The 498,268-nt window shown below is 48.4% G+C and overlaps 2 protein-coding genes across 5 annotated transcripts; both read right to left on the bottom strand.

The window, feature by feature from the left end:
* Positions 1-10,425: 10,425 nt before the first annotated feature.
* On the bottom strand, positions 10,426-75,495 carry PTS (6-pyruvoyltetrahydropterin synthase). 2 transcript variants are annotated; one of them, XR_003941945.1, is made up of 7 exons: positions 75,261-75,495; positions 68,843-68,922; positions 65,093-65,115; positions 57,341-57,397; positions 44,807-44,877; positions 11,482-11,581; positions 11,227-11,318 (listed from the first exon to the last, which is right to left on the bottom strand). XR_003941945.1 is itself a non-coding variant. In XM_030201192.1 (6 exons), exons 1-6 carry the CDS (start codon positions 75,335-75,337, stop codon positions 11,195-11,197), a joined length of 432 nt encoding a protein of 143 aa, XP_030057052.1. In that variant the 5' UTR covers positions 75,338-75,489; the 3' UTR covers positions 10,426-11,194. The 2 variants fall into 2 exon arrangements, 1 of the variants encoding a protein (XP_030057052.1); XM_030201192.1 differs by lacking the exon at positions 11,482-11,581 and having other exon boundaries at positions 10,426-11,318; positions 75,261-75,489.
* A 71,077-nt stretch (positions 75,496-146,572) lies between these two features.
* On the bottom strand, positions 146,573-467,539 carry INCENP (inner centromere protein). 3 transcript variants are annotated; one of them, XM_030201189.1, is made up of 19 exons: positions 467,447-467,539; positions 459,086-459,227; positions 428,970-429,077; positions 422,655-423,424; positions 411,397-411,445; positions 373,204-373,237; positions 332,008-332,140; positions 331,286-331,322; positions 310,867-310,984; positions 286,015-286,161; positions 271,157-271,174; positions 254,262-254,371; positions 253,943-254,063; positions 252,697-252,819; positions 250,915-251,081; positions 250,400-250,529; positions 217,428-217,568; positions 181,850-182,009; positions 146,573-147,002 (listed from the first exon to the last, which is right to left on the bottom strand). In XM_030201189.1, exons 2-19 carry the CDS (start codon positions 459,220-459,222, stop codon positions 146,788-146,790), a joined length of 2,718 nt encoding a protein of 905 aa, XP_030057049.1. In that variant the 5' UTR covers positions 459,223-459,227; positions 467,447-467,539; the 3' UTR covers positions 146,573-146,787. The 3 variants fall into 3 exon arrangements, with proteins under 3 accessions (XP_030057049.1, XP_030057050.1, XP_030057051.1); XM_030201190.1 differs by lacking the exon at positions 467,447-467,539 and adding an exon at positions 467,324-467,384; XM_030201191.1 differs by lacking the exon at positions 271,157-271,174.
* Positions 467,540-498,268: the final 30,729 nt, after the last annotated feature.

Genomic DNA, 498,268 nt, shown 5'->3' with positions numbered 1-498,268 from the left:
AAAGTTCAAACAGCTGCTGTCGGTCAGCATCGCGCAGTTCACGCAGCCGGAACGTGTAAATTTTGCTCTCCCTTCTAGGTTTCTTCGGGTCCGGTGCTGCCTCCGGTTTTTTCGGGGCCTTTTTCGCCGGCTGTTGTTTTTTTTCGCCGTTCCACTGGGCTCCGCTTGTTCGGAGGTGTCGGGCGCGCTGTCGATCGCCACGGGGCCAGTGGCGCAAACGGCGGCCATTTTGTTTCTCCCTCCATCTTATCAGTCGGGGATCTCTCTGCTGAAGGTAAGGCTGCAGTTCATAGAGCAGTTCGGCTCCAAGATGTGTACACTTTTGTATGTGCTGAACGGCGTATTCTAAAATGCTCTTCACATCAGCAGGCAATATTTGGTTGAAAGGGGGCTCCTTTCATATATAGATATATAACAAGCTTTTCTTCTTTTAAATTTCTATGTATCACGGGGCTGTTAACACTAGTTTTTTCTGGTGCTCGGTCATTTTTCATTGCCTGGTGGAAAATCTACATCTTATCATAATTCATTTCAAGCATTTTCCTCAATAGCTGTAGTATTATACAGTGTTTTAAGAACTTTAGAAACTTTCTCTATAGGCATAGAGTAAATTTCTGTCTTTCTCATTCCCTGGTGAATAGGACTACATTGTCTAAGAGTCAATTGATTGGTACTTTGCAATTCTGACCATAATATCTTAGTTCCTTTCAAGCATTTTACTCCATGCCTATGATGTTATATAGTGTTTTAAGAACTTAACAGACAATCACTCTCAATGGCTGTAGTGTTATACAGTGTTTTCTTTTTCCGACTTTAAGAAGCCTTCTCTAGAGGCATACAGTATATTGTTCAGATGCCATGGGGATATATCAGCTCTTTCATATTCTCTGAGGGACAGTCCTGTCTACCAAGCTCCCAATCACTCAGCTGCCTTAGCAGGCATGCTTTATTCATGTCTTCCCTTCTTTTCCAACTGCCTTGAAGCCTCTCATATTTCATTTTAGCTTTCTTCTGGTTTTTACGGGACATATGGTCACTTAGAGAATAAAGTCATCCTTTCACTTAAAGATAGTGGACGGTCCTCAAACCATCTACTCGTGTTTGTCTCTACTCTATCAGTTCAGCATTGGCAGATTATAAACATCCTGGTTTGGTCCAGTATGCCTATACATACCATCTGCTATCTCTTCCTTAGAGACCTGATGTTATATCAAGCTTTCTTGAATTCAGATACAGTCTTGTCTACACTGCCTTCACCAAGTGGCTGTGGCACAACTTCACTTTTTTCGTTACAGGTAATTTCCAAGTTTGTCCTTTGGAGTGAAGGCGCATAGAATGAAAATGAGTGTTCTTTCAATTGGAAGGGGATTCACTCACTTCCTGTGTATTTATGCCATAGGTACATAAGTATGGTTATGCTGGGTAAGGCCTAAAGTCCATCAAGTCCAGCATTCATATCTAATGGGCATAGGTACATATGTTTTGCCATTCTGGGGAAGCTCAAATGTCCACCTTTCTACAGCCAGAACAGCATTAGAGAAAAAAAAAAAAAAAAAAACCTCTCACGAGAGTATCGAACAGAAATCTCTGCTCCAAAAGCAAAGCTTTGCAGTAATTCTGCAAACTAACGCATACAATATTTACCATGGCTGTTCACCACTAGGAACACCGGGGACCCTGGGCCTAGGTTCGGTGTTTTAACCTGAAACAAGCTCAACATTCATATCTATTGGGTGTGAGTCTGGTACTACTACTACTACTTAACATTTCTAGAGCGCTACTAGGGTTACGCAGCGCTGTACAAATTAACAAAGAAGGACGTTCTCTGCTCAAAGGAGCTTACAATCTACATCTCAGTGAGGGAGGACGCATGACCGTGGTACGTGGATTACTGATATGTGGATTAAGAAATTACGTTCATACTGGGACAATTCTTTTCTGTCCGGAGCGTACTACCATAGCATCTATATTCAGAACTTACCCAACTATGGAACGCCATAGAGATAGGGTTGGAGTTTGTAGCCCTATTTAACTGGTGTCCTTGGTCACCCTTCCTCTTCTCCTCAGGATCCAGAGAATGGCTAGTTTTTTGCTTATGCATTAACCGGTCATTTTCAGCAGTACTCTCTCTTCCGTTCTTTTATAGATCTAAGAGGATGTTCATTGCGCTCTTAGGGTCATTTTATTCTTACCTAGACGACTACCTAATTGGAGAAAGTCTTATCAGCAGAGTTCTCAGGTCACGCACCGGGTGTTGCATTTCTTACAGTCTCTAGGTTGGGTGGTGATTGTAGCCAGGCCTCTCATTTGATCTCTCATCAGATATCTCTGATTTTCTCTTTGTTTAGTCAGGTTGGCGCACAGTCTTTTGTCTCCTCTGCAAACATCTCAGTTTACATTTTTCTTGGTGACCTTGGGCCTTCGGCCATTTCCTCGCTCTATTCTGCAGAATGCAATTTTACTTTCTAATGCCCAAGAAGGAATTTTCCTTCATCCTATTGCGAATCTCAGGGTCATCAACGCGCTATTTAAGTGTCATCTAGTTATCTCAAGAACCTTAGTTCTGGCATTGGGATGCTTCGTGCAGTACACTTTTTGGCAGAAGCTTGTTTGTATATATTTTTTTTTCTGGGGGACCTCAGCAATTCGTTTTACCTTCGGGTGAATTTTGTTTTCCCTACTGACAAACAAGGCGGAGAGAGCTATGTTGGTCCTTGCCATGGCAATGGGTTAGGTCATCCGCCAAGGAGGAGTTAAGAGTATACTCTTGAGTTTGTACTCATTTTTTCTTAGTTGTGTCACCCTGCATTTAGGTGAATGGACTCATTTTTTCAGCCTTACTTCCTCACTGCGACACTTCAGGGCTATCTTTTTTTGCCTTCAGGCTCACGAACATTTCTTGCTTCTTCCGTTCAGCAACAGTCTTGACGGAGACAGGGACAGATGCCAACGTCCAGCAGGGGTTTTTCAACCTTCTTTATGCGTTTCTTCCGTCATCTCACTAGGTGTTTACGCAGAACCAAGGCACCCTTCTACATCCGGACCCCCAGTCACTCAAACTTATGGCGTGGTAACTGGGTCCGCAACATCTTTGATATTTTCGCAGGAAGTACTTCAAGTTTTAATTGCTTCCAGACAGAAATCTACATTAAAGTCCTATGAATCAAAGTGGCGACGGTTCACTCTGTGGTGCTCCTCTCGCCACTTCATTCCACAAACAGTATCCATTTTGCATGTTTTGGAATATCTTCTGCATCTTGCGAAATCTTGTCTGTCTTACTCATCCATTAGAGTTCATTTGGCAGCTCTATCAGTGATGCATGATACTGTTGACAACCGCACGCTTATGCAGCATCCACTGTCAAAGCGGTTTCTTAAAGGAGTCCTGCACCTGTACCCCCCGCTTCGTCCATCAGCTAGGTGAACTAGGTGAACAGACTCTTAAAGTTCTGTTTTCTAGTAGCCATAACTTTTTCTATAAAGTTTTCCTCTTCAAGCAGTGTTTCCTAGTAGCCATTGCAGCAAGTAGATCTATGTGTGGAATACTTCTACGGTTGGTAACTTCTTTTCAGTCTGCTGTAGTTTAAAGTTTTCACCTTTCCCAATCGGTTTTTTCTTATTGGTTTTGTCCTTCTAGCCAGTAGGCGTAAAAGTTTTTCATTGTTTCTAACCCGCTATATCGCGAAGGATCAAGGAAATGAGAATGTCTATTTCTCTTCTGGCTGAGAGGGCAGTTCCACAGCGTATTACAACATATTCCACAACTTCAGAAGCGGGCTCTATTCTTACTATGGCGATTTTTGGTGCTCTCAGTGCACATTGGTAAGTTGGCAACTTAGTCCTAGTTTCATTTTATTTTGCTCATTGGGACACACTACATGTTAGTTGTCGCCAGGTGGACTATGCAGCATGAACATTTCTCTGCAGTTTTCATAGGGTCCCTCCCTTCAGATTACTGCTTTGGTACTTCCCATCAGTCCAATCCTGGTCCGGTCCGGAGGGATGCTAAGGAAGGAGAAATTAGATCTTACCTGCTAATTTGCTTTCCTTTAGTCCCTCCGGACCGGACCAGGCCCCTCCCATGTTCTCTCTACTCTTTAGCTTCTTTTATTAAGTAGGAAGTGTATTCAGTAGGAAGTGTATTCATTCCTTTACGATTCGTGGAACAATACTATATATATACAGAACTTTACGTGGTCTATACCACTTCTCTGGTGGTTGCTGGTGAGCTCAATTGTTGGAATCTATCTATAAAACCTTAAATACGCCATACCACTTCTCTGGTGAGAGTTGTGGCTGAGCTCAGTTGCTGGAATATCTATAAAACCTTAAATATGATTTACCACTTTTCTGGTGAGAGTTGCTGGTAAGCTCAGTTGATGGAATATATATAAAATCTTAAGTGGGCCATACCACTTCTCTGGTGAGAGTTGCTGGTGAGCTATAAGACAAGTGAGCCATACCACTTCTCTAGTGAGAGTTGCGGGCGAGCTATATTATACGTGAGCCATACCACTTCTCTGGGGAGAGTAGCTGGTGAGCTATATTACATGTGAGCCATATCGCTTCTCTGGTGAGAGTTGCTGGTGAGCTATAGTACAAGTGAGCCATACCACTTCTCTGGTGAGAGTTGCTGGTGAGCTGTAATACATATCGGGCCATACCACTTCTCTGGTGAGAGTTGCTGGTGAGCTCTGATACTTGCCATTGCCGAGTGCTTTGTGGCTGCTAGGATTCCATACGGCACAGAAGGTCTTTCTTTCTTTCCTGCTTTGTTATTCAAATACTGAGGCTAAGGTCACATGGCCAGGGCTCCTATTGGCTCTCTAGAGTCAGAGTTTTTTCTCAGTCTCCACCTGCTGGTAGGCGAGCACAACCCATCAGTCCAATCCTGGTCCGGTCCGGAGGGACTAAAGGAAAGCAAATTAGCAGGTAAGATCTAATTTCTCCTTTCTGGCGCCGATGAAACAGGCGCTAGCGGGCACGGGACTCCCCCTCCCCTTCCGGTACCTGTTCCGTCGGCCCAGGAAAGAAAGAGCCCCCTCTTTCCTCCCGTAGTGGTGGCTTCCTTGCTGCATGGTGTGGGAGTCCGGCTCTTGGCATTTCAAAATGGCCGCCGAGAGTTGAAGTCTCGCGAGGCAGCTTGAACTCTCGGCGGCCATTTTGAAACGCCGAGAGCCGGACTCCCACACCATGCAGCAAGGAAGCCACCGCTACGGGAGGAAAGAGGGGGCTCTTTCTTTCCTGGGCCGATGGAACAGGTACCTCTAGACCACCAGGTAGACACGCCTAAGGGGAGGGGAGGTGACAGGGAGGGAGGGAAGCAGGTTGGTGAGGTTAAGCTTGTGCTATGGTGGGCGGGGCTATGTGGCGAAAGGGGCGGGGTTCATGTGCACGTCAGCGGCGGCTGGGATTTGTTGGAAGGGGAGGAGTAGGTACTGCTCCCCGTGCGTAAATTTGTTTTCGTGTTCCGCCCTCGACGTCATCACGTGTGACACGAGGGCGGTGCATGAAGATTTTGTGGTGGCTTCACCACCATGAAACCACGAACCGGTGTGTGAGTGACTTCAGTGTCCTCAGAACGTTGAGGCTGCGTTTTATTATAGTAGGTAAGCCTGCTTGTTATTTTTATTCTAGGTAGAGATATAATACGCTGTGCTAAAAGAGATTAAGTTAATATGGGGCTCATTTTTTAAAGCTTACACTTAAAGTTCCATAGGTTACTATGGAACTTTGTTAAGTTTAAGTGCTTTGAAAATATGTCTCTGTGTGTCTTTATACAGGACAAAGTTGTCCTTCCACGTAGAATCCTTTGAACGTAATGTGAACTGAAGCATTGTTCCTCTCAGAATAGTATTTTTGTTTAAAAGGATTGTATCTTCACTAGTAACTTTAAAAATTCTCCAGAGCTGCCACCGTGTTCAGTGCTGGCTACCCCAGCTTCCTTGGACCAAGCACACACCAGCTGTTAAAAACCCTGGCCCACTGCAAGGGGGGGGGGGGTGCACTTGTGAAGCTACACTTTTGTTCTTGCAGGCCTCCAGCCATGAATGAGGAGCTAAAAGCAAGGGGACTGATGAAAATAAGATTTTTATTTAGTGCCTCATTTACAAACAGCTTTATCAAATAGCTGTTTTGAAAGTTGTCCTCCTCTGGCTAATGCAAAAGATGTAATATTTGTCTTGAAACAAGAAGGAACAGTGTGATGTCAAAGAACCTCTCATTTTAAGGGTCGCAGTACGTGGAGGTGTGGTTTCAGCAGGTTTGCCTCTGGGGTCTCAATTATTTTAAGGGTCGCAGTACGTGGAGGTGTGGTTTCAGGTTTGCCTCTGGGGTCTCAATTATTTTTGTAAAATAGCCACATCCTACTAGAGCTGGTGGGGCTTTTATGAAGGGAAAACTGCTGCTACTTCCGTAGAAGCTTCAAAAGGCTATCTGGAACAGAATTAGCTCCTGCTTGGGCTCAGGACAATGATAAGTCCAAAACTGGACCGCCTGAGAATTCAGACTACAAATGCTGCACACCTTCCCTCTCCCTCTACTCCCTGGCCCTTTCTCACTCCCTCAACTCAACCCCCGGTGTACCTTTTCAGAAGTAAGCAAATCTCTTCTGCTGCAGCACTAGCAGTAGCCTTGTTCACAGGCTGTCTCTGGCCTGTACCAGGAAGCAGGGTTGCCAGGTGGAAAATTTTTTTCCCACCCAATCCAGCCTAAAAACAGCCCAAAACCCGCCCAAACTCAAACCCCGCCCCTGACACCCCTACCCCCGCGTCATCAACCCCGCCTCCCCAGTCACAGCCCCGCTCAGAACGTCACTAACCCCGCCCAAAACGTCACTAACCCCACCCCCCGCGGCCGAAAAAACCGCCTGAAAACCACGGAAAAGAAAAAAAAAAGAAGCCCTAAAAAACCGCGACCCGCCGCGGGCAAAAATTTCCCGCGGCGGGTCACGGAAAACCGCCCACCTGGCAACACTGCCAGGAAGTTGCATCAGAAGGGGGCGGGAAAAGACAGCCTGTGAGTAAGGCTGTCTCTGGTGCTGCAGCATGGAAGACTTGCATGTATCTGAAAAGGCACACAGGCGGTTGAGCACCGGAGGGAGAGATGCCGGACTCTGCAGCAGTGGCGTAGCCAGAAGGCAATTTTTGGGTGGGCCAACAGGTCAGATGGGTGGGCATCAGGGTTGCCAACTTTTTGAAATTGAAAAACTTGCCACCTGATGCCCCACCTGTACCCCACTGCCAATAACTTCAATGAGGGTAGCAGTGCAGGCTTCAGTGACTGCAGGCCACATTGAGGGCTAGAGGGAAGTACAAGAGATTGCACTCTTCAGCCTCGGTCCCCTAACACACATACTTAGCCTGTATAGCAAGACCAAACACTTTTCAGCATATCTCTCCAGTTACACGCTGTAGAAATGATGCCAAAAAGTATAGTCTACTCTAGTATTAAATTCTGCAAATAAATTCTGCATCCATAGAACCCCCTGGCTTTCCCCCAATGGGTGCAGAGCAGAGTTAGGACATTTCCCCATAAAACTCACCGTAATCTCAACAGCCACCATATAGTAAATAAAACAATCTTTAAAACAAAATGTCACATAACCTAGAGCAAATTTAAGATGCCAGCACTAACGTCCAAAACAAGGATCCTACCTATGAAAAAGGCATTGCCTTACATATTACGGAGGGGCCCTAAAATATCAATACATCTATTGGGAAAACTGAACAAACCAAACTTACTACAAGAAGGCTACATAGAAAATTCATGCTAACAGAATACCTCGATCACACACATGGAACAAAAATGCTAAATATAGAATAATTGACTACAAATTATAAAAATAACCAAAACCCCAGGAAGTCAGACCTTGCATGCAATACAATACCAGAAAAACAAAATGAAATGCATTTCCTCCTGCGCAAAATATAGAGGTAGTACGTGCCAGGGATGGTGTTAGAGGAGTGCAACTGGAGCAATTGCTGTTGGTCCCCTGACCAGAGAGCCACAAGCATGATGGAAGGTGAAGGCAGTAAAGCCTGGTGATTGGCTTTGGGGTTCCCTCCCAAATTTATGGCCTGGGCTCCAGCCATGTCTAACACCAGCTCTGGCAAGATGTACATTCCAAATCTGACATATTCTAATCAGAAAATAGAAAATAAATTTTTTTCTACCTTTTGTTGTGTGGCTATTTTACTTTTCAAATCAGCTTGGTCCTAGTCTCTGGTTTCTTCTTTCCTCTGTCTTAACTTACTCACCAGAGACTTCTGTCTATTTGTCATGTCTTTTCTCTCCATGTCCACCATCCATCTCCCTTCTCTGTGTCCCCATGGTTCCTTGTCCAGTATCTCCACTATGTTCAAATTCCTGCATCCATCACCCTTTTATCCCCTACCCGTGTCCAGCATCATCCCTTGTGTCCCTTTGCCCTCCCATGTCCAGTACCTCCCTTCTGAGTTCCTATTCTCCCCTATGTCTACTATCTGTCCCCCATGTGCATATACCCCTCCCTCCCAGTGACCATCATAGCCTCTCTATTCCAAATTCCTACCCCCCTCCCCCCCCCCGGTCAGGCATTGTCATCCCCATGTAGCATCTCACATCTGTTTCTGTATTTTCCCTTTCTCCCTCACCCACACCAATGTCTCTCTCTCTTCTGCGATCCCACCTATCCAGCTTCTCTCCTTCCAGCTTTGGGCTCTTTCTTCAACTGTGAGGTAAACATTTGTCTCCCTCTTTTTTTCATCCCCTTGACCCCTCATCTCTCTCCCTTCCCTCTAATCTCTCCTCCTGGTACAGCACCTCTGTTCCTTCCCTCCAGCCCCCCCCCCCCCCCCCAGGTCTAGCACCTCTCTCCCTTCCTTCCAGCCTGCCCCCCTTGCAGGTCCAGCAACTTCCTCCCTTTCCTCCAGCCTCTCCCCTTTGTAGGTCCAACACCTCTCTTCCTTCCCTCCATCGCCCTCCTGCTATTACAGGTCCAGCATCTCTCTCTTGCTTCCAGCAGCCCCCCCCCCCCCATAAGTCCAGCTTTGCCTCCAGTCTGCTACTCCCCCCCCCCCCCTTTTTTGCAGGTCCAGAACCTCTCTTCCTTCGCTGCAGGCAGGCAACCCACCACCCATACACAGACACACACACACCACCACCCACACACAGTCCAAAACCCTATCCCTTCCCTCCAGCCAGTTAGCCTTCTCCCCCCTTGCAAGTCCTGAACCTCTCTCCCTTCCCTTCGGCCTTTAGCCCCACCCCCCGGTGCAGCCACTGTCTCCCAGCCCGCCCCACAGCAGATCAGCACTACTCTGTCCTTTTTCCTCCCTCATTCTGCGCTGCTAAGTTCTAGTTTAAATTAAGGGCACCAGCCGACAGCGATTCAGAAACGGAGACCCACTCCAGGGCGTTCCCTCTGCCGCGATCCGCGCTCTCTGTTACAACTTCCTGTTTCCGAGAGGGTGGATCGTGGCAGAGGGAACGCCCTGGAGTGGGTCTCCGTTTCTGAATCGCTGTCGGCTGGTGCCCTTAATTTAGACTAGGTGCTTGGCGGGGGTGAGGGAGGGAGAAGCTGATTCACCTCAGCCACGGGCCACCACTCGGATCATGGAAGGCTCCGGAGTTGATCTCACTGAATCTCTGCTGGCCAGCGCCGGAGCGCCCTTAATTTAAACTACTAGACGCTTCGCGGTGGGGGTGAGGGAGGGAAAAAAAGCTTCATCTTGGCCACGCATGATGCCCGATTGCGATCCACTGTTTTTAGGTGGGCCTAGGGTAGAAATGGGTGGGCCTGGGCCCACCCAGGCCCACCCGTGGCTACGCCCCTGCTCTGCAGGGGGGAGGGCATAGCCACAATGGGGGGGTGGGGGGAGAGTCCTTTGGGCTCTGGTATTTTCATAAGCTGCAGAGATGGAGTGATGCTGGATGGGGAAGAGAGACACAGAGATGGGGTGACGAGGAAAAAAGAGCTGCAGAGAGAGAGACACTGGATGAACATTATATATTTATTAATGCATAAATCAACAAAATGTACCTGTTCATCTCTTCTTTATTCTTCCTTAAATTTGAATTTCAAAAGTACTGCCTGTGCATCCAGAAAATCTGGAGTGGCCCAATTCCCAGGCAGTCCGGATTTTTGGATTTGTACTGTATAAAACAAAAAGGTTGATATGGGGGGGGGGGGGTAGTTTGAGAAGGGGATGCACAGGATAGGGTTCCTTCTTTGCTTGACTCCATCTCTAGACTATTAAGCATTACAACAGCCTTATCATTTAATATTATTTTATTGATACATAGTAAATAGCTATAGTCATATATAATTACAAAGTCTGAATTCATCACAAATAAATTTAATCTGTTGAATGCAGAGTGAAGTCATAACAGCTCACTATGTTGGCAGGTGTTCACAAATTATATGATGACAATTTAATGATTTTATTTTTTTTTTGGGGGGGGGGGGAGCCTTGCCTTTTATTAAGTATTCCCCATAGTTTCAGTGCAGCTACTAGGAATATAAAGGATGCAGATGACATCGAAGTTAGCTAAGGCACTGTTAAAGATTTGGCATGTTCTGTACACTTTTTGGTCCCCAATCCAGCCCAGAGGCTTATGAAAATCATAGTGAACAAAACAGTAATCAGACCAACAACATAAATCAAGCCAGCACATCAGAATGTCAACCTTTCTTTAAATCATTGTTTGATTTTTTTTTTTTTTTTTGGGGGGGGGGGGGGGGGGGGGGAGGGAATGTCGACCAAAAGATCAGTTTAATTTGTCTGTCTTTGTTCTATTGTACTAACTGAATAGTCACTACTTGTATATTGAATTGGTTGTTGATGACTGAATAAATTAAAATATTTAACCATAAATCATTCTTTGAAACTAACAGTGTAGTCTTGAGTTTAGACCTGCTCAGGAAGATTTAAATAAAAGAAATGCTTGAAAATCTGACCTGTCTATTTCATTCTTATTGTTGGGTCATAGGCTTTTGTTAGTGTTGGAGGAGATATCCCTATGTAATTGTTTATGTTACAGTTCCTTTTCCTAATGTACTGTCAGTCTTGGAAGTCAGACCTACTAGTGTCAGCTCTGAAATCAAAACACTGCCCACACAATACACAAAGAGGAAGTTGGACTTTGAAGACAGGAACACTTCTTAAGTGCCCCTGAGAAATACAAGGCACCTTGGAGGCATCTTCTGTTCCTTTTATTCTCCCATGTATACCACTGAGTTGCTGTCTGTTTCATCAATCTTCACTTTGTACAGCAGCCCTGGAGGGAGATGTTTCTGCAGACTTTCCCAGACAAACACTGCTACGTTTTCCACAGTACTGCACCAGAACAGCAATATGTCAAAAACCATGGAAAAAACATAAACACCAAACAGCATTGCACAAAAAGTACAACCCTAAAACTTAACTGGAAACGAATAAAGAGAAAATCCTCTATTTGTATGGCGATGACTTCATAAACTAGAATGTCCAAAATACTTACTCCAGAGCTGTTAGTTTGTTGGCCTTACCCTCAGCTAAATGGATTATGGATTGTTCATTTTCAAGAAACACAGAAGACAGCGAGAGGCAACAATCTGCAACTAAATGTAGCAGTAGAGAAACAAGAAGACCAATGGCTGTGTTAATGGCAAAAACTAGTACATAAATATTTCAATTAAAACCATATAAATCATAATATTAATACAAATAAAAATCACTCATAGTACACAGATATTAAAATGCAAAATGGTGACACATAGTGTATGCAGTGCACATAAAACAATTATAAACAAATTTACATATAAAATGCATAGTTCATAGCTTTATTAAATTTGCTAAACTGCTCTAGCTGGTAAGCAGAGCGGTGTACAGGCTAATTAGAAACAGGAATAAATAAAAAGAGAAAGGAACTACAATTTAAATAGGGCAGTAAGCCATTCATAAAAGAATGAAGAGAAAGGGGGGAGAGGATAGGGGAGTCGAGGAGTAAATAGGTCCAAGAGGGGAGGACCGATCTCCGATTGGGCTGCATCACTGTAAGCTATTCCAAAAGGTCAGATTGCTTTTGAATATTTTAAAGGAGAGGTTTCTGCTCATAAAAAGGAGGGGGCGTGGCCAAGATGGCTGGTGAGAAGTAGATGAGCGAGTGCCTTGTTTTCTACTTTTTCACCTTTATGCTGCATACCAAGAGGAAGGGTATGATCAGGGCTGTTCCTGCACTGGCCTGGACCTCCTCCCGCATGAGCTGACGATCAATTGTTTCACCACTGGAGCTGTGATGAGAACCGGAGAAGAGGGTCCTGCTGCATGACAGAAGGAGAGACTGCCATTTTGGGACAAGATGTCATGCTGTCCTTGGTGGTGTTATCAGTGTTTCCAGCTGGGTCAAAGGGACCAGAAGTACTGGCTAATTTGGCCCTGTGTGAGGGTGGAACACCAAGTTCTGTTTCCCCATTAGAGGTCAACAAAGGAGTAACAGTGTTGTTGCCAGAGCATCCCGCGGTGGTCACCTTAGAAAGTCTGTGGAAGTTGAACCAGGACATGAAAACTAATGTCTCCAAAACTTCTCAAGAGGTAACTTCTTTGAACTCTAAATTAGATTTATTGACTGGAACAGTGGATGCGATAAAGAATGAACACTTAGATCTCCAGGATTTTCAAACAGCTCTGATTAAGGATAAATACAAACATAAAGGAAGATTGAGCAGCTTGAAAATGTTAATAGGAGACAATCTTCGCTTGCTGAATGCTCCAGTGTATCCTGCTCTGACACCCTCTGATTTGTTTAAAAACTTTTTTTTAGAAGTATTGAAGTTTCTTCAACAGTTTGTTCCACTAGTGAATAAGTTGTATTATTTACCAGTTTCTTCAAAAAGTTCCTAAGGGGAGAGGTTAGAGCAAGGAGCTCAGAATATGCAGGTGGATTTAAATAATATTTCTGCAATACTGGAAGAATCAGTGACTGATGTATCTCAAAGGGCTTTTAGTGAACTTTGTATTTCAACAAGATCTCAATGTGGTAATGCGACTATTTTCACAATGCACAAGCTTTATTTTTTGGTCAGAATGTGTGGATATTTCCTGATGTTACTAAAGCAACACAAGAAAGGAGAAAGACCTTCCTAACACTGCAACAATAGACTAAAAATCTTGGAGCTACTTTTCTTCTGTCTTATCCTTGCAAGTATCTGGTTAGATTTGGTGGAACTAAATATGTTTTCTTTAGTCCTGAACAACTTAAGGCTTTCATTGAGATAAAGAAGATCCTTTAAGATTGGGCATTAAGGGAATTTTGCAGGGTTAATCATGTTAGCCTGTACAGTTTGTTTATTCCTTATGGATTTCCTTAGCCTGTTTTAGGATCCACTTCCCTATGTTTGTGGTCTAAGGAAGAATATTATGTTTTTCCTTGTGATTCTTTAATGTTTTGTTTTGTTTTTTTGCTAATTCTGTGTTACTAAAGGAAGTGGATACTTATATATATATATATTAAAATTTGATAAATACATTTTTTTAAAGGTTGCTTGGAGGGAGAAGGGGTGCCAAATAAAAGGTGTGAGGAAGAAGAAAGGCAAATGTCTAGCAGATTTAAACTGAGTAGATTTAGTGCCAGGGACAATCAGGTGATGGTTATTTAGTGGTCCTTTTACAAAGATGCGTGTTTTTAGCACACGTTAAAAATAAGTGTGCACTAAATGCTACAGACATCCTTATATTCCTATGGGCGTCTCTAGTGTTTAGCACACTCTAAAAACACTAGCGCACCTTTGTAAAAGGACTCCTTAATGAACGAAGGAGCCTAACAGGCGAGTATGGGGTTGTGAGACTAGACAGGTATTCGGGAGTACCTAGTCAGAAGGCCTTAAATAATCAGAGTCGCAACTTTATGAATGATCTGTTGCTCAACTAGTAACCAGTGATGTGTCTTCAAAAGATGAGTAATGTGGTTGTGACATTGAGCACTGAAAGGAGATGGATGGCTGTGTTTTGGAGAGTTTGGAGTTTCTTTAATGTGGTACGAGGGAGGCCAGCATAGACAATGTTACAGTAATCCAGATGTGCTATGAACAGAGTAAGGATCAGGGTGTGTAAAGTATTGTGGTTAAAATAGTGTTGAATGGCTCAGAGTTGATGAAAGTCAAAGAAAACTGACCTTGGTCAGGTGTGAGATTTGGGGTAAGAATGTAAGTGAAGAATTGAGAATAACACCTAGATACCAGAACTGTGTTACAGGAGTGAGTGGGGTTCCAAAAAGCGTAACAGGGGAAGAGGGTGGAGGAAGGGCAATGTTTTTGTTTTTTTTCTTATTTAGCACTAGCTTGTAGTCAAATTGCCAAGTAGAAACTAACTTCAGACACTGCTGAAGGGGTTCAACTGAGGGAGCATGAGAAAGAGTGGGATAGATAAGGATATCATCAGCATAAAAGTAGACTGAAACACAGCTAGATTGTATGACAGCTGCCAGGGCACTGAGAAAAAGATTAAACAATAAGGGTGAGAGGATTGATCCCTGAGGGACACCGCAATTCAGGTCACATTTTTCAGAGATTGCGGTTTGAGTTACAACTCGGAAGTAACAGTGTGCCAGATATTCCATGGGAGGACAGTTGGGCAAGCAAATGTGAGTGATCAATGAGATCAAAAGCATAATGTTTCATAAAGTAATAATGTTATTTTAGGTGCACAGTTAAATCAAATCAGACAGATGGGTGACCACATCATGCAATACACAATGATACAAAAGATCCAGGAGTCAAAAGAGATTAAAGTGTTATTAGATAAAAAGACTTTCAAACCATATTTAAAAAACACTAAAAAAAAGTTACATAAAATTGATCGTACAAAAATCAAATTGAAAACAGAGGGTGGGAATCACTTATGTCATCCTAAAATCGCTAATGAGTAAAAGGAAGTGCTATTGATATAATAGTGTTTTTTTCCCTACTTCCATTATATTATCAGCACTTCCTTGTACTCATGCTCCCGTTTGCATCGCTGGAAACCATGAATTTTTAAACTTTAAAAGTGACTTTGAAGTCGTTTCCAAGCATTTTAAAGTACAAATTAGCGATTTCAGGAGGGCATAATGAACTTTGATTCCTACCCTCGGTTTTCAATTTTACAGATTTTAGATTAAAGCTTTTTAAAATATATTTTTTGCAATTTTATTTTATTTTGAAAGTCATAAGTGAAAGTTAACCTTTCACCTAGAGGAAGCAAATAAAATAAGCTGCAAAGACAAGATGGCAGATTCACTGTTTCTTCAGTGTGGTGGAAATGCTGCAACTCAGGGGAGACATGCTGTATTTATTGTATTTCTTTTTTTTTTTTAAGATTAGTTTTTAATGCCATTTGATTTGAACTATGTTAATTTGAAATGCCCTAATCAGGAAATGCAATGGTTGAGCTCCTAAAAAAAAAAGTTTTAATAACTCTTTTTTTAGGATTTTGGATTGGCTTTAATCCGCAATAGGTATGTGTCCCTTTTGATGCTCTTTTGACTCCTCAATCTTTTGTATCACTATATTGAATGATCTGGCTTCACATCTGTCTGATTTGACTTAGCTGTGCACCTAAAATGTATCCTGCCTTGAATCCTAAATAGGTGAGTTGGCAGGCTATAATTCCCTTATAACATAACATGCACTTTATATGTAAATTTGTTTATAATTGTTTTATGTGGTAGACCTATATATGCACTGAATACACTACATGTCACCATTTTGCATTTTAATATTTGTGTATTACTATTTATGATTTATATGGTTTTAATTGAAATATTTATGTTCTAGTTTTTACCCCTGATGCAGCCTTTCAGCGAAATGTGGCCACATTGGGTGACTGTTTTAATAAACCGCACATCTCTTCAGACTGCTAGTCTGCTTCTTCGTTCATTTTCAAAGGACAGTACCAAGGTGGAATGCTCTGCAGACAGAGCCAAGGAAAAATCAAAATTATCATACTTTCCAACACAAGTTAAGTAGAGGAGTGTCGTAGCCGTGTTAGTCCACTCTTAAGGTTATCAATAGAAATCAAACAAAATAAAACATGGAAAAGAAGATTGAATATTTTAACACCCAACGGAAAGGACTTAACAAGGATCTGGGGTTCCTAGCCCATTATAAACCATAAAGCTGTATGTCTCTGTTGATCACCCTCCCCTCACCTATCCACACCCACCCTGTTAGAATATCAATGATATGCTTTGATGTCCCCATGCATACTTCCTACCCACCCCCCTCCTCCCACCCTGTCAGACTGTCACAGTAATGCTTGAATGTTTTCACTTATAAACACTGCCAGCCAGCACATTTGCTTATTTCCGATCTGAGGAAGAAGGGCAACCTTCGAAAGCTAATCAAGAAATGTATTAAGTTATGTCCAATAAAAAAGGTATCATCTTATTTTCTTTTCCATGTTTTATTTTGTTTCATTTCTATTGACAACACAAGTTAAAAACCTGGTTCTGTGAGGAAGGGACATTATAGTTGCAGGATGCAACTATAAGTTGTTCTTCTGATTTTGTTATTCTATGAATTTAGTGCACATAGTTCTTTTGGAACAAAGACACCATTTAAATATTAGAAAATGACAGGCTTAGAAAATTTTTAAGGTCCATTTGTTCCTGTTTGCTAGTGGCTCTTTTGTAATTTGATGTACCATTTCTTTGTTTCTATTATTTGTATACTCAGAAAATAAACATACTTAGTACAATGGTTAAAATTCTTACTGTGATGGTTAATAATTAGTCCATTTAGTATGGTTCTAGCTGTTCCTGAGGAAGGATGCTGAAACAGGGTACCTTGTTGAGCAATAAAAACGCTGATAAATGCAGGAACAAGTTTACTAATTATTAACCATTGCAGGGCTTATGTCAGCTAAGTTCAGCCATTTCTTTGCGCTTAGGCATTTGCAGTTTATATATGGTTTTGGAATGGTATGGATAACAGATTCAGTTGGTGGAATTGGTTGATAAGTATACTGGAGCAAATTTAGGGGGTTGTTTACTAAAGTTTAGCTCACGTTATCTGCAGCAGGGCCCATAGGAATAAAATGGGCCCTACTGCAGATAACTGAAGCTAAGCTTTAGTAAACGGGGGGGGGGGGGGGGGGGGGGTAAAGATTTCTTCAAATATATATATTTTTTTGGTCACTGATTTATATTGCAAACTTCACATCGATCTAGGTGACCCATGATGGTGGGAATATAAACAAACAGTCAGAATACAACACTTTCAAGATTTAATCTCATTGAACCGAGAATCTTGGTTCCCAGTTTACAACTATTAGTTTAATGGATTTATTTTTTTTTATCATTTTTCAAGGTAGTAGTGGGATCATTTGTTCTCTCTCAGTGGCTTATATAGAGGATGAGCTTTCTTTAACAATGCACAGCATTTGGCAGCTGAAGCACTGGATCTGTGACAATTCTACATGCTCATCTTTAATTTCATTGAAATGTGCTGTTGCTTAATGACTAATCCAGTGGTGTGCTGGAGCCAGCTCACAAGAGCTGGTTGTTCCCCAGCACACATGGGTGCTAGCCAGCCAGCCCCCTTCCGAGCCTCAGGGTGCCTTCCTGAACCTACTTTAATGCACTGGGGTGGTCAAGGCAAGAAAGAACCCTTACCCCACTTTTTCCTGCCTGCTGCTCTACTTGCTGTCACTGCTTTTTCAAAATGGCTGCTGAGACTTCCATGAAGTTGCAGCAGTGAGCAGTAAAGAGGGGGGTTCTTTCCTGCCCCAAAGAGGCTACTAGACCACCAATGTGCATTAAGGTAGGTTTGGGGAGGGCACCCTGAGACTGGGGGGGAGGACAGGTGGACGGATGGAGTCAAGTGGGTGCAGGGAGAAGGGAACTAAAAAAGGTGGATGAAATATGGCAGGAGGGAGAGGGGGCGTTACAAAAAAAATGTAATGGATCATGGTGGATGTGGGGGGGGAGGGGGATGTAAAAAGGTGGATCATGGCTGTGGATGGAAGGTGGGTGCAGGGAGGGGGCTGGAAAAAAGACTGGTAAAGGAAAGGAAAAGGGGGAAATGCAGCACATGGCTAGAAGAGGAAGGAGAGGAGAGAGGGACATGCTGCTCATGGATGGGAAGGAAAGGAAAGGCAAGGGGTGCATGTTGTTCATGGATGTTTGCTTTTTTGGAAAATGTGCATATTTTCTACATTTTTTATTTAGCAAAGAAGAAAATGCATTTGTTACTTTTACCACTATTTTCACTGCTTATAGAATCTGCCTTTCTTGTGGAGGTCTCCAGTTTTTGTCTGAATGTTTTTTTGTGGCCCTCTATGTATCAGTTGAGGGTCTGTCCATATTCTGCAGGTGTGACTGATATGAAGGATTCTGCTGGCATGTAGTGTCTATGTAATAATCCAGCTTGTTCCAGTTTAGTTTCCCAGTAGTAGTGGGTACATAGGGAGAGATATAGTCTGTCAGTAAATCATGCCAGATTTAATGTCAATAACTTTATTGGGAAATGAGTTAGCAGATTGCAGTGCAACTCCATTTGTTAAATCTTGGATAAATAGCAAACACAGGTTGGCTACAGCTACAAGAGTGCAGCAAAAATCAACCAAAGCATTCTGTGAAAATCAATTAGCCATATGGAATTTACAGTAAAGAATATTTTATGTTTTAGTATTATTTGTAAATTGGTTGCTGCCTACACATATCCGTTGTACCAATAAAATGTATAATACAGTTATGTACATATATACAGGTTTTTTTTTTTTGGGGGGGGGGGTGTTATTGGAGAGAGAGCCCGTTGTTAAATATTTACTAGCACACCACAAGACTAATCTATTGGAACAACCCATGGACTTTAAAGAGCCATTTTCTATGTAACTTTTCTCTTTTTAACCTGTACGCACATACATATGCAGAAAATCCAAATATATGAGAAAATCTCTGCCTTTACTTTTGAAATGCTGAAATTGATAATGTGAAGAGAACTGGTAAATGCTGCTGAGTGAATATCTGTACTTCCTTTGGCATGGTTTTTGCCATATCTCCTACAAGAAGAGAGGCTACTTGGATGCAAGTTAAGCAGGCCGCAATGGTGTCTTCAGTTGAATGTTTTTCATATACACAGAGGAGCTTAACTACATGTAATACATGTGTCACCCAGATACTAAGAATGACTTTTATATCGGACAAAACCAAACTTACCAAAATTAAGACGGTATGTGCTTATTAGTGTACAACTGTCTATCCTGAACCCACTCCCAGTATTGTCCTTATGCCTGTCAGTATTTCAAAATGACATACAGCCAGTGGTGTGCTGGTAAATTTTTAACAACAGGCTCTCTTCCCCGGTCCACCTCTGCCACCCCCCCCCCCAATTGCAGAGCTGGCTTTCCTGCCCGCTGCCAGCACTGACCCTCTCGCGGTGCTACTGCATTGCTCTTCAAAATGGCTGCCGAGACTTACAAGGGCGGCCTTCAGCAGAAGTCTTGCGATTCTGCCGCTGGAAGTCTCGGCGACCATTTTTTTTTTTGATTTATAGAAGTTTTTATTGCATAATGGTGATACAGAACAATAAGCGAACATATTTTTCAAGTCAACTTAACACATATTCCTACAAGTATCAAATTTTTCACTGTGTAAACAGAAAAGAAAGTCCTGCAGCCATTATAGTTGGATTGTATTGACACTTCAAAAATTTTTAATTTTTTTAATTAAGTATCCATCCCCCTAACCCAACCTAACCCTCCCTCGTACCCCTATCCCACCCTCCCCCATCCCTCCTCTCTCTTCAATCAAATACCCTCCATCAAGCACATGCACTCAAAAAGGATTTCCAAACTTTTTCCCACTTGGGCAAGGAATGATGCTTGACAGCTGTCAACCTCTCCATATCACAGATATATCTTAATTTCGTAATCCAGGACTGCAGCGAGGGAACCCGCTCCCCCTTCCACTGCTGTGCCAAGTTTATGCGAGAAGCATGCAAGGATCCCCTCACTAGAGCCCACTGACCAGCCGTAAGACCATCCGGCCTCCGGCCCAGAATGAATATCGCAGGATGCCACTGCACAGCTCTTCCCGTCCAGGTTTGAAGTCTTGACTGCACACTTTTCCAGTAGGCCTGCGCTTTTGGACAGGTCCACCAAATGTGTCCCATAGTACCCACTCCACCACACTTTCTCCAACAGTCTTTCGAGACATGTGCGTACATGTGGTGTAATCTCTGTGGAGTGAGATACCATCTATAGAATACCTTAATAGCATTTTCCTTTACAGCTACCGCCCGGGAGGATTTCAAAATCGTCCTCTCTAGCCTGATCCAGTCCTGCTCCAGCATGGTAAAACTAAGTTCTTGTTCCCACCTCTGTCTGTGCAGTGTATATGGCCTAATGTGTGTCCCGTAGAATTCATACAGGTAAGTGATCATACCCCGCGTGGTCCTCGTCTGTACACATACCTCTTCCAGGGGGTGTGTTTCTCTTTTCATACACTCTACATAATTAGGACCCTGTAAAAAGTGTTGTATTTGTATGTATGCGTATCTGTCTTCCGGCCCAAGTCCGTAGTCTTCTACCAATCTATCAAATGGTATCATGTCAGTTCCTACATGCAGTTGCCCACACAAGTCTAGCCCCAATGTAGCCCACCTTCGAAATGTAGTACTCCCCATTCCAGGTCTGAACCTCGGGTTGTCCACTATGGGTGTCAACCCAGACACTGGGGGCTGGCGCTCCCTAAACATGCAATCCCAATAATGGAATGTGGCTTGAACAGATGGTGGAAATTTATCCACCTGCCCTCTGTGTTTACCTGGTAACCACATTAGATGCCCTAATGCTCGAGACCCGGTTAATGTTTGTTCTATATTCACCCATATTTTATGTTCTTCCTTCCGGAACCATTCCACTGCTGCTCTCGACTGGGCTGCACAGTAGTACCCTAATAGGTTGGGATCCCCCAGACCCCCATCCCTCTTACTTTTATATAAGAAAGCCCTAGGTAAGCGTGGTCTTTTATTATTCCAGATGAATCGGACTAAACTGTCCTGGAGCCCGGACAAAAATTGTCTCGGTAATCTGAGTGGGAGTACCTGAAACAAATATAACAACCTAGGTAAGACATTCATTTTAAGTGCTGCTATCCGCCCCATCCAGGACAATCCCATTGGCATCCAGCGTTCCAAATCTCGCCTTACTGCTTTCTGGAGGGCCGGATAGTTAACTGCAAATACCTCGGACAGGTCATGCGGAATTTGCACCCCCAAATATCTTATTGCTCGCTCCTCCCATTTGAAAGCAAAGGATTTTTTCAACGTCTCTAATAGATCCCTCGGGACTCCCACCGCCAGGCCAACCGACTTGCTGGCATTAAGTTTATATCCAGACACTCTTGTATACCTCTCTATTTCTCTCATGACATTTGGAAAGGATATCAACGGTTTGGTCAATGACAAAAGCACATCATCAGCAAATAACGCAATTTTGTGTTCCTGTCCTCCCACACTGACCCCCCCTATGTCCACATTCTCCCGTATAGCCGCTGCCAGTGGCTCAATCGCCAATGCAAACAAGAGAGGGGACAACGGGCAGCCCTGACGTGTACCTCGCCCCAGCTGAAATGCCGCTGAATGCCCACCATTAACCCTCACACACGCCCGTGGGGATGTGTAGAGCGCTCGGACCCAAGATCTATAGAGCTGTCCAATCCCCACTCTTTGGAGGACTTTGTCCAGGTAGCCCCAATGTACCCGGTCAAAAGCCTTTTCTGCATCTAGGCCTAACAGCACCATCGGACAAGCTTTCTTTTGTACCTGATACACTAAGTCCAACGTTCTTCGTATATTGTCCCCAAATCCAACTTGATCTGGATGGATCAGGCATGGGAGCACCCCGCCCAGTCGGTTCGCTAGCACCTTTGCCAAAATTTTTACGTCTGTATTAAGTATTGATATTGGTCTATATGCAGCACATTCCGTTTTATCTTTGTCCGGTTTTGGTATGATTGCTACCCACGCCTCCATCATGGTCTTAGGGAGCTGGGCACCTGCTCTCACTGAGTTAATAACTAGCGTAAGATATGGGGCCAATATCCCTCCAAATGTTTTAAAGAATTCGTTGGTAAATCCGTCGAGGCCAGGCACCTTCCCTGTTGGCAAGGATTTGATAACCTGGGTCACCTCAGCCACCTGAATCGGGGCTTCCAGAACCCTCTTTTGTTGTTCTGTCAACACTGTCAGATCCTTGTCATTTAAGTAGTCATCTATTTCCCCTGTCTGTACAGCAGCATCCTCCGCATATAGAGATTCGTAGTATTTTGCAAATCTTTCCCTAATCTGTGCTGAAGTGTGCAGCATGTTTCCCTTGTCATCCTTCACTCTCAGAATGTGTCTATCTGCTCTCAGCTTCCTCAATTTGTGAGCCAAAAGTCTCCCTGGTTTATTTGTGGATTCATAATATACCTGTTTCAAGCGTGACTGCACAAATTTCAGGCTTTCTTCGTGCAGGCCCGCTATCTCCAATCTCACTGCTTGGAGCCTCCGATAGTCAGACACCGAGCCAGATGCCCTATATCTAACCTCCAAGGCCCCAAGTTTCTCCATGCATTGAGCCAACCGTTCTTTGTGTATTCTGTTCCTCTGACCCGCCCTCTTTATAAAGTACCCTCTGGCCACCGCCTTAAAGGCGTCCCATACTATATCCAATGTCGGTCCTGAGTCCATGTTAAGCTCAAAGTACTCTTGTAACACTTCTGTACATTTAGCCACAGTGGCCGGGTCCTGCAATAAGCAATTGTTGAGGGTCCATCTTTTATCCCTCGTTTCTTCTCTCAAAGAAGGGAGGACAGCCCACACCGGAGCATGGTCCGAAATAGTAATGTGACCTATATGTGATTCACCTCCCCCCTCCGAGAGAGTCTTATCAACAAATATGTAATCCAATCTAGAGTAGGAAAGGTGCACCTGGGAATAATAAGTATAATCCCTCCCCCTAGAGTGTCCAAGTCTCCACACATCGTATAGCCCCATCTCATATACAAGATTCTTCAGGGATCGAGAAATTTTCAGATCATTTGGAGCCAGAGGAGCCGACCGGTCCAACCCAGGTTGCATGGTAGCATTAAAATCTCCAGCCATCAGCAGCTTCCCTCTAACAAAGGCCTGCAACTCTCTATGGAGCCGCACGAAGAAGCGCTCCTGTCTCTCATTAGGGGCATAAACATTGACCAACGTATATTCCTCCCGCTCCAAAAGAACATGCAAAAATAAATATCTTCCCTCCCCATCCCTTTTCACATGCAAAATCTGAGCCTGAACATCTCTATGGAGCAGGATTGCCACTCCTCTTTTTTTTGCTCCCTTCACATCTGAAGCAAAATACATATTTGAATATTGTTTAAAAAAAAGGTGCTTCTCATGTGATTTTAGGAAGTGGGTTTCTTGTAGAAATACAACCTGTGGATGCATTAGACGTATTTCCCTCCCCAAGGCATGTCTTTTATACGGAGAATTTAGGCCTTTGACATTGTAAGTAAGCAACTTAAAGTCAGCCATCTACATTTTCCATTTCACATCCTCCTTTTGATGAAAGGCTTAGGTTATCTCTATATTTCCCTCCCTCCTGCCCCTCCCTCTCCCTCCCTCCCCCCCATTCTTCTCCCAGAACATAGTCTCTAACTCCCCATCCCATCTGCCCTCCGTCTCCTTCAATCCCAATCCCTCCCTCCCTTATCTACCCACCAACCAGTGCTTTTCAGCACTACCTGGGCGCCCAGAGAAAGATAACCCCACCAGCCAAACTTAAGGTGAAAATAAGATTTCCACCAACTTCCACTCAATCCACCCCGCCCCCCCCCCCCCCCAACTGCATTTTCTGTAAAGCCACTACAATTATTCACCCCATATCTATATTAACCTAGAACATGTTTTTAAGTTCCCCTCTTAACTTACTCCGGTCTGACCAGAAATACATATATAATAAGGTATTCACCCAAGTCAGTTTATAGTCATTCATGTCTGATACACGTTCCTCTTTCCTGCTTTTTCCACACGTTTCCATCTCTGCAACCGGCTCTTTGTAGAGGGTGCTATACCCACAGGTGGTGTTTCCATCGGAGCCAATCCCGCCTCGTGCAAAAGTTTCTAGGCCGCTTCCATTTTTCTGCAGCGAGTGCTCTCTCCTTGTAGCTCAAAGCAGAGAGCAAATGGGAAACCCCATCTATATGCAATTTTTTCTTTCATCAGGATTTCGATTACCGGTTTCATGGTTCTTCTCTGATTCAGAGTAAATATGGATAAATCCTGATAAATTGATATAGGCGCCCCGTTGAACTCCAATGTAGATGTCTGACGGGCTTTCTGCCAAATCTGCTCTTTGCTGACATACGAGGTGAATCTGACCACTATGTCTCTTGGCCTGTTGTCTCTGTTTTTTGCCAGAGCTCTGTGGGCTCTATCAATACCCATTCCTTCAGCGTCAAAGCTTTCTCCCATCAGCTGCTCACACAGGGTTTTCACCACTCTATGGACGTCCTCCGTACCTGCACTCTCTGGCACGCCTCGAAATCTTAAATTTTGTCTGCGCCCGCGGTTTTCAAGGTCGTCCATCTGAAACCGCATCTCCTCTGCCTGCTCGTCCATCTTATTTAGCCTCCTCTCCACTTCAACGTTCTTTTCTTCCTGTTCGTCTATTTTTTCCTCCAACGTCTCAACCCTGCCTCCCAGCTCCCTCAGCTCTACACTCAGGGCGTCCACATGTTCCAAAATTTCCTCTTTGGAAGCCCGAATTTCTGCCCAGATTGCTTCAAGGCATTTTGTCAGTTCATCGGGCAGGGCTGGTATCGGAGCAGTATCGCTAGCGTCGCCGCGGGTACAGGGTCCTTCCAACTCGACCATTTGCGAGCCTCGTGGTTTTGGGGAAGCTGGTTGGGACAGGCCTCGCGTCACCTATCTCGTAGATAGTCGCTCATTCTCCCGCGGGGGAGCAATATTTTTCTTGCTCATGGCTTTGGGAACTTCTCACCCTCGTGCCAATGCCTTTCCAGCAAATCAAAGTGGTTTACAGCGCGTTTTCTGCAGTTTAATCAGTGGGGGATCGCGGAGCGAGAGGATCAAGCGTCCATTCGGCTACGTGACGTCACTTCCTCCTCGGCGACCATTTTTAAAGAGCGAACCGGCAGCAGGGGAGGGTCAGCGCCGGCAGCGATCTTTCCTGCCTGCCCCGAAGAATCCACTGGACAACCAGGGTGGTTGCCTTCTTCAGGTATGTACACTGGACTTGGAGCCTGGGACCCTGTAGCTCAGGGGAGGGAGGGAGGAGAGCCGCCTCGCCCTGAAGAACAACCGGCTCGCAAGATGGTAACAAATTTAACAACCGGATCTTGTGAGCTGGCTCCAGCACACCACTGCATACAGCCCACTTTGCAAAGTTCTATCTGGTTCTCCTTTCAGTGCATCTATTAAAAATGTCATACATCATTTCTCCCAGATGCACCAGCCATTCTCTATGGTAAGGAGCCTCCAGTGGCTTCCAATTTCTTGCAATAGTATTGTAAACTTCACTCTCAGTTGCAATTGCAGATCAAGCCCTGATATCCCATATGCTCTATCCTCCCCCTTCATTACGCCCAACAGGAAGGTCCTCGGGCATCAATCCACTTCAGTATTCAAATTTCCTAAATGCTTTCTCAAACCTCTCTCCAGAAGTGCCTTAATTGGTAGACATTCCCACCAACAGTGATTACAGATCCACCCCACCCCCCCTTCACCTTGCATCTCCTTGAACATCTTGGTGGGACTCATGGGTCCTTCTCCTCTGTTCTACTAGGAGGAGTCACTGAAGCTGCTTGCAAGATATTGCAATTGAGCACTTACTGACCTTCCTATAGAACTGAAAGCATTTATTTAGATCAATTGGACAATCCAGCCAAGTGTTCAAAGCCTCTCTATGGGGCATATTTGCAACCTAAGAATTCCAAAAGCCCCTTTCATAGTCTTGTGATCAATTCTTACAGCTTTGAAAATCCAAACAAGTTTACTTGTAATGAATTTGACTCCCTCTTTATATTCCATTTATTCTCCTTCCTCTCAGTAAATAAACATAATTAGAAATAATTTAAAAATAGTAAATCTATCCTTGTTAGTTTGATCATAGGCATGATCAGTACTGGTGCTCTGACCCACCAGTGTTCTGCCCCTCCCCCCTCCAAATTGGCATCCCCTCTACCTTTTACTGTGGTGAGAACATGTCTCTCTCAACATTGTGCTTGCCTCCAATCTCAGCCACTGGCACTGCCCCAGGTTTAAATGCAAGACCAGGAAATACCTGTTCTTACATTTAAACCTGGGGCAGAGCTGTTGGCCGTGCAGAGACGAGAACACAGCAGCGAAAGCAAAACATGATCTCATTGAAGTGAAAAGTGAGCCACTGAGACAGGCTTTTGCTGCCCTTGAGCTTTTGGTACCTTGAACCAGCCCTGGGTTTGATATGCCACTTTTGATATCTGCTACAGCAAAGCAGTCCTGTGCCTTTATCTGTTCCAGTGACCAGAAAACAGATCTTTCAAAGAACTGTGACCTCTTTACTAGTGCCCCCACCCTGACTTAATTTCTCTTACCATCCCCCATACTCTGAGGCCAATGCAGAAATCCTCAAACAGCCACAGCTCTACCATGAAATTATCGCTGCAAAACTGCTGCCTGCTATAAACAATGAGCATGCAAATTATTGCTGTGTTGAAACTGCAATAGTAATCCGCAGCTCACTGCAAAATGTCACCTTTCTTGTCGGTGCCTGAGAGGTGACTGGCTCAGGCTCTAGTGTACCAAGGGTGGTCAGGCAGCAAGGGGGTGCGCAGAACAACTGTGTGGCTGTCGGCTCTGCTGCCCCCTCTTCCGACAGCCGTGCGCACCCCCTTGCTCAAAGGAGGGGGTGCTCTGCCCCAAGTGGCATCTCAGGTATGTCGCTGGGCTCAGGCACTGGCAAAAAGGGTGGCATTTAAAAAACATATTAGTGCCAAGCCGCCTTCATCTGCATCAGCCCCAATCTGATGACTCAACCCTCCCCCTTTCCCAACTAAAAAAATTAAAACCTGGCATCTAGGGGCAAGAGGTTTCAGGATGGATACAGAATTTATGCAGCTCTTTTCAAACATCATTGATTTTCTTTATGAAAGACTGTGCAAAGTTGTTACAATTAGCATTAGAGCTCTTTCAGAATCTCACTACATGAAATGTAAATTTTAGACCAGTTAAACTCTGCCAATACACTGCAGAAATGATAGGGTAAATATTCAGCAAGTGACAGTGAGCGTCTTGCTGACCCCACCAGTGCTATTCCTGGATATTCAAGGCTGGACCATGTCTGGGTTTCGGCACTGACTATCTGGTTCACGTAGCACTGTAACACATAGCTGGTTAAGTTGATATTCAGAGCTTAACTAGCTATGAGTTGCTGCATGAAGATATGACTATGGTTTATGCAGTTACCCTGGCCAGTTAAGTGCTGACTAGAGAGCTGCATGGGAATGGGATTTGTGGGGATGCCCCGAGGTTCACTGGGATCCCGCAGGGTTAGACATAGGTCCTGCGGGGTTCCCATGGTAGTGTAGTGCCTCACTAGCCTACCAACCCCTCCTGCTCCACTAATGCAAATAAAACTGGAGATGGTGCTGCATCAGGGGGCAGGACTGGGAGGTCACACTCCAGGCATGTGGGTGTGGTGACTGGTGAGTGTGACCTCCCAGCCCCTCCCCTTGTCGCAGCATCATCTCGTTTTCTTTGCATTAGTTGAATGGAGACAAAAAAGCTGGGCTCCCTTCAAGAGTCCTTTCTAGACAACCAAAGTTTTGTAACCAAAACTTTATGCTGAGGACCTGTGTGGGACCTCCAACTTTTTCCAATACTTTTGGCTTTGCCATTATGTTATACTCCGAGTGTAAGGTGCACTTAGTACACTCTCCATGGCAACGGGAACAGAAGTTATTCACCATGGGTAGAGGGTGGAAGCGGATTACAAGACTGTTCAAAGCTCTGGCTCATTTGTATAAATATTTTGATGTACAGAAGTAGTAAGAAACCTTTGGGGAAAAGCAGTCTTCATTTTTGGAAAGAGATTTGTTAGCTCTTGGTTCCAAGTTACATCGTGTTATTTATTGATTTTGAATTTTGCTCACACCTTTGCGATAGCAGCTCAAGGTGGGTTACATGCAGAAACAGTAACTATTTCACTGTCTCTGGAGGAGAGGGGATCACAATCTAATGGCTAGTTATACTAAAAGGCGCTACTGCATTACTGAACACTACAGCTGTACTGAATAGCATATTTGACTATTCGGCCGCATACAAAGAATAGGCATTGATCTTTAACAAAACAAACAATAAAAGAAGCAACGTGAAATCAGAGATGGTAAAATTATGTATCATACCTGATAATTTTCTTTCCATTAATCTTAGCAGATCAATCCATAGACTGGTGGGTTGTGTCCATCTACCAGCAGGTGGAGATAGAGAGCAATCTTTTGCCTCTCTATATGTGGTCATGTGCTACCAGGAAATCCCCAGTATTCTCTCTATCTAGCAGGTGTGTGGTCACACGCAGCAGCTCTGGCTTGGTCTCCACGCCTATTTACTTAGGCTTTGTTGAGTACCTGGGGTTGAGAGCTCTTCGTGAGCAAGTACAAACCTGGTCAGGGCCGGTCCAACCCGGTAAGCAGGGTAAGCACTGCAGGGGGGCGCCTGCCTTCAAGGGCACCGCTTTGCAAGCAAGCAAGCTCTGCTGAGGCTTTTGTTGTTCAGTATCTAATCTCTGCAGCTCATCTCAGTCTGGCTCCAAAGCGTCCCGTCCCCTCTCCCCTCCCAAGCAGAGAAATATCCTCCTTGTGTTTGCCAGAGGATGTCACTGCTCCAACTGAATCTGGCTCCGAAATAACTTGTGTGAGCTCGGCTAACCTCTACCCCCTGCCCCCCCCCCCCCTGGTGACAAGCGGCTTCAGGGCAAGAAGGAAAGCCTGAGGAGGCTCCAGCACAGGCACTCACTATGCCTGGCTAAGCTCAGGAGCTAAGCAGCAGCATAGTACTCTCTGCAGCCACCCCTTCAACACATTGGGATTGAGAGTGAAACCAGGAGCTGGAATCCAGCCCAGAGAGGGCTCAGAGACAGCACAGCAGAGCCTGGACCCTTGTTTTGTCAGAGACTGCTGTTTAGTGCTGCACCTGACCCACCCTTTTCCACCCCACCCCCACCCCCAACACAGCAACTCACAGGACAAGAGGGCTAGATGCCTGCTTTCAATTCCTAACCATCACCAATCTCCTATCTCTCATTCCCACTTCAGTAACTCCTGTTAGTCTGTCCAACTCAAGATTGAAGAATATGTTACTTTATGCTGATTAAATCTGCCCTAGCTAGATCCTAAGCTGTGCTGGATGGGAAAGCTATTGTGCTGCATGCAGAGTCTAACTTCTTAGGATTTCAGGTTAATTTTTGAAGAATTTGAAGAGGGGCTATCTCTGTTCTACATGTGTGACTGCAAGGCCAAGTGTCTGAATAGGGATCTGTTTGTTAGATTCTGAAATTTTGATAACACATTGTTTTTCAAAGCTGGCAAGACTGTCTGTTCTCCTAATTCCTGGTCTGTGTACTAAGTTATTTTTCTTCTATACTGGTGTAATATTTTCAATGATGCCATGGCTGGTAAAAGGGGTGTGTCTACTGTGGGGGCGGAGCCATAGTGACCCCACCCCTGGATGGGTAGGGGCGCTGACTAATAGACTGCAGGAGGGCGCTAGAAACCCTAGGGCCGGCCCTGAACCTGGTGGTGCCAGGTCCCTCCTTTTCTCCCCCCTCCCCGCTGGCTCCGTTAAAAAAAAAAAGACAGAACAATCTTGAAGCAGAAAAGATTTTACTTGCAGCTGCTCACTGGTACACAACTCATTGCAGCTTGAAGCAGGTAATTTTACCTTTTCCTAGCGGGCAGGGGGTTCCCCGAACGTTTCCCTTGTGGATCATGGCGTCGGATGGTAAGGGCGTGAAAAAGCGCTCCCCGGACCACGATCGCGCGGCTAGTGGGGGGGCACGGGGATCGGAGACAGAGAAGCCCTTTTTGGGCGCCCTTCCGGACTTTGCTGATTTAGCCAGTTTTTCCTCCGCTGGGGCGTCGGCAGCCTTTCCCGCCTTAGGTGCCCATCCCCCGATGTCCACCCTTCCGACGTCGGCCGCCCATGCAGCTTGGACGGCCTCTAGTATGGCCGCCTTTGAGTTGGGCGGCGGTAAGAAGATGGCAAAGTTTAAGCGCCATGCTTCCTGTGCGGCTCCTTCATGGAGTGATGCACCGGACGCCATTTTGGATGTGCAGAGCGCCTCTCCCCCACTCTATGGAGTGAAGGTTGAGAGTTCCTCTAGAGCTGTGGCCCAGGTTGCAGAGGTGCACAAACAGGGGGGGTTTCTCTCCCAAGTTTATTCTGTTGCTGCATCAGGCCTTTCAACTGCAAAACGCTGCTCCTGCTCCCCTGTCAGATATGGGGGAAGAGGCTTCCCTGATCAAGCGCCCTCGGGTGGATCTTCAGGTCTTGGGGGCTCTGTCTTCTCTGATATAGATGAGGGCAGCGTTTCTGAGTTCTCCCAAAGGTCCCTTGGGGATTCTTTGGAGGAGGCTGATCCTCGCCCTGATGGGGGAGATGACCCCTCTGCAGCGCGGCTTTTTCACTCAGAGGAATTGCCTAACCTGTTAGTTCAGGCTATGAGCATCTTAAGTATTTCCTCTCCGGAGGAAGGCCCTTCTTCAGCCTCGGCAGGTTCCACTATTATGTTGGGAACCAAGCACCCTTCCAGGACCTTCCACATCCATGAAGCCATGAAAACTCTAATTTCGGCTCAATGGGATTCTCCTGAGGCGAGCCTCAAGGTAGCCGGGGCCATGACTCGTCTGTACCCTCTGCCAGAGAGTGAACAGGAGGCCTTGCGCTGGCCGGCAGTGGACTCTCTGATCACTGCTGTGACAAAAAAGACGGCTTTGCCGCTGGAAGGTGGCTCTGCCCTTAAGGATTCACAGGACAGGAAATTGGAAGCGGCCTTAAAGTTAGCCTTTGAAGTGGCTGCCTTGAGTTTGCAGGCCTCGGTTTGCAGCTCCTATGTGGCCAGGGCATGCCTGACGGTGGTGCAGTGAGCCTCCCCCTTGGATCCTTCCTTGAGGGCGGATTGGCCGGTCCTGGAGTCGGGCTTGGCTTACTTGGCAGACTTGCTGTATGATGTTTTGAGAGCCTTGGCTAAAGGTATGTCTCAGACAGTCTCTGCCTGTTGATGGCTATGGCTTAAGCATTGGTCAACTGACCATGCCTCCAAATCCCGCTTAGCCAAGTTGCCTTTTAAGGGCAAGCAGCTCTTCAGGGATGAGCTGGACAAGATCGTGACAAATCTCAGAAGTTCTAAAGGCAAGAGGTTGCCGGAGGTCAAGGCAAGGGCCAGCAGTGCTCGCCCTGGTTCCTCTAAGGGCCGTTTTCAAGAAGCCCGTCGGTATCGCCCCGGCAAGTCGGGCTCCTCCTCCTCCTTCAAGCAGAGGTTCTCCCCGAAGCAGCATTCCTTTCGCAGAGGCCGCCGCTCAGGAGGTTCTTCCTCCGGCCCTCCCCCAGGGTCTCATACCCAATGACGGGGCCCTGGTCCATGGCCCAGAGCAGATAGGAGGAAGGCTCTCCTGTTTTCTGGGCGAGTGGACCAGGGTAACTTCAGACGCTTGGGTCCTAGAAGTCATCAGAGACGGCTACAAGTTTGAGTTCTGCCGGCCCCTGAGAGACGGGTTCGTGAACTCTCCCTGCAAGTCTCCCCTCAAAGTGGCAGCAGTTCAGCAGACTCTGGACAACTTGCTCCGCGCCTTGGGGCGGTGGTCCCAGTGTCCATAGAGCAGCGTGGCACAGGACGTTACTCCATTCACTTTGTGGTGCCAAAGAAAGGAGGCTCTTCTCGGCCTATTCTCGACCTCAAGAGAGTCAATCGGGCCTTGCGAAAACGGCATTTCCATATGGAGATTCTCCGCTCTGTGATTGCTACGGTACAAGAAGGAGAATTCCTGGCATCCTTGGACATCAAGGAAGCTTATCTGCACATTCCCATCTGGCCGCCTCATCAGTGCTTCCTGCGCTTTGCAGTGCTGGGCCGGCACTTCCAGTTCAGAGCCCTCCCATTCGGGTTGGCTACGGCTCAGCGGACCTTCTCCAAAGTGATGGTGGTCATTGTGGCTTATCTCCGCAAGGAAGGAGTGCAAGTCCATCCCTACCTGGACGACTGGCTGATTCGAGCTCCCTCCTTTGCAGAGTGTGGGAGAGCGACGGACAGGGTCATTGCTCTTCTGAGCTCCCTGGGATGGATCATCAACCAGGAGAAAAGTCAGCTGCGCCTGACTCAGTCCCTGGAGTATCTGGGTGTTTGTTTCGACACCCAAGTGGGCAGAGTGTTCCTGCCGGACAACCAGAGCCTCAAGCTTCAGACCCAGGTGGGCCGGTTCCTAGCCTCCTCAGCTCCTTGGGCTTGGGATTATGTGCAACTGTTGGGCTCCATGACGGCCACGATGGAGGTAGTGCCCTGGGCCAGGGCCCATATGAGGCCACTACAGCACTCTCTTCTGCGGCGCTGGACTCCGGTTTCGGAGGATTACGCAGTTCACCTTCCGCTGGACCCGGCGGTGAGAAGGGCGCTAAGTTGGTGGCTGATGACAGACAAGTTGTCAGCCGGTATGCCTCTCATGTCCCCGGAGTGGATTGTCGTTATGATGGACGCCTGCTTGACGGGCTGGGGAGCCCACTGCCTGGGAAGGACAGCGCAGGGGATACGGTCGCCGGAGGAGGCGAAGTGGTCCATCAACCTCTTGGAACTTCGGGCCATTCGGTTGGCGCTTCAAGCGTTTCTTCAGGTACTGATACTGAGGCCAGTTTGAATCCTGTCAGACAATGCCACGGCCGTGGCCTATGTCAATCGCCAGGGAGGTAACAGGAGTGCCCACCTAGCCAGGGAGGCCATGAAGTTATGTCAGTGGGCAGAGGCGAATCTGGACCAGCTGTCGGCGGCTCACATTGCAGGAGTCCTGAATGTCGAGGCAGACTTTCTCAGTCGCCATACCCTTGGATCCCAGAGAGTGGCAACTGTCTGCTCGGGTGTTCTTGGAGATTACAAAGCGCTGGGGCATGCCGACCTTGGATCTGATGGCGACCTCAGCCAATTGCCAAGTGCCGCGGTTCTTCAGCAGAGGACAGGACCCTCGATCTCTGGGGGTTGATGCTCTTCTCCAGCAGTGGCCGGTGCAGAAGCTTCTCTACGTGTTCCCGCCTTGGCCTATGCTGGACAGAATTCTCGGCCGGGTGGCGAAACACCCAGGCCGGGTGGTCCTGGTGGGTCCAGACTGGCCCAGATGCCCTTGGTATGCGGACCTGATCCGGCTTTCCGTAGACAGTCCTCTGCGGCTTCCAGCAGAGCGGGGCCTCTTACATCAGGGTCCCGTGGTGATGGAGGATCCCTCCCCCTTTGGTCTTACGGCCTGGCCCTTGAGCGGAAGCGGCTGAAGAAGAAGGGCTTCTCGGACAAGGTCATCACCACTATGCTGAGAGCACGGAAGCGCTCTACTTCTACTACGTATGCCAGGGTATGTATCATGGTATCAATTCACAGTCACAACAACAGCAGAATCTATTCTTCCCCAACTCGAAATAGCTTCAGCCAGAATCGACCACTCCAACCTATGTGATCACCTATTTTACAGACCCCCGGGCAATTGGCAAGACTCACAAACGCACTTTCTGGATTTCATATCGAACACTTGTGCAGGAGACATCAATCTTCACCTTGAAGATACTAACTCAAGCAATGTACGCGAATGCAAAGACTTCCTCCAACTATGGGAGCTCCACTGGCCAAACACACAACCCACCCATAACAAAGGACATACACTAGACATCGTCACCCACAAATTCTCATCAGAACCAAATCTCACACTAATAGACACAAAATGGACAGCCAAGCCATGGTCCGATCACTACATTGCAAACCTTTCCCTCCACTGGAGAACAAAAAAGACACAACAACAACAAAAACAACAAACCTATACTACGAGAGGCAAAATAGACCCACTAATATTCTGGCAACAATTCTACACCGCCGAATGGACAACACCCACAGACTCACCCCAATTTCTTCAAGAATGGGATAACAGATGCAGAACAATACTAGACAATATAGCGCCACTTCAAACCAGAACCTCACATAGAAAAAACTCAATACCATGGTTTAACGAAGAACTGAAACAACTAAAAACACAGGTCAGAAGACTAGAAAGAGCATGGAGCAAGAAAAAAAGATGAAAACACACTTAAAGACTGGAAACAACTACAAAGAAAGCGAATGCTACATACCTGTAGAAGGTATTCTCCGAGGACAGCAGGCTGATTGTTCTCACTGATGGGTGACGTCCACGGCAGCCCCTCCAATCGGAAACTTCACTAGCAAAGTCCTTTGCTAGCCCTCGCGCACCGCGCATGCGCGGCCGTCTTCCCGCCCGAAACCGGCTCGAGCCGGCCAGTCCAGTATGTAGCAAGACAATACACTTCAAGGGAAGACACAACTCCAAAGGGGAGGCGGGCGGGTTTGTGAGAACAATCAGCCTGCTGTCCTCGGAGAATACCTTCTACAGGTATGTAGCATTCGCTTTCTCCGAGGACAAGCAGGCTGCTTGTTCTCACTGATGGGGTATCCCTAGCCCCCAGGCTCACTCAAAACAACAACCATGGTCAATTGGACCTCGCAACGGCGAGGACATAACTGAGATTGACCTAAAAAATTTACCAACTAACTGAGAGTGCAGCCTGGAACAGAACAAACAGGGCCCTCGGGGGGTGGAGTTGGATCCTAAAGCCCAAACAGGTTCTGAAGAACTGACTGCCCGAACCGACTGTCGCGTCGGGTATCCTGCTGCAGGCAGTAATGAGATGTGAATGTGTGGACAGATGACCACGTCGCAGCTTTGCAAATTTCTTCAATGGAGGCTGACTTCAAGTGGGCTACCGACGCAGCCATGGCTCTGACATTATGAGCCGTGACATGACCCTCAAGAGCCAGCACCGCCTGGGCGTAAGTGAAGGAAATGCAATCTGCTAGCCAATTGGATATGGTGCGTTTCCCTACAGCCACTCCCCTCCTATTGGGGTCAAAAGAAACAAACAATTGGGCGGACAGTCTGGTGGGCTGTGTCCGCTCCAGGTAGAAGGCCAATGCTCTCTTGCAGTCCAATGTGTGCAGCTGACGTTCAGCAGGGCAGGAATGAGGACGGGGAAAGAATGTTGGCAAGACAATTGACTGGTTCAGATGGAACTCCGACACGACCTTTGGCAGAAACTTAGGGTGAGTGCGGAGGACTACTCTGTTGTGATGAAATTTGGTGTAAGGGGCCTGGGCTACCAGGGCCTGAAGCTCGCTGACTCTACGAGCCGAAGTAACTGCCACCAAGAAAATGACCTTCCAGGTCAAGTACTTCGGATGGCAGGAATTCAGTGGCTCAAAAGGAGGTTTCATCAGCTGGGTGAGAACGACATTGAGATCCCATGACACTGTAGGAGGCTTGACAGGGGGCTTTGACAAAAGCAAACCTCTCATGAAGCGAACAACTAAAGGCTGTCCTGAGATCGGCTTACCTTCCACTTGGTAATGGTATGCACTGATTGCACTAAGGTGAACCCTTACGGAGTTGGTCTTGAGACCAGACTCAGACAAGTGCAGAAGGTATTCAAGCAGGGTCTGTGTAGGACAAGAGCGAGGATCTAGGGCCTTGCTGTCACACCAGACGGCAAACCTCCTCCAATGAAAGAAGTAACTTCTCTTAGTGGAGTCTTTCCTGGAAGCAAGCAAGATGCGGGAGACACCCTCTGGCAGACCCAAAGAGGCAAAGTCTACGCCCTCAACATCCAGGCCGTGAGAGCCAGGGACTGGAGGTTGGGATGCAGAAGAGCCCCGTCGTCCTGCGTGATGAGGGTCGGAAAACACTCCAATCTCCACGGTTCTTCGGAGGATAACTCCAGAAGAAGAGGGAACCAGATCTGACGCGGCCAAAAGGGAGCAATCAGGATCATGGTGCCTCGGTCTTGCTTGAGTTTCAACAAAGTCTTCCCCACCAGAGGTATGGGAGGATAAGCATACAGCAGACCTTCCCCCCAATCCAGGAGGAAGGCATCCGACGCCAGTCTGCCGTGGGCCTGAAGCCTGGAACAGAACTGAGGGACCTTGTGGTTCACTTGAGATGCGAAGAGATCCACCAGGGGGGTGCCCCACGCCTGGAAGATCTGTCGCACCACACGGGAATTGAGCGACCACTCGTGAGGTTGCATAATCCTGCTCAACCTGTCGGCCAGACTGTTGTTTACGCCTGCCAGATATGTGGCTTGGAGCACCATGCCCTGACGGCGAGCCCAGAGCCACATGCTGACGGCTTCCTGACACAGGGGGCGAGATCCGGTGCCCCCCTGCTTGTTGACATAGTACATGGCAACCTGATTGTCTGTCTGAATTTGGATAATTTGATGGGACAGCCGATCTCTGAAAGCCTTCAGAGCGTTCCAGATCGCTCGCAACTCCAGAAGATTGATCTGTAGATCGCGTTCTTGGAGGGACCAACTTCCTTGGGTGTGAAGCCCATCGACATGAGCTCCCCATCCCAGGAGAGACGCATCCGTGGTCAGCACTTTTTGTGGCTGAGGAATTTGGAAGGGACGTCCCAGAGTCAAATTGGAGCAAATCGTCCACCAAAACAGGGATTCGAGAAAACTCGTGGACAGGTGGATCACGTCCTCTAGACCCCCAGCGGCCTGATACCACTGGGAGGCTAGGGTCCATTGAGCAGATCTCATGTGAAGGCGGGCCATGGGAGTCACATGAACTGTGGAGGCCATGTGGCCCAGCAATCTCAACATCTGCCGAGCTGTGATCTGCTGGGACGCTCGCACCCGCGAGACGAGGGACAACAAGTTGTTGGCTCTCGTCTCTGGGAGATAGGCGCGAGCCGTCCGAGAATCCAGCAGGGCTCCGATGAATTCGAGTTTCTGCACTGGGAGAAGATGGGACTTTGGGTAATTTATCACAAACCCCAGTAGCTCCAGGAGGCGAATAGTCATCTGCATGGACTGCAGGGCTCCTGCCTCGGATGTGTTCTTCACCAGCCAATCGTCGAGATATGGGAACACGTGCACCCCCAGCCTGCGAAGCGCCGCTGCTACCACAGCTAGGCACTTTGTGAACACCCTGGGCGCAGAGGCGAGCCCAAAGGGTAGCACACAGTACTGGAAGTGGCGTGTGCCCAGCTGAAATCGCAGATACTGTCTGTGAGCTGGCAGTATCGGGATGTGTGTGTAGGCATCCTTCAAGTCCAGAGAGCATAGCCAATCGTTTTGCTGAATCATGGGGAGAAGGGTGCCCAGGGAAAGCATCCTGAACTTTTCTTTTACGAGATATTTGTTCAGGGCCCTTAGGTCTAGGATGGGACGCATCCCCCCTGTTTTCTTTTCCACAAGGAAGTACCTGGAATAGAATCCCAGCCCTTCTTGCCCGGATGGCACGGGCTCGACCGCATTGGCGCTGAGAAGGGCGGAGAGTTCCTCTGCAAGTACCTGCTTGTGCTGGAAGCTGTAGGACTGAGCTCCCGGAGGACAATTTGGAGGTTTTGAGGCCAAATTGAGGGTGTATCCTTGCCGGACTATTTGGAGAACCCACTGATCGGAGGTTATGAGAGGCCACCTTTGGTGAAAAGCTTTCAACCTCCCTCCGACAGGCAGGTCGCCCGGCACTGACACTGGGATGTCGGCTATGCTCTGCTGGAGCCAGTCAAAAGCTCGCCCCTTGCTTTTGCTGGGGAGCCGCGGGGCCTTGCTGAGTCGCACGCTGCTGACGAGAGCGAGCGCGCTGGGGCTTAGCCTGGGCCGCAGGCTGTCGGGAAGGAGGATTGTACCTACGCTTGCCAGAAGTATAGGGAACAGTCTTCCTTCCCCCGAAAAATCGTCTACCTGTAGAGATAGAAGCTGAAGGCTGCCGGCGGGCGAACTTGTCGAATGCGGTGTCCCGCTGGTGGAGAGACTCTACCACCTGTTCGACTTTTTCGCCAAAAATGTTATCCGCACGGCAAGGCGAGTCCGCAATCCGCTGCTGGATTCTATTCTCCAGGTCGGCGGCACGCAGCCATGAGAGCCTGCGCATCACCACACCTTGAGCAGCGGCCCTGGACGCAACATCAAAAGTGTCATAAACTCCTCTGGCCAGGAATTTTCTGCACGCCTTCAGCTGCCTGACCACCTCCTGAAAAGGCTTGGCTTGCTCAGGGGGAAGAGCATCAACCAAGCCCGCCAACTGCCGCACATTGTTCCGCATGTGTATGCTCGTGTAGAGCTGGTAGGACTGGATCTTGGACACGAGCATAGAGGAATGGTAGGCCTTCCTCCCAAAGGAGTCTAAGGTTCTAGCGTCCTTGCCCGGGGGCGCCGAAGCATGTTCCCTAGAACTCTTAGCCTTCTTTAGGGCCAAATCCACAACTCCAGAGTCATGAGGCAACTGAGTGCGCATCAGCTCTGGGTCCCCATGGATCCGGTACTGGGACTCGATCTTCTTGGGAATGTGGGGATTAGTTAATGGCTTGGTCCAGTTCGCAAGCAATGTCTTCTTCAGGACATGGTGCAAGGGAACAGTGGACGCTTCCTTAGGTGGAGAAGGATAGTCCAGGAGCTCAAACATTTCAGCCCTGGGCTCGTCCTCCACAACCACCGGGAAGGGGATGGCCGTAGACATCTCCCGGACAAAGGAAGCGAAAGACAGACTCTCGGGAGGAGAAAGCTGTCTCTCAGGAGAGGGAGTGGGATCAGACGGAAGACCCTCAGACTCCTCGTCAGAGAAATATCTGGGATCTTCCTCTTCCTCCCACGAGGCCTCACCCTCGGTGTCAGACACGAGTTCCCGGACCTGTGTCTGCAACCTCGCCCTGCTCGACTCCGTGGAACCCCGTCCACGATGGGGGCGTCGAGAGGTAGACTCCCTTGCCCGCATCGGCGAAGCTCCCTCCGCCGACGTGGTCGGGGAGCCTTCCTGGGAGGTGGCCGCGGTCGGCACCGCACGCGGTACCGACGTCGGGGACCTCAACCTGGGCGATGGGCCAGCCGGCGCCACGCTCAACGGTACCGGAGGCGCAAGCACCGCCGGTACCGGAGGGGTAGGGCGCAACAGCTCTCCCAGAATCTCTGGGAGAACGGCCCGGAGGCTCTCGTTTAGAGTGGCTGCAGAGAAAGGCTGAGAGGTCGATGCAGGCGTCGACGTCAGTACCTGTTCCGGGCGTGGAGGCTGTTCCGGGCTGTCCAGAGCGGAGCGCATCGACACCTCTTGAACAGAGGGTGAGCGGTCCTCTCGGTGCCGATGCCTGCTGGGTGCCGAATCCCTCGGCGACCCAGAGCTCTCGGTGCCGACACGGGGAGGAGACCGGTGTCGATGCTTCTTCGATTTCTTCCGAAGCATGTCACCGGAGCTCCCCGGCACCGACGAGGAGGACGTCGAATCCATCCGTCGCTTCCTCGGGGCCGAGACTGAAGAAGGTCGATCTCGGGGGGGCTGTACCGCAGGAGCCCTCAGGGTAGGCGGAGACCCACCCGAGGGCTCACCGCCACCAGCAGGGGAATGGACAGCCCTCACCTGCACTCCACCCGATGCACCACCGTCCGACGACATCAGCAGACGAGGTCCTGGTACCACCGACGTCGATGCAGCTATCCGATGTCTCGGCGCCGATGCAGAGGCCCGATGCCTCGATGCACTCGATGCAGGGGCGGCCGAGGAAGATGGTCTGGACGCTGACGACGTCGATGCACTCGAAGATCCCGGTGCCGATGCCGACGAAGAGCCCGAGAACAACACGTTCCACTGGGCTAGTCTCGCTACCTGAGTCCGCCTTTGAAGCAGGGAACACAGACTGCAGTTCTGAGGGCGGTGCTCGGCCCCCAGACACTGAAGACACGACGAGTGTCGATCAGTGAGCGAGATAACCCGGGCGCACTGGGTGCACTTCTTGAAGCCGCTGGAAGGCTTCGATGTCATGGGCGGAAAAATCACGCCGGCGAAATCAAAAGCCGAAATGGCGAAATTTGAAGCACCAAAATTTAGAGGGAGAAAAATCTCGACCGAGGCCAAAAAGAGGCCTACCCCGACGACGAAAGAAAACTTACCGGGGCAAAAAGCTGGAAGTACGGGGAGGATTTACACGAAACCCGGCGGGGGGTTTCCGGAGCACTTCCCGACTAAGAGAAAACTTTCCCGAAGGAAAAAAACACGCTCAAAATAAATTGGACGCGCGAGGTCGACTTTCCGGGGCTCGACACGGCGAAAACACGACCGTACCGAGTGCGGACAAAAGAAGACTGGCCGGCTCGAGCCGGTTTCGGGCGGGAAGACGGCCGCGCATGCGCGGTGCGTGCGGGCGCGCGAGGGCTAGCAAAGGACTTTGCTAGTGAAGTTTCCGATTGGAGGGGCTGCCGTGGACGTCACCCATCAGTGAGAACAAGCAGCCTGCTTGTCCTCGGAGAAAATACAAATACACTGTCAGACAAACTAAAAGGACAAACAAAATAGGACCAAACTACAAGGATACACACAAACTCTTCTCACTCGTAAACAATCTCCTAAATACTACTACGGTTACCTCCAACAACACAGATACCCCATCAGCAACCAATCTTGCAAAATACTTCAAGGAAAAAATCATAAAGCTCCGACTCATGATACCTACTAATATAACGGAGTACACAAATGTCCTTGAATGTCTAGACCCAAAATCCGGGGAATGCCCAGCAGATCGATCATGGACCAACTTTGACACGCTCTCATCAAATGAAATCTCACATTGGCTCGGAAAATACGCCAAATCACAATGCAAATTAGACATTTGCCCTAATAGTCTAATAAGATCCGCACCTAAACATTTCAAAATAGACCTCACGAACCACGTAAATCACAGGCTTCAAAATGGGCTCTTTCCCACGGATAAAGGAAACATCCTTCTTACTCCGCTACCAAAAGATGCTAAGAAAAACACAATATACCTAACCAACTATCGCCCAGTAGCATCTATTCCACTCATAACCAAACTCATGGAAGGCATAGTGACGAAACAACTTACTGAATACCTAAATAAACAATCAATTCTGCACGAGTCTCAATCAGGATTTCGATCAAATCACAGCACCGAAACTGTTCTAGTGTCCGCACTGAACTCATTTAAACAAGCAATTGCAACTGGTAACAACATACTCCTCCTACAATTCGACATGTCCAGTGTCTTTGACATGGTTAATCATGAAATATTATTACATATACTAGAATACTTCGGAATAGGAGGCACAGTTCTCAAATGGTTCAAAGGATTCCTGACCACAAGATCATACCAAGTAACAACGAACGCGGACAGATCACCCCCATGGATACCTGAATGTGGAGTCCCCCCAAGGATCCCCCCTCTCGCCAACCTTATTCAACCTGATGATGATACCTTTAGCCAAACTGCTAGCCAATCAAAACCTCAACCCCTACATATATGCAGATGAAGTCACAATTTACATCCAGTTCAAACATGATCTAAATGAAATCACCAATGAGATCAACCAAAGCCTCCAAATAATGCACACCTGGGCAGATGCATTCCAACTAAAACTTAACGCAGAAAAAACACAATGTCTTGTACTCACCTCACAACATAACACAAAAAACTTCTCCACCATAATCACACCATACTGTTCTCTTCCTGTCTCACAAAACTTGAAAATTCTTGGAGTCACCATTGATCAAAACCTCACTCTCAATGCCCACGTGAAAAACACGACGAAAAAGATGTTCTACTCCATGTGGAAACTTAAAAGAGTAAAACCTTTCTTCCTGAGATACATCTTCCGTACCCTGGTACTGTCAATGGTAATAAGTCATCTGGATTACTGCAACGCACTATATGCGGGCTGCAAAGAACAGACTATCAAAAAACTCCAAACTGCCCAGAATACTGCCGCCAGACTCATATTTGGAAAAACTAAATATGAAAGTGCAAAACCCTTAAGAGAGAAGCTCCACTGGTTCCCACTGAGGGAACGCATTACATTCAAGATCTGCACAATTGTACAAAAATCATTCACGCAGACGCCCCAATCTACACGCTAAACCTTGTGGACCTACCTCCAAGAAATGCCACAAGATCATCCTGCAAATTTCTTAACCTACGCTTCCCCAGTTGTAAAGGACTAAAATACAAGCTGATGCATGCCACTACCTTCTCTTACATAAGCACGCAATTATGGAATGCATTGCCCACAGACATGAGAACAATCGACGAAACAACTATCTTTCGCAAATCTCTGAAGACATATCTCTTCAACAAGGCCTACAATGAGAACCTATAGCCACACTAATCCACCTCACCAACCCAATCAGTTAAGAAAGCCCACCTTCTATAATTACCCTAATCACTCCCTTCCTTCTTCTTTCTTCCCTTACTTAATCACTGCACAAAACTAAATGTATCTGTTATCCTGTAATGACAATGTTAACAAAATTATGTAAGGCGCATTGAGCCTGCAAATAGGTGGGAAAATGTGGGATACAAATGCAATAAATAAATAAATGATGCGAGGCAGGATCCCTGTCACCCTTCACGGTGCCAATTGCTTCAGTGTTGGTGTTCTTGCAAGAAGGTCTGGAGAAAGGTCTGTCGCTCAGCTCTCTTAAGGTCCAGGTAGCGGCTCTAGCTTGCTTCAGGAGTCGCCTGAAGGGTGCTTCCCTGGCTTCTCAGCCAGATGTGGTGCATTTTCTCAAAGGGGTTAATCACCTACGCCCTCCTCTGCACTCGATAATGTCTACGTGGAATCTCAATCTGGTGCTGCGGGCCTTGCAGAAGCCGCCCTTTGAGCCATTATCGCGGCTGTCTCTGAAGGACCTGACGTTGAAAGCGGTCTTTTTGGTGGCAATCGCTTCAGCCAGGAGGGTTTCCAAGCTCCAGGCGCTCTCGTGTAGAGAGCTGTTCCTGCGGTTCACGGAGGCAGGAGTGTCTATTCGCCCAGTGCCTTCCTTCCTGCCCAAAATTGTTTCTCGCTTCCATGTGAATCAGCAGCTTTGTCTATCCTCCTTTCGTAGGAAGGATTATCCAGAGGAGTATCGTGCGTTCAGATGCCTGGATGTTAGACGAGTTATCATCAGATACTTGGAAGCGACCAACAATTTCCGGAAGTCGGATCACCTGTTCGTGCTGTTCGCGGGCCCCCGTAGGGGTCTGCAGGCATCTAAACCTACCGTGGCAAGTTGGATCAAGGAAACGATTGCGGCGGCTTATGTGGCCGCAGGGAAGGTGCCGCCTATCCAGCTGAAGGCTCATTCTACTACAGCACAGGCGGCTTCAATGGCAGAGTCCAGGTCCGTTTCCTTGGAGGAGATTTGCAGATCGGCGACTTGGGCGTCGGCTCATACCTTCTCACAGCATTATCGCTTGGACGTGGCAGCAGGGGCCGAGGCCCAGTTTGGAGCTTCAGTGTTGCGTTCTGGGATTTCCATGTCCCGCCCTGGGTGAGTACTGCTTGGGTACATCCCACCAGTCTATGGATTGATCTGCTTGATGATATGGAAGGTAAAATTACGTATCATACCTGATAATTTTCTTTCCATTAATCATAGCAGATCAATCCATAGTCCCTCCCAGATATCTGTACTGTTTGTTCTAGTTCAGTTATATTTCAGGTTCAAGTTTAGACTTCAGTTCCTGTTCAGGAGGACTTCGAGTTCAAGGTCTTCCACTTGGATTTCCCTGGAGTTGGGACGACTTTATGTTACAGTGAGCTGCTGCTTCTTTCCCCCCATTTCGACAGTGGTTGGATTCATAACTAAATTATGCCAGTGCTCCCTCCCACTTCGTGCGGTAGTAGGGTAGCTTTGTTTCCCTCTCGCTTTGGCGGTGATGGGTTAAGCCAGCTCCTCCCGCGGTTGCGGTAGCAGGACATGCCAGTTCCCCCGCGTCGGCGGTGGTTGGGTGGTGGAGTATCCCTTTGTAGGTGTAATTCTCTCTGTTTGGTGATTCCTGCGGATGGAGCTTTGATATTGACTATACTGAGGATTTTCTGGTAGCACATGACCACATACAGAGAGGCAAAAGATTGCTCTCTATCTTCGCCTGCTAGTAGATGGACACAACCCACCAGTCTATGGATTGATCTGCTTGATGATATGGAACAAGTGTTTATTTCAGTAGGATTTAGCTCAGTAGAGCTCTGAATTATTCGTATTCAAATTTAAATCACTATTCGACTGAATCAAATCGAATACGAATATTCACTACAGCCCTACAGTGAATGCTAACATGCTAATGTGTGTTTACTGTCTTTTCCATTTCCTGTAATGAAACCTATTTATTACTAATAATGCATTGTAACCTGCTTTAGTAAGTCTGGCTTTACGTTTCTAACTCCGGCAAAGGATTAAATAACTTATCCAAGCTCACAAGAAGGGCCACTAGAATTTGAGCCCAGGCTTCCACTGAGCCATTAAATAATTTAGGCTCTAATTCGCCCACAGCATTGACTAGCTGGGCAACTGCTGCTGTAGGATGGCTTTTGCACGTACTTTTCATGGTCCTTCAAAGAAATATCCACTAGGAGAAAAAGTGAATGTGCTTCTTATATTCCAAGCTATCAAACGTAGGTTAAAAAAGGCTAGAAAAGAGACTTTCAAACAAAATGCCTCCTTAAAACAATAAATCATTTCATATAAACAAACAAAAAAAAAAGGTCTGGCTTTTAAAGATCTAACATTTTTCCTCTGATAACAGCACATACCTTACTACATCAGCAAAGTAGGGAACATCTTTATCCAGGTTTTTATGGTCCAAGGGCTCCATGATTGCCTTCTAATGATACAAAACAAGAAATGAGAAGAAATCTGTTACTTTGTTCAAAATTTCACGCACTTATCAAAATGTCTTACAGTAAAGTGGTAATCTGCCATGCACTGGAGAACACAGTTCTGTCAGGTACAGTGCCACATCTATAACAAGTTCAGCATTACTGTCCTACCAAGAGTGTCTTTCAGGGCCAGCAATACCCAGAAAACTGCTTTACCTTCCTAAAAGGCAGTTCTAGAAGCCAGTGCTTAAATGTGGACACCAACAGTGCGCTTAAGTTACAGAATACTGGCAGTCATTAATATTACCACTATTGGACTATCGCAACTCTATTTATATTGGCTGAACAAAATCTTTAATAATGAAGTTGCAGAGAGTACAGAATCCTGCAGTTAGAGTAATCTTTTCTGCAATTAAATACAACTCCATCTCCCCTTTAATGTTACAGTTGCCAATGGAGGCCAAATTACACATTTAAGTCCTGGTTCTGACCTTTAAGGCTTTTTGTGGGGACTCGGGCTGACTGCATTTTTTAATAGGAATCATAGTAGAGTCACTAGAAATCTTTTTCTGTTAGATTTTCTCTCTGAAGGTTTTGCATTCTCTACTACTACTACTACTACTAATTATAATTTCTATGGCACTACTAGACATACCCAGCACTGTACACTTGAACATGAAGAGACAGTCCCTGCTCGACAGAGCTTACAATCTAATTAGGACAGACAAACAGCACAAATAAGGGATAAGGGAATTACTAAGGTGGCTATATGTTAATCCCAACTCTGGCAAGAAATACTCTAGAGTCCAAATGAATGTTTCTGCTACAGCTTTAATTGTAGATTTTAAACAGACCTCTGTAGTGCAACTCAAAGCTGCTGAAGGTTTTTTTTTTTTTTTTTAAAGCTTCAAGAATCGAGCACTTGGATCTTCATCAGTCTCTTTGTTTTTTCTATATAAGACTTATTTCTTTACAACTCTCCCCCCCATCAAATATCTTCAAAGCTTTTAATATCTTTCAATATCTTTTAAATGAGAAAACTTAGCTTTGTCGGCTCAGGGGCAAACAGTCCGACATGGCACATTTTTCGCATAAAGCTGTTTCAAGGACATACCCCATAGAAAAATAAAAAAAAACCTGAATCTCTATCTTTCTATACTTAAACATCTATCATAGTGATAGTGCTGTTCTATAAGTCTCTGGTGAGACCTCATTTGGAGTACTGTGTGTAGTTCTGGAGACCGCACCTACGGAAAGATATAAATAGGATGGAGTCGGTCCAGAGGGTGGCTACGAAATTAGTAAGTGGTCTTGAATGCAAAAATTACAGGGACAGGCTTAGGTACCTCAACATGTATACGCTGGGAGAGAGGAGACATGATAGAAACGTTTAAATATCTCAAGGGCATTTATGTACAGGAAGAGAGTCTTTTTCAAATGAAGGAGAGTTCTGGAATGAGGGGGCATATGACAAAATTAAGAGGGAATAGGGGGCGGAGCAAGATGGTGGCACACTAAGTTCCTTGTGAATGCTCTCTCTGAGCTTGCTGTGTTCTTAGTGAATATTTCCTTTTTTTCCTTCAAAAATTATGCCCCATACGAAAAGGAAGGGTTCCGTGAAGGTCTGTACCCCATCAACCAGAACATCATCGGCCACGCAGCAAAGCATAGAGAGATTTACAACGAGGCATTCCACATTACCTGAAGTCTGAGAGAATCCCGCTGTGTTCCTGGATCAAGGAGAAGCCGAGACCCTGGGACTGGACACAATATTGTCCCCTCCGACTCTTTTCCCACCGCCGCATCTAGCCGGACCCGACCTGCAGGACGGTACTTCCGCTCATGAAGAGGACGGAGGTTTACTACGTCAGGGGCCCGAGGTCAATGACCCGGCGGAGGTTTGGAGAACATCTCTCGACGGGACCTGAAACAGGAAAGGCCGCTTCTGTGGCGGTAACGCTAGAGTCTATCTGGAATACACTCCAGCACCCGGATCGAACCATGACGAACTCCTCAGGCCAAATAGAGACTTGTGAGTACCATTCAAAATTTGTCTACAGCATTTGTAATGATGAAAACTGAAATTAATGAAAATATTTATACTCTGAATATAGAAGTTAATAAAACGAAAGAAACTTCAGTACAGCTGATAAAGGACAATGCTTTGTTACACCGAAAAATGGAACAATTTGAGAATTACCGAAGGTTAAATCTCGGATTATTGAACTTTCCTCGAACGTCTGTATATACTCCTCTGGAGATATTTATATTTAAATGTTTTTAATTGATGACAAACAGAAAGCATAAATTCTTCATTAAAAGACAATTTCCACAGCCGTGTACATTTCTCCAATATTAAGCTATTCTAACAAATCCATTATACAGTCATCAAGTTTTTATTTATTCTCCCCTCCTCCTCCCCCCTCTCAACTGTAGAAATTTATACGTCAACACTTTACTGAGGAACGTCCAAGTTAACAACACCCTCCACATTTCAAATGCACAAGAAATCAGTTTTAAACCAACAAACCAATAAACAGGTGATCTAAACGGTAGCGTACAGCCATGAAACTTGTTTATCAGGCCTTCCCCTCCATCCCCTCCCCACTATTTACATCTTCTCATAGGTAGTACATTAGATCATAGTTCCCCTTCAACTACTGTATCCTCCATTCCCTCGTCCTCCCTCCAACTATGCCCCTCCCCCCTCCCTCCCCTTACAACCCATACTTCCAACCAGGTTACCTATATTTCGACTAAATATATACCCTCCATCCTTATGAGTCCACACTTACTCCCTCCCCCTCCTCCCTTCCCATTCTGTTTGCATGTCCCACCTCTGGCTCCCTCTGGTCCCTTCCAATATCCCATGGTAATCTATTCAGTATTTGACTACGTGCTCTTGGCGATATCGTACTTATATATTTCCCCCATATAGTTAAAAAAACTCTTTTGCCTTTTTGGTGTCAGTCGCGCCCCTCTCGCTTCCCAGAGCATCAGTTGATGTACCCTATTCCTCCAGTACCAGTGAGAAGGAGGCATGTCCAGCACCCAGTGACCAAGGATACACTTCTTCCCCACTATGCATGCTTTACTCAGAAACAATTGGTCCCCTCGTGCATCCACCCCCCACCGTCCAGGAATACCTAACAGCATTCTATCAAATGTGATGACTATTGGATGATCTAAAACTCCACTGAGGTATCTACCCAATCCCCACCAAAAGCCTTTAATGTATCTACATTGCCATAGGCAATGTGTCAGCGTAGCTCCGCCCTGCTTACACTTGAGGCAGGCATCAGTAGTAGTTACTTTTGCATGAAAAGCCCTTCTGGGGGAGAAGTAGGCTCTATAAAGGAATCTATACTGACATTCTTGCATTTCTGCACTGTGAACCACCCTCGTTATTCCCAACAACGATTGCCTTATAAGCTTCTCAGGAATTTGGCACTGTGCTTCAACACTCCATTTGTCCGCCACCTCTAGTACTTGCCTTTCCGGACGCCCTTTCTCTAGCTCTTTACAGAACCAGGATACTGAGGTCTGTCCCAGTGCATCTCCCTCTAAAAAGTCCTTGAGCTGTCTCCCAAATCGAGGGAGCAGACCTTCTTTGGGCAAACTACGCACATAATGTGACAATTGTCGATAAGCCAACATCGCCGCCATTCCCCCTGAGCATCGTTGCTGAAAGTCCATCCAAGAGATCAAGGTGCCATCCTCCTGCATGACACTTTCTAACAATTCCACTCCTTGTTCCTGCAATCTACGGAACACTGCATTATCTCTCCCAGGCGGGAACTCATCATTCCCCGCCAACGGAAGTAGTATACTAGTGGTGGGATCCTGGCCCCATCGTTGTAACAAGTCCCTCCACACATGCCAAAGAGGCCCCAACAATAAACTATCTCTGATTCTTCCAGGCAGTTTCCCTTTCTTTGGGACATGTAATAAGTAATTCAAATGCCATGGATGGAAATACGCTCGCTCCATCCCCACGTCCGTAAAAGCAGATATGCCCATAATCCAGTCTCGCAGATGTCTCAAAAGACATGCCTGATTATACACCCGCATATCTGGGAGTCCTAACCCCCCCTTACTCCAGTGCCCCACTAAATATTGCCATTTCATCTTCGATTTCCTACCTGCCCAACAGAATTTTACCACTAACCTCCGAAGCGCCACCACATCACGGTTCAACAATCTTAATGGCAGAGCCTGCATAACAAATAGCCAACGTGGAAACACTATCATGCGGAATAGTTGTATCCGTCCCATCAAAGACAAAGGAAGCATCGACCATCGAGCTAGCTGTTCTTTAGTCTCTTTCAACAACTTAGTTATATTTAGTTCGTAGATCCGCCTTGTGTCCATTGGAAGCTGTATTCCCAGATATCTAAAAGATCCCTGCGCCCATCTCACGGGGAAGCTGTCAGCCCATTCTCGCTTAAGCTCAGCATTGCTAGTTAAAGCTTCTGACTTTTGAAGATTGAGCCGAAACCCTGAGAAGTTCCCATATTCCTCTAAACTTTCCATGAGAAATGGCAAAGAGTGCCTAGGCTCTGTAAGTAACACCAAGAGATCATCAGCAAATGCAGCTGTCTTAAAGTTATAGTCCCGCACCCTCACTCCTCGAATGTCTCCATTGTTTTGGATCTCTCTCATTAAAGGGTCTAACGCCAAGATAAAAAGAAGTGGTGAAAGTGGACAACCCTGCCTCGTACCCCTCCTGATTGGAAACCATTCAGATCTCATGCCATTCGCAAATATCTGCGCTTTCGGGTCCGTATACAGCACTTTGACCGCCTGCGCAAAAGGGCCCGTTATACCATATGCCGTCAACACTGCAAACAAATAGGTCCAATCCACGCGGTCTAACGCTTTCTCCGCGTCAAAGCTTACTAGCAATGCCGGGACCTGTTCCATTCGTACCCTTTCTAGTGCCACCCAAATTCTCCTCATATTCTTGGCTATCACCCTCCCACAGGTAAAACCCACCTGAGAGTCCATGATCAGTGATGGTAAATATCTCGCTAAGCGGTTCACCAATATCTTTGCTAGATATTTTAACTCTGCATTCAACAGAGAAATTGGCCTGTACGAGTCAGGTCGATCAGTTGGCTTACCTGGCTTTGGTAGCACGCTAATCTGTGCTCTATTTAAGTGCACTGGCAGCTGCCCCTGCCGTATGGCCACATTAAACACCTCTGTAAGGACCGGGCTGATTTCAGTGTTAAGAATTTTGTAGAATTCATTCCTCATGCCATCCGGCCCCGGCGCTTTCCCTAGCTTACTCCATTTAATCACTAGCTCTACCTCCTCATCAGCTATTGGTGCATTCAACACTTCTACCTCCTCTTCAGAAACTTGTGGGAGATCCATGCTGCTGAGATAAGCCTCACTAGGCTGCACTAGGTCCTCCTGCTGCGTATATAAGTTGCTGAAAAAATCTCCCAATATTCCCACTATGCCGGTATCACTATGCACCCGTTCTCCTGTGGCAGCCCTCATTGTAAGTATTTTTTTAACCCCAAGCTTCCTATTAGCCATCCTCGCCAGGAATCTCCCACTTTTATTAGCGAATTTATATAGCTGATATTTGTAATATATATTCGCTTTCTGCATCCTCTCCTGCAAAAGTTCATTTAAGGCTTGCTGCGCCTCCAGCAACTGTTTTCGAATTCTCAGGTTATGATCCTGGCTATACCTCTTCCGTAAAGTTATCACCCGCCTTTCCAATCGAAACACTTCTCTGTTCCAAGCCCTCCTTTGGAAGGCGAGATAAGAGATGGTTTCCCCCGTAGAACTGTTTTAGCAGTCTCCCAAAAAAGAACTGGATCCTCCCTATGCTGGGCGTTATTAATACTATAGTCTCTCCATTTCTCTACCAAATAAGGTATATATTGGTTATCCCGATATAAATGAGCGGGGAAACGCCATGTCCCCATTACACCCTTCTCCTCTTCTATCCGAACTCGCAGTCGTACCCAAGCATGATCTGAGATCATTATTGGACCTATCTGAATTTCCTCCACTTTGGTCAGTAACTCTCGCGTAGTCAGTATATAATCTATTCTGGACAGTGTGCTATGAGCTCTGGAGAGGTGTGTATAGTCCTTTTCTATCGGATGTAAGGTTCTCCATACATCCACCAACTCCAAAGTGTCACTCAACCTAACAAGGCCCCTCTCCTTCCTGGCCAATTCCTTCCCTGTTGGTTTAGATCTATCCCAAGCTGGATCCATGACATCGTTCATATCACCTCCCACCACCATTGGTATATCTCCCATCGCTAGAATTTTCCTAGTAAGTTGTGCAAAGAATTGTTTATCATAATTGTTGGGAGCATAAATATTACAGAGTAACAGTGGTCCTCTGGAGATATTTAAAAGATACCTGATTGAGAATTTAAAATTTTCCTCAGAAGCTATTCTGCCCTTAAATAAGATTTACTACTTGCCTAATAAAAGAATTGAAGAGGATTTACAGAACGCATCACAAGCTGCAGGAGAACTGAATATTTCAGATATCTTGGAAACATCTTTAACATCAGTAACCGACAGACAAACTTTACTTGTTTCATTTATTTTTGTACAAGATCAAGAAGCTGTGAGAAGATTAGCTTTAAAAAACCTACAAACATTTTATGGAGGAAAAATATGGGTCTTCCCTGATGTCACTAAGCAAACCCAGGAGAGAAGAAAAGCTTTCGTAGCGTTAAGAACTGAGACAAAAGCATTATGAGCATCATTTAATTTAAACTACCCCTGTAAATGCAATATTAAATATTTGGGAACAAAATATGTTTTTTTTTCTCCCTCAACACTTAAAACAGTTTATTGATCAAAAAATAAAAATTATGAGATTTGAGGGGCTCACACGATTATGATTTGGGGTTAAAGGAATACTATCCACCTCATAATCGAAAGTGAAAGACGCCCATATTTCGACCTAAATCGGGAGATGGGCATCTTTGTTGCATGGGTGCCCAAATCGGTATAATCGAAAGCTGATTTTGGGCGTCTTCAACTGCACTCCGTCGTGGGAACAAATAAAGTCGATGGGGGCGTGTCGGAGGCGTGGTGAAGGCGGGACTGGGACGTGGTTATCGGCTGAACAGAGATAGGCGCGCTCGGCCGATAATGGAAAAAAAAGGCGTTTTTAACGAGAATTTAGGTCACTTTTTTTGGACCCTTTTTTATCACGAACAGATCCCCAAAAAGTGCCCTAAATGACCAGATGACCACCGGAGGGAATTCGGGGATGACCTCCCCTGACTCCCCCAGTGGTCACTAACCCCCTCCCACCAAAAAAAAACAACTTTAACAACTTTTTTTTCCAGCCTGTATGCCAGCCTCAAATGTCATACCCAGCTCCATCACAGCAGTATGCAGGTCCCTGGAGCAGTTGTTAGTGGGTGCAGTGGACTTCAGGCAGGTGGACCCAGGCCCATTCCCCCCCCTACCTGTTACACTTGTGGTGGTAAATGGGAGCCCTCTAAACCCCCCCCCAAAACCCACTGTACCCACATGTAGGTGCCCTCCTTCACCATTAAGTGATATGGTAATGGTGTTGAGTTGTGGGGAGTGGGTTTTGGGGGGGATTTGGGGGGCTCAGCACCCAAGGGAAGGGAGCTATGCACCTGGGAGGTAATTTAATGTTTTTTTCTATTTTTTAAAAGTGCCCCCTAGGGTGTCCGGTTGGTGTCCTGGCATGTGAGGGGGACCAGTGCACTATGAATCCTGGCCCCTCCCACAACCCAAAGCCTTGGATTTGGTTGTTTTTGAGCTGGGCCGCTTCGGTTTCGATTATCGCTGAAAAACGAAAACGCCCACATCCAATGCATTTGCCTGGCAGAAACCGTATTTTTGAAACTAAAGATAGACGTCCATCTTTTTCAAAAATACGGTTCGGCCCGCCCCTTCACAGACCCGTTCTCAGAGATGGACGTCCTTACACATGGGTGTTCGCGTTCGATTATGCCCCTCCATGTGAATTAAGGTGGATAAATGTGTTAAGCCTTTTCCTTCAATTTGTTCATATTTTCTTTTAAATCTCATCTCCTAAGTTTATAACGCCTCCCCCTACCAATTGTGGTCTAATACAAGATGTAAATTTATTATTTCTCTGACTTGATTTCCTAAAATTGTGCTTGTCTGATTTTTCCTGTTCAAGTTGTAAGCTTGTAAAGAATATAAACTTATAAAAAAAAAAAAAGAGGGAATAGGCTTAGGAGTAACCTAAGGAAGTATTATTTCACAGAAAGGGTGGTGGAGGTGTGGAATGACCTCCCGGTGGAGGTGGTGGAGTCGAGGACTGTTCCAGAATTTAAAAAGGCATGGGATAAGCATGTGGGATCGCTTAGGAACAGGAAGAATTAGGGGTTACAGAGGATTGGCAGACTGGATGGGTCATATGGCCTTTATCGACAGATAGAGATTCACTGTCTTTTTTGATTTTTCTAGGGTGTATGTCCTTGAAAACAGCTTTATGCAAAACATGTGCCATGTCGGACTGTTTGCCCTTGAGCTGACAAAGCTAAGTTTTCTCATTTAATTACTAATGCTTTGAAGATATTTGATGGGAGAGAGTTCTAAAGAAATAAGTCTTATATAGAAAAAACAGAGACTGATGAAGATCCAAGGGCTTGATTCTTGAAGCTGTAAAAAAAAAACCTTCAGCACTACTGAGGTCTGTTTAAAATCCACAATTAAATCTATAGTAGAAACATGTAATGAAAGTTTTGCACATCAGTGCTGGGTGCCATTCTGTAACCAGTACTCATAAGTCACTTAGGCCTGGAGTCAGTGTTGCCAGGTGGAAAAATTTTTTCCCACCCAAACGAGCCCAAATCCAGCCCAAAACCCGCCCAAACTCAAACCCCGCCCCTGACACCCCCACCCCCGCGTCATCACCCCCGCCGTCATCAACCCCGCCCCCGCCGTCACCGGCCCCGCCTCCCCCGTCACCGGCCCCGCCCAACACGTCACTAACCCCGCCCAAAACGTCACTAACCCCGCCCCCCGCGGCCGAAAAAACCGCGGAAAAGAAAAAAAAGAAGCCCAAAAAACCGCGACCCGCCGCGGGCAAAAATTTCCCACGGCGGGTCGCGGAAAACCGCCCAATTGGGCGGTAAAACCGCCCACCTGGCAACACTGCCTGGAGTCTATAATGTTGCAAGCCCAAGTTTCTGACTTGTGTCCAAATAGGATAGTGCCAATTGTGTATTCAACTTAGGGGCCCTTTTACTAAGTGGTAGTAAGACCACCATAGGCTTACCGCGCACCAAACGGGAACTACTGTTGGGCTACCAACTTGGGAAACACTGGTCTAGTCAGAGCAGGAATGATGCCTCGGTCATGGCAGCCATTTTGAGAGCAGAGGCAAAATGGGCAGGAGAGTTACTCCAACTACACCACTCAAGATGGGGGTTCGAGAGGAGGGGCAACTCACATATGGGGAAGGAGAAAAATTAGACAGAGCACATATTTTCGGCTTCCACCAAAAACACAGTCATTTTCAGCTAAACCAAAAACATAGCTGGAAATGAAAATAATCTTTTGGTGAAAACTGAAACCAGACAGAAGGATTTGGGGCCAGTTTCAGCATTGAAACTGGAATTCAGTTAGCCTCTATTTTGAGGGCTTGGTAATTAGAACCCTCCCCCCCCCCCCCCACACCATGCAGGCACGCTAGGCATACCTTTGCTGGCAGGGATGCCGAGCCCCACCAGCCAAATAAATGGACTACCACCACTCCCCACTGCTTGTTTTTGGCTCTTGAGCAGCATGTCAGGAATTCTCACACATACTTGCGTGAGAAGCAGTAGGAAGCGGCAGCAGTCCATTTAATTTGGCTGGTGGGACTCGGTATCCCTGCCAGCAAAGGTAAAGGAGTTCAGAAACGCCAAGGGTGGCCCATCTCAGAGCTAGAGATTTACCACCGCTATTCTGGTGATTGAAGACCAATGAGTGAGGTTCTTCTTGTGGGCCCCAGCCATTTCTAAAACCAGTTCTGGCAGACGCACATTCTAAAAACTGATATATTCTGATCAATAAATAGAAAATAATTTTGTTTTTTCTACCTTTGTTGTTGGTCATTTTATTTTTCTTATTGTGTTGGTCCCAGTCTCTAGTTTCTGCTTTCCTCTTTTTTTCTCTTAACTGTTTCACCAGAGTCTCCGTGTCCATTTGGCACTTCCTTTCTCTTCATGTCCACCATCCATCTTCTCTCTGCATCCTTATTTGTCTGACCCAGCATCATCCCGTCTTCCTGCCATGTTGAGCATCTCCCATCTCTGAGTTTCTATTCTTGTCCTGTCCGACATAACCCTTCTGTGTCCCTATGCCCCCTGCCACATGTTAGCATCTCTCCCTCTCTTTTCCCTTCCCATGTCCCTCCCCCTAGGGGTTCAGCAAGTGTTTTTCTCTCTTCCTTCGCTCCTGTTCTGTCTCCCCTTTGCAGGGTCAGCATTTCTGCCTCTTCCTTCTTTCCCTGCAGGTCCTGGCATCTCTCTCCTTATCTTTCCAATTCCCCCCTCCCCCCAAATCCAGCACCTCTTTCTCTCTCTGTGCCCCATTCTCTTCCTCATTCCCCTCTCTGAGGGGTTCTTTTACTAAAGATTAGCTTGAGTTATCTGCAGCAGGGCCCATAGGAACAAAATGGGACCTGCTGCAGATAACTCGAGCTAACCTTTAGGAAAAGACCCCCTGAATCTTTATTCCTTACCTAACCTATCCAGCACTTAACCTCCCTGTCCAGCACCTCTCTTCACCCCTCCTGAGGCAGTATCTCTGTCCCTCCTTGACCCACCCCTTATGCAGCACCTCTCTCCTTCCCTAGTCCCTACCCCTCTTGATGCAGTACCTGGTTGTCTGTCTCCCTTGTTGCTGCCCCCACCCCATGATGCAGTATCTGTCTCCCGCGTTGCCCTCCCTCCCAGAAGCAGCACTTCTCTGCTCTTTCCCTCTTTGTCCTCCCGCCTTGATTTTTCTGCCACGATTAATTTTTTTAAGCTGTGCTGGCAAGCGTCTGCAGGAGCAGGCTGCTTCAGCCTGTCCCACCCCTGAGGGTTGAAGAAAGGCCCCCAGGATTGGCTGAAAGCAGCCTGTTCCTGCTGACATGTTGCAGCACTGCTTAAAAAAAAATTAATTGTGGTGTGCCACCAGCAAATGAAAAGGAGGTGCCGGGGGGGGGGGGGGGGGGGGGAATAAAGACTTTGGGAGACAGAGGTGCTGTGGGGGAATAAAGACTTTGGGAGAGAGAGGTGCTGACGGGGGAAGAAGATGCCGAAGCCACAGGGCAGCTGGATGCTGCCAGAAGGGGTCCAAATTTTGAGAGATAATTTTTACAGTTTAACAACCGTCTCCCAAAATTTTTAAAAAATAACAAATGGCTCTGGCGAGCCAGTGTGAGCCGTCTCCAGGACACCCCAGGATAGCAGTCTAACTACAGAGTAACAGGTTTGAAGAATTTGTGGTACCAGCTTTCCGATGCTGCACCTAGTTTGATATTTGGTAGGATTTTTGCCTACTGAACAATTTTGCACAATTGTTCAGGCCTCGATGTAGTAAAAGCAGTAGTAGGATTAAAAAAAAAAAAAGGTTTGGACAAATTCCTGCAAGAAAAGTCCACAAACCATTATTAAAGCAGACCTGGGGAAATCCACTGCTTAACCCTGGGATAAATAACATGAGATCTTGCTATTCTTTGGGACTCTGCCAGGCAGTGGCGTTCCTAGGGGCGCTGACACCCGGGGCGGATCGCCGATGCGCCCCGCCCCCCAGGTGCAGCGCCCCCCCGTGTGACCCCCTCCTCGGCGAAATAACCCCCGGGTGCAGCGCGACCCCCCGGCGAAAGAACCCCCCCCCCCCCGGGTGCACGCCGCTAGGGGGGAGGGGGTGCCGCGCGCCTGTCAGCTCTTCATTTCCATGCTCCCTCTGCCCCGGAACAGGAAGTAACCTGTTCCAGGGCAGAGGGAGCATGAAAACGAAGAGCCGACAGGTGCACGGCACCCCCCCACCGGCATGCACCCGGGGCGGACCGCCCCCACCGCCACCCCCTTGGTACGCCACTGCTGCCAGGTATTTGTGGCCTGGACTGACCACTGTCAGAAGCAGTATCTGAGCTACACGGACCTTTTGGTCTGACCAGTCTACCTATTGTTATATTATTAGGTTCTTTATTGGGATTCGCTTTGAACCTTTGGGTAGTCACAGAATATTAAATGTTGGTATTAAATTGTCTTAAATTAAGTTACTGAATGTTTCTTGTGCAGGCCAATTGCATATTATTTGTTTATTGCACTGAGGAGCAAAACTTTGGCATTACTCTTGCGCTAGGAAGTTGTGTGCCAAGCATTAGCCCTCAGCTCTAATGCAAGGTTTCTGCATTGGGCCCCCCAAAGAGCTATAAATCAGATGAAAGAAATAACTGAAGCGCTACAAGTAAAGTGCTCTTAAGTGCTCTTACCTCCATATACTGCTTAAGATCTGTAAGGTTTATCACCATACCCGTGATGGGATCAACCTATAGGGAAAATAAAATACCTTTTAAGAGTTCATTCCTCCAATGACAAGCAAGATACATTCAGGCACTAAGTGAAGTTCTTATGATATAGGCTTCAGTTCTGTGTGTGCAGGTAAGTGCAAAGTGACTCCCTATTATGATTCAGAAGAAGTTGTAAATGTCTTGGCCCTGGAATGCTGACTTGGTTTCTGATCCATTAAAAACTCTGTGCCCTTCCCATCTCACCAGTAGCTACAGTTAAGAGGAGTCTCCAAGGTCATTGGCCAACACTATTGGTAAGACGCAGATATTTATTTATTTGGAATGGTTTAATGCAATTTTTAAAGTGGTTTTAAAGCATCAGAAATACAGTTGTAGCTCAAGTTGAGTTACATTCAGATACAATAGGTATTTTTATGTTCCTGGAGGGCTGACAAGCTAATTTTGTACCTGAGGCAATGGAGGGTTAAGTGATTTGCCCAAAATCTCAAGGAGCAGCAATGGAATTTGAACCTGGCTTCCCTGATTGTCAGCTGTTGCTCTAACCCAAGGGCTCTCAACCCAGTCCTAGCCAGACAGATTTTCAGAATACCCACAATGAATATGCATGAGATAAATTTACACACAGTGGAAGAAGGCATGCAAATTTATCTCATGCATATTCATTGTGGGTATCCTGAAAACCCAACTGGCTAGGTGTGTCCCGAGGACTAGGTTGAGAACCTCTGCTCTAACCATTAGGCTACTCCTCCACTTGTTAAAATGCTCCTTTTAATTCTAATTTTTATCTGATTCTTATGGAGATTAAGAGCACCTCATACCCTCCTGGGGACCTGCTATGCTGATCCTATGGGAGCCCTGTACAGCCCAAACAGCTGAGGAGCAGGATCAGTAAACGAGAGCTTTACAAAGGAGGCGGAATAGTGTGTCTCCTTCCTCCTAACAGAAAGTTACACAAATTGTTTCAAATTTGGCAAATCTCTAAGGGAGAGGAAGGGAGAGTAGATAGCATGGATGGGTAGACTGGGTAGGTCATATGGAGGGGCATAATCGAACGGCACCAGCCGAGTGGAGGAGTGGGCTAGTGGTTAGGGTGGTGGACTTTGGTCCTGGGGAACTGAGTTCGATTCCCGGCCCAGGCAGCTCCTTGTGACTTTGGGCAAGTCACTTAACCCTCCATTGCCTGCCGCATTGAGCCTGCCATGAGTGGGAAAAAGTGCGGGGTACAAATAAAAAATAAAAAAAAAATAGATGGCCGGCCATCTTCGTTGCCGGCTCCGCAAAGGGGCGGAGTAAACCGTATTTTCAAAAAAGATGGCCGGCCATCTTTTCTTTCGACAATATGGTAAGGGCCGGCTAAATCTCAACATTTAGGTCAAATGTTGAGATTGCCAGGTTTAGAGATGGCTGGCTTCGGTTTTCGGTCACAATGGAAACTGGGCCCGGCCATCTCAAACCCAGCGAAATGCAAGGTATTTGGTAGTGGGAGGAGCCAGCATTTGTAGTGCACTGGTCCCCCTGACATGCCAGGACACCAACCAGGCACCCTAGGGGGCACTGCAGTGGACTTCAAAAATTGGTCCCAGGTGCATAGCTCGATTAACCTTGGGTGCTGAGCCCCCCAAATCTCCCCCAAAACCCACTACCCACGTCATGTTCCCTGTTTACGCAAGGTATGGGCATCTGAGGATATGGCGGCCATCTTCGATTTGGGCATCTCCAGGATAGGGCGGCCATCTCAGAAGTGGGTGCCTTAGGTTGGGGTGGCCATCTTGGAGCTGGGCAGCCTCAGGAAGGAAGCCCATATTTGGGCTTGAGGGTGTCTCCGGTGGGGGCAGCCATCTTGAAGACAGCGGTGCATGTTTGAGCTTAATTCCTGTCCTATTTAAAGCCCTGCCTCCAATCCTTCCACGCTTCGGCTTCTATTTAGTTTCCTGGATAGTTGCAGTGCTTCTGGTTTTGCTACTATTTGCTGCCTGGTTTTGACCTCTGCTTGATTCTGGACTTGCGACTGTCTGCTGCCTGGTATTGACCTCTGCCTGATCCTGGACTTGCTACTGTCTGCTGCCTGGTATCGACCTCTGCCTGATCCTGGACTTGCTACTGTCTGCTGCCTGGTATCGACCTCTGCCTGATCCTGGACTTGCTACTGTCTGCTGCCTGGTATTGACCTCTGTCTGATCCTGGACTTGCTACTGTTTGCTGCTTGGTACTGACCTCTGCCCGTTCCTGTCTCCTCTGCTGTCTGCTTCTGGTCCTCGTTTCTCACGTGGCTAGGCCGGACCCCGTGGACTGTTCTGGACTCAATTCTTCCTGCTGTTGGCTTCCTGCACCTGGGGGCTCAACCCCTGGGGAACGGAGCGTGACACAGGGGAAACTCGGGGTTGGCCGACAGCTCGAGGAGGAACTCTCCTCCATCGAGCACAAGGGCTCACACATTCTTTCTCAGCGGGCCTGACACCCACAACTCTAGACCACTACCATAGCCCTTATGGGTGAAGGGGGGGCACCTACATGTGGGTACAGTGGGGTTTTTTTTTTTTTTTTTTTTTGGGGGGGGGGGGGTTTGGAGGGCTCCCATTTACCACCACAAGTGTAACAGGTAGGGGGGGGTGGGCCTGGGTCCACCTGCCTGAAGTGCACTGCACCCACAAAAAACTACTCCAGGTACCTGCATACTGCTGTCAGGTAGCTGGGTATGACATTTGAGGCTGGCAAAAAAAATGTTTAAAACTTTTCTTTTTTGGGTGACCTCTGGGGGAGTAAGGGGAGGTAATCCCCGATGCCCTCCGGTGGTCATCTGGTCAATTGGGGCACTTTTTTGAGGCTTGGTCGTAAAAATAAATGGACCAAGTGAAGCCGGCGAAATGCTCGTCAAAGCCGGCCATCTTTTTTCCATTATTGGGCGAAGCCGGCCATCTCGTAACCACGCCCCCATCCTGCCTTCTGTACCCTGCCGAAATGCCCCCTTGAAGTTTGGCTGGCTCCACGACGGAAAGCAGTTGGCGCCGGCCAAAATCTGCTTTCAATTATACCGATTTGGCTGGGTTCAGGAGATCGCCGGCCATCTCCCGGTTTGTGTCGGCGATCTCTTTCGAAAATAAGCTGGATGGTCTATCTCAGTATTTCCCAAGTCTGGTCCTGCAGTACCCCTTGCCAGTCAGGTTTTCAAGATATTTACAATGAATACGCATGAAAGAGATTTGCATATAATGGAGGCAGGGTATACAAATCAAGTCCATGGATATCCTGAAACCCTGACTGGCAAACGGGTACTCCAGGACTGGACTTGGGAAACACTGGTCTATCTACTTTCATTTTTTTTTCTATAATTTGAGCATATAAAAGGAGGTATAGGATTAAGGCTGTAAGAGGAAACAAAAGATAAAACAAGTTCACATTTTGAAGGCTCTAGTTAGTGCCTTCTACTTTAAAAGACTAAAGAATTATTTCAGCTCAAATGGCAAATGGGATTCAAAAGTGTGCAACAGATTCCAGAGAGCAGTCATAAGAGTTTAAGCATCATAGGGATCAGTCCAGAGCCTATTCTATTTACTGTCTTCATAGAGAACATGGCGAAGGGACTGGATGCCAGAGATAAGAGCTGAAGCAGGGAACGGAAATAGGAGGGACTTCATTGCTTGAGGGGGAATAAAGAGTAGAAGAGCCAAAATTTAGTGCAAAGACTACAGACATGCATTTAGCACACGAAAAGCTATGCATGGTAAGGTAGTGCAGACTGCCAAATAGGAATTGGATCCAAAGGTGATCATATCTGACGGTCCAAGTGCTGCCAAGCCAACCCTTCAGCCCCTCCCCCAATTCATTTCCATATCCCTAGCCCGTCAGCTCCTCACCCAAGATTTTGATAATTAAAACTCTATAATCATGATTACCCTATAAAGGGGCACAATTGGAGGAGTGGCCTAATGGAGCGGTGGCTGAGAACTAGAAAGGCCCAGTTAGATCCCATTGATACTCCTTGTGATCTTGGGTGGGTCACTTGGTTCTCCATTGCCTCATATACAGACTTGGATTCTGAGACCTCCAGGGACAGCGGGGGATACCTGGTACAATGGGTATTTGGCCATAAATGTAACTTGCCTTGTGCTACAACTGAAGGGGCTACATTTTAAATCCCCTTTCACTGTATTTTAAAATATTAAACTGTATTTTGCTGGTAAGGAAGGTTCTTTGGGTTTATGTGGCTATTGTGACTTACTATTTTGCTTTGACTGCATCTGCTTTTTGTGGCCCCTCTCTGGAGACTGGCACCCTTGGTGGCTGCCAGGTCTTGCCTAACAGTTGGACAGAACCTGGTCCTATGACTCTTATCAATCCTGCTGCTCAGCTTGTTCTGGCTGCTGCTAGTGCTCCTCTTTTACCTGGGTTTGGCCCCTCCCTGGAGACTGGCACACTCGGTGGCTGCCTGGTCTTTCCTAATGATTAGACTGACCCTGGTCCTGTTCCTATCAATCCTGCTCCTCAGCTTGTTCTGGCTGCTGCTCCTCTTTTACCAGGGTCAACCTGCAGTACACTGTAAAAGATCCCAGCCACCTAAGCTGTGCTCAAACATTAACCTTTGGATTCTACATATGGTGCCTGAAATTGCACTCCCAATTTGGGCACACATCTTAATTAACGAACCACTAACGACCAAATATTGAGCACTAACAACAAATCAAGATCAGGTATACATATTAAGTATCACATCATACCTTAAGTTATGAGTTTATTTTGTCGGGCAGGCTGGATGGACCATACAGGTCTTTATCTGCCATTAACTACTATGTCATTATTGCGGTTAATTGGCTCTGATTAGGATTTGCACGCACATCTTGCTAAGCACAATTCGATAAAGATCCGCACACAAATCTTTTACTATGCAACGGGGAAAGGGGCGTGGCCATGGGAGGAGCATGGGCGGGTCAGGGGAGTTCACTAAAGATGCTACAGTATTATAAAATTCAGGGGATCTGCACCTAACTTATGTGCCAGATCCCCCAAATTTTCATTTGGTGCAAATCCTCATGCCCAAAGTTGTGCAAGGATCCTGGCGCTATGAACTATTCTAAAAAAGGGTGCTCATGCTGGAGTGCTCTTTATAGTAGCCTTGTCCAATCTATGGCCCACCAATTGCTTTTTTTCAGGCCCTCAGAAGCTTGGTAATTCTTGTGTTGCTTACAGCAGGGATTCCTGCTTCCCCACCGCAACTTGGCTTTCTGTGGCTCAAGCTTGCAGAGAGACAAGTCATGGTGGGTAAGCAGGAATCCTACCATTTTCTTGTGCAGCCGAAGCCAGGTGAGGGAAAAGAAATTGGGTGAAAGCTGTGGAGGGGATGAAGCACCGTCATATTTTGCCACTATTTGATGAAACATGCTGCAAAATACAACAGTGCATGTTTTGGCCTTTTGAATGTTACAAAATATAAAATGTGGCCCCTGATAGAAAAAGGTTGGACAAGCCTGCTTTATAGACTACCATACAGTGCCGAAGTTTGAGTGCAACTTACTGAATCTAGTCCTAAGTACGTGTCCCTTTAAAGACTCAAGTGTCTGAGTTTCCTGGAGGAACATAGGTGAAGTCTGGAGAGGGAGATTAATGCCCCCCTCCTCAAAAAATTGTTGAGGACAGCTTCAACCTACATGGGCTCGAAAAAAGGAAATGGCATTGGGCCTGCATGAACCAGAACATAGACAGTAGCAGCTGGTGCTCCAAAGTGAACACCCGGCAAGCTGCACGGAGTTGCAGAGTTCAGTGTGGGATGTGTGTGTGTGTGTGTGGGGGGGGGGGTTCAGGGTAAGATAGTGCTGCAGATTCTCACGATCCCCAATTTTTCTACAGGTGCATTTCTTGTTTCAAAGTGGAAGCATGAGGGAAATAGAAAAGAGGGATTGTGGGTACCAGCAACAGTATGTGCTGAATCTGTGCCATTTTGGGCTGTTTGCTATGGGGTGGGGAGGGAAGGGGAAATATGGAAGATAAGAGGAGGATGGCAGCTTAAAAAATAGGGGATGACAGCATGTGAGGGGAAAGGGGTGAAGGAGCAAGATGGAGAATGAGGTAGGGAGAAGACAAGAAATGAAGAAGAAAATAGGAGGCAACATGGAAGGAAGAAGAGGAGATATATGTAAGAGGTGAGGAGGGATGTTTATAAGGAGAAGAATAACAAAGGGTGTGTGACAGAAAGACTGGGGAGGAGGATGGAAGAGGATTGATAGGACAAATTAAAAAAGCAAAAGACAGAAACAGCGTTGAAAAATCTCATGGAAAGACTGAGAATAGACTGGGTAACAGAAAAAGATATCTAAGAGGGAGAGCAAAAATGAATGAATATGGAGAAGCTAAAGAAATGAAAAACTGGAAACCTACAAAAAAAATGAAAATACCCCATAGGACAGAAACTGAGGAAGAAATAAGAAAAGAAAAATAAGAATAGTAGATCAAAAAATAAAGATTTGAAAATATTTTCTTGAGCTTCTCTCTTGCATCTGCAACTCATCAGATGGAAAGGTTGAAGTTAATAGAGGTGCAGAAGGAGACCGAGATGAACAAAGAGTTGAGGGGAGGTATGGAGAAGAAATTATGTTTGCACCATGTCTCCTCTTCCCCCTATTTATGTTAGGTCAGGAGGGAGAGTAAGTTAACCCTTTCCCTCCCCCCCCCCCCCCCCCCCCCCGCTGAACAGACAAATTAAGCCTGTGTGGAAGCAGAGGAAAATGAGAGGCATTCAAACACCCAAAGGATATTAATACAGAAGAGGCAAGTGCTTTTTAATATAAACACAGAACAGAATGCCAACAGAGGTGACAAGGCAAAGAGGATCCTGCAATTCAAGAAAGCATGACACAAGACAGAGAATTCCTGGCAGGATAAAAAAAGGAAAAAGATGGTGATTAAGTAGGCTCTGTGGTATTGAGTAGATAATGTGAAAAGTTTGTGCCCCTCCCCCACTTGTATTTCTCCCATTATTGCATATATATGGTGGAAGCCCAGACCTTCTTTCTAGGGAATGGGGATGGGATTTGATATACTGCCTTTCTATGATTACAAAGTGGTTTACATATTATATATATGGGTACTTATTTTGTACCTGGGACAATGAAGGGTTAAGTGACTTTCCCAGTAGGAAGTGAACCCAGTTCCCCTAGTTTACATGCTACTGCTCCAAGCCACTGAATGGTTTTTGATCTTTAAACAAAATGTAATATCAAACAAAAGGTACTTTAGTAAACACATAATACACTTTTTTTAAAATATTATGACATCATTATTTAAGGAACAAGTTATCCAGCATCCATATCACCCTTGTGAAAAAAGTAACAGTTACTCAATATTAATTAATCAAAAAATATTGATAGAGTCAGCTGCCTGAACATAGTCAGGCTTGACTGAAGATTAGAAACCATTCAGTGTATGACATATATGCAGTAATAAGGGAAATCAGGAGAAGGCAAAAACTTTAACATCACTGTAGATGAACCTAGCAGTCTTTATCTGCTCTCAGCCTATGCGTTATATGAATGTGCAGGGCAATTAGGTTAACACATGAGGCAGACAATAAAAACATTTTTCCTCTAAATCAGTGGTTCCCAAATCTGGTCCTGGAGGCACCCCAACCAAGTCAGGATCAGGTTTAGGAACCACTGTCCTACATACATTATAAACAATAAGCAACAGAAACAAAATAAAACTAATAACAATAAAACAACGTACCATTCCCTGTAGAGTCACCACAGCTGAAAAATAAAATTGAAACAGGTGAAGTAATGGGTGACAAAAGATTTTGTGAACAACACTAATAGATAAGTGTCAAGTTCTTAGACACACATCAGGGAGGGAAAAGATGGGGGCGATGGTACACTGCTAAGGTACCAGTTAAGTACTCTGTGTGAGGCCCAAGGTTTGAGCAGGAAAAAGGCATACCACTTTAACCCAGAGGGGTTATTTTACCATCCAGGCGCATCGGGCCACAAAGCCACGGCGAATGCTCCTGGGCCGCCAGCTCAGGATCCCCCAGATTTCTTCCCACCCCCAACTTAACCCCCCCTTCACAAGGCCCACCTACCACACACAAAAGCTACCCTCTACCCCCTCACATCTTTGTCTCATTGGTGGTCCAGGCAGATATTTGTGTTGGCTTCAAAATGGTGCAAATACTGATAGGGGTCATATTTCCATATAACAAAATATTTCTTTATATGAAAATATGACCCTTAGTGGTAGTCACATGAGACTACCACTAGGGGTGCCATTTTGAAGCTTGGGCAGGAGTGACTGGGCATCGCTTTTGCCCAACGAACCACGGACCAAAGAAGACCTCCTCCTCGGACCACCAATGATACAAAGAGGTGGGGGAGTGAGGGGCTTCTTCTTTTAGAGGGAGGGTAGGTCTTGAGTGGGAGTGGTTGAGGGGGGGTGTAAGCCTAGGGGGACCCTAATCTTGTGGCCTGGGAGCATCGGGCCATAGGAATAAACACTGCTTGTGAGGTGACTCGCAAGCAGCATTATTCTCTTGCCCCGGGATTCAGCAACCTGCAATACTGGGATCTCGCAAGTTGCTGAATCTTATAGGGAATCAAGGTACAGTAAAAGGCAAACTTTTACTGCACCTTGATGAATTTCCTCCTTACTCACTTGGTTGATTTCTGTACTGCTTTCCAACCAGGCTTACAAAGCAGTGTGCATTGTATAATAAAATCTGTTAAGCATACAAAAATTTAAAAAATGAAGAAAAAAAATCTTAAAACATGTAAAGATACACATCAACTCAAGAAAGGAAAAAGTTTAAAAAATGATTTAAGAAAAGGGAAGGAGAAAGCATGCCTCACAGAGAGGCTCAGGATACTGGCAGCTAATATCAAAGCTTAGGAGGCTCCTGTGACCCATATAAAGAAAAACAAGTTACTGAAAATAAAATATGTAAGTTTAAGGAGTTGGGGATTGTTTGGCCCAGCAACTTTTGTCTCTTCCTTTGGACTTCCAACTCAACTGTAACTGGCCTCTGTTGAATTATAATCCCAACTGCTTGGAACTCTTTCCTCCCCCCCCCTGACTTTTTATATCTCCCCTACCAAAGTATTTCATCATTTTAGTACCAATTCAGGGCCAGGGGCCACATACTACAGCTCCTGCCAGTCCCTGACATTTTTTTTGTGGTGGGAGGGGCATTTCTCTCATTCACCCTCCAAATTACAGGCTCCCTAAATCCAACCAATAGTGTTACCACTGTGTGATGGTTGGGGTTCTCTGCTCTTCCCCCCCTCCCCCTTACAGCTACGAACACCGTTTCCACATCTACAACTGAACCAAGGTCCTGCACATAGTAATGCACATAATTTATTATTCAGTCACTGGGCCAGCCAAAATTAAGTTATTTTATGCCAACAAAATTAAAGTATTTAAGAATGCTGCTATACTAATGAAGTATTTCTAAGTCTGTATAAAATGTTCAGGTGATGTGTATTATATTGGCCACCAAACATTCTAGTTTCATCTTTCAAAGATTTTCTAATCCACTGTAAGCCTAAATGTGGAAAAGAACATCCTGGAGGCATACAGAACATCTCTGGAATAAAACCATCCAATGGTTTGTGCCTGCTTCCGTTTTACAAGGCCCTTTTACCAAGCTGTGGTAAGCACTATCATGTACTTAGTACATAAGTACATAAGTATGGCCATACTGGGAAAGACCAAAGGTCCATCAAGCCCAGCATCCTGTTTCCAACAGTGGCCAATCCAGGTCACAAATACCTGGCAAGATCCCCCAAAAGTACAAAACATTCTATACTGCTTATCCCAGAAATAGTGGATTTTCCCCAAGTCCATTTAATAATGGTCTGTGGACTTTTCTTCTAGGAAGTCGTCCAAACCTTTTTTAAAACTCTGCTAAGCTAACCGCTTTTACCACATTCTCTGGCAACGAATTCCAGAGTTTAATTACACGTTGAGTGAAGAAATATTTTCTCCGATTCGTTTTAAATTTACTACATTGTAGCTTCATCGAATGCCCTCTAGTCCTAGTATTTTTGGAGTTTAAACAGACGCTTCACATCTACCAGTTCAACTCCACTCATTATTTTATAGACCTCTATCATATCTCCTCTGAGCCACCTTTTCTCCAAGCTGAAGAAATTACTTACCATGTGTTGAGACATCCCAAATGTGCACACGCTACCCACATGCAATAAAATAAATGTATTTCTCTGGCTGAGAGGCAGTGGAGATGTCTGCACTAATCAGTGCAGCTACATTGCCGTGCGCTGATTAGCACATGAACCCTTACCACCTATAAAATGGCAACATTAGTGCATGAACCACTCAACCTTAAACTGTGCACTATTTTGCTTGAATACTTGTGATTCCCTCACTACATTTCCCACTGTTAGGGACTAGAGGTTTTTTTAGGAGGAAAGACCTCAGAAGTCTAACTGCTCACTGCCTTAGCACAGACAATTTCAAGTACTCTATAGGCAGCCTGCTTAATCATTGGTCAAAAACCTCAGTTTTCTACTTTTTTTATATTTATGTTTGCAAGTAAAACACTAAAACTCTAAAGCATAAATAATCTTTAAGCACTTAACTTTATGCAGTGTGCCCAACGGGGACCCGTTTCACCCACTGGCTTTTTCAAAGGACCAAACTGCTTCCTACTTGTGCTCATTCTCCATCTGCCCTTTTTCCAACAGCTTTTCTTCAGTGTTGTAAACATTAGTGCGCGACTATTAATGTTGAAAATAGCTATTTTTCTGCTGCAGCAAAAAGTAGGAAAACCCCGCAAAAGGGTGCACTACAGTCACTTCTTGCCATAACTTCTCTGTGTGTTTTAAAGTGAAGGGTTTTCTTTTCTGCCTTCCCAACCATGTAGGGCAGATAAGAAAACCCTTTTTTGGCTTACTCATTTCCATTTGCTTTTCCATTTGAGTTTGATGCTGGATTTCACTGATGTGTGTTGGGTGTTTTGTGTTTGTGGAGGTTGGCGTAGGATTTAAGTTGTTTCAGTGCTCAGTGGTGTGACGCGTTGGGGGACCAGGTTACATTGGTTTAAAACTTGGAGGGTGCTGGAGGCTTTTTGGAGGACTTGTATATTGCTCAATTTGAATCTGGTCGGCTGTACTGCCTATTTGTGTTCCTGGTTTCACTATCCAGGCGTCTGTTGATCCGGTTTCCATTTTGGGGGTTTTTTTGGTCTGTATTGCTACTAAAGGATCTTGCGCTCATTTGTTTTTTCTCCTCCAGTGTTCCCTCTTCATTAAAGATAGTTACAAAAAAATAATAATAATAATTAAAAAATAATAATAAAAAGTGAATAGAACGCCGTTATCAGTACTGATGTAGCTGATGGTAAAAGATGCACAGCACATACAGGGTGGTGAATGCACCTAATTTTGGATTCAGGTCCTACATTTTTGTTGGAACATATAAACCCTTCTGTCCCTCTAAACAGCGTACATGTTGGCTTCTGACCTTTGTAGTTGTGGCCATGGCCATTCAGGTTATTACACTTTCCATACAGCTTCTTGTTCTCTTCATCACTGAGGGACTTACTATAGAAACAAAGAAAACCTATATGAATTTGGAAAATAATAAAGACTACATAAATAAAACATATACATTTGATTTAAAAAAAAGGGGGGGGGGGGCAACAGAATATCTTTTTGGTTGTAAGGGCCATAAAAAAAAATCTCTAGCTTTAACCCCAAGCTATCTAGCTGCTGATGCCATGGCCCTTGAGGCCTACCCCATTCGGCTACCCACAATAAAACACATGAATAAAACTGCTGTTCTCACCATGATTCTATTTTTCTCACCTGCATGCCATTTAATGCATTTCTATGTGAATATTTTGAATTATAATAATAGACCACATTAATTAGAAAGGGAGGACATTACATTAAACAAAAAATATAACCAATTCAAGAATAAAATCTAAATACCAAGATTACCAGCAGACTTTGATGGCAGGTACAAAATAATCTTTGTTCCTACAGCTAAGATTTCACGCGTTATTTGTGATCAGAACTTGAGTTTTCGGCTGCATATTTCCTATGTGGTCCAGCAGAGTTTCCATAAATCATGTATGATTTACTCTGTCCGGAACCTCCTTTTTATTTCTGCTTTGCATGTTCTGATACATGCTTTAGTGATTACCCAGCTCAATTATTGTAATGCACTCTATAATGGTAGTCTCAAAGGGAGCTGAAATGACTGCAAATAATCCAAAATATGGTTATTCAGCTGCTATCTAATTCTGGTAGATTTGATCGTGTCACCCCTCTCCTAAAGGAGTCGCATTAGCTCTGCATCCCTTGCCGCGGGAGGGCTAATGCATGGGTAGCATGCGCCAAATCGGCACTACTGCTGGGGTAGTATGGCAGTAATTCTCAGTTTGGCGTGCGCTAAATCCCTCGGTAGAAAATATTTTTCTATTTTTCACAGCGGGGGGGGGGGGGGGGGGAGGTGTTCCCAGTGGTAATCAGCAGTGTGGCCACGTTGGCGTGCGCTGCATGGTTAGGTGGGTAGCGCATGAGCCCTTACCGTTAAGTCAATGGCTAGTGGTAAGGGCTCAGGCGTAAATAGGCATGCGCTAGTTTTCATTTTTGTGCACACCCATTTCCCAGTCCGTTAAAAAATTGTAAAAGGACCCCAGAGTGCACTACAAAGTTCTTTGCTTTTCAAAAGCTATCATACTAATTGTCCTTATTTGGCTGATTTATTGACACCTTATATACCTGGGGCAAGATGAACTAAACCTAACGAGCCTTTAACGCGCAAGTAGTAAACCCTGGCATGCACTAAAAGCCATTTTACGAAGACGGTAGCAGCTAATGAAAACAGAATGCAGATGATTCAAAGGCTATTATAATGAGCTGCACAACCGTTGCAGGCTATTATAATGAGATGCACTACCATTTTCCGATTCACCTTACCATGGACAACCTAACAGGAGGTCTGCACCTCTCGTTAGGCCGTGGCTGCTGTGAACGGGACCCTAGAGACCAGTGGGAAAGTGCCTAACAACCATCTAAAAAAAAAGAACAAGCTGGGTGTCGTGAGGGACGTTAAAAAATTTTTTTTTTCAGTTATGGCACCTTCGCTGAGGACTTACTTGCTCATACCGTACTTGCCAACAATCTATTTGCGCTCCAGCTACAATCCTCCAGAGAAGAGAGAATCAGGTTAAGCTTCAGAACTTCACACGTACACGAGCAGACATAAGCCAGGAATATATGCAGCATCAACAAGGCTCTGCTCAGGAAGAGCGTGGACGATGGCCGGCCTCAACTGCAAGAAAAGTGAAGGAGAGCGCAGTTGAGGCCGGCCCATCTTCTGTTGGCAAGTACGGTATGAGCAAGTACGTCCTCAGCAAAGGTGACATAACTTTAAAAAAAAAATGTTTTTAATTTTTAAAGTCCCTCACGAGCACTTGACGTCCTTTTTGGACGTATTTGGCATGTGCAGAGCTGCCAGCATAGCGCTTGGATGCTCTGCGCATGCTCTACCTGCCGACTGGCCGACTGTTTGCCGATGGAATAGAGAATGCAAGTGAGCTACAACAAGTAGCTCATTTGCATTCCCTTTCCTTGATGCATAGCCGTTCCCTACCGATTCGCTATGGAATTCGGTAGGGAATGGCTCTAATGACAACTTTAGTGCATCTGGCTCCTGGTCGTTTACTAAGATCAGGGTCACAACAATGTTTGGTAGTTCTATCTTTTCAGCTGTATGGCCTTAACTCAGTTTAGCATGGTTGGGCTGTCTCTTTGGAATGCGCTCCCACTGTATTTACAGCTTGAGAAGTCATTTAAAGCCTACCAGGCCTAATATGAGTTTCACCTTGCCTTCGTAGGCTTGTCACCGATTGGGACTGGAATATTCAGTGCAGGATGAGATTTGAAAGAGCATGGTCCAAATCAAAAAATGAAAATATGCTTACTGCATGGAAGCTACAACGACGGAAATATAAACATGCTATTAAACAAGCTAAGTTACTAAATTAAGTAAAGACCCAAGGAAACTTTACCTACTTTTAAACTCACTCCTTGACACTACCGCAATTTTATCACAACTTCCCTTCTGCCGATCAGCTCGCAAGATATTTCAATGAGAAAATACTCACTCTGCGCAACTCACTGTGCCACTTTACCACTGATATTGACAACTTTCTCAATGACCTTGATCTTCCACCTGGTCGTTGCCCAGCAGATCGTTTTTGGCTCAACTTCACGCCCTTGACTTCGGAGTCTGTAGCGCATGCGCTTAACAGGTTTTCTAAAACTTTTTGTAAACTGGATATTTGTCCTACTTACCTATTGCCTTCTCCTCCTTCATGTTTTATTACTGACCTCACGTCTCACCTAAATGTTATGCTTCAGGAAGGTCGTTTCCCTCAGGACCATGGTAGTATTTTACTTAACCCAATTCCTAAGGACCCGAAGAAAAAAGCAAATATCATTGCTAACTATCGTCCATTTGCTTCTATCCCGCTTCTAATTAAAGTAATGGAAAGTATGGTCACTAATCAGCTTACATGTTACTTGAACAAATTCAATATTCTTCATGAATCACAATCTGGTTTCCGCACCCAACATAGCACTGAAACAGTTTTGATTACTCTGTTGTCCAATTTTATAAAAGCAATCTCTGTTGGCAAAAATATACTTCTGCTGCAATTTGATTTGTCCACTGCGTTCGACATGGTTGACCATAACATCCTTATCAGTATATTAGATAAATTCAGTATCGGTGGCAATGTGCTTAGTTGGTTCAAGGGATTCCTATCTTCCAGGTATTATCAAGTCAAAGTGAACTCCATTATTTCCCCTCCTTGGAAGCCCGTCTGTGGTGTTCCGCAAGGTTCTCCATTATCTCCGACGCTCTTCAACATAATGATGATTCCTCTCGCAAATGCACTATCCAAGCATGGCCTCAATCCTTTTACTTATGCTGATGATGTAACCATATCCATTCCTTTTAAGTCCTCTTTGTCTGAAATTTCTGGCTCAATCCAAATCAGTTTTTCCATTATTGAATCCTGGGCAAATGCGTTTCAATTTAAACTCAATAAGGATAAAACTCAATGTATTGTTTTTTCTTCACAATATAACAAGTCAATTCCCAAAGAACTGGTTACTCCTGATTATACCCTCCCAATCTCGAACAGTCTGAAAATTCTTGGGGTCACGTTGGATAGCCATCTGTCACTTGATAGTCAAGTTAAGCAGATTACGAAAAAAATGTTATCATCATTGTGGAAGCTTAAATGCATCAAACAACTCCTGCCAAGAGATATATTTCGAACCCTGATGCATTCATTGCTGCTAAGCCACATCGATTACTGCAATGGGTTGTAGGCTGGCTGTACACACTGTATTCTGAAGAAGCTCCTGACGGTTCAAAACACCGTGGCCAGGCTAATCTTTGGAAAAACTCGCTTTGATAGTGTGCGGCCTCTCCGTGAGCGTCTTCACTGGCTACCCATCAAAGACCGTATTGAATTCAAAATCTGCGCCTTAATACATAAGATCATTTACGGAGAAGCACCAGTTTACATGTGTGATTTGATAGATCTGACTTATTTGTTTGGTAAAGCTTATCCCAAAGACCTCATTACTTTTTAATCCCCTATTTCCGTTTTGACTGATTTCCCGTTTTTTGCCTTATGTCCGCTTCCCTTTTGTTGCTCCTGTTTTCCCATCCGTATGCTCCTATTTAGCTGCTTTCGTTACTGTATTTGTTAATTTTCTATAATTATTATATCCTGCTGTATTATGTTTTGATGTATTAACTTTGTTAGCCACATTGAGCCCGCACAAGCCGGGAAAATGTGGGATACAAGTGAACCAAATAAATAAATAAATACTGCAGTTTGTCTGAGTGTGTTGTGTCTTCTTTGTTTAATTTTTTTGCTTTTACTCGTTCCTATCATTTCTGGTGTTCGTTTCTTAAATGTTTATTTTATTACGACTTGTAAACCATTCAGGAGGTCATTCCAATGGGCGGAACATTACATTTTAAATAAACTTGGAAACTATCTTCGGGGCCCTTTTAGTAAAGTGCAGTAAAATCTGGGCTTAATGCAGGACTTTACTGCATGCTAAACCCAGATTTAACACGGCACTGTTTTGGGCTTTTTTTCTCTTTTTTTTATTTGCAGGTTGTACACTAATATTCTCATTAGCACATGATTCCTGCAGTAAGGGAGTTAAGTGATCCTATATGTTAACTCTACATTTGCCAGTTCATGTGTGTTAATTGTAACATGTTAACACTTTCATCTCCATGCTCTGCCTATGCCAAGCCCTCTCAGAGAAAAAGTCTTAAAAATTAAATAATGTATGGTTTAGCATGTGGAAACAGGAAGAATACTGCAAAATGCTTTAATGTGTTTGTGCGGTAGCCTGGTTTTGCATGTTAATTGCGCATTAAGGGCTTAACGCCCTTCAGTAAAAAGACTCTTTAGCCCATTATGCACCCCATGAAGCAGAACTTTATCACTAAAAAAATTGTTCAAGCTGTGCAGGATTTAAAAAAAAGGGCATATCTAGTACGTTGATAATTAACCAAGCAATAGCATAGGAACCAAAAAAAAAAAAAGTGGCTCCCACAATACTCAACTTTTTAACAAGGGCCCAGGCTGCATCCAGAAAAATCTGGATAGGCTGGCCACACAAGGTACAGCCTTTTTTTCAGAAATAATTCACCCTTCAGGAAATATCATCTTGAGAAGTAACAAGAAATACAGATACACCTAAGGTCTCTGAATCGGGCGCCTGCTGGCTGCTCTTAACCTCTAAAGCTCAAGCACTAAAAACCTAATAATATTCAATAGAATCAATATTTTAGAATCATCTAATAGCAAAATTTCTTTAAACATGTGGTTTCTGTCTCCCCCATACCAGTACAGAAAGGAGCCCAAGCGCATGCTAAGGATGTAAAAAGAATTGAAGCGGTGCAAAGAAAAGCTACGAGAATGGTACGGGATTTGCGTTACAAGACGTATGAGGAGAGACTTGCTGACCTGAACATGTATACTCTGAAGGAAAGGAGAAACAGGGGTGATATGATACAGACGTTCAAATATCTGAAATTAATCCGCAAACGAAGCTTTTCCGTAGACGGGAAGGTGGTAGAACTAGAGGGAACGATACCAGATTGAAGGGGGGCAGACTCAAGAAAAATGTCAGGAAGTATTTTTTCACGGAGAGAGTGGTGGATGCTTGGAATGCTCTCCCGCAGGAGGTGGTGGAGAGGAAAACGGTAACGGAATTCAAACATGCGTGGGATAAACATAAAGGAATCCTGTTCCGAGGGAATGGATCCTCAGAAGCTTAGCTGAAATTAGGTGGCAGAGCTGGTGGTGGGAGGCGGGGCTGGTGGTTGGGAGGCGAGGATATTGCTGGGCAGACTTATAGGTCTGTCCCAGAGCCGGTGGTTGGGAGGCAGGGATAGTGCTGGGCAGACTTATACGGTCTGTGCCCTGAAAATGACAGATACAAATCAAGGTAAGGTACACACAAAAAGTAGCACATATGAGTTTATCTTGTTGGGCAGACTGGATGGACCATGCAGGTCTTTTTCTGCCGTCATCTACTATGTTACTAAGGGGTTCTTTTTGTAAGGCACGCTAAATGCTATGCAGCCCATAGGAATACAATGGGCTGAGCATTTAGATCATGTGTGCAGCCCACAGACGGCGGCAGGTGGTTCCCAAACCTTTGAATTATAACCAGCCCTTGAAATAGGGGTGTTGTTTCCAAAGCCCGCGGTTACCTGAACAGCTCCGGGAGTGGGGGTGATGATCATGTTCCCAGACCTACACAGACAGGATCGGGAAAGAAATGATGTTCCCAACCTCCCCCCCCCCCCCCCCCCCCCCGATCACCTGTGCAATCGGTGGGACGCGCTGAAAGTGATGCTTTTAGAAATCCGAATCGTTCGTATAGCGGGCGCGTCCTGCATAGCGAACCGTGACCACAGAACAGCAACTCCGAGCGATCCGGAGGAGAAAGTCGAGCCAGAGGCCAGTCAAATGGGAGTCTCTTCCGGCCCATAAGCACGATAAACTGCTCAGCTCATCCTCCCAAGTCCTGCCCAGTGCCCACATGCTCTGCCTCTTTGCGGATCCACTACCTCCTCCTCCCTCTTCCTCTGTCGTGACCTGCGCTGCGCAGTTTCTCTTTCACAATCCAGACGTCAGGCAGTAGGTGGCTCGATATTTACAATGTAACGCTCGTTCCTGTGCCAAATCCCCAAGGTTTCTTTAAATATTTACGGATAAAGATACAGCCCAAATCTGTAAGGATACCACATTTCTTAACATTAACACCAAAACGAAAAGATTGAAAACTCTTCTTTCCACGGAAAGAGAAAGAACAGAAATAAAACGTTAAAACAAAAGCAGACAAAATTAACATAAGGTGATATATATTTTTTTCCTGACCAGAGAAAGGGAGTTTTTGCTTCCCCAAGCTAACCACAAATATATTTAGTCTAAAGAAAAATCTCTTTGTATTTCTTTTGATGTTGTTACCTTTATTTCTATACAGCAGTGGTGTTCCTAGGGTGGCTGACATAATACCATTTTATTGGACTAATAGATTTAGCTTTCAGAGGCCAAAACATCCTTCCTCAGGTCAATATAGTATAGTCAGTGGCGTACCAAGGGAGGGCGGTGGGGGCGGTCCGCCCCGGGTGCACGCCGCTGGGGGGGTGCCACGCGCCTGTCAGCTCTTCATTTTCATGCTCCCTCTGCCCCGGAACAGGTTACTTCCTGTTCCGGGGCAGAGGGAGCATGGAAACGAAGAGCCGACAGGCGCACGGCATCCCCCCCCCCCCAGCAGCGTGCACCCGGGGGGTTATTTCGCCGGGGGGGGGTCGCGCTGTTCCGGGGGGAGGGGCGCATCGGCGATCTGCCCCGGGTGTCAGCATCCTTAGGAACGCCACTGAGTATAGTACTGTTACAGTATCCTATCCTGACCTGAGGAAGGGGGTTTTGTTCTCCGAAAGTTAGCCAAAATGTATTAAAATTAGTCCAATAAAAAGATTACCTTGTTTATATGTTCTATTATAAACATTTATTAACACATCTACAATACTACTTTATCCTAGAGCAAAAAAATAAAAATATATATTTTATTTACAGTTTATTGTCTCTGGTTTCTGCTTTCCTCATCTTCTTTTCACTGTCTTCCTTCCATACAGCATGTCTTCGGTCTCTCTCTGCCATCCAGTGTCTGCCCTCTCTGCTGTCCCCTTCATCCAATGTCTGCCCTCTCTCCCTGTGCCTTCCATCCACATCTGCCCTCTATCTCTGCCCCTTCCATGATCCATCCACCATCTGCCCCTGTCTGCCCTCTCTCTCTCCCCCATCCATTCACTGCCCTTTCTATCCCTTCCATCCGCTGTCTGCCCTTTCTCTCTGTCCCTTCAATCCACAATTTGCCCTCCCTCTCCCATCCATCCAGGGTTTGCCCTCCCTCTCGCTCCCCCATCCAGGATCTGCCCCTCTCTCCGCCCCTTTTTTCAGCCCCCAGTTCCAGCCCCACTATCCCACCAGTCCCCCATTTCAGCCCCAGCCCTTTTCTCCCGCCAGTCCCGAGCTTCAGCCCCCCAGCCACTTCTCCCTGTCCCCCTTTCAGCCCCCAGTCTCAGTACTAGCCCCCTTATCCCACCAACCCTCCTTTTCAGCCCCCAGTTCCAGCCCCCTTCATCCACATGCCTTGTATTAGGGCCCCCCCTTTTCAGAACCATTCTCCCACCTGACCCACGCATGCCCCATTTTCCCACCAGTCCCAGGCATGGCCCCCATTTTCCCATAAGGCCCCTTCTCAGACCCCAGTGCCAGTCCCCTTCTCCCATCCGAGAACCCCCTCCCCAGTCCCCTTCTCCCATCCAAGAACCCCAGTCCCCTCCCCACCCGTCCCCTTCAACCATCCAAGAACCCCCTCCCCACCCCCTTCTCCCATCCGTGAACCCCCTCCCCACCCATCCCCTTCTCCCATCCGAGAACCCCCTCCCTAGTCCCCTTCTCCCATCCAAGAACCCCAGCCCCCTCCCCACCCGTCCCCTTCAACCATCCAAGAACCCCCTCCCCACCCCTTCTCCCATCCATGAACCCCCTTCCCCACCTCAGTCTCCTTCCCATTTAAGAACCCCCTCCCCACCCTTCCCCCACCTGAGAACCCCACCCCACACCCTTCTCCCATCTGAGTCCCTCCCCCACCCCCCAACCCACCTACCAGCTCCGTTCTCCTACCGCCCACCACCCTCACTGCCTTTAAAAAACAATTTTGAAGCGCCGGAGTGACAGGCAGTGCCTCGCGTCTGCCCTGCTACTAAAAATCTCTTCAGCGTCATTGGGCCTTCCCACATTGAGTCCCGCCCGCCCTCGCAGTAATTGGAAGTTACCTCAGAGGAGGGCGGGACTCAATGTGGGAAGGCCCAACAACGTCGAATAGATTTTTAGTCGCAGGGCAGACGCGAGGCGCTGCTTGTCACTCTGGTGCTTCAAAATTGTTTTTTTAAAGGCAGGACAGGGTGGGAGCAGCAGGAGCGGAGCATCCCCCACCCGCTGACATCCGGGACGGACCGCCCCCACCACGCCGCCGTCGCACACCATTCGGAGGGAAGGAGGGAGGACTGGAGCTCGGGAGGTCGGGGCGGGGCAACTTCAGGCGCGGTCGCCTCGCCTTAAGACCGGCCCTGTTTCCAGGTGCTTTTTGGCTAGGATCAGGTGACTCTCAGGGGGAGGAATGCTGGCTTCGGTAAGCCTTTCCTCGGCTGAGAGGTGCCCAGCTCTACCACAGGCTGCCTTTCAGGTGCTGTGGAGGACTTGCAGCTCATCTGCATATCCTTTACAGCCTTCTCCAGGGTGACTCCCAGGTCCACTCCGATCCACTCAGGGCCTCTGCTGTAGGTGCCACATGCCGTCATTTTTCTCTTTACATTTATTTTTCTCCCAGTTACTACTTATGGCTCCAGTACACTTTTTCTTCCTGGTACTGTCCCTTTCTAATCTGTTTCTCCATCTGAAACCACTGTACAGTACAGGAACACATTGTCCACCCTCTGTATTCATCATCTCACCATCTCTTTTATCCTTTTCCTTTTTCTCAGCTCTCAACCTTCAACATTTCCTTCCATTCATTCATCCATCCATCCATATCCTGAGTACATCCTGCCTTCGTTGCTATCATCATACTTCTCCTACTCTTCTCCATACTCTCTTGCTCCTTCTCCTGCTCTCCGCTGGGGACATTAGTCCCAATCCTAGTCCTCCACATCACCTCTCATCCTATTTGTGCAGGTCACACCATGATATCTCCAATCTAATTTCTGTTCCTTTCCTCCCCCCTTCTTCCCTGCCTTTCTCTTGCGCTCTGTGGAATGCCTGCTCTGTCTGTAACAAACTTTCCTACATCCATGACCTCTTTATCTCTCATACTCGCCATCTGCTTGCCCTAACTGAAACTTGGCTTTACCCTGAAGACTCTGCTTCAGTCGTGGCCCTATGCCATTGAGGTTATCTTTTCTCCCATACTCTTCGCCCCGTTGGCCGCGGAGGTGGTGTCGGGCTACTGCTTTCACCCTCTTGTAGATTTCAACCTCTTCTTTGACCTCAGTCTCACTGTTTTTCTTCCTTCGAAGTCCACTCCATCTGTCTAATTGCTCCTCTGCCTCTCCGAGTAACAGTCATCTATCGACCTCCTGATAAGTCCCTTTCGTCCTTTCTCAATTACTTTGATGCCTGGCTTTCCTTCTTTCTTGAACCTTCATCTCCTTCCCTCATTCTTGGGGATTTTAACATTCATGCTAATGATCCCTCTGACTCTTGTGCTTCGCAGTTTCTTGCTTTAACATCCTCTTTCAATCTTCAACTGTGCGCCACTGCCCCCACTCACCAGAATGGCCACTGCCTTGATCTTATCCTCTTCTCAAACTGCTCAGTTTCTGTGCCTCAACTCTTCCCCTCTCTGACCATCATCTGATAACTTTCACACTTAAACACCCTCCTCCATAGTCCCATCCAATCTTAACCAATACATTTAGGAATATTCAGGCTATTGACCCTTCTACTCTGTCCTCCAGTGTTTTAAATCTCTTCTCTACCACTATGTTATCCAAGTCTCTCCTCAAAGTACCTTCACCTCCAACCCCTCCCCCCTTCACTTTCCTCCCAGACTCTGGCTGAGTTCTTTCATGATAAGATTCACAAGATTAAACTTGAATTCTCAACCAGGTCACCTCCACCTCTCCTTCCCTTAGTCCATTCTGTCAACCCTCCAACCCCTGCCTCCCTTTCTTCCTTTTCTGAAATCACTGAAGAGGAAACTACACATCTTATTTCCTCCTCAAAACTAACTACCTGTTCTCCTCTGATCCTATTCCCACCCATCTACTTAACACTATCTCTCCTACTGTCATCCCTTTTATCTGTCATATCGTCAATCTTTCACTGTCCACTGTGACTGTTCCTAATGCCTTCAAACATGCCTTAGTCACACCACTCCTTAAAAAACCTTAATTGGACCCTACCTGTCCTTCCAACTATCGCCCCATCTCCCTCCTCCCTTTCCTATCCAAGATACTTGAACGTGCTTCTTCACCGCTGTTGCCTTGACTTTCTTTCATCTCAAGCTATTCTTTATTTTTATGTATTTTTTGTTACATTTGTACCCCGCGCTTTCCCACTCATGGCAGGCTCAATGCGGCTTACATGGGGCAATGGAGGGTTAAGTGACTTGCCCAGAGTCACAAGGAGCTGCCTGTGCCTGAAGTGGGAATCGAACTCAGTTCCTCAGTTCCCCAGGACCAAAGTCCACCACCCTTAACCACTAGGTCACTCCCATCTGGCTTTCGCCCCCTTCATTCAACTGAAACAGCGCGTGCTAAAGTCTCCAATGATCTGTTCCTGGCCAGATCCAAAGGTCTCTATTCTATCCTCATCCTTCTCAATCTATATGCTGCTTTTGACACTGTTGGTCCGCCCTTGATACGCTGACCTCACTTGGATTTCAGGGCTCTGTTTTTTCCTGGTTTTCTGCTTATCTCTCCCAGCGTACCTTTAGTGTATACTCTAGTGGATCCTCCTCTACTTCTATCCCACTGTCAGTTGGTGTACCTCAGGGATCTGTCCTGGGACCTCTTCTTTTCTCCATCTATACTTCTTCCCTTGGTACTCTGATCTCATCCCATGGTTTTCAGTGTCATATTTACGCTGATGACTCCCAGATCTACCTCTCCACACCAGAAATCTCAGCCGAAATCCAGGCCAAAGTATCAGCCTGTCTATCTGACATTGCTGCCTAGATGTCTCAGCGCCATCTGAAACTAAACATGACCAAGACTGAGCTTCTTATTTTCCCCCCTAAACCAACCTCTCCTCCTCTCCCATTCTCTATTTTTGTGGATAACACTCTCATCCTTCCTGTCTCATCAGCTCATAACCTTGGGGTCATCTTCGACTCCTCCCTCTCCTTCTCTGCACATATTCAGCAGACTGCTAAAACCTGTCGTTTCTTTCTCTATAATATAACCAAAATTTGCCCTTTCCTTTCTGAGCACACTACCAGAACCCTCATCCACACTCTTATCACCTCTCGCTTAGACTATTGCAGCTTGCTTCTCACAGGTCTCCCACTTAGCCATCTCTCTCCTCTTCAATCTGTTCAAAATTCTGCTGCACGACTAATATTCCGCCAGTGTAGTTATGCTCATATTAGCCCTCTCCTCAAGTCACTTCACTGGCTTCCCATCCGTTTCCGCATACAGTTCAAACTCATCTTATTGATCTATAAGTGCATTCACTCCCATCTCTCCCTACATTCCTCCCCGGGAACTCCGTTCACTGGGTAAATCTCTCTTATCTGCACTCTTTTCCTCCACCGCTAACTCCAGACTCCGTTCCTTTTATCTTGCTGCATCATATGCCTGGAATAGACTTCCTGAACCGGTACGTCAAGCTCCATCTCTGGACGTCTTCGAATCTAAGCTAAAAGCCCACCTTTTTGATGCTGCTTTTAACTTCTAACCCTTGTTCAGAACCCTTATTTTTATCATGCTCACTTTAATATTCCCTTATCTATTGTTTGTCCTGTTTGTCTGTCCTAATTAGATTGTAAAGCTTTGTCGAGCAGGGACTGTCTCTTCATGTTCAAGTGTACAGTGCTGCATACGTCTAGTGCGCTTTAGAAATGATAAGTAGTTATTACAAGATCATTTGCAAGCACAATCAAAAGACATTCATTTCTCACAGGGAGGTCAGTCAGTGAATCAAACAGGCGTGTCACAGTACTGAGATCTCCACAAGACTGGTCTAGTGGTCAGTGTTTTATACTCTTATGTTCTACCTCCTTCGTTACTGGCAGTTTCAGCTCACAATTTGTAAATCTATTTAGCAATTCTTAGTTCGACCACCATTACAATTCTGGTCTCTCAAGTTTCGGTCAACCCCTTTCAAAGCTCTGTTTTTCTTGCACCTGGCTAACTGTAATCTATCTTTTGTTGCAAAATATCTCTGACCGCAGGTTCTCATCATGGCTTTGTCCAGCTGTAATTTCTTCATCAGTTCTGCTATCCTTTGCACCCATGCCAAGTTTCACTTTGCCTTACAAGCTGTCACAATTCTTGGGTTGCTGCAACTCAGTGAAATTCTGGGTCGGACTTAGTTCTTGCTTTTAGAGGCCTAGTTGGCAGCTGCAAGCCTTTTGACTTGTATTTAACTGAAGGCAAGTGGTATCAATTTATTCATCTCCCCTCATGAAGGGCCTATAGGTAGGGCCTTCATATGTAGGACTTCTAGCATGTGGCCATCCATTCCAGAGGGCTCCTAGAGTCCAGTGAGGGGGCGTGATATAAAGTGTGGCGTAGGTGGTCTAGCATTGTGAGTGGAAAGGCCACGATGAGAATCAACATGCAGGTACATGGATATATGCAAACATGAAGGAGAGTTGGGAAATCCCTTTTCAATAACACATGGAATAATACAACAGCTAATAAGTACAAAAATGGCAATACAAACCATTGTGGTCACAGCTGAAATAATAAACATTTTCCATTTACCAAAAACTTTATCCATGCAGCCGGTCCAGGAAGTGTAAACACCAGAGTTGGCAGCAAGTTCTTCAGAAAGTGAAGTGAGGCCTTTCAGGGCTCTGGTAATGGATCCATCTGGAGCAGTATTATTGGGGATAAAGGTACAGCATTGAGTACCCAATTTTTTACAGATCCCTCCTTCTGATGCTAGCATCATATCAAGAACCATCCGGTTCTCCATAGTCATTCTGCTAGTGGCATCTAATTGGGCTGCTATTTGCTGAACAGCATCTCTGGTGTAATTGACAAACCTCTTCTGATTGTAATATATGTAATTGATCCAGTCCACATTTTTCTTAATAGTGGACCACCAAAAGAAAACAGACTAAAATCCAGCAGCGATTTGATTGCGGGCCTTGAATTCATCAGGGACTCCCCTAGGAACTCCAATTGCGTCTATGTAGACACGATCATCAAAGGAGCCAGGCACCGAGACCTCTCTTTTTCCACATTGCAAAGAGGAGGTGGAAGGAGAGCGCAGGGAAGTGATGACAAGTGGAATTACCAAATTAACAAGGGCACACCTTCCTTGCCAATTTTTATATAATGTATGATAGAGTATATTGGTTCCACAATACCACCATACATCAGCTCGGGCACGAGTAAAATCAGTGAAATTTACCCGGTCCATCTTGGAGTGGGTAGTATTGCAGGATGTCAGATTACCTACAAATCGAGGATTATTAACTGGGTATCTGGCCAGGCAAGTTTGAAATATAGTTTTGGGATCTGGTACTCTAAATGCGGGGGGTATCCTCTGACGCAGGGGTGATTCAGGGTAATGCTTGGTAAGAGATTGACAAGATTGATTAATGGTCTTTGAAGCTTGGAGTAGCTGCAACATACACTTTAAACCATCTGGATGGTTGTAAAGGTCTAAGGGGAAGGGGACAGCTAAAGGTTCTGCGTGGGCTTCTGAACAAAAATAACAGTTGGAAACATTCAAACTGGCAGTGGTGTAGTAGGCCCACTCAAGCCACAGGTTGTGCTCACCAAATCCTGTTTCTAGTGCCACTAAATCCTTCAGTAACTTGGTGAACCTGATAAGGAATTTTGATTTCAGGAAGTTTGGTTGTAATCAGTGGATTTTGAGTAGTTTGAGGAGGGGGAACAATAAGGAATGTGGCAATAGGGTCTCTATTAGGAACATCTATTCCAAGGGAATAGGCTTGGTAAGTAGCTGACGTCACACCTCTAAAGGTGATGGCAATAGGGTTGCATTTATTCATTTGACAGCGATGGACCCATGGTTCTAAAATTGTAATACTCTTTCTGAAGGGATTATCATTACCTTGGTATTGGCTGTGACCTGCATACCACCATACCTGTGACCAGCATCCACATGAGGAAAAAGGGCACATGTAAATGTCATATGCCGAGTAATATTTTTGCCAATTCAAATTTTCACACATTGTGAAGGCACAGACATCAACGGTAATTGTAAACATTTGATTAGTAAGAGCCAACACAATCTTATAGGGAACAAGACTGTCAGGTCCTAAAATCTGGGGCACTGAAGGTACAGGGATGGCGGAGAGGTAACAGAACAAAAATAAAATGACAGTCATGGTTTTGGTATAGAACCCCAAAGTAAATGAGCAAAGAATGGGGTCATAGAGGACGACCCCTCTCCTTAAGTCACTTCACTGGCTTCCGATTAGGTACCGCTTGCAGTTCAAGCTTCTCCTCCTAACCTACAAATGCACTCGTTCTGCAGCCCCTCCCTACCTCTCTACCCTCATCTCCCCCTACTTTCCTACCCGTAACCTACACTCTAAAGACAAATCCCTCCTTTCAGTACCCTTCGCCACCACCAGGCTCCGCCCTTTCTGCCTCGCCTCACCCTATGCTTGGAATAAACTCCCTGAGCCCATTCGCCAGGCCCCCTCCCTGCCCATCTTCCAATCCTTGCTCAAAGCCCACCTCTTCAATGTCGCCTTCGGCACCTAACCACCATACCTCTATTCAAGAAATCTAGACTGCCCCAACTTGACATTTCGTCCTTTAGATTGTAAGCTCCTTTGAGCAGGGACTGTCCTTCTATGTTAAACTGTACAGCGCTGCGTAACCCTAGTAGCGCTCTAGAAATATTAAGTGGTAGTAGTAAGTAGTAAATTAGGGTGGTAGTGTGGATTAGATAACTTTTCAACTGCTTTGGACATCTACTAAAAACTGTGCACCTGTTTCTCAAGCCCATTAATAAAATCCTTTGCATTTTGCAAATATTCTAATGTTCATAACATTTTTTTTTGTTTAGTATGGGTGTGCTTGCAGTGCAGTTGAAAGTGGTTGGTCTCAGGTCTGCAATGGTTTAACCCACCCTCAAGTTAATGTCCAAAATTCGTCATTCCATTACTAGTGAGATTTCTGGTAGTTTCTTAAAAAATTATACAAGTCTGAAAACAAAGCTCTACCAGTATGGCCAACTGCAATGTACAAAAGCAATGTGTTAATCTGTACAGATATCTCACTACGTTTATAAAATATTTCAGAATATTAGTCACTGTCATTCCATTACACATGAATTGTGGCCAACACATCAGTGCCAGACAAAATGGTAGAGACTATAAGAACAAAATTACAGAGCATATTCAAAAACATACTCTACTACATTTCTTTGAAGGGGTGAACGAACATGTGGATAAAGGTTAGCCGGTCGATATTGTGTATCTGGATTTTCAAAAAGCGTTTGACAAGTACTTCATGAAAGACTACAGAGGAAATTGGAAAGTCATGGGATAGGAGGTAGTGTTCTATTGTGGATTAAAAACTGGTTAAAGGATAGAAAACAGAGAGTAGGGTTAAATGGTCAGTATTCTCAATGGAGAAGGGTAGATAGTGGGGTTCCGTAGGGGTCTGTGTTGGGACCACTGCTTGACATTTATAAATGATCTAGATATGGGAATAACTAGTGAGGTAATTAAATTTGCCAACAACACAAAGTTATTCAAAGTTGTTAAATCGCAAGAGGATTGTGAAAAATTGCAAGATGACCTTACGAGACTGGGAGGCTGGGCATCCAAATGGCAGATGATGTTTAATGTGAGCAAGTGCAAAGTGATGCACATGGAAAAAAGAAACCCGAACTATAGCTATGTGATGCAAGGTTCCACATTAAGAGTCACCGACCAGGAAAAAGATTTAGGAGTCATTATTGACGATACTTTTAAATCCTCTGTTCAGTGTGCTGCGGCAGCAAAGAAAGCAAATAGAATGCTAGGTATAAGGAAAGGAATGTAAAATAAAAATGAGGATGTTATAATGCCTTTGTATTGCTCCATGGTGCGACCGCACATTGAATACTGCGTGCAATTCTGGTCACTGCATCTCAAAAGATACAGTGGAGTTAGAAAAGGTACAGAGAAGGGTGACAAAAATGTTAAAGGGGATGGGATGACTTCCCTATGAGGAAAGGCTGAAGCGGCTAGTGCTCTTCAACTTGAAGAAAAGACAGATGAGGGAAGATATGATAGAGGTATATAAAATACTGAATGGAGTGGAATGACTAGATGTGAATCGATTGATTTCTCTTTCCAAAAATACTAAGACTAGGGGGCATGCAATGAAGCTACAAAGTAGTAAATTTTAAAAAGAATTGGAAAAAAATATTTCTTCATTCAACATGTAATTAAACTATGGAATTCATTGCCAGAGAATGTGGTAAAAGCAGCATAGAGGGGTTTAAAATACGTTTCGGTAGCTTCCTAAAAGAAAAGTCCATAAGCCATTATTAAAATGGACTTGGGAAAATCCATTGCTTATTTCTAGGATAAGCAGCTGTCCGAGCTGCGTGGGCGGCCGACGTCGGAAGGGCGGACATCGGGGGTTGGGCGCCTAAGGCGGGAAAAGCCGCCGCCACCCCAGCGGAGGAAAAACCGGCTAAATCAGCAAAGTCCGGAAGGGCGCCCAAAAAGGGCTTCTCTGCCTCCGATCCCTGCGCCTCCCCACTAGCCGCACGATCGCGGTCTGGGGAGCGCTTTTTCGCGCCCTTACCATCCGACGCCATGATCCACGAGGGAAAAGTTCGGGGAACCCCCTGCCCACTAGGAAAAGGTAAAATTACCTGCTTCTTGCTCCGAGCTGCAACGAATTGTGTCCCAGTGAGCAGCTGCAAGAAAAATCTTTTCTGCTTCGAGATTGTTCTTTTTTTTTTTTTTTTAACGGAGCCAGCGGGAGGGGGGAGAAAAGGAGGGACCTGGCACCACCAGGTTTGCACTTGCTCATGAAGAGCCCTTAACCCCAGGTACTCAAAAAAGCCTTAGTAAATAGGTGTGGAGACCAAGCCAGAGCTGCTGCGTGTGACCACACACCTGCTAGATAGAGAGAATACTGAGGATTTCCTGGTAGCACATGACCACATATAGAGAGGCAAAAGATTGCTCTCTATCTCCACCTGCTGGTAGATGGACACAACCCACCAGTCTATGGATTGATCTGCTTGATGATATGGAAATGGGGTATATTTCCGTGTGAGGATTGCCTCCAGACATCTTGTGGAGCAATGGCATGACATTAATGGCCTCGGGGGCACTAGGGGCAGTGATAACGGTTACAGGGAACTTATTTTCATATTTCTTCCATGTCTGGAGACCCTGGATCAAATAAGCTTTGATTGCGGGAGTCCAGGAAGGATCAGGGCGAGAGAAAATAAGCTCATGAGCCAGCAGTAATTTGTCAGTAGCAAGGGAGCCATGGAGGGGAAAAAGGTCAGACTGCGGCTGGAGAGCCTGAGACCAGCCCGCAAGGTCAGAAGCCCATGGTTGGGCATAATACCAGGAACGTTCCTGTTGGGCAACATATTCACCAGGAGCCTCACCAGGAGCCTCAAGAGGAGAAGTAGAAGGCTTGGGAGCCGTGGGAGAAAGCACAGTAAGACTGAGGGCAGGAGCATTGGGATTTTTTGGATCTAGTATTATCCGCGATGCATTGGGCACATGAAACCAAGTTTAGGGAATATTGTATGTGACCTAATTCATACGAGATACCAGCAAGCTTGTTATGCATGATCTCAAGGGATTGTGGACAAGCGGATCGAGGGAGAGCGTCCGGGAGATCAAGATCTAGTATAGGGTCAGATAGTACAGAGGTGCGGTCTAACTTAAATGGGGGTGCACAGTTAGAGGCAAACTGCTGCATAGGTGTAGGTTCGTTAAAAGTAACCAACCTTCGTAAATCAAGTAGACCTTGCTTACTAGATTGCAGGTCTTGTGGAGAAGGGGTTGAGCTGAGGGATAGGCATAGATTTAGGACGGGCACCCAAGTTGTGCCAAGTGTGGGTCTGGACCGCGGCATCGACAGGTAGGGGTAAGGGCTTGGGTGCGGCAGGTTTAGAGAGGTGAGAAGAACCGGGAGAGTGCTCAGTATGGTCAGAGCAAGGAGGGAAACAGTCCTTCTTCTGCAAGTACGGGGGAGCAGGCAACGATAAGGTAGGAGGAAGAGCCGGATCGGTGTGAATAAGAGAATGAGATCTGGGTTCAGGGGGTAAAGGGATAGCAGCATCAGGGACACAGGGATCCAAATGGGAAGTAACAGGTGACAGATCTACTGTGCCAGAGATTTGAACAGAAGTTGGCCAATCAAGGGTAATAGGATAGGAAGGTATAGCAATAGGGGAAAGGAGTGGCGAAAGGTCTATAAGCATGGGTTCAGTGGTCAGAGGGTGTTTGCTGTAACTCATGGGAAGTTGAGGGGGTAGTGTTTTATAGTCAACAGCGGTGCCGTATGTTAATTTGTTAGAATGAGTGGAAAGCGCGGGCTCATGAGGAGGCGCAATAGGTGCATTTGCTTCCAAAGGTAGAGGCGTATAGATCTGGGGGTCAGGAAGGGATTTAGTGTCAACTTCCCTGTCTCCGATAAGGATCCATTTGTTTATTGCTTGTAGATACTTGGATCTGGCTTTCCCAGTTTTATGGGACTCGTTTTAAGCAATTAAGCGACGTAACTTAGCTGGCTCAAAGGAGCCAGAGACAGGCCACTGCAGGTCCCTGTCTTCTTTATTCCATTTCTTAAACCATTTTTCACAGATGCGGGTGAGTTCGTGGTTCTCAGAAGGGAAGAATTTGATAACGGTGTCTAGGGGCGTAGTCATAGTTGTGAAAGTAGTGAAAGAATGTGGTGAAGTAGAAAGTAGTGAAAAGGAACAGTGTCAGGAGCACAGAAACAATAAATAAACAACAACAAAAGTTCCGCTATACCTTAAAAAGCATACAAACATAAATCAGAAATAAATGAAGTGTATACTCACCAATCTTTAGGCAAGGAATCCTCAACCAGCAACCGGGAACCCTCAACCGGTCAGCCAACCAGGGACGCACTAACGGGCAGCACCAAAGAAACGGCAAACTCTACAGGGGAATTCCTTAAACTGGGAAGCACTCAACCGGTATGCCTCCACCCGGGACACACTCAACGGGGGAGCTCACAAAAGGTATATACTCACAACTCTTCAGGGGTATGCCTCCATCCGGGACACGCTCAACGGGGGAGCTCACAAAGGGAGTGTGCAGATACCCCTCAAAATTCAGATGTCCTGAAAGAAAGGCTGAATAGAAGAGTGTGTGTCCACGGGGCGTGCAGGGCCAGTGCAGGCAGCCAGGACAAAAATCAATAAAATCCCAAGGGGCACAGTTGAATAACCGTTCTAAACCCAAGTAATTAATAAGGGTGTCTAGTTTCTTGTAATGGGATCCATTACAAGAAACTAGAAGGACAACATGTAATACCCTTGGCGGGCACCATCAAATCAACTGCATGCCCGAATACCAAAAGATGTGAGGAAAAAAGTATGGACAATTTAGAGGCTAGGACACAATTTAAAACGATATGTCCCAGAGGCTAGAATTAAACAGGGGAATGCAAAGAAAAAAATATAAAAATTTGAAACAGAAAAGGCATAGCAGGCTTGTATTTGAACTTGCAGCAAAAGAACAGCTGTAAATCTTAAGCCGCAAGGACAAAAATGTGTGGAGACTAAATTTAGTCAGAGACCAGTCAAAAGCAGGGAAATCCCCCAGTTTTTAAAAGGAAAGAGAGCTGAATTGTTAATCAACAGTCAAGGCAGTCACCAAAACTGTAAAGTTTTCTTCTCTCCCCTAAGTGGTGCACACACTCAGAGGAACATAGAAACCAATAATCGGAAGGAGACTGCGGTATGAGAAATCAACTCTCAAGTTTTATTTGATACTCACCAAAGCAGTTATTACAAGATCATTTGCAAGCACACTCAAAAGACATTAATTTCTCTCAGGGAGGTCAGTCAGTGAATCAAACAGGCGTCACACAGTACTGAGATCTCCACAAGACTGGTCTAGTGGTCAGTGTTTTATACCCTTATGTTCTACCTCCTTTGTTACTGGCAGTTTCAGCTCACAATTTGTAAATCTATTTAGCAATTCTTAGTTTCGACCACCATGGCATTCTGGTCTCTCAAGTTTCGGTCAACCCCTTTCAAAGTTATGTTTTTCTTGCACCTGGCTAACTGTAATCTATCTTTTTTTGCAAAATATCTCTGACCACAGGTTCTCGTCATGGCTTTGTCCAGTTGTCATTTCTTCATCAGTTCTGCTATCCTTTGCACCCATGCCAAGTTTCACTTTGCCTTACAAGCTGTCACAATTCTTGGGTTGCTGCAACTCAGTGAAATTCTGGGTCATAGTACATAAGTACATAAGTAGTGCCATACTGGGAAAGACCAAAGGTCCATCTAGCCCAGCATCCTGTCACCGACAGTGGCCAATCCAGGTCAAGGGCACCTGGCACGCTCCCCAAACGTAAAAACATTCCAGACAAGTTATACCTAAAAATGCGGAATTTTTCCAAGTCCATTTAATAGCGGTCTATGGACTTGTCCTTTAGGAATCTATCTAACCCCTTTTTAAACTCCGTCAAGCTAACCGCCCGTACCACGTTCTCCGGCAACGAATTCCAGAGTCTAATTACACGTTGGGTGAAGAAAAATTTTCTCCGATTCGTTTTAAATTTACCATACTGTAGCTTCAACTCATGCCCTCTAGTCCTAGTATTTTTGGATAGCGTGAACAGTCGCTTCACATCCACCCGATCCATTCCACTCATTATTTTATACACTTCTATCATATCTCCCCTCAGCCGTCTCTTCTCCAAGCTGAAAAGCCCTAGCCTTCTCAGCCTCTCTTCATAGGAAAGTCGTCCCATCCCCACTATCATTTTCGTCGCCCTTCGCTGTACCTTTTCCAATTCTACTATATCTTTTTTGAGATAAGGAGACCAGTACTGAACACAATACTCCAGGTGCGGTCGCACCATGGAGCGATACAACGGCATTATAACATCCGCACACCTGGACTCCATACCCTTCCTAATAACACCCAACATTCTATTCGCTTTCCTAGCCGCAGCAGCACACTGAGCAGAAGGTTTCAGCGTATCATCGACGACGACACCCAGATCCCTTTCTTGATCCGTAACTCCTAACGCGGAACCTTGCAAGATGTAGCTATAATTCGGGTTCCTCTTACCCACATGCATCACTTTGCACTTGTCAACATTGAACTTCATCTGCCACTTGCAGTAGTAGATGACGGCAGAAAAAGACCTGCATGGTCCATCCAGTCTGCCCAAGACAAACTCATATGTGTATACCTTACCTTGAATTTGTACCTGTCCTTTTCAGGGCACAGACCATATAAGTCTGCCCAGCAGTATTTCCCGCCTCCCAACCACCAGTCCCGCCTCCCATCAGCGACTCTGGTACAGACCGTATAAGTCTGCCCTCCCCTATCCTCGCCTCCCAACCACCACCCCCTCTCCCATCAGCGGCTCTGGTACAGACAGTATAAGTCTGCCCTCCCCTATCCTCGCCTCCCAACCACCACCCCCCTCTTCCCCCCAACTGCTCCGCCACCCAATTTCAGCTAACCTTCTGAGGATCCATTCCTTCTGCACAGGATTCCTCTATGCATATCCCACGCATGTTTGAACTCCGTTACCGTTTTCATCTCCACCACCTCCCGTGGGAGGGCATTCCAAGCGTCCACCACCCTCTCCGTGAAAAAATACTTCCTGACATCTTTCCTGAGTCTGCCCCCCTTCAATCTCATTTCATGTCCTCTCGTTCTACTGCCTTCCCATCTCCGGAAAAGATTAGTTTGCGGATTAATACCTTTCAAATATTTGAACGTCTGTATCATATCACCCCTGTTCCTCCTTTCCTCCAGGGTGTACATGTTCAGGTCAGTAAGCCTCTCTTCATACGTCTTGGAACGTAAATCCCATACCATCCTCGTAGCTTTTCTTTGCACCGCTTCCATTTTTTTTAACATCCTTCGCAAGATAAGGCCTCCAAAACTGAACAAAATACTCCAGGTGGGGCCTCACCAACGTCTTATACAGGGGCATTAAAACCTCCTTTCTTCTGCTGGTCACTCCTCTCTCTATACAGCCTAGCAATCTTCTAGCTACTGCCACCGCCTTGTCGCACTGTTTCGTCGCCTTCAGGTCCTCAGATACTATCACCCCAAGATCCCTCTCCCCGTCCGTGCCTATCAGACTCTCCCCGCCTAACACATACGTCTCCCTTGGATTTCTACTCCCCAAGTGCATCACTTTGCATTTCTTCGCATTGAATTTTAATTGCCATTCTTCTAGCTTCTTCAGATCTTTTTTCATGTTTTCCACACCCTCCGGGGTGCCCACTCTGTTGGAAATCTTGGTGTCATCCGCAAAAAGGCAAACCTTACCTTGTAACCCCTCGGCAATGTCACTCACAAATATATTGAACAGAATCGGCCCCAGCACCGATCCCTGAGGCACTCCACTACTCACCTTTCATTCACCACCACCCTCTGGCATCTGTCTGTCAACCAGTTCCTAATCCAGTTCACCACTTCGGGTCCTATCTTCAGGCTGTCTAGTTTATTTAAGAGCCTCCTGTGGGGAACCGTGTCGAAAGCCTTGCTGAAATCTAAGTAGATGACGTCCATAGCACGTCCTTGATTTAATTCTCCTGTCACCCAGTCAAAGAATTCAATGAGATTCGTTTGGCACGATTTCCCTTTGGTGAAACCATGTTGTCTCGGATCTTGCAACTTATTGGCTTCCAGGAAATTCACTATCCTTTCCTTCAGCATGGCTTCCATTACTTTTCCAATAACTGAAGTGAGGCTTACCGGCCTGTAGTTTCCAGCTTCTTCCCTATCCCCACTTTTGTGAAGAGGGACCACCTCCGCCGTTCTCCAATCCCTCGGAACCTCTCCCGTCTCCAAGGATTATTAAACAAGTCTTTAAGAGGACCCGCCAGAACCTCTCTGAGCTCCCTCAGTATTCTGGGGTGGATCCCGTCCGGCCCCATGGCTTTGTCCACCTTCAGCTTTCCAAGTTGTTGATACACACTCTCTTCTGTGAACGGCGCTCTATCCACCTCATTCTCAGGTGTACTTTTGCTAGTCCCTCTCGGTCCTTCCCCAGGGTTTTCTTCAGTGAAAACAGAACAAAAGTATCTATTTAACAACTTGGCTTTTTCATCATCTTTTTCTACATAGCGTTTTGTTGTATCTTTTAGTCTCACAATTCCCTTTATAGTCTTTCTCCTTTCACTAATATACCTGAAGAAGTTTTTGTCTCCCCTCCTTACATTTCTAGCCATTTGTTCTTCCGCTTGCTGGACCAGACTTAGTTCTTGCTTTTAGAGGCCTAGTTAGAAGCTGCAAGCCTTTTGACCTGTATTTCACTGAAGGCAAGTGATATAAATGTATTAAATTACAATAAAGAAGTAGGAGGGGAGGAGAATACACATTGGTGTGTGGGGATGGAGAGAATGGGGGTTTCGATTGCTATAGGGAAGAGGGCTACTTGTAACTGAACTTGATGTCTTGGGGTTGAAACTAAAAATAGTACTGGAATGCTTGATTTATGGGGTGAGTGTGTGGAACAGAATGGGGGGGGGGCTAAAGGTATGAATGTGATTTCTTGGATGGCATGGGAGTTATGAGATTGGCATGCAAATGCAGGTGATTTTGTTTTGGGGGGGGGGGGAGCATGCCTTCTGGAGAGTTGGCTGATCCAATAGGGAAGAAATCAGCAGTTTTGATGGGGAGGGTGGGCGTGGATAGGGGTGGGGATGCGGTTCAGGGTCAACGGGTGGGTAAGGGTAAATAGAATGGGCTAACGGTGGGTTTTAGTTCTGCAGGAAGTTCTGTTTGGGGGAGGAAGGGTGAAGACATATCTCTTCATCAAGGCCTACACAATGAGAACCTACAGCCCCACTAACCCACTTCACCAACCCATTCAATTATGAAAGCCCACCTTCTATAAATACCCTAATAAATCCCTTCCTTCTTCTTCCTTCCCTTAACTAATCTCTACACAATACTAACTATACTTGATACACTGGAATAACTATGTTATCAATACTATATAAGCCACTTTGAGCCTGCAAATAGGTGAGATAAGGTGGGATATAAATAAATAAAGAGGAGCAGGAGAGGGGATGAAATACTGGTTGGGACCTGGAATGGAAATTTAGTGTGGTTTTTAAAGAATTAGACTGCAATGGAATGTCACATTTTTTCAAGAAACTCATTTGTGACCCCGTGATGCACATGTGTTAAATCGACACCCCTTTGGGGAACTGGTGGTCCATCAAGGGGCAAACGCATCAGGGGAGTAGAAATATTCCTTAGGCAGAATTTTGGGTTCACTACACAGCAGGAGTTTAAAGATTTGAGTGGTAGATGTGTGACAAGGAACTCACGTTAATTTGTACGCTCCGAACATGGGTCAAGCAGATTTCTTCCGTTCCTGGGGGAGATCCAGGGGTTTGTTAAAGGAGAGGTGCTGGTTGGCGGCGACTTCAATGTAGCACCAGTCACACGCCTGGACCACTCCACTGGGGATGGGCACTATAATGGATCCAATTGTAAAGCATTGTTTCATTTTTTGCAGGCCTTAGAAGTGGTGGATTGTTGGAGATTAATGCATGGAGTGCAACACAATTATACCTTCTACTCACATGCTATCCAAACATATACACATATTGATAGGATTTGGATTCACCGGAGTATGTAGGGTACATTGGATGAGGCTACTAATGGTACTATATAGATTACAGATCATGCTCCAGTGTGGATCAAGATTTGTGGGATGGGGAAATTAAGGGGGCAGGGTTTTTGGAGACTTAATAAATCACTGTTGAGAGATGAGAAAGTGAGAGAGGAGGTTTGTCACACTATACAAGAGTTTCGACAGCTTAATGACAATGGGAAAGTGAGTGATGGCTTTTTATGGGATGCATTGAAGATGGTGGTTTGAGGGACCTTGGTTAAATGGGGGGCGTGGAGGAAGAGGGCAGCTCTCACGTCACTTATGAAGTAGGTTATTATTACTTGAGAATCAACATAAAAGGTTGCCTACACATCAGATATGGCAAGAACTACAAAAAGCGGGGGGGGGGGGGGGGGGGGGGGGGGGGAGCTAGCACAACTTCAGATGATGGAGGTGGATTTTATTAGAACAAAACATAAGCAAAATCTTTTCGAATTTGTAAATAAATCAAGGGCAATGTTAGCTCACTTTCTTTGGGCATGGAGAGTGAGGTCCTCTATTTATAAGATCCGGGACAGAGGGAGACGTTGTCAGCATACTGATTTCAATATTTTTTTTCACTTATTAGCAGGATTTATATAGAGCATCAGATGGAGAGCTGGCCCCCATGATAGCCCATTACTTGGATTCTTCTCCTTACGCAAGTTACTGAGAGAGTGCACAGCTGGGTGAACCCATTAGATTGGGGGAGTTGCAAGGAGTTATTCACAGACTTCAGAACAGAAAGTCCCCTGGCCTTGATGGATTTACAGCACATTTTTATAAGAATTTTGTGGTGGAAAGAGGGGACTTATTGGTGCTTGTGAGTAATGGAGTCCTTGCAGGACACTGTTTGCTGCCATCTATGGCTGAAGCAGGAGTGACAGTTCTGCCCAAACCAGGGAAGGATACAGCCGAGTGTGGATCCTATAGACCCATATCTCTTTTGAATGTTGACGCCAAGATATTGGCTAAGGTTTTGGCCAAGATATTGGCTAGGGTATTGCCGAAGCTGGCCCACATAGATCTGATTTTATCCTTGGGCATCAGGTGGGTAACATCCGGCAAACCCTTCATCTGATTGGGAGGAGCAGAACTCCTTGTTTAGTGTGGCTTTCTTGGCAGTAGACATGGAGAAGGCCTTTGTTCGAGTTAGCTGGACCTTTTTACAATGGGTCTTGGGGCTAATGTTTGTTCTTGATAGAGGCATTCTACATGGCTCCAAAGGCATGTCTCCATATCGATGGGTCTTATACCTCCTTTTTTCCTGTTGGTAGAGACTCAGCAGGGGTGTCCCCTGGCACCCCTTCTATTTGTACTCTATATAGAACCTTAGGGGAATTGATATGTTGGCACCAATTCGTGGAATCCAGGCAGGGGGGATGGAACATCGCATTGCTCTTTTTGCTGATGATGTGCTCCTTTATATTAGAGACCCAGGCTTGACATTACCTATTGTGGTGAAGGTGTTCCATGAATCTAAGAGGACTGAAGGTTAATATGGATAAGTGAACTCTTGGGGATTTCTTTATCCCAAATGGAGGAACATAGATTGAGGGCAGCTTTGGAAAAATTAATTATTACCTGATAATTTTCTTTCCATTAGCCCCAACAGATCAATCCAGAGAATTGTGGGCTGTGTCCCTCTTCCAGCAGGTGGAGATAGGGCGAACCTCCCAGGTTTGCTACATGTGGACCTGTGCAGCCAGCTAAACCTCAGTATGAATGATACCAAAGCAGTGGAATTGAAACAATAGAAAACTCTCCTGACATTGTCAGACCAATTGCCCAACATACTTCTACCACTTCTGTATTTATTTATTTTATTTTTTAATCAAATGAAGGAACATTCAGAACAACGGAAACCGAAAAAAAAAAAAACAACCAACCACAACAAAACTGCAAACAGTAAATCCAGGGGGGGGCCTCTGGATTGATCTGTTGGGACTAATGGAAAGAAAATTATCAGGTAAGAATTAATTTTTCTTTCCATGGCATCCCACAGATCAATCCAGAGACTTGTGGGATGTACCCAAGCAGTCCTTAAGTAGGGCGGGACACCCCCAACCCGGCAGAAATCACACACGAGCCAAACACTACATCTTGACAAGCTGCCACATCCACCCGATAATGACGAGTGAATGTATGGACCGAAGCCCATGTAGCTGCCCTGCAGATATCTTCCAGAGAAACCAAATGGGACTCTGCACAGGAGGACGCTTGAACTCACGTAGAATGAGCATGACCTTGCAAAGGGGCTTGCTTGCCCAATGCCACGTATGCCGAAGAGAAGGCCTCTTGCAACCAATAGGCTATGGTGTCCTTGGCCACCATATGACCCTTCTTACTGCCTCCAAAAATGGACGAAGAGATGGTCAGAAAGACGAAATTCATTCGTCACCTCCAAATACAGTGGTGGAAATAAGTATTTGATCCCTTGCTGATTTTGTAAGTTTGCCCACTGACAAAGACATGAGCAGCCCATAATTGAAGGGTAGGTTATTGGTAACAGTGAGAGATAGCACATCACAAATTAAATCCGGAAAATCACATTGTGGAAAGTATATGAATTTATTTGCATTCTGCAGAGGGAAATAAGTATTTGATCCCCCACCAACCAGTAAGAGATCTGGCCCCTACAGACCAGGTAGATGCTCCAAATCAACTCGTTACCTGCATGACAGACAGCTGTCGGCAATGGTCACCTGTATGAAAGACACCTGTCCACAGACTCAGTGAATCAGTCAGACTCTAACCTCTACAAAATGGCCAAGAGCAAGGAGCTGTCTAAGGATGTCAGGGACAAGATCATACACCTGCACAAGGCTGGAATGGGCTACAAAACCATCAGTAAGACGCTGGGCGAGAAGGAGACAACTGTTGGTGCCATAGTAAGAAAATGGAAGAAGTACAAAATGACTGTCAATCGACAAAGATCTGGGGCTCCACGCAAAATCTCACCTCGTGGGGTATCCTTGATCATGAGGAAGGTTAGAAATCAGCCTACAACTACAAGGGGGGAACTTGTCAATGATCTCAAGGCAGCTGGGACCACTGTCACCACGAAAACCATTGGTAACACATTACGACATAACGGATTGCAATCCTGCAGTGCCCGCAAGGTCCCCCTGCTCCGGAAGGCACATGTGACGGCCCGTCTGAAGTTTGCCAGTGAACACCTGGATGATGCCGAGAGTGATTGGGAGAAGGTGCTGTGGTCAGATGAGACAAAAATTGAGCTCTTTGGCATGAACTCAACTCGCCGTGTTTGGAGGAAGAGAAATGCTGCCTATGACCCAAAGAACACCGTCCCCACTGTCAAGCATGGAGGTGGAAATGTTATGTTTTGGGGGTGTTTCTCTGCTAAGGGCACAGGACTACTTCACCGCATCAATGGGAGAATGGATGGGGCCATGTACCGTACAATTCTGAGTGACAACCTCCTTCCCTCCGCCAGGGCCTTAAAAATGGGTCGTGGCTGGGTCTTCCAGCACGACAATGACCCAAAACATACAGCCAAGGCAACAAAGGAGTGGCTCAGGAAGAAGCACATTAGGGTCATGGAGTGGCCTAGCCAGTCACCAGACCTTAATCCCATTGAAAACTTATGGAGGGAGCTGAAGCTGCGAGTTGCCAAGCGACAGCCCAGAACTCTTAATGATTTAGAGATGATCTGCAAAGAGGAGTGGACCAAAATTCCTCCTGACATGTGTGCAAACCTCATCATCAACTACAGAAGACGTCTGACCGCTGTGCTTGCCAACAAGGGTTTTGCCACCAAGTATTAGGTCTTGTTTGCCAGAGGGATTAAATACTTATTTCCCTCTGCAGAATGCAAATAAATTCATATACTTTCCACAATGTGATTTTCCGGATTTAATTTGTGATGTGCTATCTCTCACTGTTACCAATAACCTACCCTTCAATTATGGGCTGCTCATGTCTTTGTCAGTGGGCAAACTTACAAAATCAGCAAGGGATCAAATACTTATTTCCACCACTGTACCTGAGAAGAACCAGTCTCATGTCGAGGCAGCGTCTGGAAGTGCTCAGGGTAATCTTCCCGGCGGAAGGCCGGCAAATGCAGGGACTCCCCCAAGTTGAAACGAGAAACCACCTTGGGCAAAAATGAAGGAACTGTCCTAATCGATACCCCCACCTCCGTAAAACGCAGGAAGGGGTCTCTGCAAGAAAGGGCCTGCAACTCTGAAATTCTAATGGCTACTAGGAAAATCGCCTTCAAGGTGAGATCCTTAATCGTAATCCCCGATAAGGGTTTGAAAGGAGGATGCTGAAGCACTTTGAGAACTAGATTAAGGTTCCAGGATGTCAGAACTGGCACGTGAGGAGGGCGTAAACGATATATGCCCCTCAAGAAATGAACCACATCCGGGTGGGAGGCGATGGATGCCCCCTGAAGCTGGCGTCTAAAACATGCCAGAGCTGCCACCTGCACCTTAAGAGAACTCAATGAGAGTGATTTTTGTATCGCCTTCTGAAGAAATGCGAGGATAACTGATACTGAAGCCGAAGCCACTGACAATCCCGAACTTGCACACCATGAATCAAAGGTACGCCACACTCTAGCATAAGCTATCGAGGTGGATCTTTTCCCAGCCTACAGCATCGTAGCGATAACCGCATCCGGATACCCTTTTCTTCTCAACCTCACCCTTTCAAAGGCCAGGCCATAAGACCAAAGGGGGAGGGATCCTCCATCGTGACTGGCCCCTGCAGCAGGAGACCATCCTGCGCAGGTAGCAGAAAAGGACGAACAGAAACCTGACCACATCTGCGTACCAGGGTCATCGGGACCAATCCGGGGCCACTAGGATCACTGGACTGGGATGACTGGCAATGCGAGTCAGTAACCTGCCCACCACTGGCCACAGGGGAAAGGCATAGAGCAGGCCCCTGGGCCAAGGTTGAAGAAGGGCATCAATGCCTTCTGAGCCAAGCTCTCGTCCGCTGCTGAAGAAACGAGGAACCTTCGCATTGAATGCAGTGGCCATTAAGTCCATCTCTGGCATCCCCCAACGGGCAGTTATCTGATCGAAGGCCAGAGGGGAGAGCGTCCACTCCCCCGGCTCCAATTGGTTGCGACTGAGAAAGTCCGCTTGCACATTCTATGACCCCGCTATATGAGCTGCTGTCAAGAAAAAGAGATGAGTCTCTGCCCAACAGCAGATCAGAGCCACCTCGTGCGCTAGGGGTGCGCTCCTAGTGCCCCCTGATGATTTACGTAGGCGACCACCGTCGCATTGTCCGAAAGAACTCGAACTGGGCAACCGCAGAGAAGAGACAAACTCCCAAAGGGCCAGACGAATCGCCAGTAACTCCAAGCGGTTGATGGACCATGACGCCTCCGTCGAAGTCCAAATGCCCTGGGCTGTCTATTGCAGGCAATGAGCCCCCCAGTCAGACAGTGACACATCTGTGGTCACTATCTTCCAGTCCAGGGTTGCCAGAGGAATGCCCGACACCAGATTCCTTTGAATGAACCACCAGTGCATGATTGTGAGAAGATGGGCCGAACATGGCACCTGAACCTCGTAATCCTCTGAGAGCGGAGACCAGTGGCTCAGAAGGTGCCACTGGAGGGGGCACATGTGAGCTCTGGCCCACTTTACCACGTCCAAGGTGGAGGCCATGGAACCTAGAACTTGTACATAGTCCTAAGCCCGCGGGTTCGGAGTTTGAAACATATAAGTACACAAGTAATGCCACATTGGGAAAAGACCAAGGGTCCATTGAGCCCAGCATCCTGTCCACGACAGCGGCCAATCCAGGCCAAGGACACCTGGCAAGCTTCCCAAACGTACAAACATTCTATACATGTTATTCCTGGAATTGTGGATTTTTCCCAAGTCCATTTAGTAGTGGTTTATGGACTTGTACTTTAAGAAACCGTCTAACCCCTTTTTAAACTCTGCCAAGCTAACCGCCTTCACCACGCTCTCTGGCAACTAATTCCAGAGTTTAATTATGCGTTGGGTGAAGAAACATTTTCTCCGATTTGTTTTAAATTTACATCTTCACACTGTATTTTTTTTTTTGTTACATTTGTACCCCGCGCTTTCCCACTCATTCATCGCATGCCCCCTAGTCCTAGTAACTAACTTACAGTGTACTTTTAGACATGCTGCTTAGTATATTAGCATGCACTCCTGCCATGTGATTAATCACAATATGTACTGTTAAACAGTTCACACAACTTGCACATTGGCAGCAAATAACTTTTACAATATCCAAACATCTCAGTAACCTTTCACAAAGAATTACCCAAGAATGAATGGGAATTTTCATCCATCTTCTTCACAATTTGACTCCCTACAATTCAAAACATAACTGTAAATCTTTAGCATTGTAGTTTTCTCTTCATTGGGTAACCAGGTTTAAGCCTCTGCTTAAAATCATAGACACATTTCATTTATAGAAAAACATATTACGGAAAAATAAAAATAACATCAGTATCGGAATTTTAACAATGCAAACTAGTGAAAAGAAAGTTCTACACTTGTCCTAAGAAAACTAATTAATAGCTTGCATAACAAAGAAGATTAGGACAGCAAGTAATCAAATAGGAGCACAGTGTCTCCATGCATAGAAAACAAAGCTGAGAAAAGACAAAAAGTGAGAGAGAAAAAAGTAACTTGTACTCCTCTTGCTCGCAAGAAAGCTGCCACTACCACCATTACCTTGGAGAAGGTGCGAGGTGCCGTGGCCAGACCAAAAGGCATGGCCCTGAAACTAAAAATGCTGCCCCAGCACCGCAAAGCGCAGGAAGCGTTGATGAGGTGCCCAAATTGGAATGTGCAAATAGGCCCTCCTATAGATCGAGGACTGTAAGAAATTCTCCCGGTTGTACAGCCGCCAAGACGGAGCACAGCGTCTCCATCTTGAAATGCCTCACTCTGAGGGCTCTGTTGACTGCCTTGAGATCTAGAACTGGACGAAACACTCCTCCCTTCTTTGGCACGACAGAGTAAATAGAGTAGCTACCCTGGTCGATTTCGGCCGAAGGCACCGGAACGACTGCCTCTAAGCGCAATAATTCCAATAGAGTATCCTGCACCGCTGCTCTCTTTAGCAGAAACTTGCAAGGAGACTCTAGGAAACCATCTGCCAACGGACGGGCAAACTCCAACTTGTAGCCGTCCCGAATAATGTCCAATACCCATTCGTCCGCAGTTACCCTGGCCCACTCCTTCCCGAACCGAGACAGCCGCCCCCCCTATTGCCGGAAAGGAATGGACCAGGGCCCCATCATTGGGTCCCTCTGCTGCCCTGCTGACTCCGAGAGGCCGAGGCAGGCTGTCGGCGGTCCAACCGAAAGGGCTGCTGCCCTCTGCTGAAAACAGGGCTTTTGAAACCCACTGGACCTAGCAGGCCTATAACACTTGGCCTACTTAAAGCGAGGCCGGGAGGTCTTCACCTGAGACTTACCTCTGTCCTCTGGCAAACGACCCTTGGAATCTCCTAATTCCTTAACAATCTGAGCCAGTTCCTCCCCAAAGAGGAGTCATCCCTTAAAAGGCAAACGTGCCAAACGGGACTTAGATGCCACATCTGCAGCCCAGTGCTTAAGCCAAATCCATCTACGGGCCGACACGGCCAAAGAAACTTCCATAGCTGAAGCCCGAAGAATGTCATAAAGGACATCCGCCAGGTAAGCCAAACCCGACTCCAACGCTGGCAGGCATTCAATTAGGTCTTCAGTAGACGCCGCCTTCTGAACCCAGGAAAGACAAGCTCTTGCCGCATAAGATCCGCAAATCGAGGCCTGTAATGACAATGCCGCCACCTCAAACGACGCCTTCACTGAAGCCTCAAGTCTTCGGTCCTGCTCGTAAAACACAATAATAAAGTCAAGAAGAGATGCAGGAAGAGTCTTAGTAAAATCTGTATTTTCTAATGGAAAGTATTTAATTACTAACTCACAAGACATGGCCATCTTACACTCAATACTGTAAAAAAATAAAGGCTCTATTTACCACTGTCCGTGCGACACGCACCTGGATGTCCCGTCCACTGCTGTCACTAGTGGTGTAGCCGGCGTACTAATGTGGAAGCGCGTTACCACTCCTGTGGAAACGATCGCCGGCCAGCCCATCCAGTACTCCCTGGATTCAATCACTTTTCATCTTCCCGAGTCAGCGCAGGCGTCCCTGAGTCAATGACTCCTTCTGGAGTGCTCCCGGTATTTCACTTTTCACTTGCTTAAAACACCTAGTCTGCGTGCAAAAGTCAGACCTAGGACCTAGCAGCAATAACACTGAAAATGATCCACTTTTTATTGTCCTTTTCCTATATTTTTGTACTGTTTATGATCTGTATTATTATTTTTTTTCCTCTTTTTTTTGTTTAATTTTTTTTTGTCACTGCGCCCCGACCCGAAATCCGTGTCAATTGGAGGGTCTGTGCGTGACTCGTAATGGACGATCCCTGTCAACGTCGGGGTTACCAATGTAATTAAGATTTAGGTCTTCTTACCACCATCCCAATAATCATACATATCCCAGTAAAAGATTGGAATAAGACCAGGCCACGTAACGTATGAGAAAAGCAATTTATTAACTTACCAATAGAGCACACAGAATTAAAAATAAATTTTCTCATAGTACAGTTCTGCTTATACAAAAGTATTGGCTGAGACTGTCTCAAACATTTACTGATCAGGCTGCTGCTTATATACTGTTTCTACACAAAGCCTTTTCATAAAAGACATTCTTTCACTCATCATCTTTCTCTTGTGTTCTTCAGCCAAAAACTCCCTGCTACTTTATCTATTACCTCATGTTCTGTTTCCTGAACTCCTGTTCACATACCATTCTTAACTACAGTCATGTCTGTTAGTTTGGTCGGCCTTCACCTTTAACAACATCCCTTGATCCATAACCGTGCTGCTATTTCTTTGGGGGATGCTGGGGAGATTGTTCTGAAGAACTCACTGGGCAATCCGATAGAGTTGGGGGTTAAGGTGCGAGTAGTGGGGAGGGAAGGGGGGAGATTTACTTGGGTAGATGTTGATGTGTATTAGAGGGAATGTAAGTACTTTTATACCGAGGCATATGGGAGGGGGTTACTTGGGTTTGTGACTCCACATTCATATATTTCTCTCACTGTTGTTGAAATGGTATTGTACAAGTTGTTCCTATACATATTTAAAATACAATAAAATATTCAATGATAAAAAGAAAAGTGAGGAAACTGCTGCTACTATTGGAACCTAGAAACCTTCATATTTAGAGGATGAGTTTTTTTTTTTTTTTTTGGGGGGGGGGGGCGCTTCCATATTCTCATCTGAATTGCTTTGAGGATTTCTGTCAATAGGCATTGTTCCAGTTTCCTTCAGAAGACTAAGCAATTGGAAGCTGGCCAATAGTTTTGTTCCTCCTCTGTCTCTGACTTTTCCTTAAGTAAAAAAAAAATAATAATAATAAGGAAAAGGAAAGTTCCTCAGTATGGGGTTTCTTATTTCTAGATCTGACAGCAAACTAATCAAACCCTCTTCTTCAGAGAGCCTGGATGGTTCATATTAAGAATATCAGAAGTACTTAGTCTCAGACCTTGAAAAATGCTAAGGAGGCAGCTAGAGCTCTGTCTACTTAATCTCCACAGGTATAGGAGAAAGTGGGATATTTGACCATGGAACACCAAAAACTGGATAGATTGATCTTAAAAACACTTTTTTCTACTTACATGCTGTCTACTCTTCCCCATCCTCCCCCATCTTTTCCTGTCCTCTCTCCTTTTCCCCCTTTTATCATGACCTCTTTCCTTTTCCTCCTCCCCTCCCCCTTTTTTTCTCTTCCCCCTATTTCCTCCTCTCATTTTTTATCTTTCAAAACCAAACACAACACTAATGTTTAAAGTCATGTCACACAGTAATATCTTCACACACTGTTTACTTTATTTTATTTATCAACCATTTATATCTCTCTCATTTTCTTAAACATACACTTCCATACTTACATTTATCACTTTAAATAAGGTTGCCTATTTTTTCTATTTTCTCCATCACTCCAACTGTTTTTAGACATCCGATAGCATCATCATCAATCCACACATTCTTAATTTCCTAGTACAGTAATCTACTTTCATTCATCACATCATTCAATCAGCTGGTATATCAGGAGTTTTTCACATTTTCTTCTTTTTTTCTCTAGAAACAAATATATATATATATATTTTGTTACATTTGTACCCCGCGCTTTCCCACTCATGGCAGGCTCAATGCGGCTTACATGGGGCAATGGAGGGTTAAGTGACTTGCCCAGAGTCACAAGGAGCTGCCTGTGCCTGAAGTGGAAATCGAACTCGGTTCCTCAGTTCCCCAGGACCAAAGTCCACCACCCTAACCACTAGGCCACTCCATATTTGATTACACCGCTTCTTTATTAATAATAATTTCTTCCCCTTTTTCATTTTTAGATTTTTAATTTCACTTGTTTACTTTTTGGTTTTAATTGCGATTGTCCATCGATGTCATTTCCGCCCGTTTTGACGTCCTTTCAGTTTTTTAAGGGACCATCCATCCAAACCAGATCTTTTTTGCTTCACACTGGCATTCCAATTGTCTACGAGCAAGTTTCTTTCAAAAGGTCTTTTTAAAGGTAAACTGTTTAGCTACCCTTTTATCATGTTAAAGCATTTCATTAAGAACCTCTTTATATTCGTGCCCTTAGCAAGGAGTATATTTTAACGTAACGATGTGGTCCCCCCCTTCCGTTTTTTTCATTTGATGTTTTACTTTGTTTTTCCATTTTATTTCCTTCATTGACACCTCTGTGCTGCTACAGACCCACCTCGTAGATCAACACACCAAGTGTCTTTCAACGTTTGCATCAGCTGTTCTCCGGTGACTGAGGTCAGTATCAGGCTAATACGTTTGTGCACAGCTTTCAGTGCAACGTCTACTTTTAGTTACAATGTGGCTTCCCCTTTTTGGTTTGATTTCTCATTTTGTTTTTGCCTCTTTGTTTTTCCTTATTTCTTTTTTTTCCTGCACTACCATTCCCCACAACTTACCATACTGCGATGTAATTCCATACTCAACGCCAATTTGGTTAGTGCAGTGGACTTTGATCCTGGGGAACTGAGTTCGATTCCCACTGCAGCTCCTTGTGACTCTGGGCAAGTCACTTAACCTTCCATTGCCCCTGGTACAAAATAAAGTACCTGAATATATGTAAACTGCTTTGAATGTAGTTGCAAAAACCTCAGAAAGGCGGTATCAAGTCCCATTTCCCCTACATTCGTGTAGCAACAGACCCATTATATGGATCACCGTACCACATAGATTTAAACGTTTGTATCAGCTGTTCTCCGTCGACTGAGATCAGTATCAGTGTAATCTTTCTACACATATTTATATTTTTATCCACTCACACACCCTGCAAAGAAGCGTTTAGCATGCTAAAAGCAATATATCCGGTCAAGCCACTCAGTAAGATGTTACTTTTCAGCATATACACATGTATTTATTTTATTTATTTATTTTATTGCATCTGTATCCCACATTTTCCCACATATTTGCGGTCTCAGTGTGGCTTACAATACATTGTGAATGATGGAAATACAATGTGTTACAGTACAATTATGGGTTACATTATGAGGAGTTGTGGGAAGACAAAGTCAAGTCAAAATAACATTTGGAGCATAGAAAATATGGAATGTTACAATGGGGAAAAGATAGGGCGATAGAACAATAGCACGTGTGCATGTGTGTGTGTGTATGTATATATATATATATATATATATATATATATATTTAGATATAGACAGATGTATTTATAGTGTGTGCATACATATGCATATCTTGAACATGGTGCTTACATCACATATTTTTTACATCACTTCCTAATATTAATTTCATGCTTTCTGGTTCATTTCATTTTTATTTGTCCCTCATCTACTCCCTCCGTCCCCTTCCCCCCTTTTTTCTTTTCCCCTCTTCCTTCCTTTTCCCCCTTTCTTCCTTTTTCCTTTCTTCCTCCCCCTCCCAATTTTTCTCTTTTTTTCCTTTTTTCTCTTCCTTCTTTACATCCATCGATATATCCCATTTTTTGAATAATCCTTCAGGATTATACAAATCATTTTGTATCATTTATTATTTTTTGTAATAAGTTTTATTTTTTCCTTTTTTATTTATTATGTTACCTTTTACCTAATTTCCAGTTACCATATACGATACCCACTTTTTATGTTTTGTGTGCTTAATGTTTTAACAAACCAGCATTTTTTATAAATTAACTTCACATCACACATATTGAAATACAAGATATACTTTTTGTAGAAGATATAGATATATGATGTGTATAGGCTTGGAAAGAAATATTTGTACAAGTGTGTATGATTGCATATATATACAGAGAAAGAGAGAGAGATAACCATTAGTGTACCATACAAAAAATATTTTTAAAACCTTGTATTTTTAATCTCTATGTTTTATTCATTCACTAGTAAAACAGGCCCGTTTCTGACACAAATGAAATGGGCGCTAGCAAGGTTTTCCTCTGAGTGTGTATGTTTGAGAGAGTGTGTGTGAGACTGTGTGTGAGAGTGAATGTGTGAGTATGTGACAGAGAGACTGGGTGCGAGTGTGTCTGTGAGAGTGTGTGTGTGTGAGAATGAAAATGAAAGTGTGTGCCATGGGCCCTCCTCCCTCCAAGTTCCTGGGTCGTCCCCCTCCCTCCCTCCGAGTTCCAGGGTCATCCCCCTCCCTTCCCTCTGAGTTGCAGGGTCATCCCCCCTCCCTCCGAGTTGCAGGGTCACCCCCCTCCCTCCAGGTTGCAGGGTTGCCCCTCCCTTCCTCCGAGTTCCAGGGCCGCGTCCCTCCCGAGTTCCAGGGTCGCCCAGCCCCTCCCACCCCCCGAGTTTCAGGGTCCTCCTCCCTCCCTCCCAGTTCTAGGGTCGTCCCTCCCTTCCTCCCAGTTCCAGCCGCACATGCTCCAAGTTTTAAAAATCATCTTCACAGGAAAGCAGCGTTTAAAGACGTGCAGCCTCGGTCCTTCTCTCTGTGTTAGCTCTGGTCCCGCCCTCATTGTGGAAAGAGGAAATGAGGGCGGGAACAGAGCTAACAGAGAGAGAAGGGCCAAGCCTGCACGCCTTGTGGCGGTGACCTGGGGGGGGGGGCGTGGCATTGCAGCAAGGGCGGCAGGGGTGGGGCCTCATGTGGTTGGTCAGTGCTGCGGCTGACGTTCCCAGAACTAGCCACAGTCAGCTTCAGAACGTTGGAGGTGCGTTTTATTAGATAGGATTAATGTTTTTATTCACTTATCCATAAGGGATTGCACACATATTTAATGTAATATTATTCTTCACCTTCAATGTACCATACTATGGTTGACACAACAGCATTTTATGTGTAAATGTTATATGGTTATGTATAGAGTCATATACACACAAATTGATATATATATATTCTATCACTGATATATATATGATTATCGTTTCAATTTCATTTTTAGCCTGTATTATTATTCATCATATTTTTTTAAATTTATTTGTGATATAGATTTAATATCTGTATAGTCAACGTTTTTACTAATGTATACATGTATATGTTTTGTAGACTCCTGATGCAGGCCTAATGGCCAAAACACAACGTTTGTGTTGAGTCTTTTTTTCACAAATAAACAAGTGTTTTTAAGATCAATCTATCCAGTTTTTGGTGTTCCATGGTCAAACATTCCACTTTCTCCTATACCTGCATTCTCCCGTGGGGCGTTTGAGTTCTCCGCTTGTTTGCGGATTTGTTCGAATATTTAATCTCCACATACTGTAAGCAGGCATCAAATAAAAGCATTGAGATACCAATGATCTCCAATGCCTCGGTGAAGCTTCTTTCCTTGATGCAATGGATAGGGGTAATGTTGGAGCAATAAGAATTAAAGGACTTTCAAGGTCTCAGTTTTGTCTGTCCTTTAGGCAGTACTGGAGTTTCAAGATAGATCTCTTGCTGTATAATTGACAACACTGAAGCAGGCTCTTGTATCAAGCAAGGCTAGGATCCAGCCCACAATGCTTTTTCTATTGAACATTCCTGAAAATCTTCCAATGCCAAAGAGGCAATATGGAACGAGTAGGAGTGCCAGGCCCTCGTGAGTTACTTAGGGAGTATCAGTGCCTTGGTCATGGGTTCTTGAGACTCTCATGGCCTCACTAGTATCGAGTATGAGTGGTCCTCGTGATGGAAACGCTTCAAAAGCACCAATGACCTTGGTGCCATAATGCTCTAAATGCAGTGCTCCAAAGCATTAAGATACTGATGCACTTTGGACAAAGCCCATCTGACATCACAGGTCCTCAATGTCAAATAAAGGGATGAATAATTCATCCTCCTTGGGCAGGATTCAGTGGATGTCTGTTCCTAATAGCCTCTTATTTATTTATTTATTTATTGCATTTGTATCCCACATTTTCCCACCTTTTGCGGGCTCAGTGTGGCTTACAATAGGATATGAATAATAGAAATACATTTGTTACAATTTGGTTATGGATTACATTGTGCAAAGGTATAAGAGACATTCAAATATCAGATTTGGAATATGACAATGGGATATCAACATAGAAGTAATTGGAAGGGGGCAATGGGAAGCTAAAGGGTAGTGTTAGACAAAGACATATGGTGTCCATAGTTCCGTGGATAGGTGCGTGATAGATTGGGGTGCGGGATGAGGGATCAAAGTGGATGTAAAATGCATTGATGAATAGTGAGTGTGGACTCTATGTGAGTTGGCTCTTTCCGTAAGTTTGTTCAAACAGGTGAGTCTTTAGTAGTTTACGGAAGGAAGCTTGATCGTCAATCCTTCTCAGGTTACGCGGTAGTGTATTCCATGCCTGCGTGCTCTTGTGGGAAAAGGTTGACGCGTGCAACGTCTTGTATTTCATGCCTTTGCAAGTGGGGAAGTGGAGGTTTAGGTGTGTTCGGGATGATCTTTTAGCGTTTCTGGGTGGTAGGTCTATTAGATCAGACATGTACGCTGGGGCTTCGCCGTAGATGATCTTATGGACTAGTGTACAAACTTTAAAAGTAACGCGTTCCTTGAGTGGAAGCCAATGTAATTTTTCTCGTAGTGGTTGTACCCTTTCATATCTTGGTTTTCCGAAGATGAGCCTGGCTGCTGTATTTTGGGCTGTTTGAAGTTTCCTCAGTATTTGCTCTTTGCAGCCCGCGTATAGTGAGTTGCAGTAGTCCAGGTGGCTGAGGACGAGGGATTGCACTAGGCTGCGGAAGACGTATCTTGGGAAGAATGGTCTTATTCTTTTCAATTTCCACATGCAGTAGAACATCTTCTTGGTTGTGTTGTTTGCGTGGGTTTCGAGTGTTAAGTGGCGGTCGATGGTGACTCCAAGGATTTTTAGCGTTTCTGAGACTGGAAGGTTTAGGGTTGGTGTGTTTATTGCGTTGAATTTATTTGTGTTATGTTGGGAGGTGAGTATCAGGCATTGGGTTTTTTCTGCATTTAGTTTCAGGCGGAATGCATCTGCCCATGTGTTCATGATGTGTAGACTTTGATTGATTTCGTTGGAGATTTCTTTGGTATCTTGTTTGAATGGGATATATATTGTCACATCGTCGGCGTATATGTATGGGTTGAGGTTGTGGTTTGATAGGAGTTTGGCTAAAGGGATCATCATTAGGTTGAATATAGTTGGTGATAGAGGCGATCCTTGTGGGACTCCACATTCAGGTGTCCATGCTTTGGACGTGGTTGAATTTGATGTGACTTGATACGAGCGCATGGTTAAGAACCCCTTGAACCAGTTCAGGACATTTCCTCCTATGCCAAAGTATTCAAGTATGTGTAGTAGGATTCCATGATCAACCATGTCGAAGGCGCTTGACATGTCGAATTGTAAGAGGAGTATATTGTTACCAGTTGCAATTATTTGTTTGAATTTGGTCATGAGAGTGACTAATACTGTTTCTGTGCTGTGATTCGAACGGAATCCTGATTGGGCATCATGGAGTATTGAATGTTTGTCTAGATAGTTTGTGAGCTGTTTAGTTACCATACCTTCAGTTATCTTGGTTATTAGTGGTATGGATGCTATTGGCCTGTAGTTGGTTATTTCGCTCGTGTTTTTCTTTGTATCTTTAGGAATTGGGGTGAGTAAGATTTTTCCTTTTTCCTTTGGGAAGAGTCCATTTTGTAGCATGTGATTTATATGGTTTGTTAGGTCTAGTATGAATTGTTGAGGAGCAGATTTCATGAGGCTATTTGGGCATATGTCTAGTTTGCAGTTGGATTTGGCATATCTTTTGAGAGTTATCGAGATGAGGTCTTCTGACAGTAGTTCAAATTCGGTCCAGGTTCTGTCTGCTGGGTGTGTTCCTTCTTCTGGATCTAGACAGTCTAGAAGAGTGGTGTATTCTGTAGGGCTGGCGGGTATTTTGTGTCGTAGTAGTATAATTTTCTCCTTGAAGTATGTCGCAAGGTTGTCAACACTTGGTGTATCTTTGCCGTTGGTTGTAACTGGTGTGGTGTCTAACAGTTTGTTCACGAGGTTGAAGAGTTTATGTGTGTCTTTGTAGTTTGGTCCTATTAGTGTTTTGTAGTGTAGTCTTTTTGTTTGTTTTATGGTATATTTGTATTTTCTTCGGAGTAGTTTCCAGTCGTTTCGTGTTTGTTCGTCTCTTTTTTTGTTCCAAGCTCGTTCTAGTCTCCTGACTTGTGTTTTTAGTTTTTTCAGCTCTTCGGTGAACCATGGATTTGCATTTTTCCTGTGTGATGTTCTTGTTTGGACTGGGGCAATTTTGTCTAATGTTCTTGTGCTTATATCGTCCCATTCTTGGAGGAATTGGGTGGTGTCTGCGTTTGTAGTCCATTCGTTCTGGTAGATCTGTTGCCAGAATGTTGTGGGGTCTATTTTTCCTCTCGTGGTGTAGGTTGTTCGTTTATGTTTGGTGTTTGTGTTTAGTTGTGTTTTTCGCCAGTAAAGAGTGACATTTGCTTTATGGTGGTCTGACCATAATGTGGGTGTCCATGTTACGTTAGCGAGTATGATAGATGAGTCCGGTTCGAATCTATTCGTTATGATATCTAGTGTGTGTCCTTTTTCGTGAGTTGGTTGTATGTTAGGTGTTTGCAGATCCCATGATGCTCGATAGCGGTTGATCTCCTGATATATCCCCAGTGTCCAAAGCAGCTTCTGGACCATACAGACAATTCAACTGAAGCACCAAAAGCTCATTCTCACTGTTGTTCACAGCCACAAGATACATTGACAGGCACCAGTTATGGTCTTGTGGTATCCGGTACATTTTTTAAAGCCACTGTGTGTGGTGGTGGGTTTCTGGGAAAGGGCATCAATAAAGATGGCCACAATGAAATCAAATGACTATGATTAAAGATAGCCACAATCAGGGCACCTCAAGCCTGTAAAAGAGGAAATTTGGACGTACCTGTTAACTTTTTTTTCCTCAAGTCACGCCAGACCAGTCAAAAAGTGGGTTGCGTCCCTCTTCCGGCAGATGGAGTTAGAAAGGAACAGCTCAGGGCTGACTTCCTCTTTTAGTATTAATTTCTTTATTAATTTTCAGTTAATACAAAGATACAATCTTTGATTAGATAGACCAATATTTAAATAGTATTCTACAAACAGAAAAATCCTATATAATAATTCTCACCTCCAACGTTCTGAGGCTGCCTGGAACTGTGGATTCTGCAGGATGTGGTCTACTTCATGGAGTACATCAAACTGATGTCAGCAGCAGCAAACAGCGACACAGGCAGGGGGAGTAGCAGCAGCCAGGGGGAGAAGTAGGGAAACACGCGGAGCGTGTTTCCTTACTCCTCCCCCTGCCTAGGCACCGCTCCAGACTGGCTGCCAACCTCCAAGTTCCGAACCACCCGCGCACACTAACCGCCCTCGAAAAACCACCGCTGCCCTCCTGCTCGGAACTGCAACAGCCGCAGCACCGGATCACATTCTGCATCCCAGGAAGATAAAGAGTAGTTACTCACCTGTAACAGGTGTTCTCCGAAGACAGCAGGCAATATATTCTCACTGATGGGTGACGTCACGTCGGCCCGGAGGACTTTCCAGCAAAGTCCATGACAAAAACAAAAATGTCTCCCGTCGCGCGGGTGGATGTAGTGCGCATGCGCGCGTCCACTTTCCCGCCCGTCGCGCGGGCACATTCCTCAGTTAATTACCAGAATTAGAGGAATACAACTCCAAAGGGGAGGTGGGAGGGTTGTGAGAATATATTGCCTGCTGTCTTCGGAGAACACCTGTTACAGGTGAGTAACTACTCTTTCTCCAAAGACAAGCAGGCCAATATTCTCACTGATGGGGTATCCCTAGCCCCCAGGCTCACTCAACATAACAAAGGAAGGTCAATTTGGTCCCGCAACGGCGAGGACAAAAAACAGAATTGACCTGAAACCAAATTCAACTAACTGAGAGTGCAGCCTGGAACAGAACAAACATGGGCCTAGGGGGGTGGAGTTGGATTCTAAACCCCAAACAGACTCTGCAGCACCGACTGCCCAAACCGACTGTCGCGTCGGCTATGCTGCTGAAGGCAGTAATGTGATGTGAATGTGTGGATTGAAGACCACGTCGCAGCTTTGCAAATCTCTTCAATGGTGGCTGACTTTAGATGAGCCAGTGATGCCGCCATGGCTCTAACATTATGAGCCGTGACATGGCCATCCAAAGTCAGCCCAGCTTGGGCGTAAGAGAAGGAAATGCAATCTGCTAGCCAATTAGAAATGGTGTGTTTTCCGACAGCAACTCCCCTCTTGTTGGGATTAAAAGAAATAAACAGATGGGCGGACTGTCTGAAGGGGCGTGTCCGCTCCACGTAACAGGCCAGTGCTCTTTTACAGTCCAAAGTGTGCAACTTGCTTTCGCCCGGGCTCATGTGAGGAGGGGGAAAAAATGTTGGCAAGACAATTGACTGGTTCAGATGGAACTCCGACACCACCTTCGGTAAAAACTTCGGGTGCGTGCGGAGGACTACTCTGTCATGATGAAAGACAAGGAATGGTGCATGAACTACCAGGGCTTGGAGCTCACTGACCCTACGAGCTGAAGTAACAGCCACCAAGAAAATGACCTTCAAGGTCAAGTACTTCAGATGACAGGAATCCAGTGGCTCGAAAGGAGTTGTCATCAGCTGGGTGAGAACGACATTGAGATCCCATGGCACTGGAGGAGGTTTGATAGGGGGCTTTGACAAAAACAAACCCCTCATGAAACGCATGACTAAAGGCTGTCCAGAGATAGGCAAGCCATCCACATGAGAATGATAAGCACTGATTGCGCTGATGAACCTTGACCGAGTTGGTTTTAAGACCAGACTCGGATAAATGCAGAAGGTACTCAAGCAAGGTCTGTGCAGGACAAGAGAAAGGATCTAGACCGTTGCTGTCACACCAGATGGCAAACCTCCTCCATTTAAAAGCGTAACACTTATGTGTGGAATCTTTTCTGGAAGCAAACAGGACTTTGGAGACACCCTCAGAGAGACCAAAGGAGGCAACCTCTATGCTCGCAACATCCAGGCCGTGAGAGCTAGAGACCGGAGGTTGGGATGTAGAAGCGCCCCCTCGTTCTGAGTAATGAGGGTCAGAAAACAGTCCAATCTCCATGGTTCTTCTGAAGAAAGCTCCAGGAGAAGGGGAAACCATATCTGACGGGGCCAAAAAGGCGCTATCAGAATCATGGTTCCCCGGTCCTGCTTGAGTTTCAGGAGAGTCTTCCCCACTAAAGGGATGGGAGGATACGCATATAGGAGTCCTGTCCCCCCAAAAAGGAGGAAGGCATCCGACGCTAGTCTGCCGTGGGCCTGAAGTCTGGAACAGAATTGAGGAACCTTGTGAGTGTCCTGGGAAGCAAAAAGATCTATCGATGGAGTTCCCCAAACTCGAAAGATCTTTTTGGCAATAGTCATGTTCAAGGACCACTCGTGAGGCCGCATAACTCTGCTCAGCCTGTCGGCCAGACCATTGTTTACACCGGCTAGATAAGTGGCTTGGAGAAACATTCCGTTTTGATAGGCCCAAAGCCACATCTGCACGGCCTCCTGACACAGAGGACGAGATCCGGTACCCCCTTGCTTGTTGGTGTAATACATTGCCACTTGATTGTCTGTCTGAATGAGAACAATTTTGTTGGCTAGCCGATCTCTGAAGGCCTTCAGAGCGTTCCAGATCGCTCGTAATTCCAGGAGGTTGATCTGGAGATGCCTCTCCTGAAGAGACCAAGCTCCTTGAGTGTGAAGCCCATCTACATGCGCTCCCCACCCGAGGAGGGATGCATCCGTCGTCAGCACTTTTTGAGGCTGAGGAATTTGGAATGGGCGTCCCAAGACCAGATTGGATCGAATGGTCCACCAACTGAGGGAATTGCGAAAATTGGTGGACAACCGGACAACATCCTCTAGATTCCCTGTGGCCTGAAACCACTGAGAAGCTAGGGTCCATTGAGCCGATCTCATGTGTAGACGTGCCATGGGTGTCACATGAACTGTGGAGGCCATGTGGCCAAGCAATCTCAACATCTGCCGAGCTGTGACCTGCTGAGATGCTCGTACTTTGGAAACCAGAGACAGAAGTCTGTCTGCTCTGGGTCCTGGGAGATAAGCACAAGCTGTCTGTGTGCACAACAGAGCTCCTATGAATTCCAATTTCTGAACTGGGACGAGATGGGACTTGGGATAATTGATGACAAAGCCCAGCATCTCTAGCACCCAAGTAGTCATCCGCATGGACTGCAAAGTTTCTTGCGGAGAGGTGTTCTTTACCAGCCAATCGTCCAGATAAGGGAACACATGCACTCCCAGTCTGCGTAGCGACGCTGCCACAACTGCCAGGCACTTTGTAAAAACCCTGGGTGCAGACGCCAAGCCAAAAGGCAAAACACAGTACTGAAAGTGCTGTGATCCCAGCCGAAATCGAAGATACTTCCTGTGAGCTGGAAGTATCGATATGTGAGTGTAAGCGTCCTTCAAGTCCAGAGAGCATAGCCAATCGTTTTCCTGAATCATGGGAAGAAGAGTGCCCAGGGAAAGCATCCTGAACTTTTCTTTGACCAGATATTTGTTCAGGGCCCTTAGGTCTAGGATGGGACGCATCCCCCCTGTTTTCTTTTCCACAAGGAAGTACCTGGAATAGAATCCCAGCCCTTCTTGCCCGGATGGCACGGGCTCGACCGCCTTGGCGCTGAGAAGGGCGGAGAGTTCCTCTGCAAGTACCTGCCTGTGGTAGGAGCTGAAAAACTGAGCTCCTGGTGGGCAATTTGGAGGTTTGGAAATCAAATTGAGGGTGTACCCGTACCGGACTATTTGTAGAACCCACCGATCGGAGGTTAAGAGAGGCCACCTTTGGTGAAAATATTTTAACCTCCCTCCGACCGGCAGATCGTTCGGTACAGGCACTTTGACTTCGGCTATGCTCTGCTGGAGCCAGTCAAAAACCCGTCCCTGGTTTTTGATGGGGAGCTGTAGGGGCCTGCTTCGGTGCCCGCTGCTGACGAGAGCGAGCGGGCTGGGGTCGAGCCTGAACCGGCTGACGGGAATAAGAAGCGTACCTGCGGTTCCTAGAAGCGTAAGGAGCACTTCTCTTTCCCTTAAAAAACTTCCTAGCAGTGGAAGTGGTTGCAGAAGGCGCCCGGCGGGAGAGAGAATCCATAGCGTTATCACGCTGGTAGAGATGATCAATCATCTCTTCTACCTTCTCTCCAAAAAGGTGATCCCCCCGGCATGGGATATCTGCTATCTTCCGCTGAGTTCGTTCCTCCAGGTTAGAGGCACGCAGCCATGAGAGCCTGCGCATCGCTATACCTTGAGCAGAAAAGCGAGATACCACATCGCAAGTATCAAAAATGCCCCTGGACAGGAACTTGCGACACGCCTTCTGCTGCCTGATCACTTGACGAAAGGGTTCAGCTTTCTCCTCAGGGAGCGAATCCACCAAACTCTCAAGTTGCCTCACAGAGTTCCGTAAATGAATACTCGTGAAGAGTTGGTATGACTGGATCTTGGTGGCGAGCAGACCGGCCTGATACGCCTTCCTCCCAAAAGAGTCCAGAGTTGCAAACTCCCGCCCCGGGGGCGCCGAGGAGAAGTTCCTGGAACTCTTGGCTCTTCTGAGGGCGGAATCCACCACCGCTGAATCATGAGACAATTGGGTCTGCATGAGACTGGGTTCCCCGTGGATCCGGTATTGGGACTCAACTTTTTTGGGGACGGTTGGGCTAGAAAAAGGCTTCTCCCAGTTCCTCAGCATAAGTTCCTTAAGAGTCTCATGAAAAGGAACTGTGGCAGAAGATGAAGGTGGAGATGGATAGTCCAGAACCTCCAACATTTTGGCTCTGGGCTCGTCCACAATTTCCACTGGGAAGGGGATGGCCTCAGACATCTCCCGAACAAAAGAAGAAAAAGACAAGCTCTCGGGAGGAGACAGCTGCCTTTGAGGCGAGGGAGTGGAGTCAGATGGAATGCCTTGAGAATCCTCGCCAGAGAACTCCCCATGCACTCCTTCCTCATCCTCAGATGAGGTATCATCAGATGGGGCTAAAAGCTCAGACAGAGCCGCCCGGATCTGAGCCCGTCTCGACGAAGAGGCATGACGGCCTCCATGATGATGCCGAGAAGTTGAAGATCCCTGAAGCTCCGGAGAAGCTTCCCGCTCCGATGCCTCGGGAGAGTCAACTCGGGAAGTCAAAGACACCGGCGCCGGAGGCGGCACCGGTGAGACAGACCTCACCGCAGGCTGAAGGCCTGATGCAGAAACACCCGGCATCGGTAATGTCGACACATTCGACGCCGTCGGCACCGGTGCCTCTGAAAACATCGACACCGGCACCGCCGACGCCGTCGGTACCGACAACCTCGATGCCGACTGCCACTGCTGCATCATGTCCATAAAAAATGGGAACATGGCCTGCATACGCTCATCCAGAGTTGGTGTCGGAAGAGGCTGCGGGGTCGGTTGAGACAACGGAGGCAAAGTCTGCTGAGGTTGGGGAGTGGGGACTCGGCTGCCAGCGACCCCACGCGTCGGAACCTCAGTAACAGAGGGAGAGCAATCCTCTCGGCACCGACGCTTCTCGGGTATCGAGTGCATCGATGACCCGGAGCTCCCGGTGCCGTGTCTCGAAGGAGACCGACGACGATGCTTCTTGACCTTCGCCCGACGCATGTCGTCGAGACTCCTCGGCACCGGAGAGGAGGACGTGGAATCCACACGTCTCCTCGGGGCCGGGTCCGACGCAGGACGGTCCCAGGGGGCCTGCAAAGCAGGAGGCGCCGAGGCGGGTGGAGACCCACTCGATGCATCACTGCTCCCAGCGTGCATCGGTCTTGTGGCAGCCTGTCCCCTATCTCCCGGTGCCGACGCCTCCTTCGACGTCGACCTCGACGACGCCGGCCTCGAAGACATCACCCTGGACGGCACCGACTTCACCGGCGCCGACTTCCCCGGCGCCGATTTGGAGGGCGCCGACTTAGACGACGTTGACGGCGCCGACGCCGAAGCACCGGGCCCAAAAATCTTTTCTCTCTGGGCATCTCGAGAGAGCAGTGTCCGCTTTTTCATGGCGAGACACAATTTACAACTCTCCGAGCGATGGTCCGGCCCAAGGCACTGGATACACCACGAGTGTGTATCAGTGCCAGAGATGGCCCGATGACAGCGGGCACAAGGCTTGAAGCCGCTGGGCGTCTTCGTTGACATCTCGGGAAAAACAGTCCCTGCCAAATCAAAAGACGCGATTGTGTCTATAAAAAGATGACACAAAAAACAAAAGAAAAAACGGGAAAAAATACCCGACCGAGCGATTTAAATAAAATCGCAGCTAAAAGAAAGGAAACTTAATAAACGAAAAAACTCTAAGAAAACTAGAAAGGATACTTCTTTCCTTCGATTCTTCACCTCCGGGCATAGGAACACGAAGACGATACAGTCGAGCTCCGTGTCACCTCAGACGCGGAGAAGAAAAAACTGAGGAATGTGCCCGCGCGACGGGCGGGAAAGTGGACGCGCGCATGCGCACTACATCCACCCGCGCGACGGGAGACGTTTTTGTCATGGACTTTGCTGGAAAGTCCTCCGGGCCGACGTGACGTCACCCATCAGTGAGAATATTGGCCTGCTTGTCTTTGGAGAATATGCAAATCTATGTGCAGGGCTCGCCGGGAGAAGTGATGTGGCGTTTGTTGGGTGACATCACTGTCCCTTCCCACTTCCCGAACTAGAATTACAGGTGAGGCAAATTCGCCGCTGCAATTTACTGTGCATCCCTCCCCCTTCTGCTTATTGGCTTCCGCCCCTACACAAACATAAATATGCAAATCTACGTTCAGGATTCGCTGGGAGGACCAAAGCGGTGTCTGTATGGCAATGTACACCCCCCCCCCCGCCAGACCTCCCGAACTAGGGAGGCGAGACGGCAAGCGACCGGCTGCGGCGACTGTCAAATGTAGAGGAGACGGGTGAGGGCTCAGGGCGGGGTCCACTGGCAACTTGGAAGACAGGGGGAGAGAACAACCAGCGGGTCCGACTACAGCGCATCCGTCATCCCCGTTCACTCACAAAGCAAGGAAGCCTATGAGATGCTGCAGGATGTTTCATAGACAGGAGTGGAAGACAGCACAGCAAGTCTACTGTAAGCAAGGAAGCTCATTGGTAAATCTCGGTTTCCACTCCCCTACGCTGCCGTCATTGCCATACACTCAAAAATAAGCAAACCTAGGACCTCGTGCTGCACATTGTCGTTTTTAAATTGCTGATACACAGTGCCTTAAAACGTCAAGGACAAAAGGAGAGGGGAGACAGACAGACCCTGCAACTGGGAGGGAAGGGGAGGAGGGGGGAGGGGAGGGGGGACCCTGCAACTGGGAAAAAGGGAGGGAGGGGGGATCCTGCAACTGGAATACGACCTTTCTTCCCAAGGAGTGTTTTCCGCAACCTGGTACAATCAATGGTACTCAGTCATCTAGACTATTGCAACGCACTATATGCTGGCTGCAAAGAACAAATAATCAAGAAACTCCAAACAGCCCAGAACACTGCAGCTAGACTTATATTTGGCAAACCAAAACTTGAAAGTGCCAAGCCCTTACGAGAAAAATTACACTGGCTCCCACTTAAGGAACGTATCGCGTTCATAAAATTATCCATGGAGACGCACCAGCTTACATGTCAGACCTGATTGACTTACCACCTAGGAATGCCAAAAGATCATCCCGCACATTCCTTGATCTGCACTTCCCCAGCTGCAAAGGAATGAAATACAAACTAATGCATGCGTCAAACTTCACCTACCTGAGCACGCAGTTATAGAATGCACTGCCGTGCAGCTTGAAATCGATTCATGAAAGAACGAACTTCCACTCATTACTGAAGACCCATCTCTTTAACAAAGCCTACCACAAAGATCAACCAATGTGAATATGCACAACTCGCCTATTTATATTCAGAATTGTCTCTTAATATCTGCTTGTATAATATGGTAAAATTATGTATCATACCTGATAATTTTCTTTCCATTAATCATAGCTGATCAATCCATAGACTGGTGGGTTGTGTCCATCTACCAGCAGGTGGAGATAGAGAGCAATCCTTTTGCCTCCCGATATGTGGTCATGTGCTGCTGGAAACTCCTCAGTATGTCGATATCCAAGCTCCATCCGCAGGACTCAGCACAGAGAATTACACCCACAAAGGGACACTCTGCCCAGCTCACCACCGCCGAAACGGGGGAGGGGAATTAACCCAGCTCATCCCCACACAAGTGGGGGAGGGGAATCCGTCCAGCTCATCCCCGCGGAGCGGGGGAGGGACACCACCCCGCCGATGCGGGGGGATCTGGCTTATCCTGCAACCGCGGGAGGAGCTGACTGACCCTAACACTGCCGAAGCGGAAGGGGTACAAAGCTGCCCTACAGCCACACGAAGCGGGAGGGAGCGCCGGCAGAATATATGTCTCAATCCAGCCCCGTAAAACAGAGGGGAGAGGAATGCAGCAGCTCACTGTAACACAAACTCGTCTCAACTCTTGAAGAATCCAATTGAAAAAACTTGAACACGAAGTCCTCCTGAACAGGAACTGAAGACTAAACTTGAACCTGAAATGCAACCAGAATATAAACAGTACAGATATCTGGGAGGGGCTATGGATTGATCAGCTATGATTAATGGAAAGAAAATTATCAGGTATGATACATAATTTTACCTTCCATATCATCAAGCTGATCAATCCATAGACTGGTGGGATGTACCGAAGCAGTACTCACCCAGGGCGGGACATTGAAATCCCTGACCGCAACACTGAAGCTCCAAACCGGGCCTCCGCCCGAGCAGCCACAGTCAAGCGGTAATGCCTGGAGAAGGTATGGGCCGATGCCCAAGTTGCCGCCTTGCATATCTCCTCCAAGGAGACGGAACCGGCCTCTGCCATCGAGGCCGCCTGAGCTCTAGTGGAGTGAGCCTTCAGCTGAATAGGCGGCACCTTCCCCGCGGCCACATAAGCCGCTGCAATGGCTTCCTTGACCCATCTTGCCACTGTAGGCTTAGCAGCCTGCAGACCCTTACGAGGACCTGCAAACAGGACAAACAGATGATCCGATTTCCGGAAATCATTGGTCACTTCCAAGTATCTGATGATGACTCGTCTCACATCCAGAAATTTGAGAACAGAGTATTCCTCTGGGTAGTCCTCCCTACGAAAGGAAGGGAGACAGAGCTGCTGATTAACATGGAAGCGAGAAACAATCTTGGGCAGGAAGGAAGGCACTGTGCGAATAGTCACTCCTGCCTCAGTGAACTGCAGAAAAGGCTCTCGACATGAGAGTGCCTGGAGCTCGGAAACTCTTCTGGCTGAAGTGATAGCCACCAAGGTAAAATTATGTATCATACCTGATAATTTTCTTTCCATTAATCATAGCTGATCAATCCATAGACTGGTGGGTTGTGTCCATCTACCAGCAGGTGGAGATAGAGAGCAATCCTTTTGCCTCCCTATATGTGGTCATGTGCTGCAGGAAAATCCTCAGTATGTCGATATCAAAGCTCCATCCGCAGGACTCAGAGAATTACACCCACAAAGGGACACTCTGCCCAGCTCACCACCGCCGAAACGGGGGAGGGGAATTAACCCAGCTCATCCCCACACAAGTGGGGGAGGGGAATCCGTCCAGCTCATCCCCGCGGAGCGGGGGAGGGACACCACACCCGCCGATGCGGGGGGATCTGGCTTATCCTGCAACCGCAACCGCGGGAGGAGCTGACTGACCCTAACACCGCCGAAGCGGGAGGGGTACAAAGCTGCCCTACAGCCGCACGAAGCGGGAGGGAGTGCCGGCAGAATTTAAATCTCAATCCAGCCCCGTAAAACGGAGGGGAGAGGAATGCAGCAGCTCACTGTAACACAAACTCGTCTCAACTCTTGAAGAATCCAAGTGAAAAAATAACTTGAACACGAAGTCTTCCTGAGCAGGAACTGAAGACTAAACTTGAATCTGAAATGCAACCAGAATATAAACAGTACAGATATCTGGGAGGGACTATGGATTGATCAGCTATGATTAATGGAAAGAAAATTATCAGGTATGATACATAATTTTACCTTCCATATCATCAAGCTGATCAATCCATAGACTGGTGGGATGTACCGAAGCAGTACTCACCCAGGTCGGGACATAGAAATCCCTGACCGCAACACTGAAGCTCCAAACCGGGCCTCCGCCCGAGCAGCCACAGTCAAGCGGTAATGCTTGGAGAATGTATGGGCCGAAGCCCAAGTTGCCGCCTTGCATATCTCTTCCAAGGAGACGGAACCGGCCTCTGCCATCGAGGCCGCCTGAGCTCTTGTGGAGTGAGCCTTCAGCTGGATAGGCGGCACCTTCCCCGCGGCCACATAAGCCGCTGCAATGGCTTCCTTGACCCATCTTGCCACTGTAGGCTTAGCAGCCTGCAGACCCCTACGAGGACCTGCAAACAGGACAAACAGATGATCCGATTTCCGGAAATCATTGGTCACTTCCAAGTATCTGATGATGACTCGTCTCACATCCAGACATCTGAGAGCAGAGTATTCCTCTGGGTAGTCCTCCCTACGAAAGGAAGGGAGACAGAGCTGCTGATTCACATGGAAGCGAGAAACAATCTTGGGCAGGAAGGAAGGCACTGTGCGAATAGTCACTCCTGCCTCAGTGAACTGCAGAAAAGGCTCTCGACAAGAGAGCGCCTGGAGCTCGGAAACTCTTCTGGCTGAAGTGATAGCCACCAAAAAGACTGCTTTCAACGTCAGGTCTTTCAGAGATGCCCTCGACAAGGGTTCAAAAGGCGGCTTCTGCAATGCTATTAGCACCAGATTGAGATTCCATGCAGGCACCACAGAGTGCAGAGGAGGGCGCAGGTGATTAACTCCCTTAAGAAAGTGCACCACATCTGGCTGTGAAGCCAGGGAAACACCCTTCAGGCGGCCCCTGAAGCAAGTCAGAGCCGCCACCTGGACTTTAAGGGAACTGAGCGACAGGCCTTTCTCCAGACCTTCTTGCAGGAACGCCAACACTGAAGAAATTGGAGCAGTGAAGGGAGAAAGTGAGCCTGCTTCACACCACGCTGCAAAGGTACGCCAAACCCTGGCGTAAGCAGTAGAAGTAGAGCGCTTCCTCGCTCTCAGCATAGTGGCGATGACTTTGTCTGAGAAGCCCTTCTTCCTCAGACGCTGCCGCTCAATAGCCAGGCCGTAAGACCAAAGGGGGAGGGATCCTCCATCACCACGGGACCCTGATGCAACAGGCCCTGCTCCACTGGCAGCCGCAGAGGGTCGTCCACTGAGAGCCTGATCAAATCCGCATACCAGGGACGTCTGGGCCAGTCTGGACCCACCAGGATTATTCGGCCAGGATGCTTTGCCACCCGGTCTAGTACCCTGCCCAACATGGGCCAGGGCGGGAACACATAGAGAAGCTCCTGTGTCGGCCACAGTTGGAGAAGAGCATCTACTCCCAGAGATTGAGGGTCCCGTCCTCTGCTGAAAAAGCGCGGCACTTGGCAATTGGCCGATGACGCCATCAGATCTAGGCTCGGCTGGCCCCAGTGCTTCGTGATGTCCAAGAACGCCTGAGCCGATAACTGCCACTCTCTGGGATACAAGGTATGGCGACTGAGAAAGTCCGCTTGACATTCATGACTCCGGCAATGTGGGCCGCTGACAGCTGTTCCAGGTTCGCTTCCGCCCACTGGCATAGATTCATGGCTTCCTTGGCTAGAGGGGCGCTCTTGGTACCTCCCCGGCAGTTGACATAGGCCACAGCCGTGGCGTTGTCCGACAGGACCCGTACTGGCTTCAACGCCAGTACCGGGAGGAACTCCAAAAGCGCCAACCGAATGGCTCTGAGTTCCAGGAGGTTGATAGACCACTTTGCCTCTGCAGGAGACCAGAGCCCCTGCGCTGTCCTTCCCAAGCAGGGGGCTCCCCAGCCCGTCAAAGAGGCGTCCGTCGTGACGACAATCCACTCCGGGGTCAGAAGAGGCATCCCTGCAGACAACTTGTCTGTCTTCAGCCACCAGCTCAGCGCCTTGCGCACTGCTGGGTCCAAGGGAAGGCGCACAGCATACTCTTCCGACACCGGAGTCCAGCGCTGCAGCAGAGAGTGTTGTAGTGGTCTCATATGAGCCCTGGCCCAGGGCACTACTTCCATCGTGGCCGTCATAGAGCCCAACAGCTGCACATAGTCCCAAGCCCGAAGCGGAGAGGCTACTAGGAACTGGTCCACCTGAGCCTGAAGTTTGACAATCCGATTGTCCGGCAGGAACACTCTGCCCACTTGGGTGTCGAAACGAACTCCCAGATACTCCAGGGACTGAGTCGGGCGCCGCTGGCTTTTCTCCCAGTTGATGATCCACCCCAGGGAGCTCAAAAGAGCAATCACCCGGTGCACAGCTTTGCCACACTCTGCATAAGAGGGGGCTTGGATCAACCAGTCGTCCAGATAAGGATGGACTTGTACTCCTTCCTTTCGCAGGAAGGCCGCGATGACCACCATTACTTTGGAGAAGGTCCGCGGAGCAGTAGCCAACCCGAACGGGAGGGCTCTGAACTGGAAGTGTCGGCCCAGGACTGCAAAACGCAGAAAGCGTTGATGAGGAGGCCAGATGGGAATATGCAAGTACGCTTCCTTGATGTCCAAGGATGCCAGGAACTCCCCTGCCTTCACTGCCGCTATAACAGAGCGGAGAGTCTCCATGCGAAAGTGCCGAACTTTCAAGGCCCGATTGACCCCTTTGAGGTCGAGGATAGGCCGGACAGAACCTCCTTTCTTTGGTACCACAAAGTAAATGGAGTAACGTCCCTTGCCAAGCTGATTTTCTGGCACCGGAACGACCGCACCCAGGCGGATCAGATTGTCCAAGGTCTGCTGCACTGCCACAGCTTTGACCGGAGACTTGCAGGGAGAGAGTACAAACCCGTCTCTTAAGGGTCGGCAGAACTCTAGCTTGTAGCCGTCTCTGATGACTTCCAGCACCCAAGCGTCTGAAGTTACCCTGGTCCACTCGCCCAGAAACGAGGACAGGCGTCCTCCAATCTGCACTGGGCCATGGACCAGGACCCCGTCATTGGGTACGAGACCCTGGGGGAGGACCGGAGGGCGCACCTCCGGGACGGCGGTCTCTGCGAAAGGAATGCTGCTTGGGGGAGAAGTTCCTCTTGAAGGAAGAGGGGGCAGAGTAGCCCGACTTGCCCGGGCGGTACCGACGGGCTTCCTGAAACCGTCCTCTGGAGATACCGGGGCGAGCACTGGCCCGAGCCCTGACCTCTGGTAACCTCTTGCCCTTAGACGTGCCGAGATCGGTCACAATTTTGTCCAGCTCGACCCCAAAGAGCAGCTTGCCTTTAAAAGGCAACTTAGCCAGGCGGGACTTGGAGGCGTGGTCAGCAGACCAATGTTTCAGCCAAAGCCACCGCCGCGCAGAGACTGTCTGAGCCATACCTTTAGCCGAGGCTCTCAAGACATCATACAGTAAGTCTGCCAAATAAGCCAAGCCCGATTCCAGGGCCGGCCAATCAGCCCTCAAGGAAGGATCCGAGGGGGAAGCCCGCTGCACTATCGTCAGGCACGCCCTGGCCACGTAGGAGCCGCAAACTGAGGCCTGCAAACTTAAGGCAGCCGCCTCGAGGGACGACCTTAAGGCCGCCTCCAATCTTCTGTCTTGGGCGTCCTTTAGGGCCGTGCCACCTTCCACCGGCAACGCCGTTTTCTTAGTCACCGCAGTGATTAAAGAATCCACGGTAGGCCAAAGAAAGGCCTCCCGTTCACTTTCAGGCAAAGGATAGAGGCGGGACATAGCCCTAGCCACTTTCAGGCTCGCTTCCGGGACATCCCATTGAGCCGAAATTAAGGTGTGCATGGCATCATGCACGTGGAAGGTTCTAGGCGGGCGCTTCGTCCCCAGCATAATGGCGGAGCCAACAGGGGCTGAGGGAGAGACGTCCTCTGGAGAGGAAATCTTCAAAATGCTCATGGCCTGCACTAACAGGTTGGGCAAATCCTCTGAGCGAAAGATCCGCGCTGCAGAGGGGTCATCCGCTCCATCCGAGCGGGAATCCGTCTCCTCCAAGGAATCCCCAAAGGACCGTTGGGAGAACTCAGATACGCTGCCCTCATCTACATCAGAGGAGACAGAGTCCTCTAAGCCCTGGGAATCCACCCGAGGGCGTTTACTTCCGGGGGCCTCAACCCCTTTGTCGGACAAGGGAGAAGGGGCAGCGTTTTGCATAAGGAAGGCCTGATGCAGCAGCAAAATAAACTCGGGGGAGAAATCCCCCAGACTGTGCACTTCAGCAGCCTGGGCCACAGCCCTAGACGCACCCCTCAACCGGCGCTCGCAAGAGCGGGGGAGAAACATGCTGTGCCTCCAAGATGGCGTCCGGCGCGACACTCCGCGAAGGAGCCGCGCGGGAAGAACGGTGCTTAACTTTAGCCGCTTTTTTGCCGTCGCCCAAATCAAGGGCGGCCATGGCATGAACGTCTCCCAGCTCAAGGGCGGCCCAAGAAGAAGCCGTCCGAGCAGAGTGGCCGGCCAAAATGGCGGAGGCGAGCAGCGGGGGATGGGCGTTTATGGTGGGAAAAACCGCCGCACCGGAGGAAGACCCGGGACACTGGCCGGCCTCCGAACTGACACCCACCAAGGGCGAATCAGACTTTAAGACCCCCGCATCCCCGCTAGAGGCGCACACGCGGTCCGGGAAGCGATTCTTCGTGCCCTCGCCCTCCGACGCCATAGGTCATGTGGAGATCGATCGGGGAACCCCCTGCCCGCTATAAAAAGGTAAAAATTACTTGCTTCTCGCTCCGAGCTGTAACGAACTGGTGTCCCAGTGAGTAGCTGCAATAAACGTTTTAAATAAACGTCGAAATAAACGCCCTTAAGGACGTCCAAAATTTTTTTTTTTTTTTTAAACGGAGCCAGCGGGAGGGGGGAGAAAAGGAGGGACCTGGCGCCACCAGGTTTGCACTTGCTCAAGAAGAGCCCTCAACCCCAGGTACTCAACAAAACCTAAAAATTAGGCTTGGAGACCTAGCCAGAGCTGCTGCTGTGTGTGATCACCACCTGCTGAGATAGAGAACATACTGGGGAGTTTCCGGCAGCACATGACCACATATAGGGAGGCAAAAGGATTGCTCTCTATCTCCACCTGCTGGTAGATGGACACAACCCACTAGTCTATGGATTGATCAGCATGATGATATGGAATACTTTGTTTTATCATCATGCTGACCAAAACCCTGCAATACTAAATATTTACTAACATTCTTCCACTACTCATGATGCATTGTAAGCCACTTTGAGCCTGCAAAGAGGTGGGATACAAATGCAATAAATAAATAAATGACCCTGGAACTGGGAGGGAGGGGGAACCCTGGCACATACTTTCATTCTTACACACTCACTCACACCCACTCTCACTCTCTCTCTGTCACACACACTCGCACATTCACTCTCTCTCTCACAGTCACTCTCACACACACTCACTCAAACATACACACTCCAAGGAAAACCTTGCTAGCGCCCGTTTCCTTTAAAACAGAAACGGGCCTTTTTTACTAGTATATAATAAAGTAAAAATAAAATACAAATATTGGTATTTAACAGTCCACAAATAGGGAAGAAAATCCAATAATATACCAAAGGAAGTTGTGTCTGACTTCCCCTTACAGGGGGCTGGTACTGAGACTACTGAAGGCTGATGATCCTCCTAAATCTCTACCCTCCCCTGAATTACTGTTTAGCAACCTGCACCACAGCTGCATGTATACTATCCATTTGCTTCCAACGTAGACTGATTTTGCAATTAAGATGTAGCCCTTCCTCTCAACAATATGCATATGTTTGGGCCCCATGGACAAGAGTCAAGGAAAGGGAGCTGTGGGGTGGGGGGATGAAGTGATACATATTTGTGATCTTCAGAGATAGTTTCATTGTTAGATGGGGATGTAACTATATTAGAAAGAAGTTATTGTTTGTATTTGAACCTTGTTGCTGAAAGATTTTAACACAGCATTTTCTAGGTTTGTAACCTAAAGTTATAAAAACCCTACTGAAAGCAATTCTTATGCTTTAGGTCCCAGTCCAGGTGATTTACTACTCTTTAATTTGTCAATTTGGCTCAGTACATCTTTCAGGTTCACAGAGATTTCTTTCAGTGCCTCCGCATCATCACCCTTACCATTTCTGGTACAGGCAGATAGCTTACAGCTTCTTCTGTAAAGACAGAAGCAAAGAAAGTGAATGATACATACCTGTAGCAGGTGTTCTCCGAGGACAGCAGGCTGATTGTTCTCACGACTGGGTGACGTCCGCGGCAGCCCCCACCAACCGGAAGAAGCTTCGCGGGCGGTCCGCACGCGGGGCACGCCCACCGCGCATGCGTGGCCGTCTTCCCGCTCGTGTGTGACCGTTCCCGCCAGTTGAATGACAAGCAAGAAACAACATGAAAACGCAACTCCAAAGGGGAGGAGGGAGGGTAGGTGAGAACAATCAGCCTGCTGTCCTCGGAGAACACCTGCTACAGGTATGTATCATTCACTTTCTCCGAGGACAAGCAGGCTGCTTGTTCTCACGACTGGGGTATCCCTAGCTCTCAGGCTCACTCAAAACAAGAACCCAGGTCAATTGAACCTCGCAACGGCGAGGGTATAACAGAAATTGACCTACGAAGAAAAACTAACTGAGAGTGCAGCCTGACCAGAATAAATTCGGGTCCTGGAGGGTGGAGTTGGATTTACACCCCAAACAGATTCTGCAGCACCGACTGCCCGAACCGACTGTCGCGTCGGGTGTCCTGCTGGAGGCAGTAATGTGATGTGAATGTGTGGACAGATGACCATGTCGCAGCTTTGCAAATTTCTTCAATAGTGGCTGACTTCAAGTGGGCCACTGACGCTGCCATGGCTCTAACACTATGAGCCGTGACATGACCCTCAAGAGCCAGCCCAGCCTGGGCGTAAGTGAAGGAAATGCAATCTGCTAGCCAATCGGAGATGGTGCGTTTCCCGACAGCGACCCCTAGCCTGTTAGGGTCGAAAGAAACAAACAATTGGGCGGACTGTCTGTGGGGCTGTGTCCGCTCCAAGTAGAAGGCCAATGCTCTCTTGCAGTCCAATGTGCGCAACTGACGTTCAGCAGGGCGGGTATGCGGCCTGGGGAAGAATGTTGGCAAGACAATTGACTGGTTAAGATGGAACTCCGACACCACCTTCGGCAGGAACTTTGGGTGGGTGCGGAGCACTACTCTGTTGTGATGAAATTTGGTATATGGAGCATGAGCTACTAGGGCTTGAAGCTCACTGACCCTACGAGCTGAAGTAACTGCCACCAAGAAAATGACCTTCCAGGTCAAGTACTTCAGATGGCAGGTATTCAGTGGCTCAAAAGGAGGTTTCATCAGCTGGGTGAGGACGACGTTGAGATCCCATGACACTGTAGGAGGCTTGATAGGGGGCTTTGACAAAAGCAAGCCTCTCATGAATCGAACGACTAAAGGCTCTCCAGAGATGGCTTTACCTTCCACACGATAATGGTAAGCACTAATCGCACTAAGGTGATTCCTTACTGAGTTGGTCTTGAGGCCAGACTCCGATAAGTGCAGAAGGTATTCAAGCAGGTTCTGTGCAGGGCAAGAACGAGGTTCTAGGGCCTTGCTCTCACACCAAACGACAAACTTCCTCCACTTGAAAAAGTAACTCTTTTTAGTGGAATCCTTCCTAGAGGCCAGCAAGACACGGGAGACACCCTCAGACAGACCCAACGCAGTGAAGTCTACGCCCTCAACATCCAGGCCGTGAGAGCCAGGGACTGAAGGTTGGGGTGCAGCAACGCTCCGTCGTTCTGTGAGATGAGAGTCGGAAAACACTCCAATCTCCACGGTTCTTCTGAGGAGAACTCCAGAAGAAGAGGGAACCAGATCTGACGGGGCCAAAAGGGCGCTATCAGAATCATGGTGCCGTGGTCTTGCTTGAGCTTCAGTAAGGTCTTCCCCACCAAAGGTATGGGAGGATAAGCATACAGGAGGCCGGTCCCCCAATGGAGGAGAAAGGCATCCGACGCCAGTCTGCCGTGGGCCTGTAGTCTGGAACAGAACAGAGGCAGCTTGTGGTTGGTCTGAGAGGCGAAAAGGTCCACCGAGGGGGTGCCCCACTCTCGGAAGATCTTGCGTACCACTCTGGAATGAAGCGACCACTCGTGCGGTTGCATGACTCTGCTCAGTCTGTCGGCCAGACTGTTGTTTACACCTGCCAGGTATGTGGCTTGGAGGAGCATGCCGGACTGGCAAGCCCACCGCCACATGCCGACGGCTTCCTGACACAAGGGGCGAGATCCGGTGCCCCCCTGCTTGTTGGTGTAATACATTGCAACCTGATTGTCTGTCCGAATTTGAATAATTTGGTAGGACAGCCGGTCTCTGAAAGCCTTCAGTGCGTTCCAGATCGCTCGGAGCTCCAGGAGGTTGATCTGCAGATCCTTTTCCTGGAGGGACCACAGACCCTGGGTGTGAAGCCCATCGACATGAGCTCCCCACCCCAGGCGAGATGCATCCGTCGTCAGCACTTTCGTGGGCTGCGGAATTTGGAATGGACGTCCCAGGGTCAAATTGGTCCGGATGGTCCACCAGAGCAGTGAAGTGCGGCAACTGGTGGAGAGGCGGATGACATCTTCTAGATTCCCGGTGGCTTAAACCCACTGGGAAGCTAGGGTCCATTGAGCAGATCTCATGTGAAGACGAGCCATGGGAGTCACATGGACTGTGGAGGCCATATGACCCAGAAGTCTCAACATCTGCCGAGCTGTGACCTGCTGAGACGCTCTGGTCTGCGAAGCCAGGGACAAGAGGTTGTTGGCCCTCGCTTCGGGAAGGAAGGCCTGAGCCGTCTGGGTATTCAGCAGAGCTCCTATGAATTCCAGAGACTGGGTTGGCTGGAGATGGGACTTTGGGTAATTTATCACAAACCCCAGCAGCTCCAGGAGTTGAGTAGTGCACTGCATGGACCGGAGGGCTCCTGCCTCCGAGGTGTTCTTGACCAGCCAATCGTCGAGATATGGGAACACGTGCACTCCCAGCTTGCGTAGATACGCCGCCACCACCACGAGGCACTTTGTAAACACTCGTAAGGCAGAGGCGAGCCCAAAGGGCAGCACACAATACTGAAAGAGCCGTGCGCCCAGGCGGAATCTGAGATACTGTCTGTGAGCTGGCAGTATCGGGATGTGAGTGTATGCATCCTTTAAATCCAGGGAACATAGCCAATCGTTTTTCTGAATCATTGGCAGAAGGGTGCCCAAGGAAAGCATCCTGAACTTTTCTTTGACCAGGAATTTGTTCAGGCCTCTCAGGTCTAGGATGGGACGCATCCCCCCTGTTTTTTTTTCCACAAGGAAGTACCTGGAATAGAATCCCTGCCCTTCCTGCCCGGGTGGCACGGGCTCGACCGCATTGGCGCTGAGAAGTGCGGAGAGTTCCTCTGCAAGTACCTGCTTGTGATGGGAGCTGAAGGATTGAGCTCCCGGAGGACAATTTGGTGGCAGGGAGGCCAAATTCAGGGCGTATCCGCACTGCACTATTTGGAGAACCCACTGGTCGGAGGTTATGAGAGGCCACCTTTGGTGAAAAAATTTTAACCTCCCTCCGACCGGCAGATCGTCCGGTACGGACACTTTGAGGGCGGCTATGTTCCCATGGATCCAGTCAAAAACCCGTCCCCGGCTTTTGCTGTGGAGGCGCAGGGGGCTGCTTAGGCGCACGCTGTTGACGAGAACGAGCGCGCTGGGGCTGTCCCTGTGCCTGACGAGGCCTTCGGGCCGGCTGGGTGTACCTACGCCTTGCAAAGGAATAGGGCTGAGGTGGATGCTGAAGGCGCCCGGTGGGAGAGCTTGTCGAGGGCGGTTTCCCGCTGATGCAGTTGGTCCACCAGCTGCTCGACCTTCTCACCAAAAATGTTATCCCCCCGGCAAGGGACGTCGGCCAGTCTCTGCTGGGTGCGGTTGTCCAGGTCAGAGGCACGCAGCCATGAGAGCCTGCGCATCACTATACCTTGGGCCGCAGCACGAGATGCCACGTCACAGGTGTCATAGATACCCCTGGACAGAAACTTTCTGCACGCCTTCAGCTGCCTGACCACCTCCTGATAAGGCCTGGACTGCTCCGGCGGGAGCTTATTGACCAGGTCCGCCAGTTGCTTCACATTGTTCCGCATGTGGATGCTCGTATAGAGCTGGTATGACTGGATGCGGGTCACGAGCATGGAGGATTGGTAGGCCTTCCTCCCAAACGAGTCCAGAGTGCGAGACTCCCGCCCCGGGGGCGCCGAGGCGGTATCCCTCGAACTCCGTGCCCTCTTGAGAGCAGAATCCACGACCGCCGAGTCATGGGGCAATTGTGGCCGCATTAACTCTGGGTCCGAGTGGATCCTGTATTGGGACTCTGCTTTCTTGGGGATGGTGGGATTAGTTAATGGTCGCATCCAGTTCCGAAGCAGTGTCTCCTTGAGGACATTGTGCAGCGGTACCGTGGTGGACTCTCTAGGTGGTGATGGTTAGTCGAGGACCTCGAGCATCTCAGCCCTCGGCTCATCCACAGAGACCACGGGAAAGGGAATGCAAATAGACATATCCCGCACAAAGGAGGCAAAAGAGAGACTCTCAGGGGGCGAGAGCTTTCTCTCTGGTGAAGGCGTGGGGTCCGAGGGGAGACCCGCAGACTCCTCTGAGGAGAAATATCTGGGGTCCTCCTCTTCCCCCCACGAGGCCTCTTCCTCGGTATCGGACATGAGCTCATGTAGCTGAGTCCGGAACCGGGCCCGGTTCGACGTCGAGGCACCAAGGCCTCGGTGTCGTCGAGCGGTGGACTCCCGCGCCGGCGGGGACGAAGCTCCCTCCATCGACGTCGACGGGGACTCCACCTGCGTGGCGGTCGAGACCGGCGCCGCAAGCGGCGGCGGCGTCAACGACCTCGGCACCGGGCTAGAGCTCGCCGGCGCCACAGTCATCGGCGCCGAGGGCGCAAGCACCCCCGGCGCCGGCACAGCCTGGCGCATCAGCCCTTCCAGGATCCCCGGAAGGATGGCTCGGAGGCACTCGTCCAGGCCCGCTGTCGGGAAAGACGTGGGGGCCGGTAGAGGCATCGGTGCCGGAAGCTGCTCGGGTCCAGGAGACTGCACCGAAGTGCTGGGACCCTGACGTGGCGGTACCTCCACCACCGAGGGGGACCTCTCCTCTCGACGCGGACGCTTCGGCGTCGACTCCTCTCCGGTACCGAGAGCCGGATGCGTCGAGGGCGACCGGTGACGTTGCTTCTTTGCCTTCTTACGGTGCCCGTCACCGGTGCCGCGTGGTATGGAGGAGGAGGAGGTCGATCCCCCTCGGTCCCGAGGAACCGGGTCAGACAGGGTTCGGTCCCGAGGGCCACGGGCTGAAGGAGTGACCGGGGCCGACTGCCCTCGCGGTCTCTCACCTCTACCCTCACCGGAGGACTGGCGGGCCGACGGGACCTGTTCTCCTGGGGTCGATGCCATCGATGCCGATTTTTCGGGCATCGATACCGGTACCGAAGGACCGGGCGTCGATACCGATGCCGTCGAAGTCGACGTCGAGGGGCCGGCGCAAGTTCCAAAAAGACGGTCCCGCAGAACTTGCCTCGCAACCTGAGTCCGTTTCCGGAGACCGAGACACAGGGAACACGACTTGATATTGTGCTCCGGCCCGAGGCACTGGAGGCACCAAGCGTGGGTGTCGGTCTGCGAGATCGGCCGGCCGCACCGACCACACTTCTTAAATCCACTCGGGACCTTCGAGGACATCGACGGAAAAATCGCGTCGGCGAAGTTAAAGTCGTCGATGGTGGCGGAAATCACACCTCGAAAATTTAAATCGATCGCGCGGCCACAAGGCCGCGACGCCCTCGCTAGAAACGAGGGAAAAAGGAGCGCGTGCTCTTTTTTTGTTTTTTTTTTAAAGAAAGGAAAGTGGGGCACGCGGTCCAAAAAACTAAACAAAATCGCGTAAACGCGACGGTCTTTCCGGGCTGCTAAGGGAGAGCGGCGACGACACGACTCTCCTCAGGCGCGGAAAAGAAAAGACTGGCGGGAACGGTCACGCACGAGCGGGAAGACGGCCGCGCATGCGCGGTGGGCGTGCCCCGCGTGCGGACCGCCCGCGAAGCTTCTTCCGGTTGGTGGGGGCTGCCGCGGACGTCACCCAGTCGTGAGAACAAGCAGCCTGCTTGTCCTCGGAGAATTCATTGTTTCTCTGCTAAGGCCTTGTCCTCCCAAAGTGCTCTTTTTTTTTTAATTCAATTTATATATTATACAGCTCAAACAGAGATGATATAGAAACTTAAACCAATTATCCCTGAAATAAATATAACACCTTCAACCTTTATAATTAGGCAATTCAGATCCAAGAAAATTAAAAAAAAATCATATTAATATACATAAGAAAATAAATTCAACACGGAAGCTACTACTGACCCACTATCTTCCTCCAACCTATCACACAGTGTGCTGTAAGTTAACAATCACATTCACCTCTTCTTTAGATAACAAAAATTCTTCTAACTGCTTAGGATCAAAGAATTGAAATTGCTTGGATTGAAATAATAGTCGACATATACAAGGAAATTTGAGTACAAAATTGGCCCCTAAAGCCAAAGTCCTCGGGCGCATAGCCAAAAAGACCTTGCGCCTCTTCTGTGTTTCTCTAGATAAATCAGGATAAATTCTTATTTTAGATCCTAAGAACAGAGAGTTTAAGTGTCTAAAGGAAAGTCTCAAAACAGCATCTTGATCCATCTCCAAGGCAAGACACCACAAAAAAAGTTCTCTGGGTAACAACCTCTAATGAGGACTCTAAAATAAAGATGTCAAGTTCATACCTTCTCTTATTTGCGGTTGAAAAATTCCAACAGCAGATTTTATGTTACTTTGTAAATATTGTGCGCGAACTATAGGAGGCAGCGAGTCACTTGGCATCCCTAAAATTTCAACCAAATATTTCTTTACCATAGCTACAGGTGTTATATCAAAGGAGACCTAGGAAAATTGGTTAGTCTCAAATTAAGTTTCCTAGATTCTCTAAATATTCTAATTGTGGAAAGGTAAAATTTCTCTCCCTAATTGAGACTTGTCCCAAGTTTTCCAGTGTTTGTAATTTTTCCTTAGTTGTTTCACTTCATAGAACTGCTGGGCAGTTGTCTGTGCCTGAATAAGGACTGCTTCAGACAATACCTTAATTTCAGCAGTATTTTTAGAAGTAATTGCAAAGAAGAGTGTAGAGTGAATGTCAAGTCCCAGAGTGACTCCATTGTCACTACGGCAGGTTTTACTCAAGTCCCCAAAGAAAGAGCGGGGGGGGGGGGGGGGGGGGGGGGGAGGCAAAGTTTGTACAGCAATCTGTTCTCCCACCAGACCATTCTCAACTGTCTCATTCGGCATGGGCAGGTTCCCTCCCTGCACGTTCGCTTCCTCTTCACCTGGAAGCAGAGCTGCAGGACTTGCTTCCGTGCCTTCTCCTCCTGGCTGTGGTGGGGCTGCACGCTGGACGGGGTTCAAGGAAACCCCGTCCACACTGCTGGCCAACTCAGAAGTGTCGGTGCCGATAGCAGGGGATGAAGCTTGTCTGGGTCCCGTCATCAACCCAAACTGATCCAGTGTCGGTTGCTGCAAAAGGTGGGTCCCCAGTGGGGGTCGAGGGATAATCCCATACCTTTCCTCTCCTTTTCCCAATTTCGCGAGGGGCTCAGAGATCTTCCACAGCAATAACTTAGAGCACGCCTGGGAGCGTCTGGTGCTGTAGCTCACTACACCGCCATCCTGAGTGCCCTTTTTCTTTCTTCATGATCTAACAGTACCACAGATTCCCTCGCAGGCTTTCTGCTTCTGATGTATCTGACAATGTTGTTACTGTGAGTTTTAGCCTCTGCGGCAAGTTTCTCTTCATATTCTCTTTTAGGCTTCTTTATTAATGCTTTGCATCTGACTTGCCAGTGCTTATTGTTGCTTCTTTTCTTCTTCATTTGGGTTCTTTTTCCATTCTTTGAAGGACATTCTTTTTGCTGTAATAACCTCTTACACTTCACCTTTTAACCATGTTGACTGTCATTTTCTCATCTTTCCACCTTTGCAAATACGTGGAATGTATCTGGTCTGGGCTTCTAAGATGGTATTTTTGAATATCGTCCAAGTCTGATTTAGTGTCCTAACCTTTGCAGCCGATCCTTTTAGCTTCTTTTTAACCATTTCCCTCATTTTATTATAGTTGCCCTTTTGAAAATTAAATGCAGCTACAGTAGATTTCCTTTGTGGGTTCATCCCAGATAGTAGCTCAGACTTCTCATGTTATGATCACTGTTTCGCAGGGGACACAACACCGCCACCTCTCGCACTATGCCCTGCATGGCACCAAGAACCAGATCCAAAATGGCTCCCCCTGTCAGTTCCTGGACCAGTTGCACCAAGAAACAGTTGTTTATTACATCTAGAAATTTTATCTCCCCAGCATTCTCTGATGTAACATTTATCCAGTCAATAGTGGGGTAATTGAAATCACTCATTATTATAGTGTTGCCCAATTTGCCAGCTCTCCTAATTTCTGTAAACATTTCTTCATCTATCTGTTTGTTCCGTCCTGGTGGATGGTAGTATAGCCTGAGATTACTTTTTTCCTTCACACATGGAATTTCTATGCTGCGAGGGCCCTGCCAAGCACCTCCAAGATGGCAATAGGGCCAATATGGGACAGCAGCGTGGTCTCAGTCTCAAAGGGCCAATCCAGGTGTGAAGGGCATGAGGAGCCAGTCCCCATGCTCTCCAAGAGCAGTGCACACAGCGCCTGCCCCTCCATAGGACTTATGCAGCCAGAAACAAATATGGCTGCTGCTCTCACAAATAAAACATGAGTCCACACAGTCAGACAGTTCTGCTATTGTTGAGCTCTCCAAAGTTGGTTATGGGACCCATCGTCCTGTCCTACAGGGGGCATGTGGAGCCCCCATGGACAAGAGGCAGCTGCCAATGTCCACAGTGGCTCACAAGCATGCTGCCATCCCCATACCACCACTTATTGCTCTGAAGCCACAGTCCTGACATCCTCCTCTCAAACTCTGTAGATTCAGGCTTTTGGTTCCCCTTTTATGTTTTTTTTTTTTTTTTTTACTATTAGACTACAAGCCTCATTAAAAAACTTTTTTTTGGCCGAGTCTCCAGAACAGGGGGGCAGGGGCCCTATAAGGTCAGTACCAGCAGCTCAGGGGCTAGAAGAAAAAAAAAAAACCCTTGGACTCAAGCAGCAAGATGCCAGCCATGGCTCAGGTCTGTGGGAGTCAGGCTGAAAACAAAACCAGCTGCACCAGCAGTCCAACTTGCACCATCTGCTAAAGGTAGAAATACTACCTCCAGGCTGTACCTGTTATACCAGTGATATCACAGGAAACTGTCTACATAAGTACCCAAGTATTGCCATACTAGGACAGATCGGTCCATCAAGCTCAGCATCCTGTTTCCAACAATGGCCAATCCAGCTCAGAAGTACCTGGTAAGATCTCAAAACAGTACATTTTATACTGCTTATCCTAGAAATAAGCAGTGGATTTTCCCCAAGTCCATTTTCACAATGGTCTATGAACTTTTCCTTTAGGAAGCCATCCAAACCTTTTTTAAAACCCGCTAACTGCTTTTACTACATTCACTGGCAACGAATTCCAAAGTTCAATTTACACGTTGAGTGAAGAAATACTTTCTCTGATTCATTTTAAAATTACTACTTTGTAGCTTCACTGCATGCCCTCTAGTCCTAGTATTTTTGGAAAGAGTAAACAAGTGATTCATGTCTACCGGTTCAACTCCACTCATTTTATAGACTTCTATCATATCTCCCCTCAGCCATCTTTTCTCCAAGCTGAAGAGCCCTAGCCGTATTAGCCTTTCCTCATAGGGAAGTCGTCCCATCCCCTTTATCATTTTCTCGCCCTTCTCTTTACCTTTTCTAATTCTACTATATTTTTTTGTGTTGTCAGGAAATTTAATTACCTCACTAGTTACTCCTATCTCTAGATCATTTATAAACATGTTAAAAAGCTATTTACCCTTCTCCATTGAGAGTACTGACCATTTAAACCGACTCTGTTTTCTATCTTTTAACCAGTTTTTAATCCATAATAGGACACTACCCTCCTATCCTGTCTGTTTCACTACCTCCATTTGCTAGTCAGGGATATAACCCACTTGCGTGGACTAGTGTAGCTGGATAAGGAATTAATCATTGGAAGAAAGCAAGCATTAATCATTGGAAGAAAGCAAGCCTTATTCCATCACAAAAACCACCACCTTCAGAAGGGGGAAGAGAGTGTTAGGAAATGTTAAAGAAAAGTATCTCTGTACCAAAGGAGACCATCCTCTGCCTGAGGACCAAAGAGATACCTTGAGAGATGGAAGGACTAAACCTAGGTTCCAAATAACATACAAGTCCTGAGGGCTTAGTCTTCCCATCCTCTCAAGCCTGGCAGAAATGCCCTAAAGGAGAGTAGCCTATCTGAAAGAGTAGTTAGGGAGCTTTTGTGTTTGTGACCCACAGCCAGCTTCTGCCCTCCTGTGAGAGTTGTGAACTTATGTTCTCCCCATCTCTTTTAGAGGAAGAAGGCTGAAAAAATAAATCCCTCAAGGGGAACAGCATTCCCCAAAACCTGAACTTGCAGAGGGGCTTGATCACCAATATAAAAGTCTCCTATGCTGTCTTTTATACCAAAGGTTGTATTACTTGACAGTAAACATCCTATGTTGCTCTATTCTCCCAGCAGGAAATGGAAGATTTTTTTTCCTGGGGGGGGGGGGGGGGGGGGGGGGGGGAAGTCACCTAGCAAAGAAAAAAGGTGAAATACCACTCCTGATTGGCCCTTTTAGAAAATGAATCGAGGTCTAATCCAGGCTCCCAACATGTGTGGAAGACAATCTCCATTCTGGTTCTACCAGGATATCCATCCATTCCACCCCGGTCCTGCATTTTTGGTCTTAGGATGAAGAGCTTGGCTTGAGTTTTACTGAGCAACTAAGGTCCACTCATGGAGGTGCCCAACTAACTACTCAGAGGCAGAGCCATTTTTTCCCCCTTTCCTAAGTTCTTTCAGTTTAGGGATTTTGTCAATCATGTGTGCTACAGCCAGACCCTGCAGGGAACTCTATCCCAGACGAAATCTGACACACTTACCAGGGTACTCGAGGGCTACTAGTTTCCCTCAGCTTTGTTGCCATTAATTAGCATGGCCATGTCAGCACTACCCGGATTGCTTTCTTCCAAGTTAGAGGCCAGGACTGTTGCAGTGCTAAACACTCTAGACTTGCACTTACTAGTTCTCCCAGAATGACTGTCACTACTTCAACTGCTACAGACCACAGCTCCCCTCCCAGACAATCAAGTTCACCTCTACGGTGCAAAATAACCATGAAGGGGACTTCCAATCCATTTCCTGCCAGACAACTGTAAAATTACTTGCTCAGGCTCCTTCCCAGCCTTCCTAGAGAAAAAGAAGGTAGGCTTGTGACACTGGGCTAAAGGAGTTTGAAATGGGAGATAAACAATAGCTATCAGGACTGCTCCAGCCATCTGCATATCCATGCTGGGGAAATTAGCAAAACGGTGCAATGGAGGCAAGGGGGCCTCCCAACCATTATCCTCTGGAAAGATTCTAACACTGCCCACAAGGACTCTTGTGCTCTAATTGAGTGGGCTATGTGTTGACCCACCAAGGGTGAGTCACCACATACCCATTGAGGAGGAACTCAGACCTCAACTGAGGTGTGGGAAATCAGCCCCAAAGAACTGTTGGGCAAGAGCATCTCCCAAACTCAGTCCATGCTCCACAGGGAATCTGGGCCTACAACCTTCCCTGGAGCAGTCTACTTGTAACTGCTGTACTAAGCAATGTTTGATGGAGACAGAAAAATACGAGAAGCTATTTGCAGCACCAACCCCCTTTATATGGGAAATTAGAACAACCTATCTCCATCTGCTGGCAGGGGAAAATAACCCACTTGTCTGGACTGGTCTGATAAGGAAGAACTGATTTGGGACAAATTGTCTCAGGGTGCAGGACTAAGGGGTCAGTTAACAAAAAAAAAAATGGCAATGGCATTCAAGAAAATCTGAGACAGCACAGAAGACATTTAGAAGAAGCAAGAGAGAAAAGCTACAAGATAGCAATACACCAAGAATGAAGTTAGACTAGCTGGACAGTATTGTCTTTCATAAATGAAAATGAGCTATTCATTGATTCTAAGGTGAAATTAGGCCTTACCTGCTAATTTTCTTTCCTCTAGATCCTCCAGACTGTTCAAGATGCTTGGGTTATGCACTCTTACCAGCAGAGGGAGACTGAGAACACTAAAACTTCTTAGACAAGTAGCCTGTGCAGACCTTCTACTAACCAGTAAAACAGTAACAAAGCAGAGGAACAAAACACCTCCACCTAAACAAAACCACTGAATCCACACTAGGATGTCCTCCCCTTAAGACGGGGGCATTCAACTGCAGATGGGCACAAACGGTACCACAAACTGCCCTTAGTAAAACTCCAGGACCCAAATCACAGGAGCTACTAGAAATATCAGCAACTGAAGTCTAAAGAAAATCTCATACTGAACTGTCTGATACACTGGGTGGGCTCTTGAACGGTCTGGAGGATCTAGAGGAAAGAAAATTAGCAGGTAAGGCCTAATTTCACCTTCCTCAGCAATCCTCCAGACCGTTCAAGATGCTTGGGACGTACCAAAGCAGTAAACACATCTAAGGGTGGGGACCTGCGAAGTCCAGAGGACAGGACTGCAGCTCCAAAACTGGCATCCTCCCTTGCCTGTACATCCATTCTGTAATGTTTGACTAAAGAATGCAGGGAGGACCACACCGCCGCTCTACAAATGTCCACTGGTGGAACAAAACTACTCTCTGCCCAAGAAGCCGCCATCCCCCTAGTGGAATGTGCCTTGAGCCCCACCGGCACCGTACGGCCATGCAATATGTAAGCCGAAGAGCTGGCATCCTTCAACCACCGAGCTATAGATGCCTTAGAAGCAGCCGCTCCCTTCTTGGGCCTCCCCATGAAGGACAAATAACCTGTCCCAAGACCTGAATTCCTCCGACCTGCGCAAGTAAACCTTCAACACTCTGTGCACATCCAATTTCGCCAAACGACGCTGAGAAGCATCCCCCGTCCGGTCTCCCAAGACCGGCAACGAAATCACCTGATTGACATGAAAGGAGGATACCACCTTAGGCAAAAACGAAGGGACTGGACGCAGCAAAAACCTTTTCCTTAGAAAACCACAGAAACGGAGGCCTACATGAAAGAGCCTGAAGTTCCGAAATCCTGCGAGCCAACGATATAGCTACCAAAAAGACCACCTTCATAGTAAGGTCTTTTATTGAACAAGACTTCAAGGGCTCAAAAAGAGAACCCGTCAAAGAGTCAAGAACGATATTAAGATCCCAATGAGGCACTACCGGCCGCTGAGGAGGACAAAGCAACTTCACCCCCCTCAAAAAATGGACATCCGGGGAAGATGCAATCGACCTGCCCTGCACCTTACCCCGAAAACACGCCAAAGCAGCCAGCTGCACCTTCAAAGATGACAATGAAAGGCCCTTCTCAAAACCATCCTGCAAGAAATCTAAAATGCACGACACAGAAGCTGTTGAAGGGACACACGCCCGGTCCCCACACCAATCTTCAAATATGCGCCACACACGCACATAGGCCAAAGACGTTGCACGTTTGCGAGACTGCAGCATCGTCTCAATCACCTGAGGGGAAAACCCTTTCCTTCTCAACCCTTCCCTCTCAAGGGCCACACCGTAAGAGAGAACCGAGCCGGATTAGGCATGACAATTGGACCCTGACACAACAGCACCGAGCCCCCCAGCCGCAGAGGCTCGCCTTCTAACAAGCGCATCAGAACCCCAAACCATGGCTGACGCGGCCAATTCGGAGCCACCAACAACACCAGACCCGCATGACATTCTACCCTTTGTAGGACTTGACCTATCAAGGGCCACGGGGGAAACACGTACAGCAACACCCGCTGAGGCCACGGAAGGACCAATGCATCGATCCCTTCCACTCGCGGATCCCAACGCTGGCTGAAATACCGAGGAACCTGCGCATTCTGTGCCGACGCCATGAGATCCACTACTGGCATTCCCCACTTTAGAACTATCTGGTCGAATACCGACCGGTGCAGAGACCATTCTCCGGGGTCCAACATGTGTCTGCTTAGAAAATCCGCGTTCATGTTGTCCACCCGGGCCACGTGCGCCGCCAAAATCTGCACTAGATGCCTTTCCACCCAACTCATGAGCAGAGCTGTCTCGATTGCCAACCGCGGACTCTTTGTTCCGCCCTGCCGGTTGACATATGCTACCGCTATCGCGTTGTTGGACATGACTCTTACCGCCTTTTCCGACCACACTTGAGCGAAACGCCAACAGAGCTAGCCGAATCGCCATCGTCTCCAACCGGTTGATAGACCACTGAGCTTCCTCCATCGACCACCGCCCCTGCGCGGACCGACCGAGACACTGAGCTACCCAGCCCAGCAGACTGGCATCTGTTACCAGAATCACCCACTGAGAAGGTTCCAACGGCATACCCTTTTTCAGATGGGCTGAGCACAGCCACCACTGGAGACTGTGCTGAGAAGCCCCCTCAATGACAACCGCAACTCCAAACTGTGTACTTGGGGAGACCACCAGGACAACAGAGCCGCCTGAAGCTGACGCATATGCGCCCTGGCCCATGGTACTACCTCTATTGTCACTGCCATGAGGCCCAGAACCCGAAGTTACATTCGAATCGTCAGACTCTGAACGGACATTACAGCCGGACCTGCTGCTGAAGAAAGGCGATCCGAGAATCCGGCAGAAAAACACGACCCGTTTCCTATTATCGTATCCGTGTAAATGTTTGGTAAAATATAAGGGTAACAAATATATATTTTATGATCCGGACCAGCTGAAAAGTTTTGTTGAATTAAAGAAAATTGTCAAGTGACTCCTAGGGAAAGTTTTGAGAAATATAGTTTAACCGTGGATTAGCGTTCAGGCCTGTTTGCCTAATTAAAATATTATTTCTGTTCTTCTCAACTTTAAGAATTCCCCTCCTTCTTTTAGTGGTCTAAGAAGAGAGGATTAATTCCTAGTAAATGTATTTGCTTTGTATTATTGGTGTTACCCTCATGTTTCTATTGCAAGAAATTCTTGTGAATGTATTGCAAAATTTAAATAATATAAAAAAAAAAAGAAAAACACGACCCACTGCCGTGTCGAACCGCACTCCCAAGTACTCCAGACTCTGTGATGGGATCAACTGACTTTTGACTACATTCACTACCCATCCGAGCGATTCCAGAAACGCGACCACATGAGCCGTCACCGCAACACTGTGAGCCCGAGACTTCGCCTGGATCAACCAGTCGTCCAGATACGGATGCACCAGAATTCCCTGCCTCCGCAAAGCCGCTGCTACCACCACCATTATCTTGGAGAAGGTGCGTGGAGCCGGTGCCAGATCAAAAGGCAGAGCAGAGAACTGAAAGTGCCTCCCTAAAACAGCAAAACGAAGGAAACGCTGATGGGCCTCTCGAATCGGCACGTGCAGATACACTTTTGTGAGGTCCAGTGACGTGAGAAATTCTCCCTGATGAACAGCCACTATGACCGAGCGCAGAGTCTCCATGCGGAAGAATGGCACCTTGAGCGCCCCATTGACCCTCCTGAGATCTAAAATGGGTCGAAACTGGTCCTCCTTCTTCGGCACCACAAAGTAAATGGAATAACAACCCATTCCCTGCTCGTGCCGAGGAACGGGTACCACAGCTCCCAACTGGAATAAGTGACCCAGAGTCTCTTGAATAGCCTTTAACTTGACTCGAGAGTGACAAGAGAGGGAAGAAACAGATCCGGCAGCGGGTGCTCGAACTCGAGCGCATAACCGTCGCGAACGACCTCCAGCACCCATTGATCTGAAGTAATTTGGGTCCACCCCTGATAAAACAAAGTCGCGCCCCGACTTTCACCAGAGGCTGGACCTGCACACCTTCATAAGGAGGACTTATTACCATTTCCGGCACCTCCAGAGGAGTCCTGACCTCCACGACGACCCCCTCGAAAGAACTGTGCCCGCTGGAAAAACCGGCTTTTAGAAGGAGACACAAATCTGCCCGGCCTGTACTGCCTCGCATTCTTAAACCGACCTCTAGCCGAACCACCTCGACTAGCCGCCTTAGGCCGTAACTCCGGCAACCGTGAGACCTTGGTATCCCCAAGACCACTCATCAGTTTACCCAAGTCCTCTCCAAACAACATAGAATCTTTGAAAGGGAGAGAACACAACTTTGCTTTAGAGGCCGCATCTGCCACCCAGCCCCTAAGCCAGAGCCCTGTGAGCCGTTACCGCCAGAGCCACATTCTTAGCCGAAGTCCTTAGCAAATCATAAAGGGTGTCCGCCAAAAACGAAGACCCCCATCTCCAATTTGGCCAGGTCCTGAACCAAACCAGTCCTATCTAACGCAGGCTCATCCAAGAGCTTCTCCGTCCAACAGAAACAAGCTCTGGCTACCAAGCCCCCACACACAGAGGCTTGCAAGGCCAAAGCCGACAAATCAAAGCTGCGCTTCAGAAAGGACTCTAGCTTCCTATCCTGAGGATCCCGTAAGGCTGTACCCGCGATCCACCGGAATGGCCGTAGCCTTAGTAACCGCCGTAATCACCGCATCCACAGTAGGTGGTTTCAGCAGGGCCAAATCTTCCGGAGGCAAGGGATACAGCTGCGCCATAGCCCTAGACACCTTACAAGCAGCCTCCGGCACAGACCATTCCTGAAAAACCACGTCTCTAATGTCTGAATTCATGGGAAAGGAACGGGAGGCTCTCCGAATCCCCTTAACCAAGGGATCTACCTGGGGTCCCTCCGCAGAGGGAGTGGCCGCCGGAGCAAACTTCAAAGTAGAGATCACCTGATCAATGAGCTCTAACAACTCCTCCTTATGAAAAATGTGAACCAGTGAAGAATCTTCCCCAGGCCTTAGCCCATCCTGATCCTCAGACTCATCTAAGAGATCCTCCTCTCCTGGGTCACTCCAAACCTCCGACCTGACGCTGCTGAAGCTCCAACACTTCCCGCAGTCTCCGCGATGGACCCCCTTGCTCCCGAGGCAGCAGGTCCATCGCGTGATCCGCGGCTAAACTAGGCGCATTTCCCGCCACACACGGGTCCCCCGGTGCCAGTACGGAATGCATGACCAAAAGGGCCGCGCTTCCCGCCAAAAACGGCTCCATCAAGGCCGATCTGGGACGCGCAGACAAAACGGCTGTGTTTCCCGCCAAAACCGGCCCCGCCGTTGCCGGCCCGGAATGTGCGGTCAAATCGCCGCCCAACACCTCCGCCGACTCAGGGGAAAGCACGGGGGGCAAGAGCGCTGACAACGTAGGCTCCCCACAAAATTTACATTGGCCACCTTTCACTTCAACGCCGCGCTTCGCGCAAAACAGAAACCTCGCCAGCTTAGACATAATGGCCGCGAACACAAAAAACAAACAGTTGCTTTTGTGCTCTGACAGACTAATAGGCAAAACCGCCTAAGGCAAGAACGCCCTTGAAGATGTTTTATCTTTGGACTGCCACAAGAACGGCCAAAATAGCCTCCTTTATTTTATTTTTTTAAAACCTCGTTGTTGATGCCTAAATGCCTCAAGGGTACAGAACGAGGTTTGTAGCCGAGGTCAAGCAGTCCTCCAGAGGAAGAGCACAGGGGGAGGGACCCGGCCACCCGGGTGTGACACCCCACAGGGAATAAGAAACCCCTTAGGACTTACACCCTGTAATAGAGATCCAAGTGTGGGTTCTCTAACATTTACAACCCAACCTAGAAACCCCAAACGGGCCTACCAGAATGAGTACACTGCACACATCTACCCTCTGCTGAGACTGAGAAAATACTGGTTAGTAGAAGGTCTGCACAGGCTACTTGTATAAGAAGTTTTAATGTTCTCCCTCTGCTGGTAGGAGTGCATAACCGTCTTGAACGGTCTGGAGGATTGCTGAGGAAGCTGAGGTTTATGCTGTTTCCCTGCTAAGAAAATCTGGTCAAAGAGATGTTGAATGATAAAATTGCTTTCAGTACAGTTTTTATATGGGTGTCTGACTGCACAAGCAATCTTTGGTGCACTTCTCTGAATCCAGAGTGTGAGAAATATCTGAAAAGAAGGATCAACAACTGTTTTAGTATCTTAAGGGGGGAAGGGGAAAGATGGATACCATGACCTGCTTGTCTAATATAGCTACAGAGTTCTGGTCCCTACTTTCTAGAACTCTCTAAAGTTAATCACAGTTGGGAGCTCCTTCAATAGCATGCCCTGACCTTTTTCTTGCCACCTTCTCCCAGGAATAGTCCATTACCATATTTGGCTAAAAACAAACATCCCACACAAAATAGATAAGCAAAAGTGAAACATTTTTCCAGTCAGAAAACACAGGAGAACTTTTTAAAATATAACAGTTACTGTTATATTCAAGCTTTATTTTCATGGAAAACTAAAAATTAGATAAAATACTAAACATTCTTGCATCACCACTCCCCCCACCCATGTAAAAACAAATAGAAAGACTCACTATGGCAACAGCAAGGGACAGACAGAAAGCACATTTGTGGACGTTATTTACAGCACAAGAGCAGTCTAGTGGCTGGTCAGGCTCAGTACTTTTTCAGACCACATGGTATGGGCAGATTGATCCGGTTACTAGTCAGGGGTGGGGAGTGCCAAACAGCAGAGCTTGTGCGTTTGAAATAACGTGGTTTGGATTTGTTAAACATGTCCTCCAGTTTAGGGCTGTCAATTCTGCCAAACCGGCTGTCGGTGTCCACAGGATTATAGTACTGGTGGCGGATAGCCTGATTTAGCAGCATACCTGGGGAGAAAGATTTAACATTGTTAGACGGTAGTACTGCCCACTAACATACACAATCATTCTCTGCCACTTTAAAAGGCAAGTCTTTCCCCCTCCCACCCCCTTCAACACATGCTGTCCCTGTGATTCTGCAGATCTCCCCATACCTATGCTGAATAAAAGCAGTAAAGCTCAAATGCTACACAAGTCCAGCAATCCCAGTATCCTGTCTGCCACAGAAGCTTCCCAAGTTACTGTATGCAGATCTGGTCACTTCATTTCAAAGGACAACAATTTATTTTTATTTCTTCACAGCATTTTATATACCACACGGGAGCCAGTAAAGGCGACTATGCGGTTTACAACAAAACATAATATAAAGAGAGAAACAGCGGATAGAGAAAATAAGAGGGAGACTACTAGGAAGGAACACCAAAACCTAGACAGAATTGGTGAGTTTTAAGAAGAAAGTCTTCAGGGGCGTTCCATAAATGAGGGCCGAGACTGCTAAAAATAGATGCATGGAAGATGAAGAAAAAGAAGTGAACCACAAAATATTCAGAGAAGGGCAACCAAAATGAAGAGAGGCTAAACAGGTTCCAGATCTTCAGTTTGGATAAAAATGGCCGAGAGTTAAAATAGCAGAAAGAAAACACTTTCACTCAGCACAAAGTTAAACTTGAAATTTGTTGACCACGGACTTAGTGAAAGCAGTCTGCACAGCTGGCTTTAGACAAGTTCCTGGAGGAAAAGACCAAAACCCATTAGCCACACTGACTAGAGAAAGCCACTACTTATCACTGGGTATAACCAGACAGGATTTTCTTTGGGATGCTACTGGGTACTTGTGACCTGGCTTAGCCATTCTCAGGCACAGGATGCTGGGCTTAATGGATTGATCTGACCCAGTATGGCACATCTTATGTTTTCAATCATAACAGGGAGATCCATTCGCTGTTACTTACTCACGGGATAGTGATCCTAGTCTACTTGAACAATAATTGTTAATGGTCCTGTCCTCAAGAAATACTATTAAGCAGTGGGGGGCCTTTGTGTTCCAGCCCCCCTCAAACTGAGGTGTTGTCTGCCGCTTTAGCTGGTGGGGGTCCTTAAGCCCTGCCAGCGGAAGCCCTCACCTCAATGTATGCACAAAAACCAAGGTCTGGCTATGCACCTACTAACCTTAACCATATCCTTTAGCAACATATTCCACAGCTAATTTGTGTTGTCAAAAAATACTTCCTCCAAATGATATCTATTAATACTATTTGAAAGAGTAAACAATGTTCGCATTTACCATTCCACTCATGATTTATAAACCACTATCATCTTCTCAGAATCTTCCTTCTCTAAGCTGAAGAGTACTTGTTCAACTTTTTTTTCATTAAGATGTTGTTCTTGCCTCATTTTTGCTGCCCTTTGTATCTTTTGAGATGGGGTAGCCAGAATTGCACACTATACTTAAGTACTATTGCAAACTGACATGAATAGAGTAAGCAGCAATGAGGTCTTAGCTGCTAATTTGCTTTCCTTTAGTCCCTCTAGACTATCACTGATGGATTAGGCACTCTTACCTGAAGAAGAAGATTGAGAATACACTGAACTTCTAGTAGGCGAATAAGTGGGTTGTGCAGTCCTCTGAAAGTCAGTCTACAAATAGAAATGCAGAAGAGGCCGAGACCACCAGCAAGAAAAGGGAACAAGCCGAAGAGCACCAAACACAACCCCTGAAGAAGCTGTGAGGACCAGGGTCAGGGCAACAGCCCTGTCTTCCTGCTACACTGCTGCCAATGTATAAAATTATGAATTCAACACAAAAAACTTTTTTTTTCTGGTCAATGCGAGTGTGAAAGTTATCTTCTACGGTCATCATATACCCTGGTAACTGCCTTTTGCCGCCCTGGAAAAAAAAAAAAAAAAGTGGGCTCTGTGACTGTCTAAAAGAAAGTAAATTATCAGGCAAGACCTAATTTCTCCTTCCACAGTGTCCCTCTAGACCATCACAGATGGGGAAGTACCAAAGCAGTGACCTCTTGCGTGGGAACTCTGCAGCCTGTACTCCAGCACACGAGCTCTAAACTCCGCATCCTGGCGCACCTGAATAACCGATAACGATGTGCAAAAGTGTGAAGGACAACCAAGCAGCCACCCTGCAAATGTCGAGACATCACCAAGGAATGTTCTGCCCAGAAAGAGGCCTGCATCCTAGTCAAATGCATCTTCAAGAATTCTGGTACCACATTTCCATGAAGTAGACAAGCTGACGCTATGGCCTCTTTGATCCACCAAGCAATGGTTGCTTTAGAGGCCGCTGCACCTTGCCGAGAGCCCCCGACGAGCACAAAGCCGATCAGTCTGCCCAAACTTCTGAGAAACAAGGAAATAACATTGGAGTGCCCGTTGCATGTCCAAACAATGGAGCCTGCACGGATCTTCTGACCCTGAACGATCCCCAAGCACCAGAAGGACCACAAACTAATTGACATGAAAGGGAGACACCACCTTAAACAGGAAGGAAGGGACCAACCAAAGCTCCACTTTATCCAGAAAAAATAGCAGGAACGGAACCAGACAACACCTGTAACTCCAATACAACTGGTCAAAAGAGTAGCCCCTTCCTTTCTGAGTACACTACCAAAACCCTTATCCACACTCATCACTTCTTGCTTAGACTGCTGCAACTTGTTTCTTACAGGTCTCTCACTAAGCCATTTTGCTCCCCTTCAATCTGTTCAAAATTCTGATGCACGACTCATTCTGCCAGTGTAACTTTGCTCACGTTAGCCCTCTCAAGTCACTTCATTGGCTCCCTATCCGTTTCCATATAGAGTTCAAACTCCTCTTATTGACTTACAAGTGCATTCACTCTGCAGCTCCTCATCTCTTTCTACACTCCTCCCTGGGAACTCCATTCACTGGGTAACTCTCTCTTATCTATGCCCTTTTTCTCCACCGTTAACTTCAGACTCCATTCCTTTTATCTTGCTGCACCGTACGCCTGGAATAGACTTCCTGAGTCAGTACGTCAAGCTCCATCTCTGGCTGTCTTCAAATCTAGGCTAAAAGCCCACCTTTTAAAGGCTGCTTTTAACTCCTAACCCCTATTGACTTGTTTAGTATCCATACCTGTTTTATTATTCCCAACTTAAGTATTTCCCTTACCCCTTATTTGTCTGTCCTGATTAAATTGTAAGCTCTGTCGAGCAGGGACCATTTCTATGTTAAAGTGTACAGTGCTGTGTAAATCTAGTAGTGCTATAGAAATGATTAGTAGTAGTAATAATAATAAAGGATGCCGAGACCAGGACAGAATGAGATTAAAACCTCAAGGTGGTATGGATGGCTGGCCGAACTGGGGGCCAGAGAAGTCGCACTCCGTGCAGGAAGTGCTGCACATCTGGGAGAACTGCCAGGGACTTGCCCCTGAAAACAGGCCTGCACCTTGAGAGACAACGAAGCCAGCCTACAAAACATCCAGAATGTTGGGAAGAGAGGCTTTCAGGGGCACAATGCCGCGAACCTGACATCATCCCTCAAAGATCCAACAAACGCGCATATAGGCGATGGAAATAGGCCTACAAGATGATAAAAAAGAGTCGCAATGACTGGGGCAGAGTAACTCCGCTTCTTCAAGCGTGCCCGCTCAAGGGCCAGGCATTAAGAGAATCGGGCCAGGTCTTCCATGAACACCAGCCCCTGCGCCAGAAGGGTGGCTGAACTGGGCAGATGAAGAGGCTGACTCACTAGCAATTGAACCAAGTCTCCATACTATAGTCTTCAGGGCCAATTGGATGCTATCAGAATCATCAGCCCTTGATGGCGCTGTATGCACTGTATCACCCTGCCCATGAGAGACCAGGAAGGAAACACAAAAAGAGCCCCAATGTAGGCCAAGGCTGCACCAATGCATCCAGGCCCCCCGCCTGACTGTCTCTACTCCTGCTAAAAAATAAATGGGGGACCTGGGTGTTGACAGACATTGCGAAGGATGAGCACACACAGCTGTGGATTGAGCCTCCACTCTCTGGAATGCAGAAGATGACTACTGAGATAGTCAGCCTGCACATTGTCGACCCTGATGTGAGCTGCCAAAAGATCCACGAGATGGTCCTCTGCCCACACAAAGAGAATGCCCGCCTCCCTTGCTACCCGAGGGCTCTTTGTCCCCCCCCCCCCCTACCATTGAGATACGCCACAGCCGAGGTGTTGACAGAACATTTGCACTGCCTTCCGCCATCCCCAGGAGGAACTCGAAATGTGGCCAAGGCCAGGCAGATCACCCTGTTTCCAGGACATTGATAGACAAGGCCATTTACACGACAGACTAGCTCCCAAGGGCCACGTGACCCACAAAATGAGTTCCTCAGCTGGAAAGACTGGAATCCATGGTGACCATTGTCCAAGTCAAGGACACTAGACTGACCCCAACTACCAGATGAGAATGATCCAGACACCAGCACAAACTGGCCATCAGCAAGGACCAAAGAGGCAACCTGATCTCCAGCTTCTGAGACTGAGGGGACCACAATGAGAGTAGCACCGACAGCAGAGGGCGCATATGAGACCTCACCCAAGGTACCACCTCCAGGGTTGCCAATATGGACCCCCAACACCCGCAGATACCATTTCACCAGTGGACTTCTGGACTGAAGCAGAGAGCAATGACACCTGTCCCTGGCGTTTCTAAACCCATTCCTCGGTCAAGAAAACTCTGCCCTGTACTGTGTTGAAACACACACCCAAATATTCCAAGACCTCAGAAGGCTGGAGATAACTCTTGGCTAAGTTGACCATTCAACCCAACTCCTGAAGCAACTGCACGACCTGAGCCGTGTCCCAACACTGTGAAAGGACGTCGCCTGGACAAGCCAGTTGCTGAGGTTAAGGATGGATTAGGATTCCCTCCTGCCTCAAGGCTGCTGCCACCAAAATCACTTTAGAAAAGGTGCGAGGAGCCGTGACCAGGTGAAAAGGGAGAACACAAAACTAATGTCTGCCCAAAATGGCAAAGCAAAGGACCACTGATGAGTCTGACGATTGGGAATATGCCTTGGTAAGGATCCAGAGAGGTGAAAAATTTCCCCTGCTGTACCGCGGTAAAGACCAACTTGAGAGTCTCCATATGGAAGGATGGAACCCACAAGGGGCGATTGACCTCCTTGAGATCCAGAATGGGACAGGAGTCCTTCTTTGGAACCACAAAGTAGATGGAGTAGTGGTCGGACCAGTTTGTTGGCCAGGACCATAACCACAGCATGAAGGGCCAGAAGACGACCGAGGGTCTGTCAAACCGTGTGGACTTTTCAGCGCACCCAACAAGGTGACAAAATTAACATATTTTGCTAGGGATGAGCAAACTCCAAAGCGTAACCATCCCAAATGATCTTGAGAACCCACTAGTCTGCGGTAATGTGGGTCCACCTAAATTCCCTTAACCAGTCCTGACCATGTTGCTGACAAGCAGCACACTCTTGCCAGGATGATATCTTTGGGCCTCACAAAACCTACTCCTAGTGCGACAAGGCACAGGTCCTCGAACAAGGCCTATCATCCGGAAGAAGTGGAAATTTAGTATCCCCCAAGCTCTTGATCAGCTTATCTAACTCTTCTCCAAACAACAGCGTACCTTCAAAGGGAAACTTGCTAAGCTTGGACTTGGAGGCCGCATCTGCTGACCAGCCGCACAAACAGACCTCCTAGCCGCAATACTCAGGGCCATGGACTTCACCGCCACACGAAGCAGTCAGAGAACAGACAAAAAAAAGTCCCCATCTCAATGTTGGCCACCACCTGGTCCAAGAGAGACCAGATCAAGCACATGCTCAGCCCAATGGAAGCAGGTCCGAGCCACTAAGCCACCACAAATGGCTGCCTGGAAGCCTAGCACCGCCACATTAAAAACTTGCTTGAGAAGGGTCTCCATTCGACAGTCCTGCAGATCCGTCAGAGCTGTGCCACTGTCCACCAGACCGTAATCTTCTTGGTGACCATAAACACCAGTGCATCCACTTGAGGCGGATGCAAGGGCTCCTGATCCTCCTTAGAAATTGGGTATAGACGCATATAGAGCATGCCAACTGAACAGGGGTGTTCGGAGCATTCCACTGGATCTGGATGACATCCCTAATATCCTGATGCATAGAGAAAAATTTTGCTGACTTGCAGATACCCTTCAGAAGTGGGTCCACTGTCCAAGGGGCTTCCTTAGACGTATCTTCAAAGCGGAGAGTGGCTAACACCTGGGCAACTCCTGGAGCTCGTCCCGCAGCAAAATACAGACCACACACAAATCCTCTCCCAAAGGCAAGTCCTCCGCCCAGCTGTCATCCATGTGCTCTGAAACAGCAAGATTCTCCATAAGTCAATCACACTCCTCCTCAGAAGGCACAAATGTAGCCTCTTCCACAGCATCTAAAGCCCAATCCACATGCCTATTCTTAGAGGATGACCCCTGTAATAGACCCCTCTGCTGAGCTCTCTACTGGCGTTGACAGGGACAGTATATCGCGAGGACAATATCAGGGGGAAAATCCACCACTAGAGGAACAGGATGCACCACACCCGATGCAGCCGACTCCCTTGTAGAGATTAGGTACAGACACGGTAGATCAGAAGGTGGCAAGGCATCCAAGATGGCAGTAGTTTCCGCTGAAAACACGACCACTGCTCCGCGTCCCCTGCAACCTCTGTAGTACTCACCAGCACCTGGCCCAGCACTGCCGACACAGAGGAAGGTGCGGCCTGATCCCCCAAACAGAAGGCGCAGCTGTCCAGTGGCACTGAGCACAGAGTCAACACACTGGACAGTGCTCTGGTAGCGTTGCCATTGCACTGCAGCCCATGTGACAAGGCTAACGGGCATATAAGCGTGAGCCCTATGGAGCACCCCACTGGCCCACGAGAAACAGCTGCAGAGTATCTGGTAAGTGCTCAAGCACCACTGGCCCTTGCCTTGACCTCCGGCAACCTCTTGCCTTTAGAACTGCCAAGATCTGTCACGATCTTGTCCAGCTCATCCCCGAAGAGCAGCCTGCCCTTAAAAGGCAACTGGTAAGTGCTCAAGCACTCTCCCCCCGTGAAAACATTGCTGAGTCTGCTCTTTGTTCTGTTGCTTTTTTTTTTGTATTAGTAATGCTCACTCTCAGAGCAACCAACGGACCAACAAGGGAAAAGGTTGTAGGCAGACCCCTCTCCCTCTGCCCAAGAGCAGCAAGGGAGAACCGGGGAAACAAACAAGGTAGCCTGAAAAAAAACCATCATGAGGAGGAGGGGTGGGGGTGGGGAAGGGACTTGGCTCTAGGTCTCAGTCCCCATCTGGCAAGCAGGAAAAGTCAGCCAGGCATTTGAAAAAACTCAATTCAATTCTATCAAGATCTTCTATACTGCTATAATCCAGCTGAATTTAAAGCGGTTAACGTATTTAATAGAACTTCAAAATGAATGAAGGAATAATAGATATAGATACATAATCAGAAATAATTAAGAGCCTCTTTCAAACAAATATGTTTTTAACATTTTCCTAAAAAGAAAGTAAGATGCTTGCCTTAGATTCAGAGGAAGCTTATTCCATAATCTAACTCCTGAAAAGATAAAAGAAGCTTCCAAAAAAGATTTAAACCAAATATTTCTTAAAGAAGGAAAGCCAAGGTTCAAAGTCCTAAGAAAACCTATTCATTGAAGGGAAAACCAATAACTCTGTCAAACATTCAGAATTCAAGCCAAATATCGATTTTAAAATAAGACAAAGTACTTTAAAATTGATACAGTTACTCACTGTTAACCAATGGAAAGTATGATATGAGAGATGCTATCAAACCGCTGAGTCCTACTAATTAATCTAATAGCCGTATTCTGCATTAGCGTCAACTGTCTCATTTGTTTAGCTGAAATACACATAGAGTTACAATAATCCAATTGGGGCAACAAGACAGCTTGAAACACTGATCTAAAATCTTCTTCCACCAAAATAAATCATATGGCTCGAAGCTGTCAAAGTCTAAAAAAAAAACCTCTTTTAAGGATGTCACTTGTGCCTTTATTTTTTTTTTTTTTGTGAATTGGCTTATGACCCAACAAAAATACTACCTCTTGCTGTGGTCTCACCAGTGTTCCCCGAATCAAAAAATCCTTTTTTAAAAATTTTAAAGGAACCCACTGGGAATGCACAGATCTGCTGAGACTGAGAATAGACCGACTTTCAGGGTGACTGCACAGACCACATATGCCTACTGGAAATTCAGTGTATTCTCAGTCTTCACCTGCTGGTAGGAATGCATAACTCATCTGTGACGGTCTAGAAGAATGCTATGGAAATATATTTCAGTCTAACCTCAGTTGTTTAGAGCACTAAAGCTAGTGCTTATTTGGAAGCAAAAATTTTAGTTTTGTAAGAATGTTGGAATAATGTATTGTATTTTACATGCATTGTCTGTCACCAATTTTTTCTCTGTGATTACTCTGTGACCTCTGATGTGAATTGCCTAGAGAGGTCACACCTATGCAACTTCCTGTGGGGGTGATTAGGCACAGCACATGGAGCTCATGATCTCTCCTAGCCTGAGAATCTATGGTGTGAGCATCCATTACCATCTAAGCACATGGAAAGAGCTGATAATCCAAATGTATAGTATTATGTTTATATAAGCCTGTCTGAATATAATCTAACTACAAACTGTGAGTAAACAGATGTTTTGTTACTTCAACTTTAAAGTGACTCAGCAGTGAATTATTCTGGGGTGTATGTGAGAGAGATGAAGAAAAGAAATTAACATTTCTAAAGCTGAAGCTGTGTGTATAAAATCTGCTAATTATTTACTACAAATAATCCAACAAAAGGGTTATGGGCCCAGCCCAGGAATTGAAAAAGGGAGAAATATTACCAGGCAGTGAAAAAGCCACATTTTTTTCTCTTAAGTTTTAAAAGAAAGATTCAGTCTGTCTCTCTCTCCCCCCACACACCAAACAGGCTAAGAAATGGCTGAGGGAGGAAATTCACCATTTTTCTACTCTCTCAAGGTGCCTAAATTAACTGAATTTAATTATCAGCAATGGGAACTAAGATTCAGATGTCTCCTTCAAGCAAAGAAATTAAATATATGTTTAGACCAAAACAGAACAGCTGAAAATATGGCTGAATGGGACAATGCAAACTATTATGTGAAGTGCATGTTTTTGGAAGCTCTCTCAGAGAAACAAGCCATATTAGTGGAGGCAAAAGATACAGCAAACGAAATTTTATATAAACTGAGAACTATGTATGCAACTACATATGCAAAACAGCAACCAATTTGGTTAGCAGAGTTAAATGAGCCCAAATTAAGGGATAAAAGTAAATGTAATGATCACATTATGCATCTTATGTCTTCATTTCAAAAGTTAGAACTTTCTGGAATTCCCATGTGTGATGCATTGAAAAGAGCATTTCTTTTTACCTCACTATCAAAGAAGTTTGATGTTTTTAGGTCTGTAAATGAAGCCATTGAAGGGCAATCTTTTGAACAGGCAGCATCAAAACTGAGGCAGGAATGCATAATTAATGATTCTGAGGAGATGTGTTCTCAAAGCAAGTCAGAGAGAAATGAAACAAATTTCTTGGCAAAGAACAGAGGAAGGCGGAGCTATGGGAAAACTCCACCCAAGGGCAAGCTGATTTGCTATTCATGTGGAAAGGAGGGACATGTATCTAAATGGTGTAAGGAAACACAAAACACCCCCTCTAGCTCACCTAAGCCAATGGAACAAAAGAATTTTCCAAGCAGGACATGTACAAAAGACAATGATAAACATAAGAGCTTTCTAATGGCAGAAAAATCTTTGACTATGGTAAATAATAATTCAAATGAAAGTACTTGGATTTTGGATTCGGGGAGCACATGCCATTTAACCAATTGTAAGGATTTCTTTCAGGAAATGAGTCCAGAAGAAGGTATTCTTCAAACTGCAAACGCAGGGACTACTCAGATCCAAGCAAAAGGCATTGGATTCTTAAAATGCAAAGTGTCTAATGAAGTTAAAGAAATTCCTGTAAGTGATGTCTTGTATATTCCCCAAGCAGTTTGCAATATGCTTAGTGTATCTACATTAGATAAGAAGGGATTTGAAAACAGTAAGTGCACAATCTCTAAAAATGATGAAGTGTATGCTGAAGCTTTTATGCATAATGATGTTTATAAACTGAGCATTTCAGGTGAAGCCTCACATCTGGCGCAAGTAAGGAAGAATGATGGTAAATGTAGTCTGGAAATCTGGCACCGCCGCCTGGGACATCGTGATTTTAAGGTGATCCAGGATCTTCACAGTGGGCAACTAGCCACAGGCATTCAGATAAGTGCAGATACTGGTAAAATGGAGAAATGCATAGACTGTGTTACTCAAAAAGGTGTGAGACCCTCATTTCCTGCATACACAGGAAATAGGAGTAATAAAGTACTGGACTTAATACACAGTGACTTATGTGGACCGTTTAATATCCCATCATTGGGAAATAACAGATTTGTGCTAATATTCTTGGATGATTTCTCTAGATATTGTGTGGCCTATTTGCTGAAAGAAAAAAGTCAAGTCACAGACATGCTGAAGAAATACGTAGCCATGGTGAGCAATAAATTTGAAAGAAAACCAAAGGTTCTTCAGACCGACAATGGTGGTGAGTTCACTTCACAAAGCATGCGCACATTTCTAGAACAAGAAGGCATTCAGCATATCACAACAGTAGCTTATACACCAGAGCAAAATTCTGTTGCAGAGAGAAAATTTAGATCACTTGTGGAAATGACCAGATGTATGCTGTCAGATAGCAATCTCCCTAAAAGACTATGGGGGGAAGCCATTCTCACAGCAGTGTACCTACAAAACAGAATGCCAACTAAAGGCGCTGAGCGCACACCACATGAGACATGGCATGGTAGGAAGCCAAACCTGTCACACATAAGAACATTTGGAAGTACAGCATATGCTCATGTACCAAAGCAAAGAAGGCATAAGCTGGATTCCACAACAGAAAGGGGCATTTTAGTTGGCTATGCTCCAGGACACAAAGGATATAGAATTTTGAATCTGAAAACTGGCATTGTTGGCATAAGACATGTTACATATTTTGATGAAAACAAAAGGGTTGATAAAGGCTGGATTATCCCAGATGAGCCTTATCATCCAGAATATGAAACTAGAACCATAATAGACATGCCAGTGTATATAAATGCCATACCAAGGCAGATGTCTGAAAGCAACTCATCTGTATCTAACGAGGAACAGGCAGAGGAAGCAGACACAGAAAGGATCATTGCAGGAGACAGTACAGTTGGAGAAGGGGAATCAATTAGAGAAGGACTCTCAGATTTAGAGGATGCGGAAAGGTCGGACCAACCTGTTGTCAGACGCTCATCCAGGGAAAACAAAGGTGTTCCACCCCCAAGACTGTCTTACCTAACAAAGTCAGCAGAAGCTCAAGAGCCCTTAACATGGGATGAGATTGAGAAAATGCCAGCAGAAGAAGCTGCTGAATGGCGTAAAGCTGCACAAGAAGAAATTGATGCATTGGATAAAAATAATACTTGGATTCTTACAAAATTACCTCCTGGCAAGAAAGCTATAGGATGCAAATGGGTATTCAAGTTAAAAAGGAATGCACAAGGAAAAGTGGAAAGGTATAAAGCCAGATTAGTCGCAAAGGGATATCTTCAAAAATATGGAGAAGATTTTGATGAAGTGTTTGCACCTGTAGTGAAACACACGACAATTAGAACACTTCTGAGCATTGCAGTCTCAAAAGGCATGCAAGTCAACCACATTGATGTGAAAACAGCATTTCTTCATGGAGATATAACTGAAGACTTGTACATGGAACAGCCAACAGGTTTCATAAATACAAAACAAAGACAGCTAGTGTGTAAATTAAACAAAGGTCTTTATGGATTAAAGCAAAGTGCAAAATGTTGGAATGACAAATTGCATGAAATATTGACAAATTTAGGATTTAAGCAAGGTGAAGCAGATAAATGCTTGTACACTAGGTGCAGAAATGGACAATATGCATACATTTTAGCTTTTGTTGATGATCTGCTCATTGCAAGCGAAAGTGAGCAAGAGTACAAGGACATTGTAAAATATTTAAACCTGAATGTTGAGATAAAAGAACTTGGTAATGTGTCATACTATCTTGGTATAGAAATTGAGAAACAAAATGATGGTTCTTATCTTCTAAGCCAGAAGCAGAAAATAAATGAGCTTATTGAAAGTTTAGGTATGCAAGATGCCCAAGTTGTAAGCACTCCCATGATCACTGATTTTCTGAAGGATGAAACAGTAAGAGAACCTTTACCAGATAACATCCAATATAGATCAGCCATAGGTAAGCTTTTATATCTGACTACCACATACAGGGCTGATATAGCAAATGCAGTAGGAATTTTGAGCAGAAGGGTCAGCTCACCTACCAAATCAGATTGGACTGCAGTTAAAAGGATGGTAAGGTATTTAAAGGGTACCATTGATTGTAAATTAAAGATTTCAGCCAATAGTAATCCAAAACTAATATGTTACTGTGATTCAGATTGGGCAGGGGATCATTCTGATTATAAATCCACAAGTGGATATGTGTTTATGTATGGAAATGTACAAATTTCTTGGGCCAGTCATAAACAAAGTATTGTGAGTCTGTCTTCTACAGAAGCTGAATATGTGGCTGTATCAGAAGCATGCAGAGAACTGATGTGGATTGAAAAACTTTTGCTGGATTTTGGAATAGCTGAACAGAGACCAATCCAGATAATGGAAGATAATCAGAGCTGCATCAGACTGTCAAAGAATGACAAGGTTCAGTCACGCACCAAGCACATCGCAACGAAATATCACAACGTGCGAGAGCTGGCGAAAGAAGGGGTCATCAGTCTAGACTATTGTCACACCAGTGAGATGACAGCTGACATCATGACCAAACCGTTACCCAGAGAACGTTTTGAGAATCTGCGAATAAAGCTTGGACTTTGTATGAATTAATAATTGCATGACAGTTATGCATGAGAAGGGGTTTGTTGGAATAATGTATTGTATTTTACATGCATTGTCTGTCACCAATTTTTTCTCTGTGATTACTCTGTGACCTCTGATGTGAATTGCCTAGAGAGGTCACACCTATGCAACTTCCTGTGGGGGTGATTAGGCACAGCACATGGAACTCATGATCTCTCCTAGCCTGAGAATCTATGGTGTGAGCATCCATTACCATCTAAGCACATGGAAAGAGCTGATAATCCAAATGTATAGTATTATGTTTATATAAGCCTGTCTGAATATAATCTAACTACAAACTGTGAGTAAACAGATGTTTTGTTACTTCAACTTTAAAGTGACTCAGCAGTGAATTATTCTGGGGTGTATGTGAGAGAGATGAAGAAAAGAAATTAACATTTCTAAAGCTGAAGCTGTGTGTATAAAATCTGCTAATTATTTACTACAAATAATCCAACAAAGAAAGCAAAATTAAGGACAGTATTTGCAATGCCATCTTATCCAGATGATTGAGCGGCCCCCTCCAACAAAGACAAGATGGAAGAGTGCGGTGAAAGGATGACTTTAGCCCTGATGGCACTCCATGGAGGGGGCTCCTACTCCCTTGCATATCTGAGAAGGAATGGGTGATGCTTTTATTGATTTATTTTATTGTTTTTTATATTTTAATTCTATGATTGTTTATATTTTATTAATTTACATAGATACATAAGTATTGCCATACTGGGACAGATCGAAGGTCCATCAAGCCCAGCATCCTGTTTCCAACAGTGGCCAATCCAGGTCACAAGTACCTGGAAAGATCCTAAAACAGTACAATACATTTTATGCTGCTTATCTTAGAAATAAGCAGTGGAATTTCCCCAAGTCCATTTTAATAATAGCTTATGGACTTTTCCTTGAGGCTATCCAAACCTTTTTTAAACCCTAACTGCTTTTACTACTTTGATGCATTTTTGTTTAATGCAATATATCAATAAATCAAATCAAGAGCTACAAATTCCACTTGCCCAGAGATCTAAAGCAGAGGCAGCAACATAGCTAAAAAAACAAACAAAAGAAAAAGAACAGAGGTCTTCAAGCTGGTACATATGTAGGCCCTATAGCATGCATCAGCTTGGATGGCCTAAACTGTGAATTACAACAATTTTTAAACATTGCTGCTGGAACATAGATCTCTGGGAAGGGGAATTCTGGCACCCCTGATTGAGATCAAAGAAGCAGGACAGATATAGGAAAATATTGAACATGGGTTATCATATAATCTCCAGTCACCACGTAGCCTCTTAATTCTTGTTCTTGCCTTCCCATCTGGGACTTCACTCTTCTTCTCTACCCATGCCTCTAAGTCCCCACTCTCGTTTCTTCTTCCCTACCCAATCCTCTAGTCCCCACACTCGTCCTCCCCCTCCCCCACAGATCTCATTTACGCACTTAATCCCTGCTCATTTCCCTCTAATCCTGAGGCTCTTTCCTGACCCCCCGAGATACCTTCTCTCACTCAAAACTTATAATCCTTTTACTCTACCCTTCCTGAGCATCTCCCCCACCCCTCCACTTATTCTCTCAATCTACACACTCCCTGTCCTCCAATCCTCAGGTTCTCACAGTGCCCGCCCTCATCACCAGGGGTCTGCCTCTCTGTATCACTCAACTTTCCAGTCCCAGCCTTCCCCTTTTCACCCAGGGCCTCTCTCCTGCTCTCACCCTACAAAACAGTAGAATAGGAAGTCTGTATCCTGATTCTCCTTTTCATCCCTCAGTCTTTCCCAGCCTACAATACTCTCCAGTCAAATTACTGTGGGCCACTGGTTCATATTTATTTCTTAAATGTATGTGGCACTGCACCTTTTAGTTTTTAGTCTAGGCAGTTAACCCAGAAGGCGGTAAGGCAGTGAACTCCCAATATTTATTTTAGGCTGATGTCAGTTTCTTCTATGTTTAGGGTCAGACATTGGCGGCACTCACGAATGTTCTTCATCCCAAAATAAAAACAGGCTCATTGTTTACCTCACTCTCAATGCAGTGGCTGTTGTGGCCCCAGAAGAAGGTAAAATTATGTATCAAACCTGATAATTTTCTTTCCATTAATCATCGCAGATCAATCCATAGACTGGTGGGTAGTGTCCATCTACCAGCAGGTGGAGATAGAGAGCACTCTTTTGCCTCTTTATATGTGGTCATGTGCTACCAGGAAATCCTCAGTATAATCAATATCAAAGCTCCATCCGCAGGAATCACCAAACATAGAGCATTACACCCAAAAAGGGACACTCGCCACCCAACCACCGCCGAAGCAGGGGGGGGGGCACCCACACCCGCCGACGCGGGGGAACTGGCATATCCTGCTACTGCAACCGTGAGAGGAGCTGGCTTAACTCATCACCGCCAAAGCAAGAGGGAAACAAAGCTACCCTACTGCCACACGAAGCGGGAGGGAGCACTGGCATAATTTAGTTACAAATCAAACCACCGTCGAAACGGGGGGAAAGAAGCAGCAGCTCACTGTAACACAAAGTCGTCCCAACTCCAGGGAAATCCAAGTGGAAGACCTTGAACTCGAAGTCCTCCTGAACAGGAACTGAAGTCTAAACTTGAACCTGAAATATAACTGAACTAGAACTAACAGTACAGATATCAGGGAGGGACTATGGATTGATCTGCTATGATTAATGGAAAGAAAATTATCAGGTATGATACATAATTTTACCTTCCATATCATCAAGAGTATCAATCCATAGACTGGAGGGATGTACCCAAGCAGTACTCACCCAGGGCGGGACATGGAAATCCCAGAACGCAACATTGAAGCTCCAAACTGGGCCTCGGCCCGTGCTGCCACGTCCTACCGATAATGCCGTGAGAAGGTATGAGCCGACGCCCAAGTCGCTGATATGCAAATCTCCTCCAAGGAAACTGACCTGGACTCTGCCATCGAAGCCGCCTGTGCTCTAGTAGAATGAGCTTTCAGCTGGATAGGCGGCACCTTCCCTGCGGCCACATAAGCCGCCGCAATCGTTTCCTTGACCCATCGTGCCACGGTAGGTTTAGATGCCTGCAGACCCCTACGGGGGCCCGCGAACAGCACGAGCAGGTGATCCAACTTCCGGAAATCGTTGGTCACTTCTGATGATAACTCGTCTAACATCCAGGCATCTGAGAGCACGATACTCCTCTGGATAATCCTCCCTACGGAAGGAGGGTAGACAAAGCTGCTGATTCACATGGAAGCGAGAAACAATCTTGGGCAGGAAGGAAGGCACTGGGCAAATACAGACTCCTGCCTCCGTTAACCGCAGGAACGGCTCTCTACACGAGAGCGCCTGGAGCTCGGAAACCCTCCTGGCTGAAGCGATTGCCACCAAAAAGACCGCTTTCAACGTCAGGTCCTTCAGAGACAGCCGCGATAATGACTCAAAGGGCGGCTTCTGCAAGGCCCGCAGATGGAGATTCCATGTAGGCACTATTGAGTGCAGAGGAGGGCGTAGGTGATTAACCCCTTTGAGAAAACGCACCACATCTGGCTGAGAAGCCAGGGAAGCACCCTTCAGGCGACTCCTGAAGCAAGCTAGAGCCGCTACCTGGACCTTAAGAGAGATGAGCGACGGACCTTTCTCCAGACCTTCTTGCAGGAACGCCAACACTGAAGCAATTGGCGCCGTGAAGCGCGACAGGGATCCTGCCTTTCACCATGATACAAAGGTACGCCATACCCTGGCGTATGTAGTAGAAGTAGAGCGCTTTCGTGGTCTCAGCATAGTGGCGATGACCTTGTTCAAGAAACCCTTCTTCTTCAGCCGTTCCGCTCAAGAGCCAGGCCGTAAGACCAAAGGGGGAAGGATGCTCCATCACCACGGGACCCTGATGCAACCCCGCTCCGCTGGAAGCTGCAGAGGACTGTCTACAGAAAGCCGGATCAGGTCCGCATACCAAGGGCATCTGGGCCAGTCTGGACCCACCAGGACCACCCGGCCTGGGTGTTTCGCCACCCGGCTGAGAATTCTGCCCAGCATAGGCCAAGGTGGGAACACGTAGAGAAGCTCCTGTACCGGCCACTGCTGGAGAAGAGCATCGACCCCCAGAGATCGAGGGTCCCGTCCTCTGCTGAAGAACCGCGGCACTTGGCCGAGGTCGCCATCAGATCCAAGGTCAGCATGCCCCAGCGCTTTGTAATCTCCGAGAACACCCGGGCAGACAGCTGCCACTCTCCGGGATCCAAGGTATGACGACTGAGAAAGTCCGCCTCGACATTCAGGACTCCGGCAATGTGAGCTGCCGACAGCTGGTCCAGTTTCGCCTCTGCCCACTGGCATAACTTCATGGCCTCCCTGGCTAGGGGGACGCTCCTGGTACCTCCCTGGCGATTGACATAGGCCACGGCCGTGGCATTGTCTGACAGGATTCGAACCGGCTTCAGTATCAGTACCTGAAGGAACGCTTGAAGCGCCATCCGAATGGCCAGAAGTTCCAAGAGGTTGATGGACCACTTCGCTTCCGCTGGCGACCATATCCCCTGCGCTGTCCTTCCTAGGCAGTGGGCTCCCCAGCCCGTCAGGCAGGCGTCCATCGTAACGACAATCCACTCCGGGGATGCGAGAGGCATACCGGCTGACAACTTGTCTGACCTCAGCCACCAACTTAGCGCCCTTCACACGACCAAGTCCAGGGGAAGGCGAACTGCGTAATCCTCCGAAACTGGAGTCCAGCGCCGCAGAAGAGAGTGCTGTAGTGGTCTCATATGGGCCCTGGACCAGGACACTACCTTCATCGTGGCCGCCATGGAGCCCAACAGTTGCACATAATCCCAAGCCCGAGGAGCTGAGGAGGCTAGGAACCGGCCCACCTGGGTCTGAAGCTTGAGGCTCTGGTTGTCCGGCAGGAACACTGCCCACTTGGGTGTCGAACCGAACACCCAGATACTCCAAGGACTAAGACGGGTGCAGCTGACTTTTCACCCGGTTGATGATCCATCCCAGGGAGCTCAGAAGAGCAATGACCCTGTCCGTCGCTCTCCCACACTCCGCAAAGGAGGGAGCTCGAATCAGCCAGTCGTCCAGGTAGGGATGGACTTGCACTTCTTCCTTGTGGAGATAAGCCGGAATGACCACCACTACTTTGGAGAAGGTCCACGGAGCCTTAGCCAACCCGAACAGGAGGGCTCTGAACTGGAAGTGCCCCCAGCACTGCAAAGCGCAGGAAGCGCTGATGAGGCGGCCAGATGGGAATGTGCAGATAAGCTTCCTTGATGTCCAAGGATGCCAGGAATTCTCCTTCTTGTACCGCAGCAGTCACGGAGCGGAGAGCCTCCATACGGAAATGCCGTATTCGCAAGGCCCGATTGACTCCCTTGAGGTCGAGAATAGGCCGAGAAGAGCCACCTTTCTTTGGCACCACAAAGTAAATGGAGTAACGTCCTGTGCCACACTGCTCTACGGGCACTGGGACCACCGCCCCAAGGCGGAGCAAGTTGTCTAGAGTCTGCTGAACTGCTGCCACTTTGAGGGGAGACTTGCAGGGAGAGTTCACGAACCCGTCTCTCAGAGGCCGGCAGAACTCCAACTTGTAGCCGTCTCTGATGACTTCTAGAACCCAAGCGTCTGAAGTTACCCTGGTCCACTCGCCCAGAAAAGAGGACAGCCTTCCTCCTATCTGCTCTGGGCCATGGACCAGGGCCCCGTCATTGGGTACGAGACCCTGGGGGAGGGCCGGAGGAAGAACCTCCTGAGCGGCGGTCTCTGCGAAAGGAATGCTGCTTCGGGGAGAACCTCTGCTTGAAGGAGGAGGAGCCCGACTTGCCTGGGCGATACCGACGGGCTTCTTGCAAACGGCCCTTAGAGGAACCAGGGTGAGCACCGCTGGCCCTTGCCTTGACCTCCGGCAACCTCTTGCCTTTAGAGCTGCCAAGATCCGTCACAATCTTGTCCAGCTCATCCCCGAAGAGCAGCCTGCCCTTAAAAGGCAACTTGGCTAAGCGGGATTTGGAGGCATGGTCAGCTGACCAATGCTTAAGCCATAGCCATCGATGGGCAGAGACTGTCTGAGACATACCTTTAGCCGAGGCTCTCAAAACATCATACAGCAAGTCTGCCAAGTAAGCCAAGCCCGACTCCAGAACCGGCCAATCCGCCCTCAAGGAAGGATCCGAGGGGGAGGCCCGCTGCACCACCGTCAGGCATGCCCTGGCCACATAGGAGCCGCAAACCGAGGCCTGCAAACTCAAGGCGGCCGCCTCAAAGGCTAACTTTAAGGCCGCTTCCAATTTCCTGTCCTGTGAATCCTTAAGGGCAGAGCCACCTTCCACCGGCAAAGCCGTCTTCTTTGTCAACGCAGTGATTAGAGAGTCCACTGCCGGCCAGCGCAAGGCCTCCTGTTCACCCCCTGGCAGAGGGCACAGACGAGTCATGGCCCTGGCTACCTTGAGGTTCGCCTCTGGAGAATCCCATTGAGCCGAAATTAGAGTTTTCATGGCTTCATGGATGTGGAAGGTCCTGGAAGGGCGCTTGGTTCCAAACATAATAGCGGAACCCGCCAAGGCTGAAGGAGGGCCTTCCTCTGGAGAGGAAATACTCAAGATGCTCATAGCCTGAACTAACAGGTTAGGCAATTCCTCTGAGCGAAAAAGCCGCGCTGCAGAGGGGTCATCTCTCCCATCATGGCGAGGATCAGCCTCCTCCAAAGAATCTCCAAGGGACCTTTGGGAGAACTCAGAAACGCTGCCCTCATCTACATCAGAGGAGACAGAGTCCCCCAAGACCTGAAGAGCCACCCGAGGGCGCTTGATCAGGGAAGCCTCTTCCCCCATATCTGACAGGGGATCAGGAGTAGCGTTTTGCAGTTGAAAGGCCTGATGCAACAACAAAATAAACTCGGGAGAGAAACCCCCGTTTGTGCACCCCTGCAACCTGGACCATAGCCCTAGAGGAACTCTCAACCTCCACTCCATAGAGCGGGGGAGAGGCGCGCTGCGCATCCAAAATGGCGTCCGGCGCGTCACTCCGCAAAGGAGCCACGCGGGAAGCATGGCGCTTAAACTTTGCCATCTTCTTACCGCCGCCCAACTCAAAGGCGGCCATACCAGAGGCCGTCCGAGCTGCATGGGCAGCCGACGTCGGAAGGGCTGACTTCGGGGGATGGGCGCCTAAGGCGGGAAAAACCGCTGACGCCCCAGCGGAGGAAAAACCGGCTAAATCAGCAAAGTCTGGAAGGGTGCCCCCAAAAAGGGCTTCTCTGCCTCCGATCCCCGCGCCTCTCCACTAGCCGCGCGATCGCGGTCCGGGGAGCGCTTTTTCGCGCCCTTACCATCCGACGCCATGATCCATGAGGGGAACCCCCTGCCTGCTAGGAAAAGGAAAATTACCTGCTTCTTGCTCCGAGCTGCAATGAATTGTGTCCCAGTGAGCAGCTGCAAGGAAAATCTTTTCTGCTTCAAGATTGTTTTTCTTTTTTTTTTTTTAACGGAGCCAACGGGAGGGGGGAGAAAAGGAGGGACCTGGCACCACCAGGTTTGCACTTGCTCACGAAGAGCCCTCAACCCCAGGTACTCAACAAAGCCTAAGTAAATAGGCGTGGAGACCACGCCAGAGCTGCTATGTGTGACCACACACCTGCTAGACAGAGAGAATACTGAGGATTTCCTGGTAGCACATGACCACATATAGAGAGGCAAAAGATTACTCTCTATCTCCACCTGCTGGTAGATGGACACAACCCACCAGTCTATGGATTGATCTGCTTGATATGGAATAGCAGATTACTTCTGTACAGTGCTTGAGAACAGGCAGTTTTTCTCAGTCGTTCAAAAGGAATGTTGGAGCTCTGGCTCTGTGGACTCTCCTTGCCACAGCACAAACAGAAGTCATCTGCTTTTCTCTTCTAGAGCCAAAGCAGCACGATGAGCAGAGATAATGCAGGTCCTAAGTGGCCTAAACTTACAGATGGCCTTGAGTATTTGCTAAATTATGCCTTTACGTGCATATCCTCACTGGCAGTGGGCATCTAAACCAATGAAAAGATGAATCTATACACAAGGCGTAAAAGTACATTTAAAATGAGCCAGTTCCTTTCACTTCACTGACCATAGCACACCATCTTCACACCAGTTTTACATACAGTCCAAGGGGGATGAAGACACTTCAGTTTATTCTAGGGATGTGCATTCGATTGAAACATGAGTAGAGCGATGTGGTAGGCATGTTAGTCCACTTTTAAAGGTAATCAATAGACATAGAATAAAATAAAACATAGAAAACAAAATAAGATGATACCTTTTTTTATTGGACTAACTTAACCCATTAGTGCCCAATGTTCCCATAATAAGCCATATGGGAACATATTGATTTGTTCCCATATGGGAACACTGGGCACTAATGGGTTAATACATTTTTTGATTAGCTTTCAAAGGTAGCCCTTCTTCGTCAGATCAGAAATAAGCACATTTTGATAAGTAACAACATATATAAGTGAAACATCAAAGTATTTCAGTGACAGTCTGAAGGGATGAGGGAGTGGTGTGCTAGGTGAGAAACAGAGGGTTGAGAGGATGAGGGACAGGGAGATATGCATGGTGATGAGAGAGTGACAAAGCAGTGAAATTTCATGGTTTATAATGGGCTAGAAAACCCAGATCTTTGTTAATTCCTGTCTGGAGGGTGTAAAAATATTTAATAATTTTGATTTCAAACGTCTTGTGTTCCTGTATTGTTTTAAAGTTTCTTTTCAGTATTCTCACCACAAAATCATTGGCACAGTGTTTTGGCTTTGTAAAGTGCAGTCCCACAGAGGTAACATCCTGGTTGGCACTGGCATTTTTCATATGGTGTCTATGTAAATTAAATCTCTTCTTCAGCATCTGGCTTGTTTCTCCAATATAGCACCCTTGTCATATTTTTTACACTAGAAGACACACTACATTGGACGATGAGCATGTGAAGGATTCCTTTATGCTGAATATTTTTCCTTTGTGAATATTGGCACTAGTGGAAGTCACTGAATATGGCGATATAATTGTGTGTACAATAGAGAAGTGATTAAGCTGCGAAGTTATATATATATATATATATATATATATATATATATATATATATATATATATAGCGAATGATTACATACCTGTAGCAGGTGTTCTCCGAGGACAGCAGGCTGATTGTTCTCACGACTGGGTTGACGTCCATGGCAGCCCCCACCAACCGGAACAAAACTTCGCGGGCGGTCCCGCATGCAGGGCACCCCCACCGCGCATGCGCGGCCGTCTTCCCGCCCATGTGCGACCGTTCCCGCTCAGTTGAATGACAAGCAAAGGAATGAGGAAAAAACGCAACTCCAAAGGGGAGGAGGGAGGGTAGGTGAGAACAATCAGCCTGCTGTCCTCGGAGAACACCTGCTACAGGTATGTATCATTCGCTTTCTCCGAGGACAATCAGGCTGCTTGTTCTCACGACTGGGGTATCCCTAGCTCTCAGGCTCACTCAAAACAAGAACTCAGGTCAATTTAACCTCGCAACAGCGAGGGCATAACAGAAATTGATCTACGAAGAACAACTAACTGAGAGTGCAGCCTGAACAGAACAAATCGGGTCCAGGAGGGTGGAGTTGGATTCAAACCCCAAACAGATTCAGCAGCACTGACTGCCCGAACAGACTGTCGCGTCAGGTATCCTGCTTGAGGCTGTAATGTGATGTGAATGTGTGGACAGATGACCACGTCGCAGCCTTGCAAATCTCTTCAATAGTGGCTGACTTCAAGTGGGCCACTGACGCTGCCATGGCTCTAACACTATGAGCCGTGACATGACCCTCAAGAGCCAGCCCAGCCTGGGCGTAAGTGAAGGAAATGCAATCTGCTAGCCAATTGGAGATGGTGCGTTTCCCGACAGCAACCCCTTTCCTATTGGGGTCGAAAGAAACAAACAATTGGGCGGACTGTCTGTGGGGCTGTGTCCGCTGCAGATTAAAGGCCAACGCTCGCTTGCAGTCCAATGTGTGCAACTGACGTTCAGCCGGGTGGGCATGTGGTCTGGGAAAGAATGTTGGCAAGACAATTGACTGGTTAAGATAGAACTCTGACACCACCTTTGGCAGGAACTTAGGGTGAGTGTGGAGTACTAACTCTGTTATGATGAAATTTGGTATACGGAGCATGAGCTACCAGGGCCTGCAGCTCACTGACTCTGCGAGCTGAAGTAACTGCCACCAAGAAAATGACCTTCCAGGTCAAGTACTTCAGATGGCAGGAATTCAGTGGCTCAAAAGGAGGTTTCATCAGCTGGGTGAGGACGACATTGAGATCCCATGACACTGCAGGAGGCTTGACAGGGGGCCTTGACAAAAGCAAGCCTCTCATAAATCGAACGACTAAAGGCTCTCCAGAGATGGCTTTACCCTCTACACGATGATGGTAAGCACTAATCGCACTAAGGTGATTCCTTACTGAGTTGGTCTTGAGACCAGACTCTGATAAGTGCAGAAGATATTCAAGCAGGTTCTGTGCAGGGCAAGAACGAGGTTCTAGGGCCTTGCTCTCACACCAGACGACAAACCTCCGCCACTTGAAAAAGTAACTCTTCTTAGTGGAATCCCTTCTAGAGGCAAGCAAGACCCGGGAGACACCCTCAGACAAACCCAACGAAGCAAAATCTATGCCCTCAACATCCAGGCCGTGAGAACCAGAGACTGAAGGTTGGGGTGCAGAAGCGCTCCGTCGTTCTGCGAAACGAGAGTCGGAAAACACTCCAATCTCCACGGTTCTTCGGAGGACAACTCCAGAAGTAGAGGGAACCAGATCTGACGGGGCCAAAAAGGCGCTATCAGAATCATGGTGCCATGGTCTTGCTTGAGCTTCAGTAAGGTCTTCCCCACCAAAGGTATGGGAGGATAAGCATACAGGAGGCCGGTCCCCCCAATGGAGGAGAAAGGCATCTGACGCTAGTCTGCCGTGTGCCTGTAGTCTGGAACAGAACAGAGGCAGCTTGTGGTTGGTCTGACAGGCAAAAAGGTCCACCGAGGGAGTGCCCCACTCTCGGAAGATCTTGCGTACCACTCTGGAATGCCACTCGTGCGGTTGCATGACTCTGCTCAGTCTGTCGGCCAGACTGTTGTTTACGCCTGCCAGGTATGTGGCTTGGAGAAGCATGCCGAACTGGCAGGCCTAACGCCACATCCCGACGGCTTCCTGACACAGGGGGCGAGATCCGGTGCCCCCCTGCTTGTTGCAACCTGATTGTCTGTCCGAATTTGGATAATTTGATAGAACAGCCGATCTCTGAAGGCCTTCAGTGCGTTCCAGACTGCTCGGAGCTCCAGGAGGTTGATCTGAAGATCTTGTTCCTGGAGGGACCACAGTCCCTGGGTGTGGAGCCCATCGACATGAGCTCCCCCATCCCAGGCGAGATGCATCCGTCGTCAGCACCTTCGTGGGCTGCGGAATTTGGAATGGACGTCCCAGGGTCAAATTGGTCTGAAGTGTCCACCAGTGTTGCGAATTGCGACAACTGGGGGACAGGCGGATGACATCTTCTAGATTCCCGGTGGCTTGGCACCACCGGGAAGCTAGGGTCCATTGAGCAGATCTCGTGTGAAGACGAGCCATGGGAGTCACATGAACTGTAGAGGCCATATGACCCAGGAGTCTCAACATCTGCCGAGCTGTGACCTGCTGAGACGCTCTGGCCTGGGAAGCGAGGGACAGGAGGTTGTGGGCCCTCGCTTCAGGAAGAAAGGCCTGAGCCATCTGTGAATTCAGCAGAGCTCCTATGAATTCCAGAGATTGGACTGGCTGGAGATGGGACTGGGTAATTTATCACAAACCCCAGCAGCTCCAGGAGGTGAATAGTGCACTGCATGGACCGGAAAGCCCCTGCCTCTGAGGTGTTCTTGACCAGCCAATCGTCGAGATACGGGAAGACGTGCATTCCCAGCTTGCGTAGATACACTGCAACCACCACGAGACACTTCGTGAACACCCGTGGTGCAGAGGCGAGCCCAAAGGGCAGCACACAATACTGAAAATGCCGTGTCCCCAGACGGAATCTGAGATACTGTCTGTGAGCTGGCAGTATCGGGATGCGAGTATAAGCGTCCTTTAAATCCAGGGAACATAGCCAATCGTCTTTCTGAATCATTGGTAGAAGGGTGCCCAAGGAAAGCATCCTGAACTTTTCTTTGACCAGGTATTTGTTCAGGCCTCTCAGGTCTAGGATGGGACGCATCCCCCCTGTTTTCTTTTCCACAAGGAAGTACCTGGAATAGAATCCCTGCCCTTCCTGCCCGGGTGGTACGGGCTCGACCGCATTGGCAATGAGAAGGGCGGAGAGTTCCTCTGCAAGTACCTGCTTGTGATGGGAGCTGAAGGATTGGGCTCCCGGCGGGCAATTTGGTGGAGTGGAGGCCAAATTCAGGGTGTATCCGCACCGGACTATTTGGAGAACCCACTGGTCGGAGGTTATCAGAGGCCACCTTTGGTGAAAAGCTTTCTACCTCCCCCCGACCGGCAGGCCGTCTGGTACGGACACTTTGATGGCGGCTATGTTCCCATGGATCCAGTCAAAAACCCGTCCCCGGCTTTTGCTGTGGAGGCGCCGGGGGCTGCTTAGGCGCACACTGTTGACGGGAAAGAGCGCGCTGGGACTGTCCCTGTGCCTGAGGAGGCCTTCGGGCAAGCTGGGAGTACCTACGCTTGTTGTAGGTGTAGGGCGCAGCCTGCCTGGCCCGTGAAAAACGTCCACCTGTTGAGGTGGATGCTGAAGGCGTCCGGTGGGAGAGCTTGTCGAGAGCGGTTTCCCGCTGGTGCAGTTGGTCCACCAACTGCTCGACCTTCTCGCCAAAGATGTTATCCCCCCGGCAAGGGACATCCGCCAGTCGTTGCTGGGTGCGGTTGTCCAGGTCAGAGGCACGCAGCAAGGAGAGTCTACGCATCACTATACCTTGGGCCGCAGCTCGGGATGCCACATCACAGGTGTCATAGATACCCCTGGACAGGAATTTTCTGCACGCCTTCAGCTGCCTGACCACCTCCTGAAAAGGCCTAGACTGCTCCGGAGGGAGCTTGTCGACCAGGTCCGCCAGTTGATTCACATTGTTCCGCATGTGAATGCTCGTGTAGAGCTGGTATGACTGGATGCAGGTCACGAGCATGGAAGATTGGTAGGCCTTCCTCCCAAATGAGTCCAGAGTGCGAGACTCCCGCCCCGGGGGCGCCGAGGCAGTATCCCTCGAACTCCGTGCTCTCTTGAGAGCAGAGTCCACGACCGCCGAGTCATGAGGCAATTGGGGCCGCATCAACTCTGGGTCAGAGTGGATCCTGTATTGGGACTCTGCTTTCTTGGGGATGGTGGGATTAGATAATGGCTTCAGCCAGTTCCGAAGCAGTGTCTCTTTGAGGACATTGTGCAACGGCACCGTGGAAGACTCTCTAGGTGGTGATGGATAGTCGAGGACCTCGAGCATCTCAGCCCTCGGCTCATCCACAGAGACCACGGGGAAGGGAATGCAAATAGACATGTCCCTGACGAAGGAGGCAAAGCAGAGGCTCTCAGGTGGTGAGAGCTTCCTCTCCAGTGAAGGAGTGGGGTCGGAGGGAAGTCCCTCAGACTCCTCTGAGGAGAAATATCTGGGGTCCTCCTCCTCCCCCCACGAGGCCTCTTCCTCGGTGTCGGACATGAGCTCTTGCAGCTCTGACCTAAACCGGGCCCGTCTCGACTGCGAGGAACCACGTCCTCGATGATGGCATCGAGCGGTGGACTCCCGCGTCGGCGGGGATGAAGCTCCCTCCATCGACGGGGATTCCACCTGCGTGGCGGTCGACACCGGTGCCGCAAGCGGCGTCGGAGGCCTCGGCATCGGGCTGGAGCACACCGGCGCCTCCATCAACGGCGCCGGGGGTGCTTGGTAAAGCCTGGCGCATCAGCCCTTCCATAATCCCAGGAAGGATGGCTCGGAGGCACTCGTCAAGGTCCACTGCCGGGAAAGGCAGGGGGGCCGGTGCGGGTGTCGGTGCCGGAAGCTGCTCGGGTCCAGGAGACGGTACCGAAGCACCCATGGACTGACGCGACACCTCTTTCGACCGAGGGGGAACGCTCCTCTCGGCGTCGAATCATCTCTGGAGGCGCCGGAGCTGGTGGTCCCATGCGCCATGGGCGACCGATGCCGGTGCTTTTTTGGTTTCTTACGGTGCCCGTCATCGGCGTTGGGTGGCAGAGATGAAGAGGAGGTAGAACCCCCCCGGCCTTGAGGAATCGGGTCTGACAGGGTTCGGTCCTGATGGCCCTGGGTAGAGGGAGTGGCCGGGGCCAATTGCCCGCGCAGCCGCTCACCCCTTTCGTCGCCAGCAGACTGGCGGGCCAACGGTACCTGTACTCCTGGGGTCGGTGCCGATTTCGTCGACATCGGTACCGGTTCCGAAGATCTGGCCGTCGACACCGATGCCGTCGAGGGGCTGGCGCAAGTTCCAAAAAGACGGTCCCGTAGAACTTGCCTCGCCACCTGTCCGCAAGCCGAGACACAAGGTGCACGTCTAGGTATTATACTCCGGCCCAAGGCACTGGAGGCACCAAGCGTGGGTATCGGTTTGCGAGATCTGCCGGCCGCACCGACCACACTTCTTGAATCCGCTCAGGACCTTCGAGGACATCGACGGAAAAATCGCGTCGGCGAAATCAAAGTCGTCTATGGTGGCCGTGAAAAGCACACCCGAAAAGAAAACGACCGTGCGGCCACAAGGCCGCAACGAGGCGCCCCCGCTAAAGATGACAAGGGGACAAACTTCTTTTTTTTTTTAAGGGAAAAAAACGAAGCGCGAACGCACATAAAGAGAAAAAACCTCGAAGAAAAACTCCGGGGCTGACAGAGAGAGACGATAGCACGTCTCTCTCCAGCGCGGAATCGAAAAAAACTGAGCGGGAACGGTCGCGCACATGCGGGAAGACGGCCGCGCATGCGCGGTGGGCGTGCCCTGCGTGTGGGACCGCCCGCGAAGTTTTGTTCTGGTTAGTGGGGGCTGCCGTGGACGTCAACCCAGTCGTGAGAACAAGCAGCCTGCTTGTCCTCGGAGAAATATATATATATATATATATATATATATATAACTTCGCAGCTTATCTTATATATATATTTTATATATATATATATAAAAAGACTGTACAGTGCAAGAATTCTGTTCCCTGCACAGGAACCTTTGCCCATGAGCAATTCACTGCCATATTGGAAGGTTTGAAGTAGCCTATATGGTGAAGCATTAGCTCAGAGAAGAGCTTTTTATATTTGACTTTACCTTGGTATTTGGGGAAATGGTTCAAGCAGTGTGGGCAAGAAAATTAAAAATTAACATTAATACCAACAAGCTGAATGAAAATCCTCAAATGTAGTTTGAATAAAAATGTATAATAACGAGGAAGTGACGTCACAGCTGGCAATGGCAGCTTAGCTCGATAGCTCCCGCTTCCCACAGCTACAAAAAGCAATATTTAGCAGCCATCAGTGATTTTGGACAGCCTGCAACGCATCCTTAGAAGTTACTCATCTTGTATTGCCATGAGTAAAGCGAATACGGGGCAAAATAAAGACCCTGAGAAGTCCGCAGGAGGAGGGCCTAGCAAGACGCCGAAGTGCCACGAGGCAATGGCGCAGGCCTCGCTATCGGACTCTGACTCGGCGTTATCGCTGGCAGAATCATGGAGGCCACCCGCCAAAAAGGGCGTCTCTGGCGAACTTCAAAAGCTCCTTTCCGGTATCCAGGGCGACATTCAAAAATCCAAAGAAGAAATACTGGACTGGATGGAGGTATTGAGCTCGGACCTTCGGGAATTGGGGGGACGAGTGGAAGACGTGGAACTGCGGCTGGAAGAGCATGCGGAATCCCTGAATGCACATGCGGTGCACTTACAGGAGCTGGATCAAAAAACGAGGGAGCTAAATTATAAATTGGACGACCTCGAAAATCGGGGTAGGAGAAAATCTCCGATTTCGCGGAGTTCCTGAAGGCGGTGAAATGGAAGATGTTAAGAGGAGTGGCCTAGTGGTTAGGGTGGTGGACTTTGGTCCTGAGGAAGTGAGTTCGATTCCCACCTCAGGCAGCTCCTTGTGACTCTGGGCAAGTCACTTAACCCTCCATTGCCCCATGTAAGCCGCATCAAGCCTGCCATGAGTGGGAAAGCGCGGGGTACAAATGTAACAAAAAAAAAAAAAATTGTGCAAACTCTTTGCACTAATTTACTGGGGACCGAGACAGCAGCAGCAATAGAGCTGGATAGGGCGCACAGAGCCTTGGGTCAGCGGCAGGAGAACAGACCGCGCAATGTAATCGTCCGCTTCCACAAGTATGAAGTTAAAGAGCAAATACTTGCTTGCGCCTGGAAGAAACAGGACCTGGAATTTGGGGGCGCTAAAATAACTGTATTCCAAGATCTTTCACAGTTCACCCTGCAACAGAGGCGTCAACTGAAACCGGCTCTGGATGTATTAATTAAAGAGCATATCACCTATAGATGGGGTTTCCCTTTTTCAGTGAATTTCACAATTAAGGGAGCCAAGCACAGAGTCTGCTCACTCGCCGAGGCCTGGGCGTCCCTGCATGCGGCGGGATTGGTGACCTCAAAGGCACCTCCGGGAGCGGTGGCACCTGCTACTAAAGCGAAATTCCAAAAATGGCAGCGGATCCCTGAGTCTACTAAGCGAAGTAACCCGAAGTGGGGAGTAGCGGCAGAGGGAACTGGGGCGAAGCAGTCTCGTTGGGGTCTACAACTTGAGTACAGTGCTTCTGTGGAGATCACTGGGATGATGGACACCCTTGTGGAAAATCGGGGATAATGATCTTAGAGTACTGAAGGCTTGTTATGTTGTCCGTTATCCCTGGGATGTTATGTTTGGGGAAGGTTTTTCTCTGCATGTAAAACTGCTTGGAAGTGCGTGGGGGAATTTGTACAGGGAGATGCTATACGATGTGAGGGTTATGCTTGAGAGACGGAGGGTGGGTATAATAGGGGGATGCGAGAATATGAGGGGAGATGGGGAGTGTTTTTGATCTGTTTCTAGGATGTGTGAAGAAGGACTTAGGGAACGGTGGTTGCAGAGGGATGGCTGGGGGGGGGGGGGGGGGGAGCTGGGTTGTCAGGAGCACAGTGGGGTACTTTCTCTATTTCCCATCTAGGGGTTTAGCTCCCTCTGGGTGGTGGCTGGATGTGAGGGGATGGAGGACTAGGGGAGGGTCGGGGGCAGGGAGTAGGGAAGGAGGGGTGGGACTTGCACATTTGGGGAATAGGGGGTTGCAGACATATGTAATGGATCGGTATGTAGTATTCACCTTATCTTGTTTTGGTCACCCGAAATGAGTACGGATTTAAAGGTCTTATCTTATAATGTAAAAGGACTTAATGTGCCCCAAAAAAGGCAAAAACTTTTTAAGGAGTTTCAGCAGCTGTAGCCTCATATAGTAATGTTGCAGGAGACGCACCTTCGCCGGCGGCATGAGAGACTCCTCTCCCATCCTAACTATCTTAGGGCCTATTTTGCCTCCCCTGCAGATGGCTCTAAGAAGTACGGGGTGGCGGTGCTGTTCCATAAGAAGATATCAGTCCAAATAGTGAAAGTCAAGAGGGACCCAGGTGGGTGTTTTTTGTTTTTACATATCATTATAGATCAAGTGGACATAACAATAGCTTCTATATATGCACCACATGACCACCAGGGGGCTTTCTACACCAAGGTAAAGAACCTCTTAGCTACATTTGCCCAGGGATCCATCATCTTGGGGGGAGATTTCAATGGGGTCATGGATCCGAAACTAGATAGATCTGGATCTGCTCAGCAAGTAGGGAACAAGGATTCTTTGGTTTAGGTTCCCTGGCTCACTCCTTGGGGACCCTCGATGTTTGGAGGCTGGGTCATGCACATGTGAGAGATTATACATTTTTCTCTGCAGTGCATGCCTCATACTCACGAATCGATTATATTTTTCTTGACGTAGCCCTCGTAGAAAGAGGTCCGAGTGCAGGTATTGGCAGTGTGACACTATTGGACCATGCGCCGGTCTGGGTTACACTGCCCAATATTAAGGCAGAGCATAAAGATAAGAGACGGGCGCTCAATGCGAGTGTGCTACAAGAAAGGGAGGTTGTGGAGGGATGTAGGAAAGTGTTAAAGGAGTACTTGGAGTTGAATATGGAGTTGGGCCCTCCCCTCAGTACAGTGTGGGACGCTATGAAGGCCGTGTCTAGAGACTACTTTCTGCAACTAGCCAGTCAACAAGCCAAGGTCCGTAGGCACCAACTAGCTCAATGTTTGGATAGGATTCGGAAACTAGAGGAGCGACACAAGACGTGTGGCTCTCAGGAAGTCAGCTGGATTCCATCTATTCAGAGCACTTATGCCAGCTCCAATCAAGAGCGAAAGTTCGTTCCTATGAATTCACTAATAAGACAGGCCGTCTTTTGGCCATACGGCTGCGTAAACAGAAGATGGAGAGGGCGGTAACTCAGGTCCGGGGGGGGGGGGGGGGGGGGCACGGGAGATATGCTTAACACCTCAGAGGCTATACGAAGGCGTTTAAACAAATTTTACCAGGAGTTATATGATCAGGAGATGAATCCCTCCGCAGACTCCATCGCAGACTATTTAGTGCAGAGTGAGCTAGCTTCCTTGACAAACCAACAGTGAGCAACTCTAGATGCGCCAGTTACCCCAACTGAAATCCAAAAAGCTATCCAGAATTTACCATCTTGTAAGTCCCCAGGGTTGGACGGGCTCCCTAACGAATTTTATAAGAAATTTATCCCGGAACTAGCTCCACTTTTGGCTGACTTGTTCAATCAAATTGGGAAGGGGGAGTCCTTACCTTCTTCTATGCTTGAGGCCTGGACAGCTGTGCTACCAAAACCAAATAAAGAGCCCTTAGAGTGTGGCTCTTATCGCCCCATATCGGTATTAAACGCGGACGTTAAAATATTAGCTAAGGTTCTGGCCAATAGACTGGCCCCTCTGCTTCCCACGATCATTCATCCTGATCAAGTGGGCTTTGTTCCACACAGAAAGGCAATGGATAACACGAGGAGAGTTGTAGATATTATACATCTGGCTAAAAGATTCAGAAGGCCTCTGTGTTTCCTTAGTCTAGACGCCGAAAAGGCCTTTCATAGGGTGCATTGGCCATTTATGTATAAAGTTCTGGAGACATTTGGGATTGGGCCACAGTTCCGAGGGTGGATTCAAGCATTTTATAACTCACCAAAAGCGTGCATCAGAATGAACGGGGGGAAATTCTGACTTGTTTACCTTACACAGAGGTACTAGGCAGGGGTGTCCTCTCTCTCCGCTGTTGTTCGCTATGGTGATGGAACCATTTGCCTCTAGGGTCAGATCAAACCCGGGGATTACTGGCATTATGATAGCGGGGAGGGAGCATAAATTGTCTTTATTTGCTGATGACGTGCTGCTCTTTGTCCTTCGGCCTTTGACCACATTTCCTGTGCTCTTGCGGGACATTGAGGAGTACTCGGTAGTATCAGGGTTTAGAGTGAATATGTCGAAATCTGAAGCCTTAAACGTGTCACTCCCCACGGAAATGGTGGAAGAATTAAAATCCTTGTATGCTTTTCGGTGGGCTAATAAGAGCCTTCGATATTTGGGAGTGAACATAACAGCCAAGCGTTCAGAGCTTTTTTCAGCTAACTATAAGGGAATGGCCCGGGCACTTACAGAGGACATGGACAGGTGGGGAGATTTGGAACTTTATTGGTTCGGTCTTATAGCTGCAGTTAAGATGAATGTCCTGCCGCGCCTGCTGTACTTATTTCAGGCCCTCCCAATCGAGATGCTCTGCAAATTCTTAGCTGCACTACAAGATCGTATTGTGCGCTTCATATGGGCTGGCAAGCGGCTGAGATTAACGCGGGCCTTCCTATATCAGGCCAGGAATCGGGGAGGGCTTGGGATCCCTAACCTGAATTGGTACTATTGGGCAGTGCAGGTGCGTGCGGCAGTGGACTGGTTTCAGGGCTACCCCGATAGGCACTGGGTGCATATAGAGCAATTTACTGTGGGTGTTAGGCCCCTAGGGGCGATTATGTGGCTTCCGAGCTTCCTTAGGTCACTGGGGGAGGGCCTGTGTCCTTCTATATATACTACTCTTAGCCAACTGGGATAGTCATTTTCCACATCGTCGGTGCACACTGTCTCGCCTGTCCCCTATTGCGTACAATCCATTGTTTTACCCGGGAACAGAGCGAGGAACGTTTACTAGGTGGTATGAGGGAGGGCTGCGAACGTGGGGACAACTGTTTGAGGGGGAGTCTCTTATGTCATACCCAGAAGCCCGAGAGAAATACCCGGTAGTGGAGACTGATGAATATGCCTACCTTCAATTACATCATTTCCTTAAAACACGGGCAGTCCGGGAAGTGATGCTTAGGGAACAGTCAGCACTAGAGCACCTTTGCGAGGGAACGGATATGACCAGTGGACTGATATCACGCCTACATAATGTTATCATACAGCAAGCACCTCGATACACTCTTCATAGGAGGAGTTGGCAGCGGGAGTTGGGTATGGAAGTAGAGCAGGTGGTATGGGAAAGGATGGAGAGGGATGCGGCGAAGGTGTCGTCTCATGTTCCCTTTAAGGAGAATGCCATTAAAGTTCTATTTAGGTGGTATATGTCACCTGATCGCCTCCAGCACATTTACCCAGCGTTGTCTGGATTGTGCTGGAGGGGCTGTGGGGTTAAAGGTTCTATGGGGCATGTTTGGTGGAACTGTAGGAAAATCAGGGCTTTCTGGAAAGCGGTCCGCAGCAGATTGCAGGTGTGGCTGGGAAGTCCAATTCCGTGGCACCCCACAATCTTTCTCTTCTCAGCAAAAGTGGCGGGACTCTCCCCCGTTCAACACCTTTTACGTTATGCCACATGTGCGGCTAGAATTGTCATAGCGGCTTGCTGGAAACTCCCCACAGTCCCGCCATTAGCTCGGTGGCTTAAGAAGCTGGGGTATGTTTGTGAGATGGAAAAGCTAATAGCTGAGAGGTGTAACCAACTCAGTAGGTGGCACTCAACCTGGGATCCTTTTATCATAACTACAAAACCTTGAGAATGTTATGAGTACTAGTTGTGCAAGCCCAAATAGGGAGGGGGGTATGGGGGGGGGAGGGGTGGATTAGGAGGTTGGGAGTTGTTCTATATTGTAAAAGTTCTACAAGGATTGAAGTGTTGGAGGCTTTGTTTGTTCATGCACAGTAGCAAACCAGTATACGGGTCTGGGCTTATTGGGCTGGCAATGCGGGGTTTGTGTGTTTTCTGCTGATTAGTGTGTTGCTTATACTATGTGGTATGACATTTTATGTAACATATAAGGTCCATTCCTGCTTTGTTTTGTTGGAAAATTGTACTTTCTTTCAATAAAGACTTCATATAAATAAAATTAAAAAATGTATAATAACAGAGGGAGATTTGGTTTGAAGGAACAATGGTTTTATATATATTATAGATGGATAGATGGAAATGAGGTTTGATTGAGATTGAATGGTATGAATGAGGAGAGAGAGAGAGTGAGGGATGAGAGATATTGGTTTTAAACATATGATGTTGGATATTTTGCAATGTACTGTTATAAATAAAGAATTGTGGAATAATCATTAAAAAAAGGATTGGTAGTTATTTGTAGTATATAAATATTGATGTTTGTAACTAGATAGAATATTGATTCTCATGGAATAGTTAACAAATATGTATGAGATCTATTTGCATGGACTCTGCCTTAGAGGCTGCCTCTCCATACCTGAACAGGTGGTCTGAGCACTGAATTCCACAGTTATTTTCAAACAAAAATGCAGTATCCATCTGTTAAGTCACCCAACTACCAGCCCCCATCCCAACAGTCCCTCACCTGTTGCCCAAGATGGGATAGGCTTCCGTGGCTGGCTCTCATCATCTGTGGAGTCATCACTGTTCAAATCCATCCCATAATCCTCGTCACATATCTTAGGTGGTTTCGGTTTCTGCCCCTGTGGCGTCATCTGGTAGGATTCTGTAGGTGCAGGGGAGTTCTGAAGAACAAAAAGGTGATTTCTCTATGCATCAGGAGAAAGTCAGCACCCCAGTAAACATCTGACAGTAGACCATTTTAAATCACGTGGAGATAAATCTCATCTATATATGGATTTAGACTTCTCAAATTTTGACCCTACTGAAAATGTACTCCGTAATTTTCAACAGCAAGGTGTCTGGCCCATGATCAATCTTAATCCTTCCACCCACCAACTCAAATTTGATCTCTATTAGACCATGGGCATTAAGCCAAGGAGAAATATCTTACCCAATTCATTTTCTTTCCTTTAGTCCAACTAGACCATTCCAGAACCTGTGGGTTGTATCTGTCAGCCAGCAGATTGGGACACAGATGATGGGTTCTACCCTACAAAACACCTAGCACCCACCTGGGGTTAACCTTGCGGCCACCTGAAGGGTCTGTCCCCAGCACTGCTCAAGCCCGCCTACACCTGGGCATGTGCTCTATACTAGCACCCTGCTCCCACCGACTGGGCCCCACTTGCAGTTATTCCCTGGTGATTTCTAGGTCACTGGGGCCACACTCCAGAGGTCCCTCAGTTCCTAGAACTAAAACTATAGGTTTATTATCATGAAAAAGTTGTACAGTAAACTTTGAAAAACGAGATGGAAAAGCACAGCAAGCAATAACAGATAACCAAAACGGATCAACGTTAAAACTATCTAACACTTGTTACTACCTGGGAAGTTCAGGAACTGTTCACAAGCCTTGAACAGGATCTCAGGACAGTGATGTTTCTTCTCTGTACCCAACATTGAGATTAAAGAAAGATCTAGTACATCCAGGCTAGATTTGAAGTCCAGAACTAATCAGAGCCCAGAGCACCAACCTTTGAAAGTATCTGGCCAATGGTATTGCAAGTTCCCCTTTTCTCAAGGTTAAATTTGAACAGAGAAAGTAATCAGTCCTGCAACAGCTATAAAACTGAAAATAAGCGCCATCTGCTGGTCAAATAGAATACGTTTTCATGAAAATTTATTTATTTACAGTTCTCAGGCCTGAAAACTCACTGTTTTGTCACAGGCACTGTGCAGCCTCAGGTGCTCAGTATTTCAACAAAGCAATGGTGTTCATGTTCTTAGTTCTGTTCAACTGTCATATCCATTTATTACTTTTAACAAACAAGGCACTCTTCTGCTCTACTGACATAGTTCTCTAACTGGGAAAGGTGACGACTCAGAAACCAATTTTTAAACTAATTAGAAGTACCTTGAGCTACGAAAATAAGAATTGGAACAATATTTTAGAAATAGAAGAATGTCTGTAATGACCAACTAAAACTAATAACTACTAACACAACACATATTTTATACTGAATTGGGTCAAATAGAGGGAAAGACTTCAGTTATACCATTGCCTTAGATTATTTTTTCAGGCACCTAGTAACCACCATCATGAATCACAAAAACCTTGATTTTATAAACTTGTTTTAATCAACTTTTTTATTTTTATTTTACATTTTTCTTTCACATAACAACTGCAGTATGGTGACTTAACTGTTAAGGTTGTGCTTGACGGAGCTTCTCCATTTCACTGTCGCTTCCTCGGGAGCTGTCTTCTTTAAACCAATGCTAAGCAATATTCCATCAGTTGTTAGCTTTCATCAAGGGAGACTGCAGATCAAATTGTTGAGAAAATTAGAGGTGGAGGCTTTTGTGACTCATAATGGTGGTTACCAGGTGCCTGAAGCAATAATCTAAATAACTGAAATCTTTTCCTCCATTTGACCCAATTCAATATAAAATATGTATTGTGCTAGTAGTTATTAATTTTAGTTGGCTATTGCAGACTTTTTGAAAAGGTTGGTGCATTACATGGTAAGAAGTCTTCAAGCCTATAATATTGTAGAAATAGAAGAATGGTCATAAATATTCAACTAGGGAGGATCTCTGGACTAGTGTGGTAGGACTAAAAGAAAGAAAATTATCAGCTAATAATTTCTCCACCCTTAGTGTCCTTACCAGACCAATCTAGAACTAGTAGGATGTGGCAAAGAAATCCTTATAAGGGGTGGTATTCCAAAATCCCTGCTCAAATGAAATTGGCTTCAGACAAAGCAACCATTAGTGCCACCCCAACAGTATGTAGTTAGTAGTACCTTCCAACATATGAAGGAAAGACCTTGTTGCAGTCTCACAAATGACAAAAGTTGAGTGACAACCTGGGTCACTGGCCACTCAATGTGACCTCCTTCTCACAGAATATGTGCTCCACAATTAAGGAACCTCTTTCAACTTGAGAACGAGTTGAAGAATATGTATTGAAGCTAGGAGACAACAGTAGCTCTTAGAGCTGCTTCAGCTATCTTGATTAACTCCGAAAATAAAAATCTAACTCCTAAAAACAATGCACACATCCCCTTCTGGAGAAGAACCCCACTTCACCCCAAAGGCCCAGATCGGACCCTTCCTGGAGAAAAGAAAGAATAGCTGCCATATCAGTCTTCAGAGGAGAGTGTTTGGCGAGCACATCAGGACTCAAAGACCTTCCAGATCCTCACATACTGCAGAGAAGTTGATGCTTTATGAGCTCAGAGCAGGGTATCCGCCATTCTTGGGATATAATCCCAGTGGCTTAAGTAGTGCTGTTCAAGACCATGCCGCAAGCCAAAACAGATCTGGGTCTCCATCACAATTGGGTCCTAAACTCCCCCCCCCCCCAAAGCCACTGGGCAGGGGAAGAGGCCCATCCACTACCAGATGAACTAGGTCTACATACCACAGTTGCCTCAGCCAGTCCAGAATAACCAGGTCAGGATGATTCATAATCCAATGTAATAATCTGCCCACTAGTGGCCAAGGAGGAAAGGCATACAGGAGAGCCCACACTTGCTAATGCTGAACCAATGCATTGTTACCTAGGGCACTGTGTGCACTTCTGCAACTGAAGAATCACAGGCACTTCGTGCTGGAGGTAGATGCCATGAGGTCAACTTCTCAACACTGGTGTGTTCCAATAGCTTTTATCCTTGACCAATGAAAAAGCTGGTGAATCATGGGTAGTTGGCCCATGTGAAACATGACACCACCAAGGTCAAGGGTAAAAGCTATTGGACCACACCAGCATTGAGCATATGTTTTTAGATGTACTAGGAGCATCTGATGCTAAACTGACCTGTTAAAGTTTGATTTACGAGACCAACTTCTGGCATCCCTCAGTGATTCACAATGCCTCTGCACTCAGAGACCACTCTGCCGGGTCCATAGCCTGGCAACTGAGAAAGTCTGCTTGAACATTCTCCACGCCGGCAATGAGCATCGCTGACAGCCAAGAGGTGCCCCTCGGACCAAACAGCCAGCCAGCGGGATCGCCAGAGCCAACGACATGCTCTTGGTCCCACCTTGCCAGTTGACATAGGCCACTGTTGTCATATTGTCTGAAAACACTCGCACTGCCTTTTCTTTGAAGGAAAGCGAATGATACATACCTGTAGCAGGTGTTCTCCGAGGACAGCAGGCTGATTGTTCTCACGACTGGGTTGACGTCCACGGCAGCCCCCACCAACCGGAAGAAAAGTCTCGCGGGAGGTCCCGCACACGGGCCATGCCCACCGGGCATGCGTGGCCGTCTTCCCGCCCGTGCACAACCGCTCCCGCTCAGTTAAATGACAAGCAAAGGAATGAGAAAAAACGCAACTCCAAAGGGGAGGAGGGAGGGTAGGTGAGAACAATCAGCCTGTTGTCCTCAGAGAACACCTGCTACAGGTATATATCATTCGCTTTCTCTGAGGACAAGCAGGCTGCTTGTTCTCACGACTGGGGCATCCCTAGCTCCCAGGCTCACTCAAAACAACAAACAGGGTCAATTGAGCCTCGCAACGGCGAGAACATAACAGAAATTGACCTACAAAGAACAACTAACAGAGTGCAGCCTGAACAGAATAAAACCGGGTCCAGGAGGGTGGAGTTGAATTTAAACCCCGAACAGATTCTGCAGCACCGACTGCCGCGTCGGGTATCCTGCTGGAGGCAGTAATGTGAAGTGAATGTGTGGACTGATGACCACGTCGCAGCCTTCCAAATCTCTTCAATAGTGGCTGACTTCAAGTGGGCCACTAACGCTGCCATGGCTCTAACACTATGAGCCGTGACATGACCCTCAAGAGTCAGCCCAGCCTGGGTGTAAGTGAAGGAAATGCAATCTGCTAGCCAATTGGAGATGGTGCGTTTCCCGACAGCGACCCCCTTCCTATTGGGGTCAAAAGAAACAAACAATTGGGCGGACTGTCTGTGGGGCTGTGTCCGCTCCAGTTAGAAGGCCAATGCTTGTTTGCAGTCCAATGCGTGCAACTGACGTTCAGCAGGGCGGGTATGAGTAAGATGGAACTCCGACACCACCTTTGGCAGAAACTTTGGGTGAGTGCGGAGGACTACTCTGTTATGATGGAATTTTGTATAAGGAGCATGAGCTACCAGGGCTTGAAGCTCACTGACTCTACGAGCTGAAGTAACTGCCACCAAGAAAATGACCTTCCAGGTCAAGTACTTCAGATGGCAGGAGTTCAGTGGCTCAAAAGGAGGTTTCATCAGCTGGGTGAGGACGACGTTGAGATCCCATGACACTGTAGGAGGCTCGACAGGGGGGCTTTGACAAAACAAAACCTCTCATGAATCGAACGACTAAAGGCTCTCCAGAGATGGGCTTACCCTCTACACGATGATGGTAAGCACTAATCGCACTAAGGTGGTTCCTTACTGAGTTGGTCTTGAGACCAGACTCCGATAAGTGTAGAAGGTATTCAAGCAGGGTTCGTGCAGGACAAGAGCGAGGTTCTAGGGCCTTGCTCTCACATCAGACGACAAACCTCCTCCACTTAAAAAAAGTAACTCTTCTTAGTGGAATCCTTTCTGGAAGCAAGCAAGACGCGAGAGACACCCTCAGAGAGACCCAAGGAAGCAAAATCTATGCCTTCAACATCCAGGCCGTGAGAGCCAGAGACTGAAGGTTGGGTTGTAGAAGCGCTCCCCCGTTCTGTGAGATGAGAGTTGGAAAACACTCCAATCTCCACAGTTCCTCGGAGGATAACTCCAGAAGAAGAGGGAACCAGATCTGACAGGGCCAAAAGAGCGCGATCAGAATCATGGTGCCTCGGTCTTGCTTGAGCTTCAATAAGGTCTTCCCCACCAAAGGTATGGGAGGATACGCATACAGGAGGCCTGTCCCCCAATGTAGGAGAAAGGCATCTGATGCTAGTCTGCAGTGCGCCTGCAGTCTGGAACATAAGTGAGGCAGCTTGTGATTGGTCTGGGAGGCGAAAAGGTCCACTGAGGGAGTGCCCCACTCTCGGAAGATCTTGCGTACCACTCTGGAATGGAGCGACCACTCATGCGGTTGCAGGAGTCTGCTCAATCTGTCAGCCAGACTGTTGTTTACGCCTGCCAGGTATGTGGCTTGGAGAAGCATGCCGTGCTGGCATGCCCAGCACCACATCCCAACGGCCTCCTGACACAGGGGGCGAGATCCCGTGCCCCCCTGCTTGTTGATGTACTACATTGCAACCTGATTGTCTGTCCGAATTTGGATAATTTGGAAGGACAGCTGATCTCTGAAAGCCCTCAGCGCGTTCCAGACCGCTTGGAGCTCCAGGAGATTGATCTGAAGACCTGCTTCCTGGAGGGACCACACCCCTTGGGTGTGGAGCCCATCGACATGGGCCCCCCACTCCAGGAGAGATGCATCCGTCGTCAGCACTTTTTGCGGCTGAGGAATTTGAAATGGGCGTCCCAAGGTCAAATTGGTCTGAATCATCCACCAGCATAGCGAATTGCGACAACTGATGGGTAGGCGGATGGCATCTTCCAGATTCCCGGTGGCTTGACACCACTGGGAAGCTAGGGTCCATTGAACTGATCTCATGTGAAGACGAGCCATGGGAGTCACATGGACTGTAGAGGCCATATGGCCCAGGAGACTCAACATCTGCCGAGCTGTGATCTGCTGGGACGCTCTGGCCTGGGAGGCGAGAGACAGAAGGTTCTGAGCCCTCCATGAGCCATCTGAGAATTCAGCAGAGCTCCTATGAATTCGAGAGATTGGACTGGCTGGAGATGGGACTTCGGGTAATTTATTACAAACCCCAGCTACTCCAGAAGTTGAATAGTGCACTGCATGGACCGAAGGGCTCCTGCCTCCGAGGTGCTCTTCACCAGCCAATCGTCGAGATACGGGAACACATGCACCCCCAGCTTGCGAAGGTACGCCGCAACCACTACGAGGCACTTCGTGAATACCCGTGGCGCAGAGGCGAGCCCAAAGGGCAGCACACAATACTGGAAGTGCCGTGTTCCCAGACGGAATCTGAGATACTGTCTGTGAGCTAGCAGTATCGGGATGCGAGTGTAAGCATCCTTTAAATCTAGGGAGCATAGCCAGTCGTCTTCCTGAATCAGGGGAAGAAGGGTGCCCAAGGAAAGCATCCTGAACATTTCTTGAACCAGATATTTGTTCAGGCCTCTCAGGTCTAGGATGGGGCGCATCCCCCTGTTTTCTTTTCCACAAGGAAGCACCTGGAATAGCATCCCTGCTTCTCCTGCCCGGGTGGCATGGGCTCGACCGCATTGGCGCTGAGAAGGGCGGAGAGTTCCTCTGCAAGTACCTGCCTGTGGTGGGAGCTGAAGGACTGAGCTCCCGGTGGGCAATTTGGCGGTGTGGAGATCAAATTCAGGGTGTACCCGCACTGCACTATTTGCAAAACCCACTGGTCGGAGGTTATGAGAGGCCACCTTTGGTGAAAAACTTTCAACCTCCCCCCGACCGGGAGGCCATCCGGCACGGGCACTTTTATGGCGGCTATGCTCCCAAGGAACCAGTCAAAAGCCCGTCCCCTGCTTTTGCTGTGGAGCTGCAGGGGTCTGCTTGGTCGCACGCTGTTGACGGTAACGAGCGCGCTGGGGCTGGCCCTGTGCCTGAGAAGGCCTTCGGGCTGGCTGGTTGTACCTACGCTTGCTGTAAGTATAGGGAGCAGACCGCCGGGCCCGAGAAAAATGTCCACCTGTGGAGGTGGATGTTGAAGGCGCCTGGTGGGAGAGATTGTCGAGGACGGTTTCCCGCTGATGAAGCTGCTCAACCGGCTGCTCGACCTTCTCGCCGAAAATATTATCCCCCCGGCAAGGGACATCCGCTAGCCGTTGCTGGGTCCAATTGTCCAGGTCAGAGGCACGCAGCCATGAGAGTCTGCGCATCACTATATCCTGGGCAGCGGCTCTGGATGCAACATCACAAGTGTCAAATACCCCTGGACAGGAATTTGCGACATGCCTTCAGCTGCCTGACCACCTCCTGAAAGGGCCTGGCCTGCTCCTGCGGGACCTTGTCAACCAGGTCCGCCAGTTGCCGCACATTGTTCCGCATGTGTATGCTCGTGTAGAGCTGGTAAGATTGGATCTTGGCGACGAGCATGGAAGAATGATAGGCCTTCCTCCCAAACAAGTCAAGAGTTCGAGACTCCTGCCCCGGGGGCACAGAGGCGGTATCCTTCGAACTCTTGGCCCTCTTGAGAGCAGAGTCCAGGACCGCTGAGTCATGTGGTAACTGAGTCCTCAACTCCGGGTCAGTGTGGACCCTGTACTGGGACTCCGCTTTCTTCGGGATGGTGGGGTTAAAGGTTTTACCCAGTTCCGAAGCAGCGTCTCCTTTAGGACATTGTGCAACGGTACCGTAGAAGACTCTCTAGGTGGTGATGGATAATCGAGGACCTTGAGCATCTCAGCCCTCGGCTCATCCACGGTAACCACTGGGAAGGGAATGCTCACAGACATATCCCGGACAAAAGAGGCAAAGGAGAGGCTCTCTGGAGGCGAGAGCTTCCTCTCCGGTGAAGGCGTGGGGTCAGAGGGAAGACCAGCAGACTCCTCAAAGGAGAAATATCTGGGATCCTCCTCTTCCCCCCAAGAGGCCTCCTCCTCGGTGTCGGACATGAGCTCTCTGATCTTAGTCCTCAATCGGTCCCGTCTCGACCCCGAGGAACCACGTCCTTGGTGATGGTGCCGAGAGGTGGTCTCCCGTGCCGGCGGGGACGAAGCTCCCTCCATCGACCGGGGTTCCACCTGAGTGGCGGTCGAGACCGGCGCCGCAAGCGGTACCGGTGTTGAGGGCCGCAACACAGGGATAGAGCCAGCAGGCGCTGCCATCAACAGCGCAGAGGGCGCAAGCACCCCCGGTGCCGGTAGAGACTGGCGCAGCAGCCCTTCCAGGATACCTGGGAGGACGGCTCGGAGGCACTCGTCCAGGGCCGCTGTTGGGAGAGGCTGGGGGGCCGGTGTAGGTGTCAGTGCTCGAAGCTGCCCGGGTCCAGGAGACGGTATCAGGGTACCCAACGACCTGCGCATTGACACCTCCTCAATGGAGGGGGAGCGCTCCCTCCCGGCATCAATGCCTTTCGGGGACCGAGTCCCTTGACGTCCCTGAGCTTCCAGTCCCATGCGTCGGGGGTGACCGATGATGGTGTTTCTTGGCAAGCTTCTTCAGATGCCTGTCATCGGCGCTCCGTGGCACAGACGAAGAGGAGGTGGAGTCCCCATGCCTCCTTGGGGTCGGGTCCGACAGGGTTCGGTCCCGATGGCCTTGGACGACGGGACTAGCCGAAGCGGGTGGAGGCCCACTCGGCTGTTCCCCGCTCCCATCGCTGGCAGGTCGTCGGGCCAAAGGAACCTGTGCTCCTGGGGTCGATGCCATGCTCGGCGCCGAAGTCACCGACACCGGTACCGATGCCGAAGTTCCGGCCGTCGACACAGATGTCACCGATGTTAACGTCGAAGGGCTGGCGCAAGTTCCAAAGAGACGGTCCCGAAGAACTTGCCTTGCCACCTGCGTCCGCTTTTTCAAGCCGAGACACAAGGTGCAGGCCTTGGAATTATGCTCCGGCCCGGGGCACTAAGCGTGAGTATTGGACTGCGAGATTTGCTGGCCGCACCGACCACACTTTTTAAATCCGCTCAGGACCTTCGAGGACATCGACGGAAAAATCGCGTTGGCGAGGTCAAAACCATTGATGGTGGCGGTAAAAAGGGCCACAACAAAAAGGAAACTCGGACGCCGTGACGGAGGCGAAAAGAAAGGGAAAAGAAACTAGACAGAATGGAGACTTCTCTACAATAAAAAAACCTTTTTTTTGTAAACACAAGGAAAAAAGGAACGCGAACGAGCGTATACCAAAAGAAACAGCGGACTAGGCCGCGAAACGGTTTTCTGGGGCTGACGAGAGGGATGAAAATCCGTCTCTCTCCAGCGTGAAAAAAACAGAAAACTGAGCGGGAGCGTTTGCGCACGGGCGGGAAGACGGCCGCGCATGCGCGGTGGGCGTGCCCCGCGTGCGGGACCTCCGGCGGACGTCAACCCAGTCGTGAGAACAAGCAGCCTGCTTGTCCTCGGAGAAAGGAAGGAACAAGAAAGCTAGGCGAATCACCCTAGCCTGCAGTCAATTGATGGACCAGGAAGCCTCCTCTGCAGACGTGCCCTGTACGGTGTGGGAGACAATGGTCCTCCCCAAGCCCTGAAGACTTATTGGAAGTAACCACTGTTTACACTCCAGAATTTCCAGTAAAGTCCTGCTGAGGAGATGAGCCACATCATCCCATCAGGTCAGTTTCCTCCAAAGGGCAGTCAAAGAAACAAGATGCAATTTGAACTGTTCGGAGCTGGGGCTCCACTGAGAGAGGAGTGATTTCTGTAGAGGATGCATGTGGGCCCTATTCCACGGGACCACTTTAAGGGTGGACGCCATCAGCCCTAGCAGCTGAAGGTAATCTCAGGCACTTGGAGCCAACTAAGTGCAAAGTGCCACTTTCTGCCTCTGCAGCTTGCCCATCTTCTCTTGGGTAAAACAGACCAGACCTTGATTGATCAGAAACCATATGCCTATGAAGGCGTGATGTAACTTCTCAAACTAGATGACCCAGCCCAGGCTCTGAAGCAGCTGGACCACCTGGATCATCCAAGTGGATTCAGTCCTGCAACCCGCTCAGAGTCTGCACGTGAAGAAAGTTGGCCACGATCGCTATAACCTTGGAGAAAGTCCAGGGGGACCGTAGTCAACCTCTAAGCAAAGGCCCAGAACTGAAGTGTCTGCCCAACATGCAGAACTGCAGGAATCATGTGTTCCAGACAGATGAGGATGTGAAAACATGCTTCTGCAAAGTCCAAGAAGGACAGAACTCCTCTAGTCGGGCAGAGGCAATCACCAACTGGAGGGTTTCCATGTGGAAACAGGAAACCTTCAAGAAGGCATTGACCCCTTGAGGTTCAAAATGGGGCAGAAGGAACCTCCTTTCTTCGGGACCACAAAACAGATGGAATTAACACCGACTCCACACTGGACCCTGACTCCACTCTGCAAAAGGCACCTCCTTCACCACATCCAGCAGGAGCGGATGATTCAAGGTGTCCTGCATAGCCTGGCATTTGAGGGGAGAGCCGCACTGAGACACCATAAAGGTGTTGGAAACTGGGGAAGCAAGCTCTAAGGCATAACCATCGTGGAAACTTCCAGAACTGATTGGTCCAAGGTAATGAAGGCTGTGAAGAAACAGGGTGTTTTAAGCCTGTAAAATGTATTATTTTCCTGTTTTAATTATGTCTGAAGTGTATTTCTCCTATTTGGCCAGTAGATGGTGCATGTTTACGCTCAAAGCTGTTACAGAGGACAGACGTCTCTTTCTTTTATTTGGCACACATCTAGTGATATAACCAGTTTTTACTTGAAACTTGACTGTTCTGGGCTCTGATTGGCCTGGAGTTTTGAAATTACCCAGCAGTTGTTGCTGGCTGCTGCTTCAGTCTTAGCCTGGAAGAAGAGGGAGAAAGATCTTTTTGTTAAGGCTCGGTGAACAATTATATGTCCTGATCTTCCCAGGTACTGTTTAGACAGCATATAGATGTTTAGTTAGTTTTCTAACGGATCCATTTTTCAGTTACTCGTTGCTGTTTGCTATTTACACTTTTTTGTTCCATTGTTCAATACTTTTATGAGAATAAACACAATTGTTTCTTCGTTCTGCCTGCCTGGACTGATAAAGAATCCTGGTGGTTTGTGTGTTGGGTCTGTGAATGCTTTTCTGGGAACTGAGGGACCACTGGGAGTGTGACCTCCAGTAACCTAGAAATCACTGGGGATAATTAGCGAGCGGGACATTCGCCCAGAGGCAGTTGTGACCCAGTTGGTGGGAGGAGGGTGCTAGTGTAGAGCACAAGCTGTGCTAGGGATAGATCCTCTGAGAGGCTGTGGGGTAACCCCAGGCGGGTGGCTAGGTGTTTGTGACAAGGGCCCACTCCTGAACAAAGTTGCATTATCATCCACTCGACCTTCATTGTGTGCTCTTGAGAGGAGTGACAGAGGATCCAGAGCGCCCTCTGTTGTCCCTTACCCACATCACACCCCAAAAGGTCTGGCCCTTCTGATTCTGGCTGCCTGGGCCCCTGGATGACCTTCGAGTGAAAACACCCCTGGTCTTGGGTAAGAAGTGCCTTTCTGAGGATCTGGATGCTTCCTGAGACCGAATCCCAGGAAGCCTGAGAGGATAAGGCTCCCTCAAATCTTTAACTATCTTTTCCAGCACTAAACAGCAACCAGTCCCAAAAGAGTAGCCCACAAAGGCAGTCCTTGGATGCAGCATCCACTGCCCAATGCCGGAGCCAGAGGAGTTTCCTCACCACTGCTGCTCTCGTGACTGAACTGGAGCACATACAGAGCAAGTTATAAAACTGATCTGCCAAAAAGGCCACTCCCGACTCCAGCCTAGCTGCCTCTGGAGAGGGGGAGGGGGAACTGCTGCATCCACTGGAGAAAGGCCCGAGCCACAACCTTCACAAGTTGCTGCCTGCACTCCAATAGGGACTCCAGCTTACAGTCCCTGTGGATCCTTCAGTGTGATGTCCAGAGAAGTAGGGGAGGTACGTAGGTCAACCAAACATACATGGGACTCCAGAGGTAGAGTAGATAAATCGCCACATAAAACAGCAAGCTATCACTATAAAAGGACCTCTAACCTGGTCAATGTACCCAGCTCCTCCTTCCTAAACAAGCTCTTCCAAGGAATCTTTCTTAAGAGAGAAAGAAGGAAGGTCCCCAGAATCCTCACTTAATGTCCCAGTGTGTTTAGCTGCCAGGCAGGAGGGATGGGGAGGAGGACCAAACACTCCTCCCCCCCTCATGTAGCCAGGCCCACAAAAATCAAGCAGTCAGCAGTCTCCAGGCTACCAAGGCTCTTCCAAGCCACTCCAAATATGGCGGTTGCCAAATAGACCCCAGTTCCCAGCTGGGGGTGTTCCTGGGGAACTTCCCAGACTGGTTCCCTGAAGCAGCACCTAAAGCGAGCCCACCTGGACCCCCCAAAGGTTGGACTCATGTGCAGAGATAATGGTGTGACACCGAGAGACAGAAGGACCGTATTCCACTACGTCAGCAAATACGAGCAAAGGCGTAGTGTGTTCAGCAAGGCTCTCCCTTAAAAAAACAGCCTACATCAATGTTACGTGTTGACCATTCTTCTTTTTTGGATCGAGCCTTTATCAAGACTTTTATCCAGAGATTCCTATATCCTTCAGTGATCTCATGTACAGACCCCTGATGTAGGCTTTATGCTGAAACACAGTGCTGTGTCGGGTCCTGAAGAATAAAAGGGAAAATTAGGTTCTTACCTTGATAATGTTCTTTCCTTTAGTCACAGCAGATGAATCCATTAACTGATGGGTTGTATCCGCCTACCAGCAGGTGGAGATAGAGAACACTGAAAGCACATGTTGTTCCTGGACGCCCAGCCCCCTCTGCCTTCAGTATATGAAATTTCCAAAGCAGAGTGAATAAAAAGGCAAAAATAAACTTTAATCACAGAGAACAAAGGCCCCTAAACCGGCGCAATAACCAAACAAAGGAGGGACGTTATTAACCTCCTGCAATAAAAACAGCATGTAGTAACTCTGATAGCTTGTCTTCAAGTACTCCTGATGAGGCACAATGTCTGTATGCAACATCTGTACAAAAACTAAAGTCAGACAGGGAGGGATCATGGATTCATCTGCTGTGACTAAAGGAAAGAAAATTATCAAGGTAAGAACCTAATTTTCCCTTCCTTGTCATCAACAGCAGATGAATCCATTAACTGATGGGATGTACCAAAGCACTCCCTAAGTAGGGTGGGAACAGGCAACTCCGCGAGTAAGCACTTGCTCTCCAAAATGCGCATCCTACCGCGCTGCCACATCCAGCCTGTGATGCCGCACAAAAGAGAGCTGAGAAGCCCAGGCAGCCGCACGACAGATCTCTTGAAGAGAAAAAGCATCCGTTTCAGCCCAAGAAGAGGACATTGCCCTTATAGAGTGCGCTTTAAACACTTCAGGCGGCGACCGCCCTGAAAGCAGATAAGCAGAAAAAATGAGTTCCTTAAGCCAGCGGGCTATAGTGGCCTTAGACGCCGGAAACTACTACTACTACTACTATTTAACATTTCTAAAGCGCTAACAGGGTTGCGCAGCGCTGTACTGTTAACAAAGAAGGACAGTCCCTGCTCAAAGGAGCTTACAATCTAAAGGACAAAAAGTGCAGTCAATCAAGATTGAGGCAGTCTAGATTTCCTGGATAGGGGTACAATGGTTAGGTGCCGAAAGCGACATTGAAGAGGTGGGCTTTGAGCAAGGATTTGAAGATGGGTAGGGAGGGGGCTTGGCGTATAGGCTCAGGGAGTTTATTCCAAGCATAGGGTGAGGCGAGGCAGAAAGGGCGGAGTCTGGAGTTGGCGTCGGGGACCTGCCAACAGAACAAATAAATGATCAGAATTCCTAAACTCATTTGACATCTGCAGATACTGCCACAGAGCCCTGCAGACATCCAAAAGGCACAATTGCCCAAAGGAGTCCGGAAACTCCTCCTTACAAAAGGAAGGAAGAAAAATGGGCTGGTTCAGGTGAAAAGGTGAAACCACCTTAGGCAGAAAGGAAGGCACCATACGAACAGTTACCGAGGATTCCGAGAACTGTAGAAAAGGATCCAGACAGGAAAGAGCCTGAAGCTCAGACACTCTTCTAGCTGACGTCATTGCCACTAAAAAAAACTGTCTTGAGAGTCACATCCTTCTTAGAAGCCCGTTTAAGAGGCTCAAACGGGAGATCGCTGGAGCGCCTTCAACACGAGCCCCAGGTTCCAAGCGGGACAGGACGACCGCAAAGGAGGACGGAGATGAAGCGCCCCTCTGAGAAATCGGACAATATCTGGATGAGCAGCAAGGGACAAGCCGGAGACTTTCCCCTGGAAGCAGGCCAACGCTGCCAATTGAACTCGAAGGGAATTGTAGGCCAGGCCCTTTTGTAGCTTGTCCTGCAAAAAGTCTAGCAAAAGCGAGACTGTCGCCAGAGTCGGCGAGATAGCCTTTGGAGTACACCACGCCTCAAAAGTGCGCCACATCCGAGCATAAGTCGCACAGGTAGACCGCGTGCGAGCCTGCAAGAGCGTGGCAATAACCTTATTAGAATAGCCCTTGTCCCTCAATTGCGCCCTCTTAAGAGCCAGGCCGTAAGACCAAAGTGGCAAGGATCTTCCATAGTCACCGGACACTGAACTAACAAGTTCGGAACCCGAGGCAAAGGAAGAGGCGCATCCACCAGCATCCGCCGGAGATCCACGTACCACGGACACCTTGGCCAATCCGGGGCAATGAGAATCACCAATCCCCGGTGCAGGTGAATCCAAAGCAGCACTCGCCCTATCAAGGGCCAAGGAGGGAACACATATAGGAGGCCCGAGGGCCAAGGTTGAGCCAGGGCATCCAACCCCACTGAGCGAGGATCTCTCCTTCTGCTGAAAAAGTGAGGGACTTTGGCGTTTACGCTGGACACCATGAGGGCCAAGAGGTCCAAGTCTGGAGTCACCATTTGGCACAAATCTGAAGAAAAACTTCTTCCGCCAGTTCCCATTCCACTGGGTCGATTTGATGTCTGCTGAGGAAATCGGTTTGTACGTTGCTCTGACTGGCTATGTGAGCCATGGACAGCAGCTCTAGGTGGCGTTCGGCCCAGTCGCAGATCTGAGACGCCTCTGCAGCCAGTGCCCTGCACTGAGTGCCGCCCTGACGACTGATGTAGGCCACTGCTGTCCTGTTGTCTGACAGAACTCGGACAGGAAGACCCTTCAGCGTCCTGTGGAAGGCCAGAAGAACCTGGAATATCGCTCTCAGTTCCAAGCGATTGATGGACCATCCCGCTTCCGCAGTGGACCACAGACCCTGAGCATAGCGTCCCCGGCAATGAGCTCCCCAGACCAAAAGGATGGCATCCATTATCACCAGACACCAAAATGGAAGAGTGGCATCCCCTGCTGCAGCAAGCCACCTTAGTCTGCGTTGGTACTCCTGGGAAATCGGGGACCATTGCTGAAGCAGAGCAAGCTGCAGAGGCCTCGTGTGACCTCTCGCCCAGGGGACCACCTCTATGGTGGCTGACATCGAACCCAGGCGCTGAACAAAGTCCCAAGCTCGAGGGGGAGGCATCTGCAAGAGCAGGCGGGCCTGATTCTGAAGCTTGAGACGCCTGTTGTCGGGAAGAAAAACGAACCCCGAAGCCGTGTCGAACTGGACCCCCAAATACTTGAGAGACAGAGATGGTCAGGTGACTTTTGGGCATATTAACTACCCAGCTCAGAGTCTGAAGAACTGTAACAGCTCTGGCTGTGGCAAGTCGGCTTTCGTCTACCGAATCCGCTCTGATGAGCCAGTCGTCTAGATAAGGGTGAATTCTGATACCCTCTCGCCTGAGAAAGGCAGCCACCACTACCATCACCTTGGAAAAAGTCCAAGGGGCAGTTGCCAGGCCGAAAGGCAAGGCGCGAAACTGGAAATGTTGGCTCAACACCACAAACCAGAGAAATCGCTGATGCAGCGGCCAGATGGGAAGGTAAAATTATGTATAATCATACCTGATAATTTTCTTTCCATTAATCATAGCTGATCAATCCATAGACTGGTGGGTTGTGTCCATCTACCAGCAGGTGGAGATAGAGAGCAAACTTTTGCCTCCCTATATGTGGTCATGTGCTGCCGGAAACTCCTCAGTATGTCGATATCAAAGCTCCATCCGCAGGACTCAGCACTTAGAGAATTACACCCACGAAGGGACACTCTGCCCAGCTCACCACCGCCGAAACGGGGGAGGGGAATTAACCCAGCTCATCCCCACACAAGTGGGGGAGGGGAATCCGTCCAGCTCATCCCCGCGGAGCGGGGGAGGGACACCACACCCGCCGATGCGGGGGGATCTGGCTTATCCTGCAACCGCAACCGCGGGAGGAGCTGACTGACCCTAACACCGCCGAAGCGGGAGGGGTACAAAGCTGCCCTACAGCCGCACGAAGCGGGAGGGAGTGCCGGCAGAATTTAAATCTCAATCCAGCCCCGTAAAACGGAGGGGAGAGGAATGCAGCAGCTCACTGTAACACAAACTCGTCTCAACTCTTGAAGAATCCAAGTGAAAGAAGAACTTGAACACGAAGTCCTCCTGAAGTAACTGAAGGCTAAACTTGAACCTGAAATGCAACCAGAATAAAAACAGTACAGATATCTGGGAGGGGCTATGGATTGATCAGCTATGATTAATGGAAAGAAAATTATCAGGTATGATTATACATAATTTTACCTTCCATATCATCAAGCTGATCAATCCATAGACTGGTGGGATGTACCGAAGCAGTACTCACCCAGGGCGGGACATAGAAATCCCTGACCGCAACACTGAAGCTCCAAACCGGGCCTCCGCCCGAGCAGCCACAGTCAAGCGGTAATGCCTGGCAAAGGTATGGGCCTTCCCCGCGGCCACCTAAGCCGCTGCAATGGCTTCCTTGCCCATCTTGCCACTGTAGGCTTAGAAGCCTGCAGACCCTTACGAGGACCTGTAAACAGGACAAACAGAGAATCCGATTTCCGGAAATCCTTGGTCACTTCCAAGTATCTGATGATGATTCGTCTCACATCCAGAAAACTGAGAGCAGAGTATTCCTCTGGGTAGACCTCCCTACGAAAGGAAGGGAGACAGAGCTGCTGAATCACATGGAAGCGAAAAACCATCTTGGGCAGGACGGAAGGCACTGTGCGAACAGTCACTCCTGCCTCAGTGAACTGCAGAAAACAACTCTCGACATGAGAGTGCCTGGAGCTCGGAAACTCTTCTGGCTGAAGAGATAGCCACCAAAAAGACTGCTTTCAACATCAGGTCTTTCAGAGATGCCCTCGACAAGGGATCAAAAGGCGGCTTCTGCAATGCTCTTAGCACCAGGTTGAGATTCCACGCAGGCACCACTGAGTGCAGAGGAGGGCGCAGGTGATTAACTCCCTTGAGAAAGCGCACCACATCTGGCTGCTAAGCCAGGAAAGCACCCTTCAGGCGGCCCCTGAAGCAAGCCAGAGCCGCTACCTGAACTTTCAGGGAACTGAGCGACAGGCCTTTGTCCAGACCTTCTTGCAGGAACGCCAACACTGAAGAATTGGAGCAGTGAAGGGAGAAAGTGAGCCTGCTTCACACCACGCTGCAAAGATACGCCAAACCCTGGTGTAAGCAGTAGAAGTAGAGCGCTTCCTCGCTCTCAGCATAGTGGCGATGACCTTGTCTGAGAAGCCCTTCTTTCTCAGACGCTGCCGCTCAATAGCCAGGCCGGAAGACCAAAGGGGGAGGGATCCTCCATCACCACGGGACCCAGATGTAACAGGCCCTGCTCCACTGGCAGCCGCAGAGGATTGCCGACTGAGAGCCTGATCAAGTCCGCATACCAGGGACGTCTGGGCCAATCCGGACCCACCAGGATTACCCTGCCGGGATGCTTTGCCACCCGGTCTAGCACCCTGCCCAACATGGGCCAGGGCGGGAACACATAGAGGAGCTCTTGTGTCGGCCACTGTTGGAGAAGAGCATCTACTCCCAGGGATCGAGGGTCCCGTCCTCTGCTGCAAAAGCGCGGCACTTGGCAATTGGCCGATGACGCCATCAGATCTAGGCTCGGCTGGCCCCAGCGCTTCGTGATGTCCAAGAACGCCTGAGCAGATAGTTGCCACTCTCCGGGCTCCAAGGTATGGCGACTGAGAAAGTCCGCCTTGACATTCATGACTCCGGCAATGTGGACCGCTGAAAGCTGCTCCAGGTTCGCTTCCGCCCACTGGCATAGATTCATAGCCTCCTTGGCTAGAGGGGCGCTCTTGGTACCTCCCTGGCGGTTGACATAGACCACAGCCGTGGCATTGTCCGACAGGACCCGTACAGGCTTCAACACCAGTACCGGGATGAACTCCAACAACACCAACCGAATGGCTCTGAGTTCCATGAGGTTGATAGACCACTTGCCTCTGCAGGAGACCAGAGCCCCTGTGCTGTCCTTCCCAAGCAGTGGGCTCCCCAGCCCATCAAAGAGGCGTCTGTCGTGACGACAATCCACTCCGGGGTCACCAGAGGCATTTCTGCAGACAACTTGTCTGTCTGCGTCCACCAGCTCAGCGCCATGCGCACTGCTGGGACCAAGGGAAGGCGCACAGCCTAATCCTCCGATATCGGAGTCCAGCGCAGCAGTAGAGATTGTTGTAGTGGTCTCATATGAGCCCTGGCCCAGGGCACTACTTCCATCGTGGCCGTCATAGAGCCCAACAGCTGCACGTAGTCCCAAGCCCGAATAGGAGAGGCTACTAGGAACTAGTCCTCCTGAGCCTGAAACTTGACAATCCGATTGTCTGGCAGGAACACTCTGCCCACTTGAGTGTCGAATCGAACTCCCAGATACTCCAGGGACTGAGTCGGGCGCAGCTGGCTTTACTCCCAGTTGATGATCCATCCCAGGGAGCTCAAAAGAGCAACCACCCGGTTCACAGCTTTGCCGCACTCTGCATAAGAGGGGGCTTGGATCAACCAGCCGTCCAGATAAGGATGGACTTGAACTCCTTCCTTCCTCAGGAAGGCCGCGAAGACCACCATTACTTTGGAGAAGGTCCGCGGCGCAGTAGCCAACCCGAACGGGAGGGCTCTGAACTGGAAGTGTCGGCCCATTACTGCAAAACGCAGCAAGCGTTGATGAGGAGGCCAGATGGGAATATGCAAGTACGCTACCTTGATGGCCAAGGATGCCAGGAACTCTCCTGCCTTCACTGCCGCTATAACAAAGCGGAGGGTCTCCATTCGAAAGTGCCGAACTTTCAAGGCCCAATTGACCCCTTTGAAGTCGAGGCTAGGCCGTACAGAACCTCCTTTCTTTGGTATCACAAAGAAAAAGGAGTAACATCCCTTGCCAAGCTGATTTTCTGGCACCGGAACGACCGCCCCAGGCGGATCAGAATGTTCAAGGTCTGCTGCACTACCACAGCTTTGACCGGAGACTTGCAGGGAGAGAGTAGAAACCCGTCTTTTAAGGGTCGGCAGAACTCTAGCTTGTAGCCGTCTCTGATGACTTCCAGCGCCCAAGCGTCTGAAGTTATTGTGGTCCACTCGCCCATAAACGAGGACAGCCGTCCTCCCATCTGCACTGGGGCGTGGACCAAGGCCCCGACATTGGGTACGAGACCCTGGGGGAGGACTGGAGGGAGCACCTCCGGGACGGCGGTCTCTGCGAAAGTAATGCTGCTTGGGGGAGAAATTCCTCTTGAAGGAAGAGGGGGCAGAGGAGCCCGACCTGCCCGGGCGGTACCGACGGGCTTCTTGAAACCGTCCTCTGGAGGGACCGGGGCGAGTACTAGCCCGAGCCCTGACCTCTGGTAACTTCTTGCCCTTAGACGTGCCGAGATCGGTCACGATTTTGTCCAGCTCGACCCCAAACAGCAGCTTGCCTTTAAAAGGCAATCTAGCCAGGCGGGATTTAGAGGCGTGGTCAGCAGACCAATGTTTCAGCCAAAGCCACCGCCGCGCAGAGACTGTCTGAGCCATGCCTTTAGCTGAGGCTCTCAAGACATCATACAGCAAGTCTGCCAAATAGGCTAAGCCCGATTCCAGGGCCGGCCAATCAGCCCTCAAGGAATGATCCGAGGGGGAAGCCCGCTGCACCATAGCCAGGCACGCCCTGGCCACATAGGAACCGCAAGCCGAGGCCTGCAAACTTAAAGCAGTCGCCTCAAAGGACGACCTTAAGGCCGCCTCCAATCTTCTGTCCTGGGCGTCCTTTAGGGCCGTGCCACCTTCCACCGGCAAAGCCGTTTTCTTAGTCACCGCAGTGATTAAAGAATCCACGGTAGGCCAAAGATAGGCCTCACGTTCACTTTCAGGCAAAGGATAGAGGCGGGACATAGCCCTAGCCACTTTAAGGCTCGCTTCCGGGACATCCCATTGAGCCGCAATTAAGGTGTGCATGGCATCATGCACGTGGAAGGTTCTAGGCGGGCGTTTCGTCCCCAGCATAATGGCAGAGCCAACAGGGGCTGAGGGAGAGACGTCCTCCGGAGAGGAAATCTTCAAAGTGTCCATGGCCTGTAACAACAGGTTGGGCAACTCCTCTGGGCTAAAAAGCCGCGCTGCAGAGGGGTCATCCGCTCCATCCGAGCGGGGATCCGTCTCCTCCAAGGAATCCGCAAAGGACCGTTGGGAGACCTCAGACACGCTGCCCTCATCTACATCGGAGGAGACAAAGTCCTCCAAGGCCTGGAAATCAACCCGAGGGCGTTTACCTCTGGGAACCTCAACCTCTTTACCAGAAGAGGGAGCAGGGGCAGCGTTTTGCATGAGGAAAGCCTGATGCAGCAGCAAAACAAACTCGGGGGAGAAACCCCCCAGACTGTGCACTTCCGCAGCCCGGGCAACAGCCCTAGACGCACCCTCAACCGGCGCTCGCAAGAGCGGGGGAGAGACATGCTGCGCATCCAAAATGGCGTCCGGCGCGACACTCCGCGAAGGAGCCGCGCGGGAAGAACGGCGCTTAACTTTAGCCGCTTTTGTGCCGTCGCCCAAATTAAGGGCATTCATGGCATTAATGTCTCCAACCTCAAGGGCGGCCCACGAAGAAGCCGTCCGAGCCGCGTGGCCGGCCAAGATGGCGGAGGCGAGGAGCGGGGGATGGGCGTTTATGGCGGGGAAAAACCGCCACGCCGGAGGAAGGACCGGGACATTCATCGGTCACGAAACTGTCACCCAACAAGGGCGAATCAGGCTGTAAGACCCCCGCATCCCCTCTAGAAGTGCTCAAGCGATCCGGGGAGCGACCCTTTGCGCCCTCGCCCTCCGACGCCATATGCCACGAGGAGAAGAATCGGGGAACCCCCTGCCCGCTATAAAAAGGTAAAATTACGTGCTTGCCGCTCCGAGCTGTAACGAACTGGTCTCCCAGTGAGTAGCTGCAATGAACGTTTCAATAAACGTCGAAATAAACGCCTTTAAGGACGTTTAAAATTTTTTTTTTTTTTTTTTTTTTAAACGGAGCCAGCGGGAGGGGGGAGAAAAGGAGGGACCTGGCACCACCAGGTTTGCACTTGCTCAAAAGAGCCCTCAACCCCAGGCCTCAACAAAACCTAAGGATTAGGCTTGGAGGCCTAGCCAGAGCTGCTGCTGTGTGTGACCACCACCTGCTGAGATAGAGAACATACTGAGGAGTTTCCGGCAGCACATGACCACATATAGGGAGGCAAAAGTTTGCTCTCTATCTCCACCTGCTGGTAGATGGACACAACCCACCAGTCTATGGATTGATCAGCTTGATGATATGGAATATGCAAATACACTTCCTTGAGGTCCAGCGACATGAGAAACTCTCCTGGCTGTACCACCGCAATGACGGAGCACAGGGTTTCTATGCGGCAGTGTCGCACTCCTAAGGCCTCGTTGACTCTGCCTAAGTCAAGGATAGGTCTGAATGACCCGCCTTTTCGAGGCACCACAAAATAGATGGAGTAGCAACCGCAGCCGCGTTCGGCGGGAGGAACCGGAACCACCGCTCCGAGCTTCAGCAACACCTGCAAGGTCTCGTTTACTGCCGCCCGCTTGACGGCAGTGCCGCATCGGAACTCCAAAAATGCATCTCCCACCGGGGCAGCGAATTCTAGTCAGTAACTGTCTCTGATCAGGTCCAGGACCCTCTGCTCTGAAGTAATCTTGGTCCACTCCTCGAGAAAGAGGGAGAGACGACCCCCTACTGCAGGAACAGACGAGTGGATCGGCGCCCCATCATTGTGGAGGACGCCCCTGAACTCCTGGACGTTGCCCGGACGCCGCAGCGCATTTGTCAGAACGAAACGAGTTCCTCTGCTGGAAATGGGTACGTTGACCAAACCCCACAGAGCACCCCGGGCGAAACCTGTGAAGGCCCCGAAAGGGTAACTTCACCAGCCTTTGATTAGAGGCCATGTCCGCCGCCCAATGCCGGAGCCAAAGAAGGCAGCGGGCAGCAACCGCCACCAACATCTGCTTAGCCGAAGCTCTGACCAGATCATAAAGGGCATCAGCCAAAAAAGACAGTGCAGACTCCACACGCTGGCCGAACTCAGCAAGGGAACCCGCTCCATCGGCGGGCTGCATAGGAACTGCAAATAGCCGCCCGTAAGGAGAGGCCCGAGATTATCAAAGGACCGCTTCAGCGCGGATTCCAGCCGCCAGTCCTGCATATCTTTCAAAGCGACCTCTCCTTCCACCGGGAGAGTAGTCTTTTTACTCACAGCCGTGACTAACGAATCCACTTTAGGCATTCCAAAGAGGGCCATCTGACTTTCACTCAGAGGGTAAAGGTGACACGTAGCCCTGGCCACCTTCAAGGGACCATCAGGGTCAAGCCATTGAGCTGAAATAAGCTCTTGGAAGGAAGCATGCATGGGAAAAGCTCGAGAAGGCTTCTTAGTACTAGCCATCCTAGGATTAATAGAAGAGGCAGCGCCCTCGTCAGGATCTTCAATACAAAGGGCCTGTAGGGCATCAGCAATGAGAGCTGGCAGCTCGTCGTGGTGGAAAATCCGAACTGCTTTAGGGTCATCCAACTCCTGTGGCCAGCAGCCACCCTCGTCTGGATCATCAGTCCGTGATGGCCTGCCCAACCCCTCAGACTCCCTGAAACTGGACAACGGGGGAGAACAGGGTGAAGAGTCCCCCTCAGATGGGGTATTCACTCGTCTATGCTTAGCGCCAGCCAAATGCTCGGTGGAAGAAATAAAGTCTCCAGCAGACGCTGGGCTATCAAGAACCGGATGCAACCCAGACCGATAGGAATTGTCAGGAGCCTCAGGCAGTGCTCTTTTTAACATAAAAGCCTTATGCATCAGCAGCACAAATTCAGGGAAGAAAAACTCTCCCTGTACCTCCGCCGCCACATTGGGGGAAGCGGAGGCAATAGCTCCTCTAGAAACCTCCTGCACTCAGACCCCTCTGCAACTGCGAGGGTTGAGTCACGCGGCGCCTACAAGATGGCGCCTGCTGCCATCTCCTTTGGGTGGGAAGACTCACCGCCCGCCATGCTCGTGCCAGCATTAGCATCTAGGCAGCATGAGCTGCATAGCCCCACTGCTGATATGCGTTTCCCACAGTGGGAGCAGTGCTTAACCCCGTCAGCAGCCATCAAATACAGAAAACAAAATGGCGCCTTCGTGCCAAAACTTACCCCGCCCAGAGCGCTGTCAGCGGGAACCTCCCCGGAGGAGCTGGGCACCACTCTCACCTCAGGAGACCGAGTCAAACAAGCTTCGGTCAAGCTGCACCGAACCAGGAGCTCTGCAGAAAGCCTCAGAAATTGCCACACTGAGAAAGCAAGCCTCTCACTTTTCTTTTTTACTGTGAGGAAAGTAAGAGGCAGGCAGCCACAGAGGAACTCCGGGAGGAGGGGGAATGGGGTAAGGCAGGGACAGGGAAAACCAAGTATGCCTTTAAAGTGGGCACCACCAGCCACAACCCCCCCCCGCTCTACTGGCAAAGCACAGTTGCCACCCCAGGCAGAAATCCAGGCGCTGAGAAAGCGACACCCACACCTGCTGGGAGATAGAGATAAACTGAAGGCAGAGGGGGCTGGGCATCCAGGAACACCATGTGCTTTCAGTGTTCTCTATCACAACCTGCTGGTAGGCGGATACAACCCATCAGTTAATGGGATTCATTTGCTGTTGATGACAAGGAAGGTTTATTAGATTCCTCGTCCTTCTGTTCTTTCACGGGAGAGCCTTGTTGAATACACTACTCTTCTGCAGAGATAATGGTGGGAATTCCAGGATGGTCGCAGCTCCTGTCAAAACCCACAGATCCGCTGCTGGGGTGTGCTTCCTACCTGCTCTGAAGCTGGCCCAGCCGCAAATCTCAGGACCCTCCCCCCAATGGTCCCACCCTGCAATTAGGGCAAGCCAAACAAGTCGCAAGCACTCAGCCGCTGCAGGAGCCACAGTGTCTAGCAGGCACGTGGCACAAAGATCCAAGGGCAGTGCCAAGGAACAGAAACTCCTCACCCTCATCGCTGCAAATTCCAACTGGCCATCTGTTCCCTGCCTCACTGGGACCAGCACTGCTTGAAACTTCCAGATTTGTTCCTTTTTTAAAATAAACTTGCTGAAGCAGGAGGAGTATAGAGGAACTGCGACTTTTTAAATATTTTTTGCTGTAACCTTGATCTTGCCTTTTTTTGATACAGGTTCTCAGTGAATCTTTGAGGGAGGAAGGCGGGGGAGGGGTTGCCTTCTAGAAAAGACCCTCAAGGTTTAGTGCTAGCTGCTCTAACAGCTCAGCTCTGAGTGAAAAGAGGCAAATAACCCCAACTCAACCAGGAACAGTTTTAGAAAAATCCTTGGGATAAACAATGCCCATGGACTTGACTAGTCCAACCACAGCTCAGGACCGCTGGTGTCAGGCCTGCAGAAGAAGCAAAAAGCTGCACCTGAAACTAGACCATTTGCTGGAAAGCAGAAAAATAATAATGACCAGTTCCAAGGTGCACCTGCTGTTATACTGGTGATGTTACTGGACCTTATTCATGTTTTTCTCTACCTCCATCAGTTGGTCGAGGGCATAACCCGGTGATCTAGACTAGTCTGTCCAGACAAAAAGGACCACCAAATATTAATTCCCCTCACAGATAATCAGCCACCTCCACACAGCAATACAAGGAAAAATAATGCACTGCCTTTTGTTGTCAGCTACTCTGATTGTCTGGATCAATGGAGAGGCTAATTCTAGGCACTCCAGGCTTTCTGCAGTACAGATAGAGCCGAGGCACAAACCAGCAATGATCCCCTCCAAGGGGAGACACTGGTTGGGTGGATATAGAGGATGGGGACGAACCTGGGGCCTCCCAGATGCAGCACTCCTAAATTGATAGTGTGCCTACTGAAAGCAATAACCAGGCTCCTCCTCTTACTTCCCCACCCCAAAAGCAGCACGACATGACAGTTTTCAGTCTCCACCTGCTGGTAGGAGGGCATAACCAGTGGTGTGCTGGTATATTTTTAACAGGCTCTCTCCCCGGTCCACCTTGGTGCCCCCCCCCCCAAATTGCAGAGATGGCTATAGCCGGGGGGGGGGGGGGGGGGGGGGGGGGGCAATGCATTACTCTCTCCAGGAAAAAAAAATTAAATGATCCCAGGTTCCAATCTAATTCATGTTTAATATGGGATAAAATGCCATAAATAAGTAAATAAATATAAACTTTTAATGTTCAGCACCTGATTCTCAAAGTGGACATATTCCAAACACTATAATAAAAATAAAATTATTTTTTTCTACCTTTGTTGTCTGGTGACTGTTTCTCTGATCATGCTGGCCCATTATCTGTTCCCTTGACTCCGTTTCCAGGGCTTCCTTTCCATTTATTTCTTTTCTTTCCTCCTTTCTTCTTCATTTCTGGTCCTCTGCAGACTTGACTGTACAGTGGATCCAGCTTCTGCCTATTTTCTCCATCCATGTGCAGTTTCTCTCCTCACTTCCTTTTCCCTCATCTAATCTCCTTCCTCTATCTTCCCTCCATGTTCAGCATTTCTTCTCTCTCCCTTTCCTCCCTCCATCCAAGTCCAGAATTTCTCTTGCCCTCCCCCTCCATCCATTTCCTGAAACTCTCCTCTCTCCCCTGCCCTCCTCTATCCATCCATACCCAGCAATTCTCTTCACTCCCCTGCCCTCCTTGCCCAGCAATTCTCTTCTCTCCCCTGCCCAGCAATTCTCCTCCCTGCCCTTCCGCTCCCATCCATGTCCAATGAGTCTCAGTCGCCCCCATCCTCCCTCCCATCCATCTTTTTTTATTACCTCCATTGAAGCGCTGCGTTATTTAAAGCCCTGCTGCCCATCCCTAGCCTTCCCTGTTTGCTTCGTGATGAGTTAGTTCCTTTAGTCCCGCCTTCGCGGAAAAAGGAAATGACATCAGAAGGCGGGACTAAGGGAACGAACTCATCACAAAGCAAACAGGGAAGGCTAGAGACGGGCAGCAGGGCTTTAAATAATGCAGCGCTTCAACGGAGGTAATAAAAAAAGATGGAGGGGAGGATGGGACGACGGAGCCTCATTGGACATGGATGGGAGCGGGAGGGGAGGTAAGCATGGCCTATAGTGGCGCCCTCCTGCCATGCTTACCTCTTTCACTGGAGCCGGCTCGTCCTGGAGAACAACTCGCAAGATCTTGCAAAATTTAACAACCGGCTCTTGCGAGCCGGCTCCAGAACACCACTGGGCATAACCCAAGCATTTGGACTGGTATTGTGGGGCAACAGATTTTACAACTCCTTGTCTCCATATCTGTCAGCTGTCAGGCACAATCCATATGTTCTGGTCTAGTCTGATAAGAATGCTAATGAATGGAAGATTTAACTAGCAACTACATTTATTTACACTGAATTTGAGAAGTACTAAAAATGAAAGTCAGATTTCAAGCTTTAATCTAATCTTGACATTTTTATACTGTCTTTTCCCCAAGGACCTTGGATCCAAAGTGGTTTACAGTAAGATTATAAAACACTAGTAAAGAAAGCCGTTTCTGTAAGAAATGAAACAGGCGCTAGCAAGGTTTTCCTTTGAGTGTGTATGTTTGACAGTGACTGTGTGTGAGAGAGAGAGAGAGAGTGAATGTGCGAGTGTGTGTGTGTGTGTGGGAGAAAGACAGAATGTCGATTGATTGTGTGTGTCACACACAGAGACACAGCGAGGCTGTGTGTGAGAGAGAGTGATTCGCTGTGTGCGTGAGAGAGAGAGAGAGAGAGTGAATGTGCGAGTGTGTGTGTGTGTGTGGGAGAAAGACAGAATGTCGATTGATTGTGTGTGTCACACACAGAGACACAGCGAGGCTGTGTGTGAGAGAGAGTGATTCGCTGTGTGTGTGAGATACCAACCCATGAAAAAATTCAGGGAAATATTAAACATTTCATGTCCTATTCTTTTTCCGCCTCCCTGTTGAGTGTATTTGTTTGATTAAAAATATGCTTTAGTTTTCTAAGAAAAAGTATACACAATGTTCAGCCAAATACATTTCCAAGCATCCTGTATCTGGTGTGCAGCTACAGGGGCGTAGCCAGACAACAGATTCTGGGTGGGCCTAGGCAAGAAGTGGGTGGGCACCAAGTGTTCTTCACCACCACCAAAAAAATATCTCAGCTGGCGAGAAAACGCTTCTTTCCACCTTGGCTTACCATGAAAGGGAAGTCTTTAGCTGACAGAGCTTGGGATCTCCACCAGCTACCACTAAACGTATGCTACTGCTGGGTGGGCCTGAACCCTAAATGGGTGGGCCCTGGCCCACCCGTGGCGTAGCCACGGGTGCAGCAGTTTAAAAACTTTTTTTTTTTTTTTGGAGGTGAAACAGCTCTTTAATCCTAAGCATTCATAGTACTGTTACTGGTACCATATCATGCCATAATAATTAGATACAACAGATGTTTTGGCCTTCTTTGGGCTGTAATGCAAAACTTGCTCCCCATACCTCATCCTGCAGACATTTAGTTGAATTAAATCAAAGAAGAAAAAAAAGGTTATTGCACATCCATTACTTGGAAGAAACTACAGTTGCTGAGTAGAGTTTCCGTTCCAAATGTTTTCATCGTCATCATCCTGAGTCTTCAATCTATAAATTTTGCCTTCTTTTTTGAACTTATCTCCACGTTTCTCTGACACTCGCTTCCTGTTTCCTTCTTTGGTTCTGAGGCAATGGATGCCGAAGTTTGAGGATTGTTTTGCTCACAGTTCCAGGGTCATCGTGCCTCCCCTTCCTCCTGTCCACTGCCAGCCCCCCTGCTTATGAAGTTTGAAGTCTCACTTACCCAGTCGGGGTTACAGCGGACGGCGGTGGCAGCATCGGTAAACGGCGTACAGGCTCGGGCTGTCTCTGTCTCTCAGCTCTGGTCCCACCCTCATTTCCTGTTTCCACTAGGGCGGGACCAGAGCTGACAGACAGACGGGCCGAGCCTGTACGCCGTTTACCGATGCTGCTGCCGGTGCTGCCGTCCGCCGTAACCCCGACTGGGTAACTGAGACTTCAAAAATTTGTAAGGAGGGGGGCTGGCAGTGGACGGGAGGGAAGGAGGCATGACAACCCTGGAACTGTGAGCGAGCGGGGATCCTGGAACTGGGAGGGAGGAAGGGAAGGGGGATCCTGGAAGTGGGAGGGAGACCGTGAAACTTGGGGATCTGGGAGGGAGGGAGATTGTGACATGTGTGTGTGTGTTGATGTGCTTCGGGTGGGGGGAGGGGGGTGTTTGATGTGCCGGGGGGGGGGGGGGGGGGCTTCTGTGGTGCCGCGTTTTTAGTTTTTTTGATGCGCCACTCCCTGCCACTTGCTCCGAAGTGGCAGGGAGCGGCGCACTGACAGCTGATTCCCAGGCAGGGGGAGGAGTAGGGAAACATGCTCCTTGTGTTTCCCTACCCCCCCCCCCCCCCCCACTGGGAATCAGCCGTGAGTGACGTCATCCTGGCTATGGAGCCTAGCTCAGCAACTCCAGCCACAGACAGAGGCAGTCCCACATTAGAATATTGGTGGCGAGAATTATATAGGATGCGAATGTTAAAAAAATAAAACAATTTTCAAGAAGATATAGAAAGCAGTTTAAGCATTAACCCATTAGTGCCAATGTTCCCATAATAAGTTCCCATATGGGAGCGCAGGGCACTAATGGGTTAACTAGAAACTTTTGATATAGATATGTTTCAAGTTTTTACTAAACAAATGGTAAGAACTGCTATTCTTAACAAAAGAGGACAAGTATTCCATACTTGAACTCTCTATCAGAAAAAGCGAATGCTACATACCTGTAGAAGGTATTCTCCGAAGACAGCAGGCTGATTGTTCTCACTGATGGGTGACGTCCACGGCAGCCCCCTCCAACTGGAAACTTCACTAGCAAAGGCCTTTGCTAGTCCTCGCGCGCCGATGCGCACCGCGCATGCGCGGCCGTCTTCCCGCCCGAACCGGCTCGTGTTCGTCAGTCCCGTATGTAGCAAGACAAAGACAAGGGAAGACACAACTCCAAAGGGGAGGCGGGCGGGTTTGTGAGAACAATCAGCCTGCTGTCCTCGGAGAATACCTTCTACAGGTATGTAGCATTCGCTTTCTCCGAGGACAAGCAGGCTGCTTGTTCTCACTGATGGGGTATCCCTAGCCCCCAGGCTCACTCAAAACAACAAACATGGTCAATTGGGCCTCGCAACGGCGAGGACATAACTGAGATTGACCTAACAACTTATCCAACTAACTGAGAGTGTAGCCTGGAACAGAATAAACATGGGCCTAGGGGGGTGGAGTTGGATTCTAAACCCCGAACAGATTCTGAAGCACTGACTGCCCGAACCGACTGTCGCGTCGGGTATCCTGCTGCAGGCAGTAATGAGATGTGAATGTGTGGACAGATGACCACATCGCAGCTTTGCAGATCTCTTCAATAGTGGCTGACTTCAAGTGGGCCACTGACGCTGCCATGGCTCTAACACTGTGAGCCGTGACATGACCCTCAAGAGCCAGCCCAGCCTGGGCGTAAGTGAAGGAAATGCAACCTGCTAGCCAATTTGAAATGGTGCGTTTCCCCACAGCCACTCTCCTCCTGTTGGGATCAAAAGAAACAAACAATTGGGCGGACTGTCTGTTGGGCTGTGTCCGCTCCAGATAGAAGGCCAATGCTCTTTTGCAGTCCAATGTGTGCAGCTGACGTTCAGCAGGGCAGGAATGAGGACGGGGAAAGAATGTTGGCAAGACAATTGACTGGTTCAGATGGAACTCCGACACTACCTTCGGCAAGAACTTAGGGTGAGTGCGGAGGACTACTCTATTATGATGACATCTGGTGTAAGGGGCCTGGGCTACCAGGGCCTGAAGCTCACTGACTCTACGAGCTGAAGTAACTGCCACCAAGAAAATGACCTTCTAGGTCAAGTACTTCAGATGGCAGGAGTTCAGTGGCTCAAAAGGAGGTTTCATCAGCTGGGTGAGAACGACATTGAGATCCCATGACACTGTAGGAGGCTTGACGGGGGGCTTTGACAGAAGCAAACCTCTCATGAAGCGAACAACTAAAGGCTGTCCTGAGATCGGCTTACCTTCCACACGGTAATGGTATGAACTGATTGCGCTAAGGTGAACCCTTACAGAGTTGGTCTTGAGACCAGACTCAGACAAGTGCAGAAGGTATTCAAGCAGGGTCTGTGTAGGACAAGAGCGAGGATCTAAGGTCTTGCTGTCACACCAGACGGCAAACCTCCTCCATAAAAAGAAGTAACTCCTCTTAGTGGAATCTTTTCTGGAAGCAAGCAAGACACGGGAGATACCCTCCGACAGACCCAAAGAGGCAAAGTCTACGCTCTCAACATCCAGGCCGTGAGAGCCAGAGACTGGAGGTTGGGATGCAGAAGCGCCCCTTCGTTCTCTGTGATGAGGGTCGTAAAACACTCCAATCTCCACGGTTCTTCGGAGGACAACTCCAGAAGGAGAGGGAACCAGATCTGACGCGGCCAAAAATGAGCAATCAGAATCATGGTGCCTCGGTCTTGCTTGAGTTTCAACAAAGTCTTCCCCACCAGAGGTATGGGAGGATAAGCATACAGCAGGCCGTCCCCCCCAATCCAGGAGGAAGGCATCCGATGCCAGTCTGCCGTGGGCCTGAAGTCTGGAACAGAACTGAGGGACTTTGTGGTTGGCTCGAGATGCAAAGAGATCTACCAAGGGGGTGCCCCACACCTGGAGAATCTGGCGCACTACTCTGGAGTTGAGCGACCACTCGTGAGGTTGCATAATCCTGCTCAACCTGTCGGCCAGACTGTTGTTTACGCCTGCCAGATATGTGGCTTGGAGCAACATGCCGTAACGGCGAGCCCACAGCCACATGCTGACGGCTTCCTGACACAGGGGGCGAGATCCGGTGCCCCGCTGCTTGTTGATGTAATACATGGCAACCTGGTTGTCTGAATTTGGATAATTTGGTGGGACAGCCGATCTCTGAAAGCCTTCAGAGCGTTCCAGATCGCTCGTAACTCCAGGAGATTGATCTGTAGATTGCGTTCCTGGAGGGACCAGCTTCCCTGGGTGTGAAGCCCATCGACATGAGCTCCCCACCCCAGGAGAGATGCATCCGTAGTCAGCACTTTTTGTGGCTGAGGAATTTGGAAAGGGCGTCCCAGAGTCAAATTGGACCAAATCGTCCACCAATACAGGGATTTGAGAAAACTCGTGGACAGGTGGATCACGTCCTCTAGATCCCCAGCGGCTTGAAACCACTGGGAAGCTAGGGTCCATTGAGCAGATCGCATGTGAAGACGAGCCATGGGAGTCACATGAACTGTGGAGGCCATGTGGCCAAGCAATCTCAACATCTGCCGAGCTGTGATCTGCTGGGACGCTTGTACCCGGGAGACGAGGGATAACAGATTGTTGGCCCTTGTCTCCGGAAGATAGGCACGAGCCGTCCGAGTATCCAGCAGAGCTCCTATGAATTCGAGTCTCTGTACTGGGAGAAGATGGGACTTTGGATAATTTATCACAAACCCCAGTAGCTCCAGGAGTCGAATAGTCATCTGCATGGACTGTAGAGCTCCTGCCTCGGATGTGTTCTTCACCAGCCAATCGTCGAGATAAGGAAACACGTGCACTCCCAGCCTGCGAAGCGCTGCTGCTACTACAGCTAGGCACTTTGTGAACACCCTGGGCGCAGAGGCGAGCCCAAAGGGTAGCACACAGTACTGAAAGTGACGTGTGCCCAGCTGAAATCGCAGATACTGCCTGTGAGCTGGCAATATCGGGATGTGTGTGTAGGCATCCTTCAAGTCCAGAGAGCATAGCCAATCGTTTTCCTGAATCATGGGAAGAAGGGTGCCCAGGGAAACCATCCTGAACTTTTCCTTGACCAGATATTTGTTCAGGGCCCTTAGGTCTAGGATGGGACGCATCCCCCCTGTTTTCTTTTCCACAAGGAAGTACCTGGAATAGAATCCCAGCCCTTCTTGCCCGGATGGCACGGGCTCGACCGCATTGGCGCTGAGAAGGGCGGAGAGTTCCTCTCCAAGTACCTGCTTGTGCTGGAAGCTGTAGGACTGAGCTCCCGGTGGGCAATTTGGAGGCTTTGAGGCCAAATTGAGGGTGTATCCTTGCCGGACTATTTGAAGAACCCACCGGTCGAAGGTTTTAAGAGGCCACCTTTGGTGAAAAACTTTCAACCTCCCCCCGACCGACAGATCGCCCGGCACGGACACGTTGATGTCGGCTATGCTCTGCTGGAGCCAGTCAAAAGCTCGTCCCCTGCTTTTGCTGGGGAGCCGTGGGGCCTTGCTGAGGCGCATGCTGCTGACGAGAGTGAGCGCGCTGGGGCTTAGCCTGGGCCGCAGGCTGTTGAGAAGGAGGATTGTACCTACGCTTACCAGAAGAGTAGGGAACAGCCCTCCTTCCCCCATAAAAACGTCTACCTGAGGAGGTAGATGCTGAAGGCTGCCGGCGGGAGAATTTGTCGAAAGCGGTATCCCGCTGGTGGAGCTGTTCTACCACCTGTTCAACCTTTTCTCCAAAAATGTTGTCCGCTCGGAAAGGGGAGTCCGCAATCCGCTGCTGGATCCTATTCTCCAGGACGGAGGCACGCAGCCATGAGAGTCTGCGCATCACCACACCTTGAGCAGCGGCCCTGGACGCAACATCAAAGGTACCATATACCCCTCTGGCCAGGAATTTTCTGCACGCCTTCAGCTGCCTGACCACCTCCTGAAACGGCTTGGCTTGCTCAGGAGGGAGCTTGTCCACCAAGCCCGCCAACTGCCGCACATTGTTCCGCATATGGATGCTCATGTAGAGCTGGTAGGACTGAATCTTGGCCACGAGCATAGAGGAATGATAGGCCTTCCTCTCAAAGGAGTCTAAGGTTCTGGAGTCTTTGCCCGGGGGCGCCGAAGCATGTTCTCTAGAACTCAGCCTTCTTTAGGGCCAGATCCACCACACGAGAGTCGTGAGGCAACTGAGTACGCATCAGCTCTGGGTCCCCATGGATCCGATACTGGGATTCGATCTTCTTGGGAATGTGGGGATTAGTTAGTGGCTTGGTCCAGTTCGCCAGTAATGTCTTTTTTAGGACATGATGCATGGGTACTGTGGACGCTTCCTTAGATGGAGAAGGATAGTCCAAGAGCTCAAACATTTCAGCCCTGGGCTCATCCTCCACAACCACCGGGAAGGGGATGGCCGTAGACATCTCCCGGACAAAGGCCGCGAAAGACAGACTCTCGGGAGGAGAAAGCTGCCTTTCAGGGGAGGGAGTGGGATCAGAAGGAAGGCCATCAGACTCCTCGTCAGAGAAATATCTGATGTCGTCCTCCTCCTCCCATCGGTATCAGACACAAGTTCACGAACCTGCGTCTGAAGCCGTGCCCGACTCGACTCCGTGGAAACACGGCCACGGTAGGGGCGTCGAGAGGTGGACTCCCTCCTCCGCATCGGTGAAGCTCCCTCCGCCGACGTTGTCGGGGAGTATGCCTGGGAGGCGGCTGCAGCCGGTACCGACCTCACCTCGGGCAAGGGGCCAGCCGGCGCCTCACTTGACGGTACCGGTGGCGCAAGCACCCCCCGGTACCGGACGGGAAGGGCGCAACAGCTCTCCCAGAATCTCTGGTAGAACGGCCCAGAGACTCTCGTGCAGAGCGGCTGTGGAGAAAGACTGAGAAGCCGATGCAGGCGTCGATGTCAGAGTCTGTTCCGGGCGTGGAGGCGGTTCCGGGCTGTCCAAGGGGGAGCGCATCGACACCTCCTGAACAGAGGGTGAGCGGTCCTCCCGGTGCCAATGCCTACTGGGTGCCGACTACCTCGGCGACCCTCTCGGTACCGAGACGGGAAGGAGACCGGTGACGATGCTTCTTAGACTTCTTCAAGCGAAGCATATCACCTGAGCTTCCCGGTACCGACGAGGAGGACGTAGAATCCAACCGTCGCTTCCTCGGGGCAAGGCCGAAGAAGGTCGATCTCGGGGGGGCTGTACCGCAGGAACCCTCAGGGCAGGGGGAGACCCACCCGAAGGCTCACCGCCACCAGCAGGGGAATGGACAGCCCTCACCTGCACTCCAAACGAAGCACCACCGTCCGATGACATCAGCAACAGCAGAGGTCCCGGTACCACCGACGCCGCCTTTCGATACCTGGGTACCGACGATGCCGGAGGTAGAGGCCTCGATGCAGTCGATGCCGAAGACTTCAATGCTGTCGACGTCGATGCACTCGATGCCCGTGCTGTTGTCGTCGAAGCGCCCGAGAACAACGCGTTCCACTGGGCCAATCTCGCTACCTGAGTCCTCTTTTTTAAAAGAGCACAGAGATTGCAGGGCTGCGGGCGGTGCCCAGCCCCCAGACACTGAAGACACGAAGCATGCCTATCAGTGAGCGAGATTACCCGGGCGCGCTGGGTGCACTTCTTGAAGCCGCTGGAAGACTTCAATGACTTGGGCGGAAAAATCACGCCGGCGAAATCAAAATTCGCGATGATGACGAAGGGCACCAAAAAGAAGGGAGAAAAACCCGAATCGAGGCCAAAAAGTGAAAGGAAACTTACGCGGGGAAAAAAGCTGGAAACAAGGGAAAAGGGGTAAAGACCGATCGGTCTCTCTTTTTTTTTTTTTTTAAGCAAAAATCGCGAAGACACGCGAGGTCAACTTGAGGGGCACGAAACGGCGGTAAAACACGACCATCCCGAGCGCGGACAAAAGAAGACTGACGAACACGAGCCGGTTTGGGCGGGAAGACGCCGCGCATCGACGCACGACTAGCAAAGGCCTTTGCTAGTGAAGTTTCCAGTTGGAGGGGGCTGCCGTGGACGTCACCCATCAGTGAGAACAAGCAGCCTGCTTGTCCTCGGAGAATGAATTTTCCAAGAACCTCTTAAGACGAACTGCCTTAAAGGTGGAAAAAGCAAGTTGTAGTTAGACTTTAAACCTGGTTGTGTTTAACACCTTTAAAATAAAGCTCTACTAACACACATTTTATTTATTAAATACCAGTTCCTCAACTTTCACAATCAGCTCACAGAATTGCATTCAGTTGCAAAGTCAGGTCACCCATGGAAAAATCCCTTACCTCAACTTTCACGGTCACATTGAGCATCTTCCCAACAGTCAACTGCTTCTCCTTGGCTCTCTTCTCCTGTTCCTCTTGGAGCCGTCTTTCTTCCTGCAGCTTTTCCTGGCGTTCTCGCTGCTGCTGACGTTCCAGTTGCTCCTAATTGAACCAAAACATTCTTATGTGCCATGTAGATGTGACCCAAGCCACTGTTATATGCCATGTAGTTGAAAATCTTCCTCCTTTTGAAGGCATTAGGAATATAGTGTAAGTGAAAAGACTTGTTGACTGGAGTATTTACATGGGTCTGGAGCCAGAGACACTGAGCTTCTACCAAAGCTGCACTTTCAGAACCTTGAACTGTATTGTCATTTGCTGGGGGTTCTCTGTACCCCAACCCAGTTAGCTTAGTCTTCCAATATTTAGCACATTTATGTATGGCTTTCCTTAACACAAAAAACATTTACAATACCATTCTCCCCCTCCCCGCAACACAACCCAATTCCAATAAAATTTAAAGGAAACATCACTAACAAGTTCATACACCTAACACATCATACAATTACAGTGGGGGAAATAAGTATTTGATCCCTTGCTGATTTTGTAAGTGTGCCCACTGACAAAGACATGAGCAGCCCATAATTGAAGGGTAGGTTATTGGTAACAGTGAGAGATAGCACATCACAAATTAAATCCGGAAAATCACATTGTGGAAAGTATATGAATTTATTTGCATTCTGCAGAGGGAAATAAGTATTTGATCCCCCACCAACCAGTAAGAGATCTGGCCCCTACAGACCAGGTAGATGCTCCAAATCAACTCGTTACCTGCATGACAGACAGCTGTCGGCAATGGTCACCTGTATGAAAGACACCTGTCCACAGACTCAGTGAATCAGTCAGACTCTAACCTCTACAAAATGGCCAAGAGCAAGGAGCTGTCTAAGGATGTCAGGGACAAGATCATACACCTGCACAAGGCTGGAATGGGCTACAAAACCATCAGTAAGACGCTGGGCGAGAAGGAGACAACTGTTGGTGCCATAGTAAGAAAATGGAAGAAGTACAAAATGACTGTCAATCGACAAAGATCTGGGGCTCCACGCAAAATCTCACCTCGTGGGGTATCCTTGATCATGAGGAAGGTTAGAAATCAGCCTACAACTACAAGGGGGGAACTTGTCAGTGATCTCAAGGCAGCTGGGACCACTGTCACCACGAAAACCATTGGTAACACATTACGACATAACGGATTGCAATCCTGCAGTGCCCGCAAGGTCCCCCTGCTCCGGAAGGCACATGTGACGGCCCGTCTGAAGTTTGCCAGTGAACACCTGGATGATGCCGAGAGTGATTGGGAGAAGGTGCTGTGGTCAGATGAGACAAAAATTAAGCTCTTTGGCATGAACTCAACTCGCCGTGTTTGGAGGAAGAGAAATGCTGCCTATGACCCAAAGAACACCGTCCCCACTGTCAAGCATGGAGGTGGAAATGTTATGTTTTGGGGGTGTTTCTCTGCTAAGGGCACAGGACTACTTCACCGCATCAATGGGAGAATGGATGGGGCCATGTACCGTACAATTCTGAGTGACAACCTCCTTCCCTCCGCCAGGGCCTTAAAAATGGGTCGTGGCTGGGTCTTCCAGCACGACAATGACCCAAAACATACAGCCAAGGCAACAAAGGAGTGGCTCAGGAAGAAGCACATTAGGGTCATGGAGTGGCCTAGCCAGTCACCAGACCTTAATCCCATTGAAAACTTATGGAGGGAGCTGAAGCTGCGAGTTGCCAAGCGACAGCCCAGAACTCTTAATGATTTAGAGATGATCTGCAAAGAGGAGTGGACCAAAATTCCTCCTGACATGTGTGCAAACCTCATCATCAACTACAGAAGACGTCTGACCGCTGTGCTTGCCAACAAGGGTTTTGCCACCAAGTATTAGGTCTTGTTTGCCAGAGGGATCAAATACTTATTTCCCTCTGCAGAATGCAAATAAATTCATATACTTTCCACAATGTGATTTTCCGGATTTAATTTGTGATGTGCTATCTCTCACTGTTACCAATAACCTACCCTTCAATTATGGGCTGCTCATGTCTTTGTCAGTGGGCACACTTACAAAATCAGCAAGGGATCAAATACTTATTTCCCCCACTGTATCTCTCCAGGTATCCTTGCAAAGCTAATTCAAAATATGTACTACAGTCATTTTCATGAGTTTGCTTAAACAGCCAAACTTTAATTAGTTGTCAAAACCACAGATAACCTGGGCAAAATCTAATACTATCAAGCAATGCATTCTATTAAAGTCATAAACTGAATGTTCTCCCTCCGCCCCTACTCTTTTTCCAATCAAGTTTCAGCTAACCCCAGAATCACCAACAGCTTCCTTCTTTCTGACTGCAACTGTCTTCCAGGGAAGTATATTCCCAGTTTATTAACCAAATATATTGGTTCCATCTGTGCATTCTTGAAACTTGTAAACACAGCCACTTTACTTCATCACTACAAATGTCACACCAAGAACTACGATATGCATGCAGTTTTCTGTGTGACAAGTGCAAAGTGATGCATGTGGGTAAGAGGAACCCGAATTATAGCTACGTCTTGCAAGGTTCCGCGTTAGGAGTTACGGATCAAGAAAGGGATCTGGGTGTCGTCGTCGATGATACGCTGAAACCTTCTGCTCAGTGTGCTGCTGCGGCTAGGAAAGCGAATAGAATGTTGGGTGTTATTAGGAAGGGTATGGAGTCCAGGTGTGCGGATGTTATAATGCCGTTATATCGCTCCATGGTGCGACCGCACCTGGAGTATTGTGTTCAGTACTGGTCTCCGTATCTCAAAAAAGATATAGTAGAATTGGAAAAGGTACAGCGAAGGGCGACGAAAATGATAGTGGGGATGGGACGACTTTCCTATGAAGAGAGGCTGAGAAGGCTAGGGCTTTTCAGCTTGGAGAAGAGACGGCTGAGGGGAGATATGATAGAAGTGTATAAAATAATGAGTGGAATGGATCGGGTGGATGTGAAGCGACTGTTCACGCTATCCAAAAATACTAGGACTAGAGGGCATGAGTTGAAGCTACAGTGTGGTAAATTTAAAACGAATCGGAGAAAATTTTTCTTCACCCAACGTGTAATTAGACTCTGGAATTCGTTGCCGGAGAACGTGGTACGGGCGGTTAGCTTGACGGAGTTTAAAAAGGGGTTAGATAGATTCCTAAAGGACAAGTCCATAGACCGCTATTAAATGGACTTGGAAAAATTCCGCATTTTTAGGTATAACTTGTCTGGAATGTTTTTACGTTTGGGGAGCGTGCCAGGTGCCCTTGACCTGGATTGGCCACTGTCGGTGACAGGATGCTGGGCTAGATGGACCTTTGGTCTTTCCCAGTATGGCACTACTTATGTACTTATGTACCTCTACGCCCACCTATACATTCAAGAAGCTACTCAAAACTCATCTCTTTACTGTAACATTTAATCATCCTATAGACTGATACCCTCTATTTTATGTCATTTTATCACCCCCCCCCACTCCTGTTTACCTCTCTCTCTTACGCTACCCTTTGCACGCCCTCATCTTTTATTTTAATGTAAACCGCAGAGATGTCTTTTGACCCATTGCAGTATGTCAAATGTAATAAATATCTGGCTTGGCTAAGAAGAAAAAGAGTACGTCACTATATAGCATGTAAACACACTGAAGTCCTGATATGCAGCTTCAAGCTATGGGCTGAACTAACCCCAGATATTCAATGCTGGAGCATGTACAGTTCCTGGCACTAAAGGAGAAATTAGATCTTACCTGCTAATTTGCTTTCCTTTAGTCCCTCCGGACCGGCCCAGAATGCATCTGATGGGTTGTGCACACCTTCCGTCAGGTAGAGACTGAAAACTCTGACTCTAGAGAGAACTGATAAGAGCCCTGGCTAACTGTAACTAGACAGTATTATCTTAAAGCAGAAGAAAGCAAGCCTATTCTGTGCAACTGGGAAACTTGAGCAGCCACCCAAGATATACTACCAATCAACACATGTTTCTTACATAAACTGTCTGAACCAAGAAAGCTTTTTTTTTTTTTTTTTTTTAAACAAAACAAAAAGAATACAAATTTGCAAAGCAGCTCCATGGAAAAAAACATAGCGACTACAAGACAAACCCAAACGTCATCTGAAAAACTACATAGAAGGAGGGATCTGGGCTGGTCCAGAGGAACTAAAGGAAAGCAAATTAGCAGGTAAGATCTAATTTCTCCTTCCTTAGCGTCCCTCTGGACTGGCACAGAATGCAACTGATGAGAAGTAACTACTACTACTACAATTTAGCATTTCTGTAGCGCTACAAGGTGTACGCAGCGCTGCAGTATCTTCATGGGAGGGACCCTAGCAATCCTGCTGGGAGAACACATGAGCCAAAAACTGCATCCTGATGACACTGAACATCCAACTGGTAATGCTTTGAAAACAAATGCAAGGAGGACCACATAGCCACCTTACAAATTTCCAAAGGAGGAACCAGGAAATGCTCAGCCCAAGACGAAGCTTCACATCTGGTTGAATGCGCCTTTACACCTTCTGGTACAGGTTTCCCAGAAAGCAGGGTAAGCAGGAGCGATCACCTCCTTAAGTCACCTGGAAATGGTAGGTTTAGACACTGCCAAACCTTTCCGGGACCCACCAAGCAACTTAAATAGACAATCTGTGTGCCTAACGTTCTCATGGGCAGATCGAAAACCCTGTGCTGTTCCAAACAGCGCTCTAAAAATAGTGCTGGAACAGCATGGGGCTTTACCGCCCCTATGATCAGAGATAATAGCATGCAAATTTAAGCACGCTATTATCTCTGATCATAGGGTAAAGTGCGGGAGGATTGTGCCTCAGCATGTGCTCAGGCACAATCCTCCCGCACTTGTTTGACAGATCTGGAGGTCCATGGGACCACAAGACCCCTAGTACCCCCACCCTGAGCCAAGCAACATGGGGGCTGGAGATCCGGCAAACCTCCAGTCTCCCCTGAACACAAGTTCAGGGGGCCAGTCCCCCCCCCCCCCCCGAACATAAGTTCAGAGGGGCTGGAGATCCGGTGGGTCTCCAACCCCCCCTCCCCCAAGCATCCCCTACAATGGAGCCCTAGTGGCCTAGTGGGCCACGAGTCAATCCCCCCTGACTTGGTGGCCTAGAACCCCTTCCCCACCTCCTACGTTCAATGGTGGGAGGTGGCCTCTCATCAGTGCTGCCTCAAAAATGGAACTCCCTTATATGGTGTGAAGCCCCGCCCAGCACATCCCAGGATGCACTGGGCAGGGCTGGGTGCCGCCATCTTTGAGGCGACACCAGTGGATGAGGGGGGGGATTGACTTGCAGCACATTGGGCCACCGGGGATCCATGTGAGGGGATGCTGGGGTGGGAGGTGGGTTAGGAGGGCTGGAGACCCACCAGATCTCCACCCCCCTGAACCTGTCGGGGGGGGGGGGGGGGGGGGGGAGTCCTGCTCCTGCAGGAAAGGGGGGGTGGGGTAACAGGCTGCTGCATTGGGGGGAATGGAGGCCCTGCTAGCATACAAATGCATGCTGGACAGGGCTCACCATTTCTCTACAATGGTCTACAAACCATAATGCCAGCTCCGAGCTGGTGTAGGGTTTGCCGCAGACAGCGAGTCAATGTTTGGTGTGCTGCTCGCTGATCACTGGGGAGAAATACATTTAGCATGCAACTTGCTCTAAGAGCCCTGTTTTGCATGCTAGTTGCGTTCAGAGCCCCGAGCGCGTTGTTTCTTGCTCTCAGGGGCTCTGATCATGGGGCGGTAGCAAAACGCAAGCGCTAGTATGGGCGTTTGCGTCTGATCATTGGCCCATCAGTCGTTTTCACATAATGCTTCAGAACTCTTCTGACATCCAAACACTAAGTGGCACTGATCCTACAAACCAGAGGAAGAAACTAAAACAGACAAAACCACCAACTGAGATAAATGAAATCGTGACAAAACCTTACGGAGAAAGGAAGGAACCGGATTCCAAAAATAATGAAACTACAAGAAAGAGCCTGCAGCTCAGATACTCTCCTAGCCAAGGCAATGGATACTAAAAATACTGTTTTAAGTAAAAGACTTGCACCCTGAGGAACAGAAAAATATCCGGATGGCTAGACAAGGTCTTACCCCAAATGAGCCCTCGAAAACATGAGCGCGCCACTATTTGGACGTTTAGAGAAGCTAGCACCAAGCCTTTATCAAAACCATGCTGCAAGAAATCCAAGATCTTTGGCACTGAAGCACGAAACGGAAAAATGTCTCGATCTGAACATCACACCTCGAACATTCGCCAAATTCTGATATAATTAAGAGAAGTAGAATGACGATGTGATCAAAACATCATTGCAATCACATTGGCAGAAAAACCTCTTTTCGTCAGCCGAGCCCGCTCAAGGGCCAAGCCAAGCCGGGTCTGGATGAACCTCCGGACCCTGAGCTAAGAGTCCGCAAGAATCCGGCAGTCTTGAGCGGGGGGCCAACGAGAAGGCGCATGAGCTATCAAGATTACAAGACCTCTGTGTGCTTCGATTCTTTGAATTAAAAGACACAGAAGAAGCAATGAATGAAAGGCAAACAGAAATCCCGATGGCCAGGACTGAAGAAGAGTATCCACCCCACTCGCCTTGGGGTCTCTCCTTCGACTGATGAACATTTGCCATCCCTGCTACATGCAACACAGAAATGGATGGCGACCAGATGACTCTCCACTCATCTTATGAACTGCGCTGCTTCCTGTTCCAAGCGACAACTCTTTGTTCCCCCTTGGCGACTGACATATGCCACTACCGTGGCTTTGTTCGACAGGAAGAGCACCGATTTGCCTAGGAGCAAAGGGCGAAATGCTTCCAATGCCAACCGAATCGCCTTGGTTTCCAAGAGGTTAATCGAGCAGGAGGCCTCCTGGCGAGACCATATACTGAGACAGTGAGCTCCCCAACCTCTGAGACTGGCATCCGTTTTGACTACTGTCAACTGTGGCGGGTTCAGAGGCATTCCCCTGGAAAGGCTGGATATCTTCAGGGTTTTCAAAGGCAATCTCACCATTTCTCTGCGGTGATCATCTAGATAGAAGACTTTTGAAAAGGCCTCATGTGCGCCCTTGGCCCATGGCACCGCCTCTATTGTTGCTGCCATCGAGCCCAACACTTGAAGATAATCTCTCGCACAGGAAATTGATCTTCAGAGAAATGCCTGAATCTGGGCCTGCAACTTGTGGATCCTGACCTGGGGAAGAAACACTCGACCCTGGACAGTGTCGAAGGAAATCCCTAGGCAGTCGAGGGATTGAGATGGAACTAGGCAGCTCTTCAGAAAGTTGACCACCCAACCCAGAGATTGCAGAACTGAACCACTCGATCCATAACTTGTAGGCTCTCTTGATACTACTTTGCTCTGATTAGCCAATCGTCCAGGTTGGGATGAACTAAAATGCCTTCCTTCCAAAGAGCAGCAGCCACCACCATCACTTTTGTGAAAATGCAAGGAGCTATAGCAAGACCAAAAGGAAGAGCTCAAAACTAGTAATGCCTGCCCAGAACCACAAATCGAAGAAAACGCTGATGCATGGGCCAAATAGGGATATGCAAGTAAGCTTCCGTCAAATCCAGCGCAGTCAAAAACTCTCTGGACCTGACCGCCACTATGACCAACCGAAGAGTCTCCATATGAAAAGAGAAAACTCTGAGGGCCCAATTGACCGCCTTGAGATCCAGAATTGGACGTAAAAATCCCTCCTTCTTTGGGACGACAAAATTAATGGAATGACGACCGTTTGATCTCTGCGGAGGGAACTGAACAAACAGCCTGTAAATCAAGAAGCCTTTCTAGCATATCCTGAATCGCGCCTGCCTTGAGCCGGGAGTGACAAGGAGATTCAAAAAAAGAGTCGGGAAGATGCTGTCCAAATTCTAAGGCGTACCCAGTCTTGAATAAAGTGAATAATACATACCAGTAGCAGGTGTTCTCCGAGGACAGCAGGCTGATTGTTCTCACGACTGGGTTGACGTCCACGGCAGCCCCCACCAACCGGAACAAAACTTCGCGGGCGGTCCCGCACGTAGGGCATGCCCACCGCGGCCGTCTTCCAGCCCGTGCGCGACCGTTCCCGCTCAGTTGAATGACAAGCAAAAATGATGAAACGCAACTCCAAAGGGGAGGAGGGAGGGTAGGTGAGAACAATCAGCCTGCTGTCCTCGGAGAACACCTGCTACAGGTATGTATCATTCACTTTCTCCGAGGACAAGCAGGCTGCTTGTTCTCACGACTGGGGTATCCCTAGCTCTCAGGCTCACTCAAAACAAGAACCCAGGTCAATTGAACCTCGCAACGGCGAGGCATAATAGAAATTGACCTACGAAGAACAACTAACTGAGAGTGCAGCCTGACCAGAATAAATTTGGGTCCTGGAGGGTGGAGTTGGATTTACACCCCAAACAGATTCTGCAGCACCGACTGCCCGAACCGACTGTCGCGTCGGGTATCCTGCTGGAGGCAGTAATGTGATGTGAATGTGTGGACAGATGACCACGTCGCAGCCTTGCAAATCTCTTCAATAGTGGCTGACTTCAAGTGGGCCACTGACGCTGCCATGGCTCTAACACTATGAGCCGTGACATGGCCCTCTAGAGTCAGCCCAGCCTGGGCATAAGTGAAGGAAATGCAATCTGCTAGCCAATTGGAGATGGTGCGCTTCCCGACAGCGACCCCTATCCTGTTAGGGTCGAAAGAAACAAACAACTGGGCGGACTGTCTGTGGGGCTGTGTCCGCTCCAAGTAGAAGGCCAATGCTCTCTTGCAGTCCAATGTGTGCAACTGACGTTCAGCAGGGCGGGTATGTGGTCTGGGAAAGAATGTTGGCAAGACAATTGACTGGTTAAGATGGAACTCCGACACCACCTTTGGCAGGAACTTAGGGTGAGTGTGGAGTACTAACTCTGTTATGATGAAATTTGGTATACGGAGCATGAGCTACCAGGGCTTGAAGCTCACTGACCCTACGAGCTGAAGTAACTGCCACCAAGAAAATGACCTTCCAGGTCAAGTACTTCAGATGGCAGGTATTCAGTGGCTCAAAAGGAGGTTTCATCAGCTGGGTGAGGACGACGTTGAGATCCCATGACACTGCAGGAGGCTTGATAGGGGGCTTTGACAAAAGCAAGCCTCTCATGAATCGAACGACTAAAGGCTCTCCAGAGATGGCTTTACCTTCCACACGATAATGGTAAGCACTAATCGCACTAAGGTGATTCCTTACTGAGTTGGTCTTGAGGCCAGACTCTGATAAGTGCAGAAGGTATTCAAGCAGGTTCTGTGCAGGGCAAGAACGAGGTTCTAGGGCCTTGCCCTCACACCAAACAACAAACCTCCTCCACTTGAAAAAGTAACTCTTTTTAGTGGAATCCTTCCTAGAGGCAAGCAAGACACGGGAGACACCCTCAGACAGACCCAACGCAGCGAAGTCTACGCCCTCAACATCCAGGCCGTGAGAACCAGAGACTGAAGGTTGGGGTGCAGCAACGCTCCGTCGTTCTGCGAAATGAGAGTCGGAAAACACTCCAATCTCCATGGTTCTTCGGAGGACAACTCCAGAAGAAGAGGGAACCAGATCTGACGGGGCCAAAAGGGCGCGATCAGAATCATGGTGCCGTGGTCTTGCTTGAGCTTCAGTAAGGTCTTCCCCACCAAAGGTATGGGAGGATTAGCATACAGGAGGCCGGTCCCCCAATGAAGGAGAAAGGCATCCGACGCTAGCCTGCCGTGTGTCTGAAGTCTGGAACAGAACAGAGGCAGCTTGTGGTTGGTCTGAGAGGCGAAAAGGTCCACCGAGGGGGTGCCCCACTCTCGGAAGATCTTGCGTACCACTCTGGAATGGAGCGACCACTCGTGCGGTTGCATGACTCTGCTCAGTCTGTCGGCCAGACTGTTGTTTACGCCTGCCAGGTATGTGGCTTGGAGAAGCATGCCGAACTGGCAGGCCTAACGCCACATCCCGACGGCTTCCTGACACAGGGGGCGAGATCCGGTGCCCCCCTACTTGTTGACGTAATACATTGCAACCTGATTGTCTGTCCGAATTTGGATAATTTGACAGGACAGCCGATCTCTGAAAGCCTTCAGTGCGTTCCAGATCGCTCGGAGCTCCAGGAGGTTGATCTGAAGATCCTTTTCCTGGAGGGACCACAGTCCCTGGGTGTGAAGCCCATCGACATGAGCTCCCCACCCCAGGCGAGATGCATCCGTCGTCAGCACCTTCGTGGGCTGTGGAATTTGGAATGGACTTTCCAGGGTCAAATTGGTCCGAATAGTCCACCAGTGCAGTGAAGTGCGGCAACTGGTGGAGAGGCGGATGACATCTTCTAGATTCCCGATGGCTTGAAACCACTGGGAAGCTAGGGTCCATTGAGCAGATCTCATGTGAAGACGAGCCATGGGAGTCACATGAACTGTAGAGGCCATATGACCCAGAAGTCTCAACATCTGCCGAGCTGTGATCTGCTGAGACGCTCCGGTCTGGGAAGCCAGGGACAGAAGGTTGTTGGCCCTCGCTTCGGGAAGGAAGGCCTGAGCCGTCTGGGTATTCAGCAGAGCTCCTATGAATTCCAGAGACTGGGCTGGCTGGAGATGGGACTTTGGGTAATTTATCACAAACCCCAGCAGCTCCAGGAGTTGAATAGTGCACTGCATGGACCGGAGAGCTCCTGCCTCCGAGGTGTTCTTGACCAGCCAATCGTCGAGATATGGGAACACGTGCACTCCCAGCTTGCGTAGATACGCCGCTACCACCACGAGGCACTTTGTAAACACCCGTGGGGCAGAGGCGAGCCCAAAGGGCAGCACACAATACTGAAAGTGCCATGTGCCCAGGCGGAATCTGAGATACTGTCTGTGAGCTGGCAGTATCGGGATGTGAGTGTATGCGTCCTTTAAATCCAGGGAACATAGCCAATCGTTTTTCTGAAAGCATCCTGAACTTTTCTTTGACCAGGAATTTGTTCAGGCCTCTCAGGTCTAGGATGGGACGCATCCCCCCTGTTTTCTTTTCCACAAGGAAGTACCTGGAATAGAATCCCTGCCCTTCCTGCCCGGGTGGTACGGGCTCGACCGCATTGGCGATGGGAAGGGCAGAGAGTTCCTCTGCAAGTACCTGCTTGTGATGGGAGCTGAAGGATTGAGCTCCCGGAGGACAATTTGGTGGCAGGGAGGCCAAATTCAGGGCGTATCCGCACCGCACTATTTGGAGAACCCACTGGTCGGAGGTTATAAGAGGCCACCTTTGGTGAAAAAATTTTAACCTCCCCCCGACTGGCAGATCGTCCGGTACGGACACTTTGAGGGCGGCTATGTTCCCATGGATCCAGTCAAAAGCCCGTCCCCGGCTTTTGCTGTGGAGGTGCAGGGGGCTGCTTAGGCGCACGCTGTTGACGAGAACGAGCGCGCTGGGACTGTCCCTGTGCCTGACGAGGCCTTCGGGCTGGCTGGGTGTACCTACGCTTGGTAAAGGCATAGGGCGCAGCCTGCCGGGCCCGGGAAAAACGTCCGCCTGCTGAGGTGGATGCTGAAGGCGCCCGGTGGGAGAGCTTTTCGAGGGCGGTTTCCCGCTGATGCAGTTGGTCCACCAGCTGCTCGACCTTCTCGCCAAAAATATTATCCCCCCGGCAAGGGACGTCGGCCAGTCTCTGCTGGGTGCGGTTGTCCAGGTCAGAGGCACGCAGCCATGAGAGCCTGCGCATCACTATACCTTAGGCCGCAGCACGAGATGCCACGTCACAGGTGTCATATATACCCCTGGACAGGAACTTTCTGCACGCCTTCAGCTGCCTGACCACCTCCTGAAAAGGCCTGAAAAGGCGGGAGCTTGTCAACCAGGTCCACCAGTTGCTTCACATTATTCCGCATGTGGATGCTCGTGTAGAGCTGGTAAGACTGGATGCGGGTCACGAGCATGGAAGATTGGTAGGCCTTCCTCCCAAACGAGTCCAGAGTGCGAGACTCCCGCCCCGGGGGCGCCAAGGCGGTATCCCTCAAACTCCGTGCCCTCTTGAGAGCAGAGTCCACGACCGCCGAGTCATGAGGCAATTGGGGCCGCATTAACTCTGGGTCCTAGTGGATTCTGTATTGGGACTCTGCTTTCTTGGGGATGGTGGGATTAGATAGTGGTCTCAACCAGTTCCGAAGCAGTGTCTCTGAGGACATTGTGCAACGGTACCGTGGAGGACTCTCTAGGTGGTGATGGATAGTCGAGGACCTCGAGCATCTCAGCCCTCGGCTCATCCACAGAGACCACGGGAAAGGGAATGCAAATAGACATATCCCTGACAAAGGAGGCAAAGGAGAGGCTCTCAGGTGGCGAGAGCTTCCTCTCTGGTGAAGGAGTGGGGTCGGAGGGAAGGCCCACAGACTCCTCCGAGGAGAAATATCTGGGGTCCTCCTCCTCCCCCCCACGAGGCCTCTTCCTCGGTGTCGGACATAAGCTCGTGCAGCTGAGTCCTCAACCGGGCCCGGCTCGACGTCGAGGCACCGAGGCCTCGGTGGCGTCGACGGGGACTCCACCTGCGTGGCGGTTGAGACCGGCGCCGCAAGCGGCGTTGAAGGCCTCGGCACCGGGCTAGAGCTCGCCGGCGCCACAATCAACGGCGCCGAGGGCGCAAGCACCCCCGGCGCCGGCACAGTCTGGCGCATCACCCCTTCCAGGATCCCCGGAAGGATGGCTTGGAGGCACTCGTCAAGGCCCGCTGTCGGGAAAGGCGAGGGGGCCGGTAGAGGCGTCGGTGCCGGAAGCCGTTCAGGTCCAGGAGACTGCACCGAAGTGCTGGCACCCTGACGTGGCGGTACCTCTACTACAGAGGGGGACCTCTCCTCTCGACGCTGCCGCTTCCTCGGCGTCGACTCATCTCCGGCACCGGGAGCCAGATGCAACGTGGGCAACCGATGACGGTGCTTCTTTGCCTTTTTGCGGTGCCCGTCATCGGCGCTGGGTGGAATTGAGGAGGAGGAGGTCGATCCCCCTCGGCCTCAAGGGACCGGGTCCGACAGGGTTCGGTCCCGAGGGCCCTGGGTAGAGGGAGTGATCGGGGCCGATTGCCCACGCGGCCTCTCACCCCTGCCTTCACCGGGGGACCGGCGGGCCGACGGGACCTGTGCTCCTGGGGTCGATGCCATCGGTGCCGATTTCGTGGACATCGATACCGGTACCGAAGAACCGGCCGTCGATACCGATGCCGTCGAAGTCGAGGGGCCAGCGCAAGTTCCAAAAAGACGATCCCGAAGAACTTGCCTCGCTACTTGTGTCCGTTTCCGGAGACCGAGACACAAAGTGCACGTCTTGGTATCGTGCTCCGGCCCGAGGTACTAAGCGTGAGTGTCGGTCTGCGAGATATGCCGGCTGCACCGACCACACTTTTTAAATCCACTCGGGACCTTCGAGGACATCGACGGAAAAATCGCGTCGGCGAAGTCAAAGTCGTCGATGGTGGCGGTAAAATTCACACCTCGAAAATAAATCGACCGCGCAGCCACAAGGCCGCAACGCGACGCCCCCGCTAAGAGACGAGGGAAAAACAAAGTTCAGCGTTTATTTTTTTTTTTTAAACTAAATGAAACGAAAAAGAGAAAAAAGAGAAAATTCGCGGTTAAAGCGCGATCCGGTTTCCGGGGCTGACAGAGAGAGAGACGAACACGGCTCTCTCCAGCGCAGAAAAGAAAAGACTGAGCGGGAACGGTCACGCACGGGCGGGAAGACAGCCGCGCATGCGCGGTGGGCATGCCCTGCCTGTGGGACCGCCCGCAAAGTTTTGTTCCGGTTGGTGGGGGCTGCCGTGGATGTCAACCCAGTCGTGAGAACAAGCAGCCTGCTTGTCCTCGGAGAACCTCTAGTACCCATTGATTGGAGGTAATCCGGGCCCACCTCCAATAGAACTGTGTTAATCGAGCTCCCACAGGAATTAGAGGCTGGACCTGGAAACCTTCATTGGGCAGGAGGGAAGGGGGATTGGAAGGAAGCTTCTGAGTCCCTGCCCCCTCTTCAAGCCCCACGGAAGGGCCAATTCCTCTGAAAGAACCAAGACCTCTGCACCAGAGCTACTCTCCCTGGCCTATACCGCCGAAAATCTCATCCCGCCCCCTAGCAGGGAGCGAAGAACAACCCGACACTGAGCCTGTCCTTAGTCTCTCCTAGACTTCGAACTAACTTATTCAACTCTACCCCAAAAAGAAAAGAACCCTAAATGACTTTGACTTGGAAATCGATCTGCGGCCCAACTGTGCAGCCATAGTGAGCGTCTAGCAGCCACAGTTAAGGCCATAGACTTAGACGAAGCCATTAGCAAATCATACAAGTCTGTCAGAAAGGAAGATCCCATCTCTATCTTTGCCACATCAGAATCTATTAAGGCCATATCATCCACAGCTCTGTCCAAAACGCGCTTAGACCTGTGGAAACATGCCCTAGAACCAAGGAACCACAGATGGCTGCCTGAACCAAGGAGGAGACATCAAAACAGCTCTTTAAAAGAGCTTCCATACCCCTATCCTGAACATCCTTAAGAAGCGTACCCACATCCACAGGGACCGTATTCCTCTTCGTAACCGCTAAGACAACTGCATCAACTACAGGGGGTTTAAGAAGGGCCTTGTCAGCACCTGGCAAAGGATAAGAGACGAACCACTGACCAAGCAAGCCTAAAGGGACAATCTGAAATGAGGTCTTGCAAATCTTCCTTGTGGAAAATTCAAACTACAGAAGGATCCTCTCCTGGGAGCAAGGACTCTCCCCTGGGTTCCACCATGCTGGGGTCCTCAGAAACCATTTCCTCCCCTAAATAGTCTGGCCCCTCCAAAGTGGGCATGTCCTGATCTGGACCAGAACCCAGATCCTCTACTAGATCCCAGGCACCCTGGAATACTTATCAGACAGGGTCTGACTGTCCAAGTTCTTACTCAAAGGCGCCGTAAGGGGATTAGACTTTTGCAACAAAGAAGAAATTAGACCTTACCTTCTAATTTGCTTTCCTTTAGTCCCTCCGGAGCGGCCCAGATTGTGACTGATGGGTTGTGCACGCCTTCCAGCAGGTGGAGACTGAGAATTCTGACTCTTCAATAACAGCCCTTGCTAGTCAGAGAAAGATCCAGTATATTGTACCAAAGCAGGAGAAGACAGATCCCGTTCTGTTATGAGGAGCCATGGAGAGGGGGCCAGAGAGACTGTAGGGGAAAAGACCAGGGAGAGGAAACTTATCCTAGATCCCCAGGAGACTACAATTACCAGAGGGCTCGGCATAGATTACCCTCCCCTTTTAGAGAAGGCAGTCCTTCCCTTCCTTCTGAGAAGCTGGAGGACTACAGTTCTCAGCAGGCATTGGGCAGGGCATCTGACCCAGTGGGGAGGCATGTTCAACACTACAAGCCCCAGGCATATCAGAGAAGGGAAGAGGATTGGCAGCCCTTGGGAAGAGAACAGGGGTTTCCTCAAGAAACGGTATTAGACCCAGAAACTATGGAGGTGTCCGCTCTGGCCAAGGTGAAAGGGCAACAAGTAAAAGGGTTCTGGGCAGCCATGCTAGCAGGACTGACGTGGGAGGGGAGGACATTTCTGGGGAAGGAGAAGGGCATACGATAGGAAAGCTCAGCCCAGGCCCATGTGGCAGGTTACCAGGAATAGTGCTGGTAGAGCTATGGGAGGGGGTCCCTTCACCCTCCCCTGAATTCCTAGAATGAGGTGTGAAGGAAAAGGTTGAAGCTGAATGCCTTAGAACTGTTGTAACTGAACTTTATTTGAAGCTGAATGCCTTAGAACTGTTGTGCTCATAAAGAAATTTTATTCGGAGCTGAAGGCATTAGAACAGTTTTATTTGTAAAGGCACATGGTTTGAAACTGGAGCTACAGAACTGTATGCTGAACTGTAGGCAAACTGTTTGACCTAGAACTGTGATTGAAGAAATAGGGCAAGGATTGCAAAGTGTTCCTTATAAATAATTGAATTTAACCTCTAGCCCACACAAGTTGATTGAGGTGACTGGGTGATACGGGTGGCCACGGCCTAGGCGGTGCCTTATCTATGGGAAGTGGACTTTGAGCATCCGGAGAGTCTAGTCCATTGAAGGGATGCATTCTGTGGGCACAGCTGCACTCCTACCCTACTCAAGACTACACTATGCATCTGAGAACCTGAGCAGCCACCGGCACCAGACCAACACAGGGTCCATTAAACCAACCTTCTGTGCCCCCACCAAGAGGGTACCAAAAGGATTGCATGAACATTATAACTTCAAATTTCTTTTTCCTTTTTAAAGAAATGGAGAACACAGCTTTCTCTGAGAAAAATGAACAAAGGCCCAAACTAAACACTCCAAACAACCAACTGATACCTACCCGGGTGGGTTCTGGGCCGGTCCGGGGGGACTAAAGGAAAGCAAATCAGCAGGTAAGGTCTAATTTCTCCTTTCTTAGCATCCCTCTGGACCGGCCCAGATTGTGACTGATGGGAAGTAACAGAGCAGAACATCATGGGCGGGACCCCAGCAAAAACGCTGTCAGGACTTGAGCCCCAAAAACTGCATTCTGACGACTCTGAACGTCCAATCTGTAATGCTTAGAAAAGAATGCAAAGAGGACCAAGTTGCTGCCTTACAGATATCTAAAGGCGAAACTAGAGAACGCTCAGCCCAAGAGGCTGCCTGGCTTCTAGTGGAGTAAGCTTTTACTCTCTCTGGCAAAGGCTTACCCGCCAAAAGGTAAGCAGAAGCTATCATCTCCTTCAGCCATCTAGAAAGAGTAGGCTTAGAGGCCACAAGCCCCTTCTGAGCCCCATCAATCAAAACTAACAGTCGATCTGTCTGTCTGAAGACCTCTGCAACCTGCAAATAATGCTTGAGAACTCGCTTGATGTCTAAGCACTTCAGATGATGCTGCTCTTCCGACCCAGAGGAAGAGCCCAGAACACGCAAAATCACAGACTAGGAAACGTGAAAACGTGACAAGACTTTAGGAAGAAAGGAAGGGACCGGGCATAACATGACCCTGTCCTAAGCAAACTCCAGAAACAGGGGCTGGCAAGAGAGAGCCTGTAACTCCGACACCCTTCTAGCCGAGACAATGGCCACTAGAAAAACTACCTTGAGCATCAAGTCCTTCAAAGAACAGGAGGACAAAGATTCAAAAGCAGGCCAAGAAAGGGAGAAGAGAACTATATTCAGACCCCACAAGGGAAAAATTGTTCTCGCAAGAGGCTGCACCAGACCAGCCCCTCTCAAAAAACAGATATCCAGATGTGCCATCAAAGACTTCTGCTGAATACGCTCTCTACAATAAGAGAGAAGCCCGCCACTTGAACCTTAAGGGAAGACAGGAACAATCTTTTATCCAAGCCCTGCTACAAAAAAATCTAGGATCCGTACTATCAAAGTTCGAAAAGGAGAAAAACTGCATTCGGCACACCAAGCCTCAAACACTCTCCAAGTCCTGATATAATTGAGAGAAGTGGAACAACGTTGGGACCGAAGCATGGTGGAAACCACTCTCACAGAATAACCTCTCTTAATCACGCCCGCTCAAGAGCCAGGCCATAAGACAAAATTGATCCAGGTATGGATGGGCCACAGGGCCCTGAACCAAGAGACCCAGAGGGGCTCATTTTCAAAGCACTTAGCCTTCCAAAGTTCCATAGGTTTCTATGGAACTTTGATGTATATATTTTCAAAGCACTTAGCCTTCCAGAGACCCCGGAAACTTGAGCGGAGACCTGACAAGAAGGTGCAGCAGGCCGGCATACCAGGGCCTGCGGGGCCAATCTGACGCTACTAAAAACACGTGGCACACCTCTATCCTTTGCAGAAGATGGCCTACCAGAGGCCATGGAGGAAAGGAATACAGACGGTCCATTGGCCTGGGCTGTAGAAGCGCATTGACTCCCTGCGCTGTTGTTTCCTTTCGGCGACTGAAATACCTCGGAACCTTCCTGTTGCACGCAGAGGCGAGCACTGGGAGCCCCCAGTGATCTACTATGGCCTGAAACGCCTCGTTGCTGAGGGCCCAGTCTCCAGAGTGGTGCAACTGAGGAAGTCCGCCTCAATATTCTCCACTCCTGCTACATGAGTTGACGAGAGAGCCACCAGTTGAGACCGCCCAGCTCAGTAGTTGAGCTGCTTCCCATTCCAACAGGAGACTTCTCCCTCCTTGACGATTGACAAACCACCGCCGTGGCACTGCCCGACATGATGCGAACCGATGTGCCCTCCAAGAGTGGGCAAAAAGCTAGAAGTGCTAGACAAATTGCCCTGGTTAACAAGATATTGATCGGACAGGGGGACTCCGGTGACCATAGGCCCTAGGCATATTGACCTTGACAATGGGCTCCCCAGCCCTTTCGACTGGCATCCGTAGTGACTACTGTCCAATGAAGGGCATCCAGAGGCATTCCCTTGGATAGACTGGGAGCTCAAAGCCACCAATGAAGACTGCCCCTCACCTGCGCTGGTAGGGACAACCTTCGGAGCAGAGGATCTCTCTGAGGTGACCACCTGGAGAGAAGGGACTTCTGCAGAGATCTCATGTGTGCTCTGGCCGACGGCACTGTCTCTATTGTCGCAGACATGGACCCCAGCACCTGGGGGTAATCCCTCGCACAGAGATAAAGTTCACCAAAAACAACAAATCAAGGATTGCAGTTTGAGAATTTGAGCCTGTGGAAGAAACACTCGACCCTTCTGAGTGTCGAAGCGCACCCCCAGGTAATCCAAGGACTGAGTTGGCTAGAGGCGACTCGTCTGTGAGTTGACCATCCATCTGAAGGACAGCAGGAACCGAACTACTCATTCCGTGACTCTCCTGGAAGGACTTTGCCCTGATCAGCCAATAGTCTAGGTAAGGATGAACGAAAATGCCTTCCTTCCTGAGAGCCACTGCTACCACCACCATCACCTTGGTGAACGTGTGTGGGGCTGTCGCAAGACCAAAGGGCAAGGCACGAAATTGATAGTGCTTGCCGAGAATCACAAAACGCAGACAGCGCTGATGTAGAGGATGAATAGGAATGTAAGGTCTAGAGCTGTCAAAAATTCTCTGGACCACAGTGCTACAATAACTGAATGAAGAGTCTCCATCTGAAAGGGGGAAACTCGGAGGTCCGAGCCTTGAGGTCCAGAATAAACCTGAAAGATGCTTCTTTTTTGGGAATGACAAAGTAGATGGAGAACCGATTCTGCGTGAGCTCGTCTGAGGGAACTAGACAGATTGCCTGGAGGATGAGCAGCTTTTCTAAAATGTCCCTGATGATGACCGCTTTGGGGCAAGACTGGCAAGGAGACACCAGGAAAGCGTCTGAAAGAAGACTTGCAAATTCTAAGGAGTACCTTTCTCAAATAACTTCTAGCACCCACTGGTCCGAGGTGATCTGGGCCCACCTCTGGTAAAACTGCGCCAACTGTGCTCTTACTGGGACCAGAGACTGGGCCCAGACACCTTTATTGTGAAGGGTCAGTGGGGCACTGGAAAGAGATTCCCATGTCCCTACCCCCTCTACGAGCACCCCGAAAGGACAGATTTCTCTGGAAGAACCGAGAATGTTGAACCGGAGCCGCCTTACCTGATCTGAAACGATGAAAATCATGACCCCGGACCAAAAACAAACAGTGCCCAGTAGACTTAGGTTGGTCCTCAGGAAGCCTCGGGATCTTAGTCTCCCCCAAACTGTGAACAAGCTTATCCAACTCCTCACCAAACAAGGAATCCCTAAAGGGAAACTTACTGAGCTTAGACTTAGAAGCCGCATCTGCTGACCAACCCCTAAGCCAAAGAGAACGTCTAGCCACTACACAATGCCGTAGACTAGGCCGATGCTCGAAGCAAAGTGTCTGCTAGAAAGGCCGAACCCATCTCAAGCTTGAATACCTCAGCATTTATTGCAGACAAATCATCAGAAGACCTATCAAGCACTCGCTCGGACCAGCAAAAACAAGCTCTGGCTACTAGAGACCCACTGATGGCCGCCTGCACTGCTAAGGCTGACATATCAAAGCTACTTTCCAACAGCACTTCCATACGATTGTCCTGCACATCCGTCAGAGTGGTGCCACCATCCACAGGCAACATATTTCGTTTGGTAACCGCCGAGACCACCAGATCCACCACCGGAGGCCTCAATAAAGATGTCAGTCTCTGGGACCAGGTATAGCCGGATCATAGACTTAGCGGGCCTAAAAGCTGAATCCGGGACATCCCACTGTACCTGAATAGTATCTCTGATGTCCTGATGCATCGGAAAGGTTTTACCAGGTTTACGGACTCCCTTTATCAGAAGGTCCGCCCTATGTGGCTCCGCTGACGGAGACTGCTCTTCCTCAAAACGTAGAGTGGACGAAACCAAAGAAATTAATTCTTGTAAACCTTACTTATGGAAAATTCTAAGTTCCTCCCCAAGAACAAAGGGTTCAACTCCTGAATCTTCCTGGTCCAGGTCCTCCACTATATGCCCTTCCCGAGAAAAATCCTGATCTTCTAAGGAGGGCATCTCAGTGGTCTGGATCAGAACCAAGGACTTCCTCCAGAACCCAGAACTCTTTGGCCCTTTTAGCTGACACGAGCTGAACTTCAGAGGGCCTTTTTATTTTTTTCTTACATTTGTACCCCGCGCTTTCCCACTCATAGCAGGTTCAATGCGGCTTACATATTTATATACAGGTACTTATTTGTACTGGAGCAATGGAGGGTTAAGTGACTTGCCCAGAGTCACAAGAAGCTGCCTGTGCCTGCAGTGGGAATCGAACCCAGTTCTCCAGGACCAAAGTCCACCACTCTAACCACTAGGCCACTCCAGAAGAACCTGTGGCAGGGGCAGATTTTTACAACATGAACGCATTAAGCATATGTAAGACGAATTCTGGAGGGAAGCCCGAACCAGGAGACCCAGCGAGGAAGGAGAAACCACCTAAGGTCGCTCAGAAGAAACCAGCAGAGAAACAGTGTACTCAGCAGAAGGAGCTAAAATGGCGGCGGGTTCCCACCAAAGCCTGGACCGCAGATTTCTCGATTTCTCTTTCCCTGCCGCCAATTTCTTCCCCCCAACCCCCACCTACTAAGGAGCCGGCGTGCCACGTTGCTACTGAAACCGCGGTGCGGTACAACTTTTTATTTTGTTAAATTCCGCACGCCGTATGCCACCAAGGCTGAATTACTCAAGAAGCAAACAGAGAAAGCTGTCGAAACCGAACAAATCTCTGAAACTTTCTTTTTTTATGGACGGCTGCCTCTCCCAGCCTAGCTGCTCTTCCCCTGAAGAGTCCTAGGCAGATACGGATGTAAGGGAAATAAACTGCCACCAGGGAGGATTTGGGGGGGGGGGGGGGGGGGTGAGGGACCCGGCCACCCAGGTGTAACACCCCAGAGGCTGGAAACAGATCCCCATGGACCTCAGCCTCCTGTAAGTAGGTTCCTAACAACCTCAGAAGCACAGAAGGGAAAGCCTAAAACAAACTGAATTACCTCAACACAGAGAAATTAGAGAAAAAGTAGAGTAAAATATAGAGAGACTGAAGGGCTCACCACCTTCCACCTGCTGAAGACAGAGATTACTGGATCTTTCTCTTACTAGCAAGGGCTCTTATTGGCTCTTGCTGAAGAGTCAGAATTCTCAGTCTCCACCTGTTGAAAAGCGTGCACAACCCATCAGTCACAATCTGGGCCATCCGGAGGAACGCTAAGGAAAAGGCCTTATACATTTGTAAAACAAATTCTGGTGGGAAGCCGTCCCCTGAGAGCACCAATAAGGCCAAATCGGCCTGTTCAAACAGCGAGGACTGCAGAGCAGCAGGTCTGATTGCCAACACAGCCTGAAGCAAAATGGCGGCATTTCCCGCTGTTCTGGGCACGGGTACTGCATCCAAACCGCCCAATTCCCTTGATTCCACGGCTGCTGCCGCCAAAACAACCCGAGGAGCTGGCCTCCACCGCCATACAAAATTTACAGACTCCGGAGGTCACTAGACTGTGCCAAAGACAGAGCAGCGTATAAGCTTCTCAGCCACAGCGCTGAGAGAAAACGTCGGTGTGGTTTGAGTCTTCTGCCGCCCCCCCCCCCCCAGACCAAAGTACTATAGAAAGACACAGAGCTGCCCTGCTTGTTCGCACCTGTAAAATAGCAAGCTTTAAGCTTGAATTTATCTTTTTTTTTTTTTTTTTAAGGTTTGCTATTTTTTTTCTTAACAGTGGCTACCTCTCCCAAAGCCTTAAACCACTCTTTCCATGAAGAGTTGAAGGCTTGCTAAGAACCTGCAGAATCAAAGAAGCAGGGAGATCAAGGGAGGGGGGGGGGGGGGGGGGGGGGGGAGGGACCCGGCCACCTGAGTGTGACACCGCCAAAGCTTAGTGAGACCCCCGCAGATCTCAGCCTCTAGACACAGCAAGAGACACTGGGGCACAGAATAACTAACCACCAAGTCACAACTCCAAAATAAATGATTTTTTTTTTTTAAATACAGAAGAAAGGAAAGAAGAGAGACTGATAATACTGAGTCTAGTTACAGTTAACCAATTGTACAAATACAAGGGGTTAATGATAGAACACCTGAGTCTTGTATTTTTTTTTTGTTACATTTGTACCCTGCGCTTTCCCACTCATGGCAGGCTCAATGCGGCTTACATGGGGCAATGGAGGGTTAAGTGACTTGCCCAGAGTCGCAAGGAGCTGCCTGTGCCTGAAATGGGAATCGAACTCAGTTCCTCAGTTCCCCAGGACCAAAGTCCACCACCCTAACCACTAGGCCACTCCTCCACTCAAGGACTCCAGAATAAACATTTTTTTCTTTTTCCAAAATTATAAATTACTTCACCCCATTTATTGTGCCAATGTATCAACACATATAGACATACAAGTATCTATTTAAAATGTTTGTTCAGCTCTCACTCACTCCACATTCACACCGAAGGCTAAATTGTAAATAAACATTTGATAACTACTACTTATACTACTACTACTACAAATACAGGTGTTAAGGTAAAATTATGTATAATCATACCTGATAATTTTCTTTCCATTAATCATAGCTGATCAATCCATAGACTGGGTTGTGTCCATCTACCAGCAGGTGGAGATAGAGAGCAAACTTTTGCCTCCCTATATGTGGTCATGTGCTGCCGGAAACTCCTCAGTATGTCGATATCAAAGCTCCATCCGCAGGACTCAGCACTTAGAGAATTACACCCACGAAGGGACACTCTGCCCAGCTCACCACCGCCGAAACGGGGGAGGGGAATTAACCCAGCTCATCCCCACACAAGTGGGGGAGGGGAATCCGTCCAGCTCATCCCCGCGGAGCGGGGGAGGGACACCACACCCGCCGATGCGGGGGGATCTGGCTTATCCTGCAACCGCAACCGCGGGAGGAGCTGACTGACCCTAACACCGCCGAAGCGGGAAGGGTACAAAGCTGCCCTACAGCCGCACGAAGCGGGAGGGAGTGCCGGCAGAATTTATGTCTCAATCCAGCCCCGTAAAACGGAGGGGAGAGGAATGCAGCAGCTCACTGTAACACAAACTCGTCTCAACTCTTGAAGAATCCAAGTGAAAAAACTTGAACACGAAGTCTTTCTGAAGAAACTGAAGACTAAACTTGAACCTGAAATGCAACCAGAATAAAAACAGTACAGATATCTGGGAGGGGCTATGGATTGATCAGCTATGATTAATGGAAAGAAAATTATCAGGTATGATTATACATAATTTTACCTTCCATATCATCAAGCTGATCAATCCATAGACTGGTGGGATGTACCGAAGCAGTACTCACCCAGGGCGGGACATTGAAATCCCTGACCTCAACACTGAAGCTCCAAACCGGGCCTCCGCCCGTGCAGCCACAGTCAAACGGTAATGCTTGGAGAATGTATGAGCCGAAGCCCAAGTTGCCGCCTTGCATATCTCTTCCAAGGAGACGGACCCGGCCTCTGCCATCGAGGTCGCCTGAGCTCTCGTGGAGTGAGCCTTCAGCTGGATAGGCGGCACCTTCCCTGCGGCCACATAAGCCGCTGCAATGGCTTCCTTGACCCATCTTGCCACTGTAGGCTTAGCAGCCTGCAGACCCTTACGAGGACCTGTAAACAGGACAAACAGATGATCCGATTTCCGGAAATCATTGGTCACTTCCAAGTATCTGATGATGACTCGTCTCACATCCAGATATTTAAGAGCAGAGTACTCCTCTGGGTAGTCCTCCCTCCGAAAGGAAGGGAGACAGAGCTGCTGATTCACATGGAAGCGAGAAACAATCTTGGGCAGGAAGGAAGGCACTGTGCGAATAGTCACTCCTGCTCAGTGAACTGCAGAAAAGGCTCTCGACATGAGAGCGCCTGGAGCTCGGAAACTCTTCTGGCTGAAGTGATAGCCACCAAAAAGACTGCTTTCAACGTCAGGTCTTTCAGAGATGCCCTCGACAAGGGTTCAAAAGGCGGCTTCTGCAAGGCTCTTAACACCAGGTTGAGATTCCACGCAGGCACCACTGAGTGCAGAGGAGGGCGCAGGTGATTAACTCCCTTGAGAAAGCGCACCACATCTGGCTGCGAAGCCAGGGAAGCACCCTTCAGGCGGCCCCTGAAGCAAGCCAGAGCCGCTACCTGGACTTTAAGGGAACTGAGCGACAGGCCTTTCTCCAGACCTTCTTGCAGGAACGCCAACACTGAAGAAATTGGAGCAGTGAAGGGAGAAAGTGAGCCTGCTTCACACCACGCTGCAAAGATACGCCAAACCCTGGCGTAAGCAGTAGAAGTAGAGCGCTTCCTCGCTCTTAGCATAGTGGCAATGACCTTGTCTGAGAAGCCCTTCTTCCTCAGACGCTGCCGCTCAATAGCCAGGCCGTAAGACCAAAGGGGGAGGGATCCTCCATCACCACGGGACCCTGATGTAACAGGCCCTGCTCCACTGAGAGCCGCAGAGGATCGTCGACTGAGAGCCTGATCAAGTCCGCATACCAGGGACGTCTGGGCCAATCCGGACCCACCAGGATTACCCTGCCGGGATGCTTTGCCACCCGGTCTAGCACCCTGCCCAACATGGGCCAGGGCGGGAACACATAGAGAAGCTCTTGTGTCGGCCACTGTTGGAGAAGAGCATCTACTCCCAGGGATCGAGGGTCCCGTCCTCTGCTGAAAAAGCGCGGCACTTGGCAATTGGCCGATGACGCCAACAGATCTAGGCTCGGCTGGCCCCAGTGCTTCGTGATGTCCAAGAACGCCTGAGCAGATAGTTGCCACTCTCCGGGCTCCAAGGTATGGCGACTGAGAAAGTCCGCCTTGACATTCATGACTCCGGCAATGTGGGCCGCTGAAAGCTGCTCCAGGTTCGCTTCCGCCCACTGGCATAGACTCATAGCCTCCTTGGCTAGAGGGGCGCTCTTGGTACCTCCCTGGCGGTTGATATAAGCCACAGCCGTGGCATTGTCCGACAGGACCCGTACAGGCTTCAACACCAGTACCGGGATGAACTCCAAAAACACCAACCGAATGGCTCTGAGTTCCAGGAGGTTGATAGACCACTTGCCTCTGCAGGAGACCAGAGCCCCTGCGCTGTCCTTCCCAAGCATTGGGCTCCCCAGCCCATCAAAGAGGCGTCTGTCGTGACGACAATCCACTCCGGGGTCACCAGAGGCATTCCTGCAGACAACTTGACTGTCTGCGTCCACCAGCTCAGCGCCTTGCGCACTGCTGGGTCCAAGGGAAGGCGCACAGCATAATCCTCCGACATCGGAGTCCAGCGCAACAGCAGAGATAGCTGTAGTGGTCTCATATGAGCCCTGGCTCAGGGCACTACTTCCATCGTGGCCATCATAGAGCCCAACAGCTGCACGTAGTCCGAAGCCCGAATAGGAGAGGCTACTAGGAACTAGTCCACCTGAGCCTGAAGCTTGACAATCCGATTGTCTGGCAGGAACACTCTGCCCACTTGGGTGTCGAATCGAACTCCCAGATACTCCAGGGACTGAGTCGGGCGCAGCTGGCTCTTCTTCCAGTTGATGATCCATCCTAGGGAGCTCAAAAGAGCAACTACCCGGTCCATAGCTTGCCGCACTCTGCATAAGAGGGGGCTCGGATCAACCAGTCGTCCAGATAAGGATGGACTTGTACTTCTTCCTTTAGCAGGAAGGCCGCTATGACCCCCATTACTTTGGAAAAGGTCCGCGGAGCAGTAGCCAACCCGAAAGGGAGGGCTCTGAACTGGAAGTGTCGTCTCAGGACTGTAAAACGCAGAAAGCGTTGGAGAGGAGGCCAGATGGGAATATGCAGGTACGCTTCCTAGATGCCCAAGGAAGCCAAGAACTCTCCTGCCTTCACTGCCGCTATAACAGAGCGGAGAGTCTCCACTTTCAAGGCCCGATTGACCCCTTTGAGGTCGAGGATAGGCCGGACAGAATCTCCTTTCTTTGGTACCACAAAGTAAATGGAGTAACGTCCCTTGCCAATCTGATTTTTTGGCACCGGAACGACCGCACCCAGGCGGATCAGGTTGTCCAAGGTCTGCTGCACTGCCACAGCTTTGACCGGAGACTTGCAGGGAGAGAGTACAAACCCGTCTCTTAAGGGTCGGCAGAACTCTAGCTTGTAGCCGTCTCTGATGACTTCCAGCACCCAAGCTTGTGAAGTTACTGTGGTCCGCTCACCCAGAAACGAGGACAGCCGTCCTCCAATCTGCACTGGGGCGTGGACCAAGGCCCCGTCACTGGGTACGAGACCCTGGGGGAGGACCGGAGGGAGCACCTCCGGGACAGCGGTCTCTGCGAAATGAATGCTGCTTGGGGGAGAAAAACCTCTTGAAGGAAGAGGGGGCAGAGGAGCCCGACCTGCCCGGGCGGTACCGACGGGCTTCCTGAAACCGTCCTCTGGAGGTACCGGGACGAGTACTAGCCCGAGCCCTGACCTCTGGTAACTTCTGCCCTTAGACGTGCCGAGATCGGTCACGATTTTGTCCAGCTCGACCCCAAAGAGCAGCTTGCCTTTAAAAGGCAATCTAGCCAGGCGGGATTTAGAGGCGTGGTCAGCAGACCAATGTTTCAGCCAAAGCCACCGCCGCGCAGAGACTGTCTGAGCAATGCCTTTAGCTGAGGCTCTCAAGACATCATACAGCAAGTCTGCCAAATAGGCTAGGCCCGATTCCAGGGCCGGCCAATCAACCCTCAAGGAATGATCCGAGGGGGAAGCCCGCTGCACCATAGTCAGGCACGCCCTGGCCACATAGGAACCGCAAACTGAGGCCTGCAAACTTAAAGCAGTTGCCTCAAAGGACGACCTTAAGGCCGCCTCCAATCTTCTGTCTTGGGCGTCCTTTAGGGCCGTGCCACCTTCCACCGGCAAAGCCGTTTTCTTAGTCACCGCAGTGATTAAAGAATCCACAGTAGGCCACAGATAGGCCTCACGTTCACTTTCAGGTAAAGGATAGAGGCGGGACATAGCCCTAGCCACCTTGAGGCTCGCTTTCGGGACATCCCATTGAGCCGAAATTAAGGTGTGCATGGCATCATGCACGTGGAAGGTTCTAGGCGGGCGCTTCGTCCCAGCATAATGGCAGAGCCAACAGGGGCTGAGGGAGAGACGTCCTCCGGAGAGGAAATCTTCAAAATGCCCATGGCCTGCACTAACAGGTTGGGCAAATCCTCTGGGCTAAACGCGCTGCAGAGGGGTCATCCGCTCCATCCGAGCGGGGATCCGTCTCCTCCAAGGAATCCGCAAAGGACCGTTGGGAGACCTCAGACACGCTGCCCTCATCTACATCGGAGGAGACACAGTCCTCCAAGGCCTGGAAATCAACCCGAGGCGTTTACCTCTGGGAACCTCAACCTCTTTATCAGGAGCAGGGGCAGCGTTGTGCATGAGGAAAGCCTGATGCAGCAGCAAAACAAACTCGGGGGAGAAACCCCCCAGACTGTGCACTTCCGCAGCCTGGGCAACAGCCCTAGACGCACCCTCAACCGGCGCTCGCAAGAGCGGGGGAGAAACATGCTGCGCATCCAAAATGGCGTCCGGCGCGACACTCCGCGAAGGAGCCGCGCGGGAAGAGCGGCGCTTACTTTAGCCGCTTTGTGCCCTCGCCCAAATTAAGGGCGTTCATGGCATTAATGTCTCCAACCTCAAGGGCGGCCCCGAAGAAGCCGTCCGAGCCGCGTGGCCGGCCAAGATGGCGGAGGCGAGGAGCGGGGGATGGGCGTTTATGGCGGGAAAAACCGCCACGCCGGAGGAAGGACCGGGACATTCATCGGTCACGAAACTGTCACCCAACAAGGGCGAATCAGGCTGTAAGACCCCCGCATCCCCTCTAGAAGCGCTCAAGCGATCCGGGGAGCGACCCTTTGCGCCCTCGCCCTCCGACGCCATATGCCACGAGGAGAAGAATCGGGGAACCCCCTGCCCGCTATAAAAAGGTAAAAATTACCTGCTTGCCGCTCCGAGCTGTAACGAACTGGTGTCCCAGTGAGTAGCTGCAATGAACGTTTAAATAAACGTCGAAATAAACGCCTTTAAGGACGTTTAAAATTTTTTTTTTTTTTTTTTTAAACGGAGCCAGCGGGAGGGGGGAGAAAAGGAGGGACCTGGCACCACCAGGTTTGCACTTGCTCAAAAGAGCCCTCAACCCCAGGCCTCAACAAAACCTAAGGATTAGGCTTGGAGGCCTAGCCAGAGCTGCTGCTGTGTGTGACCACCACCTGCTGAGATAGAGAACATACTAAGGAGTTTCCGGCAGCACATGACCACATATAGGGAGGCAAAAGTTTGCTCTCTATCTCCACCTGCTGGTAGATGGACACAACCCAGTCTATGGATTGATCAGCTTGATGATATGGAAACACTATATCACTCAATGGTGGCTTATGGACCATATATATATTATTATAAGCCTCAATTTATAAGTTCTTCCAACATGTGCACCAGTGTGAATGTGGAGTGAGTGAGAGCTGAACAAAAGTTTTAAATAGATACTTGTATGTCTATATGTGTTAAGATACATTGGCACAATAAATGGTGTGAAGTAATTTATAATTTTGGAAAAAGAATTTTGTTTATTTATTCTGGAGTCCTTGAGTGCATTTCATTCTAGTTACAGTTAGCCAGGGCTCTTATTAGCTTTCTCTAGAGTCAGAGTTTTCAGTCTCCACCTGCTGGAAGGCATGCACAACCCATCAGTTGCATTCTGGGCTGGTGCGGAGGGACACTAAGGAATATCTGGGTATGTCTGCCGGCCCAGAAGTTAACCGGGAACCAGCCGATATTCAGACCAGTTTACGCGGCATGTAAATTTAGGACACCTGTTTTATTGTCCTAACTTTATGCAGCTAACCAGTTAGTTGACCGAGAATTGCTGTTAGCTGGCTAAGTCTACGTTCCACCCTAACTCTACCCCCAGCTCATCTCTAACCTATCCAGGTAGCACATAAGTAATGCCACACTGGGAAAAGACCAAGGGTCCATCGAGCCCAGCATCCTATCCACGACAGCGGCCAATCCAGGCCAAGGGCACATGGCAAGCTTCCCAAATGTACAAACATTCTATACGTGTTATTCCTGGAATTGTGGATTTTTCCCAAGTCCATTTAGTAGCGGTTTATGGACTTGTCCTTTAGGAAAGCGTCTAACCCCCTTTTAAACTCTGCCAAGCTAACCGCCTTCACCATGTTCTCTGGCAACGAATTCCAGAGTTTAATTACGCGTTGGGTGAAGAAACGTTTTCTCTGATTTGTTTTAAATTTACTACACTGTAGTTTCATCGCATGCCCCCTAGTCCTAGTATTTTTGGAAAGCGTGAACAGACGTTTCACATCCACCTGTTCCACTCCACTCATTATTTTATATACCTCAGAAAATGGAGAAGGGAACAGACTGAAGACAATAAGATAAAACATAAGGAATGTCAAACCGAATGCAAAAAGGAGATAAGGAGGGCTAAGAAGGACTTTGAAAAAAGCGTTAGAAGTGAAAACACAGAGCAAAATTTTTTTTAGGTATATTAAAAGCAGGAAGCCGGCTAAAGAATCGGTAGGGCCGCTGGACGACTGTGGTGTTAAAGGGGCGATCAGGGAAGACAAAGCCGTAGCGGAGAAATTGAATGAATTCTTTGCTTCAGTCTTCACCGAGGAGGATTTGGGAGGGATACTGGTGCCGGAAAACGTATTTGAAGCGGACGAGTCAGAAAGACTAAATGATTTCACTGTAAACTTGGAGGATGTAATTGGGCAGTTCTGCAAACTGAAAAGTAGTAAATCACCAGGACCGGATGATATTCATCCAAGAGTATTAATAGAGCTGAAAAACAAACTTGTGGAGCTACTGTTAGTAATATGCAATTTATCCCTAAAAACAGGTGTGGTACCGGAAGATTGGAGGGTGGCCAATGTAACGCCGATTTTTAAAAAGGGTTCCAGAGGTGATCCGGGAAATTATAGACCGGTGAGTCTGATGTCGGTGCTGGGAAAAAAGGTGGAGGCTATTAAGAATAAAATTACAGAGCACATACAAAAGCATGGAAAAGGTACAGCGAAGGGCGACGAAAATGATAGTGGGGATGGGACGACTTTCCTATGAAGAGAGGCTGAGAAGGCTAGGGCTTTTCAGCTTGGAGAAGAGACGGCTGAGGGGAGATATGATAGAAGTGTATAAAATAATGAGTGGAATGGATCGGGTGGATGTGAAGCGACTGTTCACGCTATCCAAAAATACTAGGACTAGAGGGCATGAGTTGAAGCTACAGTGTGGTAAATTTAAAACGAATCGGAGAAAATATTTCTTCATCCAACGTGTAATTAGACTCTGGAATTCGTTGCCGGAGAACGTGGTACGGGCGGTTAGCTTGACGGAGTTTAAAAAGGGGTTAGATAGATTCCTAAAGGACAAGTCCATAGACCGCTATTAAATGGACTTGGAAAAATTCCGCATTTTTAGGTATAACTTGTCTGGAATGTTTTTACGTTTGGGGAGCGTGCCAGGTGCCCTTGACCTGGATTGGCCACTGTCGGTGACAGGATGCTGGGCTAGATGGACCTTTGGTCTTTCCCAGTATGGCACTACTTATGTACTTATGAGACAAAGTCAACACGGTTTTAGTCAAGAGAAGTCTTGCCTCACAAATCTACTGCATTTTTTCGAGGGGGTGAACAAACATGTGGACAAAGGGGAGCTGGTGGATATTGTGTATCTAGATTTTCAGAAGGCGTTTGACAAAGTGCCGCATGAAAGACTACAAAGGAAACTGGAGAGTCATGGGATCGGAGGCAGTGTATTATTATGGATTAAGAGCTGGTTAAAGGATAGGAAGCAGAGAGTAGGGTTAAATGGCCATTATTCTCGATGGAAAAGGGTGGTTAGTGGGGTCCCTCAGGGGTCTGTGCTGGGACCACTGCTTTTTAACATATTTATAAATGACCTCAAGATGGGAGTAACTAGTGAGGTAATTAAATTTACAGATGACACAAAATTATCCAGGGTCGTCTCGTCGCAGGAGGAGTGTGAAAAATTACAAGAAGACCTCGTGAGACTGGGGGATTGGGCGTCCAAATAGCAGATGAAGTTCAACATTGACAAGTACAAAATGATGCATGTGGGAAGGAGGAACCCGAATTACAGCTTTGTTATGCAAGGTTCCGCGTTAGGAGTTACGAACCGAGAAAGGGATCTGGGAGTCATCGTGGATAGGACGTTAAAATCTTCAGCTCAATGTGCTGCGGCGGCTAAGGCGGCGAACAGAATGTTGAGTATTATTAGAAAAGGGATGGAAACCAAGCATGAGGATGTTATAATGCCATTATATCGCTCCATGGTGCGACCGCACCTGGAGTATTGTGTTCAGTTCTGGTCGCCTCATCTCAAAAAAGATATAAAGAAATTGGAGAAGGTGCAGAGAAGGGCAACAAAAATGATAAAAGGGATGGGACGACTACCCTATGAGGAGAGGTTAAGACGGCTAGGACTCTTTAGCCTGGAGAGAAGGCGGTTGAGAGGTGATATGATAGAGGTTTACAAAATAATGAGCGGGATAGAGCGGACAGATGTGAAGTGTTTGTTTACGCTTTCTAACAATAATAGAACCAGGGGACACAAGATGAAATTAGAATGTGGTAGGTTTAAAACAAATCAGAGAAAGTTTTTCTTTACTCAGCACGTAGTTAGACTCTGGAACTCATTGCTGGAGAAGGTAGTGATGGCAGCTGGACTTGCTGAGTTTAAAGGAGGTCTGGACAGATTTCTGAAGGAAAAGTCCATTGATCGTTATTAAATTTTGGGTTTTTTGCCAGGTACTTGGGGCCTGGATTAGCCGCTGTCGGAGACAGAGTGCTGGGCTTGATGGACCTTTGGTCTTTTCCCAGCGTGGCAGTGCTTATGTGCTCTATCATGTCTCCCCTCAGCCGTCTCTTCTCCAAGCTGAAAAGCCCTAGCCTCCTTAGTCTTTCTTCATAGGGAAGTCATCCCATCCCACCTTTTCCAGTTCCACTATATCTTTCTTGAGATGCGGCGACCAGAATTGAACACAATACTCAAGGTGCGGTCGCACCATGGAGCGATATAACGGCATTATAATATCCTCATATCTGTTTTCCATACCTTTCCTAATACCCAACATTCTATTCGCTTTCCGAGCCGCAGCAGCACACTGAGCAGAAGGTTTCAGTGTATTATCGATGACGACACCCAGTCCCAGATCCCTTTCTTGGTCCGTAACTCCTAACATGGAACCTGGTCCATAACTCCTAACGTGGACATATTCAGCACTGCTAACTGGTTAAGAGCTGGCAAATATCAGCTCCCAGTTCACTAAGGTTTAACCTGGCAGGAGAGCACACCTCAGTTCACCTGATCTTCTACAGATCTAATTGAGATATTAACAGCAGAAAGCAGAAGTGGATTGAGAGCAGTAGGAATAGGAATTGGAAGGTGAGGGTAGAGAGAGGAAAATAGAAGCAGCTAGGTTCTTTGATCTGTCAGTTCTGTGATTCTCACTTTTTTCCTTCGTTCTTCCATCTCTTTCTGAAGCCGCTCCTTCTCTCGTGCTACAGCCCTCTCATGTGCAGCTCGTTCCAGCTCTCTCTGAAGCTGCATTGTCTTCTCTTTCTCCTGGCGCTCACGTTCCCTGGAATCAAGCAACAAAAGAAACCAGTTAAATATACTGCCTGCAGCTTTCACTGCTAACAGAAAGTAACACTGAGGCTGCTCACTTGAGTACCAAGACTGCACACCACCTGCTTCTCTCCATTAGGGTGTGCTCTCTATTACCCAAAGTATTGGAGTTGTACCCCGTCCTTTTCCACAGCAAGGACACCGCCCCCCCCCCCCCGGTCACTAACAAAGGAAGAAGCCATACAAGTGAAAAATCGGATTTCCAATATAGACATGAAACTGTAGAAGGTCAATCTTAACTTCCACTGGAATTAAGATCAGCTAATAAAAGACAGTCATGTTTTGACAAGTGTAGGAAGACTTAGCAGCTTATTTGAAGCACGTGGGACAGACTGTACCTCTGTGCCTGGACCTGCTCTTTCTTTCTCTCAGCCGCCAGCTGCTGCTCCCTCTGGAGCTCCTGCTCTGCCTGTTTCTTTGCCTCTGCAACTTTCCTGATTCGCTCCTGCTCCTCCTCATCTTTCTTCTTCTGTATCATCTCCTGATGTTTCCATTCTTCCTCTTCCTGGCCAGGAAAGGGAAAAACAAAACAAAACACAAAAGGCAGACAGGTCAGTATGCCCATGATATTTTAATTCTGATCCCCATTAGTTTAGAATATGGAGTCAAAATCCAACACAATTCAACTTAGTTAAATTATGTTCTGTAAGTCAGTGGAAGCAACCTTCAGGCTAATATATAAACACTAGTAAAAAAAGGCCCGTTTCTGGCTGAAATGAAACGGGCGCTAGCAAGGTTTTGTGCGGAGTGTGTATGTTTGAGAGAGTGTCTGTGAGAGTGACTGTGTGAGAGTGAGAATGTGCAAGTGTGTGTGTGTGACAGAGAGTGGGTGTGAGTGTGTCTGTGAGAGAGCGTGTGTGTATGTGAGAATGAGTGTGTGCGAGTGCGTATGTGAGACAGTGAGTGTCCTTCCCTGTCCCCCCTGTCAGGTGTCAGGACTGGGGGGACTGTGGACAGTCATGAAGGCAGCCCCTACCAAAATAATGAAAGCAAGACCATTTGTATAATAATCACTGCATTCCAGAGAACAAAATGGAGCAAGTTCCCACATGCTATCTTTTGCTTTCTGTATTCAGTAGCTGACAGGCTTGCTAGACTTACCTAAGTGGCTGCAGCTGCAATACACTGAAAAGAAAGCAAGGAAACCTATGAGACGTAGATACGGCCGTCCCCTTGGCCTCTGACGCTCCTCCCTTCTTCTATTTGACTTCCCTCTGATAGGTCCGTCATTCGGTCTGACGCTCCTCCCTTTTCCTGTTTCAGTTCCCTTTGATAGGTCAGAGCGGTGCAGCTGTGACACTCCTCCCTTCTCTGATAGGTCAGGGTGGGGCAGAGATGTAGTGTGCTTAAAAATGGTTACAGAGCTTCGAACATACGAACTGTTGAAGCCTCAGAGTGTGCTTTAGAACGTTGAGGGTGCTTTTTATGTGCAGATGGGGCGTGGCCTACGGCCCAGATGGGCGTGGCTGAGACTGAGGGTGAGTAGTCCGAATAGCCTAGCCTACCAGGAGGACAGGAGTTCAGGACAGATGGAGTGAGCGTCAGAACGTCTGAGGGGGGATTTTATTTATATAGATTTCTAGAAATATTTTTCACACAGTGAAATGCCTTGTAGCGCTATAGAAATGATAAGTAGTAGTAGTAGATAAAAGGAATGCCAGAATACCAGTTTCACTGCAACTCAAGCATAAGCCCCTTTCAAAGACTGCATTAATGCCTTAAACAAGTGTTTCCCCAAGCCCTGTCCTGGAGTACCCCCTTTTCAGTCAGGTTTTCAGGATATCCACAATGAATATGCATGAACTTGATTTGCATACATTGCCTCCATTATATGCAAATCTCTTTCATGCATATTCATTATGGATATCTTGAAAACCTGACTGGCAAGGGATACACCAGGTCTGGACTTGGGAAACACTTCCCTAAAAGACAAACAAACCTTGTGTTAGAGAAGACAGCTTTCTTCTACAACAGGGTTTGACCTTTTTCCTTTTCCACGGTACTGAAGACCCTTGTATCTGGAATGCCAACAGCCTCACCTAGCACACAGCAGCTCACCAGTGGTGCACCAACCAATTCACAGTCAGTCGGTAAGCTGACAGCGCAAGTGCTATCCATACCATTTGCTGCAGTTTCTGTTTGCGGGCCTCTTCTTCTTGTCTTCTTCGTAACTCCATATCTTCCACGATTTTAGCAGTCACTTTTTTTTTTGCCTTTTCTTTTGCAATTCGGTCTTCTCGCACCTTCAACCAGAACACAGATATAGTGACAAATCATTTATTAGGACAATGGTAAAAAGTGTCATCACGGCAGAGTCCTTACACCTGTAAGAAACCTCCCAGATATGAGCCTTCTGGTGCCTGTTCCCCCTGCAGGCGAATGATGAAGAGCAAGGAGATGAATGGGAAAGAGCTTTTCTTAATACAGCAACGCATGCAGATTGCACACCACAGACCACTAAAAACCATCACTCAAACTCCAGCAACTACAACTCGCTGAACTTCTAGAATCTGAATTATACCTTGGTTAATGGTGGGAGTCGTTGGTTGTTGGATGTCTTAGAACATAAGAATAGACATACTGGGTCAGACCAATAGTCCATCTAGACCAGTATCCTGTTTTCCAAACAGTGGCCAAGACAGGTCACAAGTACCTGGCAGAAACCCAATTAGCATCAACATTCCATGCTACCAATCCCAGGGCGAGCAGTAGCCCATTTTTGGGGAGGGCCCAGGCGTGGACTGGGAGGCATGCATTTCCTTTCTGCTCTCCCTCCACCTCGCTTTAAAAACCTTACATTTGCTAGTGGGGATGCCCAAGCCCTACCAGTTGAAGAGATCCACTGCCTGATCCTCTTCCCTCTCCAGTGCTGCCTGAACAGCATGGAAGTTGGTGTTGATGACCACACTCCTGCACATACTCAGTTGATGTGTGAACTGAGTGTGCATGAGTGCTGGCATTGGAAAGCACACCACCAACTTCCTTGCTGCTGAAGCAGTGCTGGGGTGGGGGTTGTGTTTTGGGCAGGGCTTGGGCATCCCCACCAGCCATTGAATGGTGCTGCTAAATTTTGGGAAGGGGAGGGGAGCCGGCCCCCACTTTGCCACTGACTTTTCACACAGTACTGCTGACAGGGGCAGGGCAAATGACAAGGAGGATCATTCACATTCAATGCGCTAGCAAAGGATTTAATCAACAGAGCCAAGAGCAAATGGTTCTCTATGTGCACATCTAAGATACTGCTCTCAAAACACAAGAAAAATCAACAGCTGTTTGTCAAGTTGGGGATGACCCTGGCTGTACATTAAGTTCAGAATCTGTCCTTTGTACAGGACATAACCATTTACTTAAGGCCTGCTCATATACCTTTTCATTCTTCTCATCAATTTGTGCAAATTTTTGTTCTATCTTTTTCTTCTTCTCCTCTTCCATTTGTTCGACTCGTTCCCGGGCCTGTAGTACCTTCCTCAGGCGCTCCTCTCGTCGCCTGTGAGGCAAACACATTAAGAGGATAAAATGAGATCAGGGGACAAGAGGAGCGTCACCAGCAGGATATCACAGAAAAGCCAATTCAGCCCTGAACTCTTCATCCACTAAGGAAACCAAAAGGGAGGAGGAGGGAAGAAAACGAACAAGGAAAAGCTCTCCTCTTCCAGTACACTAGGGAATACAAACAGGTTCTTACAGCTTGAGTTCATCCAGTTTCCGTTTCTTTTCTTCCTCCATTTTCTGCTTTCTTACAAGCTCTGCTTCCTGCTTTTTGCGCAAGTTCTCCTGTCGCTGTCGTTCCTTCTCCTAAAGGGTATAAAAGGTGCATTAAATAAAGAGTGGTATACCGCGAATCACTAAACGAAGTCCCTCCACCATTTGAATACAAAGCATCTCACAAGAAGCAGATCCTCAATTGCTATTTCCAGATGACCCTGTGTGCCTGTGTGAATTAGGGATGTGTACCAATTAACATGAATTTGGGCTGTTAGTGTGCATTAAGAATCTGTGCAAAATCAAATTAAAGTTGATATGTGCATTTTAATTAAAAACATTAAAACACTTTAGAACTCAACACAAATGTGTCAAAGAGTCTGAAAAATGCGAAAAAAACATATGAAAATGAAACAAGTGTTTTCCCCCTGTGCACATCCCTGGAGCTTATGCAGGCACGTGTTATAGCGAGAAATTGTTACAATTATAGTTGGTGTACATGTGATTAGTTACTGCTGTAGCTCCAGGATTGTTGGATTCTACGTAGTTCAATTTTTTTAAAGTTTAAAAACTCTAAATTATCAAAACACTACATTCAATCAAGAATCACTCCTTCAGCAATCAAGTTTCAGTGTTGTCTATTTTAGCTTTCACAAGCATGGAAATTGTCAGGAATCTACTAAACAGGACAGGTCCTGGGATAACCAGTAATTCACAAGAATGGGAAGACATAGCACAGCAAAAAGCCAGTAGACATAATCTGATCACTGATGAGGAGCTCTGTCAAGAGAAAAAGGAAGCACCCAGCTTAGTAAGGTCACTTATATACCCTAACACACAGGACAGCAATATTAGACCCCAAAGTAGATGCCACCAGGCAGGAGTTCTTGTTAACTGTCATTTCACATAACCAATGTTCATATTCTCTAGTACTCTACTGATCCCAGTAAAATGCTAGGAGATAACAGTCCACTTAATTCAAGGAAAAGCTTCCAAGACCATGTTATTAATTGGGTGAATTCTGGTTTAATTGTATCTATTGTGCAAGAGGTTGGAAACATACATTTTGTCAGAATACACAAAAGTTGCTTACCTGTAACAGATGGTCTCCACAGACAACAGGATAAATCAGGCACACAAGTGACATCATCCAATGGCATCAAGCACACAGCAGCTCTCTCAAAACAGCCTCTCAGAACTAGCTAGAAAAAGCTTCTGAGCTTGTGTGCCCTTTCCAACTTGCCACAACTCTGTGTAAAAATCTCAACATCAACTCTCAAGGAGGTTGGAGGGAGTGTGTCCAATTTAACATGGTGCCTATGGAATACACTTGTTACAGGTTATCAACTTTGCTTTCTGTCAGCAAGCAGGGTGAATTGGCTACACAAGTCAGTTCTCTCAAGTTTAAGGTTGCAGTAGAAATCACTCCAAAAAATACATTTTGACAAATTTTTCTGATAGTGGAATGAACAATTATGCCAATGTTGAGCAACTTGGTGTTTATTATTATTTTTTTTTGGGGGGGGGGGGGGGGGGGGGACAACACCGCTTGTCCTTTCCAGACTTATGTTGACAGTATTGAGAAGGGTACGCACAGAGAACTAGATGGATGCTTTTATCTTGTAAAGAAGCCTCTCTTAAATTGACTTACATATGGATATTAAAAAAAAATCCACATTCTGCACTAATCCCTGTGAGACAGGAAGGGCTAGAGGATCTCCTACCTTCAACTGGTTCAGATTCCCAGGGCCAACTGGGCCACAACGGTGCCATTAGAACTACTTGTCCCGGGTGCAACTCTATTTTCTGAATGGTGCGGTCTATCAACTGCCAAGGCAGAAAAACAGAAAAGGATGTCTGCCGACCAATACACCAGTGCATCAAGACCCCCTGACATTATCCGTCTCCTGCAACTGAAGACCCAACAGCTTTCATGTTGTCTGCAGTTATCATCAGGTCCATCCCTAGTGGAACCCAGCGGTCTAGTATCACCTAAAAAAACCTCATTGGATAGGACCCACTCTCTGAAAACCAGCATGTGCCAGTCAAGGAAGTCTGCATCCATGTTACTGGTCACTGCGATATGCATAGCTGAAAGACTAAGAAGATGGGTTTCCACCCACTGCAGTAACTAGGCTGCCTCCTGAGCCACCTGTCAGCTTCTGGTCCTGTCTTGCTGGATGACATAAGCTACCTCTGTTGCATTGTCAGACATCACGTGCATTGCCCTGCCTCAGATTAGATGAAGGAAGGCTTGGAGAATGGGGTGAATAACCCTCATCTTGGTTATCAACTGATTGACCAAGATGCTTCCTCTGGCATCCAGTGGCCTTGTGCTACTGAACCCCAACAATGGGTCTCCCAACTGCTGAGACTCGCATCCAACATGACTACCAGGCACTCCGGCAACTCTAAGTCCATTCCACAGAGCAGATGAGTCCTGTCGAGCCATCAGATCAGGCTGTGATGTGCCTCCCCCCTCAGGCAAAGCTGCATCCCCAGGTCCTCTGTGGTGAAACGGGGGGGGTTCAAGACTGTGAATTGTAATATTTTCATGTAGTGTACTTTTCTTGTTTGGCCAGCAGGTGGTGTTTGTTATGTGTTGCCGAGAAAGCTGTTTTCGTTTCAGTTTATCCCTGTGAAAAGGCAACCTGCAGTGCCATTGTTCAGACACTTTCAAAGTTGGTGCTCTGGGCTCTGGTGGGAGTGGATTTTTCTCAGGGAGTGCAGAGACTAAGAGGCAGATGCACTAAAGCTTAATGAGCCTTTAATGACCCTCCAACGAGGAAATTTTGATCCGTTGCACGCATCAAAGGGCTTTTACCAAGGAAGCTAGCAGCTAACGAAAACGGAATGCAGATGAGCAATTAGTGTACAAACCCCATTGAAACGAGATGCACTAACCTTTTCCGATTGCCTTTACGCAGGAAAAAGGCAGGAAATCTAACGAGAGGTCTGTACCTCTCGTTAGGGCTGTCTGCTACAAGTTTACAAGTGAAATCTATTAAAAAAAATAACTAGGGGGCGAAAACGCGCGTCAGGGGCTGCCTTTATTGACGCCCCAGGTCGCCGCTGCTCCCCTCTCCCTCAGCACCAAAAAAAAAAAAAAAAATCGGGAGGGAGCAAGGGCGCTCGTCATGAGCATCCTGTATGGACACCTTGCCCCCCCCCCCCCCCCCCCGCACGAAAAAACTCAAATTTTAGCAGCCCCAGCCCCGGCCCTCCTCCCTTCCTGTGTATTCTCCCACACTAGCTCCGCCTCCCGCCATGCTCCGGTTCCGTGCCCCGCCCCCGCCGCCCCCCTTGCGGCCTTCAGTGAGATTCCTCAGAAAGATTGGGAGCATTCTTTGGAAGGAAAGCTCACTGGTAGAGCATTTAGAGCATTCCAAGGACAATCCATGGAGACATGCTCCCAGTTTGAGGAGGTGCGCAAAGCTTTGTTGAACCGTTATGCCATTACCCTCTATACCTACAGACTAAAGTTCTGGACTCTGCAAAAAGGGGGCGGATGATACTCACAGGAAGCTTGTGATCCAGTTAAGATACTAGTACCAGCAGTGGTTCAGTGGACAGAGGTTAAAACCCTGGAGGACTGCCAAAATCTGATGGTCCTGGAACAGTTTCTTCAGCGTTGTCGTCCAGAAGTGAGGGAACATGTTCAAGATCGCCAGCCCTGTACTCCAGAGAAGGCGACAGAGTTGTGCCTAACCGTTCCAGGTTGGCAAAGACAAGCCGCCCATATCCACAACAGCCAGGGTCTAAGTGCAGCCGGAGCCCTAAGCCAAATATCCCTGCAACCTCAGACTGTCAGCAAACCCTCCAGTGTTCCTCCAAAGCCTAAATACTTGAATGTCCTTGTTACCAGTGTGGGTGTACTGGACATTTCAAAGCAGATTGCCCAGATAACCCCAAGTCTGGCATTTCAGTTCCTGTACCAAAGCTGGCAGCTTTTGTGGGTAGCTCCAGTCCCACAAAGGAGGCCTACACAGTAGCCACAACACAAAAAGTGTACTAGTCATTCATCAAGCAAGGAAACAGATGGGTTTCCACAACACTAGGGCACTCCAGTAACTGAATCATACCCAGATGGCTGGGCTCGTGGACAATGGCTCTAATATTTGTTATGAAGAGAGCTGGTGACGGAAGATGCTATTCTACCAGAGCACACTGCAAATGTGATGTTAGCCAATGGATCCAGAGAGACTGTACCTATTGCTCGAGTAAAACAGGATTGGGGTACCAAGCCTGGATACAGCGATTAGGAATAGTGAAGAACATGCTTTCTAGGACCTGTGGGACTCCAGTGTCTTAGAAATCACTGGGGAATAACTTGAGTGAAAGACTCGCCCAGAGGCAAGAGAAACCCAAAGCGGTGTGATGGAGGGTTGGCTAGTGTACAGAACTGGCACAAATGCAAGTGGCCCTCAGCAAGGCTGGGGACAGACCCTCCACGTGGCCGCAGGGTTAACCCCAGGTGGGTGCTAGGCATTTCATGACAACCTCCAACTGGGGGGACCACTGGATAACATGGCAAGCTAAGTGGATACAAGTGCGCTCTTGCCCAGGGAACCACGTCTATTGTCACTACCATGGAGCCGAGGACTTGAAGAAAAGTTCCATGCTGATGGCCTCAGTTGCCACAGCAGAGCCTGTATCAGAGACTGTAGTTTTGTATCCACCATCCAGAACAAATTCCTTGCTTTGGCACATATTGAAACATACCCCCAAGTACTCCAAGAAACTCTTAGCAACATTCACCACCCAACCTAGTTCCTGCAACAGGAGATAGCATATGGGCAATGACTGTCCTGCTTTCCTCCAGATATTTTGACTGAATCAATCAATCATTAAGATAGGATTAACTAGGCTACCTTCACCACAAAGAAACCCGGTCACCACCGCTATGATCTTGGAAAAGGTCCATGGAGCTGTGGCAAGGCCAAAGGGAAGACCTCTGAACTAGAAATCTGTCCAAAAGCATGACGTTCTAGATGGATGGGAATGTGCAAATAAGCCTCAGTTAGATTTAAGGAAGTCAAACTCTCCCTACCATACTGCTACAATTTTTGAATGCAAGATCTCCCTGCAAAAGGAGATCCTCAGAACTGTTTACCCTTTTGAGGTCGAGAATTGAACAAAAGGTGCCCTGCTTCTTGGGCACCACAAAATAGATGGAACACCTCCCCAGGCTTCTTTCGGCCTAAGGAACTGGAACCACTGTGGCTAGCTGCCGCAACCGACTCAACATGGAATGGTCTCCATCTTTTGCAGAACTTGACAAAACACAAGAACTTTCAGAACCCATTGATCTGAGGTTATTTGGGACTATCTTCAGAAAAACAGTTACAAGTGACCTCCTACCAGCACCACTGAAGAATGGGCCCCCAAACCTTCACTAGGCTGAGTGAGAGGCACCAGAGGGTCCCTGCCCCCTGTCACACCTGCCTCGCTTGCCACCTCAACAGGACTGGCTCCTGGACCAAACCCTACCCCTTTCTGAGGACCACTTGGACTAACCAGGCAGTACCTCACAGCCTCTAGCCTGAGCCAAAAGCTGACCAGAAGCAAAATATAACTTACCCTTCAGGAGCCTAGAAACCTGAGATTCTCCCAGCCGCTTAAACTTCTCCAGATCCTCTCCAAACAGACCCCCCCCCCCCCCCCCACAAGAAAGCTTATTAAGACAGGTCTTAGAGGATACATCCACAGCCAAGCCCCTGAACCAGGAACCCCACCCCCCCTGCTCTGCAATCATCAGGGCCACCTTTTTCACGGATGTCCTCAGCAAATCAGAGAACATCTGCCAAAAACACCACCCCAGGGGGCATCGAGGTCAGGCAATCGTTTTGCCCACTGAATACATGTTTGAGCCATGTAGCCCCCACAAATCACAGCCTGAAGAGCTAAGGAAAACCCTCAAAAGGATTGCTTCAGAAGAGTCTCCATCCTGTAGTCCTGAGGGTCCTTTAAGGCCATACCACCCTCCACCGGGAGAGTGGTCTTCCTAGTGACCACTGTAGCCAAAGTAGTCCACCTTAGAAGGTGGACTGCGCTGTAGCAGGGAACCAATATAGCTGTACCATGGATCTACTGACTCAGACACCCGAATTGGATATCTGCCACTTGGTGGAGGCCAACTCACTGACATCCGGGTATATACGGAAAGTCCTAGCAGGTGTCCTATTCTTTTTCAGAACGGGATCGCCCTTCTGGAGCACAGTTGGAAACTGCTCCTCTGACAAATCCAATACTTCTTGGACCCAAGCAATTGGGTATGGCAGTTCCTGTCGCTTAAAAATGAGCAGCACAGAAGGGTCCTTTCCAGGAGGGTGCTCCCCCTCTGCAGACCCTGGCTCCCCTTCTAGCAGATCCAGGGAGGCAGGGGAGAAATAGGACTCTTCCAACTCCACATACTAAGTTACCACAGGGATCGCCAATATCACCAATACTGTTCAACATAATGATGGTGCAACTCGGAAAAACATTGGAATTAATAGGTTTCAACCTATTTATATATGCAGATAGCACCATCTTCATACCTTTCCAAAACAATATCACAAACATAAAGGAGAAAATAAAAAGGACTGGACCTCATGGAAGAATGGTCAACAACTTTCAAACTCAAACTGAACAGAGACAAACCAAATTCCTATCCAGCCCACACAACCCCACATTCTACCAAAAATTCACAAATCAACCAAATATACCACATCGAAACAACTTTAAATACTAGGAATCATTCTCGACAAACACCTAACACTGGACAATCAAATATCAGCAGTAACATCAAAATGCTTCAGAACACTGGAAACAGAGAAGAGACTATTTCATAGTAACATAGTAGATGACGGCAGAAAAAGACCTGCATTGTCCATCCAGTCTGCCCAAGATAAACTCTTATGTGTATACCTTACCTTGAATTTGTACCTGTCCTTTTCAGGGCACAGACTATACAAGTCTGCCCAGCAGTATTTCCCGCCTCCCAACCACCAGTCCCGCCTCCCATCACCGGCTCTGGTACAGACCGTATAAGTCTGCCCTCCCCTATCCTAGTCTCCCAACCACCACCCCCTCTTCCCCCCACCTGCTCCGCCACCCAATTTCAGCTAAGCTTCTGAGGATCCATTCCTTCTGCACAGGATTCCTCTATGCATATCCCACGCATGTTTGAACACCGTTACCGTTTTCATCTCCACCACCTCCCGCGGGAGGGCATTCCAAGCGTCTACCACCCTCTCCGTGAAAAAATACTTCCTGACATCTTTCCTGAGTCTGCCCCCCTTCAATCTCATTTCATGTCCTCTCATTCTACCGCCTTCCCATCTCCGGAAAAGATTCGTTTGCGGATTAATACCTTTCAAATATTTGAACGTCTGTATCATATCACCCCTGTTCCTCCTTTCCTCCAGGGTGTACATGTTCAGGTCAGCAAGCCTCTCTTCATACGTCTTGGAACGTAAATCCCATACCATCCTCGTAGCTTTTCTTTGCACCGCTTCCATTTTTTTAACATCCTTCGCAAGATACGGCCTCCAAAACTGAACACAATACTCCAGGTGGGGCCTCACCAACATCTTATACAGGGGCATTAAAACCTCCTTTCTTCTGCTGGTCACTCCTCTCTCTATACAGCCTAGCAATCTTCTAGCTACTGCCACCGCCTTGTCGCACTGTTTCGTCGCCTTCAGGTCCTCAGATACTATCACCCCAAGATCCCTCTCCCCGTCCGTGCCTATCAGACTCTCCCCGCCTAACACATACGTCTCCCTTGGATTTCTACTCCCTAAGTGCATCACTTTGCATTTCTTCGCATTGAATTTTAATTGCCAAACGTTAGACCATTCTTCTAGCTTCTTCAGATCTTTTTTCATGTTTTCCACACCCTCCGGGGTGTCCACTCTGTTGGAAATCTTGGTGTCATCCGCAAAAAGGCAAACTTTACCTTGTAACCCTTCGGCAATGTCACTCACAAATATATTGAACAGAATCGGCCCCAGCACCGATCCCTGAGGCACTCCACTACTCACCTTTCCTTCTTCCGAGCGAACTCCATTCACCACCACCCTCTGGCGTCTGTCCGTCAACCAGTTCCTAATCCAGTTCACCACTTCGGGTCCTATCTTCAGGCCGTCTAGTTTATTTAAGAGCCTCCTGTGGGGAACCGTGTCGAAAGCCTTGCTGAAATCTAAGTAGATGACGTCCATAGCACGTCCTTGATTTAATTCTCCCGTCACCCAGTCAAAGAATTCAATGAGATTCGTTTGGCACGATTTCCCTTTGGTGAAACCATGTTGTCTCGGATCTTGCAACTTATTGGCTTCCAGGAAATTCACTATCCTTTCCTTCAGCGTGGCTTCCATTACTTTTCCAATAACCGAAGTGAGGCTTACCGGCCTGTAGTTTCCAGCTTCTTCCCTATCCCCACTTTTGTGAAGAGGGACCACCTCCGCCGTTCTCCAATCCCTCGGAACCTCTCCCGTCTCCAAGGATTTATTAAACAAGTCTTTAAGAGGACCCGCCAGAACCTCTCTGAGCTCCCTCAGTATTCTGGGGTGGATCCCGTCCGGCCCCATGGCTTTGTCCACCTTTAGCTTTCCAAGTTGTTGATACACACTCTCTTCCGTGAACGGCGCTCTATCCACCTCATTTTCAGGTGTACTTTTGCCAGTCCCTCTCGGTCCTTCCCCAGGGTTTTATTCAGTGAAAACAGAACAAAAGTATCTATTTAGCAAATTGGCTTTTTCGTCATCTTTTTCTACATAGCGTTTTGTTGTATCTTTTAGTCTCACAATTCCCTTTATAGTCTTTCTCCTTTCACTAATATACCTGAAGAAGTTTTTATCTCCCCTTCTTACATTTCTAGCCATTTGTTCTTCCGCTTGCGCCTTCGCCAGATGTACCTCTCTCTTGGCTTCTTTCAGTTTCATCCGGTATTCCTCCCCGTGTTCCTCCCCTTGAGATTTTCTATATTTCTGGAACGCTAACTCTTTAATCTTGATTTTCTCAGCCACTTGCTAGACAATCTTTCCGAATACTGGTGCAATCAACGATACTAGTGCAACTAGACTACTGCAATGCAGTATATGTAGGGTGCAAGGAAGACACACTAAAAATGCAGCAAACAGTCCACCAACATGGTAGCAAGACTGATTTTCAAGAAATCGAAATATGAAAGAGAAACCCCACTGCTTGAAAAGCTACACTGGCTACCAGTCAAGGCAAGGATATTTTTCAAAGCAAGCACCCTAATTTTCAAGATACTATTTGCAATGGCACCCAAATATATGCTTAACATGATTGAACTATCCTCAAAAAATGCCAGTCCAGAAAATAGAAACTACCTACTCCTACATCTACCCAACTGCAAAAACACCATCTACAAAACTATCTACACAGCAGGATTTAGCTACCTGGGTCCCAAATGGTGGAATTCAATACCAAAAACCATAAGAAGCATCACAAATCTCCTCTAGTTCAAAAAAGAAATGAAAACCTAACTCTTCAAAATGTTCTACAGCTAATCACAAAGATATTGTTACCTTCCTTTCAAATCTACCTCTTCAAAAACTATATGAATATCACCAAAACTCTACAACTGAACACAAAAGCTACCACTACCTTTTCCAATGCAAATCTATCTCTTCAAAAACTCTATAACCACACGAACTATAGATGCCCTTTCAACATTGCACACCACTACTGTAACTCCACCAAAATGTAAATTGTAAGCCACTCTGAACCAAAATTTGTTTTTGGATAATAGTGGGATACAAGAATGAATGAATAAATAAATAAAAATCAATCTATGCCACTTAACTACCAAGGGCTTCTCCGGTCTTCAGAACTAGCATAGGCCTCTCTCTCCTTGTAGGTCCTGCTTCAAACAGAACGCGTTATGAAGGACCAGAACAAATTTTGGGGGAAAAAGAGTCTCCCTACAACACCCCCTACAACAGCGTCCTGTCGCAATAAAACTGATGGTTTATCTACCAACAAAGCTGAAGCTGCTCCTAAAATGGGAAAATTAGGTTCTTACCTTGGTAATTTTCTTTCCTTTAGTCACAGCAGATGAATCCATTAACTGATGGGTTATATCCGCCTACCAGCAAGTGGAGATAGAGAGCACTGAAAAACCATAGTGCCTCTTGGACGGCTAGCCCCCAACTGCCTTCAGTATTTGAGATTTCCAAAGCAGAGTGAACCATAAAGGTATAGTAACACAAACTTTCCTCACAGCGAACAAACGCCCCAGAACAGGAGCAACAAAGGAGGGACAATCTGAACCTCCTGTAGTAGAGCATCATGTAGAAATTCTGATAACTGTTTTCCAACTTCTCCCAATGAAATTTATATCTCCATGAAAGATCTGAACAAAAAAAGTCAGACAGGGAGGGTTCATGGATTCATCTGCTGTGACTAAAGGAAAGAAAATTACCAAGGTAAGAACTTAATTTTTCCTTCCTTGTCATCAGCAGCAGATGAATCCATTAACTGATGGGATGTACAAAAGCAATCCCTACTTAGGGTGGGAACAGGCCACACCACAAGCCAATACTTGAGCTCCAAAAACAGCATCCTGCTGCAACATCCAGCCTGTAATGCCGGGCAAAAGAGAGCCGAGAAGCCCAAGTAGCCGCACTACAGATCTCTTGAAGAGAGAGTGCACCCGTTTCAGCCCACGAGGAAGAGATGGCTCTCATGGAATGCGCCTTAAACGCTTCAGACGGAGACCGACCTGAAAGCAGATACGCAGCAAAAATGACTTCCTTGAGCCAACGGGCTATAATGGCCTTAGACACTGGACCTCCATGCTGAGGACCTGACAACAAGACAAAAAGGTGATCAGAAGTCCTGCCGTCATTAGACATCTGTAGATACTGCAACAGCGCCCTGCGGACATCCAAAAGATGTAACTGCCCAAAGGAGTCCGGGAACTCTTCCCTAGAAAAGGAAGGAAGAAAAATGGGCTGGTTCAGGCAAAACGCCGAAACCACCTTAGGCAGGACGGAAGGCACTGTACGTACCGCTACTCCGGACTCCGAGAATTGCAGAAAAAGGTCCCGACAGGACAGCGCCTGCAGCTCAGACACGCGTCTAGCCGATGTGATGGCCACCAAAAAGACTGTCTTAAGAGTCACATCTTTCTCAGAAGCTCGCCGAAGCAGCTCGAAGGGCGAACACTGAAGAACCTTCAACACTAGCCCCAGGTTCCAGGCCGGACAGGGACACCGGACAGGAGGACAGAGCCTAAGCACCCCTCTGAGAAATCTGGCAATGTCTGGATGAGCAGCAAGGGACCAGCCAGCGATAGCATGATAATGCTGCCACTTGCACCCGCAGGGAACTGTAAGCCAGGCCTTTTTGTAAGCCCTCCTGCAAAAAGTCCAGCACAGTTGAGACTATAGCTCGCGTGGGTGTGATCGCCTTTGAAACACCCCACGCCTGAAATTTGCGCCAGAGCCGAGCATAAGTTGCAGAGGTGGACCACTTGCGCGCCTGCAAGAGAGTGGAGATGACCTTATTAGAGTAGCCCTTGTCTCTCAATTGCGCCCTCTCAATAGCCAGGCCGTAAGAGCAAATAGGCAGGGATCCTCCATAGCCACCGGACCCTGAACCAACAAGTTCGGTACCAGGGGCAAATGCACCGGCGCATCCACCAACATCCGGCGGAGATCCGCATACCACGGACACCTTGGCCAATATGGAGCTATGAGAATCATCAGACCTCGGTGCTGTCGAATCCGCAGTAGGACTCATTCTATCAAGGGCCAAGGAGGGAACACATATAGGAGGCCCGAGGGCCAGGGTTGAGCCAGAGCATCCAACCCCGCCGAGTGAGGATCTCTCCTTCTGTTGAAAAAGCAAGGTACTTTGTCGTTTGCACTTGACACCATTAGAGTCATTCCGAGTGTCCCCCATTTGGCATAAATCTGAAGAACGACTTCTTCTGCCAGTTCCCATTCCGCCGGGTCGATTTGATGCCTGCTGAGAAAATCGGCTTGCACGTTGCTCTGACCTGCAGTGTGAGCTGCCGACAGAAGCTGCAGGTGTAGCTCGGCCCAGTGGCAAATCTGAGCGGTCTCCGCGGCCAGGGCCCTACACTGAGTGCCGCCCTGACGATTTATGTATGCCACCGCTGTCGTGTTGTCTGACAGAACCCGGACAGCAAGCCCCTTCAGAGTCTTTTGAAAGGCCATACGAGCCTGGAATATCGCTCTCAGTTCCAAGCAATTGAGGACCACCCCGCTTCCACGGGTGTTCACAGACCCTGAGCATAGCTTCCTTGGCAATGCACTCCCCAGCCTAGGAGGCTGGCATCTGTTATCACCAGGCACCAGGAAGAAAGTGCCAGGGGCATTCCTTGGCGCAGCATCCTGTCGGAGATCCACCACTCCAAACTGAGCCAGGCCGTTAGTCTGCGTTGATATTCCTGGGACATCAGAGACCACTGTTGAAGCAGGGCAATCTGCAGAGGCCTCATATGCGCTCTCGCCCAAGGCACCACCTCCAAGGTGGCCGTCATCGATCCCAACAGCTGGAAAAAGTCCCAGGCTCGCGGGCGAGGCATCCGCAGGAGCAGACGGACCTGATTCTGAAGCTTGCACCGCCTTTGGTTGGGGAGAAAGACCAACCCCGAAGCCATGTCGAACCAGACCCCCAAATACTCGAGAGACTGAGAGGGGGATCAGGTGACTTTTGGGTATATTGACCACCCAGCCTAGCGCCTTCAGGACCGCCACCACTCTGGCTGTGGCAAGACGACTCTCGGTTGCCGAGTCCGCTCTGATGAGCCAGTTGTCGAGATAAGGGTGAACTCTGATACCCTCTCGCCTGAGACAGGCAGCTACTACCACCATTACCTTGGAAAAGGTACGGGGAGCTGTGGCTAGGCCAAAAGGCAAGGCCTGAAACTGGAAATGCTTTCCCAACACTGCAAAGCGAAGGAACCGCTGGTGTTGAGGCCAGATAGGAATGTGTAAATAAGCTTCTTTTAGGTCCAGAGACATGAAAAACTCTCCTGGCTGTACCGCCACAATGACGGAGCGCAGGGTTTCCATGCGAAAATGTAGTACTCTGAGGGCTTCATTGACTCTTCGTAAGTCGAGGACCGGCCTGAAAGACCCGCCTTTTCGAACAAACAAAATAAATGGAATAGCGGGCACAGCCGCGTTCGGCGGGAGGCACCGGATCACCGCTCCGAGGTGGAGCAAGATTTGCAAGGTCTCCTCTACCGCTGCCCATTTTATGGCAGTGCTGCATCGGGACTCCACAAACACGTCTCTCACCGGGGCACCGAATTCCAGTCAGTAACCTCAGGTCCAGGATCCACTGATCTGAGGTAATCTTGGTCCACTCCTCCAGAAAGAGGGAAAGACGTCCTCCTATTGCAGGCAAGGAGGTGTGGACCGGCGTCCCATCATTGTGGAGGACGCCCCTGAACTCCTGGCCTTGAACCGGCCCCTGCAGAACGTTTGTCCGAGCGAAAGGAGTTCCTCTGTTGAAAACGGGCAAGTAGAGAAAACCCAGCAGAGCGCCCCGGGCGATACCTTCGAGCTTCATGGAAGCGAGGTCTGGAAGAGGAGGGAAACACAGAACCCTTGGAAGAAGGCCTCGGCCTATCCTCAGGTAACCTCTGGGGTTTAAATTCACCCAGGTCTTTCACAATTTTCTCCAATTCCTCTCCAAATAACAGGAGGCCCCGAAAGGGTAGCCTCACCAGTCTTTGCTTAGAAGCCATGTCAGCCGCAGCCAAAGAAGGCGGCGGGCGAACACCACCACAGACATCTGTTTAGTCGAAGCTCTGACCAGATCATACAGGGCCTCAGCCAAAAATGACAGGGCCGACTCCATCCACGGGGCAACCTCAGAAAGGGGGCACGCACCATCAGCGGGCTGTTCCACTGCCTGCTGTAGCCAGGAAAAAGACATGCCCGGGCTGCATAGGAACTGCAAATTAGACGCCCTCAAGGCAAGGCCCGTAATTTCAAAGGACCGCGTCAGCTCGGACTCAAGCCGTTGGTCCTGCATGTCTTTCAAAGCGACTCCTCCCTTTACTGGGAGAGTGGTTTTTTTAGTCACTGCTGTGACCAATGCATCCACTTTAGGCATCCCCAAAGGGGCCAAGTGCTCCTCACGCAGAGAGTAAAGCTGACCCATAGCCCTGGCCACTTTCAAAGGCCCATCAGGGTCAGACCATTGAGTAGAAATAAGCTCTTGGATGGAGTCATGCACAGGAAAGGCCCGAGTAGGCTGCTTAGTACTCGCCATCCTAAGATTAACAGAGGCGGCGCCACCACCTTAAGCAGGATCATCAATCGAGAGGGCCTGCAAGGCGTCAGTAATGAGAGCTGGCAGCTCGTCGTGGTGGAAAATCCGGACCGCATTGGGATCATCCAAATCCAGTGGCAAACAGGTACCCTCCTCTGGATCATCCGTCCCTGAGGGCCTGCCAGATCCCTCTGACTCTCCACAGCCCAACCACGGGGGGGGGGGGGGGGGGGGGGGGGGGGAAGGGGTATGCGCCACTTTCAGACGGGGAATTTACCCATCTATGTTTAGCGTGTTTCCAACGCTTGGGGAAGGAAATAACCTCTGAAGTCATCCCCGGGGCATCAACACCCAGAGGGAAGCCAGGAGGCAACGCAGTGTCAGACACCTGCGGCAGAGCTCTTTTCAGCATGAACGCCTTATGCATTAAAAGCACAAACTCAGGGGAGAAAAACTCACCCTGACCCTCCGCCTCCGAATTAGGAGAAAAGGATGTAGGAGCTCCTCTGGCAACCTCTAAACGAGGCGTCCCCCTGCCCTCAGACTCCTCCGCAACCGCGAGGGTCGAGAAATGCGGCGCTTCCAAAATGGCACCCGCTGCCAGCTCCATCACTCGGCATGCTCAAACCAGCGTGAGCATCTAAGGAGCACGTTTTACACAGCCCCGCTGCTGATCTGCATTTACCACAATGGGAGCAGTGCTTAACTCCTTCAGCAGCCATCGTCCGTTTTTTCACAGGACAGGAATATATCAATAAAATGGCAGCTTCATGCCAAAACTTACCCCGATCGGAACGGTGTCCACGGGACCTCCCCAGAGGAGCTGGGCACCACTCTCACCTCAGAAGACCGAGTCAACGAGCTCCGGTCAAGCTGCACAGTACCAGGATCACTGGAAAAAGCCTCAGAACAGCCACGCAGTAAAAGCGCGCTTTTTTTTTTTTTTTTTAAACACTATGAAGAAAGTTGGAGGCAGGCAGCAACAGAGGGACTCCGGGAGGCGGGGGGAATGGGTAAGGCAGGGAAAGGGCAAACCTATATGCCTTTAAAGTGGGCACCACCAGCCACAATACCCCTGCTCAACTGGCAAAGCACAGGAGCCACCCCAGGCAGTCTGAAATGCAGGAGCTGATCAAGCTACGTCTACACCTGCTGGGAGACAGAGAAATACTGAAGGTAGTTGGGGGCTAGTGGTCCAAGAGGCACTATGGTTTTTCAGTGTTCTCTATCTCCACCTGCTGGTAGGCGGATACAACCCATCAGTTAATGGATTCATCTGCTGCTGATGACAAGGAAAGTGGCACTTCCTGACAAAACAGGACTGTGTCTCAGACCTAAGCAAGCCCAAGGCACATTCTTATCCTGCACCTTCTGATTAAGGACCTCTTTACTCATGTGGGCAATTTCAGCAGCCTTCGTTGACAAAGGCCATGTGAGGCCACAACCAACATGTCCTGCAAGCTGTACAATGCCAGCTTTTCTCACCTTCTGTCTTGCCGCACTGCTCAGGAGAAAGAAACCCCCTCAGCTGCGGACCCAGGTGGTAAGCCAACTAACCCAAAAAACAGTCCTCTGTTGGCCCTCTTTTCTCACTTTTTTTTTTTTGTTTGTTTCCCTGCCTGAAACCAGAGGCACTCAAGGAACCCCTCCCAGACTGTGAAGGGGGTGCGGAAGCAAGCTGAAGCAGAAAGGGAGCAAAGACTTTGTTTTTTGTTTTTTTTTGGGGGGTGGGGGGGGGTGGGAGGAACCAGAATATGCACCCCCAAACCACAGACCCAGCACACTGGGTCCCAGAACAGATGGGGCTCAATTGTTTTTGTTTTGGTAGGCTGTTTGTAAATAAGGAACCTGGTTCTGGTGTGGGGAGACCAATTAGGGATTCCCTTCTGGGATGAAATTAAAAAAAAAAAAAAGTGCCCCCCCCCCCTTTTTTTTAAGTTCATCCCAGAAGAGAATTCTTAATCTGTCTCCCCACACGAGAACCAGGATGCACAGGACATCTACTGGAGACTGAGAATAGTGGCTGGTTCAGAGATGTACAGGACCCCTTATAGAGTGACTAGCCGTTAAGCCAGTAACAGGCTAGCTTTTTGTTTTCCTATGGCCTGCCTCCCCCCCCCCCCCCCCGGTCCACCAACCCTGCTCTCTCCTCTACCCTCCCCTCCTTCTCTCCCTGCTCCCTCCTCCTCCAATTTCCACACCCATGTCCAAGCCCTCCTCCCTATTGGGCTGTACTGCTGGTGGGGGCGGGGCTTGGACTTCTACATTCTCAGCATTCCGACTCTACTGCGCATTTGCAGGTGAGTCGGTCACTTGCCGTTTATATGTTTGATGTCACAGCCTTAGTAGTCTCAGTCTTCATCTGCCAGAAAGAGGAAACAACCTACTTGTCTGCACTGGTTTAGAGAACCAATGAAGAAGTGGGGATTAAATGAAACTGTACCCAGTGAGGCATGAGTCCACCTTAACTGCTGCCCAGCAAACCCTAGGCACCACCACCATACCCTGTGGCCAAGAAACCCTAGACACTACCACCAACCCCTGTGCTTTAGAAACCACACAGTCCCATCAACATCTGCCTCCTTATATATGAAAAGAGAGTTTACTTACATCAACACTGCTCTGTCTCTACACAAAGGAAAGAAAAATAATAAAACAAAGCATAACTGACAACTATGTCCACGGAACATGACATGTTATATTAACTAATAACAAAAAAGATGCAGCAAATTTAATGTAAATAACCTACCACTAATAAGTAAATTTGCTTCCATCCAAACACTATGTAATGCATATTTTAAAGTAGAAGAAAAAAAGCCTACAATTTTCACTGCTCTCAATCCCCTCTGTAAAGGACAGCTGAGCCGTGACTTACAATCATTGGCTCAAAAGCTCGTCTTATACTCACACATAGTGTAAACAATTCTCACAATTTTACCAAACTAGTGCAATTAGAACTTCTACTACTACTTAACATTTCTAAAGCGCTACTAGGGTTACGCAGCGCTGTACAGTTTAACAAAGAAGGACAGTCCCTGCTCAAAGGAGCTTACAATCTAAAGGACGAAATGTCAAGTTGGGGCAGTCTAGATTTCCTGAATAGAGGTATAATGGTTAGGTGCCGAATGCGACATTGAAGAGGTGGGCTTTGAGCAAGGATTTGAAGATGGGCAGGGAGGGGGCCTGGCGAATGGGCTCAGGGAGTTTATTCCAAGCATGGGGTGAGGCAAGGCAGAAAGGGCGGAGCCTGGAGTTGGCGGTGGTGGAGAAGGGTACTGAAAGGAGGGATTTGTCTTGAGAGCAGAGGTTGCGGGTAGGAACGTAAGGGGAGATGAGGGTAGAGAGGTAGGGAGGGGCTGCAGATCGAGTGCATTTGAAGGTTATTAGGAGAAGCTTGAACTGTATGCTGTACCTGATCGGAAGCCAGTGAAGTGACTTGAGTAGAGGGGTGATATGAGTATATCGGTCCAGACGGAAGATAAGACGTGTAGCAGAGTTCTGAACGGACTGAAGGGGGGATAGATGGCTAAGTGGGAGGCCAGTGAGGAGTAGGTTGCAGTAGTCAAGGCGAGAGGTAATGAGAGAATGGATGAGAGTTCGGGTGGTGTGCTCAGATAGGAAAGGGCGAATTTTGCTGATGTTATAGAGAAAGAAGCAACAGGTCTTGGCTATCTGCTGGATATGCACAGAGAAGGAGAGGGAGGAGTCGAAGATGACTCCGAGGTTGCGGGCAGATGAGACGGGGAGGATGAGGGTGTTATCAACTGAGATAGAGAGTGGAGGGAGAGGAGAAGTGGGTTTGGGTGGAAAGACAATAAGCTCGGTCTTGGCCATGTTCAGTTTCAGGAGGCGGTTGGACATCCAGGCAGCAATGTCGGATAAGCAGGCCGAAACTTTGGCCTAGGTTTCCGCTTCTGACTAAATACTTTAGAGCCTGTTGGATTGAATATAAATATAGACTGATACATTTATAAGCTTAGTGGACTTTGAAAATCAAAGATGTGGAGATATGAATGAAAGTGGGATTATATAATGTTCAATTCTTTATTTTCAGCTATGAAGAGTAATGCGCTGAACCGGATGTGGCATTAAAAGATGTGTTTAGCAGAACAGGGGACACTACTGAGAAGTTTGAGACTAAATGCACAATTGTTTTGTGATATGAAACACTGATTTGTTAAAAACGATTGTAAGACTTGTTTACAGTGTGAGAACGTAAAAGGAGTTTTGAGCCAGTAATTATAAGCTGCAGCTCAATGCCATTCTGTACAAGGTAAAATTATGTATCATACCTGATAATTTTCTTTCCATTAATCATAGCTGATCAATCCATAGACTGGTGGGTTGTGTCCATCTACCAGCAGGTGGAGATAGAGAGCAATCCTTTTGCCTCCCTATATGTGGTCATGTGCTGCCGGAAACTCCTCAGTATGTCGATATCAAAGCTCCATCCGCAGGACTCAGCACTTAGAGAATTACACCCACAAAGGGACACTCTGCCCAACTCACCACCGCCGAAACGGGGGAGGGGAATTAACCCAGCTCATCTCCACACAAGTGGGGGAGGGGAATCCGTCCAGCTCATCCCTGCGGAGCGGGGGAGGGACACCACCCCGCCGATGCGGGGGGATCTGGCTTATCCTGCAACCGCAACCATGGGAGGAGCTGACACCCTAACACCGCCGAACCGGGAGGAGTACAAAGCTGCCCTACAGCCGCACGCAGCGGGAGGGAGTGCCGGCAGAATTTAGGTCTCAATCCAGCCCCGTAAAATGGAGGGGAGAGGAATGCAGCAGCTCACTGTAGCACAAAATCGTCTCAACTCCTGAAGAATCCAATTGAAAAAACTTGAACACGAAGTCCTCCTGAACAGGAACTGAACACTAAACTTGAACCTGAAATGCAACCAGGATAAAAACAGTACAGATATCTGGGAGGGGCTATGGATTGATCAGCTATGATTAATGGAAAGAAAATTATCAGGTATGATAGATAATTTTACCTTCCATATCATCATGCTGATCAATCCATAGACTGGTGGGATGTACCGAAGCAGTACTCACCCAGGGCGGGACATAGAAATCCCTGACCACAACACTGAAGCTCCAAACTCGGCCTCCGCCCGAGCAGCCACAGTCAAGCGGTAATGCCTGGAGAAGGTATGAGCCGATGCCCAAGTTGCCGCCTTGCAAATCTCTTCCAAGGAGACGGACCCGGCCTCCGCCATCGAGGCCTGCCTGAGCTCTAGTGGAGTGAGCCTTCAGCCGGATAGGCTGCACCTTCCCTGCGGCCACATAAGCCGCTGCAATGGCTTCCTTGACCCATCTTGCCACTGTAGGCTTAGCAGCCTGCAGACCCTTATGAGGACCTGCAAACAGAACAAACAGATGATCCGACTTCCGGAAATCATTGGTCACTTACAAGTATCTGATGATGACTCGTCTCACATCTAGATATTTGAGAGCAGAGTACTCCTCTGGGTAGTCCTCCCTACGAAAGGAAGGGAGACAGAGCTACCGATTCACATGGAAGCGAGAAACAATCTTGAGCAGGAAGGAAGGCACTGTGCGAATAGACACTCATGCCTCAGTGAACTGCAGAAAGGGCTCTCGACATGATAGCGCCTGGAGCTCGGAAACTCTTCTGGCTGAAGAGATAGCCACCAAAAAGACTGCTTTCAACGTCAGGTCTTTCAGAGATGCCCTTGACAAGGGTTCAAAAGGCGGCTTCTGCAAGGCTCTTAGCACCAGATAGAGATTCCACGCAGGTACCACTGAGTGCAGAGGAGGGCGCAGGTGATTAACTCCCTTCAGAAAGCGCACCACATCTGGCTGCTAAGCCAGGGAAGCACCCTTCAGGCGGCACCTGAAGCAAGCCAGAGCCGCTACCTGGACTTTAAGGGAACTGAGCGACAGGCCTTTCTCCAGACCTTCTTGCAGGAACGCCAACACTGAAGAAATTGGAGCAGTGAAGGGAGAAAGGGTGCCTGCCTCACACCACGATGCAAAGGTACGCCAAACCCTGGCGTAAGCAGTAGAAGTAGAGCGCTTCCTCGCTCTCAGCATAGTGGCGATGACCTTGTCTGAGAAGCCCTTCTTCCTCAGACGCTGCCGCTCAATAGCCAGGCCGTAAGACCAAAGGGGGAGGGATCCTCCATCACCATGGGACCCTGACGCAACAGGCCCCGCTCCGCTGGCAACCGCAGAGGGCCGTCCACTGAGAGCCTGATCAAGTCCGCATACCAGGGACGTCTGGGCCAGTCCGGACCCACCAGGATTATTCGGCCCGGATGCTTTGCCACCCGGTCTAGCACCCTGCCCAACATGGGCCAGGGCGGGAACACACAGAGAAGCTCCTGTGTCGGCCACTGTTGGAGAAGAGCATCTACTCCCAGAGATCGAGGGTCCCGTCCTCTGCTGATAAAGCGCGGCACTTGGCAATTGGCCGATGACACCATCAGATCTAGGCTCGGCTGGCCCCAGCGCTTTGTGATGTCCAAGAACGCCTGAGCCGATAGCTGCCACTCTCTGGGATCCAAGGTATGGCGACTGAGAAAGTCCGCCTTGACATTCATGACTCTGGCAATGTGGGCCGCCGACAGCTGTTCCAGGTTCGCTTCCGCCCACTGGCATAGATTCATGGCCTCCTTGGCTAGAGGGACGCTCTTGGTACCTCCCTGGCGATTGACATAGGCCACAGCCATGGCATTGTCCGACAGGACCCGTACTGGCTTCAACGCCAGTACCGGGAGAAACTCCAAAAGCGCCAACCGAATGGCTCTGAGTTCCAGGAGGTTGATAGACCACTTTGCCTCTGCAGGAGACCAGAGCCCCTGCGCTGTCCTTCCCAAGCAGTGGGCTCCCCAGCCCGTCAAAGAGGCGTGCGTCGTGACGACAACCCACTCCGGGGTCAAAAGAGGCATCCCTGCGGACAACTTGTCTGTCCTCAGCCACCAGCCCAGCGCACCGCTGGGTCCAAGGGAAGGCGCACAGCGTAATCCTCCGACACTGGAGTAGAGCGCTGCAGCAGAGAGTGCTGTAGTGGTCTCATATGAGCCCTGGCCCAGGGCACTACTTCCATCGTGGCCGTCATAGAGCCCAACAGCTGCACATAGTCCCAAGCCCGAAGAGGAGAGGCTACTAGGAACTGGTCCACCTGAGCCTGAAGCTTGACAATCCGATTGTCCGGCAGGAACACTCTGCCCACTTGGGTGTTGAAACGAACTCCCAGATACTCCAGGGACTGAGTCGGGCGCAGCTGGCTTTTCTCCCAGTTGATGATCCACCCCAGGGAGCTCAAAAGAGCAATCACCCGGTCTACAGCTTTGCCGCACTCTGCATAAGAGGGGGCTCGGATCAACCAGTCGTCCAGATAAGGATGGACTTGTACTCCTTCCTTTCGTAGGAAGGCCGCGATGACCACCATTACTTTGGAGAAGGTCCGCGGAGCAGTAGCCAACCCGAACGGGAGGGCTCTGAACTGGAAGTGTCGGCCCAGGACTGCAAAACGCAGAAAGCATTGATGAGGAGGCCAGATGGGAATGTGCAAGTAAGCTTCCTTGATGTCCAAGGATGCCAGGAACTCCCCTGCCTTCACTGCCGCTATAACAGAGCGGAGAGTCTCCATTCGGAAGTGCCGAACTTTCAAGGCCCGATTGACCCCTTTGAGGTCGAGGATAGGCCGTAAAGAACCTCCTTTCTTTGGTACCACAAAGTAAATGGAGTAACGTCCCTTGCCAAGCTGATCTTCTGGCACCGGAACGACCGCACCCAGGCGGATCAGATTGTCCAAAGTCTGCTGCACTGCCACAGCTTTGACCGGAGACTTGCAGGGAGAATGCACAAACCCGTGTCTTAAGGGTCGGCAGAACTCTAGCTTGTAGCCGTCTCCGATGACTTCCAGCACCCAAGCGTCTGAAGTTACCCTGGTCCACTCGCCCAGAAACGAGGACAGGCGTCCTCCAATCTGCACTGGGCCATGGACCAGGGCCCCGTCATTGGGTACGAGACCCTGAGGGAGGACCGGAGGACGCACCTCCGGGACGGCGGTCTCTGCGAAAGGAATGCTGCTTGGGGGAGAAGTTCCTCTTGAAGGAAGAGGGGGCAGAGGAGCCCGACTTGCCCGGGCGATACCGACGGGCTTCCTGAAACCGTCCTCTGGAGATACCGGGGCGAGCACTGGCCCGAGCCCTGACCTCTGTTAACCTCTTGCCCTTAGACATGCCGAGATCGGTCACAATTTTGTCCAGCTCGACCCCAAAGAGCAGCTTGCCTTTAAAAGGCAACTTAGCCAGGCGGGACTTAGAGGCGTGGTCAGCAGACCAATATTTCAGCCAAAGCCACCGCCGCGCAGAGACTGTCTGAGCCATACCTTTAGCCGAAGCTCTCAAGACATCATACAGTAAATCTGCCAAATAAGCCAAGCCCGATTCCAGGGCTGGCCAATCAGCCCTCAAGGAAGGATCCGAGGGGGAAGCCCGCTGCACAATCGTGAGGCACGCCCTGGCCACATAGGAGCCGCAAACTTAAAGCAGCCGCCTCGAAGGGCGACCTTAAGGCCGCCTCCAATCTTCTGTCTTGGGCGTCCTTTAGGGCCGTGCCACCTTCCACCGGCAACGCCGTTTTCTTAGTCACCGCAGTGATTAAAGAATCCACGGTAGGCCAAAGAAAGGCCTCCCGTTCACTTTCAGGCAGAGGATAGAGGCGGGACATAGCCCTAGCCACTTTGAGGCTCGCTTCCGGGACATCCCATTGAGCCGAAATCAAGGTGTGCATGGCATCATGCACGTGGAAGGTTCTAGGCGGGCGCTTCGTCCCCAGCATAATGGCGGAGCCAACAGAGGCTGAGGGAGAGACGTCCTCCGGAGAGGAAATCTTCAAAATGCTCATGGCCTGCACTAACATGTTGGGCAAATCCTCTGAGCGAAAGATCCGCGCTGCAGAGGGGTCATCCGCTCCATCTGAGCAGGAATCTGTCTCCTCCAAGGAATCCCCAAAGGACAGTTGGGAGAACTCCGATACGCTGCCCTCATCTACATCAGAGGAGACAGAGTCCTCTAGGGCCTGGAAATCCACCAGAGGGCGTTTGCTTCCGGAGGCCTCAACCCCTTTATCAGACAGGGGGGCAGGGGCAGCGTTTTGCATAAGAAAAGCCTGATGCAGCAGCAAAATGAACTCAGGGGAGAAGCCCCCCGAACTGTGCACTTCTGCAGCTTGGGCCACGGCCCTAGACGCATCCTCAACCGGCGCTCGCAAGAGCGGCGGAGAAACGTGCTGCGCATCCAAAATGGCGTCCGGTGCGAAACTCCGAGAAGGAGCCACGCGGGAAGAACGGCGCTTAACTTTGGCCGCTTTCTTACCGTTGCCCGAATCAAGGGCGACCATAGCATTAACGTCTCCCAGCTCGAGGGCGGCCCAAGAAGAAGCCGTCCGAGCAGAGTGGACCGGCCAACATGGAGTGGGCGAGCAGCGGGGGATGGGCGCTTATGGCAGGAAAAACCGCTGCACCGGAGGAAGAACTGGGACACTGACCGGACTCCAAACTGATGCCCAACAAAGGTGATTCAGGCTTTGAAAACCCCCGCATCTCCGCTAGACGCACACACGCGGTCCGGGGAGCGAATCTTTGCGCCCTCGCCCTCGCCCTCTGACGCCATAAGCCACGTGGAGACCGAACGGGGAACCCCCTGCCCGCTATAAAAAGGTAAAATTACCTGCTTCTCGCTCCGAGCTGTAACAAACTGGTGTCCCAGTGAGCAGCTGCAATAAACGTTGAAATAAACGTTGAAATAAACGCCCTTAAGGACGTCCAAATTTTTTTTTTCAACGGAGCCAGCGGGAGGGGGGAGAAAAGGAGGGACCTGGCACCACCATGTTTGCACTTGCTCAAGAAGAGCCCTCAACCCCAGGTACTCAACAAAACCTAAAAATTAGGCTTGGAGAACATACTGGGGAGTTTCCGGCAGCACATGACCACATATAGGGAGGCAAAAGGATTGCTCTCTATCTCCACCTGCTGGTAGATAGACACAACCCACCAGTCTATGGATTGATCAGCATGATGATATGGAAAGGGACATTACAAAGGTGCTTGGATGACAGCAAATGTACTTATTAAGAGTATGTGTTTAAAAGACATTCCTCACACAGGTAGTTTTCAACCATATCATGTGACTGCACATTGTACCAAGCAGAGTGAGATTGTAGAGCTTTCTGGAAAAAATTACAAATTTCTTCAGCTCATGATTGGTTTCCTGTGCTATGGCAGCCCTACAGTTTCTCTCAGCTTCCATTTAGCCAAAGTATGTAAGAAAACTCCTACAAAAGGAAATGTGGGAAGGATTGTATGACTGGTAGTAAATTGTTGTCTTCAGAGTTATCAGCACCAGAATGCTTTCCATCAGCATCAAATAAGTCAGCTGGTGGGTTGCTCAATGTGCTTATCAGGATAGAAAAACTCAACTTCACCACTGATAGTACATTAGGCGAGAATCAGAGAAAGTTCTTCCAGCTCTACGTTTAACAATACAGATGACAATGAGTAAGCCCCCATAAGAGAGTGTCTTCTTGGGTATAAGACTACTTGAATTCAGGAAAGCATGGCATAAGCACATAAGATGTTTATGGATGAAGGGAAAGCCGATGGTATGGATGGGCAGAATCAATAGGCTGTATGGTCTTTATCTGCTATCATTTTTGATGTTTTTATTTATTGGGCTTTATTAACTGCCTTTATGAAGAGATTAACCAAAGGCGGTGTACAGCAGGTACAGTTTAACATAAAACTTATTGTTAACAGCATAACAATAGAAAAATAACCAAGAACATAAATACAATAAATGAAGTAAACTTGAACACGGTAAACTGATACCGTGAAACAGTATCAGAAATATACACATTTAACAGAACTAGAGTTCAAATACTAGAGATAAAATACAATGTTAGAATACCACCAATAATACTCCTAACTCACTCGCCCTGTCCTTTATCCTCACCTCTTTATTCTCTACCCTTAATTGTTCTGTTTACCTGTCTTATCTAGATTGTAAGCTCTTTGAGCAGGGACTGTCTTTTGTGTGTGGTGTACAGCGCTGCGTATGCCTTGTAATGCTATAGAAATGATTAGTAGTAATAAGCAAGAATTAGAACATTCAACTAACATAGATGATGCTAAAGATTTCCTACAATACAGCTTACCATATTAGCTGAGGGACCAAAAGCAAGATATATGATGGGAACAAGATGAATGGTACAGAGTCAGTTGGGTACCAACATGAAGCCTCCAACTGAGGCTCTATGCTTGAATGTCTTTGGGGATTCTTCAGCAGAATATTGAAAAAAAATTAAACATCTTTAAAATGGCCAAATACCTAACAAGAGAACTAAGAGTAAGAAATAACATTTCTGACAAAGGCCAAGAGGAAAAAACATGAATTCTTTGAGTGAAGAACTGGGCTGGCAGAAAAAGAAAACAGAAGCACACATGCCGACAAGACCAACTCAAACTTTGGTCTGCTCTGTTTCATATGATGTCATATGACCTACTTGAAATATCTATGTGACATGGTAAACCAGTATGCAGAAATGTATAAAATGAAAGAGGAGATTCATATCCAGTCTTCCAAAGAGTCTAGGCACCTGAATTTAAAAATTTGTTTGCTAAGTGTCTAAATTTAGGTATCTTAAAAGTCACAGGGTATCAAAACAGTTAAACATTTAGCACTTATTTTCAATGCTGGGTGCCTAGTTTAGGTGAGCCACAGCAGGCCTATCTTTAGATATGGAGGGATCAAAAGTTAATGTTATAGGTTCCTAAATTTAAAAATGTATTTTAGGTGCCTATGCTTATTGAATATAGGGTCCACGCTTAGGAATCTCTACCAAGGTACCCGGACTCTCTAAATACTGTGAAATTTATCCATATCTGTTAATTTCCTTTTCTCAATTCCTGCTAGACAATTCCAAACCAGTAGATCATGTCCTCTGACCAGCAGATGGAGGCAGAGATGACATTTTCCAGTGGCAATATTGGTAAAAGTAGCAGTGTAGCCTGGGACTTGTCAGAATGCTCTTGCCAAAGCCCCCCCCCCCCAAAAAAAAAAAAAAAAAAAAAAAAAAAAAAATCTCACACCACTGCTCAAAGAAGAGTCCTACTTAGAAATCAAGAGGGAGAACCAAAGCAAGCAGATCTGCAGACGAACTGTGGTACAAATCTCCAAACTCACTATTTTCCTAGGAAGGATTCTGAACTGGTCTAGCAGGAACCACAGAAAGAAATTTATAGGTGTGAATTTCACCTTCCTTTTCATTCTGCTAAACCAATCCAGGCCACTGGGTTGTACCAGAGCTCTTTCCCTCTAGGCGAGGGGGTCCCATCCACTACAGCCCTAACAAAGGAACTGTTGTCCTTGGTCCAAACATTAATTTTGTAATGCTTCACAAAAGAATGCAGAAGTGACCAGGTTGTTGTTCTGCAGAAATCCTTTGGAGACACATGAACTTCTGCCAGGGAGGTCACCTGAGCTCATCAAGAGAGCCCCACCACTTTCCGAGCAAACAGGCCACCCCTACACAGCCTTTAATCCAGTGTGCCACTGACGGCAACTCTCCTTCGTACAGACTATGTACAGCATTAATGGCACCTCTCCTTTGGGCAACACTTTCAGAATTAATTTGTAATCTCAAGATACTGCAATAATGCTTATGAAGAGCTCAAGATGAACTTGCCCTTGAGCTTTCAGAGAACAAAGGCAGTGAAACAACCTGGTTCACATGAAAGGGAGGAACCATTCAAGGATATCAAGTTGCTTGAGAAGAATAAATAGGGATCCCTATATAACAGAGCCTGTAACTAGAGCAGATCATCACCAGTAAGGTCAGACAAAACTCAAGGGACCATGTTTTAAGTCACACTGCGGTAAAACTGCCTACAGGGAGGATGCAGGTGCTTAACCCCCCTCAAGAACCAGATGAGGTTCAGCTGCACTGCTGTTGCCCAGTTCTTCAGGGAGTTGAGGGCCAATCCTTGGTCAAACTCATCTTGGAGAAAGGAAGTGATAGAGGAAAGAACCATTCGCCAGGGGGAGAGTGCCTGGGAGAAAACCACATCTTAAAAAGATCTCCACACCCTGATATAAGCCAAAGAGGGAGAAAGCTTGCATGCCTTTAATAGTATCTCCATCATAGCTAAAGGGCAGCCCTTGCACCTCAGGCAGCACCTCTCAACAGCAAGGCTGTAAGCTAAAAGAGATAAGAGTCATCTATCATGACCAGGCCGTGTTTCCTAGGAAGTGGCAGAGGATGGTCCACATAGCAGGATGACTAAGGATACATGCAATCTTCTACAGCACTGGGCTGACCAGGGGCTAGGGAGGAAACATACAGAGGCTCTTGCCCAGGCCATGCCTGTATCAGGCGTCTATCGGAGTTGCACCTTTCACTGCTCTTCGGCTGAAGTGCGAGCACGGTATTCTTTAAGATGGCTATCAAGCTGAACCTCAGACTGCTCCAAACATCCACTATGAGCCGAAAGGCTGAGCTAAACAGCTACCATCCCCCTAGATCTAGCACCCTGTGCCTGAAAAATCTGCTTGTATATTGTTCACTCCTGCAATATATGCATTCCAGAGATCACAGTGAGGTGGAATCTGCCCAGCTGCCTAGCCAGTGAATCTCTTCAGCCACCTACTTGCTCCTGGCACTTCCCAGCCGGTAGGCATGGGCCACCGTGGTCATATTGTGCAACACCACCTGCACCACCTTTCCTCAGAGCAGTAGAGGAAGCCCAACACCAGCTTGATGCCCTTCTTTCCAGGCAATTGATGAAACAAGTTGCCTCCGCTGCCAACCACATCCCCTGAATGAATCAGCCCTGGCAATGAGCTCCCAAGCCTCTGAAGTTTACAACAGTCATCACCACTGTCTAGTTCAGTAGTTCTAAGGGAACTCACCTCAGTAGATGGGATGAACACCCCTCCATTCCAGCTGTATCTTGAGGCTTGCTGAGAGTAGGAGGAGGAGCTCAAACTGTGAGCTGGGGCTCTACCAAAGCCTCATGTCGGCTCACACCCACAGAACCACTTTAAGGGTCACCACCACTGACCCCAGAAACATGAGATAGACCCAAGTCCTTGGAATCTGCTGTGTGCAAATTGTCTTGGTTCTGCAGCTTGACCATCTACTCATGGGTCAGGAACACTGACCCCTCACTGGTGTTGAACTGCACACCCATGTACTCCACTCTTGCAAGTGAGCCAAGTTGCAGATAATTTACCATCCACCCTGGCCACTCCAACAGTTTAATGACTCTAGCTGTGGCCACACTGGACTTCTCTGGGTCAGCCCGAATCAATCAGTCATCCAGGTACAGATGTACTTGGATTCTATCTTTGTGGAGTAAGGTCACCACTACCACCATGACTTTTGAAAATATCTAGGAAAGCAGTGACGAGACTGAAAGGGAGAGAACCCTGAACAGAACATACTTGCCCTGTATTAGGTAGCACTTGTGGGCTTCCCTGCTGGGAGGTCAAGAATTTTTCAGGCCACATCGAGGCTAAGACTGATCTCAACATCTTCATGCACAAGCATGAGACCCAGAGGAGGCACCTACCCCTTTCAGTTCCAGGATGAGCTGGAAGGATCTTCCTTTCTTGGGCACCAGGAAAAAAATGGAATAGTGCCTCAGTTCTCCAATTAATCACCAGCTCCACAACCTCCAGCTGCAGCAACTGAAGTATTTCCTTGATCACATTGCACTTGAGGGAGGAGCTGCAAGGGAACACCATAAAGACATTGGTGACAAGTTTTGAAAACTAATGCAAAGCCTTGCTGGATCACCTCTAGGACACACTAGTCTGATGTATCGAGGACTCAGGCTCACGCCCAGCCCAAGAGGGACCTGATGAATCTCACTGTGTTCCTCCTGGGCCAGTAAAAATGGTGGCAGCCCTTCTTTCATCACAAGAGCATCTCACCCCTCAAAGGCTAACCCTTTTTCCACTTGGACACTGAACAGCCCCCCAGCAGATCATCTCATGAAGCGAAGGCAGCCCCAATGGCTTGTTCCCTTCCTGAAGACCTTGAAGTGCTCCTTGCCCTGTCCTCTGGCAGGTGCTGCAGGTGAGCTTGCTCCAGGTCTTTCACTAGTTTTCCAACTCTTCCCCAAACAGTAAGCGACCCTTCAAGAGCAGCTTGCTTAGGTTAGTCTCGACCAAATGTGCCATCTGATGCCAGAGCTACTGATGGACCACAATTCCCACAGCCACTGACCACACACAGATGAGGGCAAGATCATATAGCCCCAGACTGTAAGATGGGATGCCTCTGAGGAGGAAGGCAACTGCTGCATCCAGTTGCCACATATTGTTGCCTGAACTCAGAAGCTAATGTCTCTAAATCCCTGCTTCCTGTCATGTGGGTCCTTGAGGGCTGAAACACCCTCCACCAGAATGGTCTTCATGGTCACTGCCTTGGGAACAGGAAACAGCCTCTCCAAATCACTTCTGGGAACTAGACAGAGCCTGCCCATCAACTTGGAACCCCTGAACACCAGGACGAGTTTCCCACTCTGCCAGAACCATCTCTGACAGGAAACAGTTGACACCTTAAAGGGCCTGTGGAACTCCTCCAGTATGGGATCTCTGTCTGCAGACCATGACCATCTGGAGAACTGCCATCACCTGATCCATCAGGGCTGGTAACTCCTTGCTTCAAAGATCTCCTCGAGCTCTAGAGAGTACGAACACTTCAAAAAGAGCAGTTCCCCACCCTTGTCCTTTACTAAGTCTCCTTGAAGGAACTGAGGAAAGATTAGCACCTATTTGTCCTCTGACCCTTCCCCCTCCATTGGGGGTCTTGAGCACCCATGGGATCTACCCCTTTCCCAGGGACCCTTCCAGCAGGGCCAGACCCATGAACTCCAGGCCCTGCCATTCTACTGGGACCCTTTGAACACACTGTAAATGCTGCAGCCACCTAGGCCCCTCCCACTGGACAAGGGTGGTAGGATGATGCACCTCACTTGAGGTTGCACTACCTTGTACTTTCCTGCAAGAAACAGCTAGCCTGTCTCTAACATGACTATCGATCCCGCCAAAACCTGCCTACTAGGGTCAAACAAGCAGGTGGCCTGGAAGTCACACCACCAATTGCACCAGTCTCTGAAACCACTAATGCCCCACCTGCACCCCACACTCAGGAGCCACTGGCTCCTGTAAGCTTAACAACATTTCCTGGGTATGCTGCTGCCTTCCCGCACGCCATTTCACCTTGCCCTACCTGGATCCAGGGAGCCTCCGCAGCTCAGACTGGACCAAACTGAACTATTCCTTTTTTTTCCCCTTAAAATTTTATTAGGCAGACAACCCTATCCTCTACACAGCTGTCCTGTCTTTTGGCTATTTATTCAGTTTCTTTTGGATTTCTAAGGGCTCTGCTAGGAGGGAAGGGAGTCAACATCACAAATGAGGAAGAAGCCTAACAAAATGCATACACTGCCACTAGAAGGGTTCCCTTAGGATTTGTGCCAGCCTGCTCTCAAAGTGTAAGCCCATGGGCTCAAAGAAGTAGAGGACCAAAAAAGGGGGGAGGGGGGAAGCCTTCTCCAACTCAAACAGGGAAGAGTCAATGGTCTGTCGACCTATCCCTGGGAGAACAGCTAGGCCAATAGACTACTCCTGGGCCACAAGTCAGACTGGGAACCTGCAAGTCAGGCCTCTTAGCAAAACTGCTGTATCAGTTCAATCTTCACCATCTGCTGAAATTAGAGAAATACCGACAAGTTCCAAGCTGCATACTACTTGTACCACTGGAAATTGTCTTCTTCTCTACCGCAAACTGCTGGTCAGGGGAAAAACTCACTGGCCTAAACTGATCTAGTAGGATGAAAAGAAATGAACTCTTGATGTTTTATTATTTCAGCTCAACCAATTGAAGAGCATTGCTGTTTGGCTTGCTGAAACGACATTAACTGGCTCAGGAACTGAAAAGTTGACAAAGAAATAACCAAGAGAATGGCATGAGTGAAGCTGATCCTTGATCCTGAATTATAAATGTCAGAAACAGTGGAACCATAGTGGGAAAAAGAAAGCACTGCTGTAGTCTAAAGATAAAGCATTTGAACAAGGACAGAAAAGCATTCAACACCCATATTTCAAGTCTTTCCTAAAGTACCCCATTGCCAGTCTGTTTTTTGGGGATATCTATAATGAAGCAGCATGAAATTGACTGGCAAACAAATCTCTCATGCATATATTCTTTGTGGATATCCTGAAAACCATATCATCAATGGAGTACTCCAGGGTAGCTTGAGAAACACTGCTGTACATCACCTTCAACATGGATAGACCTTGCATTAGTTTAATTTATAGACACCTTCCTGTCCCCATTAAGAATCATCACTAAAGATCAAATATTACAGTAGAAAAAATACCAAAATTCCATCGCATAAGTACTTAATTGAAATTGTACCTTGGGGTCCACTTTGAGTGGAGTATTGCGTTTTATGAAAGATTTCACTACAATATTTCGGCCTATAGAACTAGGAGTCATCATAAGTAGCTGGTTCTTCTGTACAGTATGCAAGAATCCCCTCATGTGAGGAGGGGGGCGTACCACCTGCAACAAAAGCAGAGATTAATAAGGGTCCATAGAAACAACTGATACACATGCAAGACCTTAGCATTCAACAATTCTTAAAGCAATTAATCACTAGTCCCCGTAGCCATAACAGTCTCCACAAGGAATACGTACGAAGTACATCTGCATACAGTCAAGCTAAACCCACTATTTGGCAACACATTTTGGAATATATATATTTTTTTAATGGGACACTGTAGCATCGTGAGGGTTAAATAAAGAAAACTGTTAATCCCGTAATTGATGACATCCCAGGAATGACATCATAACAACAGGAGCATTATTCAGAGGCGTGCATGCACCGGCATTCAGACTGAAAGGGTAGGAGTTGGCAGGATAAACTGCCCGGTGGGCCGTAAGCTATATGAGAAATCATAAATTAATAGATGATTCAATAGTAATGGTAGCTGTTTGAAGTATATTTTCCATGGTGATTTAATTTTCATTTTTTTATTTTGTAGTTCTGGTCTGTTCTCTTGAAGATGCCAATCCGGCAAAAAATGGTTCCATGTCGGGAACAGGAACAGACATATATGAGATTTTGATTTTATCACTGCATCTTTTTGCACTCGCCTATGCCGGTTTTGGGACAGACATTGTTTTGAAGAAGTACACCATCAATATTTGACATCAGCCAGACACATTTAATTTGCAAAATAAGTGACATCCAGATTTGACTGTTAAAATTTTCTTGGAACAGTTTCTAGTATTGGGCAGGCAGGTATGGTGGTGCTATGATGTGTAGTAACGAATATCTGATTTACTGCTGAGGACTTGTCTTTCAGCATAAGGCATTCCGTCACTTATATACTGAGCACTTACAATATTTATTATATAAAGGTAGATTATGTTTAGGAATTTGGGTTTAAATATTTTTAAAAATATATCTTGATTATAAACTCTTAAAACAGGGAAACTCAGGATTGATATTTAGCACATTTTGAATGCCAGGCCTGTTTGGAGGCTCATGAGTCAAGTATATTAGAGACCTAGTGTCCAGGATGTACCTCCTTTCTTGCAGCTTATTCCCTGCATCCCACAACCTGACACTTTTTGCAAGTCATCTACCATAGGCTGCACTATTCAGTTATAACAGATTCTCAGTCAAAACAAGTATTTATGACCTAAACAGACTAAGCATTAATATGTAATCTTAAAACTCATTCTCTGAAGGCTTTTGATTCTTATCCCTCTTTGAACTAATGATGGTTGTGTTTCATAGTGGGTCAGAATTTGGGGAGGCCTGGAACTGCATGGATAGCTGAAGAATAGCAGAATTACTTATTTTCAATTTCTATTCATTTTTATTTTATAAGATGATGCAATATATCAAAGAGGAAGCTTAAAACAATGTGTAATTATAGGAATGTCATCAATAATTAAATACACAAAGTAGTCCAGTTTTATATGAAATCCTATTAATCTAAAACATTTAAATTGTCTTGCAAATGGGTCACGGGCCATGCTCTATTAGAACAGTGTTTCCTGGAGTACTCCTTACCAGTCAGGTTTTTTAGGATATTCACAACGAATATGCATGAACTTGATTTGCATACACTACCTCCATTATATGCAAATATTTCATGCTTATTCATTATGGATATCCTGAAACCTGATTGGCAAGGGGTACTCCAGGAAACACTGTTCTAATAGAGCATAGACCATAACCCAAACCATAGGAGCAGCTGGCCCAAGGACCGAACCCTAGGATGTAGACTATGGACTTCAAGCTGGGGGGGGGGGGGGGGGGGGGGAGGGGGTGTCAGGCCTACCTTACCTATGTCCTACTGCTCCAGCCCAATCTCACTATCTGCTGGAGATAGAAAAATACTGAAGGTTTCCAGCCTTCACCAGCCCTTATATATCACCGATGTCAATGGAACAGTACAGTCTCTCTACTTCCATCTGCTAGAAGGAAGGGGGGTCACAACCTGATGGTCTAGATCAGCCATTCCCAACAATGAAGATACATACCTGTAGCAGGTATTCTCTGAGGACAGCAGGATCAATATTCTTAAGTATGGGTTGTCGACCACGAAGGCTCAGGAGTCCAGATCTTTGAAAACAAAAAGAACTCTCCAGAACGCGCCGTTGCGCGGACTAAACGCACTGCGCATGTGCGAACGGCTTCCCACCTGCGACACGAGCGTGCCCCAATCAGTTAGTAAAAAGCAAAGTATAGAAGTGTAACAACTCCAACGGGGAGGAGAGTGGGTTGTAAGAATATTGAACCTGCTGTCCTCGGAGAATACCTGCTACAGGTATCTATCTTCATTTTCTCCGAGGACAAGCAGGCTCAATATTCTTACGTATGTATGAGGTATCCCTAGCCCCCAGGCTCACTCAAAACAAAGAACACTGGTCAATTGGGCCTCGCAACAGCGAGGACATAGATTGACCTAAAAAGAAACAACTAAGTGAGAGTGCAGCCTGGAACAGAAAATAAAAGGGCCTAGGAGGGTGGAATTGGATTCTAAACCCCAAACAGATTCTGCAGCACCGACTGCCCAAACAGACTGTCGCGTCGGGTATCCTGCTGAAGGCAGTAGTGAGATGTGAATGTGTGGACTGATGACCACGTTGCAGCCTTACAAATCTCTTCAATGCAGGCTAAGTGAGCCACTGATGCAGCCATGGCTCACATTATGAGCAGTGACATGGCCCTCCAGAGTCAGCCCAGCTTGGGCATAAGTGAAGGAAATGCAATCTGCTAGCCAATTGGAGATGGTTCGTTTTCCGATGGCAACTCCCATCCTGTTGGGATTAAAAGAAACAAACAGCTGGGTGGACTGTCGATAGGGCTTTGTCCGCTCCACGTAAAAGGCCAATGTGTGCAACTTGTCCTCAACAGGGCGGGTATGTGGATGGGGAAAAAATGTTGGCAAGACAATTGACTGGTTCAGATGGAACTACGACACCACCTTTGGCAAGAACTTAGGGTGAGTGCGGAGGACTACACTGATATAAAGTGCATGTACTACCAGGGCTTGGAGCTCACTGACTGTACGAGCTGAAGTAATAGCAACCAAGAAAATGACCTTCCAGGTCAAATACTTAAGATGACAGGAATTCAGTGGCTCAAAAGGAGCTTTCATGAGCTGGGTGAGAACGACGTTGAGATCTCATGACACTGGTGGAGGTCTGACAGGGGGCTTTGACAAAAAAACCCCTCTCATGAAACAAACAACTAAACGCTGTCCAGAGATAGGCTGACCTTCTACACGTTGATGGTAAGCACTAATAGCACTAAGGTGAACCCTCACGGAGTTGGTCTTGAGACCAGACTCAGATAAATGTAGAAGGTATTCAAGAAGGGTCCGTGTAGGACAAGAAAAGGGATCTAGGGCTCTGCTGTCACACCAGACGGCAAACCTCCTCCACTTGAAAGAATAACACTTTTTCGTGGAATCTTTTCTGGAAGCATGCAAGACTCGGGAGACACCTTCCGAAAGACCCAAGGAAGCAACCTCAAAGCTCTCAACATCCAGGCCGTGAGAGCCAGAGACTGGAGATTGGGATGTAGAAGCGACCCCTCGTTCTGAGTGATGAGGTTCGGAAAACACTCCAATCTCCACGGATCTTCGTAGGACAACTCCAGAAGAAGAGGGAACCAGATTTTACAGGGCCAAAAGGGTGCAATCAGAATCATGGTTCCACGGTCTTGCTTGAGTTTCAGCAAAGTCTTCCCTACCAGAGGTATGGGAGGATATGCAAACAGAAGGCCTGTCCCCCAATGAAGGAGAAAAGCATCTGACACCAGTCTGTCGTGGGCCTGAAGTCTGGAACAGAACTGAGGGACTTTGTGATTGGCCTGAGCGGCAAAAAGATCCACCGAGGGGGTGCCTCACGCTCGGAAGATCTTGTGGACGTCCATGTTCAGTGACCACTTGTGAGGTTGCATGATCCTGCTCAACCTGTCGGCCAGACTGTTTTTCACGCCTGCCAGATACATGGCTTGGAGAAGCATGCCGTGATGGTGCACCCAAAGCCACATCCTGATGGCTTCCTGACACAGAAGGCGAGATCCGGTGCCTCCCTGCTTGTTAGTGTAATACATCGCAACCTGGTTGTCTGTCTGAATTTTATTTTGTTTGATTTCTATTGATAACCTTAAGAGTGGACTAACACGGCTACCACACTCCTCTACTGTCTGAATTGAAATGATTTGATTGGACAGCCGGTCTCTGAAAGCCTTGAGAGCGTTCCAGATCGCACGTAATTCCGGGAGGTTGATCTGAAGATCTTTCTCCTGAAAGGACCAAGCTCCTCGAGTGTGAAGTCCATCTACATGAGCTCCCCACCCCAGGAGGGATGCATCCGTCGTCAGCACTTTTTGTGGCTGAGGAATTTGGAATGGGCGTCCCAAGGTCAAATTGGATCGAATGGTCCACCACTGAAGGGATCTGCAAAACTCAGTGGAGAGATGGATTAAATCCTCTAGATCCCCTGTGGCCTGACACCACTGAGAAGGCTAGGGTTCATTGAGCTGATCTCATACGTAGAGGTGCCATGGGAGTTACATGAACTGTGGAGGCCATGTGTCCTAAGAGTCTCAACATCTGCCGAGCTGTGATCTGTTGAGACGCTTGAGCCATGGACATGAGGGCCAGGAGATTGTCTGCCCTTGGCTGGAGAAGATAAGCTCGAGACGTCCATGTGTGCAACAAAGCTCCAATGAACTCCAATTTCTGTACCTGGACAAGGTGGGACTTGGGATAATTGATTACAAACCCCAGTAGCTCCAGCAGTCGACTAGTCATCCGCATGAACTGTAGAGCCCCTGCCTCCGAGGTGCTCTTCACCAGCCAATCGTCGAGATAAGGGAACACATGCACTCCCAGTCTGCGTAGCAATGCTGCGACAACTGCCAGACACTTCGTGAAGACTCTGGGTGCAGAAACGAGGCCAAAGGGCAGTACACAGTACTGAAAGTGCCGAGTTCCCAACCGAAATTGAAGATACTTCCTGTGAGCTAGGAGTATCAAGATGTGATTATAGGCATCCTTTAAGTCCAGAGAGCATAGCCAATCGTTTTCCTGAATCATGGGAAGAAGGGTGCCCAGGGAAACCATCCTGACCTTTTCTCGGACTAGGAATTTATTCAGGGCCCTTAGGTCTAGGATGGGACGAATCCCCCCGTTTTCTTCTACACAAGGAAGTACCTGGAATAGCCCTTCTTCCCCTGGTGGAATGGGTTCGACCGCATTGGCCTTTAGAAGGGCAACGAGTTCCTCTGCAAGTACCTGCTTGTGCTGGGAGCTGAAGGACTGAGCTCCCGGGGGCAATTTGGAGGCTTGGATACCAGATTGAGAGTGTATCCTAACTGGACTATTTGAAGAACCCACCTGTCAGCGGTTATGAGAGGCCACCTTTGGTGAAAAAATATCAACCTCCCCCCGACGGGCAAGCTGTCTGGCACGGACACTGCTTCCGAGGCTATGCTGCACTGGAGCCAGTCAAAAGCCCGTCCCTTGCTTTTGCTGGGGAGCCCTAGGGGTTTTAGGAGCGCGGCGTTGACGAGAACACGCATGCTGGGGCTGAGCCTGAACCGGCTGCCGAGAAGCAGGAGTGTACCTACGTCTATTATAGGAAGAGGGAGCACTCCTCTTCCCTCCAAAAAACCTCCTAGGAGGCAGTAGCAGAAGACGTCTGGGCAGGAGAGAGAATCCATGGCGTCATGATGCTTTTTTAATCTGATCGACCATGTCCTCTACTTTTTCTCCAAAAAGATTATCCCCCCGGCAAGGAACATCCACCATTTGCTGCTGGGTCTTCTGATCCAGGTCAGAAACATGCAGCCATGAGAGTCTGCGCATCACTATACTTTGTGCAGCTACTCGGGATGCCACATCAAAAGTGTCGTAAGACCCCCTGGCCAGGAATTCACGACACGTCTTCTGCTGCCTGACCACCTGGTGAAAAGGTTCCACAAGCTCTACAGGAAGTGCTTCAACTAAACTGGACAGTTGCCTCACCGAGTTCCGCAAGTGGATGCTCATATAGAGCTGGAATGCCTGGATCTTGGCGGCGAGCATAGCGGCCTATGTTCTCCTCCCAAAAGAATCCAAGGTCCTAGACTCTGCCTGGGGGCGCCGAGGCATAGTCTCTAGTACTCTTGGCTCTTCTGAGAGCAGAGTCCACCACCATGGAATCGTGAGGAAGTTGGGCCTTCATCATTACAGGCTCTCCATGGACTCAGTACTGGGACTCGGATTTTTGGGGGACAACTGGATTAGAAAGAGAGCATGACCAATTTTGCATAAGCATTTCCCCGTAGCAACCTCAGCAGGTGGAGAAGGATAGTCCAAGAACTCGAGCATCTCGGCTCTGGGCTAATCCACAACCTCCATAGGGAATGGAATGTCCTTAGACATTTCCCTAACAAAAGATAAAAAAGAGAGACTCTCAGGTGGAGACATTCTACTCTCAATTGACGGAGTAGGATCAGAGGCAACCCCACAAGACTCTTCCTCTGAAAAGTAGCTAGGGTCTTCCTCCTCTTCCCATGAGCGCTCCTTATCTGTGTCGGCCAAAAGCTGCCTAAGAGCAGCTCGAACCCGAGCCTGTCTCGACGTCGAGGATCTACGACCTTGTGGGGGGGGGGGGGGTGTCGAGAACTCGACCCCTGCCTAGACTCCAGTGACGCTTCCTCCACTGACGTCGAGGGGGAATCGACCCGGGTGGCAGCCGACGCCAGTACCGCAAGCAGCACCTAGGACGGGAACCTCCTCACAGGCGATGGCCCAGATGGCGCTTCTGTAGTTGGTACGGAAGGCGCAAGCACCCCCGACACCGAGGCAGATTGGCGCAGCAACCCTCCCAGGAGCTCTGGGAAAAGGGTCCCGGATGCGCTCGTCGACAGCTTCCATCAGTAAAGGCTGGGGGGCTGGTGGAGGAGTCGGTTGCAGAATCTGAGGGGGCACGAGAGCCGGTACCAGGTTGCCAGATGACCGACGCATCGGCAGCACTTGAATGGAGGGTGAGCAGTCCTTCCAGCGCCGACACTTCTCAGGTGCAGACTCCCTCGGCTCCGTGCATGGAAGGAGATCAATGACGGTGCTTCTTCACCTTCACTCGATGCCCGTCATCGAGACTCCTTGGTCGGGCCCATGACACTGGAGACACCAGGCGTGTGGGTGAGTACTTGAAATGGTCCGGTTGCACCGAGTACAATGCTTGAAGCCGCTGGGTGCCCTCGATGACATGGAGGGAAAAGCAGTGGTCGTGAAATCAAAAGCCCGGCCGAGCAGCCTAAAGGATGGCAACGTCGAAAAAATAATGAAACTTTAAAGAGGAAGGAAAACCTAAGAAAATAAAGGGGGAAAAAAAAAAAAAGATTGTTTTTTTTTGTTTAACTCACCGGAGACAAATTAAAAGAAGAAAATCAGGCGCTAAACGCCAAAACGCGGTTCTCCTGAGCCGAGAAGGAACAACTTTCCTCAGTCACAGACAAAAAAAGAACTGATTGGGGCACGCTCGCGTTGCGGGGAGCCGTTCGCACATGTGCACTGTGCTCGGTCCGCGCAACGGCGCATTCTGGAGAGTTCTTTTTGTTTTCAAAGATCCGGTCGACGACCCATACTTAAGAATATTGAGCCTGCTTGTCCTGGGAGAACTAGTTCTCGGGATACTTCTTGTTCCAGCGGGTTTTCAGGATATCCACAAAGCGAAAGCTACATACCTGTAGAAGGTATTCTCCGAGGACAGCAGGCTGATTATTCTCACGAATGGGTGACGTCCACGGCAGCCCCTCCGATTGGAGATCTTCATTAGCAACTGTGTTTGCTAGCTCTCGCATGCGCATGCACCGTGCGTATGCGCGACCGTCTTCCCACCCAAACGTGAGCGTGCTCGTCAGTCCCGTAAATAGCAAAGACAAAGGAAGACACAACTCCAAAGGGGAGGCGGGCGGGTTCGTGAGAACAATCAGCCTGCTGTCCTCGGAGAATACCTTCTACAGGTATGTAGCATTCGCTTTCTTCGAGGACAAGCAGGCTGCTTGTTCTCACGAATGGGGTATCCCTAGCCCCCAGGCTCACTCAAAACAACAAACATTGGTCAACTGGGCCTCGCAACGGCGAGGACATAACTGAGATTGACCTAACTTCTTCAACTAACTAAGAGTGCAGCCTGGAACAGAATAAAAATGGGCCTAAGGGGGTGGAGTTGGATTCTAAACCCCAAACAGATTCTGCAGCACCGACTGCCCGAACCGACTGTCGCGTCGGGTATCCTGCTGAAGGCAGTAATGAGATGTGAATGTGTGGACGGATGACCACGTCGCAGCCTTGCAAATCTCTTCCATAGTGGCTGACTTCAAGTGGGCCACTGATGCTGCCATGGCTCTCTACTATGAGCTGTGACATGACCCTCAAGAGTCAGCCCAGCCTGGGCGTAAGCGGAGGAAATGCAATCTGCTAGCCAATTGAATATGGTGCGTTTCCCGACAGCCACTCCCCTTCTGTTGGGATCAAAAGAAAAACATTTAGGCGGAGTCTGTGGGGCTGTGTCTGCTCCAGATAGAAGGCCAATGCTCGTTTGCAGGCCAATGTGTGCAGCTGGCGTTCAGCAGGGCGGGTATGAGGACGGGGAAAAAATGTTGGCAAGACAATTGACTGGTTCAGATGGAACATAGACACCACCTTCGGCAAGAACCTAGGGTAAGTACGGAGGACTACTCTGTTATGATGAAATTTGGTATAAGGAGCATGAGCTACCAAGGCTTGAAGCTCACTGACTCTGTGAGCTGAAGGAACTGCCACCAAGAAAATGACCTTCCAGGTCAAGTACTTCAGATGGCATGAATTCAGTGGCTCGAAAGGAGGTTTCATCAGCTGGGTGAGAACGACATTGAGATCCCATGACACTGTAGGAGGTTTGATGGGGGCTTTGACAAAAGCAAACCTCTCATGAAGCGAACAACTAGAGGCTGTCCCGAGATCGGCTTACCTTCCACACGGTAATGGTATGTACTAATCACACTAAGATGAACCCTTACAGAGTTGGTTTTAAGACCAGACTCGGACAAGTGTAGAAGGTATTCAAGCAGGGTCTGTGTAGGACAGGAACGAAGATCTAGGGCCTTGCTGTCACACCAGACGGCAAACCTCCGCCATAGAAAAGAGTAACTCTTTTTAGTGGAATCTTTCCTGGAAGCAAGCAAGACACGGGAGACACCCTCGGAGAGACCCAAGGAGGCAAAATCTACGCTCTCAACATCCAAGCCATGAGAGCCAGGGACTGGAGGTTGGGATGCAGAAGCGCCCCCTTGTTCTGAGTAATGAGGGTCGGAAAACACTCCAATTTCCACGGTTCTTCGGAGGACAATTCCAGAAGAAGAGGGAACCCATATCTGACGTGGCCAAAAGGGAGCGATCAGGATCATGGAGCCTCGATCTTGCTTGAGTTTCATCAAAGTCTTCCCCACCAAAGGTATGGGAGGATAAGCATATAGGAGGCCTTCCCCCCAATCCAGGAGAAAGGCATCCGACGTTAGCCTGCCGTGGGCCTGAAGTCTGGAACAGAATTGAGGGACCTTGTGATTGAGTTGAGTGGCAAAGAGATCCACCAAGGGAGTGCCCCACACTTGGAAGATCTCACGTACCACCCTGGAATTGAGCGACCACTCGTGAGGTTGCATTATCCTGCTCAATCTGTCGGCCAGACTGTTGTTTACGCCTGCCAGATACGTGGCCTGAAGACACATGCCGTATCGGCGAGCCCAAAGGCACATTCTGACGGCCTCCTGACACAGAGGGTGAGATCCGGTGTCCCCGTGCTTGTTGATGTAGTACATGGCAACCTGGTTGTCTGTCTGAATTTGAATAATTTGTTGGGACAGCCGATCCCTGAAAGCCCTTAGAGCGATTCAGACCACTCGTAACTCCAGGAGATTGATCTGTAGACCTTGTTCCTGGAGGGACCAACTGCCTTGGGTGTGAAGCCCATCGACATGAGCTCCCCATCCCAGGAGAGATGCATCCGTCGTCAGCACTTTTTGCGGCTGAGGAATTTGGAAGGGACGTCCCAAAGTCAAATTGGACCGAATTGTCCACCACTGCAGGGATTGAAGAAAACTCGTGGACAGCTGGACTACATCCTCTAGACCCCCAGCAGATTGGTACCACTGGGAAGCTAGGGTCCATTGAGCTGATCTCATGTGAAGACGGGCCATGGGAGTCACATGAACTGTGGAGGCCATATGGCCGAGCAATCTCAACATCTGCTGAGATGTCCGCACCCAGGAAACGAGGGACAGAAGACTGTCGGCCCTCGCTTCCGGAAGGTAGACACGAGCCGTCTGAGAGTTCAGCAGAGCTCCTATGAATTCGAGTTGCTGAACTGGAAGAAGGTGGGACTTTGGATAATTTATCACAAACCCTAGTAGCTCCAGGGGTCGAATAGTCATCTGCATGGACTGTAGAGCTCCTGCCTCGGAGGTGTTCTTCACCAGCCAATCGTCGAGGTAAGGGAACACGTGCACTCCCAGTCTGCGTAGAGACGCCGCTACGACAGCCAGGCATTTTGTGAACACCCTGGGCGCGGAGGCGAGACCAAAGGGTAGCACACAATACTGAAAGTGCCGTGTTCCCAGACGGAATCGAAGATACTGTCTGTGAGCTGGCAGTATCGGGATATGAGTGTAAGCATCCTTTAAGTCCAGAAAGCATTGCCAATCGTTTGTCTGAATCATGGGAAGAAGGGTGCCCAGGGAAACCATCCTGAACTTTTCTCAGGCCAGATATTTGTTCAGGGCCCTTAGTTCTAGGATGGGATGCATCCCCCCTGTTTTCTTTTCCACAAGGAAGTACCTGGAATCGAATCCCAGCCCTTCTTGCCCTGGTGGCACGGGCTCGACCGCATTGGCGCCGAGAAGGGCGGAGAGTTCCTCTGCAAGTACCTGCTTGTGTTGGAAGCTGAAGGACTGAGCTCCTGGTGGGCAATTTGGAGGCTTTGAAACGAAATTGAGGGAGTATCCTAGCCGGACTATTTGAAGAACCCACTGGTCGGAGGTTATGAGAGGCCACCTTTGGTGAAAAAATTTTAACCTCCCCCCGACCGGTAGATCGTCCAGCATGGACACTTTGATTGCGGCTATGCTCTGCTGGAGCCAGTCAAAAGCCCGTCCCTTGCTTTTGCTGGGGAGCTACAAGGGCCTGTTGAGGCGCACGCTGTTGACGAGAACAAGCGCGCTGGTGTTTGGCCTGGGCAGCAGACTGGCGAGAGGGAGGATTGTACCTACGCTTATTAGAAGAATAGGGAACAGTCCTCCTTCCCCCATAAAAACGTCTACCAGTTGAGGTAGATGGTGAAGGCGTCCAGCGGGAGAATTTGTCGAAAGCGGTGTCCCGCTGGTGGAGCTGTTCTACCACCTGTTCGACCCTTTCTCCAAAAATATTATCCCTCCGGCAAGGAGAGTCCGCTATCCGCTGCTGGAGCCTATTCTCCAGGTCTGAGGCGCGCAGCCATGAGAGTCTGCGCATCACCACACCTTGAGCAGCGGCCCTGGACGCGACATCAAAAGTATCGTAAACACCCCTGGCCAGGAATTTACGACATGCCATCAGCTGCCTGACCACCTGCTGAAAAGGCTTGGCTTGCTCAGAGGGGAGCTTGTCCACCAACTGCCGCACATTGTTCCGCATATGAACGCTTGTGTAGAGCTGGTAGGACTGGATTTTGGAAATGAGCATTGAAGAATGGTAGGCCTTCCTCCCAAAAGAATCCAAGGTTCTAGAGTCTTTGCCCGGGGGCGCCGAAGCATACTCCCTAGAACTCTTGACCTTCTTAAGGGCCAGATCCACCACACCAGAGTCGTGAGGCAACTGAGTCCGCATCAACTCCGGGTCCCCATGGATCCGATACTGGGATTCGATCTTCTTGGGAATGTAGGGATTAGTTTGCGGCTTCGCCCAGTTCGCTGGCAATGTCTTCTTGACGACATGATGCAGGGGTACTGTGGACGATTCCTTAGGTGGCGAAGGATAGTTCAAAAGTTCAAACATTTCAGCCCTTGGCTCATCCTCTGTACCACAGGGAAGGGAATGGCCGTAGACATTTCCCGGACAAAGGCCACGAAAGATAGACTCTCGGGAGGAAAAAGCTGTCTTTCAGGGGAGGGAGTGGGATTAGAAGGAAGACCGTCAGACTCCTCATCTGAGAAATATCTGATCTTCCTCTGCCTCCCACGAGGCCTCACCATCGGTGTCGGACACCAGTTCATGAACTTCTGTCCGAAGCCGTGCCTGTCTCGACTTCGTGGGAACATGACCACGGTGGGTGCGTCGAGAGGAAGACTCCTGTACTGGCGGCGATGAAGCTCCCTCCATCGATGTCGTCGGGGAGTCAGCCTCGGAGGCAGCCGATGCCGGTACCGCAAGCGGTACCGGTATGGGAGACCTCACCACGGACGAGGGCCCAGCCGTCGCCTCAGTCGTCGGTACCGGCGGCGCAAGCATCCCCGGTACCAGAGGAGAAGGGCGCAACAGCTCTTACAAGATCCCTGGAAGGATGGCCCTGAGGCTATCGTTCAGAGCGGCTGTCGAGAGAGGCAAGGAGTCCGGTACTGGCGACGAGCTGCGAATCTGTCCAGGACGCAGAGGTGGTACTGGGCTGTCCACAGTGGAGCGCATCGACACCTCCTGTATGGAGGGTGAGCGGTCCTCCCGATGTCAACGCTTGGGTGCCGGTGCCACCGGCGACCCAGAGCTCTCGGTACCGCGTCTGGAAGACGACCAATGACGATGCTTCTTTGCCTTCGCACGAAGCACGTCACCGGTACCCTCCCGGTACCGAAGAGGAGGACGTCGAATCCAAACGTCTCCTGTGGGCCGGGTCCGAAACAGGTCGATCCCGAGGGGTCTGTACCGCAGGAGCCCTCAAGGCAGGCGGAGACCTACTCGAGGGCTCACCGCTACCAGCAGGGGAATGGACAGCCCTCACCTGCACTCCGGAAGACGAAGCACCCGCCGACGACATCGATACCACCGATGACTTCGATATCGCAGACGCTGGATCACCGGCAGAAGAGCTGGGTACCGCAGACGTTGATGCACTGGACGATGACCTTGGTACCGAAGACGTCGAAGCACCGGACGAAGCCCTGAACAGCGAATGCTACATACCTGTAGAAGGTATTCTCCGAGGACAGCAGGCTGATTGTTCTCACTGATGGGTTGACGTCCTCGGCAGCCCCCTCCATCGGAAAGTTTACTAGCAAAGGCCTTTACTAGTCCTCGCGCGCCCATGCGCACCGCGCATGCGCGGCCGTCTTCCCGCCCGAAACCGGCTCGAGCCGGCCAGTCCAGTATGTAGCAAGACAATACACTTCAAGGGAAGACTCAACTCCAAAGGGGAGGCGGGCGGGTTTGTGAGAACAATCAGCCTGCTGTCCTCGGAGAATACCTTCTACAGGTATGTAGCATTCGCTTTCTCCGAGGACAAGCAGGCTGCTTGTTCTCACTGATGGGGTATCCCTAGCCCCCAGGCTCACTCAAAACAACAACCATGGTCAATTGTGCCTCGCAACGGCGAGGACATTAATGAGATTGACCTAAAAAAATTTACCAACTAACTGAGAGTGCAGCCTGGAACAGAACAAACAGGGCCCTCGGGGGGTGGAGTTGGATCCTAAAGCCCAAACAGGTTCTGAAGAACTGACTGCCCGAACCGACTGTCGCGTCGGGTGTCCTGCTGCAGGCAGTAATGAGATGTGAATGTGTGGACAGATGACCACGTCGCAGCTTTGCAAATTTCTTCAATGGAGGCTGACTTCAAGTGGGCTACCGACGCAGCCATGGCTCTAACATTATGAGCCGTGACATGACCCTCAAGAGCCAGCCCCGCCTGGGCGTAAGTGAAGGAAATGCAATCTGCTAGCCAATTGGATATGGTGCGTTTCCCTACAGCCACTCCCCTCCTATTGGGGTCAAAAGAAACAAACAATTGGGCGGACTGTCTGGTGGGCTGTGTCCGCTCCAGGTAGAAGGCCAATGCTCTCTTGCAGTCCAATGTGTGCAGCTGACGTTCAGCAGGGCAGGAATGAGGACGGGGAAAAAATGTTGGCAAGACAATTGACTGGTTCAGATGGAACTCCGACACAACCTTTGGCAGGAACTTAGGGTGAGTGCGGAGGACTACTCTGTTATGATGAAATTTGGTGTACGGGGCCTGGGCTACCAGGGCCTGAAGCTCACTGACTCTACGAGCTGAGGTAACTGCCACCAAGAAAATGACCTTCCAGGTCAAGTACTTCAGATGGCAGGAATTCAGTGGCTCAAAAGGAGGTTTCATCAGCTGGGTGAGAACGACATTGAGATCCCATGACACTGTAGGAGGCTTGACAGGGGGCTTTGACAAAAGCAAACCCCTCATGAAGCGAACAACTAAAGGCTGTCCTGAGATCGTCTTACCTTCCACACGGTAATGGTATGCACTGATTGCACTAAGGTGAACCCTTACAGAGTTGGTCTTGAGACCAGACTCAGACAAGTGCAGAAGGTATTCAAGCAGGGTCTGTGTAGGACAAGAGCGAGGATCTAGGGCCTTGCTGTCACACCAGACAGCAAACCTCCTCCAATGGAAGAAGTAACTTCTCTTAGTGGAGTCTTTCCTGGAAGCAAGCAAGATGCGGGAGACACCCTCTGACAGACCCAAAGAGGCAAAGTCTACGCCCTCAACATCCAGGCCGTGAGAGCCAGAGACTGGAGGTTGGGATGCAGAAGCGCCCCCTCGTCCTGTGTGATGAGGGTCGGAAAACACTCCAATCTCCACGGTTCTTCGGAGGATAACTCCAGAAGAAGGGGGAACCAGATCTGACGCGGCCAAAAAGGAGCAATCAGAATCATGGTGCCTCGGTCTTGCTTGAGTTTCAACAAAGTCCTCCCCACCAGAGGGATGGGAGGATAAGCATACAGCAGGCCCTCCCCCCAATCCAGGAGGAAGGCATCCGATGCTAGTCTGCCGGAGGCCTGAAGCCTGGAACCGAACTGAGGGACTTTGTGGTTCGCTCGAGATGCGAAGAGATCCACCAAGGGGGTGCCCCACGCTTGGAAGATCTGGCGCACCACTCGGGAGTTGAGCGACCACTCGTGAGGTTGCATAATCCTGCTCAGTCTGTCGGCCAGACTGTTGTTTACGCCAGCCAGATATGTGGCTTGGAGCACCATGCCTTGACGGCGAGCCCAGAGCCACATGCTGACGGCTTCCTGACACAGGGGGCGAGATCCGGTGCCCCCCTGCTTGTTGACATAGTACATGGCAACCTGGTTGTCTGTCTGAATTTGGATAATTTGGTGGGACAGCCGATCTCTGAAAGCCTTCAGAGCGTTCCAGATCGCTCGCAACACCAGAAGATTGATCTGTAGATCGCGTTCTTGGAGGGACCAACTTCCTTGGGTGTGAAGCCCATCGACATGAGCTCCCCATCCCAGGAGAGACGCATCCGTGGTCAGCACTTTTTGTGGCTGAGGAATTTGGAAGGGACGTCCCAGAGTCAAATTGGAGAAAATCGTCCACCAATACAGGGATTTGAGAAAACTCGTGGACAGGTGGATCACGTCCTCTAGACCCCCAGCGGCCTGATACCACTGGGAGGCTAGGGTCCATTGAGCAGATCTCATGTGAAGGCGGGCCATGGGAGTCACATGAACTGTGGAGGCCATGTGGCCCAGCAATCTCAACATCTGCCGAGCTGTGATCTGCTGGGACGCACGCACCCGCGAGACGAGGGACAACAAGTTGTTGGCTCTCGCCTCCGGGAGATAGGCGCGAGCCGTCCGAGAATCCAGCAGGGCTCCTATGAATTCGAGTTTCTGCACTGGGAGAAGATGGGACTTTGGGTAATTTATCACAAACCCCAGTAGCTCCAGGAGGCGAATAGTCATCTGCATGGACTGCAGGGCTCCTGCCTCGGATGTGTTCTTCACCAGCCAATCGTCGAGATATGGGAACACGTGCACCCCCAGCCTGCGAAGTGCCGCTGCTACCACAGCTAGGCACTTTGTGAACACCCTGGGCGCAGAGGCAAGCCCAAAGGGTAGCACACAGTACTGGAAGTGGCGTGTGCCCAACTGAAATCGCAGATACTGTCTGTGAGCGGGCAGTATCGGGATGTGTGTGTAGGCATCCTTCAAGTCCAGAGAGCATAGCCAATCGTTTTGCTGAATCATGGGGAGAAGGGTGCCCAGGGAAAGCATCCTGAACTTTTCTTTTACGAGATACTTGTTCAGGGCCCTTAGGTCTAGGATGGGACGCATCCCCCCTGTTTTCTTTTCCACAAGGAAGTACCTGGAATAGAATCCCAGCCCTTCTTGCCCGGATGGCACGGGCTCGACCGCATTGGCGCTGAGAAGGGCGGAGAGTTCCTCTACAAGTACCTGCTTGTGTTGGAAGCTGTAAGACTGAGCCCCCTGTGGACAATTTGGAGGTTTTGATGCCAAATTGAGGGTGTATCCTTGCCGGACTATTTGGAGAACCCACTGATCGGAGGTTATGAGAGGCCACCTTTGGTGAAAAGCTTTCAACCTCCCCCCGACCGGCAGGTCGCCCGGCACTGACACTTGGATGTCGGCTATGCTCTGCTGGAGCCAGTCAAAAGCTCGCCCCTTGCTTTTGCTGGGGAGCCGCGGGGCCTTGCTGAGGCGCACGCTGCTGACGAGAGCGAGCGCGCTGGGGCTTAGCCTGGGCCGCAGGCTGTCGGATTGTACCTACGCTTACCAGAAGCATAGGGACCAGTCTTCCTTCCCCCGAAAAATCTTCTACCTGTAGAGGTAGAGGCTGAAGGCTGCCGGCGGGAGAACTTGTCGAATGCGGTGTCCCGCTGGTGGAGAGTCTACCACCTGCTCGACTTTTTCTCCAAAAATGTTGTCCGCACGGCAAGGCGAGTCCGCAATCCGCTGCTGGAGTCTATTCTCCAGGTCGGCGGCACGCAGCCATGAGAGCCTGCGCATCACCACACCTTGAGCAGCGGCCCTGGACGCAACATCAAAAGTGTCATAAACTCCTCTGGCCAGGAATTTTCTGTACGCCTTCAGCTGCCTGACCACCTCCTGAAAAGGCTTGGCTTGCTCAGGGGGAAGAGCATCAACCAAGCCCGCCAACTGCCGCACATTGTTCCGCATGTGTATGCTCGTGTAGAGCTGGTAAGACTGGATCTTGGCCACGAGCATAGAAGAATGGTAGGCCTTCCTCCCAAAGGAGTCTAAGGTCCTAGGGTCTTTGCCCGGGGGCGCCGAAGCATGCTCCCTAGAACTCTTAGCCTTCTTTAGGGCCAGATCCACAACTCCAGAGTCATGAGGCAACTGAGTGCGCATCAGCTCTGGGTCCCCATGGATCCGGTACTGGGACTCAATCTTCTTGGGAATGTGGGGATTACTTAGTGGCTTGGTCCAGTTCGCAAGCAATGTCTTTTTCAGGACATGGTGCAAGGGAACAGTGGACGCTTCCTTAGGTGGAGAAGGATAGTCCAGGAGCTCAAACATTTCAGCCCTGGGCTCGTCCTCCACAACCACCGGGAAGGGGATGGCCGTAGACATCTCCCGGACAAAGGAAGCGAAAGACAGACTCTCAGGAGGAGAAAGCTGCCTTTCAGGAGAGGGAGTAGGATCAGAAGGAAGACCCTCAGACTCCTCGTCCGAGAAATATCTGGGGTCTTCCTCTTCCTCCCACGAGGCCTCACCCTCGGTGTCAGACACAAGTTCACGAACCTGTGTCTGCAACCTCGCCCTGCTCGACTCGGTGGAACCCCGTCCACGGTGGGGGCGTCGAGAGGTAGACTCCCTCGCCCGCATCGGCGAAGCTCCCTCCGCCGACGTAGTCGGGGAGCCTTCCTGGGAGGTGGCCGCGGTCGGCACCGCACGCGGTACCGACGTCGGGGACCTCAACCTGGGCGATGGGCCAGCCGGCGCCACGCTCGACGGTACCGGAGGCGCAAGCACCGCCGGTACCGGAGGGGTAGGGCGCAACAGCTCTCCCAGAATCTCTGGGAGAACGGCCCGGAGGCTCTCGTTTAGAGCGGCTGCAGAGAAAGGCTGAGAGGCCGATGCAGGCGTCGACGCCAGAACCTGTTCCGGGCGAGGAGGCTGTTCCGGGCTGTCCAGAGTGGAGCGCATCGACACCTCCTGAACAGAGGGTGAGCGGTCCTCTCGGTGCCGATGCCTGCTGGGTGCCGAATCCCTCGGCGACCCAGAGCTCTCGGTGCCGACATGGGGAGGAGACCGGTGTCGATGCTTCTTCGACTTCTTCCGAAGCATGTCACCGGAGCTCCCCGGCACCGACGAGGAGGACGTAGAATCCATCCGTCGCTTCCTCGGGGCCGAGACCGAAGAGGGTCGATCCCGGGGGGGCTGTACCGCAGGAGCCCTCAGGGTAGGAGGAGACCCACCCGAAGGCTCACCGCCACCAGCAGGGGAATGGACAGCCCTCACCTGCACTCCTGACGATGCACCTCCGTCCGACGACATCAGCAGACGAAGTCTCGGTACCACCGACGATACAGTCGCCCGATGCCTCGGCGCCGATGCAGAGGTCCGATGCCTCGATGCAGTCGATGGAGCGGCAGCCAAGGAAGATGGTCCGGACGCTGACGACGTCGATGCACTCGATGCCTCCGGTGCCGATGCCGACGAAGAGCCCGAGAACAAAACGTTCCACTGGGCTAATCTCGCTACCTGAGTCCGCCTTTGTAACAGGGAACACAGACTGCAGTTCTGAGGGCAGTGCTGGGCCCCTAGACACTGAAGACATGCAGAGTGCCTATCAGTGAGCGAGATTACCCGGGCGCACTGGGTGCACTTCTTGAAGCCGCTGGAAGGCTTCGATGTCATGGGCGGAAAAATCACGCCGGCGAAATCAAAAGCCGAAATGGCGAAAATTGAAGCACCAAAATTTAGAGGGAGAAAAATCTCGACCGAGGCCAAAAGAGGCCTACCCCGACAACGAAAGAAAACTTACGGGGCAAAAACTGAGAAATACGGGAAGGGCAGAAAACCCGAAAGGGTCTTCCGGAACACTACCGGAGCGCTTCCCGAACTTTTTCAAGGAAAAAAGGACAAAAACACGTCGAAAAGGACGCGCGAGGTCGACTCTCTGGGGCACGAACGGCGTAACACGACCGTACCGAGTGCGGACGAAAGAAGACTGGCCGGCTCGAGCCGGTTTCGGGCGGGAAGACGGCCGCGCATGGGCGCGCGAGGACTAGCAAAGGCCTTTGCTAGTAAACTTTCCGATGGAGGGGGCTGCCGAGGACGTCAACCCATCAGTGAGAACAAGCAGCCTGCTTGTCCTCGGAGAAAACAGGTTCCACTGGGCCAATCTCGCCGCCTGAGTCCTCTTCTTCAACAGAAGACAGACAGGCCTGGGGGACGATGCCCAGCTCCCAGACACTGAAGGCACAAAACGTGCCTATCAGTGAGGAAGATAGTCCGGCTGCACTGGGTGCACTTTTTGAAGCCGCTGGCAGGGTTCGAGGACATGGACGGAAAAATCACGCCAGCGAAGTCAAAATTTGCGATGATGGCTAATGGCACCAAAAAAGTTCGAAAAAACCTGTACGGGCGGCGAAAAATGCAGCGCCCGACAACAGCTGTCCTGAGCCACGGAAAAAAGAAGACTGATGAGCACGCTTGCGTTCGGGATGGAAGACGGTCGCACATGCGCACGGTGCATGCGCACGCGAGGGCTAGCAAACGCTGTTGCTAGTGAAGATCTCCAATCGGAGGGGCTGCCGTGGACGTTACCCATTCGTGAGAACAAGCAGCCTGCTTGTCCTCGGAGAATGAATATTTATGAGTTAGATTTGATGCAATTGAGGCAGTGCATGCAAATCCCTCATATGCATATTCATTGTGAATAGCCTGAAAACCTGATGGGACTAGGTGTGCCCAGAGGACTGGGTTGGGAATGGCTGGTCTAGATTGATCTAGTAGGATCATGACAAGCTACTTAACTGTAGCAGGGGTTCTCCAAGGACAGCACGACTTGAATCCACACTCGTGGGTGATGTCAACAAGAGCCCAGCACAGGAATTAATACCCCAGCAATTTTTTCTGCAAGCATTTGGGCCATCACACCACGCATGCACACTCATTCTTGCCTGGCGCTGTCACAGGGGACATCTTCCGTTTATTACTAGCTAAAGGAATTCAACTCTTTGGGGAAGTGGGAGGGTCGTGTTGAATCAAGTCCTGTTGTGTTCACAGATCAGCAGCAACAGGCAAGTAACTTCATTTTCTCCAAGAAGCAGCAGGACTGAGAATCTTCAGTCATGGGACAACCCCAGCTACCGGCTGCCTTCAACTAAAAATGCAACATTTGGCAGGAGCAGACGCTTGTTGACAGAGGTATTCTGATTTCAGAATTTCATTGTATTAGACATCCTGATGACTCCATTCTAGTTATTGATTTGTTGCTCATGTATGGATGTTACATTACTGTGTCGAGACTGCAGACCCCTGTAGCGCTGAAACACAGTCCATGTTGGGTTGTTCTCATTGAATAAAGCTCTACCAACCATTGTTTGCTTTGCTGTTTTTTTTGTACATCTTTTGTGTTCTGAGTAATGAGTCCTCCTTGGTTTCTTTGTTTGTAGCGCTATAGAAATGCTAAATAGTAGTAGTAGTTGTTTTGGTCATACAGTAACATGAGACGGTGCCGAAGAAAAACTGCCCCCAACCACGCCCATAACATTGCTTCTGTAGATGGGCACCTTGTACTCCATTTCTCCCGCTGATATGCAGGAAGCTCTGGACCAGAATGGCTGGATGAAACTTCACCCCTAAGAACCAGACTTTTCCTCAAGTCCATTACAGCCAGCTCACCCAATGAAAGTGCATGCATGTAGCTGTTGACCTTTGTCTGACCTGGAGGAGGAACTGAAACCCAGTGGACATCAGGCTGTCTCTTCCCCTTTTCTTTGGCATGAGGAAAACACAAATCACTAAAAACTTAGCATAGGAATAAAGGAGATCAAGCACAGAGGCTTCAGCAAGTTTTACTGAATTGCTATCTTGCCTCCCTAAATTAGAAAAGGTTCAAAGAAGGGCGACTGAAATAACTACTACTACTACTTAGCATTTCTATAGCGCTGCCAGGGTTACGCAGCGCTGTACAAGTTTAAACATGGGGAAGGACAGTCCCTGCTCAAGAGAGCTTACAATCTAAAGGTAACAAGCTATGTAGTCAGTATAGGTATCATGAATGGGGAAGGTGGTTAGGCGCCAAAAGCAAGGGAGAAGAGATGGGCTCTGAGTAAGGACTTGAAAATGGGCAGGGAGGGCGCATGGCGTATGGGCTCGGGAAGTCTGTTCCAGGCATAAGGTGATGCGAGGCAGAAGGGGCGGAGTCTGGAGTTAGCGGTGGTGGAGAAGGGTACAGATAGGAGTGATTTGTTCTGAGAGCGAAGGTTACGGGTGGGAACATACGGGGAGAGGAGGGTAGAGAGGTAATGGGGGGCTGCAGATTGAGTGCACTTGAAGGTCAATAGGAGAAGCTTGAAATAACTAAGGGAATAGAACTCATCTCATATAAGGAAAGGCTTAAGAGGTTAGGGCTCTTCAACTTTGATGGCTGAGAGGGGGATATGATAAAGGTCTACAAAATCCTGAGTGGAATAGACTGGGTAAACGTAAATCAATTGCTCTTTCAAAACATACAAAGATTAGGGGATACTCCAGACAATTATATGGTAATGCTTTTAAAACAAACGGAAGAAATATAATATTTTCACTCAACGAATAGTTAAGACCTGGAACTCGCTGCTGGAAGATTTGGAGGAAACTGCTATTAAGATAGACATGGGGAAAGTCACTACTTATGCTAGGATTGGTGGCATTGAATCTTGCTAGTCTTTGGGATTCTGCCAGGTACTTGTGACCTGGATTGGTCACTATTGGAAGCAGGTTACTGGGCTAGATGGACCATTGGTCTTACCCAGTTTTGTTATTGTGTTCAGTTGGTTAGTAGACTTCATTTGCCAGTGGCAGCTATCATCCAGTTTAGGTCAAAAGTAAAAGCTGGGTGGACTTTCTGGCTTTACTCATCTCCAGATAAAAGGTCAAGGCTGTCCTGCAGTCCAAAGTATGCGGTGCACTTCTACCTTTATAGGCATGCAGTTTAGGAAAAATGTATTTATTTGCTGCATTTGTACACCACATTTTCCCACCTATTTGTAGGCTCAATGTGGCTTACATTATATTGCAAAAGGTATAATTATGAACAGAGTAAGACGTTTGTTCTAATTCAACATATTACTGTGTAATAAAAAAGGTAGATAGAATTGTAGAATGATTTACATAACACATAATAAAAAAACAGTAAAATATAATGACCAATAATGATAATATGACTAATATAAACAATTCAGAGGGATCAGTAAGTTGTTGGTTTAGCTATAGAATGAATCAAATGGTTAAAAAAGCATGACTTACACAGAGGTTCCAGGGGAGATCCGGGAAATTATAGACCGGTGAATCTGACGTCGGTGCCGGGGAAAATGGTAGAGGCTATTTTTAAAACAAAATTACAGAGCACATGGATTACTGAGACCGAGTCAGCACGGCTTTTGTGTGGGGAAATCTTGCCTGACCAATTTACTTCAATTCTTTGAAGGAGTAGACAAGCATGTGGACAAAGGGGAGCCGGTTGATATTGTGTATCTGGATTTTCAAAAGGCGTTTGACAAAGTACCTACAGAGGAAATTGGAGGGTCATGGGATAGAAGGAAATGTCCTATTGTGGATTAAAAACTGGTTGAAGGATAGGAAACAGAGAGTGGGGTTAAATGGGCAGTATTCACAATGGAGAAGGGTAGTTAGTGGAGTTCCTCAGGGGTCTGTGCTAGGACCGCTGCTTTTTAATATATTTATAAATGATTTAGAGATGGGAGTAACTAGCGAGGTAATTAAATTTGCTGATGACACAAAGTTTTTCAAAGTCGTTAACTCGCGACAGGATTGTGAAAAATTACAGAAGGACCTTACGAGACTGGGAGACTGGGCGGCTAAATGGCAGATGACGTTTAATGTGAGCAAGTGCAAGGTGAGGCATGTGGGAAAAAAGAACCCGAATTATAGCTACGTCATGCAAGGTTCCACATTAGGAGTTACGGACCAAGACAGGGATCTGGGTGTCGTCGTCAATAAGACACTGAAACCTTCTGCTCAGTGTGCTGCTACGGCTCGGAAAGCGAATAGAATGTTGGGTATTATTAGGAAAGGTATGGAAAACAGGTGTGAGGATGTTATAATGCCGTTATATCGCTCCATGGTGCGACCGCACCTTGAGAATTGTGTTCAATTCTGGTCGCCGCATCTCAAGAAAGATATAGTGGAATTGGAAAAGGTGCAGCGAAGGGCGACTAAAATGATAGCGGGGATGGGACGACTTCCCTATGAAGAAAGACTAAGGAGGCTAGGGCTTTTCAGCTTGGAGAACAGACGGCTGAGGGGAGACATGATAGAGGTATATAAAATAATGAGTGGAGTGGAACAGGTGGATGTGAAGCGTCTGTTCACGCTTTCCAAAAATACTAGAACTAGGGGGCATGCGATGAAACTACAGTTTAGTAAATTTAAAACAAATCGGAGAAAATTTTTCTTCACCCAACGCATAATTAAACTCTGGAATTCGTTGCTGGAGAACGTGGTGAAGACGGTTTCCTAAAGCACAAGTCCATAAACCGCTACTAAATAGACTTGGGAAAAAACCAGAATTCTGGGAATAACATGTATAGAATGTATAGAATGTTTGTACGTTTGGGAAGCTTGCCAGGTGCCCTTGGCCTGGATTGGCCGCTGTCTTGGACAGGATGCTGGGCTCGATGGACCCTTGGTCTTTTCACAGTGTGGCATTACTTATGTACTTAACTGATACAAAGAGGGAAATAAAACAAAAGCTAATACAAAACTAAGGAACTATCAAACTATGAGTCAGATGCAAGAGACCATGGAACAGCGACCAGACATATAGATATTTACAAAAATCAGTTTTGAGGTGCGGAGGCAACTGTGATGAAAAACAAATCTGATGGCTCTGTGGAAACGAATAGACTGAAGAGGCCCCACATGACAGCAGCAGGCAGGAATGAGAGTGCACATTTGATGACAGCGCAAACACAAAGTTGCTGGGGTACTGTTTCCCACATTGGGCTCTGTTGGTGACATGAGTAAGGGGGATCACAGTCCTGCTTGTCCTCAGAGAAACCAATTTGCATACAATTGTGTTGTACTGGTTAGTTCCAGGAAAGGAGAGGCTGGAAATCCTCCAAAACAGGTCTCTTCCATGCAATTCTTCAGTGAGAGCAAAAAAGTTTCCCCTACATATAAAGTACATCTTAGAGCTAGTACGGTACATTACAAAACAAATGTAAAAGTTATCTTTCCAAACCCAGTATAATGACTTCTAGCCTACTTCAACGGCTCTCATTTCTCCCTTCAGAGTGAGGTGGAAGTTGGATCTGTACATGTCACTATCATCTACTGTAACTCTGCCTAGAAGAGGACATTTTCTCGTCCAGATCTCCACGTCTTGGGAAAAATATGGGATTCAAGGCACTGAATCATGCTGTATCCATTTCCCGACCCCTGGATTACCCACATCATCTGTATAAATTTAAATAATACAAAAATGTGATGGAAGTTAACTTCTCTCTCTGCCTAGGACAGACTAGTGATGAAGGGCAGCTCTTACCTTGTTTGCTGGGCAAGGTGGAGATGGGCTCTTTTTTGAAGGGGGACCCTCATCATTGTCAGGCTGTTCATCAGATCCATCATACTGCTCATCCATTGCTCTTTTGTAACTCCTTCTCCTAGAACACCACATAGCAGGGACATGAAAACTTTCTCTGCAGTGTACAGTCAGTGCATAACCACTACAGATACATCAAAAAGCCACAAGATGAATATCAAGGGATTTTTTTTTAAAGGCTAAAGCTTTAAAAGATTAGATTTGTGATATTTTTTGTGATAGCAACAACTTTGATAATCAATTATTATTAGGAGCCAATGAAAAATGAAGTACATGCTTTTATGTCAAGAAGAGACAGTTAAGGAGAAATTAGTCATACTGGTATTTCTTTCCCCTGAGTCCTGCATGGGTTTATTGATCACTACAAATAGATGAAACACAGAACTGGTTTGATGAGTACCTACAAAAGTTTCTCTGCATCCCTGTAAACTCCAAGATGTCTGTACTAAAACCAAGTATACCCTTCATGAAGTGGGTTCTGAATTAATAACCCCTCAACCTCAAATGTTATTGTTATCAACTACAAACAACATAAGGGAACCCCCACCGAGAAGTGGCACAATAGTGACACCACCATAGATAAGCAGGCGGAACACCATAAACTGGATGGGTTCTGGATTGGTCTAACAGGACTTAAGGAAAGGAAATTAAGTAAGGAGAAATTTGTCTTGTCTACTATTTCCTTTCCTTGAGTCTTGCCAGACCAGTCCAGATGCATGGGATGTACCAAAGTAGTCATTAAGAGCAGGCAGGAAACAGCCAAAGCTGCACTCAACACAATAACCTCAAAAATGGCACCTTTGCTAGTCTGAATATTAGGAGGCCAAAGTGGCCACTCTGCAAATCTCCACTGGAGATACCAATCTTTCAAGCCCAGGAAGCAGCTTGTACTCTAGTGGCCTGGAAGACAGCAGGGACTGGCAATCATTTCAGAATATAAGCCAGTCCTATCACATTCTTGATCTAGCATGCTACCATGGCATTCAATACCATTTTCCCTCATCACCAAAAAAGAACAAGGCACCATGCAAGGTGACAGTCATTATTTAACCCATTAACTTGCACAGACTAAACATCTCAGAAACTTCAGGTGGGCCTCTGGAACAGTGAAAAAGACTAATAGTAAGAAAAATCAGTTAAGACCTAATTTCTCCTTCCATTACATAGCTTCCCACTATTCCAGAACCTGTGGGATGTTTAAAAGCAATCCCTGGAGCAGGATCCTGGCACTGCTGCCCTGAGGACAGTGCGCCATAATGTCCAACCTGTAGTGCTTGGCAAAGGTATGCAGTGTCGACCACGTTGCAGGCTTGCAAATATCCGGTGGAGACAGTACGGTAGTCTCCACACAGGATGTCGATGTATGCTGCGTACACAATAAGTCTGCTGCCCCGCAAGCAAATAAGCTGATGTGATAGTCTCCTTCAGCCATCTTGCAACTGGAAGCTACAAGGCCAAGCCTCTTCTTATAAAAAACTACAGATTGTCTAATTTGCGAAACTCATTCATGATTTCCAGATATCTAATGATGACTACACATATCGAGAAGCTTCAAGGAAGAATTTTCTTTCTGAGAAGTTCTGAGAGAAGAGGACATTACTCTGGTAAGAGAACATTATTTTGCTCTGTGCTTTGGGAACTTAGATTTAAAGGAGGAATTGCAGGTTATTGACAGGCAGAATAAAAACAAAAGAAAACGCAAACTTTATCAACTAGGCTCTTATAACCTTTTCCCCCTAGTTTTAAAACTTGAACTTTGTGGGGGGGGGGGGGGGGGGGGGGGGGGGGGGGAGGGGGGTATAGGAGTGGGAAGGGTAATGTTCAATGCATAATAGAGGAACATGCGTATTATTAGAGGAGAACAATCCTTTGAAGGAGCACATTAAGAGGACCCACCAGTAAATATTGTTGGGATAATACACTGAGTAAAACACGAGTTATAAATATTGGAGTTTCATATAAAGTAAAATTATGTATCATACCTGATATTTTTCTTTCCATTAATCATAGCTGATCAATCCATAGATTGGTGGGTTGTGTCCATCTACCAGCAGGTGGAGATAGAGAGCAATCCTTTTGCCTCCCTATATGTGGTCATGTGCTGCCGGAAACTCCTCAGTATGTCGATATCAAAGCTCCATCCACAGGACTCAGCACTTAGAGAATTACACCCACAAAGGGACACTCTGCCCAGCTCACCACCGCCGAAACGGGGGAGGGGAATTAACCCAGCTCATCCCCACACAAGTGGGGGAGGGGAATCTGTCCAGCTCATCCCCGCGGAGCGGGGGAGGGACACCACCCCGCCGATGCGGGGGGATCTGGCTTATCCTGCAACCGCAACCGCGGGAGGAGCTGACTGACCCTAACACCGCCGAAGCGGGAGGGGTACAAAGCTGCCCTACAGCCGCACGAAGCGGGAGGGAGTGCCGGCAGAATTTATGTCTCAATCCAGCCCCGTAAAACGGAGGGGAGAGGAATGCAGCAGCTCACTGTAACACAAACTCGTCTCAACTCTTGAAGAATCCAATTGAAAAAACTTGAACACGAAGTCCTCCTGAACAGGAACTGAAGACTAAACTTGAATCTGAAATGCAACCAGAATATAAACAGTACAGATATCTGGGAGGGGCTATGGATTGATCAGCTATGATTAATGGAAAGAAAATTATCAGGTATGATACATAATTTTACCTTCCATATCATCATGCTGATCAATCCATAGACTGGTGGGATGTACCGAAGCAGTACTCACCCAGGGTGGGACATAGAAATCCCTGACCACAACACTGAAGCTCCAAACCGGGCCTCCGCCCGAGCAGCCACAGTCAAGCGGTAATGCCTGGAGAAGGTATGGGCCGATGCCCAAGTTGCCGCCTTGCAAATCTCTTCCAAGGAGATGGACCCGGCCTCCGCCATCGAGGCCGCCTGAGCTCTAGTGGAGTGAGCCTTCAGCTGGATAGGCGGCACCTTCCCCGCGGCCATATAAGCCGCTGCAATGGCTTCCTTGACCCATCTTGCCACTGTAGGCTTAGCAGCCTGCAGACCCTTACGAGGACCTGCAAATAGGACAAACAGATGATCCGATTTCCGGAAATCATTGGTCACTTTCAAGTATCTGATGATGACTCGTCTCACATCCAGAAATTAGAGAGCAGAGTATTCCTCTGGGTAGTCCTCCCTACGAAAGGAAGGGAGACAGAGCTGCTGATTCACATGGAAGCGAGAAACAATCTTGGGCAGGAAGGAAGGCACTGTGCGAATAGTCACTCCTGCTTCAGTGAACTGCAGAAAAGGCTCTCGACATGAGAGTGCCTGGAGCTCGGAAACTCTTCTGGCTGAAGTGATAGCCACCAAAAAGACTGCTTTCAACGTCAGGTCTTTCAGAGATGCCCTCAACATTGGTTCAAAAGGCGGCTTCTGCAAGGCTCTTAGCACCAGGCTGAGATTCCACGCAGGCACCACTGAGTGCAGAGGAGGGCGCAGGTGATTAACTCCCTTGAGGAAACGTACCACATCTGGCTGCGAAGCCAGGGAAGCACCCTTCAGGCGGCACCTGAAGCAAGCCAGAGCCGCTACCTGGACTTTAAGGGAACTGAGCGACAGGCCTTTCTCCAGACCTTCTTGCAGGAACGCCAGCACTGAAGAAATTGGAGCATTGAAGGGAGAAAGTGAGCCTGCTTCACACCGCGCTGCAAAGGTACGCCAAACCCTGGCGTAAGCAGTAGAAGTAGAGCGCTTCCTCGCTCTCAGCATAGTGGCGATGACCTTGTCTGAGAAGCCCTTCTTCCTCAGACGCTGCCGCTCAATAGCCAGGCCGTAAGACCAAAGGGGGAGGGATCCTCCATCACCACGGGACCCTGATGCAACAGGCCCTGCTCCACTGACAGCCGCAGAGGGTCGTCCACTGAGAGCCTGATCAAGTCCTCATACCAGGGACGTCTGGGCCAGTCCGGACCCACCAGGATTATTCGGGCCGGATGCTTTGCCACCCGATTTAGTACCCTGCCCAACATGGGCCAGGGCGGGAACACATAGAGAAGCTCCTGTGTCAGCCACTGTTGGAGAAGAGCATCTACTCCCAGAGATCGAGGGTCCCGTCCTCTGCTGAAAAAGCGCGGCACTTGGCAATTGGCCGATGACGCCATCAGATCTAGGCTCGGCTGGCCCCAGCGCTTCGTGATGTCCAAGAACGCCTGAGCCGATAAGTGCCACTCTCCGGGATCCAAGGTATGGCGACTGAGAAAGTCCGCCTTGACATTCATGACTCCGGCAATGTGGGCCGCTGACAGCTGTTCCAGGTTCGCTTCTGCCCACTGGCATAGATTCATGGCTTCCTTGGCTAGAGGGGCGCTCTTGGTACCTCCCTGGCGGTTGACATAGGCCACAGCCCTGGCACTGTCCGACAGGACCCGTACTGGCTTCAACGCCAGTACCGGGAGGAACTCCAAAAGCACCAACCGAATGGCTCTGAGTTCCAGGAGGTTGATAGACCACTTTGCCTCTGCAGGAGACCAGAGCCCCTGCGCTGTCCTTCCCAAGCAGGGGGCTCCCCAGCCCGTCAAAGAGGCGTCCGTCGTGACGACAATCCACACCGGGGTCACAAGAGGCATCCCTGTAGACAACTTGTCTGTCTTCAGCCACCAGCTCAGCGCCTTGCGCACTGCTGGGTCCAAGGGAAGGCGCACAGCATAATCCTCCGACACCGGAGTCCAGCGCTGCAGCAGAGAGTGTTGTAGTGGTCTCATATGAGCCCTGGCCCAGGGCACTACTTCCATCGTGGCCGTCATAGAGCCCAACAGCTGCACATAGTCCCAAGCCCGAAGAGGAGAGGCTACTAGGAACTGGTCCACCTGAGCCTGAAGCTTGACAATCCGATTGTCCGGCAGGAACACTCTGCCCACTTGGGGGTCGAATCGAACTCCCAGATACTCCAGGGACTGAGTCGGGCGCAGCTGGCTTTTCTCCCAGTTGATGATCCACCCCAGGGAGCTCAAAAGAGCAATCACCCGGTCCACAGCTTTGCCGCACTCTGCATAAGAGGGGGCTCGGATCAACCAGTCGTCCAGATAAGGATGGACTTGTACTCCTTCCTTTCGCAGGAAGGCCGCGATGACCACCATTACTTTGGAGAAGGTCCGCGGAGCAGTAGCCAACCCGAACGGGAGGGCTCTGAACTGGAAGTGTCGGCCCAGGACTGCAAAACGCAGAAAGCGTTGATGAGGAGGCCGGATGGGAATATGCAAGTACGCTTCCTTGATGTCCAAGGATGCCAGGAACTCCCCTGCCTTCACTGCCGCTATAACAGAGCGGAGAGTCTCCATGCGAAAGTGCCGAACTTTCAAGGCCCGATTGACCCCTTTGAGGTCGAGGATAGGCCGGACAGAACCTCCTTTCTTTGGTACCACAAAGTAAATGGAGTAACGTCCCTTGCCAAGCTGATTTTCTGGCACCGGAACAACCGCACCCAGGCGGATCAGATTGTCCAAGGTCTGCTGCACTGCAACAGCTTTGACCGGAGACTTGCAGGGAGAGAGTACAAACCCGTCTCTTAAGGGTCGGCAGAACTCTAGCTTGTAGCCGTCTCTGATGACTTCCAGCACCAAAGCGTCTGAAGTTACCCTGGTCCACTCGCCCAGAAACGAGGACAGGCGTCCTCCAATCTGCACTGGGACATGGACCAGGACCCCGTCATTGGGTACGAGACCCTGGGGGAGGACCGGAGGGCGCACCTCCGGGACGGCAGTCTCTGCGAAAGGAATGCTGCTTGGGGGAGAAATTCCTCTTGAAGGAAAAGGGGGCAGAGGAGCCCGACTTGCCCGGGCGGTACCGACAGGCTTCCTGAAACCGTCCTCTGGAGATACCGGGGCGAGCACTGGCCCGAGCCCTGACCTCTGGTAACCTCTTGCCCTTAGACGTGCCGAGATCGGTCACAATTTTGTCCAGCTCGACCCCAAAGAGCAGCTTGCCTTTAAAAGGCAACTTAGCCAGGCGGGACTTAGAGGCGTGGTCAGCAGACCAATGTTTCAGCCAAAGCCACCGCCGCGCAGAGACTGTCTGAGCCATACCTTTAGCCGAAGCTCTCAAGACATCATACAGTAAATCTGCCAAATAAGCCAAGCCCGATTCCAGGGCCGGCCAATCAGCCCTCAAGGAAGGATCCGAGGGGGAAGCCCGCTGCACAATCGTGAGGCACGCCCTGGCCACATAGGAGCCGCAAACTGAGGCCTGCAAACTTAAAGCAGCCGCCTCGAAGGACGACCTTAATGCGGCCTCCAATCTGTCTTGGGCGTCCTTTAGGGCCGTGCCACCTTCCACCGGCAACGCCGTTTTCTTAGTCACCGCAGTGATTAAAGAATCCACGGTAGGCCAAAGAAAGGCCTCCCGTTCACTTTCAGGCAAAGGATAGAGGCGGGACATAGCCCTAGCCACTTTGAGGCTCGCTTCCGGGACATCCCATTGAGCCGAAATTAAGGTGTGCATGGCATCATGCACGTGGAAGGTTCTAGGCAGGCGCTTCGTCCCCAGCATAATGGCGGAGCCAACAGGGGCTGAGGGAGAGACGTCCTCTGGAGAGGAAATCTTCAAAATGCTCATGGCCTGCACTAACAGGTTGGGCAAATCCTCTGAGCGAAAGATCCGCGCTGCAGAGGGGTCATCCGCTCCATCCGAGCGGGAATCCGTCTCCACCAAGGAATCCCCAAAGGACCGTTGGGAGAACTCAAGATACGCTGCCCTCATCTACATCAGAGGAAACAGAGTCCTCTAAGGCCTGGGAATCCACCCGAGGGCGTTTACTTCCGGGGGCCTCAACCCCTTTATCGGACAAGGGAGAAGGGGCAGCGTTTTGCATAAGGAAGGCCTGATGCAGCAGCAAAATAAACTCGGGGGAGAAACCCCCCAGTCTGTGCACTTCAGCAGCCTGGGCCACAGCCCTAGACGCACCCTCAACCGGCGCTCGCAAGAGCGGGGGAGAAACATGCTGCGCATCCAAGATGGCGTCCGGCGCGACACTCCACGAAGGAGCCGCGCGGGAAGAACGGCGCTTAACTTTAGCCGCCGCCCAAATTAAGGGCGGCCATGGCATTAACGTCTCCCAGCTCAAGGGCGGCCCAAGAAGAAGCCGTCCGAGCAGAGTGGCCGGCCAAGATGGCGGAGGCGAGCAGCGGGGGATGGGCGTTTATGGCGGGAAAAACCGCCGCACCGGAGGAAGACCCGGGACACTGACCGGCCTCCGAACTGACACCCAACAAGGGCGAATCAGACTTAAGACCCCCGCATCCCCGCTAGAAGCGCACACGCGGTCCGGGGAGCGATTCTTCGCGCCCTCCGACACCATAGGCCACGTGGAGATCGATCGGGAAACCCCCTGCCCGCTATAAAAAGGTAAAAATTACCTGCTTCTCGCTCCGAGCTGTAACGACCTGGTGTCCCAGTGAGTAGCTGCAATAAACGTTTAAATAAACGTTGAAATAAACGCCTTTAAGGACGTCCAAAATTTTTTTTTTTTTTTTTTCAACGGAGCCATCGGGAGGGGGGAGAAAAGGAGGGACCTGGCGCCACCAGGTTTGCACTTGCTCAAGAAGAGCCCTCAACCCCAGGTACTCAACAAAACCTAAACAATTAGGCTTGGAGACCTATCTGGTCAAACACCGACCGGTGCAGAGACCATTCTCCGGGGTCCAACATGTGTCTGCTTAGAAAATCCGCGTTCACGTTGTCCACCCCGGCCATGTGCGCCGCCGAAATCTGCACTAGATGCCTTTCCGCCCAACTCATAAGCAGAGCCGTCTCGATTGCCAACCGTGGACTCTTTGTACCGCCCTGCCGATTGACATACGCTAAATGCCAACAGAGCTAGCCGAATCGCCCTCGTCTCCAACCGGTTGATAGACCACTGAGCTTCCTCAGTCGACCACCGCCCCTGCGCGGACCGACGGAGACACTGAGCTCCCCAGCCCAGCAGACTGGCATCCGTTACCAGAATCACCCACTGAGGAGGTTCCAACGGCATGCCCTTTTTCAGATGAGCCGAGCACAGCCACCACTGGAGACTGCGCCGAGGAGCCCCCCTCAATGGCAACCGCAACTCCAAACTGTGTACCTGAGGAGACCACCTAGACAACAGAGCCGCCTGAAGCTGACGCATATGCGCCCTGGCCTATGGTACTACCTCTATTGTCGCTGCCATGAGGCCCAGAACCCGAAGGTATATTCGAACCATCGGACTCTGAACGGACATTAACAGCCGGACCTGCTGCTGAAGAGAGGCGATCCGAGAATCCGGCAGAAAAACACGACCCACTGCCGTGTCGAACCGCACTCCCAAGTACTCCAGACTCTGAGATGGGATCAACTGACTTTTGACTACATTCACTACCCATCCGAGCGATTCCAGAAATGCGACCACCTGAGCCGTCGCCACCACACTGTGAGCCAGAGACTTTGCCCGGATCAACCAGTCGTCCAGATACGGACGCAGCAGAATTCCCTGCCTCCGCAAAGCCGCTGCTGCCACCACCATTATCTTGGAGAAGGTGCGTGGAGCCGTTGCCAGACCAAAAGTCAGAGCACAGAACTGAAAGCGCCTCCCTAAAACAGCAAAACGAAGGAAACGCTGATGGGCCTCTCGAATCGGCACGTGCAGATACGCTTCCGTGAGATCCAGTGACGTGAGAAATTCTCCCTGACGAACAGCCACTATGACCGAGTGCAGAGTCTCCATGCGGAAGGATGGCACCTTGAGCGCCCCATTGACCCTCTTGAGATCTAAAATGGGTCGAAACTGGTCCTCCTTCTTCGGCACCACAAAGTAAATGGAATAACAACCCATTCCCAGCTCGTGCCGAGGAACGGGTACCACAGCTCCCAACTGGATTAAGCGGCCCAGAGTCTCTTGAATAGCCTTTAACTTGACTCGAGAGTGACAAGGAAAGGGAAGAAAGATCCGGCAGCGGGTGCTCTAACTCGAGCGCATAACCGTCGCGAACGACATCTAGCACCCACTGATCTGAAGTAATTTGAGTCCACCCCTGATAAAACAGACGAAGTTGCGCCCCGACCTTCACCAGAGGCTGTACCTGCACACCTCCATAAGGAGGACTTATTACCATTTCCGGCACCTCCGGAGGAGTCCCTATCTCCTCGACGACCCCCTCGAAAGGACTGCGTCCACTGGAAAAACTAGCTTTTTATGTTTAAATCATTTTTTATTGAAACTTCAAATACATTAAAACATGTCCAACATACACAATGTTCTGTTTGCTGATCCCATTTTGCTTTGTTACAGGCAATGTTTATAATATCTATCCAAAGCTGGTACATGTCCTATGTGATTTGCTTTTTATTTTTCTTTATTTTCTAGATTCCTTCTCCCCCCTTCCCTCCCACTTCCCCAACCCCTATACTCCTTCCTAAGCGTTCTTCCCTCCTATACATCCCTCCCCCTCCCCCCTTCCTGTATATGTCTCTTTTACCCGTGCTCATCCAGTATCCCAAAATCCTCAGGGTAGCCCGTTGAGCACTTGACTGCGTGCTCGGGGCGATATCTTGTTTATGTATTTCCCCCAGATACTTAAAAACTGTGTCCTTCTCTTTGGTGTCCAGCGTGCCCCTCTAGCCTCCCAGAGCATCAGCTGATGTAATTTGTTTCTCCAGTACCAATGAGAGGGAGGCACGTCCACCACCCAATGGTTGAGAATGCACTTTTTCCCCACTATGCATGCCTTGCTCAAAAACAGCCGCTCCCCTTGGGTCCCAACCCCCCACTGCCCAGGGATACCCAATATCATTTTTCCAAAAGTGAGAGCGATTGGGTACCCCAGCACCTCTCCCATATATCTACCCAATTTCCCCCAGAAGGCTTTAAGAGCTCTACACTGCCATAGGCAATGCACCAATGTGGCATTGTTCTGTTTACATTTCGGGCATCTATCTGAAGACACCACTTTAGCATGGAAAGCCCTCCTGGGGGAAAAATACGCTCTGTGTAAGATTCTAAATTGACACTCTTGCAGTTCTGCACTGTAAACCACCTTCGGTATACCCATCAGCGCTTGCTTTATGTTTTGTTCAGAAATTTGTTGTTGTACTTCCGCACTCCACCTCGCTGCCACCTCTGACATCTGCTTTCCTGGCTGCCCTTTCTCTAACTCTTTGCGGAACCAGGAGACTGAAACCTGCCCCAATGCATCCCCTTCCATAAATTCCCTGAATTGTCTCCCAAAACTAAGGGACAACCCCTCCTTCCCCAGACTACGCACATAATGTGCTAATTGCTGATAAGCAAAGAGCACCGCCACTCCCCCAGAACATCTTTGTTGGAAGTCAGCCAATGCAATCAAGGTTCCATCCTCTTGAATAAAACTCTCTAATAGCTCTACTCCCTGCTCCTGTAATCTACGAAACACAGCATTTTCCCTACCTGGGGTAAAATCATCATTCCCAGCTAGTGATAAGAATACACTGGAACCCGGATCCTGTCCCCACCTTTGCAGTAACTCCCGCCACACCTTCCTCAGCGGCCCCAACAATACACTCTCTCTGATTTTAACAGGTAACTGCCCTGGCCGCTTAATATGTAGTAAATTGTTCATATGCCACGGGAAGAAATATGCCCTCTCCAATTCTACATCCGTGTATGTGGTCGTACCCAGGAGCCAGTCCCGCAGATGTCGTAGGAGGCATGCCTGGTTATACTCCCGCATATCCGGCAGTCCTAACCCCCCCACTCTCCAGTGCCCTAATAGCTGCTGCCACTTCATCTTAGATTTCCTGCCAGCCCAGCAGAACTTCATCACCATTCTTCTGAGTGTCCCCAACTCCCGCTTTGCCAACCACAGAGGCAGGGCCTGTAAGACATAGAGCCATCGTGGAAATACTATCATACGGAACAACTGTATTCGTCCCATTAACGACACAGGGAGCATAGACCACCGTGCCAACTGCTCCCTGGTGTCACTTAGCAATTTGGCCATATTAAGGTCATAAATCTGCCTGGTATCCATTGGCAGTTGTATTCCCAGATATTTAAAAGAACCCTGCGCCCATCTCAATGGAAAACTATCCCCCCACCCTCTTTGTAGATCTTCAGAGCTAGCTAAGGCCTCTGACTTCGACAGATTTAACCGGAACCCCGAAAAGTCCCCATACTCCTTTAAGCTTTCCATCAGATATAGCAGGGAGCGCCTCGGGTCCGTGATTAGCACCAACAGATCATCCGCGAATGCAGCTGTCTTAAAGGTATGCTCTCGAATCACCACCCCTCGGATATCTACATTCTGTTGAATCTCCCTCAGAAGGGGATCTACCGCTAGGATAAATAGGAGCGGTGATAGTGGACAACCTTGCCTTGTCCCTCTCCCTATCGGGAACCATTCAGACTGTAGACCATTCGCATATATCTGCGCCTGGGGATCTGTGTATAGCGTTCTCACTGCCTTCTCAAACAATCCCGTGATCCCATAAGCTCGCAGCGCTCCAAACAGATAACCCCAGTCCACTCTGTCAAACGCTTTCTCAGCGTCGAAACTGATTAGCAAAGCCGGGTCCCGTTCTATTCTAACCCTCTCTAAAGCAACCCATATTCGCCTCATGTTCTTAGCTATCACCCTCCCACATGTAAATCCCACTTGGGAGTCCATGACCAAATCGGGCAGAAACCTCGCTAATCGATTTGCTAAAATCTTTGCCAAGAATTTTAATTCCACATTTATTAGTGAAATTGGTCTATATGAGTCTGGTCTATCTGCTGGTTTACCTGCCTTGGGCAGCACGCTGATCTGTGCCCTATTCAGGTGTCGTGGCAACTGCCCCTGCTGAATGGCTGCATTAAATACTGCCGCGAGCAATGGACTCACCTCAGCATTCAATATTTTGAAAAATTCACTTCTCCAACCATCCGGCCCTGGAGCCTTCCCTAACTTACTCCCCTTAATCACTAATTCTACTTCCTCTTCTATAATAGGTGCATTCAACACCTCTGCTTCTTCCGTAGTTACCTTCGGCAGGTCCATACTATGTAGGTACGTCCCACTAGGGTGTACTAAATCCTCTTGTTTTGTGTATAGCCTGCCAAAGAAATCCCTTAGGATGGCCACTATGCCCTCATCTGTATTTGCCCTTATTCCTGCATTATCCTCCATTGTGAGGATTTTCTTAGCACTAAGCCTCTGGGAGGCGAGTCGAGCCAAAAACCTCCCACTTTTGTTAGCAAACCTATAGAGTTGATACTTATAATATATGTTTGCTTTCTGAGTCTTCTCCTGTAGAAGTTCATTCAATGCCTGCTGTGTCTCTAGCAACTGCCTTCTCACTCCCAGATCATGACCCTTTCCATACCTCTTTCTCAATGCCACCACTTGCTTTTCCAATCTATATACCTCCCTATTTCGTGCTCTCTTTTTGAAGGCCAGATAAGAGATGATGTCTCCTCTGAGGACTACCTTGGCCGTCTCCCAAAAGAGAATTGGATCAGATCTATGTTGTTCATTGTGAGCACTATATTCCCTCCACCTCTCCACCAGGAAAGGCCCAAATTGAGCGTCCCGATACAGATGTGCGGGAAAGCGCCAAGTTCCCATCATGGATCTCCCTCCTCCCAACCGGATCTGCATTCTCACCCAAGCATGGTCAGAGACCATGATTGGGCCTATCTGGGCTTCCTCCACTTTGGTGATAAGCTCCCTGGAAAGCATTATGTAATCTATTCGAGATAGTGTATGATGAGCCCTGGAGAGGTGTGTAAAGTCCTTATCTATCGGATGTAACAGTCTCCAGACATCTACCAATTCTAATGCATCACATATCCTCGTAGTGCCCCTTTCCCTTCTATTCAGTTCCTTCCCTGTCGGTTTAGATCTATCCCATATCGGGTCCATTACATCATTCAAGTCCCCTCCCACCACTAATGGAATCTCACCCATTGTATGTATCTTGCGAATAAGCTGTGTTGCAAACCGTTTATCAAAATTGTTTGGAGCGTATATATTACACAACACTAATGGTTGATGTTCCACCACCACTGATGCAAGGACATATCTCCCCCCTGGATCTGCCACCACTTTTTTGACCTCCACATTTAGGTTTTTCCTAATTAGGATCGCTACTCCTCCCTTTTTTTTGACTGCTGCCGCTTCATACACTTCCCCCACCCACCAGGCTTTCAACTTTTTATGTTCTTCCCTAGTGAGGTGCGTTTCCTGCAAAAATGCTATGGACACTTTCTTATCATTCAGTGTTTTTAGTATTTTTTGTCTCTTGATCGGAGAGGATATACCCCCCACATTCCATGTTATTATCTGTAGAGTTGTCATGTCACCCCTCTTTCTATAGTCGCTGCCTGTCTATTTCCTTGCAATATACTCCGAGAGAGTGTCCCAGCCTCCACCCCCTCAGCTCGATATGAATCCCTCTTCAGACTTATTCGGCCTACCCCCCAGATCTTCCTTATTTTCATCATACCACCATAGCCATACAGGAATTTCCCCTCCCTCCTCCCTCTCCCTCCCCCCCACCCCACCCCCTCCCCCCTCCCTTCCATTCCCACTTTCCATCCCTTCATGCCTCTAAGCATAACTTCCTTCAGTATCGAGGCTAGGGCGCCTCTAAAAAACCCTCGATTATTCCAACCCTCTTATTCTTCCCACCCCCCTTTTCTCACCAGACCTCTAGATGACAAATAATGTCCAGAAAAAGGTCCATTCGCCCTTCGTCAGGGCTCTTCATTCATCCCAAATTAACCTCTTGACTTTTCTGGATTCTGCGCCCTGTGATCCTTTCTCCAGCCGACAACTGGTCCTGCTGCAAACTCGCAATAACCAAACAACAGCAACTCAAAACCGCTTTGGAGAATTCCTTCAACATGCCCTCAAGGCTCTCCACTCTCATTTTCTATGTGTCTCCGCTATGTCCATTAACTTGTAATCCAACAATGCGAAACCTTAGTCTCTAAGCCCACCAATACTGCTCTGCGGGAGTTTCTCCCTTATTTCCAGTGCCTCTGAGCTTTCACCCTTCACGGCCCATGGCAAGCATCCTCTCCACATATGTCTTCGCCTCCTCCACCTTCTCAAAATACACCACCTGCCCATTTTCCATCAATTTGAGCTTGGCCGGGTACAGGAGGCTAAATTTGTATTTGAGTCCAAACAACTTCGTACACAGTGGCGCAAAACTTTTTCTTGCCGCCGACACTGCTGTGGAGTAATCCTGAAAGCACAATATTTTTTTGCCTTTATATTCAAGATGTTTCCCCTTGCGCAGCTCTTGGAGAATAAGCATTTTGTGGGCATAGTTTAAGATCTTGAATATTACCACTCTGGGCCGACCTGTTTCATCTCTTCTCTGACCAAGCCTGTGCGCTCTTTCAACCCTCAGAGCTGCCACCATCTCCTCATTTCCCAGCGCTTCTGGCAGCCATTTTTCTAGGAATGCACTTAAATTTCTCTCCGGTAATGCTTCAGGCAGCCCCACGAGGCGGAGATTATTCCTCCTCGAGCGATTCTCGAGGTCATCGAGCTTCGCCTCCACCTCCGCGAGGCGCGTGCGAATTCTTGGCTGCTCCTCCGAGACTTTTGTTATGTCCTCCTCCGCCTGCCCGACTCGTTGCTGGACCGCCTGCAATTCGTTAATCAGCTGCGTGTTTCTCTCTGTCAGCCCTTCAAGCTTGTCTAATATCAGCTGTAGTTTGACTCCCACCGCTTGCTCCACCGCCGCCTTTACCTCCTCGGTGATTTCAGTTGCCCATTGTGAGCTAAGCGGTGGCGACGCCGGCGCGTGTTTGTCCGCCATTTTGTCCGCGGCTCGAGTCTTTTCTTTTGGCTCTTTCCGAGCTGATTTTGTTGCCATCCGACGTTTTTTGGGCCCCGCGTTATTCAATAAATGTTCGCGGTTTGCTTCCTTCACGATCCGGCGTTCTTTTTTCAACGGGGTTGTGCTGTTACTAATGCTGATTTATACTGGCGCCCCGGAGCTGCCTTTCCTCACGTCCTCACAGCTCCATGCCCCCACCGGAAGTCAAAACTAGCTTTTAGAAGGAGACAAATCTGCCCGGCCTGTACCGCCTCACGTCCTTAAACCGACCTCTAGCCGAACCACCTCGACTAGCCGCCTTAGGCCGTAACTCCAGCAACCGTGAGACCTTGGTATCCCCAAGACCACTCATCAGTTTAAGTCCTCTCCAAACAACATAGAACCTTTGAAAGGTAGAGAACACAACTTTGCTTTAGAGGCCGCATCTGCCACCCAGCCCCTAAGACCCCCATCTCCAATTTGGCCAGGTCCTGAACCAAACCAGTCCTTTCTAACACAGGCTCGTCAAAGAGCTTCTCCGCCCAACGGAAACAAGCTCTGGCTACCAAGCCTCTACACACAGAGGCTTGCGAGGCCAAAGCCGACAAATCAAAGCTATGCTTCAGAAAGGACTCTAGCATCCTATCCTGAGGATCCCGTAAGGCTGTACTGCCATCCACCGGAATGGCCATAGCCTTAGTAACCGCCATAACCACCGCATCCACAGTAGGTGGTTTCAGCAGGGCCAAATCTTCCGGAGGCAAGGGATACAGCCGCGCCATAGCCCTAGATACCTTACAAGCAGCCTCCGGCACAGACCAATCCTGAAAAACCATGTCCCTAATGTCTGAATTCATGGGAAAGGAACGGGAGGCTCTCCGAATCCCCTTAACCAAAGGATCTACCTGGGGTCCCTCCGCAGAGGGAGTGGCCGCCGGAGCAAACTTCAAAGTAGAGATCACCTGATCAATAAGCTCTAACAACTCCTCCTTATGAAAAATGTCAACCACTGAAGAATCTTCCCCAGGCCTTAGCCCATCCTGACCTTCAGACACATCTAAGAGATCCTCCTCTCCTGGGTCACTCCAAACCTCCGACCCAGGCAGAGAAAGTATCTCCATAGGCTCCAAAATATCCACCCGTGGGCGCTTAACTCCCACTCAGCTAGCAGCCTTCGGGGAACAAACAGCCTGAGAGGGGCCAGCTCTCAAGGCATTATACTGAGACCAAACAAACTCAGGGGGGAAGCCAGACTCCCCCCCCGATGCTGCTGAAACCCCAACACTTCCCGCAGTCTCCGTGACAGACCCCCCTCGCTCCCGAGGCGGCAGGTCCATCACGTGATCTGTGGCTAAACTAGGCGCGCTTCCCGCCGTACATGGGTCCCCTGGCGCCGGTACGGAATGTGTGGCCAAAAGGGCCACGCTTCCCGCCAAAAACGGCTCCGTCGAGGCCGACCCGGGACACGCAGACAAAATGGCCGCGTTTCCACGCCAACACCGGTCCCGCCATTGCCGGCCCGGAATGTGTGGTCAAATCGCCGCCCAACACCTCCGCCGACTCAGGGGAAAGCAAGGGGGCAAGAGCGCTGACAACGTAGGCTCCCCACAAATTCTACATTGGCCAGCTTTCACTTCAACGCCGCGCTTCGCGCAAAACCGACACCTCGCCGGCTTAGACATAATGGCCGCGAACACAATAAAAAACAAACAGTTGCTTTGTGCTCTGACAGACTAATAGGCAAAACCGCCTAAGGCAAGAACGCCCTTGAAGACGTTTTATCTCTGGACTGCCACAAGAACGGCCAAAATAGCCGCCTTTTAAAAATGTTTATTTATTTTAAACCTCGTTGCTGATGCCTAAACGCCTCAAGGGTACAGAATGAGGTGACGAAAACCCACTCCGGGGTCACAAGAGGCATTCCTACGGACGGCTTTGTCTGACCTCAGCCACCAGCTCAGCGCCTTGTGCACCGCTGGATCCAAGGGAAGGCGCACAGCGTAATCCTCCGAAGCTGGAGTCCATCGCTGCAGCAGAGAGAGCTGTATAGGTCTCATATGGGCCCTGACCCAGGGCACTACTTCCATCGTGGCCGTCATAGAGCCCAACAGCTGCCCATAGAGCCCGAAGAGAAGAGGCTGCTAGGAACTTGTCCACCTGAGCCTGAAGCTTGACAATCCGATTGTCTGGCAGGAACACTCTGCCCACTTGGGGGTCGAATCGAACTCCCAGATACTCCAGGGACTGAGTCGGGCGCAGCTGGCTTTTCTCCCAGTTGATGATCCACCTCAGGGAGTTCAAAAGAGCAATCACCCGGTCTGAAGCCCTGCCGCACTCTGTATAAGAGGGGGCTCGGATCAACCAGTTGTCCAGATAAGGATGGACTTGTACTCCTTTCTTGCGTAGGAAGGCCGCAATGACCACCATAACTTGGAGAAGGTCTGCGGAGCAGTAGCCAACCCGAAAGGGAGGGCTCTGAACTGGGAGAGTCCTCAGAACTGCAAAACGCGGAAAGCGTTGATGAGGAGGCCAGATGGGAATATGCAAGTAAGCTTCCTTGATGTCCAAGGATGCCAGGAACTCCCCTGCCTGCACTGCCGCTATAACAGAGCGGAGAGTCTCCATCCGGAAGTGCCGAACTTCCAAGGCCCGATGGACCCCTTTGAGGTCGAGGATAGGCCGGACAAAACCTCCTTTCTTAGGTACCACAAAGTAAATGGAGTAACGTCCCTTGCCAGGGTGATCTTCTGGCACCGGAACGACCGCACCCAGGCGGATCAGATTGTCCAAAGTCTGCTGCACTGCCACAGCTTGACCGGAGACTTGCAGGGAGAGTGCACAAACCCGATTCTTAAGGGTCGGCAGAACTCTAGCTTGTAGCCGTCTCTGATGACTTCCAGCACTCAAGAGTCTGAAGTTACCCTGATCCACTCGCCCAGAAATGATAGGCGTCCTCCAATCTGCAGTGGGCCATGGACCAGGGCCCCGTCATTGGGTACAAGACCCTGGGCGAGGACCGGAGGAGGCACCTCCGGGATGGCGGTCTCTGCGAAAGGAATGCTGCTTGGGAGAGAAGTTCCTTTTGATGGAAGAGGGGGCAGAGGAGCTCGACTTGCCCGGGCAATACCAACGGGCTTCCTGAAACCGTCCTTTGGAGGAACCGGGGCGGGCATCACTGGCCCGAGCCCTGAGCTCCAGTAACCTCTTGCCCTTAGACGTGCCGAGATCGGTCACAATCCTGTCCAGCTCGACCCCAAAGAGCAGCTTGCCTTTAAAAGGCAACTTAGCCAGGCGAGACTTAGAGGCGTGGTCAGCAGACCAATGCTTCAGCCAAAGCCACCGCCGTGCAGAGACTGTCTGAGCCATACCTTTAGCCGAGGGTCTCAAGACATCATACAGCCAGCCTGCCAAGTAGGCCAAGCCCGATTCCAGGGCTGGCCAATCAGCCCTCAAGGAAGGATTCGAGGGGGAAGCCCACTGCGCAAGCGTCAGGCATGCCCTGGCCACATAGGAGCCACAAATTGAGGCCTGTAAACTTAAAGCAGCCGCCTCGAAGGACGACTTTAAAGCCGCCTCCAAACTCCTGTCTTGGGCGTCCTTTAGGGCCGTGCCACCTTCCACCGGTAACGCCGTTTTCTTAGTCACCGCAGTGATTAAAGAATCCACGGTAGGCCCAAGAAAGGCCTCCTGTTCACCTTCAGGCAGAGGATAGAGGCGGGACATAGCCCTAGCCACTTTAAGGCTCGCTTCTGGGAAATCCCATTGAGCCGAAATCAAGGTGTGCATTCATGCACGTGGAAGGATCTAGGCGGGCGCTTAGTCCCCCGCATGATGGCAGAGCCAACAGAGGCTGAGGGAGAGACGTCCTCCGGAGAGGAACTCTTCAAAATGCTCATGGCCTGCACTAACAGGTTGGGCAAATCCTCTGAGCGAAAGATCCATGCTGCAGAGGGGTCATCCGCTCCAACCGAGCGGTAATCCGTCTCCTCCAAGGAATCCCCAAAGGACCGTTGGGAGAACTCAGATACGCTGCCCTCATCTACATCAGAGGAGACCGAGTCCTCTAGGGCCCGGAAGTCCACCCGAGGGCATTTGCTTCCGGAGGCCTCAGCCCCTTGATCAGAGGGGGGAGCCGGGGCAGCGTTTATCATAAGAAAAGCCTGATGCAGCAGCAAAATGAACTCAGGGGAGAAACCCCCCGAACTGTGCACTTCTGCCGCCTGGGCCACGGCCCTAGACGCACCTCAACCGGTGCTCGCAAGAGCGGGGGAGGAACATGGTGCGCATCCAAAATGGCGTCTGGTGCGAAACTCCGAGGAGCCGCGCAGGAAGAACGGCGCTTAACTTTGGCCGCTTTCTTGCCGTCACCCGAATCAAGGGCGACCACAGCATTAACGTCTCCCAGCTCGAGGGCGGCCCAAGAAGAAGCCGTCCGAGCAGAGTGGACCGGCCAACATGGAGTGGGCGAGCAGCGGGAGATGGGCGCTTATGGGAGGAAAAACCGCTGCACCGGAGGAAGAACCGGGACACTGACCGGACTCCAAACTGATGCCCAACAAAGGCGATTCAGGCTTTGAAAACCCCCGCATCCCCGCTAGACGCACACACGCGGTCCGGGTAGCGAATCTTCGCGCCCTCGCTCTCCGATGCCATAAGCCACGTGGAGACCGAACGGGGAACCCCCTGCCCGCTATAAAAAGGTAAAATTACCTGCTTCTCGCTCTGAGCTGTAACGAACTGGTGTCCCAGTGAGCAGCTGCAATAAACGCTGATATAAACGTTGAAATAAACGCCCTTAAAGGACGTTCAAAATTTTTTTTTTTTTTAACGGAGCCAGCGGGAGGGGGGAGAAAAGGAGGGACCTGGCACTACCAGTTTGCACTTGCTCAAGAAGAGCCCTCAACCCCAGGTACTCAACAAAACCTAAGAATTAGGCTTGGAGACCTAGCCAGAGCTGCTGCTGTGTGTGACCACCACCTGCTGAGATAGAGAACATACTGAGGAGTTTCCGGCAGCACATGACCACATATAGGGAGGCAAAAGGATTGCTCTCTATCTCCACCTGCTGGTAGATGGACACAACCCACCAGTCTATGGATTGATCAGCATGATGATATGGAACAAAGCATTTAAAATTGGGAGAGGTTGGGGAGAAGACTCAGAGTTGACAGTGAGAATGTTTAGCTTCTATCTTGGGTAACTTTACGCAGTTACAGTATCTCAACCATGGACATAGGCTTAAGGTATGAAGTTATCTTTAAATAGCAATAGTCAGAAGAAGTGACAGACATATTTTGAATAGCTGGTTAAAAATATCCACATAATTTTACCCTAATACCTTAAACCACATATGCTGTACTGAATATGGCCCCAAAATATTTTTCTGGTATGTCAGATTCCCTGTTCAAGCACAAGCAACACACACATTAAAAAAAAAATTATTAACTCAATTTAAAACGATCGATTGGTCTTATAGATTTTGTTAGTGGTCTTGGCCTCCTTCATGCTGAAACAACCTACATAAGCAGCTAGCCAGCTAAGTTTGGACAACACTATTTTACAGGAGACATACCTAGCAGTGTGTGTCTGCTCCTCAGGCTCCTCTTTCTCTGCAAGGAAATAGCACGGTTATAAACACCTTACAAATACACAAAAGCATTTTATCAACATCTTAACTACAGCTAATGGATATGCTTGGATTTTTAGTTTTAAATTCGGAAATCATTGTCTTTCACATTCTTTTCCAACCTGTCTCTTCTGCTTTTCTGTCTTAAGAGGTTTATTTCTTCATGAAAGCAGCATTTCAGGACAAAGCTGTAACAATGAGCAGGAGACCAAGAGGCCAAATTTTCCTGTGAAGTTTCTCTTTGAAAACTAATGTTCTGGTAGAGACCACAGTAACAAATCCACAGTTTGTAGATGCATACTCACCATAGCATAGTACACAAGGGAGGAGTAAAAAAATAAACTACTGCACTAGAATAAATGACTGCACTATCTGCAGGAGACAGCGAAATGCTGAGATGCTGAAAAGGCAGTGCCAGCCCCCTAAAGAGGGGGTGACGTCAGTTCTGGGCTTTTCTTGCTGTCTCAATCTGCTTGCAGGGGAACATTACCCACTTATCTTAGCTGGTCTGGCACAAATAAGGAAGGAAGTAGTTAAATACATCCCCATGCATACCTTGCTGAGTCAACCCTGATCCCAAATCAGCACCACCCATACTCTCTGCAGGACAAATGCGAGGAGTGATATAGGCAATTTTTAAGAGTCCTTTCTACCATCTGGTACCTCACCTTTCTCTTGCTTCTCCACCTGTGCCACAGTTTGACGGGTTACTCTCCCCTGTTCAGGTTCTATGGCAAGGTTGCTGATTGCTATCTTTTTCGCATTCCGGAGGCGAAGGGATCGTCGTGGACTTTTAGAAACCTTAAGAAAAAATAATGTATGCTTTTAACAAGTATAGCTTATGGAGAAATTAGGCCTTACCCGATAACTATCTTTCCATTAGTCCTTCCCACTATTCCAGAACCTGTGGCATAGTTATGTTTGACCACCAGCAGATGGAGTTAGAGAACTGAAAACTGAGCTGAGATCTCTTTTGGCATCCAGTCCAGCTCCTCATGGGAAGATGCACTAAAAAATCGTTAGAGCCCTTCCCTTACCGATTCCCTTAGCGAATCGTAAGGAACGGGCATGCATTACGGAAAGGGAATGCAAATGAGCTGCTCATTGTAGCTCACTTGCATTCTCTATTCTATCAGTAAACACTCGGCCAGTCGGCCGGTCGAGCATGCTCAGAGCAACCAAGCGTTATGTTGGCTGCTCTGCGCATGCCAAGGATGTCCTTCACTCAAAAAACAACAAAAAAAACCTCATCTGATCCGTTTCAAAGCCTTTCAAAACTCCCAGAAGCATGGTTAGCTCCCCCCAGGCAGTTGCTCAGACTGCCTGCCTGCCGGGACGAGCTGCAAAGAAAAAAAAAGAAACATCTCCTGCAACTTCTTCGCAGCTCAAATGTCTTTTTTGGCCGTGCTTCACTCAGCTGAGAGATCTGGAAGTCTCTGAGCCAATCACAGCGCGTTTAGCTCGGCTAAATGCGTTGTGATTAGCTCAGGGACTTCCAGGTCTCTGATGAGTGAAGCACTGCCAAAAAAGACATTTTTATTATTAAGGGGGCCAAAATGGACGTTTTTTTTTTTTTTTGGATGGGCACCTGTTTTGGCCACCTTCCCCCTTTATAAAAATGTCTTTTTTTGGCAGTGCTTCACTCAGCTGAGAGACCAGGAAGTCTCTGAGCCAATCACAGCGCATTTAGCTCGACTAAGAGACATTTTCTATTCTATTCAGGTACTTCTATACCGCAACTAACATTTGTTTCAAAGCAGTTTACAAAAGTTAGTTATCTCAGATTTAATTACATAATTATGTAAAATAAAATTTCCCCATCAAATATGATACCAACCAATTAGACCAAAAAAGTATAATGCATACAAATAAGTTTTTAAGATCTTACAAAAATAAAATCCATAATTAGATATTAATCTTATAGAATTGGCAAGCTACTACAGTCAGTCCCTGAAACAGACCAAAGCTGCCACTTGAAGAGAAGCCAACATTAATCCTTTCTGAAGGCCTGCCTGGAGAAACACCAAAGAGGCCACTTCAAGGCTTGTTTCAGTAAGTCTTCTAGTTTCCTATCCGTTAAGGCAATGCCCCCTTTCACCGGCAAGGTGGTCTTCTTTGTCACCGCTGTAACCAGGGAGTCTACCCTGGGAAGTTGCAATTTATCTTTCCCCTCTGGAACTAGTGGGTAGAGGTGAGCCATGGCTTTTCTCACTCTCAGCCCCGCGTCTGGTGAGATCCATTCTGCTGTTAATCAGGTTTTGAATGTCTGGATGAATCGGGAAGGACTTAGGACCTCTAAGCCCCCTCATGATCGACTAATATGTTATTCCCAATGCCGAAGCAGAAGGCTCCTCAATGGAAAGCACTGCCAGTGCCTCAGAAATAAGAGCGCCTCTTTATGAAACAACCTCAGTACTTTTGGATGATCTCCCTTCAAATAGATGATCCTCCAAATAGATCAAAGCAACATCAGATAAGGAGGGAGAAGCAGATCTGCCCACTCCAGGAAGGCATATGAGCCAAAGAGCCAAGAAACTGAAGCACCTTGCAGCAACTTACCTAATCGCCAACCCAAAACCTAGCTTCAAGCCCTATCTATCTGCTTAACACCTCAGTCACTATATAGTCACCTGTTACACCTCAGTCACCACCTATGGCCCCTGTCCATGTTCCCTTCCTTGCCCTGTTCCTTCCTAATCTTCTTTTCCCCCCACTCCCACTGTCTACCATTAGAACTACCCGCTGCCCTCCCACCCTGCCCGCCACCGCAATACCCTATTCACCTCCATCCCTCACCTCACCATCCCTCTTGTCCCCCTCCTCCTTCCTGGCTCTCAACCTTCGGCACTTCCTTCCTGCCATTAACCCATCCCCTTTCCTCCTAAGTACACCCCGTCTTCGTCGCCCGACCTCCCCCACCCTCCTCCGCACTCTCTTGGCTCCTCCTCCTGCTATCCGCGGGAGACAAACCCTAATCCAGGTCCCCCTCACCTGTCCCCGTCCTATCCTTGCGAACGATCCCGGGATGTCTCCAATCTCGTCTCTATTCCCCTCCTTCCCCCCTCCTCCCTCCCCTTCTCATGCGCCTTGTGGAATGCCCACTCAGTCTGCAACAAACTGTCTCTCACCCACGATCTCTTTATCTCTCGCTCCCTTCAACTGCTCGCCCTAACCGAAACCTGGATCTCCCCGGAACACTCTGCCTCAGTTGCAGCCCTCTGCCATGGAGGCTCTCTCTTCTCCCACACGCCCCGCCCAGTTGGCCGTGGCGGAGGCGTTGGGCTACTACTCTCACCCTCCTGTAGTTTCCAACCCCTCCACCTACCGCAGTCTCACTGCTTCTCATCCTTTGAAGCCCATTCCATCCGGCTATTCTACCCGTTACCACTCAGAGTGGCAGTCATTTACCGCCCCCCTGATAAATCCTTCCCTTCCTTCCTTACCGACTTTGATGCTTGGCTCTCTGTCTTTCTTGACCCCTCATCTCCGTCCCTCATTCTCGGAGACGTTAACTTACATGCTGATGACCTATCCGACCCCCATGCTTCTAAGTTCCTCACCCTAACATCCTCCTTCAACCTCCAGCTGTGCTCCACCACCCCTACTCACGGTGACGGCCATTGTCTTGACCTCGTCCTCTCCTCCTCCGGCTCACCCTCCAATTTCCATGTCTCAGCTCTTCCTCTCTCCGACCATCACCTGATCACATTCACACTTCTTCACCCCCCCCCCCCCTCCACCCCGTCCAACTTTAACCACCACCTCCAGGAACCTCCAGGCTATTGACCCCTCCACCTTATCATCTACTATCTCTAATCTCCTCCCCTTCATCACGTCCTCCGAAACTGTCGACAAAGCGGTCTCCGCTTACAATACCGCTCTCTCCTCTGCTTTGGACACCCTCGCGCCATCCATCTCCCGTCCCACAAAGCGCACCAATCCCCAGCCCTGGCTGACTCCTTGCATCCGTTACCTTCGCTCCTGCACCCGATCCGCTGAGCGCCTCTGGAGGAAATCTCGTACCCTTTCAGACTTCCTCCACTACAAATTCATGCTATCCTCCCTCCACTCCTCCCTATTCCGTGCAAAACAGGACTATTACACCCAATTGACCAATTCCTCAGCTCCAACCCTCGTCGTTTCTTCACCACCCTTAACTCCCTCCTAAAAGTGCCCCCCGCTCCTACTCCCCCCTCAATCACTGGCCGACTATTTCCGCGACAAAGTGCAAAAGATCAACCTTGAGTTCAAGACCAAGCCACCACCTCCTCTTCACCCTTTAACCCTCTCCCTCAACCAACCTACCCAGGTCTCTTTCTCCTCTTTTCCTGAGATCACCGAGGATGAAACTTCCCGCCTTCTTTCCTCCTCGAAATGCACCACCTGTTCCTCTGATCCCATCCCCACCAACCTACTCAACACCATCTCCCATACTGTCAACCCCCTCCTGTCGCATCCTCAACCTCTCTCTCTCTCCACTGCAACTGTCCCTGACACCTTCAAGCACACCGTTGTCACACCTCTCCTCAAAAAACCTTCACTTGACCCTACCTGCCCCTCCAACTACCGCCCCATCTCTCTTTTACCCTTCCTTTCCAAAATACTTGAGCGCGCCGTTCACAGCCGCTGCCTTGATTTTCTCTCCTCTCATGCCATCCTCGATCCACTTCAATCCGGTTTTTGCCCTCTGCACTCGACAGAAACGGCACTCTCTAAAGTTTGCAATGACCTGCTCCTGGCCAAATCCAGAGGTCACTACTCCATCCTCATCCTCCTCGATCTTTCTGCCGCGTTTGACACTGTCAATCATGATTTACTTCTTGCCACGCTGTCCTCTTTTGGGTTCCAAGGCCCTGTCCTCTCCTGGTTCTCCTATCTCTCCCACCGCACCTTCAGGGTACACTCCCATGGATCTTCCTCCACTCCCATCCCACTATCTGTTGGAGTTCCCCAGGGATCTGTCCTTGGACCCCTTCTCTTCTCAATCTACACCTCTTCCCTGGGCTCGCTGATCTCGTCTCATGGTTTTCAGTATCATCTTTATGCTGATGACACCCAGCTATACCTCTCCACACCTGACATCACCGCGGAGACCCAGGCCAAGGTATCGGTCTGTTTATCCGACATTGCGGCATGGATGTCCAACCGCCACCTGAAGCTGAACATGTCCAAGACCGAGCTCCTCGTCTTTCCTCCTAAACCCACTTCTCCTCTTCCTCCACTCTCTGGAGTGGACTAGTGGTTAGGGTGGTGGACTTTGGTCCTGGGGAACTGAGGAACTGAGTTCGATTCCCGGCACAGGCAGCTCCTTGTGACTCTGGGCAAGTCACTTAACCCTCCATTGCCCGCCGCATTGAGCCTGCCATGAGTGGGAAAGCGCGGGGTACAAATGTAACAAAAATAAATAAAATAAATCTCAGTTGATAACACCCTCATCCTCCCCGTCCCATCTGCCCGCAACCTCGGAGTCATCTTCGACTCCTCCCTCTCCTTCTCTGCGCATATCCAACAGACTGCCAAGACCTGTCGCTTCTTCCTCTTCAACATCAGCAAAATTCGCCCTTTCCTCTCTGAGCACACCACCAGAACTCTCGTCCACGCTCTCATTACCTCTCGCCTTGATTACTGCAACTTACTCCTCACCGGCCTCCCACTCAGCCATCTATCCCCCCTTCAATCCGTTCAGAACGCTGCTGCACGTCTTATATTCTGCCAAAACCGATATACTCATATCACCCCTCTCCTCAAATCACTTCATTGGCTTCCGATCAGATATCGCATACAATTCAAGTTCCTCCTCCTTACCTACAAATGCACTCAGTCTGCGGCTCCTCACTACCTCTCCTCCCTCATCTCCCCCTATGTTCCCGCCCGTAACCTCCGCTCACAGGACAAAGCCCTTCTCTCAGTACCCTTCTCCACCACTGCCAACTCCAGGCTCCGCTCATTCTGCCTTGCCTCACCCTATGCCTGGAACAATCTTCCATGCCCCCTCCCTACCCATCTTCAAATCTCTGCTTAAAACTCACCTCTTCAATGCTGCCTTCGGCGCCTAACCGCTCGAGAAATATAGAATGCCCCAATCTATCCACCCTACCAGATTAACTGTTCACTCGTCCTCTAGATTGTTCACTTGTCTTTAGATTGTTCTCTTGTCTTTTAGATTGTAAGCTCTTTGAGCAGGGACTGTCCTTCTATGTTTAAATTGTACAGCGCTGCGTAACCCTAGTAGCGCTTTAGAAATGTTAGTTAGTAGTAGTAACAACTCTGACCCTGCTTCAGTAAATATGCCTGGTTTAAGAGCAATATAAACTTAGAGAAAAACAAACATACCAATGCAGATGAATGCACTGCTGGGCTCAGAGTCTGTAAAATGGCAGTTGTGTTCTGCACGTGATCAGATAAAGGCTGCTCCTCAATGCCAGTAGGCCCCTACAAAATAGCACCCGTTCTTGCGCTCGGCTACAAACTAGTGACCTGGATTGGCCACTGTTGGAAACAGGATACTGAGCTTGATGGACCTTTGGTCTGTCCCAGAATGGCAACGCTTAAACAGTGCACCGGCCCTGCCAGAGAGCTCAAAGACCATGGCATATGTGCTGTCGCTGATTATTTCCTCTGTGTCCTGTGAGATTCCTGGCTTGCACATACTGCAACGCTTCAACGCTGGCTGGCGGGTCCCACAGCGGGAAAACTGCTCAACTGCCTCCACGGGAGTCACCATTCACCCTGTCTGGCATAGCACAGCACAACATGTCCCATCCTCTTCAATCCGGCTTTCGCCCCCTACACGCGACAGAAACTGCACTGTCTAAAGTCTGCAACAGCTTGTTCCTTGCCAAATCCAAAGGCCACTATTCCATCATCATCGACCTATCCGCTGCTTTTGACACTGTCAATCACAATTTACTTCTTGCCACACTATCCTCATTTGGGTTCCAGGGCCCTGTCCTCTCCTGGTTCTCCTCTTCTCTCCCACCGTACCTTCAGAGTACATTCTCATGGTTCTTCCTCCACCCCCATCCCGCTCTCTGTTGGAGTTCCTCAGGGATCTGTCCTTGGACCCCTTCTTTTTTCAATCTACACCTCTTCCCTGGGCTCCCTGATCTCATCTCATGGTTTCCAATATCATCTTTATGCCAACGACACCCAGCTTTATCATGTATCATAGTAACATAGTAGATGACGGCAGAAAAAGACCTGCATGGTCCATCCAGTCTGCCCAACAAAATAAACTCATATGTGTATACCTTACCTTGATTTGTACCTGCCTTTTTCAGGGCACAGACCGTACAAGTCTGCCCGCAGTATTTCCCGCCTCCCAACCACCAGTCCCGCCTCCCATCACCGGCTCTGGCACAGACTGTATAAGTCTGCCCTCCACTATCCTCGCCTCCCAACCACCAACCTCTCTTCCCCCACCTGCTCCGCCACCCAATTTTGTCTAAGCTTCTGAGGATCCATTCCTACTGCACAGGATTCGCCGTAGATAATTTTATGGACCAGGGTGCAGATTTTGAAATCAATACGTTCTTTGATTGCTCAACTGCCTCCACGGGAGTCACCATTCACCCTGTCTGGCATAGCACAGCACAACATGTCCCATGCAGTGAGTCAGTATTCCTCCCTTGCACCAATTAGAACCTGCAGCCCTTCAAGTGGTTCTGTGTCAAACTTCAGTCATACTTACCACTGCTGGCTGCTCCCCTCAAGTTCACAGTCTCAATAAGTCTTAAAATAGATAAACGCTCAGGACAGATACTTTGTCCCATGCTTTCCAGTAAACCTCTGTCTTTCTCTCTCTCTTTTTTTTTTCTTTTAAAGGTTATTGTGCTGAAAAAGGAGAACTTCACGGGAAACAGGGAAGGGAGGGAAGAAAAATTTGCAAGGCACCAGAGACAGGAATCTGAAGACCTCCAGATATGACTCTGCAGACTCAAGCCACCTGTACAACTCAACTGGGATCAGTTAACTTGACCAGGCGTAAACTACTCAGAGCCAGAGGCTGAAAAGTGTGTCCATCCACCTGCTGGAGATCACCTACGGCAGCTACGAAATCTCTGTGTACTGAAAAGACGAGCAACCACAGTGGTCCATGCCATAACATCATGACTAGATTTCTGTCAAACACTCAAACCAAAAAGTCTGTATCAGCTCCAATTCAGAATGCCACAGCACGACTGATAGAAGGCTGCAAGTGGTGTGACCACATCACACCCTTCCTGCAAAAACTACTCTGGCTAACAATATCTTACAAAATGGGTCAGAGTACTAGTTAGCCCTTTACTCACCTTTGACACCTCTAAGGTCCTCATCAAAAGAAATTGTACAATGTGATGCCCGCCAGTGAGCCTTCTCAGGAGAAGCCCCCCACGCCCTGGAATTTACTTCCAGAGGGGCTATGTAAAACTTGAGACTACCTTATTTCGGGAAGCTGGTGAAAGCCTGGCTCCTCCCAAGCTTTTAAAAAATAGAGTAACCGACTACACACACTAACAAACAAGATATAAGGAACTGATCTAACTGTATAAAGAACTTGCCTTGAGTTTAGCCACCCATCTATTTATCTCAACTGACTCTGTACAACGTATCTTGTCCCCATCTATATATCTGCACTTGGTCCCTCAGCTATATGGTAAGCCGTATTGTAGAAAAGCATTAGTATCATAGATATGGTATTTGAATGTCAAGATCATTGTATTCTCTCTGTTATTTGAATTTCATGCTGTGAATCTCTTCATAAAGGCAGTTAATCCCAATAAATAAATACCTATCTAGTTTTTAGTTCTTTATCTCTATCTTCTGGCTGATGGACACAACTATCCCCCATGTTCTGGAATACTAAGAACCTACATAATGGAAACTTAATTCTCCTTCCCACCCTCAAAATGTAGTGGACATCTCATATACCAATCTGAAGCCAAAGCAAGGCACATTCATGACTCTTTCAGAGGTACTTAAATGGACTCCAAATTCTCTGAAATAGGTTGTCACTATTGCAGAATTCCTAGCTTGGTTCAAGTGGACAAAATGGCAGGTAAGAACGAAAGAGGATCTTATATGTGTTCAGGAGGACATGAAACATCTTAAGCACTGATCTAGGATGCGGTAAAAATACAGTTTTATTGCATAAAAATTTAGCTGATCAATCTGCAAAAATAATTTCATAGTTTTCAAATGGAAGCACTACCATTTTTGCATGGTGGGAACCATCCATTAGTGTCCAGATCACAGGAACATTCACTCATGTGCTCCTCACAATCTAGAGCAGAGGTATCACTCAGATACTAATGTTTCCTCCTGCTTGGGTTTAAGACTAACTCAAAGACATCTCACTCGGGAATGTCAAATTGAAAGACTTCCAAGTTGCTATGCTTGTCCTCTTGGATATGAGGAAATAACAGAATTCCAATAAAAGGTCTTAAAAGTATCTGTGACAAGTTTTCAAGAGTTTTCTTGTCTTCATTAAGTTAGTGAAGAAACAAAACAGCTAGGCTGAGCTTAAACAGTTCAAACTAACCTAGGTATTAAGAGGCCATTACAGCTCAGGTAATAAGGGAGATAAACAGAAACAAGGAGATAGTAACACTTTATTAGTTTTGGAATCAATATTCAAAGTGATTTAAGCAGGCAAGAGAGGCTCCTGCCTGGTTAAATTGCTTATGTGGAGATATCTGCTGATAAGCAGCACTTAACCAAATAGTGCCGCTGAATACCAGTGCTAACCATGAAAGCTAGTGATTTGGTGGATAGAGTTGGCACTTATGTGGTTAAGTGCCAATACTGTTCCTGACACCTTCAAGCATGCTGTAGTCACACCACTCCTCAAAAAATCATCACTTGACCCTACCTGTTCCTCCAACTACCGCCCAATTTCCCTCCTACCCTTCCTCTCCAAGATACTTGAACGCGCCACGCCGTTCATAGCCATTGCCTTGATTTTCTCTCCTCTCATGCCATCCTCGATCCTCTTCAATCCGGCTTTCGCCCCCTACACGCGACAGAAACTGCACTGTCTAAAGTCTGCAACGGCTTGTTCCTTGCCAAATCCAAAGGCCACTATTCCATCATCATCGACCTATCCGCTGCTTTTGACACTGTCAATCACAATTTACTTCTTGCCACACTATCCTCATTTGGGTTCCAGGGCCCTGTCCTCTCCTGGTTCTCCTCTTCTCTCCCACCGTACCTTCAGAGTACATTCTCATGGTTCTTCCTCCACCCCCATCCCGCTCTCTGTTGGAGTTCCTCAGGGATCTGTCCTTGGACCCCTTCTTTTTTCAATCTACACCTCTTCCCTGGGCTCCCTGATCTCATCTCATGGTTTCCAATATCATCTTTATGCCAACGACACCCAGCTTTATCTCTCCACACCAGACATCAATGCGGAAACCCAGGCCAAGGTATCGGCCTGCTTATCCGACACTGCTGCCTGGATGTCCAACCACCACCTGAAACCGAACATGGCCAAGACCGAGCTTATTGTCTTCCCACCCAAACCCACTTCTCCTCTCCCTCCACTCTCTATCTCAATTGATAACACCATCACCCTCCCCGTCTCATCTGCCCGCAACCTCAGAGTCATCTTCGACTCCTCCCTCTCCTTCTCTGAGCACATCCAGCAGATAGCCAAGACCTGTCGCTTCTTCCTCTATAACATTAGCAAAATTTGCCCTTTCCTTTCTGAGCACACCACCGGAACTCTCATCCATGCTCTCATTACCTCCCGCCTTGACTACTGCAACCTACTCCTCACTGGCCTCCCACTTAGCCATCTATCCCCCCCCTTCAGTCCATTCAGAATTCTGCTGCACGTCTTATCTTCCGCCTGGACCGATATACTCATATACTCATATCACCCCTCTCCTCAAGTCACTTCACTGGCTTCCGATTAGGTACCGCATACAGTTCAAGCTTCTCCTACTAACCTACAAATGCACTCGATCTGCAGCCCTCCCTACCTCTCCACCCTCATCTCCCCTTACGTTCCTACCCGTAACCTCCGCTCTCAAGACAAATCCCTCCTTTCAGTACCCTTCTCCACCACCGCCAACTCCAGGCTCCGCCCTTTCTGCCTTGCCTCACCCCATGCTTGGAATAAATTCCCTGAGCCCATTTGCCAGGCCCCCTCCCTGCCCATCTTCAAATCCTTGCTCAAAGCCCACCTCTTCAATGTCGCCTTCAGCACCTAACCACCATACCTCTATTCAGGAAATCTAGACTGCCCCAACTTGACATTTTGTCCTTTAGATTGTAAGCTCCTTTGAGCAGGGACTGTCCTTCTTTATTAAATTGTACAGCGCTGCGTAACCCTAGTAGCGCTCTAGAAATGTTAAGTAGTAGTAGTAATATTCAGCACTTAATTGCATGTTAATTGGACAAATGGCACCACATAAACAATCTTATCTTTGTCCAGTTTAAACTTATGTAGTTAAGTATCAAATATCACACTTAATCAGATAAGAGATAACCGCCCATACAGTCCTGGATATTCAGTGCCGGTGCCCTGACACGGCCTGGCATTAAACACTGCTGGCCTTAGCCTGGATATTCATTATGGGAGTTAAGGCACTGCCTTTTATACAAAGCAGCTCTGGAACTCTTTGCCACAGGGACATAGTTAACAGCTGTTAGTTTATCTGGGTTTAAAAAAAAGCAAAGATACTTACCTGTAGCAGGTATTCTCTGAGGACAGCAGGCTTTATATTCTCACAAGTTGGTGATGCCAATCTGCCTCACCCAGTCCAGCATTTGCCAAATCCAAAAAGAGAGCACGCTCCATCACGCATGTGCAAGTGCCTTCCCACCTGTCATGCGAATGCAGTCTCCTCAGTTTAATACTATAGCAAAAAAAAAAAAAAAAAGTACAAAGAAGAAAACTCCAAGAGAGGGATTGTGAGAATTATAAAGCTTGCTGTCCTTGGAGAATACTTGCTATATACAATCTAAATGAGTGCAGCCTGGAACAGAATAAAACAGGCATAGGAGGGTGGAGTTGGATTCTAGACCCCAAACAGATTCTGCAGTACTGTCTGCCCAAACTGTCACGTCGGATATCCTGCACAAGGCAGTAGTGTAATGTGAATGTGTGGACTGAAGACCACGTCGCAGCCTTGCAAATTTCTTCAGTGGAGGTTGATCTCAAATGGGCTACCGATGCGGCCATGACTCTGACATTATGAGCCGTGACATAACCCTCCAAGGCCAGCCCAGCCTGGGCATAAGTGAAGGAAATGCAATCTACCAGCCAAATTGAAATGGTGCATTTCCCGATGGCAATCCTGTTGGGATCAAAAAACAAAAAGCTGGGCAGCCTGTCTATGGGGCCTTGTCCACTCCATGTAGTAGGCCAATGCTCTCTTGCAGTCCAAAGTGTGCAAACTGCTCTCGCCAGGATGGGCTGAGGTCAGAGAAAGAATGTTGGCAAGACAATCGACTGGTTCACATGGGACTCCGACACCACTGGCAGGAACTTAGGGTGCATGCGGAGGACTACTCTATTGTGATGAAATTTAATATGTGATCCACTACTAAGGCCTGAAGCTCACTGACCCTAAGAGCTGAAGTAACAGCCACCAAGAAAATGACCTTTCAGGTCAAGTACTTCAGATGGCAAGAATTCAGTGGCTCAAAAGGAGCTTTCATCAGCTGGGTGAGGATACTGAGATCCCATGATACTGGTGGAGGTTTGACAGGGGGCTTTGACAAAAGCAAATCTCTCATGAAGCAAACTAGAGGCTGTCCAGAGATGGGTTTACCTTCTACACGTTGATAAGCACTAATTGCACTAAGGTGAACCCTTAGGGAAATGGTCTTGAGACCAGACTCAGACAGGTGTAGACAAGCAGGGTCTGTGTAGGGCAAGTAAGGGGATCTAGGGCCTTGCTCTCACACCAGACGGCAAACCTCCAACATTTAAAAGAGTAACACCTCTTAATGGAATTTTTCCTGGAAGCCAGCAAGACTCGGGAGACGCCATCCGAAAGATCCAAGGAAGCGAATTCTAGGTTGTGAACATCCAAGCTGCGAGAGCTAGAGACAAAGTTGGGATGTAGAAGTGACCCCCTCGTTCTGAGTAATGAGGGTCAGAAAACACTCCAATCTCAAGAGTTCTTCAGAGGATAATTCCAGAAGAGTAGGGAACCATATATGCCGCAACCAATATGTCGCAATCAGAATCATGGTCCCACGGTCTTGCTCGAGATTCAAAGTTTTTTCCATTAGAAGTATTGGAGGATACGCATACAGAAGACCTATCCCCCAGCTAAGGAGGAAAGCATCTGATGCTAGTCTGTCGTGGGCCTTAAGCATGGAACAGAACTGAGGGATCTCGTGATTGATCTGAATAGCAAAAAGATCCACCGAGGAGTTGCCCCATGCTCGGAAGATCTTGCGGGCTACGACAATATTGAGACCACTTGTGCGGTCGCATTATCTTGCTCAATCTGTCAGCCAGGGTATTGTTTTCATTTGTTAGATAAGTGACTTGAAGGAACTTGCCACGTTGCCGATTCCAATGTCACATCCGGACAGCCTCCTGACACAGAAGGCATGAACCGGTGCCCCCCTGCTTGTTGGTGTAATACATCACAACCTGATTGTCTGTTTGGGTGAGAACAATTTGGTGAGATAGCCAATCTCTAAAAGCCTTTAGAGAATTCCAGATCACTCGAAGCTATAGGAGGTTGATCTGAAGATTTGTTTCCTGGGAGGACCAAGCACTTTGAGTGTGAAAGCCACCTACATGAGCGCCCCATCCCGAGAGAGATGCATCCGTCATCAGCACTTTTTGTGGCTGAGGAATTTGAAACGGAACTTTCAAAGTCAAATTGGATCGAATTGTCCACCACTGAAGAGAGCGTACAAGCTCTGGGGACAGTTGGATGACATCTTCCAGGCCTCTGGTGGCTTGCTACCACTAAGAAGCCAGAGTCTATTGAGCTGATCTCTTATTTTATTTGTTACATTTGTATCCCACATTTTCCCACCTATTTGCAGGCTCAATGTGCCTTACATAGTACCGTAATGGCATTCGCCATCTCCAATAAAGAACAAATACAAAGTGATGTTGCGGTCGAATAAGGTTCATGTGTTATAAACACAATGGGAGAATCGTAGATAGGAAGAGTTATGCAATGTCCATTACAAGCTTTGGTTTCGTTGTGCAGCAGGGTTTAGGCACTTAAGTAGGATCAGCAGGGCATGCCTTTTTGAACAGGTTGGTTTTTAATGATTTCCGGAAGTTTAGGTGGTCGTACGATGTTTTCATGGCTTTTGGTAGTGCATTCCACAATTGTGTGCTTATGTAGGAGAAGCTGGATGCATAAGTTGATTTGTATTTGAGACCTTTGCAGCTTGAGTAGTGAAGGTTTAAGTATGTTCGTGCTGAGCCGATTGTGTTTCTGGTTGGTAGGTCTATGAGGTCTATCATGTATCATAGTAACATAGTAGATGACGGCAGAAAAAGACCTGCATGGTCCATCCAGTCTGCCCAACAAAATAAACTCATATGTGTATACCTTACCTTGATTTGTACCTGCCTTTTTCAGGGCACAGACCGTACAAGTCTGCCCGCAGTATTTCCCGCCTCCCAACCACCAGTCCCGCCTCCCATCACCGGCTCTGGCACAGACTGTATAAGTCTGCCCTCCACTATCCTCGCCTCCCAACCACCAACCTCTCTTCCCCCACCTGCTCCGCCACCCAATTTTGTCTAAGCTTCTGAGGATCCATTCCTACTGCACAGGATTCGCCGTAGATAATTTTATGGACCAGGGTGCAGATTTTGAAATCAATACGTTCTTTGATTGGGAGCCAATGTAGCTTTTCTCGGAGGGATTTGGTACTTTCGAATCGCTTTATTCCAAATATAAGCCTGACTGCTGTGTTTTGAGCGGTCTGAAGTTTCTTTGTGAGTTGTTCTTTGCATCCCGCATAAATTCCATCGCAATTGTCTGCATGGCTTAGTACCACTGATTGTATCAGGTTGCAAAATATTTGCCTCGGGAAGAATGGTTTCACATGTTTAAGTTTCCACATTGAGTAGCACATTTTCTTAGTAGTAGAATTAACTTGGCTCTCAAGTTTAAGGTTACGGTCTATTGTAACACCAAGGATTTTCAGGCTGTCTGAGATAGGGAGGGTATAATCTGGGGTGTTTATATTTGTGGGTTTGTATGTATTGTGTTGTGATGAGAGGATGAGGCAGTGGGTTTTTTCTGTATTGAGTTGTAGTTGAAATGCATTTGCCCATGAGTCCATGATGTTTAAACTGAGTTTGATTTCGTTGTTGATTTCTGTCAGATCATGTTTGTTAAGGTATGTATATTGTAACGTCGTCTGCATAAATGAATGGGTTGAGGCCTTGGTCAGATAAGGACTTGGCTAGTGGGGTCATCAGTAGGTTGAAAGGGGTCGGTGATAGTGGTGATCCTTGAGGTACTCCGCAATCTACTTTCCACGGTAATGATATGTTTGAATTTGATTTCACTTGGTATGGTTCTGGTGGTTAGGAAACCCTTGATCCAGCTGAATATGTTTCCACCAATACCGAAATAATCTAGGAGTTTTAGTAGTATGTTATGGTTTACCATGTCGAATGCACTAGACATGTCGAATTGAGGAAGTATTCTTTTACCTGTTGCTATTTCCTGCTTGAATTTGGCCAGGAGAGTACCTAGTACTGTTTCAGTGCTATGGAGGGGGTGAAATCCTGATTGTGATTCATGTAATATTGAAGATTTGTTTATGTACTCAGTTTAAGTTGTTTGGTTACCATGCTTTCCATCAGTTTGACTGCCAGTGGGATAGATGCTACTGGGCGGTAGTTGGTAAGTTCACATGTTTTTTTTCTTGGGATCTTTTGGTATTGGGGTGAGTAGGATGTTAACCTTTTCCTTGGGGAAGAGACCTTGTTGAAGCAAGTAGTTTAGGTGGGATGTGAGGTCTGCTATGAAGCGGTCAGGGGCGGATTTTATTAGGTAGCTGGGACATGTATCCAATTTGCAGTGAGTGTCGGAGAACCTATGAATCACATGGGTAACTGTTTCGGCGGTGAGGAGAGCAAAGTTTGACCAGGTTCGGTCCACTGGGTATTCTCCGGAGGTTGGGTCCAGACCGTTGATGAAGTTTTCAATATCAGTATTGTCATGAGGAAGTGTGTTGCGTAGATTTGCAATTTTTTCATTGAAATATTTTGCAAGTTTGTCTGCGGATGGGATATCTGTGTTGGTTGGTGACCGAGGTGGTGTCTAGCAGTTTGTTTACAATTTGATATAGTTTCTTTGTGTCTTTGTAATCAGGTCCTATTTTAGTTTTATAGTATGACCTTTTGGTCTGTCTTATTGCGTATTTGTATTTCCTTTGAATTTGTTTCCAAGCGTTGAGCGTGTGTTCATTTTATTTTTTTCCATGCTCGTTCGGGTTTCCTGGATTGTGTTTTTAGTTTTTCCAGTTCGTTGTTAAACCATGGTATCGGAGTATGTCTTTGTGATGTTCTTGTTCGTACGGGTGCTATTTGGTCTAGTATGCTTCTGCATCTTTTATCCCAGTCGGAGAGGTAGTCTATGGATTCCGTTTGTGCTGTCCATTCGTTATTGTACAGTGGGGGAAATAAGTATTTGATCCCTTGCTGATTTTGTAAGTTTGCCCACTGACAAAGACATGAGCAGCCCATAATTGAAGGGTAGGTTATTGGTAACAGTGAGAGATAGCACATCACAAATTAAATCCGGAAAATCACATTGTGGAAAGTATATGAATTTATTTGCATTCTGCAGAGGGAAATAAGTATTTGATCCCCCACCAACCAGTAAGAGATCTGGCCCCTACAGACCAGGTAGATGCTCCAAATCAACTCGTTACCTGCATGACAGACAGCTGTCGGCAATGGTCACCTGTATGAAAGACACCTGTCCACAGACTCAGTGAATCAGTCAGACTCTAACCTCTACAAAATGGCCAAGAGCAAGGAGCTGTCTAAGGATGTCAGGGACAAGATCATACACCTGCACAAGGCTGGAATGGGCTACAAAACCATCAGTAAGACGGTGGGCGAGAAGGAGACAACTGTTGGTGCCATAGTAAGAAAATGGAAGAAGTACAAAATGACTGTCAATCGACAAAGATTTGGGGCTCCACGCAAAATCTCACCTCGTGGGGTATCCTTGATCATGAGGAAGGTTAGAAATCAGCCTACAACTACAAGGGGGGAACTTGTCAATGATCTCAAGGCAGCTGGGACCACTGTCACCACGAAAACCATTGGTAACACATTACGACATAACGGATTGCAATCCTGCAGTGCCCGCAAGGTCCCCCTGCTCCGGAAGGCACATGTGACGGCCCGTCTGAAGTTTGCCAGTGAACACCTGGATGATGCCGAGAGTGATTGGGAGAAGGTGCTGTGGTCAGATGAGACAAAAATTGAGCTCTTTGGCATGAACTCAACTCGCCGTGTTTGGAGGAAGAGAAATGCTGCCTATGACCCAAAGAACACCGTCCCCACTGTCAAGCATGGAGGTGGAAATGTTATGTTTTGGGGGTGTTTCTCTGCTAAGGGCACAGGACTACTTCACCGCATCAATGGGAGAATGGATGGGGCCATGTACCGTACAATTCTGAGTGACAACCTCCTTCCCTCCGCCAGGGCCTTAAAAATGGGTCGTGGCTGGGTCTTCCAGCACGACAATGACCCAAAACATACAGCCAAGGCAACAAAGGAGTGGCTCAGGAAGAAGCACATTAGGGTCATGGAGTGGCCTAGCCAGTCACCAGACCTTAATCCCATTGAAAACTTATGGAGGGAGCTGAAGCTGCGAGTTGCCAAGCGACAGCCCAGAACTCTTAATGATTTAGAGATGATCTGCAAAGAGGAGTGGACCAAAATTCCTCCTGACATGTGTGCAAACCTCATCATCAACTACAGAAGACATCTGACCGCTGTGCTTGCCAACAAGGGTTTTGCCACCAAGTATTAGGTCTTGTTTGCCAGAGGGATTAAATACTTATTTCCCTCTGCAGAATGCAAATAAATTCATATACTTTCCACAATGTGATTTTCCGGATTTAATTTGTGATGTGCTATCTCTCACTGTTACCAATAACCTACCCTTCAATTATGGGCTGCTCATGTCTTTGTCAGTGGGCAAACTTACAAAATCAGCAAGGGATCAAATACTTATTTCCCCCACTGTATATCTGCTGACAGAATGTTTTCGAGTCTATTTGGCCTCTTGTGCTGTAGGTTGTGTGTTTTTGTGTAAGGTGTGATCTTTTCTTCCGCCAATTTAGGGATAAGTTTAGTTTGTAGTGTTCGGTCCAAGGTGTTTCCGTCCATTTAATATCTGTTATTGTTAGGTTTTGGTCTGTGGACAATTTATATGAAATGAGATCAAGTGGGGGGTCCCATGATGCAACGCGGCTGATCGGACGCACGCGATCTAGCTCCGCTCCCGACACCCCTGAAAACCAGCTAATTCAACCGCAAAAATCTCTTTTAAGATAAGAAAAACGGAGATCAGTGCAGCGGAAGAGTAGGGCAGCGCATCTGCGCCCTAGTCGGCAGCCCAGCGAGGACGGGAGACGGGTATGCCCGCTAAGACTCAGCGGCCTAAAAAGACCCGCGAGGTGGAAGCGCGCGCCAAAATGGCGACGGTAAATATGGCCGCGGGGGAGATCAGCCAGCCAGCAGACGCCTTTAAAGATTTGATCCAGCAAGTTACCGCAATACTGGAAGAAAAACTATCCAAGTTCCAAACATCGGTGGAGCAAATCAGAGAGGCAGTGGAGCGGCAGGGCGCGAGGCTGCAACAAGCAGAGGAAAGAATCTCCAGGCAGGAGGACAGGGCAGAGGCAGCAGACACGAGGTTGGTGGAACTTGAACAGAAATGCGGGAAACTGGAAAAACAGCTAGATGACTTGGAGAATAGGAGCAGAAGAAATAATGTGAGAGTAGTGGGACTCCCTGAGACAGTAAAAGAGAAAGACTTATGGCACTTCATGGAGGCATGGCTGCCGGAAAAGCTGGGATTACAGGGGCCTGAGAAAGGATTGAAGGTTGAGCGGGTACATAGACTCGGTGCCCTGAAAGAGGGAGACGCACGCCCCAGGACGGTCATTGCCAGAATCCTAAATTACGCTGATAAGGAGAAACTTCTGCTAGCGTTCCGGAAGAAGAAAGGGGAGTTGGAATATGACAGGCATAGAATCCTAATGTTCCAAGACTACTCTGCTGCAGTAACTGAACAGCGTCGGAAGATGGGGCAGCATTGCAAGAGACTGTATGAGAAAGGAGTAAAGTTTGCTCTGCTTTTCCCCGCTAAAGTTCGGATCATGCAGGACAATAAAGTACTTTTCTTCACAGAACCTAATGAACTGGGAAACTATGTGGAACGCATGCAGCTCTGAATGCCTGTTTCCAACCTCCATCTAACGTTTTTTTTTTCTTCCTTAGTTTTGGGATTCAGAAGATGTGGCCGCAGCCCTGGTGGCCAATGATCAGTTGATAATGTGCAGAACCCCACAGCTAGCTAAGTAAGACGTAGGAGGCTCACTGCAAGTGTTGGACTTCTGCAGATCAGTGGAGTAGACCAATGAGAACTGCCTGCGAGAGATGGCTTTGCGGGGAGCTGGGAGGAGCAGAATCATGCTAAGCAGCGAGTGGACATCTTTATCGGTATGGAAGCAAGGGGAGCCTCCTCGAAGCTCTTACTACACTTTAAATGCCCGAGCTGTGGTGACTGCAGAGTATAACACTCAGATATGGTCCGCAGGTATTCTGAGTCTCACAACAAGTAATTGAATATCTGTATGGGACCAGTTATGTTTATGTTTACATGTTAAGGTTAATATGTTTCAAATGTTATAAGCCTCATTAGTGAGAGACCTGTTAACGGTATATGCATAGAGACTCCAGTTCAAACGTATTATGATTAGTATTGTACCGCATGACACAGGAAGGGTGCCATGGGGGAAGAAATAGGACATGCACATAGAGGGTTATAAGAGACTATTTTGTAAGGGGGGTAGGGTAAGCTCAAGGGACCGGGGGGAGTTAGTGTTAAGGGGATGAGTGAGGTGAAGAAGCCGTGGATGTGGTTGGGGGGGAGATTGAATGTGTTGAATGGTTGGGAGAGTTTGGAAGGTAGGGGGGGGTATCCTTCCATGGGAGGGGGGCTGGGAGGGAAGAGGAGGGGGGAGGGAGCAGGAGAGAAGTTGTCCACCGCACAACAGAAGGAGCTATCTAACGCATTTCACGCTGCTACCAGAATTTCCTGGGGGGTTTGGCTGGGAGGCCCCCTTGGTGTGAACCTCATGAAATCTATTGTGAACATTTGGATATGGAGATTGCTTTTGTATGGCTAGTTTGAGAGTTATATCCCTAAATGTGGACGGAGTCCACTCACCAGTCAAACGCTTTAAAATATTACAGACGTTACGGAAACAACAGGCTGACATCGCCTTATTGCAGGAAACACACTTGGGGAACGCTGAACACGTCAAACTGCGCAGAGAGTGGGTGGGGGAAGTATACTATGCCTCGTACAATAACAGGCAGAGAGGTGTGGCAATCCTATTAAAAAAGAACTTGGCATTTGAGTTGCACAGATTGTATCAGGAACCGGATGGCCGGTATGTAATCATAGCAGGCCTTCTGCAGGGACAGAAAGTGGCTATATGTAGTATATATGCACCCAATATATATTCACAGAAGTTCTTTACCCTACTAGCTGCAAAGCTCACCACATTCGATAACTACCCATTTATACTAGGGGGGGGACCTCAATATAACTAGTGATCCCTCAATAGACCGGAAACCAGCTAAGACAGTTAGCAGGGACCATGATGGGAAGGGAGTAAACTTTCTTATCAATGAACTGGGAGTAATTGATATTTGGAGGCTACTACATCTAGAAGAGAGGGAATTCACTTTTTTCTCTCATCCTCACGGAGTCCATGCGCGCCTTGACTACGTGCTGATAAGTCAACCCTTAGTGAGATTGGCTGAGAAAGCAGAAATTGGCGAGGCGGTCGTCTCTGACCATGCCCCAGTGTGGGTCCAACTGAGGTGGGGTGAAAAGGAAAGGATGAGTCGATGGCGCATGAACCCGGCCCTGTACCAGGACCAAGCCTTCTGCCAGTATCTAAAGCAAGTGTGGGGAGAATACGTAGAAGAAAATTCAGAGCAGCCAGTAAATAACAGAGTCTTTTGGGAAGCAGCAAAGGCAGTAATACGCGGAAAGATATTAGCGTACACCGCAGCCCTCAACAGAAAGAGGGACAAGGAGCTCCACACACTCATAGCCCAGGTACAGGGAGCAAGGAGAGGGCTTGTTCTCTCGCCCTCAGAGGTTAATAGGATAGAATATGCGGCAGCAAGAAAGAGGCTGCAGACAGCGCTAGATGCCAGAGCACTGTATGATATCCGTTTATACAAATACCGCATGCACAGATGGGGCAACAAAACGGGGAAACTGCTAGCATCCCTGGTGCGGCAAAGAAGTGGAAAAAGTTTCATAGGAAAAATTAAGGATGCACAAGGTAAAGCACAAACGGGGAGGGCAGAGATTCAACAAGAATTTGTCCGGTTTTATTCTTCCCTCTATGCAAAGGGTTCCTTCTCAGAGGCACGCTGCGAGAGCTTCTTTGCAGGGCTGAGGTTACCATCCCTTACAGAGACACAGGTAGCTAGTCTAAATGGACCGATTGAGGGTCGGGAGGTGCTGAATGTTATAAAACAACTGAAATTAGCAAAAGCTCCTGGACCTGATGGCCTGGGGACAGAGTTCTATAAAATACTGCAGGGTGAGATAGTGAGGAAATACGCGTCTCGGGTGACATGGGCACAGTTCTGAATCATGTGCACATCACGGTATTACCAAAACCTGGTAAAGATGTGGAGCTTGTAGGCTCTTATCGCCCTATATCCCTGTTGAATCAGGACATTAAGATTCTGGCGGCAGTTTTAGCAGCGCGCCTGGGCGCAGTGGTGCCACATCTGGTCCATCAAGATCAAGTGGGCTTTGTAAGGGGCCGATTCGCCTCAGCCAACATATTAAAGGTCAGCCGCATTCTGTTGGAGGGTAGTAAAACAGCAGGGGATAAGATTATGGCAAGCCTAGATGCCGAAAAGGCTTTCGACAAGGTAGTGTGGGAATACTTGTTTTGGGTGCTCCGAAAATATGGGATTACGGGCGAGTTTTTGGAGTGGGTTCAGGCACTATACAGCAATCCCACTGCCCAAATTATAATAAATGATATGTTGACACCTGTTGTGCGCTTGGGGGGAGGCACCAGACAGGGGTGCCCATTGTCGCCTCTTCTGTTTATCCTCACCCTCGAACCACTAGCAGCTAAAATCAGACAAGAGCCGACTCTGAAAGGGGTTCAGGTAGGAGGTCGGGAATACCGCATAAATATGTTTGCTGACGACATGTTGCTGTTGGTGGATGATGCTTCCACAGGTATCTTCCAGGTGATGGACCTTATTAAAAAGTTTGGTCAATTTTCGGGATTATGCATCAACTTTGGAAAATCTGAGGCACTCCCAATTAGTAACCCATGTGCATGTGTTCAGATGTCAGATTTCCCGCTGGGATGGGCCAGGGAGGGGATCAAATATCTGGGAGTGTACTTAAGTGCAAAAGTAGAATGGGTGTACAAAAAAAATGTAGTGGAAAGATTGGAAGCCATTAAGAAGTTATGCAACAAATGGAAAGATCTCCCAGTTAGTTTTATGGGGCGAGTGGCTCTAGTAAAAATGGTCCTGCTACCGAAAGTATTATACCCTTTACAGATGGTGCCCTTATGGGTTCGCAAACGGGAGGAGAGTCAATATCGCAGTTTAATTACCTCGTTTATATGGCATGCGAAGAGACCCAGAATTTCATTTGCTAAACTGGTCCTAGATAAAACACAGGGAGGCCTTCGGCTGCCTGATCTCAGAGCATACAACGTGGCAGCGCTGATGCGTTGGATACATGAGTTACATTCCGGAGGGACGACCTTCTCTCCGGAAGATTTCTGGGAGAGTTGGTGTGCTCCTCTAGATCCATTCGTACTTATAGACACGGCACAGGCTAGTGGCTTTGGTAAGGTAAAAATCAGTCCATACTTGCTTGCACTGCGGAGGGCTTGGAAATGGTGGAGAGACCTGGGTGGAACAAGGGGAGGAGTGGGTCCTTTTGTCACTTTGACAGGAAATTCGGACTTCCCAGCAGGCCTTGGAAATACGATATTCCACTCTTGGAGAGCAAAGGGGTGCAGATACATTGGGGATTTCCGCCGGGTGGGTGAGCAGACTTTCCCGTCCTTCGAACAGATCAGACGCATGGAGCATCCCTAATACCCAGTTTTTTGCCTTCTTGCAAGCTAGGGACTATGTATTGTCAATAGAGCGTAAATATGGGGGCCCGGTATCCTTTGGTAAACTGGATTTGGTGTTTATGCAAGTGCCACCCATATTAAATAAGTTGTCTATGTGGTATAAGATTATCAGGGATAATAGACAAGTTACATATCTGCAGCACCTAGCGCACACTTGGAGTAAAGAAATTGGGGGCACAGTGACTGAGGAAGAATTAGGGAAGGCCTTTGGAGAGCTTTGCAAAGTAACACCAAACACTGCTTTACAGGAGATACAATTTCGCATTTTGCACAGGGTTCACGTCTCCAGGGCAAAGGGGAAAGCACTGGGGTTGTGGCCCGATGATCAATGTGTGAAATGTAGAGCGCATGTGGGAACACTACTGCACTCCTTTATGGAATGCCCTAAGTTGGGTAAGCTTTGGCAGGGCGCCCTTACACATATAGAACGCTTGGTACAAGATGAATTTGATTGGTCCTACTCAGTTGCATACTTGGGTAGCTCGATGAATCTGAGAGAGCAAGGGCTGAGTGAGGCCCAATGTAAGTTCGTAATAGTGGCCACCATACTAGTCAAAAAGTGCATTCTGATGTCATGGATAGATAATGCCCCTCCCCAACTTAAAGTGTGGATGGGCCTGATGAGAGAAATGGCTAGTTGGGTAATGAAGACGATACAACCTCATGCATCTCCAGGATTGCAGCAATACCGACTGCTATGGGGTAGAATTCCTGAGGCTGAAGCATTGCTGTTGGATCCCTCAGCTGAGAATAATTGAGGACTAAATGATGCTAAACTAACACTCGAGAGAGGGGAGCGAAAGGAATCTCCAAGAGGAAATCAGAGAGATTAGAATTGTTTGGTTACTAGCAGTGGACAACAGGGGGCGGGGGGGGGGGGGGGGGGGGGGGGGGGGGAGGATGGGAGGGGTGGGAAGTTTAACCTTAATCAAAAAGTCAAAGGTGTTTTACATAACTATAAGCCATAGATGTGCAGTCTATTTTGTGATATACATGTGTATTGGCTCTCACTTGGTTTGTTGTTGTACCAGCGGAAGTCCCCTTGTAGGGACATGTGTTTGCACTTTATTTTTTGTACTTTATCTTGACATTATTATGCACCAAAGACACAATAAAGATATTTTCAAAAAAAAAAAAGAAATGAGATCAAGTGTGTGCCCTTTGACGTGGGTTGCTTGCATGTGTGGCCAATTGAGATCCCATAGGTGGAGGAATTCCTTGCATTCTCGTGCACTGGTAGAGTTTGGGTCCTCTAGGTGAAGGTTGATGTCTCCTAGTAATAGTGTATTGGAGTTGGTAACACAGGTGTTTGAAATGAAGTCCATGAAGTCTGACTGGCATTTGTTCCAATTACCAGGTGGTCTGTAAAACAAGAAATAGTTCAGCTGATCAAGCAAGGATTTATTGTGGATTCTGATTGAGGCAATTTCATGTTGGGTTGTTATGGATTCGGCAGTGGTTTCAGTGGTGAAGTGGGATCAATAGATTAGTGCTGTACCTCCGCCTCTCTTTTCCTTTCTGGTCCAGCGAGTGATTTTGTATCCTGGAGGGCATAGGTCAAGGATTATGGGGTCTTTTTGATCATCTAACCAGGCTTCATTGATGAAAATTAGATCAAGTTTTTTCTGAAATGATCTAGTCTACTACTGTTGTTTTGTTACGGATCTGGCGTTGATGTAATCCACTTGAATTTTTTGGTATGGGGCTTCTATGTTTGGTGTTGTGTGGATTTTTGTTAGTTGTCTTTTGTTAGTGTGTGTTTGTTATGGCCTTTCTTACTGTTCTGATGGTGTTGTCCACATGTTGGTGTTCTTCCTTTGTTTTGGTTGTTGTCTATTTGTTGAGGTGAGGAGTATCTGGTCACTCTTTGATGATTATGTAGTATGGGTGTAATGTTATTTTCTGCGAGTGGGATGGATAGTGTTAGGTGGACCAGTGATAAGGAGTAGATAGCTAGGAATAGTTTGACGATAATCATTTTGGTATCAATTCAGTTTGGGCTACTAGTAGGCCATGTTCGAATGGGAGGGGGGAATAGTTCTGGGGTGAGGTTCTTTAAGTTGTCTCCTAGCAGCTAGTTGTTTCCACTGTGGAGAGTCACTATCATTGGGGTGAGCAGTCACATTAAAATACACCCGAGTCTCTTTCCTATCTGAGGTTTATTTTAATGAATAGTTTACTCACAGTCAGGTGTTCAGAAGTGTTGCCCCAGGGAACAGAGGCTCCATGATTCTGAATACAGTGTCATGGGTGTTAACGTACACTGTGGAAGCCATGTGGCCCAACAATCTCAACATCTGTCGAGCTGCGACCCAGAAACCTTGAACGCAAGACAAGACTGTTCGCTCTCATCTCCAGGAGGCAGGCTCGAACTCTGTGTCAAGCAGGGCTCCTATGAACTCCAATCGCTGAAAAGGGCGGAGATGGGATTTGGGGTAGTTTAAAATGAACTCTAGAGGCTCAAATACCTGAATAGTCATCCACATCGACTCCTGAGCACCCTCCTCTGAGGTGAACTTCACCAGCCAATCGTTGAGATATGGGAACACATGGACTCCCAGTCTGTGTAGCAATGCTGCAACTACTGCTAGACACTTGGTGAAGACCCTGGGAGCTGATGCGATGCCAAAAGGCAATACATGGTACTGAAAATAATGAGTTCCCAGCCAAAATTAAAGATAATTCCGGTGGGCTGGAAGCAGCAGGATACGAGTATATGCATCCCCAGAGAGCATAGCCAATCATTTTTATGAATTACTGGGAGCAGGGTGTCCAGGGAAACCATCCTGAACTTTTCTCAGACTAGGAATTTGTTCAGGGTCCTTAGGTCTAGGATGGGATGCATCCCCTCGGTCGACTTCTGCACAAGTACCTGGAATAGAATCCTAGCCCTGGTGGAACGGGTTCAGTTTGACTGCATGACGGTAAAACAAAAAAGAAAAAAAAAAGGAGGGGGGGGGGGGGGGGGGGGGGGAAGACCAGGCTGAAGTCAAGGCCTGAAAGTGGCCCGATGACAACGGAAGGTAAAATTATGTATCATACCTGATAATTTTCTTTCCATTAATCATAGCTGATCAATCCATAGATTGGTGGGTTGTGTCCATCTACCAGCAGGTGGAGATAGAGAGCAATCCTTTTGCCTCCCTATATGTGGTCATGTGCTGCCGGAAACTCCTCAGTATGTCGATATCAAAGCTCCATCTGCAGGACTCAGCACTTAGAGAATTACACCCACAAAGGGACACTCTGCCCAGCTCACCACCGCCGAAACGGGGGAGGGGAATTAACCCAGCTCATCCCCACACAAGTGGGGGAGTGGAATCCGTCCAGCTCATCCCCGCGGAGCGGGGGAGGGACACCACCCCGCCGATGCGGGGGGATCTGGCTTATCCTGCAACCGCGGGAGGAGCTGACTGACCCTAACACCGCCGAAGCGGGAGGGGTGCAAAGCTGCCCTACAGCCGCCCAAAGCGGGAGGGAGCGCCGGCAGAATTTAGGTCTCAATCCAGCTCCGTAAAACGGAGGGGAGAGGAATGCAGCAGCTCACTAACACAAACTCGTCTCAACTCTTGAAGAATCCAATTGAAAAAACTTGAACACGAAGTCCTCCTGAACAGGAACTGAACACTAAACTTGAACCTGAAATGCAACCAGAATAAAAACAGTACAGATATCTGGGAGGGGCTATGGATTGATCAGCTATGATTAATGGAAAGAAAATTATCAGGTATGATACATAATTTTACCTTCCATATCATCATGCTGATCAATCCATAGACTGGTGGGATGTACCGAAGCAGTACTCACCCAGGGCGGGACATAGAAATCCCTGACCGCAACACTGAAGCTCCAAACCGGGCCTCCGCCCGAGCAGCCACAGTCAAGCGGTAATGCCTGGAGAAGGTATGAGCCGATGCCCAAGTTGCCGCCTTGCAAATCTCTTCCAAGGAGACGGACCTGGACTCCGCCATCGAGGCCGCCTGAGCTCTAGTGGAGTGAGCCTTCATCCGGATAGGCGGCACCTTCCCCGCGGCCACATAAGCCACTGCAATGGCTTCCTTGACCCATCTTGCCACTGTAGGATTAGCAGCCTGCAAACCCTTACGAGGACCCGCAAACAGGACAAACAGATGATCCGACTTCCGGAAATCATTGGTCACTTACAAGTATCTGATGATGACTCGTCTCACATCTAGATATTTGAGAGCAGAGTACTCCTCTGGGTAGTCCTCCCTACGAAAGGAAGGGAGACAGAGCTGCTGATTCACATGGAAGCGAGAAACAATCTTGGGCAGGAAGGAAGGCACTGTGCGAATAGACACTCATGCCTCAGTGAACTGCAGAAAGGGCTCTCGACATGATAGCGCCTGGAGCTCGGAAACTCTTCTGGCTGAAGTGATAGCCACCAAAAAGACTGCTTTCAACGTCAGGTCTTTCAGAGATGCCCTCAACATTGGTTCAAAAGGCGGCTTCTGCAAGGCTCTTAGCACTAGATTGAGATTCCACGCAGGTACCACTGAGTGCAGAGGAGGGCGCAGGTGATTAACTCCCTTGAGAAAGCGCACCACATCTGGCTGCGAAGCCAGGGAAGCACCCTTCAGGCGGCCCCTGAAGCAAGCCAGAGCCGCTACTTGGACTTTAAGGGAACTGAGCGACAGGCCTTTCTCCAGACCTTCTTGCAGGAACGCCAACACTGAAGAAATTGGAGCAGTGAAGGGAGAAAGGGAGCCTACCTCACACCACGATGCAAAGGTACGCCAAACCCTGGCAGTAGAAGTAGAGCGCTTCCTCGCTCTCAGCATAGTGGCGATGACCTTGTCTGAGAAGCCCTTCTTCCTCAGACGCTGCCGCTCAATAGCCAGGCCGTAAGACCAAAAGGGGAGGGATCCGCCATCACCACGGGACCCTGATGCAACAGGCCCTGCTCCACTGACAGCCGCAGAGGGTCGTCCACTGAGAGCCTGATCAAGTCCTCATACCAGGGACGTCTGGGCCAGTCCGGACCCACCAGGATTATTCGGGCCGGATGCTTTGCCACCCGATTTAGTACCCTGCCCAACATGGGCCAGGGCGGGAACACATAGAGAAGCTCCTGTGTCAGCCACTGTTGGAGAAGAGCATCTACTCCCAGAGATCGAGGGTCCCGTCCTCTGCTGAAAAAGCGCGGCACTTGGCAATTGGCCGATGACGCCATCAGGTCTAGGCTCGGCTGGCCCCAGCGCTTCGTGATGTCCAAGAACGCCTGAGCCGATAGCTGCCACTTTCCGGGATCCAAGGTATGGCGACTGAGAAAGTCCGCCTTGACATTCATGACTCCAGCAATGTGAGCCGCCGACAGCTGTTCCAGGTTCGCTTCCGCCCACTGGCATAGATTCATGGCCTCCTTGGCTAGAGGGGCGCTCTTGGTACCTCCCTGGCGATTGACATAGGCCACAGCCCTGGCATTGTCCGACAGGACCCGTACTGGCTTCAACGCCAGTACCGGGAGAAACTCCAAAAGCACCAACCGAATGGCTCTGAGTTCCAGGAGGTTGATAGACCACTTTGCCTCTGCAGGAGACCAGAGCCCCTGCGCTGTCCTTCACAAGCAATGGGCTCCCCAGCCCGTCAAAGAGGCGTCCGTCGTGACGACAACCCACTCCGGGGTCAAAAGAGGCATCCCTGCAGACAACTTGTCTGTCCTCAGCCACCAGCTCAGCGCCTTGCGCACCGCTAGGTCCAAGGGAAGGCGCACAGCGTAATCCTCCAACACTGGAGTCCAGCGCTGCAGCAGAGAGAGTTGTAGTGGTCTCATATGAGCCCTGGCCCAGGGCACTACTTCCATCGTGGCCGTCATAGAGCCCAACAGCTGCACATAGTCCCAAGCCCGAAGAGGAGAGGCTACTAGGAACTGGTCCACCTGAGCCTGAAGCTTGAAAATTCGATTGTCCGGCAGGAACACTCTGCCCACTTGGGTGTCGAAACAAACTCCCAGATATTCCAGGGACTGAGTCGGGCGCAGCTGGCTTTTCTCCCAGTTGATGATCCACCCCAGGGAGCTCAGAAGAGCAAACACCCGGTCTACAGCTCTGCCGCACTCTGCATAAGAGGGGGCTCGGATCAACCTGTCGTCCAGATAAGGATGGACTTGTACTCCCTTCCTTTCGTAGGAAGGCTGCGATGACCACCATTACTTTGGAGAAGGTCCGCGGAGCAGTAGCCAACCCAAACGGGAGGGCTCTGAACTGGAAGTGTCGGCCCAGGACTGCAAAACGCAGAAAGCGTTGATGAGGAGGCCAGATGGGAATATGCAGGTAAGCTTCCTTGATGTCCAAGGATGCCAGGAACTCCCCTGCCTTCACTGCCGCTATAACAGAGTGGAGAGTCTCCATTCGGAAGTGCCAAACTTTCAAGGCCCGATTGACCCCTTTGAGGTCGAGGATAGGCCGTACAGAACCTCCTTTCTTTGGTACCACAAAGTAAATGGAGTAACGTCCCTTACCAAGCTGATCTTCTGGCACCGGAACGACCGCACCCAGGCGGATCAGATTGTCCAAAGTCTGCTGCACTGCCACAGCTTGGGCCGGAGACTTGCAGGGAGAGTGTACAAACCCGTCTCTTAAGGGTCTGCAGAACTCTAGCTTGCAGCCGTCTCTGATGACTTCCAGCACCCAAGCGTCTGAAGTTACCCTGGTCCACTCGCCCAGAAACGAGGACAGGCGTCCTCTAATCTGCACTGGGCCATGGACCAAGGCCCCGTCATTGGGTACGAGACCCTGGGGGAGGACCGAAGGAAGCACCTCCGGGACGGCGGTCTCTGCGAAAGGAATGCTGCTTGGGGGAGAAGTTCCTCTTGAAGGAAGAGGGGGCAGAGGAGCCCGACTTGCCCGGGCGATACCGACAGGCTTCCTGAAACCGTCCTTTGGAGTTACCGGGGCGAGCACTGGCCCGAGCCCTGACCTCTGGTAACCTCTTGCCCTTAGACGTGCCGAGATCGGTCACAATTTTGTCCAGCTCAACCCCAAAAAGCAGCTTGCCTTTAAAAGGCAACTTAGCCAGGCGAGACTTAGAGGCGTGGTCCGCAGACCAATGCTTCAGCCAAAGCCACCGCCGCGCAGAGACTGTCTGAGCCATACCTTTAGCTGAGGCTCTCAAGACATAATACAGCAAGTCTGCCAAATAAGCCAAACCCGATTCCAGGTCCGGCCAATCAGCCCTCAAGGAAGGATCCGAGGGGGAAGCCCACTGCACAATCGTCAGGCACGCCCTGGCCACATAGGAGCCGCAAACTGAGGCCTGCAAACTTAAAGCAGCCGCCTCGAAGGATGACCTTAAGGCTGCCTCCAATCTTCTGTCTTGGGCGTCCTTTAGGGCCGTGCCACCTTCCACCGGCAACGCCGTTTTCTTAGTCACTGCAGTGATTAAAGAATCCACGGTAGGCCAAAGAAAGGCCTCCCATTCACCTTCAGGCAGAGGATAGAGGCGGGACATAGCCCTAGCCACTTTGAGGCTCGCTTCTGGGACATCCCATTGAGCCGAAATCAAGGTGCGCATGGCCTCATGCACGTGGAAGGTTCTAGGCGGGCGCTTCGTCCCCAGCATCCCCACTAGACGCACCCACGCGGTCCGGGGAGCGAATCCTCGCACCCTCGCCCTCCGACGCCATAAGCCACGTGGAGACCGAACGGGGAACCCCCTGCCCGCTATAAAAAGGTAAAATTACATGCTTCTCGCTCCGAGCTGTAACGAACTGGTGTCCCAGTGAGCAGCTGCAATCAACGTTGAAATAAACGTTAAAATAAACGCCCTTAAAGACGTCAAAAAATTTTTTTTTTTTTTACGGAGCCAGCGGGAGGGGGAGAAAAGGAGGTACCTGGCACCACCAGGTTTGCACTTGCTCAAGAAGAGCCCTCAACCCCAGGTTCTCAACAAAACCTAAAAATTAGGCTTGGAGACCTAGCCAGAGCTGCTGCTGTGTGTGATCACCACCTGCTGAGATAGAGAACATACTGGGGAGTTTCCGGCAGCACATGACCACATATAGGGAGGCAAAAGGATTGCTCTCTATCTCCACCTGCTGGTAGATGGACACAACCCACCAGTCTATGGATTGATCAGCATGATGATATGGAAAAAAATAATAAAACTTAAAACTGGGTAAAACTATTCTAAGAAAGGAAGGGAAAAAAGGTTCTGATAAAAGGAGCACAACTATATCTAACCAAGTGAATGAGGAGAGGACAAGAAAAAAAAAACACCTTCTCTTCACGCAGAAAAAGAAGAACTGAGACCGCATTTGTGTGACGGGAGGGAAGGCGCTTGTACTCCACAAAGCTCTTTTTTGGCTTCGGCAAATGCTGGACCGAGCGACGCGGATCAGCGTTACCCACTTGTGAGAATATAAACGTCTGCTTGTACTCTGAGAAGTGTTTGGACAAGTTCATGGAGGAAAAATCCATAGCCTGCTGTTGACAGACATGGGGAAGCCATGCTTGCACTGGACTGGTAGACTGGAATGTTGCTACTAATTGGGTTTCTGCCAGATACTTGTGACCTGGATTGGCCACTGTTGAAAGCAGGATACTGGGCTAGATAGTAAAATTAGGTCTTACCTGATAATTTTCTTTCCTTTACTTGCAGCAGAAGAATCCAGGAACTGGTGGGTGGTATGTGTCTACCAGCAGGTGAAGATAGAGATAGCCAAACTGAAGGCATTGATAGCAGACGACCAGCCCCTTTCTCAGTTATTATATGTCGTATCCAAAGCAGTAGGAAAAACTGAAAATGCAAACTTTCCTCACAACTAAATATTGCAATTCAATATCAACCAACCAAGATTCAATCTAAGTTATACACTGCTTCTTCTTTCCTTTATTTTTTTTAACGTGCACCTCAAAAGAAATCACGGCACCCTGAAAAGAGAGGCACCGGGCGATCAACAAGATGAAGGAGCAATCACAGCGGCCAAAGAAAACAGGATGGGGTCCTGGATTCATCTGCTGCAACTAAAGGAAAGAAAATGATCAGGTAAGACCTAATTTTACCATCATTAGCGTCAGCAGCAGATGAATCTAGGAATTTGTGTAGCAAAGCAGTTCCTAAGAAGGGTGGGAAGACACCAACAACGAGACAACACTGCAGCCCCAAACTGCGTGTCAGCTCACACCACAACATCTAATCCAAAAGGTATGTTGAGAAGCCCAAGTAGCCGCTCGACAAATCTTGTCCAAAGGAAGCATAGAAGTCTTTGCCCACAAAGTCGGTAGAGCCCTTGAAGGATGCGCCTGGAGAGCCTCCGGCACAGCCCAACCTTCCAAAATATACATAGACACAATGGCTTCCTTAAGCCAATGGGCAATAGTTGCCTTAGAAACCACAAGGCACCCAAAACAGCACAAAGATGATCAGACTGCCTAAAGTCATTTGAGATCTGCAAATAGTGAAGCAGAACCAGACGCACATCCAACAAGCGTCCAAAACGGGACTGATTAAGGTGAAAGGAGGAAACGACCTTCGTCAGAAACGACAGAACCTGATGAAACGTTAACACCCGCTTCCGAAAACTGCAGAAAGGGATCACGACAATGCTTGAAGCTCCGAGACTCTACGAGCTGACCCCAAAGCCACCAAAAACACTGTTTTCAGAGCGAGATGCCTGTATCACCCTAAGGGCCAGATTCAGACACCAAGACGGACAAGGTCGTCAAAGAGGAGGGCGAAAATGAAGCGTTCCCCAGAGAAAACAAACTACATCCAGGGTGGGCCACCAGCGCAATCTGTAATGAAAAGGCCAGGATCCAAGAAACAGATGCCGTAAAAGGACATCCCATGTGCGAAGAATACCATGTCGCAAAGATTCATCACACTCGAGTATAAGCCGTTGTGGTAGAACGCTTTCTAACTTGCAGCAAGGTAGCTATCACTGCACCCGAGTAACTGTTTTTCCTCAACCTAGACCTCTCAAGAGCCAGGCAATAAGACCATTTAAGCGAGAGGGCGCCTCCATCGAACCTTGATGGAGAAGATCCAGCGACACCGGAAAATGAAGAGGCGTGCCCCTCAGAAGATGAATCAAATACATGTACCAAGGTTGTTGCGGCCAGTCCAGGGCTACTAAGACGACTGGACCTTTGTGTCGTATGATCCTGTGCAGCACTCAGCCTATTAAGGGCCAGGGTGGGAAGACACAAAGCAGATACTCCTCCGGTCAAGGCTGAAGTAGAGCGTCCAATCCTTCGGATCTGAGCTGTTGCTTTTGGCTGAAGAATCTCTACACTTTGGCATTCTCCTTGGTTGCCATTCAGATCGAAGTCTGGTGTTTCCTACCTATGACAAGTCAGGAGAAACGCCTCCACGGACAAATTCCATTCTGCCGGGATCCACGTCCGACAGATCAGGAAAAATGCCTCTGTGGACAACTCCCATTCTGCCGGATCCAGCCTATTCTGACTGAGAAAATCCGTTTGAACATTGCTCAGTCCCACAATATGTGCCGCCGAAAGACACAGCACATGCTCTTTCGCCCATTCCAGTAGGCGTGCACGTCAGCCTAAGAGGCAAACTCTGTGTGCCTCCCTGCCGACTGATGTAGGCAACTGTTGTCGTGTTGTCTGACAACCTTGCCTTCCGACAGGTCCTGAAACTGCATTCACCACCGCCCGCAGCTCCACAAGGTTGATGGGCCACTTCGCTTCTATCTCCATCCAGCACCTCTGGATTTAATGGTAGAGACAATGGGCTCCTCAGCCTGAAAGGCTGGCATCTGTCACCAATACCACTCCTTGCAGGGATGCCAAAGGCATTCCCCGTCGCAAGTTGGCAAGACGAAGCCACTAAGACATGCTGAGCCACGGCAACCACCGCAGACAACGCTGATAGTCCTGGGAGATCAGTGACCATCTGCTCAGAAGGGCAAGCTGTAAGGGCTGTATGTGAGCCCTCGCCACCTCCAGTTTGGCCACCATCGAGCTCAGCACCTGCACATAATCCCAACCATAAAATGTTGCGAACTTGCGACCACAGCTTGAGTTGCTGGTCTTCTGCCAGGAATACCAATCTCTGCAACATGTTGAACCGAACCGAACACCCAGGTACTCCAGGGACCGAGTTGGCACAAGACAACTTTTGGCAAAATTGATCACCCTGCCCTGAGACTGCAACAGAGCAACAACTGTTGAAAGCCAAGCAGCTCTCCTGTTCTGAGTCTGCCCGAATGAGCCAGTCATGGAGAAAAGGTTGAACTTGAATGCCTTCTTTTTTGAGAAAGGCCGCCACCATCACCATGACCTTTGAGAAGGTGCGAGGAGTGGTCACAAGGTCAAAGGGCAAGGGACAAAACTGAAAATGTTGCCCCAAGACGGTGAACCGAAGGACCCGCTGATGAGGAGACAATTGGAATATGCAAGTATGCTTCCTTCAGGTCCAGAGCCATTAAAAATTCTCCTGGCTGGACTGCTGCAATGACGAACTGCACGGTCTCCATACGGAAGCAGCAAACTTTGAGAAATTGGTTGAGTTTCCTCAGATCCAGGATGGGGCAAAAGAAACCCTCTTTCTTGGAAACCATGAAATAATGCCATTATCGACCTGTGTGCAGCTCTGGAGGAGGTACTAGAATGATGGCCCCTAACTGTAAAAGATCTTGTAAAGTCTGTACTATTGCCACGCGTTTGGAGGCTCTTCTTTAAGAAAAAGACGCACGGCGAAAACAACATCTGGCTCCTGGAACAATTCACCATTCTCTACCTCATCTAGTTCAGGATGCCCCAAAGACCCTTCAAAAGGGGCTGTGAACAAAGAGGAAGACCGCGTGGGTACCAAGAACCCTTCCTCAAAAACAGAGGCCAATCTTCAGCGTTTAAGGGCTGGATCAGCAACCTGGGAAGGAAGGATCTGCCCCAAATGGGGCCACCGGACCCGCAGCAAGAAGAGACTGAGGGAAATTGCGCTTCAAAACAAAGCCCTGATACATCAGAAGAATAAATTCCGGGGAGAAAAAAAAAACCCTGACCACTCAGCTGCTGGAAGCACTCCCGGCAAAGACCCTGACAACGTTTCAGGCAGCCCAGTCAACACTGGGAAATCGGAGCCCCCCTGTGAAGCTGGCACCCTCATAGCCTCAGACGAGAAAGAGTAATCATAGCACTGGACAAAATGGTGTTCGCGTCAGAAAGCACAACTTGGGAAGACAAGCCATCGGCAGAAGCAAGCACTCCCTCTTCCCCTCTAATGTCTACGTACTCCACAATGCATAAGCCAGCTGCTGTCCACTGTTTCCCGCAGTGGGAACAGTGCTCGACTGTTTCCGCTGCCCAGACCGAACCCGGCACTCATCTTGCCATGCGGTGCTCCAGAGACAAAAGCATCTCCCAGAGGTAAGTCAGATAAACAAAGCTAACTCTCTGTACAGGCTGCAATTCAGGCACACAGAACAGCGCATGCCTGGTTCTAATCTGCAGTATTTCTCCATTTATTTTAGGTTTTTTTTCTTTGTTTACTTTGAGGAAGGGAGCTGAGCCACAGACAGCCCTGTCAGAAAACTGGGAGAAAAGGGAGGAGAGGGGTGAGCCGGAATCCCCCCCATTATGCCCCTAAAGATGGTACCATCAGCCAAACACCCCCTATCTCAACTGGCTAACCAGCCCAGGAGACTCCCCAAGCAAGAAAATCCAGGAGATGAAAAGGAGACATCCACAACCTGCTGGAGACAGATATACTAACAGAGAGGGGCTGGCCGCCTGCTTTCAATGACTTTCCCAGCCCGGCAACCTACCTGCCTGCTTGCCCCCCATCAACCTACCTACCCGCCGCCAGCCCCTCTACCTACCACCCGTAAACACCTCAATCACTACTTATGGCCCCTATACACATTCTCTTCCTTGCCCTGTCCCTTCCTAATCTTTTCCCCCTCCCCCCACCGCTGTATACCGCACGAACTCACTGCCCATCCATGTCCTCTCCCGTCCAGACCCCATCCCCACCAACTTACTTAACACCATCTCTCCTACTGTTACCCCCCCCTCCCATCTGTCATATCCTCAACCTCTCTCCTCCACTGCAACTGTCCCTGACACCTTCAAGCATGCGGAAGTCATACCACTCCTCAAAAAAACCATCACTTGATCCTACCTGTCCCTCCAACACCCCACCCATTTCCATCCTACCCTTCCTCTCCAAGATACTTGAACGCGCCATTCACAGCCGTTGCCTTGATTTTCTTTCCTCTCATGCCATCCTTGATCCGCTTCAATCCGGATTTCGCCCCCTACACTCGACAGAAACTGCACTGTCTAAAGTCTGCAATGACCTGTTCCTTGCCAAACCCAAAGGTCACTACTCCATCCTCATCCTCCTCGACCTATCCGCCGCTTTCGACACTGTCAATCACAACTTACTTCTTGCTACACTGTCATCATTTGGGTTCCAGGGCTCTGTCCTCTCCTGGTTCTCCTCTTATCTCTCCCACCGTACCTTCAGAGTACATTCTCATGGTTCTTCCTCCACCCCCATCCCGCTCTCTGTTGGAGTTCCTCAGGGATCTGTCCTTGGACCCCTTCTTTTTTCAATCTACACCTCTTCCCTGGGCTCCCTGATCTCATCTCATGGTTTCCAATACCATCATAATGCTGAAGACACCCAGCTTTATCTCTCCACACCAGACATCACTGCGGAAACCCAGGCCAAAGTATCGGCCTGCTTATCCAACATTGCTGCCTGGATGTCCAACCGCCACCTAAAACTGAACAAGGCCAAGACCGAGCTTATTGTCTTCCCACCCAACCCATTTCCCCTCTCCCTCCACTCTCTATCTCAGTTGATAACACCCTCATCGTCCCCGTCTCATCTGCCTGCAACCTTGGAGTCATCTTCGACTCCTCCCTCTCCTTCTCTGTGCAAATCCAGCAGATAGCCAAGACCTGTCGCTTCTTCCTCTATAACATTAGCAAAATTCGCCCTTTCCTCTCTGAGCACACCACCCGAACTCTCATCCACTCTCTCATTACCTCTCGCCTTGCCTACTGCAACCTACTCCTCACTGGCCTCCCACTTAGCCATCTATCCCCCCTTCAGTCCATTCAGAACTCTGCTGCACGTCTTATCTTCCACCTGGACCAATATACTCATATCACCCCTCTTCTCCTCAAGTCACTTCACTGGCTTCCGATCAGGTACCGCATACAGTTCAAGCTTTTCCTACTAACCTACAAATGCACCCGATCTGCAGGCCCTCCTTACCTCTCTACCCTCATCTCCCCTTACGTTCCTACCCGTAATCTCCACTCTCAAGACAAATCCCTCCTTTCAGTACCCTTCTTCACCACCGCCAACTCCAGGCTCCGCCCTTTCTGCCTCGCCCCACCCCATGCTTGGAATAAACTCCCTGAGCCTATACGCCAGGCCCCCTCTCTGCCCATCTTCAAATCCTTGCTCAAAGCCCACCTCTTCAATGTTGCCTTTGGCTCCTAACCACTATACCTCTATTCAGGAAATATAGACTGCCCCAACTTGATATTTCGTCCTTTAGATTGTAAGCTCCTTTGAGCAGGGATTGTCCTTCATTGTTAAAACTGTACAGCGCTGCGCAACCCTAGTAGCGCTCTAGAAATGTTAAGTAGTAGTAGTACTTCAGTTTGGCTATCTCTATCTCCACCTGCTGATAGACAGATACAACCCACCAGTTCCTGGATTCATCTGCTGCTGATGCTAAGGAAGGATCATTAGTCTTACTCAGTATGGCTATTCTTATGTTAAGTTGGAAGGTCCTATATCTGACAATGGGTGAGAAAGCCAATGGTCTCAGTCTTATTGTGCTAATTTCTGAGTGTTTGATCATTCTAATTTCACTTTTCAATTCACCTATATTACTGACGTATTCCTCTATCTACACCCCCACCCTCTTTTACTGAGTTTAATGGCATAATTAGTAGGATTTAAACCCAGTGTTAACTAAATTATTTCTTCAATGACTTGACGAGGACAGGTCAGGATAACATCTGTGAAACTTTTTGAGCATTAGCTTTATATTGAAAATATCGCCTACAACCTGTATGCTGAACTTTATTTCCACAAATTAAAAGGAGGAGAAATGGATAATCAGACTGTGGCTTAACAGACTGTGATAAAGTCACATCCAGGATAGTTGGGTTAAGGCAGTTTCAGTCTGAAATGCAAGTCCCAGAAGGCATTGCAGGCAAGGAGCCAGGGGGGGAGATGAGGAACCCGGACTGGACTCCTAGCTGCAATGGGAGAAGACATGGGTGTAAGCTTGCAGGATGTGTAGATGGGCTGCCACTAGGGGGAAAGAGTTAGGAAACCCTATGTGCTGGAGCTCATCATTAGTCTAATGGTTAACTCAGCTGGTATGGGTGTGGGGGAAGCTAAGGGAAGGAGAATGATTGGTTGTGAGAGCAAAAGCCAGGGATTGATTAGGCAAGTGGGAAGGAGTCCCAGGGGAGAGAAGTAGTTGCAGGCTGAAAACCCTTGGGTAAGAGAGGTCCCTAAAGTACTGAAGCAGGCTGAAATCCCTTGGGTGTGAGGCAGTCCCAAAAGTATTGGCAGGCTGAAAATCCTTGGGTAAGGGAGGTCCCTAAAGTATTGAATTTACCAGTGAAGCTAATGCAGGATGAAATCCCTTGGGTATGAGGAGTTCCTACAGTATTGAACTCTCCTGAAGGTAGAGAGAGTAGAAGGTGGAGACTGCTGCTTTGTGATTTAACGGTGATGATGAATTGAATGAACTGCTTCTATCTGGAACTGAACTACTGTTTATTGTGCACTGGATAAACAGCCCAGACTGGAGCTGACTGTGGGCCTGTATTGCATCCTGGTATGTGCTGATAGCCTACTGCTAAAAGGGGACTATGTGCCACACACTTTCAGGGGGCTTACATGTGCTTTAAGATTGAAGGTGAATGCTGCTGTTGGAACTGTGTATCAGGTCTACTAGAAACCTGCATGGAATAAAGTCCTTAAGATTGAAGTTGCTGGCGGACATTTATTTCTTGACTGTACCGGGAGCCTGTGGCTGGAGGAGATTGTTCTATCCTTGGCTGCACACAGAGGTACCTGGTTACAAGATATATAGAAAATGTTTATTTGTTTTGATATTTTATATATCTCTCCCCACCATTAATACAGCTATCGACCTGTGGCCCATCGGTTAAGCATTAGCCTGCTTACCACACTGCAGCAAGAGACGGCAGCATCTCCCAGCATCAACAAGTCAACTGAACTGCCTGCATCACAACAGGTGAGCAGAGACAGATGGTCTCCAGGTTCAAAAAGGAGCTTCTACAGCCACTAACCACCCAAGCTCTGCTATTGTGGTCTTTCCCAATGATAGACAAGCTTCACACAAGTTATCACCAGGAAGAGATAAGTCCTGCAAGAAGTGACATCACGTCCTTTCTTCTGGTGTTGGATTACAATCCTCAACAACCAGCACCTGTTGCTACTGACTGGTGAGGAGCATAATAGAATTTTATACCTATATCTATAGATTTTTACTATGTGAGCTGTCTTCAGTATCTCCACCTGCCTCAACTTAATTACTGCACAGAAATATGATGTCCTTAATTCTAACGGGAACAGACTAGCACAAGGGGATAATTGCATACTGGCACTAGGGGATAATTGTATACTGGCACTATAATTGTATTTTACATGTTCAAGTGGGCCGTTATAAAATTGTCTAAAGGTACATGCAGATAAAAACTAAGCACACTGCACCAAATCGAGATGCATTGGGTTTATATCCTCCTACTAGCTATGGAGACAGTACACTGGTTTGACAACAGTACTCCATATAAAGACACATACAGTCATGAGCTCTCAAGTATTTCTTTAACAAAGCCCAATAGATACCCCCATCCTAATCTCCCTTAAGGCAGGGGTTTCTGAAGGAGAAATGTACAGTGATCTTCATGAATTGACACAGCCAACTGGCATAATACAGTAAGCAGAACATAATCCAGTCCCAAAGGGTCTTGGACTGGTCTGGCTGGACCCAATGAAAGAAGAAACAGATAAGATCTCATTTTTCCTTCCTCTATGACCCAGCTAAACCAGTCCAGAAAGTACCCAAGCAACCCTGAAAACCTGACTGGCTGGGTATGTCCCAAGGACTGGGCTGAGAACAACTGGTTTGGGGGGATGGTAAGGAATTTTTTTTCATTTTAAACTCAGATCAGTTTAACTTGATCCAGGGGAAAGAGCAAGCTCAAAGAAATGTTTCTATCTCATAGTGGCAAACTCATCACTTAAGGGAACATGGGACATCTGTAAAATCCGCCCCTTTCTCTCCGAGCACTCTACCAAAACCCTCATTCACACCCTTGTCACCTTTCGTTTAGACTACTGCAATCTGCTTCTTGCTGGCCTCCCACTTAGTCACCTTTCCCCTCTCCAATCGGTTCAAAACTCTGCTGCCCGTCTCGTCTTCCGCCAGGGTTGCTTTACTCATACTACCCCTCTCCTCAAGTCGCTTCACTGGCTCCCTATCCATTTTCGCATCCTGTTCAAACTTCTTCTACTAACCTATAAATGTACTCACTCTGCTGCTCCCCAGTATCTCTCCACACTCGTCCTTCCCTACACCCCTTCCCGTGCACTCCGCTCCATGGATAAATCCTTCTTATCTGTTCCCTTCTCCACTACTGCCAACTCCAGACTTCGCGCCTTCTGTCTCGCTGCACTCTACGCCTGGAATAAACTTCCTGAGCCCCTACGTCTTGCCCCATCCTTGGTCACCTTTAAATCTAGACTGAAAGCCCACCTCTTTAACATTGCTTTTGACTCGTAACCACTTGTAACCACTCGTCTCCACCTACCCTCCTCTCCTCCTTCCTGTACACATTAATTGATTTGATTACTTTATTTTTTATCTATTAGATTGTAAGCTCTTTGAGCAGGGACTGTCTTTCTTCTATGTTTGTGCAGCGCTGCGTACGCCTTGTAGCGCTATAGAAATGCTAAATATTAGTAGAAGTAGTAGTAGACCAGGAGTAACACGAGCACATAACTGAGGCAAAATAAGCCCTGCAAGGGTTCCAGCAGGAGAGAGAACGCACATAAGGGGGGGGGGGGGGGAAAGAGGGGTAAAAGGGAGCCAGCACTATCAGTTGCCACCCTTGGAGAACAATCAGTACACTGCTTCTAGAAGCCACTGTTGTATGAGTATGCCAGTTTACCATCTGCTGAAGACAGTATACTGAACAGCTGATGTATGCATAAGCAGTATACTGAACAGCTGATGTATGCATAAGCCCTTACTTGGGGTGATATTAGCAAACTAGCTATTTGTCGCCATCTGCTGGAAGCAGGTCATAACACCCATTATCTAGACTGATATGACTGGGACAAAGAAGTTGCCTTTATAATACATAAGAAAACTGCCTCTACAGCATCTGCCTGGAGCTTTAAAGTTTATACCATTTTTTTTTTTTTGGGGGGGGGGGGGGATTGGGGGTAGGAGACGGGGTAGAAGGAACCCAAAGCCTTACCTCATCCTCTGCTGTATTGTCAATCGTCTCATGTCTAAGAAAAAAAAATTAAAATGTGACTTTTTTTTTTTTTAAAGCAAGTAGCCCTGTATTTTCAGTTAGATGAGAAAAAAAAAGCAGTGTAAAACCTGGCACAGTGCTTCTCAACCTTTGCCTAGAGGCACAACGTCAGTCAGATTTTCAGGATCACTACAATGAATATACATGAAACAGATCTGCATATTATGTATCTCTGCTGTATGCAAATATATTTCCTGCATATTCGTTGTTGCAATCTGATTAGCTAGGCATGCCTCCAGAAGAGGATTGAGAAGCACCAACATAGAAAACACCTCCTTCCTCATATTCTACACGGTAAATGCTCCACCCTCTGAATCTAATATGTTCTTGGCAACAACTGAAAATATGGACTATATGTATGTGCTCGATGTAAACAGCTCCTAGCTCTCAGAGAACGAGTCTGTTCTCTTGAGGCTAGAGCAGTAGACTTGGAGGAGCTGAGGGAGACGAAGGTAGATAAAATTAAGATACATACCTGTAGTAGGTATTCTCTGAGGACAGCAGACTGAATATTACCACACATGGGTCATCGTCCGTGACAGCCCAGGAGAAGGAGAACTTACAAAGCAAAAAATCAGAGACTTCTTGAAGGGAGTGTCGCGCGGGAGTAACACAGTGTGCATGCGCCTTCCCGCCCACGACGCAAACACGCTACCTCAGTTTGGTAGAAAGCAAAAATATATATACAAGAGAAACAACTCCAAATGGGAGGAGGGTGGGATGTGATAATATTCAGCCTGCTGTCCTCGGAGAATACCTGCTACAGGTATGTATCTTCAATTTCTACGAGGACAAGCAGGCTGATATTACACATGGGGTATCCCTAACCCCCAGGCTCACTCAAAACAAAGAACATTGGTCAAATGGGCCCTGCAACGGCAAGGACATAACAGAGATTGACCTGAAAATAAAGTCAACTAGATGAGAATTGGAAAAGGTACAGCGAAGGGCGACGAAAATGATAGTGGGGATGGGACGACTTTCCTACAAAGAGAGGCTGAGAAGGCTAGGGCTTTTCAGCTTGGAGAAGAGACGGCTGAGGGGAGATATGATAGAAGTGTATAAAATAATGAGTGGAATGGATCGGGTGGATGTGAAGCGACTGTTCACGCTATCCAAAAATACTAGGACTAGAGGGCATGAGTTGAAGCTACAGTGTGGTAAATTTAAAACGAATCGGAGAAAATTTTTCTTCACCCAACGTGTAATTAGACTCTGGAATTCGTTGCCGGAGAACGTGGTACGGGCGGTTAGCTTGACGGAGTTTAAAAAGGGGTTAGATAGATTCCTAAAGGACAAGTCCATAGACCGCTATTAAATGGACTTGGAAAAATTCCGCATTTTTAGGTATAACTTGTCTGGAATGTTTTTACGTTTGGGGAGCGTGCCAGGTGCCCTTGACCTGGATTGGCCACTGTCGGTGACAGGATGCTGGGCTAGATGGACCTTTGGTCTTTCCCAGTATGGCACTACTTATGTACTTATGTAGAGTGCAGCCTGGAACAAAACAGAAATGGGCCTAGGAGGGTGGAGTTGGATTCTAAACCCCAAACAGATTTTGCAGCACTGGCCGCCCAAACTGACTGTTGAGTCGAGTATCCTGCTGAAGGCAGTAGTGAGAAGTGAATGTGTGGACTGATGACCACGTCGCAGCCGTGCAAATCTCTTCAATAGAGGCTAAGTGAGCCACTGACACAGCCATGGCGCTAACATTATGAGCCGTGACATGGCCCTCCAGAATCAGCCCAGCTTGGGCATAAGTGAAGGAAATGCAATCTGCTAGCCAATTGGAGATGGTGCGTTTTCTGATGGCAACTCCCATCTTGTTGGGATTAAAAGAAACAAACAGCTGGGCGGACTGTCGATAGGGCTTTGTCCACTCCACGTAAAAGGCCAATGCTCTCTTACAGTCCAAGGTGTGCAACTTGTCCTCAAAAGGGCGGGTATGAGGATGGGGAAAAAATGTTGGCAAGACAATTGACTGGTTCAGATGGAACTCCGACACCACCTTCGGCAAGAACTTAGGGTGAGTGCGGAGGACTACTCTGTTGTGATGAAATGTAATATAAGGTGCATGGTCTACCAAGGCTTGGAGCTCACTGACTCTGCGAGCTGAATTAACAGCCACCAAGAAAATGACCTTCCAGATCAAGTACTTCAGATGGCAGGAATTCAGTGGCTCAAAAGGAGCTTGCATCAGCTGGATGAGGACGACGTTGAGATCCCATGACACTGGTGGAGGTTTGACGGGGGCTTTGACAAAAGCAAACCTCTCATGAAATGAACTACTAAAGGCTGTCCAGAGATAGGCTGACCTTCTACACATTGATGGTAAGCACTAATTGCACTAAGGTGAACACTTACTGAGTTGGTCTTGAGACCAGACTCTGATAAGTGTAGAAGGTATTCAAGCAGGGTCTGTGCAGGACAAGAAAAAGGATCTAGGGTCTTGCTGTCACACCAGACGGCAAACCTCCTCCATTTAAAAGAATAACACTTTTTCGTGGAATCTTTCCTGGAAGCAAGCAAGACTCAGGAGACACCCTCTGAAAGGCCTAAAAAGGCAACTTCTAAGTTCTCAACATCCAGGCCGTGAGAGCCAGAGACTGGAGGTTGGGATGTAGAAGCGACCCTCGTTCTGAGTGATAAGGGTCGGAAAATAGTCCAATCTCCACGGTTCTTCGGAGGACAACTCCAGAAGAAGAGGGAACCAGATTTGACGGGGCCAAAAAGGTGCAATTAGAATCATGGTTCCCTGGTCTTGCTTGACTTTCAGCAGAGTTTTCCCTACTAGAGGTATGGGTGGATACGCATACAGAAGGCCTGTCCCCCAATGTAGGAAAAAGGCATCTGACACTAGCCTGTCGTGGGTCTGAAGTCTGGAACAGAACTGAGGGATTTTGTGATTGATCTGAGTGGCAAAACGTTCCACCGAAGGGGTGCCCCACGCTTGGAAAATCTTGTGGACTTCGTCCATATTCAGTGACCACTCGTGAGGTTGCATTATCCTGCTCAGTCTGTCGGCCAGACTGTTGTTTACGCCTGCCAGATACGTGGCCTGGAGAAACACGCCGTGGTGGTGAGCCCAAAGCCACATCCTGACGGCTTCCTGACACAGAGGGTGAGATCCGGTGCCCCCTTGCTTGTTAGTGTAATAAATAGCAACCTGATTGTCTGTCTGAATTAGAATGATGTGATTGGACAGCCGATCTCTGAAAGCCTTGAGAATGTTCCAGATTGCTCGTAGTTCCAGGAAGTTGATCTGAAGATCCCTCTCCTGAAAAGACCAAGCTCCTTAAGTGTGGAGTCCATCTACATGAGCTCCCCACCCCAGGAGGGATGCATCCGTTGTCAGCACTTTTTGTGGCTGAGGAATTTGGAATGGACATTGCAAGGTCAAATTGGATCGAATGGTCCACCACGGGAGGGTACTGCAAAAGTCGGTGGAGATGAATCACATCCTCTAGATCCCCTGTGGCCTGGCACCACTGGGAAGCTAGGGTCCATTGAGCTGATCCCATATGCAGTCATGCCATGGGAGTCACATGAACTGAGGAAGCCATGTGTCCTAAGAGTGTCAACATCTGCCGAGCTGTGATCTGTTGAGACGCTCGAGCCAAGGACACTACGGCCAGGAGATTGTCTGCCCTTGCCCGGGAAAGATAAGCTCGAGACGTCCGTATGTCCAACAGAGCTCTGATGAACTCCAATTTCTGCACTGGGAGAAGATGGGACTTGGGATAATTGATTACAAGCCCCAGTAGCTCTAGCACTTGACTAGTCACCCGCATGGACTGTAGAGCTCTTGCTTCCGAAGTGCTCTTCACCAGCCAATCGTCTAGATAAGGGGACACCTGCACTCCCAGTCTATGTAGAGATGCTGCGACAACTACCAGGCATTTCGTGAAGACCCTGGGTGCAGATGCGAGGCCAAAGGGCAGTACACAGTACTGAAAGTGCCATGTTCCCAATTGAAATCGTAGATACTTTCTGTGGGCTGGAAGTATCAAGATGTGAGTGTAGGCATCCTTTAAGTCCAGAGAGCATAGCCAATCGTTTTCCTGAATCATGGGAAGAAGGGTGCCCAGGGAAACCATCCTGAACTTTTCTCGGACTAGGAATTTGTTCAGGGCCCTTAGGTCTAGGATGGGACGCATCACCCCTGTTTTCTTTTGCACAAGGAAGTACCTGGAATAGAATCCCAGCCCTTCTTCCCCTGGTGGAACGGGTTCGACCGCATTGGCCTTTAGAAGGGCGGAGAGTTCCTCTGCAAGTACCTGCTTGTGCTGGGAGCTGAAGGACTGAGCTCCCGGTGGGCAATTTGGAGGTGTGAGAGTGTATCCTATTTGAAGAACCCACCTGTCGGAGGTTATGAGAGGCCACATTTGATGAAAAAATATCAACCTCCCCCCCGACGGGCAAGACGTCCGGAACGGACACTGCTTCCGAGGCTATGCTGCACTGGAGCCAGTCAAAAGCCCGTCCCTTGCATTTGCTGGGGAGCCCTAGGGGTTTTTGGAGCATGGCATTGACGAGAACACGCATGCTGGGGCTCAGCCTGAACCGGCTGCCGAGAAGCAGGAGTGTACCTACGTCTATTATAGGAAGAGGGAGCACTCCTCTTCCTTCCAAAAAACCTCCTAGAAGAGGAGGCAGTAGCAGAAGACATCTGGCGGGAGAAAGAATCCATGGCGTCATGATGCTTTTTTATCTGATCAACCATGTCCTCTACTTTTTCTCCAAAAAGATTATCCCCCCGGCAAGGAACATCCACCATTCGCTGCTGGGTCTTCTGATCCAGGTCAGAGACATGCAGCCATGAGAGTCTGCACATCACTATACTTTGTGCAGCTACTCGGGATGCCACATCAAAAGTGTCGCAAGACCCCCTGGCCAGGAATTTGCGACACGCCTTCTGCTGCCTGACCACCTGGTGAAAAGGTTCAGAAAGCTCCGCAGGAAGTGCTTCAACTAAACTGGACAGTTGCCTCACCGAGTTCCGCAAGTGGATGCTCGTGTAGAGCTGGTACGTCTGGATCTTGGCGGCGAGCATAGCGGCCTGATACGTTCTCTAGTACTCTTGGCTCTTCTGAGAGCAGAGTCCTCCACCATGGAATCGTGAGGAAGTTGGGCCTTCACCATTACAGGCTCTCTATGGACTCTGTACTGGGACTCGGACTTCTTGGGGATCACTGGATTAGAAGGAGGGCAAGACCAATTCCACATCAGCACTTCCCTGAGTGTATTGTGCAGGGGGGCCGTTGCAACCTCTGCAGGTGGAGAAGGATAATCCAGGACCTCGAGCATTCCAGCCCTGGGGCTCATCCACAACCTCCATAGGGAATGGAATGTCCTTAGACATTTCCCGTACAAAGGATGAGAAAGTAAGACTCTCTGGTGGAGACATCCTCACTTCAATCGGTGGAGTAGGATCAGAAGGGAGCCCACAGGACTCATCCTCCGAAAAGTACCTGGGGTGCTCCTCCTCTTCCCACGAGCGCTCCTCTTCGGTATCAGACAGAAGCTCCCGAACAGCAGCCTGAACCCGAGCCTGCCTCGACTTCAAGGATCGACGACCTCGTGGGGAGAATTGAGAAGTCGACCCCTGTCTGGACTCTGGCGAAGCTTCCTCCACCGACGTCGAGGGGGAGTCGACCCGGGTGGCAACCAGCTCCAGTATCGCAAGCGGCACCGGGGACCTCCTCACAGGCAATGGCCCCGATGCCGTCTTTCCAGTCGGCACAGAAGGCGCAAGCACTCCCGACACCGAGGCCCACTGACGGAGCAAACCTTCCATAAGCTCTGGAAGAAGGGCCCGGATGCGCTCAAGAGCTTCCATCGGAAAAAGCTGGGGAACCGGTGCAGGAGTCGGTGCCAGAACCTGAGGGGGTTCGAGAGCCGGTACCAGGCTGCCAGATGACCGACGCATCGGCACCTCCTGAATGGAGGGTGAGCGATCCTCCCGGCGTTGACTCCTTCGGCTCCCCGGAGCTTTCGGTACCGTGCATGGAAGGAGATCGATGACGATACTTCTTCGCCTTCGCTCAACGCCCGTCACTGAGACTCCTCGGTACCGAAGAGGAGGACGTGGAATCCTCACGCTTTTTCGGGGCTGGGTCCGACTCAGGTCGGTCCGAGGGGTCCTGCATAACAGTAGGCCTCGAGAGAGGTGGAGACCCGCTCGATGCCTTGCTGCTCCCAGCGCGTTGAGGTCTTTTGGCAGCCATTACCTGAACTCCCGATGTCGATGCCTCAGTCGACATTGACGCTGATGCTGCCGACCTCGGTACTGATGTCGATGCAGACATCAAAGGACCGGACCGATTGGAAAAAAGCTTCCCGCGTTGAGCCTCTCGAGCCACCTGGGTCCTCTTCTTCATCAAATTACACAACTTACAGCTGGTAGATGGTCAGGACCTAGGCACTGAAGACACCACGCGTGGGGGTCGGTCCCAGAGATGGTCCAGTTGCACAGAGTACAACGCTTGAAGCCACTGGGTGTCCTCGATGACATGGAGGGGGAAACGGTGGAAGCGAAATTAAACGGCTCGTTGGTGCCAGAAAAGGGCACAAAAGAAAAAGAAAAGAGCCTGACCAAGCTGCCTAAAGGCGGCCGTGTCGAAAAATAAAGGAAACATTAAGAGGGGGAAAAAAAACCTAAGAAAATATGTGAAAAAAGGGTTTAAAAAAAAAAAAAAAACATATTGAAGAGAAGAAGAAACAAAAATTAGGTGGTAAATGCTGAACTCCAGTCTCCTGAGCCAGGAAAAACAGGGAAGCTACATGAAACACAACTTTCCCTGATCGCGGATAAGGAAAAAACTGAGGTAGTGTGTTCGCGTCGCGGGTGGGAAGGCGCTCACACATGCACACTGTTACACCTGCGCGATGCTCCCTTCGAGAAGTCTCTCTGATTTTTTGCTTTGTAGGTTCTCTGTCTCCTGGCCTGTTGCGGACGATGACCCATGTGTGTTAATATCAGCCTGCTTGTCCTTGGAGAAAAGAGGGCTACAGGGACACTGTAGAGAAGTCCCAATTCCAATCTGGCAGTCCCTGTGCTGCCTTGGAAGAGGGAGATCTCCTTGAAGGAGAGCATTACCCCTGGTGAAGTACAGAGTAATCCTGTAGCCAGGACCTGCCCACCAGGTGGATGCAATATCCTCTCTCACCGAGGATGTCTCTCCAGGAGCTTTTGCCCAGGAGGGAAGGGTTAGGACAGCTGTTGTAGTTGGTGATTTGATCATTAGGCATGTAGATAGCAGGGTGGTTGGTGGGTGTGAGGATCACCTGGTCACTTGCCAGCCTGGTGTGAAGGTTTTAGATAGTGCTGGGGAGGAGCCTGCTGTCTTGGTAACATGAAATAGGAAAATTTGGGATGGAGGTTGTGGAAGCCAAATTTAGGCTCTTAGGTAGAAAGCTGTAATCCAGATTCTCCAGGGTAGCATTTTTGGAAATGCTCCCCTATCTACGCATAGGACCTAAGATACAGGCAGAGCACTGCAGACTCAATGTGTGGTTGAGACGCTGCTGCAAGGATGAGGGATATATATTTGTTAGGAACTGAAGAACATTCTGGAGAAGAGGGAACATGTTACAAAAGAATGGGCTCCACCTTAACCAGGATGGAACCAGGCTACTGGAGCAAACTTTTTAAAAGGAGATAGAGCAACTTTTAAACTAAAATGGGGGGGGAAAGCAGACAGTCGCCCAGGAGTACATGGTTTGGTATCCTTGAAGGAAACTATTGAAACAGGATCTTCAAAGAATCCCAACAGAGAGGTTTCAATAATGGTAAAAAAAAAAGCCAGACGTGTGTAGTGGGAGAACACAGTACAGAATACAAATTATCCTGTCAACTTCAAAGCAGCTTGTAGATGGCTAGGAAAAAACACAATTTGAAATGTCTATACGCAAATGCTAGAAGTCTAAAAAAATAAGATGGGAGAGTTGGCGTATATAGCACGAAATGAAGGTAGAAATAATAGGCAATTCGGAGACCTGGTGGAAAGAGGACAATCAATGGGACAGTGTGTTTATCAGGGTAAAAATCACATCAGAATGATAAGAGTGGATCAAACTGGAAGATGTGGAGGGTCACTCTATATGTTAAAGAGGAAATTGAGTCAAACAAAATAAAATATTCTACATGAAACAGATAGCAGCGTGGAATCCTTGTGGATAGAAATTCCATTTGTGAAGGAAAAGCATATACCAGTAGGGCTGTACTACCGACTGCCAGAACAGAACGAACAGACAGATGAACAAATGTTTTCAGAAGTTAGGAAAGCTGGCAAATTGGGCAATTTATAATAATGGGTAACTTCAATTACCCACAATAATCCAAAAACAATTCTACAATCAACTTTGAGTGTTCAAGAGTAGATGGAGATCAAATGAAAAAATAGTGGAGAAAAAAAAGACCTCAGTGAAAACCGGATACACCTCTTTGTAAAGAACACGCCTTTTAAATAGAGAGGGAACCTCTTAATCATTAGTCTTTTAAAAAAACTCCACTTCATTTACTTTCATATTCATAATACCATCTCACCCCTATAAACACTCATTAAGGGTGGACACGCAATGCTTCATATCAAAAAGCCAAAAACTTAAATATTACTTATCTTGGACGGTGACTATTTCCATCTGTGAAACTTCACGAATTGCTTTCTTTTACTTCTCTTTCTTTGTAATTCCCGACAGGGAAGCCCTGTTTCGCCACAATCTGGCTGCTTCAGGGGAAAATATGCTTATTCAACACCTCCAAGAACAATTGACTCGCCAGCATACTGTCCTCTGGCCTCTAAATAGAAATGGCGGTTGGCGTCTTTGTTGAATCTTCCAGATTAAATACTCAGCGTGTGACGTCATTCCGTTCCCATGACATATATTCACAGGAACGCTTTCCATTTAATAGATCCATTTAAACCCCTCGGTATAACAGTTTGTAAAGTGAAAATCCACCTCTGCTCCTTTCTTCTCAACAGATTCCTGATGTTTCCCCTTTTCTCCGTAACTTGAACCTGCTCTATTACCATACATTTCAGTTCTGAAAAATCATGCTGCTTATCCACGCAATGAGTCACCATAGGTTCATGCAATTTGTTTGACTGTATACAATGCCTATGTTCAATAAGTCTAGTCTTCAACGCCCGTGATTTCTGCCCAACATAGTTCAATCCACACGGGCAAGTAATGACATAGATCACATTCATAGATGTACAATTAGTGATAGCACGACAAGCATACACCTTTCCTGTATTCTGATCTACAAATTCTTTAGTTGTCATCATATTCACACATACAGAGCATTTCCCACAGCTACTATGCATGCCTTCATGAGTATAACTCATGCTTTGTCTATTCCAAATGTCCGCAGGGCATAGGATATCACTCAGATTGCTGTTCCTTTGATATGCAAATAAAATCCTCAGATTTTGCAAGCAAGGATGAACCCGTAGGAGGGGTAAATGCTTTTTTACAATCTTAGACATGATTTTCGACTGCAAGTTAAATTTTGTTACAAATGTCAATATCTCTTCATCAGATTGAGATTCCGCTTTTGGTTGTAGCAACCACTCTCTATGATTATGATATGCTCTTTTTTTTGCTGTAGATACCAACTTGTTAGGATAACCTCTATCCAACAATTTCATCTCCAACTTGTTTGCATGTTGATAAAACTGGTCTCGTGTGGAGCAGATTCGCCTGTATCTAAGGAATTGAGCAAAGGGTATGTTGGTTCTACAATGATCTGGATAAGCAGCATGATTTTTCAGAACTGAAATGTATGGTAATAGAGCAGGTTCAAGTTACGGAGAAAAGGGGAAACATCAGGAATCTGTTGAGAAGAAAGGAGCAGAGGTGGATTTTCACTTTACAAACTGTTATACCGAGGGGTTTAAATGGATCTATTGAATGGAAAGCGTTCCTGTGAATATATGTCATGGGAACAGAATGACGTCACACGCTGAGTATTTAATCTGGAAGATTCAACTAAGACGCCGACCGCCATTTCTATGTAGAGGCCAGAGGACAGTATGATGGGCCAGTCAATTGTTCTTGGAGGTGTTGAATAAGCATATTTTCCCCTGAAGCAGCCAGATTGTGGCGAAACAGGGCTTCCCTGTCGGGAATTACAAAGAAAGAGAAAGAGAAGTAAAAGAAAGCAATTCGTGAAGTTTCACAGATGGAAATAGTCACCGTCCAAGATAAGTAATATTTAAGTTTTTGGCTTTTTGATATGAAGCATTGCGTGTCCGCCCTTAATGAGTGTTTACAGGGGTGAGATGGTATTATGAATATAAAAGTAAATGGAGTTTTTTTAAAAGACTAATGATTAAGAGGTTCCCTCTCTATTTAAAAGGCGTGTCCTTTACAAAGAGGTGTATCCGGTTTTCACTGAGGTCTTTTTTTTCTCCACATTCTCTGGCAACAAATTCCAGAGTTTAATTACATGTGATCTGGGAAATTATAGATCAGTGAGCCTGATGTTGGTGCTGGACAAAATGGTAGACTATTATAAAGAACAAAATTACAGAGCATATTCAAAAGCATAGATTAATGAGATAAAGCCAACATGGACTTAGTGAAGGGAAATCTTGCCTCATCAATCTATTACTTTTTTCTGAAGGGGTGAACAAACATGTGGATAAAGGTGAGCCAGTCAATATTGTGCATTTGGATTTTCAAAAGGCATTTGACAAAGTACCCCATGAACTAGTGAAAACAGCAGCAAAGGCTACTGAAAACAACAGCATAAAGATCCTATATAATAAAACTCACCCTCAACGTTCTGAGGACACTGACGTCACTGACAGGTCATCCGGACACTTCCTTCCGGTTCGAAGCCTTCGTGGTGGTGAAGCCACCGAAAACACTGTGTTGGGGCCCCGCCCTCACGTCAAACGTGATGACGTCGAGGGCGGAGCAATGGCGTCAGTGGCTTCACAACCAACGACGCAGCAGTTTGAAGGTAGCGTGCCGAGGTCCGCAACAATGGTGGCCAGTGCCATCAGAACGCCGAAAGGGGTGAGTAGGGAGGGGGGGAGGTTCGGAAGGAAACCGTGCTAGAGCCCGTTTCATTAAAGCAAGAAACGGGCATGTTTTACTAGTTACAAATAAGGGACTATTTTTTTACATTTATATCACATGAGGCTACCACTGGAAGTCTCAGCAGCCACTTTAAAAAAGCGAGAGGATCTGCGACAGCGGACAGAAAAGAGTGGGGATCTTTCCTGCTCTGAAGAATCCTCCAGGGTGGCTTGAGGCATGGGGTTGACACCCTGAGGCTCGGGGGAGAGGAGGCAAAGCTTGGATCACCATGCATTTCTGCGGGGACACCGCAAGACCTGGGTCTATCCCAGGTAGTAGTAGTATCAGTAGTAGGTCAAGGTGAGTTACATTCAGGTAAACTGGGTATTTATGCTTCACAACAGAAAAAGAAAAACAAAAAAGGCAACAGTCTACTTGCTACATAAAAGTCTGTTATAAAAAGTAGACCGATACTCATATATAAAAACAAAGAAATAATTTATTCAAACCAAGATAAAAGCAGTACCCCGGGTACTGCTTCACAACAGGACAGGCACCAGCAAACTACCAGTCGCCTCAACTAGTCACTTGTATTCTATGACTCAGGAGGCTCTTCCCCCCCCCCCCCCCCTCCTATTAAGGTATGCGTTCGTAACAGACAAACAGCCCCAGCAACCATGAAAAACACCCAGCATCATTGAGGTGGGCTCTTGAATGGTCTGTAGGGTCGAAAGGAAATTAGTAGGTAAGGTCTAATTTCTCCTTCCTTAGCAACCCTCTAGCCTGGTCAAGACACTTGGTTAGTACTTAAGCAGTAACCTGTATGGACAGGACTCCCCAGAGACAAAACTGCAGCTTCAAAATCCGCATCCTGTCTGGCATGCACATCCACCCTTCAAGAAAGACTGCCACGTTGACCACACCGCCGGCTTACACATGTCTTGCAATGGGATCTGGCTGCTCTTTGTCCACGAGGCAGAGACACCTCATGGAAATGTGCCTTGAGTCTCTGACACCAAATGACCCCTCAAAAGGTAAGCTGATGCAATAGCCTCCTCCAGCCACTGCATAATGGTCGCCTTAGAAGTTGGTGCTCTCTTTTTGGGGCCACCGAAGAGAAAGCGAATGATACATACCTGTAGCAGGTGTTCTCCGAGGACAGCAGGCTGATTGTTCTCACGACTGGGTTGACGTCCACGGCAGCCCCCACCAACCGGAACAAAACTTTGCGGGCGGTCCCGACACAGGGTACGCCCACCGCGCATGCGCGGCCGTCTTCCCGCCCGTGAGCAACCGTTCCCGCTCAGTTGAATGACAAGCAAAATTGAGTAAAAACGCAACTCCAAAGGGGAGGAGGGAGGGTAGGTGAGAACAATCAGCCTGCTGTCCTCGGAGAACACCTGCTACAGGTATGTATCATTCGCTTTCTCCGAGGACAAGCAGGCTGCTTGTTCTCACGACTGGGGTATCCCTAGCTCTCAGGCTCACTCAAAACAAGAACCCAGGTCAATTGAACCTCGCAACGGCGAGGGTGTAACAGAAATTGACCTACGAAGAACAACTAACTGAGAGTGCAGCCTGACCAGAATAAATTCGGGTCCTGGAGGGTGGAGTTGGATTTAAACCCCAAACAGATTCTGCAGCACCGACTGCACGAACCGACTGTCGCGTCGGGTATCCTGCTGGAGGCAGTAATGTGATGTGAATGTGTGGACAGATGACCACGTCGCAGCCTTGCAAATCTCTTCAATAGTGGCTGACTTCAGGTGAGCCACCGACGCTGCCATGGCTCTGACACTATGAGCCGTGACATGACCCTCAAGAGTCAGCCCAGCCTGGGCGTAAGTGAAGGAAATGCAATCTGCTAGCCAATTGGAGATGGTGCGTTTCCCGACAGCGACCCCTTTCCTATTGGGGTCGAAAGAAACAAACAATTGGGCGGACTGTCTGTGGGGCTGTGTCCGCTCCAAGTAGAAGGCCAATGCTCTTTTGCAGTCCAATGTGTGCAACTGACGTTCAGCAGGGCGGGTATGCAGTCTGGGAAAGAATGTTGGCAAGACAATTGACTGGTTAAGATGGAACTCAGACACCACCTTTGGCAGGAACTTAGGGTGAGTACGGAGCACTACTCTGTTATGATGAAATTTAGTATACGGAGCATGAGCTACCAGGGCTTGGAGCTCACTGACCCTACGAGCTGAGGTAACTGCCACCAAGAAAATGACCTTCCAGGTCAAGTACTTCAGATGGCATGAATTCAGTGGCTCAAAAGGAGGTTTCATCAGCTGGGTGAGGACGACGTTGAGATCCCATGACACTGCTGGAGGCTTGACAGGGGGCCTTGACAAAAGCAAGCCTCTCATGAATCGAACGACTAAAGGCTCTCCACAGACGGCTTTACCCTCCACACGATAATGGTAAGCACTAATCGCACTAAGGTGATTCCTTACTGAGTTGGTCTTGAGGCCAGACTCTGATAAGTGCAGAAGGTATTCAAGCAGGTTCTGTGCAGGACAAGAACGAGGTTCTAGGGCCTTGCTCTCACACCAAACGACAAACCGCCTCCACTTGAAAAAGTAACTCTTTTTAGTGGAATCCTTCCTAGAGGCAAGCAAGACACGGGAGACCCCCTCAGACAGACCCAACGAAGCGAAGTCTACGCCCTCAACATCCAGGCCGTGAGAACCAGAGACTGAAGGTTGGGGTGCAGAAGCGCTCCGTCGTTCTGCGAAATGAGGGTCAGAAAACACTCCAATCTCCACGGTTCTTCGGAGGACAACTCCAGAAGTAGAGGGAACCAGATCTGACGGGGCCAAAAGGGCGCTATCAGAATCATGGTGCCGTGGTCTTGCTTGAGCTTCAGTAAGGTCTTCCCCACCAAAGGTATGGGAGGATAAGCATACAGGAGGCCGGTCCCCCAATGGAGGAGAAAGGCATCCGACACTAGCCTGTCGTGGGTCTGAAGTCTGGAACAGAACTGAGGGATTTTGTGATTGGTCTGAGTGGCAAAACGTTCCACCGAGGGGGTGCCCCACTCTCGGAAGATCTTGCGTACTACTCTGGAATGGAGCGACCACTCGTGCGGTTGCATGACTCTGCTCAGTCTGTCAGCCAGACTGTTGTTTATGCCTGCCAGATATGTGGCTTGGAGGAGCATGCCGAACTGGCAGGCCTAACGCCACATCCCGACGGCTTCCTGACACAGGGGGCGAGATCCGGTGCCCCCCTGCTTGTTGATGTAATACATTGCAACCTGATTGTCTGTCCGAATTTGGATAATTTGACAGGACAGCCAATCTCTGAAAGCCTTCAGTGCGTTCCAGACCGCTCGGAGCTCCAGGAGGTTGATCTGAAGATCTTTTTCCTGGAGGGACCACAGACCCTGGGTGTGGCGCCCATCGACATGAGCTCCCCACCCCAGGCGAGATGCATCCGTCGTTAGCACTTTCGTGGGCTGAGGAATTTGAAATGGGCGTCCCAGAGTCAGATTGGTCCGAATGGTCCACCAGTGCAGTGAAGTGCGGCAACTGATGGAGAGGCGGATGACATCTTCTAGATTCCCGGTGGCCTGGCACCACTGGGAAGCTAGGGTCCATTGAGCAGATCTCATGTGAAGACGAGCCATGGGAATCACATGAACTGTGGAGGCCATATGACCCAGAAGTCTCAACATCTGCCGAGCTGTGATCTGCTGAGACGCTCTGGTCTGGGAAGCCAGGGACAGGAGGTTGTTGGCCCTCGCTTCGGGAAGGAAGGCCTGAGCCGTCTGAGTATTCAGCAGAGCTCCTATGAATTCCAGAGATTGGGCTGGTTGGAGATGGGACTTTGGGTAATTTATCACAAACCCCAGCAGCTCCAGGAGTTGAATAGTGCACTGCATGGACCGGAGAGCTCCTGCCTCCGAGGTGTTCTTGACCAGCCAATCGTCGAGATATGTGAACACGTGCACTCCCAGCTTGCGTAGATACGCCGCTACCACCACGAGGCACTTTGTAAACACCCGTGGGGCAGAGGCGAGCCCAAAGGGCAGCACACAATACTGAAAGTGCCATGTACCCAGGCGGAATCTGAGATACTGTCTGTGAGCTGGCAGTATCGGGATGCGAGTGTATGCGTCCTTTAAATCCAGGGAACATAGCCAATCGTTTTTCTGAATCATTGGCAGAAGGGTGCCCAAGGAAAGCATCCTGAACTTTTCTTTGACCAGGAATTTGTTCAGGCCTCTCAGGTCTAGGATGGGACGCATCCCCCCTGTTTTCTTTTCCACAAGGAAGTACCTGGAATAGAATCCCTGCCCTTCCTGCCCGGGTGGTACGGGCTCGACCGCATTGGCGATGGGAAGGGCAGAGAGTTCCTCTGCAAGTACCTGCTTGTGATGGGAGCTGAAGGATTGAGCTCCCGGAGGACAATTTGGTTGAGGGGAGGCCAAATTCAGGGCATATCCGCACCGCACTATTTGGAGAACCCACTGGTCGGAGGTTATAAGAGGCCACCTTTGGTGAAAAAATTTTAACCTCCACCCGACTGGCAGATCGTCCGGTACGGACACTTTGATGGCGGCTATGTTCCCGTGGATCCAGTCAAAAGCCCGTCCCCAGCTTTTGCTGTGGAGGCGCAGGGGGCTGCTTAGGCGCACACTGTTGACGGGAACGAGCGCGCTGGGACTGTCCCTGTGCCTGATGAGGCCTTCGGGCCGGCTGGGTGTACCTACGCTTGTTGTAGGCGTAGGGCGCAGCCTGCCTGGCCCGGGAAAAACGTCCACCTGCAGAGGTGGATGCTGAAGGCGCCCGGTGGGAGAGCTTGTCGAGGGCGGATTCCCGCTGATGTAGTTGGTCCACCAACTGCTCGACCTTCTCGCCAAAAATATTATCCCTCCGGCAAGGGACGTCGGCCAGTCTCTGCTGGGTGCGGTTGTCCAGGTCAGAGGCACGCAGCCATGAGAGCCTGCGCATCACTATACCTTGGGCCGCAGCACGAGATACCACGTCACAGGTGTCATATATACCCCTGGACAGGAACTTTCTGCACGCCTTCAGCTGCCTGACCACCTCCTGAAAAGGCCTGGACTGCTCCGGGGGGAGCTTGTCGACCAGGTCCGCCAGTTGCTTCAGCTGGTAACACTGGATGCGGGTCACGAGCATGGAAGATTGGTAGGCCTTCCTCCCAAACGAGTCCAGAGTGCGAGACTCCCGCCCCGGGGGCGCCGAAGCGGTATCCCTCGAACTCCGTGCCCTCTTGAGAGCAGAGTCCACGACCGCCGAGTCATGAGGCAATTGAGGCCGCATTAACTCTGGGTTAGAGTGGATCCTGTATTGGGACCCCGCTTTCTTGGGGATGGTGGGATTAGATAATGGTCTCAACCCAGTTCCGAAGCAGTGTCTCTTTGAGGACATTATGCAACGGCACCGTGGAGGACTCTCTAGGTGGTGATGGATAGTCGAGGACCTCGAGCATCTCAGCCCTCGGCTCATCCACAGAGACCACGGGAAAGGGAATGCAAATAGACATATCCCTGACGAAGGAGGCAAAAGAGGCTCTCAGGTGGTGAGAGCTCTCTCTCTGGTGAAGGAGTGGGGTTGGAGGGAAGGCCCACAGACTCCTCTGAGGAGAAATATCTGGGGTCCTCCTCCTCCCCCCACGAGGCCTCTTCCTCGGTGTCGGACATGAGCTCCTGCAACTCAGTCCTCAACCGGGCCCGGCTCGACGTCGAGGCACCGAGGCCTCGGTGGCATCATCGAGCGGTGGACTCCCGTGCCGGCGGGGATGAAGCTCCCTCCATCGACGGGGACTCCACCTGCGTGACTGTCGAGACCGGCGCCGCAAGCGACGTTGAAGGCCTCGGCACCGGGCTAGAGCACGCCGGCGCCTCCATCAACAGCGCCGAGGGCGCAAGAACCCCCGGGCGCCGGCATAGTCTGGCGTATCAGCCCTTCCAGGATCCCCGGAAGGATAGCTCGGAGGCACTCGTCCAGGCCCGCTGTCGGGAAAGACGAGGGGGCCGGTAGAGGTGTCGGAAGCTGCTCGGGTCCAGGAGACTGCACCGAAGTGCTGGCACCCTGATGTGCTGATACCTCTACTACAGAGGGGGACCTCTCCTCTCGACTCTGCCGCTTCCTCGGCGTCGACTCATCCCTGACGCCGGGAGCCGGATGCGTCGTGGGCGACCGATGACTGTGTTTCTTCGCCTTTTTACGGTGCCCGTCATCGGCGCTCGGAGGGACGGAAGAGGAGGAAGTGGATCCCCCTCGGCCTCGAGTCCGACAGGGTTCGGTCCTGAGGGCCCTGGGTAGAGGGAGTGACCGGGGCCGATTGCCCACGCAGCCTCTCACCCCTGCCGTCTCCGGAGGACCGGCGGGCCGACAGGACCTGTGCTCCTGGGGTCGGTGCCTATTTCGTGGACATCTATACCGGTACCGAAGATCCGGCCGTCGATACCGATGCCGTCGAAGTAGACGTCGAGGGGCCGGCGCAAGTTCCAAAAAGACGGTCCCGAAGAACTTGCCTCGCTACCTGTGTCCGTTTCCGGAGACCGAGACACAAGGTACACGTCTTGGTATCATGCTCCGGCCCGAGGCACTGGAGGCACCAAGCGTGGGTGTCGGTCTGCGAGATATGCCGGCCGCACCGACCACACTTTTTAAATCCACTCGGGACCTTCGAGGACATCGACGGAAAAATCGCGTCGGCGAAGTCAAAGTCGTCGATGGTGGCGGTAAAAATCACACCTCGAAAATAAATCGACCGCGCGGCCACAAGGCCGCAACGAGACGCCCCCGCTAAAAGACGAGGGAAAAACAAAGTTCGGCGTTTTTTTTTTTTTTTTACACAAAGTAAAAGAGAAACGGAGAACAATAAAAGAGAAAAAAAGTTTGCGGCGAAAGCGCGATCCGGTTTCCGGGGCTGACAGAGAGAGAGACGAACGCGGCTCTCTCCAGCGCGGAAAAGAAAAGACTGAGCGGGAACGGTCGCGCATGGGCGGGAAGACGGCCGCGCATGCGCGGTGGGCGTACCCTGCGTGCGGGACTGCCCGCAAAGTTTTGTTCCGGTTGGTGGGGGCTGCCGTGGACGTCAACCCAGTCGTGAGAACAAGCAGCCTGCTTGTCCTCGGAGAACAACAAACCTTTGAGGCGAAATTCCTCAGTTCTGTAAAAATAATGTTTCAACACCCACTCCACAACCAAGCACTGACGCTCGAGGTGCCATCGTTAGCCCGAATGGCAGAGAACAAACCTGAAAATGCTTTCCCAAGATGGAAAAACGCAGAAAACCTTGATGAGTGACAAATAGGAATGTGAAGATAAGCCTCTGAGATCCAAGTGAGGAATTTCTCCCTCTGGACCACAAAAACTCCCTGACAACAGTGTCTCCATACGAAAAGAGCGAATCTTGAGAAACCAGTTCATATACTTGAGGTCCAAAATAGACAGACATGTGATGTGTCCTTTGTTTTAGGAACCACAAAATAAACTGAACATCCCAGTATGCACTCTGCGCATGGCACTGGAACAACGACTTTCAACTGAATTAGGCAACACAGTGAATCACTCCCTCCTTGAGACGGGACAGGGAGACTCCACAAAAACAAACGGAATAGGCCGGCTGAACTCTAGATCATACCCATCCCGAATGACCTCCAAGACCCACTAGTCCACTGTCACCTGGGCCCACCTCTGGTAAAACTTCCGCAAGCAAGCCCCCCACAAGATGAGGCTGGACCCAGACACCTTCATTGTGAAGAACGAGTCTGCTCGGCAAGTCCTGAGCCCGAGTCACGACGGCCTCCACAAAAGGACTGTGTCCTCTGGAAAAAAAAAAAACAACAACCCCCCCACTGGGTCACACTAAACCGGCCCACGTGAAAACATAAAGCATCTTGAAATAGTCCACGAGATGACATGCCCCAGCCACCTGCCTTAGATCTGTACTCAAGTAAATGGGGAACCTTAGTGTCAGCAAACTCACGCACCAACTTATCCAATTCCTCTCCGAACAGCATAGAGTCCATACAGGGAAAACAACACAGACTTGGAAGCCGAATCTGCAGCCCAGCCCCAAAGCCACAACACTCTATGGGCCGCCACCACCAGGGACATGGTCATGTTCTTAGCAGAGGCCTGCAAGAGATCATATAGGGCATTTGACAAAAAGGACATCCCCATCTCAACCGTGGCCACATCCTGCACTAACGCCTCCTTATCCAGATTCAGACAATCCAGATCCTTTTCTGCTCACTAAAAAGACGCCCAAGCCCCTAAAATGGACACCTGAAGCACCAGCATCAACAGGTCAAAACTACGCTTCAGAAGAGTTTCCATTCACTGATCCTGAGGGTTTCGAAGGGCTGCTCTCTGTCTACTGGGATGGTAGTCTTCTTGGTAACCGCCATCACCACCGTGTCCAGAGTGGGAAGGTTTCATGGTCCGAAAACCTAACGAGAATTCGGGGATGACCACTCAGCCTGCACCATGTGCCGCAGGTAGTCCCAAAAAACAAGAAGGCAGATGATCCACAAAATCCAACGTGGAAACAAACAAAGCAGATCAATCAATGATATAGTTCATAACTTTATTATGAGATAATCGCTCGACACAGATTTTCGCCCACAAGGGCTGCATCAGGGGCTTGCAATCGAGATAAGGCATCGTATGATCGCATCAATCAGCAGCTGATTGATGCGATCATACGATGCCTGTCCATTGAACAGATGTTTTGACCCTGATTTGGAGGAAAACATCTCGCTGGTTTTTTCCTGCCTTGAGCCTTATCTCGATTACAAGCCCCTGACGCAGCCCTTGTGGGCAAAACACAGTCTGTGTCGGGCGATTATCTCATAATAAAGTTGTGAACTATATCATTGATTGATCTTCTCTGTTTCCACCATGTGCCGTGGATCCTGATTCATGGGAAAACAGTTGGGCAGCTGACAAATACCTTTCACTAAAGGATTCCCCGGCTGGGAACCCCCTACAGAGACCATATCCAGCTCAAATTTAAAAGGTAGACTTTTGAAATTAACTCCTCCAGCTCCTCCCTACAGAAAATCCTTACTACTACTACTTAACATTTCTAGAGCGCTACTAGGGTTACGCAGCGCTGTACAATTTAACAGAGAGAGACAGTCCCTGCTCAAAGAGCTTACAATCTAATAGAATTACCACAGAAGGATCCTCTCCAGGCAGCAGAGCATCTCTGCACAGGCCTCGCACCCTGAAGTCCTTCCCCTCCAGGTCACTAAAGTCATCCTCAGAGGACAGAGGTCTCCTCCAGATCCCCAACTCAGTTCAACCTAGTCTTTTTTGCAGACCCTATAGAGGGAGAGGGCTCTTGATCTCCCTGAAAGGTCTCTCCTGATCTCCAGGCTTGAAAAAGGGACCAAATAAATTCTGTAGGGAAATCATACCCCCTGAAGGCTCCACCGAGGAAGAGGGGCCCAGGAGGGGTGCCTCAGGGAAAAGCCATAGAGGAGGCCGAGAAGCGTGGAAAGGGTTTAAAATGGTGGCGGCTCCCACTAAAACTGGAAATGTCGCTGAAGGGAATGATGGAGCTGATCCCACCACTGCGGAATCCTCAGCAACACCTCAATCCAACACTGTGTCTTGCTGAGGGTCGAGAGCAGAATTTGGCTCTCCACAAAATTTACTCTGCACTCCAGGTGCCTCCAAGCCATGCTGTGCACACCCACGGGGCAACGAAGTAACTTCCAAGGACTCATGCCTGAATCCGCGGAGCAACCAAAAACTGGAAAAAGGCAGAAAACTACACAGGTCAGCACCAGAACCTAAAAACCTGCACCTGAGGGCCAGCCCTCTGCCCTTCACTAGAACTGGGTTCTTCTTTTTTGCTTTTTCTTTTTTTCAGAACGTTGTTCCAAGCCATTCATCAGCTGAGGGGCACTCAAGGCTCCTGGGAAACCCGGCAGCCGAGGCACATAAGAGACCACTCAAGAGCGGAGGGTAGAGGAGAGGAGGGATCCAGCCATATGGTTGTGACACCCCAAGGGGTGACGTGGCTCCCGTGGACCAACAACCAACACCCCTGAAGCACAATCAACACAGGTCAAATTAGTCCCCCCCCCCCCCCCCACCGCGCCCAAATTGGGTACAGCTGCATACCAAGAAAAAAAATCCCCAAGGAAACTTCCAAGACTGGCTAAGACTGCACCTCTGCTGGGAGACTGACAAATACTGGCTGGATGAGCTTTGTACAGGAAGGTTATACAGTACTCAAAGACAGGTGTTCTCAGTCTCCCTCTGCTTGTAGGCATACACAACCCAAGTGTCTGGAGGGATGCCAAGGAATATACCAAGTCATAGTTACCTGCTGCTAGGGTCCACCTTAGAAGTCAGCACTCAAGAAAAAGATCTACCATATTTTTCGGACTATAAGACGCACTTTTTTCCCCCAAAATTTGGGAGGAAAATGGGGGGTGCGTCTTATAGTCCGAAGGTAGAGATTTCCCTCCCTCCGAGTTCGGGATCGCCCTCCCCCCGGCCCTGTCACCACTTCTCCCTACTCACATCACGCGATCTTCCCTGGTGTCTAGTGACGTCGGGGCAGGAAAGAGCCCCCTCTTTCCTGCCCAGCGCGCTGCTCTCCGTCCTCCTGTATGCAGCCTGATGGTCTCGGCGAGATTCAAAATGGCCGCCGAGAATTATTTTTTTTGCCAGCCTCAAATGTCATACCCAGCTCCATCACAGCAGTATGCAGGTCCCTGGAGCAGTTGTTAGTGGGTGCAGTGGACTTCAGGCAGGTGGACCCAGGCCCACCCCCCCCCCTCCCACCTGTTACACTTGTGCTGGTAAATGGGAGCCCTCCAAACCGCCCCCAAAACCCACTGTACCCACATCTAGGTGCCCCCCTTCACCCATAAGTGCTATGGTAATGGTGTAGAGTTGTGGGGAGTGGGTTTGGGGGGGATTTGGGGGGCTCAGCACCCAAGGAAAAGGAGCTATGGACTTGGGAGGTATTTTAATTTTTTTTGTTACTTTTTACAAGTGCCCTCTAGGGTGCCCGGTTGGTGTCCTGGCATGTGAGGGGGACCAGTGCACTACAAATCCTGGCCCCTCCCATGACCAAATGCCTTGGAGTTGTTCGTTTTTGAGCTGGGCGCCTTCGGTTTCCATTATCGCTGAAAACCGATACCGCCCAGCTCAAATCCGCACAAATCAGATGCATTTGCCCAGCACCAACCGTATTAGCGAAACAAAAGATGGACACCCATTGTAGTGGTTAGCTACAATTGGGTGGCAGAGCAGGTGGGGGGAAGAGGGGTTGGTGGTTGGGAGGCGAGGACAGGGGAGGGAAGACTTTTATACGGTCTGTGCCAGAGCCGGTGATGGAAGGCGGGACAAGTGGTTGGGAGGCAGGAAAAACTGCTGGGCAGACTTATACGGTCTGTGCCCTAAGAAAGACAGGTACAAATCAAGGTAAGGTATACACATGAGTTTATCTTGGGCAGACTGGATGGACCGTGCAGGTCTTTTTCTGCCGTCATCTACTATGTTTTCAAAAACACGGTCTGTCCCGCACCTTCGCGGACCCGTCCTCGAAGATAGGCGCCCATGGAGATGGGAGTTCGCATTCAATTATGCCCCTCTTGGTGAAATTACATGGAACTACTTTTAAAACAAATATGAGGAAATATTATTTCACCCAAAGAATAGTTAAGCTCTGGTACTCGCTGTGGGAGGATGTGATAACAGTGGTTAGCGTATCTGGATTTAAAAAAAAAAAGGTTTGGACAAGTTCCTGGAGGAGAAGTCCATAGTCCATTATTGAGATGGGATTGGTAGCATGGAATGTTGTTACTAATTGGGTTTCTGCCAGGTACTTGTGACCTGGATTGGCCACTTTTGGAAGCAGGATACTGGGCTAGATGGACCATTGGTCTGACCCAGTATGGCTATTATGTTCCTATGTAGACATGCAGGAATTATAGCTGTATCAGAGCAAGAGTGAAACTAAAGAGGCAGTGTGTCTTTGAAGTAAAATAGAACACAGGTGTGCCTTTACTGATTTGTCAATGTACATTTTCAACTTATATGAGTTTCTTCCACCTGCTGTTCAATTTACATGTGTTGATTCTAAGGAATGGAGAAAATACTCGTTTATATCACTTTGCCCATTTTTCCAATGTCATGGAACTTAACTTGCAACATATTTTGGCAATGGGAAGTTATATAGCTAAAAGAGCCTGGATATTGGCACAAGCAACTAACAAGGGCACCATACCACCATGCTACTATCTGGCTACCACCAACACGGAGATGGGAAAATTAGGTTCTTACCTTGGTAATTTTCTTTCCTTTAGTCACAGCAGATGAATCCATTAACTGATGGGTTGTATCCGCCTACCAGCAGGTGGAGATAGAGAACACTGAAAAACCACAGTGACCCTTGGATGGTTAGCCCCCAACTGCCTTCAGTATGTGAGATTTCCAAAGCAGAGTGAACCATAAAGGTATAACAACATAAACTTTCCTCACAGCGAACAAACGCCCCAGAAAAGGAGCAATAACCATACAAAGGAGGGACGATCTCAACCTCCTGTAGTAGAACATCATGTAGAAATTCTGAGAACTGTTTTCCAATTTCTCCCAATGAGATTTATATCTGCATGAAAGATCTGAACAAAAAACAAAGTCAGACAGGGAGGGATCATGGATTTATCTGCTGTGACTAAAGGAAAGAAAATTACCAAGGTAAGAACCTAACTTTCCCTTCCTTGTCATCAGCAGCAGATGAATCCATTAACTGATGGGATGTACAAAAGCACTCCCTAAATAGGGTGGGAACAGGCCACACCGCGAGCAAGCACTTGTGCTCCAAAAATAGCGTCCTGCTTCGCTGCAACATCCAGCCTGTAATGCCGGACAAATGAAAGCTGAAGCCCAAGTAGCCGCACTACAGATCTCTTGGAGAGTACACCCATTTCAGCCTAAGAGGAGGAAATCGCTCTCATGGAATGCGCCTTAAACGCTTCTGGCGGAGACCGACCTAAAAGCAGATACGCAGAAAAAATGACTTCCTTGAGCCAACGGGCTATAGTGGCCTTAGACGCTGGGTCTCCATGCCGAGGACCTGACAAGACAAAAAGGCGATTAGAAGACCTGACGTCATTTGACATTTGTAGATACTGCAACAGCGCCCTGCGGACATCCAAAAGATGCAACTGCCCAAAGGAGTCCGGGAACTCTTGCCTAGAAAAGGAAGGAAGAAAATGGGCTGGTTCAGGTGAAACGCTGAAACCACTTTAGGCAGGAAGGAAGGCACTGTACATACCGTTACTCCGGACTCCGAGAATTGCAGAAAAGGGTCCCGACAGGACAGCGCCTGCAGCTCAGATATGCGTCTAGCCGATGTAATGGCCACCAAAAAGACTGTCTTGAGACTCAAATCCTTCTCCGAAGCTCGCTTAAGTGGCTCGAAGGGCGAACACTGGAGAGCCTTCAAAACCATCCCTAGGTTCTAGGCCGGAGAGGGCAACCGGACGGGAGGACGGAGCCTAAGCACCCCTCTGAGAAATCGGGCAATGTCCGGATGAGCAGCAAGGGACAAGCAAGCGACTTTCCCTCGATAGCATAATAATGCTGCCACTTGCACCCGCAGGGAATTGTAAGCCAGGCCTTTTTGTAAGCCCTCCTGCAAAATGTCCAGCACTGTCTAGACTGTAGCCCGCGTGGGTGTGATCGCCTTTGAAACACCCCACGCCTCAAACTTGCGCCAGATCCAAGCATAAGCTGCAGAGGTGGACCGCTTGCAGGCCTGCAAGAGAGTGGAGATGACCTTGTTAGAGTAACCCTTGTCTCTCAATTGCACCCTCTCAATAGCCAGGCCGTAAGACCAAATCGGCAGGGATCCTCCATAGACACCAGACCCTGAACCAACAGGTTCGGCACCAGGGGCAAATGAACAGGAGCATCCACCAGCATCTAGCGGAGATCCGCATACCACGGATGCCTTGGCCAATATGGAGTGATGAGAATCACCAGACCTCGGTGCTGTCGAATCTGCAGTAGGACTTGCCTTATCAAAGGCCAAGGAAGGAACACATACAGGAGGCCCGAGGGCCAGGGTTGAGCCAGAGCATCCAACCCCGCCGAGTGAGGATCTCTCCTTCTGCTGAAAAAGCGAGGTACTTTGGCGTTTGCACTTGACTCCATACGATCCATTCCAGGAGTCCCCCATTTGGCACAAATCTGAAGAAAAACTTCTTCTGCCAGTTCCCATTCCGCCGGGTCGATTTGATGCCTGCTGAGAAAATCAGCTTGCACGTTGCTATGTGAGCTGCCGACAGAAGCTGCAGGTGTAGCTCGGCCCAGTGGCAAATCTGAGCGGCCTCTGCGGCCAGGGACCTGCACTGAGTGCCTCCCTGACGATTTATGTATGCCACTGCTGTCGAGTTGTCTGACAGGATCCGGACAGCAAGCCCCTTCAGAGTCTTTTGAAAGGCCAGAAGAGCCTGGAATATCGTCCTCAGTTCCAAGCGATTGATGGACCATCCCGCTCCACGGGTGTCCACAGACCCTGAGAATAGCTTCCCTGGCAATGCACTCCCCAGCCCAAAAGGCTGGCATCTATTATCACTAGGCACCAAGAAGGAAGTGTAGGAGGCATTTCTTGGCGCAGTATCCTGTCGGAGAGCCACCACTCCATACTGAGCCAGGCCACAGGGAGCAACGTTAGTCTGCGTTGATATTCCTGGGACATCGGAGACCATTATTGAAGCAGGACAATCTGCAGAGGCCTCATATGCGCTCTCGCCCTGGCCGTCATCAACCCCAGCAGCTGGACAAAGTCCCAAGCTTGCGGGCGAGGCATCCGCAGGAGCAGACGGACCTGATTCTGAAGCTTGCACCGCCTTTGGTTGGGGAGAAAGACAAACCCTGAGGCCGTGTCGAACCGGACCCCCAAATACTCGAAAAACAGAGGGGGGTCAGGTGACTTTTGGGTATATTGACCACCCAAGACTAGCGCCTGCAGGACAGTAACCACTCTGGCTGTGGCAAGACGACTCTCGGTTGCCAAGTCCGCTCTGATGAGCCAGTCGTCGAGATAAGGGTGAACTCTGATACCCTCTCGTCTGAGACAGGCAGCTACGACCACCATTACCTTAGAAAAGGTACGGGGGAGCTGTGGCTAGGCCAAAAGGCAAGGCCCGAAACTGGAAATGTTTTCCCAACACCGCAAAGCGGAGGAACCGCTGGTGTGGAGGCCAGATAGGAATGTGCAAATATGCTTCTTTTAGGTCCAGAGACGTGAGAAACTCTCCTGGCTGTACCGCCGCAATGACGGAGTGCAGGGTTTCCATGCGAAAATGTCGTACCCTGAGGGCCTCATTGACTCTTCATAAGTCGAGGATCGGTCTCTGAAAGAACCGCCTTTTCGAGGCACGACAAAATTAATGGAATAGCGGCCACAGCCACATTCGGCGGGAGGCACCGGGATCACTGATCCGAGGTGCAGCAAGACTTGTAAGGTCTCCTCTACTGCCGCCTGTTTTACGGCAGTGCCGCATCAGGAGTCCACAAACACGTCTCTCACCGGGGCACTGAATTCCAGTCGGTAACCTTCTCTGATCAGGTCCAGAACCCACTGATCTGAGGTAATCTTGGTCCACACTCCTCTAGAAAGAGGGCAAGACGTCCTCCTATTGCAGGCAAGGAGGAGTGGACCGGCATCCCATCATTGTGGAGGACGCCCCTGAACTCCTGGCCTTGAACCAGCCCCTGCGGAACATTTGTCAGAGCGAAAGGACTTCCTCTGCTGAAAACGGGCACATTGAGAAAACCCAGCAGAGCGCCCCAGGCGATACCTGCGAGCTTCACGGAAGCGAGGTCTGGAAGAGGAGGGAAACACAGAACCCTTGGAAGAAGGCCTCGGCCTATCCTTAGGTAACCGCTGGGGTTTAGAGTCCCCCAAGTCTTTCACAAACTTCTCCAATTCCTCTCCAAATAACAGGAAGCCCCGAAAGGGTAACCTCAGCAGCCTTTGCTTAGAAGCCATGTCAGCCGCCCAATGCCGCAGCCAAAGAAGGGGGCAGGCAGACACCGCCACAGACATCTGTTTAGCCGAAGCTGTGGCCAGATCATACAGGGCGTCAGCCAAAAATGGCAGGGCCGACTCCATCCGCGGGGCAACCTCAGAAAGGGCTGTTCCACCGCCTGCTTTAGCCAGGAAAGACATGCCTGGGCTGCGTAGGAACTGCAAATAGACACCCTCAAGGCAAGGCCCACAATTTCAAAGGACCGCTTCAGCGCGGACTGCATCCGTCGGTCCTGCATGTCTTTCAAAGCGACCCCTCCCTCTACTGGGAGAGTGGTCTTTTTTGTCATCGCCGTGACCAACCCATCCACTTTAGGCATCCCCAAAGGGGCCAAGTGCTCTTCACTCAGAGGGTAAAGCTGACCCATAGCCCTGGCCACTTTCAAAGGCCCATCGGGGTCAGACCATGGAGCAGAAATAAGCTCTTGGTTGGAATCATGCACAGGAAAGGCCCGAGTAGGCTTCTTAGTACTCGCCATCCTAAAATTAAGAGGAGGCCTCGCCCTCAGCAGGATCATCAATCGAGAGGGCCTGCAAGGCGTCAGTAATGAGAGCTGGCAGCTCGTCACGGTGGAAAATCCGGACCGCATTGGGATCATCCACATCCAGTGGCAAACCCCTCTGGCTCCCCACAGCCCAACCACGGGGGTGGGGGGGGGGGGGGGGAGGATATGCGCCACTTTCAGACAGGGCATTTACCGTGTTTCCAACGCTCAGGGGAGGAGATAACATCTGAAGCCATCCCTGGGGCCTCAACACCCGGAGGGAACCCAGGATGCAACGCAGTGTAAGACACCTGCGGCAGAGCTCTTTTCAGCATGAAAGCCTTATGCATTAAAAGCACAAACTCAGGGGAGAAAAAGTCACCCTGACCCTCCGCCTCCGAATTAGGAGAAACGGATGTAGGAGCTCCTCTGGCAGCCCCTAAACGAGGCGTCCCCCTGCACTCAGACTCCTTCGCAACCGAGAGGGTCGAGACATGCGGCGCTTCCAAAATGGCGCTCGCTGCCAGCTCCATCGAGTGGGAAGAAACATCGCTCGCCATGCTCATACTAACGTGAGCGTCTAAGAAGCACGTTTTACACAGCCCCGCTGCTGATCTGCGTTTACCACAACGGGAGCAGTGCTTAACTCCTTCAGCAGCCATCGCCCGACTGGACGGAAATATGGCAATAAAATGGCGGCTTCACACCAAAACTTACCCCGTTCTGAACGGCGTCCGTGGGACCTCCCCGGAGCTGGGTACCACTCTCACCTCAGAAGACCGAGTCAACGAGCTCCAGTCAAGCTGCACTGAACCAGAATCTCTGGAAAAAGCCTCAGAACAGCCACGCAGTAAAAGCGCGCTCTTTTTTTTTTTTTTTTTTAAGGCTGTGAGGAAAGTTGGAGGCAGGCAGCAACAGAGGGACTCCAGGACGTGGGGGGAATGTGTAAGGCAGGGAAAGGGCGAACCTATATGCCTTTAAAGTGGGCACCACCAGCCGCAACACCCCTGCTCAAATGGCAAAGCACAGGAGCCACCCCAGGCAGTCTGAAATCCAGGAGCTGATCAAGCTACGTCCACACCTGCTGGGAGATAGAGAAATACTGAAGGCAGTTGGGGGCTAGCCGTCCAAGGGTCACTGTGGTTTTTCAGTGTTCTCTATCTCCACCTGCTGGTAGGCGGATACAACTCATCAGTTAATGGATTCATCTGCTGCTGATGACAAGGAAAGATGAATTTAAAAAAGGTATGAAGAAGGGAGACAAACTGAGGATGGAATGACATTTGACAATATCTGCAACAGTTCTGTCCAAAGCCAAAGAAATTAAGGCTCTTCAGATTAGCGAAAAGACAGCTGAAAGGAGCTATGATAAGTCTACAAAGACTATGGGGGCATGCTATAAAGCTGCATAGTAGTATATTTAAAACAAATAGGAATTTTTTTTTATTACTCAACACATAATTAGAATTCATTGTTGGAGAATGATAAAAGCAGGTACTGTAACTGGGTTAAAAAAATGGGCAAGTTCCTGGAGGTAACGACCATAAACGGGGAAAGCCATTACCTCAAACAAATAGGAGGAAATATTCTCACTCAACAAAAAGTTAAGCTCTGGAACTCGGTGCTGGAGGATATGATAACAGCGTTAGCAAATCTGGTTTTTAAAAAGGTTTGGATAAAATCCTGGAGGAAATGTCCAGAGCCTGCTATTGAGACAGACATGGGAAGCCATTGCTTGCATGGAATGTAGATACTATTTGGGTCTCTGCCAGGTACTTGTGACCTGGATTGGCCACTGTTGGAAACAGGATACTGGGCTAGATGGACCACTGGTTTGACCCAGTATGGTTATTCTTTTGTTCTTATCCCTAGGGGCCAGTAGCATGGAATTTTGATAATAGGATTCTGCCATGTTATTTGTAACCTAGACTGGCCACTGTTGGAAACAGGATACTGGGCAAGAAAGACCTTTTATACAACAACTCTTATGTTAAGACAGAGATGTCTGTGAGCACCTGCAGACTCACAAGCCAAGCCTTGAGTTTTAGGGCAGCTGCTGAGTAGCCAGAGAGGGGGAGTGATGCATGTTCTGATTTCTCAGGGGAAGGGGAGATCCCCATGTTTATATGCAAGGAAACATTACATATGGTCTTGCACATAAGGGAAAGAACATGGATGGCAATCAGTATCATCATAAGGCATTCCTCAACGTTTACTGTGAAACACCTTTAAATCCTCTAGCAATAGATTCCACTATCTCCCCCAGGAACACCTTTACAATTATATAGGATTTTCCAAGTGTCCAACAAGCTCACTTCTTGCCCTGTGCACAGCAGTGAATATATTACCACATCCTTTTAAATTCATTGAAATATTTGAGTATTGCTAGTCACCTCTAGAATGATATAATCAGTTTTGATATCAACCTTGAAGTAACTATACACAGGAAGTCAAATACGTTAGCGTTGAACTTTAAAAAAGGAGACTATGATAAAATGAGAAGAACAGTGGAAACAAAACTTAGGGGGACAACTGAGAGGGTAAAAACTGTACAACAAGCATGGACGCTGTTCAAAAATACCATCCTGGAGGCACAGGCCAAACATATTCCACAAATTAGAAAAGAAAGACGGAACTCCAAAAGACAGCCGGCCTGGTTGAAAAGTGAGGTGAAGAAAGCTATTAGGACTAAAAGAAATGCCTTCAGAAAATGGAAGAAGGAACCGTCTGAAAATAGCAAGAAATAGCATAAGGAGTGTCAAAGCAAATGCAAGGCGCAGATAAAGAAGGCAAAGAGGGATTACGAAAAAAAGATAGCATTAGAGGCAAAAAAGCATAGTAAAAAATTTTTTCGTTATATTAAAAGCAGGAAGCCAGCAAAAGAATTGGTAGGACCGCTGGATGACCGAGGGGTAAAAGGGGCGATCAAGGAAGACAAAGACATAGCGGAGAGATTGAATGAATTCTTTGCTTCGGTCTTCACCGAGGAAGATTTGGGTGGGATACTGGTGTCAGAAATGATATTTCAAGCGGACGAGTCGGAGAAACTTACTGACTTCACGGTAAACCTGGAGGACATAATGGGGCAGTTCAGCAAACTGAAGAGTAACAAATCTCCTGGACCGGATGGTATTCATCCTAGAGTACTGATAGAACTGAAAAATGAGCTTGTGGAGCTATTGCTAGTGATATGCAATTTATCCTTAAAATCGGGCGTGGTACCGGAAGATTGGAGAGTGGCCAATGTAACGCCAATTTTTAAAAAAGGTTCCAGGGGAGATCCAGGAAATTATAGACCGATGAGTCTGACGTCGGTGCCGGGGAAAATGGTAGAGGTTATTATTAAAAACAAAATTACAGAGCACATCCAAGGACATGGATTACTGAGACCGAGTCAGCATGGCTTTTGTGTGAGGAAATCTTGCTTGAGCAATTTACTTCACTTCTTTGAAGGAGTAAACAAACATGTGGACAAAGGGGAGCCAGTTGATATTGTGTATCTGTATTTTCAAAAGGCGTTTGACAAGGTACCTCATGAAAGGCTACAGAGGAAATTGGAGGGTTATGGGATAGGAGGAAAAGTCCTATTGTGGATTAAAAACTGGTTGAAGGATAGGAAACAGAGAGTGGGGTTAAATGACAACTCATCAATTCACCTCACCAACCCAATCAGTTATGAAAATCCAACTACATAACTCCCGATCACTCTCTCCCTTCCTCTATCTTCCCTACTTAATCTATGCACAATACTAACTGTATCTGAAATCTTGTAATGACATTGTTAACAACATTATGTAAGCCACTTTGAGCCTGCAAATAGGTGGGAAAAGGTGGGATACAAATGCAATAAAATAAATAAATAAAAATAAATAAAATGGGCAGTATTCACAATGGAAGGGTAGTTAGTGGGACTCCTCAGGGGTCTGTGCTAGGACCGCTGCTTTTTAATATATTTATAAATGATTTAGAGATGGGAGTAGTTAGTGAGGTAATTAAATTTGCTGATGACACAAAGTTATTCAAAGTCGTTAACTCGTGACAGGATTGTGAAAAATTACAGAAGGACCTTACGAGACTGGGAGACTGGGCGGCTAAATGGCAGATGACGTTTAATGTGAGCAAGTGCAAGGTGATGCATGTGGGGAAAAAAGAACCCGAATTATGGCTACGTCATGCAAGGTTCCACGTTAGGAGTTACGGAGTTCTGCTCAGTGTGCTGCTGCGGCTCAGAAAGCGAATAGAATGTTGGGTATTATTAGGAAAGGTATGGAAAACAGGTGTGAGGATGTTATAATGCCATTATATCGCTCCATGGTGCGACCGCACCTTGAGTATTGTGTTCAATTCTGGTCGCCGTACCTCAAGATAGATATAGTGGAATTGGAAAAGGTGCAGCGAAGGGCAACTAAAATGATAGCGGGGATGGGATGACTTCCCTATGAAGAAAGACTAAGGAGGCTAGGGCTTTTCAGCTTGGAGAAGAGACGGCTGAGGGGAGACATGATAGAGGTATATAAAATGAGTGGAATGGAACAGGTGGATGTGAAGCGTCTGTTCACGCTTTCCAAAAATACTAGGACTAGGGGGCATGCGATGAAACTACAGTGTAGTAAATTTAAAACAAATCGGAGAAAATTTTTCTTCACACAACGTGTAATTAAACTCTGGAATTCGTTGCCGGAGAACGTGGTGAAGGCGGTTAGCTTAGCAGAGTTTAAAAAGGGGTTAGACGGTTTCCTAAAGGACAAGTCCATAAACCGCTACTACATGGACTTGGGAAAAATCCACAATTCCGGGAATAACATGTATAGAATGTTTGTACGTTTGGGAAGCTTGCCGGTTGCCCCTGGCCTGGATTGGCCACTGTCGTGGACAGGATGCTGGGCTCGATGGACCCTTTGTCTTTTCCCAGTGTGGCATTACTTATGTACTTATGAAAGCAGTTCCAGCCTCTCCTCACAGCTCATTATATAGCACAGTGGTCTTCATTAATTTTTAAGTCAAGGTCACTTTGAACCCAGATGAACTGAAGGAGTGCCACGACACTGCTTACTAGCAAGCGACAATGATATCCATCCCTTCATGACCACTTTAAAACTCTTCATTAGGGGTATCCTCAACAGGCAGGTATTATCAAATGCACTGTTTATCTACTGAGAAATGCCTTGTCCGTCAAGCATGCAGCCCTCCCCCCCTCCACTTCCTGCTTGAGCTTGGGAAGAGAGGCAGAGAGTAGTGAAGAAAAATAAATGATGAAGACCATCCCAGAGGTTGTCATTGGCCCCTGGGCCTTGTACTGAACACAGATCTAGCACCTTAGATTTGTTGCTTTTCTACAGAGAATTCCTCAAAGTGTCTTAAAAACAGTGGTTTTCAACCCAGTCCTCAGGGACCACCTGGAAAGTCAGGTTTTCATGATATCCACAACAAATATGCATGATATAGATTTGCATGCAGTATCTTCTTGGTATGTAAATCTCTCTCATGCATATCCTGAAAACCCGACTGGCCAGGTGGTCCCTGTAGAATGGGTTGAAAACTGCTGCCCTAAAATAAGCTGCAACGGGGAGAAAAAAACAACACCCCCCCCACCCAAAAAAAAAAAATATCCTTATAAAATGTTAAGTACACAGTGCATTATAGATGCCATGCATCAGCCAGAACTATTTTGTTTTCAAACAACATGGTACAGATGCTAAATGGCAGATCTGAGAAAGTACAAGGCATCTATTACTTAGCATAACTATAGATTCATACAGGGAAGGAAAGACCACCACTTGCTGTTTACCAAAGTGTAAATTAATTTTAGGATATGTTTAGGTGCTTTTACATTTAATCTTTTTTTAATAGTTTCTTCATCTTATGTTGCAAGCTAAGGAGAAATTAGGTCTTACCTGCTAATTTGCTTTCCTTTAGTCCCTCCGGAACAGCCCAGAAAGTGACTGATGTGTTGTGTATGCCTTCCAGCAAGTGAATTCTGACTCTCAAAAGAGCCAATAAGAGTCCTGGCTAGCTAGAGACAGATTCAGTATTAGGCTAACAAAGCAGAAGAAAAAATAAAGAACAAGATTCTGTACAATCGGGAAACTGGAACAACCACTGATGTCATACAAATAAACATGCATGCGCCTCTTGAACAATTTTAAAACAGCTTATTTACTTTCTTTCCTTTTTTTTTTTCTTTATATTTCAACCCCAAACTTATAAAGCAGCTCTACATGGAACCATGAGAACCAAAAAAAACGAGACTACAAAACTTCAAAAGCACAGGGAGGGATCTGGGCCAGTCCGGAGGGACTAAAGGAAAGCAAATTAGCAGGTAAGATCTAAATTTGTCCTTCCTTAGCATCCTTCTGGACCGGCCCAGAAAGTGATTGATGGGAAGTAGCAAAGTAGTACATTTATGGGAGGGACCCTAGTAATCCCGTCATAAGCAAACTCACACCAAAAACTGCATCCTGACGCTACTGTACATCCAGTCTGTAATGCTTAGAAAAAGAATGCAAGACAAAGTCGCCACCTTACAGATTTCCAAAGGAGGTAGCAAGAAGCGTTCAGCTCATGGTTTCCCATAAAAAATGTAAGTGGAAGCAATCATCTCATTAAGCCACCTTGAAATGATGGGTTTAGACACCACCAACCCTTTGCGGGAACCGCCAATGAGCAGGAAAAGAGGATCAGATTCTCTAAATTCCTCTGTAGACTGCAAATATCTACTTTTCGCAAATGCTGTTGATCCTCTACCAGCCCTGGCAAAACTACAGATTGGCTCAAATGGAATCTCAACAAAACATTAGGAAGGAAAGAAGGAACGGGACACAAAACTACTCGCTCCTTTGAAAACTCCAGAAAAGATGACAAGATAACGCCTGCAACTCCGATACTCTCCGAGCCAATGGTTATCAAAAATACTGTCTTGAGCGTCACATTTTTCAGAGAACAAGCTGACAAAGGCTCAAAAGGAGGCCTAGTAAGGACCGAGAGAACCAAATTGAGGTCCCAAGCAGGAAAATCAGATCTAGGAGGAGGGCGAAGCAGACTGGCTCTCTTAAGAAAATGCACGTCTGGATGAGCAGCCAAGGACTTGCCATTGACCTGGCCATGAAAACAAGATAATGCTGCAATCAGTACCTTAAGAGAAGCAAAGGCCAAGCCATTATCAAAACCACCCTCTGTGCCACTGAAGCTTGAAACAGAGAAAAGCCCTGATTGTCACACCAGGACTCGAAAATATGCCAAGTCCAAATATAATTCAGAGAAGTTGAGCGATGACTCAACAGAAACATCGTGCAAATTACATTGGCGGAGTAACCTCTCTTCGTCAACCGTGCCCTTACAAGAGCCAAGCCAGATCCGGTTGAACTACTGGACCCTAGATCAGAAGGCCAGGAGACTCCGGAAGCTTCAGCGGAGTGTCCACAAGAAGATGCACAAAATCAGCATACCAAGGTCTGCGGGGCCAATCCGGTGCTAACAAGATTAGGAGACCCCTGTGCACCTCAATCCTTTGAATGAGACGTCCCAGAAGAAGACACGGAGGAAAAGCATAAAGTAGTTGTGAAGGCCAAAGCTGTAGAAGATCATCTATGCCCTTCGCTCTGCAATCCTTCCTGTGACTGAAGAACCTTGGAATTGAGAGATGTTCCCATGAGATCCATAACCAGAAATCCCCAGAGCTTGACAACGGCCTGAAACATTGTTGCACTGAGCATCCATTCTCCTGGGTCCAGAGTGTGACGACTGAGAAAGTCCGACTGAACGCTCGCCGTTCCCGCTACATGGGATGCTGAGAGACTTGAGAGATGATGCTCTGCCCGAACCGTGAGACGTGAAGAATCCTATTCCAATAACAGACTCCTTGTTGATCAATATAAGCTAGCACTGTGGCACTGTCCGAGAGGATGTGCACTGGGTTTCCTTCGAGAAAGGACTGAAATGCCTCTAGCACCAACCGGATCGCTCTGGTTTCCAAGAGATTGATCGAGCAGGTCGCCTCCTGCCGGGACTAAAGGCCCTGTACAAAGTGTCCTAGACAGTGACCTCCCCAGCCCGAGGCTGGCATCGGTTGTAACTACTATCCACCGAGGGGGATCCAGCGGAACTCCGGTCAGATTGGCCGTCCACAGCCACCAACGGAGGCTGCCGTGCTCCAGAGCTTTGAGGGGTAACCATACTGTCAGAGAATCCTTCAGCGGTGAACATCTGAACAAGAGACTGCTGTAGAGATCTCATGTGGGCCCTGGCCCAAGGTATCACTTCTGTCACTGCCGCCATGGATCCTAGAACCTGAAAATAATCTCTCGCATATGGCATTGGCTTCTGCAGTAGAGTTCGAATTTGATCCTGAAGCTTGAGAATCCTGATGCACACTGATAGACACCCCGAGATAGTCGAGTGTCTGAGACGGCACTAAACGGCTCTTGAAAAACTACCCAACTGAGGGACTGAAGGAACTGAACTACCCTGCAGACTCTCTTGATATGACTTTGCTCTGATGATCAATTGTTCAGGTAAGGATGCGCCAAATGCTTTCTTTCCTGAGAGCTGCCACCAACCCTACCATAATTTTTGTGAAGATACAAGAAGCCATAGTGAGGCTGAAAGGCAGTGCTCAAAACTGATAATGCTTGCCTAAAACTGCAAAATGAAGAAAGTGGTGTATTGGACTAATCGGAATGTACAGACAAGCCTCAAGTCTACAGTGGTCAAACACTCCACGGTCTGCATAGCTACTACGATCAACCAAAGAGTTTTCATACGAAAACTGGTGACCTTGAGGGTCCAACTGACCACTTGAGGTCCAAAATTGGCTAGAAAGAACCCTCTTTCTTTGGGATAACATAGTAAATGGAATAACGACCATGTCTGATTTTTGATGGAGGGACTGGACAGATGGCCTTTAATTCGAGAAACCTTCCAAAAGTATCCCTGACCGCGCCCACCTTGAGGCGAGAACGACAGGGAGACTCTAGGAAAGCATCAGGAAGATGCTGCGCAAACTCTTAAGGCGTACCAGTCACAGCCTCGAGAACCCACTGATCAGAGTTAATCTGGGCCCACCGCCAATAAAACTGTATTAAGCAAGCTCCCACAGGAATCCGAGGTTGGGCTCGGACACCTTCACTGGGCAGGATGGGCTGGGGACTGAAAGGAGGAACCGGCAATCTCTGCCACCACACCAGGCACCACGAAAGGACTAAAAAGCTGAAAGAACAGAGACCTCTGAGCAGTAGCTGCCTGCTCTCAACCAACAAAAATCTCGGCCATGACCTCAACCTGAAAGAAAAACGTTACCAGACGACCTAGGACGATTATCAGAAAGTCGAGGCACTTTAGTATCCTCTAAACTCCTAACTAGCTTGTCCAACGCGTCTCCAAATAGAAAAGATCCCCAAAAGAGAAACTCACTAAGCTTTGATTTATTTGTATTTATTTTATTTTTGTTACATTTGTACCCCACGCTTTACCACTCATGGCAGACTCAATGCAGCTGACATGGGGCAATGGAGGATTAAGTGACTTGCCCAGAGTCACAAGGATATTTAGAAGCATCAGCTGTCGAACCACAAAGCCAAAGAGATTGTCGTGCGGCCAACCCTAAAGAAATAGAAGCTCTCAGTAAATCATAAGGTATCAGCCCAAAATGCAGAATCCATCTCAAATCTTACCAACTTCTGCATCTATAGAGACTAAATCATCCGAAGTCTAATCTAACACACTCAGACCAGCGAAAACAAGCCCTAGCCACCAACGAACCACAGACAGCCTAAACGGCTAGCACAGAGACTCCATATGACAACCTCGAACATCCGTAAGAGCCATGCCTCCAACCACGGGTACTGTATTTTACTTGGTAACAGCAGAGACAACCGCATCAACTACCAGAGCTGAGATTTGTCCCGATCGGGAACCAGACAGAAACGAATCATGGGCCTTGAGAGTCGGAAACGAGAATCTGGCACATCCCACTGTGGCTGAATCATGTCTCTGATGTATAGGGAAGGTCTTGCCAGGCTTTCTAATATCCTTTACCCCCCCCCCCCCCCCCCCCGAGGCATAAAGAAAACCCCTGCGGACCTCAGCCTCTGTTAAAATCAAGAGACGCCGGTGAACAGAAAAGACGACCTAGACAAAAACTACCTTTATGTACCAAATGAAAGAATTCGTTTTTTTTTTTTTTTTTAACACTAGAAATAGAAAAGAGGAAAAGAAAAATTGAGAGATTGAAGCTCTCACCACCTTCCACCTGTGGGAGGACTGAGAATACTGAATCTATCTCTAGCTAGCCAGGGATCTTACTGGCTCTCTTGAGAGTCAGAATTCTCAATCTTCACCTGCTGAAGGAATGCATAATCCATCAGTCACTTTCTAGGCTGGTCTGGAGGGATGCTACGGAATGAGGGAGTCAAACAGAAATCTCGGCCATTAGTTTTCGATCACTGGGTAGTCATGAGCCCACTTTAAGATCAGAGATCTGATAAATTGGTTCCCTTTCTTCACTATTTTTATAAAGTGGTAATGAAAGGCATTTTACTTTGAAGGAGGTTTCATCTAGAAGCACAAATCTTCTTACCTGACTTTGGATATGTCACCATCGTCCACCATTTCTACGGAGCTCTGACCTACAGGACACACAGACAATAAAGTAAGGTCCTGAACTTTCCCAATAGCAGCCTGTCTAACCAGCTCATGGCAATGGGATGAGGTGGAGATTCACCATGAAGACACTGCAAGCTAGTGGCTGTGTGGAGAAACCCCATCCAGTTGCTGTTTGGAACTCAGGTATGCGGCTCTTCTACAAGTTCCCAAGGAGACTAATCAGCAAAGAAAAAGTTAATATAGAAAAGAAGACTGTAGTTCTAAAACAAGAGGTCTCGCAAACTGTTTACCTCAGAATACTGCCACCAACTCTTGCGGTTGGCCACTGACAATATTTCACAATGCACTCACCCACACCCAATTCCCTTGACACACTCCTTAATCTACTCCAGTTTATAACCAGACCCCTCATCTCCCATCAATCTCAGCCATTAGGAGGAAAAGTAGAGCAATATGTTTAAAGGCTCATAGCAATAGAAGTGACAGACAGTATGTACAAGAGAAAGGCATAGGAGGAGCAGGGGAGGAATTGATAGGATTACAGTAGCAACAACTGCATGAGATAGAGGGAGTTAAGTACACCAGCACTTCTCCACATACAGCTACCTCTGCTCACCTACTTGAACAGCACCTGCAAGCTCAGCTCTTTGCCCAATGACTTCCTGCACAACCACAAGCTGATTCCATAGGCTGCATAATGCCTGTATTGCATGCTTTTCTTTCTCTCTCTCGCCAGGACAGCAAGTATATGCAACATGTATCTAATTTCAGAGCTGTATGTAGCCATGAAACTGGATGTGGTTAGGCTGGCCCTGTGTTTGCCATGTACTACCATGCAGAGGGGAACCCAAGTGTGATTTCTGGTTCAAGTCTGCCACTCTCCAGGTAGGCCAGAGACATCAATCATAGCCCCTATGGGAGACTAAGTCAGTCACTGTTGAACAGCAAAGCATAATGGATGGATTTATGGTTTATGATTGCGGAAGTAGCCCTACTGTATTGCCTACTGGCCGAGGATTGTTTCTGTAATGAAAGGACTTGGGAGGGATATGAAATTGGGGAAAAATCCCTGATTATTATTTGCAAATGAAGGCATATGGTGACAGACCCCAGCCCCAGACCTCACTGAGCTGGAAACGGCAAGACAAAACCATCAACAGGGAGAGTTCAACAGCAAAGGTCAAAAAGATTTTGCAGTAGAGGGTTGGAGCCTTGACTTTTAGTTGCTAGTCAAGGAGTGCATTTCCAAGCAGAGTTTACCCTAAATAGAAGAATTCAACAACAACAAAAAAAGTTGCTCTCCCTTTTGCTGGCAACTACTTTGCTACAAGAAAAAAATAATGTGATTTCTACTGGAAGATACTTTATACAACTGTGGAAACAAGTCTTTGCTGATCACAATTAAACGGAAAAAACTTTAGCTTAGCTCTTATTACATCAGTTTCTTATACTAATCTGGACAACTAGATTTAGGCCTCGAGAAAACAAACCCATCAATATAGGTGAAGGCAGAAAAATTCTGATGGCTGACATCTGCCTAGTGTGTTAGCATGACCCAGTACAGGGCTCAGGAACAGTGCTGGGAGTGGCAGATGGAGAGGAAGACATGAGTGAAAGTATAAAGAAAGAAAAGTGAACACAGGGAGAACCTGGAAAGGGGAGGAAGATTAGACTAGGTGATGGAAACAAAAAGAAAAATACATGGAGAAAACCTTCCCCTCAGTACCAAACAATACAGAACAAGGTAGAGAAAAATCAAGCAGTTTCACCTAAACCGTAGAGGATTTTAATTTCCAGGCCATATGCATGTGTGCCACTGTGGTCTTCAGCTATACATGGATACAAAAGACCACCATACTCCTTTCAGTCATATCAGACACATCCTGAAAATTTGGCCTCGATATGAGACCAATCAAAACGTTAAGACCCCAGCCACACAGAAAATCTCATAAGCCTTCTCTTCCTTCAGGACACAGGATAAAAATATTATGTATCCCTGATGTGTGTGGATAAAAACACACCTTTTTCTAAGGAAAAATAAAGCTCTTAAAATGTATAAAACTGACAAAAAAAAAAAAAAATTTGGTTTTGCATGATAATTTTCTTTATATTAGTCCTTCCCACTATTCCAGAACCTGTGGGATAGCGAATGATACATACCTGTAGCAGGTGTTCTCCGAGGACAGCAGGCTGATTGTTCTCACGACTGGGTTGACGTCCTCGGCAGCCCCCACCAACCGGAAAAAAAACTTTGCGTGCTTCCTGACACATGGGGCGAGATTCGGTGCCCCCCTGCTTGTTGATATAATACATTGCAACCTGATTGTCTGTCCGAATTTGGATGATTTGGTAGGACAGCCGATCCCTGAAGGCCTTCAGTGCGTTCCAGACCGCTCGGAGCTCCAGGAGGTTGATCTGAAGATCTTGTTCCTGGAGGGACCACAGTCCCTGGGTGTGGAGCCCATCGACATGAGCTCCCAACCCCAGGCGAGATGCATCCGTCGTCAGCACCTTCGTGGGCTGCGGAATTTGGAATGGATGTCCCAGGGTCAAATTGGTCCGAATCGTCCACCAGTGCAGCAAATTGCGGCAACTGACAGACAGGCGGATGACATCTTCTAGATTCCCGGTAGCTTGGCACCACTGGGAAGCTAGGGTCCATTGAGCAGATCTCATGTGAAGGTGAGCCATGGGAGTCACATGAACCATGGAGGCCATATGGCCCAGGAGTCTCAACATCTGCCGAGCTGTGACCTGCTGAGACGCTCTGGTCTGGGAAGCGAGGGACAGGAGATTCTGCGCCCTTGCTTCGGGAAGAAAGGCCTGAGCCGTCTGAGAATTCAGCAGAGCTCCTATGAATTCCAGAGATTGGACTGGCTGGAGATGGGACTTCGGGTAATTTATCACAAACCCCAGCAGCTCCAGAAGGTGCTGGACCGAAGAGCTCCTGCCTGAGGTGCTCTTGACCAGCCAATCGTCGAGATACGGGAACACGTGCACCCCCAGCTTGCGTAGATATGCCGCAACCACCACGAGACACTTCGTGAACACCCGTGGTGCAGAGGCGACCCCAAAGTGCCGTGTCCCCAGACGGAATCGGAGATACTGTCTGTGAGCTGGCAGTATCGGGATGTGAGTGTAAGCGTCCTTTAAATCCAGGGAACATAGCCAATCGTCTTTCTGAATCATTAGTAGAAGGGTGCCCAAGGAAAGCATCCTGAACTTCTCTTTGACCAGATATTTGTTCAGGCCTCTCAGGTCTAGGATGGGGCGCATCCCCCCTGGTTTCTTTTCCACAAGGAAGTACCTGGAACAGAATCCCTGCCCTTCCTGCCCGGGTGGCACGGGCTTGACCGCATTGGCGCTGAGAAGGGCGGAGAGTTCCTCTGCAAGTACCTGCTTGTGATGGGAGCTGAAGGATTGGGCTCCCAGTGGGCAATTTGGCGGGGTGGAGAGCAAATTCAGGGTGTATCCGCACCGCACTATTTGGAGAACCCACTGGTCGGAGGTTACGAGAGGCCAACTTTGGTGAAAAACTTTCAACCTCCCCCCGACTGGCAGGTCGTCCGGTACGGGTACTTTGATGGCAGCTATGTTCCCATGGATCCAGTCAAAAGCCTGTCCCCTGCTTTTGCTGTGGAGGCGCAGGGGGCTGCTTAGGCGCACGCTGTTGACGAGAACAAGCGCGCTGGGACTGTCCCTGTGCCTGAGGAGGCCTTCGGGCCAGCTGGGTGTACCTACGCTTGCTGTAGGCATAGGGTGTAGCCTGCCGGGCCCGGGAAAAACATCCACCTGCAGAGGTGGATGCTGAAGGCGCCCGGTGGGAGAGCTTGTCGAGAGCGGTTTCCCGCTGGTGTAGTTGGTCCACCAACTGCTCGACCTTCTCGCCGAAAATGTTATCCCCCCGCAAGGGACATCCGCCAGTCGCTGCTGGGTGCGGTTGTCCAGGTCAGAGGCACGCAGCCATGAGAGTCTGCACATCACTATACCTTGGGCCGCAGCTCGAGATGCCACATCACAGGTGTCATAGATACCCCTGGACAGGAACTTTCTGCACACCTTCAGCTGCCTGACCACCTCCTGAAACGGCCTGGACTGCTCCGGGAGGAGCTTATCGACCAGGTCCGCCAGTTGCCCCACATTGTTCCGCATGTTAATGCTCGTGTAGAGCTGGTATGATTGGATGCGGGTCACAAGCATGGAAGATTGGTAGGCCTTCCTCCCAAACGAGTCCAGAGTGCGAGACTCCCGCCCAGGGGGCGCCGAAGCGGTATCCCTCGAACTCCGTGCTCTCTTGAGAGCAGAGTCCATGACCGCCGAGTCATGAGGCAATTGAGGCCGCATCAACTCTGGGTCTGAGTGGATCCTGTATTGGGACTCTGCTTTCTTGGGGATGGTGGGATTAGATAGTGGCTTCAGCCAGTTCCGAAGCAGTGTCTCCTTAAGGACATTGTGCAATGGTACCGTGGAAGACTCTCTAGGTGGTGATGGATAGTCGAGGACTTCGAGCATCTCCACCCTTGGCTCATCCACAGTGACCACGGTAAAGGGAATGCAAATAGACATATCCCTGACAAAGGAGGCAAAGGAGAGGTTCTCAGGGGGCGAGAGCTTCCTCTCCGGTGAAGGAGTGGGGTCAGAGGGAAGGCCCACAGACTCCTCTGAGGAGAAATATCTGGGGTCCTCCTCCTCGGTGTCGGACATGAGCTCTCTCAGCTCAGACCTCTACCGGGCCCGTCTCGACTGCGAGGAACCACATCCTCGATGATGGCGTCGAGCGGTGGACTCCCGCGCCAGCGGGGACGAAGCTCCCTCAACCCAGTCGTGAGAACCCTTTTAATAATGATTCATCTCCTTCCCACATCACCAAAATGTCATCAATAAATCTCCTCCATACCATGATATGTCTATTATACGGATTCTCTTGTATATATTTCTCCTCAAAATGTGCCATATAAAGATTGGCTACAGACATTATATAGGAAACCCACAGACCGAAATAAATTGTTACAATAGCTGTCATAGCCATCCACTGAAGCGTAACCTGGATCAAGGAAGTGGTCCAATTCATCACATTTTTTGGATTAAAAGTGTTTCAGACACCAATTTGATATATAAGCTTTACCATGTTGGCAGCTTAGCTTGTGGTCATTACACATCGTGCTATTGTGAGAGTGAAGCTAAGCTTGAGTTAAAGGTGACAACCTATCCTGATGTCTGTCATTATGATGTGGAGCCGGTTGATATTGTATATCTGGATTTTCAGAAGGCGTTTGACAAAGTGCCGCACGAAAGACTCCTGAAGAAATTGCAGAGTCATGGAATCGGAGGTAGGGTATTATTATGGATTAAGAACTGGTTGAAAGATAGGAAGCAGAGAGTAGGATTGCGTGGCCAGTATTCTCAGTGGAGGAGGGTAGTTAGTGGGGTCCCGCAGGGGTCTGTGCTGGGTCCATTGCTTTTTAATGTATTTATAAATGACCTAGAGATGGGAATAACTAGTGAGGTAATTAAATTCGCCGATGACACAAAATTATTCAGGGTCGTCAAGTCGCAGGAGGAATGTGAACGATTACAGGAGGACCTTGCGAGACTGGGAGAATGGGCGTGCAAGTGGCAGATGAAGTTCAATGTTGACAAGTGCAAAGTGATGCATGTGGGTAAGAGGAACCCGAATTATAGCTACGTCTTGCAAGGTTCCGCGTTAGGAGTTACGGATCAAGAAAGGGATCTGGGTGTCGTCGTCGATGATACGCTGAAACCTTCTGCTCAGTGTGCTGCTGCGGCTAGGAAAGCGAATAGAATGTTGGGTGTTATTAGGAAGGGTATGGAGTCCAGGTGTGCGGATGTTATAATGCCGTTGTATCGCTCCATGGTGCGACCGCACCTGGAGTATTGTGTTCAGTACTGGTCTCCGTATCTCAAAAAAGATATAGTAGAATTGGAAAAGGTACAGCGAAGGGCGACGAAAATGATAGTGGGGATGGGACGACTTTCCTATGAAGAGAGGCTGAGAAGGCTAGGGCTTTTCAGCTTGGAGAAGAGACGGCTGAGGGGAGATATGATAGAAGTGTATAAAATAATGAGTGGAATGGATCGGGTGGATGTGAAGCGACTGTTCACGCTATCCAAAAATACTAGGACTAGAGGGCATGAGTTGAAGCTACAGTGTGGTAAATTTAAAACGAATCGGAGAAAATTTTTCTTCACCCAACGTGTAATTAAACTCTGGAATTCGTTGCCGGAGAACGTGGTACGGGCGGTTAGCTTGACGGAGTTTAAAAAGGGGTTAGATAGATTCCTAAAGGACAAGTCCATAGACCGCTATTAAATGGACTTGGAAAAATTCCGCATTTTTAGGTATAACTTGTCTGGAATGTTTTTACGTTTGGGGAGCGTGCCAGGTGCCCTTGACCTGGATTGGCCACTGTCGGTGACAGGATGCTGGGCTAGATGGACCTTTGGTCTTTCCCAGTATGGCACTACTTATGTACTTATGATGTTATCAGTTTGGCAGTGATTAAAAGTTTATTAAGATAGATTATTCTTTTTGTCACTATTTATGCAATAGGTATGTGTTGAGAACTGAATGATGTGAAGGTATTAGTTTTTGATGGGTTTTTTTTTTAGTAAGTAATGACCTTTGACCCGGATATGAGGTTTTAAAATAGCAAGCCACAGCACAGATGGTAATGCTGTTGCACATTGATCCAGAGCAGTGTCTGTTGACAAACACAGTAAGTAGCTAGCTTGAATCTATGTGATGTTTGTGAGACGGTAGCATGGAGTAAAGTAGATGTACAAGTATATCTAGCAAGAATGAGTTTGTTTGGTGATTGAGGGAGAAATAGTGTTTTGTTTTGTTTTTTTTAAATGGGAAGCCACAGCACAGATGGTATTGCTGTTGTATTTTGATCCAGAGCAGTGTCTGCTGACAAGTAGTCAGCTTTAATCTATGTGATGTTATGGGAGATGGTAGCATGGAGTAAAGCAGATGTATAAGTATATTTACTATAGAATGAGTTATGGTCTTTTGAAAGTTAGTTTCATTTATGCAGCCATGTCTTTTGATGATGTTATAGACAAGGCTGATAAAGTTTTAGGATTCAAGGTGGTCTATTTGTAGAAGATTTATAACAGTGAGTAATTGAATGTTTTATACCATGAAATATAGTCAATTGTTGATATGATGAGAATTTTAATTGAGCTGACCGGTGAGATGTAGAGTTTGTGATACATAGACTGATCAAGATGGGATTAATGTATATCTTTTTAATTTTGTTTTAGGCTTTTTTTGAAGGGGTATGTTGATCACCCCTGATTTTTAGGTATGTATTGATACATTATTGGATTTGATTAAATCCATTCAACGTTTTATACACTTTTATATGTTTGGAAAGTGGCTTGTCTTATCTCCTCCTCCATTTTACTTTGAATGTGTAATGTATTTATTGTACTTTATTTTATCAGTTCCTGTTATGACTTTATATATTTGAGAAGATATATGTGTGTGTGTGTGTGTATGTATATATATATATATATATATATATATATATATATATATATAACTTGAGATATCATCTCTATTTTTATGTTTTTATTTGTAGTTTTACCCCTGACACAGCCTGAGGGCGAAACGTGGCAACGTCGGGTACTGCTTTTATCTTGGTTTGAATAAATTATAATTTTATACTTTTTATAATAGACTTTTATGTAGCAAGTAGACTGTTGCCGTTTTTGTTTTAACAAAATTGGTTTTGAAATAATGAAATAATTATAGAAAATACAAATCAAAACAAACAGATACATGTATATTGAACATATTCATAAATAGACATACCTATATAAATATAGAGATCATAATGATAAAACTGCTTGTGAGCTGTTTATAAAAATAATAATCAGAAAGCTCATTGAAAATTAAGTCATATGTAGATATAGTATTCACATTCATATATGTTCCAAAGAATACAGCTTAAGAGTACAGAGCCATCAGAAGCTGTTTTGGCGGGAAGCCCGGGCCTTCTTTTCTTTAGCGCCATGTGCTGGCTCCTTCGGAAGAGTGGGTCAGTTGAGTGAGCAGCGGGTGGTTCCTGGCTCCAACCCAGAACCCCAACCAGGCCTACCCCAACTAACCGGACTGTGTAGGCTTAGCCATATCTACCATCTGCTGAAGAACGCACAGGGTAGAAAATGGGTTCACTCTGAAATTAGTAGTCCTCAGTCTCCACCTGCTGGTAAGAGTGCACAAACCCAATTGCCTGACACCAGATCTTTCACAGAGTCCTGGGGAACGTGATGCCCAATTCAGCCTTGCAGACAACAGGTACAGCCTATGGGACAGTATGGGCTGGGGGGTAGAAGATGGGATCTCCAGACAGACATTCTCTAGCGATTTGGGAGTAACCTAGAAAACAGCTGTGGCTCTCAGCCCTAGGTACTGGCTGTTCTTGAGGGAATGGTTTTAATAACTTCATTACAATTATTCATTCTCTCAGCTATTGTTCTGGAGTCTGAAGCTCCCTCATACCTCTCCCCAGATGTCAGTGGCAGCTTAAAGGTCCTGCTCTGTAATTAGGAGCCAATTAGCAATTACGGTATCTGACAGATCACAACAATGGCAACACGTGCAGCAGCCCTTCTCTCTCTCCCCCCTCTAAACACAAATGGTGCTTGCTTACCAAACAATGACATGGCCAGTAGATATCTCCACACCATAAGACTAACAGAGGTAGGATGTCAACCAGTCACAAAGCATACTGGGAAATGCCAGATACAGCAACCAGATAACAGTACTTACATACCAGCTGCTTAAATTCTAATATCTCAACAGCAGTATCCCAAAAATGAAATAATCCAGTGCACTAATATGGAGATCTTCTGCCACCACCCCTGCTGCTGAAATTCTGAATCCTATAATACCAGAGTAGCTAAAGCTCAAAAAGTATCAACCCTCTAGGAGATTCATTAGTGTCCAATGTCACAAAAACAGGCAGCATTTAAAAAGATATGATCAATAAAAAGATATGATCAACTCGTGTCGGCAGTGCCACTCCTAAACCCGCAAGAGCTATCAGCTTGGAGTTTTTGGCTCCCATGGATGTTACATTGAATATCATCTGGAAGGCGCTCCAGGACCTAACGGTGGTAGTAAATAAGTTTGCTTCCGATATAATCTTATTAGTGAGCCACATGGATAATCTAATTGAATCCTTTGAGAATGAAAAATTGATATGGCAAATTAAGTTCTACAGGAATAGGAAATGGTTAAGATTTTGAAGATGATAATAGACCAGAAAAATTTGAACAAAATGAATATTATTACAGATGATTAATATCGAGATTGTTGTTTTCCCAGAGTTCCGGGTATGACTCCTAAATGAAATTCCTCTGAAATGATTCCTCTTAGTACATTTATTCAAAAGGAGTGAAGCCTGTGAAACTGGGATTACCTTAATCAGTGGGAATTGGATTAGAGACTCAAGTGTTTGTATTGTTAAATAATTTCTGGTTTTAAAAGAGAAAAAAATGAAATCAGTTGTATTATTTCCACTAATATTGGACAATAAGTATGTTTCCAACGAAATAAATTGACTATACACCGTTTTGGGTTTGAAGAAGCCAACCAGACGATCAATGTGGAATAAAGATTCAGATAATAAATAACTGGGGAAAATCAGGTTTAATACCACGTTTTCTTTGTTTACTGTTTAATTGATCTCCTTGTCTTGTTTCACTCTCTCTATTTTGTGGTCTAAGTGTAGGGGGCAAACTTGCATTGGACTTTGCACTGAAACTTGCAAAACTTACAAAACTTGCACTGTTTACCTTATTTGCACTTTTGTGGACTTTTGCACTAGCAGGATTTTCTATTTGGACCTTGCATTCACACTTGCACCTTTGCATTGTACCAAAACCTCAGCTTTTCTATGACGAGCCTAACCAACCTAAAACTGTGCAGTCTGGACTTTCACTAGTAACGCCTATTTGCTATAACCAGCAGCTAGATAAGTTGTAGCAGTCAGCAATTTAGGTTTGTAAGGGGGACAGCTGGCTCTGTCCGTGCAGTCTCGTGATCCAAGTATAGAGGCTGTATTATGTGAATGTGCTGAAACACTGCAATAAGTTACATTTCTTGCAAAGTAACAATTTCTATGAAAGCTATGAAACTGACGTATCTTTTCTCTGTGAGAACTACAGAACTACTAATGTATTGCGCATGTGCATGTACTGCGCATGTGTATGTGTGATGTATGGTGTGTTTTATGCGCATGCCCACTAATTTGTATAAGAACGAGTGTCAGGTGACGCTCGGCACGCAGTATCCTGAGTCTGAACTTAGTACTGTGACAGCTAGCTAATAAAAGTTGCCTTGCTTTGGAAGTCAGCGTCTCGGCCTCCTGATTTACTTGCTGATTAGTCCGGTTACATAAGGAAGAGTTTATAATTACCTGATTGAAATAATTCTTGTATTATTTTGTCTGCATTTCTGGCAAGTTATTTTAGTGCTTGTAAAATTAAATTCTGCAGTAGAGGTTTTTGGACAGTGAAATAAATCAGCCACACAATCCCCCCAACCTCCCTTTAAGGTTGATATTATTCAAGTATGGAACTGAGGGGGAGGAGCAATGCTTGTGCTGGAGAGCACACTGGAGCATGACCAGATAGAGCCCAGAAGAGCTTTAGAAACCTAAGAGAATGAATCCAAATTACCATCATCAGGATGACAACCATGTATGGGCTGATTATACCCTTTGTCCAAGAAAAACAAAAAAAATGTTAACTAGTTCTACTGTAGCAGTTTGTGTTTTAACTCAATTATCCAGTAATAGGACAGCTAATTTTAAAACTTCACAGTACCCCCTCATCCCCAGCATACAATCTTGGAACAGATTGCCTCTATTTTTATTCTCCTAATCTCTGAAGGAAAAGAAGGTTTATGATATATGTTTGTGTATGTCCCTAATGTGTATTTGATGCTCTATCCACACCAAGTTTCCAGGATGTGGCAAAGAAGACAGGACGACTGATCTACATACATACATGGACCACAGATGCACACATCGTGAAGCTGCCTTCTATAGATCTAGGTGAACCTATTCCCTTGTTTCTATCTAGAAGCAGGTGCACATGCACTAACACACCACAGCTATAAACCAAATATATATATCTAGGTACTAACTTGGACAGGCCAAACAAAGCAAGCCCTTGAACCAGAACACCAGAACTTACAGCTCACGTAGCCAGAGGCTGAAGACTCCATAGCTGCCCGCTTCTTGGAGATGGACCTGCGAATTGACTTCCGGACTGCTTCGCGGGTCATGCTATCCCTTTTGTTGGCAAGGGAATATTGTTCTACCAGGGAAATCCTGCGACTTTTGGATGGCCTGCCAACCAAGCTTCTACGCACTGACCTCCGGTCTGATTTGGAACCTGTTGGAGTTCCTTTCTGATAGGTCAAATCCAGCATCTGTTCTATCTCAGGCCCCTTTGAAGCCACCTGACATACAGTAGATGAGTAATACATTTCCTCTTCTGTCACCTCCATTTCAACTTGCTTTGGTGTAGATGTCTGTGCTAGCTTTACTTTGGAGACATCCCGCTCCTTTACCTCAGGTGTTTCAGGGACTGCCACTGTGGTTCCTTCAGTATACATAGGTTTCATTGTTTCCACCTTCTTGGGAGATTCCTCATCTGAATTCACTACGATCACTTCTTCAATCTTGTCATCTGTTCCTGGGATATGGCTCTCTGCACTCTTTTGGTCACTGGCAGTTATATCTATGACTGGGATACAACCGTTCACTGGAACTATGGAGGGATCCTGGTGGGTGCTCTCAGCAACTGGGGATGTCATCTGGGCCTGGGCTCGAGCTCGTGTCACTCGTTTAGGCTGAGCCTCCTCATCAATAATTGAGTTTTCCGCCTCCTTTTTTTGAAGTTTTACTGAAAGTCTTCGGACTGAAGCTACCCAATTGCTGCTCCTCCTCTTCCTCAACACCCTGATAAAAAAAAGACACAGTTATCTCAGTCTAAAGGATAATGTATTAATTCAGTCAGGTGACAAAAACAGTTTTCTTTAAATTAGCCTAAAAGTAGCTACAACTTTGGAATAATTCAGATATACACTTTGTGGATGGTAAAATTATGCCTTACCTGATAATTTTCTTTTCTTTAGTCACAGCAGATGAATCCACAAACCAGTGGGTTGTATCCGTCTACCAGCAGGTGGAGATAGAAAACTAAATTGTAGAGAGTCATACCAGAGTACCAGCCCTCAGACCATTTAGTATGTCTCATCACAAAGCAGTATAACCTGAAGAAACAAAAGGCTGAAAACTTCCTCACAAAACGTAAACCACAAAGGTGCGACCTGGGTTGCAGAACAGAAGTGCCAACTTGGCAACTATAGACAAATTTCTCTCTCTTTTTTTTTTTTTTTTTTTTTAAATATACGAGAATTCCCATCTGAAAAGAAGACCTGTCCCTTTTTGTAAAATGACCATCTAGCAGCATCAAGAAATGAAAGGTAAAGATTTGGGGTGGGATCCTGGATTCATCTGCTGTGACTAAAGGAAAGAAAATTATTAGGTAAGGCATAATTTTACCTTCCATTGCGTCAGCAGCAGATGAATCCAGAAACCAGTGGGATGTACCAAAGCACTCCCTACATAGGGTGGGAAGCACGTGCCAACACCGTCGCTCTGAACCACATATGTCTGTGCACGCCGCATATATTCTGTAATAATTGGAAAAGGAACCTAACGACGCCCACGTCGCTGCCAAACAAATCTCCTCCTCCGAGAGCACCCCTGTTTCCGCCCAAGATGTAGCTTGAGACAGAGTTGAATGAGCGCAAAGCCCCGCCGGAGGGGAATGATCCACCAGGACATACACGGACGTAATGGCCTGTAATCCAACGTGCAATGGCAGCTTTGGACGCAGCTTTGGATGCAGCTTGCCCTCGTCGAGGCCCCGCCAGAAGAACGAACAGAAGGTCTGAACGCCTAAAGTCGTTTGCTTCCCTTCGGCTCCTGTATGTGCGGAGGGCCCTGATGCAATACTTACAGGTGTCAAACTGAGTAGGATAGTCCTTCCGACAAAAACAGATCCCGATTAAGATGGAATGTTGACACCATCTTAGGTAGAAAGGATGGGACCATCCGTAAAGAAATGCCTACCTGAAAGACGAAGAAAGGGTTCTCGGCATGACAACATCTGAGTCTCTGAAACTCTGCACGCTGAAGCTATCAAAAACACTGTATAAGGGTTAAGTCCTTCTCCGATGCCTTGTGTAGCGGCTCAAATGGAGCCCGCCCTAACACCCGGAGCACAAAATTGAGATTCCAATTAGGACCCTACGCCTGGAATAAACTTCCTGAGCCCCTACGTCTTGCCCCATCCTTGGCCACCTTTAAATCTAGACTGAAAGCCCACCTCTTTAACATTGCTTTTGACTCAACCACTCGCCTCCACCTACCTGCCTCTCCTCCTTCCTGTACACATTAATTGATTTGATTACTTTATTTTTTGTCTATTAGATTGTAAGCACTTTGAGCAGGGACTGTTTTTCTTCTATGTTTGTGCAGCGCTGTGTACGCCTTGTAGCGCTATAGAAATGCTAAATAGTAGTAGTAGACACGGTCGCCGAGAGGGTGGCCAAAAATGGAGAGATCCCCGCAAAAAATGTGTGATGTCCGGGTGGGTCGCAAAGGAAGACCCGGAAAGCAGACCTCGGAAGCAGGAAAGCGTCGCTAGCTGTACACTTAGCTAATTATAGGCCAATCCCTTCTGGAGACCTTCCTGCAGGAAATCCAACATTTGAGAAACAGATGTGAGAGGGTTCCCATCCCTGAAGGGCGCACCAAGAGGCAAAGGTGCACCACACTCGAGGGCATACGTTGTGGTGGAACACTTACGAGCCTGCAAAAGAGTGGCTATCACCAAATTCAAATAGCCCTTCCGTCTCAATCTCCACCTCTCAAAGGCCAAGCTATAAGACCAAAATGGAAGGGATTTTCCATCAGTATGGGACCCTGATGGAGCAGATCCACCGACAAAGGAAGGTGAAGCCGAGTCTCTACCAGTAAATGGACCAAATCCGCATACCACTGATGCTGAGGCCAATCCAGAGCCACTAGGATCACTAACTCCTGGTGTCTGCTGATCCTGAGCAAGACCCAAACCATGAGGCCACGGGGGAAATATGTACAACAGTTTTGCTTGTGGCCACGGTAGAAGTGCATCGAGTCCTTCGGATCATCTTCCTTTCGCCTGCTGAAGAATCTCTGCACTTTGGCGAGTCGCCATGAGATGGATCTCTGGCCAGCACTCTGCTGAAACGCGTTGGCCGACAATTCCCACTCCACTGCATCCAGTAGATTCTGACTGAGAAAGTCCACCTGTACATTGTTGTGGCCTATAATGTGAGCTGCCGACAGAAGCAGATATGCCTCCACCCAAGACAGGATTCTGTTTGCTTCTGAATACAGAGCCCGACTCTGGGTTCCGCCCTGTCGATTGATGTAAGCTACCGCTGTTGTGTTGTTCGAAAACACTCGCACCGCAGACCCCTGCAGCAAATCCCGAAACACCCTCAGGGCGTTCAGTAATGCTCGTAACTCCAATTGTTGTTTCCTCCATCGACCAGCACCCTTGTGTGCGAGACAATGCACTCCCCAACTGGAGAAACTGGCATCTGTTGTAACTATAACCCACTGAGGGGCTGCCAAGGGCATCCCATCTCAGGTGTGAGGGGAGAAACCACCAGGTCAAGCTGTCTTGTGCCAGACAACGCAAGTAATCCTGAGACACTGGAGACCAACGGCTCAGAAGAACTAGTTGCAAAGGTCGCATATGAGCTTGGGCCCAAGGCATCACTTTGATAGTAGCCACCATCGACCCTAGAACGTGCACATAGTCCGAAAAGACTGCTCACTTGTTCTACCAACTTAAGCCTCCTGCCCTCTGGCAGGGAGACTATCCCCCAGGCAGTATCGAACCACACTCCCAGGTATTCCAGTGTGTGCAATGGACAGAGATGGCTCTTGGAAAAGTTGATCACCCATCCGAGAGACTGAAACACTTCCACATGTAGCCAAATGGCTCTCTGACTGGGATGACGCTCGAATGAGCCAGTTATCTAGATAGGGGTGAACTCGAATTCCTTCTTTCCTTAACGTAGTCGCCACAGTGCCGTGGCTAACCCGAATGGCAATGCTCGGAACTGGAAGTGCTGTCCCAGAATCGCAAACTGCAGAAACCTCTGATGCAGAGGCCAAATCGGAATATGGAGATAAGCCTCCTTGAGGTCCAAAGTTGTCAAGAACTCCTGCAGCTGTACCGCCGCTATCAGAGCTCAGAGTTTCCATGCGGAAATGATGAACCTTGAGGAACTGGTTTACCTCCGGAGAAGAACAGGCCTGAATGAACCTCCTTTCTTCGGAACCACGAAGAATAAGGAATACCGATCGGTGCGCCTCTCCAGCATCGGCACCGAAGTTATGGCCACAGTAGCCATGAGGCCTCTTAACGACCTGAGCGCAGCCTCTTGTTTTGCGGTCGCGCACCGGGACTCAATGAAAGAATCTCCGACCCAAGTTGAAAACTCTATTCTGTAACCTTCTTTGATAGCATGGAGAACCCATTGGTCCAAAGTGATCTTGGCCTGTAATAGCGGGTCAGCCGACCCCCTATCTCCAAGTCCGAAGAGTGGGCCGGCACCCCATCATTGCGAACAGCTGCAGCCTAATGGGTTGCAGTACTCAATCCCCTCGTCACCACGAAAGGAAGACCTCTGTTGGAATCGAGACCGTTGAAAGGAAGAAGATGGCCTACCCAGATGATAGCACCTAGCCTCTTGAAACCGAGGTTTTGCGGCTCCAGTCCGGGCCAAGGACTTGGGCTTTTCCTCTGGTAACTTCTGAGAGGCTTAGAATTTCCCAAACCCTTAATCTTCTCCAAATAAGAGCTTGCCTTGAAAGGGCAACCTGGTAAGGCGCTGCTTAGAGGCCATACCAGCAGCCCAATGACAAAGCCACAGTAACTGATGAGACGCTACAGCCAAGGGCATTAGCTTTGCCAAAGACTGCACTAGCCAGATACGCCAGGGCAGCCTCCATCTTAGGCACGAGAGCCAAGGGAAAGAGACCCACTTCCTGCAGACTGCTGGAGCCAATCAAGAGAAGCCCAGACCACGTAAGAACTACAAATAGATGCTTTGAGGGTCAAAGCGGAAACCTCAAAAGCGCGCTTCAGAGTGGCTTCCAGACATCTATCTTGTATGTCCCTTAACACAACCTCCCCCCCTCACAGGAAGGGCGATTTTCTTGGTGACCACTATTACCAAAGAGTCTACACGGGGAAGATCAAACTTCTCCATTTGGCTTCCCTGTACTGGTAAGAGACATAGCTTTGGACACTTTGAGAGGCGTGTCTGGATCAGACCATTGCGCAGTGATCTCCTGAATAGCTTTGTGTACTGGAAAGGCTTTGGCAGGCCTTCTGGTACTCGCCATGCGAACGTTCACCGTAGGCGCCGCTTGCGTCTCAGGGTCTTCAATATGCAAAACTTCCAAGGCAGACGAAATAAGGGAGGATAGCTCCTCCCTATGAAAAATTTGCACTGCAGTGGGGTCATCCGGCTCTTCCGTGATGATCTCCCCTTCCTCTACATCCTCCGCACTCAGACCGTGAATCTCCTGAACACCCTGGGAAAGAAGGGGAAAGCGACAGTGGTCCAACGGAACCACTTTCAGACCCCGACCTCCAGGCACCTGTGCTTCTGAAATTGATCTAGGGCTACTGGTAAGAGACTGTACCCTCCAGGGTCGACTCAGGATCACCCTGCTCACCTGTTGAAGCAGGAGGGGGAAGGGTGCGCTTCAATAGATAAGCTTGATGCAGGAGCAGTATGAACTCGAGAAAGAATGCCTCCCCCGAAACAGCTGTCTCCTGTAGACATGCCAGCACAAACACCCAGCCCCTGAGAAGCCCCATTGCTGTCCTTCTCAGCTGAATCTCTTGGTTTTCTGACCGAGGGGCCAGAAATCAACAGTGGCAAATCCGAGGGAAGATTTAAAATGGTGCCTGCATCGTTGAGCCCCACGCGGGAAACCGGCACGCTTGAAGGAAGGGCCCCCGATTCAATCCCGATGGATGCAGCGCAATCCGCACTACAAATACACGCCGCCAAATGGCGCTTCCTGCATCGGGAACAGTGCTTAACTGCCTCCGCTGCCATCACCACAGGAACAGGCTGGAGGAACAGAATAGGAGGGAACTAACACACTCACCCAAACGCAGTTAGGCAGAATTTCTCTATTTTTAGAGTGGAGGGGTGGCGGACTTTGGTCCTGGGGAACTGAGTTCGATTCCCACTTCAGACACAGGCAGCTCCTTGTGACTCTGGGCAAGTCACTTAACCCTCCATTGCCCCATGTAAGCCACATTGAGCCTGCCATGAGTGGGAAAGCGCGGGGTACAAATATAACAAAAAAAAAAACAAACAAAAAAAAAAAAACCATTCAATGCTGCAGAAGACTTCACCTTTTCCCGGTCAGTTCTTGATCCTCATCTGGGGTGGAGACATTCTTTTTACGCCTCTTCTTCTGTGATGGGGTTTTTGGCATCAGCTCTGGTTCAGCACTGAAGTCACTAGTTAAAAGGCAGAAAAACAGAAGCTTAAAAATCTTTCATTATTCAAATAGCCAGTAAAATACCTCATTAAGGAGCCCTTTTACTAAAGTTTAACACGCTCTTACGAACATAAGAATGCAGTAAGTGCCATGTGGCCTATAGGTATAAAATAGGACATGCAGCATTTAAGGTGTGCTAATATTTGTAAGCGTGCATTTAGCTTTAGTAAAAAGTGCTTCGCCAGGGATTTTTTTTTATTTTTTTATAAAGCACTGCTTGTCAATTTTGCTGGGTTATTTTGTTACTTACTTTATAGAAGATAATTTTAGGAGGAAGAAGGCATATCAATGGCATTCTAACACGCCCTTTGAACGTCTAATATTAAAGTTACAAAAAAAAAAAAGAGTTTGGTTTGAAGTCTTAGCAGTTATAGATATAAGTTTATAAATTAAACGTGGAAGGAGGGGGCGAGACCCGACTCAGCGGGTTGGATAAGAAGAATAAGAAAATAGCTTAGATCAATTTAAGCAAGTTTCAGGAAAGCACTTGATTAGAAGTTTCTTGAGATCTTTGAAGCATTTTAGTTGGTTTAAACTTTTTTTTTTTTTTTTTGCATCCTAGTCAATAAGATTCTACAAAGACAATTACTTTAAATTACACATCTCAAAAAAATGCATTGGATTGAGGAGCATACTTCGATTTCAGTGAGGTCTTTCACATGACGCCACCTGAGTAATTTAAAAACTTGGTATGGGGCCTAAAGTGACTGACTAGGTTAAAAACTTTGGTCCTGGGGAACTGGGTTCGATTCCCACTGCAGGCACAGGCAGCTCCTTGTGACTCTGGACAAGTCACTTAACCCTCCATTGCCCCAGGTACAAATAAGTACCTGTATATATGTAAGTGCCCTGACAATGGCAGATACAAATCAAGGTAAGGTATACACAAAAAGTAGCACACGTGAAATTATCTTGTTGGGCAGACTGGATGGACCGTATAGGTCTTTTTCTGCCGTCATCTACTATGTAACTATCCAGCTTATAATCAAAAGAGAAAAACGCCTATATTGTGACCCAAACTGGGAGATGGGCGTCTTTCTCCCGTGGGCGCCCAAATCGGTATAATCGAAAGCCGATTTTGGGCGTTTCCAACTGCAATCTGTCGAGGAAACGGGTAAAGTTGATGGGGGCGTGTTGGAGGCCTGGTGAAGGCGGAACTGGGGCGTGGTTATCGGCCGAGGAGAGATGGGTGTCTTTAGCTGATAATCAGAAAAAAAAGGCGTTTTTACCGCAATTTTGGGTCACTTTTTTTGGACCCTTTTTTTCATGAACAGGTCCCAAAAAAGTGCCCCAACTGACCAGATGACCACTGGAGGGAATTGGGGATGACCTCCCCGGATTCCCCCAGTGGTCACTAACCCCCTCCCACCAAAAAAACCCCACTTTAAAAACTTTTTTTCCCAGCCTCAAATGCCGTACCCACCTCCATGACAGCAGAATGTGTTCTATCCTGTGACAGCCTTTCCCCGGTTCTGATGTGGCTCTCGGGTGAGTGTGACACCTTTTCTGTTATGCGCACTGCAGAGTCACATCAGCAATGCATTGTGGTGGGTGTAGGGTATTGGGTTCCGTGATTCCACTAGCTTATGGCAAATGCTCACGATGTTGGTAGTTGGTAGGCTCTACTCCCATGGTGCTTTTCCCCCTGCTTACTGGGTCAGAGTGCGCCCTGTTTTGTTTCCGGTAGTCCATGAGGTAGTGGCCATTTTTGTAAGCAAGTTTTAGATCCCTTTCACATGTTAGCCACATTACAGAACTTAGTTCTTCCCTTGAATGTGGCTGAAAGAGGGCATTGTACAGCATTCTGCCAGCTCCGACCTACTGCTCATCTCAGTACCAGGGAGACTCGTTGCCTCTGGGGCACAACCTCTGATCTGCAGTTAACTGTGAGTAAGCGTGCTTATTCCAATAAAGGATGTTTTCGGAGAGATTAGTCTTCAGGTGTCAACTGCTGTGCCAATGTTATATAGCAGCAACCAGTCCTAGAGACCTGCATGTATGCAGGTCCCTGGAGCACTTTTAGTGGGTACCGCAGTGCACTTCAGCCAGGCGGACTCAGGCCCATCCCCCCCTACCTGTAACACTTGTGCTGGTAAATGGGAGGCCTGCAAAACCCACTGTACCCACATGTAGGTGTCCCCTTCACCCCTAAGAGCTATGGTAGTGTTGTACATTTGTGGGTAGTGGGTTTTGGGGGAGGGGGTTGGGGGCTCAGTACCTGTGGTAAGGGAGCTATGCATGTGGGAGCGTTGTCTGAAGTCCACGGCACTGACCTCTAGGGTGCCCAGTTTGTGTCCTGGCATGTCGGGGGCGAGTGTACTATGAATCATGGCCCCTCCCACGACCAAATGGCTTGGATTAGGATGTTTTTGAGCTGGGCGTTTTTAGTTTCCCTTATTGCTAAAAAAAAAAAAAAAAAAAAAAAAAAACGCCCAGCTGAAAAACGTCCATTTTTTCAAAAATACGGTCTGTCCCGCCTCTTCACGTACCCGTTTTCCGACATAGACGCCCATGGAGATAGGCGTTCGCGTTCGATTATGCCCCTCCACATGTAACTATGTAAACCGCATTGAACCTGCTATGAATGGGAAAGCGCGGGGTACAAATGTAAGAAAAATAAAAAACTGAGTGAACCTTGACAATGGGTAGTGGTAAATGGAATGCTTTCCAAGAAAAGAGGGTGTGTCACATGGTATTCTGCAGCAATCTCCTTGGTCCAGTTTTTTCCCAACATTTTCATCAGTGATATTGCAGAAGGGCTATCAGGAAGGCTTTGGCTTTTTGTGGGCAATAACAAAATATGCAAAGAATGTGGAAGGTGTGAAAAGCTTGGAGATGGATTTAATGAAACATCAGGAATGATCTAGAGCTCAGCAGCTAAAACCTAATGCTAAAAAATGCACGATCATGCAGTTGGGCTCCAAAAGCCAAGGAACATGACAGTATAGAATTGACATTGTTTTGTGCATACAAATAAATAAGGAGAAATTAGGTCTTACCTGCTAATTTTACTTTTCTTTAGTCCCTCCGAACCGACCCAGATCATGACTAATGGGTTGTGCATGCCTTCCAGCAGGTGGAGACTGAGAATTCTGACTCTACAGAGTGAGCCAATAAAAGCCCTAGCTAGGTAAAGATCCAGTAAACTAACAAAGCAGGAGAAGAAAGGAACATGTTCTGTGCACCTGGGAACCTGAGTAGCCACCAGCAACAGACATATAAGAAGCTTGTGCTACATGCTTTATTTATGTGCCTTTCGCTCTTTAGACACAAAGCATATCTAAAGAAACCTGTTTTGTTTTTTTTAAACCAAACAAACCGTAAATGAAAAACAGAGCTCTCCCAGAACAACACTAAGAAATCAACCTTTTCTAAAAGAACCAAGACAGCAAATAATGGAAGGGTTCTGGGCCAATCCAGAGGGACTAAAGAAAAGCAAGTTAGTAGGTAAGACGTAATTTCTCCTTCCTTAGTGTCCCTCTGGAGCGGCCCAGATCATGACTGATAGTTTTACTGCTTTGTTACTTCCTAAGGGCAGCACCCCAGCAAACCCGCTGTGAGAACATGCAACTCAAAAACTGCATCCTGGCGACTCTGTACATCCAATCTGTAATGTTTAGAAAAGGAATGCAACGAGGACCAAGTTGCCGCCCTACAAATCTCCAGAGGCAGAACCAGAAAAAGCTCAGCCCAAGAAGCTGCCTGCCCCCTACTAGAGTGTAAGCCTTCTTTGGGTACCGGTTTTCCTGCCAGGAGGTAGTAGTAGAGGTAGGCCGAGACTATCATTTCCTTAAGCCATCTAGAAAAAGTGGGCTTAGAGGCCGTGATCCCCTTCCAAGATCCTCCAATCAACACAGACGATCCATCTGTCAGAATTCCTCTGTAACCTTCAAATAATGCTTGAGAGCCCTCCTGACATCCACACTTCAAGTGACGCTGTTCCTCTGCTCCTGAAGAAGAGCCCAGGACAGGCAAAACCACGGACTGAGAAAGATGAAAGCGAGACAAGACCTTGGGAAGAAAAGAAGGAACTGGACGCAAAACTACTCAGTCTTTAGCAAATTCCAAAAACGGAGAATGGCAAGAAAGAGCCTGCAACTCCAACACCCTACGAGCTGAAGCAACAGCCACCAGAAAAACTACCCTGAAAGTCAGATCTTTCAAAGTGCAGGCTGATAAAGGCTCAAAGGAAGACCGCCACGAGGACCAGATGAAGATCCCACAAGGGAAAGATCACCTGCGAGGGAGGCCGCAAAATACTTGCCCCTCTTAAAAACCTGACCACATCCAGATGACAAGCCAGGGACTTCCCTTGGAACACCCTCTGAAACAGGTTAAGGCCACCACCTGAACTTTAAGCGAAGAGAGCCCCAAATCTTTTCCCAAACTATGTTGCAAAAATTCTAGAATTTGCGCCGAGGCCTGAAAGGGAAAAATACTTGACTCATCACACCACACCTCAAACACCATCTATGTCCTGATATAATTAAGAGAAGTGGAGCGACGTCGGGACCAAAGTATGGTGGAAAAGATACTCGCAGAATAACCTCTCAGTCAACTGTGCCCGCTCAACAGCCAAGCTGTAAGACAAAACTGACCCGGGTCTGGATGAACCACTGGACCAACAGACTGGGATCTTCCAGAAACCTGAGAGGAGGCTTGACCAGCACAGGGCCGCCTAGGGTCTCTGGCGCCCCCCTGCAGACTATCAGTTGGCGCCCCCCCCCCCCCCTGCAGACTATAAGTTGGCGGCAGTGGCGGCGCCCCCCCCCCCCCTGTGAAAATGATCGCTCACCACTTGCCACACTGACAGGAATTGTCAGCAATATTCTTAGAAACAAACTGCTATACATTGCAAAATAAGATAGCAGATGTAAATTCTCAAAGTGGACATATTCCAAACACTAAAATGAAAATAAAATGATTTTTTTCTACCTTTGTTGTCTGGTGACTTTCTTTTTCTGATCATGCTGGCCCAGTATCTGATTCTGCTGCTATCTGTCCTCTTAACTCCGTTTTCCAGGGCTTCCTTTCCATTTATTTCTTTCCTTTCCTCCTTTCTTCTTCATTTCTGGTCCTCAGCTTCTGCCTATTTTCTTCATCCATGTGCAGTTTTTCTCCTCTCTTCCTTTTCCCTCATTTCATCTCCTTCATCTCTCTTCCCTCCCCTCTATGTCCAGCAATTTCTCCTCTCTCCCTGAGCCCTGCCCTCCCATCCAGGCCTATCCATGCTCCTCTGTCCCCTGCCCCCTCCATTCATCCCTATCCAGCAATTCCTCTCTGTCCCTGAGAACTGCCCTGCAATCCATATCCATCCATGCCCATCTGTCCCCTCCATTCATCCCTATACAGCAATTCCCCTCTCTCCCTGAGCCCTGCCCTGCAATCCATATCCATCCATGCTCCTCTGTCCCCTGCCCCCTCCATTCATCCCTATCCAGCAATTCACCTCTCTCCCTGAGCCCTGCCCTGCAATCCATATCCATCCATGCCCATCTGTCCCCTCCATTCATCCCTATCCAGCAATTCCCCTCTCTCCCTGAGCCCTGCCCTCCCAATCCATGCCCATCCATGCTCCTCTGTCACCTGCCCCCTCCATTCATCCCTATCCAGCAATTCCCCTCTCTCCCTTCCATGACCCCCCCACCTCGCATCCATGCTCCTCTCTCCTCTGTCCTCCCGCTCCCATCATGTCCCAGTTGGCCTAGCCCGCCCTCTTCTCCCCTCCCCCTTCGCATCCATGCTCGTCTCTCCCTGCCCTCCCGCTCCCATTGTTCAACTACTGCCCACCCTCTTCTCTCCCACCAACATCCCTTTTCTTGTTTTTTCTTTTTAAATTTACCTCCGTGGCGGTCCAGCAGCGCGTCAGTGAAGGAGGCGGCGCTCGCCTCCCGACGTCTCTAGCCTTCCCTTCGCTGTGTTCCGCCTTCTTCTGACGTCAAGGAAATGACGTCAGAAGAAGGCGGAACACAGCGAAGGGAAGGCTAGAGACGTCGGGAGCACCGCGTCCTTCACTGACGCTGCGCTGCTGGACCGCCACGGAGGTAAATTTAAAAAAAAAAAAAAAGGGGATGTTGGGGGGGGGGGGGAGAAGAGGGCGGGTAGTAGTTGAACAATGGGAGCGGGAGGGCGAGCGAGGTGAGCATGGTGCGGCGGCGCCCCCCAGAGGGGGCGCCCCCCTGCCATGCTTACCTCGCTTACCGTCTTGGCACGGCCCTGGACCAGTAGACGCATGAGATCTGTGTACCAGGGCCTGCGGGGCCAATCCAGCGAAATCAGAATCACTCGCCCCCGGTGGCCCTCTATCCTTTGAATTAGATGACCTATCAGAGGCCACGGGGGAAAGGCATACAGAGGAGCATCGACCCCCTGTGCCTTTGGATTCTTGCGACAACTGAAGTACCTCGGCACTTTCGTATTGGATGCTGAGGCGAAGAGATCCATGACCGGGAGGCCCCAGCAACCCATCACGGTCTGAAACGCACTGTCACTGAGGGACCACTCCCCAGGATCTAGAATGGTGCAACTGAGGAAATTTGCTTGAACATTCAGGACTCCTGCAACATGCACTGCCAAGGAGGCCTCCAGATGCGCCTCTGCCCAGCTCATTAGCTGAGCTGCTTCCTGTTCCACCCACAAACTTGTTCCTCCTTGCTGATTGACATAGGCTACAGCTGTGGCATTGTCCGACATGATACAGACCAATGCGCCTTCCAGAAGAGGACACAATGACTGGAGCACCTGGCGAATTGCTCTGTTTTCCAATAGATTGATCGAGCAGGAGGACTCCTCCTGCAACCAACGTCCCTGGGCATAGTGCCCCTGACAATGGTCTCCCCAGCCCGAGAGGCTGGCATCCGTTGTAACTACTACTCACTGCGGAGCCTCCAGAGGCATCCCCTTGGCCAAGTTGGACCCTTGGAGCCACCAGTGCAGATGTCCCATCTCCTGCGCTGGAAGCAGCAACTTCCAAAGGAGAGGGCCTCTCTGCGGCAACCACCTGAAGAGAAGGTACCTTTGCAGAGATCTCGTGTGTGCTCTGGCCCACGACACTGCCTCTATCGCCGCCGCCATGGAACCCAAGACTTGAAGGTAATCCCGGGTGCACGGAAGAGGGATCTGCAGGAATCGACAAATTACAGTCTACAACTTGAGAATTCTGGCCTGAGTAAGAAACACTCAACCCCTCTGAGTGTCGAAGCACATTCCCAGATAATCCAGGGACTGAGATGACTATACGACTCTTCTGGAAGTTGATCACCCATCCGAGGGACTGCAGGAAACTGACCACTTTCTCCGTGACCTGAAAACTCCCTCGATATGATTTTGCTCGATCAGCCAATCGTCCAGATAAGGATGAACCAGAATGCCCTCCCTTCCTTAGGGCCGCTGATCCACCACCATCACCTTGGTAAAGGTGCAAGGAGTTGTCGCCAGTCTGAAGGGTAACTGGAAATGTCTTCCGAGAATTGTGAAATGCAGAAATCACTGATGCAAAGGACAAATCAGGATATGAAGATAGGCTTCTGTAAGGTTGAGGGCCATCAAAAACTCTCCAGCCCGCACTGCCACTATGACTGAACAGAGCATCTGCATGCAAAAAGAAGATACATTGAGAGCGCAACTGACTGCCTCGAGTTCCAGAATTGGTCTGAAGAAGAGCCTTCTTTCTTGGGTACAACGAAGTAGATGGAATACTGCCCCTGCCTGAGCTCTGCCGAGGGGACTGGACAAATAGCCCAAAGACTGAGAAGCCTCTCCAGAGTCTCTCCGACAACCTCCGCCATTTACCATTGACCTCCGAGATCAACAAGGAGACTCCAAAAAGGCGTCTAGCAGAGGACATGCAAACTCTAAAGCATATCCTTCTCGAATAACCTCCAGAACCCACTGGTCTGAGGTGATCTGGGCCCACCTCCAGTAAAATTGCATCAAACACGCCCCTACGGGAACTGGAGGCTGGGCCCAGACACCCTCATTGTGAAGGACGAGCAGTGGACTGGAAAGAAGCCCCGAGTCCATGCCCCCTCTGTGGGCTGCCCGAAAGGACTGACCTGTATGGAAAAAAATGGGACCACTGAGCCAGAGCAGTCTAACTAGATCTAAAACAATGAAAGTTGCGGCCCTGGCCCGAAAACAGACGACAGCCAGAAGCTTGGGACATTTGTCTCCCCTAAACTGTGGACTAGCTTATCCAAGTCTTCACCAAACAACAAGGAACCCAAAAGGGAAACTTACTGAGCTTAGACTTAGAGGCTGCATTCGCAGCCCAGCCCCTAAGCCAAAGCGACCTACTAGCCGCTACTCCCAGAGCCATACACTTGGCGGAAGCCCGCAGCAAATCATACAAAGCGTCAGCTAGAAAGGCTGGACCCATCTGGAGCTTCACTACCTCAGCATCAATGGCCGATAAATGTCCGAAGATCTATCAAGCACTATCTCAGACCATCTAAAAACAGGGTTGAGCCACTAAGAATCAGCAGATGGCCGCCTGCACTGCCAAGGCTGACACATTGAAGCTGCTCTTCAACAACGCCTCCATATGATGGTCCTGTACATCCTTCAAGTGATGTACCCCCAATCTACTGGTACCGTATTCCTTTTGGTGACAGCCAATACCACCGCATCCACTAAAGGTGATTTCAAGAGGGATCCATCAGCCTCAGAGACTGGATAGAGACGAACCATGGACTTAGCTGGTCTAAAGGCTGAGTCAGGGACGTCCCACTGAGTCTGAATGACATCCCTGATATCCTGGTGCATAGGATAGGTCCTATCTGGTTTACGGACCCCTTTTTATCAAGAGATCAACCGTGCGAGGTTCTGCTGCAGGAGATTCATCATCCTCAAAGTGTAAGGTGGAGACCAAGGAAATTAACTCCTGTAAATCTTCCTTATGAAAGATCCTAAGGACAGAAGGATCTTCCCCAGGTACAAAAGGATCATCTGCCGAATCCCCCTGACCAGAGTCCTCTTCTAAATTGTCTGCCTGGGAAAAATCTTGTTCCTCGAAAGCCGGCATCTCCAGATCTGGATCCGAAAGATCTTCATCCAAGGCCCAGGATTCCCTGGACCTTTTAGCAGCCACCAGCTGTCCTTCTGAAGGCCTTTTCCCTGATGCTACAGGAGATGGCTTAGCCTGCTGCAACATGAATGCCTTATACATTTGCAGCACGAATTCTGGAGGGAACCCTCCAGCTGACCCAGAAGGCATCAGGGAAAGACTACCCAAAGGAAGCTGGTCAGAGAGAGAGACAGCAGAGAAAAGGGCTGCTCCATTTCCCCGGCCGGAGGACAAAACAGCGGCGGTTTCCGTCAAAATCGAGAAAGTCGTTTTCTCCTTACCCGTCACGGCGTCTTTGCTCACCGCTGCCTGAGCCAGCAAAATTGCAACCGTGGGGCCTGCCTCTGAGGAGCCATCAATGGCTGTGTAGTATTTGCAACAGACGCTCGCTCCCAAACCTCAGCACTGGCAGACTTGACACCGGTGAAGTTTCCCAAACCTCAGCACTGGCAGACTTGACACCGGCGAAGTTTTTCAGCCATCCCGGCCAAAGGGAAACAGCAGCGCGGCACTCCCCCCCCCCCCCCCCCCCCGAACGCCAGAGGGAAAAGGGAGAAGGCAGCTATCAGCAAACTATAGCAGGAGAGATGGTATGCCCCCTTACTCTGTGACCCTAAGGGAATCACTTAGCTTTATTTTATTTTTTTTTAACAGAAAAGAGCTGCCTCTCCCTGCCTAGACACTCTTCCCTTGAAGAGGCTAAAGCAACACAGAGAACAGCAGACAAAATGCTGTCTCAGGGAGGATTGGAAAGGGGGAGGGACCCGGCCACCCGGGTGTGACACCCCCAAGGCTGGAATACCCCACAGACCAGAGTCTCCATAGAACAGGTTAGATAGACCCCAGGCGCACAGAAGGTAAAGAAACCCTAGAAAAAGTTAAAGAAATAGAAGAAAGAGTGAAAGAGACTGAAGGGCTCACCACCTTCAACCTGCTGGAGACTGAGAGTCTCTACCTAGCGAGGGCTCTTATTGGATCACTCTACAGAGTCAGAATTCTCAGTCTCTATCTGATGGAAGGCGTGCACAACCCATCAGTCATGATCTGGGCTGGTCCGGAGGGATGCTAAGGAAAATATCTACGACATATTACGTATGTTTTATCGTTACTCACTTTGGGTTAAAGAATGATATAAATGCAAAAAAAAAAAAGAAATCTTGATAATATACTTCTGTATCATCATATTTCCAAAGACTCATACAAAATTAGAGCCCACTGGCAGCCCTCACTGCAAAATACTCATCAATCCAAGAAAGTATGGGACAAGCACTGAGGATCTCTTAAGGAACAGGAAGAGCTAGCAGAGATTTGTAGTTGCTATGGATGGGCGGGTAGGCAGGCAGACTAGGCTATATGGTCTTTATCTGTTGTCATTTTCTATGTTCCTATGCAGAGCTGAGCAGTTGCTGTGGATGGGCAGATTGGATAAGGCATTTGGGGCTCGATATTCAGCGGTGGAAGGCAACACTTTGACTGCCCGCCACCAGCATTAAACCCAGATATTCAATGCCAGGCCTTTTCTGGTGACCAGTGTTGAATAACCAGTGTTTGTTTGGCTGCTAAACACTTACCCGGTTAAGCCGATATTCAGCAGTTGATCGATTAAATTACAGCGATTAAAGATAGGACTGCTATTTATGCGGTTGATTTAACCGCTAATCTTACCTGGTCTGGCACTGAATATCCACGTCCAACCAGATTAAGTCACATGATACAGCTGGTTTAGTAGTAGGCGCTAACCTTGCATATTCAGCGGGAGATAAGGGAAAATTAGGTTCTTACCTTGGTAATTTTCTTTCCTTTAGTCACAGCAGATGAATCCATTACGAATGGGTTGTGTCCACCTACCAGCAGCGGGAGATAGAGAACACTGAAAACCATAGTGCCTCTAGGACGGCTAGCTCCATCGACGGCTAGTTCCATCTGCCTCTCAGTATTTTGAAGCTTCCAAAGCAGTGTTAAGCCGCAAAGTAGCATAACATGAACTTTCCTCACAGCGAACGAACGCCCCAGAACAGGAGCAATAACACAAAGGAGGGACGAACTCAACCTCCTGTAGTAGAACAGAAATCCTGTTTTACAACTTCTCCCAATGAGGGAACATGTCTGCAGGAAAAACTGAACACAAAACAGAGTCAATCAGGGAGGGATCATGGATTCATCTGCTGTGACTAAAGGAAAGAAAATTACCAAGGTAAGAACCTAATTTTCCCTTCCTTGTCATCAGCAGCAGATGAATCCAATCCGAATGGGATGTATCAGAGCAATCCCTAGATAGGGCGGGAACAAGCCACACCACACGCAAACACTTGTGCTCCAAAAAACGCGTCCCTCCTGGCAGCCACATCCAGCCTGTAATGACGGGCAAAAGAGAGCTTAGAAGCCTAAGTAGCTGCACTACATATCTCTTGAAGAGAGAGTGCTCCCGTCTCAGCCCAAGAGGAAGAAATTGCTCTTGTGGAATGTGCCTTAAAGGCGTCAGGCAGAGGCCAGCCAGATAGCAGATACGCAGAAAAAATGGCTTCCTTAAGCCAACGGGCTATAGTGGCTTTAGACGCTGGAGACCCTCTGCAAGGACCTGACAACAATATAAAAAGGTGATCAGAGGTCCTGAAAGCATTAGACATCTGCAGATACTGCAACAGAGCCCTGCGCACATCCAGAAGGTGCAACTGCCCAAAAGATTCTGGAAACTCCTCCCTAGTAAAGGAGAGCAGATAAATAGGCTGGTTTAGGTGAAACGCTGAAACCACCTTAGGCAGGAAGGCAGGCACAGTACGTACCGTTACTCCGGACTCTGAGAATTGCAGAAATGGGTCTCGACAGGACAGCGCCTGGAGCTCAGACACCCGTCTCACCGATGTAATGTCTTTAGAGTCACATCCTTCTCTGAAGCTCGCCTCAGCGGCTCGAAGGGCAAACACCGAAGAGCCTTTAATACTAGCCCCAGGTTCCAAGCTGGACAAGGGGCCCGCACGGGAGGCTGGAGCCGAAGCACCCCTCTAAGAAACCGTGCAACGTCCGGATGCATATCCAGGGAGAGGCCAGCGACCTTCCCCTGAAAACATGCCAAGGCTGCCACTTGAACACGCAGGGAATTATAGGCCAAGATTTTTTGTATACCATCCTGCAAAAAGTCAAGTATCGGCGAGACAGAAGCCCGCATGGGTGTGATCGCTTTAGAAACACACCAAGCCTCAAACTGGCGCCAAAGCTGAGCATAGGCAAGGGAAGTGGAACACTTGCGGGCCTGCAAGAGTGGAGATGACCTTGTTTGAATAGCCCTTGTCTCTCAATTGCGCCCTCTCAATAGCCATGCCGTAAGACCAAAGCGGCAGGGATCCTCCATGGTCACCGGCCCCTGCATCAACAGGTTCGGTACCAGAGGGCAAAAAAAGGGGAACCTCCACCAGCATCTGCCAGAGGTCCGCATACCACGGCTGCCTGGGCCAATCCGGGGCAATGAGGATCACCACTCCTTGATGCAGCTGAATTCGCAGGAGGAGTCGCCCTATTAAGGGCCAAGGAGGGAATACATACAGGAGGCCCGGGGGCCAGGGTTGAGCCAAGGCATCCAACCCCGCCGAGCGAGGATCTCTCTTTCTGCTGAAAAAGGACGGGACTTTGGCATCTGTGCTTGAGGCCATAAGATCCGCTACGGGCATTCCCCATTTGGCACAGATCTGAAGGAACACTTCGTCTGCCAGTTCCCACTCCGCAAGGTCGATTTGATACCTGCTTAGAAAGTCAGCTTGCACGTTGCTCTGACCTGCTATGTGAGCTGCTGACAGAAGCTGCAGATGTAGCTCGGCCCAGTGGCATATCAGAGCGGCTTCTGCGGCCAGTGCTTGACAATGAGTGCCGCCTTGTTGATTTATGTAGGCCACTGCTGTCGTGTTGTCCGACAGAACTCTGACAGCCAGTCCCCCCAGAGTCATGTGAAAGGCCAGAAGAGCCTGGAATATCGCTCTCAGTTCCAAGCGATTGATGGACCACCCCATTTCCTCAGGTGTCCACAGACCCTGGGCATAGCTTCCCTGGCTATGAGCTCCCCAGCCCTTCAGGCTGGCATCCGTTACCACCAGGCACTAATCAGGAAGCGCTAGTGGCATTCCTCGCCACAGCATGCTGTCTGAGAGCCACCATTCCATACTGAGTCGGGCCGCAGGGAGCCACGTGAGTCTGCGTTGATAATCCTGGGAAAAAGGAGACCATCGTTGAAGCAGGACAATCTGCAGAGGTCTCATGTGCGCTCTCGCCCATGGCAGCACTTCCAAGGTGGCAGTCATCGACCCCAACAGCTGGACAAAATCCCAAGCTCGCGGGTGAGGCATCCTCAGGAGCAGACGGACCTGATTCTGAAGCTTGCACCACCTTTGGTCGGGTAGAAAGACAAACCCCGAGGCTGTGTCGAACCAGACACCCAAATATTCTAGACATTGAGAGGGGGTCAGGTGACTTTTGGGTATATTGACGACCCAGCCCAGAGACTGCAGTACTGAAACCACTCTGGCTGTTACATGACGACTCTCTTCTGCAGAGTCTGCTCTGAGGAGCCAGTCGTCGAGGTACATAGTTACATAGATGACGGCAGAAAAAGACCTATACGGTCCATCCAGTCTGCCCAACAAGACAATTTCACGTGTGCTACTTTTTGTGTATACCTTACCTTGATTTGTATTTGCCATTGTAAGGGCACAGACCGTATAAGTCTGCCCAGCACTAGCCCTGCCTCCCGACCACCAGCCCCGCCTCCCACCACCGGCTAAGCTTCTGGGGATCCCTTCCTTCTGAGCAGGATTCCTTTATGTTTATCCCACGCATTTTTGAATTCTGTTACCGTTTTCATCTCCACCACCTCCCGCGGGAGGGTATTCCAAGCATCCACCACTCTCTCCGTGAAAAAATACTTCCTGACATTTTTCTTGAGTCTGCCCCCCCTTCAATCTCATTTCATGTCCTCTAGTTCTACGCCTTCCCATCTCCGGAAAAGGTTCGTTTGCGGATTCATACCTTTCAAATATTTGAACGTCTGTATCATATCACTCCTGTTTCTCCTTTCCTCCAGAGTATACATGTTCAGGTCAACAAGTCTCTCCTCATACGTCTTGTAACGCAAATCCCATACCATTCTCGTAGCTTTTCTTTGTACTGCTTCCATTTTTTTAAACATCCTTCGCAAGATACGGCCTCCAAAACTGAACACAATACTCCAGGTGGGGCCTCACCAACGTCTTATACAGGGGTATTAAAACCTCTTTTCTTCTGCTGGTCACACCTCTCTCTGTACAGCCTAGCAATCTTCTAGCTAGGGCCACCGCCTTGTCACACTGTTTCGTCGCCTTCAGATCCTCAGATACTATCACCCCAAGATCCCTCTCCCCTTCTGTACCTATCAGACTTGCCCCGCCTAACACATACGTCTCCCTTGGATTTCTACTCCCTAAGTGCATCATTTTGCATTTCTTCGCATTGAATTTTAATTGCCAAACGTTAAGATCATTCTTCTAGCTTCCGCAGATCTTTTTTCAATTTCCCACTCCCTCCAGAATGTCCACTCTGTTGCAAATCTTGGTGTCATCTGCAAAAAGGCAAACTTTACCTTGTAACCCTTCGGCAATGTCACTCACAAATATATTGAATAGAATCGGCCCCAGCACCAATCCCTGAGGCACTCCACTACTCACCTTTCCCTCCTCCGCGCGAACTCCATTTACCACCACCCTCTGGCGTCTGCTCATCAACCAGTTCCTAATCCAGTTCACCACTTCGGGTCCTATCTTCAGCCTGTCTCGTTTATTCAAGAGCCTCCTGTGGGGAACCGTGTCAAAAGCTTTGCTGAAATCTAAGTAGATTACGTCCATAGCACATCCTTGATTTAATTCTCCGGTCACCCAGTCAAAGAATTCAATGAGATTCGTTTGGCACGATTTCCCTTTGGTAAAATCATGTTGTCTTGGATCTTGCAAGTTATTTGCTTCTAGGAAATTCACTATCTTTTCCTTCAGCATCGCTTCCATTACTTTTCCAATAATCGAAGTGAGGCTTACCGGCCTGTAGTTTCCAGCTTCTTCCCTATCACCACTTTTGTGGACCACCTCCACCTTTCTCCAATCCCACGGAACCTCTTCCGTCTCCAAGGATTTATTAAACAAATCTTTAAGAGGACCCGCCAGAACCTCTCTGAGCTCCCTCAATATCCTGGGGTGGATCCCGTCCGGTCCCACTGCTTTGTCCACTTTAGATTTTTAAGTTGTTCATAAACACTCTCTTCCGTGAACGGGCAAACCTATATGCCTGCATTCACACAGGGGGAAGGGTAAGGCAGGGAAAGAGCGAACCTATGTGCCTTTAAAGTGGGATCCACTTAGCCACAACACCCCTGCTACAACTGGCAAAAGCACAGGAGCCACCCCAGGCAGAATCTTCAAGGTGCTGAACAAGCTGCGTCCAATCCTGCTGGGAGATAAGAGAAATACTGAGAGGCAGATGGAGCTAGCCGTCCTAGAGGCACTATGGTTTTCAATGTTCTCTATCTCCCCCTGCTGGTAGGTGGACACAACCCATTCGTAATGGATTCATCTGCTACTGATGACAAGGAACCAGTTATATTCCACTGAATATTTGCAGTTAGCCACAAAACTCCCCATACTGATAAAGAAGGAATCACGGGCAAAGTGAATGATACATACCTGTAGCAGGTGTTCTCCGAGGACAGCAGGCTGATTGTTCTCACGACTGGGTGACGTCCACGGCAGCCCCCACCAACCGGAAAAGGCTTCGCGGGACGGTCGGCACGCAGGGCACGCCCACCGCGCATGCGCGGCCGTCTTCCCGCCCATGCGCGACCGCTCCCGCCAGTTGAATGACAAGCAATAAAATATGAAACACAACTCCAAAGGGGAGGAGGGAGGGTAGGTGAGAACAATCAGCCTGCTGTCCTCGGAGAACACCTGCTACAGGTATGTATCATTCGCTTTCTCCGAGGACAAGCAGGCTGCTTGTTCTCACGACTGGGGTATCCCTAGCTTTCAGGCTCACTCAAAACAAGAACCCAGGTCAATTGAACCTCGCAACGGCGAGGGTACAACAGAAATTGACCTACGAAGAACAACTAACTGAGAGTGCAGCCTGACCAGAATAAATTCGGGTCCTGGAGGGTGGAGTTGGATTTACACCCCAAACAGATTCTGCAGCACCGACTGCCCGAACCGACTGTCGCGTCGGGTATCCTGCTGGAGGCAGTAATGTGATGTGAATGTGTGGACAGATGACCACGTCGCAGCCTTGCAAATCTCGTCAATAGTGGCTGACTTCAAGTGGGCCACTGACGCTGCCATGGCTCTAACACTATGAGCCGTGACATGACCCTCAAGAGTCAGCCCAGCCTGGGCGTAAGTGAAGGAAATGCAATCTGCTAGCCAATTGGAGATGGTGCGTTTCCCGACAGCGACCCCTAGCCTGTTAGGGTCGAAAGAAACAAACAATTGGGCGGACTGTCTGTGGGGCTGTGTCCGCTCCAAGTAGAAGGCCAATGCTCTCTTGCAGTCCAATGTGTGCAACTGACGTTCAGCAGGGCGGGTATGCGGCCTGGGGAAGAATGTTGGCAAGACAATTGACTGGTTAAGATGGAACTCCGACACCACCTTCGGCAGGAACTTTGGGTGGGTGCGGAGCACTACTCTGTTGTGATGAAATTTGGTATATGGAGCATGAGCTACTAGGGCTTGAAGCTCACTGACCCTACGAGCTGAAGTAACTGCCACCAAGAAAATGACCTTCCAGGTCAAGTACTTCAGATGGCAGGTATTCAGTGGCTCAAAAGGAGGTTTCATCAGCTGGGTGAGGACGACGTTGAGATCCCATGACACTGTAGGAGGCTTGATAGGGGGCTTTGACAAAAGCAAGCCTCTCATGAATCGAACGACTAAAGGCTCTCCAGAGATGGCTTTACCTTCCACACGATAATGGTAAGCACTAATCGCACTCAGGTGATTCCTTACTGAGTTGGTCTTGAGGCCAGACTCTGATAAGTGTAGAAGGTATTCAAGCAGGTTCTGTGCAGGGCAAGAACGAGGTTCTAGGGCCTTGCTCTCACACCAAACGACAAACCTCCTCCACTTGAAAAAGTAACTCTTTTTAGTGGAATCCTTCCTGGAGGCAAGCAGGACCCGGGAGACACCCTCCGACAGACCCAACGCAGTGAAGTCTACGCCCTCAACATCCAGGCCGTGAGAGCCAGAGACTGAAGGTTGGGGTGCAGTAACGCTCCGTCGTTCTGCGAAATGAGAGTCGGAAAACACTCCAATCTCCACGGTTCTTCTGAGGACAACTCCAGAAGAAGAGGGAACCAGATCTGACGGGGCCAAAAGGGCGCTATCAGAATCATGGTGCCGCGGTCGTGCTTGAGCTTCAGTAAGGTCTTCCCCACCAAAGGTATGGGAGGATAAGCATACAGGAGGCCGGTCCCCCAATGGAGGAGAAAGGCGTCCGACGCTAGCCTGCCGGGTGTCTGAAGTCTGGAACAGAACAGAGGCAGCTTGTGGTTGGTCTGAGAGGCGAAAAGGTCCACCGAGGGGGTGCCCCACTCTCGGAAGATCTTGCGTACCACTCTGGAATGGAGCGACCACTCGTGCGGTTGCATGACTCTGCTCAGTCTGTCGGCCAGACTGTTGTTTACGCCTGCCAGGTATGTGGCTTGGAGGAGCATGCCAAACTGGCACGCCCAGCGCCACAGCCCGACGGCTTCCTGACACAGGGGGCGAGATCCGGTGCCCCCCTGCTTGTTGACGTAATACATTGCAACCTGATTGTCTGTCCGAATTTGGATAATTTGGCAGGACAGCCGATCTCTGAAAGCCTTCAGCGCGTTCCAGATCGCTCGGAGCTCCAGGAGGTTGATCTGCAGATCCTTTTCCTGGAGGGACCACAGACCCTGGGTGTGAAGCCCATCGACATGAGCTCCCCAACCCAGGCGAGATGCATCCGTCGTCAGCACCTTCTTGGGCTGCGGAATTTGGAATGGACGTCCCAGGGTCAAATTGGTCCGGATGGTCCACCAGAGCAGTGAAGTGCGGCAACTGGTGGAGAGGCGGATGACATCTTCTAGATTCCCGGTGGCTTGGAACCACTGGGAAGCTAGGGTCCATTGAGCAGATCTCATGTGAAGATGAGCCATGGGAGTCACATGAACTGTGGAGGCCATATGACCCAGAAGTCTCAACATCTGCCGAGCTGTGACCTGCTGAGACGCTCTGGTCTGCGAAGCGAGGGACAGGAGGTTGTTGGCCCTCGCTTCGGGAAGGAAGGCCTGAGCCGTCTGGGTATTCAGCAGAGCTCCTATGAATTCCAGAGACTGGGTTGGCTGGAGATGGGACTTTGGGTAATTTATCACAAACCCCAGCAGCTCCAGGAGTTGAATAGTGCACTGCATGGACCGGAGGGCTCCTGCCTCCGAGGTGTTCTTGACCAGCCAATCGTCGAGATATGGGAACACGTGCACTCCCAGCCTGCGTAGGTACGCCGCCACCACCACGAGGCACTTTGTAAACACTCGTGGGGCGGAGGCGAGCCCAAAGGGCAGCACACAGTACTGAAAGTGCCGTGCGCCCAGGCGGAATCTGAGATACTGTCTGTGAGCTGGCAGTATCGGGATGTGAGTATATGCATCCTTTAAATCCAGGGAACATAGCCAATCGTTTTTCTGAATCATTGGCAGAAGGGTGCCCAAGGAAAGCATCCTGAACTTTTCTTTGACCAGGAATTTGTTCAGGCCTCTCAGGTCTAGGATGGGACGCATCCCCCCTGTTTTCTTTTCCACAAGGAAGTACCTGGAATAGAATCCCTGCCCTTCCTGCCCGGGTGGCACGGGCTCGACCGCATTGGCGCTGAGAAGGGCGGAGAGTTCCTCTGCAAGTACCTGCTTGTGATGGGAGCTGAAGGATTGAGCTCCCGGAGGACAATTTGGAGGCAGGGAGGCCAAATTCAGGGCGTATCCGCACCGCACTATTTGGAGAACCCACTGGTCGGAGGTTATGAGAGGCCACCTTTGGTGAAAAAATTTTAACCTCCCCCGACCGGCAGATCGTCCGGTACGGACACTTTGAGGGCGGCTATGTTCCCGTGGATCCAGTCAAAAACCCGTCCCTGGCTTTTGCTGTGGAGGCACAGGGGGCTGCTTAGGCGCACGCTGTTGACGGGAACGAGCGCGCTGGGGATGTCCCTGTGCCTGACGAGGCCTTCGGGCCGGCTGGTTGTACCTACGCTTTGCAAAAGAATAGGGTGCAGCCTGCCGGGCCCGGGAAAAACGTCCACCTGCTGAGGTGGATGCTGAAGGCGCCCGGTGGGAGAGCTTGTCGAGAGCGGTTTCCCGCTGATGCAGTTGGTCCACCATCTGCTCGACCTTCTCACCAAAAATGTTATCCCCCCGGCAAGGGACGTCGGCCAGTCTCTGCTGGGTGCGGTTGTCCAGGTCAGAGGCACGCAGCCATGAGAGCCTGCGCATCACTATACCTTGGGCCGCAGGACGAGATGCCACGTCACAGGTGTCATAGATACCCCTGGACAGGAACTTTCTGCACGCCTTCAGCTGCCTGACCACCTCCTGATAAGGCCTGGACTGCTCCGGCGGGAGCTTATCGACCAGGTCCGCCAGTTGTTGCACATTAGTCCGCATGTGGATGCTCATATAGAGCAGGTATGACTGGATGCGGGTCACGAGCATGGAGGATTGGTAGGCCTTCCTCCCAAACGAGTCCAGAGTGCGAGACTCCCGCCCCGGGGGCGCCGAGGCGGTATCCCTCGAACTCCGTGCCCTCTTGAGAGCAGAATCCACGACCGCCGAGTCATGGGGCAATTGGGGCCGCATTAACTCTGGGTCCGAGTGGATCCTGTACTGGGACTCTGCTTTCTTGGGAATGGTGGGGTTAGTTAACGGTCGCACCCAGTTCCGAAGCAGTGTCTCCTTGAGGACATTGTGCAGCGGCACCGTGGAGGACTCTCTAGGTGGTGATGGATAGTCGAGGACCTCGAGCATCTCGGCCCTCGGCTCTTCCACAGAGACCACGGGAAAGGGAATGCTAATAGACATATCCCGCACAAAGGAGGCAAAGGAGAGACTCTCAGGAGGTGAGAGCTTCCTCTCCGGTGAAGGCGTGGGGTCCGAGGGAAGGCCCGTAGACTCCTCTGAGGAGAAATATCTAGGGTCCTCCTCTTCCCCCCACGAGGCCTCATCCTCGGTATCGGACATGAGCTCATGTAGCTGAGTCCTGAACCGGGCCCGGCTCGACGTCGAGGCACCGAGGTCTCGGTGTCGTCGAGCGGTGGACTCCCGCGTCGGCGGGGACGGAGCTCCCTCCATCGACGTCGACTCCACCTGCGTGGCGGTCGAGACGGCGGCGGTGTCGACGGCCCCGGCGCCGGGCTAGAGCTCGCCGGCGCCACAGACATCGGCGCCGAGGTGCCGGCACAGCCTGGCGCATCAGCCCTTCCAGGATCCCCGGAAGGATGGCTCTGAGGCACTCGTCCAGGCCCGCTGCCGGGAAAGGCGGTGGGGCCGGCAGGGGTGTCGGTGTCAGAAGCTGATGGGGGCCAGGAGACGGCACCGAGGTGCCGGAACCCTGACGCGTCGGTACCTCCACAACCGACGGGGACCTCTCCTCTCGGCGATGACGCTTCGGCGTCGCCTCCTCTCCGATGTCCGGATGCACCGAGGGCGACCGGTGACGACGCTTCTTGTCCTTCTTTCGATGCGCGGCACCGGCGCCGGGAGGTATGGAGGAGGAGGAGGACGATCCCCCTCGGTCTCGAGGAGCCGGGTCAGACAGGGTTCGGTCCCGTGGACCACGGGCTGAGGGAGTGACCGGGGCCGACTGCCCACGCGGCCGCTCACCTCCACCCTCGCCGGCGGACCGGCGGGCCGACGGGACCTGTTCTCCTGGGGTCGATGCCATCGGTGCCGATGTCTCGGGCATCGATACCGGTACCGAAGGACCGGGCGTCGATACCGATGCCGTCGAGGTCGACGTCGAGGGGCTGGCGCAAGTTCCAAAAAGACGGTCCCGCAGAACTTGCCTCGCAACTTGAGTCCGTTTCCGGAGACCGAGACACAGGGAACACGACTTGATATTGTGCTCCGGCCCGAGGCACTGGAGGCACCAAGCGTGGGTGTCGGTCTGCGAGATCGGCCGGCCGCAGCGACCACACTTTTTAAATCCACTCGGGACCTTCGAGGACATCGACGGAAAAATCGCGTCGGCGAAGTCAAAGTCGTCAATGGTGGCGAAAATCACACCTCGAAAAAGAAAACGACCGTGCGGCCACTAGGCCGCAACGCGGCGTCCCCGCTGGAAACGAGGGAAAAAGGGAGCGCGTGCTCCACACGCTCAGGTTTTTTTTTTTTTTTTTTGAAAAAGAAAAGGGAAACCGGCGGTAACAAAAAATTAAATAGAAAAACAACGATCCGCGTAAACGCGATCGACTTTCCGGCGGCTGAAAGCACAGAGAGCGGCAAAGCACGACTCTCTCCAGACGCGGAAAAAAAGGAACTGGCGGGAGCGGTCGCGCACGAGCGGGAAGACGGCCGCGCATGCGTGGTGGGCGTGCCCTGCGCGCCGACCGTCCCGCGAAGCCTTTTCCGGTTGGTGGGGGCTGCCGTGGACGTCACCCAGTCGTGAGAACTTGTCCTCGGAGAACTAAGTAATTACAGGCTTGCGGCCTCTATTCCATTCCTGACCATGCTTATGGAAGGTTTAGTCATTACTCGGTTAATTATCTGGATAAATTTGATATTTTGCATCATCAACAAATCCGGGTTACAGGGTAATTTTAGTACTGAAACTGCATTGTGTGCTTTAATATCCAAGATCAAAGTTTTGATGAGCGAGGGAAAAAAATACGAGTTTGATTTATCAAGTGCATTTGATGTCATGGATCATGAATTACTACTGAAAAGTCTAAATATCAATGTAACAGGAAAGGTCTTAAACTGGTTTAGGGGTTTCTTACAAACAGATATCTGGTCAACATGAATGGGATTCTCTCAGATAAATGGATTGCGCTCATGTCCCTGTCCTGTTTAATATGCTCAGGTCCTCACTGGGTTCTGTATTAAGAGATGGCAGGGTTCGAGGTATTTGTGTGTTGATGACATCACAGTGCTAATTTCTAATATAGAAAAATGCATTTCTCCGATTATTAGCCATCCAGATAAACTAAACTTAAATAGTGATAAAACAAAACTTCTCTTGGTTGACCAGAAAAGCAAAGGGTCAAACAAAGGACAGTTGAACATGTGAGCAATCTGAGGGTGCATAAAAGAGATGCTCCATTGGTTGAGCACTGGAAACAAATGAAGCACCTTGAACAAGATCTACAATATGTAGTACTATTCCAAATATCTGGTTTGAATGGGGGGGGGGGGGGGGGGGGGGGGATGTTTCATCTCTCCTACTGAAAAAGGAGCAACAATTTATCTTTTGTTGGGACACAGTGACACCTAGTGGTCTCAACAGAGAGATAGAATGGAACAGGTTAATTTGATTTTCCCACCACTGTGCTCTTTAAAACCAGCAAGACGCATGCGTCAGCGTCTTCTCAGCTGTTAGACACCTGAACCTGGATTTTCAAAAGGCGTTTGACAAGGTACCTCATGAAAGGCTACAGAGGAAATTGGAGGGTCATGGGATAGGAGGAAATGTCCTATTGTGGATTAAAAACTGGTTGAAGGATAGGAAACAGAGAGTGGGGTTAAATGGGCAGTATTCACAATGGAGAAGGGTAGTTAGTGGGGTTCCGTGCTAGGACCGCTGCTTTTTAATATATTTATAAATGATTTAGAGATGGGAGTAACTAGCGAGGTAATTAAATTTGCTGATGACACAAAGTTATTCAAAGTCGTTAAATCGCGACAGGATTGTGAAAAATTACAAGAGGACCTTACGAGACTGGGAGACTGGGCGGCTAAATGGCAGATGATGTTTAATGTGAGCAAGTGCAAGGTGATGCATGTGGGAAAAAAGAACCCGAATTATAGCTACGTCATGCAAGGTTCCACGTTAGGAGTTACGGACCAAGAAAGGGATCTGGGTGTCGTCGTCGATAACACACTGAAACCTTCTGCTCGGTATGCTGCTGCGGCTAAGAAAGCGAATAGAATGTTGGGTATTATCAGGAAAGGTATGGAAAACAGGTGTGAGGATGTTATAATGCCGTTGTATCGCTCCATGGTGCGACCGCACCTTGAGTATTGTGTTCAATTCTGGTCGCCGCATCTCAAGAAAGATATAGTGGAATTGGAAAAGGTGCAGCGAAGGGCGACTAAAATGATAGCGGGGATGGGACGACTTTCCTATGAAGAAAGATTAAGGAGGCTAGGGCTATACAGCTTGGAGAAGAGACGGCTGAGGGGAGACATGATAGAGGTATATAAAATAATGAGTGGAGTGGAACAGGTGGATGTGAAGCGTCTGTTCACGCTTTCCAAAAATACTAGGACTAGGGGGCATGCGATGAAACTACAGTGTAGTAAATTTAAAACAAATCGGAGAAAATTTTTCTTCACCCAACATGTAATTAAACTCTGGAATTCGTTGCCGGAGAAAGTGGTGAAGGCGGTTAGCTTAGCAGAGTTTAAAAAGGGGTTGGACGGTTTCCTAAAGGACAAGTCCATAAACCGCTACTAAACGGACTTGGAAAACTCCAAAATTCCAGGAATAACATGTATAGAATGTTTGTACGTTTGGGAAGCTTGCCAGGTGCCCTTGGCCTGGATTGGCCGCTGTCGTGGACAGGATGCTGGGCTCGATGGACCCTTGGTCTTTTCCCAGTATGGCATTACTTATGTACTTATGACTCCGTTGTTTTCTTCTGTAGGGAGAATATAAGCACTAGGTAATGTAATTAAATGTATTTAAATGGTCAGCAGCTGTTTCTGACCAGTTAAATAGTGCTGAATATCAGGGGGATTGCTCTTTAATCAATCAGTCATGTTCTATATTGCATGATTAGAACACACCCAGAACCTGAAGCCATTTTACCATTCCATATCATCATGCTGATCAATCCATAGACTGGTGGGTTGTGTCCATCTACCAGCAGGTGGAGATAGAGAGCAAACTTTTGCCTCCCTATATGTGGTCATGTGCTGCAGGAAACTCCTCAGTATGTTCTCTATCTCAGCAGGTGGTGGTCACACACAGCAGCAGCTCTGGCTAGGCCTCCAAGCCTAATTTTTAGGTTTTGTTGAGTGCCTGGGGTTGAGGGCTCTTCTTGAGCAAGTGCAAACCTGGTGGCACCAGGTCCCTCCTTTTCTCCCCCCTCCCGCTGGCTCCGTTGAAAAAAAAAAAAAATTTTGAACGTCCTTAAAGGCGTTTATTTCGACGTTTATTGCAGCTACTCACTGGGACACCAGGTCGTTACAGCTCGGAGCGGAAAGCAGGTAATTTTTACCTTTTATAGCGGGCAGGGGGTTCCCCGATTGGTCTCCACGTGGCCTATGGCGTCGGAGGGCGAGGGCGCAAAGAGTCGCTCCCCGGATCGCGTGTGCGCTTCTAGAGGGAATGCGGGGGTCTTAAAGTCTGATCGCCCTTGTTGGGTGACAGTTTCGTGACCGATGAGTGTCCCGGTCCTTCCTTCGGTGTGGCGGTTTTTCCCGCTATAAACGCCCATCCCCCGCGGCTCGCCTCCGCCATATTGGCCGGCCACGCGGCTCGGACGGCTTCTTGAGGTGGGAGACATTGATGCCATGAATGCCCTTAATTTGGGCGACGGCACAAAAGCGGCTCAAGTTAAGCGCCGTTTTTCTCGCGCGGCTCCTTCGCGGAGTGTCGCGCCGGACGCCATCTTGGATGCGCAGCATGTCTCTCCCCCGCTCTTGCGAGCGCCGGTTGAGGGTGCGTCTAGGGCTGTAGCCCAGGCTGCGGAAGTGCACAGTCTGGGGGGTTTCTCCCCCGAGTTTGTTTTGCTGCTGCATCAGGCCTCCCTTATGCAAAACGCTGCCCCTGCTCCCTCGTCTGGTAAAGAGGTTGAGGCCCCGGAGGTAAACGCCCTCGGGTTGATTCCCAGGCCTTGGAGGACTTTGTCTCCTCCGATGTAGATGAGGGCAGCGTATTTGAGTTCTCCCAACGGTCCTTTGCGGATTCCTTGGAGGAGACGGATCCCCGCTCGGATGGAGCGGATGACCCCTCTGCAGCGCGGCTCTTTAGCTCAGAGGATTTGCCCAACCTGTTAATGCAGGCCATGGACATTTTGAAGATTTCCTCTCCGGAGGACGTCTCTCCCTCAGCCCCTGTTGGCTCTGCCATTATGCTGGGGACGAAGCGCCCGCATAGAACCTTCCACGTGCATGATGCCTTGCACACCTTAATTTCGGCTCAATGGGATGTCCCGGAAGCGAGCCTTAAAGTGGCTAGGGCTATGTCCCGCCTCTATCCTTTGCCTGAAAGTGAACGTGAGGCCTATCTGTGGCCTACCGTGGATTCTTTAATCACTGCGGTGACTAAGAAAGCGGCGTTGCCGGTGGAAGGTGGCACGGCCCTAAAGGACGCCCAAGACAGAAGATTGGAGGCGGCCTTAAGGTCGTCCTTTGAGGCGGCTGCTTTAAGTTTGCAGGCCTCAGTTTGCGGCTCCTATGTGGCCAGGGCGTGCCTGTCTATGGTGCAGCGGGCTTCCCCCTCGGATCATTCCTTGAGGGCTGATTGGCTGGCCCTGGAATCGGGCTTAGCCTATTTGGCAGACTTGCTGTATGATGTCTTGAGGGCCTCAGCTAAAGGCATGGCTCAGACAATCTCTGCGCGGCGGTGGCTTTTGCTGAAGCATAGGTCTGCTGACCACACCTCTAAATCCCGCCTGGCTAGATTGCCTTTTAAAGGCAAGCTGCTCTTTGGGGTCGAGCTGGACAAAATCGTGACCGATTTCGGCACGTCTAAGGGCAAGAAGTTACCAGAGGTCAGGGCTCGGGCTAGTGCTCGCCCCGGTACCTCCAGAGGACGGTTTCAGGAAGCCCGTCGGTACCGCCCGGGCAGGTCGGGCTCCTCTGCCCCCTCTTCCTTCAAGAGGAACTTCTCCCCCAAGCAGCATTCCTTTCGCAGAGACCGCCGTCCCGGAGGTGCTACCTCCGGTCCTCCCCTAGGGTCTTGTACCCAATGACGGGGCCTTGGTCCACGCTCCAGTGCAGATTGGAGGACGGCTGTCCTCGGTTCTGGACGAGTGGACCACAATAACTTCAGACGCTTGGGTGCTGGAAGTCATCAGAGACGGCTACAAGCTAGAGTTCTGCCGACCCTTAAGAGACGGGTTTGTACTCTCTCCCTGCAAGTCTCCGGTCAAAGCTGTGGCAGTGCAGCAAACCTTCGACAATCTGATCCGCCTGGGTGCGGTCGTTCCGGTGCCAGAAAATCAGCTTGGCAAGAGACGTTACTCCATTTACTTTGTGGTACCAAAGAAAGGAGGCTCTGTACGGCCTATCCTCGATCTCAAAGGGGTCAATCAGGCACTTTCGCATGGAGACCCTCCGCTCTGTTATAGCGGCAGTGAAGGCAGGAGAGTTCCTGGCATCCTTGGACATCAAGGAAGCGGACTTGCATATTCCCATCTGGCCTCCTCATCAACGCTTTCTGCGTTTTGCAGTACTGGGCCGACACTTCCAGTTCAGAGCCCTCCCGTTCGGGTTGGCTACTGCTCCGCGGACCTTCTCCAAAGTAATGGTGGTCATCGCGGCCTTCCTGAGGAAGGAAGGAGTACAAGTCCATCCTTATCTGGACGACTGGTTGATCCGAGCCCCCTCTTATGCAGAGTGCAGCAAAGCTGTGAACCGGGTGGTTGCTCTTTTGAGCTCCCTGGGGTGGATCATCAACTGGGAGAAAAGCCAGCTGCGCCCAACTCAGTCCCTGGAGTATCTGGGAGTTCGATTCGACACCCAAGTGGGCAGAGTGTTCCTGCCAGACAATCGGATTGTCAAGCTTCAGGCTCAGATGGACCAGTTCCTAGTAGCCTCTCCTCTTCGGGCTTGGGACTATGTGCAGCTGTTGGGCTATGACGGCCACGATGGAAGTAGTGCCCTGGGCCAGGGCTCATATGAGACCACTACAACACTCTCTGCTGCAGCGCTGGACTCCGATGTCGGAGGATTATGCTGTGCGCCTTCCCTTGGACCCAGCAGTGCGCAAGGCGCTGAGCTGGTGGACGCAGACAGACAAGTTGTCTGCAGGAATGCCTCTGGTGACCCCGGAGTGGATTGTCGTCACGACGGACGCCTCTTTGTCGGGCTGGGGAGCCCACTGCTTGGGAAGGACAGCGCAGGGGCTCTGATCTCCTGCAGAGGCAAAGTGGTCTATCAACCTCCTGGAACTCAGAGCCATTCGGTTGGCGCTTTTGGTGTTCATCCCGGTACTGGCGTTGAAGCCTGTACGGGTCCTGTCGGACAATGCCACGGCTGTGGCCTATGTCAACCGCCAGGGAGGTACCAAGAGCGCCCCTCTAGCCAAGGAGGCCATGAATCTATGCCAGTGGGCGGAAGCGAACCTGGAACAGCTGTCAGCGGCCCACATTGCCGGGGTCATGAATGTCAAGGCGGACTTTCTCAGTCGCCATACCTTGGAGCCCGGAGAGTGGCAGCTATCTGCTCAGGCGTTCTTGGACATCACGAAGCGCTGGGGCCAGCCGAGCCTAGATCTGATGGCGTCATCGGCCAATTGCCAACTGCCGCGCTTTTTCAGCAGAGGACAGGACCCTCGATCCCTGGGAGAGATGCTCTTCTCCAACAGTGGCCGACAAGAGCTTCTCTATGTGTTCCCGCCCTGGCCCATGTTGGGCAGGGTGCTAGACCGGGTGGCAAAGCATCCGGGCCGGATAATCCTGGTGGGTCCGGATTGGCCCAGACGTCCCTGGTGTGCGGACTTGATCAGGCTCTCAGTGGACGAACCTCTGCGACTGCCAGTGGAGCAGGGCCTGTTACATCAGGGTCCCGTGGTGATGGAGGATTCCTCCCCCTTTGGTCTTACGGCCTGGCTATTGAGCGGCAGAGTCTGAGGAAGAAGGGCTTCTCAGACAAGGTCATCGCCACTCTGCTGAGAGCGAGGTAGCGCTCTACTTCTACTGCTTACGCCAGGGTTTGGCGTACCTTTGCAGCGTGGTGTGAAGCAGGTTCACTTTCTCCATTTACTGCTCCAATTTCTTCAGTGCTGGCGTTCCTGCAAGAAGGTCTGGAGAAAGGCCTGTCGCTCAGTTCCCTGAAAGTCCAGGTAGCGGCCCTGGCTTGCTTCAGGGGCCGCCTGAAGGGTGCTTCCCTGGCTTCGCAGCCAGATGTGGTGCGTTTCCTCAAGGGAGTTAATCTCCTGCACCCTCCTCTGCACTCAGTGGTGCCTGCGTGATGCTAAGAGCCTTGCAAAAGCCGCCTTTTGAACCCTTGTCGAGGGCATCTCTGAAAGACCTGACGTTGAAAGCAGTCTTTTTGGTGGCTATCGCTTCAGCCAGAAGAGTTTCCGAGCTCCAGGCACTCTCTTGTCGAGAGCCTTTTCTGCAGTTCACTGAGGCAGGAGTGACTATTCGCACAGTGCCTTCCTTCCTACCCAAGATTGTTTCTCGCTTCCATGTGAGTCAGCAGCTCTGTCTCCCTTCCTTTCGTAGGGAGGACTACCCAGAAGAGTATTCTGCTCTCGAATATCTGGATGTGAGACGGGTCATCATCAGATACTTGGGAGTGACCAATGGTTTCCGGAAATCGGATCATCTGTTTGTCCGGTTTGCAGGTCCTCGTAAGGGTCTGCAGGCTGCTAAGCCTACAGTGGCAAGATGGGTCCAGGAAGCCATGGCAGCGGCTTATGTGGCCGCGGGGAAGGTGCCGCCTATCCAGCTGAAGGCTCACTCCACTAGAGCTCAGGCGGCCTCGATGGCGGAGTCCAGGTCCGTCTCCTTGGCAGAGATATGCAAGGCGGCAACTTGGGCATCGGCCCATACATTCTCCAAGCATTACCGCTTGACTGTGGCTGCTCGGGCGGAGGCCCGGTTTAGAGCTTCAGTGTTGAGGTCAGGGATTTCAATGTCCCGCCCTGGGTGAGTACTGCTTCGGTACATCCCACCAGTCTATGGATTGATCAGCATGATGATATGGAAGGTAAAATTATGTATCATACCTGATAATTTTCTTTCCATTAATCATAGCTGATCAATCCATAGCCCCTCCCAGATATCTGTACTGTTTATATTCTGGTTGAATTTTAGGTTCAAGTTTAGTCTTCAGTTCCTTCAGGAGGACTTCGTGTTCAAGTTTTTTCACTTGGATTCTTCAAGAGTTGAGACGAGTTTGTGTTACAGTGAGCTGCTGCATTCCTCTCCCCTCCGTTTTACGGGGCTGGATTGAGACTTAAATTCTGCCGGCACTCCCTCCCGCTTCGTGCGGCTGTAGGGCAGCTTTGTACCCCTTCCGCTTCGGCGGTGTTAGGGTCAGTCAGCTCCTCCCGCGGTTGCAGGATAAGCCAGATCCCCCCGCATCGGCGGGTGTGGTGTCCCTCCCCCGCTCCGCGGGGATGAGCTGGACAGATTCCCCTCCCCCACTTGTGTGGGGATGAGCTGGGTTAATTCCCCTCCCCCGTTTCGGTGGTGGTGAGCTGGGCAGAGTGTCCCTTTGTGGGTGTAATTCTCTAAGTGCTGAGTCCTGCGGATGGAGCTTTGATATCGACATACTGAGGAGTTTCCGGCAGCACATGACCACATATAGGGAGGCAAAAGTTTGCTCTCTATCTCCACCTGCTGGTAGATGGACACAACCCACCAGTCTATGGATTGATCAGCTATGATTAATGGAAAGAAAATTATCAGGTATGATACATAATTTTACCTTTAATACAATCTTGAGAATGAATGGATAAAGAAAAAACAAAAACATAAGCCTATGAAAAAGCACTAACCTGCTGAACATCCTCTTGGCTTCTTCCTCGATTTCTTGCAGCCATATCAAGTGCTTATTTTCTACTTCCCACACAAATTCTTCAAACTTTTGGGCGAATACCAGCAACAGGTGAGAAGGTCCTTTGGCGTCAACCATTATTTCTGCAACAAAATGAAGTTTACTTCAGAAACACAGCCTAAGCCTGAGCTTGACAAATCCAGGACACCAGGCTGCCATGGCAACTAAAAGTTTCTGTGGCGCCCAGGATTGTGCTAATATGTTTCTTCCAGTTGCTACTGCTACCAAAAGAGCTTTTCATTCTTCTCTGCAATGTGCAACTATCGGCCATATAGGGTCTCCTCTGGTCTCACAAAACATTAAACACCCCCAAGATCAGCTTGAAGTTCCTGCTCCATGAAGCTCAAACTCACTGCCAGCCTCACAAAGCAGATGAGGAGAAAGTTTATTTCTGTGTTGGCACAGCACCCATATATATCCCAGAAAAAGAAAGGGAAGAAGACATCTGAACAAAGTTAATAAAAATGTATCAATAGGGCTGGCTGGAAGGAATAGCTGGGTAGACAAGGGATTGAGATTGCTAGGAATGGAGGTGGGATCAATTGGATAAAGACAGTCAGAGGATAAAGGAGAGACTCGGATAGACATGGTGTTGGCACATTAAGGGCTCAATTTACTTGACTTTCTCAAAAACAGAGTAGAAAAACAGCTTTAGCAAAATTAAGTCCTTTACTCTTTGACTTTGGTAACACAAGACTGTTGTGGGGGGGAGGCAAAACATATCTCACTTTATAGGATAAGCCAGGGTGGAAAGGGTGAATAAAGCACAGTGCTGAAAAAGTTTGTAAACCCTCTAGGATGGTCTATATTTTAGCACATTTAAAGAAACATGATTATAGTAAATCCTAATCTAAATCTCAAAGAGAAAAATTAACTCAGCAAATAAAAAAAACATTACTCTATCTGAATTAATTTGCTACACAAAGTGATTCAACAATAAGTATCCAAAAAGCATGCAGTTCCTTCATTAAGTAGTGGCATGGCCTTCATTGACAATAACCTCAGCCAAACATTTCCTATAACTATTGATTAGTATGTCATAGTGCCTCGATGAATTATGGCCCTTTTTCCTCATACAGAACTGATCCCCCTGTGATATTAAAAGACTTCATGCACAGAACAGCTCACTTCAAGTCTTGCCACAACATTTCAATAAAGTTTAGTCTAGCACTTTGACTTGGTCAATCCAAAATCCACAACCTATTCTTCTTCAACCTTTCTATAGTAGATTTATTTGAATGTTTAGTGTGATCTTGCTGCATGACCCACTTTCAGCTCAACAGCTCATGGCCAGATGGCCCGACATTCTCCTAGGGGGTCATTCCATGTTAAATGGTCTGGTGGTCCCTGCGCGACCATCACGGATTTCGATGACATTTTCTATGAATATTCATACATGTCCCCAATGAACATTGGTAAAGTTCTACGTTCGCCGATGCAATACTTGCTGAGATATAGTAATCTGTTTGACCCCATACTGCAGCCTTCTATGGTATGACTCCGAAATTTCAGCAACTGAGACACTATCTCCGGCAATATTTTGTTGAGAGAAACAAAACTTGGCCATCTTGTACAACATTTTGCGCTCTATTAAACAAAATAATAAAAAAAATCTTCATGAGCGATTTCCATGAAGAAAACTTGGAGCAAACTTGGTCTGAAAAATTTGCGGCACAAAAAAATTGTAAAGTTTGGCTTTTTATATCTCTGGAATTAAAGGTGTGATAAACGTGAAACTTTGCACACAACTTATCAACACAAGGTTTTCGAATATAAAATTTCATTCTCCTAATATTTTCCATTAGTTCACAAATTGAGTGTAAAGTTGATCATTTTTGCAAAAACGCCAAAAATAGGCTATTTTTAGCCCACTTTTACAAAAAAAGACCTTTTGGAAACTCTTTTTAATCATTTTCATTAGAAAGAGCATGTTTCAAAACCTTTAAAAAAGTAGGATTGTTTTTTCATCGCTGAGAGACTTTATTACAGACTCGACACATATCTGTGTTTCGGCCACAGGCCTGCCTTAGGAGTCTTTACAGTATATATGATAAAAATGTCACAATAAAAAGGAACTAATGGTCTTGAAAAATACCTTTGAGAAAGTCCTTGGTGCTTAAAAACACAGCAGCGCGTGGCATGGCTTTGAAAACAGAGCTAAAGGTGGCATTTTTATCGTATATACGCCAAAGACTCCTGAGGCAGGCCTTTGGCCGAAACTCAGATTTTGATCCAGCTGTCCCAGTCTCTAGAGTCATTGGTCCACTTCCCACTGTTAAATTTTATGTGTTAAGTGCCAGACCCTCGACCATTCTTATAATGTTTGGAGATCCCTTCTCATTGTTATAGTGGAATTAGAAAAGGTGCAGAGAAGGGAGACGAAAATGATAAAGGGGATGGGACGACTTCCCTATGAGGAAAGGCTAAAGCAGCTAGGGCTCTTCAGCTTGGAGAAAAGGCGGCTGAGGGGAGATATGAGAGAGGTCTATAGAATAACGAGTGGAGTTCAACGGGTAGATGTGATGCGTCTGTTTACGCTTTCCAAAAATACTAGGACTAGGGGGCATGCGATGAAGCTACAATGTAGTAAAATTAAAACAAAATCGCAGAAACATTTTCTTCACTCAACGTGTAATTAAACTCTGGAATTCGTTGCCAGAGAATGTGGTAAAGGCGGTTAGCTTAGCGGAATTTTAAAAAGGTTTGGACGGCTTCCTAAAGGAAAAGTCCATAGACCATTATTAAATGGACTTGGGGAAAATCCACTATTTCTGGGATAAGCAGTATAAAATATGTTGTCATTTTTTGGGATATTGCCAGGTATTTGTGACCTGGATTGGTCACTGTTGGAAACAGGATGCTGGGCTTGATGGACCTTTGGTCTTTCCCAGTATGGTAATACTTATGTAATACTTTTTTTTTGGGGGGGGGGGGTTAACGGGTTCTTGAAGCCTGGATTGGCCGCTGTCGGAGACAGGATGCTGGGCTTGATGGACCCTTGGTCTTTTCCCAGTATGGCGGTGCTTATGTATGAGGAGACTTACCAACCTGAACATGTATACCTTGGAGGAAAGGAGAAACAAGGTTGACATGATACAGACGTTCAAATATTTGAAAGGTATTAATCCACAAATAAACCTTTTCCGGAGACAGGAAGGCGGCAAAACTAGAAGACATGAATTGAGGTTGAAGGGGAGCACACTCAGCAGTAATGTCAGGAAGCATCTTTTCACGGAAAGGGTAGTGGATACACGGAATGCCCTCCCACGGGAGGTGGTAATGAAAACAGTAATGGAATTCAAACATGTGTGGGAGAAACACAATGGAATCTTAGCAGAGATTGGGTGGCAACACCGGTAATTGGGAAGCAAAACCAGTGCTGGGCAGACTTCTACAGTCTATGCCCTGATTGTGACTGAACAGATATGGATGGACTGGAGTGTAAATTTTAAGGGGCTTTGACGTTAGCTTCAGAACTTTTAGTACAAATATAGTGCTGGGCAGACTTCTACAGTACATGCCCTGAAAATGGCAAGAATGGACCATACAGGTCTTTATCTGTTGTCATTTACTATGTTACTATATGCTATATTAGGTTGTTTAGCAGAGACCAGCTGACCCTCCAAGGCCCTTCTCAAGGGAGCTGAAGGAGGGAGTCCGATTTGTGCAAAAGGAGAAATTAGTTCTTATGTGCTAATTTGCTTTCCTTTATGTTGTAATTTTTTGGGATATTGCCAGGTATTTGTGACCTGGATTGGCCACTGTTGGAAACAGGATGCTGGGCTTGATGGACCTTTGGTCTTTCCCAGTATGGTAATACTTATGTAATGTACAAAAATGGTATGGGATTTGCAATGCAAGATAATGAGCGGATTAGAGCGGACAGATGTGAAGCGCTTGTTCACACTTTCAAACAACAACAAAACCAGGGGACACAAGATGAAGCTAGAATATGGTAGATTTAAAACTACTACTACTACTACTACTATTTAGCATTTCTATAGCGCTACAAGGCATACGCAGCGCTGCACAAACATAGAAGAAAGACAGTCCCTGCTCAAAGAGCTTACAATCTAATAGACAAAAAAATAAATAAAGTAAGCAAATCAAATCAATTAATGTGAACGGGAAGGAAGAGAGGAGGGTAGGTGGAGGCGAGTGGTTACGAGTCAAAAGCAATGTTAAAGAGGTGGGCTTTCAGTCTAGATTTAAAGGTGGCCAAGGATGGGGCAAGATGTAGGGGCTCAGGAAGTTTATTCCAGGCGTAGGGTGCAGCGAGACAGAAGGCGCGAAGTCTGGAGTTGGCAGTAGTGGAGAAGGGAACAGATAAAAAGGATTTATCCATGGAGCGGAGTGCACGGGAAGGGGTGTAGGGATGGACGAGTGTGGAGAGATACTGGGGAGCAGCAGAGTGAGTACATTTATAGGTTAGTAGAAGAAGTTTGAACATGATGCAAAAACGGATGGGGAGCCAGTGAAGGGTCTTGAGGAGAGGGGTAGTTGAGTAAAGCGACCCTGGCGGAAGATGAGACGGGCAGCAGAGTTTTGAACCGACTGGAGAGGGGAGAGGTGACTAAGTGGGAGGCCAGCAAGAAGCAGATTGCAGTAGTCTAAACGAGAGGTGACAAGGGTGTGGATGAGGGTTTTGGTAGAGTGCTCGGAAAGAAAGGGGCGGATTTTACGGATGTTGTAAAGAAAGAAACGACAGGTCTTGGCAATCTGCTGGATATGAGCAGAGAAGGAGAGAGAAGAGTCAAAGATTACCCCAAGGTTTCGAGCTGAGGAGACAGGGAGAATGAGAGAGCCATCAACAGAAACAGAAAACGGGGGGAGCGGGGAGGTGGGTTTGGGGGGGAAAATGAGAAGCTCGGTTTTGGTCATATTTAATTTCAGGTGGCGTTGAGACATCCAGACAGCAATGTCAGACAAGCACGCTGAAACTTTGGTTTGGATGCAAGGTGAGATATCAGGGGTAGAAAGGTAGATTTGGGAGTCATCAGCATAGAGATGGTAGGAAAAGCCATGGGATGAGATTAATGAGCCAAGGGAAGAAGTGTAGATAGAAAAGAGGAGTTTTTCTTTACTCAGCGTGTAGTTAGGCTCTGGAACTCGTTGCCGGAGAATGTAGTGACAGCAGCTGGCCTTACGGAATTTAAAGGGGGGTTGGACAGATTCCTGAGGGAAAAGTCCATTGAACATTATTTAATTTTTTTTTTTTTTTTTTTGGGGGGGGGGGGGGGGGGTTAACAGGTTCTTGAAGCCTGGATTGGCCGCTGTCGGAGACAGGATGCTGGGCTTGATGGACCCTTGGTCTTTTCCCAGTATGGCGGTGCTTATGTACTTATGTATGAGGACACTTACCAACCTGAACATGTATACCTTGGAGGAAAGGAGAAACAAGGGTGACATGATACAGACGTTCAAATATTTGAAAGGTATAAATCCACAAATAAACCTTTTCCGGAGACAGGAAGGTGGCAAAACTAGAAGACATGAATTGAGATTGAAGGGGAGCAGACTCAGCAGTAATGTCAGGAAGCATCTTTTCACGGAAAGGGTAGTGGATAAACGGAATGCCCTCCCACGGGAGGTGGTAATGAAAACAGTAATGGAATTCAAACATGTGTAGGAGAAACACAATGGAATCTTAGCAGAGATTGGGTGGCAACACCGGTAATTGGGAAGCAAAACCAGTGCTGGGCAGACTTCTACAGTCTATGCCCCGATCGTGACTGAACAGATATGGATGGACTGGAGTGTAAATTTTAAGGGGCTTTGACGTTAGCTTCAGAACTTTTAGTACAAGTACAGTGCTGGGCAGACTTCTACAGTACATGCCCTGAAAATGGCAAGGATGGACCATCTGTTGTCATTTACTATGTTACTATATGCTATATTAGGTTGTTTAGCAGAGACCGGCTGACCCTCCAAGGCGCTTCTCAAGGGAGCTGAAGGAGGGAGTCCGATTTGTGCAAAAGGAGAAATTAGTTCTTATCTGCTAATTTGCTTTCCTTTAGCCCCTCCGGACTGGCCCAGAATGTGACCAATGGGCTGTGCACGCCTTCCAGCAGGTGAAGACTGAGAACTCTTGACTCTAGAGAGAGCCAATAAGAGCCCTGGCCAGCTAGAGACAGACCGAGTATACTCAGTCTCCAGCAGATGGAAGGTGGTGAGCCCTTCAGTCTCCTTACTTTCTGCTTTTTCTTTCCTTGTATTTCAGAACAATTAGTACTTTGAGGAGTAGCAGAGTTTTATTGCTCTCAGGAGTATTTTCTTTTCATTCTATGCATCCGCTCTCTCTTGCCTGGTCGTGGAGGCTGAGGCCCATGGGAGTCTCTTGACAGCCTCTGGGGTGTCACACTCAGGTGGCCAGGTCCCTCCCCCACAAGTTCTCCCTATTGTCAGCATGGTGTGCTGCTTATTTCAGTAACTGCCTCAGTCTCTTCGGGGGAAGAACTGTTTAAGGCAGGGAGAGGCTTTCTTAAAGGAGCTGAGGGCCCGATTTATGCAAAAGAAAGGCTTATATATATCTGTAGGATGATTCAGGAGAAAAATCTCCTTCCGACCCTGCTGATAGAACAGGTAGACTCCCTGCAGCCTGCTCCATCGAAAGAATAGTCAGAAAGGCAGGCCGATCTGCCGACACAGATGGGGAAGGCAAGTTGGCGGTGTTTCCTGACAAAACTGGAGCTGGCGGTTTATCCTTCCCAACTTCCGAATCTTTTAGTACAAGCACAATGCTGGGCAGACTTCTACAGTCTGCGTCCTTAAAATGGCAAGGACAAATCAAACTTAGGTGTGGAGGAGTAGCCTAGTGGTTAGTGCAGCGGACTTTGATCCTGGGGAACTGGGTTCAATTCCCACTGCAGCTCCTTGTGACTCTGGGCAAGTCACTTAACCCTCCTTTGTCCCAGGTACAAATAAGTACCTGTATATAATATGTAAACCACTTTGAATGTAGTTGGAAAAAACACAGAAAGGGTATATTAAGTCAAATTTCCATACTACCTGAGAGAGAAAATGATGAGGCTGAGAAAGCAGGACCTGCCTCCCACGATTCTAAGACGGTGCAGTATTTACAACATCCGCTCGCTCCAAGACCCTGCTGTTGACACTGCACAGCAGCAGAGTTTCTCTGGTTATTGCTCCTCATGAAGCTGCCATCAGGTACTGAATGAAGGCTTCACATACTTTTTCACACAGGTATAAAGTTGAACCTCTTTATAGAACAAAAGTATATCATTTGAATTATTTAATGGGGCTATCCTCTCATCAGCCTAGATTAAGTTCTATTCATGCTTTAAGTATAAACTGTGCTATGATACAGATCATTCTAGGAGGTTCACCAACTCTCAGCACTGTACAGTATAATTATATATCAATGATTTGGACTAAGGGAAAACAAACTTTCTCAATCAGATTCTCAATAGAAATTAAATAAAATAAAACATGGAAAAAATATGGGAAAAAAATAAGATACCACCTTTTTATTGGACATAACTTAATACATTTCTTGATTAGCTTTCGAAGGTTGCCCTTCTTCGTCCGATCGGAAATAAGCAAATGTGTTAGTTGATAGTATATATAAGTGAAGCTTCAAAGCATTTCAATGACAGTCTAGCAAGGTGGGGGTGGGTAGGAGGTATGCATGGGTACATCAAAGCGTTTCATCAGATCAGATTCAAAATAGGTTATCCCCACAGGAAAGAGGTAACTTTTCAGATACTACAGTTTTGATCAACAAAGATCATCTATAGATATCTGTACACAAACTGACAGATGCAAGGGACGGAAGCTGAAATTATGACGGTAGCTGCATCAAGATAGATCTGCTATACCCAGTCAGGACAACCGGACATGTTTCAAAGTACTGACTGAATAAAAAGTTACAATCTTTCTAAACATTCATAAGCTAATGAATTAAGTTGTGCTAATGTTTAGATGGCATGAAATGAAGTGTGGGAGTGGAGGGTGATCTAAAGTGTGGCACACAAGATCCCTGGTGGCCCAAGTGGCAGCTGCTTCTGAAGCGAAATTTTAATTTAGAAGAGTTCCGTTCAAAGCTTTTTGCCCGCCATTCTGTGGAGCTGGTAGATTAAAGTACCAGGTTGTTACTAATTAGTTCTTGCAGCTCCTACACAAAGCGACAAGTCAGCCTTAAAGAAAGACAATTTCTCACGCTCAACACTGGCATAACCGCACCGGTGCCAGGGCAGAAGAGGGACCGGGAATCTGCAGCCACTGTCCTTGCACAGAAAGAAACCCAACACCGCCTGTAACGGGGAATGCCCGAAGAGCTCACCTGACTAAAACCACTGCGACCCGGCCATACACCCGAACCGCTACTCCCCTTCGAATTCTCCGCTACTTCCGCCCAGCAGCTTCCCAGGGTCGGCGGCGCCCGCTCAAAACAGTTTGTATTTTCAAACTCCAACAGCTGCCAATGGTGCTGGGAGAAGAAAATACGTCACGGCAGGCTGCAGGACGGTGGGGCGGGGCTAGGGGGTGCACGAATCTGATTGGCCGTGAATTGACTGAAAGTGACGACATAAAGAACTAAGCAATAAAGTCCGTTTAAACCCCCAGAATGGCAGAATCAGAGGGCGGCTGCTTTTTAACAGCTGGCAAGAAGGTTGAAGAAGAAAACAGGGGCCGGGATGACATCAAAAAGTTGAATCCAATTACGTTAATCTATGTTTCCCCTTCCCCGAGCAGCCGTCATCTAGTACACTCAAAGCAAGCAAATTTACCAGCTGCTGCATCTTCGTTGTCGTTCTTTATTGTTGGTAGCATTTTTATTTAATCTCACTTATATTTTCAAACATGCTGGTTTGTGTAGTATACGGATGTACATAGAGGAAGTATTGGTTTCATCGGTTAGAGTACTAATTTATTTACATAAATCTTGTCATTTGAAGGGGCTGGTTCCTGAGTCCTGGCTATAGGGACTCCCTGTATTCGAGCAGAAATGTTTTCACCTAGTAAGGCCACCAAAACAGACATCATGTTATGAGAATCAGGTACTTAACAATCAGACTTACATTTGAAAAAAAAAAAACATTAGGTTGAAACTGGGAAATTGTAACATTTCTTTTCTGTACCTACATCAAAAGAAAAAGATGGAATGTGTGAATTTGCTCCTTTTTGTTTTGTGGAATTCAGTAGTATATTATAAAAATGCACTTTTTTATTACTACTATTTCACAGATATGTGTTGAATAATGAGGTAGAGGCTTCCTTAATGAGAAGTTCTGGCCAGAGGCAGTCTAAATGTGCCAACATTGCCCTATTCAGCACACTATTACCTGCCAAGTTCATACAAAGTTAATCATGTTCAATACAAAATAAATCTGTTGGCTCAGGCTGCTTGTTATGTGCATATTCCATCACTGTTTCATTATTGATACCTTTGGGTCCTGCTGATCTGTATATCTGTCTGGAATTTTGGAAGATGGAAATGAGAAAATAAAAATTACATTTTGGATGTACTCTGTAGAAGTTGTTGTTTACTTTTGCAACCTGTGTATGGTTGCTTGTTCTGGTGTATGCATGTGATAATATTTGAATAACTGTCTGTACTTATGACTATGATTTCTGAACATGCGGCATCATTAAAGGACAGACTTTTAAATGCCCAGCTGGGTATATATGGTAATCTCATATTTAACAAACATTTGTTTCAGACATATCCATGTACTTGCTCCCATGATATAACTGAATTCTACTATTCTGTCTCACTGTATTTTCAAATGTAAGCCACATTGAACCCAAGTTTGCTTGGGATAATGTGCGGCAAAATGTAAAAAAAAAAAAATCCTTTATCCTCCACCTTTTGAGACACTGCCTATCCAGCTGGATGGTGATGGCACAAGGAAAACAAGTTTGGTCCAGTGAAGAGTAACTCAAAATAATCTGTTCCTTAGCTGGGCCCTAGTATTACCATATTGAAAATGCGACCATACCATGCCTCTGTGGTTATGTTCCACTAATAAGTTAAATAATTAACTGGCTATCTTGAAAGGATTATATAAACTTTGGATGCATGACTAGGGACACAAACATACACTTATTTATTCAATATGACAATTCCACAAGTACACAATTCACTAAACAAACCAATCCCCTCCATGTGTGGGTCTATTATGGTGTAAATGAGATTCCCTGAATTCTAGAGAGAACCTGCTCATGAAAGAAAAAGCCTCAATAGACTTCTTAAAAGTGGATTTAATGTTCCACTACTTCACAGAGTGCTTGCTGTCATCACTGGCTCCAAAAAACCTCCAGAATGTGTCCTAGAAATATATACTTTAACTATCCAAATTTTATTGAATCTTTTCCACTTATCTTGTGTAGATGCACAGCGTCTTCCCTGAGCCCAAGGCCCACTATGGCCAGAGTTTCGTCCACTGCTTCAGGGTCCGTGGTCTGTGCAACTCACTTCATTCTGGGATAAACATAAAGGAATCCTGTTCCGAGGGAATGGATCCTCAGAAGCTTAGCTGAGATTAGGTGGCAGAGCCGGTGGTGGGAGGCGGGGCTGGTGGTTGGGAGGCGAGGATATTGCTGGGCAGACTTATACGGTCTGTCCCAGAGCCGGTGGTTGGGAGGCAGGGATAGTGCTGGGCAGACTTATACGGTCTATGCCCTGAAAATGACAGATACAAATCAAGGTAAGGTATACACAAAAAGTAGCACATATGAGTTTATCTTGTTGGGCAGACTGGATGGACCATGCAGGTCTTTTTCTGCTGTCATCTACTATGTTACTATGTTTTTTCTGGGTAAGGAAAGAAGGCATACATGCTATATTCAGCTGTAGGACCTTTTACTAAGCTGTGGTAGGGCCTATGCACATGCACCATGTGCCAAAATGAGACTACCGTCAGACTAGCGTATCCCCTGGTGGTAATTTCAGATTTGACATGTGCTCATTCCAGCAGTAGAAATTGTTTTTATAATTTTCTACTGTGTTTGACATTTCCAGCGGTAAATGGCAGTTGGCACACACTGAACGGTTACCGTGCATGTAGCACATGCGCCCTTACTGCTAGATCAATGAGTGGTGGTAAGGGCTCAGGCCATAAATAGACACGTGCTAGTTTTAATTTTAGTGCACGCCCATTTCCCGGTCAATTAAAAAAATACCCTTTTTCCCAGATGCAGTAAAAAAATGGCCCAGCATATACATTATGGCAAGAAAACAGAAGAACAGTAACCCTTGCAAACACACAATCAAAACAGTCACAGCAGGGGTGACACAGGAAAGAGCAGCAGATGTTGTCCAAACTAACGCATTTATTGTAAAGACTTGACACGAGTCATGTTTCGGCCTAAAAAGGCCTTCCTCAGGAGTCTACAAATACATATATACAAATTAAAATCAATATAAAGATATATAAAATTGACACAGTATGAATAAATAAATAAACAATTGATTGTAAAAGTGACATATGTTTTTAACCTAAATATATATGGTTGTGGTACAAAAATGAATAATAATATAGTAATAGTATTGATAAAAATTGTAATCCTATATAATAATTCTCTCCTCCAATGTTCTATGTATCTTGCTGCCTGTGTCCGTAGAGTTCTTCGGAGTTGGTCTGCTAGGCTCCGTAGATCAGGCTGACGTCACACGCAGCACTGACCAACCGCACGACAGCAGCACGAGGCCCCGCCCCTGCCACCATCGCCGCCACACCCCTCCCCCAAGGTCGCCACTGCTCACCCCTCCACCCCCCTCCCGAGGTCACCACAGCCACTGCTCCCCCCCTCCACCCCCCCAAGGTCGCCTCTCTCCCCTGCCCCCCTCCAGCCACCCAGGTTGTCCAGCGAATTCTTCGGGGCAGGCAGGAAAGATCCCCAGTCTTGCCTGCCCGCTGCCGGCGCTGACCTTCCTCCGCTGCCGGATCGCTCTTCAAAATGGCCACCGAGACTTCAGCAGAAATCTCGCAAGGCCACCGCTGGAAGTCTCTGTGGCCATTTTGAAGAGCGATCCAGCAACGGGGGAGGGTCAGCGCCAGCAGCGGGCAGGCAGGCAAGACTGGGGATATTTCCTGCCTGCCCCGAAGCATTCGCTGGAGAATCTGGGTGGCAGGAGGGGAGGCAGGGGAGAGAGGAGAGTCGCTGGACATGGGTGGCTGGAGGGGGCAGGGGAGAGAGAAGAGTCACTGGACATGGGTGGCTGGAGGGGGGGCAGGGGAGAGAGGAGGGTCGCTGGGTGGCTGCTCACAGAGAGTCTGTGTATCGCACACATACTCTCTCACACTCTCTCTCACACACACTCTCTCACACACACTTTATCTGTGTGAAACACACTTTCTCTCTCACACTCACTGTGTCTCAGATACACAGTCACACACACTCACAGACACACTCGCAACCAGTCTCACTCTCTCTCTGTCACACATACACACTCGCACATTAACTCTCTCAAACATACACACTCCGAGGTAAACATTGCTAGCACCCGTTTCATTTGTGTCAGAAATGGGCCTTTTTTACTAGTAATATATAAAAGAGACTTTAAAATACTTGGGAAATAAACAAATACAAGAGAAAATATGTAAACAAGAAGACCCAAGTTAATACCTTTAATTGGATATATGCTGATGTTTGGATAGGCTGATGATACAGGTGATGTTAAATATCTAAAACAAGGGAAAAGAATGTCTTAAAAATCAAAAATGTAAAAAAATATACTGTAACTATGTAAAAAAGACATATATAAAAGGCTATACTGTGTTGTAATTAAGAGGGTAGGAAGCAAAAAGCACATATGGTTTGACATGTTGGTCAAAAAAACATTGTAAAACAAATAAACTGACAAAAGCTCACATAACCAGGACTTCTAAAGTAAAAAATGCAGGGCTTTTTTTGAGGGGGTACTTGGGGGTACTGAGTACCGGCACCTTTTCCATTGTGTGCTGAAATTGGCCCATGGTCCCCAAGTTTTAATGAAAGAGCTCAGACTCTACACACCAATTCTGCCTTGTCATAGATTCTGTGACTGGTTGCAGGGGTCCTGGCTATTGTGGGGTGAGTCCCTCAGTGATCACCTCATCCCTGAAGGGTGGCCTGACATTTGAGTACCGGCACCTTTTTTGCTAGAAGAAACACACTGAAAAAATATGAACAAAAATGATAATAAATGGTGTGATCTGAGCATCTAAAAAACTAGTGAATAAGATATCGTGAGTTACATAGAAAGTGCAGTGTGTGTGAAGAGTAGAAGGGTAAAAGAATGACAGGATCATATCGTGTGTGAATGCTTTTACAAAACCACCTACTAACAAGAATAAGGAATCCCATCACAGTAGTATATATTGAAAAGAGTCTTAAATAAAATAATATGGAGAACATTGTAAAAAAAAATAATGCCGTTAAAAAAAGAGGAGTGGCCTAGTGGTTAGGGTGGTGGACTTTGGTCCTGGGGAACTGAGGAACTGAGTTCGATTCCCACTTCAGGCACAGGCAGTTCCTTGTGACTCTGGGCAAGTCACTTAACCCTCCATTGCCCTATGTAAGCCACATTGAGCCTGCCATGAGTGGAAAAGCGTGGGGTACAAATGTAACATAAATAAACAAATGGTGACAGCTAAATAGGCTGCTAAATATGAAAGAAACATACAACTACAACAAACTGATATAATAACATTGTGCTTACATGAAAACTAAAGTGCAAACAAATAGTGCAAGATGGGCACAATAGGCACACCCCCAGATTATGTAGGTGGTTGCCCAAATTTGGGCATAGATCCAAGATCCACTAACAAACTAATTAGTTAACGAGCCATTAACAATCAGTTATTGACATTAATTGGCACTAATTTGGACTTGCGCGCTGATCTGCCTGGGCCCAGGAAGAACAGAGGAATGTCGGAGAAGGCAGCACTGATCGCCGATCAGCTGTTCTTGCCCATGCTGCGCCTTCACACAGAGGTGAGAGGCACTGCGGGGGCCGGTAAAGCGGAAGGGGGTCCGGTAGAGGGGGGGAGCGGCGGCGACGAGCTCAGGGGGCGGGGCATGGGGGCGGAGGATGGCGGGAAGCGGAGCTGTGGGAGGAGAAAAACAGAGAGAGGAAGGGAGGAGGACCGGGGCTGCTAAACTTTGGTTTATTTTTTTTATTTAATAAATGCGGAAGCGGGGGGCAGCGGCGACCTCGGGGGGGGGGGGGCAAGGGTGTCCATACAGGACGCTCCTGACGAGCGCCCTTGCCCCCTCCCTGTCCTTTTTTTATTTTGTTTTCGTTTAATTTCTATTGTATGCAGAGGGAAGCGGGGAGCCACATGTTTGTGTTGTTTATTTTGTTTTTCACATGCCAGCTTGGAATTTTAAGGTGCAGGGGGAAGCGTGGAGATGACAGCTCAGGCCTTAACGACAGCTCTGACCTGACATTAAATATTTCACGGTAAATGAATCGGTGCAATCGTCGGTATGGTTAATGCATTCCGAATCACCCACATTTCAATGGTAGTTACTCGTTTGCATTCCGTTTTCGTTAGCTGCTAGCGTCGTCATCGGAAAATGGCCTTTAATGCATGCTACGTTTCAAAATTTCCTCATTAAAGGGTCGTTAAAGTTTAATGCATCTTGCCCTGAGTGCTCAAAGTGTCTTGCACAGAACTCAAAAGGGGGCATGGTCATGGGGAGGGCATAAACGAGTTAGGGGCAGTCCAAAAATTTCAGTGATGTTATAGAATACCAGGCTTACATGTCCAACTTGCTCGCCAGAAGTAAGTCCTTGGATGCAGGAATCTGTGCATTGAGCGCCCATTAGAGAATAGTGCTTAGCCTGGATTTTTCCTGGCACCTAATTTTGAGCACCATTTACTGATTCTGGCTCACAGTGCTTAGGGCCCACAAAATATTTTATTCTAGTGTCATCTCAGTAACAGCAACATGAATTCTCTCAGTATCAGGTATATTGTGAGATAATACATACCTCTTTAAAATATGTCCATCAGGACCTACAATAAGTCTATCATTACAACACTAACTAACTTCTAAACCTCACACAACAAAGACCTTACCTAGGAAAAGGCAGTTATTACAGAGGCATAGCTAGAACTGAATGGGTCCTAGCCAGAAAAATTGAGATGGCCCCCTTTAACACCATTTTTCCCAGGGAGGGGGAGACACATTTCCCATAGCTGACATATTACAATTAGACAATATACATTTTTCCTACTTTTGTTGTCTGAACATTGCTTTGGCTGTGAATCGCTTGTTTACTCTTTCCAAAAATACTAGGACTAGGGGCCACGCAATGAAGCTACAAAGTAGTACATTTAAAATAAATCAGAGAAAATATTTCTTCACTCAGTATTTATTTTTGTTACATTTGTACCCCATGCTTTCCCACTCATGGCAGGCTCAATGCGGCTTACATATACAGGTACTTATTTGTACCTGGGGCAATGGAGGGTTAAGTGACTTGCCCAGAGTCACAAGGAGCTGTGCCTGAAGTGGGAATCGAACTCAGTTCCTCAGGACCAGAGTCCACCACCCTAACCACTAGACCACTCCTCCACTGTATGTAATTAAACTCTGGAATTCATTGCCAGAGAATATGGTAAAAGCAGTTGCTTAGTGGGGTATAAACAAGGTTTGGATGGCTTCCTCATGGAAAAGTCCATAAGCCATTATTAAGAAGGACTTGGGGAAAATTCACTGCTTGTTTCTAGGATAACTCACACAATTCAGTAGAACACATATATGTATACAGTCAGTAAAGCATTGTGTCTTAAAGTAGGGAAGTCTCATAGGTCGCTGGGGTCCATTTGCACTCTCTTCAATGCCCCTGATTACAACTGTCGCAAAACAGGGGCATTGAAGAGAGTGTGAATGGACCCCAGCGACCTATGAGACTTCCCTACTTTAAGACACAATGCTTTACTGACTGTATACATGTATGTGTTCTACTGAATTGTGTGAGGTATTGTTACCAAGTCACAGTTGAACAGTGCCATTGCTAGTAGATTGTATTTCTAGGATAAGCAGCATAAAAAGTATTGTACTATTTTGGGATCTTGCCAGGTACTTGTGACTTGGATTGGCCATTGCTGGAAACAGGATGCTGGGCTTGATGGACCTTCAGTCTGTCTTAGTATGGCAACACTTATGTATTTATGTATATGTACTTATGGTCCTGGTATCTCTCTTCTGCTTTTCTCAGTTCTCTCCAGGATCTCCTGTCCTTTTGGTATTTCTTCTCTGTTACCACCATTCATCTTTCCAGTGTGTCCCTATTTGTCCTGTCCACCATATCCTCTCTGTGTCTCTGTCCTTACCTTATGTTCAGCATCTCTCCTATGTGTTCCTATCTTATTCTGTCCAGCATATTCCTCTGGGTTCCTATCTTTCCCCTTGTGTCCTATATTGCCCCTCTGCGTCCGTCCATGTCTGTTTTAAGAGTCTTGTGATCAGCTTTTTAGCCCTGCCCATTTTAGTTCTTATATTTTTCAATTTGTGCTTTTATGCTACTTCCCTAGGTCATCTTGGATGCTCAGTTTTACTATCAGGGCTAAGCGCAGTGTGTCCCTGGCTAGGTAGGCATTTTACTTATTATCTGATTATTTATTATCTATTTATTTATTTTTTAATGTTGCCTCTATTTATTGATTTAGTTAATTATCTTTAGTGTTTTGGAATTATTTATGTTTCATAAGTGCTTGTATTTAGTTCTTATACACATACATGTTTTATGAACATTTTACACATATACATTAACAAACTTTTGATACTTTTTATCAAATTTCAGATTGAGTTTTGAATTATTGGTTTATACAATTATGAATGTATATGCTTTCAAGCTGTTAATTTTACTATGTTTTTGTTTACATGTGCATTGCTCATTCAGCACTCCTATATTTGTTTATAAGATCCTCCTCTTTTTATAAAGTATATTTGAATAATATTTGATATGAATTATGGTTTTTAACTGTTGTATATGTATTTTTTGTCAGCTGTTTTAGTTCTGTACCCCTGATGTAGCCTATCTGGCAAAACGTGGCCACGTCGGGTCTGTTCAAATAAAGAGTTTTTGGATTTGACAGTGTCTGCTTCAGTCCTTCCTTTGCACTGTTGCACAACACCAAGTGCCTCTCTTTGATTCGCCTATCTTATTCTGTCCAGCATACTCCTCTGGGTCCCTATCCCTCCCCTTGTGTCCTGTATTGCCCCTCTGCGTCCATGTCTGTATTCTCCATCCACTACCAGAATCTCTTCTGTGTCCCTATCCCTCCACATGTCCATATTCTCTCTTCTCTCTTCCCTTCTTCCTGCACTCCCACCCCTGATCCCCCTACCCTCCCTGGTCTAGCATCTCTCTCTCTCTTTCCCTCTGTTGGTCCAGCATTTCATTCTCTCTCTCTCTCTCTCTTTCCTCTGCTCCCCTGCCACAATCCAGCCTCTGCCCCCTCTCTACCTATCCCCTTTGGTCCAGGTCTCTCTCTTTCTCTCTCTTCCCTTTTCTTCACCCTCCCCCCAAGGTTCAGTATCTCTCCTCCTTTCTTCTCCTTCCACTTTGCTCCAGGTCTGTGCCCAGGTGCAACATCTGTCTAACTCCCCTTTTCCCCCTAATCCTCCAAATGCGGCACAGGCCGCAGTGAAAACAGTCTCTCTCTGGCTGGCAGAGCCTTTCCTCTATGCATCCCGCCTCAATGATGCATCGTCCTGTGGGCAGGATGCACAAAGGAAAGGCTCTGCTGGCCAGAGAGAGGCCGCTTTCACCGTCGCCTGTGCCAGCGATATGATGAATCACTTGGAAGACCAGCGGCAGGTGGGAGGGGGGATAGAAAAATGCAGGACCCAGGTGTGGTGGTGGGGGGGGGGGGGGGAAGAAAGTGCAACTTCAGGTGGTCCCTACCATTGGGCAGACCTGGGCATTGTGTCAGGCTTCCTTAATGGTAGCTCGCCCCTGATCAGTACACTTGTTAGGAAAACTGAGCAAGACAGATTACTACACATTCTTACATAGGAAACTCCATTTTATCAGAATATCCAGATTTGGTTGCACAAACAACACATAGGAGGGAATTCAATAAATGGCACTGAAAATTCAGTGCCGAAAAACTTGAGTGCTAAATGCTATTCTATAAAGGGAGCACGCCTAACAGGAGCGCTTCAGGCGAATTTTGTAAATCCACATGCAACTTTATGGAATGCACCCAACATGCCCCTGGCCACACCCCTTTTTCAAATACGTGCGATTGAAGTTAGGCACGGTGAAGTTAGGCACTACTTTTGTGAGATGGTTTTTCTTTTCAATAAATTATCATTGCTTTCTGGATAATACCACTTACTGGGGAGGTAGGGCAGGTTACTTAAGCATTAGCATATACTACATTACCCGTATCATTATTATGGTAGCAGAGGATGGTTATGATCATTAATGGGTTAATTTGTATGGGTTTTGTACTGTCCCTAACCTTTATAGTGCTGTGTTTACTGAAGTATTGATTTTTCCCTGGAGGGAACTAAATTATTTGAGAATTTATCCCCTAATTCTATATATAGCACAAATGTAATTGCATAATGAGCCAAATAGCACTGAAAATCAGGGGATAACGATCAATTTTCAGTGCTAATTGGTAATAATTAAAATTTATGAGGGTCAGGGGCATTCCTTGAATTTGCATGCAAATTACAAATTTAGGGAGGATCACGCCTAATTTAGGTGCAAGGATTTATACGAGGATTCACTTGCACTAAATCTTTGCACTAAAAATTGTGCATGGACCCCAGTACTACTACTACTACTATTTAGCATTTCTATAGCGCTACAAGGCATACGCAGCGCTGCACAAACATAGAAGAAAGACAGTCCCTGCTCAAAGAGCTTACAATCTAATAGACAAAAAATAAATAAAGTAAGCAAATCAAATCAATTAATGTGAACGGGAAGGAAGAGAGGAGGGTAGGTGGAGGCGAGTGGTTACAAGTGGTTACGAGTCAAAAGCAATGTTAAAGAGGTGGGCTTTCAGTCTAGATTTAAAGGTGGCCAAGGATGGGGCAAGACGTAGGGGCTCAGGAAGTTTATTCCAGGCGTAGGGTGCAGCGAGACAGAAGGTGCGGTCTGGAGTTGGCAGTAGTGGAGAAGGGAACAGATAAGAAGGATTTATCCATGGAGCGGAGTGCACGGGAAGGGGTGTAGGGAAGGACGAGTGTGGAGAGATACTGGGGAGCAGCAGAGTGAATACATTTATAGGTTAGTAGAAGAAGTTTGAACAGGATGCGAAAACAGATAGGGAGCCAGTGAAGGGTCTTGAGGAGAGGGGTAGTATGAGTAAAGCGACCCTGGCGAAAGATGAGACAGGCAGCAGAGTTTTGAACCGACTGGGGAGGGGAGAGATGACTAAGTGGGAGGCCAGCAAGAAGCAGATTGCAGTAGTCTAAACGAGAGGTGACAAGGGTGTGGATGAGGGTTTTGGTAGAGTGCTCGGAAAGAAAGGGGCGGATTTTATGGATGTTGTAAAGAAAGAAACGACAGGTCTTGGCGGTCTGCTGGATATGAGCAGAGAAGGAGAGAGAAGAGTCAAAGATGACCCCAAGGTTTCGAGCTGAGGAGACAGGGAGAATGAGAGAGCCATCAACAGAAATAGAAAACGGGGGGAGCGGGGAGGTGCACCGTTTGTTGCATAGTGCTTAGTGCTCATTTTTTTTGGCACCAAATCAGAGAAACCTCCTCATCCTGCCTTTCTTCTTTTCTTCTGTTGTTCTTTGCTCACTCTGTACTGAGCCTCTTGGTCTCTGTAATCTAGCAATGTCTTGGATCTTATGTTAACCCGTGTCTCTTTGTCACAGAATTCTACAGTCTCATCACTAAGGGGCCCTTTTATTAAGCTGCAGTAAAAAGGGCCCTGCGCTAGCGGTGGGTGCTGTTTTTGCTGTGCACTGAGGCTCTTTTTACTGCAGTGTGTAAAAAAGCCGAAAAACGACATGGCCATGCGGTAAGATTGCTCATTCAATTCCTATGGGCTTCCTCTCATTTGCCATGCAGGAAATGCTAGCACAGCTTTGTAAAAGAAGCCCAAAGTGTTTTGTTTATTTTCACCTCTCTGAGTACCTTTGTCTGTTGAGGCTCTGTACCAACAGAGTAATCTAAGGAAATCTAAGGAATAATCTAAGGAAACAGCTGAGGCGTTTGAGGACCAGATCCTGAACCAGGTTCCGGTGTGGGTCCGTTTATGCTTGATTAAATCTGCTAGCAAAGCTAAGTAGCTTTTACTTCTTAAAAATTAATTAAAAACTATAAAATTATAAAAAGTTTCTAAGAATTTATTCAGGTTGGAAGACCGATGATGATTGTAGTGAGCCACTAGACAGTGATCAACACTAGATGGAATTGTGCAGAAATGACCAGTGTGGTAATCAGGTAAATCTATACGAACACTTCTAGACACTAGTCAGTTATACGCTTAGCAAACTTCTCAAGGTGTTTCATTTCTCAAGGTTTCTGAGGGTTTTCTCCTTGAAAAACGAAACACCTTGAGAGGTTTGATAAGCATATGACTGACTAGTGTCTAGAAGCGTTCCACTAGACAGTGACCCAGTGTGAAACAAGTCATTTTTTTTTTTTGTTACATTTGTACCCCGCGCTTTCCCACTCATGGCAGGCTCAATGCGGCTTACATATTGTATACAGGTACTTATTTGTACCTGGGGCAATGGAGGGTTAAGTAACTTGCCCAGAGTCACAAGGAGCTGCCTGTGCCTGAAGTGGGAATCGAACTCAGTTCCTCAGGACCAAAGTCCACCACCCTAACCACTAGGCCACTCCTCGCTGAGATCTGTGGGATAATTTCCAAAACTTTAATATTTTTGAACTTATTTTACAAGCCAGTGCAAGACTTTTCTATTGCCTAGTACTCATTAGTGCAGCAGAAAAGAAAAGCAGACCCATGTGGTAAAATAAAACAAAATGTATTCAATGCAGATACATAAAATCAACATATGACTTTCCTCTAACTGCCCAACATGGCCATGTTTCACCCTCTCAAAGGCTGCGTCAGGAGCATAATATGAAACCAGTTGGAACAGTCCAATGTTTTTCCTGTGTGGTTAGTATAGTGTAGCACAAAGAATAAGGCTCATTTGTGAGAGGCCTGTGTGTCAGGCTTCAACTGCTTGAGAAAGACAGCTCAACTAGAATGCAATTTGCATAGGGAAGGTGGTACTGTACCTGCTAACACCATTACTTGATAATAAACTGGAAACAAGTGTACACGACTCAGCAGCGCTACTGTAAGACAAGCAGGGGCCAAGGACAGAAACTGAGAACAGGGCCCCAAATCCAGCCTGCAGGCTATTAGGCTCATTTTCGAAAGAGAAGGGCACCCATCTTTTGACACAAATTGGGAGATGGGCATCCTTCTCCCAGGGTTGCCAAAATCGGCATAATCGAAAGCCGATTTTGGGTGCCCTCAACTGCTTTCTGTCGCGGAGACGGGGGCGTGTCGGAAGCATAGCGAAGGCAGGATTGGGGTGTGCTTAACATATGAGCGTCCTCGGACGATAATGGAAAAAAGAAGGGCGTCCCTGACAAGCACTTGACCGATTTTACTTGGTCCATTTTTTCTTGTGACCAAGCCTCAAAAAGGTGCCCGAACTGACCAGATGACCACCAGAGGGAATTGGGGATGACCTCCCCTTACTCTCCCCGTGGTCACTAACCCCCTCCCACCTTAAAAAAACCTTTAAAAATATTTTTTGCCAGCCTCTATGCCAGCCTTAAATGTCATACCCAGTTCCCTGACAGCAGTATGCAGGTCCCTGGAGCAGTTTTAGTGGGTACTGCAGTGGACTTCAGGCAGGCGGACCCAGGCCCATCCCCCCCTACCTGTTACAGTTGTGGTGGTAAATGTGAGCCCTTCAAAACCCACCACAAACCCACTGTCCCCACATGTATGTGCCCCCCTTCACCCCTTAGGGCTATGGTAGTGTTATACAGTTCTGGGTGGTGAGTTTTGTGGGGGGAGTTGGGGGGGCTCAGCACCCAAGGTAAGGGAGCTTTGCACCTGGGAGCAATTTTTGAAGTCCACTACAGTGCCCCCTAGGGTGCCCGGTTGGTGTCCTGGCATGTCAGGGGACCAGTGCACTACGAATGCTGGCCCCTCCTATGACCAAATGAGATGGGCGTTCTCGGTTTCCATTATTGCTGAAAACCGGAGCTCTTCACTTCTAATTTTCCGGACAAAACACGGGAATTGCTTCATGAATTGGAAAGATGGGAGGGACTTACTCTGTCATGGATGGGGCAGATAAGTGCGGTGAAGATGGTATTTCTCCCCAAGCTCTTATATCTCCTGATGGCCCTCCCAATAGCACTTCCAGAGGGGTATTTGAGGGGTCTGCAAAGAAAAGTGTTCGCATTCATTTGGAGGAAAAGACCACCCCAAGTAAGGAGAGAAGTGATGTACCAACCGAGGGAGAGAGGGGAGATGGGAGTCCCTTGCTTACAGACATACCACCAGGCGGCACATCTAAGGATTCTGTCGGTGTGGCTGCAAAATGAGGGCAAGCTAGGTGGCACACTACAGCAAGGATGGTGGGGGTCGGTCCCGCTAAGGGCAGCGCCATGGGCCCCCAAACAGATATTGAGGGACCTGATACAGAGGTCGTTAGAGGTCTGGAGCAAACTAAGGGAGAAGTTCTTTCCGGAACACACATATTACACGCATATGTATCTTAGGTTTGCGCCTAATTTTGGTCCCGGTACACTGGATGAGGCATACAAAGAGTGGGAAGAAATGGGTCTGTGTGAATTAGGCCAAATGTATGAACAAGGGCAAATGGTACCTTATACAGAGTTATGCCAGATGCATGGGCTTTCTCCTCTGCAGGCATATAGATACCTTCAAGTAAAAGACTTTATTAAGCGTAAAGCAGGGGAGGAGTTGAGTTTCACTGAAACAAGATTAGAACAAAGTATGATGGGAGGTGGAGGTTGTGGGGGAATTTCTAGGTTGTATAAGGCGCTATTATTTTGGGACAATCAAGTGGCACATTATACAGACCAGTGGGAAGCCGCTATGGGGGTGACCTTTGTCTCCGAACAATGGGGCAAAGCATTTAGGTTACTGTTACAAGTCGCCACCTCGAGCGCTCTAATAGAAAATGGGCACAAAATCCTCTATAGCTGTTACTACACACCTAGCCGCCTTGTGCACATGTACAAGACGGGGTCCGGGCTTTGTTGGAGGAACTGTGGAGCCCAGGGAGATATGACTCACATTTGGTGGGAATGTGTTAATGTGCAGCAGTTTGGGGTAGAAATTGTAACATTTTTGAACAAAATAATGGAGGTGACATACCCTGTGAAGATGGACAGCTGCTTGCTTCATTTTAAACCGCAGGGAATTAAGCCTGACATACATCGGTTCGCCACCCAGTTATTTATGGCCAGTAAGTTGACTATCGCGGCTGCCTGGAAGAAACCAACAATCCCAGACCTACAGAGAGTGCTGTTGAGGCTAGACAATGTAAGACTAATGTCCAAATTAACTGCTATTCGAAAAGGCACTCTGGCTTGGTATCACAAAGTATGGGATGTATATGAAAGTAAATGGTCATCACTGTAGTGTTCTAATTCTTCAATGTACTGTTATGAGAAGAGGGGAGGGAGGGGGGGGGAGGATACATAGAGTAGGGAGGGGGTGATTTCCTGAATAAGATAGCGGGGGGACATGATGTCGTGTATTATATCTGTTTCTGTTGAATTAAGATGGTTTAGCTCCATTGTTTCGAGATATATACAGAGGAGTTCTTTTGCTTCCTACTGCTTTGCTAATATTTGTAGAATTTTTCAAAATAAAAGGTAAAAAAAAAATACAAATTAAACCAAACATAAAATATAAAATATGTAAAACATAGACATGAATTATAAAATGTACATGTAAAACATAGACATGAATTATTAACAATGAGAGTCACTTTCAATTTAAAAAAATGGATAAAAACTTATAAAATATTTATAAATATATAATTACTAGTAAAAAAGGCCCGTTTCTGTTAGAAATGAAACGGGCACTAGCAAGGTTTTCCTCGTAGTGTGTATGTTTGAGACAGTGTGTGTGAGATTGACTGTGTGAGAGAGAGTGAATGTGCGAGTGTTTGTATGTGACAGAGAGAGACTGAGACTGGGTGCGAGTGTGTCCGTGAGAGAGTGTGTGTGTGAGAATCAGAGTGTGTGCCAGGGGCCCCTCCCTCCCCCCTCCATCCCTCCGAATTCCAGGGTCATCCCCCTTCCCTCCCTCTGAGTTTCTCCCCGATGTACAGGGCTATATGTGCAGTTACTGGAGGCTGGACTTAAAAACCTCCTTGAACTTGATACTGCAAAACCTGTCATAATCTGTCCCGGGTAGGAGAAGTTCAGAGAACAGTTCTGCTGGCCCATCTGTGTCTGTTGTGAGTAGATTAGAAGAACCTTTCTTGTGCTCCGATCTTCAGCTCAGGCAATTCTTTGTTCTGAGGATCCAGTTGTTTGTTAGAAGTTTAGCATAGTGAGAGAACAGAAGTGGCTGTAAAATGTGGGTGTAGTGCTCCCATTGACAGCCAGCAGCACAGAAAAAGAAACGATTAGGGGTAGAGGATGTGTGAAGAAGAGAAGATCTGCAGCTGACTGTGTGTCAGGACCAAAATTGTCTCCCAGCTTTCTTTTGCCATTAGCATCACAAGTGATCAAAGTTTATGTATAGGTACAGAGAAAAAAACGGGAAACAATAGAATTCCCCTCACCAGTTAGCCAAAGTCCCTGCAGAGGTGTGGTCAACTTTTTTTTTTGCCGTTTTGATCAGTTTCAGGAGTCCTCTGACTGCTCCTCCCCGTCATTCAACGTGCACCATGCTCTCTTCTAGTAGCTTAGCTGAACCCGTCCTGTTGTTATTGAAAGAAACTGGCTCGCCCTGAAGGAGGACAGAGCTTATTGATTGGCTGATTCCTGTTAGTAGGTGGGTCCTATCTTAGCATTTTGCTACGACTGTTCAAGTGTCCTTCTATGAAACAGCACGCCCTCAACAACGATGGGCTTTTAGATTGTCTGGTTGCTGAGGAGGCGGGTCTTATTGTAAGAGTAGTAAAAGAGGGTGGGGCCCGGAGCAATCTCCCACCCTCCCCCCGCCTCCCTGCCTCCCTCCCTGCCAACCCCTTCATTGTTTGCCATTGCTCCGCCCTTGAGGGCGGGGCCCGGAGCGATTTTGGTGGCTTCACCACCACAACCTTCGAACCTTTTTGAAGGAAGTCAGGGCTTGGCTTCACTGACGTCAGTGTCCTCAGAACGTTGAGGGTGAGTTTTATTATAGTAGATAATAATCAAATGAATTAGACAATAACATAGGAAAATCTAACATAAAAAAAAAAAAATATATATATATATATTGTGAAAATGATGAGGCTACTGTGATGATGAAGCTCCCACCTCAGGATCCCAGAGCCCTCTTTCACTCAGGGTGAGCTGGTTCTCCATATGCAGATTTTATGCAAATTACTCTACTACCCTTTTCTGCTCAGGGTGACCTGCTTCTCCAAAAAGCAAACATTGTCAGGTTTCACCAATCAGGCTATTTTCATACACAACTTTATTCCAGCCTCTGGGGCACACTTCTTTTAGCTTAAAACACTTTCACAAGCTACAAGCTTAAACAGTTCTTCCAGCTTAACCATTTCATTTCTTCCTACTCAGTGCAATCTTCCCTTTGAAACATTTCTTCTTGCACAGTTCAATATCCATAGATTTCTTCCCCCTGAGCCCTCTCACACAAGCATTTGGGCTCAGTACTAACTCAGTCCCTGGACACACAGTCCCTCCTTGTAGCACACAGCTCTAGACACAGTCTTTTCATCTTGGACATACAGTCCCTCTTCACTGTTCTAGACACACAGCCTTTTCCTCTGGGACACACAGTACCTCTTCACTGCCCTAGACACACAGTCTTTTCAGCTGGGACACACAGTACCTCTTCACTGTTCTAGACACTCTAGGGCCTTCTTACCCCAGCCAGCTTCCTTCTTGGGAACACCCAGTTCTACCACCAGTCCAAAGGGCACAGCCAGTACTTCTCATGGGGATTCCTCTGCTTCAGTTACCAGCCCATTCTTCAGCTGCCAGCTCCTCTTTCCTCCCTTACAACTCAGGTAGAGTATAAGTGGTTAATAGCCAAACAGGACCCAGCCCATAACCTGCTGCACCTGTTTCTATCCCCAGGACTCTCCCCGGTCCTAACGACCTCCAGCTATCCTCCAGGACTCGCCCCGGTCCTAGCGACCTCCAGCTATCCTTCAGGACTCGCCCCGGTCCTAGCGACCTCCAGCTATACCTCCCCTTTCTGGCTCCCTTCAGCAACTCACCCAGCCCTTTTCCCTGGACATTTTAGGGGAACTACGCCCTCTAGGGGCCTAACCAGGGTAGGACAGCCTCTTCCTTCTTACAATATATATATATATATAATATTACCAGCAAAGAAAGGGCACAGGTGTCAGGTTTTCAAGGCAGAAACTAGGTTCGTGAGCCCTTGGGCCACTGCCGTGGTGCAACAGTGACAGGCAAAACCACCCCACACCAGAGACAAGGCAGAAACAGCTAGACTTCACCTGCGCTTGACCGCCCTTCCCCAGGAGTTGAACCCCTGGGTGCAGGCGGCCGGCAGGACTTACCGGACAGGGCAGGCACTGGATACCAACTAGGCTGAACAGGGACTGAGGATCAGAGGGGAAAGGAATATACATGGGCAGCAAGGCAGGAAACTGGGCTAGGACTCACAGACAATACTACACAAAGCAGGAAATGGACAAGCTAAAGGACAGGAACTGAAAGCTGCCATGCAGCCACTGAAACAGGGTACAAATACTGACAGACAAGAGACAGGACTGAAAGCTGCAGAGCAGCCACTAAGCAAGAGACACAGACAAACAGAAACTAGACAGGGAATACAGACCAGAAACAAGACTAGGGAAGTAAGCAACTAAACCTAAGCTAAACTACACACAGATAACTAGAAACAGACAAGGAACTAAACAAGAAACCAGACTAGGCAGAAGTGCAACAAAGCACCAACAAACCAGGGACCTTAGACGATGCAAAGGCAAACTCAGAAGGTTCCAGGTGGTAATAAACCCATTAGCAGCTGAACTCAGCTGCAGGAATCATGAGGCAGCTACGGGTGAGGCTAGCTGCCAAACTTCAAACCAAGGCTGGAATATCTGGATCGGACCAGAAAGAAAGTCTGGAAAGTCTATGGCAGCCACCGGTTCTGGCCACCAGAGGGCAAGAGGAACACAAACCAATACACAGGCAGAAAGCATACTGAAGCACAGAGAGGCTTACACACACAGGTGCAGTATAGTGGAGTAATCAGAGCCATGCTGGAAGCAGCCAGCACACAGAGACAGAACTAACTCAGGAAGAACAGACAGAAGCCAGCTCAGAAGCTGACCACCGGAAATAAGGTGAGTCTGAGAGGGGTCACGACCACAATCGTGACAACAGGTGCAAACATATAAAAATGACAATCAAACATCTTAAAATTGTCAATTGATCAAATGATCAAATGATAAAAGGAAAGAACACATACCTAGTCTGTATCTCTACGAATAAGAACAACTAAAAAAGCAGAAAAAATATATATGAAAATATAAATATATAAATATTTTTGTACCACTAGATAAACTAAAAAATGAAAAATGTGAAAAAATACTAATATGAAAAAATAATATAATAATTACAATTATGATAAAAAATAAAAAATGAATGATGGAAAAATTAATAATTGAACAATGAATGAATAAATGGTGAATTAAAATAATAACCAAACAACAAAATCAAAAAGCAAAACATTATTAATAAAAAATATAAATGAAGATATAATTAGTGTGTAATACTTACTTGCAAAGTGCATATCAGGACAAGAAAAAGGAAATGCAAAAAAACCCCAGCACAAACAGCATGTCCCTAAATGACAAAATTATTAAAAAATAAGAATAAAAAATAAGAAAATAATAAAAAAATAAGAATGAATGAAAAAAATGGTGACATACAGGTCTGTAAAACAACTTTTATAAGAAAATGTGATTTAAATTCCAAAAAACTGGTGTCATATGTACTTGGTTGTAATATTAATTTATTAGTATGTAAATCGTCAAATATAAGCTTCCAAACCACTAATATAAATTGCGGTGCTACCCCCATGCAGTTTATTGTCATCAAATGCATATTTATGAGATAACATAAATTTGCACTGATACCTCAAACTCCTATGATGTATAATTCTAATTCAAATAACAGGGACCTGGTATCATACTTACTTAAAATCAGTATTTAATCAAGTATGCATCAAAGCTAACATAAATTAAAGTTACCCTCGATGAACCTTAAGGTCTCATAATGCACTGATCTTGTAAAGATATATTCTCATTACTGAGAGCATTTGAACAAGATTTCAAACATTTATAAGTTAATATTTTTATAACACCGTTACCAAAAGAAAATTCTGCCAAAAGAATCTGATTGATTTCATTGACTGGGTGAACAAAGAATTGGATAAAGGACATGTTCTAGATGTAATCTACTTGGATTTCATCACAGCCTTTGATATGATTCCTCACAGAAGACTCATGAATAAGCTGAGAGGGCTGAACTAAGGAACCAAAGTGGTGAACTGGATTGGAAACTGATTGACCAACAGGAGACATAGGGTGGTGGTATATGGAATTCTCTTGTAGGAAAAGTGGTGTGCTTCAAGGGTCAATTCTGTTTAATATATTTGTGAGAGACATTGCTGAAGGGTAAGAAGGAAAAGTTTGCCTTTTTGCGAATGACATGAAGATCACCAACAGAATGATGCCTATCCAATGCTGCGGATAGATGAGTTGTTGGATAGGTTGGGTACAGCACAGTATCTGTCCACCCTAGACTTGACCAAGGGCTATTGGCAGACCGAGGCACGGCCGAAGACGCGTTCAGCACTCTGCTTGGCTTATACCAGTTTAAGCGTATGCCTTTTGGCCTTAATTCGGCGGCAGCTAGCTGCCAACACCTCTTAGATAGGGTGCTGCGGCCTCATCAACAATACGCTGCGGTGTATATGGATGATGTGATAATCTACAGTCCAGATTGGGGCACTCATATGACTCAGATAAGACAGGTTCTTACCTCCTTCCAGAGAGCAGGCTTCACTCTAAATCCCCAGAAATTTCACTTTGCACAAAGGGAGGTCAAATATCTAGGGTATCAGGTGGGGTGGAGAACGGAGAAGTAAGACCTTTGGTGGATAAGATCAGAGCATTAAGGGGTTCCCTTGTCCTTCAACAAAAAAAGGGGCTTCCTGGGGTTAATTGGGTACTATAGGCGATTTATTCCCCATTTCGCAACCCTGTCAACCCCTCTGACCAACATGAATAGGAAGCTCAGTTGCGGTGGGAGAGAGAGGAGATGGAGGCATTCAAGAAGCTTCAGGTAGCACTGTGCGAGGAGCTGTAGACTTCGATAAGCCTTTTATTTTACAAACCGATGCCTTGGGGGTGGGGCTGGGGGCTGTGCTGACCCAGATGCATGGGGGGGGGGGGGGGAAGAACATCCTATTACGTACTTCAGTTGTTAGTTGCTTACACATGAAGAACATTACGCCACTATTGAAAAACAGTGCTTGGCCATAAAATGGGCCATACAAACCTGCCAATATTATTTAGAGGGGCGCCCGTTCAGACTGGTGACAGACCATGCCCCCCTGAAATGGCTGACACAAATGAAGAATAATAACGCCTAATTGATGCACTGGTACCTAGCCTTACAGCCATTCCAATATGTGGAACATCGGGCAGGTAACCTCTTAGGAAATGCGGATGCATTATCTAGGATTCCCGACCCAAACTCGGTTGGAGTCTTTGAGTCCGGGTCTGGCAATCACTTAAGGGGGAGGGTATGTGAGGAACCCCTGAGGGTCAGGGAAGAAGGGATCCGGGAGAGGAGCAAGATGGGTAGGTTTCATACCCGGGATTCCAACTACCAGGATCCTAGGGGCTGGGAAGCCATGCCCCCACGGAGGCATAAGTTTCCCAAGAGACGGAGAAGGGAGGAGGACTACAGTTCCCAAGAACTCCTGCAAAGCCCTGGGGGCAAGCATAGGGAGCAGCAAGTCACAGGATCCTGAGGGAGAGGAGGGGGATTGGCTGAGGAGGAATAATCAGGAGGGAGAGGACCAGCTGGGGACCATAAAGGGAGAGGAACCCATGGAATGGGAGGTGGAGAAAGAGTTCGGAGAGGAGATCCAAGCCCAAGATGACTGGGGAAGTGAGCCCATGGAGATTGCTGCTCTAGCTCAGGTACAAGGGAAAAAGTTGAAAGGCTTCATAACAAATCTTCTTCAAAGCTGGGGAAAAGTTGGAGGAAAAGTTAAGCAGCAGTTCCACTCAAGGGGGAGAGAGGTGCCGTGCTGTAAAACAATGAATGATTTCAGCTGTAGCCAGAAGTCAGACCCGGCTGTAGAAACAGGTAGTGACTTGAACTGTGTCCAGGAACCTGGCCATGCTGGGGAAGCAGTGAGTGATTCGAACTATGTCCAGAAGTCATGCCATGCTAGGGAGGCAGTGAGTGATTTAAACTGTGTTCAGAAGTCATGCCATGCTGGGGAAGCAGTGACTGATTTGAACTGTGTCCAGAAGTCATGCCATGCTGGGGAAGCAGTGAGTGATTTAAACTGTATCCAGAAGTAGTGCCATGCTGGAGAAACAGTGAGTGACTTGAATTGTGTTCAGAACACTGCCATGCCGGTGAAGCAGTGAATGATTTAAACTGTATCCAGAAATTGTGGCTGGGGGGGGGGGGGGGGGGGGGGAGAACAAGGGGTGATATGTGCCTGTGTCTGGAAGAGGAAATGTCTTGGCCTTGCTGATGGAATAAAGCGGTTTTAAGCATATTTTTGGAGTCTACTTCTGGGAGTGCTGTGTCCAGGGAAGGGCCCTTCCAGGGTCGGCCGAGTTCATACCTGCAGGAAGGCCTGAAGGTGGTGGCCTGCTGACAATATGCAAGAAAGACAGTCCAGCTTATAATTGAAAAAGAAAAACGCCTATATTGCGACCCAAATCGGGAGATAGACGTTTATCTCACAAAAACGAATAAAGCGGTATAATCGAAAGCCGAATTTGGACGTTTTCAACTGCACTCCGTCGCGGATGCGGACAAAGTTGATGGGGCGTGTCAAAGGCGTGGTGAAGGCGGAACTGGGGCGTGGTTATCGGGCGATCAGAGATGGGCGCCTTTCGCCGATAATGGAAGAAAAATATGCGTTTTTAGCGAGAATTTAGGGCACTTTTCCTGGACCCTGATTTTCCACGAATAAGGCCCCAAAAAGTGCCCTAAATGACCAGATGACCACTGGAGGGAATCGGGGATGACCTCCCCTGACTCCCCCAGTGGTCACAAACCCCCTCCCACCACAAAATATGCCGTTTCACAACTTTTTATTTTCACCCTCAAATGTCATACCCACCTCCCTGGCAGCAGTATGCAGGTCACTGGAGCAGTTATTAGGGGGTGCAGTGGACTTCAGGCAAGGTGGACCCAGGCCCATCCCCCCCCCCACCTGTTACACTTGTGCTGGTAAATGGGAGTCCTCCAAACCGCCCCCCAAACCCACTGTACCCACATGTAGGTGCCCCCCTTCACCCCTTAGGGCTATAGTAATGGTGTAGACTTGTGGGCAGTGGGTTTTGAGGGGGATTTGGGGGGCTCAACACCCAAGGGAAGGGTGCTATGCACCTGGGAGCTCTTTTACCTTTTTTTTTGTTTTTGTAAAAGTGCCCCCTAGGGTGCCCGGTTGGTGTCCTGGCATGTGAGGGGGACCAGTGCACTACGACTCCTGGCCCCTCCCACGAACAAATGCCTTATTTGTTTTTGAGCTGGGTGCTTTCATTTTCCATTATCACTGAAAAACAAAAACGCCCAGCTCACAAATTGTCGAATAAAACATGGACGTCTATTTTTTTTGAAAATATGGTTCGGTCCGCCCCTTCACGGACCCGTTCTCGGAGATAAACGCCCATGTAGATAGACGTTTTTGTTCAATTATGCCCCTCAGTTTGTTTTTACTATCGGAGTACTGAGATAACTTGGGGCCTCTGGCGTGCCTTATCTTACGTGGGGAAAGGAGACTTATAAGTGGGCACCCTGGTGGAGGACCTTGAGAGTGCGGCCCATACTGGAGATTGGATGACAGACACCATGGCCCATGGTGTATTTGTCTGCTCCTGATCTTCCCGCCTATCATGCTACAGCTCTGCCCCTTTAGAGGGAGTTACTTTGGTACGCAACTTACTTGGGAGGTTGAGCAGTATTACTGGTGAGCAGTAATACTTAGGGGCTGCTGGATTGGTTTCTGGTTCCTGCTGTGGTGGGAGACTCCCCGGAGCAGAAATATCTAGCTCAGTGCCAACAATCTTGCTAATGTGCAGTGGAGATGACATCACTTGTGGAGTATATGTATGCTTTCTTACTTGCAGCTCTCTCCCAGATTGGAAGAGTTATAGTTTATAGTTTTTATCTGAGTTAAAGGAGACCTTTTTGTTTTGTTCAGACGGCTATCTGAACTTACAACATTAACCATCTGCCTGATTTAATGTGATAGCCATTAAACCAGAGCCACTGAAATACAGGGAGGATGGGTAGATAGCACTGTTCATGAGGGAAGATGGAGAGGAGGGAGGGAGGGGGTGGTGGGTGTTATATAATGGGGAATTGTATATGTGCTTCTGGGCTGAGATTCTTCAGATAGTCATTTCAAAATGTAAGTATAATGCAACTGTGATGTTACCAAGCAATAGATCTGTTATAACGTGAAGGTAATGATCTGGAATATAGGGGGCATAAACTCCCCGATTAAGTTTAAATATTTTTTTTATTTTGTCATCAACAACAAGAACGATATACAAAGTTGTGCATACTTGGTTGGAACAACAGAACATGAACTGACAAATGACGACCAAAATATCAATTTTCTCCTCTCCCCCCAACCAGTGGCGTAGGAAGGGGGGTGGTGGGGCGTTCCGCCCCGGGTGCACACCGCTGGGGGGGGGGGTATCGGCTCCGCTGGTTCCCTGCTCTCTCTGCCCCGAAACAGGTTACTTCCTGTTCTGGGGCAGAGAGAGCAGGGAACCAGCGGAGCCGACGCAGCTCCCAGCGACGTGCACTCGGGGCGGAGCGGCCCTCCAACCCGTCCCCTTTCCTATGCCAGTGGTAAGAATGTGCTCCGGGGGGGGGGGGGGTGCGCCATGCTGCACCCAGCGCAGCGGCGACCCGCCCCGGGTGTCAGCCGCCCTCACTACGTCACTGCCCCCAACAGTGATGTTTAAATACCTCAGTGGCATTAATACACAGGAGGTGAGCCTTTTCCAAATGAAGGAAAACTCTGGAATGAGAGGGCATAGGATGAAGTTAAAAGGAAATAGGCTTAAGAAGAATCTAAGAGATTACTATTTCATGGAAAGGGTGGTGGATGTGTGGAATGGCCTCCCGGTGGAGGTCGTGGAGACGAGGACTATGTCGGAATTTAAGAAAGCGTGGGACAGGCACATGGGATCTCTTATGAAAAGGGAAAGCTGGTGGTTACTGAGGAAGGGCAGACTGGATGGGCTATTTGGCCCTTATCTGCCATCATGATTCTATGTTTCTATACACAACCCTGCCCTCCCCCAATGCAAGGAGAATGCTAGAATGCACATAAAAAAAAATCACGAGTCCCAGTTGTATCTACTCAACAGCCTTTCAGTTTCCCCAACCCATGTGGTCTAAACAATTAAAGAGTTCAGTTTCTCCTGTGCCCCCCATTTATAAAACAGTCAAGTCATGGGGAGACTGATCCAAGATGGCGTTGAGGTAGGACGTGGATACCAGACCCGGAGAAAAATTTTTCCTGTTTAAATTTTTTCGCCTAAATACTATGCCTAAGAGAAAAGGAAAAGTGAGAGGAGGTATCTCCTTACCCTCCACCAACTTAACTCGTCGGCAACCTCCGATTACGGATTTCACGGTTCTAGCTACATCAAGGGGCGATCCGCTGACCGAGGCTGAGTGGAGCCTGGGCTTGGAGAGTGAGCTTTCATTTAGCCCTCGAAGTCCGCATCTGGTTCGTGAGGCAGGAAGCAGTACGGGAGGAAATCCCGCCCAGCACTCGGAGTTAGTGGCTGCGGAGCGAGGAAAGGAGAACTCCTTCGGCGATACCACGCTGCCTCAAGTGGAAATTTCCCACGAAGATCCGAACCTCACATACACTCCCAAGGGCAGCAGAAGCGACGGAAACATCCTGGAGGAAGTCCTACCGCTCAGCAAATGGCGGAAAGTCGATCTAAACCAGAACCGCAACTGCTACCCCTGGAGAAACCAACTAAGGTGACTTTAGAATCCCTCTGGGGAGCGATGGAATTGCTACACAAGGTATGCCATAACTTTGTTACAAACTCAAATGTCAACACCTTAAAAATAGACTCTCTTCAAAATGAAATAGCCTCACAAGGAAAAAGTTTGAAGCATGCGAGGTCTTTTTGTCCCAATTAAAAGAACAAGAGAGTAAGCTACTCCCAAATGCGGACTTGGTACACAGAAAAATTGAGAATTTAGAAAATGGGGCTAGAAATTTAAACTTGAGATTGTTAAATTTTCCTTTTGTTAAATACACCCCATTGAGAGACCTATTTCATAAATTCTTGAAAGAAGTTTTCAAATACTCAGAAGATAATCTCCCCCCAATACAAACACTTTATTTTTTGCCTATTCGATATTTGAAGGTGAAAGGCAAACTACCAGCAGGTCAAGTCATGGAAAATTTGGATGTATCTGCTCTACTTGAGCAATCACAGGAAGAAATCGAATTTAGATCTACTCTACTGGTATCTTTTGTCTTTCTTATGGATAAAGAGGCTTTATTGAGACAATATTTAAGACAAATTTCCTCAGTTATATTTATGGGGGAGAGAGTTCAAATATTCCTGGATGTATCAAGAGCCACACAAGAAAGGAGAAAACATTTTTTGCTTATGAGACAAGAGACAGTGCAATTGGGGGCTAAATTTCAACTCAGATTTCCCTGTAAATGTGTAGTATATTGTGAGAATAAGACATACCATTTTTTTGATCCTTTGCAACTTTGATCTTTCCTTAATGCAAGAGTTCCTAAACCTCCGTAGGAATCTATAGAAGGACTTTTAATTTGGTAAAGATGTAACATACCTGACGCCTTCATCTTTAAAATTTATGTTGCTTTAATAATATCCTTATCCTCTATATAAGGTTTAAGTATATCAGTCTCCCTATTCTTGAGGACTATGAAAATGTATATTTAACTTACTTTATGGGGATTATTCCTCATTATGCTTATTTCTTTTGACTTCTTTGTATATTTCTTGACAAAGGTTTGCTTTGGAATGTAATATTAAAACGTGCATAAATAAAAAACCCCAAAACAAAACAGTCAAGTCATTTAAAATTACAGGACGGACTCTCTGTGGCAAGGTCACCAAATAGGATCTCAGATATTCAAAAATCTCTTCTTCGCAACCTGTATGAACTATAAAGGTGGAAGCATTACTTTTCATTTAACCCTTGTATAAGGCCACATCTAGTGTATGTGGTTCAGTTCTTTGCACCTGTATTCAGGATAGAAAAGTGCAAAAACAAAAGGCCATGAAACTACAAATGCTGAAAGTGTGTTTGAGCTGGGGCTGTATACCACTGTACAAAGACATTTAAAGGAAGACTTACTACTACTACTTATCATTTCTAAAGCGCTACTAGACTAGTTATAAAGTACAGATATATTGCATCACCCTGAAGGAACACTTTAGGGACAAAAAACAAAATAAGAAGGCAAAAGGGAAATTGATTTAGCCTTTTTCAAAGAAAGGTACTAAACTTTGAGGAAATAATAGACCAATGGATTAGATTTACTAAAAGTTGTTAACGCATGCTAACGCTTGTTAACACACATTTTCATTTCATGCAATTCAACTTATGTACTAATTATGTGTGTTGACTGCATTAGTGTGTGCTAATTTGGTAACATATTAGCAAATCTAGCCCAACATGTGAATGCCTGTAACACTAATTCTCTGAAGAAAACCAAGATATCATTGGGGAAGAGGATGTAATTAGAGAGACACTAGGTAAAATCACTGACCTAGCAATGTTAGCAAATGTTGACATTTGGATTGGATAGGAACTGGCTATAAATGCAGAGCAGGAATATTTTACATTCTGACAGATACCACATACGTGGAGGAGCATAATTGAACGAAAACGTCTATCTCCATGGGCGTTTATCTCCGAGAACGGGTCCGTGAAGGGGCGGACCGAACCATATTTTCGAAAAAAATAGACGTCCATGTTTTATTCGACAATTTGTGAGCTGGGTGTTTTTGTTTTTCAGTGATAATGGAAAATGAAAGCGCCCAGCTCAAAAACGAATAAATGCAAGGCATTTGTTTGTGGGAGGGGCCAGGAGTCGTAGTGCACTGGTCCCCCTCACATGCCAGGACACCAACTGGGCACCCTAGGGGGCACTTTTACAAAAACAAAAAAAAGGTAAAAGAGCTCCCAGGTGCATAGCACCCTTCCCTTGTGTGTTGAGCCCCCCAGATCCCCCTCAAAACCCACTGCCCACAAGTCTACACCATTACTATAGCCCTAAGGGGTGAAGGGGGGCACCTACATGTGGGTACAGTGGGTTTGGGGGGGTTGGACGACTAAGCATTAAGCAGCACAATTGTAACAGGTAGGGGGGGGATGGGCCTGGGTCCACCTGCCTGAATTCCACTGCACCCCCTAACAACTGCTCCAGGGACCTGCTTACTGCTGCTAGGGAGGTGGGTATGACATTTGAGGGTGAAAATAAAAAGTTGTGAAACATCATTTTTTGTGGTGGGAGGGGGTTAGTGACCACTGGGGGAGTCAGGGGAGGTCATCCCCGATTCCCTCTGGTGGTAATCTGGTCATTTAGGGCACTTTTTGGGGCCTTATTCATGAAAAAACAGGGTCCAGGAAAAGTGCCTTAAATTCTAGCTACAAATGCATACTTTTTTTCCATTATCGGCGAAAGGCGCCCATCTCTGTTCGGGTGATAACCACGCCCCAGTCCCGCCTTCACCACGCCTCCGACACGCCCCCATCAACTTTGTACGCTTCCGCGATGGAGTGCAGTTGAAAACGTCCAAGTTCAGCTTTCGATTATACCGCGTTATTCGTTTTTGGGAGATAAACGCCTATCTCCCGATTTAGGTCGCAATATAGGCGTTTTTGTCTTTCGATTATAAGCTGGATAGTAACATAGTAGATGACGGCAGAAAAAGACCTGCACTGTCCATCCAGTCTGCTCAACAAGATAAACTCATATGTGCTACTTTTTGTGTATACCCTACTTTGATTTGTACCTGTCCTCTTCAGGGCACAGACCGTATAAGTCTGCCCAGCACTATCCCCGCCTCCCAACCTCCGGCTCTGGCACAGACCTTATAAGTCTGCCCATCACTATCCCCGCCTCCCAACTACTATCCCCGCCTCCCACTACAGGCTCTGGCACAGACCATATAAGTCTGCCCAGCACTATCCCCGCCTCCCAACCACCAGTCCCGCCTCCCACCACCGGCTCTGGCACAGACCATATAAGTCTGCCCAGCACTATCCCCGCCTCCCAACCACCAGCCCTGCCTCCCACCACCGGCTCTGCCACCCAATCTCGGCTAAGCTCCTGAGGATCCATTCCTTCTGAACAGGATTCCTTTATGTTTATCCCAAGCATGTTTGAATTCCATTACCGTTTTCATCTCCACCACCTCCCGCGGGAGGGCATTTCAAGCATCCACCACTCTCTCCGTGAAAAAATACATACAGTTATCTACTATACAGTTCCCATAAAGTTACACCTGACGGACCTCAGGACTTCCTTCTGCTTGGTTATTTTGAGACCTGTTGATTGGCCTACTCTACCTCCCAACTGTATGATTGCAGCATTTGACTAATGCCTCTTCTTGCTCACTTTTGGGATATCTGCATTACAGTGTGCTTCCTGGACTTACAGTTGGGTTTGTCCCGGTGCATGCATGAAATACAAGTCCATGCATACCATGGGGCAACACCAGGACTGGATTGTCTCCTGAAGAAGTGGAGCCATGTCCTCAATAAGGAATATTAACTATGCATATATTTCCTGTTGCTGGGTCAGCCATAGCTGTGCTGCTGCTTAGAAGATTCAAGTCTGAGTCCAATGGAGCTGGGGTATGTCTCAGGAGGTGATGATGTATTGATATTCTTAGTGGGCCCTATTCACTCAAACTCCGTTTGGTGTTTAATGTGAGTTTTAACATGTGTTAATCCTTAATGCAGAGCTGACCCCCCCCCCCCCCCCCCCCCCCCCGGTTAACATGCCACTTTAACAGTGTGTGTTAACTGCAACATTAAACATCTAACCCGGAAATTGATAAGGGATGGGGAAGAGGTGAGAGTGTGTCTTACAATTAATATGGGTGTTGTTAGTGTGTTACTATTAAGTGCTAATATGGAAGACAATTAGAAACAATTAACTAAGGGCCCCTTTTACTAAACCACGCTAGTTATTCCTGGAACAGCAAATGCAATGCAGCCCACTCAATTCAAATAGGCTTCGTTGCATTTGCCACACAGGAATTGCTAGCGTGGTTTAATAAAAGGGGCCCTAAACCTCCATAGCTGTAGTTAACTGCATTCCATATTGGCAGCCATGCCATTAATATGTCTTGATGACTACTCTTCTAAGGGGCCCTTTTACTAAAGGGTTGGCAGTTTGGCACACGGCAATAGCCTTGTCATGCGCCAATCTTGAAGTAACACCTGGCTACTGCAGCCGCCCGGCAGTAATTCGGTCCCCAGCAAGTGCCATATCTGGTGCTACAGAAATTTATTTCCGTATTTTTACCACCAGGTTAGCGCTGGATTCCCTACCGCCACATCAATGGGTGGCGGTAAGTGCTCTCCCCAAAATGGCTGCACGGCAAGCGTGAACTTACCACACAGCCATTTCTTTTTTCAGCCTTTTTACCCTCTATGTGATAAAAGGGGCTTCGGCACACGGCAAAAACATACACTGCCACTAGCATAGGGCCTCTTTTACTG

The sequence above is a fragment of the Microcaecilia unicolor genome, chromosome 4, assembly GCF_901765095.1.
Source record: "Microcaecilia unicolor chromosome 4, aMicUni1.1, whole genome shotgun sequence".
NCBI classification, from domain to species: domain Eukaryota; kingdom Metazoa; phylum Chordata; class Amphibia; order Gymnophiona; family Siphonopidae; genus Microcaecilia; species Microcaecilia unicolor.
Note: the sequence above shows the minus strand (reverse complement) of the source record. Positions and strands in the feature narration are given on the sequence as shown.

What these genes read in the sequence shown, in the direction of transcription:
- PTS (XM_030201192.1), bottom strand. Translation starts at nt 75,337, where the DNA reads ATGCAGGACGCGCCCGCTATACGAACGATTCGGATTTCTAAAAGCATC. An exon ending in GCGTCCCACCGATTGCACAG is followed by an intron (nt 68,923 to 75,260) that starts GTGATCGGGGGG and finishes TTGTTTCTATAG; the next exon opens with TAAGTCCCTCAGTGATGAAG. An exon ending in ATCTTAAGCAGTATATGGAG is followed by an intron (nt 44,878 to 57,340) that starts GTAAGAGCACTT and finishes TTGTATCATTAG; the next exon opens with AAGGCAATCATGGAGCCCTT.
- INCENP (XM_030201189.1), bottom strand. Translation starts at nt 459,222, where the DNA reads ATGGTTGACGCCAAAGGACCTTCTCACCTGTTGCTGGTATTCGCCCAA. An exon ending in AGCCTCTGGCTACGTGAGCT is followed by an intron (nt 411,446 to 422,654) that starts GTAAGTTCTGGT and finishes TGTGTCCTGTAG; the next exon opens with GTCAGAGCTCCGTAGAAATG. An exon ending in GGTGACATATCCAAAGTCAG is followed by an intron (nt 373,238 to 411,396) that starts GTAAGAAGATTT and finishes TTTTTTTCTTAG; the next exon opens with ACATGAGACGATTGACAATA.